The following is a 464,824-nucleotide window of genomic DNA, read 5'->3' as shown; positions in this document are numbered from 1 at the left end:
TTGGGAGGCCAAGGTGGGCAGGTCACAAGGTCAGGAGATCAAGACCATTCTGGCCAACATGGTGAAACCTTGTCTCTACTAAAATAGAATACACTAGCTGGGCGTGGTGGTGCATGCCTGTAATCTCAGGTACTCGGGAGGCTGAGGGAGGGGAATTGCTTGAGCCCAGGAGGCAGAGGTTGCAGTCAGCTGAGATCGTACTACTACACTTTAGCCTGGAGACAGAGTGAGACTCCATCTAACAAAAAAAAAAATTTCTGTGAAAAAATTATTGGATTCTTTGCTGAAATTAAAATAAACATGTACATGGATGGATTTGATTGGATGTAGATAGGTTATACAAAAAATCTGTGTGCATATGTATGCACATGTATGCATGTACATATAAATATGTGCTTTCCTCAGAGGTGGATATGTAGTTTTCACTGGATTTTTAGAAAGTTTCCTGAAGTAAAAAGATTTAAAACCATTAGTGTAGTCAATTCTGCTGAGATATAATATATTAAAATTTCTCTTTTGGAAATATCCAGTGATTCTTATTTATTGAGTGCCTACTTTGTGCCAGGACTGCTTTAGAGATCATGGATCCAGATGTGAACAAAATAGACCAAGCTTCTGCTCTCACTGAGCTTACATTCTAGTGAGAAAGAACACTCGGTCATCATGACCAAGATAAGTAGGAAAATACATCCTATATTTTATGGCAATAAGTGGTAAAGAGCAAAAATAAAGCAGAGTAATACGTATGAGATGGTTTCCTCAATGAGAAGTTGACATGTGTGTAAAGACATCGAAAAACTAAGGTGACTTGAGGGAAGAAGATCCCAGGCAACAGCAAGAGGAAAGCACCCTGTTAGCAAAATTCTTGCTCGACTCAACAAGCAGCAAGCCTCATCAGAGTAAGCCAAAGACAAGCAGGTAGAGATGCTTTAAGAGAGGATGCTGTTAGAGGAGCCAAAATGTTTTTCCACTGGGGATGATATTGCCATCTCCAGTGCAATTGGAAGTATATTGGGAGCATTTTTTTTCATTACATGACTATGGGGCTCTATAGGCACTTGGGGCAAGCAGGGATATCAAAAATCCTACAACCTGGGGGACATTTTCACATTAAAAATTCTTGTCCAAATCTAAACAACATCCCCATTGAGAGACTGAACAACTTAAGCCATCATATAAACCCTGGATTTTAATCTGAATGAGATGGGAAGCCTTTACAGAACTTTGTACAGAAGAATGAATGGTCTAATGTATATTTTTTGAGACCAATCTAGCTATTGTGTCAGAATTGAAGGAGACCAAGACAGGAGCACAGAGCCCGGTTAAGAGGCCATCACCGTCATCCATGCAAGAGATGGTGACGGCTAACGATGCCTTCCTACCAGACTGGTAGGAAGGAGACGATAACTAATAGATTCTTCACAAATACTTAAGATAGAGTGGGTAATTATTAGAAATATTATACGTGGAGTGTGTGAGAGAGAAGTAGTGAATGAATCCAAGATTTGTGGCTTGTATAATTGGAAAGACAAAATTATCATTTGTTGCTGTGATTGAACACATGGAGAGAAAAGATTTGGTTGGAAGAGAGGGATTAAGTGGAAAAACCACATCAGGCAGCTACTTAGATTACTAGACAGATATAAGTGTATAAGGACATGCATTGTATACAGATACAGTAGTAGAGATATGAGGATATGGATATGGGTATTGACATGCTCAAAAATATAGATATGGAGATACATAAATGTGGAAAGAATTCTAAAAGAAACCAAATATATTATACAGCGTTCTGCAGTTTTTTAGGTCATTGATGACTTTTTTTTCTTAAGTATTTTCTAAATTATTTATATTAAACATGTTTTAACTTTGTGAAATATATATTTTATTTTGAATACTCAATGCAATGCACTTCATAAAGCTCACTTGTGACAGCGCTAATTTTTCTTTTTACTAGGCTTTCCCTTTCTCCACCTCTTTAATCGTCAGCTACCAACTGACTCCCCACTTTATTAGGGGATTCTGCTTTGGGAGATTTTAGATTTCAGCCTTACTCTACTATGGTCATTATAACCATGAAACACATTTCCAGACCCCCATGATTTTCATTCCAAAGAGAAACAATGGAATCGTTAGCAGCTGGATGCTCTTTGAAAGAGCTGCACATATTTACTAGAGCTTTGGGGGATTGTAGGAGGAAAGAAACGATTGTCACTTGGGTCCCCTTTGCTGGCAGCACCTCAAAGGTTACCAAGTGAGAACAGCAGTGCCCAGCTGCCTTAAAAAGCTGAAGAGAGTGAAATGTAAAACTTGAATTGCCTCTCTCTTCTCATTATGTATTATTTGTCAGTCATCAATAAAAGGTGGTTTTTGCCCTCCAGCTGCTAGCCCTGGGGTGTATATATCACTCAGTGGTGCCACTTTCTTGTGGAACATTGCAAGAAAAATCAATGATTGTACCTTTCTTTGAAAGGAAAGGTGGGCTTTTCCCCCTCATTTTAAAATGTTTTTATTTTAACTCGATGGTTTAAACTAAGAAGGTAAAAGTCGCTTGGGAAAAAAAAGCAAAACATAAACTTTGTTCACATGGTGATGGACAACTTTCATGCCTATTAGAACACATCTAAGGAACTTTGTTCTTTCTGTTGGAGCCAAAGTAAATGAAATTTACTAGATTACTGCAGCTTGGTGGGAGGGAAATGTGCTGCTTTACAAAGCAGTGAACTTGCCAATGAGGAATCAAATGCATCCTATCACTCAGTGTAAAATACAGACCTTTAAAAATAGATTCATTTTGATGCCCGCCTTTCACTTATTTTACAATATTAAAACACATTGCCCTCATGTGTACATTTTATTCATGTGATATAGAAAGTGCTTTAAAGATATTTTTAGCACCGTTTTAAGATAAATAACTTTTTGTGATACTATGAAGAGAAGACATAAAGCTCAGGTACATTTTAAGTTCATGTAATAAATATACATTAAGCCATATTACACATGTCTTTCTGTCTAATGTTCCTAAACAAAACATCAAAGCATGTGAATTATTCAAGCACATTCATATTGGAGGCTCTTCGGTATCTGTTTGTTTCTAAAGTTTGCACCTTTGGTTTCCATAAAGAAGGAATATCACAATGGAGGCAGTGCTCAACTTTGAAGATTTATTAAACCAGGAAAATGTAGCAAAAGCATTGTTAGCCACAGCTTTTATTCTTTTATAAGCTAAATACCATTCACAAAACCATTAGAAATTGTGATAAATGTATGTATTTTACAGGTGAATCAAAATGCTAACATAATTGATAACCTGTAATAAAACAGGGCCTGTTGAAGTAAGATAGAACATTTTCTCCCTCTCCTTCTCTTCTTTCTTTGTCTCATAATTCCAGCTAGGAACAAAGGTGATGTCAATTTAAAAAATTCAACAGTGGAAGACCCAGCAAGGCAAGCTTCCCTCTTGAGCAGTAATTTCCATGGAAATATGAGGTGACTGAATCTGCTGTAAGTTTTACGGAACATAGGTTTGAACAGTAAGCACAGTTCTCTAGTTTTGACCCACCTATTTTCTCAAGCTTCTTGGTTTCCATGGGCAGGCTAGGCATCCTGCAGTACACTCAGGAGCAATTGAATCAGTTGGAAATAAAACCACTGAGAGAGCCCAGGTGGAAGGCACAGAGCTGCCCGGGCTTCCGGCTAGAGCTGTACAAGGCCACAACATTCATATGGTTTCTATCTGAAGCTATGAAAGACTGGGGTTTGTTTGTCTGCACCTATGAATGTATGCATGTGGGCTTCCACCTCGGCTGGTTATGATTTATGTCTAACTCACTCCAGGCTCCATGGAAATGAACTTCGGTGAACTTGGTACAAGTTCAACATTTGTAACCGAACCTGAAATTCCAGGAGTTTTGTCTCGGATTCAATTTCAAAATGAGGACATATCTTTCCAAGGTACTGGCTTCCAACTATTGTTGATTATTTGGCCTTGGTATCTGTTCATTTTAATATTGTGCATTCCTGTATAACTAGAATGCCTTAAGATAACTGAAACTTACAGGAATAGCCCTGTAAAGTGGGGTACTGTAGAACACCTTAGATTTCAAAGCATGTTCCATAAAGGAGCTTCCAAATAATGAGGATTCTGTGGTGGTCCCTGGCAACAAACATTTATTAGTCACTTTTAACAATCCTCTTTTCTATCCATACCTCTACCTCATCCTAACTCACCTTATAAAAAATGGGATGTCAGACAGACTGAACGCTTGCTGCTCCTTTGTTGATTCTGAGTTCCCAAAGTTTTGCCTTTATTTTTCTGTCTTTTGCCTGGAATAGCTTCTCTCCATTTGCCATGTGCATATAACCTCACTAATCATAAGGCCCAGTTTGTAGCTTCTTCATCCAGGAAGGCTTTCCTGACTCTGTTAATCAGAAATAATATTTTATCTGTATTTTCATAACTGTCTGGAGTGGCATAATCATCATGATGTATATACATATATCATCTCCCACCCTAGGCCATAGGATGCATGAGGGCAGGACTAACGAATCTTACTATCATTCAATTGTTAGAAAGATGATATAGTCAATTTACACTTGTTGAAAGAGTAATGAATGAATCAATGAATGAATGTTCATTGTATTCAAATATAAAGTAACAAGAGAACTTGAACATATCCTTTAAGTCCCATATAAGAGAAGAATGGAATGTAAGATAGTATTTAAGGAAGAAAGATATTTTCAGGGCCCTTATTGCTCTTGTGTATTGTCTAGTTAATGCTAACCTCGCCACCACTGCCAGTCCTAGAAGGGTAAGCCTTTCACTGTCCTCATTCACTTCTACATCCCCAGGCCCCAGTATAGTAATTGACACATACTAGACACTCAACACGTTTGCTGAATAAATTACATAGACAGTTTCTTAAAGCAAGGACTCATTATAGAGAGGGAAATTTTTGAGGCATTAAAAGAAGATAATACAAACAAAACAAAGCCTAAAGCATCCTGAGGCAAATCACTAAAAATGGTCTCCAAATTTCTCCGTGTCTGACCTTGTCTGAGCCTCCTTGAGCTTTGAGCACTCCCCCTGTACAATGTCAAGCCAGGGAGGCAGCCATAAGTGATAATCTATGTCAACCCAACCACTCTCTCATTAGCCCAGAGTAGATTGTAAAAACTGATACTGCCTCTTGAGAGTTCTTCTGGAAAGCACTCTCTATTTCCAAAGTAGCTCCCAAGCTTGATAAGGATCCAAATCTTTGGAGAAAAGATTAACATCGAACTCAATGAGGATATTAATCACATTTAAACACGATAAAGCATTATCTGAGTGAAAATTAATCCACACTTTTGGGCTATATTATTTGTGCAACTTGACACATGGAAATTTATTTAACTAGTTATCTGGTCCTTTTCATGTCATAGGCTTTACTGTCTTCACATCTAAATATCTTTAATTTATGAGTATTCAAATGGTTCTTGATTATGAGAGCTAAAAATTTTATTATTATTTCTTGCTTCATAAAATAAGTAAAACAATCAAACTCCTAAAGGGAGCATATCAGAATCACATTTCCAATTAGAACTGCAGGTTTATAGCATCAGGTACCCAAAGCTGACAACACAAACACATTCATTTAGTTCTGCATTCAAAATTTAATATCAGTTAGAAGAAATCTACACAAAATTACATAGTATCCTACCTTCATTCATAAAGAGATGCAGAATGGTTGATGCATATTTTAATGAACTTTGTAAAACAACTAATCTCTCGCTTAAAATTCCTCACATTTCCAGACAGTTCTTGTGATTTTTGATGGCATCAGATCCTATTTAAAAATAGACAAAAACTTTATTGATAGTTCTAACTATTCACCTCTTTCCACAAATGATTTTAAATGGAATTCTCATTGATATTTTATTAAAAAAAGAATAGGAAGGATTATCTTCACTTAACAAACTTTATTTACCTGGTTAAAGAAAACGCAAAGTCTAAAGATGATGATAGGAAAAGAAGCTTAAGATTTTTTAATACTTCAAATACCTTAAACAATTCAGTATGCATTATTCATATATTACCTACTCAGTCAGGAAACATTTCTCAACCTCTAATAAAAAGTGAGGAAAGTACAGCAAAAAGTGGTTTGTATTTAGTTTCATGCAAATTATTGCTGGTGAATTACTGATTATTTTTATTTACTTATTATAAAGAAAGGCAGTTCCAAAAGATTTATCTATTAACTTGGCTTGATACTGATTATAATTACGATAGCTATCAAATTCTATAAAATTATTTCAAAATCATATTAATATCACATTGTCAATTAAACTTCATTTTTATAATATCATGTACTAACAGGTGAGAGTATAAACAAATTCATTTAGTTCAACCGTTTACTTACTTTAAAATGTTATGTAATTCCAGCACTTTGTATGTGATATGCATTCTAGGAAACTACTCGTAGGATTAATTCTCATTTCTAAATACAAACTATAATTACCTAACATAATTGCATTTCTGAGATGGACGAGTGCAGTAAAATAGCTTCAGAATTCTGATGAGAAAAGCCTTCACTCAATATTTTAGGTCTTTTTTTTTTTCTCTTATTTTAAAATAAAACAGGGTCTCTCTCTCTCTGTCACCCAGGCTGTGTTGCAGTGGCCTGATCACAGCTCACTGCAGCCTCAGCCTCCTAGGTTCAAGTAATTCTCCCACCTCAGTCCCAAAAGTAACTAGGGCTACAGGTTCACATCACAATGCCCAGCTAATTTTTGTATTTTTTGTAGAGACAGGGTTTTGCCATGTTGCCCAGGCTGGTATCAAACTCTTAGACTCAAGCAATCCATCTGCCTCGGCCTCCCATAATGCTAGGATTATAGGCATGAGCTACCATGCCCAGCCAACATTTTAGGTCATTGTTAACTTTCTTTGAAAACACAAAATAGCTAATTTAATAATGAGTGCAAATATGACTATATGTTCTAAAGTGTTACAGTAGTCAATAAATGACAAATAGTCACAAAATCAGCATTTCCTCTCTACCTTCATTTACTATTAGAACTGTGATGAATAGGCCAAAAAACTATGTTATGGAGAGAGATCCAAGATGGCTTATTACTAGCAGCTCAGGATTGTAGCTCCCAGTGAAAGCACAGGAAACGAGAGAAGCCACACTTTCAAACGAATTTTTGTTGCTCACGGACCAGGAGATTCCCAGCGGAGGAGCCCCATGGGTCACCAGCATGACTCTTGTGGCCGGCGCAGCAGTTTTGCTGGTGCCCTGGTGCGGCGGTTCTTGGCGCAGAGTAAACGGGACTGGGTCCCCTTTTGGTTGACGTTTGGAGCTCCAGGAATGCAGAGTCGACTATTCCACTGATTGAAAAAGGGACTCAAGAAGGAAGCCAGACTGGAGATTTCCGGGCAGAAAAGCACCATGAATCTTAACACTGCTGTTTTAGCCGGTGCAGTGGGTTGCTCAGATTCTGGTGCTGGGAATCAACAAGTTGGACATCCACTCAGAGACCTAATTTGAAAGTCAGTAATTACAAAGATGACACGTGGATAAATTTATAATAATGGGAAGAAACCAGTGTAAAAAGGCTGAGAATACCCAAAATCATAATGCCTCTCCCTCTACAGGGGATCACAGTTCCTCATCGACAAGGGAACAAGGCCTGATGGAGAATGAGTGTATTCCAATAACAGAATTAGGCTTCAGAAGGTGGATAATAAGAAACTTCTGTGAGTTAAAAGAATGTGTTTTAGCCCAATGTAAAGAAACTAAGAACCCCAAAAAAAGGTTTGACAAAATCCTGACGAGAATAGACAATCTAGAGAGGAATATAAGAAAATTAATGGAACTGAAGAATACAATATGAGAACTCTGAGAAGTATGCACGGGTTTTAACAGTCGAATTGATCAAGCAGAAGAAAGGATATCAGAGGTCGAAGACCAGCTTAATGAAATGAAATGAGAAGACAAGATTAGAGAAGAAAGAGTAAAAAGGAATGAGCAAAGTCTCCAAGAAATACAGGATTACGTGAAAAGACCAAACTTACGTTTGATAGGTGTACCTGAATATCATGAAGAGAATGAATCCAAGCTGGAAAATATTCTTCAGGAAAACTTTCCTAACCTAGTAAGGCAGGACAATACTCAACTGCAGGTAATACAGAGAACACCACAAAGATATTCCTCAAGTAGAGCAACCCCAAGACACATAATTGTTAGATTCACCAGGGTTGAAATAAAGGAGAAAATTCTAAGGGCAGCTAGAGAGAAAGGTCAGGTTACCCATAAAGGGAAGCCTATCAGACTCACAGCAGATCTCTCAGCTGAAACCCTACAAACTAGAAGAGAGTGGGGGTCAATATTCAATATTCTCAAAGAAAAGAATTTTCAAAAGAATCTCATATCCAGCCAAATTAAGCTTCAGAAATGAAGGAAAAATAAAATTTTTCGTGAACAAGCAAGCACTCAGATATTTTATCACCACCAGGCCTGCTTTACAAGAGCTTCTGAAAGAAGCACTATACACAGAAAGGAACAACCAGTATCAGTCATCCCAAAAACTTACCAAAAGGTAAAGAGTGTCTCCATAATGAAGAATCTATATCAACTAATGGGCAAAATAGCCAGCTAGCATTAAATGACAATATTAAACTCACAGATATAAATATTAATCCTAAATTTAAATTGATTAAATGCCCCAATCAAAGACACAGACAGGCAAATTGAATAAAAAGTCAAAACCCATTGGTACACTGTATCCAGATATATCTCATAAGCAAGGACACACAAAGACTCAAAACAAAGGGTTGGTGAAAGACTTACCAATCATATGGAGACCAAAAAAAAAAAAAAAACAGGGGTTGTAACTTTCATCTCTGACAAAATAGACTTTAATAGTAACAAAGTCTAAAAGAAACAAAAAACAACATTACATAATGGTAAAAGGATTAATGCAACAACAGGAGTCAATGATCATAAATGTATATGCACCCAATATAGGAGCACCCGGATACATAAGACAAGTTCTTAATGACTTATAAAGAGACTTGGACTCCCGCACAATAATAGCAGGAGACTTTGACACCACATTGTTAATATTCAATGAATCAACAAGATAGAAAATTAACAGGGACATCTATGATTTGAACTCAGACCTGGAACAAGTAAACTCAGTGAATATTTATAGAATTCTTCACCCCAGGTCCACAGAACATACATTTTTCTCAGTATCACATTACACCTATTTTGAAAGTGACCACATAATTGGAAGCAAATCACACATCAGCATTTGCATAGCATTTCACAGACTTAAATGAAATATTGGCTGGCTGTTTGTTTGTTATTTTCTTCCCTTATTCCTTCCTGTCTCTGCTGTTAAGCACAATTATTGGCATAAAAGAGGTTTTTAATACGTATTTTTAGATTGCATTCCAGCCTGGGCAATAGAGCAAGACTCCTGTTCTCTCTCCCCCTTTCTCTTTCTCTTTCTTTCTTTCAAAAAAAAAAAAAAAAAATTAGCCAGGCCTGGTGGCAGGTCCCTGTGGTCCCAGCTACTCGGGAGGCTGAGGTAGGAGGATCCCTTGAGCCCAGGACATTGAGACTGCAGTGAGCTGTGATCACACCACTGTAATGCAACCTGGGCAACAGAGTGAGACCCTGTCACAAATAAAAAAGGACCTCTCTTTTTGTGGCTTACTCCTTCAAGTCTGATTAAATGTTCCGTTTCTTAGGGTCTTCTCTTCACCATCTTATATAAAATAGCAATACTTTCCCTCACCCTGTCACTCTCTGTTTCTCTTATCCTACTCTTTTTTCACAGTATTTTCCAATGCTATCTGCTTATTACCCTCAGTCTCACAAAAAAAAAATAAAATAAAATAAAATAACTATTTTATCACATGTTCCCTGCTTTTTGGAAATCAAAAGAAACCTATGAGGCACAACATTTTAAATATGAGAAATCTGAGACATAGAGAGTCTGAGTTCCTCAAGATCACATATTTGGTAAGAAGACACAGAAAGCTAGATTAGAGGGAAAGGATCTGTCAGCAAAAATTAATGAAACATTATGCATTTACATCAGGCAGAACTACTACCTCCATTTTCAATATTTTTTTCCGAGAACCCTCATTTGCTTTCTATGGATCATCTTAATTTGTTTTCCCTGTACTTATATGGTGGCATGTCCTCTACAGGTGATCACTTTATTCCAATCAGATTTCTATTTTCCATTGTCCTCAGATCCAAGTGCTGGCAAATCCTTATACAGTTTTTTTTAGGTTGTCAATCAAAGGTCCTCAACTTTTTCTTCCTTTTGAAGGACTTTGTACCTGAGAGAAATCAGAAGGTCAGAAATAAAATTCTACTAGGTCAGAAACATATTCTAGGAAGAAACTTGCTTTGCATTTAGTCATTCAACAAACATTCACTTGATTTTTACCATATATCTGACAAGGGCTGAGGACATCACCCCCTAGCCAACAGATAACTACACTGTACCATGATATGTGCTCTAAAATAAGCAGCACATTAGAGAACCCACAGGAGGGAGTTAGAAAACACTGAAGGTGTTAGGATAGGCTAACAGAGAAGAGAACAATTGAGACAGCCATCAGAAGATGAAAAGGAATCAGCAAGTAAGCAAAAAATATCCTCATCAAGCTACCAATGACCTTCTTCACAGAACTGGAAAAAACCACCTTAAACTTTATATGGAACCAAAAGAGAGCCCACATAGCCAAGTCAATTCTAAGCAAAAAGAACACAGCAGGAGGCATCACACTACCAGACTTCAAACTATACTACAAGGCTACAGTAATCAAAACAGCATGGTACTGGTGCCAAAACAGAGATATAGACCAATGGAACAGAACAGAGCTCTCAGAGGCAACAAAACACATCTACAACCATCCGATCTTTGATGAACCAGACAAAAACAAGCAATGGGGAAAGGAGTTCCCAAATGGTGTCGGGAAAGCTGGCTAGCCATCTGCAGAAAGCAGAAACTGGACCCCTTCCTGACACCTTACACTAAAATTAACTCCAGAAGAATTAAAGACTTAAAAATAAGACATAACACCATAAAAACCCTAGAAGAAAATCTAGGCAAAACCATTCACGACATAGGAGTAGGCAAGGACTTCATGGCCAAAACACCAAAAGCATTGGCAACAAAAGCCAAAATAGACAAATGGGACCTAATCAAACTCCACAGCTTCTGCACAGCAAAAGGAACAGTCATTAGAGTGAATCAGCAACCAACAGAATGGGAAAAAAGGTTTGCAGTCTACCCATCTGACAAAGCGCTGATATCCAGACTCTACAAAGAACTAAAACAGATTTACAGGAAAAAAACAAACAAGCCCATTCAAAAGTGGGCGAAGGATATGAACAGACACTTTACAAAAGAAGACATATATGAGGCCAACAAGCATATGAAAAAATGCTCGTCATCACTGGTCATTAGAGAAATGCAAATCAAAACTACATGGAGATACCATCTTACGCCAGTTAGAATGGCGATCATTAAAAAATCTGGAGACAACAGATGCTGGAGAGGATGTGGAGAAATAGGAACACTTGTACACTGTTGGTGGGAGTGTAAATTAGTTCAACCATTGTGGAAGACAGTGTGGTGATTCCTCAAGGCCTGAGAAATAGAAATTCCATTTGACCCAGCAATCCCATTACTGGGTATATATCCAAAGGATTATAAATCATTCTACTATAAGGACACATGCATACGAATGTTCATTGCAGCACAGTTTACAATAGCAAAGATCTGGAACCAACTCAAACGTCCAGCGATGATAGACTGGACAGGGAAAATGTGGCACATATACACCACGAAATATTATGTGATATTATATCAAAAATGACGAGTTCGTGTCCTTTGTAGGGACATGGATGAACCTGGAAACCATCATTCTCAGCAAATTGATACAAGATTAGAAAATCAAACACCGCATGTTCTCACTCATAGGCGGGTGTTAAACATTGCGAACACACAGACACAGGGAGGGGAGCATCACACACTGGGGTCTGTTGGGAAGAAATAGGGGAGTGACAGTGGGGGGTGGGGAGTTGGGGAGAGATAGCATGGGGAGAAATGCCAGATATAGGTGATGGGGAGGAAGGCAGCAAATCACACTGCCATGTATGTACCTATGCAACAATCTTGCATGTTCTTCACATGTACCCCAACACCTAAAATGCAATAAAAAGAAAAGAAAAGAAAGGAGCATTTCAAGCAAGCAAAAGGGCTGGCTGGGCTGGTGTGACACTGTTAAGGATCTGACCCTCTCTGATAGAATAAGATGGGTCCTACAGAGCAGGAATTTAGGATAGGTCAGATGGCTTGTAAATCCAAATTTTATGCCATTTTAAAAACCTGCCCTTGTTCCTGAGGTAAAGGTGAGCCATTGAAGGTTTTTAAGTTACAGTGTGCTTTGACTTGCATTTCAGAATGATCATTCTGTGGGCACAGATTGACAGGGAGAAGAAGACTGTAGAGAATTTGAGGACAATTTCATGCCCTCATTGTGAGAAGATAAAATTCTCAACTTTTGTGGTGGCAGGGGCAAAAAGGAGGAGTTAAAGAGACAAGAAATATTTGAAAAAATAGACTCATCTTATGCCTTGATGAGGAACATGAGTCAGCAAGGATTCCAGGGTCTCTGGCCTGGCTGTTGGTGAGTGCTGACAGCATTAGCAGAGAAAGAGAACTCAGGAGCTGGTCTAAGAGACAAGACACTGAGTTGTGTTACAGCACTATGATCAAGCTTGCTTGTGTCCAAATTGTTCTTCCAAGTCAATATTATAGCTGAAATTTTAAATATGAGAAATTTGAGACATAGGGAGTCTCAGATTTTTTTACTTTTGTCAAAGAAAAAAGTCACCTCTTGGAGACCTGTCAAGAATGTAATTACTTGAACACTGAGTCCATGGGCTGTCTGTTCTGAGTCTGGTTTCAGTTTCTCTATGTACTTCATTTCTAGAATATTAGTAGGCACCAGAGAAAGAATCCACTGTTATCTTCCAAATCAGCATCTGGCCTCATGGGGAAAGAGCCCACCCAGCAGGTTTTTAATTGCCCATATAGCTAATCATTCAAATATCTTTGCTATCTTCTCTTTTTTTGAATGGCATGACTCATCAGACCACCAGGTAAAAAGCCCCGGGTCAGCAACCCCACAGCCAGGGAGTGCATACAGAATGGTTCCTAAAGTCTCATTTCAAGTTTTTGTTGTTTGTTCTTGCTGAGCAGAAAGCAACTTTTAAATAGTCCGGATTGATTGAGAGACCACAAGTCTCACCCAGTTGAGATTAAGCCTAGTATGAAAACACAAATTCATTTTCCATGCTAAGAAAAACAAAGCTATTGACATTTCCTTAGAGTCCAATATTTCATCACAAGGACTAAAGCCTCTGTCTTAGTCGTAGGTCATATGTCAACTGGAGAGTTGTTTATTTTTTTTAACCATGTGTCACATGACCCAACCATATCATCTGTAATAATTTTCTGGAGTGAAGCAAACAACTAGGACCCTCTATCAAACACAAATCCTGAGAAAAGGTCAAACTGGCAGCTGTTGTGTTTTTCTGAATGGGCTGTTGTGATTTAAATGTCTCATTCCATGGGGAGCTAAGGAAAGTGATACAACCCAGAAGAAGCTTGGAAGTGAGAGTGTTTGTGGGGGTGGCTGTCCTTCCATCCTGAGTCTCTGGAGTCAATGAATGTGCTTTGGGAGTACTAGGAGCTCAGGGCAAGCTTCTTGGGAGGTTTTTTAAAAGGAAAAGAGAAGTTAGGCTGCAAGTCAGTGGATATGATGGCAGAGTTTTCTTTATATTGTCTTCCTCAGAAAGTATTTTTAAGTAGCTAACAGTGGACATCTGTTATGCTACATTCTCTACTGCGAGAAAAGAGGAAGTTGGACATCTTAAAGCAAATCTCTAATATGATGAATGGAGGGTACTTAGACAGCAGTAACAGGCAAAGATCAAGCTGATTCTAGTAAACTGCTTTAACTCAGCTAAGAAGAGTATCACTAAGTACTCCCTAATGTCAATTTTTTCTTTTTTAAGTAGAGATTGTTACAAGAGGCCTAAAACCTAACATGCAAACTATCACTTCAATATTGTGGTCAGATTTTCTTATGAAGGGTGGATCCTAATTTTTATTCTAAAACTTTAATCTTTAAATTGCACAATGAATCAGTTTTTCTATGCACTAAATGGTATCATTCATTTAGAATTCGAGAATCCCTAATATACTTCGACGTTGAATTTGGCTTGCTGTATCATATTCCAAGTAGTACAATGCTGTATTAAAACCCCTAAGGCTTTTAGGGGTTTCAATAACTTTTTTTTTTTTTTTTTAAGATGGACTCTTGCTCTGTCTCCCAGACTAGAGTGCAGTGGTGTGATCTTAGCTCCCTGCAACCTCCACCTCCTGGGTTTAAGCTATTCTCCTGCCTCAGCCTCCTAAGTAGCTTGGATTTCAGGCGCCAGCCACCACTCCTGGCTAATTTTTTGTATTTTTAGTAGAGACTGGGTTTCACCATGTTGGCCAGACGGGTCTTGAACTCCTGACCTAAAGTGATCCACCCACCTCAGCCTCCCAAAGTGCTGGGATTACAGGCGTGAGCTACCATGCCCAGCCAGGCATAACTCTTAATATTGGCTGAATATTCAAGGCAGGATTTTTACTATTTATTATTAATATTTTTTGAAGAAAACTGATTAGCATGATCTTTTGGTTGGGCTAAAAGCGTGTTGTAAATTCATATTTTATTAATTACATTGAACAGTAGTGTGTACAATAAATATCTTGGATATTTTTTAGTTAAAAACTTTCATTTATAAGGTTGAGATTGCCATTAAAGCTAACATTTGTACAGGATCATGATATAATTAAGAAAGTTTTTAAAGACTCTATCTCGGTAAAAGCATAAAGCTACTGAGTGAAAGGGTCTAATGATCTTGGTATAAGGTCACCTGCCATATTCCACACTTTACCATGAACTCTGAGTTTATGTTCCAAGTGACACATAGTACCAATTTCAATTCCAAAGGATCTGGAAGTTACTCACATTTAATCATTTATGTTATATATTGAACCAATTTCTCATCCTCTGTGAGAACTGCCTCATAGGTTTTATAAGCCTGAAATTTCCCCCAAAGGCCATGTCCATCTGTGTCCAAGCGCTCGGCATTTCTTGGATCAGGTGTTCTATTTACAGGCTTTGAAGCACCATGCAGCTATTAGTATTTCAGACCATGGATGGAAGTTTGGATACAGAAGTCATTATCACTTGCTCGTGGACCTCTGTAGACATGGGATCTGTTCTTACTCTGTTTCTACTCACATGTGACTCTCAAATCCAGGACTGATTTTTTAGCATAGCTTGGAAGCAGGGAATACCTAATGAAGATTTAATGATATTTTCAGAATAAACATGAGAATCTCATCAGGCCTTCAACTGGAGCGCTTTTCCAAACGAGGCAGTTATGTAGGTAGTCTTCTCTCAAGGAGGTGAAGCATAACTCCCTGCTAAGTTTGTCCTACAGTCACTTCTTTCCAAAAAGCAGGATTTTTGTTTGTTGAACTCAGAATTGGAATAGAGGAAGAGGAGCAAGATGGCCAAACAGAAACCTCTACTAATTGTCCTCCCGTAGGAACACCAAATTGAACAGTTGCCCACACACAAAAAAACACCTTCGTAATTTCCAAAAATCAGGTGCGTGATCACTGTACCTGGTTTTAACCTCGTATCACTGAAAGAGGCACTGAAGAAGGTAGAAAAGATAGCTTTGGATTGCGGACACACCACTCCCTCATCTCCCAGCAGCTGCCATGTGGTGCTGAGAAAAAATCTGTGTGCTTGTGGGAGAGAGTGCAGTGATGGTGGGACTTTGTGTTGGAAATCAGGGCTGCCCTGTCAGAAGAGCAGCACTGTACAGAACTCAGCCCTATGGAGGGAGCATGTAAAACAGCCCTAGCCAGAGCAGACTCACCCATGCCCGTTGTTGGAATCTTCATTCTATCAGTTCCCACCACCATGGGCTAAGATGCTCTGGGGTGTAAGTAAACTTGAAAGATAGTCTAGGCCAAGAGGACTATAATTCCTCGGCAAGTCTTGGTGCAGGGCTGGGCTCAGAGACAGTAGACTTGGGGAGAATGTGACCCAGCGAGACACTGGCCAGGACAGCCAAGGGAGTGTTTGCATCACTCCTCCCAAAACCACAGGTAGTGCAGCTCACAGCTCTGGGAGAGACTTCTTTCTGCTTGAAATGAGGAGAAGGAACAATAAAGAGGACTTTGTCTTGTAACTTGGTTACCAGCTCAACCACAGTAGGATACAGCACTAGGCAGAGACCTGAGGCCCCCATTCCAGGCCCTAGGTCCTGAACATTATTTTTAGATACACCTTTTGGGTCAGAAGAGAACCAACTGCCTTGAAGAGGAGGACTCAGTTGTGTCACAATGCATTAACTACTGACTAAAGAGCCCTTGGGTCCTGAATAGTTAGCGTGGTAGCCAGACAGTACTTGCTGTGGGCCTTGGGTAAGATTCAGAGACATGCTGGCTTCAGGCGTGACTCGGCACATCCCCAGCTATGCTGTCTAAGGTGAGAGATTCCTTCTGCTTGAGAAAAGGAGGGGAAGGTGAAAAGGGACTTTACCTTGAAGCTTAGGTACCTTATTAGCCACAGAGGGGTAGAGAACCAAGTGGGCTCTTGGGGTCCATGGTTCCAGGCCTTGGCACTTAAATGGTATTTCTAGACTTCTCTTGAACTAGAGGAGAGCAGTGTCCTGAAGGGAGAGTCACAGGCTCAATAGCATTTATCACAAGCTGACTGAAGGGCCCCTTGGGCCTTGAGAGAGTATCAGTGTATTTGCCACAGGCCTGGGGTAGTGGTGGCCACGGGGAACTATTTCGCTGCTTGTGGACAAGAAAAGGAAGAGTGGGAAAAACTTTGTCTCATGGCTTTGGTGAAAGCTCAGCTGCAGTAGGATACGGCACCAGGTAGATTCCTAAGGGGCCCTAGCTCCCGGACAGCATCTCGGGATCCACCCAGGACCAGGGGGACTCACTGCCTAGAAGGGAAGAACACGAGCCTGGCTGGCCTTGCCCAAGGGCCTTGATTAAACATGAGCAGTAGCCAGGCAGTGGTTACCATGGGCCTTGGGAAAGATGCAGTGTTGTGCTGGCTTCAGGTCTGACCCAACACAGCCTCCATGTTGTTGGCCGCTAGGGTGCTTGTGTTACCTAACCTCTAGCTCCAGGCAGCTCAGCAAAGATAGAAAGACTCTATTTGTTTGGGAGAAAGTAAGAGAAGACAGCAAGAGCCTCTGCCTGGTTATCCAGAGAGTTCTTTTTCATCTTTTCTAAGATCACCAATGCAATACCTCTATAAGTCTACAAGAATCACAGTGCTACTAGGCATGGGGAGCCCCTTAATTCAGATATGACTATAGTGACCAAAAACATAGATCATAACACCCAAATCCCTTTACTCGGAAGGACTTCCCTTCAAGAAGGATGCATATAAAGAAGCCCAGACTGTGAAGATTACAATAAATACCTGACTCTTCTATGCCAAGACACTGATGAACATCCACAGGCATCAAGACAATCCATGAAAATGTGACCTCATCAAATGAACTAAATAAGGCCGTGGGAACAATCCTGAAGAGACAGAGATATGTGACCTTTCAGACATAAAATTCAAAATACCTGTCTTGAGGAAACTCAAACTAAATTCAAGATAACACAGAGAAGGAATTCAGAATTCTATCAGATAAACTTAACAAAGAGATTAAAATAATTAAAAAGAATCAAGCAGAAATTCTGAAGGTGAAAAATGCAATTGATAGACTGAAGAATGTATTAGTCTCTTAATAACAGCATTGATCAGTAGACCTTGAAGACAGAAGTGAGAGAGAGACCAAAAAAAAAAGACAATGTAGCATGGATACAGTATCTAGACAATGCCCTAAAAAGGGCAAATGTAAGATATATTGCCCTTAAAGAATAGGAACAGAGAAGTAGGCGTAGAAAGTTTATTTAAAGGGATAGTGACAGAGAATTTCCCAACCTAGAGAAAGATATCAGTTTTTAAGTACAGAATATTCTAGAACACCAAGTATATTTTCCCAGAAATAAGACTACCTCAGAACATAATCATCAGACTCCCTAAGGTGAAAGACAAAGAAAGAATCCTAAAAGCAGTAAGAGAAAAGAAACAACTAACATACAATGGAGCCTCAATACAACTAGCAGCAGACTTTTCAGTGGAAATATTACAGGCCATGAGAGTGACATGACTTATTTAAAATTCTGAAGGAAAACTTGCATTCTAGATAGTGTATCTGGTGAAAATATCCTTCAACCATGAAGGAGAAATAAAGACTTTTTCAGACAAACAAAAGCTGAGGGATTTCATCAGCACCAGACTTGTTGTACAAGAAATGCTAAAGAGAGTTCTTCACTTTGAAGGAAAAGGACATTAATGAACAAAAGGAAATCATCTGAAGGTACAGACTAGTAATAATAAGTACACAGAAAAACACAGAATATCATAATGTTGTAATTGTAACTAGAGTGTATATAAACTACTCATATCTTGAGTATAAAGACTAAAAGATGAACTGATCAAAAATAAGAACTACAGTAAATATTCAAGATGTAGAAAGCAGAATAAGATAAATAGAAAGAACAAAAAGTTAAAAATTAGCACTGAGGGGGATGAAGTTGAAGTGGGTTTTCATTAGTTTCTTTGTTTTCTCTTTGTTGTTAGTTGGTTTATGCAATCAGTGTTAAGTTGCCATCAGTTTACAATAATGGGTTATAAAATGTTGTTTGCAAACTTTGTGGTAATCTTAAATCAAAAAACATAGAATGAATACACAAAAAATAAAAAGCAAGAAATTAAAATATATAATCCAAGATTACCTTCACTAAAAGAGGACAGGAAAGTAGGAAAGAAGTAAGGCAAGACACAAGACAATGAGAAAACAAATAATGAAACAGCAAGAATAAGTCAGTCATTGCTTAGCAATAATAACATTGAATATAAAGAGACTAAACTCTCCAGGCAAAATACAGTGATTGAATTGATTAGAAAAACAAGATCCAGCCATCTGCTGCCTACAAGAAACCTGTTTCCCCTATAAAGATGCACACAGAGGGAAAATAAAAAAATGGAAACAGATATTCCATGCAAATAGAAACAAAAAAAGAAGAGTGAAAGTAGTTATACTTATGTCAGATAAAGTATATTTCTAACCAAAAGATGACAAAAAGAGAAAAACAGGGTCATTATATAATGAATAAGGGGTCAATTTATCAAAAGGGTATAGCAACTTTAAATATATATATATGGATCCAACACTGGAGCACCCCAATATACAAAGCAAATATTATTAGAGCTAAAGAGAGAGGTAGAGCCCAGTGCAATAATTACTGGAGACTTCCACACCCCACTTTCAGCATTGGACAGATCATCCATACAGAAAGTCAAAAGAGAAACATCAGAGTTAATCTGGATTATAATAGACATTTGCTATAGAATATGCTAATAGAATATGCATTCTGCTCAGCATATGTATCATGGTCAACAATAAACTATATGTTAGACCACAAAACAAGTCTTAACAAAATGAAAATTATTGAAACTATATCAAGTATCTTCCCTATCCACAATGGAATAAAACTAGAAATCACAAGAAAATTTTTGGAAACTACACAAGCACATGGAAACTAAACAATATATTTCTGAATGACCAGTGGGTAAATAAAGAAAGTAAGAAGGAAATTTAAAATCTCTTAAAACGAATGGTTTCAACATACAAAAATCTGTGGGATGCAGCAAAAGCAATACTAAAAGGAAAGTTTGTATTATAGGCACCTACATCAAAAAAGTAGACAAACTTCAAATAACCTAATGATTATCTTAACTAGAAAAGCAAGAGTAAACCAAATCCCAAATTAGTAAAATAAAAAATAAAGAGCAGAAATAAATGAAATTGAAAATAAGAAAAATAATACAAAAGATGAATGAAATGAAAAGTTGGCTTTTTGAAAATGTAAACAAAACCAACTAACCTTTAGCTAGACTAAGAAAAGAAGAGAGAAGACCCAAATAAATAAAATCAGATATAATAAAGGAGATGTTACAATAGCTACTGCAGAAATACAAAGGATTGTTGGAGACTATTATGAGCAACAATATGCCAATAAATTGAAAAACCCAGAGGAAATTTCCTAGACATATACAACCTACCATGAATAAGTCAAAATGAAATTCAAAATCTGAATAGATGAATTGCAAGTAATGAGATTGAAGCCATAATAATTAGTATTTCAGCAAAGAGAAGCCTGTGCCCTGATGGTTTCATGGCTAATTTTACTAAATATTTAAAAAAGAACTAACACTAATCCTACTCAAACTATTCCAAAAAATAGAAGAGGAGGGAATGCTTACAAACTCATTCTACAAGGCCAATATAATGCTGATACCAAAACCAGACAAAGATATGTATTAAAAAAAGAAGAAGAAGAAAAAGAAAACCATAGGCCAATATTTCTGATGAACATTGATGCAAAAAGCCTTAGCAAAATACTAGCAAACTGAACTCATCAACACTTTAAAAACATCATTCATCATGATGAAGTGGGATTTATTACAGGGATGCAAGTATGTTTCAACATATGCAGATCAGTCAGTGTGATACATCATATCAACAGATGAAGGACAATACTGTATGATTATTACAATTGATGCTGAAAAAATATTTGCTAAAACACCACATCTCTTCATGATAAAAACTCAAAAAACTGAGTATAAAAGGAACATTACTCAACACAATAAAAGCCATATATGACAGACCCACAGCTAATGTCTTACTGAATGGGGAAAAACTGAAAGCCTTTCCTCTAAGATCTGGAACATGATAAGATTGCCCACTGTCACCACTGTTATTCAACATAGTACTGGAGATCCTAGCTAGAGTAATCACACTAGAGAAAAATATAAAGGGCATCCAAACTGGAAAGAAGGAAGTCAAATCATCCTTGTTTGCAGATGATATGATCTCATATTTGGAAAAACCTAATGATTCCATCAAAACATTATTAGAACTGATAAAAAAAAATTCAGTAAAGCTGCAGATACAAAAGAAACATGAAAAAAATCAATAGTATTTCTATATGCCAACAGCAAAAACTTTGAAAAAGAAGTTAAGAAAGTAATACCATTTATAATAGCTACAAATAAAATAAAATACCTAAGGATTAACTTAACTGAAGAAGTAAAAGATCTATACAATGAAAACTGTAAAATACTGAGGCAAAGGGAGGACTCAAGATGGCGCTGTGAGAACAACCCAGGATTGGAGCTCTCGTTGAATCTGCGGAGAGGTGAGTCGGAGCTGCATTTCCAGACTGATCTTTGTTGCCCACAGAACGGGGAAATTCCCAAGTATAAAGGAGACGCGGGACACCAGGCAGTACCTCTGCCTGGCGAAGCCAGCAGCCGGGATGGTAACAGCCGGCCCTACCCAGCACTCCCCACAGGGCGCGCTTGTCCGGGTGCCCTGTTGAACTGGCAACCTGAGACTTGAGAGGGCTGGACTTGAGACTGAACGAAACTTGGACAGTGGGCCAGCCCAGGGGATTGCAGGGAGAGAGCATTTGGGATAGCCCAGTGGGACGAACAAAACCACGATTTCAAACGATCCCGAGCAGACGGTCTGAGATGCTCTGTGGGGGAGGGGCGTCCACTATTACCGAGGCAACCTGCCCCAAGGAGATACACGCCCACTGCTGACGCAGCCTGACGTTGCCAAGGCAACCCGCTACAACAGAGAGACTCCACCGCAGGGCGTGGCGGAGACCACAGCAGAACAGCAGAGCCTGCAGCAATAGGGCGAACCTCACAACAGCAGGGCAGAGCCTCGGCAGGCAAACAGTGGCTAGTCTGCCTCCTAGCTGGGCAGGACACCTCAACGGACATCCAAATATAAAGCCCGAACCCCCCAACACAGAGCATTTGAGAAAAAAAGGGTTTTTTTTAATGAGCTCTGTTGCAGCAGAATCAAACATAGCAGCCTAACAACCCTGAATGAACAACAGAGCTCACAGCTCAGCAATTGAGCTCTATAAAGTACAGACTGTCTCCTCAAGCAGCTCCCTAACCCATCTATATCCAAAAGACTGACCTTTGGCAGGCATCATCCTGGGACAAAGATAGCAGAAAAAGAAACTGGTAGCATCCCTCGCTGTGCCACAGCTGCTAGAGGTGCACCCCAGACAAGCAGGGCCTGAACTGGACCTCAGCAGTCGTACAGCGAAGGAGCTAAACTGGTAGAAGAAAAACCAAGTAACAGAAATACTTCATCATCAACAATCTGGGAGTCCACTCAGAGACCCAATCGAAAAGTCAGCAACTACACAGACGACAAGTGGATAAATCCACAAAGATGGAAAGAAACCAGCGAAAAAAGGAGGAAAACACCCGAAACCAGAACACCTCGCCTCCTAGAAAGGACCAAAACTCCTCACCAGCAAGGGAACAAAGCTGGACGGAGAATGACTGTGACGAAATGACGGAATTAGACTTCAGAAGGTGGATAATGAGAAACTTTTGTGAGCTAAAAGAACATGTATTAAATCAATGCAAAGAAACTAAGGAACTTGAAAAAAGATATGAGGAAATGATAACAAAAATGGATAACTAGAGAGGAATATGAATGAATTAAAGAAGCTGAAAAACACAATACAAGAACTTCGCGAAGCATGCACAAGTTTCAATAGCCAAATTGACCAAGCAGAAGAAAGAATATCTGAAGTCGAAGACCAACTCAATGAAATAAAACGAGAAAGCAAGATCAGAGAAAAAAGCGCAAAAAGGAATGAACAAAGTCTCCAAGAAATGTGGGACTATGTGAAAAGACCTAACCTATGTTTGATAGGTGTACCAGAATGTGACGAAGAAAATGAATCCAAGCTGGAAAATACTCTTCAGGACATCATCCAGGAAAATTTCCCCCACCTAGCAAGACAGACCAACACTCAAATGCAGGAAATACAGAGAACACCACAAAGATATTCCACAAGAAGAGTAACCCCAAGGCACATAATCGTCAGATTCAACAAGGATGAAATAAAGGAGAAAATACTAAGGGCAGCCAGAGAGAAAGGTCAGGTCACCCACAAAGGGAAGCCCATCAGACTCACAGCAGATCTCTCGGCAGAAACACTACAAGCCAAAAGAGAGTGGGGGCCAATATTCAACATTCTTAAAGAAAAGAACTTTCAACCCAGAATTTCATATCCAGCCAAACTGAGCTGGATATGAAATTCTGGGTTGAAAGTTCTTCAGAAGTGAAGGAAAAATAAAATCCTTTGCGAACGAGCAAGTACTCAGAGATTTTGTCACCACCAGGCCTGCTTTACAAGAGCTCCTAAAAGAGGCACTACACATAGAAAGGAACAACCAGTACCAGCCATTCCAAAATCACACTAAATGCTAAAGAGCATCAACATAATGAAGAATCTACAACTAACAGGCAAAACAGCCACTTAGCATCAAAATGGCAGTATCAAATTAACACATAACAATATTAACCCTAAATGTAAATGGACTGAATGCACCCATCAAAAGACACAGACTGGCAAATTGGATAAAAATCCAAAACCCTTCAGTGTGCTGTATCCAGGAAACCCATCTCACATGCAAGGATACACAAAGGCTCAAAATAAAGGGATGGAGGAAGATTTACCAAGCAAATGGAGAGCAAAAAAAAAAAAGCAGGAGTTGCAATTCTCGTCTCTGATAAAATAGACTTTAAAGCAACAAAGATCAAAAGAGACAAAGAAGGCCATTACATAATGGTAAAAGAATCGATACAACAAGAAGAGCTAATGATCCTGAACATATATGGACCCAATGCAGGAGCACCCAGATACATAAGGCAAGTTCTTAATGACTTACAAAGAGACTTAGACTCCCACACAATAATAATGGGAAACTTTAACACTCCACTGTCAATATTAGACAGATCAACCAGACAGAAAATCAACAAGGATATCCAGGGCTTGAACTCAGACCTGGAGCAAGCAAACCTGATAGACATTTACAGAACTCTCCACCCCAAATCCACAGAATACACATTCTTCTCAGCACCACATCACACCTACTCTAAAATTGACCACATAATTGGAAGTAAAGCACTGCTCAGCAAATGCAAAACAACTGAAATAATAACAAACAGTCTCGCAGACCATAGTGCAATCAAGTTAGAACTCAGAATACAGAAACCAACCCAGAACCGCACAGCTTCATGGAAACTGAACAACTGGCTCTTGAATGTTGACTGGGTAAACAATGAAATGAAGGCAGAAATAAAGAAGTTCTTCGAAACCAATGAGAATGAAGACACAACATGCCAGAACCGCTGGGACACATTTAAAGCAGTCTCTAGAGGAAAGTATATAGCAATAAGTGCCCATATGAGGAGAATGGAGAGATCCCAAATTGACACCCTATCATCAAAACTGAAACAGCTAGAGGAGCAAGATCAAAAAAACTAAAAATCCAGCGGAAGACAAGAAATAACTAAGATCAGAGCTGAACTGAAGGAGATTGAGATACAAAAAACCCTTCAAAAAAATCAATAAATCCAAGAGCTGGTTTTTTGAAAAGATCAACAAAATAGACAGACTACTAGCCAGATTGATTAAAAAGAAAAGAGAGAACAACCAAATAGATGCAATAAAAAATGATAAAGGGGAAATCACCACAGATTCCACAGAAATTCAAATCATCATCAGAGAATATTACAAACAACTCTATGCACATAAACTAGTAAACCTGGAAGAAATGGATAAATTCCTGGACTCCTGTGTCCTCCCAAGCCTAAACCAGGAGGAAGCTGAAACTATGAATAGACCAATAACAAGGTCTGAAGTCGAGGCAGCAATTAAGAGCCTACCACTCAAAAAAAGCCCAGATCCAGACGGGTTCACAGCCGAATTCTACCAGACACACAAAGAGGAGCTGGTACCATTCCTTCTAAAACTATTTCAAACAATCCAAAAAGAGGGAAGCCTTCCCAAATCATCTTACGAGACCAACATCATTCTGATACCAAAACCCGGCAGAGACCCAACAAGAAAAGAAAACTTCAGGCCAATATCCATGATGAACATAGATGCAAAAATCTTCAATAAAATATTGGCAAGCCGATTGCAACAGCAAATCAAAAAACTTATTCATCATGATCAAGTAGGATTCATCCCGGGGATGCAAGGCTGGTTCAACATACGCAAGTCTATCAACGTAATTCACCACATAAACAGAACAAAAAACAAAAACCACATGATTATCTCAATTGATGCAGAGAAGGCTTTTGACAAAGTTCAGCAGCCCTTTATGCTAAAAACCCTCAATAAACTCGGTATCGATGGAACGTATCTCAAAGTAATAAAAGCTATTTATGACAAACCAACAGCCAATATCATACTGAATGGGCAAAAACTGGAAGCATTCCCTTGGAAATCTGGCACTAGACAAGGATGCCCTCTTTCACCACTCCTATTCAATATAGTACTGGAAGTTTTAGCCAGAGCAATCAGGCAAGAAAAAGAAATAAAGGGTATTCATATTGGAAAGGTGGAAGTCAAACTGTCTCTATTTGCAGACGACATGATAGTATACCTAGAAGACCCCATCGCCTCAACCCAAAAACTCCTTAATCTGATAAGCAACTTCAGCAAAGTCTCAGGATATAAAATCAATGTGCAAAAATCACAAGCATTCGTCCACACCAATAACAGACTTAAAGAAAGCCAAATCAAGAACGAACTGCCATTCACAATTGCTACAAAAAGAATAAAATACCTTGGAATACAACTCACAAGGAACGTAAGGGACCTCTTCAAGGAGAACTACAAACCACTGCTCAACGAAATCAGAGAGGACACAAACAGATGGAGAAACATTCCATGTTCATGGTTAGGAAGAATTAATATCGTGAAAATGGCTATACTGCCCAAAGTAATTTACAGAATCAGCGCTATCCCCATCAAGCTACCATTGACTTTCTTCACAGAACTGGAAAAAACCACCATGAACTTCATATGGAACCAAATAGGGCCCGCATAGCCAAGTCAATTCTAAGCAAAAAGAACACAGCGGGGGGCATCACACTACCGGATTTCAAACTATACTACAAGGCTACAGTAATCAAAACAGCATGGTACTGGTACCAAAACAGAGATATAGACCAATGGAACAAAACAGAGGCACCGGAGGCAACACAACATAACTACAACCATACAATCTTTGATAAACCTGACAAAAACAAGCAATGGGGAAAGGATTCCCTGTTTAACAAGTGGTGTTGGGAAAACTGGCTAGCCATGTGCAGAAAGCAGAAACTGGACCCCTTCCTGACACCTTACAGTAAAATTAACTCCAGATGGATTAAAGACTTAAACATAAGACCTGGCATGATAAAAACCCTAGAAGGAAATCTAGGCAAAACTATCCAGGACATAGGAGTAAGCAAGGACTTCATGAACAAAACACCAAAAGCAATGGCAACAAAAGCCAAAATAGACAAATGGGACCTAATTAAACTCCACAGCTTCTGCACAGCAAAAGAGACAGTCACTAGAGTGGATCAGCAACCAACAGAATGGGAAAAAATTTTTGCAGTCTACCCATCTGACAAAGGGCTGATATCCAGAATTTACAAAGAACTCAAACGGATTTACAGGAAAAAAACAAACAAGCCCATTCAAAAGTGGGCAAAGGATATGAACAGACACTTTACGAAAGAAGACATATATGAAGCCAACAATCATATGAAAAAATGCTCATCGTCACTGGTCATCAGAGAGATGCAAATCAAAACCACATTGAGATACCATCTCACGCCAGTTAGAATGGCGATCATTAAAAAATCTGGAGACAACAGATGCTGGAGAGGATGTGGAGAAAAAGGAACACTTTTACACTGTTGGTGGGAATGTAAATTAGTTCAACCATTGTGGAAGACAGTGTGGCAATTCCTCAAGGCCTTAGAAATAGAAATTCCATTTGACCCAGCAATCCCATTACTGAGTATATATCCAAAAGACTATAAATCGTTCTACTATAAGGACACATGTACACAAATGTTCATTGCAGCACTGTTTACAATAGCAAAGACCTGGAATCAACCCAAATGCCCACTGATAATAGACTGGATTGGGAAAATGTGGCACATATACACCATGGAATATTATGCAACAATCAGAAATGATGAGTTTGTGTCGTTTGTAGGGACATGGATGAATCTGGAGAACATCATCCTCAGCAAACTGACACAAGAACAGAAATTGAAACACCGCATATTCTCACTCATAAGCGGGTGATGAAAAATGAGAACACATGGACACAGAAAGGGGAGTACTAAGCACTGGGGTCTATTGGGGGGAAAAGGGGAGGGCCAGTGGGAGGGGGAGGAGGGGAGGGATAGCCTGGGGAGAAATGCCAAACGTGGGTGAAGGGGAAAAGGAAAGCAAAGCACACTGCCATGTGTGTACCTACGCAACTGTCTTGCATGCTCCGCTCATGTACCCCAAAACCTAAAATCCAATAAAAAATTAAAAAAAAAAAATGAAAAAATACTGAGGCAAAAAATTGAAGAGGATACAAAAAATGAAAAGGTATTTCATGTTCGTGGATGGGAAGATTTAATATTGTTAAATCTCCATTTGACCTAAAGCAATCTACCTATTCATTTGAAGCAATGCTATCAATATATCAATGGCATTCTTCACAGAAAATAGAAAAAACAATTCTATAATTTATATGGAACCACAAAAGACCCAGAATAGCCAAATCTAACCTGGCAAAACCCATAAAACTGAAGGAATCACATTACCAGATTTCAAATTATACTATAAAGCTATAGAAACCAAGACAGCATGGTGATTTTATAAAAACAGACACACAGACCAGTGGAATAGAACAGAAAACCCAGAAACAAATCCATACTTCTACAGTGAACTCATTTTCAACAAAGATGCCAAAAACACCTTTGGAGAAAGAATAGTCTCTTCAATAAATAGTGCTGAGAACACTGGCTATCCATAGGCAGAAGAATGAAACTAGACCCCTATTTCTTGCCACATACAAAAATTAAATTAAAATGGAAAAAAGACAAATCTAATACCTCAAACTATAAAACTACTAAAACAATTGAGGAAGTTCTTTAGGACATTGAATTGGGCAAAAATATTTTGAGTAATATCTCACAAGCATGACAACCAAAGCAAAAATGAACAAATGTGTTCACATTAAGTTAAAAAACTCCTGTATAGCAAAGGAAGCAATCAGCAAAGTGAAGAGAAAACCCACAGATAAAAGAATATATTTGCAAACTATCCACCTGACAAGGGATTAAAAACCAGAATATATAAGGAGCCCAAACAACTCTATAAGACAAAAGCTAATAATCTCTTTAAAAATGGGCAGACTGGGTACAGTGGTTCATGCCTATAATCCCAGCACTTTGGGAGGTCAAGGTGGGAGGATTGCTTGAGCCCAGGAGTTTGAGACCAGCCTGGGCAACAAAGAGAGACTCCATTTCTACAAAAAAAAAAAAAAAAAAGCCAGACAAAATGGCATCTCCTATGGTCCTAACTACTCCGGAGCCTGAGGCAGAGAGCATCCCTTAAGCCTACAAGTTAGAAGTTGCAGTGAGCTACAATCGTGCCCCTGAGCTCCAGCTTGTGTGACAGAACAAAAACCTGTTTCATAAAACAATCAAACAAACAAAGAAAAAACCAGGCAAAAGATCTGAATAGACATTTCTCAAAAGGAGACATACAGATGGAAAATAGGTATATGAAAAAGTGCTCAACATTGATCATCAGAGAAATGCAGCTAAAAACTACAAGGAGATGTCACCTCTCACTGGTTAAAATGGCCTTTATTCAAAAGACAGGCAAGCAAACGCTGGCAAGGATGTGGAGAAAAGGGAACCCTCATACACTGTTGATGGGAATGTAAATTAGTATAAACACTATGAACAGTTTGGAGGTTCTCAAAATATTAAAAACAGAACTACCATTTGATCCAGCAATACCACTGCTAGGTGTGTACCCCAAATAAAGAAAATCAGTATAGTGAAGAGATACCTGTATTCTCATTTTTACTGAAGCACTATTCACAATAGTCAAGATTTAGATACAACCTAAGTATCCATCAACAGACATACAGATAAAGAAAGCATGATGCATGTATACAATGGAGTACCATTCGGCCATAAAAGAATAATTAGGGCCTATTATTTGCAACAACATAGATGGAACTGGGGCTCATTATAAGTGAAATAAGCCAGGCACAGGAAGGCAAACTTTGTATGTTCTGACTTAATCGTAGGAGCTAAAAATTAAACCAGTTGAGCTCATGGAGATAAGAGAGTAGAATGATGGTTAGCAGAGGCTGGAAAGGGTAGTGGGTGGGCAGGAGGGAGGTGGGGATGGTTAATGGTTACAAAAATATGGTTGAATAGAATAAATTAGATCTAGAATTTGATAGTACAACAGGGTAACTACAGTCAACACTAATTCTTTGTACATTTAAAAATAACTAAAATTATATAATGGGATTGTTTGTAACACAAAGAAGGATGAATGCTTGAGGTGATTGATACTTTATTTATCCTCGTGTGATTATTATGCATTGAATATCTGTATCAAAATGTCTCATATAACCCATAAATATATGTACTTACTGTACATCCACAAAATTTAAAAAAATACAAAATGAAAAAAAAATTGGAATAATTTCTCAAGTACTCTGAGGCTTTCTTTGTCCAAGAGGAGAAGCAAGAAATGAAACCTTTCTCTACAAATTAAATGCTGAAGACTAGAAGTGTCCCAACAGTAGTAGTAATTCAACCACACGCCCTTCTTCTGCTTCTTCTGAACTCTGGTCTGCCTTAGTCCTTGGGTCCTGGTTTTCTTTCTACTTTGGCTTTGTTTTTATTCTCTAGGTCTTGGCTTAACCTGCTCCCTGCCTCTCACTGCTTAAATGGAGTAGTTTAAAGAATACTGATTAATGGATTAATATCAAATTGAAAGAACCACTTCAGAAACCTGTGCAGAGTATCTCGCTTACTGTGTTCTCATATTCATCTATTCCAGTGACTTGGAGAGAACAGTGTGCTTGTCAGATTTTCAAATTCTATATTAATATATTTTATATTTATTCAGTGCTTTGCCGTTTCAAAAAATTTCAGGATACGGTATCTCATTTGATTCCAGGAATGATAGGTGCAGATGATAAGATTAATTTCAGTTCAGTATGAAGAGCAGCTTTCCATAAATTGGTCTGTCCAAATGAAACAGCAAGCTTCACAAAGAAGTGAGTTCCAGAGAGTGAAGACAGTTTTAGTAAACAGTAAAAGTTGACTCTCAGGGATTTTTGCAGAAAGATCCGTGGTTTGCTTGAAAGCTTGGATTAAATGGAAGTGTGCGTGTGTGCGTGTGTGTGTTTGTGTGTGTGTATGTGTGAGAGAGAAAGAGAGGGGGGAGAGAGAGAGAGAGAGAGAGAGGAGAGAAAGACACATTAATACAAATAAATTATCTAGATAGAACAGTTGAGAACACAGGCTACAATTTTCTTAAATACTTTGTTGAGATTATGGAGCTGAACTCCCAAAATACACTTTCAATATAGGATCTAAATCCCTGTGGTTGAACAATTCATCATTTTCAAGGTTTTATTTCAAAAGTTCAAGAAATCTGAAGTAGCATAGGTATCATGGTTTCGGGATTACACCAGGGATGATGAAATAGACCCCAAACTGAAGTGTTAATGAGAGTATCTGATGGGTTAAAAGCAAGTGGAAGCAAGATGAATGTGAAGACTGAAGACATTACACAGGTATAGAAAGAAGGATGCAAGCGTGGAGAGCAGCAGCCTGCAGAAAAAGCTGGGGTGGCCAAATGAGGGGAGTGGATACCAAACTGCATGGGGCAGGGCTAGCATGAGGTCACTGCCCTACTCAATTAGAAGCAGAGGAATTAAACCAAATACCCAAACTGGTTTGCATTGCTTTTTTCACAGTTGAAATAAATGCCTTCCTTCATGACTCCAAGCCCAGCTCCAATGGAATGTTTTAGTGAAATGCTCACTTAGCCTAGTTTAACTTTGCCTTAAAAAATGATCATTCCAGGCTGGGCGCGGTGGCTCACACCTGTAATCCCAGCACTTTGGGAGGACAAGGAGGGCAGATTATGAGGTCAGGAGTTCGAGACCATCCTGACCAACATGGTGAAACCCTGTCTCTCCTAAAAATACAAAAATTAGCCAGGCATGGTAGCGTGTGCCTATAATCCCAGTTACTGAGGAGGTTGAGGCAGGAGAATTGCTTGAACCCAGGAGGTGGAGGTTGCAGTGAGCCAAGATCGTGCCATTGCACTCCAGCCTGGGCAACAGAGTGAGACTCCATCTCAAAAAACAAAAAAGCCATAACAATAAAAATAATCATTCCATGACTTCTTTGAAATTTTTGTTTAATGATTTTGTGATACTGGGGTGGGTGGGGCAAGAAAGGAACAGTATAAGAGATTTGGCAACTAAATAGACCAGAGTAAAATATTATTCAGTGTGAGTTTCTGTTCTTGCAAGAACAGTAAAATATCCTCTTCAATCTCTCTTTTGATTATTTGAATATTAGCAGACAAAATGCTTATAAAGTTAGGCAGAGACATTTAGAAATTATAATTATAATCCAGTGTATTTGTTTAAGGAACACTTATATGCTATATACAAGATATTGTGCTTAAAACAAGTTTTTTAAAAGTAATTTTTAAAGACCTTACAACCTATTGAGCACACACACAAACACAATTGCATAATTTTAATTCTTTTTCAGGTTGATAATAGTCATCTTCCCTTGGGCCAACACATTTTCTATTAGATTCCACTGAGGTGAGTTTTTTTTTTAAAGTGGTATGTAACATTTTAATCTCTTGCCATCTTTTATATTTGACTCATCGAAACAAAAAGGTTGTGTAAAGTCTTAGTTTGCCCAACTTGGGTGCATTTTGTATCTTACATCGAGATTGCCACTGACAGGAATGGCTTCGTAATATTCCTAGCAATTCCAGATGTTCTTCAAATTTTACCGTGTATCTGCCACTTGGAAATTGTTCAGTATGGTATATGTTGCTCATTTTTTTTTTCCAGAGACACCTGATTATAAATTACAGAAAATGCTCTGTACGTAAGTTAAACACCTAGCACCCAGTTCCTGGTTTTGTTGCTGTTTAACCATTCTACATTAAAAAGAACCAGGATTCCTTGGAGAAATATCTGATTCTAGGACTAGGGCAGGAAATATACAAGATGAGCCCGGAGAATGTTATAGTGCCAGAAAGCAACACAGTTCTCAACAACAAAACAATAGAACAGAACCCAAAGACCACAATGATGGGGAACTGTCAAAAAGACACAGAAGCCAACTGAAAGAACTCCTAATAGCCAAAGCTGAAACACTTGAGCAACAAAAGAAAGTAGTATTAGATTATAACCCACAGTATAAAATAAATATTTAGGACTCCAAATGACACAAAAAACATACTGAAAAAAAAAAAAAAAACCATGACTGAATAAAACAACAAGTAAGGGAGGCCGGGAATGGTGCCTCACGCCCTGTAATCCCAGCACTTTGGGAAGCCAAGGCAGGAGGATCACCTGAGATTGAGAGTTCAAGACCAGACTGACCAACATAGAGAAACCTTGTCTCTATTAAAAATACAAAAAATTAGCTGAGTGTGGTTGTGCAGACCTGTAATCCCAGCTACTCGGAAGGCTGAGGCAGGAGAATCTCTTAAACCCTGGAGGTGGAGATTGTGGTGAGTCAAGATTGCACCATTGCACTCCAGCCTGGGCAACAAGAGCTGAACTTCGGCTCAAAAAAAAAAGAATACGTAGGAGAGACTAGACACATTTTTTATGCAAAAGAGCAAGTCTGCCCTCAAGGAGGTAAAGCATAACTCCCTACTCCTTAAATTTGCCCTGTGCATAATAACTTCCTTCCAAAGAGTAAAATAAGGAAAGGTAAACTAGAATAACTTTAAAATATAGACCCTTAACAAACACTTCCACAGCCAGGTGGTCAAGGTTAACATCAGCAGTTGCTAGTCATATAGATCCTATGTACCCTTGATACGATAAGAGTGGCACTTTACCTCTGTGATCTTTCTCCCAAACACCGTAACTCTGGGCTAATCCTAAAAAAACAATTTATGGAACAGTCTACAAAATACCTAACCAGTACACTTCCAAACTCTCAAGTCTACTAAGATCACGAAAAATCTGAGAAACTGTCACAGCTAAGAAGAGCTTAAGGAGACAGGATGACTAATGTAATAGGGTATCTTGATGGAATCTTGGAACAGAAAAAGGACACTAGAAAAAACTAAGAAAATCTGAATAAAGCATAGACTTTACTTAATATCAATATATATTAGTTCGTTAATCATGACAAATATTGCATATTAATTTATTGTTATTAATATTTGGGGAAACTGGGCATGAAGTATATGGCAACTGTTTGTATTATCTTCATAATTTTTCTCTATATCTAAAACTACTCTAAAATAAAATTTTATTAAAAGAAATCTGACTATATGATCTTGTGAGTAAGCAGAAATTCTCTGATTCACCTTCCAAAGTTGTAAAATCTGGTACTATTTGAGGTAAGCTCAGTGTCCAGTATCACTGGATATTGAAGGTATGAATGATTATATGTCTTAGTGTGTCTTGGGGGCACTTTGCTAATAATGTTTTTTAAAAAAAAATTTGTAAAAACAAAAGGTAATGAGCTGCCCATATTTGGAGACATTATTTCCTTCTGGTCCCTCAGGCAGCATTACATATCCTGGTAAAAAGCAATAGATTAAATCAGCTCTGCCCAATACAATAGCTATTAGTACATGTGATTACTGAGCACTTGAAATGAAGCTGGATAAAACTGAGTTGTGCTCTAAGTACAAAATATATACTAGATTTTAAAACCAAAAAAATACAAAATATTTAGTTAATACTTTTTTATACTGATTGCATGTCAAAATTATGTTTTGGGTATAGTGGGTTAACTTCATATATTATTAAAATTTATAACATTTCTTTTTATTTTACTCTGGCCAACAGTAGCCATGTGAAACTTAAAAATAGGTATGTGGCTCACATATTTATCAGACAGTGCTGGATTGGATCCTAGGAGACTGGAAGAGTTAAGGGACTTCCCAAATCCCCCAGAGAAATTGTCAGACCCCATTGTGGGTTTCTAGGCCCTCACCACAAATAGCTGGATAAGTGCAACATTAAGGCAATCTCTTGGAGATGACTCTTGCCATCATGAAAAACCACCCGCAGTGACAAGAGGCTTTCTTGATTTTTCTCTCTGATTTCCTTGAAGATTATGCTTAAAAAGGAATGCTATAGGGTAGTTTCTTGAAGGATTTGTGACAAAATTAAAATGTGTAAGGAAATATGAACCACTACATAGAGCACTTCTAATGCTGTCTTTTTTTTTTTAATGGGTTTGCCTTGAAGTTGGAGGTGTAGTTTTTTCAAACTCCATTTGGAACAACATATTTTAAAGCATGAAAATATTCCAAGGCAGTATCCACATTACAACAAAGCTACTGGCAGAAAAGTGAAACGTTACCAACTTGGTTGTTTGGACTACAGGGGCTATCAGACAACCAACATGAACAATGCAGGGGAGACATCTTACTTTGCTAAATGTAAATTTCCTCTTGGCAGATAAGTAAGGAAGAACAAGTTCCAGCTGGTGTCGGGAGAGGTGGGTAGCAAAAAATGTGTGTGGGTTTTTAAAAAGAATTATATTTTTAACAAAATTTTGTTTTTCAAATTGTATTTCCTTGAGTGCATTATCTTGAGAAGAAAAAGAAAGAAAAGCCAAACAATGTTTTAGTTTTACATAAGCAATATAGGTTGATCTGATCATAAACACCTAAATTTTACTAAAGGTTGTCATTATAAGCAAGATAAATCAATTGTCAGCAATTACTTCACCCTCTGCTCTGAGTGTCTCTTAAAAGGAAATTATCTGAAAAGAGATAAGCCCTGTTTTTTCAAGTTAAGAGCCTTGGAAAAAGAGGCTCAGGGTATAGTTTGCCTCACTTGGATGGGCAGAATTGAGTGTGGGATGTTAGAAGATGACAGCATAAAAATACTGTGTTGTAATTTACGATTTGACTATTCATGCAACGCCACTTATGTTGGTACTGCAGGAGATTTACCCAAAATTGTATGAAATAACAGAGGCTAGAAACCTATGTATTTACACATGCAAGAGATAGATGAGAAAAGGCAGGCACAGAAAGCCAAGTTATTTGTAGTTGTGTAGTCACGCAAGGGGTCTAGACTGGTGCTCTATAATCCTAGGCTCTTTCTCTGCCTCTCTTACAAATACCATGCTCAGCTGTCACTCTTAACCAGTGTACCAGAAGAATCCAAGACACCCAATGCCAGGTTGAGGAAGCACAGGTTGATTGGGCTTGGTTCTTTAAACTGAAAGCAGAAAGGCTGCTTCTACCTCTTTCTGTAGTCTCCCACTGAGACCATCCCTCCTCAGCATTCTGGAAGCTGCTCTCAGGGCTTTGTTAAAGGCTTTGTCTGAATGGTGTATTTTTGCCTCAGAGGCTCAATTTGATCAATTCATATGCCTATGTAAAAACCACCAGGCTTCTAAAGTGATCACATTAGGCTCACGGTGGGAGACTCTACACATGAAGAGCAGGAAATGTGTCCAGTGCATTTCAGCATCTGTGCAGGACAGCCGTGGGTGCTGCTCTGCCCTGGGCAGAACTGTATCAGTAGGCCCTTTTTATCCCGACTTTGAAACCCAAGTCCCGTGCCATGGGCCAGAGGAGAGGTTCATGCTGCCTTAGGCTAGCTCTGCTGAGCAAGGCAAAAGAAGCACATCAGTAATAATTTAGCACTCAGCAGCTGCAAGAGTGCAGGCCCCTGCCAAGTGCCAGCCTTTGGTTCTCCTCTCTACCAGGCAGTAGCTAGTTCATTCTCTGGGCACTCAGCCACATTTCAGAGAGAGCCGTACTGGTGATGGCTGGGACAGCACACATACACACAGGACAGCACAGACACACAGCTCCCTCAACAAGGCACCACTGTGAACTAGCCTGCTCCACAAACAGTGTTTAAGAATTGAGCCATTAGCAGCTAAGAGGATACAGGGAATGGTTCATTTGAAGAATTATAAAGCCAGAGATAAAATATAAAGTTCTAAATAAACACATTATAATAAGCAGAATATGATTTAGAACACGTGCTTCTGAGTGATTTCTAAATGATACCCAATTTTAAATATACAGATTATGGAGCTCAATTTGTTTCCTAACTGAAAAATAAATAAACAAGCCACCATGTCTTGTCAGATCCCGGGGTGGTTTCCCAGAACTAAAGGAATCAATCATTCCAAATATAAGATAACCAATGTATTGGAGTGGGGCAGGGAGGGCAGGCAGGGTTGGGAGGAGAGGTAGGGTTTATGAAGCCTTGGCTGCCTCAGCAGTGTGTAGAAGGCACCTCGAATCTCTCTACCCAACATAAAATCTCATTCATATCCTCCCTAGTTTTTCACCTTTAATCTCATCTGGATCAGATCTGTGATTTCAATGACAAAACTTGTTCACTATGGCGTTATTGCAACACTCTATTTTTATTGGAAATGACACCTCTTACTCCAACAGACCCCTAGGCTTCTGTGGGTGGCAATCTGAGTTTGTGTCAATTGTCAGCCTAAGGGGTTAAAATTCATTTTAAATAACAGCAAGGTGAGTACAATCCTTCCTTTCACTTGCCTTGGGAACAATTTGGCAATTTTCATTTAAAGCCACAGAATCTATTTGGGTTTGAAGGAGCAAATTTTATTACAATTAGACTTTTTTTTTCTGAAGGTGCAGGAAAAACCAAAATGGCCATTTAATAGATGTTGAACGAATCTGACATATTGCAGCAAAATTTTTGAAGGCTAACAATTGGTTAATTCTGCAATATTTAAGATAGATGACAATGCTATTGCAGTCAACATGTTTTTTAAATCTGTATACATTTTTTTTTTCAAGAAGGAAAGAACCTTGAAGCATCCTGTGGTCTTAATCTCTTAGGAGTTCTAAGGAATTCTTTAGCCAATTAATAAAGTGCCCCTTCACTTGAAGTCTTTGAAAGCCAACATTTGTGGTGAGCAGAGAACGTCCGTTAATCACATATCAGGGATGATTCCTTTGTTCATTGTGCGAAAGTGGTTTCTAGCAGACATTCTTATATTCCTATACACAATATTTATCTTCTGAAAGCCAAACTAATTCAAACAAGCCAATGTGACCTTTCAATAGTGGGGCTTTTTCCTGTCTCTTGGAAAACAATTTAAGGGGTTTCACTATATTAGTGGGATTTCCCCTTTTTTCAGTCTTCAAAAGATTTTTCTTTCATCTTCTTTTTCTTTCTCCTCAGCTACAAAATGTGCTCATTACGGGCCTGTCAGCTACAAAAGGGAGACTTTTTCTTTTTCAGCAGGTATGAAAATCTCAATAGCTGCTTTAATCTCCAGAGAGTTCTCTTCTGCTCTATTTAATAAAGCTCAGCACTTCAGTTATCAGAGTCTTTAGGAAGAAGCAAGATTGGAAGAAGGAGCCTTAATTTATTTTGGTGTCACATGTAATTAAACCATTTTTTTTCCCCAATGGCTCTACATTTTTTCACTACCTTTTTTTTTTCTGAAGAAAATCTCCTCATATGGAAAATGAGGATTAAGCGGCAATAAAATAAAATACCCACTCCTTCAGAAACCAAAATAACTCTACTACCAGGCAACTAGCACAAATAAGTGCCAGGATGCCATTCACCCCAAATAAAGCTAAACCTCTTGAATATCGTTGGCACTTTGTTTATTGTCTTTTTCTCTCAACTAATCTGAAACCCATTTGATGAGCCAAGTTTGCTCGATGGCCCTGTACAAAAGGATGTAAGTTTGGTAACATTAAAAGGCTACAAGTCTTGTGCACTGTAGACATGACTGAGAAAGTGGATAAAGTGCATCTTCTGAAGTTACAGTCAGAAATCCAGCATTACGTTAGCACATGGCAAGCAAGCTCAATTAATTACTTTTTTCTAGTTAATTATTCCTTCCCTAAGAAACGAAAAGAGTTGAAAAGTTGCAATTAATTAAAAGTACAAAATACTCTAAAAATTATCAACCTTAGGGCTGGGGGAAAGTAGATTTCAATGGTTCTCCACCAACATCACCTGTATCTCGGTACCCCAAAATTTAGTAGGTGAGCTATCGGATAAGTCCTCCTCCTAATCCAAACTGATGATTAATTCAAATGATTTTTAAGAATGGGATCATATCATTCTAGAATTTTGAAATCAGAAGAAATCCTGAAAACCCACACAATTTGGAAATGTCTAACCTAAGTTCTTTAACCTCCTAAATGTATAAGCCTAATTGTTTATATGTATGTACATATTTTGGAGAGGATTCTTATGTGTTATTAATTTATTGTTGTTATTATTTTCATTTTTAAAGACAGGGTCTCTCTATGTCATCCAGGCTGCAGTGCAGTGGTTGTTCACAGGTGTGACCATAGTGCATTGCAGCCTTGAACTTCCGGGCTCAAGCAATCACCCGCCTCAGCCTCCGGAGAAGTGCGAACTACAGGCACACACCCCTGCACTTGGCAGTTTTATCACTTTTCTAAAAGACTTATAATTCCCCAAAATGCAGAAATTATCATCTAGTTCATTCTCCATCTTCATCAGAACTTGGTATATAATACTAATACATTATATAATAATATATAATAAGACTTTTTCTGATGTTTAAAGTGAATCCATCAATTGATTATCATTCCTTGTACAGTCAGCTTGTGTTGTGTGACATTCTTCACATGTAGTTGTTGATTCATGGATTCAATAAACAGAAACAGAAGCTTTGCAACATGAAGCAAAATTGTCTCTAACTTGCCCTTGGTATCCTAGGTCAATTATTTTATTATAGCCATGTAGATTAACCTGATAATCTTTACTCCTTAGAAATCAATGCTAGTTCTCAATAAATCTCTATTCTATATGTAAAATACATTTAAACATTAACTTGTGTACATTTTTTCACTACATTATTAAAGCATTTAGGGCTACAATTTCTAGTCTTTATGGAATGAAATCAGAAACATGAATTTCATTGGGGAGTGAATTGGAAACCTGTAAAGATTATGGATGACATGTGCACCATATGGAAAACATTGTTCAAAATTCAAATTATACCTTTTAAGTGTCTCTCACATCTCAATATGGTTCTGTTTTTCTAATATAAAAAGGTCAAATCACTGGTATTAGGTGTCTTTGGCCTAGATTGGATATCCTGCAGTACCAAGAGTCTTTTTTGTTTCGTTTTGTTTTTCTATTTCCACTTCTCCTGGTATTAGTTTATTCCTTCTCTGTCCCCCAACTACTTCATCCTATGTATTCACTTCTTCCTGCTCAGAGTTCCTTACCAGAAAAAGAAAATAAAACTCATAATGTCATGGAAAAGTCAACCAAAGTAAACCATCCTGACAATTACATGGAAAACAACAAAAACACAAGTAATTAAAACTAAAGTGTAAAGAAAGAGCCAAGATTTCCAGTAAACTGAAAATAAGAGGGGGAAAATCTCATTTTTTAAATTTATGTAAAATGTACAAAGACAATGAAATAGGATAGAGAGTAGGTGGCCACAAATGGTGGTGGAGTTTCCTCTAGATCTACTTAAGGAAATGCCACGTGTGTGGTATAGCTAAAACCAGTTTCCCTGGCAAGAAGAGAGAGGAGATTATACGGGTACCACTTTTTTATACAAACGTATTACTGATATCAGCACTGATAGCCTTCATGTGTTGCTTTCTTCTTTTTAGTAACACTTTCATTTATCTAGCCTATAGAAATCAGAGGTATATGACATGAAGAGTTCTGACCCTGGCGTCAAACCATCTGGGTCTCAGCCTGGAGCCACCACTTTCTAACACTGACTAGTCACTCATTCTCCTGCAGCTTTAATTTATTTAGCTACAAAATGGGAATAACAATAGTATTTACTTCATAGGATTATTGTGAGGTGTTAATAAGATCGTGAATGGAAAGCAAAATGTCTGACACACCTCAAATATGCCACGAACATCACAGTTATTAGCACTGTAAACTCTGACTTGGGCTCTTGATTCAGAAAACACTACAGTGCCCATTCTGTTGGGGTTGCAAATTTGTCACCTTAAAATCCTTCTGTACTAGTGGTTCTCAGGGTTTAGTCTGCATCAGAACCACCTAGAAGGCTTGGTAAAATCAGATTGCTGGGCTCCACATTTAAAGTTTCTGATTTAAAAGTCTGGGGTGGGCCCAAGACTCAGCATTTCTAACATGTTTCCAATAGTAATGATGCCGATAGCCACGGATCACACTTTGAACACCGGTGTTCTATACCAGGGATTGGCAAACATTTTGTGTAAAATTTCAGATTGACCAATTGCTAAATACATCTCTGAAATATTTTAGTCCCTGGGGTCAAATGAGGGAAGTAAATTAGATCAGTGGTTTACAAACATTTTCTAACAGTGAGGCCCTTTCTTTAAATAAAGTCTTTTTTTTTTTTAAATTATCTTTATTTTACTTAACTTTTTATTTATTTATTTTTTTAAGATGGGGTTTCCCCATGTTGGTCAGGCTGGTCTTGAACTCCCGACCTCAGGTGATCCACCCGCCTTGGCCTCCAAAGCACTTGGATTACAGGCGTGAGGCACCATGCCCGGCCTAAATAAAGTCTTATGCAGAATTCAAAGACTGCTATGCAAATGGGAGCCCAAAGTTCTGCTTTCTTTCCTCTGCAACCTTAGGAATTATCTATGCCTTGGAAGAGAATAGTTTGAAAATAACTGGTAGTGGTGATCTGGAGACTGGAATTAGTCAAGAACACAGGTTTGGTGTCTGACAGACGTGGGTTCCCGTTCAAACTCTGCTGCATTCATTCTCTATCTGACCATGGATAAATTACTTAATTTCGTAAACTTCATTTTTCTCACTTATAAATAGAATAACAACAGCAATGATCTCATTGGGTTGTTTCCAGAACTAAGAGATCGTGCATTGGAAGTCCCCAGCACGGTTTCTGGCACTGTGAGAGCTCACATGTTAACAGTGATTAAGGCTCTTTATACAATTCTTTGAAGTCCCCAGCACAGTTTCTGGCACTGTAAAAGCTCACATGTTAACAGTGATTAACGTTCTTTATATGATTGTTTGATTTAAGCAGCCATCAAAAAACTTCAAGAATCTCTCTCCCTGCCTCTTTTCTCTTGTGGGATACACTTCAATTAGGCGTTACACCCAGGAGTAAGGGATAAAAGAACAAGTGATTAAAACCATTTCTATGATCTTAATTACCGCTAATTTAATGAAACCCTTAGTGTGGCAGATTAAAACGGTTTCTGCAAGTCTGTGATATCAAAAGACCATTTTGGGAGTAGAGAGATTGTCAAGGCAAGCTGGCAGGAATTATAAGCATCTTTTGATTCCCATTCGCATGTCATTTTTTCATTTTAAAAATATGACCTATGACTTTGAGGGATCTTCCAAGAACTCTCTTAAGAAATGATTTGAACATACAAAGTGCTTGACAAATAAGCATATAATTATGACTTTTCAAGTAGAGTTAAATGCCACTTTAGTCAAGTCTTTCAGCGTTCTCCAGGATTTAAAAGCATGACTAAGCTATTGCTTGACTTCATCGAGTTGTCTGTCATAGTGATGGGAAGCATTTGTGCAGCCACCTGTTCTAGAGGATGTTATTATGAGGGGCACCTGACAGTGAGCCCTTCCTGGATTCTCTGCTGGGTATAAAATAATATTGTGTAATTGTGAGAGTTTCTGGAGTGCTCGCATGCATTTGAACTCATGTCTGCCCCTAAAGGGAGTGTGTTTAGTATGGTGTTTTTGGTTTCAAACAACGGGAACAAAATCAGCTAATTTGGGCTAAGTAAATAAATAAATGAAAAGCAATAGGAAAATTAAAACTTTTGAGGGTTTTCATATTATCTTGTCATTAATGCACCTTAAATTCACTTACTCCAAGCCAGGTTTCAAATACTTGGCAGAAAGAATCTGATTGCCTAGGTGGGCTAGGTATCACCCACACCTGGAAGAATCAGCCCCATGTGGGGCAGTTCTCAGAGAAGCAGGAAAATGAAGCTGGGTGGGTGCTTCAAGAGGGTCTAGTACAGAAAACTTATGCCAATTACACATCACTGAAGTACATGTGATCTCCATGAATGTGCTAGAGATGAGGGCAGAGACCTAACTTACACAAAAGGAAGATGTCCTTTTTTTAATATATATAATTTAATCAGACTAAATTGTTTTTATTTGCTAAAGAAAAATTCAGTACAGAGCTTACACCTGCATTTTGATGGCCAGGCCATACGCGATGTTTCACGGCCTCTATTCAATAGTTCATTTACATTCAACTGGCAGGAAGACAGAAGCTGTCTAAGATGCTCCTTAGGGACTGGGTGAAGTTAACGGTAGACACTCTCTTGAAAGAATCCTCTGGAACCTCTTTCTTATCTAGAGAACTTGAGTATAACATATGCTCATCAATAGCAATATGAACAGCTGCTTATTTACAAAATTGAGCCCTCCTATGAGTTCCTTTTGCCATAACAGTATTAATAAAATAACTGGCCCATCTCTCAGCCTCGCAGGATTTTCCAGTGAATGACCCTAGAACTCTCTCCAGCAACAATCTAGATGGACCTTGTCCTGGTGGTGGGGGAGCCATGTCTGAACTCAATTTCTCATAGAAACTTGAATCCCCCAAATCACCAGGTGCTGAGAAGCTCCTATCTCCTATCAGTGCCTCCAACTAACTGACTTATTTTGCTTGGCAGTTGAATGTAAAACGTTCATTCCCTCAACCAAAGTTGCTTTCACACGTGACCTATAAAAAGGAGGAGGAACCTGTGCAAGGTCCCTTTCCTGGAGCGCAGGAAATGGTTGTGCACCGGCCAACCATTGCCTCTCTGAAGGGTGTGGTGCATCTGGTTAGCCATTAACCAGCTCACCACTGGGCTCCACATTCTCATCCTCAGCAAATCAAGTCACTTGTCTTAACTCTGGATTCTTTGTCCAACACACACTTATGCCTGAAGTCACATTTAGAAAGTTACAGAAGTCAAGAGACTTAAATGAGATTTGCCTGAATTTGCTTTTGTTCTCACAGAGGAGTATGAGTAATAATTGTTAAAAGTATATATATATTTTTAAATATATATATATAAATTATATATATTTAATTATATATATTTAATATATATAAAAATTATATATATTTAATTATATATATTTAATATATATAAAAATTATATATTTTTTATTTATATATATATGTATTTATATATATTTTATATATTATTTATATATATATTTTATTTATATATAAAATATATATAAAATATTTATATATATATTTTAAAATATATATATTTAAAAATATATATATTTTAAAATATATATATTTAAAAAAATATATATTTATATATATATTTAAAAAATATATATTTATATATATATTTAAAAATATTTATATATACATATATTTAAAAATATTTATATATATATATATTTTAAAAAGGGTCTTCCTGTGTTGCCCAGACTGGTCTCAAACTCCTGGGCTCAAGCCATCCTCCCACCTTGGCCTCCCCAAGTGCTGGGATTACAAGTGTGAGTCACCATGCACATCCCTAAAATTTCTAAGAGGCAAAAAAGTGGTGTTTGGCTGAAGACTTCCATGATGTGTTTTTGAGAAAGTTTAACTGTTGCTCCTAGGGTATGTGTAAGCGGGGGATTGAACAGCTTTATGAATAAGTGTTTCTTTCTTTCCATCTCACATATATTTTCTTCCAGTAAGTCCAAGTTACAAGGACAGGAAATGAATAGAATATTGATTCAAGGTTCTGTGTGGATCCAGTGCAAAGGGTTTGCAAGTAGATTCTATCTCTGTTTTTTTCTTGTTGTTGCTGTTATTTTTGTTGTCGTTGTTTGAGACAGGGCCTTTTTCTGTCACCCAGGCTGGAGTGCAGTGGTGCAATCATTGAAACCTCAAACTCCAAGGCTTGAGCAATCCTCCTGCCTCAGCCTCCAGAGTAGCTAAGACTACAGGCATGTGCCACCACACCCAGCTACTAATTTTTCTCCTTCCTTCCTTCCTTTCTTGCTAAGACTACAGGCATGTGCCACCACACCCAGCTACTAATTTTTCTCCATCCTTCCTTCCCTCCCTCCCTCCCTCCCTCCCTCCCTCCCTCCCTCCCTCCCTCCCTTCCTTCCTTCCTTCCTTCCTTCCTTCTGTAGAAATGAGGTCTTGCTATGTTACCCAGGCTGATTTTTCTTTATTTCTTTCCCTCCTTCTCTTCCTTTTCTTCCTTCCTTCCTTCCTTCCTTCCTTCCTTCCTTCCTTCCTTCCTTCCCTCCTTCCCTCCTTTCCTTCCTTCCTTCCTTCCTTCCTTCCTTCCTTCCTTCCTTCCTTCCTTCCTTCCTTCCTTCCTTCCTTCCCTCCCTCCTTTCCTTCCTTCCTTCCCTCCCTCCTTTCTTTCTTTCTCTTTCTTTCTATTTTTTTCTTTCCCTTTTCTTTCTTTTATAGAAATGAGGTCTTGCTATGTTACCCAGGCTAGTCTTGAATTCTTGGCCTCAAACAATTCTCTGCTTTGGCCTTCCAAAATATTGGGATTATAAGTGGGAGCCATCACACCTGGCCACAAGCATGATTATCTCATTGCCATTACTCTGCAGAGAATTTTTTCTCCTGTTTTCCTACTATGCAGTCAGTCCATGCCTCCAAATCCCTACTTTAATTTCTACTTTTCAGGCATGACACTTCTTTACCATCTACCCGAACAACACTGAAGGGAGAGTAAAAACATAATAATTAGCCACTTTGAATGCAAATTTGTAACTTTGATGGCTGCTTAGCATTTGAACTCTTTCCTAAATGAGGACTCTGGCATCGTGTGAATCTTGCTGGAGGATAAGACCTTTCTTCCCTACAAAAATAGACAGGACCAGATAACTTGCACTACTTACACCTTAGCAGCTAGGGCACTATCATAAGAGTTGTACTGGACCAATAAGAATTATTACTGGAGGCCAGGTGCAGTGCCTGTAATCCCAGCACTTTGGAAGGCCCAGGTGGGTGGATCACTTGAGGCCAGGAGTATGAGACAAGCCTGGCCAACATGGTGAAACTCCATCTCTACTAAAAATACAAAAATTAGCTAGGCATGGTGGTGGGTGCATGTAATCCCAGCTACTGGGGAGGCTGAAGCAGGAGAATTGCTCCACCGGGAGGTGGAGGCTGCAGCGAGCCAAGATTGCACCACTGCTCTCCAACCTGAGTGACAGAGTGAGACTCTGCCTCATTAAAAAAGGAAAAAGAAAAAAGAATGGGAGAAAGAATGAATCATTGGAATAAATTAAAATGTTAGTTTCAAATCTTTATCCCATCCTGTCCCATGACCTTTGCTATTGACTTCACAGCTCTTTTCAGGGTTTTTCACTGCCCTCTGACTTTGGGTTTGCCATATGACTTGCTTTTGCCAATGGAATGTCTGTAGATGTGACATTGCAGAAATGTGAAATGTTCTTACACAATCTGCCTTGCCATCTAGAACTTCTGCCATCACTATGAGAAGAAATGTCAGGCAACTCATTGATCTATTAAGAATGATGACAGTAGTTGAGGTTGAACCCACCCAGAAGTCTGGAGCCAAACACAACCAAGCACAGCTTAGAGATCAGCTAACCCCTACCTGATGAACAGACAAATGGGCAATAATAAATTGGTATTTTAAGCCACTGAATTTTGGAGTGGTTTTGTTATATAGCACTAATCTGGAAACAGTTGACTGATATACTCCATCTCGGAACTTTGAACCTCTAGCCCTTGATGCAGAGGAACAGAGATGATACAGAATTTATTTCATCCACAGTGATATCACATTTGGGGACAAGTATGAAATCCAAGTGACAGAGTGCAGTGTTTAGTAGTGACATTACCTTGGCTGAGGTTTCAGCTACCCAGTTTTCTTGTGTTCTGATTTTCTTCCCTGGTTTGCTGGCCTTCTGGGTTATTTTATACTGACAGCCTTCCAATAACCTTATTTTCTGCTTTATTTTACTGGGCCAGCATCTGTTATTTGCAGATAAGAGCCCTGTCTGACTCAGCCCTTTTGTTTCATTGGAAGTAGAGGACTGGGAAGAGCAGAATGAAACTGGGCAATAGTGGAGAAAGCAGGGACATTAGTCCATGAGTCCACAGTTCTGGGGACAGAGTATAGAGGACAGTCTTTATACCGTAGGCAGAATTTTCATTTTATGCCTCAGAGAACTTTCAATGGTTGCTATGTTCATACAGAGCATGTAATTAATGAGGTAGGTGAGTAGGTTCCAATTCAAAAGGAGTGACCAAAGTTTTATTTTTTATTTGTTTTTTAACCAGTAAACTATGGTCATCAAGAATCTGCAAATTAATAAATTGCGTCTGACACTTCTATTCACTAATTTTTGATACTCAGACTCCCGTCTGATGTACTAAGAACTCCCAGTGAGGAAAGGTAGAATACCTCATTAGGTAGGAAAAATGTTTCAGTGGAGAAACGTAACTCCCATATAATATGCTTCTTCACCATGTCATCCATTAACCTGTATTCAGTAATTAACAGGATTACACAAAAAACATTTAAATGTCCAAAGCCATATTTAACTACTATGAAATCATTCATGCACAGATTTTCTTACTGAGTTGTCAGGAGAAGCATAAATATTTTTTACTAGTTGTTTTTTGCCTGGCTCTTGACTATTCTTCAGACTTTCATGAGCCTCAAAGTGTACATTACTGAGTGGTGTAATAAATGCCAGATTCTCCAGGATTTTATAAAGTACGTGAAGTGACTATAGGTGTGTTGGCCATTATTGTCCTAAACCAGAAAATCAGGGAAAAGTATAAAGTTGGTAGCTTTGTGGTACATAATCTCAGATAGATGAATTTTATTTTAAGATAGATGAGAATTGAATGTCTTCACTCTCAAAAAATAAACTAATTTACTTGGCTTTAATTTTATATTTAACATGAGGCATTTATTTCTGGAAATTGGACCACACTGTTGTATATGTAGGACTTTCATTGACCAGTATACACACTTTAAGTTTATTATCTTTTGCTTTTACACAAAACCCTTGGCAGACTATTCTTAATGCATATATTTAGGAGATAGCTGAGTCTGTTTCTTGTCAGTTCTAAATTTAAATGATTTACTTTTCTTGATGGTTGAAAATGCTTGAAGTCAGGGCAGTGGAGGTAAATACAGTCCATTTGTGCTTCTTCAAAGATTAAGAATTTATATAATAGATGAAAGTTTATTAAATACTGTGCACATTCTGGGTTTCCAAAGGCAAATAAGAATTGACCACCCTTAAGTACTTTTAATTCCTATGAAATATCTAGTTTAAGGAAGTGGAAGAGCGGGAAGAAAAAGGGAGACAGAGCTACAGATTCTGAGAGAAAATGACAAAGACTTTCCATTTTTCATGGGAATAAAATAAAGAAAAAATAATCAATATAGCAAGATGTAATAAGGGTCTGATGGTCTAAAAATCTCAAGCTTAAATTTAAAAAGTAGGGCATGAAATTCAAATGTACATACTTGGCATTTACCTTATCACATTTTTTTCCCATAAAAATACAGATTTAAAAAATAAAAGGAAAGAAAAATCACTGTTATTCCTGCCTCCTAGAGAAAATCACCTTGGTAAGTATTTTTTATAGTTCTTTTCTTGTAAATATGTGTGTGTGTGTGTGTGCACACATGCACCCATGTGTAAAATACAGGCTGAAGTGCAGTAGTGTGATCTCGGCTCACTGCAACCTTCGCCTCCAGAGTTCAAGAAATTCTCCTGCTTCAGTTTTCTGAGTAGCTGGGACTACAGGCACCCATCACTACACCTGACTATTTTTTTTTCTTTTAATTTTTAATGGAGTCTTGCCCTGTTGCCCAGGCTGGAGTGCAGAGGCACAATCTTGGCTCACTGCAACCTCCACCTCCCTGATTCAAGTGATTCTCCTGCCTCGGACTCCTCAGTAGCTGGGATTGTAGAAGTGTGTCACCACACCTAGCTAATTTTTGTATTTTTTAGTAGAAACTGGGTTTCACCATGTTGGCCTGGCTGATCTTGAACTCCTGACCTCAAGCGATCCACCTGCCTTGGCCTCCCAAAGTGCTGGGATTACAGGCCTGAGCCATTGTGCCTAGCCTGCAATATGATTTCATCACTAAATATATTGTCTATCCTTTAATTTTGAAAGTTTACTTCAATATACATTTAATAGCCATGTAAATATTTCATTTTGTAGAATAAAAAAAATTCTTTCAAAATGTTCTGCGTCCTACAACCTCTGTTGTTAACATGGAACTATAGCCCTACTGCACCCTGAATGACTGAAAAATTGGAAGGCTGTAAAATAGATGGCCATATGCCTTTTAGGCTGCTATATCCAGGAATGCTTTGCTCAGGCGGAATGCTCTATGGTACGCCCACAGCCTCATCGAACTTTTCAAAGCTCCTGTCTATTGCTCTATCACTTTCCAGATCCTAATTTCTTTTGCTCAGCCTGGGGAGCATCGGTTTCCATACTGTGACCTTTGAAATTATCGTTGCACTTCTCCAGTTTTCCCAGTGTCTTACAGCGTTTAATAGAACTAGATTTAAATATAATACTTCAGCAGATGATTCCTTCATCTAATGCACCTCATTCTAATGCACTTCATCTGAAGATTCATGGTAGGAGGAGGGAGTTATTTAAAATGCAATACGCTCTACTCCATTAAAAATTTATAAAACATAAATGCTAAGTTTTTTAAAGGTGTAATGTCAGGTTACAGGTAGGGTAGAGTAGAGAGACATTTCCAAGTGACACTGAAATAATGAGGTAAGAAATCAAATCTTTTGCTTACATGTACTTATCTTGAACAAAAGACCTGTTCATGCAGATCTAAATAGAAACTTAGGATACCACTTAGGTAGATGTGATATAAATTAATCTTAAGAAGACACCAATGTGACTTGTGCCATGTTTTCCTTTTAAATATATCATTTCCCAAGATGAAAAAATTTAAATGCCCAATAACAGGGGACAGGTTAAATACATTTTACTGTATTCTATGGTGGGATATTCTCCAATTATTTAAAAATGGTATAATAGCAAAAATCTGTAATTTGTGAAAAGACATTCATGACATTGTTAAATGGGGAGAAAAGAAAGCTACAAAGTAGCAAGAACTACTTTACTGTATATAAAAATAGTTTTATCTGTACATGGATATCTTTATATGATCCATTAATGGTGGTTATTTTGGACTGGTAAGATTACCGGAAACCTTTTTTTTTTCTTTTTGTATATTTGAATTTTCTGACTTTTCTACAATTTAGTTTTGTAAGGGGAAAAATTTAAATTACTTTTAGGTATGAAACTAATGGTGTCATGGAAGTTAGTCTTCCATAAGGGGGCTTATTGAACCATCTCTCAAGCACAGGGCTTGTACTCAAAGGAAAATAAACCTCTCCTGCTTAGTGAGTCATACTGTGCTAGGATGATCACAGTAGGAGCTGCTACATGAGTGTGTTGCACATGGAGGGCAGGTAGGGGCAAATGATGAGCAATGAAAGGCCTAGAACTAATTTTCTATTTTCTTCTCTTTATCTTCTTTCAAGATGATGTGGATATTTCCCTTTGCACAGTGTAGTCAATGGTGGAGTCGGTTTTGCTGATATTCATAGAAAAACAAGGTTGATCTAAGAATTACACAAAGAAAAGAGTAACAAGTACATGTTCCACGAATGTTTCCTTCTGAAGTAACCACTGTTATAATCACAGAATGTCTCCTGTAACTCTTCAAAAAGACCAAAATGAGCCCTTGTATAATTTCTAGGAAGGTAAATTCCTGGGCACATTTCACAAACGTAGAACTTCCAGCCACAGTGGGATTTCCATGATCATGGTTGGAAAATAAATGTGTCTTCATTCTCTAAGAGCTCTCTGCCTATATTTAAGCAACAGCTGAGAAATAAGTGGGGACCAGTGAAGAGCAACTTGTACTGTCAATATAGGACAGTCATTGGTGTTCCCAGCTGGGAAGGCTTTTGGAAGTCTTTTAAGCCAAACCTGAGGGAGAAGAGACTTGCCCCCAAGTTCTGATTCTCCTGTAGGGATTGCAGCTCCCTCCTACCACTTTCACATCATGTAAATGGAAAAGGAGAACTGCATTCAGTTTCTTAGGCGGATGTTTCATCCCTCATTCCTATTTTCTCATAATGCCTTTTGGGCATTTGTGCTATAACTGTGACTATATACACTTCAGTGAAACGAACATGTGGTAGTAGGAATTGCAACATGAGCTTTGACTAGATTATGTGGACAAGAATACTAAATAGCATGGACTTGGTGATATTTGTCCCCTTAAAAAAATTAAATATAACAATTGAGAGCTTAGTTTTAAAGCTTAACATGTTTATATTCTGAAACCCAGTTTATGTAGATTTCCATGACTAATTAAAAGATGACAAATTTGGATGGAGCAGAAAAGGTCCCTATGGAATAGATTAGGGAGTGTTAATATGCTTAAATAGAAAGAAAATTTCTGTAGAATTGGTGATACATGACTCAGATAACTGTCATGTTCTGTAAAGTCTGCTGCTCACACATAACAGCATAGCTCACCCATACCTTCCAATGCACTTATTTCCTTGTAACTCCATTGGGTGTGATATTCAGAGTCCAAGATCATCTTTCATTTCGTTGGACTTCTTCACAGCCTCTCTGTTTCCTGGCTGAGTTATTTATGTAACATTATTCCACATGGGAAAGACCAGCTGTTAAAGTTTTAGAATCAGGAATAAGACCACATTTTTTATTAGATCCTTCATCTTGTCTACAGTGGGTTTTTATAATGATAGCAGTATACTAGCTCCTCGTTATAACTCACTCTGCTGTACATGCTTTTGGAGAGGAAAATGGCCTTTTACTTCTTTTGGGGTTACAAAAGGGGGGTTTATATCAAACTAAATATAAAATTAATGTGTGGGATTGTATAACCACCTGCTGAGTTTGAACTCATCTACCTGGGGTGGGCACTGCAGAGGTAAAAATGATAGAACTGTTAGACTGATGGTAGGAAGAGGGGTATATGAGAAAGGAAAAAGGGGAGTAAACAAGATTAGAAAATGTTAGATAGAAGGAAAGTGGTGCTGTTAAAAAAAATAGGGTGACCCAGAAGCAGCAGGTTTAGAAGGAAAGATGAATAATTCTGTTTGGGATATATTGAGTTGCTGGCAGGAGATCCAGATCGAAGGGTTTTAGAGAGCATGATGACTTTGTAACATGTCAACTTGGCTAAGCTGCTCATTTCCTAGGACTACCTTCTCTGTAAGGTTCTGGTTAGTGTGGACTACAGGAGGGAGTCTTAGGTGAAATCTGTCTAACAGAGGTAAAGCTGTAGTCATTGTGTAGCTCATTTGTGATGTCACAGATGTGCTGATTAACCTTGTAACTGTGAGGCGGCAGGTGGGCCTACAACTATTCTATCTTCCCTGGGTCATCCTTCAGCCTCTAACGTCTTGGCCACATAAGTTTAGCTTCAAGAAGGGCACTGGCTTCTTTCTGCAGCATGTCCACAGTACAAAGATCAATGACAAGAACTGACACAGCTTCTACCCTTCCCTATTACCTGTCCTGTGAATTTCAGCGCCAACATTAGAAACAAAGACAATGGCCTTACATAGAGACTACTCTACTAGCTACTATGATTGTGTAAGGTCAATTCCTTTGGATGAGTTTGCCAGCCTTCTCTATGGCTCAAAGCCCTGCATGATTTGGCCTATTTTCACTTTCCAACTTACTTCATTGTTAGCCTTACTCAGTATTAGTAACATTAAGTAACATTCTTCATGCCAGTTTTCTATGAATTTCTCCACTCCTTCTGGGTCCCAAGCTCTTTCCTGTCTCTGCCTTTTTGTTCACGCTTTTCATCTGCAGTAAGTCTTAGCCTAACCATCAACTTCATGGACTGGCATTCCCTAATGGCCCCATCTAAACCATCCAAAATTTCAGGGTTCTAGAGGTGGTGTGTGCTTATCTAATTAGCTAGTTAGTCGGTCTTTACTAGAATCGAGGATCCATGACAGCAAGAGTTGTATTTCTTTTCTTCCACACTATATCCTGTCCCAGCACTGTCAGGCACACAGCCTGTTCTCAAAGGATTCATGTAGGGATGAAATGGGAGATATGGAGGACTCTTCCTTGTGAGCTTGGAATGACAGAGGTATTAATTTTCTATTCTTTGGGAGCAGGGGGGCTCAGGATTATCCTGAGTTCTAGCCCAATTTCTGTTCTTCATGACATGTCAAACTAATTGCCTAGTAATTCAGTAAGTTGTCTATGTCAAATTTCCTTGTTACATGTTAACAGATTCAATAAAACTTCTTTGAAGTTGCTTGTCATCTTCAGAAACACTTTTTAAAAAGCAAGCAAACTATTTCTATCAAATAAAATCAAAAAAGAAATGTGATCTACTCTTTCGGAACTTGAAAGAATGTTGTATTCTATTCTCTGTAACTTAATTTCCAAGGTCAAATCTTTTGGTGTTATCCTGAGCCTCCAGATCACTTTACTTTAACACTTGGTTACTGCAAAGATTCTTTCTTTGATGCTGGCCTTCTTGAAACCCCTTATGTCTATTTCCTTACTTCTTTTTAGTTTCTTCCAGTATTTAGCCTAGCTATCATAATCAAAAAAGTTGAGGTGGCTGATAAATTACAGGTTTTAGCACTTTGGGAACAAACCCTACATCCCTACACATTGCTTTTAGGCTACTTCCCTCATCAAAGCTCAAACAGTAGTGTCTGGGCATTACACAGTTTCTGTGTGAGTGTTCTCCTCCTCCACAAAGTGTGTGTGAAGTAACTGACCCTTGTTTCTAATATTCATGTTTTCTTGCTTGCCCTTGCCCTCCCTTCCACCCCCAGATGAATCTGTTATGGTTAAGGACATTAACGTAAACCCTCTGAGTTAAAAACAGATTTTGCTTTCCTGGTTATATTAAATTCAGTGGTCTTAATCTAAGCCATTTTCAATTCTTTTGATTTGTTATTAATAGAAATTGGAAATTTAGTGATTTTCCTATAATGTCTTACATCAACTGGTGGTATAACGGAGCAGCAGGAAACGTTTACAATATATATTGAAGGAAACAACTAAGTTTCTGCCTTTCAATTTAAAGCTGAAGTATTTTTTGAGATCTAAATCTAACCAGGTTTGTCTGTGTTTATTCAGTTTTGGGAAGCTAACAGCAGGATGACCAGATCCCTCAAAGCGAGGCACAAGCCTTTTCTTATTTCTCAATAAATACTAATAATAGCATACATTGGCTGAATAATCTGACTCTCATGGACACTGCTCACAAACAGATTTTAGACAGAAAATGAGAGCTACTTGCCAGAATGTTTGGGCATCTGAAGGCTCCCAGTTGAGGACAAGGTTGAAAACAACTGTGAGTAATTGGTAACTGTCACTTTCATTCAGAATTCAATCTGACCATCTCTGAGAGAATGAAAGACTTCACACTCAAGAGCAAACTACTGGAGTCATTTAAGTTCTTAAAAGCATACTCAATGAAATAGCAATATAATGACTGAATAGCTATTACGATACAAAACAACAATGCATATAATACCCCCAAACGAATCCTGGCCTTCCATGAATTAAAATGGTCAGGGGGAAAAAAATAGAACATTTCTCTATTCCCATCCTACTAAAAAGGTGGAAATTTCCACATTTAACCTCTAAGAACTGCTTTCATGCACCTGACAATAAGACAAAAGTGGGAGGCTCTTAAGAGTTCATCTTGACTTTTATTATACACTAGACATATGAACTAGCCAGATATGAGAATGATTCTCTGTACTCTTAAAATCGCAGGAAATATATTTCCACCTCCCCCTTTTTTTCTAATACTGAAATAGGATTTCAGATTGTAGGGATTAGTTTAGGGCAAAGTAAAAGTCATGGAAGGCAGTGTATAAATAATATAACTATGAAACTACTTTTCAGAAGCTAGTAGTGACTTGCTTAGTAATAATCACACAGTTGTGCAGCATTCACAACGCTAGTATTAATCAGCTACATATTTTGAACATTTACTGTTACTGAATACCAAAGAAAGTGAAGAACAGTCCTTAAGAATCTTCCATTCTTGTTATAAGCTTCCTATGACCCAGTAACTTCTCAAAGGCTTTGCACAAAGTGTTAAGTTCTTGCTTTTTAGAAATATATTTTGTGTACCCAGGAAATGTAAAATGCAACCATCTCTGCTTCTCGTGCAGGTGTGTGCTTTAACAATCAGGGCTGCTTTTGGCATCAGTGGTATATAAGCTACTTGGAGTTTCTAAAAATACTGACCTAACTAGTCAGTTGCCTCAGCCTTATGTACTATTCAGGCAAGTCTTTGGAGCGTATACTACTGTATTCCTAGTCCAAAATAAGGTAGGCATGAATATATTCAACCTTGTTGGCCTATCTACTGACTAATTTAAATTTTTGTCTTTAAGTAATTTTGTGTTAGGAAGGAGGAAAAACATATTCATTTCTGAGGCAGGTAATCAACAGGAATGAGAAAAATACAAGAGAGTTTAGGAACTAACCTCTGTCCATTTTTCTAGGCTTATGTCTTAGTACTCCCTAAGGGGCACAAGCTAGGTTATTTCTAGTTAACAGACTACTGTGCTTTTGCACAATGCTCTCAAGTTCAGCTTAAGCAATGCTTCTCTGGAAGTTCATACTCTGTCACCTTTGTTTACTTCTAGAATCCTGGGATTATCTGAATAATGCCATTGCATTGTACTTCATAATACATACTTTATCTCTTTCACTTAGTACATTATGAATTACTATGGGGAAGAATCTGTGTGCCTATCGTCCTGTCTTCAATGATGATATACTGAAAGAATGGTGTAGAAATAGAAGTATTCTATTTACCAGTGCTAAATCTTTTTCACAAAATCAGGCAGAGATCTGCTCATTTTTACTCTGTAAACCAGGAAAAGTTAATTCATTCAAATCCCTATTTTGTCCTAACTAGACCAATCATCTTATTACTAAGATAAAGGAATCTACTGCAAGTTGCATGTTACTATAATCCCCAGTATGAATGAGATATTTTGAGTTTGAACATGTAACAGCATTCAAGATAGTGCCTAGCACAGAAGAACAGGGCATTAACAAGACACTGGACTTGATCCTCATATTATTTAGGCTACAGAAGGGATTCAAACTCTGGCCTTTTGATTGACCACCTTTTAAGATTGCTTGAAAAGACAATGCCCTGCCTATTAGCACAGCTGAAGCCAATCTGGAACTAAATAAGTATCAGCACACAAAAAATACCAGGATAAATGGAATCAAAAGACTCTGAAGCCAGAAAAGAGGCTAGGGAGAGCAACTGAACTTAGTAAGCTGAAAACTTCAGTGTACATCATCTGATCCTGCCCTGTAACAACAGGTCTGTGTAATAGAGATATTCCATCTGAGCTGGAGGCCATTACTCTTAGCAAGCTAATGCAGAACAGAAAACCAAATACTACATGTTCTCACTTAGAAGTGGGAGGTAAGTGATGAGAACTCAGAGACACAAGGAAGGGAACAACAGAAGCTGGGGCCTACTTGAGGGTTAAGGGTGGGAAGAGGGAGAGGAGCAGGCAAAATAACTACTGGGTACTAGGCTTAGTACCTGGGTGACAAAATAATCTGTACAGCAAAACCCCTTGATATAAGTTTACCTATATAACGAACCCACACTTGACTCTTGAACCTAAAAGTTAAAAAAAAAAAAAAGAGAGAGATATTCTATCTGATGCTTAAGTTGATCTTCAATCTTCTACATCCCACCACCCCACCAAAACTACAAGAGACGTATTTCTATGTTCTGTGGGCTTAAAACCACCTATACTGCCCTTTGGGTTAGAGAACAGGATCTAGTGGTCCTCTTTGAAAAAAATGCATTAAAGAAAATGTTAATTGCTTTTATTCATACTGTGTCTCTACACGGCTTCCCCAAGAGCTTGTGTTTCAAAAGGTCAGATTGGTTGTTGTTAGAAATACGCTGCCTCCCACTGTTTAGCACTTATACACAGCAAAAAGTTTTATGTTTCCACAAATTTTCCCAAAAAATTATCTCTTCCTCTACTTTCCACCTACCTCCTCTAAGATGTCAAATGAAGAAATGTCTTAGAATATCTAGAATATTCTTCCTCTTTTCATATTAGATTTGTCTTAGCATATAAAAAATTAGTTGACATGGCTTTCAGAAAGTCCAGTTGGCAGCAGAGCTGGACAACAGATGGCCACTCAGAAATTAGAGCCAGGAAGGTGACTTACTCAACAGGGATATGCTGACAAGAGTCCTATTTTAGAGAAACCCTGAAAATTCTTGACCTAATGTAAAGCCCAAGAGGCAGTTTAGAGGCAGAACAATTATTATAACCTGATTACCTGTCTGAAGCAAAATATACCACTTTTAACTGCCATAGACATGCCAAAAAAATATAAAATAAATACACCAATAACCTACAACAGCTCTACTGCAAAAAAAAAAAAAAAAAAAAAAGAAAGACAGAAAACAAACAAACAAAAAGAATCCCCAGAATACAAAATACAGAAAAATCAGATCAAAACCAAAAAACACCCCCAAACAAAAAATTACCACAGGCAACACACAAGCTTTACTTAAGATGTTTCCTAGAATCCATTGCGGGTGGTTTAAATTAGTCTAAAATACAAATAGGTGACTTTCAGTTCCATACTTTGTTTCTGCATAAATAACTACTAGCAGGTTAATTTAGAAATAATTTTTTTTAAAAGGGAGTTTCTTCATTTTACTTTTATGGTGAATTAATAGCTGTGAACAATGTCATACTACAACAGGTAATTTTTAGCTAAGATTTAAGTTCCTCTTAGCTTTGACATTTTAACTGCATTTCAGTTGAATCTTAAGAAATATTAACCATGAACTTAAAATGACTGCTCTATTGTAAAGTTTAGAAGTCACATTCCTAATGTTTCTCTTGCCTAGACTAAAAATTGTTGAAGGTCTTCTTTCACTATCAAAGCTCAAAGATACTTATGCCACAGTATACAATTTAGTAGATTTGAAAGTAATAAGAGATTCCAGTTCAGTCACCTCCAAAGTAATAAGAGATTCCAGTTCAACCTGACAAAACACAAACTGGATTTAAAGTGCCTTAAAAAACAAAACAAAAATACAGTTTGTTTAGGGCAATTAAAATAAATATTTCATTTTTGAAGATGAGACACTAAAAAGAATGAAAAACACATATAGGATAATTACCTTATAATTGTCCTTTTCATTCTAAGAATGTTGTGTTTTTCAGACAGGCAGCTCTCTGGTAAAAACTCATGCACAAGAGGTGCTTATCTACACTTGACAAGAGGTTTCAGAGCCTACTATGCTATTTGGCTAGTCTAAATCCACTAATGTTAAATACCAACATTTTCCCAATACTACTCTTAAGTTACTGCTCATTTATTTTCCTCCTTAGGAACTCCATAAGCTTGTTTTAAATATTTTAAATAGTCATAAACTAGAGTTTGCTAAGAGTACAGGTACTCTGGTTAATGATGAAAATGGTGTGCCCAGAGGAAAAGCAAGCACTATTTATATGAAAGCAACCTTATCAACACAAATTGAGCCATTTTAATAAAAAAGCTAGTCCAAAAAAGGGTCTTATTCTATAAAGATTAAATCATTTCCAAATCACAGTGAAAGGAACATGAGTAATTAACCAATTTTGTTTTCTACTATGTGCCTTAGTGATACCTCACTAAAATCTGGTATCTGACACAACAGAATGACATTTGCAGAATGTAATATTGTAGTGACAGTACTGAGGTTGATTGTTACAGACTATTAAATGGTTACATCTTAATTATTTATATAGAACATTGGTCCAATAACACAAAAATAGAGAACAGCATCTACAAATGTATCTCATTCAATGTTCAGAGATAAAAGAGTTAACCATCCTTTCCATTATTTTCTGCAATAAGTCCTTGTTCACAATGAAATCTGATGGCAATTATATCCTAGCATTTTCCCCAGCTACTGTATGAAGAGGATGCTGAAGGCCATCACTATACAGCATACTGCAACATAAGGACTCTTCCGTTCACCTGTTGAAAAAAAGGAGATATACATCTTGATTAACTGAGTGGCTAGCCTGGCTATGATAAGGTTATTACTTACTACAAGCAAGGGATACATAAGAATCAAGATAACATTCTTCCCTAGGAGGCCCATAGAGTGGGGGTGGGGCAGGGACAAATGATAGATGCAACATAAAAAACAAGTACAATACAGAATGGGCTAAACTATTAATATATCGATTTACTTCCCAGACTATATTCATATATTTAGAAAACCTCAAAAGCATCATTTCTTTGTCACTATGAAAACTCAAACACTAAAAAATACAATGTGGAATGTAGGACAGAGATCCAAGAAAAACAATCTCAATCAATTGAGGCCAAAGAAATATTGTTTATTTTCTTTCTACAAAAAGAATAAAATTTCACTCCTTAACAAGAAATTTGAAACAGAGCACTTTTCCTTACTGGTAGCAATTCGTGACACTTAAAGGCACAGGGAAGGGGAGCATTCATAAATGAAAATAGAGGATGGTCAATAAAACTGCACTTTAAAAATGAACAAATTAAAATGCTTAATGAAAAACATATGAGAAAAACTATTTCTGAGATAGATTTTTTATCAAATCTTTTATAGTATGCTTACTCAGAGTTAGAAAAGTAGAACTAAAACCAACCACTTCTGTATGAGTCAATTTTTCACATAGATTTAAGGAATGCTTACATTTGGATGCTCTCCTTTGCATAAAGTAAATCTGAAGTTGGCTTGTGAATTGTCTTACAAATAGATAGAGATCATGTCATTGTGAGTTAACTCAAACTCATTCTTTCTTGTTCCTTCATTAATTGCAAGGCTATACTAATTCATAAAGCACCTGATATTTATATGCTGCTGTGAGGGCAGTTTAAGAAAGGAAAAAGAAGCTACTTCTAGAAATAATCCTAGGTATGTGCCTGGTATCCTCTAGTAGAGATGGTTTATACTACCTTCACTTCTGCTTTACTATAATAATGTTTAAAGTTAACTCTTAATAAAACTCCTTATTCCACTTAGCAAGTTCAGCAAACTACCTCAAGAAAATGTTCTTCCTGACCATCTTGATTAACTAAAATTCTTAAGGTCATTTTCATTTTTATATCTTCCTCACTGACCTTACACTGCCATGTTACTGAATTTACATATTTGTGTCTGCTTAATAATTTCCATAGAAAATATTATATACACACACAAAAAATAAACTTTTGGGGTTTTTCTGAAAGTATTTGTTCTATCTGTAGACATTTAATGGACTGCCTTCCAGCCAAAAAAAAAAAAAAAAACCAGAAAGCAAAAGTGTTTTTACAATACCATCACCTCAAATGAAAACAAAAGAAATTAAAAAATATCTTGGATCACAATTTTTAAACAATGCTAATTCTCCTAGAGGAAAAAGCCCAAGTCACCAAATAAAACAAAAACAACCTCATTTGTACATAAATTTCAGAAAGACTTCGTAAGCAAGCCTGTCACTCTTACTAGGGCTATATACCCTCGCTGTCTCATAGAGTCTCATTAAATACTTAAAAGAAAAAATTAATACTGTCCTAAGTTTTCCATATGGTGAAAATTAATTTTTGAGGAAGTTCCCTTCTTCCTCATCTTTCAACTTAGAATGCTATAATTTACACATGGATTTCATTTTCCTGTTTTTAATTTTCTTAAAAGAGACTGCCATGTGGTAGAGCTAAACATCTTTGGTTGAACTTGGGTAAAAATGTTACTTTTTGTCTGGTCTTAGGTCTGCATAAGTGAATGTAAAACAGTTGCTGTAATGTGATGTGTAACATGATAAGATGATTTGGCTAGGTCTTTTCCCATTAAAATTGCATCCTTTCTTTGTGGATATATTCTGTGTCAAGATAAGAGAGAAGCATATGCTTGAGAAAGCAGCATCTCAGCACATTTTCTAAGTCACTTTGCCAAAATGAAAAGCTAATGCTTTCACATAATTGGCATGAATGAACATTTAAAATGAAGCATTCAACCTATGGCATTCATATAGTCAAGAGAGAAAAATGAAAATAATAAAAAGCAAAAAAAAAAAAAAGACATTAGACACTATTTATAATTAGACATAAAAATAGATCATACTACAGTAAATCATTAAAAGATACAAACTAGACACCTTAAATTCAGCTGTACTCTTTTCAAGTAATAGCTGAACAAAAAAGGGCTGTGTGGGTTGGCTACTAAATGGAACTGCATACACTTCTCTTATGACATAAGATGGATTCAAAATACTTTAATATTTTCTTTATGCATTAGCAACTTAACAAAACTGAGATGAAAATGATGCCTCTTAACTCCAGACCTGCTCTTCCATTATTTTCTCTCTTTGTACTTTACTTGAGGTATTCTTACCACTGTTTCTTGGCTGTATTCTTTTTCAGCGTAATTGTCTCTGAAGCATGCAGTTTGGTGTGTGTGTATTTATATTTACCACTAACTATCAGTATTAACCACTGAGGATGCTATTTTGTTACTCTCTGCTTGTTTTTTTTTTGAAGTGCTTAAGATTTCTCTTATTATTTCAGGGTTTGCAGTCATTCATAACTGAGTGCTGGATAAGTCTGCACCACAAATTTCTGTAAATCTAGACCAGCCCTTCTCAACTCCAGTACTATGGACATTTTGAATTTGATAATTCTGTTGTGATAGATTCCTGTGCACCCTAGGATGCTTAGCAACATCCCTGACTTCTACCCACTATCTGTCCCTGAGTCCAGCTGTGACTATGAAAACGGTCTCTATTTTGTCAAATGTACTGGATTGGTAACTACTTATCTAGGCTATATTATCTGTGAATTTACCTGTTTAAGGTAAAGATACTTATTACAAAAGAAAGACTCTTACACCTTCACCATAAGGGAGAACACTAAGGAAGAATAGTTGAATACATTAAAATCATACTTATTTCTCTAGAAGATAAAGTCTGCTTCAATAGTCATTATATTAGAATGGCAGCCTTGAAAGAAGTATTTTTCTATGAAGCCCTTTATGCTTATACTTTCATTTACCATAACAAGAAACTGGAAAGGCCAAAGAATCTTACGATTTCATCATCACAGATTTAGAAAGGACTTCTGGATAATTTAGTATTATGCTTACAATTCCCATCATTAATGGGTCTTGTCTATCTTTAAAAGCTTAAGGGAAGAAAACCTGCTCTCAAAATTATTTCAATAGCTAACAACATATGAACCTTAGATGGTGCTTTAAAGATTTGAAGACTAGTTTATACTATAACCATCTTCAGACAGATTACATTAATTCCCAGGTTTTCTTTCAAAAAATCTCTAAGTACAGACATATTTCATTTTATTGCACTTTGCAGATACTGCCCCTTTAAAAAAAAAAAACTGAAGGTTTATGGCAACCTTGCACTAAGCAAGCCCACTGGTGCCACTTTTTTTAAAACAGCACGTGCTCAATTTGTGTCTCTGTGTCATATTTTGGTAATTCTCCCAGTATTTCAAACCTTTTCATTATTACTGTATCCTTCACGGTGATCTGTGATCATTGATCTTCCATGGTACCATTGTAATTGCTGTGGGGCACCATAAACTGTGCTAATATAAGATGGCAAACTTATTTGACAAATGGTAAGAAACTACTACAGCAAGTTATGCAGAAACTAAGATAATTGATGAAAAGTAGCTACACTAAACAACAGATTTCCAAGTAGACAAAATAGCCTTCTATTGGAAAAAATGGCATCTCAGTTAGAGAGGAGAAGTCAGCGCCTGGCCTCTCTGCTTCAAAGGGCAAGCTGGCTCATGTTAGGGGCTAATGTAGCTGGTGACTTTCAGCAGAAGTCAATGCTCATTCACCTGCTGAAAATTCTACAGCTTTTAAGAATTATGCTAAATCTGCTCTGCTTGTGCTCTAGAAATGGAACAATTAAGGCTGGATGACAGCATATCTGTTTACAGCATGGTTTATTGAATACTTCAATGGAAGAAGTAACTGCAGATGTGGTGAAAAGAGCAAGAGAACTTTAATTGGAAGGGGAGCCTGAATATGTGACTGAATTACAAAAATTTCATGATAAAATCAGAATCAGTGAGTAACTGCTTCTCATGAACAAAGAAAATGGTTTCTTGAAATGGACCATGCAGTATCCCTGTATTACAGGGGTATACCTGTATTACAAATACTCAGTTTGTATTTTTCAATTTCATTAAGTTTGTTCCCTTTATGGACATCTTCTAAATTTTTCATATCTCTGAGAAGTTTAAAACAAAAATAAAACACAATACTCTAAAGGGAACGCAGTTTACATAATGGAGATATTCTTCAATTCTTCATGCTATTTAAAAGGATTAATTTGGAGAATTTAGGCTGTTGTCAGACTGGCTAACCACACTAGATGTCAAACAGAGAAAAACTATTTTTCATTATAAAAGCCTAATAGCTTTACGAAAGAACAAAGTAGTTATGCATCAATTCAATGTTAGAAGAAGAGTACTAAAAGAAAACAGTTTTTCTTTGGTCATGCAAGTAATTCCAAAGAGGACAGATGAGAAACATTCAATTTCAGTCCAAGTGGTATATGTACAAATGCCCTGGAGTTTTTTAATTAAAAAGGTTAAAAAAGGGTATAATTTATTATTCAAGAATACTGATGAATGACAGCAATAAAATACATTTTAATTCATCCACTTAATCGTTTCAGAGTCTACTATGTGCTGGGCACAGTGTTAAATGTTACATACACAGGACAACTGGATAGGAATATATTATTATCTACAAAAACAGGTATGATGCTACTAATCTAATCATTGAAAGCTGGAAGACGACCACATCTAGCTTAACTTTAACTGTTTTTTGGCCTTTTAGGTAAGTTCAAGTGTAATACTTTAACCTGAGTCAAACAGTTCGGTTATGACCACACTGGTTCAACAGACGAAACAGTTAAACATTCCATAAATTAAAATAAGGTACTAAAGTGATTATGTTTAGATGGCTGCTCAGAATGGGAATACATTCTAGTTTTCAAAATGGTATACAATATATAGAATAGCATGCTCTATACTTCTGTACTATCAATGTGTGCATAAAACCACATACATTTATTTCCTTCAATACCTGGAATGCATTGTATTTGATATCTAAATTAGAGAGACTTTTCTATCACTGTGTTAATGAAGTATCCACCATATCTAGTTTTATTCTTTTTTTAAATTTTGAGACATAGTTTCACTCTGTTGACCTGGCTGGACTGCAGTGGTGCAATCTGGCTCACTGCAACCTCTGCTCCTGTGTTCATGTGATTCTTCTGTCTTAGGCTCCTGAGTAGCTGGGATTACAGGTGTGCATGTCCAGCTAATTTTTTGTATTTTTAAAAGAGACAGGGTTTCATCAGGTTGGCCAGGCTGGTCTAGAACTCCTGACCCCAGGTGATCTGCCCAGCTTGGCCTCCCAAAGTGCTGGTTTTAGTGTAAGAAAAAGAGCTTGGTACAACTTATAAACTTTTGCAAAAATGCATAAAATTGGGAAGCCTGCCTGTTTAAAACTAACACTTGATTTGTGAGACTATAACATAAGTAAATTGGTCCACAATTTACAACTGAAGAAATGGAGGCAGATTAGACACTTACCAATTCGGGCACACTTCCAAAATATACCCAACAATCTGCATAGAATGAAAAAAGAAAAAAGTAGCCATTGATTACTCAGAAAGGTAAATCATTCTCTTGATATCATACAGAGAATTAATTATATATTAATATATTAACCTCTAACACTTGGCTACAAATTTGAAATCTGTTTGATGTTGAGCCATCATTTATATATGAAAGTAGAACACAATAGCCTATCAACCATCAATGTACGGAAACTGCTATGAACTGGAATATAAATAGTGTCATAGGTCAAACCCAGGGCAAATTAATGAGTAGCAAAAATTTGAATAATAGCTTACTATTCAGTTAACTTAAAATACTTTCAAAAGCAGAAAATGTATATACCAATTTAAGCATCAATTTTGATAAAATGTTAAATGAACTTTTTTTGGTTGAATCTGACACCAAAAATATTTATACTAAAATTTAATTTCTTAAAGAATGTAGTTCTAAAGTTAAATAATCTACAATCATGAATTCCAATGATGGTATTATCTGTGTCATTTACTAAGAAGGCATTAAAAATGTGTCTATTTGCAATGTAAGTAAAAAATTTCCTACTTTAGGGGACACTATGTAAATTCACTAAATATGACATTTAAAGCACATATTCTGTAAATAAGTATTAGAATGGAGATATATTTGTATGAATGAATATATTATGAATTACATATTATATGGAATTATCACTTATTTGGCATGTACAACAAATCATTTTTGAAAAAAAGACCAGTTGAGTTATCAATGAATAAAGATATCTGAAAAAGTAACACTAAGGACATTACTTTGTTGGTCTGACAAAATAACATAATTATAAATAGTGTTACATATGGTTGCAAATGAAGATAAATTAATATTATGTTATGTAAATTCGAATTATTAGCTCAACAAAATCACAGTACTTAAACTCCAGAAAAATGTATAGTATACTTTTTTCCTGGCCAAAAGAGATGGCAGGCTAGTGAATCATTATATCTGAAAGGATAAGACTGACAGAAAATTCTGGTTCAGTTAAGCTCTATATAAGTTCTTCCTCTGAAGTATAACTTTCTGACTTCAAAGCAAAAGGTCTCTTAGCATATCAATCATCAATGCATAGGAACTGATATGAACTGGAATATATATAGTTTAGATTAAATGAAATAAGCAAAAACGTGAGTTTATTTCAAAGTATAAACATTCTAACAGGCTAAAAAATTTTACTACAGAAATAAAATGTCATGTGTATGGCTTCTGTCATTTTATTTCTGTAGTAAAATTTTTGACCCTGAAAATAAACTAAAGGCCAGATATGCTTAAATTCAATCCTACTTACTGGGTGCATAACTGCAAGCAAGGTATTGTCTCTTTAACAACAGTACCCACCCTCAAAGGGTTATTATGAGGATGAAATGAGTGATTACACTGAAAGTCCTTAGAGTGGTGACTTACACATACTGTGTTCATATATAGGCTAAAGGTACATGTGATGATAACTCTAGGTATCAAACTCTAGGTATCACTTAAAATTGGCTAACATTTCTTCATCAAACAATGGAATAGGCTAGGCATTTGCAAAGCCATGGTTCCTTGATTCCAGAACACACTGATTAAAACATGCATTAACAACGTGAAGCTACTCTGGCTGAGGGAGTCAGATGAGGGACCTCGAACAGGACACCTGAAGAACCTCCATGGGAAACACAGAGCCACAGAAGATGGTCTGAAACCACAAGATCACAAACTGAAGCTCTTTTAGGGTCTAATATTCTAGAAGTAAATATCATTAAGAAACTGGTACAAAAGGATTACCACACACACACACACACACACACACACACACACACACCCTGTTAGTTGATTTAAAAAATGTAATTATGTTGCTTATTTATTATGGCTAAATACCAATAAATGTATTTGTTGATAATGCTATCAGGTCTATGAAACCAGGATAAAGACAAGGTAGCAATCTTTTTTTTCTGCTGCTTAGTTCCGTATTATTTGATAATAGCAAAAAAAGCAAAAAAAGGAAGTTATTTTAAACAGTGAAGTAATCGAGAAAATGTTTTATCCAATCTGTCTAGATATCTCTACCTAACCATGGTATATATTCTCGCTATAATACAAGTTTATTATTAGTCTCATAAAAACATATAATTTTAACAGAACGATAAGAGGCCTATACAAATTTCTTCTACACAAAATAATTCTTAGTTATAAATCAAAATAAAATAGTGCTTAACATGTATATAAGCAGAAATAAAGGTTTTTAAAAAAGCTTTCAGAAAGTTGACTGTATTAGTACATATTTTAAAATGTAAAACTAGGCATGCACTTTCTGGTCTTTTATGTAGGAGAAATATACTACCACTCAACCTTTACTTGAAGGTTGGCAGCCCTGAGAACTCCTCTGTTAATGTAGCATGCTATGAATATATTCCTGCTCCCAAAGGAATGAGGAGCAGACATTTCCACATGCAACCTAATTGCTTTAAAGAATATACGTAATAGCATAAGGAAAGTATTCTACTACTATGTAATTATTCTTTAATGAGATAAACACTTAAATATCTTAGTAGATAGACATTATGCATTGTATTAGAAGTCCAATCACCCATCAATAGGAATAAGTGTTTACTAGAGTCTACCATATGTTTTAATTCTAAGTTAATAGGTACAGAAGGGAAAGATGAAATGAAACTTGGATAGAAAGAGTTCATGCACAGCTAAGCAACAAATAATTTCAACAAATGGGTGAAGTACTGAAGAATAAATGCAATGAGACTTTAGCGAAAAAGGTGGAATGAAGAGAAGACAATGTCTGCAAAGAAAATGGTGTATTATCATAAAAAATGATGGACAACTAACATCTATATTCACCTTCAGTAGGTTAAATCCCTCATGCTATTTTTTACTCTTAACACATTTCAGGTCACTTCTGAAATTTAACTTTTAATTTAATAAGACATAGTGAATATAAAATTTTTGAATTTTTAAAAGGGAGAAAATGAAAAAAGTTATTACAAAACCAAATTATACATAGGAATTAAATTATCTAATAATTTATATGTTAATTTAAATTCAACATCTGTAAGAAATAATTTGGGTGATTAGACATCATTAGCAACATACCCAGTTTTATTTCTGTCCAGGAGGCTGGGTGCCAAGGATCGAATATAAGCACAGGTACAAATAAGCAGCAAGATTACAGTCAATAGACTCTGAAAATTGAAAATGGCAGACTAAAAAGAAAAAAAAAAGAAAAATTAGTATCACAAGAAAAATTGCATTGGTTAAGAATTCCTGACAGTTCCACATTTAGAATGATGCTTTTATTTCTTCAAGAAGGCAAGCAGAATGACAAGTCTGACAACATGTAAAACCAGAATTTTGAGGTCTTCTCCAGTCTTCAAGCTCTGACGATAGCTGGTTTTATGACCTCAGTGAAGTTACTAGCTTTTCTAAGTCTTTGAATGGGTGGAAGATGGAGAGACAGACTTAAATGCTGACTGAAGTTTCATTTAATTCTGAATTGTTTCTAGGATAAACATCCCTTAAATTTAAACTATCATTTTCCACGAGTTGACAAATATAAGGCCCATAGATTCTGGAGAAAAAAACAAGCACCCGCTCTTTCACTGTTGGGTTTTTAAAGGTTACTCATTACAGATTGAACATCCCTAATCAAAAATGCAAAATGTTCCAAAATCAGAATTTTTGAGTGCCAAAATAATGCTTGAAGGAAATGTTCATTGGAGCATTTTGGATTTCTGATTAGAGATGTTCAATGAGTAAGTATAATCCAATTATTCCAAAAATAAAAAAAAAAAAATCTGAAATCCAAAACACTCTAGTTCCAAGCATTTTAGAGAAAAGATACTTAGCTTGTATTTAATAGTTCCACTTTTATTCCAAAAGTTAAAATTTAACACAAGAATCCTAAGACACGTTAAGTTTCCTAAGTTTCCATAGTCAAACAAAATCATAGATTTCCAGTTAAAGTAAATGGAGGTGGACTTATTCTATTCAAAATTCAGCTGAAGCATTACCTTTTAAAGAAAGTGTCCTTGAATCCAGTTACTTCCTTTCTCTTATTTTATGCAGAACTCTCTTTTCTATTCTCATCACAAACTGATACTTTTATTATAATACTCATCTCTGAAGGATGGACATTGTGTTATCAGGTAATCAGATTCTGACTCTCCAGCACCAACCATGGGCTTGTTTCACAGAAGAAGCCCAAAAAGAGACAGTTGAAAAAATAAAATAAAACTAAGAAAGTGCAAGAATATGACTGTATATATAACAATAACATTTTCATCATATACAGGTAGATAAAATATGTCAGTCTCACACAACTGCCAGCAATATGCTTGTTTACTAAACTTAGAGGCACTTCCTAAAAAACAAACAAAAAAAATGAAAGTGTAAGAGTTATAACAAAACTTAGTTCTGTAAAATTGTTACTTGTGGCTGAGTCCTTACTTGAAAAGTCCTAAAGAATTTGGTGAAAAACAATTATAGATGTAAAGGAAACTGAGTAAGGTGGCTGGGTACATAATTAAAATATATACCTCAATAGCTTTCATAATCACATTATTCAGAAGAAAGACAATGGAAAAAGACAGCATCCAGAACAAACATCTAAAATATCTAGAAATAAGCTTCACAAGAAATGTGTAACATTGGCATCACAGAAAAAAACTGACAAAATCTTAAAATAGATAGAAAAGTAGAAGAGATTGTTGCTGCGGTTTAGATACGGTTTTTTGTTTTTGTGTCCACCAAAGCTGAGGTAGAGATTTGATCCCCAGTATGGTAGTGTTCGGACTTGGGGCCTAGTGGGAGGTGTTTGGGTTGGGAGGCGTAGATCTCCCATGAATGTCATGGTGCTATTCTCGAGTTAGTGAGATCTCACTCTCACTAGACTGAATTTGTTTTCCAGGAAATAACTTCTTTCCGGAGAGAGTAGTTGTTATAAAGCCATGATGCTCCTCCCTCCTTTTCACCAGGTCTGTTTCCCCTTTGACCTTCTTAGCCACGTTGTGATGAATCATAAAAGCCCTCCCCAGAAGGAGGGCCAAGCCCCAGCCTCTTAGCCTGTACAACTGTGAGCTAAATGAACCTTTTTTCATAACCGATTACCCAATTTCAGTTTTTTAAAATAGCAACAGAACATGGATTAAGAAAAATGGTAAGCCAGGTTTTTATACTGGAAGGCAACATTGTAAAGACAACCTATAAATTTAAAGTGAACCCTATCCAACAAGTTATCCCTTTTTTTTTTTTTTTTTTTTTTTGAGGCAGAGTGTCACTCTGTTGCCCAGGCTGGAGTGCAGTGGTGTGATCTCGGTTTGCTGCAACTTCCACCTCCTAGGTTTAAGTGATTCTCCTACCTCAGCCTCCTGAGTAGTTGTGAATACAGGCACGTGCCACCAGGTCCAGCTAATTTTTGTATTTTTAGTAGAGACGGGGTTTCACCTTGTTGGACAGGCTGGTCTCAAATTCCTGACTTTGTGATCTGCCCCCCTTGGCCTCCCAAACTGCTGAAATTACAGGCATGAGCCACTGCTCCTGACCCTAAGAAATGATGTTTTAAACAGACAATGAATTCTGAAGTTCAGGTGGAAAAAATAAAGCAAGAATAGCCAGGAAAATCTTAAACAGACAACTAAAAACTGTTTCAATGTCCTTTTAAATCTTTGATGTATTTTTATGATAAATGTGTGCAAACTACTGAAAAAATTAAAAAATATATACATTATTACAGTGGCTGGGTATGGTGGCTCATGCCTGTAATCCCGCACTTTGGGAGGCCAAGGCGGGTGGATCACGAGGTCAAGAGATTGAGACCATCCTGGCCAACATGGTGAAACCCCGTCTCTATTAAAAAAATACAAAAATTAGCTGGGCATGGTGGTACGTGCCTGTAGTCCCAGCAACTCGGGAGGCTGAGGCAGGAGAATTGCTTGAACCTGGGAGGCGGAGGTTGCAGTGAACCGAGATCACACCACTGCACTCCAGCCTGGCACCTGGTGACAGAGTGAGACTGTCTCAAAAAAAAAAAAAATAAATAAAATAAATAAATAAATATATATATATATATACATACACACATTATTTACCAATATTCTCAATGACAAAAACTGCTTATGCACAATGTAAAGCAGTAGGTAAAAGGGGATCAAAGATTTCACAGACAGCACATCTTAAGGTATGCAAACTTTTATGCAAAGAAGGTAGGAAAATGCTGTGATTATCTCTGGATAGTTTTTTTGGGGGGATGGAGGATAGAATCTTGCTCTGTTGCCCAGGATGGAGTGCAGTTGTGTGAGCTTGGCTTACTGCAACTTCTGCCTCCTGGGTTCAAGTGAGTCTCCTGCCTCAGTCTCCCCAGTAGCTGGAATTAAATTTATGTGCCACCACATTTGGCTAATTTTTCTATCTTTTTTTTTTAGTAGAGACAGGGTTTTGCTGCATTGGCCAGGCTGGTCTCGAACACCTGTTTCTCAAGTGATCTGCCCGCCTCTGCCTCCCAAAGTGCTGGGATTACAGGCAGAAGCTACTGTGCCCGGCCATCTCTGAATAGTTTTTAATCTAATTCTCAACTTTTCTGGATTTCTCAAATTGTCTAAGTGCTTTTATGATCTGAAAAAGACAAAAATCATTTGCAATTACCAGTTTAATACTAGTTTTTCTATGCATTTTTAAATGGATATAACAAAGATAAAACTTAATATAGCTTTGGTTTTAAACTTAAACCTGTGAAAGCCAGTGATATACATTTTATGACATATATCAACTAATTAGCTAATAATCAATTCTAGATAAAAAGCACGGTATCTCACAATGCTTATCTTTCAAAGGTCATATTTTGAACATGTATATGAATATACTAATAAATAATATTGGATAATGACCTCATAGAAAATAATGAAGAATTCCTCCCAGTCAACACAACTGTGTATTTAGTATCCACTTTGGGAAATGCAGCACTGGGGCTTTAAAAAAAGGCACATGGGGCCGGGTGCGGTGGCTCACGCCTGTAATCCCAGCACTTTGGGAGGCCGAGGTGGGCGGATTGCTTGAGATCAGAAGTTTGAGACCAGCCTGGGCAACACAGTGAAACTCATCTCTACTAAAATACAAAATATTAGCTGGGTGTGACTGTGTGTGCCTGTAGTCCTAGCTACTTGGGAGGCTGAGGCAGGAGAATTGCAGGAACTGGAGAGGCAGAGGTTGCAGTGAGCCGATATTATGCCACTGCACTCCAGTCTGGGCGACAGAGTGAGACTCTGTCAAAACAAAAACAAAAACAAAGGCACATAGTATGATTCTTTCCCTGCAGGAGTTTATGGCTAACAATTACTGATATTCACTTAGTACTTGTTTTATGTTATCCTCATGTATCTGGGGTAGATGTTATTACCTATGTTTTACATATGAGACTGAGGCACATAGCAGTTATAATCAAGTTAAAACAGAACATGTCTTTAAAAAAGTAAATAGCAACTCATTATGAAATGTGGAAGTGAGGTATGTAGAAAAAAGAATGTCATTTTCATAAGAAAGTCAGGAAAAGCTTCATGGAGAAAGCAGGAACAGAGTCAAACCTTGAAAGGGCACCATTTAGATGGGCAGACAGCAGGCTCCAGAAGAGTAAAAAATGTGGCAAAACGTCCCACAGAAAAAGTCATTACATGTTCAGGAAATAGTGAGAAACTTACTTTAAGCAAAAAGGTTCCTACAGTAAAATGGCTGGAAAAGAAGTCTGCAAAGTAGACTTATCATTTTCCTAGTGCAGTATATAAATTCATGACTTTGTAATGTGTTCTCTTTCCTTCTCCAAATGCCTTTTTAAAGAAACATGCTTAAATGACATAATGTCCAGGATTGGTTTGTAAATAATCCACTGTGTGTGTGGTGGGAGAGGGGTAGGGTTGGCGATAAAATGCTGAGAATATGAGGGCTCATTATAGACTTCTACCTTTTTATGTTTGAATGTTTTCATAACAGAAGATAAAAAGGCACTTAAAAACATGCCTATTATTAAAGAAGTAGAGTGTGTATATACGTTTATGTGCAAAACCATTTACAAATGAAAACCATTTACAAGCATGAAATATATGATATATACAACTTCGTTCTGGGGGTTTATGGACTCTAAAATTTAAAACAAATAATCTTAGGTGGTAAGTCTTTTAGATGTACCCAGACTCTGGTCAAAAGTATGTTTCTAACTTAGGGACATGAGCCTGCCACCTATAGCATTCCTCTTAATGCTTAGCATCTGTTGTCTAGTGATATAAAATTTTAGTCTCAGCGTTAAAGGAAACAGATGTTCCTCTTCAGTGAAAAAATGATGGCAATTTTCAATTGAAAAAATGTCATTAAAAGGGAAGGGAGGAAGCTAAGAAAAAGGTAAGCATATTTAATCACAAAATAGAGGAAAAGATGATAAAAAGGTGGTAAGTCAAATTCATTTACCTTGTTTAATTTTTTTCAGAGCCTTTAAGTCATGAAACCTTTTTCAAGGTACTCTGTGAGTTTTGCACACACTATCTGTTCTTGCCTGCTTGGTGAACTGATTCATTCGTTCAACCTCAACTCAAGATTCACCTCCTCATGTCTTCCCTTGTCTCCACTCTCCATACCAAGCAGAGTCAGGATTTTTGTATGTATATAATACATATACACATAGCACACATCATACTGTACTGTGATTGTCTTCTCTATTCTACTTAGGTTTTTATCAATTCCTTGTGACTATTAAAATAGTACACAGGGAAGTCACTGAAAAATGTCAAATGAACAGAAACTTGAATACAATTGGCAATAATGAACATTTTAACAAATCCAAGAGCATAATTGGACTCCAAAGTAAAAATGCGCATTCAAAATCCAGTGTAGATCAGATTGCTGAATACAGTATGTTGTTAACTCTTCATGAGAAACCTCCATTTAGAGCTTTGCATTTATGTTTACTTCTCAATAATATTTTCGAAAATCAAGTAGAAAGATGCAAATTTCCTTATATTTATGTTAAGGACCTAGTCTGCAGGGTAAAATAAAGACCTGAGGTAATTTCCATTCAGTATCCACATCATATATCACCTCCTGGAATTCAGATCTTCTATTAAGTAGCAAGGCGCAAGCCTTGAGGGTGCTTGCACACTGGAAAGTGTGTGTTCTTCTGATTTCTTTTAATTCTTAAGATACACACTTTCAAAAGATCTCTAAGATTGAGTAGGCAGGTTACCTTGATCATTACTCTGAGAGCTACGTCATTCTTCTAAAACATGCCAATGGAGGCCCCCAAACGATTTGTCTTCAAGAGCTCTTTTATTAATCCTCTGCACTGTAGACTTCTCTGACGACTCACACAGTCACAGAGATCTTTTGATATGCTTGAAACAACTAGTGTTATTGCACTGAGTTAAGTTATCCAAACTGGAAGGAAATAAACTTGATGAGTCATTTATTTTATTGGATCATTTTAAAGTAAGTCACATTTGGTTAGGTGTTTTGAAATAATAAAAATAATTCACAGACTTTATTTGACCATCACTACAGGGAGATGCAATAATTAATCAATGAATAGATGGAGGTTGGTCAATGCAAAGCTAAGTGTTCTAGACAAAGAATTACAATGTTGACAAACCTCTAAAAAACATTCTATTCTCAAGTCTATTTGAAAAGTTAGAAATATTTTTTCAGATTCTTTTTATCATTTTATCTATTAAGGTATAATTTCTCATATTCAGAGTCACTTCTGAACACTAAACTATATTCATTAAGTCTGATTATGAGTAAGAATTCAATATAGGAGATTTTTTAAAAAGATGAATAAAATACTTCTAAGAGCTCAAGGTATATATTTACAAAACTTTCAAATAAGAAATCTTAAAAAGAAGCCACTCAAAACATTAGGAATAGAAGAAGAAAAAAGGAATTATCCAAGCAATATAAAAGTGCAAAAAGAAAGAAACAAGGAGAAAAGCAGAAGAAATGTACACACCAATATGCCAAACATGCTGTGCCTGGAGTGCCCAATGGCTGGTTACTAAGCATGTTTAATCTGCCGAAAGGAGTGACTAAACCTACAGTATTTTCATTAGTCTTGGATCACTTGGGCACTATGTAGCTTACTTACTTTTAGGATTACCAAACAAATTGTTTAACAAAGTTGCTGATTAAGGGCCTTATTTATATATAACACTGTGTTGGAGCTTCAATTGACTGTTTCCTATATGGGAAATAAATTTTTATTGACATACTAATTCCTCCAGCTTTGCTGAAGTATACTTTTAAACAAGAATTGAATGTGAAAGACAACATCCTGAACTCCAAAACAGTAACAATTTTACTTGTATTAATACCTACTTCTTTTATATGAAATTAGTTTTTCCCTTTTTTGGGGGTGGAAGGGAGCACAGAAAAGACACTCCTGACCTAACTGTGATAAAATTATTCAGCACTAGAAAAGTGGGTCAGCATTTATCATTTACAAAATCTAGGTCAGGTCAGCATTTTCCAACTAGTCTCTTAAAATGGAAAACATGAAAATGCAAGGATGTTCGCCTGCATATGAATGCACAAACACACATATATGTAATTTGCCCAAAATAAGTGACCAGAATTCTTTGAAAAGATTTCCACTATAACCTAAAATGCAATTAAAAAAAAAAAAAAAGAAAAGATTTCCACTAATACATAAAAATTATCAACATTTTCTTCTGGCATTATTAGCATATGAAATTTAAACTTTGTTACTTATCATGTGGTAGGGTGATACTGTACCAAATAGACAAGTAACCTCAGTGAGAGCAAGAAATCAGGCTTGATTAATATTTAGATACGAACCCATCACCCATCTCTTCTCAGCACCAGTGGCCACTAAATATTTGGGTTAACAAAGTAATCCAAGTATATAAATTTGACCTTAGATGAATCAACATCTCTATTTGTCAGTTTCATTTCATTTGTAAAATCAGGGGGATGGATCAAATAAGCATTTGTTCTCACCAGTCCTATTTCAAAAACGTACAGAGACCTTTTCTATTTAATACTTTCCACTTAAGAACTTTCATGGATATGATGAGTACAACTACAGTACAGAGTAGCAGCACCTGAACTCTGTTTTCCACTGGCAATACTGATTTTGTAGTTATTTTCATCTCATTATCATAGTACCTACAATTAATTTGCTATGTTTGTGCTACTTCACATTGGAGCTATTTTATATACACCTCAGACCTAAAGATAAGGCAAAAGGGTGTCAAGAGTTATTAAGAGAAGGCATACACAAAACAATAATGAATGACAGAGTGAAAAAAATTAGAATAAATGCTTCATATATGTCTTTGATAAAGACTGGACCAGAGAGTGTTCTGAAGGACAAAGAGCAAAGCCTGCTGTAAAGAAAAGTACTTTGACCTTGCAATCAAGAAAAGACAAAGACTGATAAGATGTCCTATTATATGGTATGAAATCTAACTGCTTATTAGTACCACTTGGAGGTTAAAAAGCCATCACTGCCCAGAAATTTGGATTTAACTGGTCTAGGCATCCGTAGTTTCCTAAAACTCCCTGGAATTTTTTTTTTTTTTGAGATGGAGTCTCACTCTGTTGCCCAGGCTGGAGTGCAGTGGCGTGATCTTGACTCACTGCAACCTCCACCTTCTGGGTTCAAGCGATTAGCCTGGTTCAGCCTCCCAAGCAGCTGGGACTAAAGGCACATGCCACCATGCCCAGCTATTTTTTCTGTATTTTTAGTAGAAACGGGGTTTCATCATGCTGGTCAGGCTGGTCTTAAAAGCCTGTCTCAGCCTCCTGGAAGTTTTTATTTGCAATCAGTATTCAAAAATTTTGTTAGAGAAGATCAGTACCCACATCAGATTCCTATTAGTCTAATGCAGTGGTTATTGAAGTGTAGTTCATGGAACCCTTTTATGGGTTCATGAGGTGGGAACTATTTTTATAATACTAAGATACGTTTTCACGCATCACATTTTCATGGGGGATGCAAAGTAATACTAGTAACAGAATTACTGTCTAAACTGCTACCACCTCACCCACTCCGGACATATAAACTTTGCTTTTCTTCCTAAATTTTTTGTGCAATTAATGGCATTGTTACATAGTAGAAAGGGCACAGTATGTGGTGACAAATCTGTTAAGTTTAAATCTTAGCTTTGTTATTTATAAGCAGCATAATTTTGGGCAAGACACTTAGCACTCTGCAGCTGTTTCTTCATATGAAATATATGGCCAATAAGTCTTTATAATAAAACCTTGTATGTGAAACACCTGTCAGAGTAGGTGCTTAATCAGTACAGTAAGTCCTCACTTAAGGTCATCCATAGGTCCTTGGAAAATGCAATTGTAAGCCAGAAGATGTGTAACATAACCAATTTTACTATAGGTGAATTGAAATAAACAAGAGTTAAGTTCTGATGGCATATTTCTGGTCACAAAAACATCAACAAACTTCCAAATAAATATCAAAACACTTTTGATATTAAACTCTGAAATAAATGTGAGTTATACCTTCACTTAAGAAAGATTAATAAAAACAAGTAAGGTAACTGGCTATTCACCCACTATTTCAGTTCAGTGTTGAAGGTGCCAAGAGCCATCCCAGTAGCCTGGAGTATGCAACATCATTCCAGTGCAGAGCACTCAAACTGGGAGTGTAGACACCTCAACAAACCTAATGTGTACATCTCTGAGATGGCGGGGTGGAGAGAACCGGAGTTCCAAGAGAAAATCCATGAAGACATGAGAACAGACAAGAAGACAATGTGCAAAGTCTACACAGCAACTGGGAATGGAGTTTCTTCCTCATAAACGTTATCAAAGATCTGCTGTATTTCTTTCCTGTCCAATAAATCATCCAAGCTGGAGCTGTGCTTCATCACCCTTCACTACCTTCAAAGTCATTTTCAGAGTTTTCCTTTCCTTTCAACCCAACTGCTCATCAGAGTTGAGACATTCAATCATCGTATAACTGAATTACTGTACTTGTTTTCAAGCTGGTCTCCCAGATTCTAATCTTTCTCCATTTAAATATACTCTCTCCATGTTGTTACCAGTTGGTTTTCTAAAATGCACACCTTTTATTTCCCTGCTCCAAAGCCTTTATCAAGTAAGCAATTAAATATCAAAATATAAAGTATTTGGCATGGCACAAAGCTCTTCAAAATCCAACCCCAATCTTTCTAGCCTCACATATCACCAGTCTACTATAATTAACTTCTTTTCTTTTATTCCTGCCACATTGAGGCTTCATGTAACTATTGAACTTCATGCCTTTTGTTTCCGTAACTGCCATTTTCTTTCTCTATGGGACAGAGAATGCTGTCCCACCTTTAGCTAATGACTTATTCCCAAATATTCAATCTTTAAAATGCAGGTGAGAGAATTACTTTCTTTCTTGGGGATATCTCCCAAGCAGTTCCCAGCCAATACTATTCCTTCCACTGTGTTTAATTATTTTCTACATATCTTCTGCTATGAGAGAAAATATTTCACACCTATTCTCTGAGATTCAGTTTAATTATGAAATGTAAGCAGTCATTCCTACTTCGCAGAGTTTGTGAAAATCACTTAGCACCACAAGAAAGACATGAAAATAAATTCCCTTACAGTTAACCAAGTAAAGGATGGGAACCAGGAATGATTCTAACCCTGTTTGGCTCAGTCTAAACCCATGCTCTTTCCACTACATGCTACATCATAGCAGACAACAGATGGAATTTGCTTCTTTAATAATCTCCCCCACTGGACTGTGAAATCCTTGAAGACACCGAGCATGTTTGTATCTCCAGACTCTTAATGGAATACTAACTCTGGTTAGCACTGTGAATGTAGATTAAAAGACTTAGTCTCTAGGAATTCTCCCTAGAGAGGGAGAAATGCAGGCAACAGCCCTCCGGTTGGGCTTGTTACTGCTGTTTTCTGTGAAAAGGGTTATGCTAGAGGAATACTGGAGGTATACATAGGGACTAGGAATATCCCTTAAAGATACTTAAAGAGAGTAGAAGAAAATAAAAGGGGTCAAGGGAGGCTTTCTGGAAAGAGATGAGACATGAGAGGAATATTGAAGGATGTTATGCCTTAGGCAGGAACAAGGCATTCTGAAATTCTTTAAAAGTATTAATTCACAAGAGCTACAATTACTGTTCATGCTGATAAATTATTTGTAAATTATTAATTACTGCTGATAAACATTTTGTCCTTGAAAGACTTTTTTAAAAGATTCTTTAAAATACAGTAATCCAGGTTTATTAAGTCATTACCATTGGGTTACCTCACAAATAAACCAAGTTTAGGTGCAAACTCAAAGATACTGAGACACGAATCCATTTCTTACACTGCTAAGTTAGCCTTCTTGAAACCTCACTTCATAGCTCTGCCAACAACAATGTACTCACAGGAATAAAAAAACCCATCTGGAAGTTGTTTCTGTTTTCTACCTATATCTGATACGTGTGTGTGTGTGTGTGTGTATAAGGAACAAATCACTAAGACTTATTTTATCCTCAGTTATGTTGTGTTTCTATCAGCAGGAAGGTTTCTGGCACTAAGTTTGAGTTCTGTCTTTACAATCCACTAGGTGTGTGATCCGAGGCAAGTCAGTCTCTTCATGTTTCACTGTTTTCACTTGTAAACATCTACTTAGAAGCTGTTGTGAACTTATTTCCATGCTTATAAACTGATTTTTTGAACAGAGCCTGGAACATAGGACATGCTAATAAGAGAAAGCATTTGCTACTTTTGGAAAAAGCATGACAAGATAGTTTACATACTTCTGATCTTAAGCACAGTATATGCATCTTACTTTTAGCTAGTCTATGTGACAGGGAGATGATAAAAAGTTATATTTGACTTGCACTACAAGTAAAATAATTCAACTTCATGTTCTAGAAAGATGTAAAAGAATTAAGAGTGACAGTCTTCCTAGTCTCAACTGCTATTTTCTCCATCAGGTGGTAAACTCGTCCAGAGAAGACTGATTTACTGCTATATGGGATTCTGCAGCAACTTCTGTGAACATAGGCTCATCATTTTTCACATGGAGACTCAAGCTTTTTGGAGTCACAGTTGTTTTTGAGTCTACTCGCAGGCATGCATCTTTTGCCCAGAAATATACACAACATTTGGCACATGGACTTGGAGGTAAAACAGGAGGAAGGCCTGAGGCTAGACATCACTCCAGTAAGTAATATTAAGCTCTTAGAAAAGCTATCCACCTTTGCAGAGAAGTCTTAAACCTATAGCTTGTATAGTAGCATCTTCAAAGTTGAGAAAGATGTGGGAGGGGCCCTGAGAGGTTACTGACTGAACAGATGAAAATGAAGATACGGAGATGGGTGCCAAAGGAACTTCCCCCTAAAAATCAAACAGTAACATCAGAGTCAAGCACCTAGGGCGATATAAGGAGATGCAAGAAAACAAGCGGAAACTCGAGAAGCTCTAATGCCTCTAAGGATCGATGACCACGGAAAATCTACGTAGCCAACAAGTTAAGACACACCAAGGCATTTTTTTTCTAAACAAAGTAGGAAAGCGGCCTTTGCTTGAGGGGCCAGCTCCGCGACCAAGGGGTCTTCCTTGGACAGTCCATCCAGATTCTCTCCGGTTCGTCGGGCAGTGACCGCGTGGCTTCACAGCCTCTCAGCCCCGGGCCCACACACCCCGGGCTGCCGCACAACCTCTAGTCCAAGACCAGATCCACAACCCCGTCTTGAAGCTCAACCGCGACCCAGCAGCCCAACTTCTTACCATAGCGAGGCCGGCGGTGCCGCAGCCACATCACCCTTCCGGGCTCCAGGCGGAAGAGGCTTCACGCCCCGTCTGCCCTTCTAGCCCTCTCCAGCCCTCCGGTTGGACTTGTCATGGCACCTCCTCCCAGGCCGCGCGATTAAGACGCTAGGGTAGGCTCATCTCCACCGGAAAAGGCGGGATCTAGAACACGCCCCGCAGGCCGGCGGAAGTAGATGATACTCTCATTGGTTGCAAGACATTGATCTGAGAAAGCGGGCGTTTCGGAAGAGACCGGAAGTGGAGTCTCCGAGAGGTAGGGTCCGGAAGTGCGGCTGCCCCTTAACAAAAATCTGATGTTCCGTTCTTTTTATGTTTTTTCTTTCTTTTAAAAAAATCCCATGCTATTTACTCCTAGAACTCCACAGTGAGAGAATCCCCCTTAATTTGTGAGCACCCGCGCTTTCCTCTTGTGAGCTTTTGGGGATCCTAGGGTTCCCGAAATCCTCAGGGTGCACACCTACCTGTTCACCCCCATTTCAGTTTCTCCATTTACATCTGGGGATTCTTGGGAATGCGAAGCACTTTTGAAATGCCCTGTGTGTGGAATTGGGAGGACAGTTGAATCCAGAGGGTAGTGTTGAGTCGGCAGTTTGACGTTGGCCTGTCCTTTCAATCCCCAGATTTTGATAAACTGTGGGTTCCCTCCACGCATCGGGAGCTGAAACGTACTAAGCTCTTTGGAGTCAGGAAAGAACTTTCTGTGGTAACCAATGGGAAGGGCTGCCCATTAGGGAGTGCAGCAATTGATAAGGTGCTTTAAAGAGATCAACTGGCGAGACAAATGACAAGCCAATGTGTAATCAGTAGTAGTATTTAGCTTTTCCTGATTTTAATTCCATTAGGTGAGGTTCTATTACACACGCATACACACACATTTTTCTTGCTGCATTTTATATATGGAGAAACAGGCGCTTTGATGTGTTTGAGTTTGCATAGTTCTTGTTAGTCTAATAAAGTATTAGTAGTGAGAGTTTTTCACTCTTTGCCCCCTAATGGCAACCTTTTGGTGCTTAACGTGTGGTGTATTTTTTCCCAGGCAGCAGAGGGTTCTTTTCAGAATGTCATCAATTTTTTATTTATTGACTTTGAAGGTGGATAGAGAGAGAGAGAAGGTAACTCATGTGAGATGTTGGTTTATGAGCTGTATATGGCCAATGAGACCCTTCTGTATTAGGGCAATACAATGATTAGAAGATTTGGGATTCTGCTATTTGTGTTTACATTGTTTGCTCAGGCACACAAAGATTATTTATTTATTTATTGAGACAGTCTTGCTCTGTCACCAGCCTGGAGTGCAGTGGCACCATCCTGGCTCACTGCAACCTCCGCCTCCCAGGTTCAAGTGCCTCAGCCTCCTGAGTAGCTGGGACTACAGGCGCACGCCCCCACACCTAGCTAATTTTTGTATTTTTAGTAGAGACAAGGTTTCACCATTTTGGCCAGGATGATCGCAATCTCTTGGCCTCGTGATCCACCCGCCTCAACTTCCCAAAGTGCTGGGATTACAGGCGTAAGCCACTGCGCCCTGTAAGGTTTTGTTTTAAACTGTAACTAACTTGATATTTGAGTATGTTATATTGACTTGTCAAGAGTTAGTCAAATAAACAAATTAGCAAGTATTTACTGGGTGCCTGCTTTATTCCGGGGTCTTGAGATTGCAGCATAGGAACAAAGATGGTCTATTCCTGTAAGGAATTTAATAAGGATGGGGGAGAGGGGAATAAGAAAGGTATAAAAAATACAGTACTCTCTGAGGAAGAAAAAAGTCTTTTAATGTTCTGTCTTGTAGTTCCTTTATATTGTACCTTTTAAGTCTTGCCATTCAAATTAAACAAACCTAGTTTAGTTATGGAAATTATGTTATGCAACTTATTGAGCTTGGCTTTTAGGGTAGTAAATGTGTCTGTAGACATAACTGCTCTTGGTTTCATGTGAAGATTGTCTTGATCTTTGTTACACTAAAGGATAATACTTCTGTACGAAGCTGTGCTTCAGGCTGCCTGTGAAGAGCATCAGAAAGCTTCAAAATAGTAAAGAATGAAGTTGCCAGTTTTTTAGTTATCCACAGAGAAACACATGTGCCAATAATGAGGCTGAACAAATATGTATAATGTTTATTGTATTTATGTAAAACATCGGTTAATCTGATGTGTTGAGATATTTTTGGGAGGTGGTTGTTTAGCTGCATCGTCTTTAAGCACATAAATCACCTACTTTTTAGTTTTCAGATTATATCACAATTTCAAAAGTCTTTCTGGATCTTTGTAATAAATCCTCATTTAAAACTATCTTGGATCCTTTCCTTACTAGAAGTAAAATCTGACTGTGTTATTCCTTTGTTCAAAAATTATTTATTTTTATTTTTATGTTTGAGACAGAGCAGATCTTTCTCTGTGGCCCAGGGTGGAGTGCAGTGGCACAATCATGGCTCACTGCAGCCTCAACCTCCTGGGCAGAAGTGATCTATTCTCCTCCCTCAGTATCCCCAGTAGCTGGTACCATGGCTATATGCTACCACAGTTGACTAATTTTATTTCGTTTTTTGTAGAGACAGGGGCTCACTCTTTTGCCTAAGCTGATCTCAAACTCCTGGGCACAAGTGATCCTCCTGCCTCAGCCTCCCGAAGTGCTGGGATTACAGGTATAAGCCACCATGTCTGGCTGGTTAAAAAAATTATTATCTCTCCTGCATCTGGAAGAATATTACCAACTTTGGTATCATGGGTATTTTAGAATTGTATGTAAAAATAGTGAATATTTATATTTTTCTGTGGAGCCAGTGCACAGGTGTCTTCAGTGTTATGAGGATTACATGATTTATTACAAGTAAATCATCTAGGCAAGTGTTTGGCATACAGTAAGCCCTCAGAAAGTGTTGGCTATTATTGTGCATGGCTTTCTCTTTGCTAAATTAAAAGTCCCTGGAGAGGAGGAATTGTAATGGAGGAATGGTTGAATTGCATATATTAGGCACTAAATACAGTAGTCTCACCTTATCTGAAGTTTTGATTTCTGCTGTTTTAGTTACCAGTGATCAACCACAGTCTGAAAATATTAAGCAGAAAATTCCAACCAGGTGCGGTGGCTCATGCCTGTAATCCTGGCACTCTGGGAGGCTGAGGCGGGTGGATCACTTGAGGTCAGGAGTTCAAGACAAGCCTGGCCAACATGATGAAACCCTGTCTCTACTAAAAATACAAAAATTAGCCAGGCGTGGTGGTGCATGCCTGTAGTCCCAGCTACTCAGGAGGCTGATGCAGGAGAATCAATTGAACCTGGGAGGTAGAGGCTGCATTGAGCTGAGATTACACCACTGCACTCCAACCTGGGCAACAGAGTGAGACTCCATCTCAAAAAAATAAATAAATAAATAAATAAAAGAAAAAGAAAAAAGAAAAGAAAAAATATTCCAGAAATAATTCATAAATTTTAAATGGTGTGCCTTTCTGAGTTGTGATGAAATATCATTCCATCCCACTCCATCCAGCCTGGGGCCATGAATCATCTTTTCTCTTTGTTCAGCATATCCCTGCTATGTAAACTTCCTGCCTATTCATTGCTTGGTTATCAGATTGATGGAGGTGGTATCATAGTGCATGTGTTCTAGTAATACTTATTTTACTTAATTATTGCTTCAAAGCACAATAGTAACGTGGCTAGCAATTTGGTTATGCCAAAGAGTAGCTGTAAAGTGCCTCTTTTAAGTGAAAAGTGAAAGTTCTCCACTTAATAAGGAAGAAAAAAAATATCATGTTGATGTTGCTGAGATCTATGGTGAGAACAAATCTATCCATAAAATTGTGAATAAGCAAAAAGAAACGTATGCTAGTTCTGCTGTCACACCTCAAACTGCCAAACTTATACCCATAGTGTGTGATGAAAGCTTAGTTAAGATAAAAAAGAAATTAAATTTCTGGGTAGATGTGAACAGAAACATACTCAGATTCAAGGCAGTTTAGTTCAGCCTCCCTGGGGGGCCTTGGGATGTACACCCTTAGATAAGGAGAGAACTGCTATAAAAGGCTTTAGTATTAAATTTGTATTGCATTTATATCACCAGACCACTTTCTCCCCATTTTCTCTTTTTACTTTGTTTCTAGTGTTAATGATAGGGTTAATTTACATTACCTAGCTTTTTCAACTCACTGTTATTTACATATGTTGAAAGACAATTGTTCTGCTTTTTTTCTCTGATCCTCAGCTAGCCTCCCTAACCTCAGGTAGGGGTTTTTCGTGTTCCAGTGTTTGTCCTTTTTTTTCTTCCCTCGCACATTTTTATTCTCTTCCTATATGGCTTTTCAATTCAGAGTATATTTATACTTGAGGACCAAAGTTAATACAGTTTTTTTTTGAGATGGAGTTTCGCTCTTGTTACCCAGGCTGGAATGCAATGGCGCGATCTCAACTCACCGCAACCTCCACCTTCTGGGTTCAGGCAATTCTCCTGCCTCAGCCTCCTGAGTAGCTGGGATTACAGGCATGTGCCACCATGCCCAGCTAATTTTTTGTATTTTTATTAGAGACGGGGTTTCACCATGTTGACCAGGATGTTCTCGATCTCTTGACCTTGTGATCCACCAGCCTCGGCCTCCCAAAGTGCTGGGATTACAGGCGTGAGCCACCACGCCCGGCGTTAATACAGTTTTATTGTGTTAGGGATTTTTGTTAAACGTAGATGTTCAGCTGCTCTTGTCACACACAAAAATATAATGTAGACAATAGGTGTTAATCTCCTTCACTAAAGTAACCATTTTACTATCTATATATATCCTATAATATCAAGTTATAAACCTCAAATAAACCCAATATCATTTTTAAAGAAGAATTTTCACCAAAAAAGATACTTCTATTTAATCTATGTATTATTTCTTTTACCTTAAGAAATGCTTCTCTTAAACTTTCTCCATTTTCAACCCCATTTATTTGCTCTTCTCTGCAATGAAAATCATCTAAAGGGTTTTCTATGCTCCATGTCCCAAGTCCTCTTTTTCTACCTCTGCGTATTCATTTGTGTATTAAAAAGATACCTTGAACTCAGATGTCCCAGAATGAACTCCTTTCCTCCCAAACCTGTCCCATTCTTTCTCCTCTGAATTGATGGCAACTTCATACAGCCAGTTGCTCAGTTGAATCTTGCAATCATCCTTGACTCCTTACTTTCCCTTGTATTCCAACAAATCCTGTTGGCTTTTTCTATGAAATATGTTTAGAATTCAACAGTTTTCTACTATTTCTGTTATTAGTATATTGATCATCTCATGCTTGGATTTTTGTCATTATCCACTATGATTTCATGCTTGGATTACAGTAACTGTATTTTGTTGTCTCTGCTTTTTTCAGTCCTTTCATCCTTACAGTCTATTCTCATATGCCAGCCCGAGTGATACTTTTAAAATATAAGTCAAAAATTGTATATTTAGATGTAAGATTCTAAATGCAATATGTTATCCTAGATTGGATCCTGAAACAGAAAGGGGCTACTAGTGGAAAAACTGGTGAAATCCAAATAAAGTCTATGATTTAGTTGATAGAAATGTATCAGTGTTGGTTTCTTAGTTTTGATAAATGCACCATGGCAGTATGAGATGTTAACGTTAGAAGAAACTGAGTGAGGGTTATATGGGAACTTTCAATCTTTGCAGCTCTTCTGTAAAGTCAGAATTATTCCAAAATAATATAAAAAAGAATATAACATTACTTTTTTATTTAAAAACCTTTTGTGAATCATATAATTCATAATTGAAGCCAACAGCCTTACTTTGACCTACAATAGTCTACATCAGACTTGTCCAACCTGCAGCCCACGGGCTACATGTGGCCTAGAATGGCTTTGAATGTGGCCTACCACAAATTTGTAAACTTCCTTAAAACATTATGAGATTTTTTTTTTTTTAGTGTATTTTAGTATTAGTGTATTTTATGTGTGGCCCAAGACAATTCTTCTTCCAGTTTGGCCCAGGGAAGTCAGAACTTTGGACACCCCTGCTGTGTATGATCTGGTCTCCCATTACTTCTCTGATGGCATGTCTTTTTATTCTGTCTCCCTTTGTTCCAGCCATACTTACCACCCTGTTTTTTAAGTACACTAGGCCTACTTCTATCATAGGGCCACTGCACTGGGTACGTCTTCTGTTGGGAATGCTTTTGCATCCATACAGCTAATTTCTTCACATCTTTTACATATTGCTCAAATGTCACCCTTGCAGTAAAGCATACCCCAACCTCCCTATTTAAAATTGAGCTTTGCAATTTCCAACAGGTGGAGGAATTCCTGTACCCTGTTTTACCTTCTCTTTTTACTCTAGCATTTATCACTATTATATATATGTTTTACATATTTGTTACATGTATTTTTAATTGCCTTCCCCTATTAAAATGTAAAATCCATGCAGGCAGGCATTTTTATCTGTTTTTTTTTTTTGTCTTACGCCACATTCTAAACCATTTGTCTGAGGCATGGAAGTACTCTGTTGGCTTTGGTTGAATGAATGACTGACTTGATTGGGTGTATGAATCTGTAATTTTTTTTTTTTTTTTTTTTGAGATGGAGTCTTGCTTTGTCCAGGATGGAGTGCAGTGGAGCTATCTCTACTTACTGCAACCTCCACCTCCTGAGTTCCAGCGATTCTCCTGCCTCAGCTTCCTGAGTAGCTGGGATTACAGGTGTGTTCCACTATGCTCAGCAAATTTTTTTGTATTTTTAGTACAGATGTAGTTTCACTATGTTGGCCAGGCTGGTCTCAAACTCCTGACCTCAAGTGATCCACTGGCTGCAGCCTCCCAAAGTGCTGGGATTACAGGTGTGAACCACCACGCTTGACCTTGAATCTGTAATTTTTGATTTGCAGTCTGACACATTGAATTATTTATCATTTCCATTTATCACACTATTTCTTGCCTCTAAGCCTTTACTCATGCAGACTCTTCTACTTGGAATGTCCTTCTTTATCTTTCTTCTTCTACCCTTAAGTTGTTTTCACCTAACTGTTTCTCTTTAAAGATTTATATAATATTAGATGTAACTCAAGGAATCTTTCTAAAATGGCAGACCAGGACGAGTACTACTTTTCAGAGGAGCTCCTACCCTACCTCTGCACTTTACGACACTCAGCTATGAAGCATAGTTTTGATTTTAACCTGGGTCTTTTGAGTGTAAAATCAATTGTTTATTTGCTGTAACTTGTTTTCTAGGAAAAAGGTGGCTGTCTTTAAAATAATTGAAAGGTACTGTATCCTTTTTATACAAGTATGAGGGAGTTAATGCATTTTATAGCCCTGGACAATTTGCTCCTTGTCATTGTTGGAGCTGCCAGCCCTGATGAAAGCAAGTTTTGCCTTTTTTCTAAGGCATTGGCTGAAATCCTTGATCAGGGTTCAATTGTAGACAGCAAATTTTTAACGTTGATGAAATTATCTACTTTGGGGAAGAAAAACATTCTTGAGATTTGTGTTGCCAAAAAGAAGAAATGCATGCCAAAGTTCCAAAATGCTCATGAGGCATTCGTGTTTTTACCAGATGCCATTACTACCAGTAACTTTGTATTATATTAAACTTCTGCTTGTGTTCTATTGGGAAATGCCAGGCTGTGTGAAGATATTGCAAGGAGTTTCAGCTATACAGAAATTTGTTCTTAAGATTGATTTAATGATGATTAGTTTAACAGTTTATCTCTGACACTTAGCACAAAATTAGGTAAACTAATTTTGCATTTAAAATAGTGTTTGTTTAATCCTAGATAATGTGCTAAACTTCGCAACTACTCTTTAGATTGACATTCTGAATTCAAACTTCCCTTTGAATATTATCATTATTGTTGCAGCCTAGAAACTAAACCAGTTTTATCTTCATCTAGCCCTTAAGACTAACAAAAAAGGAAATGGATTAGCTCTATGCATTCTGAAAAGGCTTCCACATTAGTAATGTGCTGGCAAATGATAATTAGGCTTGAGATTAAGTAATCAAAAATAAATATTACCCGGAGGACATTGTATCCTGAATTTTTGTTCAGTTCCATAGCTTTGCTAATCCTACAGAAGTGACTAAAATGTTGAAGTAAGCAGAGTTCAGTCTGGTCCTATGTTAGAGGATGCTATTAACTTACTTGTAATTTTACCTGAGCAGTGAATTAGAATTTTATTGGATAAAGAAGGAACTTGCTCGATTGTAACAGAAGCAAGTGGCTGCTAAGAAATAAGATGCAGCCATTGTTGAAACTTATCAAAGTCTTGACAGTATAAATATCAACATGCTGAGACATGCCAATATTTACCAGGGAATTTGGAAGTTGCGGAGTTCCTGCTTAAGAAATGTAACTATAGCATTGGACACACTATGGAACATGTCCAAATGAACAGCTGCTCAGGGAAAATAAAATTACATCTGTCTAAACTTTGAGGCACTTAAAAAGTTAAAGTTTAAAAGTTTATGATTTTTTGGGGTAATTTTTAGGTAGATGCTTGTATGATACAGTATACTTATGCAGTTTCATGTATGAGTTTAACATAAACGCTTTTTAAAAATGATAGCGTTGTTGCCATTTATAAATTTGTAAATTAACTGTGCAATGATACTCATCTATAAATTTAATTTTAAAAATTTGCCTAGTGTTGTGTTTAGGAACCAACCCTTCATTTTTAACATTGTTCTTAAGGAGAAATTGGCTCATAATGACTTAGATATTAATTTGGGGAGACAAAAGTTTATACTCTTGAGAACTTCTTAAAAGTCAATATAGAAAATAGCAGTTTTTATACTTTAGATGGGATAAGGAAATTTGACCTGGTTATCATTATCTGACAAATATGTCTCAGTAGAAAATCTATAGAGTAATGAGCAAGTAGAGTTCATATATTTGGTTGAGTATTACAGATCAGATAGTGTTAATTCCTATCTGAATATCACTGTATTTTAACCAAGAGCATTTGATGCAAATTAGACATTTGAGCTTTTATATCAAGTTATTAGAACCACAATCTTACATTGTTTTGCAGACTTCTAGAAGAAGTTTAAGCTTAAAAGTCTTTGAACGACAGTCCTAAAACAACATTAAGAACATAAAACATGAGTATCAGGACTTGTTTTCTCATTGCTTCTCCTTTCTAATGGTAGAGATAGGTGATTTTTAAATAGCAATCTAATTATTTAACCACTTCATAACATCATATGAGTTCTTAGAAGAAATGAATGATTTATTAAGTCCATATAGTAACATACATTGTAATTAGCTATACAGATGACCCTTGAACAATACAGGGGTTAGGGACACCAACCTCTCATACAATTAAAAATCCATGTATAACTTTTGGCTCATCCAGAACTTAACTACTAATAGTTTATTGTTGACCAGAAGCCTCATCAATAACATAAACAGTTGATTAATACATATTTTGTGTGTTTTATGCATTATGTACTGTATTCTTACAATAAAGTAAGCTAGAAAAAAGTAAATTCTAAGGAAGGGAAAATATATTTACTATTCACTAAGTGGAAGACGATCATTATAACGGTCTTCATCCTTGTCTTCATGTTGAGCTACCTGGTGAGGAGGAGGATGAGAAGGATTGATTTTGCTATCATTTAGTTGGCAGGGGTGGCAAAGGTAGAGGAGGTGGAAGAGGAGGCAGGAGAGGCAGACACACTTGGCATAACTTTTATTGAAAAAGTTTTGTGTATAAGTGGACCCACACAGAACAAAGTTGTTCAAGAATCAACTGTATATATGTCTTAATTTAATTTTTCACTTTTTATCTAGTTTTTTTTCAAAAACAGTTTTCTAAGACATTGGTTGATTGTCTCTCTTTCTCATTTTGTCCAGAGTCAAAGAAATCCCTTATATGAAATCAGACATCCCTGAACCGAATGTTCTCACCTAACAGCCTAACTATGATGGTCATGTTCTGGAACGTTCTAACCTGGTTGAATTTTTTCGCCATCAGCTAAATAGATACCTCTGTTATGTGTAACCTCTATACAAGGTTTACATAAAAAATCAGGCATTTCTAGGCCAGGCATGGGGGCTCACTCCCGTAATCCCAGCACTCTGGGAGACTGAGGAGGGTAGATCATCTAAGGATAATTGTTCATGTCCAGCCTGGCCAACATGACGAAACCCCATTTCTACCAAAAATACAAAAATTAGCAGAGTGTGGTGGCATGCCTGTAATCCCAGCTATTTGGGAGGCTGAGTCATGAGAATTGCTTAAACCTAGAAGGCAGAGGTTGCAGTGAGCTGAGATTGTGCCACTGCACTCCAGGCTGGCTGATAGAGTGAGACCCTGTCTCAAAAAAAAAAAAAAAAAAGGCATTTCTAAATAACAACGGCCCTATAAAATTTGTCCTGGTCAGTCAGGCACGGTGGCTCACACCTGTAATCCCAGCAGTTTGGGAGGCCGAGTTGGGTGGATCATTTGAGGTCAGGAGTTCGAGACCAGCCTGGCCAATGTGGTGAAGCCCCATCGCTACTAAAAATACAAAAATTAGCTGGGAATGGTGGTGCTTGCGTGTAATTTCAGATACTCAGGAGGCTGAGGCAGGAGAATCACTTGAGCCTGGGAAGTGGAGGTTGCAGTGAGCCGAGATTGCACCACTGCATTCCAGTATAGGTGACAGAGTGAGACCCTGTGTCAAAAAAAAAAAAAAAAAAAAAAAAATTATCCCAATCATAACATGGTCATTGTTTCAGCAAGCAAGATGTCATACTAAAATATATAAAAAATTTAAAACAACCTTATTTATGGAAATTTAGTAATTTATTTTGGTGTATATCTCTTCTTTAATTAATTTGGAGTTACATGCCTTGTGCCCTGTTATAATCAAAGGCATGTACCTCAGTTGGCATTTTTCTGGATATTTTGTATTTCTGACGTTTCATTGGGCATTCCTGTACCTTGGCCAAAGTGGAATATTCATGCAGCCAGAATTTAATTTAGTAATATGAATTTCTATTGTTAAGGAAAGATAATTTTCAAGGCATTGGAATTGTAACGTTGTTGCTACTGGTGAATCCACTAGTAGATTGTTGGTATTTCATTTTTTGAACATTGGATTCCTCATGCAAACCTTCTCTTATACCTCTTATTTTTGTTTATATTGGCCCGTAATTTTTTTTACCTTAGAAAATGCGGCATCTTCATATGTCATTTAGCATGTATTTGACATATCTTGTCATTATTTTATTAGTACTTTAATTCTGCTATAGCAAAATTACATATACTACCCAGTATATATTTATTTATAATTATTTTTATAACAAAAAGTTTAATTATAATTTATATAAAACTCTGTATTGTCATGTTCTATGTGGCTTAAAAGTTTCTGGAAGCCTGTAATCCCAGCACTTTGGGAGGCCGAGGCGGGTGGATCACGAGGTCAGCAGATCGGGACCATCCTGGTCAAGATGGTGAAACCCCGTCTCTACTAAAAATACAAAAAATTAGCTGGGCACGGTGGTGCGTGCCTGTAATCCCAGCTACTCGGGAGGCTGAGGCAGGAGAATTGCCTGAACCCAGGAGGCGGAGGTTGCGGTGAGCCGAGATTGCGCCATTGCACTCCAGCCTGGGTAACAAGAGCGAAACTCCGTCTCAAAAAAAAAAAAAGTTTCTGGAGAGAAGGTATCATTTTTTTTTTCTCTTGATCTGCTGGGGTTCTTATTGAATACAAAGTTTGCACTTTGTGCTTCCTTAATGAATGATTGGTAGATGGAGTGGAATTTTACAACTGATGTTCTGCAGATTGATTTCAGTTCATTATTGAACTTAATGGGAAATATAAAAAACATATTAAGTGACTCTGAAACTAACAACTTTGAATGGCTTTTCAGATCAGCTTTTTACATTTTGCAGTGCAAAATTGCTTCTCTTGCACAAAGTAGTGTGGCTTCATCTGTTAATAAACATTTCATTAATTCTTTTGGGGAAATGTTTCATTAAAAATAGTAAGTTTTTTTCTAAGACATGTAACATTGCCAACTTCTCCCTAATGAGAAAATTATTATTATTATTATTTTTTGAGATGGAGTTTCGCTCTTGTTGCCCAGGCTGGAGTGGAACAGTGCATTCTCGGCTCACTGCAACCTCCCTCCACCTGCTGAATTCAAGCGATTCTCCTGTCTCAGCCTCCCAAGTAGCTGGGATTACAGGCATGTGCCACCACGTCCGGCTAATTTTTTGTATTTTTAATAGAGACGGGGTTTCACCATGTTGGCCAGGATGGTCTCGATCTCTTTACCTTGTGATCCACCCGCCTCGGCTTCCCAAAGTGGAGAAAATTATTCTTGATAGTTCTGTAGTTTGAAGATTGTTGATGCGTATAGCATTTCCAACTTCTTTCTAATAAGATAATTATTCTTGATTGTTCTGAAATGTGAAGATTGTTGATGACTTCATTTTCGCTTCATTGTACTTTATAGGCAGGAACATGTTTGATTTAATGCTATTTCAGAATCCTTTGAAGAAGTCTGACAACCTTTTTAAGATTTTGTTTTAAAATTGATGTTAAGTTGTAGCCATAAAGAGGCCACATAAAGAGGCCAGAAAGATTAGTCTTTCTGATCAATAAGGTAATTTAAAGATACTATTTTTTTTTTAAACTGTGTGGCCTTGTTTCACTGCTGCCTGACTGGAAATAGTGCTATCAGACAGTACACTTGTATAAGTACAGCCTCCTAAGTTTTGATACCTTAATAACAGATGACTTCTAATCTAAATTAATTTTGTTGCTTGCTTTATTCGAATGTTGGGGAGGCTACCACATGAGGATCTAACACAATGGTAGCAGAATTTTGAAATTGTCAAAGTTCCATTTCAAACAGTCACTAGCTGAGCTTTCTGCTGATTTATTCAGCTTTCTGCTGATTGTGTAATTCATCTCCAGGCCCTTTCCATCAGGAGAACTGGCAGAGAATCTGCTGAGCATCATTATCACAATAACCTTCCTATATTAAACCTTCTTTTTTTCGCCCAGTGGGGTAATAAGATAACTGACTTGAGGTCCTTGAAGGCCAGTCAGAACTCCAGTTCTCTAACACCAAGTGGGTATTCAACAGTTCAATCTGATTCAAACATCATCTATCTAGGGTTAGTGTCAGATCCCACAGGTTCATGGGTTTAGTCCCACAAAATTGCCCCCACTTCAGATGACAGTCACAAGTCCTGTACTTTTGACCAACCAGCTATAAATTAAGGTTTCCCATGATACCATTTGTTAGGTTTGATAGTTTGTTATAATGGCTCACAGAAATTGAAAAACACTTTATTTACCTTTACTGGTTTAGTACAAAAGATACAACTTAGGAATAGCCAAATGATAGAGGACACATAGGGAAAGGTACAGGGGCAGGGGAACAGGACTTCAATGCCCTTCTGTGGGCATGCCACCTTTCAGCACCATAATGTGTGCACCAAGCAGGAAGTTGTTCACATTTCCTTGTTTAAGAGTTTTGTTTTTTGAGACAGGGTTTCACTCTGTCACCCAGGTTGGAGTGTAGCTAGTATAATTATAGCTCACTGTAACCTCAAATTCCTGGGCTCCAGTGATCCTCCATCTTAAGCCTCCTGATTTGGTTTGGATGTGTCCCCACCCAAATTTCATCTTGAATTCCCATGTGTTGTGGGAGAGACCCAATAGGACATAATTGAATCATGGGGGCAGGTCTTTCCCATGCTTTTATCATGGTAATGAATAAGTATCACAAGATCTGATGGTTTTATAAGGTGGGGGGTTTCCCTGCACGAGCACTCTCTCTTTGCCTGCTGCCATACATGTAAGACATGAATTGCTCCTCCCTACCTTCTGCCACGATTGTGAGGCCTCCTCAGCAATGTGGAACTGTAAGTTCATTCAACTCTCTTTCTGACATAAATTACTGAGTCTTGGGTATGTCCTTATCAGCAGCATGAAAACAGACTTATACACCACCCAATTTGAATTTTTATAGAGCTCAATCTCCTCTTCTGGGAGTATGGGAGGAGTGGAGGTCTGAAAATCCCAGCATACTAATGACTTGGTGTTTCTGGTGACCAGCTCCATCCTGAGGCTGTCCAGAGGCCTTACTCTAAATCACTTCATTATTATAAACTCAGGTGTAATTGAAAGCAGTTCCTTATGAATAACAAAAACATTTCTATCACGCCAGCAATATCAAGGGTTTTGCCAACTCTGTGGGAGGAGCACGGGACAAAGTTCAAACATATTTCTTATAATATCATACATACTCAGTATTTTTCCTTTGTTAAATTTTATTTATTTATATTATTTATTATATGGTTATTTATATTTATGGGGTACAAAGTGATATGATTTTGAATACAATGTAGAATGATTAAATTAAGCTAATTAACTTATCCCCTCAAGTATTTAACATTTTTTTGTGATGAGAGCATTAGACATTTATTCATAGCAATATTGAAATATACAGTACTCAGTTATTAGCTATGTTCCTCATGCTGTACAGTTGATCTAAAATTAAAAAGTCAGACTTATTTCTCATATATAACTGAGGCGTTATACTCTTTGACTGTTGTATTAGCCTGTTTTCACACTGCTATGAGAAGCTGCCTAAGGAAAAGAGATTTAATTGACTGTTCTGCCTGGGTATGGAGGCCTCAAAAAACTGACAACCATGGTGGAAGGGAAAGCGGGCACATCTTACATGATGGCAGCTGAGAGAGAAGAGTGAAATGGAAACTGCCAAACACTTTTAAACCCATTAGCTCTTGTGATAACTCACTCTCTATTATGTATCAGCATGGGGGAAATTGTCCCGTGATCCAATCACCTCCCACCAGGTCCCAGGTCCCTCCCTCAACACCTGGGGATTACAAGTCTAGATGAGATTTGAATGGGGACACAGAGCCAAACCATATCAACTGCCCATTCCCCTCTCATTCAGCCTCTCTGGTAGCCACCATTCTACTCTCTGCTTCTGTGAGTTCAATTAATTTAGATTCTACATACAAGTAAGAACATGTGGCATTTGTCTTTCCGTGCCTGGCTTATTTCACTTAGGGTATGTCCTCCAATTCCATCTGTCATATCACAAATTAGAAAATTATTTTTATTTTTTAAAGTTTGAATAGTGTTCCATTGTGTGTATATGTATTTTTTGTATTCATTTATCCTCTGATAGATATTTAGGTTTATTCCATAACTTGACTATTGTCTAGTGCAGCTGTGAATATGGGAATACAGATGTCTCTTTCACATTCTGATTTTAAAACTTTCAGGTAAATACTCAGAAGTGGGATTACTGAATCATATGGTAATTCTGTTTTTAGTTTTTTGAGGATCCTCCATACTGTTTCCTATAATGATTATACTAATTTATATTCCTATCAACAGTGTACAAGGGTTCCCTTTTCTCCACTTTCTTGCAAATGTTTGTTGTTTGTTGATAATGGCCATTTTCACTGATAGGAGGTGATATCTAATTGTGATTTTAATTTCTGTCTCCCTAATGATTATTGACAGTGAGCATTTTTTCAATTATCTGTCAGTTATTCTGATGTCTTCTTTTGAGAAATATCCATTCAGATCAATAGCTCACGTTTTTATTGGATTATCTGTTTTGTTTCTGTAGAGCTGTTTGATTTCCTCTTATATTTTGTATATTAGCCCCTTATCAGATATATGGACTACAAGTATTTTCTTCATTCTGTAGTTTGTCCCTCAACTCTGCTAATTGTTTCCTTTGATGTGCAGAAGCTTTCTAGTTTGGTGTAATCCCATTTGTCTATCTTTGCTTTTGTTTCCTATGCTTTTAATGTCAAATCTAAAAAACAAACAAACAAAAATCATTGCCCAGACCAATGTTGTATAATTTTCCCCTATTTCTTGCTTGTAGCTTTATAGTTTTAGGTCTTATGTTTAAATTTTTAAATCACAAACTCCATTTAGAGTTGATATTTGTATGTGATATGAGACAGGGGTCCAATTTCATATGGCTGTCTAGTTTTCCCAACATCATTTATTGACAAGATTGTCCTTTTCTCATTATATATTCTTTACACCTTTGTCAAGGATCAATTGACTATAGATATGTGAGTGTTTTCCTTGACTCTCTATTCTGTTCCATTGGTCACTGTATCTATTTGTTTTGCCTATTTATAATAGGCATAAATGTGTCTGTTTATAAAAGTAAAACTGTACTATGTTGTTTTAATTTCTACCCCTTTGTAGTAGAGTTTGAATGCTTTGTTCTTTTTTGATTATGATTGCCTTGGCTATTCAGTGGTGGTGTGTGTGTATGTGTTTTTATATAAATTTTAGGATTCTTTTTTCTACATCTATGAGAAAAATAATGTTGCAATTTTGATAGAGATTGCATTGAATCTTAAATCACTTTGGCTAATATGGATATTTTAACAATATTCTTCCAGTACATGAACATGGGCTATCTTTTTATTTATTTGTGTCTTTCTTCCATTTCTTTCATTAATGTTTTAGAGTTATAAGTGTCCAGGTATTTCACCTTGGTTAATGTATTCCTAATTATTTTCTTCCTTCATTCTGTTAATGTGGTACATCATATTTATTGATTTGCATATTTGAACTGTCTTTGCATACCACAGATAAATCCTCTTGATCATTGTGAAAGATCCTTTTAATGGGTTGTAGAATTTGGTTTGCTAATATTTTGTTGAGGATTTTTTTTATCTTTGATCTTCAAGGATATTGACCTGTAGTTTTCGTTTCTTGGGATGGTCTTTTCTGGCTTTGGGATTAGAGTAATTCTGGCTTCATAAAAGGAGTTTGGTGGCTTTTATGAAGCTGGGCTTGGTGGCTCACACCTGTAATCCCAGCACTTTGGGAGGCCGAGGTGGGCGGATCACGAGGTCAGGATATCAAGACCATCTGGGCCAACACGGTGAAACCCTGTCTCTACTAAAAATACAAAAAAATTAGCTGGGCCTGGTGGCCCACGCCTGTAATCTCAGCTACTTGGGAGGCTGAGGCAGGAGAATTGCTTGAACCCAAGAGGCAGAGATTGCAGTGAGTTGAGATCATGCCACTGCACTACAGCCTGGGCAACAGTGTGAGACTCTGTCTCAAAAAAAGAAAAAAAAGAAAAAAAAAGAGTTTGGAAGTACCCTGTCCTCTTTGATTTTTCGGGAATAGTTTGTAGAAAATTGATATTAGTTCTTGAAATGTTTTGCAGAAGTCAGCAGTGAAGCTGTCAGGTTTGGGGCTTTTTGTTGGTGGAGGACTTTATTATGACTAAAAACTCTCTTGCTATTGGTCAGTTCAGATTTTCTGTTTCTTCATGATTTAGTCTTGGTAGGTTGTATGTATCTAGAAATTTATTCATTTCCTCTAGGTATTCATTTTTTTTTTGCCATGCAATTGTTTATAATAGCCTCTTAAAATCCTTTGTATTTCTGTGATGCCAGTTGGAATGTATTCTCTTTTATTTCTGATTTTCAGTCTTTTATTTTCTTCTCTTGGTTAGTCTAGCTAAAGGTTTGTCAGTTTTGTTTATTTTTATTTAAAAAGCTTAGTTTTGTTTATATTTTGTATTTTTCAGCTTCCTCAATGTAGCCGTTCAAGCTTTCTATTTCATTTTTCAGTTCAGTCATTGTATTCTTCAATCCCTGGATTTCTGTTTTTTTTTTTTTTTAATTGGTTCTATCTCTTTGTCAAACTTTTCATTTTGTTCATTTATTGTTTTCAAATTTTCATTTTTTATTTGTATATTCTTGTAGTTAACTAAGAAAAATTTTTTATAAAGAGTCAAGGTTTCACTCTATCTCCTAGACTGGAGGCTGGAGTACAGTGGCAAGATCATAGTTCACTGTAGCCTTGATTCCTGGACACAAGCAATCCTCCAGCCTCAGCCTCCTTAGTTGCTGGAACTACAGGTGTGAGCCACCATGCACTGCTGATTTAACTTTTTAATAAGGATTATTCTGAATTCTTTTGTTTGTTTGTTTTACTATTTTATAGATTTCATTTTCTTTGAGATGAATTGCTGGAGCTTTATTCATTTCTTTTGGAGGTATCATGATTTTCTGAGTCTTTGTAATCCTGTGTCCTTGTGTTGGTGTTTGCACATTTGTGGAAACAACCACATTTGTGGAGACAACCATAGTTTTCAACTTTTACAGATGTTCTTTGGCAGGGATAGAACTTTACTATTTATTCTAGCTTATACTTCTGGAGGAGTCAGCTGTAGTGACCCTTAGCAGATACAACTTGCTTTTAGGTTCTCTAGAAAGCTGTCCTGCTACCTTTGCTCTGAATTTTTTTGGATAGCTACCATACGTCTTCTTATCTGACAGGACCACTCTCTGAGCTTTGCAATTAGGCTGAGCTGCTGAATGGGCACAGAAATTACCTCTGATCAGGCTTGGCCACAGCCAAGGACCCTCCTGCACCCCTGTCCTGCAACCCTCAAATAAAATAACTTTATTTGAGTTGGACAGGGTTGCAGGAGGGTCCTTGAGGTTAAGAGGATTGGGAAGGATGGACCAATTTTTATACTCAATAGAAATGTTTATTGGAAATGCTCAGTGGGTCAGGAAGTTAGGCTTTGAGGGTGGGGGCTACTCTGGTTAAACCCCCTCCTATGTCAGAACAAGTGCCTGCTCGTTGTCAACATTTGCTGAGGATCTGTTGTAGGGTGGAGGCTGGCAGGCCTGTACCAATCACTCAAACTGTCTAGTCTTCTAGTAGTTTTCTATGTAGGCAGGATTATGCTTGGACTGCAGCAGAGAGAGGCTGTAGCTAACCAGGGCTGCTTTAGGATCTGCTGTGGATTGGAGGCTAAGAAGTCTGTCCCAGTGTGCAGATCATGAGTCTCCTAGCAGATATTTGTACTTTCAGGATAGTTCTCCAATTGTACTGAGAGGGGCTTGAGCTGAGACTGGGCCCCTTCACAATCTGCCGTGGGACAGGAGCTGGCAAGCCTGTTCTGGTGTTACTAAGATGGATGCTTTTTTTCAGCAGTTCTCTCCCCAGGCAACATAGTTCTCCACAAGAGGATTGGAACTGACACTGAGCCCTTCCAGGATCTGCTGTGGGATGTAGGTAGACACACCTGTCCCAGTGGCTCAGACTTAGAAGAATCCAGGAAGTTCTTTGCATAGGTGGGATAGTTCCCTTGATGTGGTCGAGTGGAGTTGGAGCTGAGACTGAGCCCTATCAGGATCTGCTGTGGGATGGAGGCTGGTAAGCCTGCCTTTGTGACTCAGATATGTGAGTCTCTCAGCAGTTCCCTACATGGGCAGGATATTTGCTGGGCTGCAGCAGAAAATGTGCAGTCAAGAAAAGGTGCTGTAGCCAAGGAAGGTCCCCCTTGGGATCTGCTTTGGGATAGAGGGTGGCATTCCTGTCCTAGTGGCTCAGATGGGTGTTTCTCTGGATTTTTGTGTGAGCAGTAGTAAACTGGACCACAAATGAGCAGGGCTGTAGCTGAATTACAGGGTAAATTTTGGGTAGACTGCCAAGACTGATGTTGGTGGGCTGACCATCCTTAATACTGCACTTGGGTGTATAATTCCTCCAGGACCCCTTGGCAGATGGTTTTGGTTGCAAAAGTCAAAGGGGTCTGAAGCCAAGTTGTTTGGGGAACAAAATTGTTTCTGAGTTTAAACTCAAGAGCCCAATCTGTGTGTCTAGGTGCAAGTTTGTGCCCTCAAAATGACATTCCTAAGTCTTGGACTCCACCGGGGTTTTATAACCTTCTACGTAAATCCCAGGACTCTTACAATGGGAGTTTTGTCTGCGTATGGGTGCAAAATTCTTATTTTAGGTGTACATTTACAATTTTGGAAACTTTGTACTCAGTGTTTTGAAAAAAAATGAGCCAACATTTAAAAGCCAGTTGACTTATGTATAAAACAAGGGATTTGTCAGTTTCTTGAATAATCTGAATAACAGAATACTAAGGACCAGTACTTACCCATGCTAACAATCTGCTTTGCAGTGAGTAATAGCTACCACTTTATATGGTACTTGTAATTTCTAGTTTCCCTGTAGTCCCCACTCCTCATACAGTGGACACATAGGGCCTCACTCCTGATCTGCATGGCCCCTGGAGGTATTAGAACTTGTACCCTTACAAGAAAAATAGAGCCTGACTTGAATTTTAGGTACAAATTTCAGTCTACTTTGAGAATGTATAAACCAAGGTAACTCAGAATAGAGTCTTGCTTGTACTTTGGATCTTCCTCTCATCAGTGTTGTCCAAAATGTATTCAGGGATGTGGTCAAAGTAACTTAGACTGAGAAACTGCAGCCTGGGAAATAAATATGTAATCACTTATCCAATTAGGAATATAAGTCCCTATGTGTGATTTTAACTGCTACTATTATTTGAACTGAATGAAATTGACATTTTTATACATTAAAAATTGTGAAATGTTGGTAATTTTATGTAGTTTCTAAAAATGTTTGTATTGTGGAATTTGAGGGTATGTTATAGTTTTTTTTTTTCTTTCTCAGACTAAGTTCCTCAATCTTATCATTTGTCCTCTTGTTTGCCATTAAGAAATAGGCAGATAAATGGGTACAGTTTTAAGTAAATGATGGGTTTGTGAGTTGGGGAAAAAGTACATTGTAAGTTTTACTCCTTTTTTTATACAAGTGCTTTTAGTATTTCAGTTCTGAAAAACACTTTTTTTTTTTAAATAGAAAAGACTGTATATATGCTTAATTGGTGGTGTTTTATAGGAACACCCGCACACTTTTGGAGCTGAAATATGAGAGGTGTCAAAAATTTTGAGGCTTAAGAAATAATTACTAAGTTCTTATTGAAAAAATACTGCTGCTTAGTTAATGCCGTATTTCAGGTACTATCTTATCTCTTCTCTTCAGTTCTGTTAAGTGTCATTCTCACATGATGCTGCAATTAGAACTAAAGTGTTCTTGTGACAGTCTAGAAAGTTTCCAAAATGATAAGTATACTCTCATCCTTTCTGCCAAGTTTATTTGTAATCAAAAGTGGCCATTTGATGAATATGAAGGAAGTTGTAGTCTTGGAACTTAGGGTCCAATTTTAAGGGCACTTTGGAGCTAGATATTAAATAGTATGTGGGAAATTTGTCATGGATTAGGTCATTTTATTGCTTTTTAATACCTACTTTATAGTGTTAGAGTAGGAAAGGAGAGGAAGTGAAATTTACATTTATCACTGAAACTAATGATTATTAATGATGTTTATAAAAGATAAGGGGAGGAAATGAGCAGTAATATGATATTTGTAATGGCAGCAACTGGCATTCCACAGTCATGAGAGGTAATTAAAGATGGGTTGTGACCTTAACCAAGATGCCTTTTGTTTTAGACTTATTTTATAGTACTAATGCTCTATTCCTAAAGCATCAGATTAATTTAATGTCTTCCTTGTACATCAGCTGTTTATTACAAGTTTTTGATTAAGATTATGTTAGCAGCTGTAACTGTATTTTACCACCTTATGGTCACCAACCATTGTGGTTTGCCTGGGATTGAGAGATTTCCCAGGTCTTGGGACTTCATTTGGACATTAGGAAAATACCAGGAATACCTGGATAGGTGGTTACTTTACTTTCAAAATTATTAAAATGAAGTTAATTCTCATGTGATTAGAAGGGTATTTAGTAATCCTGTGAATTTTTTATACTTGATGTTTAGAGAAAATCTAACTTGAAAATAATATTTTAGGAAAGCACTTTTTATGTAGAAATGTTGCTTGGTATTTTTAATTGCTTTGGAAATTTAAAGGCAAATTGACTTTGTGGTCATTAAAAAAAAAAAATCTTAATTTACCCGTTGGTAACACCAACCAGCAAGTTGGCAGGCTATTAATGATGAAAATGCTAAGAATAAATTATTCACTAAAAAATAATCTTTAATGTGGGAAATGGGAATTCTGATAAAACGGTAAAATGTAAGTAGTCAATGATTTTAAAAAATACTAAACAAGAAATAGTCCTTTTATTTGCACTTAGTTTTCCTAAATTGTTGTGTGATGTTTGTCTCAGAAGTGAATAGCTTAGTGGCAGTTGCGTAAACCTTTGTTTCCTTTTTTCTAGCAGTTATGTATGTTCCTGTCTTTGAATTTTATAATGTGATAAGACTTTAAAACAATCTGTGACCATACTTTTGGTTTGCAATTTACATTTTCTTTCTTTTTGTTCTTTAAGAATAAAAATAATTAGGTCAAACAAAATAATGTAGACAGGAATCTAATTACAGACTATTAACAGCATATGCTGTGTGCTAATCTTTATTCTGAACTCGCTTTAGGTATCAGCCTACTTTTCTCAACAAGGGGGCACTTAAGTTAATTGCTTCATTAGAAACATGCATTTAGCACTTTCTGATCTGTAAAGTACAACTCTTTGGCAGAGCTGCAGAAGTTTGAACACCTGCAGCCCAAGCAGCTTAAAAGGAAGCCATAATTTACTATAAAGGAAAATAAAAGAAGCTCAAGTTCAAAATAGTGTTATCAATGATATAGTGTTGTAACTAACTTGAGGTGACCTAAGAGAGTTGGCTTCTGCACTGCTCCTATCAGCATCCAAAAGGGCATACAAAATTCTTTGTAAACTAATTTAAAAAGCGTCTTGTTTATTCAGAAGCAACTGTGAATGGTATTTGTTCAGACCTCAGATCACATCAATTGCATACCAGCCAACAACTTATTTCTCTTCTAAGAGAGAGGCCAAGTAGCAAAGACACAAAGTACTAAAGATAAGCTTCTCAATTCTCAACTGTTCTGAACTCTCAATAAAGCTACTGATGTACAAATTGGGGTGGGACCCAACTGTTTCCACCTGCAGGCTTGTCTTAGATCCTTGGCTCTGGCTGGGAGAGGTGCTGATACTAATGTGACCTTTAGTGTCCTTAGAAAACAAAACATAGGCTTTCTCATATCCCTAATCAATCAGTCCCTCTGAAGAGGATTCCACCCCCTCTCTTCAAGTAGTCTTGGGGCAAAAAACTATGGCTGACTATTCCCATTTACAGAAATGGTTTAAGCAAAGAGATCGTTTGTTCCAGCTGAATCTAAAAGACATTCCATGTCATCTTTTTTTTCTGTTTCCATGGGTGATTCTTATTAGATGTTTTGTATTTGATATTTCATAAGCGAGTGATCTCAGTAAGTGAAAGAATGTAGTGCTTTCAAAACTGGTTCAAATAGTATATTAGGAAATTAAGACTTATTTGATACAAAGAACATTTCCGAGGCTACTGGGGCACAAGGTACTTATAGGATACTGTGTTGTCACTTATGGGCTGTTAATATATTAATTGATTAAACATGGTTCACAAGTCTTCAAAGTTTCAAATCTGAGTTTACTAAATAATAGAATCTTTAAAGTAAAAGCATGTAATTTTGTCACAAATATCTAGAATTAGAAAATTGGAAAATATTTGAAACATGAATAATTCAAAGATGTTCTTAAAACTGATCCCCAGATGTCTTTTTAACAATTGAGACTAAAGCTTTGTATATCATTGTGAAAGTAGGAGTTACTGACAGGCATCTGGAATATTGAATTTTAAACAAAATTTTCTCTATAATTAGAAATTTGTCACTTGGTTCAAATATGGTTTTACAAGAAGCAATGAAACCAACCTCTATTTCACTGTAATTGTAAGTGCTGTATTTTCCTTTCACAAAATTATATTAATGGTAACAATAGCCATGGTTCTTAAGGTAAGTTTAAGAAAAAATAATCTGTGTAAGTTTGTGTGCATCTGTGTATGTTTGTATGGAAATACTATAGAGGCAAAAAATGCTGTGCCATAAGTAGTTCCTATACCCTCCCATGTACCTCACCCCCAACATTGTGAGTTTTGAGCCAGTTAGAATTACCTAAGCCTTAAAATGTATGTATTTTTTAATGATTGGCATAGAAAAATGGTAACACAGATTTTCCGGTAATTTTCAAATTTAAGGATTACAGAGCATGTAAGTAATTTGCTGCCCATTAAGTGTATTGACTAATTGATCTGAAGAAAAATATTCACAAATGGATAAAACATTTCAGAATTAAGCACATCTAGGCAAAGGACCTCATTGTAGGAAAAAAATTTGACTAAATGGAATATTTAAAAATATTTTTTCGGTAATTATTATATCAAGCCTACAAATTTAAATATATCCAGAATTCTTACATGCCTAATGATGGGGCTACAAGTATTACTTTATAATGTCTTTTTAAAAAGGATCATCTAGTAAGAGATTCATGCTATGTGATTAAATAATAGTTTTAAAGTTTTCATGTTGGAAGTTTATGCTTTGTTCCTGATTCTGAGTTTTATAATGTTTTCTCTTTGCATATTTATAATTTTTATGTTTTTCTCTAGTTTTATTAGCTTTACAGTATAAGCATCTTTTAATGAAGTTCACAAAATCAGTTTTACAATATTAGATGTTACAGTATTAGAACATATATAGGTATCAGCTTGAACTAAATAATATGCCATTTTACAGTCTGATAAACTTGAAGTCAATCTGGACAAGATTCTAGAGTGATTTACCAAATTAATTGCTTTTGGATTAAGTGAAAAAGAACCAATAATAGTTATAAATAAGAGTAGGATCACTTAACAGTTTTAATTTCTTTTTGTTGTTGTCGTTCTTTTAAATAGCATTGATAGACCGGTAGAGTAGATAGCCAAGGATTCTCCTTACATTTTTGTGACTTGAAAATATAAAGTGGTGTACCCATGTGGTATTGATGATTGATGTCTACTTGAGGGTGTTTCTAATGGCAGGCTATACAGGTCTATGCCTGAACTTGTTCTGCTTCACATTTTACATACATGACTTGAATACTTAGAAGAAAAGGTTTATCAGATTTCTAGATGACAAGGTCAGAGAGAGATTATAAATATGTTGGGTTGCAGGAACAGAATCACTCTTCAATGTAACCTTAACAAGCCAATATAAAACATAAAACACATCAGACAACATCATCAAAAATTACAAAGGATAAATGTGACTTAATAATAACATGTAGAAAAACAACTAAACATGGTTTAGTTGATATTAATCCAACTCAAATAGAAGTTTTTAGAATGTTGTAGCTGCCAAAAACACCAAAATACCCTCAACCCAACCCTATCACTCTCACTATCATTAAAAACAATAATTAAAACTGAATATGGTATTTCCTTGAAGTTATAGAAGTACACTATTTAGGATGAAGTAATAGTCTTTGTCTATTTTTTTATTATTTATAGAACAGCTAGAGTATCAGTTGGGATTCAGTGAACTATGCTTTGAGTGGCAGAGATTAACTGTAGTGAATTTTGTGGAGATTAATCAAAGTAGTGAGGGCATCAAAAATCATGTTATAAGAACTGCTTTAATTGGTTGAAAATGTATAGTCTTGAGAAGAGGCCTGTCGTATGTAAGAGGATTTAGGCTTAATCTGTATGGCCCCTTCTGATATTACTAGGAGAAATGGGTAGAATTCATGGGTAACAGGTTTGAAATAATTTTCAATAAATCCAAGGACAAGCATTTGTGGAAAGCCTTCTTTGGGACGGCATAGCCTTTTCAGATCCTCGGCAGACATATCCAGAAGTCAGCAATAAGGCATAGGAGATCAGAGTTGGAAACATTTTTTTGTAACTTGATCCAGAATCGGAACTGGCTATTTTGTTTTCCACAGGTCTCATATGATTGCAGAATATGAGCCTGGTTAATTACCATTTGATGGGGGACTGGAAATAAAGTCTTAGTTTTCTTTTAGAGTAGTCTTAAAACAACAGCTCCTTATCTGGCAATGCCTGTCACAAGGTAGAAGCTCCCTAAGCATACTTCCTTCATGGTCTAACCCTGTTTCTATATCTGGTAATTTTAGGAACCTGTCTCTTAGAAGCCTGGTTTTTCTTAACTTCAGACCTACTAGACTTCCACATTCCTATTGACAAGCAAAGTGCCTTAGTAAGAAGAGCAGGTGGTGGATTTGAGAACTTGTACCACCACTTAGTGTATGATCTTGGGTATTAAACTTTACTTCTGTTTTTTTATTCATGTAATGAGGATCCTGTTAGTTGCTATTTTCATAGAGTTCCAGTAAAGATAGAGCTGATATATATGTCAACATACTTCCATTAATTATGGTGCTTAATGGATTATTATTTAGTCACTAAGAATGCTAGGTGTAAAACTCTGTGCCACCATGAAAAAAGGTGTTTTTTCCATATAACAATATGTCTAAAATGGAATATGAAACAATATCTATATATAAGATTTATTTAAACATGTGTATCTGTAGATAAAGATAGAGGGAAGTTCAGATGAACATAGTTTGTTTTTGGAAGGATGAGATTACGTTTTAAAAATGTTTGTATTATGTATTTCTGTTTGTTCAAGTAATAAAGTTCTTGTGTAGTTGCAGGGTACTTAACAAATGGTTGATGGTAATCTTGGATCTGACTCCCTTCTAACTCGAACTTCTGATACTATATTCTGTACTCCTAATTCTTATTTTGTTCTTTATTGTATGAAGTAAAAATTTGGCTATCATGAAAACCATGGAAATTATTTGCAGGAATGTGCAGTAATCAGAATTCTCATACACCAGTTGTAAACTGGTACAATCCTTTTAGAAACATATTTGCTGTGTAGTACCAAAACGGAACATATCCTTATCCTCTCATCCAATGATTTTAGTCTTAGGTGTATACCCAACAGAAATACATGTATATTTGCCGTAATGTAGGCAGCACTATTTGTAATAGTCAAAAACTGGAAAGTACCCAGATGCCTGTCACTAGTAGAATGAATAAATAACCTTTTAAATAATTATATAATAGAATACTATACTGCCCTGAAAATCATTTATGACTGTAACACACAGTATGAATGAATCCCTCGAACCTAATGTTGAGCAAAAGAAGCCAGGCACAAAATAGAATATATATATTTTAAATTTTTTATTGCATTTTAGGTTTTGGGGTAAATGTGCAGAACATGCAAGACAGTTGCATAGGTACACACATGGCAGTGTGTTTTGCTTCCTTTCTCTTCTTCACCCACATTTGGCATTTCTCCCCAGGCTATCCCTCCCCAGCTTCCCGCCCCCCGCCGCTGGCCCTCCCCTTTCCCCCCCAATAGACCCCAGTATTTAGTACTCCCCTCCCTGTGCCCATGTGTTCTCATTTTTCATCACCGGCCTATGAGTCAGAATATGCGGTATTTCATTTTCTGTTCTTGTGTCAGTTTCCTGAGAATGATGTTCTCCAGATTCATCCATGTCCCCACAAACGACACGAACTCATCATTTCTGATTGTTGCATAATATTCCATGGTGTATATGTGCCACATTTTCCCAATCCAGTCTATCATCAATGGGCATTTGGGTTGATTCCAGGTCTTTGCTATTGTAAACAGTGCTGCAATGAACATCCGTGTGTATGTGTCCTTATAGTAGAACCATTTATAGTTCTTTGGATATATACCCAGTAATGGAATTGCTGGGTCAAATGGAACTTCTATTTCTAAGGCCTTGAGGAATTGCCACACTGTCTTCCACAATGGCTGAACTAATTTACACTCCCACCAACAGTGTAAAAGTGTTCCTTTTTCTCCACATCCTCTCCAGCATCTGTTGTCTCCAGATTTTTTAATGATTGCCATTCTAACTGGCATGAGATGATATCTCAATGTGGTTTTGATTTGCATCTCTCTGATGACCAGTGATGATGAGCATGTTTTCATATGATTGTTGGCCTCATATATGTCTTCTTTCGTAAAGTGTCTGTTCATATCCTTTGCCCATTTTTGAATGGGCTTGTTTGTTTTTTTCCTGTAAATCTGTTTGAGTTCTTTGTAAATTCTAGATATCAGCCCTTTGTCAGGTGGGTAAACTGCAAAAATTTTTTCCCATTCTGTTGGTTGCCGATTCACTCTAGTGACTGTTTCTTTTGCCGTGCAGAAACTGTGGAGTTTCATTAGGTCCCATTTGTCTATTTTGGCTTTTGCTGCCAATGCTTTTGGTGTTTTGGTCATGAAGTCCTTGTCTACTCCTATGTCCTGGATGGTTTTACCTTGATTTCCTTCTAGAGTTTTTATAGTGCCAGGTCTTATGTTTAAGTCTTTAATCCATCTGGAGTTAATTTTAGTGTAAGGTGTCAGGAAGGGGTCCAGTTTCTGCCTTCTGCACATGGCTAGCCAGTTTTCCCAACACCATTTATTAAACAGGGAATCGTTTCCCCATTGCTTGTTTTTGTCAGGTTTATGAAAAATTGTATGGTTGTAGATAAGTTGTGTTGCCTCCGATGCCTCTCTTTTGTTCCATTGGTCTATATCTGTGTTTTGGTACCATTACCATGCTGTTTTGAGTACTGTAACATTGTAATATAGTTTGCAATCCGGTAGTGTGATGCCCCCCGCTGTGTTCCTTTTGCTTAGAATTGACTTGGCTATGGGGGCTCTCTTTTGGTTGCATATGAAGTTCATGGTGGTTTTTTCCAGTTCTGTGAAGAAAGTCAATGGTAGCTTGATGGGGATAGTGTTGATTCTGTAAATTACTTTGGGCAGTATAGCCATTTTCACGATATTAATTCTTCCTAACCATGAACATGGAATGTTTCTCCATTTGTTTGTGTCCTCTTTTATTTTGTTGAGCAGTGGTTTGTAGTTTTGCTTAAAGAGGTCCCTTACGTTCCTTGTGAGTTGTATTCCAAGGTATTTTATTCATTTTGTAGCAATTGTGAATGGCAGTTCGTTCTTGATTTGGCTTTCTTTAAGTCTGTTATTGGTGTAGAGGAATGCTTGTGATTTTTGCACATTGATTTTATATCCTGAGACTTTGCTGAAGTTGCTTATCAGTTTCAGGAGTTTTTGGGCTGAGGCGATGGGGTATTCTAGGTATACTATCATGTCGTCTGCAAACAGAGACAATTTGGCTTCCACCTTTCCTATTTGAATGCCCTTTACTTCTTTTTTTTGCCTGATTGCTCTGGCTAGAACTTCCACTACTATATTGAATAGGAGTGGTGAAAGAAGGCATCCTTTCTAGTGCCGTATTTCAAAGGGAATGCTTCCAGTTTTTGCCCATTCAATATGATATTGGCTGTTGGTTTGTGGTAAATAGCTTTTATTACTTTGAGATACGTTCCATCGATAGCAAGTTTATTGAGGGTTTTTAGCATAAAGGGCTGTTGAATTTTGTCAAATGCCTTCTCTGCGTCAATTGAGATGATCATGTGGTTTCTATTTTTGTTTCTGTTTATGTGGTGAATTATGTTTATAGACTTGCATATGTTGAACCAGCCTTGCATCCCCGGGAGATCAACAGCAAGTTTTTTGATTTGCTGTTGCAATCAGCTTGCCAATATTTTATTGAAGATTTTTGCATCTATGTTCATCATGGATATTGGCCTGAAGTTTTCTTTTCTTGTTGGATCTCTGCCGGGTTTTGGTATCAGGATGATATTGGTCTCATAAAATGATTTGGGAAGGATTCCCTCTTTTTGGATTATTTTGAATAGTTTCAGAAGGAATGGTACCAGCTCCTCTTTGTGTGTCTGGTAGAATTCGGCTGTGAACCCATCTGGACCTGGGCTTTTTTTGTGTGGTAGGCTCTTAATTGATGCCTCGACTTCTGACCTTGTTATTGGTCTATTCATAGTTTCAGCTTCCTCCTGGTTTAGGCTTGGGAAGACACAGGAGTCCAGGAATTTATCCATTTCTTCCAGGTTTACTAGTTTATGTGCATAGAGTTGTTTGTAATATTCTCTGATGATGATTTGAATTTCTGTGGAATCTGTGGTGATTTCCCCTTTATCATTTTTTATTGCATCTATTTGGTTGTTGTCTCTTTTCTTCTTAATCAATCTGGCTAGTGGTCTGTCTATTTTGTTGATCTTTTCAAAAAACCAGCTCTTGGATTTATTGTTTTTTTGAAGGGTTTTTCGTGTCTCAATCTCCTTCAGTTCAGCTCTGATCTTAGTTATTTCTTGTCTTCTGCTGGGTTTTGAGTTTTTTTGATCTTGCTCCTCTAGCTCTTTCAATTTTGATGATAGGGTGTCAATTTTGGATCTCTCCACTCTTCTCATGTGGGCACTTATTGCTATATATTTTCCTCTAGAGACTGCTTTAAATGTGTCCCAGAGATTCTGACATGTTGTGTCTTCGTTCTCATCGGTTTCAAAGAACTTCTTTATTTCTGCCTTCATTTCATTGTTTATCCAGTCAACATTCAAGAGCCAGTTGTTCAGTTTCCATGAAGCTGTGCAGTTCTGGGTTGGTTTCTGAATTCTGAGTTCTAACTTGATTGCACTATGGTCTGAGAGACTGTTTGTTATGATTTCAGTTGTTTTGCATTTGCTGAGGAGTGCTTTACTTCCAATTCTGTGGTCAATTTTAGAGTAGGTGTGATGTGGTGCTGAGAAGAATGTATATTCTGTGGATTTGGGGTGGAGAGTTCTGTAAATGTCTATCAGGTTTGCTTGTTCCAGGTCTGAGTTCAAGCCCTGGATATCCTTGTTGATTTTCTGTCTGGTTGATCTGTCTAGTATTGACAGTGGAGTGTTAAAGTCTCCCACTATTATTGTGTGGGAGTCTAAGTCTCTCTGTAAGTCATTAAGAACTTGCCTTATGTATCTGGGTGCTCCTGTATTGGGTCCATATATGTTTAGGATCGTTAGCTCTTCTTGTTGTATCGATCCTTTTACCATTATGTAATGGCCTTATTTGTCTCTTTTGTTCTGTGTTGCTTTAAAGTCTTATTTTATCAGAGATGAGAATTGCAACTCCTGCTTTTTTTTTTTTTTTTTTTGCTCTCCATTAGCTTGGTAAATCTTCCTCCATCCCTTTATTTTGAGCCTTTGTGTATCCTTGCATGTGAGATGGGTGTCCTGGATACCGCACACTGATGGGTTTTGGTTTTTTATCCAATTTGCCAGTCTGTGTCTTTTGATTGGTGCATTTAGTCCATTTACATTTAGGGTTAATATTGTTATGTGTGAATTTGATACTGCCATTTTGATGCTAGCTGGCTGTTTTGCCTGTTAGTTGTTGTAGATTCTTCATTATGTTGATGCTCTTTAGCATTTAGTGTGATTTTGGAATGGCTGGTACTGGTTGTTCCTTTCTATGTGTATGCCTCTTTCAGGAGCTCTTGTTAAGCAGGCCTGGTGATGACAAACTCTCTGAGTACTTGCTTGTTCGCAAAGGATTTTATTTTTCCTTCACTTATGAAGCTCAGTTTAGCTGGATATGAAATTCTGGGTTGAAAGTTCTTTTCTTTAAGGATGTTGAATATCAGCCCCCATTCTTTTCTGGCTTGTAGTGTTTCTGCTGAGAGATCTGCTGTGAGTCTGATGAGCTTCCCTTTGTGGGTGACCCAACCTTTCTCTCTGGCTTCCCTTAGTATTTTCTCCTTTATTTTAACCTTGTTGAATCTGACGATTATGTGCCTTGGGGTTGCTCTTCTTGCTGAATATCTTTGTGGTGTTCTCTGTATTTTCTGCATTTGAGTGTTGGCCTGTCTTGCTAGGTGGGGGAAATTTTCCTGGATAATGTCCGGAAGAGTATTTTCCAGCTTGGATTCATTTTCTTTGTCACATTCTGGTACACCTATGAAACGTAGGTTAGGTCTCTTCACATAGTCCCACATTTCTTGGAGACTTTGTTCATTCCTTTTTGCGCTTTTTTCTCTGATCTTGGTTTCTCGTTTTATTTCATTGAGTTGATCTTCGACTTCTGATATTCTTTCTTCTGCTTGGTCAATTCGGCTGTTGAAACTTGTGCATGCTTCATGAAGTTCTCGTATTGTGTTTTTCAGCTCCTTTTATTCATTCATATTCTTCTCTAAGTTATCCATTCTTGTTATCATTTCCTCTAATCTTTTTTCCAATCTGTTTTCAAGGTTCTTAGTTTCTTTGCATCGATTTAAAATATGTTCTTTTAGCTCACAAAAGTTTCTCATATCCACCTTCTGAAGTCTAATTCCGTCATTTTGTCACAGTCATTCTGTCCAGCTTTGTTCCATTGCTCGTGAGGAGTTTTGGTCCTTTCTAGGAGGCGAGGTGTTCTGGTTTTGGGTGTTTTCCTCCTTTTTGCGCTGTTTTCTTCCCATCTTTGTGAATTTATCCACCTGTCGTCTGTGTAGTTGCTGACTTTTCGATTGGGTCTCTGAGTGGACACCCAGATTGTTGATGATGAAGTATTTCTGTTAGTTGGTTTTCCTTCTACCAGTCTAGCCCCTCCACTGTACGACTGCTGAGGTCCACTCCAGGCCCTGCTTGTCTAGGGTGTACCTATAGCAGCTGTGGAACAGTAAGGGATGCTACCAGTTTCTTTTTCTGCTATCTTTGTCCCAGAATGATGCCTGCCAAATGTCAGTCTTTTGGATATAGAGGGGTCAGGGAGCTGCTTGAAAAGACAGTCTGTACTGTATAGGAGCTCAAGTGCTGATCTGTGAGCTCTGTTGTTCATTCAGGGCTGTTAGGCTGCTACGTTTAATTCTGCTGCAGCAGAACTCATTAAAAAAAAACCCTTTTTTTTTTCAGATGCTCTGTCTCGGGGGCTTGGGGCTTTCTTTGTGAGTGTCCGTTGTGCTGTCCTGCCCAGCTAGGAGGCAGTCTAGTCACTATTTGCCTGCCGAGGCTCCACCCTGCTGGTGTGAGGTTCGCCCTGTTGCTGCAGGCTCTTCTCTGCTGCTGCGGTCTCCGCCCTGCTGCCACGGGCTACGCCCTGCAGCGGAGTCTCTCTGTTGTGTCGGGTTGCCTCGGCAACGGCAGGCTGCGTCAGCAATGGGTGTGTACCTCAGTAGGGGCAGATTGCCTCAGTAATGGCAGACGCCTCTCCCCCACGGAGCTGCACCGTCCTGGGTTCAGCTGTGCCCTTAGGGAACCTCTCCAACTGGAGCGTTTGGAATTGCTGTTTTGTTTGTCCCACTGCGCTACCACAAACGCTGTTTCCCTGGAATCTCCTGGGCTGGCTCACTGTCCAAGTTCCGTTCAGTCTCAAGTTCAGCCCTCTGAAGTTTCAGATTGCTGGTTTAACAGGGCACCCGGACCAGTGCGCTTTGTGCGGAGCGCTGTGGAGCACCGCTGCGCTGCAGCGCTGGCCGCCAGCTGCATTGGCTGCCGGCTGCACCAGCCAAAACCTCTGCCTGGCATCCCACGTCTCTTTTATACCTGGGAATTTCCCCGTTCTGTGGGCAACAAAGATCCGTCTGGAAATGCGGCCCTGACTCACCCTCTCCGCGCTTTCACTGAGAGCTTCAATCCTGGGTTGTTTTCACCACGCCATCTTGAGTCCCTTCGCCATATATTTATATTTACATAAAGTACAGAAATATTCAATGTCCTCATCTCTGTTAGAAGATAGGATAGTGGTTATTTAGAGATGCAAGTCACTAGAGATGAGGGAGTGTGAGAGTGAATTTTGGGGCAATAATGTTCTACTTCTTGATGTACTTTCCGCTTACATGGATTTGTTCAGGTGAAAAATTCATTGAGTTGTACTTTTGTACTTTTGATATATATACTTTTCTATCTATATATAATACTTCAATACAAAACTTAAAAAAGCAAAAACATTTATTGGCCTCAGGCTGTGATAATTTGATGCAATTCATCTCTATTACAGGGTGCTCCTGTCTCAGTTGATCGGGTGTTTCAAGTCACTGAACCTGGGCATCTCTGTCTTAGACAAGGCATGACTGGATACTGCCAGCTGTGGGGTTCTGAGATTTTTTTTTCCACTTGAATTATGCTTACTCAACTTTTTTATTCCACACAGTCTCTCCAGACAGAGACTAAGATACTTGGCCAATCTTATCCTTTCTAATTACTGTAATATTTCAACGGTGAGATCACTTCCAGGTCATTCTCACAAGTTCTTGCAACCATTTCTTTTGTGGTAGAAAAAGAGGCTGTTGAATCTGGGGAAAAAGAAATGGTAAAATTTACTCTTCATTTTGTTGAGATGATAGTTTTTATCTCCATTACTTAGACAAATCATTTATGGGCCTCTGTTTTTCTCATCTGTAAAAATTGTGAATTAATATTGAAGAAAACTATGATTTACTGAATTTAATTGTTGAATCTATTATGCTGTTTTTGGTTTTGCTTATTTTCTTATTTCTTTGGTGTTTGTATAGCTGAGAGGCCAGTACAGAAAACATCACTGAGTTACAGGTTTTTTTTTTTAATATTAATTTTATTATCCTGTTACAGGTATTAAGAAATGGAGAAAAAAATAAGCAGAATCCATCTTACTTCTGAACCCAATATAACTCATTATCTACAAGTATCTTGGAAGAAAACACTGGCGTCTGGTTTTGTTCTTATACTTACTGATGGTCATTCAGCATGGACTGGGACAGGTAATATTAAAAACAAAGTTTTTAAAAGTAAAATTTAAATGTGCTATTCTTCAGTCCTTAGGGATAGTTTTCCAATAGACATTGGGTAAAACTGATAGTAATTTTACTTGCTATTGCTGTCAAATATAGATTTGTAGTCTTTAATGTCACTTTCTATAATTGATAGTAATAGAAAAACAAGCATGTGTCCCAGCAAATTCTGGTTACCATTTAAATCTTAGTAACTTGGACTTGTTCAGAGTTTTTAAATGATCCCTTTATAGAAAATATAAGTAGTACTTTCTAAATATATCTTTTCTCAGGACCTCAGGAAGGACTCAAGGTCAGAGGAAGGAGATTGGTTAGGTAAATGCGTTTGTGTTGCCTTGGGGCAATGGGGTATTGGTGGGTATTTATTTATTTATTTATCTCAATAAATATGTATTACATTTGTAACAAAACAACACCAGAGACTAAAACTTTGTAATGCAAGGTTCATACCCATATTTAGGATCTTAGTTATGATTTTAGGAAATACATTTTTTATTTTTTAAATCTTGGATGATAATATTTTAAAAATGCTAATGACTCTCAAATCATCTATGGAACATGGCGGATATAAAGTAAAATATTTAGAATTACATTTTCCTTGTATAGGAAATTTTCATACTCTTCTAAAGTACCTTGAAACATTTAAAGAACTCTTTTTATAATTATGCAAAAGTAATTTCTAGAGTTATGAATAATGTTTTCTGTAAGATAATTTTTTCATGTTAATTTACATACTATTTTTATCTTCTATTAACTTTAGAAATATTTATCTCAAATTTGTTACTGTGATTATTATATCATCTTTAAAATTACAATACATTGTAAAATTTCATTTCTTTCTTGAGCATTATGAGTTCTGTTATACAGCAGTCAAATTGAATTTATACTTACGGAGTTTAAAAAAAAATTGTTTTTTTTGTGCCAGGTGCAGTGGCTCATGCCTGTAATCCCAGCACTTTGGGAGGCTGAGGTGGGCGGATCATGAGGTCAGGAGTTCAAGACCAGCCTGGCCAACATGGTGAAACCCAGTCTCTATTAAACATACAAAAATTAGATGATCATGGTGGCATGTGCTTATATTCGCAGCTACTCGGGAGGCTGAGGCAGGAGAATTGCTTGGATGGGACCTGGAAGGTGGAGGTTGCAGTGAGCTGAGGTTACCCACTGCACTCCAGCCTGGGCTACAGAGTGAGACTCTGTCTCAAAAAAAAAAGAAAAAACTGGTATTTTTTTTGACACATAACAAGTAATGTTGGTATAGGGATTCCAGTAAAATAAAGAATTTTCAGGAGTAATCTTTGTAATAGTTATTATGATACCTATTTAAGCTATACATTTCTCTGTAAGAGAAATCAGTTGTTGATTGATTGTTGCCGTTCAGGAGTAGAATATTTGTTAGCTTAGTTTTATGTATGTCAGAGAGAGAATATCCAGGAGACAATAATATATCGTGTTTTACGGTGAAGATGATGTATAAGGCTTAAGACCAGGGTAATAGATTAATGCTGGTCATCTGGGAGAGAAGAGCAGTTCTAACAACACAGCTCAGACACAAGTCCTAGGGGAGTGGTTGCTTGTATGTAAGAAATACTGTGTTTATAACTTACATATTTCTAATTGGCAAATGGCATATTCTGTATAATAAGTTATTGTCAGACAGATGACCTTAAGGTGTTTCAGGAGCCTTAATTATCACAGGATGAGACTGAATTCTAATCTAGTTCATAAGCCTTATTCACCAAGACAAAAAGCAATGATGATATGTTATTTGAAATTTTTTATCATTAAATATTGGGGGGGGGGAAGAGCACTCCAATTAAATCTTATCCCTTTAACCAGAAATTTAACCTTACATTTATGGAATATTTCATTTATATCACACAAATTGTGCTGGCATCATTTTTAATATTATTAACATGAATTATTGTTTCACTATACTGTACAGATCTCACATTTGGTTTGTCAACACTCTATGCAGTTATCTATACCAGTACCTATGAAAAACATTCTCAATGAATACTTTTTTGATTGAAAGAATGAAAGGAGGCCTCAAATATATAGAAATGGTCTGGGAAAAAAGAAAATAAATTGTTCATTTTAGAGTTAGCATGTTTTTAAATGAAAACTTGAATTTTCTATTTATCATTGACATTTATCATAAATGCAGTATATTCTACCATTTATTTTTTAGCTAATGGAATTTAGTGTGACAAAAATGTGATATCCAACTTATCTATTCCTTGGTGGATTGTTAACATTTCAGCTTCCTGTACCAAACTTTCAAACAGAAAATTTTATAGTGCACTTTATGGTCATTTTATTTTCAAAACTATCTAATAATGTTTTAAATCTCTCACATGTTTTATGCCTTCATTTATTTCTATTTTCTTGTTTACACATCAGGGATAAAATAGGAAATCAAATAATGTAACACTATGCCCATGTTTTGTTAAGGCTTATTCCGTAAATGTGATCTGGTACTTTACACGTAGACAGTAACATCATTAAGGACATTGAAACAATTAAATAATTGAAACATGAAAATGGATTTCCTTCCTATACCTCATCCTGTTTTTTTGTTCAACATTTTGATTGCTGCAACCTTCAATTGGACAATTTTTTTTCTCTTTGCATTTGAGTGAAATTAAAAGGATATGAGGTTCCTTTTAATCTCCCCCACACTAGACTCACTGATTTCCATTAGCAATGTTTTATCTAATGAATGTTTTTGAGGTCCAATTATCTAATTACCATGTGGTCTATCATCACATCAGTATTGCAGGAGTTATATCACAGGGTTAAGTCACAAACTGGGTTAATGATCGATGACTGTGACTTTGTCAAAAGAATTCCTATTGGCAGTAGAAAACTTGTATCACCCATTTCTGGAATAGTTTGAAGTTTATTAAAGAGTAAATTAAACTTTGCTAATTGTTTTATATTCCACTAATTAGATCCACTTATAATTATCTTAAAAGTAAATATTTTTTAATCTATATGGAAATAGTGACAGAACACAGTGGGAAGAGAATTTTAACAAATCAAACAGTGAAATAGGTTTATGATGCAACACTAACTAGAATCCTAATGGTATGATAAGACTGCATGCTTCTGAGCTTCAACACAAGCTTAGGATGTGTGCAGGCTTTTAGTTAGTTATATATAAGTATCTGAAAGAAAAAAAAATTCTTTCCTCACTTACATTTTCATCTCTCTATAAATGCTGTGAAAGTGATGCTTTTCAGTGTTAAAGTGATTCTCAGACCGACTCCTACCAGTCTGAGAATGGTTCCTTATTTTTTGGTCATTCTGGCCTGCTCTTACTTTTTGCCTTATCATGTGGTTCAGCTGCATTCTTGCTGAATTTTATTATTTCCATTGCTTTTGTTCTTGGTAACTGAAGTTTTAGAGCATTGAATGCTTACAGCTGTACTTTTTCCAGATGTTCTTCGTACAGAATTCAAAACTGGTGACCAGGTTGTTTTTCAGGATTGAAGCCCTATGTAGTCAGTCATATTTCCACATTCACTTTTATAGGAAATTTTCAAGTACATTTTTTGAGTAAATACCTGTTTTGTATAGTTAATTTTCTTTCATATTTTTTTCAAAAATTAAATATTTTATAATAATCCACATAGCATTCATTGGGGGAGGAAAATAAGAGGATATCTAGGATGATAACTGACAAGATATCTAAAATGTTATCTAAGATATTAGTACTTGAATTTGAGCTCCATAGGCTAGCATTTTTGGAGTAAATCAATGAATGAATGAATGATTACATATTTTCAGACATGTATCTTTTTGTTTCAGTGAAATTTAGAATACTTTCAATTAGAAGCTTTTAAAGTATAAGTTCTCTATGTTCCCTTGTGTTTTCTTTAAGTTTTTCTATAGCTGCAGTAAAGATGGCATCTACAGATTTATTTCCTATTTCTCTGTGAAATAATTGTTCTTCCTACAGGCATTAGTGAGTTAAAGTTAGACAGTTATTTTTTAACACAATCCAAACACAAAATATGAAATTATTTCTTAAATAGGAAGCATTTATCTTCTTAGTTTTGTTTCTTTAGGAGAGGTATGAGGGCATTTGAAAGGTTAATAGGTTTGATAGTGATCATCATATTAAATGTGTCCACTTCCAACAGAGAAAATGTGAAAGTGTTTTAGAAGCTGTTAAAATAATACATGAATATAAGCTCTTTTTATTCTTACCTCTTTTCAAAGGTTGTGTGAAGTATGACCATCACAGTTTATTACCAAAACTTATCAAAAATTGATCATATGAAATATATTGGTGCCTTTCAAGACTCCCTTTTTCATTGACTGTCCTGGATCTTCCAGACACTTGATAGCATATAGACCAAAAGCCTGAAAATTTGCCTTCCATTTTGGGGATTCCTTAATCAAGATTTCCTTATGTTGTGTAATATTTTATACTAATATTATTTTTCCAAACATCAAGGGAAATAATTTATCCAGTGTTTAATGTCTCTGCTTCACCTCAAACTAAAACAACAGCTTTACCAGTTACCTACTACATGTCCCTAGACCATTACTTGAGCTCTCTGAGCCTCAGCTTTCTCATTTGCAAAATGAAAATAATATCTGTCTTTCAGTGTTATGAGGAATTAAAATAGATGAGTGTAATGCTTAAGTATGAAATTATACAATCATATGGGACTTTTATTATTGCTGTGATAGCCTAAATTAACACAGGAAACCACCCAACCACACATACATTCCAACAAAAACAAGATTGAATTTTGTAGTTTTAAAAACAAACCAATATGCAGACCAGTTGGCACTTGAGTGTAACAAAGGGAAAACCTCAGATGCCATGATTGAAGAGGTATTTCAAAACTAGAGTAGTTGATGGGAATTAAAGCTTAATTATAAATTATGGAATATTGGAACTAGATATACATGTAGATGACAGTGAGTGTAATGTTTGAGTGAGGTGGAATGTTGAGGCTTCAGACCTCTTAAGGGAATTGGAGTTGAGCTCTCAGTATAAAGAATGGAGCCAGGAAAATACATGCTGTTAGTAAAATCATCTTTAAAAATACTACTACTCTCTGGCCTGGGTATGCAGTATACAAATAGAACAATCCCTGAGGAGTATAATTGAATAAAAGTCTCAAGAAAAATCAGCACCCAAACCTGTGTTATATGTGGATGCAAAGTTTAAAATGGAACACTTTGCCTCAAGTGTAAACATCAAGGTGAGAAATAAACTTTCAAAACTAGTCCATAATGGATGAAACTTTTAATGACCCCCAGAAAGGCAAACCAGCAACCTTCTTTTAAGACCATTTCTTCTCAGAGCACTTGCCACTTGGGTTAGAGGTGAGCCATACTCAAATATTCCAAAGCATGAAAGGAAAACAAGTAGAACAAGTTTTTCTACAGATAGAAGAAACAGAATTTATACTCCAGGAACCACACATAAATACAGAAATGAAAGAGATCTTAAAATACATTTATTTAAATATTTAAAAGAAGAATAAGGTAAGAACAGGATATAATGAAAAAGGAACCAAGATAATATCTAGAATTGAAAATACAATTTTGAAACAAAAATCTAAATGATGGATAACACATCAGCTTTAAAGACACCTAGATAAGAGAGTTGGAAGCCAGATCACTAGTATAGTATGTGTTTCAGAGGAAATGCTCAGTACATTTTTGTTTCCTTCCCTTTCTTTCCTTATCATTTCCTTTCATCCGTAGTGTCTATTGTTGGCATATGATGTGAGAATAATGACCTCCACTTTTGCTTTTGTTTTACTCTACCCATAAAAGTGAGAAATAGGCTATAGACTATTGAATCTTTGAGGCAAGGAAAAAAGATGTTATAAAATACTGAGCTTATTATTCGTTATAGGAAATTATCTGGCTTTGACCTAAGAGCAGGTACACAGGGTGGGAGTTTTTTTAATAATTTACAAGGTGTTTCATCTGAGGATAGAGAAAGAATGTCAAGGGCTTAATGCTTTTCACATGAGATGTGAATCTAAATTAATGCATTTCTCAAAAGTTGCTTGTTCAGCAAAAAGAAATAATTTGAGTTAAAAATGTGTAGTATAGAGATTGATTTTACTTTTTGTTTAAATTTCTGTTACATGTGATAAATTAGTACTTACAGTTAAACTAATATTTTCTTATGTGTAGTCATTTACTTTACATTTCAAAAACTTTTGCTAATATTTTCCATAGTTTCTGAATCAGAGATTTCTGAAGAAGCTGATGACATGGCAATGGACAAAGGGAAATATGTCGATGAACTGAGAAAAGCATTGGTATCAGGAGCAGGACCAGCTGATGTATACAAGTTTGATTTTTCTAAAGAAACTCGTCATTTCTTCTTTGACAAAAACCTGAAAGATGTTTCAGTAAGTAAAACTTTCCAAAATGTTACACAGTAAAATGTCAGAGCACTCTTTGAGGAATTATATTTAATATTTAAGTAACTATCATATTATTCCCAGAACACCTCAGAAACAAAAGCTTCAAAAGTTCTTGGTTTCTGAATTGGAAGAATGCTTCAAAGCTAAAGTCGTTAAATACTTTATATTAATGAATAAAAAAAATTATTGGAAATATACTTAGTTTTTAATGCTCTAATATTTTAACATTTAAACTATTATAGAGTTAATTATACAAAACAGTAATCTTGAAAAAGGTGGGTTTAGAAGTTTTAGGCCACTGTGACAAGGTCTTATTGAAAAAAGTTTTGGGAAATGCTGATTTTAAGAAAGAAAATAATACATTTATCTTTGAATGTTGAATAATTGCGATTTACTTCCTACTTTATTAGAGTATGTTTGAAATTTAAAAATATACAGTAAGGATTAAGGATACTTTATTTGTATAGTCAGATTTGAAAATATTAAAATGGAAATAACTTGCAGCCTAAGCTTTCTAAAGCTTTGCTTTGCATACCCGAGTATCTGCTACTTATTCTGCTCAGTTCCTGCACCAACTGAGATCAAGGCAGGTGATTTATTTATTAAAGTCTTGTACTAATTATTTGTATATTTTACCTAAGTTGATTAGATAATGAATTTTTTTTTTTTAACCAGTGGTTTATCAGTCATATCTGACATTTCTGAAGGAGAGGGAAGGAAATATTTGCTACATTAAGTTAACAGATAGCTATTGAGAATTTGTTTTAGAGCTCGAGTTTAGGAAATTCTTTGAAAGCATTTCCCACTTATGAAACATTTGCATGTAGCAACTAGCATTATTTTATGCAGCCATTTTCTAGTTTTTATCTGTTTCATACATACTGATACACAATAAATTCCAAATTAGTGAAGTACATTTTGGAAGGCTGAAAGACTTTTGTTATTTTTGACATGGTAAAAGATGGGGCTTGGTACAGTTGGCATGTTTATTAATCTGTTCTCACGCTGCTAATAAAGACATCCTGAGGCTGGGTAATTTATAAAGGAAAGAAATTTTATTGACTCACAGTTCTACATAGCTGGGAAGGCCTCATAATCATGGTGCAAAATGAAAGAGGAGCAAAGTTATGTTTTACATGGTGGCAGGCAAGAGCGTGTGTGTGAGGGAACTGCTTTTTATAAAATCATTAGCTCTCATGAGACTTATTTACTATCACGAGAACAACACAGGAAAGACCCACCCTCATGATTCAGTTACCTCCCACTGGGTCCCTCTTGTAACAATTGAGAATTATGAGAGCTACAATTCAGGATGAGATATGGGTGGAGAGACCGCCAAACCATATCATTCTGCCCCAGCCCCTCCCAAATCTCGTGTCCTCACATTCAAAACCAATCATTCCTTCCCAGCAGTCCTCCAGAGTTTTTACTCATTTCACCATTAACTCAGAAGTCTACAGTACAAAGTCTCATTTGAGACAAGGCAAGTCCCTTCTACCTTTGAGCTTGTAATATCAAAAGGAAGTTAGTTACTTACCAGATACAATGGGAGTACAGGCATTGGTTAAAAATACCCATTACAAATGGAAGAAATTGGCCAAAGAGGCTTTAGGCCCTATGAAAGTACAGAATCCAATAGGACAGTCATGAAACCTTAAAGTTGCAAAATGATTTCCTTTGATTCCATATCTCACATCCAGGTGATGCTGATGCAAGGAGTGGGCTCTCACAACCTTGAGCAGATCCACCTCTATGGCTTTGCAGGGTATAGCTCCCCTCCTGGCTGCTTTCATGGGCTGCCATTGAGTGCCTGTGGCTTTTCCAGGGCATGGTGCAAGCTGTGGGTGGATCTGACATTCTGGGTCTGCAGGACAGTAGCCTTCTTCTCACAGCTTCACTAGGCAGTGCCCCAGTGGGACTCTGTGTAGAGGCTCCAACCTGACATTTCCCTTCTATACTGTCCTAGCAGAGGATTTTCATGAGGGCCCTGTCCTTGGAGCAAACTTCTGCCTGGACATCCAGGCATTTCCATATATCTTCTGAAATCTAGGCAGAGGTTCTCAAACCTCAGTTCTTGACTTCTGTGTAACTGTAGGCTGAACACCACATGGAAGCTGCCAAGATTTGGGACTTGTACCCTGTAAAGCATGGCCTGATCTGTATCTTTGCCCTTTTTAGCCACAGCTGGAGCTAGAGCACTGTTGGAGCTTGGTGCATGCTTGGAGCAGGGCACCAAGTTCCTAGGCTGCACACAGCATGGGCGGCTTGGACCTGGCCCAGGAAACCATTTTTTTCCTCCTAGGCCTCTGGAGTCTATAATGGGAGGGACTGCTGTGAACATCTCTGACATGCCCTCAAGACATTTTCCCCATTGTCTTGGTGATTAACATTTGACTCTTCATTACTTATGCAAATTTCTGCAGTAGGGTTGAATTTTTCCCCAGAAAATAGATTTTTCTTTTCTACTGCATTGTTAGGCTGCAAATTTTCCAAACTTTTATACTCTGCTTCCTCTTAAATGCTTTGCTGCTTAGCAATTCCTTCTGTCAGCTACCCTAAATCATTTCTCTCAAGCTGAAAGTTCCACAGATCTCTGCCAGTCTCTTTGCACAGCAAGAATGACCTTTACTCTAGTTCTCACCAAGTTCCTCATCTCCATCTGAGACCACCTCAGCCTGTACTTTGTCATTCCAAGCCATTCAGCAAGTCTCTAGGAAATGCTTAACTTTTTCCACATCTTCCTATCTTCTAAGCCTTCCAAGTCTCTAGGAAGTTCCAAACTTTCCCACATTTTCTTGTATTCTTTTGAGCCCTCCAAACTGTTCCAGCCTCTGCCTGTTACCCAGTTCCAAAGTTGCTTTCATATTTTTGGGTACCCTTACAGTAGCACTCCAGTCTATCAGTACGAGTTTACTGTATTAGTCTGTTCTCATGCTGCTAATAAAGACATACATGAGGCTGAGTAATTTATAAAGGAAGAAGGTTTAATTGATTCACATTTCCACATGGCAGGGGAGGCCTCACAATCATGACAGAAAGGGAGGGAGGAACAAAGTTACGTCTTACATGGTGGCAGGCAAGAGAGCATATGCAGGGAAATTCCCCTTTATAAAACCATTAGATCTCATGAGACTTATTCACTATCATGAGAACAGCATGGGAAAGACCTACCCCCATGATTGAAATCCCTCCCACCTCGTTTCTCTTATAACATGTGGGAATTATGGGAGCTACAATTCAAGATGAGATTTGGGTGGAGACACAGCCAAACATATTAGCCTGAAAGGAGTACTTGCCATGGCTGGCAACGCATCTGGTTTTGCTGCTTCTGTGAAGAAAGAACTTTAAATCCTCTTGATTCGTGTCTTTTTACAATTGATTTGACATATATCGGCATCAAAAACATAATAATCCTGACAGATTTTTCCTTACCATCCTGAAAGTAAACAACTGTATCAGAGCCAGCATCTTGAACTACAGGTACTACCTTTTCAACAAGTGTTTGCAAGAAATGGAAACAGTCTAAAAGATTACCAGCAATGCAAAAAAGTGTGCTGGTTCCCTACAGAATGTCTTAAAGCACTACATTGCAGTCTAAATAGCTGTTTCCTTATTTATTCATTTATTTATTTGTTCACGAGAAAGAAATGGCTATTTTCAGAACAGTTTGACAAAGAGGAGTTTATTCATGGCTTGGCTTACTTGAGATATATTTTGGATATTTAAATTAGATAAAACTTTCAGTGCCGTCGTCAGACTTACGGATGGATGCAGCTGAGAGATCACAAGTTCATTTGGCCAAGGTATCATGGGAATCTTCCAGTATTCAGGATGTGCTTCTGCAAACTGATTTCAGAGTGACAATCTCTAGTAAATGTATCTACTGGCAAAAAAAGTCTTCAGACAATTGGAAACATGTCAGACAGAATACTTTTTTAAAGCTAATTCTGCTCAGGTGACCTAAAAATTGAGAAGGAGTTTGCAATTCTTTTCTTGATGGCACAGACATCTGATTGTTGTCAAAAATGACCTCCTAAACTGAGAAGAAAGAAAAAGAATGAACATAGATTCAACTCAAAAAGTGAATTCTATTGTTTCTTAATGTAAGGTTGCTTCTCTATGACAAAGGGTACTTTGTGAGCTCTAAGTACACTTGCTCCCAGATGCACACCTCTGAGAGTTAGGGTTTTTACGCATTTATTGACATCAGTTCAAGAATTTTTTTTTTTTTTGAAGACAGAGTTTCACTCTTGTTGTCCAGGTTGGAGTGCAATGGCGCAGTCTTGGCTCACTGCAGTCTCCTCCTCCTGGGTTCAAGTGATTCTCCTGCCTCAGCCTCCTGAGTAGATGGGATTACAGGCATGTGCCACCACGCCAGGCTAATATTGTAGTTTTGGTAGAGACGGGGTTTCTCCATTTTGGTCAGGCTGGTCTCGAACTCCCAATCTCAGGTGATCCACCCGCCTCAGCCTCTCAAAGTACTGGGATTACAGGCATGAGCCAACACACCTGGCCCAGTTCAAGAAATTTTCTATGTCCAATTGTGTTGAATATCTAACTTACATAAGAATTGTTTGAAATTTACATAATAACAAATTTTCTTTTTTTCATATGAGAATTAACCACTATTTTAGTATTCAGAAATACCTGATATTTTGAAAATACTATGTTTTTTCTGAGTGAAAGAATTGCCAATTTTTTTTTTTTTTTTTTGAGATGGAATCTTACTCTGTCTCCCAGGCTGGAGTGCAGTGGTACAGTCTCAGCTCACTACAACCTCTGCCTCCCAAGTTCAAATGATTCTCCTGTCTCAGCCTCCTGAATAGCTGGTATTACAGGTGCATGCCACCATGTCTGGCTGATTTTTGTATTTATAGTAGAGACGGGATTTTGCTGTGTTGGCCAGGCTGGTCTCAAACTCCGGACCTCAAGTGATTTGCCTACCTCTGTCTCCCAAAGTACTGGGATTACAGGTGTGAGCCACCATGCCTGGCCAGAATTACCAATTTCTAGTGCAGTGAAATATTTTAAACTTGTAACTTGTTTGTCAATATTTATACTCATGTTTTGGGAGGAGTGGGTCTACAATTTTCATGTAATTGCTTTTTAGCTCATCCTTCTAAAACTTCTCTTAAGTTTTAATTTGCTTTCCTTTATAGATAACATAGATCCTTTTATTTTAGCTTTACTTTCATTTGAATAAATGTTAGATGACCAGCTATACCCTAACTCCTTTTCGCCACAGAGTGTGAACCCATGTGACCCTTCCTGCCTTAGTGCTCTTCATTTGACAGTAGATTGTTCTGGTTGAAAGCATACTGTAGTGCCAGCATTTGGAACTCCTCAACTCTTCAGCGCAAGGACTATCACTCACCGAAGAGATCATTTGTATGCTTTAGGTCACTGTTTTCTGTCTACCTTTAACAGTTTATTCCGATTTGCCATACAGACTTTGTCATGCTAACAGTGCATCTTAATAAATAATATATTCATCTTCTTTTTTTGCTTTCATATCTCACTCTGTTTCTTTAGAAAAGAATTTCATTTATGACTCAAAGAAGAACAATTTTATTTTTGATAAGAAAAACCTTGGACTAATCATTTAACTTTAATGTCCTTATATATTCTTTTTCATTTGTAAAATTTTAAAGTGATTTCTTAGATTAATTCCAGAACATATTGTAGAGCTACACACACACACACACACACACACACACACATTTACACATACACACACACATATATATATGTATGTATGTATATATAAACATTTTGGCTTTAAAGATATGTCTTTTTAAAAAAAATTATTTTATTTAAGTTCTGAGATACATGTGCAGGGTGTGCAGGCTTCTTACACGTGTGCCATGGTGGTTTGCTGCACTTATCAACCCATCACCTAAGTAGTAAGCCCAGCATGCGGTAGCTATTTTTCCTGATGCTCTCCCTCTGCTTGCCCCTGCCTACAGGCCCTAGTGTGCATTGTTCCTCTCCCTGTGTCCATGTGTTCTCATTGTTTCCCAGAGAAGGAAGCCATGAGGTTTGATGAAAAAGTAAACATGATTTAATACATATATATGTGTGTATGTGTATATACATCTCCACATATGTGCATGCACACATATGTATATAGTGAATATCTAGAATTTGCTATAAGTCTCTAGTACAAAATGCAAAGTCTACTTCTATTTTTTTTACCCTCATTTCCCCTGCTACTTAAATAGCATAGAGGTTTGTTTTTCTGTGATATAACAATCCAGATAGGCAATCCTGGGCTAATATGATGGCTTTATGATGTGGGAGACCCAGGCTTCTTTGATCATTTTGCCTTGTCTTTTTTTTTTTTTTTTTTTTTTAATTAAGACAGCATCTCACTTTTTTGCCTAGCCCTGGTGTGCAGCAGTGTGATCATAGCTCACTGTAACCTCTGACAATTATGCTGGAGAGAACCCCCTACCTCAGTCTCCCAAAGCACTGAGATTATAGGCATGAGCTAGTGTGCCCAACTGTCTACTTTGTAATTTTTAACAGGTAGTTTTTATTTCATAGTCCAAGATGACTTCTCTAGTTTTACTATTTTGTTAACCTCTCAGGCACCAGAACCTAGTTAAAAATAGTATGTGCTTTTTCTTTAAGATGATCACTCCCAAATTTGTTACATTCCTTTTCTTACGTCCCATTGGCCGGAATGTAGTCACATGGCTTCACCTGGCTGCGAGGGAATCTGTGAAATGTGATCTTCAGCTGTGTCCTGTGTACCAGAGTTTTCATTACTGTGTAAAAACTGGAAGATGGATATCGAGGGTCAACTAGCAATCTATGAATTTAACAGTCAGGGAAGATTGAAACCTCATTCAGGCTTTGCTTTTTTTGTTGCAATGGTATTTCTTTAGCATTTCATTACAATAAGGGTTTCAGTCATATTTCGATTTAAGAAATGTTACAACATAAGGTATATCCTACAATGTATCTTACTATATTTTATAACTTTTATTACTTTTTAGTGGAAAATCCATTCTAAGTTCTGACAGCCTTCCTACATTATTTAACTGACATTTCTCAGATATATGAAAATGAAGTAAAACCAGTTAGCCAAAAAAAATCCAAAGTTCTTTTTAAAAACAGCAGTCCAAAATCCTATATTATTGCTATGTGTTCCTGTGGTTTAAGGGACTCTGAATTTAAAGAGCCATTTCCAGATGAAATATCAGAATTGTAGCATTTATTGTGTATTCTGCCAAAGAGTTTGTTAAAAATAGTAATGATTTTCAGGTCTGTGGGAATATGGGTTGCAGATGTGTTGTTTGAATGCTCAAAGAGGAAATCATAGTATTCTTTATTTTAATGATGAAAGTATTTGTGTAAATGTGCCATTTTGATATTAAACACCGTATAATTTTGTTATCTTTTTGGAATGTGGGAACTAAGTAATGTAAATGCTGAAGAAATCCCATTAAAAGTGTACATTTTCTAGCTAAACCATATGTTAAATTTTAGAATTACTTTTAAAACTAAAAGTGTCAGTGTTTAGTTATATTATTTTTTGTTTGAGGACCCATTTTCTTTCTTGCTTCATATTTTTCTGCTTTTATTTAAAATGTTTTCTTTGATATTTTAAAGTCATTATATGTTAATTTTTTTGTTGTTGTTCAGTAAAGAAACAATTTATTTAGTATACGAACAGAGCAGAAGTGGGCATGGCATGCTTGCTCATGCCTGTAATCCCAGCACTTTGGAAGGCCAATGTGGGAGGATCACTTGAGGCCAGGAGTTTGAGACCAGCCTGGAAAGTATAGTGGGACCCTTGTCTCTACAAAAAAGAAAAAAGTAAATTAGCTGGGCATGTTGGGACATGCCTGTAGTCCCAGCTACTTGGGAGGTTGAGGTGGGAGATTTACTTTAGCTGAGGAGTTTGAGGCGGCAGTGAGCTAAGCTAATATTGTGCTAATGCACTCTAGCCTGTCCAACCTGGGTGACAGAAGCAGAATGAGAACTTGTCTAAACAAACAAACAAGAAAACAGAATTAGAAAGTAGCATGTAAAAACTATGTTGTAAAAGGACATTTCATATTAATAATATTCATATTTGCTTATTTTAAGCCAATCTACTTCAGCACGCAAGCTCATACATCATCAAGTACACTTGGCAATGTCACTGTTTATACATGAGACAATAGATGCCAAAAGTATAAGTTGCTAAGGAAAAGAGGTAGTAAGCTAGGTAGGGTAGAATTCAGACCTATGTTTTATGAATCCCAAATCAGTTTCTTTTTTTAAATTTCTTTAGGGATAATTTACAAACAATTAAACGTACCTATGGTGAGTATACAGTTTTCAATACTCAGGAACACACTTTCAACCCTGTTTGCAGTCAAGCCCCAACTACCGATTTTCTTCTCCCAATCCTACCTATTTTCAAGGCCCCAGGCAGCCATTGAACTAGTTTCTATCATTATAGGTTAGCTTTACATGTTTTAAAATTTCATATGAATGGAACTATGCAGTGTGTACACTTGCTCATAACTTTATTTGCATAGTAAAGCATTTTTGAGATGTCTCATTGTGTGTTGTATATCAGCATTTCATTCCTTTCATTGCTGAGTAGTATTCCATTGTGCAGGTATATCACATTAACTTTTTGATGAATATCTAGTGATTTCAAGTTGTGGGCTAATGTGAATAAAGCAGCTATATACATTTATGTCTAAATCTTTTTGTGGGCATGTTTTAATTTTTAACAGCTTTATTGTGATACAATTAACTTATGTACATATAGAAAGTAAACAACTGGATACATTTAAAAATGTGTACATGCCAGTGAAACTGTTATGATATTCAAGATGATAAATCCTCAATCTGCCCCAATTTTTTTGTACCCATCCTAATACCGTTCTCCCTCTCTCCTGGCTCTTCACTCCATCCCCAGAAAACCACTGATTACATTTCTGTCATTATAGATGGGTTTACATTTTCCATACATTTAAACATACAGTATGTACTTCTTTTTTTGGTCTGGTTTCTTTTATTCACCATAATTGTTTTGCAATTCCTCCATGTTGTTGTAGGATTTAATAATTTATTCTTTTTTTTCCTGCTTAGTGATGCTCCATTTTATGGATGTACCCCAATTTGTTCATGAATTCACCAGTTGGTGGACATTTGGGTTGCTTCTAGTTTTGAACTATAATCAGTAAAACTGCTATGAACATTTAAATCTTTGTATGGAAATATGTTTTATTTGAATAATACATAGGAGTAGAATTGTTGGGTTATATGGTAGATATATATTTAACTTTTCAAGAAACTACTCAACAGTTTTCCCGAGGGTTTGTACTATTTTACGTGCCCATCATCAGTATGTGAGTTACAGTTTCTCCATATCCTTGTCAGTACTTAGTATGGTCAGATTTTTTATTTTAGATATTCTAGTGAGTGTGTGTGACCATATCTCATATTTTAAATTAGCATTTTCATAATGTCTAATGATATCATTTGCTATCTATATATCTTTAGTGACATGTTTGTTTAAATCTTTTACATTTGTTTTTATTGGGTTGCTTATTGTCTGAGTTTTTTTTTTTTTTTTTTTTTGAGATGGAGTTTCGCTCTTGTTACCCAGGCTGGAGTGCAATGGCGCGATCTCGGCTCACCTCAACCTCCGCCTCCTGGGTTCAGGCAATTCTCCTGCCTCAGCCTCCTGAGTAGCTGGGATTACAGGCACGCGCCACCATGCCCAGCTAATTTTTTGTATTTTTAGTAGAGATGGGGTTTCACCATGTTGACCAGGATGGTGTCGATCTCTTGTCTTACTGAGTTTTGAAGAAATCTTCAGTATACTCTGGACACAGGTTCCTTAACAGATACACAATTTGCAAATACTTTCTCCAAGTTTGTGGGAGAAGCAGATAATTTCTTAATTTTTAGGAACTTAATTTTTTTACTTTTATTAATCATGCTTTGAGATCACTTCTAATACATTTTTGCCTAACTTGTTACAGACTTATACTTTCATGTAGGAGCTCTATAGTTTTAGATTTTTACATTTAGAGTCTGTGATATATTTTGAGTTAATTTTTGTATATAGTTTAAGGTATGGGCTGAAGTTCATTTTTTATGTGAATATTTAGCTGAATTTTTCTTGTACTTTGTTGAAAATCAATTGACCATGTTTGTATTGGTCTATATTTGGACTCTATACTGCCCTATCTATGCCAGCCATAATTTGTCTTGATTACTTAGGCTTATAATAAATCATGAAATCAGGTGAAATCATGTAGTATAAGTTCTTCAACTTTGTTAATTTTTGAATTTGCTTTAGATATTCTATCGTTTCAAATATTTTTATGAGTTGCAGAATCAGTTTCTCAATTTTTCCAAACAAGTCTGCTAGGATCTTAATTATGCATTGGATTTATAGAATTGACATCTTAACCGTATTGAGCCTTCTGAGCCATGAGCATAATATATCCATTTATTTAGGTCAGTGTTTTGTACCCAGGGGAGATTTTGCTCATCTAGGGTTGTTTGGCAATGTCTGAAGACATTTTTTTCATTATGGCCAGCAGCTCCTAACTGGCATCCAATGGGAAGAGGGCAGGGATGTTGCTAAGTATTCTATAAAGTGCAGAGGTTACTTCCACACCAAAAATTATCTGATCCAAAATGTCAGTAGTGTTGAATTTAGAAATATTGATTGAGATCTCATCAATTACTCAGCAGTTGTTTGCTGTTTTCAAAGTATAGGTCTTACACATTTTATATCATGTTTATCACTTTGAAGCAAAAACTAAGGTCACTGATGTAAAACTTCCTTTTTTTCTGATATACAATTTAGGATCTAAATTTTATTCCAAGTGCTACTGTAACTTCATTCTTCACATTTTGGTATGTTGTGTTTTCATTTTCATTTAGTTTAAAGTATTTCCTAATTTCCTTTTCATTTTAGTCTTCACTTTTGAATTACTTAGTAGTTTATAATTTTGTTTTCAATTTTGTTTGATCTTCCAGATATCTTGCCATTACTGGTTTTTAATTTTGATCCATTGTTGTTAGACAACTTTATGTGATTTTAATCCCTTTAAATTTATCGCAACTTATATTATGGCACTGAATGTAACCTTTGTTCAATGTTTTTTATGCATTTGAAAGAAATACTTATTTGCTATTTTTGGGTGTATTGTTCTATAAATATCAAATTAGATGAGGTTGGTTGATAGTGTTAAGTTTTCTATATTCTTATTTTCTGTCTACTTCTTTTACCAGTGACTGGGAATGTATTAAAATCAAGAACTGTAACTCTATTTTTGTCTTACTTCTACTTCAAGTAGTATCAGAGATTAATTCGTGTAACTTCTCCTTCAAGTAATATAAAAGATTAATTCATGTATTTGAATCTTGGTTAATTATGTAAAACATTAAGCTTTGCCATGCCCTCTTGATGAGTTGACTTCTTTTTCACTATGATATGACCCTGTAATTGTATTGATGTTATTTATCCAAAAAATTTACGTTATACATGTTCTTAGTACTCCTCCAGTTTCTTTTGATTGAAGTCTGCATGAAACATTTTTCATCCTTTTTCTTTGAATAAGTTTTCTCTTTATGTAAATTAGATTTCTTTTAGGAAGTATATAGTTGGGTCTTGTTTTTTTAATCCAGTCTATCAATCTGTGTTTCCATTGGCATGTTTAGGCCATTTACATTTTATGTAATTATTGACAATTACATAAAAAATGGTGGTTTGAAAATTTACTATCTCTGTTCCATCTTTATTTACTTGTTCCTCTCTGCTTTATTTTGGGTAAAGTATTTTTTATCATTCTACTTTATCATTTTTGTTATCTTGTCATCTATAACTCATCTTTATGCTATTTTTATGTTTGCTTTATGGTTTAGAGCATACATCTTTACCTTATCTCAGTCTACTTTGCAGTGATATACCACTTCACAGATCTTATGGCATCATACTTTCATTTCTCCTTTTAAGCTTATGCTATTGTGGTCATACATTTTACTTCTACATGTGTTATACACTTCACACTTATTGTTACATTAGCATTATTTTTACTTTTAACGGTTAGCTTACTTTTTTAACTTTTCATTTTAAAATAATTTTAGACTCAAAAAAAGTTTCAACAGTAATATATAGAGGTCCTGTGTACCCTTCACCTAGCTTTCCTGATGATAAAAATATATAACTGTAGTACATTATTAAAAGGAGGAAATTGACTTTGGTACAATATTATTAACTAAACTCCAGACTTTATCAAGATTTTTCAGTTTTTATGTGTACTGCTTTTATTGTTCTTGTTATTATTTTGGCATGTAGTTATATGAATTTTGTTCCACTTATGGATTCATGTAACTACCACCACAGTCAGGGTATAGAACTGGTCTATTACCTCAAAGAAACATCTTTATTCCCTTCTGTTACCCACTACATGTTCACACAATCTATCCAATATAATTCCCAGTAGCCACTATAATTTTGTCATTTTGAGAGTATTAGTAGAATTGCACAATACGTAACCTTTTGAGATTGGCTTTTTTTTCACTGACCATAATACTTTTGAGATCCACCAAATTGTTGAATGTATCAGTAGATCATTTTCTTTTTTTTGTTTTGAAATGGAGATCATTTTCTTTATTCTTGAGTAGTCTGTTCTTACTTCCTGCAATGCCATAGGGGCACCACACTTTGTTTTTTCATTTATTCACTGAAAAAAACATTGAGCTTGTTTCCATTTTTTTGGCTATTAGAAAGTGGTTTTGGACATTCATTTACAGGTTTCTGTGTGAGCATAAATCTTCATTTATTTAGTTCAGGGGTTGCCAAACAACAGCTTGTGGGTTGGCTGCCCATTTTGGTAAATAAAGTTTTATTGGAATGTAAGCATGCTTTTTTTTTTTTTTTAAATATATTGTCTATGTGTACTTTTGTGCTGCAATGGCAAAGGTGAATAGGTGCAATAGAATCCTCTATGGTATGTAATGACTAAAATATTTACCTTTTGCCCTTTTGGAAACAGTTTGCAGACCCCTGCTGTAGGATAAATATCTAGGATTGTGAATGCAGAGTTGTATGGTAAGTATGTGTTTAACTTTATGAGAAAGTGCTACATTGTTGTCCCGAAGGGGTGTGCCATTTTACTTTCTTACCAGAAATACATAAGATCTACATTCTTATCAGTACTTGGTATTGTCAGAATTTTTGCCTTTAGTCAGTCTGATAGGTATTTACGGTGTCTTATTGTGGACATTATTAATGGACATTTCTTTAATGGCCAAGGTGCTGAAAATCTTTTCATGTGTTTATTTCCCATCTATGTGTGTCGTATTTGGTGAAGTGTTCATTCAAATCTTTTACCCCTTTCTGGTTGTATTTTTGTTGTTGTTGTTGTTGTATGTGTAATTTGAAACTATATTCTTTTAGTCTCTTGCTGGTTCTATCATTTGATTAACAGGGTCTTATGTAGAGCAAAACCTTTTATTTTTGATGAAGTTCAATTTGTTAATTATTTTTCTTTTATGCTTTTGCTTTGGTGTCATGTTTAAGGACTCTTCACCTGACCCTATATGATACAAATTTTCGACTATAACTTCTCTTAAAAGTTTTGTAGTTCTGTATTTTACATTTATATCTATGATCTATTTTGAATTCATTTTTGTATAAAGTATGAGGTTCAGGGTGAGGTTCACTTTCGTAGCTATGTATGTCCAATTGTTCTAACACCATTAGTTGAAAAGAGTCTCCTCTCTCTATTGAATTGCTTTTGCATCTTTGTTAAAAATCAGTGGCTGGACTTGAGTGGGTCTATTTTTGTATTTTCTAAGCTGTCTCATGGATTTACATGTCTGTCCCTCTATCAACACCACATTGTCTTAATTACTGCAGCTCCATCCTGAGCCTTAAAATTGAGTTATGTGAATCTTCCAACTTTATTCTTTTTATAAGGACTGTCTCAGAGAGCTTCCAAGCCCAGGCAGAGACTTGCTATAGGGATTGAGCTGCCACAGACACCCCACAAGGTCAACGCCCATGGGAACTGTGGGGTGTGAGCTGCTGCTGAGAGCCCCCTTTTCTACTATGGCAGTGCCTAGTAGAGCCCTGGGAAGAAGGCCACCTGGATACTCCAGAACTAAGAGCCACCAGTATGCAGTGCCAGCCTAGCAAAGCGTACAGGCATAGGTTTTAAATGTGTGAGAGTGGTAATGTGGGCTGTGTCAGCAAAGCCATGAGGGCAGGAATGTCTAAGTCTTAAAGACCCAACCCTTCCAGTATCTGGAAAGTGGAACATGGAGCCACATAAGATTGTTCTCCAGCCTTATGATCTAATGTTGTATGCCTTGTTGGGCTTTAGACATTTTTGGGACTTGTTATTCCCTTCTTTTTTCCTATTTCTCTTTTTTGGAATAGAAATATTAGTCTTATGCCTGCATTGTGTTTTAGAGTGACAAAACCTACCTGTTTGATTTTACAGGGAAATTTGCTTCAGGATTAATTGTTCCTTGAGTGTCACCCATATCTGATTAAGATGAGACTCTAAACTTTAGACTTTTGTGTTGATGCTGGAATGAGTTAAGACTTTTGGGGCTACTGAGATGGAATTAATGTATTTTGTGTGGTATAAGGACATGAATTTTGGGGACTAGGGGTGGAATGCTATGGTCTGAATGTATCTCCCAAAATTTGTATGTGGAAAACTTAACCCCTGATATGGTTTGGCTGTTTCCCCACCCAAATCTCATTTTGAATTGTAGTTCCCATAATTCCTACATGTTGTGGGAGGGACCTGGTAAAAGATAATTGAATTATGGGGGCAGTTTCCCTCATATTGTTCTCATGGTAGTGAATAAGTCTCACAAGATCTGATGCTTTTATAAGGGGATACTCCTTTCACTTGATTCTCATTCTCTCTTGCCTGCTGCCATGTAAGATGTGCCTATAGCCTTCCACCATGATTGTGGGGCATCTCCAGCTATGTGGAACTGTGAGTCCATTAAACCTCTTAAAAAACAAAATAAGTTACCCAGTCTTGGGTATGTCTTTATCAGAAGTGTGAAAACAGACTAATACAATCCCCAATGCAACAGTGTTGGGAAGTGGGGCCTAATCATGCATGTTCAGGTCTGGAGCAATTTATTCCTCCCCATAGATCCATATTTCCATGTAATACTATTTTCCTTCTGTTTGAAGGACTTCATTTAATATTTCTTATCATGTTGGTCAGCTTAGGATGAATTCTGTCAGCTCTTATATATCTTTCAAAGTTTGTACTTTGCCTTTTTTTTTAAAAGTTATTTTTACTGGGTATAGAATTCTAGGTTGACTAGTTTTTCCTTTTTTTTTTCAAGACTTTTTATAAGAGCTTTGCTCTGTCTTCTGGCTAGTATTTTTTTTTTTTTTTTTTTGCTGAGTAGTCAGCTGTCATTCTTATCTTTCTTATGTAAGGCAGTATGCTTTTTTTTTTTCTCAGCTGCTTTTAAGGGTTTCCTTTTTCTTTATTTCTTTGTTATTATTATTTGAGATGGAGTCTCTGTTGCCTAGGTTGGAGTGTGGTGGTGTAATCTCGGCTCACTGCAACCTCTGCCTTGCTGGTTCAAGCAATTCTCCTGCGTCAGACTCCCAAGTAGCTGGGATTACAGGCACCTGCCACCACACTGGGCTAATTTTCATATTTTTAGTAGAGAGGAGGTTTCACTGTGTTGGCTAGGCTGGTCTTGAACTCCTGACCTCAAGTGATCCACCTGCCTCTGCCCCCCAAAGTGCTGGAATTACAGGCATGAGCCACCACCATGCCTAGCCTAGGTTTTTCTTCTTTGTCACTCCTTTTAGGCAATTTGACTATAACATGCCTTGATATTTTCTTTGATTATTGAGCTTCATTGGTCTATTCATTTATAGATTTTTTACTTTTCTCCCCTCCCACCCTTAAATAGCTGTTTATTGGCATTGTGCTGGAAAGTGTGGTGGAGTTAGTATCCACAGGTGACACCACACACCACTACCATGAGGGAGGCAAGAGCTAGGCAAGATAGCCTGGAGCCCCAAGGAGGAGGAGGCCCCCTCTTCAAGAGAGTATGGGAGGAGGCAGGGCCTGGAGTGTTGAGGGCAGCCTGGGAACACCTCCAATTAGTGGGCATGGTTAGGAGGAAGAGGGACTCGTTGGCAGCAGCCCCAGCCTGACCCTTTGGGGTGTACTTTCCTTGACAGGCAAGGCTGTTGGCTAGGGCTTACTTGCCATACTCCTCCTGCACAGCCTTCTGGTTCTCCTTCTTCCCGTCCCAGGCCTTCAGGGCAGAGGCCTGCAGGAGACCAGGACTTCAGCAGGGGGCACTTGTTAATGGCGTTGAGGTTGATGGACACTTCCTCCTTATTTGGGGTTCCAGATAGGAAGGTGATCCCAGGGACGGGGGGAGGGAGGGTGGAACTGTGTGGTGCAGCACTGTGACAGTCGCCATGGCAGTCTCCTCCTGAGGAAACTCCTGGGTGCAGGCATGACCCAGGGTAACCATGTTGGGCTTCAGCAAGGTGCCTTCCAGGTAGATGTGATGGTTGCTCAGAGCCTTGTAGACAGCAGCCAGCACCTTCTCGGTCACATACTGACAGCACTTCAAGTCATGGTCCCCATCAGGGAGGATCTTAGGCTCCACGATGGGCATAGTGCATTGGCATTTTCCATGATGGCGAGGGCTGAGGGGCATGTTCCCCGCTCTTCAGCACACAACACCACTTGGTGAAGTCAGCGCCATCCTTCTTGTACTGGGCACAGCACTCAGGCAACTCGTCCAACCCTTAGGTGATGGTCTTGCCATTTGTTCCTGTCAGGGGGACCACGCCCTAGTCTACCTTGATGCCCACAACACCGCCCTTGGATTTGATAACTTGGGGGAAGGGACGCCCATCATCTGCCTTCTGGTGCTCCAGGCTGGCTTGTCTGTGCTCTTGCCTCTCCCTTCACAGTGGTGTGTGGTATCGTCTGCAAATGCTAACTCCATCGCCCTTTCCAGCACACTTCTAATAAACAACTATTTAGCATAACATGCATTGAGTAAAGGCTACTTATAAAGTATACTTATACTGTAAGTACAATTTAATACTTGAACTATACTTACACTATAAGTATAAAAATGTTGCAAAAAATAATAGAGAATATCTGTATACCTTTAATCCTGTGTTCCCTAATGTTCACATATTCCGTTATATAACCATAGTACAATTATTAAAACTAAGAAATTAACATTGACATAGTAATCTACAGATTTTATTTCAGTTTCACCAGTTGTCCCATTAAAAATCTTTTTCTTGTCTATTTCAGTTTCACCATTTGTCCTATTAAAGATCTTTTTCTTATACTTTAATCAATGCATGTTATGTTACACCAGAAAATTGAACAAAAGATTATCCATTTCCATACTTACTTTTATTACATTTCCAGCCTTGTAATAATTAAAGGCCAGTTTCTTTATTTGTGCAACTCCTGGTAAGAATATGATATTTGTAGCTAGCTACAAATGACTCAACCGCAGTTCAGTAGTGGAGAAGTGCTCATAGTGACTAGAACAATGATGGTGGATTACAGTGATGTTTTCTGATTGGTTATAGTTATTGGCCATTTATATGTTCTGATAGGTAATATATACTTTTATTGCTTTAATTTTAGACTTAGAGAAAAGTTGCAAAAAATAATAAAGAGAATTTCTGCATACCTTTAATCCTGTGTTCCCTAATATTGACACAGTCCATTATATAACTATAGTAAAATTATTAAAACTAAGAAATTAACGTTGACATAGTAATCTACAGACTTTATTTCAGTTTCACCAGTTGTCCCATTGAAGATCTTTTTCTTGTCTAGAGTGCAATCCAGTATTCCACATTGCGTTTGTCTCTTCGTCTTTTACAGTCTGTGGAAGTTCCTTAGTGTTTGTGTTTCATGGTGTTGACTCTTTTGAGGACTGCTGGCCAGTTAGAGTATTTGTAGAACGTCCCTCAATTTGGGTATTTACTCAAGATTAGATTGGGAGTTTATGCATTTTTGACAAGAATACCATAGAAATGATATTGTACCTTTCTCAGTGTAACACATTGGGAAATACTTGATATTTATAAGCATTACTATGGGTGATATTAACTTTGAATACTTGGTTAAGGTTTTGTGTGCTAGATTTTTCTAATTTTGCTAATATCTCCTTTTGTAATTAGTAAGTGCATTGTGGAGATATATATTAAGAATATACAAATATCTTTTGTTTCATTATACTTTTACCAACTAATTTTAGCAGAGTTAGCAAATACAGTCACATGTCATTTAACAGTGGGAATATGTTCTGAGAAATTTTCATTAGGTGATTTCTTCAGTGTGCAAACATCATAGAGTATACTTAACAGAAACCTAGATGAAATATGATACCTAGGATATATAGTATATATAGCCTGTTGCTCCAAGGCTACAAACCTGTACAGCATGTTGCTGCACTGAATACTGCAGACAGTGGTAAATATTTGTGTATCTAAACATACCTCAACACAGTGAAGGTACAGTAAAAATGTGGTTTTATAATCTTATGGGAGCACCATTGTATATGCTTTTCCTTGTTGACTGAAATATTGTTATGTAGTATGTGATTGTATGGTTGGTTGTAAACTCATACATATACATCCACGTATCTGCATTTGTCCATCTGTATATATGTTAAAAGCCATTAGTTCAATGTAGAGTTTATTCTAGCTTTTCCTTCTTTCTTATTTGTAACTTTCTCTGACAGTGAAATCTAGCTTTCATTTGTCACAATATGCTTACTTATTTTTTCTGTCCTAGTATACATACATATTAGTCAGGGTTCTCCAGAAGGACAGAACTAATAGGATATAAGTATATATGAAAGGGAGTTTATTAAGGAGAATTCACTCACATGATCATGAGCTGAAGTCCCATGATAGGCCATCTGCAAGTTGAGGATCTAGGAAGCCAGTAGTGGTTCAGTCCCAGTCCAAAAGCCTTAAGAACTGGGAATGTGACAATGCAGGCTTCAGTCTTTGGCTGAAGACTCTAGAGTCTGATGTCCAGGGGCAGGAGGGATCCAGCACAGGAGAAAGATGAAAGCCAGAAGACTCAGCAAGCAGCTTATCCTACCTTACTTGCTTGCTTGTTCTGGCCACACTGGCAGTCCATTGGATGGTGCCCACCCACATTGAGGGTAGGTCTACCTCTCCCGGTCCACTGACTCAGATGTCAATCTCTGGCAACACCCTTAAAGAATACCCAGAAACAATATTTTGCCAGCTATCTAGGCATCCTTCAATCCAATCAAGTTGACACCTAATATTAATTATCACAACATGTAAAATTGTTTAAGAATTGCTAATGCACGTCTCTTTGAAAAACAGATTTTTAAAATATAGTGCAGTATTTGTATGTAGTTTTCTTTGGTCTTTATGCATGTCATATATTTAAAATTTCTTAATTTAGTTTTATTCTTTCCCACCCCTTTCTATATCTCAATTTCATTTTGGATTCATCTCAATTATAATTGATATTGATTCGTTATTTAATTTGGGTATGTGAAAAATTTTGAAAAATCAGAGCTACCTAAAAACGTATATTCAGAGATGTGCCACTGCACTCTTATCCCTACTATTCCCATTTCCAGACTTTTAAAATTACATTTCTACCAACTCTTTTATGTAGCCAAACTCATTAGTTTCTGGTTTGTGTGTCCTCTATTTCTTTTGTACAAATGAATATGCATATTTTCTTATATTCTTTCTTATATGAGGGGTAGTACACTATAAACAGTGTTTTTAGCATTTTCTTTTTTACATAGCAATGTATTCTGAAAGTCACTCCATATCAATTCATAAAGAACTTCCCTCCCTTTTTTTGTATACAAGTACATGATATGCCATTTAGGGATATATTCAGTTTTCATTTACCCTCAATGTATAGATATTTGAGTTCTTTCTAGTGTTTTATTATGTAAACAACACTGCAGTGGATAACCTATGTATTTTTGTATTGTTGAAGGTTTATCTTTTCAGGTAAATTTCTAGATGTGTGATTGCTAGATCAAAAAGTAAGTGTGTATGTTGTTTTCTTAAATGTTGCCAAATTTCTCTCCAGAAGAGGTAGACCAGTTTGAATTACTACTAGTAACATATGAAATTGCCTGATTCCTCACACCCTCACCAACAGAACCCTATTCTTTCTATTTTTTAATTTTCTTTTCTCTGATAGGTGAGAAATTATATCTCAGTGTTATTTTAGTTTGTATTTCTCCAATTGCAAGTGAATGTGAACCCATTTTCATGTCGCTAAAGGTCATTTCTTTGTCTTTTTTGTGTATTATTTGTTTATATCTTTTCCCTCTTTTTTCCCATTTGGTTTTGATTCTTTGTCCTTCAATTTTTAAGATGTTAAAAATATATTAGGGACATTAACACTTTGAGTATTGTTTATTTTAAAGTGTTTGAATAAAATGTATTCAGTGTGCTTCTTTAGTGTTTGACTTTTTAAAATATTAATCTGGAACAGGTCAAGTCTCAGATATTCCAGATCTTGTAGTTAAAAAAAATGCTATTTTAATCTGTTTGTGACAGAAATGAATGAAACTTTAGAAAATGTGATTAGAAAGTGAAATAGACTTATGTGTGGTTGTTGTTATTCTCTCTATATCTTTTGCGTCTACTCTCTTGTGGAAAGTTCTTCTTATTGCAGGTACGGAAATGTCTTATTTGTCAGTTAGCTTTCACTTACCTTTTATTCAAAACTGTTATCTTCTTCCTTGGCATTCCTATAGATTTTCTATATTTCGTTATTACATTTACATTGAATTGTGGACTGGTTTTTTAGCTGCCTGAGGTTCAGGACCTTGTCACTGTCATATTGCTCTCCTTTCCTGTGTTTAATAATGAAAGTTACCAATAATGAGGATGGTCACTGTGTGCGATACGTGATGCTCTGCCCTGTACTCAGAACTCTTCTGATTTTATCCAGTAGATCTTGTTACCATTTCAGTGTTACGGATGAGGAAACTAACTCTCAGTGGTGTTTAATTTGTCCACAGCCAGGAAACTAGTGAGTGGCAAAGCTGGAATTGAACACAGGTGGTGTGGCTTCAGTGCTTTTGGGACTAATTACAATACTGTATGTCATGTCTTTTAATTTTGTATTTAGTTAATATGCTCAAATTTTTATTTAGTTGATTTATTAAAGTTCTGTGAAATTTTTGATACTCCAGGTGGAAAATTGGGAGGGCTTTGGCTAAGGGAGTAGAAGTAAAAGTAAACTGTAACAGCAAGAGAAATTGAACATCGACATGGAGTTAAGTTTGGTTGAGTTTGTAAGGATATTTGAAGTTTTGTCAGGGTGAATCTGCTGTTTTTTTTTAAATTGTCATTAATTCTGATTACTTCAGCAAAAGGAACCCATTCAGTAGATGGCAACTATGTAGATGACATCTCAGAGTCACTAGTTCATTTGTACATTGTTTTGAAATTATCACAAGATCTCAGCTGTGATTTTGTTTTCATTTTCTAAGTGCTAAACAGTAGATATTACTAAAATTTTCATCAGAGAAATTATTTGTTTAAATAATTTTAACAAAGTCCTGATGAGCATAAATTTTTTTTAATGGGTTTGCTTGCCAAGTTGGGATACAATGCTTATGGTACAATTTTGAATATATAGGTGTTCCTTTACACTTGATAACACTTAAATGTAGAGATTCAAATAGTTGATGAAAAATAACAACCTTTTCCATACTATTTTACAGGCTCCTCATAACTCTGGAATAAGTGTGATTGTTAGTATTATTTTAAGATTAAATTACTTACCACAGTCCTACTCCAGTGCTGTTTTAATATTTTGAAAATTAGTTTTGTTATTGTTGTATTTTAATCTACCTTTATACTGAAAATACTTAAGTATAGTAAGGTCTGTTGTATTTATAAGTGAAGTGAATATACAGAAATGTAATGTAAAATAGCTACCTGAGCGATTTTAAAGTAATTCACTACTTCGTATTGCAAGTTCACCCACTTTGATCACTATATGTGTATAAAAATATCACACGTATGTCATAAATATATAAGATTATCATATATCAATCTAAACAAAAAAATGTAAGAAAATGACTGCTAAAAGCAACATTCTAACATTTTGTTGTGGAGTTGGTGTTTTCACTTCTTTTGCTTCTTATTCCTTCCTGCTATCTATATTTCTATCTGGTATCATTTCATTTTATCCTGAATAAATTCCTCTAGCATCTTCTGTAGTACAGGATTGTTGGCAATGAATTCCTTTAGTTTTAATTTTACCTTCAATCTTGAAGGACCTTTCCTCTGAACAAAGGATTTTAGATTGAAGGTTTTTTTTTCTTTTAGAAATTTCAATATGCTGGAATTTTGTCTTCTTGGATCGTTTTTTTTTTTTTTTCTGATAAGTTAGCATTCATCTGAATTATTCTCTTGCATATAATTGTTTTTCCCCGACTGCTTTTAGTATTTTCTCTTCAACTTTGATTTTTAGCAACTTGACTATGATGTGCCTAGGAGTTTTCTTTTTTTTCTTTCTTTGTTATTTCAATAGCTTTTAGGGTACAGGTGGCTTTTGCTTATATGGATGAATTGTGTAGTGGTGAAGTTTGAAATTTTAATGCACCAGTTCCCTAATTAGTGTACATTTTACCCAATATGTAGTTTTTTGTCCCTCACTCCCCTCTGCCCTCACCTCTTCTGAGTCCCTAATGTTCATTATATCAGTCTGTATGTCTTTGTGTAGTCATAGCTTAGCTCCCACTTATAAGCGAGAACATAAAGTGTTTGATTTTCCATTCCTGAGTGACTATGTGTGTGTGAAATTTAACATCCACATGCAGTCAGTATATACTGAGCTAATTTGGTCAAGTTTGTAAGGATATTTGAAGTTTTGTCAGAGTGAGTCTCCTGAATATTTTTATAAACTTCACCTAATGAAGATTTCTCAGAATATATATCCCCACTGTTAAATACACATACACACATATCATATTTTCTTTTTCCAAGGAGTGGACTTAAAAAATTTTATTTTTCATCCGCAGACTGGCTGAGCTTGAATCTATGAATGTATATCTTTCAGTCAAATTGGGAAGTTTTTGGCTATTATTTTTTAAACGCTTTTCTACCTCCATTCTCTCTCTCTTTTTTTTCTTCTGAGACTTTAAAAATCCTTTTGTTCTTTGTCCTGCAGATTGGATATTTATATTGATCTTTCTTCAAGTTCATTGTCTTGATTTTCATCTCAATCTAGTGATTTAAAAAATTGTATAGTTTTTTATTTTTAATATTTCCATGTGGATTTTGTTTATAGCCTTTATTGCTTCTGAGGAGATTTTCTGTATTTTTGTTTGTTATGATCATAAATTAGTTTTAATCCTTAATTATAGTGATAATAGCTATTTAAAAATTTTCGTTTGCTAATTTCAACACCTAGATAAACTTATGTCAATCTCCATTGACTGTGGCTTCTCTTCAGTATGTTTTTATTTCTCTGTTTGTTGAGAACGTTTAGATTTTGTACTGAACATTCTGAATGATGTCGAGAGGAGATTCTCTTAGACTCATTTGAGGAGTATTGCTTTTTTGAGGAAAGGAGGAGTCTGTTTTCTGAGTCAGTTAACTTGGCTGTATTTTAGCTTCGAACTCTGTTTCATATGTGGTAGGTGTTAGCTGAAATTTCAGGTCAGTTCTTCTAACCTTAGCACTCTTACTTGGAGTCTGTCTCACATATACTTCATTTAGAGCTTAGCAAGAGATTTGAACAGTTTATGTGTAGAATTTAGAGCTTCTCTTCTCTGCTTCTTTCCAAAATTCTCATCCTCACTTTTCAAGTGCTGTGATTTCTCTGTCTTCAGGATTTTCAAGGAAGTAAGATTACTAGTTTCTGTTAAAGTTTAGCTGCTCTGCATGGCTGATATTTGGGCCCTTACTCAGGTTATGGGACTCTTATTCAGTGTTATTCTTTTTCTCTCCCAGAATCAATCTGCCTTCATTCATTTTCCTGTGCAGTCAGGTCTTTTTTTTCCCGATATTTTGTGCTGAGTTTATAATTGTTATCTATGGTAGGGTTGCTCCTATGGGAATGGCCTGACTTTTTCACTGGAAGCAGAGCTCTATACTTAGCTTTAGAGCTCTCCAGTCCCTTATGTCTCTTGACTTTTCTCTATATTTCAACAATAGCATGTTTATGTTGTTAAACTTTCCGCTTGTTAGGAAATTGGTACTGTGACCTAATTCCGTAGAATCAGTCTTTCTGCTGTCCTAGTTTATGCCTTGCCTAATTAAAGTCCTGCCTGTATGTGAAAAGTGGAAAACTTCCAAGGAAAGTAAGCAGCTGGTATTGACACTCAAAAGAGTTTTATGAAATGAAAGTAAGCAAAGGGCCAGTTAGGCTGAACTTCAGGAAAAAGTATCTAATGGTGAGATTTGTGAGACTAAACAATCTGGCAAGGGGACTTTCTCTGAGCTATTTCAAACTGAATTGGAAAAGTCAGGGAAAAAACAAGTAATAAGTCCAGGTCATGCATTGGCAGATGGACAGTTGTATGATCTCATACTTACCTTTCCCAGTGGCTAGTTGGTTGTGGAATCATTAGCAGAAAAGCACCTTAGGTTTTACATGATTAATATGAATGTCTGAATTAGACTGAGAAAATAGATTTCTGAAAAATGCTTAAAATTGATGATAAAAATTCTTCTGGAAAGAAAGAAATCATATATTATTCATTTTTAATTGGAGGAGTTCCATGAGAGCAGAGACAGGAGTTCTCTTATTTATCATGGTATTACAAACACCAAGTATAGTACCTGGCAAATAGAAGATATTCAGCAAATATTAGCATTACTTCTACTTTTACTATACCTTGCCAAAAGTGACAGACCCACAAACAAATGTTAACTATCAGAAGTGACATTTTAGGTTGATATTTTTCATTGTTTCTCTTGATGTTTTCTTTTTCCTCCTGAGTCCTGAAAGCCTGAATTTAAGGTGATTAGGTTTTCTCTGTGATTTTTGTCCACAGGAAAAATCAAAAGGATTTAATTTTGTCCTCTGTGAAATGTTACTTCAAGAAAATAAAGTATCAAAGATATTTGCTGGGAGAGAGAATATTTAACAAAGCAGTTAATCATACTGAATCTCATGTCAGATGGTCCTGACTTAATCCTGGCCACAAACTACACTTGTTCTGTGGCCTTTGACAAATACTTGGTGTGTGGCCTTTAACAACTTCTCAAGCCTATCTGAACCTTAGTATGATCGTCTTTGAAAAATTTGGGTAAAATGTTAGATGTGGTGATGCACGTCTGTAGACCTAGCTGTTTGGAAGGCTAAGGTGGGAGAGGGTCTCTTGAACCCATGAGTTTAATCCAGCCTGGGCAACATAGCGAGGCTTTGTCTCTAAAAAAAAAAAAAACAGAATTCCACACGCAGATTAAATAAGAAAAGACTCAACCCAAGTTTCCATCAACAGATGAATGGATAAAGAAAATGTGATAGGTCTACAAAATGGTATACTATTCACTCTTAAAAAAAAAAAGGAAATCCTGTCATTTGTGACAAAATGGATGAACCTGAAGGATAATATGTTAAGTGAAATAAGCCAGGCACTGAGAGACAAATACTGTATGATTTCACTTACATGTGGAATCTAAAAATGTTGAACTCATGGAATCAGAGGGTAGAATGATGGTTACCTGGTGTTAGGGGTGGAGTAGAAGGTGATTGAAGAAATTCTGGTCGAAGGATACACAATTTCAAATAGGAGAAATAAATTCAATAGATGTGTTGTATAACATGGATAGATGATAACGTGTACTGTATTTTTGAAAATCACTAAGAGAGTAGATTTTAAGTGTTGTTACAACAAAAAATCATAAGAATGTGAAGTAATACATATGTTAATTTAGCCATTGCACAATGTATATATATGTTTCTTTCTTTCTTTTTTTGTTTTGAGACACAGTTTCACTCTGTCGCCAGTTTCACTGGAGTGCAGTGGCGAAATCTTGACCCACTGCAACCTTCACCTCCTGGGGTTCAAGTGATTCCGTGCCTCAGCCTACTGAGTAGCTGAGATTACAGACACATACCACCACACCCAGCTAATTTTTGTATTATTAGTAGAGATTTGGTTTCACCACGTTGACAAGGCTGGTCTCAAACTCGTGACCTCAGGTTATTTGCCCACCTCCGAGAATGCTGGACATCATCTTATTTGTGATAAATCTATCAATTAAAAACTAATAAATTAATCAATTTTAAATTAATGAGTTTTAATTTATCAATTAAAAATTAATCGATTAAAAAGCATGGATAACTAGCATCTGTTAAATATGGAGTTATTAATTTAAAATGAGATTAGTATATAAAATTGTTTCACATTGTATCAGATACACAGTAGGTACTTGATAAAAGATACCTGTAGTTCTGGTGGTTATTCTATTCATCTTAGTCTTTTTTGTAATTCCTTCTTTTTGTTTTATTTCTAGTTTTCTTTATTATAATCATTGCTCTCCGTTTTTTTTTTTTTTGAAACAATGATCAAAGAAGCTGCATTTCTGTGTGACTCAGTTTTTTGAAATATTTAGTCCAGCTCAACATCGTATTTCATCAAAAAGAAGATGGTGGTGTTAACAGTGATTTATAAATGTACTGATAATGCTAACTGCTAAGCTGCTATCTGGCAGGTTATAAATATTCTATATGATAGTAATTTTTTAGGGTTTTGAGTAGTGAGTGCAGAAACATGTTGTTTCTCCCTATTAAAATAACAATTTGGTTGGTATACTCTGCTTTAAACCAGCTGCAAAACTAAGTGGACCACCCACAGAGTCCAGTTAGAGATTATGGAGGTCTGGCTGGCTAAAGCACTGCCACCTAAATAGATATCATTGCCAATTCTGTGATTCAGTGTTTGATCTAAGTAAGTGATTACTTAGAAATGAAGCTTTCCAAGTGCCTGGCTTCTGATATTCTGTATTTAAAAATTAAGAGAATAATAAGAACAGGAAGAACATTCTTTGAAACAAATGTAAAATCTGATAATGAAATTGAATCTTCTATTAGTGGCTAAGTCACACTTTCTTTACTTTTGGTATAGGAAGCCTGTTAGAATCATTTTAAACAATGACTAAATAGCTTCATGTGTAAAACCCGCACTCTTATTAAATTTTTTTTTGTATTGTCTGTATTTTGCTATTACAATGAGATTTTGGAGAATATAAGATATTCTGATATCATTTCATTGGATATCCTTGAATTATGACATTCATAGCAGTATATCATAGTAAAGTCAGTATGTTCCTTTTCTGGGGAAGCTTCTTAATGTTAAAAGCTTCCTAAGTATTATTTGCTAGATCACAGTTTGAATGGCAGTATAACTGCATAGTTGGATGATATATTGTTTGAATAACAGAAGTCACATGGAGTTCTATGTATTTCCCAGATTATTTAACTAACTGCTAAACTAAGAAAAAAAGCTTGCTGAAAGATGAAGTGATGCTCTCAATGGTCACAGAAATTACAGGTGCTGTGAACACCTAAGTATTAAGTAATTACTAAGGGTACAACATAAATATATACACGTTCTTACATTGATGGAATATGAATCAAATGAGATTATTGGACTTGTATGCTGTGTGATTTATTCCAAAAATATATCCTAGCCTTTTAGAAATTTATTCTGTGTTCTGTCATAACAGCCATAAATCAGTATGAGAAATTATTGGATTTACTATGACGTGAATTGTTACCTCCATGATAAGATCATTATTCAGGAAATTATATGCTTGTATAATTTATAGTTTACTGGTCAAGAGGATTTTTTATATTGAGATGGATAGATAGATAGATAGATAGATAGATAGAAAAATAGCCTATAAGTTTTTTTTTGTTTTCTTTTGTAGTGAAGGAATTGTTTATCCTGTTATGATTCCATTGCCATCTCATTTTCTTTTTTTTTTCTTTTGGGTGCAAGTTTCAAAGTAAGATTTATTTATAATAAAAACAAATTTACAAGTCAATAAATATTCTTATGTAAACATAAGCATATATAGCACAAGTGGTTGTTTGCCTGTGGTCCTCAAAATAGAATGATAGGTTAAGTGAAAATGAGTTAGTATAAATGATGTTGAATTACGCTATAATTGAAGTGGAGTCTTGAATGAAGGCTAAATTTTAAGTCAGTCTCTAAGGTCAAAATTGAAGGTGGTCAGAATTACCCTTGAAAGTCCCTTAAACTGAAATTATAATGTGCATGGCAGTATCTACCAATAAGTCCAGCACAGGCAGTTTTTCCCCCAGTGATAGAAGACATTGCTGCTGCTTTCACTGACCACCAAGTCAAACATATTACTTTCAGTATAGGTGCTATGTTGTACCAAAAATATTTGGCCAAACACATTAGGCCAGGGGTTGACTTTTCTTGGAGAAGATAATGAAAATAAGTAAAGTGGAAACTACTATGGCCACCCTTCTGTTCTAGGACTGCTGCCTCACCTTACATGTTTTTTCCAACTGATTTTGATAAAGTTGTAAAGCAATTGAAGGGAGTATTGATAACCTTTCAACAGATGGTGCTGGAACAATTGGACATCCTTAGGCCAGAAAGTAAAACCTGACCTCAATCTTATACCTTATACAAAAATTAAGTCAAAATGGGTTCGAGATTTAAATTTGAAATAAGACTATAAAGCTTTAAGGAAAAAAAAAATCTTTGCAGTATTTTTAGGATATAGCGCTAAGTAAAAAGTTCTTAGACTTGACACCAAAGCAGCATGATCCATGAAAGGAAAAGGAAAAATTGATAAAATGAACCTCAAAAAATTAAAAATTTAAAAACTTTTATCCTGTGAAGAGAAAGGAAAGTTATGGACTGGAGAAAATATTTGCAAAACACATACCCAACAAATAACTAGTGATTATATATGTAAAATTTATATTTATTATTTATTTTATATATAAATTTTTACATATAAAATTTTATTTAGGAGGAATGTTTTAACCTTTTGTAAGTCTCCACTTCTATTTTCACTGATATTTTTTTACAAACAGATTTTAGAGCAATTTTAAGTTCACTTCTGCCAAACTGAGCAGAAGATACAGACTTTCCATATACACTCTTCCACACACATGCCCAAACTCTCCCATTATCAACATCCTCCACCTGAGCAGTACATTTGTTACAACTGATGAGCTTACACTGACACATCATTATTACCCAAAATCTACAATTTACATTCGGGTTCACTCTAGACATTGTCCATTCTTTGGGTTGGGGCAAATGGCATAAAGCTATCAATATAGTATCAGGTATAATAATTTCTCTGTGCTACACCTATACATCCCTCACACCCCAACTCCTGCCAATCACTGATCTTTTTTACCATATTCATAGTTTTGCCTTTTCCAGAATCATATCGCTGGACTCACATAGTATACATACTTTTCAAATTGTCTTCTTGCACCTAGTACTGTACATTTATATTCCCTCGATGTCTTTTCATGGCTTGATGTCTTATTTCTCTTTAGTGATTTAAAAACTGTTATGTGGAAATATGAAAGTTTATTCATTTACATTGCATTGAAAGGTATCTTGGGCTGAGCATAGTGGCTCATTTCTGTAATCCCAGCACTTTGGGAGGCTGAGGTGGCTGGGACACTTGAAGTCAGGAGTTTGAAACCAGCCTGGCCAATGTGGTGAAACCTCGTCTCTACTAAAAATACAAAAATTAGCTGGGGTTGGTGGTGGGTACCTGTAATCACAGCTGCTCAGGAGGCTGAGGCAGGAGAATTGCTTGAACCTGGGAGGTGGTGATTGCAGTGAGCCAACATCATGCTATTGCGCTCCAGCCTGGGTGACAAGAATGAAACTCCATCTCAAAAAAAAAAAAAAAAAAAAAAAAGGCATCTTGGTTACTTTCACATTTTGACAATTATATATAAAGCTTCTACAAACAACCATGTGCAGGTTTTTGTGGGGACAAAAGTTTTCAATTCCTTGGGGCAAATACTAAGAAGCATATGGTAAGAGTATACTTAGTTTTGTAAGAAACTGACAAACTGTCTTCCAAAGTGGCTGTACAATTTTGCACTCCTGCCAGCAGTAAATAAAAGTTCCTGCTGCTTCATATCCATGCTAGCATTTGGTGTCGAAATTATTTTGGCTTTTGGTCATTCTAATAGGTGGGTACTGGTATATCACTATTGTTTCACTTTGTATTTCCCTAGTGACATTTGATACGGAACATCTTTTCATATACTTATTTGCCATATGTATATCTTCTTTGGCTAGTTTTTGTTAAGGTCTTTGGCTCCTTTTTTATTCTGGTTGTTGATTTTATTGAGTTTAAAAAAATTATTTGTATATTTTAGATATTTACATATAGATAACTAGTCCTTTATTAGATATATCTTTTGCATATATTTTCTCCTCTCAGCAACTTTTCATTATTTAGGACAGGATTTCACTTTTTGATTAATAGCATTCATATGAATAGCAATCTAGATAATCTATTACCAAAGTCTAACAAAATAATGAAAATCCATACATTGCATTGAAAGTACATTGTGGTATTATTAAACATAAACAATCCTTTCAGAATATTTAAGAGAAGGAAAAAAAGAGAGGAGAGACAGGAAAGGAAGGAGAGGAAGGGAAAAGGAAAGAAGAGAATATGTGGGAGAAAGGAGAGGGAAAAAGAAGTATCCATAAAAATTTTTCATTGGTATATCAGGCTTTAAAGGCTGATCAACAGAAATTATTTCATAAAGCTGTACAAACTTCAATTACATGAGCAAAGTGGGTTTAGTTTAGTTGAGCCTATATTAGTAATTTAAAATCTTCACTAAATCCATAACAGCCATATTGGATTGGGGGAAAAGTAAGTAAATGAATAAATATGCATAACACATTTTTTCCATTGCCATTACCAGTATTCTGTGTGCACTCATAAATTCAATGAATATATTTTTGCTTGAACCATACCACTAAGAGTCTGAAACTGACTAGAAGTAAAAATCAGATAAAAGTATATAATAATGTTAACCGAATGTACAGTTTGATGTGGAGAAGGTTTAACTTTATTACACAAATTCAGTTCAGTGGAGATTATTCAAAACAATTCTTGATTAAAATGTTTTCTGTAAGCTGGGCATGGTGGCGCTTGCCTGTAATCCCAGCTACTCAGGAGGCTGAGGCAGGAGAATTGCCTGAACCCAGGAGGCGGAGGTTGCAGTGAGCCGAGATCGCGCCATTGCACTCCAGCCTGGGTAACAAGAGCGAAACTCCGTCTCAAAAAAAAAAAAAAAGTTTTCTGTATGCATTGCTTCTCCTACTAAAACATCACATCACTACAGAATTGGGACTTTAACCCCAAGAAGTACTTCAAAGCACAACCATGGTTAGCCAGGTGTTAGCATAACTAGTTATTATTTTTTCAACCTATATATTATAAAACATACCAAATAATGACTAATGTGATAGAAATACAAAATTGAAGTAGTAGTTCTCAGCAATTAAACTATTGAATTAGCTGTTACTAAGCAATAAAAGATTGGCAAATGTTAATTTTATTGTTGTTAATGATAGTTGCATATTGATTTCTGATTAGTCAAATTAAAAAGATATAAACTTTTTAAAATTAGTGTTTCTTTTAGGTTTTTTAAGGCAACTTAGAAAATTTATTTGAAATGAATAAGGGTTTCTTCCTAAATTGAAACTTCATGCCTAAAAATATTTAATGTTATATGTTGGTATTATTGAAATAGAACTTCAAATATGTTTATTTAAAAAACCTTTAAAAGAAAGTTTTTGGAAAAGTCTATGTTCTTTTTAAAGTATTTCTGGGCTGGGCGCGGTGGCTCACACCTGTAACCCCTGCACTTTGGGAGGCCAAGGTGGGTGGATCACGAGGTCAAGAGATTGAGACCATCCTGGTCAACATGGTGAAACCCCGTCTCTACTAAAAATGAAAAAAATCAGCTGGGCATGGTGGCGCGTGCCTGTAATCCCAGATACTCAGAAGGCTGAGGCAGGAGAATTGCCTGAAACCAGGAGGTGGAAGTTGCGGCGAGTGGAGATCGCGCCATTGCACTCCAGCCTGGGTAAACAAGAGCAAAACTCAGTCTCAAAAAAAAAAAAATAAATAAATAAAGTATTTCTTTTTAACTTTTAACTTTTGACATAATTGTAGATTCATATTCAGCTACAGAAGTGATATTTACAGGGATTCTGTGTGCACTTTACCCTGTTTCCCAAATGGTCGTGCAGTCGATCTACAGTACAGTATGACAACCAGTAAACTGACACTGATAGAGTCTAACCATCTATTCGTCAGTTTTAAATGCATTCATTTTTCTTTGTGTGTGTTAAATTCCATGCAATCTTATCTCATGTAGATTCCTGTATCTGTCACTACATTCAAGACACCTTCCATGACCACAAGAATACTTCCCATTGCCCCCATTCCTGACCCCTGGCAACCACTAATCCATTCACCATTTTTTAAATTTTGTCATTTCAAGAATTTTGTTGTATCAGAACATGCAATCTTTTAGAATTGGCTTTTTTTCACTTAGCAGAATTCTCTTGAGATCCCTCTAAGTTGTCCATGTAACAATTGTTAGATGAATTCAACCTTTTTGTTTTTTTTGAGACAGAGTCTTGCTTTGTCACTGAGGCTGGAGTGCAGTGGCACAATCTCAGCTCACCATAACCTCCTCCTCCCAGGTCCAAGCAATTCTCATGCCTTAGCCTCCCGTGTAGCTGGGACTGCAGGTGCTCACCATCATGATTGGCTAATTTTTGTAATTTTAGTAGAGATAGCATTTCACCCATTGGCCAGGCTTGTTATTATATATTCTGATATTAGAGAATATATAATAATTTTCCAAATGTAACAGTAAAAAAATTATTCAGTTAGAATATGTGCACAAGACATGCACAGACATTTCACCAAAGATGATATATAGGTGACAAGCACATTGGAAAGATATTCAGCATCATTAGCCATCAGTACACACCTACCTATCAGAATGACTAAAAAGAAAAGTAGTGACGATAACAAAGGCTGGCAGGGATGCAGAGAAACAATCACACATGCATTGCTGGTTAGAATGTAAAGTTTAAAATTTCCCTCAACCCTTCAATGTTGATTTTTTTTGTGAGTAATTTTCATATGTTGAATGTGTAGGAACAGATATAACCATGTTTAAATTTGTGATTTATATACACATCTTTTTGTCAGACTTTAAGTCAGGAAAATGTTTAATTTCTTATTTCTACCTGATTGTGTTACTGGTAGAAAACACTTTTTATTCACATAGCTGTGTTATTGTGTATGTATTTTTAGAACTTTTTTATCAGATGAAAAAAATATATGGTACTTCCACTCTATTTACTTCTTAGAATGAGATATGCACACTGGATAAAACTAGTTGGATTTTTGGAAGCAGATATATCTTTATTTTATAGTTAAGGAAAGCGTTGGCCACCAAGGCCATCATTTTAATTTTGAATACTTACAGTTTTGGAAGCTTTCAGGGGGATTCAAATGCACATCCCTTGGAAAATTTATGGTTTTATTTTTTAGCCTAGAAAGTAACTGTTATCAAGATGTCAATAAGGAATTATTTTGTCTCAGGCATCCAAAGTCTCATCGTGAATTAATTTAGGGAAAAAAGAGTATTTATTGCCTGTTGAGCATTTCAGAGCCCAGAATCCAAAATCCGAAATGCTTTGAAATCGGACTTTTTGAGCACCAACATGAAATTCAAAGGAGATGTTTATTGGAAAATTTCAGATTTCAGATTTTTGGATGGATTCCTGATGCTCCACTGGTATAATGCAAGTATTTCCAAATCCAACAGAACCTGAAATCTGAAGCACTTCCAGTCCCAAGCGTTTCAGATGAGGAATATGCAATTTGTATAAGAAGCATAGAGTATCATAAGGAACTCAGGAACCAAAATGTAGTTGAGAGGCAGGCATAATTAGAATCAGGGACAATTTATAACTCATTCTTTCCTTGAGTCTTTCTGGATTTTCTTTTTCATTCCATTTGGATTTCTTTGTCTTTAGTTGTATTACGTCCCAGCTATCAAGAGAAACACTCTCTTTTACTGAACTTTAGCATTTCAAAATTCCAGGAGAAGGATTTTTTTTTTCTCCCTCATGTTTTGGTATGATATCCAGCCTTGACAAACCTATTGTACAAATTGAAAAGTAACTACAAGATGCCTCTCAGTCACCTACAGGATATGGTTCAGCTTCACACAACCTTCAAGTCCCCATTATCTGTCTTGTGCCTTCATTCCACTGTCATCCTTATCATTCTCAATCTTATTCTTTTTTATCCAACTACACTTGTATGGCTTTTAGTTTCTCTGCAGAAATCACACTAGTTTTCTGTTCTGTGTTCTTGCTGATATTTTTACCTTGTCTGGAAATTCTTAACTCCTCCACTTATTCTTTAATACAAAAATTCTTAGTCCCGGGGCTGGGGCTGGGGCAAGAGAAAGTGGAATGATATTGTTTCAACAAGTGTATCAAATATTATCATAATCACATATTTGGAAAATTAAGTTTTTTTCTTGGTTTTCGATTGAAATTACTAAAAGCAAACTTTGTTATAGTCTTGCTTAGTAGAAATATGGTATGATTCTTGGTCAGACTTCCTTTGAGGACTATTCATTAGATTCTTTGAGGAGAGAACTTTGATGTATTGCTAAAGGGGGAAAGTTTAAAATAGTTTAGCAAACTGTTGCTTTTGTCATTATTAGGAAGAATGTCCATAGTCCTTACATTTGAGCAGATCATATACAAAACTACTAATTGCTCCGTATATACCAATCAACGGCATATTGTATTTAATAGCCAAAAAGGTGTGTGCAAACATTGATTTTATGTAATAATTACATGATGTGAAATTAGAAACAGTTGTATAATAAATGTAAAATAAATGTATATTGATTGAATCTTGAACTCTGTCCTCAGTGGACTTAATTCCAGCACTTGAAGATTCATTGTAGACAAGCCCATACCAGTGTGACTTATTAGTTACTTGGATGATCATAATATATACAATTTTCCACTGTATTTAAAAGTACACCACAAATACTATTAAAAATTATAAGAGCAATTAGAATATAATACAGAGCAATTTCAGCATTTAGAATATTTTTAAACATTTACACAATTTTAATGTCAATATTCATTTCAGTACCAAGAAAAAATATTAAAAAACACTGATTTAAAAGAATGATTTCTTTCAAAAATAATTTAAAAAACAGTAATTTCTAGGATATTTTGTCTAAACCTATTGTTATTTTAGATTTTTTTTCTCTAGCTTTAAACAGGCAATATGAAGTGAGTCTTAATATCCTCTTACATGTCAATTTGTCTCATAAAATTACTCTCACTTAATTGGTTTCTGGAAATTGGCAGCTTAAACATAGAAAATGAAGTTATTATGACTAAATCAGTTGTCAGTGAAATATATTCAGTGATAAAAGACTGTTGGTTATTTTGTTTTGAAATTTGTAGAAGGGCACACCGAAAAGAATATTTCATTTGAAATGAAGTATCCACGTGTCATGTATTTACTGATATATTCTTTAGAGAATATAACCTACCTTTCCATCGTTTGAATAGCAAGCATAGTTGAACATTTAAGACATTCATCAAAGCAATTCCACTGCCAACACTAGTCTGGTCCCTATGGGATTTCCTTGAGTGCTTTCTCTTGGCTACTTCTCAGGTTAAGTGATGGGGCTTTTATGCATTTCTAGGGTGATTATTTCACCATTTAATAGACTTCACTTTTAGAAAATGTTTTTCTTTGTTCAGGTTAATACCACTATTGTGGTCATGCATTTTATACTACCTGGATGTTTTTCCCTTTACTTATTCTCTTCTTTACTCCCATTGCCATATTTATATTTGTGTGAAGTTGATTTGTTCTTTGTATAGAAAGCAAAAAGTGTTATAAGGAATGATCTACATAGTGTATGGTAGTTTTAAGGAGTGAATTTAGGTTTCTAGTAGACTTAAATGCTAGGAATAGTAATTTCTACGTAGTCTTGCTTTTAAATTACTCTTACAGTTTTTTTTTTATAGCTCTTTTTAAGCTATTCTGCAATAAAGCAAGGGTTTTTAATTTCTGAATGATTTCAACGATTTATTTTCAGGAATACTTCTGCTTTTCCTAATTTAAGGCATGGATTATAAACTTGGAAAGGAGGAGATGACAGCAGATTTAATGAAAGATTTCTTTCGCTAAAGTGAAAAGTATACATAATGCTATTTAAATGTGGTATATATTACTAAGTCATATTTTTATTATATTATATAATTATGTAATTATATTGTGAATTTGTGCCAATGTCAACTGAAGAAAATTAACAAATATTGTTACATAATGTAAAGACATATGGTAGAGTGCTGAGATGTCAATTATCTATTACTTACTCAACTATATTAAATGTTGTAATTTGTTATAAACAAAAATACAATAGTATTTGTTAATTTGTTTCAGATGACATTGATACAAATTCACGAAATAATTACACAATTATTTAAGATTGTAATGTAATGTAACTTTTTCCCAGAAGGCACAAATTAAAATTGTATACACAACAAAAGAGCTCTGAGAATTCAGTTATTTACTACGTGATCCTTCACTAAATTGATAAATTTGGGTTTCTCAAAATAGCTTTTCTTTCTGCTACCCACCATGTTCTATACAAAAGTTACAAAACTTTCTTAGTGGAAATGGTTATTCAAAAGGAAACAGAAATGCTTGTGTTAGTGATGAATCAGCATTAAGAAATAAGATATTAAATGTCAAGAGCTTAAAAATCCAGCATATTGAACACCATGTGAAAATGCCATTTACTAAATAGAATATGATAATTATTAAACATAGCATTAAACATTAAAACATTAAAATATTCTCAGTGATGTACTTCAAAAACAATCAAAATTCATTTCTGAGAAACAGTAACAAACAACAATCAAATTAAGTTCCTTATTGAGATAGCATGTTTAGAAAGTCAAGAAATTTAAGAAAACAAAGACTCTTACTTAACGAAAGTAATTTTTATTATTTAAGGAAATGTTGAGGAATATTTCAGATCTATGCTATAAACATACCTAGAACTGAAAACCTCAATATTTATTTGGTAAAATCTTAAACATTAGAAAAGATTCTATCTTAAGGTATATATAGCCTTTATTATTCCATATGTCAGTGATTGCATGGCAAACCTTTTGGCCGTTTAGCCAGGTGGACATGTATATTCTATTTTCTTTCTTTCTTGGAGGTAATATTTGCATGCAGTGAATTGCACAGATCTTGAACATGCAATTTGATGAGTTTTGAAGATTTATACACCTATATAACCACCTCAATGAAGAAACCTAACTTAAACATTGCTTTAGAATGTTTCTTTGTGGCCCTGGCCCCCACAGGCAGGGACTCTTCTGATTTCTTTCATAATCAAGTATTTTTTCCAGTCCTTGTCCTTTAGATAAATATAGTCATATAGTATGCAATCTGTTATGGCCAGCTTCTTTTGCTAATTGTAATGTTTGTGAGATTCATCCTAGTTGTTGCTGTCTCAGTCGTTCATTTTTTAAAACTGTTGTGTAGTATTCTGTCTGCATATCAACCACGTTTTGATTGTCCATCTATTGGTCCATGGACCTTGGCATGGTTATAATTGTGACGATTATAAAGCTGCTATGAACCTTTATGTACATATCTTCGTGCAAATGTATGTTTTATTTCTTTGGGGTAAATATTTGGGAGGAGAAATTATTTTGGAGAGTAGGTATATATTTATAAGAAACTGGCACACTATTTTCAAATGAGATTGTACTATTTTGTATTACTACCAGCAAAGAATTAGAGTTTGAATTGTTCCTCATTGTTACTGACATTCAGTGTTGTCAGTCTCTTAAATGTTCGCAGTTATAGTACCTTGTCCTGCAAATTCTAGTTGTTCCTTCTCTCCTGAACTCCAGCCTCTTTCTCCTCGGCTCAGTGAGATTGACACACCTTTGCTCAGTGACATTGGGCTTTATCTTTCTTCATTGTGGTAACTTGTATCTTCTGTCAGAAATCTGTGGCTCAATTTGTGCATTTCTTCATTCACACACATGAGTCTTATGCTGTCTATTGTCTGATGCTTGAAAAGTTACTTCCAACGTGTTTATTTTCTCCCCAGATTTACAATATTACAGTAGGAATGAAAGCCTGGTACCAGTTCTCTGTCACAGTCAGAGCAAAATCCCCACCTCTCATCCCCTTTTTAATTTAAATCTTTACATTCAAAGAGATTTTTTTTACTGTATTTTTGAAAATGCCGTTTTGCTGTGCTTTGGGTACTACCCAGTTTGAATATTGAGCCTACTCTAAATTTACTTAAAGAGTCATGAATATGTATTTGGTAATTGTAGTTTCTTTTGTAGTTAAGAAAATGTTACTTTTAGTTACAATTCATATGCAGTTAATTTAGTTATTTTTGGGAACCATAAGTGAAATAAAATTGCGAATATTTGCCTAAGTAATTTTTCTGCTTTTTTGTTGGTACAAATTCTAGAAGGAGAAATATGTTATTTAGAGAGAGAGCTGTAAAGAAAATTTGGGGAAAACATCCAGACATGGATGTAATGAGTTTTGAAACCTATAATGAGGGAGAGAAAGTCAAATAAAATAAAATTTTCCTGATTGACAAAAAAAGACAAATTATATTGTGATAATCTTATTTCATTCATTTGTTAATATCAGAGATTCTGTTTATTTAGTCACTATTTCTCAGATTGTTTTTCACTGAACTATCTCTTCTTGGCAGAAGAGTACAAACTGGGTGTATGGCCTATTAGCCAGCATAATTGCAAAATTTCTTTGAAGTGGCTTATATTGCCTTAAATAGTTCATATGAAGCTTTCTGTTAATATGGCAGAAAGTACAAATTTACAAAGCCAAGAATAGAAGAGGGAGTCTAATAAATATATATTTTTGGAAGATGCAAATGCATCATCTGTAACGAAGTAAGTGGTATGGAGAGAGGGTATAAGTGCTTTTAGGGGAGGTTGTTAGAGAGGCAAATGGATTCCTAAGCAGAAACCCCTAGGAATTGGAAGTACCAGTTACCTCTAAATATGGATGTAAAAAACAGTGCTTAAACCATGAAAATTTGTTTAAGGTTTCTAAGGGACACTTGGACCACCCAGGCAGTTTTACACCTAGTTCTCCATCCTTTCATTTTTAGGAAAAAAAAAAAAAAGTCAGGGTTTACAATACCAAACACTGGTAAAGGAAGACTGAGGGATGGGCTGTACAAAGAATGTGAGGATTAAATGAAAGTCTTCATAATTTAAAAAAGGAACTGGTTCTCTTCTTTTGCTTAGTTGTGAGTCTTCTAGCAGCCAGTCTTATAACTCCCAACTAAAAGAGTAAGCTGATCCAGAAAAACGACCATTAGATATTGGCAGTTAGGGAGGCCATTGAAGGGAAGGTCTCTGTGTGATCACACTACTCCATCCTTCCTACTCTATCCTGAAGTTTCCTTACTCTGTGCTGCCTGTTGTTGGATGTCTAATGCCGAAAACATTACTTCATGTATTTGTTTCCAGAGTAACTGTTACTCTGTAAATAGAGTTGATAATCCATTTTTTAGTTCTTCAGTCTTAATTGTGAATGGATAGGCAAGGATTGCCAGGCATTTGGGGAAATACTGTAATATAAACGCAGTGATCAAATAAAATTTAAAAAACCGTGAAACAGCTATGAGTAAACAGAGACCTTGAGAGAACAGAATAGGTTTTTAGTAATTTATAATTAATATTTTCAGATAAATATAAGAGGCTTGCATCAGTAAAGCAAAGATAGAATATATGCTCTTAAAAGAGCTGTCAGAGAAAGAAAAGAGTTCTTGGAGATTAAAATAAAGTTTAAAAAATAGTAGAGTGGTAAAAGATAAACAGAGGCAGTCTTTCAGGAAATTAAAAAGAGATGAACAAAGAAAAAGGAGAGAGAAGAAAATTTGGTGATCAATTCAGAAAGTTAATTCTCTAATAAGAGTTCCAGAAAGACGAAAAGAGGAAAATGATAGAGAAGAAGTTAATTTAATAAAAGACAAAATATTAGTGTATGAATGAAAAATAGTTTAAAAAATACTTTGGTTATTCTATTATTGAAAATGCCTATCCTTGTTTTGAGGTTCGTTGTTGACCCTACTAGCTGTTTATTAAGAATCTACATTTGGATGGGTAGTACATTATATGGGTTATATTTACTCAAACGCAATTTGGAAGTGTTTGTTCATGTAGATATTACCGCTCTCTTATAATCTCATTGTTATGAGGAAGCACTCCCTAAATCTAAATGCATATATGAGATTTTATCTTTTTAAAACAATTTGAGAAAAGCTGGTTTTATTCCATACCTTCAACTTTGTGAGGTGACGGCATTTCTCTCAAGTAAAGGACAAGTAACATCATCTTCTGTAATGGTCTTTTATGTTTCTGTGCTAGGAGGAAGTGCATGATGACAAATGGATTAGATCTCTAATAGTTATTTTTCCATTTAAAAGGAATTCTTGTTTTCTTTTTAATAAATTGAGAAAACAAGTATCCTATATATAACAGTTTACAAGAGGGATTGGATCTCTGTATAGATTGTGAAAGAATCATTGTCTGTATTCCATAGACAATGGAATTTATATTGGTAATTAATGTAAGAAAAAGGATTTTATGTTGGTAATTAATGTAAGATCAGTGTCAACCTATGAAAGAGACTTTGAGTATATTTTTTAAGCGAATCAATGTAACTTACCTGATAAATATAGTTATTAAATGCCAAATACTGTAAAATCATCATGGGTTTTGAAAAACAAAAGAGGAAAGTGAGGAGGAAGTAATTCGTGAATGGACAAAGACAATTTGATGATAGGCTCTCAAGATTCATTTTAAATACTATTTTTTTTTCTCATAAGACAATTGCACATTATACTAAAGAATTGCAAACAGTTTTAATTGTGGGAGGCAGAAAGGAATGTTGCTCAGTTTTACTGTAAGAAACTGCTTTTTCCACTTTAATCATGAAATAGAAAATATGATAGTCATAAAGAACTAATCATATAAAAGACATTCAAAAAAATACAAAGTGTTTATTTTTTCTAACTGGCATGGTTATATTCATTCGTTTTATAATTCTCCCCTCTAACCTCTTGCCAGATTGCTTTACTTGTTCAAGTAGTGTGTGCTGCTAAGAACTGACATCAGCAGCGGTCCAAGCTATTCTGTTCCCCAACCATGCAAATTGAGAGAAGAAATACGTTGAAAATTAAATGCCTATAATGTAAGTTTTGTGGAATTCTTGTAACTACAGAATTCTGAGATTAGTAAACAGAGGGCTACCTGAAAACTATAAAAGCAATCATTGGTTTAAGGTAGTAAGATATTTCAAAATTTCTCAAAAGTATTAAAATTCTTCCATATTTTCATTATTTTTACAAATGATAATTATTCATTTCAGTGCTGCTTATATTTTCAAATTATATATTGTTATATTTGCAAGGCAGTAATTCCTTTCTTTAGGGCATTTATAATTTATTGAGACTTGTTAGTCATTGAGATGGGTTGATGGAGAATGTAAGAAAGTTTGAGGGCAGTGGGAATGTTTGACCAAGAGTGCTAGAGCTTGCAATTAAATGATATCCTTTATTTCCTCCCTTATCTTCAGATTCCTGTTTGAATTCAATGTGTAATAATAGCTTATGGAGTATACCAATTTTAATGGAATCCTTACTAGCTCTTCAACTGCTTTGCTTATTGCTGAACGATAGAAAAGTGTGGAAACTTTCGATTAACTTTTGTAAATCTACTGAAATGTATCACAGAGTTTACCACTGAGTCATTCCATAAGTTTCTCCTTTTTTCTTTTAATACACTTTTTTTTTCTATGTGAATACAGTTATTGAGTTTCTGGAAACATAAAGTTCTCGGGTTTCTAGAAACATAAATAAATAACAGATGGTTGTTAACGCCTAACAATGAATACGATGGGAACAGAGGACTTTCATCTTGTCCCTAGTGGTCACCATGTCAGCCATCATGTGGTGGACATCTGTGACTGTTGAGCGTAGTCCCTGCTGATGTTTTGGAGTTTCTCAGGTCTGGTGTTAGTCATATTTACATTAGCTTCTTTTCTTTTTCTTGTTCTTTTTTTTTTTTTTTTGAGACAGAGGAGTCTCGCTCTGTCACCCAGGTTTGAGTGCAGTGGTGTGATCTCGGCTCACTGCAATGTCCACCTCCTGAGTTCAAGCAATTCTGCCTCAGGCCCCTGAATAGCTGGGATTACAAGCGTGTGCCACCACACTCAGCTAATTTTTGTATTTTTAGTAGAGACTAGAGACAGGGTTTCACCATGTTGGCCAGGCTGGTTTTCAATTCTTGACCTTAAGTGATCTGCCCATCTGGGCCTTCCAAAGTGCTGAGATTATAGGTGTGAGCCACTGTGCTTAGCCTGCATTAGCTTATTCGCAAGAAATCTCATTTTCAGTCACTTATTAGTCTGTAAAAAATGTAATTCTGAATGAATGAGAATTGAGAAGGGTCCCAAATAAGGGTAACTTCCTTTTAAATTGATCTATAGTTGTGTAAACTGATTGATTAATGTTGATTGGTATTTCTTTACTCATCAGCATTGCAAAATTTCAAAATTGAGCTTCATTAATGAAACCATTTTATTGTTCACATGTCTGTAAATTGCATGTCTGTTGACAGTGCACTGTAAACAAAATAAAGCATTAAAATTTAGATAAATTCAGGGAAAATACCACATATAAACATTTAAATCATAATAGATTCCTGATATTTATGGCTTCAATATTCAAATCATGAGCAACTCCTACAGGTCTATGACAGAGAATGGTCTGGAATTTTATATAGCTATAAATTTTAATTTTGCACCACTGATACTTAGGTGGGTGGGTTGCCTATTCATCCACATATAATATGAGGCTTTGTTTTGTACTTGTCATTACAATAAACTTTGAAGTGTTTAAAGCATTGTGATTTCCTGGAGAAATGGTCATCAAGTCAGACAATTTTAGGGAATACTGAAAATGCTCTTAGCTTGAGATGTAGCAAATTGTATCAGAAATATGTCCCTTGAGAGCATTGTGGCTTTCAAAATGCTAGGAGGTAGTAGAAAGATTTGTTTTTGTTAATGTACAGAATTTGCTAAGGTTTTAAAAAATCCAGCCACCATGTCAAAGGTCTTCTGTAAAGAATTTTTAAAGAACTGCTATAGTAGGGGGCATTAAGATTTTTAAATAAAATAAAACAAAAATCTATGTTAACTTAAAGGATAATTTTAAAAACTTACCCTAAGTTCTTAGAAAGTCTTCTCCACCCTCATGACCTCTGCTATCTATATAAGAAATTACTAAACTGAATAAATCTTCAGCCTCTCACTATCTTAAATTACCATAGAATTAAAAACTCCAGAATATAATGAATTTATTCAATAAGTACAGCCCATGAGTGAGTTTCAAATGTTCAAATTGTACCTCAGAGGAATTTTGGTTATGCATCTTTTGAAGAATAAGATTTTCAATAAATCGTTATTTATAAAAGTCCCCAAATCATTGTTCATTTTTATTTTCTTCTATCCTTAGAAGAAAATAAAAACAGTAAGTTAATCAATTTTTCTTCTCTCAGTCTCATATTTTCTCCCAGATTAAGTAAGGGTGCATCTGTGAATCACACTGATTTCATTTTGTTAAAAAGCTTAAGAAATTAAGAGTAAATTATAAGTAATAATTGTAGCTGACAATAGAATAACTGTTAGAAATATGAACTTGCTTTATGAATGCTATATTTATTCTGATTGTGTTAAACATGTTTATTTTTTAAATTTTAAATAAAATAGTTTTCTCTTAAAGCTTCTAATAATGGAAAATGTTAAGGAAACAATTATCTGGTTAGGTAAGAATCTGAGTTAATCTCATTATATAATAGCATCCTAAAGTTGTACAGCTTTGAACAAATATTAAAATTAGTAATGTTTCAATTCAAAATAAAAAGAAATATGAACTTTTTCTGACACAGGTCATAATGAAATAATTCTCCCTTAAAAAAGTCTAAACACATATAACCTATGAGAATAAAATTAACATAACTGCTGTAAGGAGTTTTTGTGGAAAAAAAAATTCCTAGCATGTCTTGAAGTAATAAATATGTTGCTGATTAGGTTAATCAATAGTTATTATTGATTTATATTATTATAGATTCAATTCCAAAAATGAAATATATACCATGGAACTAGAGAATTTTATATCTTGACTAGAATACCAGAATAATGGTAATATTGCTTACTGAAATTACTGAGGATAATGATAAGTGATCTTCAGGCTGTTTGTTTATTTTTAACTTTTAAGTTCAGGGTTATATGTGCAGCTTTGTTACACAGGTAAACCTGTGCCATGGTGTTTTGTTGTACAGATTATTTCATCACCCATGTATTAAGCCTGGTACTCATTTTTATTTTTCCTGATCCTCTGCCTTCTCCCATTCTCCACCTTCCATTCTCCAACAGGGGCCCCTATGTGTGTTTTTCCTCCCACGTGGTATCCATGTGTTCACATTATTTAACTTCCATTTATAAATGAGAACACACACAATTTTGTTTTCTGTTTCTGTGTGGTTTGCTAAGGATAATGGCCTCCACTTCCATCCATGTCCTGCAAAGGACATGATCTCATTTTTTCTTTTATGGCTGCATAGTATTTCTTGGTATATATGTACTACATTTTTCTTTTCTCTCTGTTTTTTTTTTTTTTTGATATGGAGTCTTACTCTGTCATGCAGGCTGGGGTGCAGTGACGCGATCTTGGCCCACTGAAACCTCTGCCCTCTGGGTTCAAGCAATTCTCCTGCCTCGGCTTCCCGAGTAGCAGGGATTACAGCTGTGTGCTACCATGCCTGGCTAATTTTTGTATTTTTAGTAGAGATGGGGTTTCACCATGTTGGCCAGGCAGGTCTCAAACTCCTGACCTCAAGTGATCCGCCCACCTTGGCCTCCCAAAGTGCTGAGATTACAAGTGTGAGCCACTACTACACGCAGTCACATTTTTCTTATCCATTATATCATTGATGGGCATCTAGGTTGATTCCATGTCTTTGTTATTGTTGCTATTGTGAATAGTGCTGCAATGAATGTACACATGCATTTTTCTTTATAAAAGAATGATTTATAAAGAAATCATTTGGCCAGGCTGGGTAAAATGGTATTTCTGTTTTTATGTCTTTGAGGAATCTCCATACTGTCTTCCAAAATGGTTGAACTAATTTACATTCCCACCAACAGTAAAGAAGTGTTCTTGTTTCTTTTTTTCTTTTTTTTTTTTGAGACTGAGTCTTGCTCTGTAACCAAGGCTGGAGTGCAGTGGTGCGATCTCAGCTCACTGCAACCTCCACTTCCCGGGTTCAAGTGATTCTCAGGCCTCAGCCTCCCAAGCAGCTGGGATTTCAGACATGTGCCGCAACGTGTGGCTAATTTTTATTTTTATTTTTTAATTTTGAGTAGAGATAGCGTTTCACTATGTTGGCCAGGCTAGTCTCAAACTCTTGACCTCAAGTGATCTGCTGGCCTCAGCCTCCCAAAGTGTTGGGATTACAGATGTGAGCCACTGTACCTGGCCCTCATTGTGGTTTTGATTTGCATTTCTCTAATGATCAGTGAGCTTTTTTTTTTCATATGGTTGTTATAGACTTATAAATTTCAAGTGGACAGATTGTGATTTTTTTTATCATTCACATGTGTGCCTAGCAGAGCACTTAATAAGTATCCAGTGATATTCATGAAAGTAATGTGAGTGATCAGATATGTGTTGTATGAGATTCTAGCAGTACAAGGAACTGTAATGTAATCTTCCAGCCCATTTCAGGTACATAAAAATGCTGAGGAAAGAAATGGTGAGAATATGCATTGGTGAGAAAGGAAATAACTTAAAGCCAGGGCATGCGTTATGCCGCAGTGCGTCATTTGGTCTATGCATAAACTCTATGGACTTGGGCTTGGGTTTTAATGCTTGCATGGTGATAGGAGATTAGGAAATTAGGGATGGGTTTGGTGGAGGAGGAGAAGATGGACCTGTGCACATGTTTGAACGTAGTCAGAATTTACACTGTCCCCTATCACAGGGATCTCAAAATATGAGATTAACATAATTCCTGATACTCTTGCAAAGCAAATGCTAAGCTATTCGGAAGCTAAGGCAAAGCCTGCACAAATGAGAATCTTAGGCAAAGAATACCCCCTTGGAAGATAAGTTAATAATAAAAAACTCCAGCCTAATGAATTAACTTGACTAATAATGATATATTCAGCAGCCACAAGACAAAGGAGGTTTATTACCATAAAACATGAAGTAATGTGACAAACGTAAAGGAATATAAAATATATTTGAAATAATTAAGCAGATTTTAGGGAATATAAGCGTAATGAAAGGTAACAAAGGAAAATAAACACAGAAAATAGGAAAACAAAATAAGATGATAGATATAAATTATTAAATCAATTATGCAAATATAAACTCTCCAGTTAAAAGACAGATTCTAAATTATATGAAAAGCAAAATCCAACTCTATGCTGTTTATAAGAAATATCTAAAATATAAGGATTGTAAGCATTGGAAAGCAAGAGATAAAAATAATATACCCAACAAATAGTAATCAAAATATAAGTGAGATAATTTTAGTATCCTATCAAAAATACACTTGAAGGCAATAAGTTGCTAAGAATCGGGGAGAGACCAAATGAGAAGCAAGACAAAATAATCCGTAGAATGTGTATGTAACCTCAAAATACATAAAGCAACAGTGGACTCAATTACAAATTGAAATTTAGAAATACAAAATCACATTAAAAGTTTTAAAAACACCTCTCTCAAAAACCAATATATTAAGCAGATGAGAAAATAGATTTGTACAGTATATTTTAATAAGGTTACTATTTTAATGGAAGGAAGGATAGAAGGGTAAATAGATCTCTTATTCCAGCAATTAGAGAATGTACATTTTTTCCACATATACTAAAACATGACAAAATTTCAGTATGTACTAGACCATAAAGGAATTCTCAACCAGAGACCAACATACAGTTCAGTTTTCTGCAGTAACTTAATTACAAAAAGATTGTTTCCCTCACAAATATAAAGCACACACATACAAACACAAGAAAATTAATGGGCCAAGGAAGACAATAAAAGGAAGATTATGAAACTTTTAGAATTGAACATTAGCCAAAATACTGCTTGTCAGAACTTGCAACTAATGAATTAGCATAGCTTTAAATGCATATTTTGGCAAAGATTGAAGATTGATGAACCAGGTTTTCAACTCATGACATGTGATCTAAGAAAGAGGATGTATAACAAAGAGAATCCCCAGAATGGATGCTGAGGGGACCTCTAGGATGACCAAAATACAAGTTGACTCTTGGAGCAGGGGTTGGTCAGAGGGCCTGGAAGGATGAATCCAAGGGGGCTGAGGGTGGGGGTTAAGTGGGCGATTATCTGATGTGCTAGATCATTTTGAATTAGAGTTAAAATTTGCCAAATCTAAATTGTTTCTAATATTTTCCCCATCCTTATTTTCCATCTATTTTATGCTTCCATTTCTAAAGAAATATACTTTGGATTTTTTTTCTAATTTCTTAGAAAATAGTCATTTTTCCTAAGTTTGTTTAAGTATTATATTTCCTTTTAAAATTAGTTATTTTTTATTAAATTTAAAGGAAGGATTTTTGTTCTGTTTAAAATATGTGCTGAATGGACAACTCAGTTTCAGATTTGATTTTCTCTATTTCTACATCATGGGAGTGAATTTAATTGATTTTCTTATAGTACTTGATTTAGGATAAACTGTCACTTTTAATCAAAAGCCGTTTTTTGTTTTCTTTGAGAGAAGAAAGTTGACCTGAAAGATTAAACACAAAGCAAGTGCTGTGCTTACTAACATAAAATGAACAAAATGAACACATTATGTCATGGGCTGCTTGTCTTCCTCAAAAGACAAAGAGTAAGGCAGCCCAGGCCGTCCTTCTATAAGCTAGAACAGCTGGAGTCTGACATTTTTCTTCTCTAAATTTAAAGACTGGCAAATGTTCATAGTGGGTCTTACTTGTCTTTTACACATTTGGTCTCCTGTGTTCTTTTTGGCTTGAGATCCTTGTTAGTGTGCAGCATGAATTTGAGGAGAAAAAGTCCTCATTTTAGGATGGAATATTTAAAATAAACAGGCTGTGTGTTTATTACTGTGGAAACCAGACAGTAAATATGACTGTAAACAGAATGATTTCAAAAGACTAAGTGATTAAATGCTAACAGACTACAATAATACTATTATTACTTCATAACTTTTATTTCTACCCTAATTATTGAAGTGCTTTCCGAAGTAATTTTGTGATTTTCATGTTAATCTTTTGCCATATAGGATTTTTTAGTTTCAGTAGAAACTTAGCCAGTTTTTCTATAGAATAGAGAAACTTGAAGATATACTTGATTATAGCAATTATGATTGCCAGAATCTTATGAAGGTAATAGATTATCAGAAATGACATGGTATTTTTCATGTTTGTTAACTACCAATACATACTTAGTAACATTGTGTCTTGTGAGCTTGCTACAACTGTGTGCATTCTCCTGTAGTCTGTTTATAGGTGCTTACTCTAAAAAAAAAAAACTAGTTGTAACTATCCAATTCCTTTAGGATGTAATTTAAGCTTTTATGTAACGCAAGTAATTATTTCCCTTTCTAGTGAATAATTTTGTGCCTTATATGACATTTGCATAAAACTGAATGAGACCAAATTTACTGTAAAAGAAAAAAAAAAAAAAAGAAAGAAAATCAGCTTGACTCATTTGTGGCAGTTCCACCAACCTCATCTTTGTTATCCATGTTGTTTTCATTCAAAGAGCTGTATTTTCCATTTACTAAGTGTATTAGTCTTCTGTTGCTGTATAATAAATTGTTACAAACTTAGAAGCTAAAACCAACAAGAATTTGTTATTTCACCTATTATTATTTCTATAGATCAAGAGTCCAGGCATGGCTCAGCTGGGTTTTCTGCTCAGGATCTCTCAAGGCTGAAATCAAAGTATCAGTTGGCTGCATTTTCATGAGGGGCTGTGGTACTCTTCCAAGCTCATGTAATTGTTGGCAGCATTCAGTTTCTTACTGCCTCATAGCTAACCCAGCTCTCAGCTCCCAGAGGCCATTTTATGGTACCCTTCATATTCAAACCAGCAACAGACAAGTTCCTTCCAGTCTAATTCCCACTTCTTAAGAAGAACCTAGTCCCCTTCAGGACTCTCTTGATCAGGCCCAACTGGAACGATCTCCTTTTATAAGTCAGTTTTGCCATATAAACTAACCTAATCATGGGAGTAAATATCTCTCAAATCCACAATTCTCACTCACACTCGAAAGGAGAAGGATTATACATGGCAGGGTGTATGTACCAGTGGGTGGGAATCTTGAGAGCCATGTTAGAATTTTGCCTACTACTAAGATAATAGAAGCTATTAGGTAGATATTTCTTCTACTTTCTTTTGTATCTTAAATGTGTCTGTATTCTTGTCCTTCTCTAGTTTCAGTAAAGGAAAAATCCCTTTCTTGTTCTAAGTCCAAATTCTCCAGTGCTGGTCTTTCCTATCCTTCCTTAAATTCATTCTATTAGATCTGCATTCATTCCCATTCTCACACTCTGCTTCTGTCCTGTATTTTAATTTCCCCACTCTACTTGGTTCCACCTCTCAACTTGCATGCATGTCTAGTCCTCAATTCTTTTCACTCAAGTAAATCTGTCAGCAGTTTTCTACTATGCAGATTTAAGTTTACAATGTTTTCTTGCTGATACTTTTACAAACAACTGATCTTCTTATCTCTGGTCCTACCTACTGTGAGCTGCCACCAGAGGAGCATTTCTAAAATGCAGATCTAATCACATTCTCCTGCTAGAAAATCACTGGAAGTCCTACCTTGTTGTCCTTATCAGAGGACAAAATATAGTCTATAGATATGGTGTGTTTGGTCCTTACATGTAGAAAAAACTTTAAATGAGTTTCCAACAATTACAACTGGCAAATCACTCCTAAAAAAAATCTAAGTTTCTGGCTTCTCTTGGAAAATTAGAAATCTGAGTATACTGGCCCACAATTCCAAGATAACAATCTACTACCACTACCTAGTAGCTGCCCCAGAAGATGGGAAATGCTCTGTATAGTTTCCCATTCTATCAACTGTACTCATTTGTTGTACCTACCTGGCCTCTGAAGATACTTGACTTTGTAAGCTCTAGTCTAGAAAATAAAGGCTAAATGCCATAGTATAGCATTCATGATTTTTTTCTAACTTTATCCCATTAACTCTTTTGACATTGTAGTTTTGGTTACATGATTGCATTTCAGTTTCTCCTGCCAGATTTTTTTCACAAGGACAGAAAGTATGCCTTATTTATGCTTTCATGCTCAGCCCCTAGCATGATTTCTAACACATACTGTTGATTTAAATAGTGCTAATTTTACTTTCACTGACATACCAATTTTATGTGTCCATATAATTAGTCAAAAGGCAATGTGGACAAAATATGTTTTTGCTCTCTAGCACTATTGAAAAATCTTAAAGCAAAACATTATTTTCTATCAAAAATGAATCAGAATTATTTTGGTTTGCAAAGGACAATACATAGTAGTAGTATGATGGTACAGTGAGTGGTGGAGAACCTTCAGTATTTTCAGTGTCTTGATCCTTTCATTCTTTCATAGGAGTGTGGGAATTGGGACTTCCCTGACAGTGTTTGTATGTTCAGTCTTATAAGCCACACTGACAGAAAATAGGGCTTCCTGTTGGCTCTGAATCCTTCTTTTCCAAGATATTGAAAGGTTTCTGTTGACATCCATCAATCCGTTAATATTTATACCTTTTCCAAACAAGCCTTCTAACCATTGCTTGTCCCTAAAGACCATTTTAAACTGGGATTCTTTAAGGTCTTTTTGAGAATAATAGGTTTGGTTATTGGAGGATTTAGTACAGATGATTGATGGAATTTCCTCTTTAGTTCTCTCTGTTTATGATTGAATTAACACATGAAAATGTAAATGGGATTATTAAACTATAATAAAGTCTAAAAATAAGTTTATAGTGTCTGTGTACTTAGTTTGTCCTGTTAGATTTTGAGGATGGCCTTTCCTCTGCAGATTTTAATTCTAGTTTTCAGACGTGTTATATTAAACTATAAGAAAATACATCTCTTTATTCAATATTTCACAAAAGTATTTTTTCATGAAATTAGAGTTTGCTCCTCATGTTAAAAAAAAAGAATCTTAGATTGCTTTTGGCAATGAGAGGAAATCATATTTAATTCAAGACAGGGTGGTTCCTCTAGGTTACTCACTGATGAGACAACAACAATGGAAAAATTTGCATCATTGCTCTTTCCTCTCTGCTAAATTGCGAACAAGTTCTTTCTGTGATCCTGGTTTTGTGTTGGGTCTCACAGGTTCAAAACATTCTGGACTCTTCCTTTTTTCAGTGGTAGTTTGTAGTGATGACGTGAGTTGTCTGCAGGAAAATGTTTGCACTTGTGTTCTAACAACAGTCACTTTGTTATAGTTTCTGGTTTTATTTTCAGATACTGTTTTGGGATTTATTTTGTTATTTATAATATGAAATCTACATTTATGAAAAAAACATGAATAGAAGTAGTTCTTATTTTCTTTACATTTTTCTATTGCATTATCTAGAGGATGCCCAGGGCACTGTAGGGGAATTTGGGGAATGAGCTATCTTTAGGATACTACAGATTCGATAAGGCTGAAATACTAGCCATTGCTAGTCTTGATGTTGGGAGTCTGATTATGGTCCTATATATTGACATTTTGACTAATGTTTTATGCTGCTACTATTATCCCCATATTTGTTCATCTACTCTGAGATTGCTGTACTTGTGAAAAAACATGGTATTAATGAACACTTTTATAACACTTCTTTGTAAATCTCTTGCCTGCTAAACTGAGTGTTACAACACAGGGGAAACGGTGTTGCTTTAGGAAGTTGCTTTTGAGGTAACTATGCCAGATATTCAACTTTAAGAAGTCTTTCTAGATTGTATCATCAAGTTAAATTTTCTAAAATCATAAAGAACAGATCAGCAATGACCTTTGAAGATGGAAGAATATTAGAAATATTCATACATATCAGAGTATGTTAGTTGAGGGGAAGGTAAGGACATAATGGAATATAGCCACTTTGGCCCATAATCACACCTGGCATCTAGTTCCTGTAAGACTAATGTGCAGTGAACTAGAATGATAGATTTGTCCAGTGAGAACAACGTAACCTTGTAGGAACTGCTTTCTGTAGTTTGCTTAAAATCACCACTTGATTGTTGATTCAAAAAGGACATAAAATGTGACAGTTGCTGTCACTTAGTACGTAGGATCCTTTTGGGAAGAGTTTAGAACAAGTCTCTTGAGAAGCAGTTAGCTATCTCTATACTTAATCTTTCTGTGATTTTTCTTTATCTTGTATGTTTATCCAATTTAGCAATACCTGGGTGGCAAATTTATGTATCCAAACGTGGACTTCTAAAAACTTACCATGAATCTGTAGATGTTTAGTTACTCAGTTTAAAACTTAAATAAACCTGTGGGAGCTGCCTTGCTAAAAAGGGGCTTTGACTGTGACAGGTACACTAGGCATCATGGTGTCATCTTCAACTTATAGCCAAACACTGAATTATAAAATTATAGTAATTTTTAAGAACCTAAATTCTGTAGTTTTGTGAACTTGTTTATTAAGGGAATGCCTTTTCCCAGTTAATTTATTTTTTACCATGACTGTAAGTGCCAAGGAATTTCTGGTAATTGAACATAAATCTTTGATCTAACCTTTTGAGTCATACAATCAAAGAAAAATCTTTTTAAAATTTTTCCAAATACTCATTTTTTATCTGACAGTGTTTCCCTGTGGATATGACTTCTCATATAACTTTGTGTCTTATATAGATTGTATTGTCAGAGTGACACTTTCACTTCCATTGCTTCTTTAGTTTTAGGGATTTATACTTTAGCACTCCATTGAATGAAGTGTAATTACTAAATTGTCAAAATAAGTAACTGCTATACCATTTGAACATTTTCTGGCGATGTGAGCATTCTCATTTGAGATTACTTTATGAAAAACAATTCACTGAAGTGGAACTGGAGTATGCTATAACAGTTTATTTCTCTTGGAATTAACTGAAACTGTTTCTGGTTTTAAAATTTGCTAATACCAAGGTACTATTCTATGTAACATGACTTATTTACATAGTTACCATACAACAGTTGGTATTTCATGCAGTGACATTACTTCATTGCAAACAGTTATTTTAGTACTGCAATAGTTCAACAATTTTGTCTGGCTACATATGTAGTTAGAGCTTTTAAAAAAGTTAAAAATTCACGATGTGGTATTATAATCATAATTTGTACTAATTTTTTCTGAAATCAATTTATTAACATTGTAGGCCTTATAAAGTACTGCTACTCTCTTTTCATTATATAAAGCAGATAATTCATCAGATTAATCATTCTGTAATATAGATAGCCTTGTACACATATGTTGTAGGAACTAAAGAAAGAATGTTCAAGTGAATTTCAAGTTTTCGTGTAGCATTCTACAGAAACTTTCTGAGTACATTTCATATATTCCTTATATTAGTTTAGTCTAGATTCAGAGTTTGAAATCTGAACTTTTATTGCTATTAACTCCCTCCTGAGACTTCTGTATTAACTGACATAATGCATGAAACATAGTAAATACTTAATAAACGTTACTTAGTGTAAATGTTACCTCGTGGTGGTGGTGGTGGTAGTAGTAGAAAAACATTATGGTATAATTTTTAAATTTTTCTTGTATCTCATTCCAGTAACAGCTCCTTACATTCAATGCTATTGAAACTGAAATGATAAAGATCTTTACATCCCATAATAGGAATATTTGGGAAAAAAATTAAATATATATGTATTTGAAAAGTGAAAATATGAATGGATGAATAACTGTTACTAATAAACTTTTATAAATAAACTATTAGTAATTCAAGTTATTTCGACCATGGTAAATGCTAATTAAAATTGGAGACTGGATTCAGTGGCTCACACCTGTAATCCCAGCACTTTGGGAGGCCTAGGTTGGATGATTGCTTGAGGTCCAGGAGTTTGATTTTTTTTGTTTTTTTCTGAGTCATTCTTGCTCTGTCGCCAATTCTGAAGTGCAGTGGTATCATTTCAGTTCTGTGCAACCTCCGCCTCCTGGGTTCAAGTGATTTTGCTGCCTCAGCCTCCTGAGTAACTGGGACTACAGGCACATGCCACTATGCCTGGTTCATTTTTGTGTTTTGAGTAGAGAAAGGGTTTTGCCATGTTGGCCAGGCTGGTCTCGAACTCTTGATCTCAAGTGTTCTGCCTGCCTTGGCTTCCCAAAGTGCTAGGATTATAGGCATGAGTTACTGTGCCCCACTGAGGCCAGGAATTTGAAATCAGACTGGCCAACACAATGAAACTCCTTCTCTACAGAGATAATGAGCCAAGTGTGGTGGTATACTCCTGTAGTCCTAGCTACTTGGGAAGCTGAGGCAGGAGGATTGCTTGAGCCCAAGAATTCTGAGTTAGAGTGAGCTATGATTCCACCACTGTATTCCAGCCTGGGTGACAGAGTGAGACCCTGTCTCTACAGAATAATAATAATAATAAAATAAGATAAAATCACATTAATTATGTCAGTAATAGCTACCCCTATCTTGGTTATTGATTAGTGTAAGTTATAATCTATACCAAACATTCCAAACCTTTGGCCAGTGTTTGTTATGGTTGTAAGTTAGACATAATTTATTCACTCTTTTATCAACTGACAAATATGTTTTGGTTGCTAAGGATATGCTGATTAAGAAGTTAAATATCTTTCATGGGAGCTTCTGATTGTGGGTAGATGTTAGGAAGACAGAAAAATATGTAAATAAAAGAATAGTCAAAGTAATTTTAGTGAAAATTGTTGTGAATACTTGGTGAAAAATAAAGGTGCCACCTCTTATGTACCCATGAAACTTAAAAATAAAATTTAAAAGATTGAGCAAGGTGCTATGATTGTGCAGTGTAGGGGCTATAGAAGGCTTATCTGAACTTTTTAGAAGTAATTTTAAGATAAAATAGGCATATAAAATATTGGATTTTTTTTTTTTTTTTTTAAGACAGAGTCTCACTCTGTCACTGAGGCTGGAGTGTAGTGGCATGATCTTGGCTCACTGCAACCTCCACCTTTCAGCCTCAAGCAATCCTTCCACCTCAACCTTCTGAGTAGCTGGGACTTCAGGTGCCTGCCACCACACCTGTCTAATTTTTCTATTTTTTAAAGAGTTGGTGTTTCACCACATTGGCCAGGTTGTTCTCAAGCTCCAGAGCTCAAGACATCTGCCTGCCTCAGCCTTCCAAAGTGCTGGGATTACAGGCATGAGCCACCATGCCTGGGAAATAATTTTTGATACCAGTTAATGAAGTTGCGTCATAATCTATTTTTAGATAAAATTATTAAAGTATTTTTTCTTAATATTAATAAATTAAAGCAGTAATATTAGCATATATGATAGGCATGATAAACGTTTTAAATCAGTAAATTACCCCCCTATCAATTTTCTATTTGTAATTGCCTTTAAATGTTATTTCCATAAAAGGACTTAAATGCTAAATATGCTGTTTTTCATATTATCTATAAATTGATTTTTTTTTTAGTTTGAAATGGCCTTTAATGTACATTTCAGTAAAAATAGACAAAATGTGTACAAAAGCATTGACTTTAAAATGAGAATAAGGATAAGAAATAAGGAAGAGGAAAGCTTCTGCCTCAGAAAAGCTTTAGTTTTAGAATAAGCCTTAATTTTTAGTACCTAATAGAAGGAGGATTGATTACATTGCTCCCAAGATCAATTAAGTAGTAAAGCTGTAACATTATTAGTTTGTTCATCCGATACCTTTAATACCTTTTTTTTTTTTTTTGCGGGGGGGAGGGATATTCTCTAAAAATATATCAAGCTTGGGTCTCATTATATGAAGGGCATTGAGAAACACAATTACGAAGCCATTTCTGCATGTAGGTTTCTTTATATTGAGACTCAATTCATTGAAATTCCAGGATAAAAGTAATTCTAATAGGGTCAGAGTGATGTGATTTAATTATGTAGCATATAAATTTGTTCAGTGTTGTACCAAAATGAGAAAAGAGAGCATGAAGATTCCTGTTGGAATGGAGGACTATAGATGTTTCAGGAAAATGGATCATGGGCTTCGAAGTGGGTAGTTGGGAGAGATAAAGCTTGAGAGGTGAGCAGGTTCTGAGGAAGAAAATCCCTGTGGGCCAGGAAGTCTTTAGAATCCTAAGCCAGGATTGACATAATCAGATTTACACTTTAAAAATCACTTTGATACATGTAGAGAATGAAACAAGTCACTAGAAGAGTGTGGGAGCCTAGTTGGAAGGCTGTCACAGTAATCTAAATGGCATGCTTTGGGGATTAGAACTAAGATAGGTGTAATTGAGATTGAGATAAGGGGGACGGAGTGGAGAGCTATTTCAGAAGTAGGATTGATAGAAACTGGTGATTGAATGGATGGGGGAGATAAGGAAGAAGAAAAAGCAAAATCAAGGAGGATGCTCCAGATTTTAAATTGGATTACTAGATGGGTAGAGGTTTTGGTTACTAGAGGTAAAACAGGTTTGGTTTTTTTTGGAAATGGATGTGTTTAGTTTTAGATTTGGTAAATTTGAGGACCTTTTGAGACATTCAATTGGAGACAGCTATAGAAAGGTTAGTATATGGATATGAAGGTCAGAATACTGATCTGGACTAGAGATACAGACTTGGAATTCATCAGCATATTGTTGGTGGGTGAGATCTCATGATCTCAAACTTGAGATCACTCAGGAAGAGAAAGGGGAGAAAGAAGAGGAGTTGAGAATAAGAATGTAGTCAGCCATCACAGGACTGGCACTAAAGAGTACTACACAAAGGACACTGATTCAATGTGGTAAGGGATATAGGATGAAAACCAGGAAAGTGTGGTGTCAGAAGCTAAGGCAGTGCAAGCAAATAAAAACCGTGACATGTCTGTTGGTTTTTAAAACAAAGGACACTGATGACATTGGTAGAAAGGAGTTCAGTGGAGAATATAGAAAGGGGAGAAGGAAGGCACTAGTAAAAGGAGATTAAGGGAGATTTAAAAAATGTGAAACATTTGAATTAGTTTAAACATTAAAAGGACAAATATAATGAAGTATTAGAGTTTGCAAATGCTGGAGAAAGAATAATTGACATCAGAGTTTTTGATGTGGTTTTCATGACCTGGTCTTGGGTTACTTCTCCAGCCATATCATTTGCTATTTCCCTTCTCAATTCCTATTTCTCAGTTATATTTTTTTTTTCAGTGATTCAAATGTGTAACATTCACTGTCACCTCTGAGGCTTTGCATGTGCTACTCCAGCCCAAAGTACTCCTTCTCTACTCGTTATTCCCCTTGTGTGGCTAGCTCTTATTTAGCCTTCAGGTCTCAGCTTGATAACGGTTTACTCCACCAGAATAGATTGACCTGTCATGTACTACTACAGCACTTGGCATTTCTCATGGTAACAGTCATCAAGCTTTAATGTAATTAGTGATTTGATTATCCATATCTCCTTCTGGATAATGTGTCATGAAGAGAAGAAACATTTTTTACCATTTTCACAATGTCTGTTATTTCTCTTCCCAAATGTCTAACAAGTAACATATTCTTACGTATGTGTTGAATGAAGATGTGAAAAATGAATGGGATTGCTAAAGAGTCAAAGCGAATTCTATCTAGAGTAAAGTTGGAGAAATTATTCCTCCAATGTAATAAGAGCATCTCTCTCTCTCTCTCTCCCCTTCCCTCCCTCTCCCTCTCTCTTTTAATATGAAGCAAAGACATGAGAGTGGTGGAAATATACTTGGTTTTATCTTTGAAAAAGCTAGGGGTGGGGTTTGCCAGGGAAGTATATTATGGAAGTGCAGGGTTTCACAGAATCCGGTGGGATTAAGTAGAGCTGTGAATACCTGGCATCAACTTTAACTTCTTGTTATTCATTCTTGATGTTACTCTATCAACAGTGAATGTTCTGTAGCCATAGCAAATAGCCTAAAAGTAGAACTAGTTTACCTTATCTCAAACCTATTTGTTTTTATTTTAATTTTTATCTTATCAAAGTTATATATGCAAGATAATTTAAAAAGTCAAATAGTTTCTGCAAATCTTATAATGAAAAACTGGCAGTCCTGTACCAATTCATCCCTGTCTCTGATTGTACTTTAAACTTTTATTTTTTCAAATTCTGTTTATCTCTAAACTTCTAAATAGCTTCCTTGTTCCATTTCCTTTTTTTCAATTTTAGATATTATCTATTATATTTTTATTACAGAAGATGAGTAATTTTCTTAATTTATTATCACCTCCAACAGACCTTCTCAGTCTTCCCTTAATTTCTAATATAGTTATAGCTTAATTTTTTATATTTTAATTTTTAATTATATTAACATTGAGTATTTTATTATGACTCTTTAAATATTATCAGCACTAGAGATATATAGAGAACATTTCATTTCTTGAAAAACATTCTAGAGTTTTTAAAAAACATGTATCAGTTTTTTGTGTATCAATCTCTAATTTATATCCAAATTCTCTGACAGATGTATTAGTCTTTTATCGGTACTTAGACATGGTATTAAATGCATCAATTCCTTTTTTATGTATGTGATGCATTTATTGTGGGATTCTCTGTCCTTGTTACTTTAGAGTGACATATCTTTAAGCCATCTGCATGCCTGTTTTCTGAGCTCTCCTTTCACTATTGGTATTAGGCAAGGTTCAATCAGGAAACTAAACTGTACTACATACTTCAGTAAAGATTTAATATAGGGAAATATCAGGAGAATTGAAATAGCCAAAAGGGAACACAGGTTAGCCAGAGATTAATGATTACAGGAACAGGCTACCACATCAAAGCAATGGGAACAAAAAGTGAAAAATTTGGCATTACCAGAACCAATGAACTTACAGGAGATGTCCGGTGGAGCACAAACTTGGACCTCTTAATAAGGGAGTGCTGCCTGGCTGTTGGTGCTTAGTCAGCAATACAGCGGAAGTGCCTGTAGTGCTAGGGTATGGACTGCTGAAGAGGGTTTGCTGCCTATCGATATCGCTGAGGTTTGCAATATGGCAATTCTAGGAGAGCCAAAACAACTAGGAAGTTGAAGCAAAATGCCATTGCTGAAGCAATGCTGATAGATATATGTTAAAAAAGTAAAAAAACTCCCTTCCCCCAAACAGTAATAAAACCTTTGTTTTCTCATCCTTCTTTCTAATCTCCTCTAGTGTATCCTGTTGCCAGAATAGAAGGGAAACCAGGTGACATTAATGAGCAGAGTATAGAATGGTCGCTGTGGACTTCGAGATAACTGCACAATCCACAGCTACTCAGCACATTTAATACCTTCCTGTGTGTATTTGAGCTTCCATACAAAACAGCAAAAACAGTTTTCTGCTTCTGCTTAACAGGATCCAACTGTTTTTTCTTCAAGTGAAAATGCTCTCCTGCTCACTCACTTAAATAAATATATACTATCTAACTCTTGGTGTATTAATTTATCTTCTAATTCAGGAAACCTCCCCCACCAAAACCAAACATCTAAATATTGTGTAATTTAAAGTCTAATTTATTAAATTAACTGTCACCAAAAATCTTTATATAAAACAATACAGGGAAAAGAAGGAGGACAGAAGAATTTAGGTAATCTGTACAAATGCCTTCACCATTGTTTTAAAGATTCTGCTTTTCTTTCTTTCGTACTGAATTCCAGTATTTTTTACCCCATGTTGTAGTGTTTGAATGTTTGTATCTCTCCAAATTCATATGTTGAAAGTTAATTCCTCTTATCTTAATGCAATGGTATTAACAGGTGTTGCTCTTGGGAGGTGATTCTGTGCTGAGGGACAGGCCCTAATGAATGGGATTAGTGCTCTTGTAAAAGATGCCTGAGCGATGCTGTTAGCTTGTTGTTTCTCCTGCCAAGTGTGAATGCAGGGAGAAGCTGCTCTATGAGGAACAAACCCTCTCCAGATGCCAAATGTGCTGATCCCTTGATCTTAAACTTCTTAGCTTCTAGAACTGTGAGCAATAAATTCTGTTGTTTATAGAAACCCAGTCTAAGGTATCTAGTTATCAGAGCCTGAGCAGACTAAGACACATCTCTTCCCTTTTCTTCATTTATTTTGTCACAGTAATGGAACATATCCGCAAGTAGCTTCTTATTTGAATATGTCTTTATCATTTTAAAGGCATTAATTCATTGACTTCTGGTATCTAGCACTGTTATACAAATCCAGCACCATTCTAATCCATTATCATTTATTTGTATCCTATTTTATTGCTCTGAAAGCTTTTAGAATCCTCTTTTTTTCCCCCTAAAGTCTTCCAAAAATTACTGATGTTATATCGTGATATGAATCTTCTTTTAATCCAGTGTGCTAGGTTCTTAGGGGATCCATGTTTAAATATTTTTCAATTTATGTAGTTACTTTTCTTTTATATCTTTTAAAATTCTGTCTCCTATAACTCTACGGTGTCGATTTTAAGCTTCCTCTATTGATCCCCTAATTGTCTTACATTTTGTCTCCTATTTTTCAATTATTTGTGTGTGTGTGTATGTGTGTGTATATGTATGTATGGCACATCAAGCCTGTAAGAATGGTTTCTACCTAAGCTCTAGAAGTCATTATGTGGACTAGAGCATATCCTCTCAGGAAAAGCCATGTAAACATGGATCCAATCCTATTTGAGTATCTGACACTTTCTGTGTGCTTTGGTTTTTTTTGCAGTCTCTTGAAATAGTTTTTTGGCTGTCGATTTTTGTTTTGTTTGGTCTAAAGTATATAATTATTATCTTTACGAGGGTTAGTCTTACTTTGCCATTACCTGAGCTGAAACTACCTCAATGTTAACTTTTAATTTTTTCTTTTTTTGGGGGGGAAGAAAATTCAATTAAATGCATGGTTGCCATCTATCATAATCCCTAGTTTCTCCTAGTCTCATTAAAAATAGAAGTTAAAAAGATGGCAAAAGATGGTAAAAAGCTGCTAATTACCTTATAGGCAATTTTCTTATTAAAAAAACACCTTGAAGATTTTAAAATGTTTTTTACATCAATAATTTGTTTCATCTTGTCTCTAGGTAAATAAGATTATACAGCAAAGTAAATATTATAAGGTTTTCACAGGAATATTTTATTTGAAGTATAATTTTAGAAATTTGGCATTAAATCATAAGTAAAGTTTTTAAAATTTTTTAATAAATAATTTTGAATGAAAAAATTTGGCAGAATTTTTAATCCATTATTTAGAAAGACAGTTATTAAGGTTTGGAAAAGTTTTTACAAATAATAAACAAAACAAAATTGACATACTAAAATTTGATGTTTCATTATTTTATTTAAATTAGGAATTTAAAAATGCTTGGTATTTTTATGATTTTTTTTAAAAGATCACTAGCTTTGAGTTTATTCATTTATGGTAAATGATAATGGCATATAGTTAACATAGTAAGTTTTTATAAAAATTTTTTAATGTTAGTATATTAATGCCTTTTAACCAGTCATACTATTTCATCAAATAAGTGCAGGTCAGTGATTTGTGCAGGGGGAGGGGTCATGAAGATTGACTTAAATATCTGACATTTTTAAATGAGAAGGAGCTAGAATTTTATAATCAGGAAAAAAAAATACTGTTTTAATTTAATTTTCCTGGAGAATGTTATAAGAGACCTAATAGTTACTAAACAGAGAAAGCTGGTTTAAATTCAGAAAAAAATTACTCATAATAATTTACACTATGTTCTATTAAGTTACAGTTTCTAAGTATCCCATAGCATGATATTTTATCATATTATAACTTTGGGCCAGTGTTTGCTTACTCACTGTTTCTATGAGCAACAGAATCTATGCAACAGCAAATAGTGATCCTAGCCCCAGTTAGATTTTTCTCTTTCATAGGCACTGTGGAATGCTACTGTGTTAAAGTAATCAACTATTTTAAAAAGACAAATCAAATTTAAACTGACTCAAGAGAGTGTAGTTTTTTGTACCCTTAGATGTTATTTTGTTTTGGTTTCTTTGCAAAATCCTTTACCAATATCTTCAGATATTGTTCACAAGTCTCCTATGGGATAAATCATTACTTTGAATACAAAGGTTACAGTTTCTTGTTCAGGATCCCACTACAAATAGACGTCAATGCTGGGATTCTAAGTAGAGATTTCTAAGGTTCCCATATACTACAATTGTTTTGATACGACCAAGGGATAAAAAGAATAATAAAAGACTGAGTAGGTACTTAAGCGTTTATATTTCTACTTGCTGATTACTTAATAGTGTTATATCCTACTGTATAGGAAGTCTGATCCAAAAGTAAACAATGGAAAACATAACCAAAGGACATAAATATGGGACATCTTGATTAGATGAAAAACGAAATTGTCCTAAATGGGGGAAAATCAATATTACTTTATAATTCATTTTGGAAAAAAATTAATTCCTTTCACAATAATTTGAAAATTAGTATAGTTTCAAACCACATATTCAGCATTTTTTTTTAAAAAACCACTATAGGTATGATTGTCATACAATAAAAAACTGTATGTATTTTATTTCTGTAAGTTAATTAGTTTGTTGATAAGTATACTCATGTGAAACTAGCATTTTTTTTTAAGTTGCTGCATTTTGTTTATTTTGGCTTGGATTTGTCTGAGATTCATAGTGAAAATTTCATGGGACGTTCTTGGTAAAACTAGATGATGAATGTTTAAAAAAAGGATTATGAGATGGAGTTTATAATTGTTTATAATAAAACAGAGTATAAAGCTATAATAATTAAAAAATGCTGTTGGTAAATGGATAGAAACTAATGAGACTGAATAGCAGGCTCAAGAATGTACTTAAATATACATAAATACTTCATTTCTAATAATGTTATTTCAGATGAGTAAGGAGAGAATAGATTGCTAAATAACTGGTGAAGAAACATTGGTTATCAGATATTTGGAGAGAGAAATTTAAAAGTGAAAATATAGGTGAATAATTACTTTCTTTGATAGGCAAAGAACTTAAAAGGAAATTATTTTTATATTTAACTACATTAAAATGTAAATACTCCACAAGTAATATTGCCAAACTAGAAAAATACTTGCAACATATATGACAAAGTATTAATTCACTTCATTGACAAACAATTTCTGAACTCCTACGCTGAGCATAGAGCTTTTACTTGGTGTGGGGAAAGGAAACAAACATTTACAAATTAGATAATTTAGATAATCACAACTTTTATGAAGATTATAAAATATTATTTCTCAATCCTTGTACTATTAACATTTCTTTTTAGGACTGTTGGGAAAATTCTAGAATGATTAGATCCTAGTTAAAGAATCCAAGGAAAAATCTAAAGAAAAGTAATATTGAGCAGACAATTGAATAAAGTAAAGGAGAAAGCCATGTGGATTTTAGGGAGAACATTCTGGGAAGGATCTGCAAAGACCCTCTGTTAGGGTTTTGTTACAGGTGAAACAAAGTACCACACATTTGGTGATTTCCTTGTTCCATCCAGTTCCTAGAGGCTTTCAGCATTCCTTATCTTATGTCTACATCACTCCCAGTTTCTGCCTTGTTCACACATCACCTTCTTACGGTGATTTCCTGTCTTTCTCTTATAAGGACCCTTGTGATTACATTGGACCCACCTGGCTAATTCATGATTCTCTCTCTCCCCATCTCAAGATCTTTAAGCTAATCACATCCTTAAAGTCCTTTTTGCCATATAAGATAATATTCACAAGTTCTGGAGATTACAACACATACATGTGGGAGGGAGGCTACTATTCAGCCTCCCACAGACCCTGATTCAGTGTGTTCATTTTCAATTGCTAATGTAACTTAGTGCCCCCAAACACCATAAATTTACCAAAGATAACATAAGTATATATTTTGGTTCTGTGGGATAAAAGTTCAATATAGGTCTCACCTACCAAAAATCAAAGTGTCTGTAGGTATGTGTTCCTTTCTGGAGGCTCTTGCCTTGTCTTTCCCTGATTCTAGAAACCACATACATTTTTGACTCATGACCCACTTTTTCCATTTTTAATGGTAGCAATCGTCATCTCCATGTGTGTATCTTCACCACTTGTCCCTCTGACTGCAGCCAGAAACGTTTCTCTTATTTTAAGTATTTACATGAGTACATGGCGCTCGCCCAGATAATAATGAAGGATAATCTTTTATCTCAAAGACTGTAACATTAATCATATCTACAAAGTTCCACTTTGCTATGGAAGGTAACATTCCAAGTTTCAAGACTTAGATTGTAGACATCTTTGGGGGAACATCATTCTGTCTACCACATTCAGGAATATTTTGACCTATTCAAGCATAGAAAGAAGGCAAGTGGCTAGGGCACAGCAAAGGTAGGGAGAATGGTGAGAGATGAGATTGGCATATATTTCAAGAGAGAATAGGATGTAATAAATTGAAGAAATAGATCGATATTATTCTACAGAAGTTTCTGGGATGAAGAAAAGAATGAGATGATAGATTCTATATCTGTACTGTCCAGTACAGCAACCACTAGCTACATGGGGCTATTGAACACTAAAATGTGACTTGTGTGACTGAGGAACTCACTTTTTTATTTAATTAAATTTAAAGAGTCACATGTGACTAGTGATTACTGTGTTGACCAGGACAAACAATAGATACATTTTTGGAGACATTTTGCTGTGACAGAAGCAGAAAAATAGACAATAGCAAGACGGAGGGATATGGGATTAAGAGTGTTTTTTGTTTTGCTTAGATTGGTAAAATTAAAGCATATTTATATTCATTATGCATTATTGAGTAACACATTACCACAAATTTAGCAGCTTAAAACCATAACCATTTATTATTTCACTGTTTCTGTGGGTCAGGAGTCCAGGTATGGCATTGCTAGGACTCATCTGACAGCCACAATTAAGGTGTTGTCCAGGGGCTGTGGTCTCATCTCAGGGTGAAGGATCTGCCTTCAGGCTCAGTGGGTTCTGGCACAGTGGACTTCATTGAAGCCTGTTGGACTGAGGGCTTCAGTTTCTTGCTGGCTATGATGATTAATTTTATATTTTAGCTTTTCAGGGCTATGGTTCCCAGATATGTGGTCAAACATTTTGGATGTTTTTGTGAAGGTGTTTTTGGATGACATTAACATTCAAATCCATAAGTTTAAGTAAAGAAGATTGCTCTCTGTGTTAGTGCATTCTTGTATCATCATATAGAAATTCCTGAGAATGGGTACTTTATAAAGAAAAGAGGTTTAATTGGCTGATGGCTCTGCAGGCTGTCAGGAAGCATGGTGTCAGTGTCTGTTCCTGCTGAGAGCCTCAGGAAGCTTCCTATCATGGCAGAAGATGATGGAGAACTGGCATGTCACATGGCCAGAGTGGGAGGAAAGGGAGAGAGAAGGGGGAGGTCTCAGATCCCTTTAAACAAGCAGATCTCATGTGAACTGAATGAGAGGAGGCCCCACCTAGAGATACAGATTTAACAGTTTTCAGTTTATATTTAATAATGAAAGCTGTGATTGTGAATAACCCTATCAACCTCTATAGAGGTATAAATAAGAAGAGGGTCAAGAAATTATTCCAGGCAACATTACTGTTTTACATCCAGGTAGATGATAGAGAAGCATACTGAGAAGATATGACTAGATAGCTGTGATGAGATCTGGAAGAGTGTCAGGGAATCTAAGAATCTGTATAGAAAGAATACAAATTTGTTTTTCTTCATCAGCACTTCATGACAAAAAGAAAGTAGCAGGCAAATAATAGGCAACCCCTGCCCCTCCCTCTGGCCAATCCAGGTATTTATTGTAGGAAAAGCCTTCCAGGTGGTTTAGTCCACATACAGTATAATATTTCATTTTTAATTGTAATACCTAATTAGGCCAGGATATATACCCTAAATGTAACTATATTTATGAACCAAAAGACTCATCATCTCTATTTAAGACAATAATGGTGGTGTGAATATTTATAGCCCTTCAATGTAAAGTAACTTCTGAGATTTCTATACTATGTAGACTTTTGTGGGGTTTTTTTGCTCTCAAGAATTCTCTGATTCCCACTGTGACTATTGCAGTTGTTAAGACCTAAATAAAAATTCTTAGATGACACACTCAAAATATTAAATCATATAACATAGCCTTAAAATGCTTATAATTTTTATAGCACTATAATTACAATGTATCATACTTTTGACCCTTAGATTATTGCATTTTGATTTTAAGAACCTGTAAAATCCAAAATACATGGAGCCTTCCTTAATTATATGATCAGCTTGAGATGTATAAGCATTTTTTATGAGTTCTAAGAAATTTGGGCAATAATATATTGTAGTTGGAAAGATGAGATTAGTAGTTTTACAAATTTAGTTTTCTTATCTCTTTAGAAGGAGTCCTTATCAGTATCCTTTTCTCATTTCCAGTTCCGTTTTAAGATCAGTGTGACCACTTGTCAACTGAGATATGTTACTGTCCTTTTAGGAGGTGCATTTGTGATGTTCTTTATTTAAATCTAAAACAAATGTTTCAGGCTGGACACGGTGGCTCACATCTCTAATCCCAGCACTTTAGGAGGCTGAGGTGGGCAGATCACTTGAGGTCAGGAATTCGAGACCAGTCTGGCCAAAGGGTTATACTCTGTCTCTACTAAAAATACAAAAATTAGTCAGGCATGATGGCAGGCACCGGTAATCCCAGCTACCCTGGAGGCTGAGGCAGGAGAATCACTTAAACCCAGGAGGCAGAGTTTGCAGTGAGCAGAGATCATGCCAATGCACTCCAGCCTGGGTGACAGAGCAAGAAGCTCTCTGAAAAATATAAAATAAAATAAAAAATAAACATTTCAGAAAGTCACTAAACCAAAGAGTTTAGGATGTAAAGTCTTAGGACACATGTAGTTGATTCAAAACTACAACAAAAGGTTGATCAACTTGTAGTTGATGTTGAATGTAGTAACTAGGTCAAGGTAATACAGTTCCGTCATTTTTTTTTTTAACATATCTTGATCAATTTCCTATATTACTAGAATTTTACAACTATATATCACAACTATATGTATACAACTGTGTATATATCTACAATAGACATATTCTAAATCATAAACTGTAATGGATAGACTACTGTTTTTAGTATACATATATCTAGATACAGCTAAACTAAATTTAAAAGCACTTACTCAAAAAAAAAAAAAAAAAGAGAGAGATTCTGTCTGGCCATTATTCACCTAGTAATCACATCAAGATAGCTTTATTTTTCCTTTTCATTTGTTCCATATCTTGGTTCCCAGGATAGTAATGAAGATTAATTCTGAAAGTTTATTTAGTCTACTTTGATAATATATTGAAACCAAAACCCTATAGTGGATATGTTTTAAACAGAATATCAAATCACACCTTGATAATCTCCTCTCCTTAGAAACACTTAGAATGGCCACAAATAACTCTTTAGGTATTAATGTTACTCACAGTATTTATTTTGTATGCTTTATTGATACTGTATATTGCTTTATTTATGTGGCCATTTAAAAGATCCTGAAAACTGAGTATATAGCCATACTTCTTTAAAAAACATAGGTTGAATTATTTTCAAATCTGTATATCATGATAGTATCAAGGCTATTAAGCAATTTTTAACTGTAATTTTTGTTTAAATTAAACTAATCAATAAATAACACTGTCATGTCTTTAAACAGCTTGAAATATTTCTTAATTTGGACAGAATCACTGCTTGAATTCCTTACCTATCCCATTATAGTTATAGTTTCTTCATAATGAGGATTATTCCTATAAATAATCTAAATTTTATCAAACATAAATATTAAGATGATAGAGTCCAATGTAGTCTGATATGGTTTGGCTGTATTCCCACCCAAATCTCATATTGGATTGTAACTGCCACGATTCCTATGTGTCCTGAGAGGAACCCAATGGGAAGTGATTGAATTATGGGGGCAGGTCTTTCCTGCACTGTTCTCGTGATAGTGAATGAATCTCATGAGATCTGATGGTTTTAAAAATGGGAGTTTTCCTGCATAAGCTCTCTTTTTGCCTTCTGCCATCCATGTAAGATGTAATTTGCTCCTCCTTCTCTTCCACCATGATTGTGAGGCTTCCCCAGCCATGTGGAACTGTAAGTTCATTAAACCTCTTTTTCTTCCCAGTCTGAGGTATGTCTTTATTAGCAGCATGAAAATAGACTAATACATAGGCTAACTTAGTTAAAAAGAAGTTGGCCTGGGCTTTGAGGTGATGGTAAGGGAATATGGCATTTAATCTTGGGCTTGAAGGATTGAAAGAAAGATATCCAGAATAAACAACCCCTGGCTAAAGAAAATGCATGAGTTTTCTGAAATGGATAACTTTTAATGAGGATTAAATTTAAAAAGCTAAAAATATTTATTCTTCAATTAGAATAACCATTAAGAGTCAACTAATGCAACCTACTATGATTATCAATATTTTAAAAGTTAATTTTTCTTAACTTTTTTACATACAGAAATGCAGACATGGCTTAAACTCTTAGCAGATTATAGATTTACTGAGGTTCTTAATGTAGATCTGTGTACTCTGAATTATGAATAAAAAATTAAGAACTAACTTCAAAAACACTCTTAATTTTGTCTGTTACTAATAGAAGAGACATGCTCTCAAAATGTCTTTAATATGTGGTTTCTGACTTTGCTCTACCAATTGAAATCATGGTTTTATATTATAGTTTATTTAGAAGTGACAGAACTAACAAATAAAGAACAGCTGTGACAATAACCTTATAGTGAACTAGAAACTGCAGTAAAAAATTTAAAAATTGACACAACAATACAATATAGCTTTTGTGCTAATTTGCTGCTTTAAAATGATGCTGTGGCACAGAATAAAGCTGAACAGGATGTACAGATAGAACACAGAAATATTTTATACTTCTCAATTTATTAATCCTGATAGGAGGCCCATATTGAAGTTCAGTGCATCTAGGCATGTGGCCCCCTTGCATCTGTAATAATGTGCACAGGCTAGAAGAGCAGCAGTGAGGGTGAAAGAGGGCCTCCCGCTCCTGGCTGTGAACCATGTGGATACAGGCCAAATGCTCATACTATTGAGGATTGTAAAAAAAATTAATTTGAGTATTTTAAGTAAAATCATTTTCTTAGATTAAATTTCTAGATACTTTTAGTTTATTTTTATTGTTTAGAATAACAAATGTCCTTACCTGTTGAAGGACCAGAAACTGGTGACAATAATTAGAAAATAGTTATAATAAGAATAGTTGTGTACATTTAAAAAGAAATAATATTTTGTGTTTATGTTACACTGAGTAGCTACAGAAAGATCTAAGGTGGTTTTGGAATTTCTCATCAGTATGTTTGACATTTTGAAAGAAGTCGTTCGTTATTAGTGATTTAAAATTAGTCCTTTCTTTGTCGTCTGAGATAGAAGTATAGATAAACTTGTGTTTATCTCTTCATTTGTATTTTACTGATTATTCGGGATTAAAGTATGGGATGAATTCTTTATACTTTTGGCATTTTCAGACTTTTCAAGTGTTAAAAAAACTTTTTCTTTCTAAAAATGTTCACCTTCCTCAAAGCTACCTGACAATTGCAATAATGAAAGAATACAAAACCACTTTGTGGATTTATGTTTTGCCTAAAATAAAATAAGCTTATTTCTTTCTCCTGCTTTGTATAAACCCAAAACAATAATATTCTAAGGGTGACTTTTCTTTCCCCCCATTTTTTTTTTTTTTTTTGTGACCGAGTCTTGTTCTATTATCCAGGCTGGAGTTCTGTAGCATGATCGCAGCTCATTGCAACCTGTGCCTCCCAGTTCAAGTGATCCTTGTGCCTCAGCCTCCCAAGTAACTGGGTGTACAGGCTTGTGCCACCATACCTGGCTAATATTTGTATTTTTAGTAGAGAGGGTTTAACCATGTTGGCTAGGCAGGTTTGGAACTCCTGACCTCAGGTGATCAAAATCCCACCAAAGTGCTGGGATTACAGGCATGAATCACTGTGCCAGGCTAGGTGACATTTTTCTTTAACTTTGTGTCTATAATTTCCTTTCAATTTATTTATTCTTTATGTAGGTAAAATTTTCTTATTTAAGCTTATATACCTCTTAAATGGGCTCATATTTCATTGCATGAGGAAAATGCAACTGCTTTTTCAAATTGTATAAATACAGTTTCACAGTGGATGTCTACTTAGTGAAGTCTGCTTTTTTAAAATAAATTGTCTAACAAAGATTTGTCTCAGTATTCTCAACCACTGTTAAATATTTTTTAATCTGTATCATATTTATAGAAATATTTTTTTACAAGCATCACCTTTTGGAAATGTCCCTATCAGATAAATAGCATAATAGAAACTCACGATCCAGGAGGCAAAAACAAAACCCCAAAACAAAAATAAAAAAATTCTCATGTTACTCTTCTGCCACTGACTCAGTGCAACTAGCATCTTTCTTTGGAACTATGTGTAGGTTCTGAACCTAATTCTTTCTCTGCTTTTTGTCTAGTTGGGATACTGTCTTACCAAGAAACAGCACAAGAACATAGCATAGTAGGATCTTGACTTTACCCCTTCAATAGCTTGAATACCTACTCTTAACCTGATTTTTCTAATCTATAATATGGATGTGATAATAGTTCCCTTATGGTAAATATTTATCCTAGTTTATACACTTGAGTTATACTTTAACCAAAAGATGTGGTAACTGAATAATAATCATAATAATTTATCTGTTATAATAATTTTAATTTTAAGGACAATTATAATTATTATTACTAATCATTGTGTTTCAACCTCCTTATCAGCCAAATGGGAAATACCTGTGTTCCCTTCAGAATTCCATAAGTGTAACTTAAACCATTATAGTATTTTATTTTAAAGTGTACCTTAGTAGAGAAATTAAGGTATTTTTAAGAGTCTTGCGTTTATTCAAAAGTACCAAAGCTTGACACTTCACTTTATTATTAGCAATTTATAGGAATAAATTATTGTCTTTAGATAAAGGGGTAATTACTGTGTAGTTACTAGTTTCTTAAAACTCCACCTTTCTTTTAGCTGTAACAAAATTTTGAGCTTTCTCCAATAAATAAGCTTTCTCAGCTATTCCATTTTAACATTTGTATGAGCAGAAACAAGAGTTAAAAAAATTCTCATATAGAATTCCTTTTCTTATTATGAGCAGACTTGAAATTAGGCTTCAGCAAACAGATGGTAGTATGCTTATACAGTATTTATGTTGCTTTCTTTTCTACTAGGAGATGGGAGAGTAGTACAAAAATTATTCTGGGGCTCTATGATGATTTATATGATAAAGTAAGAAACTTTAGGTAGTAGCTCAGTTCTGTTGCTCACTGTGTGTATATCTAGTAAATGAATTGTATTTAAATATTTCTTACACTTCTGTCTTCTCAGAAAAAATTGGGTATGTTTAAAACTAGGCTGCTAAATCTTGATATTTTCCCAAAATTAACCATGTTTTTCTTTCATTTTAGTTCAGACTTGGTTCCTTCAATCTAGAGAAAGTTGAAAACCCCGCTGAAGTCATTAGAGAACTTATTTGTTATTGCTTGGACACCATCGCAGAAAATCAAGCCAAAAATGAGCACCTGCAGAAAGAAAATGAAAGGCTTCTGAGAGATTGGACTGATGTTCAAGGACGGTATGTACACAGTTTGCTTGTGTTATAAAAATGCGGAGCCCTCTTTATATTGTTATAGCTTTAAGTTAATGATTTCTAAATTTCCAGTATATGTAGAATAGCATATAGTTCGTATAGAATTTGTCATTGTTTACCTGTGCTGAATATGATTATACCAAATTATTAGTCACTATTGTATATTATAGGAGTACATTAACACTTTAATGTCATTAGTATGTGGTGGCACCAGCAAACTTATAAACAATAAGGAGTAATTTGCCATTGAAGATCAAAACCCATTAATACTAATAAAAAATTTAGGTAGTAAATAGTTATAAAACTTCAGCTCAAATTATAGGATTAATAATGAATTAAAAAGAGACATGAAATAAAACAAGCATAATTGATTTCTTATCAATCAGTGAGTGGCACCTATTTCAAATGGTATGTGTTTTGGCTCCTAATAGAGACATTTCTCTTGATTTATTGAAAATTCATACTATAAGCATTTTTAAAGGATGAGCAAATTGTGGCTACTGTATAAAACATTTGGAAGCCTTTTATTTTACTGGCTTTGCCTCTTACTTTCTAAATAACGAAGAAAAAAATAATGTATTTTTTAAATTATGAACTTTCTCAACTAAATCCTAATCTAGGCTAGCCCAATGTGTAACCTTTATTACTCTATTATATATAAGATGTTTGAAGGAAATAAAATGCATGCTTTGAACACTCATATCCTCACTGAGTCCTATATAATATGTATATGTTTGTATGCACACACACATATATAGTGAGAAAGAAAATGATGTCTGAAATAATTACATGGAATATATAATAATGATAATAATTATTAGTATATCCAGTAGATTTTTAAAATCTTTTGCTTAAACCAATAACTCTAAAGCATGGGAACAGTTATCCAACACAGGGTCTTTTTAGTGCAACCATTGTGATTGCTGTATATGGACATTTGTGAATATATGCGGGAGTATATGAAAAATGGTGAAGGTTTTACCACTATTAATGTATGTATGTGAAAATGAGGCTGACTAAAAGAGATTATTTTTCTGTACATTAAGTTATATTTTTTAACTAATGCAAAACATGTAAAATTAAGTTCCTAACACCTAGTCTTATTTGGCTTTCATGTATTAAGAAAGTAGTTATCTTGTTCTCTCTTAGAGCTAAATTAATTTTTATCTCCAATTATATATATATTATACATATAAATAATATAAAAACAAGACCAAATCCAATTTGTGCGTTAGGAAATTATACAGAAAAAGTTAATTTTTCTTTTTAACTACTGTTTATTCACGAATAAAGATTAATTCAATGTCAGAGTATGAATCGGTATCTGATATCTGTACTACAAAGCATTTCTTGGGTCTATATCTGTAACTTAGGTGTATTTTTCTATTTAATACGTGAAATAAATCAAATTAAAGGACATGTGCTATGGTTGTGATAAGCCATTATATTTAAAACTCAAAATGCCCTCAGGATGATAGAAAATTTGATCCACAAATTGCCTACAAAAATTCAGACTTGGTACTTGGTACTTGAACAAATTGCTTTAAAATGTCTGCCAGAGGTTGAAGGAGGTATTAGCTCATCAGTATTCAGCACCACTCCCATAGAATTGAAAGCAGCAGGGAACGAAGATGAGGAATTACAGACAAATGCACCCTTTGCTGTAAAACAGTGCATACGAGGGGCACATATTGTATGTGGCTCACAGATGCTTGATTTGCTGTTTCTGGACTATCCAGCAAGTGCTTTTGTCTTGTGGCAAGAGATTTCCTGTTTGATCAAAAGCACAGCCATGTACCCTGTCACCTGCCTTATTACAATCCAGCTATGTTTTTGATCATTCTGTTTCAGATGTCTTCTTCAGGGTCTTAAGATGTGTGCCATTGGGGTGGCCCAATGTACTGAGAGGAAAGGGAGTCCACTCCAGAGAATTCTAGTCTCTTGATTTTGTTCCAGATCTTAGATTAGTAGCTTTAAATATTTCCCAGATTTGGTTTTCTGTCCTTTCAGAGGACAAAGGTCACTTTAAGGAGCTGTAACTACATCTTCATCATGGCCAAGCAGCAGTTTCTTAGTATTCCCTCACTAGAGCCTTCGCATGCTGGAAGGGTTTTACAGCTCTCTTTTCCATAAGGCAGTAGTTATAATTAAGTGTCTTTAGGGATATTAGAAGTAGGACATGAGTGTATTGAATTAGGTAACTGGGGACATAGAAAGTAGAGAATCATTAGAGTTGGGGCCGTTATGTTAAGCCTTGCAATAGTTAGTTTGGGGGAACCTTCTGATTATTCTTGTGTCAGTGTTATTGATTCATGATCCAAACATTTCTTTTCTTTTTCCTTTTTTTTTTCTGAGACAGAGTCTTGTTCTGCCACCCAGGCTAAAGTGCAGTAGTACACTGACTCACTGCAACCTCCACCTTCCTGGTCCAAGCAATCCTTCTGCCTCAGCCTCTTGAGTAGCATGTGCCACCACACCTGGCTAAGTTTTGTGTTTTTAGTAGATATGGGATTTCACCATGTTGGTCAGGCTGGTCTCGAACTCCTGAGCTCGTGATCCTCCCTCAGCCTCCCAAAGTGCTGGGATTACAGGCATGAACCACTGCACCTGGCCCCAAACATTTCTTCCATATTATATATGAAGGGATGGGAGAGTGGTGTTAAAATAGTGGGGAAGGATACAATGTAAGGGATGGGAATTCCCCTGGAAACGATGGTAGATGGGTCTGAGATACATTTACTACATGATAGGATATTGTATGAGCATAACATAGTTGTGTACATGTGTTTATTAATGTGGAAAATGTTTACGATATGTTAAGGTGAGACATGTGCATCACCACAAATATAAACAATATCCCATTGTTTGCAAAAAAAATTTATGTAGAGAATATCTATATAAATTAAATGAAGAAAATTAAACATTAGTAGTATATATCTGGAATTGTAGACTATATTTTCCTTGAATTTTGGGGGTATTTTTTGTATACGGTTTAGTATTTAAGTATGTATCACTGTTATAATCAGAAACAACTAAAAAGCCAATGTCATTTGGGATGATGGTGGAGAATAAACAAGGCTTGAGTGAGAAATGAGAAATTAGAGCATAAGTAAAAAGCTTATGTGAGCTTTAATTCATAGAATTTTAACATGTATGTTTGCTGTTATTTTATTTACCACTTAATAATTGTGTTCTTGGCTCCATTTTGAACAAGTGGCATCAATGGGTTAAGTTTGTACAGTTGAGATAAAGGAGGAAACGTTTAAATTGTGTATGTGAATCCTTAGGTTACTGGCTATATTTATTTCATGGATTTTCTGCTTCATTACAAATTAAAACTCTCAAGTTCCATATTACTGAATAGGTCTTTTGTTTGCACTCAGACCTCTACTTAGAAATTATCTGGCTTTATTCTGAGTTATAGTTATTAAACCCATAATTGGAGGCAGTTTTCAGTGAATTGGGTTGACACTCACAGAATCATCAGAATAGAAGACCTTGAAGGCTCTTCTACTTGCATCTCTCCACCTTCACGATAGAATCACATTATATCCAGATGAATTCAGTCTGATTTTTAAAGACCTCAAGAGATATCTTCATCTCCCCTTGGTAGCCTGTTAAAGTGTTTAAGAACTGTCACAGTCAGAAAATTCTTCCTTCCATCTATGGGTAACCTGAATCCCTCATGGTATAGTTGAAGGCCATTTCCTCTTGTTCTCTTGTCAGAAAGGATGAGGAGCAGCTGTTCACCATCTTATTCAGTACTTAAGGGCTTATTAAATCTGTTTACCACTGCCTGCTTTTCTAGTTCTTTTTAGCTTTCTTTGTACTTCCAACTCTATTCAGACTTTCTTTTGCTGTACAACCCTGACCTGGGCCAGATATAATTTTGGCCAGAACTGATTATTAGTTTAAGGATTACTGCACTGTTTCTAAGTACTGTATGTTCACATTTATGTATCTATTATTTTATTTTCGGCTATCATTTAATCTATTATTTCATTTTGGTGTTATTTCTGCATGAAATTGTTTTGTTTTTCCTCCTATTTTGTCATTGTTTTGACATCTTTCTTAGATTGTTCCCTCACCCAGAGATATTTTATTTTGAATATTCAATATTTTTGTATCCTTTTTTTAAAAAAAATACTATTTTTTTTGTCCAAGGTTGTAGATACCTTAGTCCTAGGTTACTAATTAAATTTCACATTATTTTTCTATTGTCCTACTTATTGTAGAAAGGATGAAGTGTCATTAGACCTTCCTTGTTTGATGTTATTCATGATTTCGTTTGAATTTGAGATTTGCCTGGATGTGATCCTTGTGAAAATTAAGGGTGGTCAGTATCCACAAGAAGTTGGCCTGGACCATTGATTTCTCTATTGATCCAAGGAGGTGGAACAAGTCCATTGAGTTCCTGCAGGCCAATGTATAACAGCTGTATGAGTACTACTGGAAGCTCACCCTCCCTCTGTAGGAACAAACCCTCAGCCTCCAAGAAGGGAGACAGCTATTTTGAAGAACTCAAATTGGCCATCAAGCTGACAGGACAGGTAATGTTCATATGGAATATCTGTAAGAAGGAGAAAGCCAGAGTCATCACCAAAGAGGAAGAGAACTTCAAGACTGCCACGTGAATACCTGGCTCTTTGGACTATGGGCAAAAAGGACCAAGGAAGCTGCAGAACAGGCTATTGAAAAGATAAAAAATAAAGCACCCTTGAGGCCTTGTAATAAATCAGCAGTAAAGCTGGGAAAACAAACCAAAAAGATGTCCATATTATTTCACTCATTTTATTTATTTGTCTAATAAGAACCTACCAAACATCTGTCAAATGCCAAACAGTATGCTTGGGACTGAGGATAAAGTGGTCAATAAAACACACTTGCTCTCTGCTTTCCTGGAGTTCACAGCCTTGGCAAAGACTATGCTGTAAGAATTTGCTGAAATTGCTTCCAGAGAATATATTGCCATGTTTTCCTTTTCATCCTTTAAGAGGCTCTAATTCTTTGCATCTCTAGATAGGTAGATTGTTGAAAGTTTAAAGGCATGTGTATGAAAGGTGTCTAATTTGGACATTTTTGTTTCTAATTTCACTGAAATATTTATGTGTGTCTGTATATTCACTGAAATACATATGTGTGTTTATGCACAATATAAAAATACCAGAATACCTGTATGGAACAACAATGTAAATAAGTATTATAAAACAACATTAAAAAGAATACATATAATAATTGGTATTTGAATCTATAAAATAGGGATTTATTCATCATATATGTGTATGCACATAATAAGTATATACAACCTCAGTTATTTTGGTTTTTTACTTTATATCTCTCTTGGGAGCTTAAAAGAAATACAATCCCTTGTTAGCTCATTTGAGTAATGTAGGACAAATTTTAAACAATAGAGAATTTTATATGTTTTGTCTTACATATCTAAATTTGAAGATGTGTAGTGTTTTACATTTGCAGTTTTATTAATCTCTCCTTGGATATATCAAATAGAATACTTTCACTGTATATGTGTATTACATTTCTATATGTATTTGTATGTGTGTGGTGCAAGCTTATAAATATATAACTGAATTAGTCATGTTCTTGTTGTGGAGCAGTGCACTGTCTAGTAGAGCAGTCAAATTAGCAATATTGACTTATCGCAAAACAGGATTGTACTTGCTATTATAGTAATATTAACAAAGTACTGAGGAAACATAGGCTTTATTAACTCTTGTTTGAAATTTATCCTGTAAAAACATTCTTTTGTAAATAAACCATAAATATGAACAAATTATTGCCTCTAAGGCATTTTGGTTTCTAAAGCCTTATTTGTATCAGTTTTCAATTTTGATCCTTATCTCAGTACATAAATTACATTAATAACCAATAATTTCTAATTGTGTATTTAACTATCTTTATAAAATATTTAAGTCGGTGAAAGCATATGTGAAAATAATCTTTAATTGTATTTTCCTTGAAAAGTTTTCTTGAAATCTTATTAGACTGAATTATGTTAATGCTAAGCAGAACTACATGACTAATTTGTTTACTTGTTTACTTTTTTAGATTTGAAAAATGTGTGAGTGCTAAGGAAGCTTTGGAGACTGATCTTTATAAGCGGTTTATTCTGGTGTTGAATGAGAAGAAAACAAAAATCAGAAGTTTACATAATAAATTATTAAATGGAGCTCAAGAACCAGAAAAGGACATCAAATTTGAAGGGTATTTTGGCTATGTTGTTTTTGGATGACAGATGCATAAATTTAAGTGGAATTTCTTCCCAAAGTTAGTGAACATTAGATGCCAACTTTTTAGCGGTAGGAGATTATTTGGTAGTCTGGATGAGGATGCTCAGGCTGTTAGATAGAGGTGCTGTGGGCTAGAGAGTTCTCAGCATGCTCTCTCCATGTCTGCTCAACTGTCTCACCTACACTTAAATTTAAAAAACTGACATGAGGCTTATTAAAGTATTAATTCTTAGACATTAGTTAAAAATATTAATTAAAAAAATCTTTCATCCGCAGAACTACAAAGTTGGACACATATTTGTAATCTTGATGTCTAAGCAATGGTTAACTTTAGAATCAAGTGGCTAATATTAAATTCCAGGGAGCGTTTTATCTGATTAGAGTTTGGTTATCAGTCTTATTCTTCTTTCAAGTTTCCTCTGAGAGTAGACATGTCCTTGATTTTTATGGAAGAATCATTGACAAATGGCTGATATGACTTTGGACAGTTATAACTTTTGTATGCATTAGCAAATACAAGTTAGGGTCTATTGCTCTGAATCTTAGTAAAAATACAGAATTACCAGTGACATAGTGTTAAAATAATTTGATTTCGGCTAGTCTTAGTACAGGTACTGTTCTTGCAATCATACCTATTAGTTTATGGCTTTGGACAAGTTACTTTATTGTCATAAAACATACCCGTCTTAAGGTTTTGCAGAGATCAAATGAGATGCGGAACTGCTCTGAGATTAGTAAAATGTTAAATACTCTGTGACCCACAGAGATAATTTGGTAGAAAAAGTATTTTTATAGAAGAATAGAAACTGATTTAATATTAATTTTAATGAGTACTAAATTCAGATTAAAATTAGGTAAAAGAGAAACTTGTTTTTGGGAGTTAATATATAGGTTTTAAAATGCTTTCATCTAAATCATATATATTTTCAATATGTTTGTTTAATTAGAATCTTTTTCCAGGAATATTTTCTATAATTACTGATAAATTTGCTGCCTAGCATGGGGTAAGCTCATGATTTATGATTCTACCTTCCTTTGTTTCTAGGGAAGCTACAATCCATTCTGAAATGACTGCTGACCGAGATCCAGTCTATGATGAAAGTACTGATGAAGAAAGTGAAAACCAGCCTGATTGCTCTGGGTTGGCTTCTGGTAAGAGATACACATTTGTCTCCTTTGTTGAATATCTCACTTGGGCTTATTATTCTAATGACAAGAAACCATAATGAAAAAATGTTGTGAAAAACCTTATTCTATGAAAATCTTTAGCATTTTTATTTTAAAACTGCAATTTTTAATGTTAAAATTTAATATTTTTTATAAAATGCAGCAACTCATTAGCACACCAATATGAGCAAGCATTGATATACATATACTCCAAAGCATACTATTCCTGGTTAAATATAACCAGGAATAAGCATAAGCAATGAAGAAGATAACCTTTATGCTAAATATTATCAGCTTGAAGCTAGTTGCCTTTAACATTTGAGATCTTAGGTAGCTAAAGCCATGAATAGGCCACTGGAGCAGAGTCATTCAGAATGCTCTAATTTATACTGAAGTTGAGATATTCTTTCACTCTTCAGAAAAGGATTGCAACAAGTGAGATGTAATAGAGGAAAAGAGAAGGGGAAAAATGGCAGTTTGGTTCAAATACCTATGACTTACTCAGTCTTTTGGATCAAGTTCTCAGCAAGTGTTTAAACCCATGAGTTATTTTTTTTTACTGTTTTATAGATTTCCTAGTGGCAGTGGAAACAGGAGCCTCTGAACTCATTTTATACTTCGAGAGCTTTTACCTAAACCCAATACTATAAAAATAAATGTTTGATTTATTTATTTAGAAAATGTTTCTGAGTTCCAATTATGTGCCAGAAACTTTGCTATGCACTAGAAAACAAAACACAAAAATCTGTGCCATCCTGGAGTTTTGTTTTAATTTTTTAAATTTTTGAGATGGAGTTTCACTCTTGTTGCCCAGGCTGGAGTGCAATGGCATGATCCTGGCTCACCACAACCTCTGCCTCCCAGTCTCAAGCGATTCTCCTGCCTTAACCTCCCAAGTAGCTGGGATTACAGGCATGCGCCACCACACCTGACTAATTTTCTATTTTTAGTAGAGATGGAGTTTCTCCATGTTGGTCAGGCTGGTCTCAAACTCCCAATCTCAGGCGATCCACCTGCTTTGGCCTCCCATAGTGCTGGGATTACAGGCATGAGCCATGGCTCCTGGCCCATTGTGGAGTTTAAATTGTAGTCAGGGAAACAGTTAAGATGAATAAATAAAAAATATGTTAGGTTGATAAGTGCTAAAGAGAAAAATACAACAGAGAAAGATGATAGAAAGGCCAGGGTGAGAATAAGGTTGAGGGTTGATTTTAGCCAGGCTATCAGAAAAGGCCTCAGTGAGAAGATGAAGGTTACAAGGCTATCTTGGGGAAGAGCATGCCAAGCAGAAAACAAAACCAAAAAAACCTTCAGTACAAAGTTCCCGATGGTGTTTAAGCAATAACACAGAGTGTAATATGGATACAGTAGAAAGATGAAGACTGGGAGAATTAGGAAATAAAATGAGAGAGATGATGGTACCACATCACATGTAAGGCATTGTAGGCTACCATTAGAACTTTTCCTATTACTTTGAGTTAGCTTGGAAAATACTGAAGGATTTTAAACAGTCAAGTGACATAATCTGACTCAAATTTCAACAATATTAGTCTGTGTGTTAAGAATAGACTATAGGATGACAAATGCAGGAGATATAACAGATGGGAAGCTAGTCCAACTGGCTGAAGAATGAGGGTGGCTTAGACAGAATGATGGGGAGGTGATGAGCAAGTAGCAAATTCTAGGTATGTTTAGAGGTAGCAGGATTTGCTAATGAAGGGGTTATGACTGCACAAATAAGACTGAGAGGAAGCAGCCAGGAGGTAAGAGGCAATACTATAAATGTGGTTTCCTGGAAGCCAAGTGAAGAAAGTATTTCACAGAGTAGACAGTGATCAGCTGTGTGGAATGCTGCTAATGGGGCAAGTAAGGTGAGGATTGAGGATTGGTTGATGGATTTAGCAATACCAACGTTATTAAGGATCTTAATAGAACATGTTCACTGGATTGGTGAAGGAAGGGGATAGGAGAGAATAGGAGTTTCAAAGGTAATGGGAGGAGAGAACTGGAGATGAGACAGGCAACACTTTCAACACATTTCACTGTAAAACAAGGGAAAGACATGGGCAGCAGCTGGAGGGGGAAGTAGGATAAAGAAAAGCAATTTTGGCATTTTTGTTTGTTTGTAAATGAAAAAATATGTTTAGCATCAATGTAATAGAGGAAAAACTACTGGAAATCTGTTTCTAAAAAGATAAGTGAATGGAATCTCATGGACAAGTAGTAGATTAATTTAGCCAGTAGCATGGTCATTCCCCATGACAGTAGAGAAGGTAGAATAAATAGACAAAGATGTCGGAAAGCACCTAATTGCAGTCACGGAAACTTGTTAACATTGATTAAATTGCTTGATTTATCTGATTCTAATCAGATTTGAATTGGGTTACACAATACACACACAATCATACTTTTGCACACGGGAATGGAATTTCTTTTCATTTGGTAGCTATGCTTGTTTTACGTTAGTGTCTCATTTAAAATGAAATTATTATTTAATAATCAAATGTAGAAAAACTCACAAAGATAGATTGTACTCTTTCCAATTTAAACTTTCAGAATTTTTATTAAATGCAATGACCTTTTGATCTTATCTTACCAACATTTGATCTGGGTGAAAATTATTGATGAGAAAATACATGATTAAATATGGGTATATGAGAAAGAGGACTTTTATGTGTTCAGTCTATTTTCAACAAAACTTTAAGTTATAATTGTGCTACTTTCAATTTGGCAAAATTATCCCTTCTCTTCAGAAACATTTAGTCTATGTTTTTTTCTATGTCTTAATGTGTCTTTATTTCTTTAGCCCAGATCTAGTTCACTACACATTTGATCTGTAAGTCTCTGGTTCTTTGTTTTTTTTTTGTTTTTTTTTTGCATTTAACTTGCTTTTGTAAGTTTTTGATGACAAGAATTAATAGCATTGTATTAGAAATCTTACCTTTTTTCTTCTGCTTCAAAAAGAAATATTTAGGAAATGGATGCTTTTTAAAATAGAAAAATAAATCTCAAATCTCAAATGCTTGATACTGAATTAAGAACTAGATTTTATAGATCTGAGAAAGAAAATCGTATATGTTAAACAACAAAATGGGCCACCCTGTAATTTACCAGTATCCAAGACAAAACATGTTTTTAGCCCATGAAAGATAGTTTCTGTTGAATACAGCTGTCTCTTTTTGGTACTATATGTAGTATTATTATGTTTTTGAGGGAGAGCAGTGACAAGTTCTTGCTGATCTTATTCTACCATCTTGATAATAAATTATTTACTCTTTGAATACAAATAAATTTGTGAATTTCTTTTAGATATTGCAGTTTCTTATGTGCTTTTCCTACAATAAAAACAAGGAAAAGAGAAATTGATGGGGATTAATACATTTATTCTGACTTTCAGAAAGCCATTTCTTTAAGTGGTTGAATGTGTAATTTATTAGTTATTTTGGTAGTTACTTCATTATGTAAATGGTTTTTATTGTTAATTAATAAAATGCTCAAAAATCCTCTTGTAATGTTCACATTATTACCCAATTTCTTGATGATAAAAAAGAGGTTTAGTGAGATCAGGATCATTTAGTGATAAGAATATGAATATGATAATCTGAATCTGAATATGATAAATTTGAATTGGATTACACAATATGCATGCAGTCATTCTTTTGCACATGGTAATGAAATTTCTTTTCTTTTGGTAGTTATGCTTTTTTTTACCTTACTGTCCCACTTAAAATGAAATTATTCTTTAATAATCAAATGTAGAAAAATTCACAAAGATGGTATGGTAATTTATTCACAAATATGAAAATGGTAAATTCATATTTATTGTATTCACTCTAGGGAAAGGTCTGATTACTTTTATGCATATATCCAAAAAATTGTATGTTAAACATCTAAAATTACTGTTACTTTTTTGCATATATCCAGAAGTAGAGTAGGGGTTAATTGTTAACTTATATTTCTATGAAAGCACAATCAATTTTATTGCTTTTTTTTTCCTCTCTGGAGTTTTAGATTGTCCCCCTGCCACTAGGATTATTGAGGAAATAACTAATGATAATGTATATCAATCTAATAAACCATATCATGCTCATAAGTACTGTACTATATAGCATGAAAAACCTCTAAAATACTCATCTTATTGGCCAAAAGAAAATCCCCAAAGTATTCTGAAACTTGAGTATCACAGTCAGTATCACCTCACACTACATTTTATATTTTTCCATAGCAAGATTTACTTTTACTATGTCTTGAATTTTAGAATTTCCATGTAAGTAGTAATGATATTGCTGACTTTATTTAAGCTATGGCTGCATACTAAGGGCCTAGATTTTATAAGTATTTCACTTTGTTTTATATTAAGATTATGATAAGTAAAATAGTTGCTATAGTCTATAGTTCAAACTTTGGACTAGGAAAGTAGGGATCACTTTCACCCCTAGTTAGTTGGTATTAACTGTTTGTGGCTTTAAGGATTTCCTGGTTAGTCTAGACTCCCCCTGTCTCCAAAGTTAGAGAGAGAGAGAGAAAGACACAGAGAGAGAGAGAGAGAAAGAGAGAGAGAGAGAGAGAGAGTGTGTGTGTGTGTGTGTGTGTGTGTGTGAATTTGATAGAAACCTATTGAGTTATTATAGATACTGTGAAACAGTTTTCCCTGTAAGAAACTCTGTTTCTTTTTGCCCAAATCAAGGTAAAACATGATGTTCCTATCTGAGGAGAAATGTTATTACACTGTGTCCACTAAATAAGACTACTTCACCAAAATATATAGAGATATAAGCACCATTATGTATAGCATTAGAGCCCAAACCGGCAACAACACTACATGCAATTGGCCTTTCATTTGCCCAAGCCATATCAGATATAACTTAAGAACAGTTTATCACTGTGCAGTTTTAAACTATTGTTTCAGAACCATTTTCATGCTATAATAACAGAATTGTGTATGAAAACAATTTTTAAAAAATATATGACTATTCTAAGAATTTTAGCCATTATGAAACATTTCTTAATCTTAACATAAAAACATGCAAATATTTAGTGGAAATTTTGAATTTATTTTATAGAGCTAGGATTTTTCTTGTGAAACATATTGAAAAGCTATGCTTCATTGACTCCTAATTAGTTAGCTATCATAAGACTAATTATTTTAATGTCTCATTAATTATTTTAATATATAATCAGTATTTCAAAATTATAGTTATTTCTGTTAATAGCATTGACTATTTATTACAAGTATAGAATAATTAAATCAGTCTTGCTAAAATACAAGTAAGAAATCTACTTTTCTGGAATATTTTACTGTTCTTAGCTGCATATTAAAGGTGCACAACCACTAAAACAAATACAATAAGCTTTCCTACCACTTTTCTGCATAATTATTAGCCCACAATTTAGCACATTGGTTTGATTAATCCTGCTTCTTCACCAACAGGAAGGTCCCTGTATAACTGCTATCCGTAATTTAGGCTTTTACTTAGTTGGTAGGCTTCCTGAAAGGAAGTGTGATTATAGAATAGCCTTTTTGAAAATAAATGAATGGCTATGTCCAACAGTTGATGAATACTGATATAGTAGCTTTTAAAAATAGAACAGAATCCAATATTTTTAAGTATCAAAGGGCTTGTTGCTTCAAACAGTGAATGTCTACTCACAGAGGGGATAACAACATGTACTGCCAAAGAGATTACTCAGAAACTCAGCTTTAGAATAACAGATTATGTTCTTAATCTTACCCAGCTCGTTTCTCATAGACACATTTATTTATAAGTTTTAAATAAAAAGCTTGATTTAGTAAAACCTACCACTAAACTGGAAAAGAAATTTAAGCATATTTCCTAGCAGTAGTAGACTTTTATACATAACCATTCTTGCTAGGAATGACATTATATGCTTTGGAAATCTAGAATGTAAAGTTCTAGATCCTGTTATTTAAATTCATCATTTTCCCAGTGAGGGAACAGAGGCCTAGAAAGATTAACTGTGTTACTTTCAGTTACACAGGAGAAAATAATGAAAAAGTATTTGCCTTGTAAAATAATAATTAACCACATCAGCACATCTACTTTTGGAATATTATATAAACCCTTGAAAATTTTCTAACAATGAGGAATTTGCCACCAATACAAGAGAATAATAAGAATGCTTTTCTCTCCTATAGAGAAAAAAAGATTCTATTTGTACATATATTCTCAAGAAAGATAGTCAACATCATCAGATGAAACATGTAAGACTTCATGGTAGGTAGCTTGTGGAGAGAATATAAGAATGCACATATTTCTGTTGCATTTATCCCTGTGTATATTAATTTCTTCAGATTTTGACTTAGTATTTTTTCACCTGAGAATTCTCAAATGTCTCAAAGGTTGTTAGCAAATCTATGATGGTTTCTCATTTTCTACTATTAAAATACAGTTTTGATATGACCTCCTAGGCAACTATTTCTACATATTTGTATGTTTTGAGAGGAGACAAAAATATTTTAATGTTATTTGTCTCTGGCTATGGATGAGTGAGAAAACTGGCAAATCCTTTCCCCCTAAATTAATTACGAATCTAAAATTTACCAAAAAATAAGCAAATAAGCACTTCCAAACAGGGACAAAAGCAAACAGCAATATGAGAACTGTTTATTCTTGAAAAACTGCGAAGTTTGGGTAAAAACAGGTAGTCTGTGGAAGTCTTGCCTAAGACTGCCTCTATCACTGACTACCCACATTCTTGAGCTTGGTCAGTATGAAAGTTGTGCCAGCATCTGGCTGGCCACGAGGACTGGCAACTGCTGTATCTGGGCTAGAGGGCTCACTCAGTTTACAGCGGAGGGTGATATTCACAACCAGCAGCATTGTCAGTAGAAGTAATGATCTTGGTGGCAGTTCGTAGGTGTTTTGGGCCATTGGATCTACTAACCTGAGGTTGTGCTCATGGTTGAGGCAAGCATATTCCTAGCTGAAAGTGTGCATGGCCTTTTGCAGTGGAGAATGAAGAGAGGGTCCAAGCTATTTTTAGAGTTCTAGCCTAACCTAGGGATCTTCTTCATAGGAGAATAGAAAAAGAGAGGCTGGACTTTGAACATACTCCTGTACCTGCCCCCTACAAAAGAAAAGAAACCTGTTGGCTTGAGGTTTTTGTGCATTATTTCTATCAATTACTGGCTGCTCTCAAAACTGTCTAGACACAAGAGTAACCCTTTTGGACCTAGGCTTTCAAATTTAAAAATCAAGAATAAAATAAACTGCAGAAACATCAATTATCACTCATCACATGATAAATAGATTTTATACATTTACCACAGGCAAGTTACCAACAAATAAACAAACAAAAAGCAACAGTAGCAAACTTCAGAAGGAAAATAATCAAAACCCAGCATTATTACAATATATTATTTAAAGTGTTTCGTTTTCAACAAATTGAACATACAGAGAAACAGGAAAGTGTGATCCATACTTGGGGGGAAAAAGTAGTCAATAGGAAGTGTTTCAGATATTGAATTTGGTAGACAGACTTCAAAGCGCATATGTATAGTACACTTGTTGGTACATTTATATCATTCTCTCCTTTAAGACTTTAAACATGTTTTCCTTTAGTATATAAATATGTATGTGCATATATATACACATATATGTATATATGTACATATAAAAATACATATGTGTGTATATACCTTTGTATCAACAAGTAAAGATTTTTGATAAGGAGATATAAATTATTTGAGAAGAACAATATGAAAATTGTGAATTTGAAGAGTATAATAAGTGAAATGAAAAAGTTACTATAGCACCTCAACAACAGATTCGAATTATCAGAATAAAAAAAAAATCAGTAAACTTGAAGACAGATCAACAGAGTAGATAATTTCCAAGGAGCAAAGAGTAAAAAGGTTGAAGAGAAATGAACAGATCCTCAAAGACCTGTGGGACAACATCACATGTGCTCACATATCTATAATATAAATTCTAGGACGGAAGAGAGAGAAGTTAGAAAAATATACTTGAAAAAAGTAAGCCAGAGCTTTCCAAAATTTTATGAAAATCATTAATCTAAGCATCCAAGCAACTCAGTAAACTTTAAGTGGGACAAATACCAAAAGATAGGCCAGGCACGGTGGCTCACGCCTGTACTCCTAGCACTTTGGGAGGCTGAGACAGGAAGATCACTTAAGGTCAGGAGTTTGAGACTGGCCTGGCCAACATAGTGAAACCCTGTCTCTACCGAAAATACAGAAATTCGCTGCGGATGGTGGCACATGCCTGTAATCCCAGCTAGTTGGGAGGCTGAGGCAGGAGAATCTCTTGAACCAGGAAGGCAGAGGTGAGTCAAGATGGTGCCACCGCATTTCAGTCTGGGCAACAGAGCAAGACTCCATCTCAAAGAAAAAAATTACCAAAATAAAAAAACCAAAAAGATACATACTGAGACACATCTGCATAGAAAACAATGACAGCTATAGAGGGAGACACATATAGGAGAGCATCAATATAATAACAACAGACTTATTATCTGAAGTAATAAGAAGGCAGTAGTATGTCATGTACAAAGTTCTAAAAGAAAAAAAAATTCCAGCCAATAATTTCATATCCAGCAAAGTATCTTTCAAAATAAATATGAAATAAAAACATTTATTTATTAAGAGACTCATTGGTAACAGACCTATTTTATGAGAAACACTAAGGGAAGTCTTGAGGGTGAAAGGAAATGACATGAAATGGTAACATGAATCTTCAGGAAGAAATAACAAAAATTATAAAATATGTGGATTAATAAAAGATTAGATATAGATACATATTTTCTTTTTTATTATTGTATTCTATACCAGATGTAACAAAGGAATAATTACAACACTGTGAAGTCGTATTTATAATATAGATAGATACAATATACATGACAATAATAGTACCAATTGGGTAATACGGCTATATGAGAGCAAAATTTCTATATTTACCACATATAAAGAGTATGAAGTAGATTTGTAAGTAAATTTATTGAATTAGTAATTTAAAATATTTGCACAAAGAAAACCCTGGACCCAGATGACTTTGCAGGTGTTTTCTATTGAATATTTAAAGAAATTATACCACTTCCTTATAAATTCTTTCAGAAAATAGAGGAGGAGTGAATACTTCCCAACTCATTCTGTGAGGCTGATATTATCATAATATCAAAGCCAGAAAAGACCTTGTAAGAAAAGAAAACTATAGACAAATATCTATCATGAATATGGATATGAACATTTGAAACAAAACACTAGCAAAAAGCAACCAGCTTGATACAGAAAGACATATACACTATGACTAACTGAGATTCATTCCTCTTATGTAAAGATACTTTTGCATCTCAAAATCAGTTAAAGTATTTCACAATATTAATAAAATCAAGCAGAAAACCACATGATCATCTCAATACATGCTGAAAAGGTATGTAACAAAATCCAACACGCATTAATAACAAACACTCTCAGCAAACCAGGAACGTGAGGGAACTTCCTCACCCTAATAAAGACATCTAGGCAGAAGACCACAGCTGTCACACACTTAATGGTGAAGCACCGAATGTTTACCCCTCCATTTTCAGGAAAATAACAAGTTTATCTGCTCCCATCACTTCTATTCAATGTTGTACTAGAAATTCTAGCCAGGGCAATTAGGCAAGAAATGAAATAAAAGGTATTCAGATTGGAAAAGAAGTAAAACTGTCTCTTTTTGCAGATGATATGCTCTGGTATACAGGAATACTAAGGAATTCACTAAAAAACTCTTAAAGCTAGTACGTTGAGTCCAGGAAGTTTATAGTATACAAGATCAATATCCAGTAATCAGTTGTATTTCTATATACTTGCAATGAATAAGCAAAAAATGAAATTAATAAAATTGCTGCTGGCCATGATGGTGTATTTCTGTAATCTCAGAAACTGAGGATACCAAGGAGTTTGAGGCCAGCCTAGGCAACATACATGAGATCCTCATCTTTAAAAAATTAAGAATAAAGAACTTAAAGAAAAGAATTGCCTTCACAATAACATCACAAAATACCTAGAAATGTCTAACAAAAGAAAACTATGCAACATTGTTGAGAGAAATTAAAGAAGACTTAAATAATTGGGAAAACATCTTGTATTTATAGAGTAGAAGTTTAATATTGTTGACCAGGTACAATGGCTTACGCCTGTAATCCTAGTACTTTGGTAGGCTGATGCCAGCAGATCCCTTGAGCTCGGCAGTTTGAGGCCAGCCTGGGCAACATGGTAAAACTCCATCTCTAAAAAAATACAAAAAAAAAAAGCCAGGCATGATGGTGCATGCCTATGGTCCTAGCTACTTGGGAGGCTAAGGCAGGAGGGTTGCTTGAGCCTGGGAGATGGAGGTTGCAGTGAGCCGAAATTATACCACTTCACTTTAGCCTGGGTGAAAGAGCAAGAGCCTGTCTTAAAAAAAAATTAATATTAAGATAATACTTGCAAATTGTTACATGGATTCAATGAAATGCCTATCAAAATCCCAGCTGTCTTTTTAGCAAACTAACAGAGTGATTCTAAAATTTATGTAGAATTTCAAGTGAGCAAGAGTAGACAATCTTGAAAAACAAGAAACAATTGGAGAACTCTTTCTGATTTCAAAAGTTGCTACAAAGATATAATAATCAAGATGGTGTAACATTATTGTTATAAAGAAAGTCGTTATATCAGACATAGTCTCACTGATATAATGAGAATCTAGAATTGAGACTCTAGAAGTAAGCCTTCATGTTTATGGTCAGTTGGTCCTCAGCACAGCTGCAAAGACAATTTACTGGGGAAAGGATAGTCTTTTACACAAACAGTGCTTGGAGAATTGGGTATCAACTTGAAAAAAAATTATATAGGTGTTTACCTCACATGAAACACAAAAATTAACTCGAAATGGATCATAGGCCTAGAAATAATAGCTAACCCTATGAAAGAAAACAATATCTCTGTGAACTTAGTTTTAGGCAAAGAGTTCTCAGCTATAACATAAAAAGCATAATACATAAATGAAAAAAATTGATAAATTGGAATTCATCAAAATAAAAACAATCTGCACTTCAAAAATGCATCATTAATGAAAATAGCCATGAATTGTGAGAAAATATGTGCAAATCGTATATCTGATTTGGGACTTGTTTCTAGAATATATAAAGAATATTTGGCCAGGCGCAGTGGCTCAAGCTTGTAATCCCAGCACTTTGGGAGGCCGAGGCGGGTAGATCACGAGGTCAAGAGATTGAGACCATCCTGGTCAACATGGTGAAACCCCGTCTCTACTAAAAATACAAAAATTAGCTGGGCATGGTGGCACGTGCCTGTAATCCCAGCTACTCAGGAGGCTGAGGCAGGAGAATTGCCTGAACCCAGGAGGCGGAGGTTGCAGTGAGCCGAGATCGTGCCATTGCACTCCAGCCTGGGTAACAAGAGTGAAACTCCGTCTCAAAAAAAAAAAAAAAAAAAAAAAAGAATATTTACAGCTCAGTAGTAAGAAAATAAATAACTTAGTCAAAAAATTGGCAAGACTTGAGTAGACATTTCATTAAAGAAGATATAAGAATGGTTAATAATCCCACAAAAAAGGTGCTTAACATAAGATAATACAAAGTACAGTTAAAATCAGATACCATACACACCTATCTGAATGAATATAATCTAAAAGATTGAAAATAATGAGTAGGAAAGGATGTGGCAAAACTTGAATTCACATACATTTCCGATGGTAATGTAAAATGTTACAACCACTTTAGAAAACTGTTTTGCAGTTCCTCAAAAAGTAAAATATATACTTACCTTATAATCTAGCAATTCTACTTCTGCGTATTTACTAAAAAGAAATGAGAATGTAAATCCTCATAAAGACATACTTGAATGTTTATCATAGTGTTAGTAATAACTCCAAACTGGAAAATTGTAAACGTTCATCTTCTGGTGAAAGGTTAAATTAAATGTGGTCTCTCCATACAATAAAGTATTATTTGGCAATATAAAGGAGTAAACTATTGAATATTCTTATTGTGAGTGAACCTCAGAAGCATTATGCTAAAGCAAAAGAAACCAGATGCAGAAGATTGTTGATTGTATGATCCCATTTGTATGTAATGTGAAGAAAAAGAGAACATATATAGATACTGAAAACAGATTCAATGCTTGCTAAGGCCTGGAATGGAAATGGTGATTAATTTAAATGAGCCCAAGAGAACTTTTGGACATGATGGAACTGTCCTAAAACTGATTGGGGTAATCATGGTACAAATATAAATTTGCTAAAATCATTGCATTGTACATTTACATTGGGTGAATTTTATGGTATATCAATTGTTCATTAATAAATACTTTCTAGGAGTTTCTAAAAAAAGGTATTTGATCATGTTGAGAGATTTTGAAACACACACACACACACACACACACTCACTCACACACACACACACACACCCCACACCCCCCACCAAAAAAAAATTGCTAAGTTGGGCATAGTGGCTCATGCCTGTAATCCCAGTAGTTTGGGAGAACAAGGCAGACATATCACTTGAGGCCAGGAGTTCGAGACCAGCTTAGCCAACATGGCAAAACCCCATCTCTACTAAAAATACAAAAAAATAGCGAGGCATGGTGGCATATGCCTGTAGTTCCAGCTACTCAGGAAGCTGAGTCAGGAGAATCACTCAAACCTGGGAGGCAGAGGTTGCAATGAGCCAAGATCACTCCATTGCACTTCATCCTGGGTGACATAGAGTAAGACTCAGTCTGAAAACAAAACAAAACAAAACAAAAACACCAATTGTAATAATTTGGACTTTTTAGAAAAGTTTTTGGACATCCTAGGTCAAGAACGCCAAAGTTCAAAAGTGTAAGTTTCGTTCAAGAGGAAATTAATCCAGAGGGTAATACCCCAAATACAAGCGTATTTCTTTTTTTTTCTATTGTTATTAGTATTCTTTTCTATTCTTACTGCTTTGATAAATCCCTAATTATTTTCATAAATCACTGGAGCTATTTAGGAACGAAGAAGAACTGAACCTCAGCACAAGGATACAGATGGCAGCAGATTTCTGTAGCCTGTATAACTCTTACCTGAAGTTTTCACAATACTCAACTTCACAGAATGCCTTCTTCTCGGTGTATTTTTGTTGGTGTCTGCCTTCACTCCTGTCCTTTCTCTCTAATTCTTATATTCAGATACCAAGGGAAGTGGCTTAAGGTTGTCTTTGTTGAGAATAGAACATCTAGTAGATATGACTTGTTCTGTGCCACCCACAAGACTGCTAGTCAGCCTGCTACTTTGTTGCATTTTTTTTCTGTTTTGCTTCAAGTATCTGTGACCAGAATTGTATAAAGTATAGCAATTTGACATTAACTTGTGTCATCTATAAGCTGTTTCAATGGGCAATATGTATATGAGAAAAAATTATGTGGTTGCCTATTTACCTTAAACATTTAGTTTTTTGGAGAACTTCTCAGAGTCTTTAATATGCTAATGTGCATAGTGATAAAGGTGGTACATACTGTGCAACATTTTTCAAGCTCATAAAATTTTAGGAACCTTTTTCAGTGGATATTAGTGTTCCATGTAACCCATGTGAGAAATCCTGCATTAGATGGTTTCGACTTTCATATAAATTAGGTGAGAAAAGGGAAGCTATCTAAAGAAAACAAGGATTTCCTAGGACAGTTTTTGTAGAACGAAAACTGTTTTAAGAGGACATGTACTAAATATGAGGAGAGGATCATATATTTGGGGATATAGATAAAAATATAGCATAAAATCATTAGAATAATATTAAACCTCAAACATGCAAAGACTTGGAGGAATTCTGAAAACGGTTTCAAAATGATTTTTTTTTTTGCCATTGTTATAAATGGTAAAGACATTCTCAAAATGTTAATAGATGACAGAAATAATACATAAATGCTGCTTAATTTGATTTATTTTGTTTCAGGTTCTTAACGTGTGGTTTTAAAGAAATGTTTAGTGGAAGGATCTCTGAACTCTTTGGAATTATATGTATAATTATCTATATTTATCTGTCTATATATTTCTCTATGTGTAAATTTATATGAATGTATTAGTTTGCTAGGGCTGCTGTAACAAAGTAAACAAAACTGAGTGACTTGAACAGCAGAAATATATTTACTCATATTCTGGAGGCTATAATCCTGAAATCAAGATGTTGTCAGGGTTAATTTCTTCTGAGGGCTTTGAGGGAATGATTTATTCCAGGCCTCTCTCCTTGGCTTATAGATGACCAGCTTCTCTCTTACATCACATTTTCTTCCCTCTACACTGAGCTCTGTTCAAATTACCCTTTTTATAAGTGCACCAGTCATATTGGATTAGGACCCACTCTAATAACTTCATTTTAACTTTATTACCTCTGTAAATACTATATATTTAAATAAGGTTGCATTCCTAGGTCCTGAGAGTTAAGACTCCAAATTATCTTTTTTGGGGGGTGTGTTGGGGGCAGGGTGGGAATTTCACCCCTAACAATGCAAATAGGTCTATATTTTTCTGAAGCAAGGATTCAAATCAAGATGTTGGTGGGGTTAATATTTTCAAAAGGGACCTATGCCAAAAATGGTTCAAAACCATTGATCTAAGAGACTGATATTTAAACTAGAAACGATGGAGTAAGACTTGTTAAAAGGGAACTGAAGTCTACAACAGATGAGATGATGAGCTAAAAAGAAGAGAAAGTAACAGCATTCAAACAGAAAGCTAAATCACTGTCTTTCTGTGCGGTAGATTGGAGGTTTGTTTAGAGCTCCAGTGTTTGTTCAGGTAAGGTAGCGAGTAGCTAATACATCCATTGAAGATGTAAGTGTGGCTCGTCCAAATTGAGATGTGCTGTAAATGTGTACTACACACTGGATTTTGAAAACCTAGTATGACTAAGTGTGAAAAAAGGAATGTAGTATGTCTCATTGATAAATGATTATATTATAGGTTGAAATTATATTTTGAGTATATTTAGTTATATACATATAATATCAACATATTCTATTTCTTTTTTCTTTTTAAATGTGGCTCTATAGGAAATTTAAAATTTTATATGACATATATATATTCAACACAGTCATCTTGGGGTTCTGAAATTTTATCTCATGCTGATTTTGTGGTTCTAGAATAGATTTATATTGCTTCGAAAAAGAAATCAAATTGTACTACCAAGTCTTTATGGTGCACTTAATATAAGAGGGTATATAGGTCATGAGATCTAGGGACCCATGTATGAGTAGGATTGTGGGTATAATTGTGTATTTTTACCTAAGAAAGGCAACACGTATTGTACTGTTTTTTTGATTCATTATAGTAAAACTAACTTAAGAATGTCTGGATCAGACCGAGGCGGGTGGATCCCAAGGTCAAGAGATCGAGACCATCCTGGTCAACATGGTGAAACCCCATCTCTGCTAAAAATACAAAAACATTAGCTGGGCATGGTGGCACGTGCCTGTAATCCCAGCTACTCAGGAGCCTGAGGCAGGAGAATTGCCAGAACCCAGGAGGCGGAGGTTGCAGTGAGCCAAGATTGCGCCATTGCACTCCAGCCTGGGTAACAATAGTATAACTCCGTCTCAAAAAAAAAAAAAAAAGAATGTCTGGATCATTTGTCTGTTTTCCCCAGGAACATGACGCTAGATGTTTTCATTGCTCCTATTAAATAGCAATCCTTGACTGACTTCAGACAAGAGGTGGTGTGATGGCAGCAACAGTTTTAAATCAGTTCAATGTCTAGAATGTAATATGTAGGATTCTTGTCTTTCTGGGATTGTGACAGGAATCTCTACCACAAACAGCACATCTGGTCCCCTGAGCCAATTCATCAGCATCGCCTGTAAGCCATATTTAAGATCAAAAAGATAGACAAGATTACTTACCAGCGATGAGGTTCTGGAATGTTGTCAGCCCACCAGCACTGACATGATACTTGCCATGACTTAACTCTGAGGGCCTGGGGATGTGTGAAGAATGAATATCAGCAGGCTCACTAAGCAGACTCTGAATGCATGGAGTAGTGATAGAGAACAGTTACAAGTAGGGTGGCCAGAAGAAAAGCTCAATGTGAGATCCTTAGTGGCAAATTCAAGCCTTGTGGTAAAACTCAGGAATGCTGAGAAATAGTAAACCTAGTTAACACCCAGGATTTTTTGAGGAAAGAGGGAAAGGATATAATATGGGGAATTACCCAAAAAAAAAAGATCTTAAGGTATTGCTGGTCACATTGCTTTTCAAGCCATATTATCTTTTAATTTCAATGAATAATTTGGACAAAATCAGAAGTTGTAAATTGTTGATCCTTTCTATGAACTAAGCTACATATTTTCATTCTTTACATATTTTCGTTCTCCTTCGATGACATCAGTGTTTTAAATAATTGATAACAAATGCATTTAAACAGGGCACTGGTTTTCTGGTTTTCTGTAATCTGCAACCATCTTTATTATCTTAGATCTGGCCCACATTGTTTATTCATATCACTTGCATGACTTCTAGAAGTATTTGTGACCCTTGGAAGAAGATAATGATACTGATGATAATGACTACTGCTGCTGTCCTAGTAGTACTTCTAATTCTGCTACTAACAATTATTGTTACTACTATTCAGTAACTTCTACTTTTTCAATTACTATTATTTTTTATTATGTCTCACTGCCACAACTACTACAGACTCATTAATTTAAAGCACTTAAATTATGTAAGCACTATTTCATTTAACTTGACAATTCTATGAGGTATATACTATTAGTATCATCCATTACAACTGAGGTGTCAAAAGGTTGCAGAACTTGCTATGAGTAAACTGACTAGTAATTTGTTGAGTTAGAGTTCTAACCCAAGCAGTTTGATTACAGAGCTCATCTGTGAGAGCCCTCCTATCCTAGAGTTCTTTATGTTTATTGAAATAGAACACTCTAATTTATTAAAGTCCTAGAGTTGAGTGTGATTTTGTATTTTAAGTTCTATTATATTCAATGACTTCATTTTAATAAAATAATTTAGAGCTCCTTAAAAGAGGTGGAATATATGATTTCTTTCTCTTCTTAATGGAATAAATTTAATTAATATCGATTATTTAATACCAAATGTTCATTTAGACATTAAAATAATAGATTTAGTTTTAAATGTAGACTTATATACTATTAATATATTATTTAGTAGATATAAATTTAGAATCTTTTGCATGTTTAAGATCAGGCTTTGTGTCAACATCGTATAGTTTTTTTTTCTTTTGAGATGGAGTTTTGCTCGTGTTACCCAGGCTGTAGTGCAATATCACAATCTCGGCTCACTGCAATCTCTGCCTCCCAGGGTCAAGCAATTCTCTTGTCTCAACCTTCCCAGTAGCTGGGATTATATGCATGCGCCACCATGCCTGACTCATTTTTTGTATTTTTAGTAGAGACAGTTTCTCCATGTTGGTCAGCCTGGTCTTGAACTCCCTACCTCAGGTGATCTGCCTGCCTCGGCCTCCCAAAGTGCTGGGATTACAGGCATGAGCAACCATGCCCAGCCATAGTCATTTTTAAAATCTGATGATGTTTGTCTTTTGATTGAAGTATTTATTCCATTTATAGTTCATGATGTTAATTATATATTTAGGGTTAGATTCACTAAGAATCTATTTGTTCTTTATTGTAATCATTCCAACTTTCTCCCTTTATTTACTTATTTCTTGTGCATCATTATGTTTTTGTTTTAATGGTTACTCTACGTATGGTGACATATCCTTATTAGTCTAATACAAATTTTCACTTTCACATTTTTTAAAACAACACTTTGGTGCATTATTGCATTATTGTTAGCATGTATTTAAATTTGCCTTATATTTTTAGACCTCATAAAACATTGTTATTGTAGTTTGGAATAGTCAGTATTATGTATATCTGTCCACATCTTTACCTTTTACCTTGCAAATTATCCTTTTTTGTTCATGTCTGTTTTTATGTGGGATTCTTTTTCATCAACCTAGAGAACTTAGTTTTCTTCTTAATTTCTTCATTGACCAAATTCAGGAACACGTTGCTTAATTTTCATGCATTTGTTCAGTTTACAGAGTTTTTCTTGTTACTAATTTCTAATTTTGTTTCATCTTGGTCAAAAAATATATTTGATATGATTTTAGGTGGGGTTTTTTTTTTGTATTTTTTGTTTTATTTTGAGATAGGGTCTGACTTTATCACCCAGACTTGAGTGGAATGGTGTGTTCACAGCTCACTGCAGCCTTGACTTCCCTGGCTCAAGTGATCCTCCCACCTTAGCCCCCCAAGTAGCTGGGACTACAGGTGTCTGCCAGTACACCTGGCTAATTTTTGTATTTATTATAGAGATGGGATTTTACCATGTTGCTTAGGCTGGACTCAAACTCCTAAGTTCAAGCAGTTTACCTGCCTTGGCCTTCCAAAGTGCTCGGATTACAGGTGTGAGCCACCATGCCTGGCTGATGATTTTTGTTTTGAAAAATTTGTTGAGACTTGTTTTGTGGTCTAACATGTCATCTATCCTGAAAAATACTCCATGTTCTGATGATAAGAATGTATATTCTGCAGCTATTGGATGAAATGCTCTATAAATGTCAAGTCCATTTGGTCTAGAATGTAGTTTAGCTCAGATGTTACTGTGTTTTGGTTATTGGTCTATTTTTGCAAGTCGGGTTTTGAAGTCCCCTATTATCAGATTGTCATCTATCCTTTTCAGGATACAATTCTATTCCTTTCTATTCAAAGGAGTATTCAATCTCTTTTTCAGTCTATTAATATTTGCTCTATATATTTGAGTGTTGGGTACAGATATAACAATTGTTATATTCTCTCGCTGAATTGACTTAATCATTATTTACCTTCATTGTTTACTTTTATTCATTATTTACCTTCATTGTTACCTTTTGTAGTTTTTTTTTAACCTAAAATCTATTTCATCTGATATAAGTATAGCTATTTTGCTCCTGTTTTTGAATGGAATGTCTTTTTTTCATCTGTCTGCTTTCAGTCTATGTGACCTTACAGATGAAGTGAGTCTATTGTATGTAGCACATACTTGGGTCTTGTTTCTTTGTTTTTTAAATTCCATTTAGCCATTCTTTGTCTTTTAATTGGAGAATTTAATCCATTTACATTGTAGATTATTATTGATAGCTATAAAGTTATTTCTACCATTTTGTTCATTGTTTTCTAGTTTGTGTTTTTGTGGATGATTTGTTCTATTCTTCCTTTATGCTTTGACAGCTTTTATCATAGAATGCTTTTATTCTTTTCTGTTTCTCTTTTGTATATTTAATATAGCCTTTTGCTTTGTGATTACCCTGAGATTTACATAAAACATCTTATACTTCTAACAGTTTACTTTAAGCTGATAGCAGCTTAATTTTGATTACATACACAAAGTACACTGTTGCTCTCCCTCTTTAGATGTTTTATGTTTTTGATGTCACACTTTATATGTTTTTATAAGATGCATTCCTTAGAAAATCATTGTAGCTTTAGTTGTTTTTAATAGTTTTGGCTTTTGACCTTTATCCTGGAGATATAATTGATTAATCCACCAGCCCTATAGTATTAGAATGTTTTGGATTTGTCAATGTATTTAATTTTACCAGTGAATTTTCGACTTTCATATGTTTTTAAGTTACTAATTAGTATTCTCTTTCTTAAGCTTAAAGAACTTCTTTAGCTTTTTTTGTAATGCTAGTCCAGTGGTGATAAACTCTCTCAGCTTTTGTTTGTCTGAGAAAGTTTTTAATCACCTCTTCATTGTTGAATTCCTCTGCTGAATTATTCAGTTCAGATGTAGCACTCTTCAGATCTATGATTTCCATTTGGCACTTAAAAAAAAAAACTTTGTCTCTTCATTGAAGTCCTCAGCTTGTTCTTACATTACTATTTTAGTTTCTATGAGCATCTCACAACCACTGTTTTGAATTCCCTGTCGGATAAATCACAAAACACTACTTTATTTAGTATGAGTCTACTTTCTGGAGATTTATCCTGTTCTTTTGTTTGGGATATATACTCTTGTTTCTTCATTCTCCTGGAATATCTGCATTGATTTCTGCACATTCAATATGACAACTACCTCTCTCCTTCTTGTTAGACTAGTCTTGTATATAAGAATGTTTTCATGGACGTGGCTAGAGATTTTAAGGTTTCTCTAAAATCTTTGCGTTTGTCTTGACTGTTATCACTGTTTTTGGTGAGCCCCTGAGGCATAATATGTGCCTTGTCTGATCAGCACCTGGAGACCAATATAACAGGAGCCAAATTCTTAAGGTGTAGCTGGAATGGTTGGGGTGTTGAATGTGTGTCCAGTTCCTTTTATCATCATGATGTGTCTGGGTATGGGCATTTATTTTTCACTTTTTCTGTACTGATAGAGGGAGAGGAACTATGGAAAATGCCTTTTCTCATGTTCATGCTGTACCTTTTGATCCTAAAGGGATAGCTGCTGAAAGTGGGCTTGTTATATCTCCACCTGCTTGTTTTCTGTGTTCTCTAGTTACTCAGGATTACAAAGCTCCCTTGACGTTCAGAGCTAAGTTGCTAAGGAGATAGTCCCTTAGGTAGGAGCTATGGAGGTTGTGGAGCCTGGTGGATGGCCAAATTTCTTCCAGAAAAAAAATGGATAGGCCTGGGCTTATCGCTGGAGTTAGCTTGGGGAATGTTTCATGAAGTGCTGAAGTCTGGTTTCAGCTTCCAAAGGGCAATTATTGTTTGCCCTGTTAATTCCCTAGTGCAAGTTCATTGGAAACCAGGTTATCACTTAGCCACTGGAGATGTGTGTCCTAAGCCTCTTCTGAAGAGATAGTGAGAGCTGCATTTTCCTGCCCCTTTTCTTCACTGCTCTGAGTGAGTGTAGGCCATGGAAATGTTTAAATACCTGTTAAAAATCATCTCTTTTTTCTTGGTCAAGGGAGACTCTTATATGCCTTCTGTTCTCAGAGATAGTAAGTTTAGGATGGGGTCCTTCTGCAGATAGCTCTACAAACTGGGGCTTTTAATGTGTGTCCTGAACCTCTTCTGGGGATAAACTGGGATCTGTATTTTTTTAAGCCTCTTCTTTGTATCACTCCAGGGGGATGACATCCCTGGAGGTGCTTGTGTGCCCACTTAAAAATGCTCTTTTAACTGTGATCTAGACAGATATTTGTGCCAGTCCTCTGCTTTTGGAGCTAGGAGATTTAGGATGCAGTTCCTTAGGTGGATGTTATAAGAGCTGCTTGTAAGGTGCTTGGTGTGAGTGCAGACACTTCCTAGACTGGCAGCAGTTTATTAATTGACTTTCCAATTAACTCATTGAGGTTAAGTTAGTCAGAAACCAGGTTAATAGGTAGACCCTGAAGTTGTGTTTCATAAACCCCTCTGGGGCTGGAAGGAGGGTGGAATGAGAGCATTACACTTTTCTTTTTAAGTCCTTTTTTTGTACTGCCCATGGGGTTTCAAATCCCTGGAAGTGCTTGGGTATCTAAATAAAGCTACAGCTTTTTCCATTGCATATAGGTGTCTTTCTAGATACATAGGTCTACTCCTCTCTCCTCTCATAGTCGGTGAATTTAAAGTCAAATTAGGGAGAAATTTAGGATTAGGGCCCTCTATATGGGATCTGGATTCTCCTCTCTAAAAGGAGAAACTGGATGTTGGGGATTTCTTTCCCAGTTTTACGGTACACTGCCTGGGATGGAACCTGTGTCTGTATTTCAGCTTTTTCTATTCATTAAATGTGGATGTTTTCTCAGTTGGTCAGTAGGCTGAAAGTCGTTCAGTTGGTCACTGACTTCCTTTCAGAGGCAACTGATTTGTAAATAGATATTTATTTGGCGCATCATGAACCAGGAGCTTCCTATTCCACCATGTTCCTGACATTACTCTGGCTTGGTGTCTTTTCTCAGCTTTAGAAAATTACTGGTCAGTATTTTTTCAAATATTGATTCTCTCCTGTTCTTTGTCTTATCTTTTTCTGGGAATTTAATTACATGTATATTAGACTTTTCCCTGTGTTAGAGTTTTTCACTTTTCCCTGCATTAGAGTTTTTCTCATGTTCTTTTGCATAATTTCAGTTATCCTTTAACTCTGTGCTTTAGCCTAAATATTTTCTGGTGATGTACTTTATTAAAATTCTTAGTTTTTGTTCTTTACCTATTTTCCTTTAGTCAGTTAGGGATGTATTTTTATCTACTGTGTAAATATGTTTCTCTCTACTCCTTTGTCAGTTACTTGAAGGTAGTATTCCCTCACTACACCTAGTTCATTCAGTGTTTTGAAAGTAATAGGAATGCAGTCATTTTTTAAATTACTTAAATTAGTGAATACAATTTATATCTATGCCCCATATTGTTTACTGATAGAAGATTATGTAATATACCTTGAAAGTTCATTACTGCGTTGGTTATACATTTTGGCATATACAAAAGTACCCAAACTAGTGTTGAGCATGTTTTAGTCATATACTAAATAGGACTATAATAAACTATTGATACCATTAGGAACTAGTTGTCTGAAATTATCTGCATAATTTTTACTGGTTAACACTCTGCTTCATGAAATCCATTTTCAAGATTGTTGTCTAAAGGTAGTTGTTAGCTCGTTTTCAAGTTGGCATTATTTCAGCTGCAAGTAACTAAGACTCGATTATAGGTAAAATAAAGATTTTATTATCTCACATAACAAGTTTGAACATAAAGGATTTCCATAGTTGGATAATTCATTATCTCTATAATGTCATCCTGCACTCAGGCTCTTCTTCTATTCTGTTCTACTCAGGCTTTTCTCTTATGAAAAAAAAAAATACAACACTGCAGACATTCTTCAGGCATCATATTCATCATAGGTTTATACAGATTTTATCTTAGGGATTTCTAAAGAATTATCACAAACCCTTTGGTTTGTGAAAACAGTAAAACCAAGAGTAATTCCCTGAAAAAGTTTTCTTTTCTGTACCAGTATCATGCTTGGAAAATTGTTGATTAACCAAATAATTTCTTAGGAAAGAAACTAGGTATCTATGTTTTAAAACTATGTATTTCCTTTGTTCATTAAAATGTTCTTTAGTTTTCAACCTGTGACAATATAAATAACATAAAACAGTCTTTACAAAAAAGTAAATTCATTTTTCATAACTTTGAATGTATGTGTTAGACTAAACTTTGATTTGAAATTGAATTTTCACATTGTGATACTACTTTTAGATAAGGCATCTAGATTATGAATTACTTGCAGCAAAATCCATGTATTCTTGTCTCTCCAGAGTTTCTTTCTAGAACCCCACTTGTGTAAATGTTTTAATGAGGTAGATTTAGATCTCTAAGCCAACACTCGAAAGAGAATGAATATTTTCAAGAAGTACTATTATAAGTTCAGTACTGCTCAATCGATGAAAAATTTGAGTTCACACGTAAGATTTTAATAGGCAGTAATTAATGAGTATTCATTTACAATGGGAACCCAGGTTTCAAAACATTGTTTTGAAGACTGTTTGTTGTGTTTCTTTATTTGCACTTAAACAAAAATAGCATCTGATAGCTACATGCAACATGTAAACATTGGTGGCAAATTTTATTCACTAAGAAAAGAATTATTCCATTATATTCTAAACTGAGTTGGAGTGTACTGGATGCTGATTTCAGTTACAAGCTTGCTTCACCAGTTTCGGCAACATTTTCATTCATAAGACCCTTAGTGTTATCCTGCTTTCTCTTTTATTTTAAACATTGCACTGTCTTCTTTTTCAATTAAGAAGTAATCAGAGGTAATGTTCCTTACAATCCCTATATCTGCAATATAGAATCTCTGTGTGTCAATAATAGCCAAATATTGGCAATATCATGTGTTTCAGCCTAATATTTACAATTACTGTGGTGCAGAAAAACAGGACCCACTTCCATTTGGAGACTTGCTGAATGCAAGTTGGCATCATAACTAACTCCCACCAGAAGATGATTAAAATGAACAGAAACAACTCTAGCATTTGAACATGATATATTTCCCACCTCTCTTGATATAAAATTTCACTATTTGTTATTGGAGGTAGTTTTTGCTCTATTGGCAAGGAACTAGAAATGGTTTGCAATATGAACAAAAAAAATTATTGTGTGAGCTGGACTCGAGTTTTGGGGCATTGATGTATGCCCATGATCCTCTCAGGAATTGTGATGGCATATATTTTGATGACTACAAGGTACATTAACCAAGATGATGCAAGTCAGCCTAAACTCTTTCTACAATATATTACCTTGGCAATCCCAAGATTATTAAAATTTCTGTGGCCAGTAACAGTGACAGTGGTGCTGGAAGATCAGGGATGGTATCTAGTATTGTTAACTTAAGGACCAATGATAGATTCTGAAGAAGATGCTATCTACACTGCTCGGAATACATTTCCAGTGGTTCTTATTTTTTGGAAAAAAATGTTAAAGTTCGGTAGAAATAGGAAGATAAATTTGAACTAGAGAAATTACGCTCATTCCACTAAAACTTCATTCCAGGAGACAAAAATGTTTAAATTTTTTTTTTTTTTTTTTTGCTAAAGATGGCCAAATACATTTGGAAAACATTGAGTTAATAAAAATTAAGCAGGTTTACTCTAAACTGTTCAGTCTTTAATATGGTAGTTAATATGCAGTTTTAGTCTCATTAAACACTGCATGCACCATTTTCCATAGTTGAATGTTTGCATTATTAGAAAGTTAATTTATTTTCAACAGATCGTGAGATTATTGAAAATTAAAGTACAAAACAATATTTATTTTACTTTTTAATTTGTGCTTCTATACTAAAATTAATTTTGTTGATATTAAATTGCATCTTTAATAAACAGTGTCTACTGAAATAGAGGCCCCTTTCCATTGCTCTGTGCATTTATCTTTTATGTCCTTTTTGGCTTTTCTTTTTATTGATTATTCTCTTGCATAATAACATTTGCAGCACGTTTGATTTGGAAGTGCAAAATTCTGAAGTTAGGTAATATATTTTACCATAACAATATTAATGGTATCAAGTTATAAGAGATTTAAAAGATGATAAGCAATTTTACCTCACCTAACAAACTTTGCCATTTTCTTATTAAGAAACAAATTTCAAAGAGTAACTAATGTGACCTTTCTTTTGAAAATTCTGAAGGTTGTTTTTCAAGATTTTTCAACTACGTATAAAACCTCCACTGGCATTCTTTCTCTGCTATATTATCATATAATTTTCCAAAGTGAAATAAAATTAGACTTTGCCACCACTGGAATCCACACTCTTGTACTTAATTTCTTTAAGGCATGATGTGTATGATATAGTTATAATTTCTATTACAAAGGAGATCATAAATAATGAATTATTTTTTTAAAAATTTTAATTTTTTTAAGTGATAGCCTTTCTTATATGCCTTTTTTAAAACTTAGAACAAACAAAAATGGCATCTGATAGTTACATGGAGAGCTTCCTATAGACATGCTGTCAGTTGGAAAGCATTTATATTCAAAGCCACATTCTTATAGCATATGTTACAAAGAATATGATTGTCACCTAGGTCCCTTGGCAACTCAGAGTAAAAAATGCACTGAATTACAAACATAAATGAAAATGCTGCCATTTATATTAACATCTCTCTATTCATTTCATGTTTTTGTAGGGACCAAAAATTAAAAACTTTCAGAACTAAATCTGTGTTCTCTTGTAGAAGAAAAATGTGACATCTCTTGAACTACTAGTTCTTTGTAATTCTAAACAGGAAAAATTACCCTCTTATATGAATTCATTTTTTCGCATAGGGTTGCTTATGTCTTATGCTGTCTGCTTGTTTAAAACTCACATAAATGATAACAGCCCACTGAAAGTAGGAGTCGTACTTCTAATTTCAGTGTCAGCATTATGAAAATAAAATACATGTCTATACAGAGAGGCAGCTTAGCTTATTTTAATGGAAAAGATTTAGACTGTGAGCTGAGAGCTTATGTCTAATCTTCCCTTTATGAAATATGATACTCATCCTTTACCTGTATTTCAGGCAGGGATTCTGGAAGCTGTATGTATTTGCATTCTATGGAGCTCACAGACTAGTATTGTTAACAATGTTACTCATTAAAGTTGGAATTTAAAGATCCTGAAGAACATTTAGATTCAGTTTTCTGGGTTTCCCATATCCATATTTTTTGTTTTCTGTATTCTAAAAGGCAGTTGAGTTTATGTAGTGTTCATTTCGCATCAGCAAGCCCAGTGCTGTGCACACAGTAGGATTTTTAATGCTTGTTTATCAAGTGGTGAATGAATGCTTTGGAGTACAATTGAGTAGTTGAGACAAATACACTAAATGCAGTTTAAGTCAAATGATTCTTTTAAAATCATTTTATCTGCTGTGTTTAAATACCATTAGGAAAATGTTGACAAATTTGGACTCTTATTATCTGGCATAACATCAGGACTACCTAAGAGTTTATTCTAGCACTGTCACATTGCTAAACAAAGCTCAGCAGTTACGACTTTAGTTTGGCACAATTTCCTACCTGTTTCAGAAAGATAAAATATGGTTTATGCTAGTTGTTTGTCTCCAACCTTCATAATACTTATTTAAACATTGCGTTGTATCCAAATTAGCCTGAAAAGGCTCCATTCATTCACTGTTCTTTGGCTGGTGTGCCCCTTACTCACTGATTCATTGACTGTGATTGATTATAAACTGCCAGTGGGATCCCCTTCTATGGATTCGTCATTTGTTACAACAATGACTCACAATCCCCTCTAATATTGGACTTAATAATGTGTAATATGGTGTTTTTAATGGCCTTCCCTTCCAAATACATGCCTCTAATCTCAGGTCAGCCTGGTTTAAATCTGTTTTGTTGGACATTACTCCAAAGAAAATTTGTGTTTCTTGTTATTCTTCTCTTTCCATGAAACCATATTTTAAAAGCCAGAGTACAAAGTAATTGTGTCTCCATAAAATATTTTCATAAAGATAAACAGCCACAATATTCTATATTTGTCTTTTCACCAGAATCACCTTTTACAAATAATTTTCTTAATTCCTGATAAATTGTACGAAGTTCCACAAAGCCACCCTTTTAGTTAGTTGTGTACTGGCCTGATTGTGAACTCCTTAAAAAAAAAACGGATAAAACCACTTTTGTTTTTCATATTCAGCACAGTTCTTTATACTTAACAATTTTAAAGAGTAGCTAACAGTTTTCAAATAAATTGTCCTAATACTTCCATAAAAGATTTATAAAAAATTCTTTCTGGGACTGCTCCACAAAGGTCTTCAGGAAAACTATTGCTTAAAGCAAAAAAAAAATTCAAGAGCAGGAGCACAGCTGTCTTGCAATTTTCAGACCAAGTAAAAGACTAGGCATCAGAGCATTGAGACTTTCATCTGGAACTGCTTATTTAGTTTGTGGTGGAGAACGAAATACTGTGAAATTTTGTCCAAATTCGAGATATTCTTCTATCTCCCTTCCAAAAGAATATCTAAGTTAGGAAGACTAGGATCATTTTCATCAAATCTTGTTCAAGAGCAAGGTTATTGAGTCTTATAAATTTCTGGTAAAAAATAATGGGAAAGTGAATTAACATTGACTTTATGCTGTTTTTTGTGGGATTCTGTGCAGCTAGTTGCTTTATATAATTTATCTCATTTCGTCTTGACTACAATCAATATTAGGCCTTTATGGTGCTCATTTCAAGAAAGGTTAAGTAATTCATGCAAGGTTACACAGCTAACAAGAGGAATGGCCATAATTTGAACTCATTTATGACTGACAAGAAAGCCCATGCTATTTAATTACCCACTCTGTTATTCATGCTCTTTTACCTTTAATTAATAGCCAGACTTGGTTGTTAAATGAATCTTAACTATTTTATATGGGTGAACTGACAGGAGTTAATGTAAAGAATATTGAAGCTAAAAACTGAGTTGTCATTTGTCATATGGGAAAATAAATAGTAATGCAGTCATCATTTAAAAATCAGCTGCAGGCACAGAAAGAATCAATCTGTAAGAACTTTCATTGTCTGATGTCAATAAAAATCCTACTTATTTCTCCAGCTTTGAATGGATAACCTTCTGTGTCTGGCTGTGCAATAGGCAAATGGAAGTACCCTTGATTGTGACTTTATTCTGAAAGTGAATCCAGAGAGAATATAAGCACCTTTTCTATTCTTCCTCACATTTAGCCACCCTAGAGAAGTTTGCTGATGTTAATAACCAACTCTATCACTTTTGAAGAGTTAGTTTAATATGTGTTGATCGTTTCCTTACTTTCTGCCTTGTTGGGGGAATACATTCTTCTCCAGAAAATGACAGACCTCTCTTGGATTTATATATATATTACGCAGAAACCTTTCTTCTAGAACTTCCATATATAAAAGAATTCTAGGCCAGGTGTAGTGTCTCATGCCTGGAATCCCAGCACTTTGGGAGGCTTAGGCAGGTGGATCACCTGAGGTCAGGAGTTCAAGACTAGCCTGGCCAACATGGTGAAACCCCATCTCTATTAAAAATGCAAAACAAAAAAAAAAAAGTTAGCTGGGTATGGTGGTGTGTGCCTGTAGTCCCAGCTACTCAGGAGGCTGATTCTGAGGCAGAAGAATATCTTGAACCTGGGAGGCGGAGGCAGTAAGCCAAGATCACACTACTGGACTCAGCCTGGGCAACACAGCAAGAATCCATCTCAAAAAAAGAAAAAAGAAGAATTTTGGCTATTAACAGTAATCACTGAGTGATATACAGCACAGTTATTTACAGCATTATGGAGATCTAGGGTTTAGTTGTTCTACCAATACCTTTGCTCACAAACAAAGGCATTTTTAATGAACATATCTAAATCTCATTTTTCTAATCTATGAAATTTAAGGAGAAAATTAGGTAATCTGCAAATTTACAGTAGGTAATCAGCTCTACATTTACAGTAGGTAATCAGCTCTACATTTACAGTTTTTCAGCATATTTAAGGGCTGCCTTTTGTTTTATCATGAGGTCAGTGGAAGTCCACAATGTGCCAGGAGGTAAATGTGTAATGCTGTCTGATAGAAGTATTTTCCTAAGTTTTCCTCCACATATTGCCATACCAGTAATTTGTATGGAAGTTTATAAGTGGCTTACTGCTGAAATCACAAGCTTTATGTTCTTCCATCTGATTTTTCATAATATGCTTTCTTATTTATTCACTTATTTATTCATTCATTCACTCACTCATTTATTTAATTTTAGACATGAGGTCTCACTTTGTTGCCCAGGCTGGAGTGCAGTGGCTAGTCACAGGTATAATCAAAGCACAGTACAGCCTTGAACTCCTGGGTTCTGCAGTCCTCCCACTTAACCTCCCTACTACAGATGTACTTTATTATGCCCAGCTTCTTCTATCTGATTTTTGAGAACACTTATGATATTCAATAATTCTGCCCATCAGGAAGGATAATCTAGAAATGTAATCAAAGGGGAACTTAGGATGGTTATGAAGTCATCTAGCTTAAGTTAGACCATCTCTTCTATGTCACAGGATAATGTATGATTTACCTTATTTGTATTGCTAAGGGGTTGGGGGACTATACTATATTAATCTCAGGCTTTGGAGTCTGACTTCACTAAAGGTATGTAATTTGACATTTATAAAAAGTTTTGAGCCTTAGTTGTCTCAATTATAAAATAGAGACTATAGGTTTAAAGAGGTTTAAACTTAATCCTCTTCAAGTAGATATATTTGTATATGATGTATAATATTATATATTAAATTTACATATAATTTAATATGGATCTATCACATACTCAGTAAATATTATATTCTATAGCATTAATATTAATATTGTTTTTATTGGTGGTGGCATTGGCAATGGTAAAAAGTACTACTGTTGGCTGGGCATGATTGACTCACACCTATAATCCCAGCATTTTGGAAGGCCAAGGCAGATGAATCATTTGAGCCCAGGAGTTTGAGACCAGCCTAGGCAACATGACGAAAACCCATCTCTACAAAAAGTACAAAAGTTAACTGGGCATGGTGGCATGTGCCTGTAGTCTCAACTACTTGGGTGGCTGAGGAGGGAGGCTCACTTGAGCCCACGAGGTAGAGGTTGCAGTGAGCCCAGATGGCGCCACTATACTCCAGCCTAGGTGACAGAACAAGATCCTGTCTTGAAAATAAAAATAAAAATGCACAACTGTTGTCAGGTATGCAAAGATGTTTCAACATACGCAAATCAATAAATGTGGCACATTACATCAACAAAAATTGCCAAAAATCATATAATCAATAGATGCCAAAAAGCATTTAATAAAATTTAATATCTTTTCATTATAATAAAAAAAAGTCAACAAACTAGGTATAGAAGGAATATACCTTAACATGAAAAACGTTATGTATGACAAACCCACAGCTAGTATTATACTGTACAGGAAAAAACTAAAAGCCTTTTCTGTAAGATCTGGAACAAAAAAAGGATGCCCACTTTTATGACTTTTATTCACAGTGTTTATTCCTGGCAAGGGAGTCCTAGCCAGAGCAATTAGACAATGGAAAGAAATTAAGGACATCCAAATTGGAAAGGAAGAAGTTAAGTTAGCCTTGTTTGCAGGGGGTATGAGTTTACATTTAGAAAAACTTGTAGATGGTACCAAAAAACTATTAGAACTGATAAATTCAGGAAAGTTGCAAGATACATAATTAACATGCAGAAGTCCGTAATATATTTATATGTCAACAGTAGAGGACCTAGTAAAGGACCTAAAAAAGGAACCCTAAAAGGAATTCCATTTAAGACAGATACAAATAAAATAAAATGCCTAGGAATAGACCTAACCGAAGAAGTGAAACAGCTCTACAATGAGAACTATAAAACACTGAGGAAGAAATTAAAGGTTCCTACTACAATGAGATCATCTCACTCTAGTTAAAATGGCTTTTTTCCAAAAGGCAATTACTGATGCTGGTGAGGATGTGGAAAAAGGAGAACCCTTGTGTAATCTTGGTGAAAATGTAAATTAGTACAGCCACTATGAGAGAAAAATATGGATGTTCCTCTAAAAGCTAAACTAGAACTACCTTACAATCCAGGAATCCCACTGCTGGGTATATATTTAAAAGAAAAGAAATCAGCATATCAAAGTGGTATCTTTATTCTCATATTTATTACAACACTGTTCACAAGAGTCAAGATATGTGACTTGAGTGTCCATCAGTGAATAAATGGATAAAGAAAATGTGGTACATTTACGCAAAGGATATTATACAGCCATGAAAAAGAATGAAATCCAGTCATTTGCAACAGCATGAATGGAACTGGAGGATGTGATATTAAGTGAAATAAACCAGGCACAGAAAGACAAATACTGCATGTTCTCACTCATATGTGGGAGCTTATAAAAAATGAACTCATGGAGATAGAGAGTAGAATGATGGCTACTAGAGGCTGGGAAGTATAGTGTAGAGGGGATGATAAAGAGGGGAATAGAGTGGGGTTAAGGGGTTCAAAAATATAGTTAAGTAGGAGAAATAAGATCTAATGTTCAGTAGTACAGCAGACCAACTATAGTTAATATACTGTATATTTCAAAATAACTAAAAGGGTGGGATTTTTCACATGAAGAAATGATAAATGTTTGAAATCATGACTATCCTGATTGCCCTGATTGGATCATTACACATTGTGTGCTTTTTTTTTTTACAAAAATATCACATGTATTCCATAAATATGTACTCTTATGTATCCATTATAAAATAATTTTTAAACTACCTAATTACTATTTTATCTAAATTTTTGAAAAAAATATTTAAAGAAAATATGGTGATAGTATTCATTGTGGTAATTAAATATTTTAAAATATTCTTGGAATTAATCTTCATAGAAATTGATAATAGTTTTGTGAGGATATCATAAGTTAGCACAGTACAGCCTTGAACTCCTGGGTTCAGGGATCCTCCCACCTAAACCTTCCCACTACAAATACACTCTATCATGCCCAGCTTCTTCTACCTGATTTTTGAGAGGCCTTGCAGTATTCAATAATTCTGCCCATCAGGAAGGATAATCTAGAAATGTAATCAAAGGGAAACTTATGATGGTTAGGAAGTCATCTGGCCTGAGCTAGAACATTTCTCCTATATCACAGAAGAGTGTAAGTATGACTTACCTTATTACCTTGCTAGTGGCAGTCCTCAGAAAATGAGATCTTGCCTCCTTAATGGATGTTTTTGATTTTGGGAAAAGATCTGTTAGACTTCAGATAAATGTTACTTATTGGGAGAAACAATGAGCCTTCACACCCCTGGGGGTCTTCAAAATTTGGACAAAGCTGCTGTATTCTAATTATTTTAGTGTTCATCTGGGTCAGTAGATGTTACTAAATGTGCACAAGCTCTATCCTGAGCGAATTCTCTAGCTTGCAGCCTAAATTTAAATAAAACAAAAATACATATAAACACTAATAATTACTAAGATACAAAGTAATAATTCATATATAGAGAGAACTGTGTATGAGATATTTTGATGATGATGTTTCATCTTTCTCTGAATTGAAGGTTGTATGCTTTTCTTTTTAGCTAAGTGGACTTCAGGTTTATCAGTAACAAAAAAAATTAAATCATTGTCACCAAAAATGTAAAGGTTTTTAAGAGATTTTTTGAAGTATAAAGAACTAGGCAAGTAATGTCAACCTTTCCTTTAAGAAACAGTTAGCTGCTAGAAGACCACAAATGGGTGCTAAGTTTTTCAGGCAGCTCCTAAAGTATCTCTTTAGAAAATATGTTTAATTCCTGTTCGCACTAGACTGTGTCATTAATAATTAAATGCCTAATGATTCTCTTCTCACAGAATTTTAAGTTTTGCTGGGGAGAACAGAAATAATTGCAGGGTAGAAGAAAATACTGTGCTAGAAAGTATCAATTTATGTACTCTAACATTTGTTAAATGCCTATTAGGTGTTGGGCCTGATATAAACAAATCTAAACGATTAGTTGCAGTGCAAAGTCACAAGTGTTAATATGGCACTTCGGTCATAGATAGTACTTAATATATGTTAAAAGTATAAATGATTAGTGAATGAATGTTTAACTGCTTCACAGAAAGCACAGTGAAGAAAAAGAGGAAGAAATGACTCTTTACCTATGATTTATAGAGAAGACTATGCTACAATTATATATTAAGAAGTGAGCACGAGAGCTAAAGTGAGCAGGTAGAGAGGGCAGCACAGGACATTCCAGGTAGAGAAAATAAGATATGAAAAGGCATGAAGATATTTTTCTTTTGTTTTAAAGTAAAAAGACAGCGACAGGTGTGGTGATGCATACCTGTAATCCCAGCACTTTGGGAGGCTGAGGCAGGAGAATTGACTGAGGCCAGGAGTTCAAGATGGGCAACATAGTGAGACCCTGGCTCTACAAGGGAAAAAAAGAAAAGCACTTTAGCCAAGAGTGGTGGCATGCGCTTGTAGTCCCAACTACTCAGGAAGGTAAGGCAGGAGGATCACTTGAGCCCAGGAGTTCAAAGCTGCAGTGAGCAATAATCTTGCCACTGCGCTTCAAGCTGGGTGACAGAGTGAGACCCTGACCAATAAATGAATGCAAAAGAATAGAACATATTCAAGGAAGGGGGAGAGGCTCTGTGACTGACTCAGTGTGTGGCAGAGTGGTGAGAAATAAGTTGGATTGAAAGCCTCAGAGTATTAAAATTAAACTGACATTTTAGAACGATAGCTGATACTGAAGTGTGGAGAATGAGTAGAGAGCTAGGAAAGAGATACCAGAAGGGAAACTGTTGATCCTGAAACCATTGTCAGCAGGATAAAGGAAGCAAGAGATTAGACAATTGAAAACACATTTTAATGTTGTAAAGAAGGGAAGGACAAAACAGGAAGGTGTGCGCTAGCTTTGTTGACCTACCCAGCATTCCTAATTACAAGCAGAAAGTTGTTCAGCGTTCTGCAGAACTTAGAATCCCTGCTGCATGCCTGTCAGTGAGAAAATATAAATTAACAGAGAATGGAGGAAGTCATATGGGGATGTGGCAGATGAAGGCAGTCTTTTAGAGCATATCTTTGACAAATAATGTGCAAAGTTAAAACGTTTTTGGAATCGAAGTGGTGTAACTAATTTAAAAGATATTTTTCTATTATTTCAAGGATTGTACTATTATATATTGGTGTATATAATAGAAAAAGAAATAAAACTCTCCTCATTATGTACTTAAAGTATTAATGATTTCTTCTTCTTTATGGGTCAGATTTTTCTGTTATTTCACATGTTCGGTAATTTTTATTATATACTAGACATTCTGATTTCTATGTTATACGGTTTTATTGTCTCTCTTGAAAGAGCTTTGAGTTTTGTTCTGGCAGACATTTTACTGGAAAGTCAGCTCGATCTGTTTTCTTCTTTTTTGTAAGCTTAAGCTTACAAAAAAGAAGTAAATTAATTAATTTGTATAGACCTTTTAGGGGTGTCATTTGAGTACTCAGCATTATAGTGATTTTTTTACACTGTTTATTGGAAGTTCTACAGCTCTTACTATTTGTCACATCTGGATTTCTATTCAAATCATAGCTCATGGCTCTTAAGTTAGCTATTTTCTGCCAGGTCTTCAGCCTTGCTCTGTGCCAGTTCAGTTTAATTTGCATCAAAAGACTTACGATAACTCCTTTTGGGGCTCATTTTTTGTGTAGTTAACGCTTTTCCCACTTTGGGAGGCCGAGGCGGGTGGATCACGAGGTTAACAGATCAAGACCATCCTGGTCAACATGGTGAAACCCCGTCTCTACTAAAAATTACAAAAAATTAGCTGGGCATGGTGGCACGTGCCTGTAATCCCAGCTACTCAGGAGGCTGAGGCAGGAGAATTGCCTGAACCCAGGGGGCGGAGGTTGCGGTGAGCCGAGATCACGCCATTGCACTCCAGCCTGGGTAACAAGAGCGAAACTCCGTCTCAAAAAAAAAAAAAAACAAAAAACAAAAAAACGCGTTTCCGCTGTTTTGCCTTGTAAATTCCAGCTATTTCATCAGCACCAAGCTCTACTTTGTGCCTCTTTAGTTGAATGAGGTCATTGTGGTCTGCGTGGGCTCCACCTAAATCCCTGTGCTGAGGTCTGGAAAGTACAGCAGGTAGAAAGACAGAGTGGTCCTAGGGCTCTCACCTCTTATATTTTTTTTCTTTCAGGAAGCACAGTCCTGCACAAACGGTTTTCCAATGTGGAAAACTAGTAATTTATTCTTGAGAAATTGAGGCTTACGCCTGTAATCCCAGCAGATTGGGAGGCCGAGGTGGGTAGATCACCTGAGGTCAGGAGTTTAAAACCAGCCTGGCCAACATGGCAAAGCCCTGTCTCTACTAAAAATACAAAAATTTGCTGGACACGGTGGTGGGCACCTGTAATCCCAGCTACTCAGGAGGCTGAGGCTTGAACCTGGGAGGTGGAGGTTGCAGTGAGCCTAGATCGTACCGTTGCACTCCAGCTTGGGCAACAAACCGAGACTCCGTCTCAAAAAAAAAAAAATTGAATCCATCATTAACATAGAAATTTTGCATAGAATTAACTTCTTCGAAATTGGTTTTTGCTGAAATCAGCTTTATATATTTCATACTAATAATACTAATGTTTTGAAGTTAAATATGCATGCACATTAACAACGTATAACAGATAAATCACACCAGCTTGGAACGGTAATGTAAACCACTTTATAAAAACCCCATCCTGAGAAGGAGCAGCATGTTAAAATCACTTGTGTTGAGAAAAGCGTTCTGAGAATGGTTCTATTAAGGAAAGTTTGTTTTCTTAGCTTTTGATGTCCTCGGGTAACAAAATCAACATTCTTCTGTATTTAATGAAAATAAGTTGTAAAAAAGCAACAGGTGTTTTGGTAATTAAAAAAAAACTATTCAGGGCTTAAATCATTAAAGTATGATATTTTCTTTATTGTAATTACTGAAACAAGAGATTTTGAAATTAAACTCTTGCTCTGTAGACTTGGAGAAAGGAGTCTAGGAAGTGAGTTATATGACCTTATTGACCTTTGTACCTATCATGTTTAATATAATTATCTATAATTAGTAGATTTTAAAATAATTTACTGTCTGAAAATATAAACAAAATAGAAATATGTAGCCACTAGAAACCTAGGAATATAATGTGGCTGTCATCATAGCAATGCATGAATAAAGATAAAGGAGAAATTAGACAAAAATCACTTTTTGACAATTGTGTAAGATTTTTTGGCTGAAAATTAATAGATGTTAAAATTTGTCAGTTTATTTAGATTTCCAAAAAGAGTTCATTTGATATCTATTTAAAAGTTATTATTTATCTGAAAAACAACTGTGTATAGTGTAAATAGTTGTTTGATTGACATTTGGAAATATCTTATTTGATCAGTGAAGATAATACAGATTAATTTTAGAAAAGATTCAGTAAAAATTTATTTCTCAATCTCTCCTCCTTTCCCCACTTTTCCCACTCTCCCACTTCATCTGTCCTCTTAATATCTTTTTCTTAGTCTTCTCTCTATCTCTCTGCAACAATCATATGACCTATAAGAAATAGATAATCATCTATTAAATACTCATTCTTAAAGGTCACTATTTCTTTTACCCTTACTTTTCTATAGATAAAATCTCTTTATCAAAGTTTCTTGCAAGTTAATTTTTTTCTATCATTGTCCTTTTCTTCTATTAAGTTAGGCATAATACTTCTCACTTTTACTTATAGCATTTATATTTTTTATTTTCCAACTGATATGCCAATATGGATATAGATATCTGTATCTATCTATGAATCTATTCATCTATCTGAACAGTAACAAAAATACAGGCTTTTTCTTTCTTCTTCTGTACTTTTCCAGCTGTGTTATGTTAACATCCCTTGTGTAACTATATTCCTTGGCTAAGATTTCTGGTAACCATTATTTACAAATAATATACTCCTTTGTACAAGACTAGAATGTTCTCCATAGGGTCATTTTAAATGCTGACTTCAGTTTAATGTATTAGGCTTCGAATACATTGTTGGCCTTATAATGAAAATTACAGATTTTTTTAAAAGAAATTATGTTTATAGATTAACAAATCAGGCAGAATTTAGTTACTTTTGTTTGTCTACATTTAATTGGAAAAGGTATCCTGTCTTTTATATTCTAGTTACATAATCTTCAGTATTTTCCTTGGTGCTATTTTTATTAAACAATAATTTTTGGGGGCACCTGATATGTACCAAGCAACATGACAAACCATTTTTCTAAATGTCAGTTTATTATGGAAGAATTATAAATTTAAAAATGAATGCATACATGAAATGTTTACTTCATTGGAAATATTCTTTTTATTTAGGTAGTCTTTTCTCATTTTTGTCCATTTTATACAAAATGGTAATACTACAAAATTATCAACCCTTTAAGGTAAGACTGTGCGTTTTAACTTATAAGAAAAATGCATTTTGCACAAAACCAGATTTTATGAATTTCAGAGATAGTAAGATAGATAACTTTATGAGGTATACTATGATCTGATGTCCCCACTTCCAGTTTCAAGATTAAAATACCTTATGAGATTGAAATTTGGACTTCCTAGCTGTTTATGAATCATAGTGGAGTGACATACATACATTAACCTTTTTAAAGTATATTTGCCTTCTTAAATTGTGTTTGCTAGGTAAATATAGATTTTAGAAAGGAAAAAGAAAATATTTTAAAATAGTTCTGCTGATTGTCTTCAATTCTGCTTAACAAATTTAGTTCCAATATCAGTGGATTTAATCAAACCTGACAGGAGTTAATACCAGTTGGAAAAACTTATGAACAAATATGCATAACTTAATATTTGGGGCTATTGACAAGGAAATCATAAACACTATTTAGGAAGGCAACCAAGTAAGATGAGGATGCCTGCATCCATATCTTACAGCAGGAGTCCTCAACCCCCAAGCAGCAGACCAGTTCTGGTCCATTGACTGTTAGGAACTGGGCCACACAGCAGTAGGTAAGGAGTCAACCAGCAAGAATTAACACCTGAGCCCCACCTCCTGTCAAATCAGTGACAAAATCATCCCCCCAACCTCACCTGGTCCATTGAAAAATTGTCTTCCATGAAACCCTGATCCTGATGCCAAAAAGGTTGGGGACCATTGTCTTAGAGGAAAGAAAACAATGAAAAATAAATCTGACCAAGGAAGCATCAGAGGAACTGATATGCCATACACAGAAGATTTAGATGATACCATTGAACTAGCAAGTTGAAGCTTTCTGTATTGATGATATGTTTAGATAATTGAAAACCTTGAGTGATTTTCTTTCAGAGTACAATTTTTTAAATGAAACTATATACTGTGGTATTTATTAAATATTCATGCATGTAGACCATACTGAGTTATATACATAGCACAATGTATTACTCTATTTAATAGTAATTTAAGAAATTTTCAAAGGTAGTTTTGATTAAATGGGATTACTTTGTGCAGGCTTTACATTATATTCAACTCTAGTGTATACTACTTACTAAGAGAACTCAAAACATTATGCATTTTTTTCGATTAATTATTCTTCCTAGTCAGTTACCTTTACCACTGCTTTATACTGCAGTAATAAGAGTAGAGAAAGGTGCTAGGCTATGTGGGCATGGAGGAGACTTTGGAATCAGCAAAGCCCTTCTGACAGAAGTGATATCTTCATTGAGACAACGGTGAGTGAGAGTTGAGTAATAGGTGGCAGAACACTCTTTCTGGCATAAGATTGATCATACATGCAAAGTCCAGGAGCAGATTGAGAGAATAGTACATCTAACAAAGTTCAGTATGGTTGTAGAAGTAAGCTGACCCAGAACAGAATGACATTTTAAAAAATACTTTAGGGAGTTTTATTTTTGTCTTGAAGGCAATAGAAAAGGACCTGACTTAATCAGACTTCCATTTTTAGAAAAATTCTCCTAGACTTTTTAATGAGAATTATTTTTATCTGTTTGGACATGTATAAACTATAGCAGAAATCTAAGAAAGAAACTGTGGAAGTATTGGAGATGCAGATAATTATTAGACAGACTTAAGAACTTTTTATGTGGCACTGATTAGATTTGCAAGATGAAGTTTTGAAAGGCGTCAAGACTGATTCCTTCATTGTGGCATGCTAAGTTTTGTGGACAGTGACATTAAGAAAGCTTTGTCCTGAACACATTAATAAGAGAGCATGTTCAAAATAAGGACTTAGCACATTGCTAATAATCATTGCTAACTGTAATTTGTAGATAGCTAAGCAGTCTTCATTAATATAAAATTTCATTTAAAAATGCATTCATAATAAATCATGATAAATTTCCCCAGTTACTATTATTTTTGTCAAATTGATGCTCAAAGTAACTTTAGCTTTTAATTGTCTAATTTTAAGCATTAATAACCAAAGGATATACAAATTAGTCATTTTGAAAATAAAAATCTTATGAGATTTTTGTTGAAATTTTTGAAAAATCGTAAATACGATGAAGCAGTACAACATAAAGAAAACATGGGGATGTTTGGAAATGAAAATTCTAAAGAAAAACTTTCTAATCTGGCCAATGCTTTTTGACCCAATACTAACTTAAAAGTGCTTCACAATGATCTGAAAGTGTATTTAGTCTATCTTACCAAATAATATAATCATTTTTTTAAAGCACAGTAAGGTAAATTTTAGAATCTATGACGTTTTTATACCAGAAGTAACTACTTAGTCTAATTTTTCCCCACCTACTTTAATGGATTTAAAAATAAACCTTTACAGAATTGTTATGTGACCTGCCCATAGTTATCAAGGCAATGGCTAACAAAGGCAAAAACTCAAGTTTGGAATTCTTCTAGGATATTTTATTAATTCAATATAAACATTTTCTTAGTTATAGCACCATTTCATATAATATTTTTCTTATTCCTTCTAAATGAAAGTCCTGCCTAATCTCATTCAGTTTTCAAGTTAGTTAGGACATGTCTAGTGTTGCAAATCTGGAATTTTTTTTTTTTTAATCATTTCAGTTTTCAAGGAATGCCTCTGAAATTTAGCCTTCTAGTTTCCTCTTCATAGAACAACTACACACTGGCCAAATTATATCACAGAGGCATCAACATTGATGTATAGAAGTGCAAATAGAATGTTTTTTCCTAATGTATCAAAATTATTCCAGACTTTTCTGTGATTAAGCTTGCACTGGCAAAATGAAGTGGAAAGATTAATCATTGTCAAAGAAATTCAGCTAAGTTCTTCTTCCTACCCCTGTGAATGATCAGAGAGAGAAGGTTTGTGGTATATATTACTGTTCCTTATCTAACAAATTCACTAGATAATCATACTAATAATTAACTGCCAATTTGATCGGATTTTGTTTTTGACTTACTAGTCAAGCTAGTGATCTTGTCGTAGTTCTAACCAGGTAATGTAGAGTCACTGCAGGTAATATGCTGGTAATATATTTAAAAAAAAAAAAATAAGCTGAAAGATTCCCTATACCACTTCTTTTAAAAAGGTTCTGTATTTTATTTATTTGGTCCATTATTAAATTTATACTAGTTCAATGAAATCCTGTCTAAGTTTTGTGTAAAAAGTATAGATTTTATTAACAGTTGATTAAAATTTTAAAAATGAAAATTTCAAAAATCCTTAGAAATCTCTATGAAGAAATCACTAGCAAATGTCTTAGGTTGACAGAAGTCAACCTATGAAAACAATGAAGCTTTGTGTTGGCTCCAAACATTTCACGACACAGGTAGCTATTGAAAACTGAGAAATTGTAGTTTTGTTTTCCGAAAACATTAACAATTTAAAGTGCTTTCGGAGGTTTGTTATTTTTAACTGGAAAATGATGTAAATTGAAGGCTTAATGTTGCACTTTCATAAGTTGCTTTTCCCCTGTAATGTTTCTCTTTTCTTAATGTTAAGTGGAACTGGCACCAGCAAGCATAAATAATCAATAGTGTGGTATTTTGCATAGATGCGAAATAACTTATAAGTTATTATTATTAGGTTCCCTTAGTGTTTAAGAATTTATAGCAGTCGTGCTCACTTCAGCAGCACATATATACTAAAATTGGAGTCATACAGAGAAGATTAGCCGGCCCCTGTGCAAGGATGACACGCAAATTCATGAGCGTTCCATATTTTTCTCATGCCGGTTAGAATGGCGATCATCAAAAAATCTGGAGACAACAGATGCTGGAGAGGATGTGGAGAAGTAGGAACACTTTTATACTGTTGGTGAGAGTGTAAATTAGTTCAACCATTGTGGAAGACAGTGTGGTGATTCCTCAAGGATCTAGAAATAGAAATTCTATTTGACCCAGCAATCCCACAACTGGGTATATACCCAAAGGATTATAAATCATTCTTTTGTAAAGACACATGCACAGATGTGTTCACTGTGGCACTGTTTATAATAGCAAAAACCTGGAACCAACACAAATGCCCATCAATGATAGACTGGATAGGGAAAATGTGGCACATGTACACCATGGAATACTGTGCAGCCATAAAAAACAAAGAGTTTGGTCCTTTGTAGGGACATGGATGAATCTGGAAACCATGATTCTCAGCAAACTGACACAAGAACAGAAAATCAAACACCTCATGTTCTCACTCATAGGCGGTTGTTGAACAATAAGAAAACATCACACACTGGGGTCTGTTGGGGGGTTAGGGGAGGGACAGCAGGGATGGGGAGTTTTGGGAGGGATAACATGGGGAGAAATGCCAGATATAGGTGACGGGGGGATGGATGAAGCAAACCACCTTGCCATGTAAGTACCTATGCAACAACCCTGCACGATCTGCACATGTACCCCAGAACCTAAAGTACAATAACATTAAATTAATTAAAAAAAAAGTATAGCAGTCAATCAATGAATATTTATTGAAAAATTACTTTGTGTTACACACCATTCTAGTCTGTCTTGATCTATTAGTGAATAAGACAAACTAGTCCCTGCCTTCATGGAACTTATAAATATTAGATAAATTACTGCAAGTTTGATGAAATCTAAGAATATTTGAGGGCTATCCGAATGTTCTACCCAAAAAGGTGATTGTGTAGTTTCAATTCATATTTGCTGTTTGAGTTCATTCTGAAACATCCTGAAAACCTAATTTTGAAAGCCAAGGCTTTTCTTAAATCAGTTTGCTCAGAGTGAGCTAGCCATTTAGTTTTCTTTTTTGGAAAATGTACTTCAGAACCATGTGACTTTAAGGATTATGCTTTCAAAAAAGAGCATCTGTTAAAAAAAGAAAAGCAATGTAAGAAATCAAGTTATAGAATTTGACAATGGAAAAGAAAAACCAAAGCTTCACAGATGAATTTGGGAAACATAGTAAACAACTGGAAATCTATGCCTACCTTAAAACTATTAAATTAGTTACTTTTTAATTGCTTGTGTGGCTTATGACTTTCTTACAAGTAGTTGTGTCTTTCTGTCCTACTTAATTATAAACTTTTGGAATGCATGATAGTAGTGTCTTCTGGATAGTGCCACATTAGAATGCCTCTGAAATTTACCTTTACAGTTGCCTCTGCATAAAATAGTTCATAAAACAATCAATAAATATTGGTTGAATGAGTGGAAGAATACATGAATTCTTAAGGTCTGAAGAACTGAATTTCTTTGGTAGTAACATTTTTAAAAAGAATTTTAAAAAATCAAACATTGAGGCTGGGCGCAGTGGCTCACGCCTGTAATCCTAGCACTTTGGGAGGCTGAGGAGGGTGGATCATGAAGTCAGGAGATTGAGACCATCCTGGCCAACATGGTATAACCCTGTTTCTACTAAAAATACAAAATTAGCTGGGTATGATGGCAGGTGCCTGTAATCCCAGCTACTCAGGAGGCTGAGGCAAGAGACTTGCTTGAACCCAGGAGGCAGAGGTTGCAATGAGCCAAAATTGCACCATTGCACTCTGGCCTGGTGCAGAGTGAGACTGTCTCAAAAAAAAAAAAAAAATTAAACATTGAAATGTTTTGTAGACATAGAACAATAAATACTTAATATAATCAACTTACTATTTTTTTTATGCTGCAGATTGTTCTGGGGTCTGTGGTTTATCCTTAGTGCCCCACCCTGCCTCTGACATTGAGAGTATAGGATTTCCAAAGATGACCTATTGAGTTACCCCAATGTCAGTATCTGTCATTAAGTCTGACTTTTAGCTGTACTGGCTAAGACTGGAGCCTGACATTTGGGAAAGTATATGTACACAGATGCAGATACATACACTCTTAAGTGTTTAGTGCTATGTTAATGATCAGTTTAGTTGGTGATTGTTAATTAATAGATTATACCAGTGACCTGTCTTGTAAAATGGTCTTCAGTTATTCAGATTAGATTGTGAAAACTGAGTAGCAACAGATTTGAAAATGGGCATTTGATAAATGACCTGGAAAAACAATGCTTGCTTGTTTGGTCAGATTAGGAATTTACTGCCTCAAGATAAGATACAGACTATTGAAGTATGGTGTGATACACCTTATCTCAGCCTCTTTTCTTCATTATCTTTATACTTGTCAGTAAGACATACTGCAGAGGCACAAGGTAGCCTGAGGCATTGGTTGGTTTTCTTCTCTTGAGAAAGAAAGAATACATGTTTTGAAGTTTCACATTCAGTTAGGGTTGTATTTTAAGGTTTGGATTTTGTGCTTTTTTTCTCTTAATATTTTATATCTTTTGAAATGAAACAATGACATATTGATTCTAAATATTTTATTAATACTTGTGAAATGAATAAATGAGTAAAACAGCCAAAGCAGTCTTAGTAGACTGAGTACTCTATATTCCTAACAGATGGTGTTTCTGTAACAATTGGATTGAGTTAGGAGAACTACTATTTATTTATCTTACTTCTTTTTATGTCTGTAAGAAGGTATAGAAGATAGCCTAAATGAATATTAATTTGGCCTTTAGTTAACAACGTACTCTTTTAAAAATAATACCTTCATAATGATATTGGATATTTCTGATACTTGTTTTATTTTAAAAATGTTACTAAATATGTAAATTGATTATAAATCAATTTTATTTACTCTATTTTGTCATCTCAGAAATTATGGTTTTTATACATTTTCTCAGCTGATAAACTCAGAGATTCTGAAATGAACCCAAAGTCAATGCAGAACTGGAGACCCAAGCCGGGGCATTCTCACACCACTTTACCCTACATCTCACCTGGAAGTTTATAAATACGTTTTTGATTAAAAAATAAGATGAACATTTGAAAATAAGAGATCCATATCCAGTCTTCCCATTTCTTTTGTATAAAACTACTGAGTAATATGTTAGGGTTTAGCATGAGGCATGGATTCCAGCTATAGGGTGTTCGTAATTTAATTGGAGAAACGAGACAAATATAAAGAGAGTAACAATATAAGACTGGATGTATAAGATGAGGGATTCAAACTGTGAGTACTACAGAGACAGAAAAGATTTCTATGGATTGGGACTACTAAACTAGGATGAGTGAAATGAGTTGGGCTGTGCTAGAAGGATGCACGTAGATGAGCCACCCTGCAGCCCTTAGTGTAGCTTACATATATGGTAGAAGATTTTGGGAGACCTGGTTACAAAGGCAGGTAAGGGTCACATTGTAGAAGGATTTGAATACAGGGCTAAGATCTTAGGACTTCATGTTGTAGGAAATGGGAAACCACTCATGGTTGGTTGGTTTGTCTGGACATGGCATTTGCAAACAGTACAGATTTTTTTTTTCATGGTGAAGACACATGAAGATTACAGCTTCTTTTATTCTATAAGCTACGTTGCCCTAACCATGAATAACATGCTTCAGGACATTGGGGTGGAGTGTGTTTGTGTGTGTGTGTCTATTTGAGGGGGCTGGAGATGGGCATATCTGTGTGGTTGGGGGGAGCAGAAGAGAGGTAGCAATCATTTGGGTAGTATAGATTCTTTCTGTGTGCCAAGCTATATATCATATGAAAAGAAAAAAAATTTATAAATATGAGGTAATAATAAGGGCCTTATAAAAACAAATTATAAACTTGAAAAAATTATTTATAAAAATAGTGAGATTTAAAAATTTCTTGGTCAGAGGCTGAAGTTTACCAGGTAATTTAACTTACAGGATTCAATCAAATTCCTGAAATGACAATGTCATTTCATTTCATCATTGAGAGTACCCAGGGAAGCTAACTCTCTGCCTTTCTCACGTCTGAATTACTGTTGCCAAGATCCTGCAGTTCTTCTGTCAGATGAGAAGTGTGGCTTTTTGTGGAACCACCTTTCACAACAACAGGGCTTGTGTAAAGATTACCCATTTTTGAGATGCAGTGAACCTAACAAGAACTTGAAATTCATCCCACTGCTATACAAATCAGTATTCCAGCTGTAGTAAGTTAATTGGCAATGTTTTTTCTTCTTTCGTTTTCTTTAAAAAAAAAAATCCTGGAAATGGTGAAAGACACATTGTCATGACCAAAAAAAAAAAAAAAAAAAAAAAAGACAGATGGTAACATTAAAAACTGGGAATAATAATTCTGGACATAAAATCTTAGGAATAAATCCTCCCCAGTTAATATCAAATACATACTTTTCTGCCTGAATTTGAAAACTTGCAAACTGATTTGATATAGGTCTCTGCTTTCTTCCTCCTTCCATTTCTTTTCTGCTGTCCATACTTACACTGTCTCATTTTCTGCATCTTTCATGAATGCCGTTACAAGGCCACACTCCTCCCTTCGAAGATTTGCCATTCTTTTCTAACTCTATTCAAATTCTCTGTCATATCTAAAATGAATATATATATAACCTGATACACTTAATATGAATTGATGTTTTTTCTTAACAATGAGATGCCATACTTGAAAGTGAAAACTTGAATTATTGTACTTGAAAATATGTAAGGTAATGAATATTATAGACATTTTTGAGCTCCTATCTGTGACCTCCTGTTGATATAGTTTGGATCCTTCTGTTGTATGTGAAATAGCAATTGCTCATTCGGAGACCCACAGTCATTGTTCAAGGAAGCTAATGTCAGAACAGAATGTATATTTAGCTGCAAGACCAAAGACAATGAAAAGACCAAACATTATCACAACTGGAGGAAAGAGGATGGGTTGAAATTTGAAAAATGTGGGCCCGGCATAGTGGCTCATGTCTGTAATCCCAGCCCTTTGGGAGGCTGAGGTGGGCAGATCAGTTGAGCTCAGTAGTTCGAGACCAGCCTGGCCGACATGGTGAAACCTTGTCTCTACTAAAAATACAAAAATTAGCAGGCGTGGTGGTGGGCACAGTGGCAGGTACCTGTAATTTCAACTAGTCAGGCTGAGGTAGGAGAATCATTTGAACCCAGGAGGTGCAGTTTGCAGTGAGCCGGGATCGTGCCATTGCACTCCAGCCTGGGCAACAAGAGCAAAACTCCATCTCAAAAAAAGAAAAAGAAAAAGAAATTTGAAAAATGTTTGAGATGAGCAATTTAATACTTAGGTACCAACTATTGGAGTAGTGGCTTTTTATCCTGGTTCCAGGGTGGAAAGAGAAGGATACAATGGATTATTTTTGCCTTTTATTAAAGACTGGATAGATATTAAAACTTCATTTTAAAGAAATATTCGAAGTAAGAGAATGTATTACAATATGGTCTCCTATTACATTTATGTGAAAAACTGAGGGGAACACTGTTTCCCGGGATGCAAACACAAACCAAAAAGATATTCCATTTAAATCGCAACTGAGCTTATACAGCTAGCCCTTTTTCCTCATGCCAATTTTGTAGAAAGGTTACACTATAATTATCAAGAGGAATGAATCATAATATGGTGAACTGGGTGGAAGTACTTGGTCACCCACAACTTCAGTTTATTTGTGGTGTAATGATAGTCACCAAGAAGTTTGGGGTATGAGAATTAGACACTTCTCCCACAATTTTGCTTCAAGACAATTAGAATAATAAAATTCTCAGATTAAATTTTGCCACACATACATTTATTAACTAAAATTTACTTGTAAGTCAACACAAAATAATTCATGAACCTGCCCTAAAAGTTTGAAAAAATTACAAGCTCTCTGTCCATTTAGGTGTCCCAGTCACTACCTCATAGAAATTGTTCACTTTTAGCAAATATAAAGATTCCTGAGCAGGAGTGATGATTCTTCCTGGCTTCAGACAACCACAGTTGTCCAGTGTTCATAGCTAGACATAGAACCACTTGAAAATTTAGCAGAAGATTATTTCTAGGTGTAAATTGGCCTCATGGGATTTTTACATCTTGTCCATAAAATGATTAGCAGTATTTCTAAAATATGTTAGCCAGTCTATATAACTCTAGTACTTTTAATTCACTCCTGAAAACCCACATGCAATATTCATCAAGTTAGTTTACATACTTCGTTTTTATCAATAGGCACACATTTTTTGTCATTCAGTGTACTGATTAGTAAATCATCAGTTATTGATTGAAATATGAATAACAAATATAGCTGTGATGACCTCCTTACAGGTACAGATTTCTGATCTCATCAGCCTGCTCCTGGCTGGTGCATTCTAGCATCCTGATGAGATGCTAGAAACACCTTGGTTATAGTTCACCCTCACTAACATAGCTTTAGTCACCTTGTATTTTAAAGTAAGATGCAGACATTGTAACACATGATGTAATCATTTGCCACACATAGTATCCTTTTTGGTTGCCAATTTGTAAGACATGATTTGGAGTTTTAAAATGAATAGCAGAACTTTTCACTAATTTTATTTTTTAAAATTTAGCCTTGTATTCTAATTTAAACTTAATTTTCCTTGATATCCTCTGTAACAGTAAATATAATCTTTCTCCATTTTGCAAGTCTATCTAGAATTGAAATTTTCTCTACCTCTCACACTTTTGCTAGTTTTGTTCATAGACAAGCATATACTTGTACCTTCTTAGTCATCTCTTAAGTTAATAGCACTGGGAAATCTTTCAGCTTGAATGTGTTAAAAAAAAAAACAAAAAACTTCCTTTTTAAGTTTACCCTTAACTAGTTCCAATACATTTTTAGAGGTTAATAAAAAAAAGTCCTAAAACTTAAACAGCTTTGGAAAGCAAAGTATGCTTTGATGGGCTTTCACTTAATATTTGATCAAAGAATAATTTACCCACTATGGAAAAATGTTTTTTAATTGTCATAATGATATAATATAAGAACAAAGGCTGTGTGATTTGGGAAAGTTATTTAACCTCTCCGAAGCTCTGTTTTCCTTATAAATAAAATGAAGATAGTAATAATAAGTACTGTATAAATAATTTTAAGAATTAACAAAGTAATACATGAAAAACCCATAGCAAAGTGTCCAAAACGTAAGATCTGGAAATTACAGTTATTAAAAAAAAAAAAATCAAGAGAGGAATTTCAGTAGGACACGTTCAACAGTGTCCAAGTTGTCTCAGAGAGATCAAGTAAAGCATGAACTGCACAGAGTGAGAACTCAACATGCGAGCTTTTCTGCCAGAATGTGATATATGTGTACCTGAAAAACCACTTATTCTACAAAGTTGCAGAGTAAAAATAATGGGCTTAAGGGAGAAAAAACTAAGCTTTGGACTGAATATTCAAAATCAACACAGTTTCTCCCATTCTGTAGCAATCTATCCATCTGACAAAGGGCTAATATCCAGAATCTACACAGAACATAAACAAATTTACAAGAAAAAAACCACCCCATCAAAAAGGGGGTGAAGGATATGAACAGATACTTTTAAAAGAAGAAATTTTTGCAGCCAACAAACGTGAAAAAAGCTTATCATCCCTGGTTATTAGAGAAATGCAAATCAAAACCACAATGAGATACCATCTTATGCCAGTTAGAATGGAGATAATTAAAAAGTCAGGAAACTACAGATGCTGGAGAGGATGTGGAGAAATAGGAATGCTTTTGCACTGTTGGTGGGAGTGTAAATTAGTTCAACCATTGTGGAAGACAGTGTGGTAATTCCTCAAGGATCTAGAACCAGAAATACCATTTGACCCAGCAATCCCATTAGTGGGTAGATACCCAACAGATTTTAAATCATTCTACAGTAAAGACACATGCACACGTATATTTATTGCATCTCTGTTTACAATAGCAAAGACTTGGAACCAACCCAAATGCCCATCAATGATAGACTGGATAAAGAAAATGTGGCACATTATAAACCATAGAATATTATGCAGCCATAAAAAAGGATGAGTTCATGTCCTTTGGAGGGACATGGATGAAACTGGAAACCATCATTTTCAGTAAACTAACACAGGACCAGAAAACCAAATACCACATGTTCTCACTCATAAGTGGGAATTGAACAATGAGAACACATGGACATAGGGACAGGAACATCACATACCAGGGCATGTCAAGAGATAAGGGGCAAGAAGAGGGATAGCATTAGGAGAAATACTCATTGTACATGATGGGTTGATGGGTGCAGCAAACCAATATGGCACATGTATACCTATGTAACAAACCTGCACATACTGCACCTGTATCCCAGAACTTAAAGTATAATATTTTTAAAAATCAACATAGTTTTGTCATTGTTATTATGATTTATAGTAACAATCCTAATAAAAATACTAGTCCCATTAAGTCTCCAAGAACACTTGCACCCAACATCAAAGACCATTTTGATCAAATTATTCCCTGTGTGAAATATGTGTCATGTTTTATGTTGGTAGTAAAGTATCATATGCCATCTAACTGACTTGATTCAACAATTTTGTGTAAAGATTTGAAAGAACAGTTTTGGTATATTATGTTACCTTAGGTCAGTGCTAAAACAGGAAGTTAATGGTTTACTTACAAATGATATGCATAATTTTGTTGGGTCACATTCTTATCTCATTTTATTTTAGCTGCTGTAAGTAAAGATGATTCCATTATTTCAAGTCTTGATGTCACTGATATTGCACCAAGTAGAAAAAGGAGACAGCGAATGCAAAAAAATCTTGGGACAGAACCTAAAATGGCTCCTCAGGAACATCAGCTTCAAGGAAAGAAAAAGTAAGTCATTTTATTCTTTGCCAAGAAGTGACATGACACTTTTTAAAATCTAACATATGATCTTAAAACTTATATTTTTATTTTGAACTTATTTAAAGTATTTTTAAGAAGATGCGATGTGGAAATGGTTAAATGTTTAAATCAATATATTGTTTCTGGTACTTGGTTAATTTCTATTAATATTTAAAGCTGAAATGCTGAAAATGTAAGGAAAAATTTTTTTCATAGTTTTTATAGATTAATTAGAAATGGCATGTAGGGTACTAAACATATTAGAATCCAACTTGTGTTCAGTAAAGTGTTTCAATCTAATTTATTGCTTAAAAGAGACCCATATAGCATTCAAATTATCCATTTAATTTGGTTATGCTTGGCATTTTTTCAAGTAAAATGTCTCCTTCTCATCATCTGTTTATTTCTCTCAAATTTTGGCATCGTGTACTTTATTTTCACTGTTTTTCACTCTTTGGTTCTGACTACCCTGCGTGAATCTATATTTCAATTGAGTTGTGATGAGTTAAGAAGTTGGAACACTTAATATTTCATTACAGCAAAACAATGAGCATTTATAAGAATATTATCAGTTTAATCCAAAATGAATGTGCAAAGCATTTGTGTCTTTGGGTATGTGTATACATGCGCTGAGTATTTATTTTCTCTCAAGTTTTTTTAATTCAGTAAATAATTATCGAATGATGATGCTATGGCAGATGATTTTATCGTCCAGTGATTTTCACAGTGTAGAATGAGGACACCTGGGGTTTTCTAATAATCCTTTGTAGGGGTCCATAAGGTCGTCCCTTCTTGAATTCCATACCTGTGTGAGGCTGGATTTTCTTATATCCTTCAATTAAATTAACATGTTACGGCTGATTGAATGCAGAAGCTAGTGAAAATCCAACTGTTTTCAATCAAATCAGCTATCAAAGAGATGTGAAAAGTATAAAATAATGCCTTCACAACATTCTTTTTCTGGAAAATATGTTTCATAAAGAATATATTATTCATATTATCACATACTGGATTTGTGTTATTTTAAAATGAATTAATGAATCTGTTTAAATTTTCTCGGGTTTAATTTTCAATATGGCAAATAGTCCACATAAACTAAAATGTGGACTTAACTCTTGAGACCCTCAAAAATTTTTTTAAAGTATAAAGGGTTCCTGAGAGCAAAAAGCTTTAAATTCTATTACAGACAATAACGATGCAAAGAAGCACAATCCATGCCATCAGGAAACTGGCAACCTTGTGGGAACATGTTTTAGTTTCTAGCATATAAATATAGTATACTGGGATTATTTTGTCTATCATTGTGTTTTTATTCTCTCCACAATTGGCCTGGTCTACATGTACTTAAAAATTCTATCTCTATACTATGCTGGGTCCCTAATGTCTTTAGAAAATATGTGTAAAAACTCATTATGCACCAAATTCTTTCTGGTTTGTGTTTATCATTTGGATTTATTCATAGCTTATAACCCCTTGATGGAGCTCATAGAGTTCAAGGCATAGTGTGATCTCTTTTATATAGTAAACCAAAAATATTTTCATTTTACAAACATCAAAATAGCTAAACTATTTCTGTGGATTTATATGGGGAAAAATCAAATTACAAGCAGTTTGAATTGTTCCAGAAACTAAGTACTTCATTCAATCAATTAGTAGACAAGTGAGTAATGAATTGAAATTGAGTCATGTGCCTGGCACAATATTGATCATGCTGAGGATCCCAGAGAGTAGAAAAATAAACACAGCTCCTATCCACACTGGAACTTTCAGTCCAATTGTTTTGTCTGATAATGATTTCATGGTATGGGGGAAGAAAGAAATATTGGTTTTATGTTGGAAAGCTACATCTTAGGTCTTTTCACTCTGTGTGTGAACCAAAGGTAAGGTTTTGAAGTTGCTGACATTTTTGAGTACACCGTGTTGCCTAAGAAGATTTTTGATGTGCATGATACAGAGATGAAAGAAGTTTAGCTCTGAATCAAGACTAAATATTTTTATTTAGCTTTTTATAAAGGTATTGTGGTTTGTTTCTACAAACATTCATACAATTAATATTATGTTCCTTTTCTTTTCCATGTTTAGATGATTGTGTCAGTGTTTATGTTGTATATTTTCACCAATTTAAAAGTTGACGAAGTTGATGTAAACCATATCAGCTTTTTGGAATTGCCTGCTAATTATATCACTAGGCCCTTTAGGCAGACTGCCCCTAAGTAGAAATAAAAAACACCTGTTAGATGTCAGGGAGCATTTTAAAGATTAAGAGAAATTTAGTTTGGCATGTGTCAATCAGATGTCGACTGGTTGATACCCTCCTCTTTTGCTCAAATAAAACAAAATGTTGAATTATGTATTTTGTTCTTATTATTTATACTATAGAATTTTTTTTCTATTTTGAATACAGGAGACCAAAATTTTGTGGCTCTTAAAAATTTTAAATACTAGTTGTACTTTCCCAATTTTTTTAATAAAAAGAAAGAAGCTTCTATAAAACAAAAGCAAAAGTAAGCCTTAACTCTTAAAAAAATATCCCCAGAGTAAGACATTCTTGATTACTAATGGCTAGCCCTTATTTTATGTTTTAAAATTAAAACTACTACCTACTTTCCTGCCTTCCTAAAGAATATTTTTTTTTCTCTGACAACTTGTCATCAAAAACGTGTATATCAAAAGGTTCGTATAATTTATCTGTAGACTCCCAAACACATGCAGATGTGGTTAGTTTGCTATATATGAGTGAAAAACATCAGGCCTTACCTCTGCACTTCAGTTTCTTACGCCCTTCTGATTGCATGACCTTCAGTCACTTCCAGTATTCCCACCGGACATCTTACATGTGATTCCAGTATTTAGCTTCTCTGTCACTGCACCTCAACAACAAAGAAACAAAAGTAGGGGAAGGAGTGATCATAAGTACTATGGCTTCATTTTTTTTATTTTTATTTTTGCTGTCTACAAGACTTTGTGCAAGTCATTTTACCTTTCTAATGTTTAGTTTTCTCATCTACAAATGAAAGGATTACACTAGATAATTTATTAATATTCATGTTTTGACAGTGGTGAATAAACAATAGATTTATGAATAAATATATTATTAGCAATAAAGTACTTATGCATTTATTAGCTATTATTGATTAAAATTCATAAAGCAGCTAAAAATATGAAACATCCATGAGAAAAGTATTCATTTTTTAAATTTAAGTATCTATAGGTATATTACAATATAACATTTTACGTATTTTATAAATACTATAGGGTTATTTTGAATTTTGAGAAAAACTAAATACTTATTTATAAAACAAAATCATAATAATCTTTAAATTTAGTTGAACATTTATTGTGATCTTAAGTAGTTGGTTTGGTGACAAGGTATAGGAAGAGAGAGAGATACGAAAATAAATAAAATTTTGATAGTGCATTCTATGTTATCTCTCATTTAAATCTCACACAAACCCTACAAGATAGGTATTAACTTAGCCTTCTTACAGATAAAAACAACCAAGGCTCAGAAAGATATAGTTCTCTCTCCAGAGCAACACAGCCAGTGTTTTATTACAGAATTTGTTCTTGGTTCACTTCCTCAACTGGGTTTATAATCTTTTGAGAGACAAAGATCTACAAATAATTTTGTGCAGAGTGAGGGAGTTACATCAGTCACAAAGTTCAAAACTGAAATCTTAGGAACTGTGTTCCAGATTTGTAAGTATACTATTATATGTTGGAATGGATTTGGGGCATTTATTTGACCTAACAGGCACTTTTTTTTTTGTAAGCTTTTCTTTTTTTGACTCAATATACAGAGAGAAACGACTTTAGTTAATACCTGAAATATTTCATAAAGTTATTAGAGACTGCAGAACAAATATGAATAGCTATAAAAGGAATACAGAAATAAAATAAATATAAATTATTAAATTCACACAGCTTTATAATGAATTTTTCATTAACCTTGTAAACTTTCAAAGCATCTGGACAAACTATGTAGATCAAATATAAAAGAAAATTTGTAAGTAATGTTGCTTTTACCAATAAAAATACTAAATAGTGAAACATAAACAATGTTTTCACAAGAAAATGTGTCTGAAAACTACCATAGAAATATTTAACCACATCCTGTAAAATATTGTTAAGGTATATTTGTGTCATATTAAAGATGGAGAAGTGATCTCAAGCTCTGTGTATTTGTTTTTGAGAATAAGAATGCCCAAATTTTCAGGAATTAACTTTAAGTAAAAGAGTGAAGTGACATAGTGATGACTCAGGTGTATTTTTTTTCACTGGGATTCTTCCTTAACTCTTCTCTATGGGGTAAAAAGACAATAGGTTTTTAGGTTTTTCCTCAAAACAGATTTAAAGTAACAGCAATGCAAAGTTGACCTCTCAGAGAGTTTGGGTTTTAAAACAAAATTTAATGAGTTCATAGCAACATGAATAGTGAAAACATAAATATTGTTTATACAGGAAAAGTTAGCACATTATTTGGATGTATAAATAAATTGTGAAAGCTGTCCTACAGATAATTTCTCAACAGATTGTCAAATGCTATCATTAGGTGATCTGACATATAAAGTAAAATTGTATCCTTATATGAAAGTAATGATTCTTCAACCACATAAGAAAAACTATTAAGAAAATTCGTAAGTTGAAATGCATTGTAATAATCACAGTTTTATAGTTAAATATTCCTATGTGCTGTGGAAGTTCTCTTTTAAAAATGCCACTTCTAATGTCTTAAAACCATTTTGTAACCTGAGATAGATGTAATTCTCTAAATCTCTAAATTTAGTCTAAAAATAATGATACCCTCTTAAGTGGAAACTATGCAAATATTGACCCTATTCTGTTAAATAATATTATGAACATATTGCATACAGAAATTAAGTACTTATTGAAGGTCACACAGCTAGTGAAACAATTTTTCTGTGGATTAATGAATGACACACTTTTAGTGTTTCTAAAAGAGAAAAAGAGACTGTCTTCACATGCATGAGTTATTTTAACTTGCCAAATTTAGCCATAAAACCAGTTTAATTATTACTATAGTATAATTATCATCTTACAAATTAAACTGTTTCGCATTAACTAGCCACTACATTTGTAAAGTGCTTTGACTATATAGTGTTCATCTTCAGTTTACTGTGCTAAAGAAAACATCACCTGCTTATAAAACTTACTAAAAGTACATGAAATATACATTCAATAGAAACAACTCTTAGTGTTTTTCAAGAGTTTTTGAAATTCTGGTTCCTTTAAGAATTTGTATGTGAACAAAGATTTTCTACCACACTGTTTCTTGTGTTCTTAGCCTTGTTTAACCAGAAAAGACTAACTGAAAATAAATTATTACACAATTTTATTTACTTCTTTTAAGTGATAAAGATTCCACAGAAAGTTTTGATTTTATAGTTTATGTCACCACCACAGTGTAATATCTCATTAAATTCATCTAGGAAGCCTGGCTTCATTCATTATTTTCAATTCTAAACCTGTGTGGGATTTCTGACACTTTTGGTGGTCCCTCACAATGTTATTTTCTCTGTAATTCCTATGATAGCCTCTCAGCTGAGTTGGCATTGTAGGCCTACCACATGATTTCACATTGACTAAGGAAATGAACAGTAGACACTTTTTGTTGAGAACCACAGAATTCTGACTATGACTTCCCCCCCATTGCTAAGCAAACTAGATAGATTCCCTGAAATTACATGATTTATTCTGTATGAGAGAAGATAAGCATTAATCATTACATAGATATATAATCATAAACTTTTGAAGGAATTCAGGATTTAGGGAAACACAGCAAAGAGGATATGGCTTTGAATCACCATTTGCGCAGTATCTGAAGGTTAAAGAGGAGTGAAAGCATACAATAGGGAGTAGAGAGCAGGGTTCAGGCAGGGGAAGCCGACTGTGAACATGTGGCCAGGTGCAATGTGTGAGTGTGATGAGTGAGAGTGGAGGGAAGCAAGGAAGTGAGGGCCTGAGATGAGGCTGAGGGGTACTGGGAGGCCAGACCAAGCAGGTTGTGTGGCCCATGTTGAGAATTCAGCTGTTCCTCATGGACAGGAGAGCATTCCAGTTTCTCACATTGCAGAGGACTTTACCTCTATTTTTCCCTACCTTTTGAAACTGCTTTTTAATTCTTGTTAAAGGTTATTAAATTATCAGATTAACTAGAAAACACTGAGGTTTTGGTTAGTATTGCATCTTTTTAGATATCAAAATTTAAAATGATTGAATGCTATTGTACTTTCTTTCTCTCTTTTTTAAACTATACTTTCAAACTGCTTAATGTCTAATTTTGGACTCTCAATAATAAAATCTTCTCTTTTTTTGGAAACACAGGAAACTAGAAAATTGAAAACATACTGAAACTTACGTGGAGTGCTAACAGGGATAATTGATTAAATTGGCATCTGTGAGCAGTCATGAGGTGCAGAATTGTATTGCTATTTGGCATTTTTTTTTTTTTTTGGTAATATAAATTCTATTTTTAAAGAAATATTTTTAGATCTTTGAAGATTTCCCACATTTAATAAGACTCTGAGATCCTTGAATCTGGTATATATTGATAAATATTCATTTAAAAATTTAGTGTGTCTAATCCACACAATATGATTATACTAGGGAAACACTCATCCCGTTCTGTAACTAGCATCAACACTAAGAGTTATTATTCGGCATAACCATATGCTGTACATTTCTTGTTATTTATTATCTTGCATCACTTGAAATTGTGATTTGTGGAGTTGTTTTGTGTGTCTTTTTACTTCTGCATATTAAAATGAACTAGCTGGGGCCTCAAGATGGCACGGTGAGAACAATCCAGGATTGAAGCTCTCGGTGAATGCGCGGAGAGTGTGAGTCAGGGCCACATTTCCAGACGGATCTTTCTTGCCCACAGAATGGGGAAATTCCCAGGTATAAAAGAGACACGGGACACCAGGCAGAGTTTTTGGTTGGTGCAGCCGGCGGCCGGCGCTGTAGCGCAGAGATGCTACAGCGCAGAGGCGCTACACAGCACTCCCCACAAGGCGCACTGGTCCGGGTGCCTGTTGAACTGGCAATCTGAGACTTGAGAGGGCTAAACTTGAGACTAAGCGGGACTTGGACAGTGAGCCAGCCCAGGAGATTCCAGGGAGACAGCGTTTGGGTTAGCGCAGTGGGACAAACAAAGCGGCGATTCCAAGTGCTCCAGGTGCGGGCACAGCTGAACCCAGGACTGTGCAGCTCCATGGGGGAGGGGTGTCCGCCATTACCGAGACAATCCGCCCTACTGATGAACACGCCCATTGCTGACGCAGTCTTCCGTTGCTGAGGCAACCCGCTACAACAGAGAGACTCCGCTGCAGGGCGTGGCTCGTGGCAGCAGGGCAGAGAACGCAGCAGCAGGGCAGAGCCTGCAGCAATGGGGCGAACCTCACACCAGCAGGGCGGAGCCTCAGCAGACAAATAGTGACTGGACTGCCTCCTGGCTGGGCAGGACAGCGCGGCGGACACTCACAAGAAAAGCCCCAATCCCCCAACCTCCGAAACAGAACATCTGAGAAAAAAAAGGTTTTTTTTATGAGTTCAGCTGCAGCAGAATTAAACGTAGCAGCCTAACAGCCCTGGATGAACAACAGGGCTCACAGCTGAGCACTTGAGCTCCTATAAAGTACAGACTGTCTCCTCAAGCAGCTCCCTGACCCTCTATATCCAAAAGACTGAAATTTGGCAGGCATCATTCCGGGACAAAGATAGCAGAAAAAGAAACTGGTAGCATCGCTCACTGTTCCGCAGCTGCTGTAGGTGCACCCCAGACAAGCAGGGCCTGGAGTGGACCTCAGCAGTCATACAGTAGAGGGGCTAGACTGGTAGAAGGAAAACCAAGTAACAGAAATACTTCATCATCAACAATCTGGGCATCCACTCAGAGACCCAATCGAAAAGTCAGCAACTACACAGACGACAGGTGGATAAATCCACAAAGATGAGAAGAAACCAGCGCAAAAAGGGGGAAAACACCCAAAACCAGAACACCTCACCTCCTAGATAGGACCAAAACTCCTCACCAGCAAGGGAACAAAGCTGGATGGAGAATGACTGTGATGAAATGATGGAATTAGACTTCAGAAGGTGGATAATGAGAAATTTTTGTGAGCTAAAAGAACATGTTTTAAATCAATGCAAAGAAACTAAAAATCTTGAAAAAAGATTTGAGGAAATGATAACAAGAATGGATAACTTAGAAAGGAATATGAATGAATTAAAGGAGCTGAAAAACACAATATGAGAACTTCACAAAGCATGCACAAGTTTCAATAGCCGAATTGACCAAGCAGAAGAAAGAATATCAGAGGTCGAAGATCAACTCAATGAAAAAAATGAGAAACCAAGATCAGAGAAAAAAGCACAAAAAGGAATGAACAAACTCTCCAAGAAATGTGGGACTATGTGAAGAGACCTAACCTACGTTTGATAGGTGTACCAGAATGTGACGAAGAGAACGAATCCAAGCTGGAAAATACTCTTCAGGACGTTATCCAGGAAAATTTCACCCACCTAGCAAGACAGGCCAACACTCAAATGCAGGAAATACAGAGAACACCACAAAGATATTCAGCAAGAAGAGCAACCCCAAGACACATAATCGTCAGATTCAACAAGGTTGAAATAAAGGAGAAAATCCTAAGGGCAGCCAGAGAGAAAGGTCGGGTCACCCACAAAGGGAAACCCATCAGACTCACAGCAGACCTCTCGGCAGAAACACTACAAGCCAGAAGAGAGTGGGGGCCAATATTCAACATCCTTAAAGAAAAGAACTTTCAACCCAGAATTTCATATCCAGCCAAACTGAGCTTCATAGGTGAAGGAAAAATAAAATCCTTTGTGAACAAGCAAGTATTCAGAGAGTCTGTCACCACCAGGCCTGCTTTATGAGAGCTCCTGAAAGAGGCACTACACATAGAAAGGAACAACCACTACCAGCCATTCCAAAATCACACTAAATGCTAAAGAGCATCAACATAATAAAGAATCTACAACAACTAACGGGCAAAACAGCCAGCTAGCATCAAAATGGCAGTATCAAATTCACACATAACAATATTAACCCTAAATGTAAATGGACTAAATGCACCAATCAAAAGACACAGACTGGCAAATTGGATAAAAATCCAAAACCCATCAGTGTGCTGTATCCAGGAAACCCATCTCACATGCAAGGATACACAAAGGCTCAAAATTAAGGGATGGAGGAAAATTTACCAAGCAAATGGAGAGCAAAAAAAAGCAGGAGTTGCAATTCTCATCTCTGATAAAATAGACTTTAAAGCAACAAAGATCAAAAGAGACAAAGAAGGCCATTACATAATGGTAAAAGGATCGATACAACAAGAAGAGCTAACGATCCTAAACATATATGGACCCAATACAGGAACACCCAGATACATAAGGCAAGTTCTTAATGACTTACAAAGAGACTTAGACTCCCACACAATAATAGTGGGAGACTTTAACACTCCACTGTCAATGTTAGACAGATCAACCAGACAGAAAATCAACAAGGATATCCAGGGCCTGAACTCAGTCCTGGAGCAAGCAAACCTGATAGACATTTACAGAACTCTCCACCCCAAATCCACAGAATATACATTCTTCTCAGCACCACGTCACACCTACTCTAAAATTGACCACATAATTGGAAGTAAAGCACTCCTCAGCAAATGCAAAACAACTGAAATCATAACAGTCTCTCAGACCATAGTGCAATCAAGTTAGAACTCAGAATTCAGCAATCAACCCAGAATCGCACAGCTTCATGGAAACTGAACAACTAGCTCTTGAATGTTGACTGGATAAACAATGAAATGAAGGCAGAAATAAAGAAGTTCTTCGAAACCAATGAGAGTGAAGACACAACATGCCAGAATCTCTGGGAAACATTTAAAGCAGTCTCTAGAGGAAAATATATAGCAATAAGTGCCCATATGAGGAGAATGGAGAGATCCAAAATTGACACCCTATCATCAAAATTGAAAAAGCTAGAGGAGCAAGATCAAAAAAACTCAAAACCCAGCAGAAGACAAGAAATATCTAAGATCAGAGCTGAACTGAAGGAGATAGAGACACAAAAAAACCTTCAAAAAATTAATAAATCCAAGAGCTGGTGTTCTGAAAAGATCAACAAAATAGACCACTAGCCAGATTGATTAAAAAGACAAGAGAGAACAACCAAATAGATGCAATAAAAATGATAAAGGGGAAATCTCCACAGATTCCACAAAAATTCAAACCATCATCAGAGAATATTACAAACAACTCTAGGCACATAAACTAGTAAACCTGGAAGAAATGGTTAAATTCCTGGACTCCTGTGTCCTCCCAAGCCTAAACCAGGAGGAAACTGAAACTATGAATAGACCAATAACAAGGTCAGAAGTCAAGGCAGCAATTAAGAGCTTACCACACAAAAAAAGCCCAGGTCCAGACGGGTTCACAGCCGATTTCTACCAGAGACACAAAGAGGAGCTGGTACCATTCCTTCTGAAACTATTCCAAATAATCCAAAAAGAAGGAATCCTTCTCAAATCATTTTATGAGACCAATATCATCCTGATACCAAAACCCGGCAGAGATCCAACAAGAAAAGAAAACTTCAGGCCAATATCCATGATGAACATAGATGCAAAAATCTTCAATAAAATATTGGCAAGCCGATTGCAACAACAAATCAAAAAACTTATCCATCATGATCAAGTAGGATTCATCCCGGGGATGCAAGGCTGGTTCAACATACACAAGTCTATAAACGTAATTCACCACCTAAACAGAACCGGAAACAAAAACCACATGATTATCTCAATTGATGCAGAGAAGGCATTCGACAAAATTCAACAGCCGTTTATGCTAAAAACCCTCAATAAACTCGGTATCGATGGAACGTATCTCAAAGTAATAAAAGCTATTTATGACAAACCAACAGCCAGTATCATACTGAATGGGCAAAAACTGGAAGCATTCCCTTTGAAATCTGGCACTAGACAAGGATGCCCTCTTTCACCACTCCTATTCAATATAGTACTGGAAGTCCTAGCCAGAGCAATCAGGCAAGAAAAAGAAATAAAGGGTATTCAAATAGGAAAGGTGGAAGCCAAATTGCCTCTATTTGCAGACGACATGATAGTATACCTAGAAGACACCATCGCCTCAGCCCAAAAACTCCTTAAACTGATAAGCAACTTCAGCAAAGTCTCAGGATATAAAATCAATGGGAAAAAATCAGAAGCATTCCTCTACACCAATAACAGACTTAAAGAAAGCCAAATCAAGAACGAACTGCCATTCACAATTGCTACAAAATGAATAAAATATCTAGGAATACAACTCACAAGGAATGTAAGGGACCTCTTCAAGGAAAACTACAAACTACTTCTCAATGAAATAAGAGAGGACACAAACAGATAGAGAAACATTCCATGTTCATGGTTAGGAAGAATTAATATCGTGAAAATGGCTATACTGCCCAAAGTAATTTACAGAATCAACGCTATCCCCATCAAGCTACCATTGACTTTCTTCACAGAACTGGAAAAAACCACCATGAACTTCATATGCAACCAAAAGAGAGCCCCCATAGCCAAGTCAATTCTAAGCAAAAAGAACACAGCGGGGGGCATCACACTACCAAATTTCAAACTATACTACAAGGCTACAGTAATCAAAACAGCATGGTACTGGTACCAAAACAGAGATATAGACCAATGGAACAAAACAAAGGCACCGGAGGCAACACAACATATCTACAACCATACAATCTTTGATAAACAAGCAATCGGGCAAGGATTCCCTGTTTAACAAATGGTGTTGGGAAAACTGGCTAGCCATGTGCAGAAAGCAGAAACTGGACCCCTTCCTGACACCTTACACTAAAATTAACTCCAGATGGATTAAAGACTTAAACATAAGACCTGGCACCATAAAAACCCTAGAAGGAAATCTAGGCAAAACCATCTAGGACATAGGAGTAGGCAAGGACTTCATGAACAAAACACCAAAAGCATTGGCAACAAAAGCCAAAATAGACAAATGGGACCTAATGAAACTCCACGGCTTCTGCACAGCAAAAGAAACAGTCACTAGAGTGAACTGGCAACCAACAGAATCGGAAAAAATGTTTGCAGTTTACCCATCTGACAAAGGGCTGATATCCAGAATTTACAAAGAACTCAAACAGATTTACAGGAAAAAAACAAACAAGCCCATTCAAAAATGGGCAAAGGATATGAACAGACACTTTACAAAAGAAGACATATATGAGGTCAACAATCATATGAAAAAATGCTCATCATCACTGGTCATCAGAGAGATGCAAATCAAAACCACATTGAGATACCATCTCACACCAGTTAGAATGGCGATCATTAAAAAGTCTGGAGACAACAGATGCTGGAGAGGATGTGGAGAAAAAGGAACACTTCTACACTGTTGGTGGGAGTATAAATTAGTTCAACCATTGTGGAAGACAGTGTGGTGATTCTTCAAGGCCTTAGAAATAGAAATTCCATTTGACCCAGCAATCCCATTACTTGGTATATATTTAAAGGACTATAAATCGTTCTACTATAAGGACACATACACACGAATGTTCATTGCAGCACTGTTTACAATAGCAAAGACCTGGAAACAACCCAAATGCCCATTGATGATAGACTGGATTGGGAAAATGTGGCACATATACACCATAGAATATTATGCAGCAATCAGAAATGATGAGTTTGTGTTATTTGTAGGGACATGGATGAATCTGGAGAACATCATTCTCAGCAAACTGACACAAGAACAGAAAATGAAATACCGCATATTCTCACTCATAGGCGGGTGAGGAAAAATGAGAACACATGGACCCAGGGAGAAGAGTACTAAACACTGGGGTCTATTAGGGGGAAAAGGGGAGGGCCAGTTGGGGGGGGAGCTGGGGAGGGATAGCCTGGGGAGAAATACCAAATGTGGGTGAAGGGGAGAAAGGAAGCAAAACACACTGCCATGTGTGTACCTATGCAACTGTCTTGCATGTTCTGCACATGTACCCCAAAACCTAAAATGCAATAAAAAATTAAAAATAATAATAATAATAAAAATAAATAAATAAATAAAATGAACCAGCTGCCAAAGGCTGCAGAATTTATGAAATTACTTTCATATTTATATAGTGTATTTTAATATCAGGTAAAATCCTGAGTATAAACAAGAACATTATAAAATTACTTTTTACAAATATATGAAGGTGCAATGTGTATCTAAATAAAATAGCACCATATTTGGCCTTTATTAGGCACTTAGCTTGATATTTTATTAAAGTCATGTTTATATATATATATACACACACACACACACACACATACACATATATATACGTGTTTATATGTAACATATATATACACTCACATATATATGTATATATATGTTACATATATGTATACATGTATATATGTAACATAATCATGAAGGACGAATTTTTCACTTAAATCTTTCAATTTAGGATCTATTATTTCTTTCAGCATTCTATGAAAAATAATACCGTAGTCCCTCCTTATCTATAGTTTTGTTTTCCATGGTTTCAGTTATCCACAGTAAACCACTGTCTGAAAATATTAAATAGATAATTCCAGAAATCAACAATTCATAAATTTTATTTTTTGTGTCATTCTAAGTAGCATGACAAAATGTCCCATTGTCCCATTCTGTCCTGCCAGAGATGTGAGTCATCTTTTTATCCAGTGTATCCCCACTTTATATACTACCTGCTGTTTAGTCACTTAGTAGCTATCTCGGTTTTCAGATTGAAAACACATAGAATATCTAGGACTTGATAGTATCTGTGGTTTCTGGCATCTGCTGGGGGGCTTGAAATGTATGCCCCTAGGATAACAGGGAAGTGCTGTACCATAAGGTCCTGCTCTGTTTGTATCAGTAATTTAAAAAAAGATTAATAGCATTGTATTGGGACCTAAAACCAATTGTGTCTAGGTAGACTAGCTGGATTATTCTAACGAATTGACTTGTTAATTAATTAGTTACTTATTTAGCCAAATTGGATCAATTTCCCAGTCTTACTGAAATTAGCAGCCAGGTAATAAAATCAACCAACTAATAGAGTATTCAAATTAAATGATTTAATTAATGCCTTAATGCTTGACACTTCAACTGTTTCAGCCATTTCTTCACCTCACCCCACTCCACGTAGAAATTCTACTTTCTAGGCCTTCTGTTTCTCATTTCTGTAGGTTCTCTCTCTTAAGATCAAACCAATTTTAAGATATTAGGATTAGCAACTGGTCAAGGGCTTGTAACTCTTTCCAGGAACTAATAAATTAAAACTTAGAATCAGGGCTTCAGACCCCAGGAGAGGTGGCCAAGAAGAGAGCCAAATTCAAGTTGCAACAAAATCAGGATTATTCTGGAGACCAAGATGAGAAGTCAAACACAGAGATATAACATACATACCCATTTACCCAAACTGTGGCCAGGAGAAGAGTGAAATACTTAGGTAGGAGCCATGTGCCTCCAGCTCTGAGATTTAGATGTAGATGAAGGAAAGAAAGCCAAGATGTTTATTGAAATTAGATAATAATGAGTTCAGAATGTATTCTTTTTTATACCCTTGACAGTCTTCATTCTGTAGAACTATATAAAAGATAGGTACCATAGAAAGGGTGCCATATTCAAATAAGCTTCAAAATTGCTACATACCGTAGTTCCCAGAGTCCCATGTGCCCCAAGCCCCAAACTTGGAGAGTTATATTTTAAAGGCTCTCAGAAACCCCACAGTAAATAATTCATTTGACCTGGTTTAATTTCTCAAATGCCCTTAAGTATAGCATCCACATGCAATCTGCCTCCATTCACAAAAAAAGACAGTCCAAGTGTTTTACAGGGTACTGAGTTAGCATACGGATGCTCAAAATTCCTGAATATCAAGGATTTTTAAGATAGAAAGACATTTCAACTATAGTTATAGAATGGAGGGCATTAAAATGAATTTTACCAGAAAAAAATTTTGTATTCCCCCTCCCAATCCTAGTACTTAGGAAACTTCCTGCTTGTCCCACTGATGGCCATGTTGAGTAGTAAGGTCATTTTCTAGAGAATTTCAGTAATTGGAGTACATAAGGACACCTCTAAAAGGAGCAGTTTACCATCATCTCATCTACAGAATAAAACCATTATAGTAGTTTGGGCCCAAAATACAAATAAATACTTGTAGAATCTTTAGATATTTTTATACAGTCTTTGTTTCTGTAGGCTAGCAAGTAAAAATATATAGATTAACATTTCAAAAGAGAAATCTTAAACAGGATTTGGTCTTCTGTGTGACATTTGTCTTCTGAAAACACAAATTTTGAACACATTGTTCAAAAGAAACAGAAATTTTAAATTATAACTTCACAGATCCTGAATGCTCCTGAAGGAGTTTTAGCTATGTGTTCTGAATCAACCTTTAAGTGGCCCCATTAAGTCATTGTGTGGGTGAAGAATTTCAGATGAACAGTGGATGGCAAAACAACACACACACCTTAGAGTGAGTGTTTGATTTAATTAGCCAGGACTACCCAATCTTACCACAGTCTTGTGGCTACCAGGAGCAGAAAAAAATGCAGCATGTGTCAGTCAAGTATTTCCCCACCTCCATGGAGTGCAGTAGAGTATTGCACAGCTGCCACTCATACAGTTTGTATAAGATATTGTCTTCCTGAACCTGCAGAAGTTCAGTTCTTATTTTGTTTTACCAGATGCCTACAGGATTATTCTTGAAGAAATTGCATAATCATCTACTTTTGTTTTGAAAAGTTATTATAAACATTAGAATTTTCATGGCTTCCAAACCAAAGTTAGTATATCCGTTAAAAGCTTTTCGGGGTCCTAAAGAACTCATTTCCCCACAGTAACCCAGTTGCAGTCACATAGAATTTATGTGACTATATTCACTGTTAATGAGATTCTTCTTTTTAATGGAGTTTTGAAGAAAGTTATTTGTTTCCTTTCTGATATCAGAAAGTTATAAAAGTTAAAACTTAGTGAGGGAGTAAGGATCTGGTATTAATTTGTTTATTTTTTAATAAAATGAACTTTGCTTTATTTGTTTCCCTATTATAAAAGCAGTACATACTTATTCCAGAAAAATCAGAAAACACATAGAAACAAAAGAATGAGCATATGGGAAACTCATAATCCCACCCCTCTGGAGATGACCACCTTTGAGAGCATGGTACCGTGTGTCTTTGCAGATCCCTCTCTCTTTAACACTTCATTTACAAAACTAGGCTCACACCAGTTATGCTATAACCTGCAACCTTTTTTTCCTTTCATTTAGCAATCAATATGGAATACTGTGGGAGGAAAATAAATCTTTGGAAGACTATGTTTTAAAAGCAGTTGATCAATCTGAGATATAGAGTAGCTTATATATAGGCAGAGTTATATATGGAATTTCACATATATGCATGTATGTTTTGCCAAAATTTCTCCAGGAAGGGTATGGCAATTTGTACCCTCACAACGGTGTTTGTCTTTTGGGTTTTGTTGTTGTTTACCAATTCATTATATATATATATATATTTGTATATTTGTAATACATATATTTGTACATTTGTATATACATATATAAAGATGGGATCATCTTTACAAAATGAATGTATTTTCATGCCTTTAAAACCTGCTAGCAATGTCTTTCTTTTTTAAAGTTTAAGTCTCAAAGTATTTGAAAATTATGTGTTTTAAATTTAGATGGAAAATATAAACATCAGATTCAAATATCTAATTTTTGCAGATTTTTGTTACCTGAACTTTAAATTTTTTAATGTCAAATTAAGTGCATAAAATGAACGTTCAATTGCTGTATATTTACTCTGGTCATCATGAGCAAACCTCACTTTTTACACAACTTTAATTTTATCATAATGTTTATCTTAGTTGCAAAAGTAAACACAGTGGTGGTTTTAAAACGATAGGTTTTTATTAGCTTCACTCTGTGTTTACCTAACTGTTCAGGCTGCGGCTCTACTTCCCTTGCTGCATATTTTGATTAATGGCCCCTTGGCCTTGTTCCAGAGTATACTGATTATGGTCAGTTCACTTCAAAGATGATTTATTAATTGTGTTTGTTACCCAAAATAATTAAATAAAGAGTGATCATATGCACTATTATAGATTTGCCAATAAAATCATCAGATAAACTTTAAGATAATGTTTGCCTGAATAGATTTTTTAAGTATACAGAAAGAACAAAAAAAATTTTTTTTAATGTATTCTGTATTAAGTACAGATTTATGGCCTTTTAATGCATGATTATTAAATATATCATAGGCTTGGTCTTGTAAGTGCATGAATTTTAAGTCCTACTTTAACATAATTTCAAGATAATATGTTTCATTGGAGCTTACGTAGGTGTTTTTAAAAAATATTTCCATGTTTATAACTCACCCTGGGAACAACCCTTACTACAATTCCCCCAGGCTATTACATACATTTAAATTTTAGGTTACTGACAGACTCAGATGTCTGTTTAAAAAGAAATGTTTATAGGAGGTCTTTATATTTTTTCTGAGTTTTAAGTAAAGGGGGTTTATTATATGTTTCATATATATTATATTCCTGTCAGTTGAAAGACTTTGATACATAAAATTTCTGTAAATTTGGCTTGATAACAGTTATTGTTTCAGGCATTTTAAGCACTCTGCCAACATAGAATAATGTGTAAATATTCATTATATGTGGCCAGCAAAGTTATTAATCAAAAGCAATGACTCCCCGCTCATAATTTATGGTTCAGTATTAAAGGAAAAATAGGAGGTATATATTTTTTCATATACTGTATTCAAAATTTTCAGTGTAACAGTGAAATTCTATAACCAATCATCTAGTATGATATGTAACTCAATGTAAAGTAGATATTTGGTCTGTAGTAAAACATTATGAAATAAAATGTTTTATCACACTAAAAGGATAGACTGTTTCGTGTCTGAAAGTATAAACTAGTTATGCCAAATAAGATACGAACCCTAAAAGTAACAGATGTCAGCAAATGGAACAAAGAAATCAGATATCAGAGTAAAAAATAAACCTAAGAAATTAAAACTATCATAATGATCCATTAGTATTATTCAAGGATTTTGTTTGTTTTTGGAAAATTGTTGCTAAAGGACAAGAGCACAAACATGCTTTGTTTAAACATTGTTATTAAAAAATACTTTCAGTAAAATTTCAGAACATAATTTTTTTTTTTCTTTTTTGAGACAGAGTCTCACTCTGTTACCCAAACTGAAGTGCAGTGGCATGCTCTCGGCTCACTGCCACCTCTTCCTCCTAGGTTCAAGCAATTCTTCTGCCTCAGCCACCAGAGTAGCTGGGACTACAGGCATATGCCACCATGGCCGGCTAATTTTTGTGTTTTTAGAAGAGACAGGGTTTCACCATATTGGCCAGGCTGGTCTTGAACTCCTGACCTTTTGATCTGCCCACCTCGGCTTCCCAGATTGATGGGATTACAGGTGTGAGCCACTGTGCCTGGCCATAATATTTTGTTTAATTGAAAATCTTTTACAATAACCTTGTTTCTAAACAATTTCTTAAATTTATTTCTTTAGCTCAAATATGTATATGTTACTTTGTAAAATGTTATTTTCATAATAAATGAAGATAAATTATCAGTGTATTAGGAAAGCAATGTTATCATTACTACCATCATTGAATGTTTACTCCTGTATACATCACTTCTAGAAATACAGGATAAGAGGTTGGTACAGGCTCTGTCTTTGTCTTTGGATATGAATAAAACAGTGGAGGAGCAGAAATGAATAGCACACATATGTTGTTTGCTTTTGGTCCACATTACATTTTCTGACATACTATCTTTAATATGGATATGGCTAACTATAATATGTCTAGATTGTGCCAAATTCCATAGTAGGTATGAAAGCTATGACATTTCAGAGGAAAGAGAGTTGTTAATCATTTTGGAGGTATATGGAATAAGGAGATAGGATAAAATCAGAGAAGACTGACCAGGAGGAAGTGTTATTTGAGTCTGGCTTTGAAGGTGAATGTTGTTTCTAAACGCATAAACACCTGAGGAGGTGTTATTTGAGTTTGGCTTTGAGGATGAATGTTATTTCTAAAGGCATAAACTGAAAGAATGAGAGTGCTAATTGAACCTAATCCACAGCGTCCCCTTATTTATTTTAGTAACAGAACTCCTTTCCACCACCTGCTCTATCCATAAGTTTTAACAGTGCATGTGCCTGCCAACCTAGAGGCTACAATTCCCAGCCTCACTAGCAGTGATGGGTGGCCATGTGACAAAGCCATTGCTAATGAGATATATGGAAATGATATGTGCAATTTGGGGATGTTGCCCGTAAAATGATTGAGCATGTCTCTTTCTTCCTTCTCAGCCATCTTCCACCTAACATTTAAGGAAACCATGGTAGGAGATAGCTAAGCAAGATAGGAGGAATCATGGTCCCTTGAACAGTCTCAGGGAGCAGGGCAGTGTACCCACCTTGGACCATCCAGCTACCTCTGGACTGTTGTGTGAGAGAAAAATAAATGTCTAGCTTGATTGAAGCCATAGTGGTGGTTTGCTTTTGTTTTGTTTTTTTGTTTTCTTTGTTAGAGAAACCTGGGACAGACCCTTACTCAGAAGAAGGGCTATCCTGTCAGGGGAACAGATTGTATAAAACAAATGCATGGAGAAAGAGTCTGAAAGGTTGAGAACCAATGCCTATATCATTGAGGTGCTTAGAAACAGGAATAAAGCTAGCAAGGTAGGCGGAACATAGAGCACAAAGAGACTTAGATGCTAAACTTATTTATTTGAACTTCTATTATGAATGCTCCAAGGAACTGTTAAAAGGTTTTGAGCCAAAGAATGGCAAAATGAACAGTGCTTTACAAAAATTTTCCTGGAAACCATATATTGGATGGTAGGAATGTTTACAGATTGGCAGTGAAGTTAGGAAGGTAGTCTAGTAGGAATCCAGGAGGAGTTAACTGAAGAATAGAGACTGTGAGTGTGAATGTGATTGGAAGGAACAGCAGGGATGAAATGAGAAACATTTGAGGTTGCTACCCTCTTACTACTAGAGATCTGGGAAGCCTCATTAGTTATTGAAACCTATTTGGTAAATCTGGTCTTTACCAAAATAAATCATCTCTCTTACTTTAGAAATCACTCTACCTACCCCAAAAGGTGGATAAACAGCCTAAGTCATGGAAATTGACTTCTCAAAAGACTGGAAAAGCTCCCTTTTCCATGCTGCTATATTTATATACACAAATATATAGATTATAATGCATTAATATTGTGTCCTTTTACATAACTTCATTTTTGAACTTAATTACACCTATAAGTAATTTATCAGCAACCTTTCTTCAAATTGTGCTCTAAGAAGGGTTACTCAGGAAGCTGTACTGCAGCCCGTGAAAACCTTTCTTATTTTACAGGTTCTTGTTTGTTCCAACCACAGGAAATATTTTCTCTAGACGTGTGTTTTGATTATGATCTGAGGGCATGGGGTTTCTCTTACTTGGGGATATATGATATTCTCTTTATGGAATACAAAGAAAGTCAACTTTTTCACTGACACATTCTGTTATGGATATAGTGCTGATTTTAGAGTATTTTCCCTATGACAATGGTCCTAGGTATATTTTTGGAGTCTTCCATTTAAGCATTCAGGAACATACACCAATAACTTCCAGAAGAGGAAAACAAACCCATCATCGGAATGAAAACTTGGCATTGAATTATCCTTAGACAATGGTTTTAGGCCTTTGCCTTTTATATCCACCTTAATATAGTAATGATATACCTACTAGGTGCCAAGCACTGTGTCCTATGCTGGGACTACAGCACCAAACAAAGGAGACCAAGTTTTTTCCCTCGAGGAAGATAGGATGTAATTTCATAATTACAGTGCAGTGTGATAATGAGGCCACATGGTGTAATAGTTCCAAGTGCATCCAGAATGCCCAGTTAAAATCAATACTAGAAGGAGGCACAAATACCAAAGAAAAAATTTGTTACTGCTTTTCATTAACCAAAGATGGATGCACAGATAAGTAACTCTGTGTGGGAAAATATATTACATTTGATAGAATTCAAAAATAACCTCTGAAATTGGGAATTCAGTAAAAATAGTTACAAAAAAGAAAATATTCTACACTAGCATGAAACCTAACACATAGTACATATTCAATAATTACCAAATAAATGAAGTAATAAATGGACCTTTTCTATAAGACAAGAAAGAAAATATTAAGTAGACCTCACCCAGCAGAATCTTCCTCTTTTTAGAAGATGGTACTACATCTGTATCAGAGGTCCCCAACCTTTTTGGCAACAGGGACCAGTTTTGTGGAAGACAATTTTTCCATGGACCTGGGGTGCTTGAGGGGATGGTTTTGGGATGATTCAAGCACATATTTATTGTGTACTTTATTTCTTTAATTATTACATTGTAACGTATAATGAAATAATTACACAACTCACCATAATGTAGAATCAGTGGGAGCCCTCAGCTTGTTTTCTTCTAAGTAGATGGTCCCATTAAGGGGTGATGGGAGACAGTGACAGATAATCAGGCATTAGATTCTCATAAGGAGCACACAATCTAGATCCCTCACATGCACAGTTCACAATAGGGTTTGTGCTCCCCTATAAGAATCTAATGCTGCATCTGCTCTGACAGGAGGCAGAGCTCAGACAGTAATGTGAGTGATGGGAAGCGGCTGTAAATACAGATGAAACTTACTTACTCACCCACCACTCACCTGCTGCTCTATAGCCGAATTCCTAATAGGCCATGAACTGATACCACATGATACCAGTTCATGGCCCAGAGGTTGGGGACCGCTGGTCTATACAGTAACTAAAGCCTGAAATTTAAGAGTTATCTTTAGCTTCTTTTCTCTCACCTCTAGCTCTACTCCATTTGTCAGTCTCATACTTTATACTCTAAAATATCTTAGAATTTACTGTTTTCTAATTCTGCTGCCACTAACCTAGTCTAAGCCGTGATCCTTTTGCATGCATGACTGCAACCTACTCCCTTTTTCCCCATTTCTACTTCTCTGACGCCTAAACTGTTGTCCACATAGTGAACTTCTGAAAACACAAATTGGATTATATATTTATACTTCTCCCTATGTCTCCAGACTTTCCATCCTAGAGTATTCCAGTGCCTTCCCATTGTACTTAAACTCATTACCATAGGTTATGTGCTCAGAATGACCTTGCCCCTGCATCATCCTGAAACAAATTGTGTGATATATATATGGATAGAGATATATGATATATATATATATGGATAGAGATATATATCTATCCATATATATATATATATATCTCCATATATACATATCTCTATCCATATATATATATCCATATATCTCTATCCATATATATATCCATATATTATATATTACATATATATATATTTTTTTTCTTTTCAAAGAAGTGAACAGAGTCCTACTCTGTTGCCCAGGCTTGAGTGTAGTGGCAAGATCTCAGCCCACTGTAATCTCTGCCTCCTGAGTTCAAGCGATTCTCCTGCATCAGCCTCACGAGTAGCTGGAATTACAGGCATGCACCACCACACCTGGCTAATTTTTGTATTTTTAGGATAGACAGGGTTTCACCATGTTGACCAGGCTGGTCTCGAACTCCTGACATCTGGTGATCTACCCACCTTGGTCTCCCAAAGTGCTGGGATTACAGGTGTGAGCCGCCTGAAAAATATTTTTAATCACCTTCCCAGTACCAGGAAGTGGCATAGATGATGCAGAAAGTGTGTCAAGCAAGGAATAAGGGATGTATTTACATTTGTGTGGAATGAAACATATAATTATTAGAAGAAAAAAAAGAAATAGTTATTTATGTCAAGCAAAGCAGTAAAATTATGTGATGTGATGGTGCATCAGTGGGTAGCTATGTTAGATCAGGTCATGAAAGTCTTCTCTGTTGATGTTTAAGCTTGGGTGTTAATGACAAAGAGACCATCTTGCAAAAATCAGGCTGAAGAGCATTCCAGAGAACAGCTAGTGAAACATTCCTAACTTGGAACCGAGCTTGTCCTTTTACAGGAACAGAAAGAAAGCTAATATATCTGGAGTACTATCAGAATGGGAGAGTAGATAGTACATAAGAGGTTGGAGATGTGGACAGTGCTAGAGCATATCAGACTTTGCAGGTCAAAATAAGAAAGTTGGGTATTTTTCTTAGTTGTAAGCCATTAAAGGGTTTCAGTCAAGTGAGTAACATAATTTGAATACTCTTATAATGATCCAGTGGCTACTATATGAAATAGGAATCGTAATTGTTATGAAAAGGTGTATTCTTCACAGCCTTACACAGTGGCCCTGAGGGAAGTGGAAGGTACAGTAGTGGTGGTTAAGAGGTTCTTCCAGGAAAGAGAGGGAGGAAGAGGTGGAAGAGGAAAAGAAGGAGGGTGGTGGTGGTAGCCAATGAGATGGAGACATTTGCTGATGGAATAGTTGGCAGCAGTGTGTGGGCAAGGGTAAAGAATAAGAGGCGGTGATATGGGAGAGAGAGGAATCAAGGATGATTTCTATAATTTTGACTTCAGTAGCTGGGTGGGTGAAAGACTGAGCCTGGGAAAATGAAAGGAGGATCAGATCTGGGTGGTGTGAAGGATAAGATTTCTGTTTGTTTCAATTTATAATTGAAATGCCTATTAAGCATTCAACAGGGTATGGGATAGGGAAGGTAGCTATATAGATGAATTATTCTATGGAGAGATTTCAAGTAAAACAGACATTTGGGGACTATAGGATAAGAGTCAATTCTTGTTATTCATTATAGTTATGTCCTATGAAGTAAGTTTGAACATTGAATTAACAAAACTAACCCTTTGCTTTTGGGGAAAATACACGGTTAGATTCCTGGAACCTCTGGTCACATTTTCATTAACTGAGCAATACATAAACTCATTTTATATGTAATTATTAAAAGATACCTATTTGATACACATTGTTAATGCATTAATATTGGACTCATGCCTCAATGAAGCTTATCTAACACACATTTCCTCTGTAAAGGAGGGAAGGAGAAAAGAAGGAAGAGAGGGAAAGAGCCTCAGTAAGATGATATATAAAGGTTAAAAGTTAATTTTTCTGGCATCTGGACTCTTGTAAAGATCTGTCAAACTATTCTTGGGAGGTTGCTATTATTTTTTTTGTGATTTAGATTTGCTGTCATTATTATTATTTTTGAGACAGAGTCTCACTCTCTCGCCAGGCTGGAATGCAGTGCCATGATCTCAGCTCATTGCAACCTCTGCCTCCCAGGTTCAAGTGATTCTCCTTCCTTACCCTCCTGAGTAGCTGGGACTACAGGCGTGTGCCACCATGCCCAGCTAATTTTTGTATTTTTAGTTTCACCATGTTTGCCACGATGGTCTTATCTCTTAACCTTGTGATCCACCCAATTTGGCCTCCCAAAGTGCTGGGATTACAGGCATGAGCCACCATGCCCGGCTGCTGTCATTATTTTTAAAATCATCTTCTTAATATTATGGTTAGTATTCATTGATCTTTGATAATATATTTTGTATAGCTGTTTTATTTAAATTCATCTCAGAGTTCAGGCTTATGCTTCCTGAGGACCAGACAATGTGCTGTTCATTTTTCTCTAGGAGCTAGCGGGAAGACAGGTAAAAGAAAATTTCTACATATTACATTGTTTAAAATATAGATATGCACAGGTTATATATAGGAAGACAGAAGGGGTTTTATTTAGCCCATTTAATCAACAACTAACTAAAATAGATTGCTGGATTGTCTTTCACAGGCAGCATTGTACGTTGTACTTTCAGTGAACCTGATGGCAATTTTCTGTTGGTTGAAGTTACCTGAAATTATGAAAATTCTTATTTATCTTGGCATTTATATTATCTTACATAATTGCTTACTGCCATTGGCATTTTTGGGAACTTGAAAATTATTGTAATCCTGTCCTACAATTCAAATAATTTATAATGATAGGGAATTGAATCCAGTAACTTATTCATTCTGAATATTTGGAATATCATAGATTATTATGTACTCTAAGAATTCTAAATTTATTACTAATTTTACTCTCATTTGAATTACAAGCAATAAAAGAAATAATAATGTTGATAATCTAAAATAGCATGAAGTAATTCTTATTTTTCTGTTTTCTTTTTGTCTACTTGTTTCACATAATTGTTATATTGCTATAATATTCGAATGGAATTTATTGATTAATCTAAAATAATATTATATGGCATGTGACACTTACATAAATGCTTTGTATGACAAAAGACATATTACTTTAAATGAAAGCCCATTTCACCTGGTAATGTCTATCTTTATATCACAATTTTGCCTTCTGTGTTGTATCAGATAAATCTTCTACATTAAAGTCACTGGTATAACGAAGAGTCATGTTGAGTGCATACAACTTGTACAGATGTATCATATTCTCTCTATTCCCCTCTCCAACATAAAAACAGGGAGGGGGGAGAGAGAGAGAGAGAGAGAGACAGAGACAGAGAGAGAGAGAGAGAGAGAGAGAGAGAGAGAGAGAGAGAGAGAGAGAGAGAGAGAGAGAGAAGGGAACAATTTAAATAGTGCTGGCAATTCCACTCTAGCCCAGGAGTGAAAATGAAATCTCCTTTCCCTAGCTCTTTGAGTTTCTGCTATCTTTCCATTATATGAGCACTGCATTTAAAGATAAACCTTTTCATACAACTAAACACAATGTAACCATGTAACATTATCTACTGCGTCATGGAAAACAAATAGCCATAAATTGCAAAATAGGAGGAAACCTGTTAATCCTGGGGTGCTGAACCAATTGAAATTGGTATAACATGCTGGGCTATAGTATTTTCCTAATGATGTTCAGGATAATTTGATTTTCACATTAAGACCTACAATTAGAACTCTACCATTAAATAAGATATAATTATATTTAACTTGAAGACCATTTTATACTCTGGGTTTTTTCTTCTTCAAGGTTAAGAGCCTAACTTTTTAACAGTCTTGTGTGTAATATGGTTGTCACATGTCAGTCACTTAGTTGGATTTCCTTTTCACTGAATGCATATAATTTTCCAGTGTTCCATTAAAGTCATGCCCTCCAAATCCTGTTTATATCTCAGACATGGTGTAATCTTTACAGAGAATAATGGGGTACTACTCTTCTGTTAGTTTGGAGTGTTCTCTTGCTGTTACACCTTTTTAAAAATTTATTTATTATACTTTAAGTCCTGGGATACATGTGCAGAATGTGCAGGTTGGTTGCATGTGCCATGGTGGTTTTTCACAGTCATCAACCCATCACCTAAGTTTTAAGCCCTCTATGCATTAGGTATTTGTCCTAATGCTTTCCCTCCTGGTGCCCCCACCCACCCACCAACAGGACCCAGTATGTGATCTTCCTTTCCCTGTGTCCATGTGTTTTCATTGTTCAGCTCCCACTTATGAGTGAAAACGTGGTGTTTGGTTTTCTGTTCCCATATTAGTGTGCTGAAAATGATGGTTTCAAGCTTCATCCATGTCCCTGCAAAGGATGTAAACTCATTCTTTTTTTTATAGCTGCATAGTATTCTATGGTGTATATGTGCCACATTTCTTAAATCTAGTCTATCATTGATGGGCATTTGAGTTGGTTCCAAGTCTTTGCTATTGTAAATAGAGCTGCAATAAACATACATATGCATGTGTCTTTATAGTAGAATGATTTATTATCCTTTGCGTATATACCCAGTAATGGGATTGCTGGGTCAAATGGTATTTCTGGCTGTAGATCCTTGAGGAATTGCCATACTGTCTTCTGCAATGGTCAAACTAATTTACACTCCCACAAACAGTGTGGAAATATTCCTATTTCTCCACATTCTCTCCAGCATCTGTTTTTTCCTGATTTTTAATTATTGCCATTCTTACTGGCCTGAGATGGTATCTCATTGTGGTTTTGATTTGCATTTTTCTAATGGCCAGTGATGATGAGCTTTTTTTCATATGTTCGTTGGCTACATAAATGTCTTCTTTTGAGACGTGCCTGTTCATATCCTTTGCCCACTTTTTGATGGAGTTTTTTTTTCTTGTAAATTTGTTTAAGTTCCATGTAGATTCTGGATAGCCCTTTATCAGATGGGCTGACAAATTTTCTCCAATTGCCTGTTGACTCTGATGATAATTTTTTTTTCTTTTTTTTTTTTTTGTGCTGTGCAGAAGCTCTTTAGTTTAGTTAGATTGCATTTGTCAATTTTGGCTTTTGTTACCATTGCTTTTGGTGTTTTAGTCATGAAGTTTTTGCCCATGCCTGTGTCCTGAATGATATGGCCTAGGTTTTCTTCTAGGGTTTTTATAGTTTTAGGCTTTACATTTAAGTCTTTTAATCCATCTTGAGTTAATTTTCATATAAGGTGTAAGGAAAGGGTCCAGTTTCAGGTTTCTGCATGTGGCTATCCAGTTTTTCCAGCAACATTTATTAAATAGGGAATTCTTTCCCCATTACTTGTTTTTATCAAGTTTGTCAAGGATCAGATGGTTGTAGATGTGTGGTATTATTTCTGAGGCCTCTGTTCTGTTCCGTTGGTCTATATATCTGTTTTGGTACCAATACCATGCTGTTTGGGTTACTGTAGCCTTGTAGTATAGTTCAAAGTCAGATAGCATGATTCCTTCAACTTTATTCTTTTTGCTTAGGATTGTCTTGGCTATATGGACTTTTTTGCTTCTGTATGGCTGTTACATCTTTTATTCCCGAGTTATCACTACTTTTCTAGTTATAGATGCAGCTACTCTTGTGTCAGGACTCACCACTATATGAGCAAGCTACTTAATGACTCTAAGCCTCAATATTATAATTTTTTTTTTTCTGATACTGAGTCTTGCTCTGTTGCCCAGGCTAGAGTACAGTGGTGCGATCTTGGTACACTGCAACCTCTGACTCCAGGTTCAAATGATTCTCCTCTCTCAGCCTCCCCAAGTAGCTGGGACTACAGGTGCACACCACCATACCCGGATAATTTTTTTTTTATTTTTTTAATAAAGATAGGGTTTCGCCATGTTGGGCAGGCTGGTCTCAAACTCCTGACCTTATAGCAATACCTACCTCATTAAAATTAATGAGATGACAAATATAATACACCAGGTACATGATAAATATTCAACTTGAGTAACTCCCTTAACTCTTGCTCATGTTCATTTTGTTTTCCCTTTCCAGTACCCAACTGTCTAGTTTGAATATAAACTGTCTTCCTAGTCAGGTTAATTACTTGTGGAAAAATTACACTACAAAAGTATTATTTATAATCTAATAATTTTTATCATCTTAAATTCCAGAATAACTACAAAGTATCAAGGTAACTTTTGTACCTTCCTGCTCATGCCATATAGTTTGTGTATTTTCATATCATAAGCATCTTTTCAGCAAATATTTGCTGAGTACCTAATGTGAGCCAGACACCACTCTAGGCACAGAATATATGGTGGTGAACAAAGCAGCTAAGATCATGTTCTAGTGGTTTGAAAGAAGTGAAAAATAAATAAATATGGATACAAAGTAAAATAATAAAGAAATGTGCAGTTAATTAAGATGGTGCAAAAGGTAGTGATGAGGTGGTTCCTTTTTATATAGAATGGTCAGGTAATTGGCATGTTAGCTGAGCCTAAATGACAAGCAGAACTTCTGCAAGGATTGAAAGAAAGATAATGCAAAGGCCCTAAGGTGAGTAAACCCATTGTATTGAAGGAGTAGAAATATGTACCATGTAGTGGGAATGAGAGGGAGTGGTATGTGATGTATGCATCAAAGAAATAAGCTTTGAGGGCCAATGGTCTAAATTTTATTCAAAGTATAATGGTGAATTTTGAGGGCAATGTCATGGACTGATGTTTGTTTTTAAAAGATTGCTATTATCACTGTATGGAAAATGGATTTGGAAGTAGGGAGTTTGTGATAACAGAGAGATCAGTTAGGAGGTTTTACAGTAGTCCAACTGGAAGTCCATCTTAGAGTAGGCTAATAGAGGAGCTAGTGAATAATTCTTAGATCATGCATATGTTTTAGCAGTAAAGTTGCCAAGACTTGCTACTAAGTTTGACTTAAAATAAGGGAGAGAAGAGAATCAGGAGGATTCCTATGTTTTAGCTTGAAAAACTGGGTAAATGGCGCAGCTTTCAGACATGGGAGGAACTCAGAAAGAAACAGCTTTTCAGGTCATAAAAATAGATGGTTTTGTTTGGGTAGGTTAGGTTTAGAAACTTAACAGACATCACAGCAGAGGTATCAAGATATATATGAATCTAGAGTTCCTGCAGCAAGTGAGGTATGGAGATAAAGATTGAAGAGTTCTAGACGTTTAGGATTTATGACTATAATCTTAAAGTGAGCACAGACAGGATGAGTGGCTGTTTCTCTTCAACAGTGTGTGAATAGTTCCTAATATGTAGATTTACACACCAAATGCAATGAAAATAAAAGGATTATTGTAGTGTCATATTTACTTGCATTATTCTTTAATAGATTGTAGCATTTGTGGAAAAATGAATACAGTTGGTCTGAATAACTATTTTATTAATTATACCTGGATTTGACACCCAGGTGATTCCTTCCTGGGCTCCTAACTCAGTTTTAGTATGATCCCAGAACTGGATTTAAATACAAATAGTCCCTGACTTACAATGGCTTGACTTTGGATTTTTTGGCTTTATGATGGTGGAAAAGCAATATGCATTGAGTAGAAACTACTTTTTTGAATTTTGGTCTTTTTTTGGACTAGCGATATGTGGTACAATACTTTCTCGGGATGCTAGGTCAAATCATCTAACACAGAGCCCGTTTTAATAATAAAGTGTTGAATAACTCCTGTATTTTACTGAATACTGTAGTGAAAGTGCTCTGAGCATGTCTAAGATAGGCTAAGCAATAATGTTTGGTAGATGGTACGGTTTCAGTATTTGTTTCTAACAAAACCAATGATGAAATTTAATCTCCAATGTGTCGTATTGAGAGGTGGGACTTTTAAGAGATGATTGGGTCAAGAGAGCTGTACCTTCATGAAGGGATTCATCCTTTCATAGATTAATGGATTAATCATTTATGGATTAATGCATCAATGGGTTATCTTGGAAATGAGACTGATGGCTTTATAAGAAGAAGAAGAAGAGAAATCTGAGCTAGCTGGCTCATCCCCCTTGCCATGTGATACCCTGCACCATCTCAGGACTCTATAGAGGCTTTAACCATAAGAACAGTCTCTCCAGATGTGGCCCCTCAACCTTAGACTTCCCAGGCTCCAGAACTTTAATAAAGAAATTGCTTCTTTTTAAGTTACCCAGTTTCATATTTTATATATCTAACCTAGTGTCTTTGTGTGTTTTCTGTTTCTTATAACAGAATCTTGTTATAATTTATTGCTTAGAATATTGTTATAATTTTTTATCTATAGCATTTTCAGTTTGTGATGGTTTTATTGGGATGTAACCCATCATAAGAGAAGGAGAATTTATATATGTAGTATTGGGGGAAAGTTCTAAGACAACATAATTAATTTATTTAAATCACACTTTAAATTGAACTCATCTATCTCTGTAGAATCTGTGAATCAAAAGAATTTGTTGGGAGCCTTTTAAGCTGTAAATTCTGATTTCATAGTTGAGTCAGGCAGAGAAAACAAAGATATGTGAAACATAATAGAGCAGTTATTTGGGTAACTGTGATAGTCATTAGTTCTGTTCACCAAATATTTCCAGCTTTCTGCCTTCTGGGCGTGTAAAGAAATCGCACTTCACAGCTATCGAGTAAGACTATGTTAGTTCTTGCCAGCAAGTTTTGATTAAAAGTGACATGTGTAACTTCTAAGCCAGAGAACTTTCGTCTGTCATAGCAACTAGCAAAGTTGGTAGCTGCCCTGTCATCCTGGAATAAGGAGACAGCAAGGACTGGAGCCTTCAGGCCGTCCGTGATGGACATACAGCAGAATGAAAAATTAAAACTGTCGTTTCAAACCACTGAGATGTTGGGATATTTGTTATCTGTATATAACCCGACCTATTCCAACTGATAGGTTACAGAGACATCTAAATATAGCTTATTTTTAGCACCATCACACTTTTATGACTATTTAAAAATAAGAAACCATAAAACAACATTGGTTGAAAGTTTAATATCAGTATCATGAAATGAATATTGACATCTTCACTGTAAGCAAAATAGTCAAAATAAATCATTATTTAGTTACATTGCTACATATTTACAAGTATGTAATGCATTTAGAAATGCATTGTACTTGTAAATATGTAGCAATTTATAAGCTAGATGTTTTGTTTTCTGTCTTTACCAATGTGATTGTCTAATATAGAAACTTTAGGATAACTATGCATTCTTTGATGATTTTGCAAAAACAATTTAATACCTAGTTTAAGAAAAATACAGCATTTTCACCATTTTTACCTCTAACATCTTGTTTAATAAAGAAAAATACATCATTTTCCAGCAGGTACTAGGAGTACGTTTTATTATTTACAGAGCTATTCAACAAATGCTCTTTTGTAAGCTCATCAATTTGCCAGTCAGACAGATGGAGTCAAGCTCCCATCCAGAAGGTTAAGAGAGAAAACACTCTGAGATTTGACATCACTTCACCCTACCTAATCACTTCACTTTCCATTTGACTTGTTGTCTGGCTCAGTTAATTATTGAACTAAAAAGATGTACTAACAAATTGAATCTGTAGTCTTCACTCCCACTAAATACGTAGAGATTAACCACAATGCAGATGATTTAGAAACTTAAAAATTAATTTTTGTCATAGGATTTTTGAGGTAGAAATATAGTAAGAAAGACCTTTCTTTTCCTTTACCAAATATTTAGTGATATCTGTCTTAGTCCACTGTTACTGCAATAATAAAACATCTCAGTCTGGGTCATTTATAAATAATAGAAATTTACTTCTCACAGTTCTGAAGACTGGGAAGTCCAAGATCAAGGTGCTGGCATGGTATCTGATGAAGGCTTTCTTGATGCATTCTCACAAGGTTAGAAAGGACAAATGCTATGTCTTCCCATGATGGAAGGAAGCCAGGCAAAAAAGGGCCTAAACTAGTTTTCTCCAGCCCCTTTTTTAACTGTACAAAAAATAAACAAGGTAACATTATTAAGTTACTACTTCAGTCTGTATGTTGGTTTTTAAAAATAGCAATTTGAAACACATTATTGAAAGTGAATACACACAATAAATAGAAAATGGGGTTGCATAGTGCTGGAGACATATCAACCAACTTATCTTCATCTTTTTTCTACTGTTATAGAAAAGTTTACACACAATTAGCATTATTGACAGAGCAGCCAGAATATATAGGAGAAAGTGGAAAACTACTGGAAATGTAGCCTAAAGCTCTGGACCAATCACCAAAATAATAAAAATAAAAATAATTCACTGTTTTATCTGGGAGCTAATCACAATATGGCACTGAATTATGTACTACTCACAAGACAATTTTTAAAATATCAAAAATGCCAGAGAACCTTCATTAACAGTAATTTCAAGTCAAAGTTTTGACTTTAAATATAAGATGATTACTCAAATATCCTAAGCCATATGGCAGGCCCATAAAAATAAGTTACAAATAGTCTGAATTTAATAACAAGTATAGTGTGGTTACTGTAATGCATACTGTGTGAATATCTCAACCTCTTTCAGGTAAGGTGACAATTAAAAGGTTTAAATTTACAGTGTCAATTTCTGCTCAGACGAATGCTGTCAGTATTCTAGCAATGGTGATGACATCCCATTATCGTAAATGCAGAACATTATAATGTCCATACAAGTGAATCTATATTCTATGTGCAAATTTTTAACTGTGCAAGTTTATAACCAAAGCTGGGTTTAAAAAATGCTGTCTGACTTCTGAAAACATCATGAAATGCTTCCTAAAAGTGAACAAATTAAAGTTACAAGTAGGTGACACCAGTCATTTTCTCCCTTTATGCATCTGAACTTCATGAAGCATTAACTCCTGAAGTATATTTGTTTCTGGACCATACAGCTTACATGCTCTTCTTTCAAAGGCAGCTACCATCTGCTTTATAACTTCATTGAAAACCATATGGCAAGCTGAGACTGTAGAAGTGATGGAAATGCAAAAGAAATAGAAAAATCAGAGGTACATATTCTTGAGTATACAGGAAGACCTGGGCTAAAATGCTAGTCTCCAAATGATTGAGAAGTTTCCTATTAGTACAGGATGCCTTTCCCAAATGAGGTTTCATCAAAGTGACTACTGATAGATATAGCCCCAACAGAGATGGAAACCCAATTTCTAATCGTGTTTTACAATATCTGGATCTCTTTGATATTACATCTGAATTTTTGTACCAGGTAATGAAATGCTTGTCATCCTCTATTCATGATACTACATCATACATTTCCTGCATTAACTATCCTAAAATTCTTCTTTCTGAATATTCTTTCCTTTTGTTTATTAATGGTACATTTATTTGGAAGAAAGTTTTTGCACGTATCTCCTTAGGCAAAATTGAGGTATGTCGTGGAAGAGTTCTGCTCATCAGTATGCCACAGGAAGCTAAACATCTGACATTCTGCGCAGGCCCCTGCACCAGAGCCCATAGTCCACCGGCTGTAGCCGACTTCAGACAGCATCCTGAAACCACCCTTCTCATGGCCATTTGACCAGTCTAAGCTGCAGTGATAGTCTCCTCTTCAGCCTTCTTATAAACACTAATTCATTCATAAGGGCAAAGCCCTCATGACTTAATTACTTCCCCAAAAGGTCCCACCTCTTAATTTCACTTCATTGGGGACTAAGCTTCAACATGAATTTTAGAGGGTCACCAGCATTCAAACCATATCAATCTGTTTACCTGTTGTTTAGTTGTAAACTGGCATAGAAGGCCAAATGAAGTATGAGGGAGTTTATTCGTCGTCAGTGTATATGCCCACTGTGTATCATGATTTCTCTATATATCCTTTTTCCAGGAGTTTCTTTTAGTGCAAGGTTTACCTACACTATATGATAGCTATAGAAAAAACTCCTGGTATTTCAAGTGAATGTTTGTGAAGAATGTCCCCTGTATGTTATGACTTGCAAAATAAATAGCATTCCACTGAAAAGCTATCTTGCAATACTGGTATAGTTAGTTATAAGAATATCAAGCAATATATGGTAGGAGACATGGGTTCAAATTTCAACTGTGTAATTTACTAAACCACATGACTTTTTAACCTCTTTCAAGTCTGTCTCCTTTCCATGCCTCCTTCCTTGTTTTGATTTAAGCCCTTCTTACATAGCTCCATTTCAGACTGGACTCCAATACATCTGCCAGAGTGATCTTTCTAAGATGTTAATCAGTGTCAAGTCTTTTTAATGATTCCCTCCAATTCTCAAGATAAAGTTCAAACCTCTGAGTTTAGTATACACAGGCTTTCATGAGCTGCACTTTACCTAAGTCCCTAGTCCTAAGATTGTAAAGTGACAGGCTATTAGCAGAATGCACATCACATATGTGTTTGGTCAAGTTTGCACTGTTTTTTTTTGTGTGTGTTGTTTTGCTTTTAATTTGGAACCATCATTAATTTAAAAATTGAAACCTTTTATGGCTTCGGAAACTAGATTATTCCCTAACATGGTGGCAGTTGGCTATACTCATTGTTTTCTTTAGAATGGACATTCACTCTTAAATTTACTACAGTTTCCACCCGTGAAATGTTACCTCCTTATGTAACTTGTGGGCAATTTGCATTCCCCTCTGGCCTCATCTCTAACCACTTTTTTTATGTTCATCATTTATAGCACTGAACTGTGCCAAATTCATACAATGTTGTCTGATTACCCTGGCCTGGATTTTTCTCTTGTCTTTTTCATTTCTTTGTCTCACTTAAAGTGCCAAGTAACAAAGATATTCCCCATCAAAGGGAACTGTCTGCTTTTGATTAGTCACTTTCCTATGGAAGCTGACTGCTTGACAGAGCATTGTCCAAAAGCAACAAAGGGCTCATCCCTTAGGTACCCAATAGCATTTAACAGGAGGGAAATATTGATGCGTCAAGGAGGGCATTTATCTGGCCTTAATGCTAACCTATTTGGAATCATAAGTAAGAGAAAGAAAAGATGAAGAAATATGTCAGAGAGAAATAGATTCTGATTCAAATGCTACTATTGGGGTTAGTTACCATTAAAAAGCAGAATAGAAAATGGATGACTCCTATGGCAAATCATTTGGGGAAAGATAATGTCAAAGTTGCTTGGCATGATAATGAGTGCCTTAAAACCATTTGGCCTAGAAATTTCACCTATAGGAATTTATCCGAGGAAAATAACCATGAATGTGCACATGAAGAAAAACCTGAATATTATTTATAATAGCAAAAGGAAATAATTTAAATCTCTAACATTAGAAAATAGGTTAACTCAATAGTTTTAAGACAGTACTTCTTAAAGTATAGGATTCCATGGGAGTGTGTTGACAATGGTGTCAGAAAAGCACCAGGCTCTTCATCACCACTTCAGTCAGAGTGGTTTCAGTTTTATATGTTGGACATATTAAGGTTCCCTGTGAGACTTTATATAGAAAAAAATCTGCTCATAAAAATTTGAAAACCATGGGACTCTATAAATTCTAGTAACTTATACAACAATGCATATTTGGAAACATGTATGTTAACAGGTCAGGTTATCTTTGGGTAGTGACTTTTTTTTTGGCTTGGATTTGTCTGTGTTTTTCATATTGTCTACAGTGACCATGGTGCTTCTATAACCAGACCCCCAAAAAAAAGGTTTTTGCCAAAAAAAAAAAAATAGGAATTGACAACAAATAGTTTACAAACCACTGAAAATTTTCCAGCTTACCATTTTTGGCATACAAATAATAGGTTTGTAAACCTACTGTAGTTATGAAATTTTTCCCAAGTATCATAGGTTACAAAGAACATTGAAGTTACAGTTCAACACCCTCATTTTATATTAGAAGACATTGTGATCCAAAATGTTACACTTTGTTGAAGCTAAAGTTGGGATTGTGGTTTTCTGATTCCATTGCTTTTTCTGCTATCCACCTACCTAATTTATAAAATGGGTATTCATAATTCTCATTTCTTCCATCTTTCTCTACCTAGTTGGAGCATTCATCATTGTGTTACTTCTTTTTCCTATGAATAAAAATATTTTTCCTATGAATATAATATTTTTGAAGTGCCAGTGATCAAAATTTCTCTGTTTAAAAAGTTTTTCCCAAACTAGGACATTAAAACAGATCCAAAAGCTGTCATAAAACTAATCATTCTGATTTACACAATCAGAGTTTTATAATTGACTTTTTCCACTAATTCATTAAATGTGTATGTGTGGCCAGATTTATAATTTGGAATTGAACTGTATTGACTCTGAATATTCTTCCTGTTTGCCTTCTCTCTTGGCATCTAAAAGGAAGACATTAGATACATGTTCCATGTGCCCCACCTTCCTTTGCAGACATGAATGTTCTTGTAAAGCACTCTGTCTTGTTTCTTAGGGTCTTAACTCATCTCTCAGTTATCTTACTATGATCACATTGATCTAACCCTCAAAGTAATGGCTTTATGTAATATTTCCTACCTATGTATGTATGTCAGGACTTTCCCATGGTTCTTTCTCATTGTAATGTTGAGAGGTAAAAATCGTCCAGTCAAGCTTGGAGAGTCTGAAGAAATAGTATGAGATAATGTGTTTCAAATAAAGGAAAATGAGAAGATTCATAAACCTAAGTCACTTCCCAAAAACATTCTACCAACCCAGAGCACAAAAGAAGTGAATAATTTATTACAAAAGGCAATCAGTACCAATACATAGAGATTTTTAAGGTGAAGTTAATATAGTTTGTTACTGATGATCCTATTCATGAAAAAATGTAGAAAAGAGGGACTTTGTAGAGCACTCTTTTCATTTAGTGTTTGATTATTCTGGTAAAAAAGGAAACCAATATGCCCAATAACATATTAGATCTATAACCAACCACACGATACTGTATCTTAGCTCAGTGACTAGGAATTTTTTTAACCATTTTCTCTAAGAATCCTAACACTTTAATTTACTTAAAATGTAAACTTTTCAGATGTGTATCTTAGAGAGAAAGTTTTGCTTAAAAGAATTGTAATTAAAACTAAAATCATTTATACATAGGTTGTTTTTACCAAAATAATTCATTTGAGTATCACATGAAGGAGATTTTGGGTGAATTTTTAAATATTTTTAAATGTCATAATTTTGTAACCTCTTCTGATTTAGTCATTCTCATTGTTTTAATGCACTTGGGCTGTTGCTCATTTACTCCAGGATTGAGCATAGAAGCTTATGGGTGTAAAAATAAAATTTGATTTGTAAACGATCAATTTAATAACTTGAATTTGCATGTAAATATATTTTCTCATGACTAAACCTTTACATTGGATATTTCCTTTATGTAATAAATTTCTTTAATCCGTAAATAAATAGAAAGCCACAATATTCTTATTTTGACTTATATATACATTGTATAGAATTATATATAAACCATTATTTGTTTGACATAATATGTCAGTGTTTCCAAGGAAGTATTCACATTTAGGGATCTATGCTATTAGCTAAAAATTTCAGTATAGAAATATTCTTGTGACAAATCTTAAAATTTTAAGTTAAATACTTACAGTATATACTATTAGAATAGTACTACCTGATTATTTTATAGATAATATTTAAGAATAATATTTTATGTGTATATTAAACAGGATAGCTTTCAAAGCATGCACAGAGATTACTTCATTTAGTTTTGACATATACCCTGTGAGAGACAGAAGTGAGTAAGATTATTTAAAAATGAGGATAGTGAGATTAGTGAGAGACTCAATATTTCATGGCTTTTATTTGGTAGAGCAGGCCTAGAACCTGGTGCTTGCTCAGAATTATTTCTGCTAATCTTTTAACCTCTATAAATGAAGACGTATACCCTAGAATTTTTTATAACTTAATAAAAAGCAAGTTGCAGGATTGTACATATGTTATAAAGCAAATAATATAAACAAAAAATATCAAATATTTTTTACTGTTACCTAAATAAATTTTTAGAAAGTTTACATGTAAACTATTAAGAGTGGTTATCTCTGGGGCATGTGGGGGCTGGAATTGACAGTGAGAGGTGTCTCAAAGGGAATTCTAGACTTACCTGAAATACAGTTTAAATATATTTCTGTATGACTTGTGAAGTACAAAAGATTTTTTTTTAACTTTAAGGAATGTACAGGTAGATAGTTACTGAACTATCAAGGGGGGAGTGGGAATGGATAGAGAGGTAAATGGGAAAGTCGCTGCTGTTTCATGAATAAAAACAGGTCATTACACTGTCTTTGGAATCCCTATGTAATTTTTTTTATGTCTTATTTTAACCTACTAGTTGGCAGAAATAAAGGAATTAAAAGAGCATCTTTTCAGAATCGTTCTCATTTATTCATAGTTTTGGAGAATACTCAGCAAATATAAACTGGCCATGGTGACATATTGTGCAACAAATTAATATCAGTCAAGGGGGGTTGTTTGTTTCATTGACAATAGTACTGGTAAATTAAAAGTAATAAATTCAGTTGAAAACCACTTGTAATTCTGACTCGTATATATTCTGATCCCATTGGTAACTCCTTTGGGCTTTGTTCAGAGGGGCGGAGGCATGGTTCATGATTCCCTCCACTCTCACTTCACCCTCCTGGAATGTAGCAACTGATTTTCAAAAGCTGAAACCATGAATTTTCACAGGAGCTTGTTATTCCTTTTTTCAAAGTTTGTTTGAATCAGAAATGGGATTAGTCTAAGATATTCCCTGTGCTTGCCATGTGTTCCTTTAGAAAAACTAGCTGATCCAGCCCTTAATTCCTGGTTAGTAAGATAATGGACATAGCTGGGTGAGGTTCTAAAGAAGGAATAATTTGACACAACATATCTCTAACTGAAATCTAAATGTGGCTCTTGAGACCAATGGATGGAATTGGTCTGTCTGCGTGAATTTCACTTTCCTTTCCCAATTAATCAACTTCATGTCTGATGTGTCTAAAAGAAGCTCCCTATTACAGCTCTTCTCTAACTTTTCTGGCTCACACATTTACTTTTCTGTCTGACAGCTTGTCACCTTTATTCTAGGCCCAAACCAACGAACAGTAGGTCTTGCCATTGCTTAGTGGCTCTCTGATACGATTTTCTAAAATGTACACTTTATAATACATGAGATCCTCTACATTCATGATGGCCATAACAGTGATGGCAGTAAAAGCAACCAACATTTATTTAGCCTCCACGTGTCTATGGGGGCTGGAAGTATGAAATATATATGGCAAGCAGGCTGGCTGGAAACTCAAATAGGAGTTAATGCTGCAGTCTTGAAGCAGAATTTCTTCTTTTGGAAACCTCAGCTTTTGCTTTTAAGGCTTTTCAACTGATTGGATGAAACCCACCCATAGTTTTTAGGGTAATAGCCCTTATTGAAAGTTAAATGACTGAATACATTAACTACATCAACAGAATAGCTTCATAGCAACACCTAGAATAAGGTTTTATTAAATAACTAGGTACTCTTACCTAGCCAGTTGACACATAAACCTAACCATCACAAGCAAGGAACACAAAGTACATGAAAAGACTGAGATGAGAAGGAATGTTGAGAGAGGTGGACAATAGAGGGTTATTGCCTCTATTGGCAACTAGGTACAACTGATAATGTGTACCTAGACAAGTAGTTGAGGATTAGATGAAAATTATGGGCAAATCTAAACAATGTGAAAGAGGTGGAGTTGAAAGTATCTGGTGACCATTGAGACAAATAATGTAATCAGTACCAGGAGACTGACACCAATAAATTCATTGACCATCAGTTTTCTAGGTTGGCCTGTGCAGGATTAAGGTTTGTATATGTGTATCTAGGATTTGTTAGGCATATTGCCTTTGTGTAATGACACAGAGGTTGTTTGTTTTCTTTTTTAGACAGAGTCTTGCTCTGCCACCCAGGCTGGAGTGCAGTGGCACAATCTCAGCTCACTGCAACCCCCACCTCCTGGATTCAAGCAATTCTCCTGCCTCAGAGTCCTAAGTAGCTGAGAATACAAGCACACACCACCACACCCAGCTAATATTTGTATTTTTAGTAGATACTGGGTTTCACCATGTTGGTCAGGCTAGTCTCGAACTCCTGACCTCATGATGTGCTCGCCTTGGCCCCCCAAAGTGCTAGAATTACAGGCCAGCACCACCAAGCCCAGCCAACACAGAGTTTCTGATTAATCTTCTCCAAACCATTCTCCTGCCCTTACCCTGCCTTTTCACAGGTGTAGTCAACATATTGTTAGATAGGAAATTGAAAAAGAAAGGCATCTTTCAGCTCTTTCAACTGCAATCCACTGTTACAATACTGGTGTCCTGATGGTGTGGTGGTATCATGTGGGAGAAAAGTGTTCTTGATTTTTGTGATTAAACCTTTGTCGTTTAGCTGACCTGTGCCTTGGGGACTGTGACCCCTACTACAAGTATTTCTCTGGTGTTGTAGATTTTTTTCCCCTGTCTTTGGTGAACAGAATGGTGGATGTGGTTGAAACATGAGCAATATCCATATCCCTCCTTGGATGGGCTCAGTTCTTTCCTAGAGAGTAGGCCTTTGTGATGGAGAAGGATCTGGGCATATTTCACAATGATGACTCTCCCACTACCAGAATCAGGAGAAGCTTTTTCTTGGATCTTTACCATGAAAATCTGGTGGGGTTCCTGTTCATAAAATTTAGGAAAGAATGGAGACTCCCTGAGACTGTGGCCTACAGGAGTTTCTCACTCTCATGTTAGTCTCTGTTAAGTCTCCAGAACTTCACTAAAATTCCCATTTGAGTGTTCCTACCAGTTTTTGGCTCCAGTGGCCTCTACCTCAGGTAACCACATCTCTGTAGTGACTCTCCAGTTTTGTCTTTCTCCAGATTTTGGGATGGTGATTTGCCCTGCAACCTCAGTTATCTAATTGGTATTAAAAAAAAAAAAAAGTAACCTGGAGACCATCATTCTCAGCAAACTGACACAAGAACAGAAAACAAAATACCGCATGTTCTCACTCACAGGCGGGTGTTGAACAATGAGAACACATGGACACAGGGACGGAAGTACTACACACTGGGGTCTGTTGCGGGGAATAGGGGAGGGACAGTTGGGGGTGGGGAGTTGGGGAGAGATAGCATGGGGAGAAATTCCAGATATAGGTGAAGGGGAAGAAGGCAGCAAATCACACTGCCACGTGTGTACCTATGCAACTATCTTGCATGTTCTTCACATGTACCCCAAAACCTAAAATGCAATAAAAAAATTTTAAAAATTTAAAAAACAAGTAAGTGATTTTCAGTTTATTTGTTTGTTCAGCTTTTTCTTGTTAGGATAGGAATAAAGATTATCTTTACATATTGGATATCTCCTTCATGTAGTAAGTTAAATTTATTTAATTCATAAATAAATGGAAAGCCACAATATTCTTATTTTGACTTATATATACATTGTATAGAATTATTTATAAAGTGAATGTCCTTTTATTCTGTCTGAGAAAAAGAAACTTAAATATCTATATTTTATTCATTTTGTAAATATTTGTAACATGATTACTATTATATATCTTAAGTATTCTGATTATATTCTACAGTATGTGATTTGTAAAGATTATCTGCTAAAAATCAATCTTTAGTACTTGGACACTTTGTAAAGCATATTATTAAGGCCCCAACCTGGCAATTGCTTGTCTGAAAAATAATTTAAAAGAATCTGTTTCACTTTATCTGTTATTCATTTAAAGGGAAAATTTTTATTCTGACTTTTTTAAGAGTTCATGTAGCAATTTAGAGTGTTTAGAGATTTTCTAAATTAATACAAAGAAGTCCAAGTTCTCCACAATTTTTTCCCTAATTAAATAAATTGAATTTTTATCCATTTGTCAATGCCCAATATTCAGAGATCTGTAAAGTGCTGTGCTACAAAATTACCATCCTTCATGAATATTGGCAGGTAAAGAATTACTCTTCCTGAGGCATTATAATGTGCCTTTATTGAAAGGGAAATATAGTATACACATAAAATCATTGCTTTGTTCTTTTGTTGGGTTTTGTGTTTTGATTCAGCTTACATAGATTATTCATGTGTTTTCAAAACTTCAAAACCAGATGAATGTGAATAAATTCTGGTAGAAAATGAAATGAACTTTGCTGGTATCTTGTAATCTCTCTGAACATTTAAGTATGTAAAACACAAATTTATACCAAATATATTTGTGTATTATTTTTTCTGAAATGTGTGAGAATTCTCAAAAAAAAAAAAACAAGACAAAAGAAACAAACAAAAATCATTGGAGGCACCCCAGTGAACTGGAAAGCTTAAAGGACAAGAGTTTAAAGAAAGATTCCAAGCTTGATTTGCCACAAATTTGTGTGACTTTGATCTCCTTTACTACCTCATCCTTCTTTTAAAATTTCATCCGTAAATTGGAATACTGCACTAGGTAATTAGTAAGAGTACTTTCAGCTCATAAATGGTACAATTCTATGACATAATCCACACTGAGATTATCTTTAAAAATTGGTCATTTTTCTGTAAAATTTGCCTATTTTCTTTGTATACTTTTTCTTTGAGTTGGGAAGGATAAGAAAGAACGATGAAAAAATTAATAGCTTAAGTATAATAGCAATGCTTTTCTTAGATCAAAATCTATTACTAGACTTACATGTAAGCCAGGTGAATAGATAGTTACATAGAATAGCTGTTGGGCCAGCAGAATAGAATATCTTCCCTCAGACTTTATCTGCCTTTGTGCTGCAATGCTATGTGTGCCCTACTTAGATTTAGATAAGACAGCCGGGCCTGTTTCTTCAAAATCATAAGTACCTGACTACTTACAGACTTTATTAGCCAAGTCATCTTAATTTATTAGTGCTTCTGTAACAGCTCACTTAGAGGCACTGTATGTTACAACTTTAGATTTGGACAGGATGGCAAGAAAAGACAACTGGATTCTGAGGCACTGCTCTGGCAGGGTAAATGTTGATTTCAGATATATTTTGGAGAGATGGATGGATGAACGGACAGACAGACGGACGGACAAACAGATAGATAGATAGATAGATAGATAGATAGATAGATAGATAGATAGATAGATAGATAGAACAGTTATATTTATGTTTGTACTTACATGAATTCTATTCATGTTATATGTGTATTTGTGTGTATGTGTGTGTGTGTGTTTTAAGGTGTAGTAGAAACTGTAGAACTTGAGTACATCCTGTAAATGAGGTATCAAGAAAGGTGAAGCAAAACAAGCAAACTTTGTAGAAAAAAAATGTAAACTTTATTATTTCTTATAGAGCAGCATCTCATAGAGTTTGTTCCTTGATATGGTAATAATTGTCTGGCAAATAACAGATTCCCTAGTCACATGCTTTTGGGAAACTTTGTAGGCTATAGCCCTTGCCTAAGATTCACAGTGCATGTTGTTATGTTGGCATTATTGAATGAACATTTTCCAAATGGGTTTGAATTGAGAACCCCTTTTACTGGAGTGTCTTGTGAAATTTTGGAAAACACTGGCCTAGAGCAGTTTCTGATTATAATTTTTATATCTTCTGCTAAGTATCCATCAGAGTAATTGGGATTCACTAAATGCTTTTCTGCTGAAGAATTTAGAGTATTTCATGTTATTCCTTACCCACAAACTTAAGCTCAAAATGTAATTTAAAAACAAATTTTTAAATACACGTTTGACTTTCCCACGGTTTGCTTTATGGTAATGAAATAGCAATATTCTATTTTGTAAATAAAACATTTTGAGTAGTACTGTATCCCCCAAATCAATAAAATTATTTAATTTTTGTAAATAAAGCTAATGAACTGTTCTGCAAGTTAAACAAAGCAGTAATCTTTCTTTCTTCACACTGTTACAGGCCAGTTAATATCCCAGTAGACTGAATACACAAGAAATCTTTTTTCTTTTTCTTTTTTAGCTTAGTTGTTTGACCAATAGCTTATTAATGAAATAATTATTTTTATAAATTCACAATTTAATCAAAGGTGTGGTTTTGTTATTTATTTCCTAGACTAGATGACAAAAATATATTTTGGATTTCTCTTAGTTCATATGAAAAGAAGTTAAGGCTTAATCTTATTGTAGATGTGATGACAGGATAAAATGCTCTTTTAAATCTCTATATGTGGTAATCTAGGTAAAATTAGTCACAATTGTCATAAACAATAGAAATAATGAAATATATTATAGTCCTGTTTTTTACTTAATGTAATTTTATTTAACAATTATAATTTTACATATAAATAAGGATGTGAAACTCAGGATTTGTCAGCTGACTAAGCCTGTCTTCCCATCATTTTATTCCCAGGCCATCATACCAGAGACTGTGTTTCTAGCTGTGAACCCTGTAGAAGACACTCTTTCTTACTTAGTGCGAGTCATATTTCTCTTATGTATCACCATAATGTCTTTGTTCCCTTCCAAAGGAAATGATATTCTTTTCTATGACCAAAAGTCAACAACTCTAACTCCTACTATAATGCTACACTATGCTTAACCTATCAGTGTTTTCTCAAATTGGACTTAACAGAAATTACTCAAATATATCTCTCATCTATTCATCCCCTCACATTTCTTACTTTTTCTTTTCTTTTTTCTTTTTTTTTTGTTTAAAGTGCTCTCTGTTTGAAAATTCTTTTTCCTTCACAACCATTATAATTTAATCCATCAAAAGTTACCTCTTCTACTCAGACTTTCTTGGAAATCATGAGAGCAATCTCTCTTTGAACTTGTAGGCTGCTAATCACATCCTCTAATGTAGAACCCGTATTGCCCTATATTTATGTATATGTCTTCCCTCCATTATCAGTTTGTAGATTTCAGGCAGAGATAGCACTCTTGCATTTTCTGAATTTTGTGGCACTTAGCATGAAACTTGTACACTGAGTGATAGGTATGCAAGCGATAGTTTTTTGAATTGATAAGTGAGTGACTGAATGTGTTTTTACATCAGATCCTCTGAGAAAAAGATTAGAATATACAAGAACAGAAGCAATTCTGGTTTTGAACAGGGTAGATTGCAAATGATACTTTTAAATTAAACAAAACTATAAAAATAACTGATATATCAGTATTCTTTTAAAAGTCAGTTTTATTTTGAAAACTGTAGATACCAAGACATTAATAGCTAACTCTAATTCTTCTGGTTTCTTTTGAAATCCTTTTTCCAAAATGTTCAAGGATGTTTGAGTTGTTTTTTTCCTCTCTCTCTCTCAATCATAAATAGGTTTAAAAAGTGCTTTAAATACTCTGAATACTAAAGAACAAAATTATGACAAAACGAAAATGACCGTGACTAATTTTTAGTGCCGTTCATAGCAACCAGATACACTTGCATTTTCACCAGTTGCATATATTTGTACAAAAGTTTCTAAGTACAAGGGAGGAACTTGCAGGTTGTTTTTGCCCAAATAGTATTTTGTTCCAAAGAAATACAATTAAAAGATAATAAGGGTCATAGACTCAGTTGTTGGATTTCTAGAAATTTAAAATTTTGGTATTTTGAAGAATAAAAGTAAAGTTATGAAAGAGTTCAAAGATAGAATAATAAAATTACCTTTGCTGATGAATATGTATCTTAGCTATATCGTGCTATAAAAAGTCATGAATTCCAATTACTCATGACTATCAGTTAAACTTCTGGTGAACTGGCTAAATAAAAATGTGTTAGCAGCAGTGGATAGCTATGTAATATTTTACTAAAAAGAATTATTGGGCCGACTGCAGTGGCTCACAGCTGTAATCCCAGCACTTTGGGAGGCCATGGCGTGTGGACCACAAGGTCGGGAGTTCAAGACCAGACTGGCCAAGATGGTGAAACCCCATCTCTACTAAAAATACAAAAATTAGTCAGCTGTGGTTGCAGGTACCTGTAATCTCAGCTACTCAGGAGGTTGAGGGAGAAAATAGCTTGAACCCAGGAGGTGGAGGTTGCAGTGAGCCGAGACGGGCCACTGCACTCCAGCCTGAGTGACAGAGCAAGATTCCATCTCAAAAAAAAAGAGAATTAGTGTGCCTTATGAGAATTATGGGTGCAGATTGCCATTAGCGGCAAATTCTGCCTCAATAGCTTTTTAGGAATTAATTGAGAGACTTCTGGTTGCCTTATTAATTCATAAGCAAATAATAATAAAACTAACACAGTTATGATTAAAAGATCATGTATCTAAAATAAAACATATAAAATACAATGTCAGGGATAAGGCCTGAATTTCAGGTATTCATAATCTACTAGTGATTTTTACTAGTTCATGTAAATTTAGTTGACTTTTCTGATAATGCTTTTTTTTTCTAGCACTCACTATTTATAGTGTGATTTTATGGAACAAGAGGTTTCTTGGGTATACTCAATGGTGATATGATAGAAATCTTTGAATCTATTTAGATAGTTTAGTAGCAAAGTCCGTAGACAAATAGCACCTCCTTGGAGTTCTGGATCATCATTTCTCAAAGTTTTTAATGTTAAGCATTATACCTTAGAAGGTTAGTAAATGCTAAATAAGGAAAAGATTGAGGAGTTTGCAGACTCTTCAAATACAGGAATCAATGGACTGGAGTACAAGTAAAAGGATTTCTTTTAAATCTTTACATATACTAATTTGCATTATGAACTCTCAAGAGGTTACATATAGTGAGTAGCACTTGCAAAAATTATTTGACCACAGCACCACTTTTTAATTGAACTCAACTTACCAGTATGGAACATGATTTCTGAAATACTGTCCTAAGTGTTTCTAAGTGGAAAAAAAATACAACTGATGTGCACATATAATATTCCATCTTATATATCTGTCATAAAATGTTGTATATCATAAAATGCCATCAGAAAAGTCACCTACCTTGTCATTATAGACCCTATATGTTAGGTGAAAAGCTTTTTTTTTTTTTTTGAGATGGAGTTTTGCTCTTGTTACCCAGGCTGGAGTGCAGTGGCGCGATCTCGGCTCAACGCAACCTCCGCCTCCTGGGTTCAGGCAATTCTCCTGCCTCAGCCTCCTGAGTAGCTGGGATTACAGGCATGCGCCACCATGCCCAGCTAATTTTTTGTATTTTTAGTAGAGATGGGGTTTCATCATATTGGCCAGGATGGTCTCGATATCTTGACCTCGTGATCCAAGCTGACAGATAAATAATTGTACTCCATGATATATGCTACAAGGGCAGCAAACAGGGAATTGAGATAGAGAATCACAGATTGAATCTGTCCTAGGTAAGATTGTCAGGAAGGACTCCAGGCAGGTAATATTTAAGCAGCATGTAAACAGAAAGCACTTGTCTTTTTAGAGGTGAGGTATTCCATGAAGAAAGAAGGACATATGCAGAGGCTCCAAGGTAGGAAGAGACTGGCCATGTTTAGACAGAAGCATACACAGGAAGTAACAAACATGCACACTTACACAACACACACACACACACACAAGCACATGCACAAACATGAACAAACCTATCTAGCATGGAGAGGTAAGCAGGATCCAGATAATGCAGAGCCTGGATTCCAAAATAAGAGAGTTTGGAATTTATTCTTTATGCTTTGGGAAGCTTTTGCAGGGTTTTAAAGAGTGAACTGTGTTATTTGATTTACATTGAGAGAAAATTACTTTTTCTACTGTAAGATAGATTGATTAAAAGTGGGCCAGAATAGAACTTTAGAAGACCAGTTAGGAGGCTGTTGTAATCCAGATGAGAAATGAAAGGGATACTGTGTTGTCAGACTCAAGAGTTTGATGCTTTCCAGTGGGAAATAACAGGGAAGTAGCAAATAAGCATGACCTTGATCTCCTTTTCTTCCTCTTCTCTCCTTTCCAAATAGCACAACCAGAGATACTAACACTGTTTTATGCCAAAGTATAAAGTATGTAAGTTACAAATTTCTCTTGAGTCTGACTTTACTTGATGTAATGTTTGGAAGACTTCCAAAATGACCAACAGAGACAATGTGTAAAATCTCTTGAAGTCACATTTTCCCTTTGGCCTGTTTTATTCGTCTTATTCTGACACATTATTTCAACACACTCTTTCACTTTGAGTAAATTTCATTTGCTTTCACCTTAATTATGACAGTCTTGCATAGGACATACAAATGAACAATACATTGGTTCTATAAGAAGAATTTCTTGGCAAGGATAGGCCACCATGGCATTCTCTGCCATAGCTGTTCTTATTAATATCATTTATACTAGCCAGGTGATATTTCCCCTAAATTTGAATCATGCTTAATAGCATTTAGGGACTGTAAGTCAATGATAAAAAATTTATTTTAATTTTTTTGTGATACATGAATTACATTTTATTAGATGGAAGGAGGTTGTGAAAGTGAGAGCAGAAATTAAAGTAAAAGAAAAAGCTGCAGAAGAGCAACAAATTAAAAATTTGACCCTCTGGAAAGATTAAAAACATTGTTTAGGTGATATTTTGAAAGTAAACAAATTTGAAATATAGGAAAAGTAAGTAATATTAGTCAGGAAAAAAAGTAACAGATATTAAAATTATAAATAGAGATGACTGTGACCATTGTATACCAGTTTATCTGAGTCGGAAGAGAATAGACAAATTACTAAAACAAAATGTGAAGAAACGGTTTAAAATATTCCCATTAAATAAAAACAGTTCAGTGCAGTCTTAGACAATTGCCAACAGACTTGCAAAGAATAGATTATTCAAATTGTACAAACACTTTGAGCAAAAAGAATGAGCATCTTAGATAATAAAGGCAGATGATGTTACTAACAGAAAGGAAAATTACAGGGAAACCTTATACATGCATATACATGCAGATTTTTAAAATTATCTTATATATATATATATTTGATTGTAATTTAGGTTCTGGGTTACATGTGCAGATCATACAGGATTGTTGCATAAGTACATACATGGCAGTGTGGTTTGCTGCCTCCATTGCCTGTCACCTATATCTGGCATTTCTCCCTATGTTATCCCTCCCTAACCTCTCTACCCCCCAGTCCCTCCCCTAGTCCCCCGCAGCAGACCCCAGCATGTGATGCTCCCCTCCCTATATCCATGTGTTCTCATTGTTCAACACCTACCTATGAGTGGGAACATTCCAGTGTTTGATTTTCTGTTCTTGTGTCAGTTTATTGAGAATGATGGTTCCAAGATTCATCCATGCCCCTACAAAAGACACGAACTCATCATTTCTTCTGTCTGCATAGTATTCCATGGTGTATGTGTGCCACATTTTCCTTGTCCAGTCTATCATCAATGGGCATTTGGTTCCAGGTCTTTGTTATTGTAAGTGCCACAATGAACATACATGTGTAAATGCAGAATTTCATAACAAAATATAAGTAAACTGAATATGGTAACATTTAGAAAAATGAAACATCTTTACCAATTTGGAATTATACCAAAAGTGTTAGTGTCATTAAATGTTATGTAACACATTGAAATTTAATGATAAAAAATTTAAGACATACCAAATGGTAAAGACCACAAACAAAATGAAGAATCTACATCAACTAATGGGTAAAAACAGCCAGCTAGCATCAAAATGGCAGTATCAAATTCACACATAACAATATTAACCCTAAATGTAAATGGACTAAATGCCCCAATCAAAAAACACAGACTGGCAAATTGGATAAAAAGCCAAAACCCATCAATGTGCTGTATCCAGAAAACTCATCTCACATGCAAGGGTACACAAAGGCTCAATATAAAGGGATGGAGGAAGATTTACCAAGCAAATGGAGAGCAAAAAAAAAAAGCAGGAGTTGCAATTCTCGTCTCTGATAAAATAGACTTTAAATCAACAAAAATCAAAAGAGACAAAGAAGGACATTACATAATGGTAAAAGGATTGATGCAACAAGAAGAGCTAACGATCCTAAATATATATGCACCCAATACAGGAGCACCCAGATACATTAGGCAAGTTCTTAATGACTTCCAAAGAGACTTAGACATAGTGGGAGACTTTAACACCCCATTGTCAATATTAGACAGATCAAACAGACAGAAAATTAACAAACATATCCAGGACTTGAACTCAGACCTGGAACAAGCAAACCTGAAAGACATTTACAGAACTCTCCACCCCAAATCCACAGAATATACATTATTCTCAGCACCACATCACACCTACTCTAAAATTGACCACATAATTGGAAGTAAATCACTCCTCAGCAAATGCAAAAGAACAGAAATAATAACAGTCTCTCAGACCACAGTGCAATCAAGTTAGAACTCAGAATTCAGAAACTAACTCAGAACCACACAGCTTCATGGAAACTGAACAACTGGCTCTTTAATGTTGACTTGATAAACATTGAAATGAAGGCAGAAATAAAGATGTTCTTCAAAACCAACGAGAACGAAGACACAAAATATCAGAATCACTGGAACACATTTAAAGCAGTCTCTAGAGGAAAATATATAGCAATAAGTGCCCACATGAGATGAGTGGAGAGATCCAAAATTGACACCCTATCATCAAAATTGAAAGAGCTAGAGGAGCAAGATTAAAAAAACTCAAAACCTAGCAGAAGACAAGAAATAACTAAGATCAGAGCAGAACTGAAGGAGATAGAGACACAAAAAACCCCGTCAAAAAATCAGTAAATACAGGAGCTGGTTTTTCGAAAAGATCAACAAAATAGACCACTAGCCAGATTAATAAAAAAGAAAAGAGAGAATAACCAAATGGATGCAATAAAAAATGATAAAGGGATATCACCACAGATTCCACAGAAATTCAAACCATCATCAGAGATTATTACAAACAACTCTATGCATATGAACTAGTAAACCTGGAAGAAATGGATAAATTCCTGGACACTTGCCTCCTCCCAAGCCTAAACCAGGAAGAAGCAGAAGCCCTAAACAGATCAATAACAAGATCTGAAGTTGAGGCAGCAATTAAGAGCCTACCACACAAAAAAGCCCAGGCCCAGATAGGTTTACAGCCGAATTCTACCAGACACACAAAGAGGAGCTGGTACCATTCCTTCTGAAACTATTCCAAATAATCCAAAAAGAGGGAATCCTTCCCAAATCATTTTATGAGACCAACATCATCCTGATATCAAAACCTGGCAGAGACTCAAGAAGAAAAGAAAACTTCAGGCCAATATCCATGATGAACATAGATGCAAAAATCTTTAATAAAATACTGACAAGCCAATGGCAACAGCACATTAAAAAGCTTATCCACCATGATCAAGTAGGATTAATCCCAGGGATGCAAGGCTGGTTCACCATATGCAAGTCTATAAACGTAATTCACCACGTAAACGGAATCAAAGACAAACCCACATGATTATCTCAATTGATGCAGAGAAGGCTTTTGACAAAATTCAACAGCACTTTATGCTAAAAATCCTCAATAAACTCGGTATTGACAGAACGTATCTCAAAATAATAAAAGCCATTTACGACAAACCAACAGCCAATATCATACTGAATGGGCAAAAACTGGAAGCATTCCCTTTGAAATCTGGCACTAGACAAGGATGCCCTCTTTCACCACTCCTGTTCAATATAGTACTGGAAGTTCTAGCCAGAGCAACCAGGCAAGAAAAAGAAAAAAAGGGTATTCAGATAGGAAAGGAGGAAGTCAAATTGTCTCTATTGGCAGACGACATGATTGTATATCTAGAAGATCCCATCATCTCAGCCCAAAATCTCCTGAAACTGATAAGCAACTTCAGCAAAGTCTCAGCATACAAAATCAATGTGCAAAAATCACAAACATTCCTACCAATGACCTTCTTCACAGAACTGGAAAAAACCACCTTAACCTTGATATGGAACCAAAAGAGAGCCCGCATGGCCAAGTCAATTCTAAGCAAAAAGAACACAGCAGGAGGCATCACACTACCGGACTTCAAACCATACTACAAGGCTACAGTAATCAAAACAGCACGGTACTGGTACTAAAACAGAGATATAGACCAATGGAACAGAACAGAGGCCTCGGAGGCAACACAACATATCTACAACCATCTGATCTTTGACAAACCTGACAAAAACAAGCAATGGGGAAAGGATTCCCTGTTTAATAAATGGTGTTAGGAAAACTAGCTAGCTATGTGCAGAAAGCAGAAACTGGACCCCTTCCTGACACCTTACACTAAAATTAACTCCAGATGGATTAAAGACTTAAACATAAGACCTAACACCATAAAAACTCTAGAAGAAAATCTAGGCAAAACCATTCAGGACATAGGAGTAGGCAAGGACTTCATGAACAAAACACCAAAAGCATTGGCAACAAAAGCCAAAATAGACAAATGGGATCTAATCAAACTCCACAGCTTCTGCACGGCAAAAGAAACAGTCATTAGAGTAAATCAGCAACCAACAGAATGGGAAAAAATTTTTGCAGTTTACCCATCTGACAAAGGGCTGATACCCAGAATTTACAAAGAACTCAAACAGATTTACAAGAAAAAAACAAACAAGCCCATTCATAAGTGGGCGAAGAATATGAACAGACACTTTACAAAAGAAGACATACATGAGGCCAACAAAGATATGAAAAAATGCTCATCATCACTGGTCATTAGAGAAATGCAAATTAAAATCACATTGAGATACCATCTCATGCCAGTTAGAATGGCAGTCATTAAAAAATCTGGAGACAACAGATGCTGGAGAGGATGTGGAGAAATAGGAAGACTTTTACACTGCTGGTTGGAGTGTAAATTAGTTCAACCATTTTGGAAGACAGTGTGGCGATTCCTCAAGGACCTAGAAATAGAAATTCCATTTGACCCAGCAATCACATTGCTGGGTATATATCCAAAGGACTATAAATCGTTCTAGTATAAGGACACATGAACACGAATGTTCATTGCAGCACTGTTTACAATAGCAAAGACCTGGAACCAACCCAAATGCCCATCGATGCTAGACTGGACAGGGAAAATGTGGCACATATACACCATGGAATACTATGCAGCCATCAAAAATGATGAGTTTGTGTCCTTTGTAGGGACATGGATGAACCTGGAGACCATCATTCTCAGCAAACTGACACAAGAACAGAAAATGAAATACCGCATGTTCTCACTCATAGGTGGGTGTTGAACAATGAGAATACATGGACACAGGGAGGGGAGCACTAAACTTTGGGGTCTGTTTTGGGGAATAGTGGAGGGACAGTGGGGGGGTGGGGAGTTGCAGAGAGATAGCATGGGAAGAAATGCCAGATATAGGTGAAGGGGAGGAAGGCAGCAAATCACACTGCCACGTGTGTACCTATGCAACTATCTTGCATGTTCTTCACATGTACCCCAAAACCTAAAATGCAATAAAAATAAATTTAAAAATAATTAAATTTAAAAAAAATTTAAGACAAGACTAAGTTATTGAAGAACCTCTTCCACATAGAGTGCTTGTGCTACATAGAAGTATTGTGAAGATTAATTTTAACATCGTCTATTCAAATTTAAATGACATGGACTTTTATATGTTAGCCAAATTTTATGTAAATTAGTATTGTAGAGAAATTCAAGAAATTTATTTAGTATTTGCCACATGTGCATTTACAAACTGAATTTCTTCAAATGCAATGCTTAGGAATATTTTCTCTTGTTTTCTAAGATTATTAAATGAATACAGCAATACATTAAGTATTTTAAGTAGCTATTAATCTCAGTTAACAGAAATAGCAAGTATTTTTGTTTTGGAGGTTGGTTGTGAAGAAGAAATACCTAACAGTGAAATTTATTCAATTTTAAATAATATTATAGTGTAAGATTATGCAATGCTTTAAAAGTAGACTTAGATATATTTTACTTAAGTATCACAGTAGGCCTAGTTTCTGTTATTTCTTTTTGGGATTGAAATTGTTAAATAGGAATGTGAATATATGTGAAGATAGTCTTTTCACACACACTTAAAGTTCTTCTTATTTCTCATATTATTTATTTTCATTTATTCCTAATGCAGCTCTCTCTGCTCCCATCTCTAAGCTAATCTCCACCTTGCTGCCAAAACCAGCAGATTAACAGAAACATTAACAAAAGATTTTGTCCTTCTAAAAACTTATCATGCCATTCATATTTGAAATGTATTCAATTTAAAATACAAACTTTTTCTATTGGCATGTAGGACCTTTTAATGCATCATTTATGCATTATGTTGCTGCCTAATATCACAGAAGCATATTATTATTATTATCATTACCATTTTGCACTTTAGAAGACTGAAGTTTAAAGAGGTTAAATAAGTTCAACTAAGTCATAAAGCACGTAAGTGACAGTATAAATTACACACCGTATGAATCCAGTCCTTTGAAATTTTTTGAAAACGGTCTTATGGCACCATAAATGTTCCATATGTGTTGAAAAATAAAACTGTCTACAATTGGGCAAAGTTATATGTATATATTTTTCAACTGATCAAATTTAATTATCTTGTTATTAAGATTTTCTGTATTCTACCTATTTCAGTCTGTTTATCCTATGAAAATAAATGTGCTAAAATCTCCCATATGTCTTTGTGGTCATCAATCTAAGGCTGTAAAATTTGATCCCATAGTTTTATCTTCCTAAAGAAGAGTATCTTTCATTATTATAAAATGACTCTCAGCATTTCTCATGTTTTTATCTCAGTCTGTTTCATCTGATACTAATATAGCCACACGAGCATTCTTTTGATTAGTGTTTACCTGTCATATTTGTTTTTACATCCTTGTTACTTTCTACCTTTATGTGTCCTTATATTTTAGAAGTCTCTCTGGCATAGTACATTTAGATGGATTTTTTCTTAATCTCATCTGATAGTTTTTATCTTTTACTATCCTTTTGGATTTTTTCTTAATCTCATCTGTTAGTTTTTATCTTTTACTTCCTTTTGGAGGAAGTACACTGCTTCTCTTCTTTCAGTGTACTCTAAAATTACAACATGCTCTCTTAACATATGAAAGTATAAAGTCAACCAAGTATGCTTTGCTCTTGTCAGACAACAAACGCAGGAGTCTTCTGATTTGGAAGACGTTAATTCCTTTAAACGTTAACTCTCTTAACTTCCTTTAATTCCAAGTAACCTGATAACTTGTATTTTATTTTTATGTAGAATAGTTTAATTCTGTCTGTCTCTAAAGAATAAGACACTTACTGTTATTTTATATAGTCAATACTCATTTTAATTTATCTGAAAATCTATAACTTTCATTTTTTTCTTGTTGCTTGTTAGCCTTGTTATCCTAGATTATTTTACATTTGCATGAAGTGTATTCTCTAGAATTTCCTTTAATGAAGTTCCACTGGAAGCAAACTTCCCAATCTTAGTGGACTGAAAATGTCTTTATTTTACTTTTGATTTTTAGAATAAATTCTACTGAAGCTAGAATTCTGAGTTATTTCTTTCAGCATGCTAAGGATTTACTTTCATAGAAAGTTGAGAAATTGGCCAACAGTTTTACAAGCACTCCTTTGGAGGTAATCTGTCTTTTCTCACTGGCTATTTTTAAGATTGCCCCTTTGTCTTTGCTGTTCTGAAGTTCCATTATGATACAACAAAATGTAGATTTCTTTTGAGTTATTTTGCTTGCAATTTTTGATTTTCAAGATTTAGGTTTGGTGAAATTCATCAATTCTGAAAGTTTCTCAGCCATTTTTCATCAAATAGCTCTTCTGCCTCATTCACTCTGCCCCTTCCTTTTGTAGTTCCAATTAGACTTACGTTAGATCCTCTTGCTCTATTTTCCATTTATTTTAAACTTTCTTTTATATTTTTTACTTTGACATTTTAGGTTGAATTCCCCATAATTCCTTTTAGACTTTCTTCCAGTTTTCTAATTATCTCTTCAAATATGAGCAGCTAATCTCTATTACACTTGATCACTGAATTTTGAATTTCAGTATTATGTTTTATTTTTAGATATTACATGTTTTGTTTCAAATTTGTGTTGTCATTCTTGTAGTTTCCTGTTATTATTTTAAGCTGATCTTTTATTTCTTTAAGTATCATAAACATGATTCCTGTGTCTGTTAGTTATAATATTTGAAATCTTCACAACCAACTTTTGTTGCTTTTGTTGGTACTATTCTCACTTATTTGCTTTGCCTCTTTATGAGTGAAGTAACTATTTACTATGTAATAGCAATTTTTTTTTTTTTGAGACAGAGTCTGGCTCTGTTGCCCAGGCTAGAGTGCAGTGCAGTGGCACAATCTCAGCTCACTGCAAACTCCACCCCTGGATTCAAGTGATTCTCCTGCCTCAGTCTCCTGAGTATCTGGGATTACAGGCATGCACTACCATATCCAGAATAGCTATTTTTAATGGAAAATTACTTATGGGATTTCTTTGAGGCCTAGTATGAAGGAGTTTTTCCTGCAAAGTATTTGTCTTTGCTTCTGCTTTGTACCTACACTATTGGACCACTTTAAACTAATTATTTGAGGTTGTTTTGCTTTTGAACTACATAAATTATATTAGTTTGGGCTGCAAACATACTTTGTGGTTACAAAGTGAGTCAGCAGTGTTCCACCTTTATAGGAGAAGGTCTCCTGTTAGATTCTCCACTTTGGACAGGCCCTAGGATTTGTCTCTCCCTGCTGTGCTTACCAAGTCTATAGCTGTCTTACCAAGTCTACTAGCTCTCCAGTGCTATTAAGAAAAAAAAAAAGTGTATGTATATTTGCTTTCTCTCTCTCTCCAGCATTTTTAGTTATTTTAAGCAGGAGATATTAGCTGAGCATCTAGTCTTTCATATAAATGGATGTAAACATTCAAATTCATAAGCTTCTAAAACTTAGCAAGAATTGTACTAAAAGTATAACATAGAATAACTTTGTGGGCAAAGTTTATCAAGGATAATAGCTGATTAAGACACACTAATTTTATCGTGTGTGTGTGTGCGTGTGCACGTGTGCACGTATATCCTGTCTTTTTTTTTATTTAATTATACTTTAAGTACTAGGGTACATGTGCAGAATGTGCAGGTTTATTACATAGTTATACATGTGTCATAGTGGTTTGCTGCATCCATCCCCCCATCATCTACATTAGGTATTTCTCTTAATGCTATCCCTATCCTAGCCCCGAAGCCCCCGATAGGTACCAGTATGTGATGTTCCCCTCCCTGTGCCCATATGTTCTCATTGTTCAACTCCCATTTGTAAGTGAGAATATGCGGTGTTTGGATTTCTGTTCCTGTGTTAGCTTGCTGAGAATGATGGTTTCCAGCTTCATCCATGTCCTTGCAAAGGACATGAATTAATCCATTTTTATGGCTGCATAGTATTCCATGATGTATATGTGCCACATTTTCTTTATCCAGTCTAACATTGATGGGCATTTGGATTGATTTTAAGTCTTTGCTATTGTGAACAGTGCTGCAGTAAACATATGTGTGCATGTATCTTTATAACAGAATGATTTTTAATCCTTTGAGTAATGGGACTGCTGGGTCAAATGGTATTTCTGGTTGTAGATCCTTGAGAAATCACCACACTGTCTTCCAAAATGGTTGAACAAATTTACACTCCCACCAACAAGGTAGAATTATTCTTATTTCTCCACATTCTCTCCAGCATCTGTTGTTTCCTGACTTTTTAATGGTTGCTCTTCTTCCTGTCATGAGATGGTATCTCATTGTGGTTATGATTTGCATTTCTCTAATGGCCAGTGATGATGAGCTTTTTTCATCTGGTTGTTGGCTGCATGAATGTCTTCTTTTGAGAAGTGTCTGTTCATATCATTTGCCCACTTTTTGATGGAGTTTTTTTCTTGTAAATTTGTTTAAGTTCCATGTCAAATCTGGATATTAGCCCTTTATCAGATGGGCTGACCCACTTGAGGAGGCAGTATGTCTTAGCAGAGCTTGACGCTGTGCTGGGAGATCCACTGTTCTCTTCAGAGCCAAGAGGCAGGAACATTTAAGTCTGCTGAAGCTGCACCCACAGCTGCTCCTCTTCCCAGGTTCTCTTTCCCAGGGGGATAGGAGTTTTATCTATAAGCCTCTGATTGGGGCTGCTGCCTTTTTTTTCAAGGATGCCCCACTCAGAGAGGAGGAATCTAGAGAGGCAGTCTGGCTACATTGACTCTGTCGTGCTGTGGTAGGCTGCGGCTTTGTTTACACTGTGAGGGGAAAATAGCCTACTCAAGCCTCAGTAATGGTGGATGTCCCGCCCTCAACAAAGCTGGAACATCCCAGTTGAACTTCAGACTGCTGTGCTTGCAGTGAGAATTTCAAGCCAGTGGATCTTAGTTTGCAGGGCTTTGTGTGGGGTGGGATCCCCTGAACAAGACCACTCGGCTCCCTGGCTTCAGTGCCCTTCCCAGGTGAGTGAACAGTTCTGTCTCTCTGGCATTCCTGGAGCTACTAGGATACAAAAAAAAAGTCCTTCAGCTAGCTCAGTGTCTGCTCAGATGGCCGCCCCATATTGTGCTTGAAACCCAGGGCCCTGGTGGTATAGGCACCCAAGGGAATATCCTGGTCTGCAGGTTGCGAAGACCATGGGAATAGCATAGTATCTGGGCTGGTGTGCACTGTTCCTCACAGAACAGTCCCTAATGGCTTCCTTTGGCTAGCGGAGGGAGTTCCCCAACTCCTTCCTCAGGAGACTGAGGCAGAGTCACAGATAATAAATAGTACAAAAGATGTCAAACTTAGGTAGTAAGAATCTAAAGTACATGCTCTACACTATATTGTTGCCCTAGCTGTAAAACAAAATGAAGGATATTTTTATTTATGTGCAGAGAAAAGTTTCAACTATATCTCTTAGTGGATAGGATTAAAGCAAAATGTACATTTGTCAGAACAATTATTCTATAGTGTAGGAGCCATCACATAAGTGTTGGTTGGTGAATGAATGCTTTTATTATGAGAAACATTAATGACAATTGTGGTGGTAAAATAATAAATTATAAGGAAAGTAGTAACAATTTACAATTCTTCCAAATTGTAAGAGAGAGATTACTTTTATAGCAAATCTTTTTAAAAATGAGACAATTAAAATATATTTAATTTCAGGCCTCGAAAACTTGTAAAAATCAAGTACTGTATAATTCAGTAAAAATATTCAAATAATACAGTAGCAAATTCATTTAGAGAGGCAATACCACAGAGACTGCTTATATTTAGATAATGTTATATGGATTAAACTGAGAATGAAAGATTTAAGATAATGATTCAAATTAGTGTAATTTCTAGCTCAAAAAGAGTTACAAATATTATTAAAGAGAACATTGAGAATATTTGTAGATGCATGGCAAATAAAAGAACAATTTTTGAAAATATGGTAAAACTAATGACCGCACTCAACTACAGTCAACTGTTAATTAACTAGTCTAACTGGGGTGAGGTGAGGAATAGATGAAAAGGAAATCACAGATTGCCTAGAAGTGGTTTAAACAAAAGTAATTTAAAATATGACATAAATAATTTTTTTTAATAATCTAGTATTTTAGAACACAAGTTAACAGACACCATCCACCATCCAAAACTGTAAAAGTACACAAGTACTTTTAGGATCACGTGAATCATCTGCCCAAAATTACTGGGCTATTAAGCAACTTTTTGTTTTTTTTTTGAGACAGAGTCTCACTCTGTTGCCCAGTTTGGAATGCAGTGGTGCGATCTTGGCTCACTATAGCCTCCACCTTCCAGGTTCAAGTGATTCTCCTGCCTCCAGAGTAATATTGATAGATAGAATTTTAATTTGTTCACAGATATACTCTCTGTGATTATGACTTTAGTTAACTTCTACCAGAAAATGAAGGTTTGAGTATCCATACAAATGTGTAGTTATTTAGAAAAACTCTTGATCAAAGTTACCTTTGCTTTGCTTCTATAAAATGTATAAATTTCCCATAAATGATTGAGTTTTTTCATAAGTTTAGTAGTTAGATAAGACTGTAACTTAACTAATTCTATTGTTGGTTCGATAAGACTAATTTGCTTTAAGTTTCTTCTAAGGCACTCAAATTGGCTGGTATATCTACCTAAAAATATCTGCTAAATTGAATTACTAAACTGAAGTTGTATTTCTGAGTTACAAAATAAAATTAGAAGCAAGCAAACTCTAACTCATTCATGTCTTGGTGCCATTTTATAGTTATGGGAAGAAAAATAAAGTTTCAGTAATTTAGTTTTAGTTACCTGAGCAGGGTCTCCCAGAAGCAACTTGGTAGAGCTAGACTAGAAGTCAGGTTTCTTAACTCTTATCTCAGTGTTATTTCATGTCCTATTTTCATCTTCAAATTTTTTTATAATAAGCTTAATTTTTAGAACAACTTTAGATTCACAGAAAAGTTAATAAGCTAGTAGAGAGTTCCCATATACCTCACACTCAGTTTCTCTTACTATTAAAATCTTACTTTAGTATGGTATACTTACTGCAGTTAATGAACCAATGTTAACAAATTATTGTTGAGTAAAGCCCACAGTTACTTCAGATTTTTTTTTGTTTTATCTAATCCAGATCAATTTTACAAGATGTTTATGAGTGTTGTTGGGGCAGGGGGAGAAAAAAGTATTCTGGGGTAAAATAAATTTAGGAAATGCTAAGTAAAAATTAGACTTATTTCTTACCTGAACAACTCAGAGCCTTTAAGATATATAATTTAAATCTCAAAACAGAGTCCAAAATGTGTTATGTTTCCCAAAATTCTTAAGTAACTGAACTCTTATTATGAAGAACACTTCAAAGGGCTTCTGTTCTGAGGAATACCCTTTGGAAAATTCTACCCTACACCATGGCCCACAATATTAACTTATACTGGATTAATTTAGATCTAAAATTGGTAAAACTCAATTTCATTAAGATAATCTCTTAAAGGATGGCTGAGAAAGTGTTTTGTTTCTAGAGGTGGCTATTGAATGAAGGTTAAATCTACTCTCTTGACCCAGCTCAATGGTAACTAACTCTTTTTGATGTTTTACTCTCTGACTGTAGCTAGAGCTTAATTATACAAAGTCTCAACCATTAAACATTCAAGCATAATTCATTAAAAGAGAGAAGGATGAGATCAAGAATTTTTTAAACTGAAAACATCTGTGGAATTTTAGAATAATCTCTTCATTATCACAGCACAGTGAGAACTGATTCTCAGGATGATCACCAAAGATGTTACATTTTAATCTGCAGCTTCTGTTTATCATGTCAGGAAAGTACAGGGATATATTTTACAAAAGTTTACAGGCAGCAGTGATTACTCAGTTATCCAGTTTTAAAAAATACTGTTAAGCATGAATATTTTAGTGAATTCTCTCCTGAAGGTTGCAGATTTCTAGCAACTAGAAATCATGTGGTCCTCAGCAAGTACTATTATGATACCTATATGGGCTGATGCATAATTCGTACTTTTATATATATACACACATACAAGCAAACATGTATAAATACATATTCATGAAGATCACAGAGCAGGACAATGAGGAGTAACTAAAAACCATAGAATTTGCCATCACATTAAAATTAATCCAATATTAATTCATCATTTGTATGTTCATCTCACTTCAAATATGAAGAGAAAAACATTTTGGTATATAAAACCAGAGAACATTATTGAATTTAATGTGAGACTTTCTAGTCACCTTTTAAAATAGGGCAAGACAATAAAAACATTCAAGCTATCAAGTAAATCTCAGAATTGCACATTTTTCTCTTAAGAAAGATATTTTAAAGCACCAAATAATTAAGACGTTATGTTAACATGAATAATTTCATAAGCAAATGGACACCACAGAAATGGAGTAATACAGTTCTCAGCCATTGTTGTTTGATAATTTGCATGGTTTAGGTTTTTCAAATTAAGTAAGCAATACACAGTACTCATGAAGAGTGGATGATGTGAGCAAAGCCACACAAGCATTGTCCCTCCCTGGCTCCAGCAATAGGACTGATCAGGCAACAGGGACGTGCCTCAGTGAAGAGCTTTAGCTTGAGCAGTGACTACCTTAGAGATCCTGAAAGCTGTGACTCATGTTTTTGTGCCTTTTTTTCCCCTTTCATGAGGCACGGAATAGAACAGAACAGAGAAGAGAAAGCAGAAAGAAAAAGGGGGAACAGAGGAAGGGAAATTTCATAACTCTCTAGAATATTTCATTGTTGAACTCTGGTCATACCTTATTTCCATGGGAGTAAGTACTCTGAGTTGGTTGTACTTGGGATTCAGAGTCTCTACTATGCCAGAGCAAGCACACACTGCACCTTTCCCTTGTTAACATAGTCTAGCCTCACCCTGACCAAATATTGAAAAGTACCAGATTTCTTTCTAAAGTATTTGAATCCAGTGCATACTTCCTTGCTGATAGACAGATTTGATAGACAGATTCTCGAAGTGCTGAAGTAATTCTGATGGGGTTTTAAATTTTCTTAATTCAAACTAGTAATGTTTACTCATTTGTTCTAGACAGTGATTATACCTTGTTCCTGCCAATTGTTTGATGCTTGGAGGTTGGGGCAGAGTCATAGAGAATAGGTAATATTTCTATCTGTGGCCCTTTCATAAGCAGTTCTGATAGATTCCACACTGTATTTAACACTGAGGGGCCACCAGCTTTCCTTAACATAACTCCCTGAAGATACTTACAATTTAGCTGAGGGATTAACAAATTCAAAAAATCTTTATTTCTTAAGGCAAAATAGTATTTGTGTCTTAAGAAAACTATAAAGAGAATGCTTTTAATTGAAAATATTTTAAGACACTCATAAGCAGAATGTCAAACACCGAGGTTGGAAGCCACACTTAGTTGTGGTTATCAGAAAGCTTTATATCCAGGCAGTAAGAAGCTGAGTTGGTGAGTGGTGGGGGCATGGCAGCGTCCCTGACAGAGAATGACAAATTCAGAAGCACAGAAATAGAAAGGAAAAAAAAGTTTAGGAGTAGAAAGCATTTATTTTTAGTTGGAATGTAATGTGTACTGGGAAGGTTGAGAGTGTTGAAAAAACTAAGAAACTGGGAAGCCTTCTATGTATATTCCTGTTTACTACATGTACATACCGTAAATACTGGCTTTCTAGAGCCATATGGAATTCCAGTTGGAAAATTCCAGCTGAAATAATCAAATAGCTTAGAGTTAACACTCAATGATTGAACTTTATACTTTCATTTTTGTGATGAAAGTTTTTAGGAAGCATACAGTATACTCTGTATCTTACCAGAATGTATTATATATTCCTCTTTTTCATGGACCCCCAGATATATCTTTTGGAGGACCAAGAAAAAAGTTGGTAAATGAGAGAATGTTCCTCCTATTGCCTCTCCCTAATTCCAAGGACAGTTCAACTTTTTACTATTTTGCTTGTTAGAAGATATCTACAATATTTCATTTGAAGAAAGTGTTCCATCAATAAAACAAAGCTTGAGCCCTGTAAGAAATCCTTGTGTAGTCATATTACTAAGAAAGTATTTAATCATTCTCAGCATTCCATTTCTTTTAATATAATAGACATAAATATCATGAATAGATGAATGGCTAGAAACAAGCTCATAGATGGATGGATAGAAATAATAGTATTTGGTATGGGATCTTTTAATAAAAAGTTATGTATGCTGGAATAAGTATTAATTATAAAAATGGGCCACTTCTAACTATTTGTATTTGGGGGAAATAGAAATCTTATTTTATACATGGATTTAGCCATTCACAAAATAACTTTCTAGTTTCTTAAGAAAGATCAATGCCAAATTTTCTCTACACTTTTGTACAGGTTTTGTCATTAATTCAAAGGCTCCCTTTAAAAATACTACTCTTTACATTGTAAGAACATATAGGTACTTGTAATATTTGGCATTTTTTACCCAACAGAAAAGGATTCTTATTAAATATATATTTCCTAAACTTAAAATAATAGTAAATATAATTCTATCTATGTTTTTAAAATAGAATGTTTCAAACAAACTCCTTATGTAATTCACAAATCACTCATTAAAATTTAGATTGCATAATTATTTAATCTTTGTCCTGTTTAGTCTTAATTCATAACTATTTCTGTTATCTAATATTTTAAATTCAAATATCCAAATTTGATTTGAATTTTTATACTCTTTTGTGTAGGAATTCATGACATGAGAACCATTATTTTGCATTTATTGAACAGCAAGGAACAAACCTTTAGAGAATATCCTCCATAGAAATTTAATTTGCAATTTTGAGAAGGTTATATATGGCAATCACATTAATTTAACAAATATTGAAATATCAATACTGAAATTTTCACTAGGCTTTATTAAGCCATTTCTATTAACTTTTAAGGGAATGTGGTTTTCATATGCTTTTGAACAGAAAGAATTATATGTGGGTCTTCTAGAAAATGGATTAAGGCTTTAGGAATGAAAAGGATCTTTTAAAAAATGCCATCTATTATCACAACTCTGCAGTTGTTGACTGGTATAAGTACAATGTGAAAGTATCACAAGTTAATAAGATTTTTAAAACCAGTTTTTATGTTCTGGGACATTCAAAGAAAACAAACATGCTCGTAATATTCCTTTATTCTTAGTAGTATAAATTTTCTTTTAGTATATTCAGGAAAGACAAATAATTAACTATCTGTGAATGTAAAATAGAGTGTCTGAACTCAGGAGCTTCCATTCCTGTGGGGAATAAAAGATGTGATCATTTTTAAAGATAACTGCCCAAGAACTTAAATCTTATATGGTAAAGGCTTCTGGCTACAGGATCTCAAAAATCTCTTTCAGCTGTAGTGATGGGGAGTATTTTAGGAAGCAGTAAGAATATTTGTTGGTCACTGCATTAATGGGAGAGGACTGAAGCTGTAAAGAGTAGGAGGAGGCCATTCAACCAAGAGGAGCAGATGAGCCAAAGCAGGGAGGCTGGATCTACTTTGCGTGTTTGCTAATTTGTGGAGGCTTGATTGGCTCCAGTGAGAGGTTTCGCTAGGAAATCAGCAGGAGTCAGAGCAAAATAAGAAGGATGGGCCAGATGTGGAGAAGGTGATAAAGTAAAACAGCCTCCTGACTGTACTGTAAGTTTCATTATTATTATTATTTTATATAATATTTTTACATTTATTCTGTGCACCTTTCTGTGGGAAACAGAATAAGCTTTCCCATCTCCCTTAGAAAAGCTGTCGAGTTCCATTTAATGCCTGGACTCTATGAATATGTTCCCTCCTATGGTGACATGTAAAAGAGGAAGGCTGAATAACAGTTGCCAAGGGTATTCAGGAGCAACTCCCTAGAATCTGTGCATGTTACCTTTTATGGTTAAAATGTACTTTTCAGCTGTGATTAAATTAAGTATCTGAGATGCAGGAGTTATACTGGATTATCCAGATGAGCCCTACATGCAATGATAAATTTCCTTATTAGAGGGAGGAAGAGGAACATTTCACAGAAAGAAGCCATGTGATGTAAGCAGAATCAGAGAAAAGATGCTAAGCTGCTGTCTTTGAATGAGGAGGAAGGGAACGTGAGCCTTCAGATCCAAGAACTGAACCTTTAGACCATGGAACAGCCAAGAAAACTGATCTTCCCCTAGACCCTCTGGAGGGGTGTAACCCTGCCAACACCTTTATTTTAGCCCCATAGAAGTTATTTCAGATTTGTCCCCTCCAGAATTGTAAGATAATGAATTTTTATTGTGTTAAGCCATCAAGTTTGTGGTAATTTAGCCATGTGAAACTAGTACACATAAAGAATTTGATGCTCATAAAGTCATTGGAAAGCCAATATGGGGCTCTAGCGGGCCTGTGAGAGTGATCCAAATCAGCTGCCATTAGAATGCAAGAAGCTGGGGGATGAAGAGAGGTTGATTGATGGGTACAAGCAAACAGGTAGAAGAAATAAGACCTAGTGATCAAAAGGTCACTCAAGGACTATAATAAACAATAATTTACCATAATTTCAAAATAGCTAGAAGAGAATTAATATGAATATTAATTCTCATTAAGAAAAGACAAATATTTACAGTGATGGATGTCTAAATTACCCTGATTTGATCTTTATACATTATACGAATGTATCAAATTGTCACATGTATATCCAAAATATATACACCTATTATGTATCAATTAAAAAATAGAAAAAAATCCTTAGAACCTTTAGCCACAGGAAATATTTTAATTTCAATTTATAAATAAATATATTTTGTGGCAGAGAAGTATAATAAGGTCAGCAACAAAACACTTTCAACCATAAAAAAATTACCTAGAAAATTTATCATCTAGTCATTTTGGTAGTTTCATAGAGCAAAAATCAGAACAAAAAGTTGTATCTGTATCTGTTTTATATATATTCTTAAATTCTCACAGTAATGTATACCACTATTTTGTGTACGATAATTTAAGTAGGCCCTTTATTCCAGATATAGTTTCTGTACATATTTCTTCTTTATAATAAAGGCCATTTATTAAATATTCAATATAATATCAATAATTTATATATAATTTTAATATATTTTATAAAAGATTCACAAATATGGAAAGAAAGCCCTTTGTGAAACTGAAAAATATGAAAGAACGCAAGAAGCCAGGCTCTAATCTAGTCACCAGAAAGCTTCTCTGCACGACAGCCTCAAAATTGGTGAAGGGGCCTGGGGACATGTATTCTGCCACCACCTCTACCACACCTGCCTCTTGCCACACAGAAAGCTGAAGAATAGGCACAGAAATCTACAGAAAACCCTCTCCTTCTCTATCAAGACTTTGCTTGTTGGGACTAAAAAACAAAAACAGTACAATGAATTAAGAGGATATCCTTTGCCTCACTTTAACCTTCAGATATCTCAATAATTTCACAGAGAAGACTGAGAAATACAATTTTTAGCTTTCCAGTTTCTATAGCAGCAAAAATTCATCCTGAAAAGAGAGTGTAATGAAAGAAGACCAAGTAAATCCACAGAATTTACTACAAAGAGTTTGAGGTTATTTATAAGACCATTCTAGGCTCTATCATCCCCTATGTTTTTTATAGAATTACTTTCTAAGCAATATAAATTAATAGAATTAACTACGGAGAAATCGCCTGCTGTTTGAGGAACATCATATTAGGTCAAGATGGAAGATACTTCAAGAAAGCCTTCACTTCTGCTCTTAAAGTATCTTAATATAGCAACAAAACTGATACCTGCATGGGGTTAATACAAATTAAATTATGTTTAGGAATGCTCAGTGATAAAAATGAGTTAGAAGTGAATTTAGGAATTTTTCTTATGGGAGGAGAGCTTTGAAAGAAAAGACTTTCTCTGGAGGAGAGGGAAATGCATTTCTTGGTGGTAGAAGACAGCTTATTGGCAGTATGGAGGCAGGAGTGAATATATTCTTATGTGTGATGATAGATGCTTGGTACAGGAGGCAGCATGGAGAAGTTGTGGAAATGACAGTGCTAAGATTCATGTAGGTGCTAAGTAGCCAAGAAGCTCAAATTGAGGAACTGACTTTTCTAATTTTCATGACTTTAGTAAAGTCATTGGACTAGGCTCTGAGAAAGGAAGTTAGGAAACAGAACACTTGCAAAATTCATTTTGGGTTGCTGAAATGGCAGTCAAAGGGCAAAATGCAAAACTGTCACATCAACTGCTGGTGAGGTTTGACAGAAACCATGCCAACAATATACAATTGGCTCTTTCTTCTTGTTTTTTTGTTTGTTTTTTGTTTTTCACAGTAAAAGTAACAAGTGGTCAAAAAAAGCCAAAAACCATGGTGTAGAAAAAGCGTAACTTGAAAAGTAAAAGCTTTTCTTATATTCCACCCTGCCTCTGAATCTTCTGTCTAAATTAAATTAAAGATTGCTGCTATTAACTTTCTTATGTATCTTTTTGGAAAGCACTTTTCTGACATAAGGATCATGTATTAATGCACACAAATGGGATCATGATACATGCCCAGTACTGTCCCTGTCTATTGAAACCTTTATTTATTTATTTATTTATTTATTTATTTATTTATTTATTTATTTATTTATTTTTGAGACAGAGTCTCACTCTGTTGACCAGGCTGGAGTGCAGTGGTGCAATCTCAGCTCACTGCAACCTCCACCTCCTGGGTTCAAGCAACTCTCCTGTCTCAGCCTCCAGAGTAGATGGAATTACAGGCATGCACCACCATGCCTGCCTGATTTTTTTTTTCTTTTTTTTTTTTTTTGTATTTGCAGTAGAGACAAGGTTTTACCTTGTTGGCCAGGGTGGTCTCAATCTTCTGACCTCGTGATCCACCCACTTTGGCCTTTCAAAGTGCTGCTATTATGTGAAATCTTCTAATAGACAACACATTTATATCTAACCCATTCTTGGTAATGATTCCAAAAAATCTCTTATTATATAGACTTTCCATAATACATGTAACCAGTTTACTGTTGTAGGGTGTTTATTAGGTTTTTTCCCCAGTTTTTACCTATTTGCCCCATTTACCTCTCTGGGCTTACATCTAAGCCAGATTTACATCATGATTTACTGAATGTATTAGGCCTACTGTTGAAACCTACTGCTCAGAAAAAAAGATTCCTTTCATCCTTTTCTCCCCAACACTAACTCTGCTTCAGCCACAACCTCTTACATATTTGTCTAACACATCAGCTGTAATCCTGCTTTTTGCAAAACCATTCCTCTGCCTGGAATGCTCTTTTGATATTGACTTGCTTCCTTCTTCACACCTTACTTTCTATTCCAGCTTTCCAGTGAAGCCATTTTTGATCATAGTATTTAATATCATAACCCCATCCCACTCCTAATATATTTCCCTTTAAAATTTTTCTCTGTAGACTATATCAATCTCTAAAACATTCTAATGGATTTTACTCATCTCTTTTCACTAAAATATAAATTTTATAGGGACAGTAATATTGTATGTCATTTAATGGTTACTACATAGCTTTTTGAGTAAAGAATTTCTAGACATCTTGTGTCCAACTGAGAACAAAATCTTTAATAAAATCTTATTCTTCATTAATATTTAATTATTAATCACATTCTTACTTCAAATATCTCCTTTTTGATACTCGGATACATCCTAGCACGGTAGATTTTTTCTTTAATAAATGTTACTCCAATATATATTCCTTATAAAGCATAGTAATAACGTGGTAGAAACTAATTGTGTCAGTCAAATAAATCATAACCCTTTCTCTAACAAAGGGATATAAGTAATATAGTCCTATACTTTGATAATTATCCTTTAACTTGATTATTAGATAATAGTTGCCTCATTAAAACCATTTGATTGCACAAGGAAACATTCTAATTATAAGAGAAATTGACATAAGATGTATATTAGTCCGGATTCTCTACATCCATAATGGAAAGAAATAGTAATGAGTGCAGCTCAAATGTAAATAATGTACATGATAACAGACAGTATTATTCTAATAGAGGTGTAATTCATTTTATTGGGCTTCACCTGTGGCACTTTGCAGATATTGCTTTTTTACAAATTTAACATTGCTGGTAACCCTGTGTTGAACGAGTCTATCAGCGCCATTTTCCCAACAGCATGTGGTCACTTTGTGTCACTGTCACATTTTTTTAATTTTCACTATACTTCATACTTTTTATTATTACTGTATCTGTTATGGTTATCTGTGATCAGTGATTATTTATGTTGCTATTGTAATTATTTGGGGGTGCCACAAACCATGCCCATAAAGTATTGCAAACTTAATCAATAAATTTTGTATGCATTCTGACTGCTTCATTGCCTGGCTGTCTACTCATCTCTCTCCCTCTCCTGAGGCCACCCTATTCCTTGACCCACAACAATATTGATATTAGGCCAGTTAATAACCCTACAATGGCCTCTAAGTGTTCAGATAAAAGGAAGAGTTGCAAATCTCTCACTTAAATTCAAAAGCTAGAAATTATTATGTTTAGTGAGGAAGGCAAGTTGAAAGCCAGAAGTCAAAAGGTAGGCCTCTTTCACCAAATAGCCAAGGTGTGAATGCAAAGGAAAAGTTTTTGAAGGAAATTAAAAGTGCTACTTCAGTAAACACATTAATGACAAAAAAGTCACACAGCCTTAGTGCTGAGATGAACTTTGAGTGGTCTGGATAGAAAATCAAACCAACCGCAAAATTCTATTAAACCAAAGCCTAATCCAGAGCCTAATCCAGGCCCTAACTCTCATCAATTCTATAAAGATGAGAGAAATGAGGAAGCTACAGAACAAAAACTGGAAGATAGCAGAGATTGGTTTATGAGGTTTAAGGAAAGAAGCCATCTGTAACAAAAATGCAAGGGGAAGCAACGAGTGCCAATGGAAAAAAGCCAATTATCCTGAAGATCTAACTAAGATATTGATGATGGTGGCTACACTAAACAAAATATTTCCAATGGAGACAAAAAGCCTTCTACTGGAAGAAGATGCCATCTGGGACTCTCATAGCCAGAAAGAAGTCTAATACTTGGCTTCAAAGGACAGGTTAACTCTCTTAATAGTGGCTAATGCAGCCAGTATCTTTAAGTTGAAGCCAATGCTCATTTATAATTCTGAAAATCCTAACGCCTTTCATAATTAAGCTAAACCTATGCTGCCTTTGCTCCAGAAATAGAACAACAAAGTCTGGATGATGATACATCTTTTTATAGCACGATTTACTGATTATTGTTAACCTACTATTGAGACCTACTGCTCAGAAAGAAAGATTCCTTTCAAAATATTACTGCTCATTGACAGTGCACCTAGTCATCTAAGACCTCTGATGAATATATACAAGGAAGTTTGTGTTTTTATGCCTACTAACACAACATTCATTTTGCAGCCATAGATCAATGAGTAATTTCAACTTTTACTTCTTATTATTTCAGAATTACATTTTGTAAGGCTATAACTGCCATAGTTAGTGATAGTTATCTATCAGATAGATACATTTGATCTATCTGAATGTGTTCTGGAAACAATTCTCTATACTGAATGCCATTAAGAACATTCAGGATTCATGGGAGGTGGTAAAATATCAACATTAACAGGAGTTTGGGAGAAGTTGATTCCAATCCTTGTGGATGATTATGGGGTTCAAGTCTTCAGTGGAAAAAGTAATCGGAAATGTGGTAGAAGAAGCAAGAGAACTAGAGTTAGAAGTATTGTCTGCAGTCTTATAGTAAAATTTGAATGGATGAGAACTTCTTATGGATGAGCAAAGGAAGTGGCTTCTTGAAATAGAATCTAATCCTGGTGAAGATGCTATGAGCATTGTTGAAATTACAAAAAGGGATGTATAATATTTCATAAACTTAGTTTATAAAGCAGAGATGGGCTTTAAGAAGATTGACTCCAATTTTGAAAGAAGCTCTACTCTGGAAAAAATGCTGTCAAATAGCATCCCGATGCTATAGAGAAATATTTTTTGAAAGGGTCAATCAATGTCATAAACTTCATTGTCTTATTTTAAGAAATTGCACAGCCACTCAATACCTTTAGCAACTACCACCCAGATCAGTCAGCAGCCATCAATATTAAGGCAAGACCCTCTACCAGCAAAAAGATTACAACTTGCTGAAGGCCCAGATGATTATTAGCATTTCTTAGCAATAAAGGTTTTGAAATTATGTACTTTTTTATTATACTTTAAGTTCTGGGGTACATGTGCAGATTGTACTTTTTTTATTTTTTGGCATAATGCTGTTGCACACTTAATAGGCTACAGTGTCATGTAAACATAACTTTTTCTGTACAGGGAAATCACAACATTTATATGACTCACTTTATTGAGATTTTGACTTTACTGTTTTGGCATGGAACCAAATTGGCAATGTCTCTAAAGTGTGTCTGTATTCACTAAATAATAGTTTTGAACTTTATGATTGCTGTAGGTTTTTACCAGTTTCACTTCAGTTTTTTGGATTTGCACAATTTGCCACAATTTTCATCATATATTTTGGAATGATGTAGCAGAATACATCAAGAAAATCTCCACTTCTTTTAACAATTGTGTGTTAGAGCTTTTTGATTCTTACCCCCATGGAAATAGTTATGTATAAATATAGAAAATCTCAGATAAAATTATTTTCTTGGTGGCCTTACCTGTTCCTATTAAGCCACAGAAAATATTTATTAATAAGGCCAATATGTTAACTTTTTTTATTTTTCAAATTATTGTTAACCTAAGCATACTATGAAGAACATGAATGTGCCATACACACGAACAACTTGATATCTAACTAAATAAAAGAATGTGCATTAGATCCATCTGCCTTTCAGGCACAGGCATGGGGTTTGTAACTCCACAACATTAACTGGAATTGTGGAGTATAGATCATAACATAATTACAAAGATGTGATATTCCCTGAAGAATTTTTTTTATCTGTGATCAACATGCAAAAAGTTTAATGTGTTATGTTAATGTTCTTTATTATCCATGATTAAGTCACACCAAAATGGCACAAAGACCAGGAAATCAGCCAAGCAACTGGAGGCATTATTCAGTGTCTGAGAGATTCAGCTGATTTATATGAATTAAGGAATATTTTACTATCTAATATTTATCATTTAAAATAAAACAACCCTTTTAAAGATGATAATTGTAAACATCTGAATTATGTTTTTAATTGGAAAAGTAATGAGCTTATGCTGGTAAGCTGTTTCTTATTTTATGTTCTATGCTTTCACGATTAACATTTACTTGTAAATTGTGTTATCTGAAGAATTTTTTCATATCTGATGTCTGCATAACTCTGGAATATTGTTAGATATTTAATGGAAACCATTATAAAACAAATTTATTTACTATATATGCCGTTAAAAACATTACAGTTAGCCTGTTTAAAGCTCAGTGTATCTCAGTGCTGAACTCTATCAAATGCTATGAACTCACAATTTTCCATGACTTTATACGCAATTAGAGACCTCAATGAAATTTTTCATTTTTTTATCCCACGATTATATAGTACCTACTCTGTGCCAGGTAATATACTATGGACTGAATGTACCAACATGAAAAAGGTATCTTTCCCTCACTGGATATGATAGGCTGGATAACCACAGCCTCCATCTCCCCCAACTGCCACATGCACATGTCCTAATTTGTAGAACATGTGAATGTTATCATGTGGCAGAGACTTTGTGGGTAAGATGAAGTTAATGATTTTAATTATCCTAGGATTATTCTGGATTATCAAAGTAACCCCAAATACAATTACATATATCTTTATAAGAGGGAGGCACAGAGAGATTTGGCACAGACAGGAGAGGAGAAGGCAATGTGACATTGGAGGTAGAGATTGGAGAGATGTGGCTCCCAGCCAATGAATGCTGCAACCACAAGAAACTAGAAGAGGAAGGAACTATTCTCCCCTAATGGCCTTGGAGGCAATGCAGTCCTGATGACACCTTGATTTTAACCCAGTGCTACTGATTTCAGACTTCTAGACTCCAAAACTATAGGAGAATAAATGTGTGCTGTTTTAAACAACCAAGTTTGGGTAATTTGTCACAGCACTCACAGGAAATAAATACATTGGGGAACTCAAAGTTTAATGAAAGAGATAAATGCAAAAAATAATTGCTATAGTTCAGCAAGAGCCCTATTTGGAGTATGTGGGAGCAGATGGGAAGCACAGAGATGGAGTATTGAATCTCGCAGATCTAGTTCTTTAAACCTACTTAGAAGATCTGAACTGAAGCTTGAAATAAAATAAGTATTTTCCAAGCAGAGAAGGGACTACAAAAATGCAGAAACCAAAAATATATGGTGAGTTTTATAACGCAAAATGACATTTGAAATGCACATTATAAATCGGGAAATAATTAGCCCTAAAATAATTTTTATTGATTTTAAATTTTTGATTACTCATTTTTTTTTTTTTTTTTTTCTGAAACAGAGTCTCGCTCTGTCACCCAGGCTGGAGAGCAGTGATGTGATCTCAGCTCACTTCAACCTCCACCTCCCAGGTTCAAGCAATTCTCTTGAGTAGCTAGGATTACAGGCGTGCACCACCACACCCAGCTAATTTTTGTATTTTTAGTGGATACGGGGTTTCACTATCAACATAGTGAACAAACCAGGCTGGTCTCAAACTCCTGACCTTGTGATCTGCCCGCCTCAGCTTCCCAAAGTACTGGGATTACAGGCATGAGCCACTGCGGCCAGCCTGATTACTTATATTTATCAAAAAAAAAAGTATATGCCTGTAAATTATCCTTAGAAAAAGTAATATTAAATATTCTACAAATAAGATAAATGAATATTCCAATATTACAAATTATTTTCTATCATTGCCAGTTGCTGAGGATTTTGGAGAGACTATTACATAGAAATGTTAATTAAACCATATTAACAGAACCATACTTTAATCAGCTGGAGAGAAATTATTTATTCTAGTTATAAAAATAATTACCAGTTCCTCAAATCCTAATAAAAATAAGGCAACAGTTTTAATAAAAATATTTCTCTTCTCTTCTTCCATTTTTTTTGGATTAATGTGAATTTGTACCCAGCAGATTTTGGCCAAGTGCAAAATAAACAGAGGTCATTTTTCTTTTGTTCTCTTGTCAAACTTGAACAGTAGAAGTGGGTAGTATGAATGAACAAAAATATCTGATACTGTGTTTGGGACTTCTAGAAATTTTGCAGACTAGAAAGAACTTGGGTAAGTTTTGAAATCTATTTTCATTGTCAATTTAAGTATTTGAGAGAGAGAGAGAATGGTAAAGAAAAGATGTTATAAGCCAAGTGAAGAGTTACTGTGATATAGATCAGGTGTCAGTGATTTAGCGATGGAAACAAAGGAAAAGACAAATTATAGTATGAAGGACAATTTGATTATCCAGGGATGACAGGAAAATCAAAAAGCAGCTGTTGTTTTTAGTTTTATCTGCAGAGCCAAAAAACTGGATTAGTTGATCACTAGATACTTAGATGCTGGGAAATTCATTCATACTGGGAATTTCATCATTCCCACCTCACCTGAGAGCCATGGACTCACAGCCTTTCCCCATGCCTTCTGGCTTCTGGCCCCCACACTTGGTAAACTGAACCATGTCTACATCCCAGTTACACACAGGTAGGTCTATAAGGGAGGTCTCACTTCACATACTACTTTGGCAGAGGGTCTTCTGGGATAATTGCCTCTAATATGATCTAAAAAACTTTGCTTTTATACAAATAAACACAGAACTGAGAGGGAGATTTTTTTTTCTTTTTTTTATTGCATTTTAGGTTTTGGGGTACATGTGAAGAATTAGCTTGTTTGTTGTGGTTATTTCATATTGTGTGTGTATATATATAAATTTCAAATTGTACACCATGAATATATACAATTATTTGTCAATCAAATCCCAATAAAGCTGAAAAAATATATATAATAAAGTTGAATTTATTTTAGGAAGGAGTAAGTATACCACATTGATGGAGTAAAACCTCAATTAGTACAAAAACGTTTAATAAAATTCAGCACTCAGACATAACAGAATGCCTTTTCAATCTAGGATTTATGAGAATCTTCTTATATATACAACAAACAAACACAAGAAATAGAAACTTTTTCTCATCAAGATGCCCATGATAACTACTTCCATTCCATACCATATTGGAGGTCCTAGCCATTGTATGCATGGCACAAAAAGAAATAAAATGTATGTCTTGGAAAGAAAGACACTTTTCAATATTTGTGTTAGTCCATTTTCATGCTACTGATAAAGACATGCCTGAAACTGGGAAGAAAAGGAGATTTAATTGGACTTACCATTCCACATAGCTGAGGAGGCCTCAGAATCATGGTAGAAGTCAAAAGGCACTTCTTACATGGCAGCAGCAAGAGAAAATGAGGAAGAAGCAAAAGTGGTTTGAAACCCTGATGAACCCATAAGATCTCATGAGACTTATTCACTATCACAAGAATAGCACAAGAAAGACCAGCCCTCATGATTCAATTACCTCCTTCTGGGTCCCTTCCACAACAGGTGGGAATTCTGGGAGATGCAATTCAAGTTGAGATTTGGGTGGGGACACAGCCAAACCATATCAATATTCATAGTGCATATTATTGACTGCATAGAAAATTCAAAAGAATCTACAGGTAAATACTTTCAAATAATAAGAATATTTAGCAAAATGTCTTCATACATGACAAAACTACAAAAATTAATTGCATTTCTATAACCAGCATTAGAGTTAGAAAATACTTTTAAAATATACAAAGATTAAATAATAAAAAGATGGAGCAAATTAAAAAATTTAAAATACAGGAATACTCAGTATCTTAAAGAATTTGATTCTTTTACCATTGCTTATAGGTTCACTTACTTAAATCCCAACAAGATTTTGGCAAGCTGTTTCTGAAATTTACATAGAAGAACAAAAGAGTAAGAATAACCAATGCAGTCCTGAAGAAGAATAAAATTGGGAAACTTTTTCAACCAGAATCATGATTTATTATGTAGGAATAATAGTAAAGCATGATATTAAAACTGGGATAGACAATGGATAAGTGAAAGAATCAAGCAAGACATGCATATATGCAAATTTGGCATATGACAAAAGTAACAAATTCACTAGAGAAAGAATCAACTATATAATAAATAATACTATTACAATTGAGTTTCTATATTTAATTTTTTAATTTTTCTTTTAGAGATAGGGTCTCACTATGTTGCCCAGACTGGACTCCCACTCCTGGCCTCAAGCAATCCTCCCACTTAAGCCTCCTTATTAGCTGGGACTGCAGACCTGTGCTACTGCACCCAGCAAGTTGTTTTCTTTATTTAAAAAATAATGAAAATTTGATCCCCTCCTCACACCTACATGAAAACAAATGTCAAATGAATTAAAGATGTGAATATAAAAGGCAATAGTTCAGCACTTTTAAAAGAAAACACAGGAGAATACTTTTAAAATCTTCAGAGAGTATATTCTTAAATAAGGCTGAAAGAGTGCAACCCCACAGAAGAAAAATGTGTAAATCTGACCACATTAAAATAAAGAGCATTGGTACATCAAAAGATATTATTAAGAAAATGGCAACCCATATAGTGAGAGAAAATATTTGCATCCCATATAACTGACAAAGAATTGGTATTCTCTAAGTCAATTAACTAAAAGCCAAGAAAACAATAGTAAAATGGCCCAGAGAGTTATTCAGACATTCCAGAGAAGAAATGCACAAATGGTTTTGAAACATATAAAAATATGGTGAACATCATTACCTCTCTATAAAACACTTATTAATTCCAAAGCGTAAAAGGGAAACTTTTCAGTAGAAAAGCCTGGTAACCTTGTGATCACAAGTCAGCATCATGAGTAATGGTACAAATTGAAACCATATGCCACCTTGATCAAATGAAATAGAAACACAACAGCACTTCTGAAATAGTCCTGCCAAACGTGCACAACTGTAATCAAACCATGAGGAAATCTCAAACAGATTCAAATTAAGTATATTCTATTATATCAGCTGACCAATTATCATCAGAAGTACCTCAAGAAATGACTGAGAAACTAAGGAAGAAGCCTAAAGTGATGTCACTGCTAAAGTATTGTGTGATTTGGGCCATTTTGAGGTAAAGAACATTAGTGGAAATGGAATGGAGGTTGAAAATTAGATGGTGGCAATGTATTGATGTAAATTTAACATTCTGGTGGTTGTATTGTGATTAAGTATGAGAATGTTTAGAAGGCCATTTATGGTCACCAGATGCAAAACTATTCAGAGGTAACATGGGCTTCATGTTAGCAACTTATTTTCAAATAATACTCTTCCTGTGACTTCTTTAAATGTAAAAGAGAATTTTTAATTCTACAAAAAGGTATAATTTTAAATCATTTTGGCAAATATTAAAAGTTCTGACAATTTGAGGAATTGGAAAGGAAGTGATCAACAGGAACTCTTATACAGTACTAAAGGAAGTAGAAATTATTTCGAACACTTTGAAAAACAATTTGGCATCATTTTCTAAAAGATGTTAAACATTCACAAACAGTATGGCCCAGGAATTTATACTATGCAAAGAGAATATCTAGTATATATGTTCCAAAAAATTATATTTAAATGTTCATAGCAGCAGTTTTTGTTTTAGCAAAATAATAATAATAAATTATATAATCACACAAGACAGTATTATACAACGTTGAAAATTTAAAATATTGATAGATGAATTGTAATTACTTAATGGTGAGTATGAGAAGAAAATCCAGAAGGCTTGCTACAGTGATTCAATTTTTATAAAGCTCAAAAATACAGCAGCATTTATACAAGCTAGTATTTAGGAATATGTATACATGTAATAAAACTTTTCTTTTTAAGGCAAGGGGATGATGAACACAATATAAGAGAGAATTATACCTCTCTTGGCTAAAACTACATTGATAATTTTAGGTTCTTAGGTTAGGTGGTACCTTTGCAGGAGTTTAATATACAATTATGCCCTGTAACATGTATATTGCATATTATGTCTATTATATGTATATATATCAAATATTACATAAATATTTTTTAGTAATTAAAATCATTGAGGAGCAATTTAAGATAGCAGGTTTGGGTTTTACCTTTTAATGCTGGTAAGAAAACATTTTAAGGCTGGAGAGAAGGGGGAAGACATAGCAAGATCTGTCTGTCAGGACTTTTTTTTTTTTTTTTGACTAATGTAGGCAAACAGTAAACACAAGTAAACCCTGGGACTGAAAAATTAAAATATTTATTGGTATTATATCTCAGGGGCCCTGGTTATTTGAGACTATTTAAAACGATCTGTACCTCACATTAAAATACAGCAGGAATAGATAGATGCAATACTCTAGTCACATTTAATGTTGTGTGCCCTCCTGGTATAGTTTAACCAAAGTTCTCAATAGAAGTAGATTTTAGTGTGCTGATTTTTTTGGTTTTTTTAAAGAGTCTGTTTGAAGCAGAAAAACGCCTCCAAAAAGTATTTGCTCTTAAGTATAGAGTTCCATTTTTATTTGTCAGGTAGTGCTCCAACACATGAAGAAAACAAGCAAATTGATTATGTAAAAAGGTAGACAGCTTTATGAAACACAGACTAGTGACCCTTGGAGCTCTAAGACTCAGTGTTATAAAACATAGATGCTTCCTGACAGCTTTTTCATGTACTTTATTTGCATTGAGTCCACATGTATGGTATTGGATAGGACTTGATCAACAAGAACTCGTATGTACAGCTAAAGGGAAAGGAAATTAGTTCAGACACTTTGAAAAACATTTGGCATCATTTTGTAAAAGACGTTAAGCATTCACAACAGTATGACCCAGGAGTTCATACTATGCAAAGAGAAAATCCATATATATGGAGTCAATACAAACATTTAAACTATATGCAAAATAAAACTTTCATAGTAGTTCATTATTGAGCTCACATTCTGAGATATTGTAATGAATGTTTACCCTACAGTCATTGATTAGATAGATAAGAGTTGTGTGGTCACTAAACATTTTATTTTCTGTTGAAATAAAATTCTTTGAAGAGAAAACGATAGAATGTAACTTTATTGGCACAACTTTTCCTAGTAAGAAACAGAAATAGATATCTGTCCCAAAGATAATTGACTGAAAATGTATAATCATCACTTCATTACAAGGATAATAGAGCAAAGCAGCATTGGAAGAGTTGATATTTGAACATCTCCAAATACTCATTTTTGTATTTTCCACTACTTCAGGATAGATAGTACCATATGGCTTCAACATAAGTGGAGTGAACCTGTTCCTAATAAACCTAGGACTGATGTGTAATTACATTTTCAGTGATTCATCTGTGAAACACCTTGGGTTATTTTACATGAAAGCATCTGGTTCACATGTTTCCAGTGGTTATTCTGTGGTGACTGACATCTGTATTCTTCTAATAAAGTCCCAGTTGCACAGATGTGAACGGTTGCCTTCTTATAAAGACAAAATTTACCATTGAAAAATCATAACCTTAACTCTTCTTGAACCTGAACATTTCAATCTTCTACACATACACAGAGAGAGAGAGAGACAGAGACAGAGACACAGAGAGAGGACGGACCACTTGCATTGTGTCTGGAAAATAATATAAATATTTCATGCAGTGTCTTACAATCATTGGACATATGTATGTAGGCACCTTTATCTCTTTTTGTGTTTGTTTATAGCATAGCATCTGTTTTAGATTGTAAGCTCAAAGAAGGCAGTGACCATGTCAATTTAATATTATACAGACAGTGTCCAATAAAGCATAATTCACTTTTGAGTGCTTGCTAAGTATTTGTCAGTCAAGATGGTGATGTTAATGACTTTCAGGAAAAATGGAGTTTATAATCTGACTGTAAACACCTTTTCCACTTTAAGAGGTATTTACTGTAGATGGACTGCTTCTTATTTCACTCATAATTATACAGGTAACACCGAAAACTATGTTGTTTTCAGCAGAATTAATTTATGTTAGAATAATTCTCTAGGGATGTGTGATATATGTGATTTTAAAGTGGCAGACTTCAAGGCAAATTTCATAAGGAAAGTAGCATTTTAGCTCAGCCTTCGAGGATAGATAGAATTTGGACACATATAATGACGGGGAAAAGAAGGAGAGGCATTGGTGAGGAGCATGGAGGAGGCAGGTAGGCATGGGTTCAAGTCCTTCCTCAGCCAGTACAAGAGACCTCAGTAAATCAGTATGCTATCTAAGAGTTTGTTTTCTCATCTGGAAAATGAAGACTACGTTACTGTGACAATTACATGCATAAGAAGCTTAAACACAGCGCTTGGCATAAGGTGAACATTTAATACTTTTAGATGGCTGTTACTCTTAGGACAAATTAGCCATTTTGAATAGATTTTCAACAGAATTTTGAATATTGAACTTAAAAAAAAATACTTAGAGGGAAACACCAGGCTATGTGTGAAGATCTAAAACTTCTACTGGAATTCTTGTTTGCACAGAGAAAAGTCAAGGTCCACTTCTTAAGTCATCTTTTTCCCTCTTAAGTTAGTCTTTTCAATTACATGTGTAGCAGAGTGACATCAAAGTATAGTCATGTATACTCAAGTTAAAATATCAATATAATGAATAAAGTACTTTCAATATGTGAGTTACCTTTCTTTCTTAGTCCTTTTATTTATCTTCTGCATGCTAGACTTTTAAGTACTGTGGGCTCTGAATCCTGTGAAAAACACCTGTTTGCCTGATTTTTAAGTTAATAATAACCATTTATTTTATGTGTAAGAAAGAGTTTGCCCTATACACTTGTGTAAGCAGACACAAAACACTTATCATCTGTAATAGGTCATGTGACATCCTCTAAATTCCTCAAGAAAAATTAACAAAAATAGCACTCGGTATATAATTATGAGGTTCATTTCTCATGCATAGTATCAGAACTTGTTATCACTGGCAAGGACAGACATGGGGGCAGTGATCTCTAAAGTGAAACCTAAAGAATTTATTATCACTTTCTGTTTTGGTAATATGCAAATATTTTACGAAATACTCTCTTTATTCCTCCAAGATTTAAACCTTTTTTTTCCCCAGGTTTATAATTATAAGAACAACCGCTGTGAGGGTTGTTTCCATTAATGTCTTTGTATCTATGTTGTACTTTAGTCTTTCTATAGTAAAACAAATCACATCATATCAAATAGAACTTTCATTTTAAAAAAATTTAATTTCCAGGTAGTGAAAAAGCATGTAGACTACTCTCTTGGTCGTAAGACCTACTTCTTCCTCTGACAGTCCTAGGAATAAAAACTTTCAGTGACTATAGTGTTATAGTCAACTATTATCAGTTAGAATTACATAGACCAGTTACCTTAAGAACATTACCTGGAAGGAGTATATTCAAGGATGTTCACTGAAATGTGGTTTACAATGGGCATTTACCTTGTTTTTGATTTCTGACTATGAATCAATGATTAGTTATATTTTTAAGGTGCCTCAATGTAATGGAACACTATAAGGTTATTAAAATTATCGAATATTATGTAGACCTGTAATTATTGACAAAGAAAGATATTCACCAACAAATTATTAAGGGAAAAATGGTACGTTTATGATACAATTACTTCTAAAAAGATTATGTATGTACATTATGTATATGTGTGACTATATATATATATATTTATTTAAGATAGACACTAAAATATCAACAGGTGAAGGCACAGAGGATTATCTTTATTTTGTTCTATGTTTCTGAATTTTCTAAAGTTTTTGCAGTGTATATATAGTAATTTATATACCAAAAAATAAATAATTTTTGTGGTTACTGGGATCTACATAGGATTTAGAATTTCTGTGGTGTTTGAAATCCTAGTCTTCTTAAGAAGTGATAAGGGAAATTGATTTGTTTTTACCAAATATTTATCTGAAGTAGTAACTATTTCACCCTAAAGAATATTATTTTATTATGATTCAACACTCAAAATAAATTAAGGAGCTGAGAGAAGATAGAAAATTTAAATTTATAACTTTGGTTGAAACCTAAAACCTGCACTAGTCTCCTCTGTCCTCAGAATACAATAGAATTTTAGACCTAGAATGGACCTTCAAATGCAGAAATGGCCTATTAACCCACCCTACCTAAATTTTAGATAATTACATTGGGTTTGTTTGGGTTAGAAGGGCCTATCATTATTTTAATAAAGTAAAATTTATTTAAAATATAAACAGACTTTTTTCTTAAATATACGCTGGCCTGATACAGCAATCAACTCAGTTTTTGTTATGAGAAAAATTGCTTAGGACAACAATTATTGTTGTTAGAAAAAGAATTACTTATAATTATTAATAGCAAAGTATTGTTTACAGATTATGGGAAACTATCATATAGAACACATTGAATAGTATTTTGTGTGTAACATGAGAGTTTTTATGTATGTATTTACATATACAAAAAAGCCTTCTGTAAGAGAAGATGTGTTCCTGTCATTAGATTTAGAAGTTGAAATGGATTTTTAATCCTACAAATCAGTACTTTGTATATTCTTCACTATAGCATGTTATAATTCATTGTTTAAATATATTTTTGGTCAACTAGGTTGTGAGATTTTCAAGGACAGCAATGTTGTTTATCTTTTCATCTCAGGCTAGCACAATGCCTGACACTGAGAAAATATTCGTTGAAATAAGGAATGTATGAAAAACAGAGTTTTACAATTGGGTTGACTATTAATTAATTTTTTATGATTGCCACCTCTAATAGCTCATCTATATCATAGACTAAGTAGTCTTCATAGAATGGTCTGAAAAACTCTGTTATGTATAACATTTCTGAAAAATGTGTCCTGATTTTAAGTTTAAAAATAAGCTTTTTTTAAAAATACCTATTTCTTAAGTTGCAGATCTCCTGTATGTGGAAGACTACACATAAATAACCATGGTTCTTGCCTTCTGAATGCTTAATGTTCTTACGGATGGTTTTTTGTTGTTGTTGGTGTTGTTGTTTTATTAATGATACTTTATTTTCTAGGATGGCATAATATAATAAAAAGGAGTTTTTTTGTTTTTTTATTGCATTTTAGGTTTTGGGGTACATGTGCAGAACATGCAAGATAGTTACAAAAACAAGCAATGGGGAAAGGATTCCCTGTTTAATAAATGGTGTTGGAAAAATTGATGTTTTTTTTTAAATTGTTCCTTTTAGTCACTTCCAAATTTCTTTGTTATAGAAAAGTGTTCAGTGATAAAAGCAGGAAACATTGAACATTCTTTTTCTCTTACAATGTGACAAATGGACTTATTTTTATAGAAGGCAATAAAATAATACTTTAGCCATTTTAAAATATTAAAATTTAAGTTTTTTTTATCATCTGTAGATGCCCAGTAACATTTTGAAGGGAGTTTTGGAAGTTTTTATATTTTAAGGGAAATTATGATCAGACTGTTGAATCCAGCTAAATATTTTCCATAGCTGTTTATAGCCTATTCAATTTCCATGGTTGTCTTTTGGAGCTGCATGTGAATTTATGTATGACAACTTCCCTAATTCCAAACAACAGTTCGCATTTCTTGGTTTAACATTGTAATTTCCGTATATGCTTTCTGATTTTTGAAATGTGATTCTTATTACTGGTTGGTTATTGAGTGTGAGATTGACAGTAATAATATCCTATTGATAATGGGGTCACATTTCAGAATAAAGGATGTTAAAGCTGAAGACTTTATTTCAGCTTTGACTTACTTAAATTATCAAGAAAGAAGTATGATTGCTTATTTGTCCTGTTGTTTCTCAGTAGCCAGATATTAGAGGTTAAAATTAACTAATGTTCGTAAACCTTTAATAATAATAACTTAATGAAATGTAGGTTAATAGAAAATCCAGCTAACTGGTCTTTCAGTAGTTGGGTTGTGAATGTACATGTGCCTAGAAGTTGACCAGCATTTGTTAGTGACACTTTTAGCCATTAGGTTTGAAACACCATTCATGTAACCACAACTCTGTCTTCCCAATCATTCCAGTACAGTAGGATATAACTAAACTAATGGTGTTAATGTGAACTTGTAAGCATTTAAATTTATAGACATCCAAAACTACTTGAAACAATAAACAATTGAAGTTACTTCGTAATGGAAAGTGAGCCAACTACTGACCAGCAATAGTTGTAAGAAATTAAAATTTCTTTTCTGAGCCATAAATGAGGTTTAAGTTTTTTCTGTGCGATATTTCTAAAAAGTTTATAATGTTGCCCTTCTGATTTAAAATGGATTTTATTCTGTGTAAATTGTATATGAAACTCACTATGCTTTTTCACACTCAACTCTAAGAGAATAAAGGCAAATGCCCTTGACAAGAGGATATTTGGTAAATTTATTCAATAGAATCTCAGTTCTTTATTCTAAGGAATTATTCTTAATTCTGAATGAAATGATTCTAAATCATTGTCCCTGTTCTCAAGTAACTTACAATATAAGTAACAAAGATGTCCACAGTTAAAGTCTATGGTTGACACTCCTTCCTTTGAGAGGCAGTTTCAATATGCATGGGCTTTTTGACTCATTTATAAATAGTAGAATGAAGGAGAAGTGATGCTGCGTGATTTCCAGAGGCCACATCAGAAAAGGCAACCTTGTGCTTAGAGCCCCAAGCTTCTATATGTCAGACTACCTAAGACTAGCAAGGAAGCCACACTATTGTACACTCTCCAGTAGCCAGCCCTAGTCTTTGAGGCCTTCCAACCCATCCACCAGATAGAAGTGAAAGAGCTTTTGGATGACTCTCAGCCTTGTTTCAACCCCAGCTTTCTAGTATTCCCAGCTAAGACTCTGACACCATGGAGCAGAGACAAGCCATCCACTCTGTGTCCTGTCCAAATTGCAGACTCATAGATAATACAAGCCTAACAAAATGGTCTTTATTTTATGCCACTAAGTTTGGGGTGGTTTATTACACAGCTGTGATTACTGGAACAAAGACTTACTTGATTTAGTATATACTATGGGTGAATAGGAGATAATGACCTTCTCTCCTGGAAGAGTTGTGGGAAGCTTCACAGAAACAATGACATACGAACTTGGCAAGATAATGACCTTCTCTCCCGGAAGAGTCGTGGGAAGCTTCCCAGAAACAATGACATATGAACTTGGCTTTGAATGATGAGTCTACTAAGTAAAGAAGGTAGAAGAGTCCTAAAACTGGGAGAGCTGTGTGGAATAGCCTGGAGGCTAAGAGAGAATCTTGTGTTTGGTGGATGAAAAGAAGTTTGGGATGGAAAGAGCATTAGATAGAGCCGGAATGGTGGTCAAGAAGCTAGAAGTTGTACAATAATTTTCTTGTTATGCCAAGGAAATTTCAACTGTAGCTTTGTAGGAATAGAAAGTAGTAATCAATTTGCCTTGTAAAAAGATAACTATCGGTAGTGTGGAAGGTAGGCTAAAAGGCAAAGTGGAAGGCAAGAAGAACAGGTGATGGTTATATATATCTTTCAGATGACAGATGATTGAAGCTGAGATATGTAGCTTTCTTACAATACTAAAGTAAGATCAGTTAGTTAACAATGGTTGTTTGAATTGGTAAATTATGTATTGAATTCATATGGTCAAGGCATAATAATTAGAGGCTACAGTCCATCCTGCATTTTGGTAAATTTAAATCAATGCCTTTGTAAAACATTGATTTTATTCAATTTATTAATATTGCTGAATGACATCTAAAAACTTCCTCCAGTATGAATTTTGGAGAATTTTTATTTTTTAATCCCATTTTTATATTATCATTAAGCCATTGATTATAGTAGGACATTTAAAGAAATTAGACCACATTGTATCAGCTAATGACTAATGGAACCATATGTTATATGCATTCTGTTCCTCAGAATGAACATTAGTTCAGAGTAAAGTTTTGAAAAGATTAGTACTTTGTGTAATCATAAAGATTTTACATTGAGAAAATATATATAGTATGTTTAGTTAATATGGTTATGGGAACATAATACACAGCTGGGGTCAGCAGCTTTCTGTATGGATTTGATTGACATTTAGCATTTGAAGTTACTTCACATATTTTTAGTGCAATAAATAAAAGTTCAGTAGTAACATATAAATTTTTATTTAAATCATAATACCACATATATCAAAGACTTCTCCAGGACAAAAAATGGTTGGATAGGTCTTGCTCCAGTAATTCTGAGCATAGACTGTGTCCCCATGACATGGGCTGCCTCATCTACACAGCAAATTGCTATCAATTGTGGAATACAGTGATTTGTTTTAAAAGCCTTCTGCCTCCTTTTACATTTTGGTTTTCCTTTACAGTTTTGTGATATTGAAAACATCAATTTAAAAGTTTAATATTTTTAATTCAAAATCAAAAATGACCAAAATTTATAGATAATTTCCATCTGCCTCCTTCTAGTGCTGACTCCTTTTTAACATCTTTAATAAAGAGCACCTCTTAGAATTTGAACAGTCTTGCTTTATAGACTTGCCTTACATTCACACATAAGTCTTCTTTAACAATTCAGGCTGCAAAATCATCCTTAGTCAACTATTTCATGAAAAGCCTAGAGAAATATTCAGCAGAGTATTAAACCAAGTATGAAGCCCTTCTAAAGCTGGTGGCCCTATGTGATTGACAGCACAGGTCACATTCCTATAATGGTTCTTTAACAACCAGCCTTCTTCTTTAGAATTGCTGTAGTGAAACACAGCATTCTGTTTTGTTATCCCCTAGACAAGGGCTACTGTAAGTATGTATTGAAGGGAATTCAGTAGGTCAGCATTACTTCTGCCTTGGATTGATTGTTTGGTCACTAATTCCCATGTCTCTAGCTCAGTCTTTGACCCACAATAGACCCTCAATAAGTAGTGGATGGGTAAGTGGTAGATGATAGTGGTCGCCAGCCTGTCTCAATGATTCTGGTTCAGTTATCTCTAGATAAGACCCAGTGTCCGTTTCTTTGAGCTATAGGTCATGTTACACTGACCTTGCAGATCCCTCTTCCATCCAGCTTGGGGGATTTCTTTTAACTCTGGGCCTTGCATTTCTTGCTCTTACTCAACCTATCAACCTATTTCTCTATTCAGTTTTTCTGAAACCTGTTTAATTTACAGATTGGAATAATAATTGAGCCCTAATAAAAAAGTTAAGACTAGAGTGGTAAGCAGAATAGTGCACCTCTTTCCCCAGAGATCTCTACGTCTTAATTCCTGGAATCTGACAATATGTTAGACCATATAGTGATGGGAAATTAAGGCTGCAGATGGAAATTCGGTTGAAAATCAGCAGACCTTAAACATAGTGAAATTATCCTGGATTATCCAATTAAGTCCAATATAATCACAAAGGCCCTTAAGTGGAAAAGAGAGGCAGAAGAAGAAAGTCAGAGGGAGAGATAAGACTAAGCAAGCAATGTCAGAATGATGTGTAGTGAGAAGGAGTCCACCTGTCATTGCTGGCTTTGAAGACAGAGGAAGGGGGTGGTCTCTACAAGCTAAACACACACACACACACACACACACACACACACACACAGAAACAGCTTCTCCACTAGAACCTCCAGAGAAGAACACAGCTCTGCCAACTTCCTCACACACACACACACACACACACACACACACACACACACACAGAAACAGCTTCTCCACTAGAACCTCCAGAGAAGAACACAGCTCTGCCAACTTCCTCACACACACACACAGAAACAGCTTCTCCACTAGAACCTCCAGAGAAGAACACAGCTCTGCCAACTTCCTGACTTTTGATCAGTAACATCTGTCAGACTTCTGCCCTCCAGAACTGTAAGATGATAAACTGGCATTGTCCTGGGCATTATGTTATGGTAACTTGTTGCATCAGCCATAGGAAACAAAAACAGCTCATTCCACGCTACGGTGAAACTATCACCCTTTGTCCCAGTTTAGAAATCACTAACCTCCATGGCTGGTATTAATGTCTACCCATGTGTTTGCCACTTCTCTTGATAGCCAAAAGTAGAGTTCTGTCTTCTTTTTTTGTGTATTTCTGTTTCCTTTAACTGGACCACTAAGTTTATGGTTTCAGACTAATGGATGTTGTTTTCTTAGCAAAGAATGCAATACAGCCTATTCCGGAAGACACTTGTTTCTTGGGATGTTACCAGTGAAGAGACTGTGAGAAAAAGGCCTCTGCCACCAAATTCATTTGAAAAACCTAGGTTAAATAAGGTTCTTTGTTCTTTAAGCACTTACAAAAATATAATCTATGTATAAGGTTTTTTAAAAAAAAATTCCAACAATTTAAGAGAATATTCAGCAAAGGTATCCCTCTCTCAGTCAAAATTCCTCTCAGCAGTTACCATTTACCTGTGTATCCTCCCAGAGCTATTCTAGACATGTGAGCACATATGCACACATAAAACATACACATATACACATATACACATGCATATATGTATATAATATATACGCACACATTCTGGTTTCCTGTACACACTGTTCTACACTTTGCTTTTGTTTTTTCTAATAAACAGGTTTCCTAATTAACAGAAATCAGAAATTTGAGTGTATAATATGTATATGAAAGACTAAGAGAACTTGATGGATGAAAATAAAAAATTTCTAAACATTTTTGACAACAGATTTTTTTAGAGAATATCTTACAGAACTACCTTTTGAGACTGCACACAACCGAGCTGCCTTCCTAAGAAGAAAAAACATCCTCTGGAGTAGAAATAAGAGTTTAGTGATGACCCCCCACTCCCATTAGAATGGTATAGTGTAAAGGATATGGATTTTGGATTTTAACCTAGGCTGAAATTCTGGCTCCATTACCGACTTGACTGCCTGCTCACCCATGCTTACTGGCTGTGTGGTTTCAGGTACATTGCTTAACTTTATTGAGCATTCTTGTTAATACATTCTCATGTATTCAATAATTTGTTAAGTAGTTAATACATGCGATCAGTGGAGTATTTATGTGCTAAATATTGTTTCAAGTCAAATAAAACAGAATCACCCCAACTGGAGATCCTTCTAGGCTAGTGAGAGAGGTTTCTTTTGTAGCATCACAAGCAGCAGTAAGCTCACAGATCCTCTGGTCTGTCTTAAAGAAAAAACTTTTCACCAAGGTAACAGTTTTTCACTTTTATAGGCATAGATCAACAGTAGCAAATGTCACCTATATTATTTCAAAACTTGAAATTTATGCAAGATGTTTTGGGTATTGATTTTTTAAGTGTCTGTGTACTTTGGTGTTGATTAATGAATTACCAGAACAATTTTATTCATTTGAATAAATACAGCAAGAGTGACAAAATCTTTAGTCACTATGAAATTATGAAATTCCTGTGTAAGTGGCCAGCGTCTTTGTAGATTCTGAATATATTTATCTTAGTGATTGACTTTAAAATTTGATTGGGAGGCCGAGGCGGGTGGATCACGAGGTCAAGAGATCAAGATCATCCTGGTCAACATGGTGAAACCCCGTCTCTACTAAAAATACAAAAAATTAGCTGGGCATGGTGGTGCGTGCCTGTAATCCCAGCTACTCCAGAGGCTGAGGCAGGAGAATTGCCTGAACCCAGGAGGCAGAAGTTGCCGTGAGCCAAGATCGCGCCATTGCACTCCAGCCTGGGTAACAAGAGCGAAACTCCGTCTCAAAAAAAAAAAAAAATTGAATTCCCCAGAACTAGATACTCGTATTTTCAAGTCTATATGTATGTGTTTTACAGGAAAATTTTTGAATTCTCATTCTTTTTCAATATCTGTAAAGCAGATACTCATTTTAACATTAAGTGTATTCACTCTTTATTACTTTCTTTGTCCCATTTCCATTTCTTCATGCTCTTAATGAATTTAAATAGCAAAATCATATTCATTAGAAGAAGATAGCTTTAGGAATTTAATTGAAAATAACAAATGCAATTTCTTTTTCTTTTTTTTTCTTTTTTTTTTTTTTTGCCATTTTGTATGCCAGAAAGTTTCAACTTCTCTTTTTATTTTCTCGGGCCAACAAAATGACGTATAGGCCTAGTGAATTCCAGGCAACATTCACCACTGGTTTTACTGAATCTGACTTCAGTCTGTTAATTTATTTAGGAGATGGTTTTGGTTTTTATAAGGTCAACTAGAAATTTGTAGGCTACTTTTCCCACTTATTCTAAGATCAATTTTTTTTTTAAATGCTGACATTTAAAAATTGAAAATACAGTGGTAACATTGGTGATGTCGAATCTTTAAGCACATTATTTAAAACTCTTCCATTTAAAAGGTGTTTCCATAATTGAGTTTATTTCATAATGGGAATTCTGTTAAGGTCAACCTGATAGCTGCTTAGTTAATAGCAGCAAGTACCTGATATTTTAATTTGGCTGTTGGTTAAGGTCATTTCAATTAAAGTTTGATCTGATATGTCCTAAAAACAAACCATAAATTATTTTGCTTTTTTTTTTTTAAACCAAATGATCTGTGCCCTATCCAGTGCTTAGGATGGATTCTCAATGTGTACACTGTCCTTACCTTACCTCTCATCTTCATCCCTCTCCCTGTATCTGAGCTTTTCCCTAATCCCAGGGTAAGGTCAGTGATCAGGAGGATGGATGCCAGGGAAGTCTGTGATAAAACAAAGATATATACTTTTGTTATTTCAACATGAGTGAAACAGCTGCCTCAGAACACCCTGCCATGGTGGATAAGCAGGAATTGACCATTTGGTGGCTTTTTTGCTGTGACTGCTGCAGTCCAAGAATTTGAGACTTCATTCTCCCCAGAGATATTGCCTGTAATAAATCACGAACATAGCAGTATTCTTCCAGGCTATTCTTCTCAACTCCAGATAATTTACAGTGAGTGAGACTAATTAGCCTAAAGTGTATTTACAGGTTTGTCAGTCAGAGTTGTATAGAGAGCCAGCATTTGGGTGACACGTGGACACAGTGCAAGATGTGGACACACAAAATAAACTTGGCCTTTGGCTTCTGTGACAGCCTTTCTCCCTGGTTTTACTCATTTTTCAAGCCGTTCCTTTTCAGTCTCTTTTGACTCATTTCTTTCTCTAGCTGTCTGTTCCTAAAATGTTAATATTCTCCACTATTTCTTACTAAATCTTTTCTCTCTGGGTGATCATTTTAGCTCACTCATTTGCATTATGGCAATGACTGCTGTCCCAGTGCATCTAGTCCAGACATCTCTTCTGAGCCCTATACCTGTGGATTTGTTAATCTACTCAACATATATCTCCATTTATATATCCTCAGGTAGTTCAGACTCACCTGTTGTATCTGAAACTGAAGTCTTTATGCCTAATACTAAACCTTCTCCTCTTCTATATCACCGTCTTCACAATAGCAAAAGCTACAAAATCTAGAATTCTGAGAATATTGTCATGGAAGAGAAATAATAAGATCTAGAACCATTCTCTCACGAAATGGAAGATCAGATCCAAAAGTATTACGTATATACATACACAGATACACTGACACGTATCTCATACACAGAAACACACACACATACATATACACACATGCCACTGTTCAAAGAGTAATATTGCATAGTTTTGTATGGTTTTGAAATTTAAATAAATATAATCATTTATTTAAATGTGTGTATTTTTTTTTAAGAGATGGGGGTCTCACTCTGTCACCCAGGCTGGAATGCAATGGCATGATCATAGCTCACTACAACCTCAAACTCCTGGGCTCAAAGGATCCTCTGCTTCAGCCTCTTGAATAGCTGGCACTACAAATGTGGACCACCACACCAGCTAATTTACCTTTTACTTTTTTTTCTTTTTTCTTTTTTTTTTGTAGCGACAGAGTCTCAATGTCTATGTCTTGCCCAGTAGTCTAGTCTCATACTTCTCATACTACTAGGCTCAAAGGATCCTCCCGCCTCACCCTCCCAAAGTGTTATGATTACAGGCATGAGCCTTGCTCTTTTGCTCAACATTATGCTTAAGATTCATATGTGTGTATAGCAGTATAATCTAGTCCATTATATGAAAATTTATTAATTTATTTGCCTGTTTTCCTGTGGAGAGACATTTAGGTAGTTCTTGCATTTTACTGTTTTAAACAATGCATCTATGATTGTGTACCTATCTTCTGATACATGTATGCAAACGTTTCTCAAAGGAATGCACCTATGAGTGGAATTCCTAGGTTATAGGTACATAGACCTTGACAGTTATTGCCAAATTGCTTTTTAAAATGGTTTCAAACATTTGCACTTCTACCAGCAATAATTTATCTAGTTATTCCACATCCTCCAAAATCTTTGATATTATTGTATGTTTTAATTTTTTCTAATCTGGTGAAAATATTTCACACTGGTTTTAATTTGCATTTCCTTTGTCACTAATGACGTTGAGCTTATTATCATATGCTTATTTACTCCCATTGGTCCCCCTTTTGGAAGTTTCTGTAGCGTCTGGCATATGCTTCGGTTTTTAAAAAAAATCCTTTGTAAGAGTTCTTTGGATACTAATTATTTGTTACTAGTATATGTTGCAGTATCTCCTCACAGTTTGTCACTTGTCATTTCATTCTCTTTAAGATATCTATGGATAAACAGAAGTACTTACTTCAAATGCAATTCAATGTATCAATCTTTATCTTAATGGTTTTCAATTTCTGCCTTCAACAAACTTTCTTATTTCAAGATACTAAAGACATTCCCCTTTATTTTCTCCTAAAAGCTTTAAAGTTTTGCCTTTCTCACTGAAGTGTTTAATTCACCTGGAATCATGCCTACTTGACTTCTGAAACACAAAAAATTGAATTGTAGTGTGTTGTATAGATAGAGATAGAGATTTGCCTCATAAAATTAGTTATTTTATCTAAAATAACAATTGACTTTTTAAATTTAAAATCATAGTTGTCTCAGAAGTCAAACAAACGTGATTCTTCAAGTGTTATGGTGTCATCAGTCACTATTTATTTTCCTGGACCTCTTTCTTCACTCTGGTTGGTACCTTTGACATATTTCAGAACTATTATTCTCAGAATATGTTATAAAATGTAAGTAACTCTAAACAATATTAATGCTTCTTGTTTGACTAGGAAAGGATTGCTATTCCAGCCATAATGATATCATCTTAAACGTTGCTGAGAAAATGTCTTTACAAAATGAGATACAGAGCATTTTAAATATGTTACTAATTCAACTCCTAGAAAGTTATAAGGGAAGTCAATCATTTACTCTAACATTTTAAGAGAAACTTTTCCTGGATGAGACTTCTTTTAAGTAAATGTAGCTTTTGATCTATGGCATTTATTTTTAATTAGATATGTAGTGTAATTTTGATTCAAGTTGTAGTTTGTGTATGTGTGTGTCTGTGTGTGTGTTTTAACACAGTATGAAAGTAAACTAATAGAACATAGGAATCTCAGCAACTATATTATTGAGAATATACACAACCTTTTAGTGAGGGTATCATCTGGAGATGATTTATTATATTCCCTTTATTTGAAAAAAGACTTAGGATTTAGCCTGTAACTTTAGATTCTTATTCTATCATGAATCTTTCCTCTTTAATTGACATTAATCATTTATTCCACAAATATTTATTGAGAATCTGTATTTTGCAAAGTAGTATATGCTCAACTATTCAAGTATAACAAATTCAGATTCAGGAACTGAAAGAGTTCTAAGACCATTTATAATAACCTCAGCCTTCCACAAATGCAGAAACTGAGGTCCAGTTTCATACTGCATTAAAACACACTTAGACACACACATATACAAACTACCTGATGAAAATTTCTATTGAGATTCAGAATATCTAGATTCAAAATATCTCCTATTGAACTACGTTGTCCACAGAAAACTATCTGAAATGAACTAATTGTTAAATGTTGATATAATATTTATAGAGAAGCCTAAAGAGATAAGTTACTCTTTGTGAACAAATTATGTCACATAGTCATTACCTTCAAGCTATTTATAACATTTTTAAGATGAAAAGACACATTTGAAAAAATCGGGTAAAGTAAAAGGTTTAACTGAAAGCTTTCTGAGAGCAGGAGTAACACTTAAATTATATTTGTTCTATTTTCCCAACATAGTGAGCTCTTCATTGTATATAATCAATATGTACAGTATTGATTAAATAAATAAAACTATATATTGAAATATAAGGTACAGATATTAGATACCCTAAATGACCAGAGGAAAAAAATTAAATAGGAATGTAAAAAAAAAAATTTAAGTCTTTGTGGAAGGTTTAGAATTTAAACAGAGCTATAATTTCATTCAGAACACCCAAGTTTCCAATTATTTGTTTCTCTCACTTTCTGTTAAAACTTTATATACAGGTTCTCTGAGTTGTTTGCTTTCAAATTATACTTCTGAGCATGATTTCATGGAACAAACATGTTTGTGAAAAAATACTATGATAAATATGTTAAGATATAGGTACGAGGATATTAATTCTTGTCTTCTTTGTAAGGGCATTCAAATATTGAACCAACCCAAACCTCTGTCAGTAAACTAAATGGTTAGTATATCAAAATGAAAATTAATGATGAATGTAGATCTAAAATTTTCAGTATGAAAACATATCTCTAATATATTGTAAAAATATCAAGCTGCAAAACTATAAATGTATAAAATGATTGTCTTTTTATTTGAAAAAGGCTATGAAAATACAAATAATGCAAAATAAGATAGTAGACATTTGTATTTATCTGTTCTCACACTGATTTAAAGATAAGACATGCCTGAGACTAGGCGATTTATTAAAAAAAAAGGGGTTAAATTGGCTCACAGTTCTGTATGTTGTACAGACTTGTATTCTAGGGAGGCCTCAGGAAACTTACAGTCATGATGGGAGGTGAGAGGGAAGCAGGCACATATTCACATGACCAGCAGGAGAGAGAGAGCAAAAGGGGAAGTGCTACACACTTTTAGACAATCAGATCTCATGAGAACTCACACACTATCACAAGAAAAACAAGGGGGATGTCTACCCCCATGAACCAGGCACTACTCACTAGGTTCCTCCTCCAACATTGGGTATTACAGTTCATCATGAGATTTGGGTGAAGACACAAAGCCAAACCATATTCTGCCACCCTTAGCCCCTCCAAAATCCCCTTCTCACTTTCGAAACATGATCATGCCTTGCCAACAGTCCCCAGAAACCTTAACTCATTCCAGCATTAATGCAAAACTTCAAGTCTGACGTCTCATCTTAGATGAGGCAAATCTCTTTCACCTATGAGCCTGTAAAATCAAAACCAAGCTAATTTCTTCCAAGTTACAATGAGGGTACAGGCATCGGGTAAGTGCTCCTATTCTACATGGGAGAAATTGGCCAAAACCAATGAGCTACAGGCCCCGTGCAAGTCTGAAACCTAACATGGCAGTCGCTAAATCTAAAAGCTCCAAAATAATCTCCTTTAATTCCATGTCTCACATCCAGGGCACAGTGATGCAAGGGGTGGACTCCCAAGACCTAGGGAAACTCTACCCCTGTGGCTCTGTAGGCTACAGTCCCCATTGCTGCTTTCACAGGCTGGTGTTGAGTGCCTGCAGCTTTTCCAGGTGCACAGCACAAGCTGTTGATGGATCTACCATTCTGGGGTGTGGAGGACAATGGCTCTCTTCTCACAATTTCATTAGGCACTGTCTCTGAGGGGATTCCAACCCCACATTTTCCATCCAGTCTGCCTTAGTAGAGGTGTCTCCATGAGGGCTCTACACCTGCAGCAGACTTCTTCCTGGATATCCAGGCATTTTTGTATATCCCCTGAAATCTAGGTGGAAGCTCCCAAGCCTCAACCCTTGCACTCTGCACATCTGCAGGCTTAACACCACATTGAAGCCATTAAGGCTTGGGGCTTGCACACTCTAAAGCAACAGCCCAAGCTGCATTTTCATGCCTTTCAGCTACAGCTGGAACAGGAGCAGCCACGATGCCATGTCCTAGGGTGCCATGTCCCGAGGCTGCACAGAGTAGCGGGGCCCTTGACCTGGCCCACAAAACCATTATACCTTCCTGGGCCTCCAGACCTGTGAGGGGAGGGACTGCCATGAAGATCTCTGAAATGCCTTGGAGGCATTGTCTTGGTTATTAATATTTGGCTCCTCTTTACTTGTGTAAATTTTCCATACTTTTATGTTCTGCTTCCCTTTTAAATAAAAGTTCCAATTTCAGGTCATTTCTTTGTTCATGCAGAAGAAAGTAGGCTTTTAAAAGCAGCCTGGCCACACATTGAATGCTTTGCTGCTTCGAAATTGCTTCCACTAGATATGCGAAATCATCTCTCTCAAGTTCAAAGTTCAACAGATCCCTAGAGCAGGGGCACATGTCACCAGTCTCTTTGCTAAAGCATAACAAGAGTGACCTTTACTCCAGTTCCCAATAACTTCCTTCAGTGTGGACTTCATTGTCCATATCACCATCAACATTTTGGTCACAACAGTTTAGTCTCTAGGAAGTTCCAAACTTTCCCTCATCTTCCTGTCTTCTTCTGAGCCCTCCAAACTGTTCCAACCCCTGTTCATTACCCAGTTCCAAAGTTACTTCCACATTTTCAGATATCTTTATAGCAATACCCTACTTCTCTGGTACCACACACACTGTCACAAGAATAGCAAGGGGGAAGCCCACCCCATGATGCAATCACCTCCCGACAGGCCCCTTCTCCAACATTGAGGATTATAGTTCAATATGAGATTCAGGTAGGGACACAGAGCCAAACCACATCAACGTTTTTGTGTTCCTTTTTATGCTTTTCAGAATTTACAAAAAGTCTAACAATGAAGATTTATTATCTATAAAAATAATAAAACATTTCTAAGGGTTGTGGAGAGAGTTCTAAATTTACTCTATTGACTTACCATGGATATGAAAGCTCAATGATCTCCATTCTGGACAACTTTTACTGAGTACCTGTTATGACTAGGCACTAAGAACAGGAGTCCAAATCTATTTCTTAAGCCCCTCATGACCTCAGAAGAAAATGTAAATTGTAAATGGAACTCCAGGAATCTATTTATTTATTCTTCAGTCTGGTCACTTCAGAGTGGTCCTTTAGTCATATGCTGATTTTTTTTTCAAACAAAATTGATAGATCTCTGTGTTCTGATACACAGTATCTATATGATTGACACAATTACAGATATCTTTCCATGTCTGACTTTTTAAATATGGTTTCAGCTTTTATATTAGATACAGAGGGTACATGTACAGGTTTGTTACAGGGATATATTGAGTGATGCTGAGGTTTAGGATAGGGATCTCATCACCCAGGTATTGAGCACAGCGTATTTCAGCCTATGACCCCTCCTTCCCTTGTCCATGTGGTAATCCCTAGTGTCTATTGTTTCTGTCTTTATGTCCATCTATAGCCAAATGTTTAGCTCTCACTTATAAGAGAGAACACAGGTATTTGGTTTTCTGTTCCTGCATTAATTTGCTCTGGATTATGGTCTCCAGCTGCATCCATGTTGCTGCAAAAGACATGATTTCATTCTTTTTTGATGGCTGTGTAGTATTATGTATATGTATATACAACATTTGTATGCATACTATATTTTCTTTACTCAGTCCACTAATGATGGGTACCTAGGTTGATTCCATGCCTTTGCTGTTGTGAATAGTGCTGCAATGAACATGCCAGTGCATGTGTCTTTTTGGTTGAACACTTTGGGTTTTTCGAGGGGGTATATGCCCTGTAACGGGATTGCTGGATTGAATGGTAGTTATGTTTTAAGTTCTTTGACAAATCTCCAAACTACTTTCCACTGTGGCTAAAGTAATCTACATTCCTTCCAGCAGAGTATAAGTGTCCCCTTTTCTCCGCATCCTCACCAGCATATATTATTATTTGACTTTTTAATAGGCATTCTGATTAGTGTTAGATGGTATCTCGTTGTGGTTTGCATTTGCATTTCTTTGATGACTAGTGATGTGCAGCATTTTGTTCATGTTTGTTGGCTGCTTGTATGTCTTCTTTTGAGAAGTGTCTGTTTGTGTCCTTTGCCCATTTTTTAATGGGGCAATTGCTTTCTGCTTATTGATTTAAGTTCCTTATAGATTCTGGATACTAGACCTTTGACAGATGCATAGTTTGACAATATTTTCTCGCATTCTGTAGGCCAACTGTTTACTTTGTTGATAGTTTCTTTTGCTTTGCAGAAACTCTTCAGTTAAATTAGGTCCCTCTTGTCAATTTTTGTTTTTGTTGCAATTGCTTTTGTTTTTGTTGAAATTGGCAAAAATTATTCGCCAAGGCCAGTATCGAGAAGGGTATTTTCTAGGTTTTCTTCTAGGTTTTTTATAGCTTGAAGTCTTACATTTAAATGTTTAACCAACCTGAGTTAATATTTTTATACAGTAAAAGATAGCGTGATATGGTTTGGATTGTGTCCCTACCCAAATATCATGTTGAATTGTAGTCCTCAATCTTGGAGAAGGGGGTGGGTGGGAGGTGATTGGATAATGGGGACAGATTTCTTTCTTGCTGTTCTTGTGATAGTGAGTTCTCATGAGATTTCGTTGTTTAAAAGTGTGTGGCATCTTCTCCCTCCCTCTCTTCCTTCTTTCCGACTGTGTAAGATAGGCCTGCTTCCCTTTCACCTTCCATCATGAGGCTTCTCAGTCATGTTTCCTGTACAGCCTGTGGAACTGTGAGTCAATTAAACCTCTTTTCTTTATAAATTACCCAGATTCAGGTTGTTCTTTGTGGCAATACAAGAATGGACTAATATATAAAGATTCAGTTTCAATCTTCGGCAAATGGCTAGCCAGTTTTCCATGTACCATTTATTGTATTGGGAGTCCTTCCCACCTTGCTTGTTTTTCCATTTCTTACTTTTAATTGAGATAATTCAGTTATCTCTTTTGCCTAGGAGGAGTACAAGCAGCACTAAGACAGTTAGGGCCAGAGAAAAATGTTTAATGTGTCTTGAGTTGACAATGAAAACTTATACATGTAATAATTATACTTGTATCCCATACTGTATCATTTTCTCCTTCTTTTGAATATAATTTTAGATATTTAATTATATGTTACCATAGTTATGTCTGTATTTATTGTTAATTTTAACATTGCAAATCCCAGAGGGTAGTATTTGTCATCTTGGATGCATTAATGCCTAGCACCTTGGCATGCCTGTGATGATAATATTGTCTGAAATTGGCTTGCTTGGAATAAGACAGAACATGTCCCAGGTCTAGTGGCAGCCAACCATAGTTAATTGTCTGTAATCGAGATGCCAAGAAAGACTCTGTAATGGATTCATTTCTAATCATCTGTGCAACTAGGTAAGGATACAGGCTTTAAAAAATACTCATCATCTAAACACACTTGATATTTGGGGGTTTTCATTGGTTATTTTTCTCTGCTGTTAGCAAAAACTTTTATGTAGTTTATACAGTATTAGCAGGTAATAATAAGTGTCCAAATATTTTGTAGGAATTTACAAGTATTTTCATTTACATCAACTAATTTAATCTTTAGACCACTTCTAGGCAAATGCTAATATCTCAGTTTTACAGTGGAGAAAATAGAAGTCAAGTTAGTTTAAATGACTTGCCTAAAGTTACATAGCTAATGTGAAATAGACCTGGGTTCAACCTTATGTTTCCTGACTTCAAGTCCCATGCTTTCTCAACTATACCAAACTGCTGTGACCCCACCCTGGCCTTCAAAGTTGGAAATAGAGGGGTATTACCAAGTATTACTGGGTTAACTCAACCTAATCATAATCTCCCCAGAAGCCACCTCTAATTGTTAATATTAAGCATATTTTATTTAGGTTCCATAAGGAACCACTGACAAGGTTTCTACCAGGATATTAACATACATTCCAAAGCTTTACTTCTGACTGAACTGTTACTCTCCAGCACATTCTTCCTAGACCAATTAATAGTGACCATGACAGTCAGCCTCTTATCTTAGGATTCAAAGAAAATATCTACATAAATAACAGCAGTCAATCCACTGAGGTAGTGACTACAATACTGAACCTAAATAAAATGTAGTTTACTAAATGAAGATATGTGGATTCAATAAATGATATGGACCAACATTTCATCAGCAACTGCTATAAATGTGAAAAATCATATTTTTCATATATGCACATAATCTTCAGACCCACTAAGGGTAATTCATCTGACCAAAACTTTCTGCTGCTAAGAGATTAAAATGCATGTTAATCAGTAGAATTTAAGAAAGCCAGAGTAAAATGTAAATTGTGATGAAATCGTTAAAGGAATAACTTGAAAAACCTTCAGTATCCTGTCATAAAAGTGATTATAGCACAGAGGATAGAATATTTTGTTTCTTGACCTTGATTTTGAGTATTGTTATAGGTTCTTGAATTGTCCTTAGATCAGAATAAAGATGGATTAATTCTAAAGCAGTTAGAAAAATTAGTCTCTTCATCTCTTTCCTTATAGTTAATAGCATAGAGAAATAAATCTCTAAACCATTTCTGAAACAGGATTTAACTGTCATTTCACTTATGTGTCTCTTCATTTTCATTTCCTTTTACTCTATAACAGAAGTTTTTAAAAATAAAACTATTTTTATTTTCTTTTTAACTCTAGGCCTGATTCTTCACTACCTGAGACGTTGAAAAAGGAGCACATCTCAGCTGAAAACATGTCCTTAGAAACTCTGAGAAACAGCAGCCCAGAAGACCTCTTTGATGAGATTTAACAGTCTCAGAAAATACTTTGATGTTTGCTAGACCATGTTTTCTATTCATTTCTTAAAAATGAAAAAGCACATTTCAAGTCAGCGGCAGCTATTACTGTACCTTACAATTTAATTACATACACACTGAGTTGAAACCATTGTGCAAAATGGATTACACATGTATATGAAGATACCATTTGTTGATGACACTGCCACATTATTCTAAACTATTCATTCAGCATGCCTACAATTACATAAAATTTTAGACTTTTTGTTGCAAAGGACACATTTATCATATTCATTCACACAGTATATGTAATAGCTGTCTAACATCCTGTCTAGGAAAATTTTGAAAATAGGACAAAGAAAACATCATTTTAAAATGTCTTCAGCTTTTTTTGAATAGTCGTATTCAAACATATTCTGAACATTGATGTTTGAGCATTTTAATTTGTGTGATGATATGTAAAATATAATTTTAGTTTGTACATAAACAATCTGAAAATCTGATAATAAAACTTTTTGATTCATTGAACATTTTATGTTCTTAATAAAATGTGTTTAGGTTAACTTTTATCATAGTAACAGGTTTTTAGAAACTGCTTATTAATGTAAATGTAACCCCCTTTTATGGCAAAAGAAAAGCATATTTTTCAGGGATTATTGATAAAAGATTTATCTTACCTATAAAAGGGCCCTTCTTGAAGAAAAGGACCTTGTCATAGCTGTTTATGTCCAAAAACACCTGACACTAGTATCTTTATTGTCACTGTTTCTGCTTGTTAACCATTCATTCTGTCTTCACTTCGTACCCATGTAATATCCATTCCTTCCATGTTACTCAAAGTTAACATCAGAGTTAACTGTGACCACCATGTTGCTAAATCCAATGGTTGGCCCATTCTTAGTCTTCATGTTACTAAGCCTCTGAGCATGTTTGATATAGTTGATCCTTTCTCCCTGGTAAATGTTTTTTTCACTTGACTTTTGCAATAGCCTATGCTCTTTATATTCCTCTTTCTTTCCAGTCACTCATTTTTTAGACTTTTTAGGTGATTCCTTCTCCTTTGTCCAACTGTTAAATGTTTGAGTGCCCTGGGTTTAATTTTCAATCCTCTTCTTCTCATTACCTGCATTGTCACCTATTCTAGGTTATTTGTGGTTTTCAAATGCCATCTGTATGCTGATATCTCCAAAATTAGCATAGGTTTCTTTGTAGTCAAATTATATATATATATATATATATATATATATATATATATATATATATATACATATATATGGATATACATGCGTGTATATATAACTTATTATTAACTTGTCACAAAAGGAGTTTCTTAAGCTTTCTTAAAAATTATTTGTGGCCAGGCACAGTGGCTCATGCCTGTAATCCCAGCACTTTGAGAGGCCGAGCTGGGTGGATTACAAGGTCCCCGTCTCTACTAAAAATACAAAAATTAGCCAGGCACAGTGGTATGCACCTGTAATCCCAGCTACTCCGGAGGCTGAGGCAGGAGAATCGCTTGAACTTGGGAGGCGGAGGTTGCGGTGAGCCGAGATCATGCCATTGCACTCCAGTCTGGGCGACAGAGTGAGACTCCCGTCTCAAAAAAATATATATTTGTATTGAATCTTGATACATCTTGGCATCCATTTTTAAATACAGATTACCACAGTTATCTAGTTATACCTTTCTTTAGATGTCTTAGCACATCCAAAGCAGAAATTTGATTATCCTTATCATCATTTCTTCCCCAGTCTTATCCATTTGGGAAATTTCACTGCCATGTATGCAGTTTCTTCAGGCTAAAAACCCAGGAATCCTCCTTGGTGTCTCTGTTTTCTCCTTGCACCTCCTGTTATTTTTACCTCCAAAATACAAATTGACTCTCCTTCTCTGTCTCTCTGCTACAGCTATACAGCTACACTGCTTCTTCACTGGTCTCCCTGCTTAATTTTCTGTTCTCCTATAATGAAGCCAAACTAAATTTTTAAGTCTCAGATAAGATTAGTTTCCTACCTGGATTAAAACCTACCAATAATAAACCATTGCCCTTTGAATAAAGTCTGCACCTGTACCATGACCTACAGAGTCTGATATGATCCCACCACTGCTTGCTCTCCAACCTGAATTTTTTCTCCTCTCTCTTTACTCCCCTTCCCTGTCCAGTAGGCCAGAGCTCAGAACCATTGCACCACTAATCCCTCTGCCTAGAATGCTCATCTTCACAGGGTTGGTTTTTTTATCTTTCAGATTTAGAACCAAATGCCATCTCCTCAGAGGCACTTTCCCTGAAATACGCTTTTTTAGGGTCATCCACCCTCCCAGTCACTCTGTCTTATTAAAATGTTTTTTTATTATGCATATCACTCTCTGAAATTACTTTTTCATGTCTCCTCTCCAGATGTAGTATTAGCCCCTCATAGCAGAAACATGCCCATCTGCTTTACCTCTCTATCCCCAGTACTGAGAACAAGATTCATAGAAGCTAAATTAGTGTCTGTTGAATGAATGAATGCATGCCTAGCACAAGGTAGGTATTCAAATGTTTTTTAAAATACTAAACCATTTTGAAAGGATTGAAAGATTGAAATGTAGCTGGATGACTTGATACAAAGGAATAATTATTCAGAAAGCTCAAGTACTCTTTGTGATTAATGATAAATAATATGTATATATTACATGCACATAGGTATTTGTTTGTTTTGTTTTGTTTTGTTTTAGAGACAGGGCCTCACTCCATCACCCAGGCTAATGTGCAGTGGTGTAATCACGGCTCACTGCAACCTGCGCCTCCCAGGTTCTTGTGCCTCAGACACCCAAGTAGGTCTTACAGATTCCTGCCACCACACCCAGCTAATTTTTTGTACTTTTAGTGCAGATGGGGTTTCGCCATGTTGGCCAGGCTGGTCTCAAACTCCTAACCTCAAATGATCCACCCACCTTGGCCTCCCAAAGTGCAGGGATTACAGGTTTGAGCCACTGCACCCTGCTGGGTTTGACAGTAGAGAGAGAATAAGAAAATTATACACATACACTATTAGTTATATCAGGAAAAGGATTTAACTGAGTCAGTGGGATAGCAAAATATTTTGAATAGAAATTTCCTGCATTTTAATTTCTTTGGTGGTTTACATGTAAAAGGAAAAAAATGTTTAAACATATGAAATTTAAATATATAATTATAAACTACAAAATTCTACTCAGTCACACTGGAGCTTCAGTATAATGCTGAACTTAGTACTATCCTAGATTTGCTTTGCATCTTTCCAAAGTGATTTTGTACGTGAAATACCAAAATCTTAAAATAATATTACCTGACCGGAATAAGCCACAAATGACTAACCAAAATCAGTATGCAAATGTAGGTGTTTGTATATGTGTGTCTGTATATATATATATATATATATATATATATATATATATATGTAGTGAAAGAGAAGAAACTTTCTCTTCTTTTGGCTATTAACTCACTGGTGATAAGAGAGATGTAGGGAAGGTATTTCCTAAGTAATAATAACAAGTTTAGAAAGTTAATAATGTTTAGAAAATGTTTGTTTATATTTTTGTAAGGCAGTGGATCTTTTTAATCATTGCTGTGTGAAACTGATTCAGTTGGTTAGAACAGAACAAATAAGCCTATAATCTTGGGTTCCTCCTTTATATGTCATATGGAGAAATTGAAGATGTGGTTTTATATTTCTTGACTTAAATAGACAGAGATCTATACATTTGGTATAAACATGTCCAGATCCAATAATTTTATGCCATGTTTTCTCCTCACATTCTTTTCATTGTCTATACTCTAAACAGATTGTTGCAAAACGCTAAAATGGAAGGCACAGAAATTGACTTAAAATGCGTCATGGCTTTTTTGACCTTATCGTCTTCATCTCTAAGACACAAGGAGATTACATTTCTGAAGACTTTTTAAGTTTAAAATGTATAATTTTCGGCCCTGGCATCAGTTGGGGCTCCGGCCTCATTATGGAAGTTCATGAAAGAAAAAATTCCCTCTCAATAGGAGATGTCTTTATTATGTGGTTTTAAAAGGTCAAGAAACTACTTTAGAAAAGTTTTTCTGAATGGCCTATAACTCAAATTTGTAAAATACAGAACCCTGTGTTTTTGAGCCAAGCAGCTCTTTATTGGGCAAGTTCGATTCAACAAATGTTTATTAAGGATTAGTTATGCACAAAATACAGAACTGGGCCATGTGAAAAATTCAAGGATAAATTCATCCTTTCAATGAATATTTGTTGAATATTTGTGCCAGTCTCTCTTCTGGACACTAGATGTGGCAGTGAATAGCACAGACAAGTGTCCTGTTTCTGTTGAGCTTATATTCTAGAAATGAAAAGAATGGAGTGTATGGGAGGGGGTTGCATTGAGCTTTGGGCCTGAAACCACTGTGTAATGAACTGTAATATCAAGGAGTGGTGGTATAAATGGTGTAAAAGAACACAAAATTAAAAGGTAGGGATAAGAATCCATAAAAGATCCAATTAAAAGATTATCAGAAATTAGGAGAGTTGGAGCGTGAGCTGAGGATACAACTGTCTGCCTCGGATCACGTGAAAATACAGAAGGTACTGGGGCTGGATTTGGCTGGGTACATGGCATTAATGCCTGTGTTTGTCACTGTGAATCATTGGAATGAAGAAGACAAGTTACAGGGTATCCCAGAAGCAATGTTGGCCAGGTAGTTTAGTAGTGTGGACAGTAAGCTAAGTTATGTCACAAAGACATGACAAGAATTGAGCTCTCCGGTTCTAACTGATGCTTTCTTGGGAAGCTATGAGCTGCCAGAAAATGAGAGGTCACAGGGCCCTTGCTGGGTGTCTGGGAATTGGAAAGGAAAGCCATACAAGAGGTCTGGTAATAGATTTGCCCAGGAGAGCAAGCAACCCTTACCTTTTCATGTCTCTGTCATTCTTGCACTCAGTATTATTTATAGAATCCATTTTTAATAAAAATGAAACTAAATAGCTGACATCTAAATTCATAAAAGCCTCACAAATTTACCTACAGGGCAAGAAACCCCCAAAATAGGTAGTTACATTTTGTATTCATTTTGATGATTTTGTGAGGGAAAATGATATAATAACAAAACAACTATTTATGCATCCATTTATAGCTATTGTCTGAATTTAACATTTTCACTGCTGATCTGACAGCTTCTAATCAATGTTTTTTAGGAAGGTAGACTTCATCTGCAAGTGTTCTGTGAACTAACCTAAAGTGGTTTTCTCTGTACTTGACTACTGGAAATGGATACCTCGAAAATGCACTACAACAAGCATTTTATGGTTCTTTCATTAACTAACCATCCACCATTGCTGTTCCTGACTCCCAACTCCCTTTCTTATCTGCTCAAAAACACTCTCCAGCCTACATTAAACTCAGTTTCTCCCTTTGATATATCCACATATCCTCTCATTTAGCTGCTGTTTTCCTCCCTTTTTTTATTTTTCTCTCCTCTCTTTGAATAAAATTCAATTTAAATTTTATTGTTCATCTGTTAATTTTTCTGTTCTCTTTCAAAGGCGTTTCTTTTAAAACTCTCATGTCACAATCTCACAAGCAGCTAAACTTTCTAAATGAGGGTCTCAACCCCCCAAAGGCTCTTGGTTCTGCAGGTAAGTAAAGAGAGATTAGAGCTCTGCACCCATCTTGATACTGAGTTTTCTTTTAAGGGCTGGAACAGTTTTGGTAGCCACTGTTCCATTAAATGAAATCTAGACCAGTCTTGAACCACTTACTTTTTATTTAGGGGAAATCTCTAACTTAACTGTAATCTTAAAATAACACAGCCTGGCCGGGCATGGTGGCTCATGCCTATAATCCCAGCACTTTGGGAGGTCAAGACTGGCAGATCACAAGGTCAAGAGATGAAGACCATCCTAGCCAACATGGTGAAATCCCATCTCTACTAAAAATACAAAAATTATTTGAGCATGGTGGCACACGCTACTCGGGAGGCTGAGGCAGGAGACTCACTTGAACCCAGGAGGCAGAGGTTACAGTGAGCCGAGATCATGCCACCATACTCCGCCTCATGACAGAGCAAGACTCCATCTCCAAAAAAAAAACACACACACACAACCAGTCAAATTAATATAGGATTAAACAATTTATATAAAACCTGCTCATACAAGACCCTCTAGGACTCTCTTTCCTTTCATTCCTCCAAAAGCTGGGCCAGAGACAAGGGCATATATAAAAGCAGTGTATTTGGGGATGTGATCTCAGGGGTCTGGGGGTGGGGCAGTAAGCATAAAACAGGAAAGGAAGAGAGGGCACTTCAAGGATGCCTTATCAAGATGGCCACCCCGTGGATGACATATGCTTCATCCGACCCACATCTTCCAAAAACCTTTGAAAGTTTTCTCGAAACTGTACATGCAGGGATGAAAAGGAAAAGCCTTTATCCATTAGTTGCTGTTTCCTAGTGGTCAAGGGTAGCCTGGAAACATTGTTCTCCCTAAATCAGGCTTCCTATGCATGTATACACAGCAGGTCTTGCAAATGACCCACACTGCGGTCTGGGAGAAGCCCTAGGGCAGGAAACAAGAGGAGCAGGGGTGCCAGTTACACCTACTTATAGTAGGGGAAAGACACCTGGAACTGAGTGCCAAAGAAATGGCTGCTATTGACACAGGGCTCCAAGGAGTTTGAAGTGCGTACAAGAAGTGCCCAATATAGTATTCATGCTTTATGCCACATGGCCCTGCCCCACTTCCCACCCCTAACCAGAGTTGATTAGATCAGGAGAAGAAATGTCCTGGCTAACTTGGGTTCTTGGCCTAGATGAACTTGGGTTTGCTGAAGAAGCCAGTCTATGAATTAGCAGAGAAAGCTGATTAGAAGAGAGAGAAATGAGCAAATCTGCACACAGAGGCAGAGCACCCTGGGGGGTGATGGGGGAAGTAGCCAGTAGCTAGGCCTTGATCCTTATGTATTTCTGGACCAGTTCCAATATATACATATCCTTAGAAATCACTGCCTCCTTTTCTGATTTTTATTAGTTGAAGGGTTCTTTGAAACAAACAAGAAAATACAAAACTAATACGGAAACATAATACCATCTCCAGAGAAGATTTCAATTAATTTCCATTAGCTTCAATTAACAAGTTTATTGCCAGTTAACATTACCATTAAAATAATACTTCAGGAGAGCCTTAATCAATATTGGTGAAAACAAACTTCTGAATATGATAGGAAAATAAAATCAATTTTATAATTAAAATATGTGTAATTTTCCTAATATAAATGTTTAAGTTTATCAAAGTGCCATTACATGCAGCTATGGTCTTACTACATTAGCTGTATCTTCTAATCACTGACAAATTTTAGTAATAGAGTAAAATATCTATGATCTTTATAGCATAGTGCTAAATATTTTATAAATAAAAAAAATTTCATATGTGAAACTTCACAAAGATGGCCACCATTGGTAGAATAATATGTATATTAATCCTTGGGACAATACGAAGCAACATAGTTTACTTCATCTTATCAAATAGTCAAGAGACTACTTTAGAGTTATAGTATTTTTATGCTATAATAAGGAGTTCTCTCTGTCACTCTCTCATATATCATCTGATTGAAGCCCTTACTAGAGTTCTAGATAATCTACTATGACGAGATGATTGTGGTGATGATGGGAGAAATGTGCTTAAAGGTGATAGTTTCATCATTATACTTTGCAAACATTTAGGGAATTCAAGCAGGTGAAATTTTTAAGAAACACTTACTGATAATATTAGAAACAATCTTGTTTCTCTCTCCTGAAAAAGATATAATACAGTATATTTCTCTGAGGAATTAAGTTTACAGAAGAGTAATTATATTACTATCAAAGATGAAATGATTCTCATGAATACTTGCTCTTTGATGCCCCACTCCATTAACTTGCTTTGGCCAATAAAATGTGGATGAAATAACAACATGCCAGTTTTCAGCCTTGAACTAAAGAGGCATTACATGCTTCTGCTTGCCCTTTGGGAGAGTCAAATCTCTGCCATGTGAAGAACATGCTCCAAGTAACTGCTGCCCCTCCCACCTGGGCTTCTGGTGAGCTACAGAGCAGAACAGAACCTGATTCACATAATGGAGCCACACCCACTCCCCTGAAACCTTTAGAAGAGCCATCCAGCTGAGCCCAGTCTAGATAACCTGAACCACAGTCAACCATGCTACCCTGTGAGCATGAGTAATGCTTGCTTCCAAAAGCCACTCCAGTTTGGGATAGTTTTTTTAGATAGCAGTGTTTTGACAATAACTGACTAATACAATTACTTATATGGAATAACAATTTTACAACATTTGTAGTAGCTTCTAGTATATTCATGGAACAGAAATCAGGTATCTTCTGGCTGGAACCTGATAATAAAATAAACAGGAATTAGGAATGTGAATTTGTGCACCAGATCAAGCCAAGTTTCTAACATGCTTCTGACAGCTGTTGACTGTGAGTTATTTTCTCTAAACTTGAGTTTTCTTATCCATGCAATGAAAATAACATGAGGCACATAAAGCAGCACAGTGCCTGGTACACAGTAATTGAGGAATATGTGGAAGATTTTATCATGGTTTTTACTATCATACAATAAAATCAACACTGAACGGCTCCACACAGTTATGTATAACAAGATTATCCACTAAAGTGATTCTTTCTTTCAAACTCCCTGTTTTTGTATTTTCCTAAGTGTGATGCTGTCCTAAAGATTTCTATGAATTTCTGGAGGATGTATTTTTATAGCTACTTCTGCTGTGAATTCTTACTTCTACAGGACTCTGAGTCTCATTTATGTTTTATCAACCCTTACTTTCTTCTTTTTCAGCTTTGTGCTGAGCTATCATGGAACTTACTTCCTTTTCTTTCATTCCCATGACAAATTTCTGTGTGTAGCAGAATTTATTAAAGGTTTGGGACAGAAAAAGCTGTTTATCCCAAAGAAAGCCAGCAATTTATATTTGAATTTACCATAACTCTATTCTTTTTTCTTTTTCTTTTTCTTGGAGATAGAGTCGCGCTTTGTCACCCAGGCTGGAGTGCAATGGTGCGATCTCAGCTCACTGTAACCTCTATCTCCCAGGTTCAAGCAAGTCTCCTGCCTCAGCCTCCCGAGTAAATGGAATTACAGGCATCTGCCACCTGCTTGGCTAATTTTTATATTTTTAGTAGAGATGGGGTTCATTATGTCGGCCAGACCAATCAACTCTATTCTTTAAAGTCTTCTAACTTTCTACAAGAATTTCCCATTGACAACATGTATCCATAGGGCCCAGCCTCCGGCCATGTTATCTATACCTTCCCTCTGTCCCACCTCCCCATCTCCTCTCTGCTTTCCCACAATTCCTGTTACTTTTTTATGCAGAACAACTGAGGTGCCTCTTTCTTTTGCTCATCTCTTGTTTTTATCAAACAGTCATGTAACATGTTTTCATGTAACACATTTTCCCTAGTACTAAATGTTAATACTTTTCACTCTCTCACCACATTTGCAATGTCATGTTAAAGGTGGCATGACTTCCAGGCAAAGCAAGACCTGATTAAGGCATTGACCAATTTAATGAAGTAATATAATTATCAAAAGTAAGATGAATTTGCCATCGAAGTATAAGCAGTGAAGAATTCCAGAGGAAAACATCGTCTGTCCAAGTTCTATTTAGGCAAGAAAAAATAATCTATCTCATTGTTTAAGGTATGTTCATGTATTCATGTATTTATTTATTTATATTCTCCCCCAAAAGATAAAATTGAAATTCTTCTATACTGACCACAACTGATTGTCTTTCCTTAGGATCTGGAATTTCACAGTGTGGTTACATCTGACTAGGGGACAACTTTTCATTTGCAACAATTGATTACCCAAAGGCTACGTGTACTTAACAAGAATTTTATGTTGCAAGACTTCTGGCATTTGAGGAAAAGAAGAAAAAAAGTATGTAATAAAACAAACACTATTGTTTACTTGAGGAATTGTATACAGAATATTGCCACTTCTGAAAATCACTTCTTTCTTGGTTTAATTTTTCTGTTATTGCCTTAACCCATCATACAAGATATCAGTAACTTTTATAATTTTCTACAATCAGCAAATATTAAGTTAGGGGTTTTGGGTGATAGCAAACCAATGTATTACTGTACTTTCATTATCTTCTGTATCAATAATCATATTTATTTCAAGAATTTAAAATCTGAACTAAATGCAAGAACATGAGGCCTGGAGGTTATACAAAATGTTATCAACTGTGGTTAGAAGAACACAAGTCCTAATGTGTGTGTATGTATGTTCAACCATTTATTGAACACTTTGTACCAGGCATGCTGCCAGGCACTGGGGATATTAAAATGAAGACAACACTTTTGGCTTCCTGGTTTTTGGAAGTCCAGACAAAGGAAGGAGGCAGACATGTAAACAGACAATCAAGGTAAGTGGTAAGTTCTGTAACACAGATGTGCCCAGGATGCTCAGGGGAGCAAAGGAGAATCGGCCTGCTCTCTACATTGGGAGAGTAAAGGGAGAAGCAGCCGTGCCCAAGGGAAACTGGAGAAGGAGATAGATAAACTTTAAGCTGAACTCCAGGGAAGACCCAAGGTTTGCCAGGGGGCTGAGATACTCTTAGCCGCTTGTGAGGCACAGAGGAAGAAGAGAGTATGGCCTGATCAGTATCTTATGGCAGGAGTGAACCCTAGGGTTGAGAAGGTAGGATAGGCTACCCACTCTTGAACTTGGCTGTAAGAATTTAGACTTTACCTGAATAAGCAGCTGTGGAAGGATCTTAAGGGCAGTAAAGGGACAAGCTGATTCGATTTGTGCTTTTGAAAGGGAAGTGTGAGGGTAATGTGAAGGCACAACCACACGCACTCAGAGCACTCCTATTTCTTTGCAGGCTGTGTAACCTGCTGATGCTATTCCCAGCCTGTCTGGGGATTGTCAAACTCCACTTCATTCCAAGGAGCATCCATAAATTAAACTTTACAAACAGTCTTTGGAAGTTGAGAGACTACTGGCAGAGTGACACTTAACCTGCCTACAACCAAGAGACCCTCTTTCTAGTACTTGTCCCTTGGGTTTTGATATAAGCAGAAGTGGTTTTATCATTTCCTTTAGAAGTGATATTGGGAGAATTTTTTAAAGCCTTTTGTGGAATTGACTTCCCTTTTTGAACATTCCAAACCCTGCTTTGACATCTTCATTTCCTGCAGAATGCTACTCCTATACCTTTAAAGTAATTGCCGTCACCGTCATTAACTTGCTTCTCTCTGCACCTCCTTCTGAAGTCTTTAGGTGCAACTGTGCTATTGGAAGCAGTGTTCACATTTCTTTCTTAAGGCTTCAGCACTTTGTGCAAAGGTACCTGATCTGGATCCCGTCCATGTGGAGGTTTGAGAGGAGTGGAGTTCAATACACTAGGACCATTCAATGAATGTTAAATAACATAAAGCATTGTGGATGAGGGGCTTAAATCCTGAAAGGAGACGTTGTGAACTAACCTTTTATTCCCTGGGATTTTGATGCCAGGACAATTAAGAGCTATAGAATATCCTTTTTCCCCAAATACAAAGTGGCAGAAGGAGCACGTTTTTAACAATCAAATTATATTTTGTTTTCAAGTTTCAACGGAAAACTTGAGACAGTTTTTCTCATTGTCTTTCTAATAGACACTGGAGAAATAGTGGCTAACATTTCTTACATGTTAGCCACTATTTCTCCACATATTTTAATGGCCAAATGAAGGAGGAGGCACTTTTTCCACCTCCCTAATGAGTTTTGCAGTAACTGAACTTTATAAGAATATTAAAAAAATCTCTCATGAGTCAATCTTCTAGTACACTTGAAAATAATCTGATTTTGTATTACTTCCCTCATCTCCTTGTCAGGAAAGCATTAAAAAGCAGGCCATCTATGAATATGGCTGAATAGTGCCATAGAATTATTGAGAATGTCTTAAATATTAAAACAACAACCAATGTCCCTGAACACCTGAAACAGGTGCCAGCATCCCCACTTGGGGTCACCCACCAGTCCTGTGAAGAGGACACCTACAGCAGACACTCCTTATGAAGTAAAGTATGGTTGAATCTTTGTTTTATTCCACTTAATTAAAGAACAGCTGATAATCCTGTCTTGCATTTTCAACACGTGGTTCCAATTAGTGTCCCAGAGCAGGACCCTGACTTTGATAAAAGCATTGATGTGTGCCTTTGCTGCCTGTACAATGTACCCTTTCATTTTACAAGGTGGCTGAAGTGCAGTCTTAAGTATATTTTTTCTTAATATTAACAAAAACCCAGGAGTATAAGCTTAGAAAATGGTGAAGAGAGGTGAACACAATTTTGTTTGAATTGCCTGCCACAGGCTTCTAGAAACCCTGTATGCAGAAGGCAGTTTATTTGGTAAAATCTGCACTGCTTATTCGCAGGGATGTATGCAAGAAGCATTACAGTTCATGAGAGTTGCACTCAGAGGGCATTCTATGGGAGGAGCTCTGTTACCTCAGGAAATACCACTTACTATACTGTAAATTTGCTTAATATGACCGGTCTGCTCAAAAGGCAATGGAAATCCCCATTCAAATAAATTGTTTCAGATCCCACAATAACTGATGGGACATTTACCTTCAGTGGGACTCTTTCTGGGTAACTTCTGGGAGGGTGGTATTGTTTTAAGTAATAAGAGAAAACGGTTAGAATCTGGGAATTCAATGTGGAAATGCTTAATTTCAGTCATCACTTCTCACCTTTGGCCAAAATAAAGGGAAATAGCAAGAGGAAAAAGTAAGGTAAAACAAGTGAGATGTTTTACGACTGCTTCACATGGTGAGTGTTCCACACTGCCCCCAAAACGGTGGAATGATTTTCCACTTTGGGTCATGGGAAAGCATGATGCCTTTAGTCCCAGAAGGGTGAGACACGTATACAGTGATACAGCCCTTCATGAAAGCTGAAAACAATCCCCTTTGTGCCTGGCTTTCATTTTCAGAGGTACCATTCATTTTTTGGCAGATAATACACAAGTTAGAGAAATGTGTCTATCAGGAACATCCCTTAGATTCATTACAAATTTAATTATTAAGAAATAGTATCCAAAAGCGCCAAGGCAAGAACAAAGATATGAGTAGAGTAAAACTGAGCAAATGGATTTCTTATGACTAATTACAACTTCAGAAACAAAATAATTGAGATGATCTTTCTGATAGCTTCATTCCTGGAGACTGAGTAACAGTAGATATACTATGTCTTCCCTTGGTTCTGAAAATTATAAAATAGAGTTTGCCACTTTTCTAGAAGGGATCCCAAATAGTAACGGACTGAAACTGTGCAAACCTGTTCGTACAGAAATCACTTTTGCCCTCCCTCGGCTTATGACCCCTACTAACCACTGGTGTTATACCTTCAACAGCAAAAGACAGAAGTATGCCATTTTCAGCGAGTCCCTTTTTGACAGCCCCATTAACTCTTACTGATTTGACTTATTTGTACATAAGTGAGTATTATACATCATTAATGAATAGTTCGAGATTTAGAATATCTCTAAATCTCCAAATTATGATTCAAACTGAACTGTGCTATAGGCACATTTTCTATTCACTGATGAAATCTTGGACTTCCCAATCTCCATAACCATGAGCCAAATAAATTCAGTTCATTATAGATCACTCAGGGGGTGGTATTCTCTTCCAGCAGAACAAAACTGCCTAAGACAGCATCCTTGATTCATCTATTTCTCTCATAACGCACATCCAATTCACAAGCGAAATACACCCAGAATTGAATTTTGTTTTATTTTTTACCAACTGCAGTGCTAGAACAAGTCAGTATCCTATTTCAACTAGATTATTTCAGCAGCCTCCTAACTAGTCACCCTACATACAACTCTTCAACTAAGAGGCAGTGACCATTTTAAAATGCTGGATTCATATTCCTTTTCTGCTCAAAGCTTTTCCATGCCTTCCAGCTCACCCAAGTAAAATGCAAGAGCTTTACCATTGCTTACAAGGCTCTGGGAATGACCTGCTCCCACTCCGTTTCTCTGGCTTATCTCCTACCCTGCCCGGTTTCGCCCTCTTTTTGCTTCAAGCACACTCATGTCATTGCCATACTTTGAAGAAACCAAACAACTCCTGCTTTGGCACATGCTGCATTTCCTAGCAGGACAGCTTTTCCCCTTAGTTAGCCACAGAGTTGCTTCCTTACTTTTTTCATGTTATCGGGGAGGCCTTCCCTGACCACCCTGTGTAAAACAGCACCCTCCTTCCGCTACCTGTAAAACAGCACCCTCCTCCAACTACCTGTCACATAAGTATTTTCCTTTCCCTGATTTTCCGCACCACCCATCAGACCTGGCATACTATTTAGTGTGTTTGTTTGTTTTTTTGGCCATCTGCTCTCACTATATTGTAAACATCATTAGAACAGGGATTTAGTCTTTTTGTTCTCTCCTACAACTTTGTTGCCTAGAGCAGTGTTGGGTACACAGTAGATCCTCAATAGATATTTTTTGCATTGATGATTTAAATGTACATCACTGATTAAGTTCGTATCATGTTAATCACAAGAGCAACAAGTCATGGAAAGGTTTGTTGATTGAACTCATTGCAATTCTAGTACCACAAACCCTTCACTAAATCTCACTTGAGAGGTTGTCTAAAGCGCAACATCAGACTCTTTTAGCATGGATAGCGTTCACAGATTACATGTCTATGTGCAAATCATATGTCCAAGCCCTATCAATGTAAGGCTGAAAATGAAATCATATTAACTTTAAATATTTAAAATAAAACCTTAGGCTTCACCCTGTGTGACTGTTGTGTTCTCTTTACAAACCCATCCTGCTCACTGTTTACTGGTTCAGCTAGCCATCCGGCTCAGACCTTAGGTCTCTGTTCCTCGCATGGGCCACTGCTCACTTCTCTAGCTTCCTGAAAGTTTCGTCAGACTGCCGCCACTGCCACTAAACTGCTTCATTTCAAAAGAGGACATTACGCTTTCTCTTGAAACTATACATACACACAGCACCGTGGAAACCAGACTGTCATTTAAATAAGTCTTTATCAAGCCCTTCAGTGATCTTCATGTTCTGATTCCAGCGGAGAAGACAGAAGAAGCTGGGATTATAGGCGCCCACCACCACATCTGGCTAATTTTGTTGTTGTTGTTTTTCAGTAGAGACAGGGTTTCCTAGGGTTTTCCCATGTTGGCCAGGCTGGTCTTGAACTCCTGACCTTAAGAGATCTGTCTGCTGCAGCCTCCCAAAGTGCTGGGATTGCAGGCATGAGCCACTGCGCTGACCTGTTTTAGTCAATCTTTTAGTGGCCCTCGAGTGTACACCATAGGCAGCTCTGTATACCATATGCAGGTGTGGAACTGGTTCAGATGCTATATGGGGAAAACACAGCTAATGCAAGTGCTTCACACTGTTTTTAAAACATGCTGTGGATCCTTATTTCAATGAGTTCTACACTGAACCCCGATAAGAAAAAAAAAGGAGTTGCTGTGATTGGGGTAGGATTCTGTCGCTGTGTTTCCTTATCCTTTGTGAGCAAAATTTATTTTTCAAGTGATTGAAAAATATTTTTCAATTTATTGGTCTAGTGATTAGGAGAACACATTTAACAGTCAAAGAATTGAGTTCAAACCCCAGTTCAGAGTGACCCATGGAAAGTGTCTTTCTCTCCCTGAACTACAGTTTTGTCTTCTCCAAAGTGCAATCAATCATTCCACGTGGTTCTGAGGACTGAAGGAGATAATATAAAACGGCACTGAGCACAGCGCCTGGTGCACAAGAATGGCCAAGTGAAGTGTGAGGGATTGTTCGAGTTCATATGCTGTCACTTCTAGCCTAGCCTAAAACTGTTAGGAGGGGAAGGATGAGTGCGGTGTGATGCCCGAGGCAACAAAACTTGGTGCTGGTGACTAACTACCCACTCTCCCTAGGGAAACAGAACAATTGCTTTTTTGTAAACTGGGTTAAATCACTCCCTGGTGTGGCTAACAGTGACTAATACAGCAGAAGGGAGTGGGCTCCCCTGGTGCAAGGCACTATTGGGAAGTTGGCTGTGCTCTGCTTCCAAAAATGTGGGTCATCAGCGAGCTCTAATTCTTATATATCCTACAATAGTTCTTAACTTGGAAAAAGTTTATTCATTTGCAAAAAAAATTTCAACTCTTACAATATGTTAAATATAATTTCTGGGAAATTCTTACAGAATCCTAAAGTGAAATACACTCCATTAATTGTGTGTTAATAGCCTTTTGACAAGGCAGGCTGTGTTAGTGTATAAGATATTAGAATGGAGAGAGACATAGAACTTGGTAGATAATAGGTAACAGGGTATATGAACCAGAAAACTCATACTGAAAACAGAAAAATGGCCCCTTTTGACTACAACATTTAAATTCTTTTATTTTTGTCTAATAGCACAGTGAGGCACAATATTTCAACTAGAGGTGTTAGAAATGTTATTAGCATTAAGCAAATATGTAGCAACTTGTGTAACTTCTTAGAAGTGAGTCATATACTGTTCCTCATTTTTTCAAGATTCCTTTTTACATAGTGCTGAAGACAGGGTTGCAAAAGCCATGGTCTTGCAAGAAAAGGGACCTCCACTGCAAATGAGATTTGCCATTAAAATACAAAAGAGGAAGCACAAGCCAAGCAAGCTGGGATGAAAAAGCTAACATTTTTCTTTCTTTGTTTTCTTTTTAAATTTTTATTTTAGAATCAGAAGGTGCACGTGCAGAATTATTACAGAGGCATATTGCAAGATATTGAGGTTTGGAGTATGACTGAGCCTGTCACGCTGGTATTGAGCATAGTACCCAACAGATAGTTTTTCAGCTCTTACCTCCATCTCTCCCTCCCCCATCTCGTAGTTCACAGCATCTGTTGTTCCCATCTTATGACCCTGTGTACCTAGTGTTTAGCTCCCACTTATAAGTGAGAACATGTGGTATTTGGTTTTCTGTTTCCACATAATTGGCTTAGGATAATGGCCTCCAGCTGCATTCAGATTGCCGTAAAGAACCTGATTTCATTTTGCTTTATGGCTGCATAGTATTCCATGGTGTATATGTATCACATTTTCTTTATCCAATCCACCCCTGATGGGCAACTGGGTTGATGCCATGTCTTTGCTATTGTGAATAGAGCTGTGATAAACATTCAAGTGCAGGTGTCCTTTTGGTAGAATGATTTATTTTCCTTTGGGTATTTACCCAGTAATGGGATTGTTGGGTCAAATGGTAGTTAATTCTTAGTTCTTTGAGAAATCTCCAAACTGCTTTCCACAGTGGCAGGACTAACTTTCATTCCCATCATCAGTGTATAAATGTCCCCTTTTCTTTGTAGCCTCATCAATATCTGTTATTTCTTAACTTGTTAACAAAAGCCACTCTGGCTCGCATGAGATGCTATATCACTGTGGTTTTGATTTGAAAAGGTATTTTTCTTCCCACGTATTTAATCTTCTCTACTCATTGCAACCTGGTCTAACTGGCTCACCCAAACCTATACTATATTGCCACATCCCTGCCAAGATTCTGAGAGAGGAAAAGATCCCCAAACTCAGGGATTAGCTATTTCAGAGGTGCTTTTAGTCCTCCTAAACTTCCCTTGGCCACTATGAGGACTTTGGCCCCTTAAATCACATTGTTGAGAACTTGAAAATGAAGTCACAAGATCTCTGATGCTAAGTGTCTAATTCCTGTTGCAGATTCCCCAATACTCCAATTCTCCAAGCCATGGATCTTGAGCTGTGACTTCTATCTGTCATAGGAAGCATCCTCATCCCTAGAAGAAAGGTAGATCCCCTAGACCCATGTCAATCCTACTCTCCACTTCTTGCACAGTGACTCAGTCAGACCTGCTTCCTTTAAAGTTCCCAGGAACAGAGAAATCATCATTATTTCCTCATTTCTTTGTCTCTGAAAGACACAGAGGAGGGCTAGTGCATTTCTGATATCCTATTGCCTTTCCAAGTATGTTTCTGCTTTTTAGAAATGTCTAAAACCTCCAGCTGAACTCATAATCTCCCTTCCAACTTTAGCCATTCCTTGTTCCTACCTGGGCTTTGTCAAATTGGTGAATGTCATCACTGAATGCCTGGTCACCAAAATTGGAAACTTCACTGGGATTATTATCATTGACTTTTTCATCTGTGTGACTAAGCATTGTCCCCAATTCTAGCCCCCAATCAATCTTTAAATTCTATTGTTTCTTCCTCTGTAATAGCAAATTGTCTCTATTCCCACTAACATTACCATCTTGTGTTACCTGGATCAATATCACAGCCTCCCACCAACTGTGTCTTCCTCTCACTCTGCCCCATGCCAACCCTTTCCCCCGCTTTAGTCACTTTCCATCTCCACATTCTTTATTCTTCTGCCTTCACTGCTCTCCACTGCCTTTAGTAAAAGAAGTCCAATCTTCTTAAATTATCTTGCAAGGCCTGTCAGCATAAGCTGCCTCCTTACTCGGGTGACATTTTTAGTATTCTCCCTTTGTCACCCACTCCTTTTAAAAGGAGTGACCCACATGTTAAATGCATCTGAGAGAGCGAGGGTGCTGAGAATCAAGAAGTGAACTGTGGACTCAGAGGTAAGTGGCCTGTGGCCATGCCAAGGGCACTTTCAGTGGAGTGATGGGACAGAAGCCAGAGCCAGGAGGATGGAAATTGGCTGCGACATGAGTGTGTGTAGACAGCAAATGTATGGAGAAGTTGCTTAAAAAGTTGTGCCATGATAAAAGGAAGACATTGTTGATGCAGGAAGGAGAAGGGCTTACTGTGGGAACATACACATGAAAGATTGAAAAAAATCCTTCGTAAGAAAGCCAGAATTATCCTTAGAGTCACCAAAAAGGCAGACACACAGAAGAAGGAAAGCACCATTGGGCAAAAGTCCACAAACACATTTTAAATCAAAGTTCTGATAAAATGTGCCAGGACAAGTAAGAAAATCCCAGAAAGCACTCACAAAGTAAGTTTACACTGTTGCTGAGCTCTGCTTTGCGCAGCAAGTGGGAACTGTATTGGTAGATTTTTATTGTCCTGTTGTGATAACAACATAAAGAGAAACAGCTGGCACTGAAGTGCAGGAAATCCTTTCGCTTTAATACATCATTAAATATTTAAGTCACAGAAGTATGAAGAGTCATACAGCAATCAACCATGTAATCACTTCCTAACTTAAGAAATAAAAAGAGTTATTAAATACAGTTGAACATCTAGTGAATCTAGAATTTAAAATGATATTTCTCCCAAGTGTGCAAATTTCCAAAGTGCAATTTGTTTTTTAGCATGACAAATGTTTCCACTGTGAAAAGTCATAACCAACTTGTAGAAGTTTATACAGAAAATATTTTCAGTAAACAAAGTGGAGTGCAGAATTTCAAGAAGAAAGTGTGAGGGACGTGATGATAAAAGCAAAGGAAGACTAGCAGATGTGCCCCAGGCCCTCCTCTTTGTCATCAATCATGTAAGCCTGTCTTACTTCGTGGTTCCCAAGCAGTAGGTCTTGGACCCCTGGGGGTAGCAGAATTTATTGTGAGAGGTCTGTAAATCCATATGCACATTCAGTATGGAGAGACTAAATAAATAATATATCACACACACACACCTTATTTTTCAACTGTCTGTAGTCGAGGTGATGAATAACCTACAAGTTTGGTTACTTGCTTCACTAAATTAATAGCAGTATTTGATCATTAATGTATTTTCTCAATCTACAGACATTGAAAGTACAATTTCTAGCATGACACAGCCCTCATACTCAAAAAATTTTGGGCTATTGCTATTGTTATTTGCTAGCAAATGTGTAAAGCCACGGAATGATCATTTAAATGGTAAATAAAAGTTTGATTTAATGTTTTAATAGTTTTTGCATTATTTAAAAAAATAAATTACAGTACATTTCATAAAACAAGCTTGTGTTATTCACTTTTTGTTTCTGTAGAATGCTTGAGTGCTAAAGCCCTTCTTATTCCACGCTCAATACCACAAGGCAATCAGATGTTGGAAAATGAAATCGAACAACCAAGGGCCAGTCCTTTTGGATTCTGAGTGGAGTTTCTCTTGCTCTTTTGAACACTGCTAGTCCTTCCCTGGGTGAAAAAATAGCAGCAGAAATCTTGCCTTCCTTCTCCCTGCCTTCTGCTTATCATGCCCTGAGCCCCACTAGGCAGCTCTACCCAGCAGTGGCTCGTATTTCTACCCTTCTTTGCTTTATTCATGCAGAGGAGCTCAAGGCTCTTTGTGTACCCTCATTTGTCCAGGTCCTTAGCATGCACCCTTCCTTGAGTGTTGAATTGCTTTGTAGTCATAGGTTTCAAATGCCTTTGTTTTCCCTCACCAATAAGAGAATAAATGAATTGAAATATCTGAGCATATAATTCATATTGTTTGTTGAATAAAATTGATTGCAGAGGAAAAGCAATGGTCCATTCTTTTCTCAACTTCTTTCTCGTTGTCAACTGAACAATAGAAATGTTCTTTTAAATATAGTCATGTTTTCCAAAAACTCTTCACTGAAATATTTTCTACAGTTAGACAGTGCAAAAGATGCCACACTGACCCACCATCATTACTTTGAGTTTCAGAATGAGAAATTGAGCTCTTTATGAATTGTCTTTCAATCCTGATCACATAAAGAAGAAAATCTTAATTTAGTGTTGATGTGTGTTTAACACTTTTCACATTGCCCTGTGCCCTTTCTCTAATTTTTTAACAGAAAGAATGTCTACACCTCACATTTGTAGTCTTCAGCAGAAGATAACAGTATTTACCCAAACTTAAAGCATTGTTTTATATTCATTGTGTATATCTACATATGCAATAGCTACCTTCTATTTAAGGCAAATAATATGGTTTGTAAATCTCTTTAGAGTAGTGATATAATTTTTTAAAATAATATAAAAAGTAATTTCATTTAAAGAAAAACATTATACAGATAATTGATGGTTTCATGGTACAGAAGAAAACATGTAAGTTATTCAGAAACAAAGTTTGTGAGGACCTGCCCCATCATAAAGCAAATACGTTAGTGAGAGGCAGAGAGTATTAACCTATGATCCTGAACTCTGGCAATGGGGAAAGGCCATTCATCACCCAGCATCCTGAATATGAGGACCCAGAAGAGATTACTTTTATGGTCATATGAGGCAAGTGAGGTGAGGAGGTGATATAGTTTGGCTGTGTCCTCACCCAAATCTCATTTTAAATTGTAGTTCCCATAATTCCCACATGTTGCGGGAGGGACCAGGTAGGAGATAATCAAATCATGGGGATGGTTTCCCCCATACTGTTCTCATGGTAGTGAATAAGTCTCACAAAATCTGATTATTTTATAAGGGGTTTCCTGTTTTGCTTGGTTTTTATTCTCTCTTGTCTGCCACCATGTACAATGTGCCCTTTGCCTTCCACCATGATTGTGAGGCCTCCTTAGCCACGTGGAACTGGGAGTCAATTAAACCTCTTTATCTTTGTAAATTACTTAGTCTCAGTTATGCCTTTATTAGCAGCATGAGAACAGACTAATACGGTAGGCATGTGCATGTCCTCAGTCCTGACCAGGCTTTCTGCTGCATGTGTATCCATTGCTACCCATAGCACTGTTCCCATGTCTTTGAATGTGAAGAAGAAGAATAAAAGAAATGTAGCTCTCATTATGTTTTTAACCTGGCAGCACATCACTTTTCCCATGTCACAGTGTCACAGGAGCCATTCATACAAGGGGTTTATTACATTTTGAGATGCTGACAAAACAGTTCTCAAATGCATTGCTCAACTCCAGTCAGATGTCACTGGCTGTCGTTTCAAAATCAGTGGGTGTAAAACTTGCTGTTCCTTTCTATTTGTGAGATAATCCTGGCTCTCCCTTCCCCTCCAAGATACGGCTGCCAAAATGAATTAATGCCATACCTACTCCATTCACGATGACCTCCAAAACAGAAGTAAATGTTTCTTATGCTCACTGAAAATATTTTCCCAAAAGACTGCCAATATAAATGCCTACTCCAGTGATGGATAATTCCAGCAACACTTTTTTTTTTCAGCCCAGTGAAGATAGCCTCACAAGTGGGATAAGTGAGCGAGAGTCTCTGACTTTGACATTTCAGTCTTGGATCATTCACTGCCTAACTCTGCTCTCAAATCAACCACTTAACCTCTTTTTTGGAAGTCATCTTCCTTGAAAATAAGACCTACTAGCAGGTACTTCTTGTCTAAGCAACAGATAAAGTGGAAGCTGTACAGAGGCAGTAGACACAGCCTAATCCACGGTGCAGTTCTTTCCAGAATTTTTTTTCTCAAAAACATTCTTAAATCACACAACTTAAATCACAGCAAGTTTTACAATCAATGTCAAAGGCTGCAGTCAGACAGGAGGCCCTTCCTTCTGCTAAAGACTAGGCCTTTTGACTTGATTGGGCTCATTTATTATGTATTTTGATGTGCTTGTAGATATAGTGGACACTTTTTTTCCCTTATATTCTTCATCTGGTGAATATTATCTAAGTGAGTCATTTTATTTATTTATTTTTGTTTTAGTTCTGTTTGTTTTTGTGCTGTGAGACTGAATTTCCAGATAGCTGCCAAAAATGGTAAATATACTCCTTACTTCCCAAAGACAGAGGTTTTATAAAATGAGGATGCTACTTGTTACCCATCACTTTGCCTTTTGGCATCACTTGGAATATAGTAAAGACATACATTTCTCCTCAGGCTGAGACTAGATAGCAAAACTTGATCTGAGAAATATACAAAGATGATACTGTTATGTTTTTCCTCAGCCATTGCTGAAGAACTGAATTGAGTTGAAATATGTATTTTCTGAGCAGTAAGAAAAAGTGTTGAGAGAAGAACAGACTTCATTTAAAAGTGGCAAGACAGAAGTAGTGTCTTGTATGAAAAATTGGTTTGTATTCTTGAGCCAAATAGTTCGCAGAGAGCAAGAGGCTTCCAGTTTTTCGGAATATCACGACATACGCTGTCAACTCTTGCTAGTTATTTTCTTCATGATTCTCTAGTGAACTAAAGAAGCAAATTGACATTCAAAGAGTAACCTCTGTTTAAATAAAAACACAACATATTAGTCATACTAAATGCTTTGATATCTCATTTTAATAAGGGACTCATTTGATTAAATTTTGATTCTCCAGATTCAAGGTAAAACATATAGTTAGTGAATTTTTACAACTTTTATTACTATAAAAAAGATAAACGGTCATTTATAAAATAATGTGAACCTTTCCTTGATCCTGAGGGGTCAAAGGAACAGGTGATGACTAATAATACTGATAAGAACCCATATTTGGAAGATTATGGTGAATAAAATAAAAAGGCTCTGGGGACAATTTTGTTGTGCCTGATTTGGCCCAATCTGTTGACCACCTTGGCTTTTAATTCCTCTCATTAGAAGCAGTCTTCAGCAAAGATAGCCATTAGGCAAATTACAAACAGTATGTTAATGTATTTGATGAGGTTTTCTACTTTTCATTCTTTGAAGCTTTGAAAACTACTGGTGATTATTATAATTGAAGTCCATTTGCACACTGATTTTTCTTTATTTCTCTTTAACCTCGATTTTGGCCTCAATCTCCACCAAGGGGAAGTAGCATTGCTACTAATCCCAACTTGGCAGAATTATTGGGTTCCACCCCAGCAGTCACCAAAACATTCAGGTTTAGTCAGAACACTAATTCGTCACTTCATAAAACGAAATCTTTTCTCCATCCCACAACAACCTGTTCATAGACCAAAGGGAGAGTGAAAGAGATATGATCAACTCACTGAAAACAGGGCCAGGCCCTCCCAGATGTGGAGAGGTCTGAGACATTTCCATTTTTATTATTATTATTATTATTCCCCTTGAAGATTTAAAATAAAATGAAGAAGAAGGAAGTGTCAGAACAGAATAGCAAAAATTATAACAGACTTTAAGTACTTAAAAATCATGCTTTAAACCCACAACAAATAAAATAACCTCACTGGATGGCAAGATCAAATGGCTCAATTGAGGCCCTTTGTGAATATAAGGCCCTCCTGAGGACCTTTATCTCTCAACCATCATAGCTGCTGCTCAGAGGTGAATGGAAGTTTTAGGACCAGTTAGCTTCATTTCATAAATAAACAAATGTGAAGAATGCAAATGATTTCAACAGCCAATTAGCTGATGAAAAAACATATGGCAATGGGCTCTCTATGCAAGTGGAAGAAACACGGAAGGCACAGACGAGGTTTGGGGTGTGTGGAAGGGCTACTCAAAATTGATAAGGTGATGAATACCAAGAGCATCATTGCAGTGAAAATAAATATTGGGTAAAACCACCATAAAATGACTGAGTCATGCCCAGATGTGGCATATCAAGACTCCAGACTGATATTCCCACATGATTTCAGTAAGAGCTGCTATTATGATGTTACTTCTTAAGATGGAGAAAAGACAGCTTCCTTTTTTTGGAAATTTCTTATTTCCAAAAGTATTCTTATTCCATCTCTAGTTCTTCAGTATGGAGTCTATGTGAGAGCCCTGTGGAGACAGATGACAACCTTTTCCATAGATTTATTAAGCTAGAAAGCAAGGATGTTAGGATTTGATTTTGAGTCAGTCTTTTGTGAGACACACTCTTCTTTGAGTCATGCTTTAATAATTTGGAACTCAGCAATGATTTTATTTATTTGGGGGAATTTTACTTTTCTAGAGAGCCAGAATAATTCTTTCCTTTTAGATATCACAAGCAGACACTGGAAAAAGCAGACACTGGAAAAGCTGCTTTTTGTATCTTTCTCATAGGATTCTGGGCTCCTTAGCAACTTGGCCAACCATCTTGAATCAAAAGCTGGGGAAGTGCTATTGGCTCTGTTTCTTCATAGATCATTTGCAGCTGTTACCTCAACACAAATAGGAGACCTTCTGAATTCAAGAAAACTTGAATTTTTCATTGGATCCCCATGTAAAGATTGGATGCAATGATTAAAGGAAGTATCCAGCCCTGTGCTGTGAAGATGTCAAGATACGGATATTACTCTGCCGTGAGTGGAAATTTAACTTGATACAAATATTCTAGTAGGCAATTTGGCAATATGAATAAAAACCCTCAAAAAGTTTTAAAATCAAGATGGCAGACAGAACACATGTATTAACCTCCTATTTCTTCCAAGATTTTTTTTTTTTTTTTTGAGACGGAGTTTCGCTCCTGTTACCCAGGCTGGAGTGCAATGGCGCAATCTCGGCTCACTGCAACCTCCGCCTCCTGAGTTCAGGCAATTCTCCTGCCTCAGCCTCCAGAGTAGCTGGGATTACAGGCACGCGCCACCATGCACAACTAATTTTTTGTATTTTTAGTAGATACGGGGTTTCACCATGTTGACCAGGATGGTCTCGATCTCTTGACCTCATGATCCACCCGCCTCGGCCTCCCAAAGTGCTGGGATTACAGGCTTGAGCCACCGCACCCGGCCCCAAGATTTTTGAGTTAAACATATGGATATATAGAATAGAATACCCCTTTGAATGTATATGCCTCAGAGTTGAGTAAGGAAAATTAAGTCAAATAGTTCAGTAGAATTCAATACAGGGAAGTATGTATGAAGTTGTGGGAAGATCTAAAAAGCCAGATAAATTAGACACACTCATTACCATCACTAGGGCTGAAGCAACCAAGGGAGAAGGCATTGCCAGAGCCCAGGATCCAGGACTGCCTGGCAGGAGCTGGAACCATGGATTAAGGGGCTGTTTGGGATCTAAATGAGATGGAAGAAACGTAGCCACATCAAGAGAGAATGCCCAAAGCAGAAAGAAATGGGAGAAATAACCTGTCTTCTTCCCTCTCTTCCATATCCCATCAGCATTTCTCAATGACTGAATCTTGATGGAAGCCTGTTGACAAGAAAATGTCATTTGTAGGGGTCACTTCCCTGTGGTAGAGAGCAGAACCTGGCACAGCAGACAAAACAGAGTAGTGTATGTGCATCCCTAAAGGATGAGACATTTAAAAATTCCTGGAATATGAAAAGTAAATGGGAGCCATTTAATAGAAGAAAAGGGCAGAGAAATTGTCAGCCTACAGTAGACTCTGAGAGCTCTGCAACAGAAAAGAGCAAATCTAACAGTGGAATCCCTGAGATGCCCTGAGTTCAGAAGCTGAAATCAGAGAGAGTATTTAAAGGCCTGACTATACCAGAATTCTTCCAGTCAGTGCCTCATTGCCAACGTATACAACAGTGAGAAGGCAGCCAACAGTTACCCCCAGGCAAAATGTATGATGAATCCTTAATAAATAAACTGAGCAAACTGTGAAAAGTGAAATTTTCTGAATTTACAGGTGCCTCAAAGAAAAGCCATTATCATTTGGGAATTTGCAGGGACTCAGCATGACAGCAACCTCCCAATCCACTGATTCCACATCAGAGTTACTGGTCATTGCCTGGCCTACTGCAGCAACAAATTCCTGTAAGAAAAAAAAAAAGAGATATATTATGAAAACAATCTTACACAAAAGCAGAAACATCTATTCCATCTGCTCAGTCCACACTTCTTAATAACAGACAAATCACTAGCATGTAAAGTGAACTAGCAACATAAAAAGAGAAATAACAAATTTTACAAAGTAGATAAATAACTTTGGAGTAAGATGTTTAGGTAACAACAAAAAAAAGATAAAAATCATTCTTATAAATATTTTCCAAAAGGTTCAAGGAGGCCAGCTGTGGTGGCTCATGCCTATAATCCTAGCACTTTGGAAGGTCAAGGCAGGAAGTTCGCTTGATTGAGACCAGGAGTTTCAGACCAGCCTGGGCAACACCGTAAGACTTCCCCATCTCTACAAAAGAATAAAAACAAAAGATTCAAGGAAATATTACACCTACAAAAGAAGAAATAGAACAATGAGAGAATGAGAAAGAGGTCTTAGAGATTTAAAGTATAATTTCCAAAACTTAAAATTTATTAGATATACTGGGAAAAAAATCAAAGCAGGTTACCAAAATGTTAAACAAAAAAGTAAAAGATGAAAAATATGAGAAAGAAACTGAGAGGACCTGTATTCAACTAATACAAACCCTGGAAGGAGAGAAAAGGCAAAATATTAAAACTATTTAAGCAAATAATAAAAAGATACATACTAGAGCTAAAAACAAGGGTCTTCCATTTGAAATGCCCACTGAATTTCCAACTCAATGAATGAAAATAGATCTCCCACTAGCCACATTGTGATGAAATTTCAGAACCATATCATTAAAAACAAAGAGCCCAACATCTTCTGGAAGAAAAAAACTATCCAGTCACAAAGGAGAGGAGTTGAGGTTCTACAGTAAAATTATTTTCCACCTAGAATACTCTATAAATATAATGTCAACGAAACAAGCACTAAATATACGTATCACCTGTGTCTCATCTCTTAAGAAGCGATTTGAGTGTGCTTCACCAGCAGAATCTGTAAACTAGGAACGTGCAAACAGAAGATCTGATCCAGGACAAAGTAGAAGGATCATCCAGGGGTGGTGGCCAACCTAGGGAGCAACCAATCTTGAGAGTAGTAGGACAGTAATCCCCAGGGCATAGGCTTCTGGGACAATATGTAGCTTGTTGAACAGCTAATATACCTTAGAGTGTGAAAAATCTAAAGAAGAAATAACTAGAGTGGGATGGGAAGTTATAGAAATTCTAGGGGAAAAAAATTGTACAAGAAAATATTGATCAAATAGAAAGCAAACTGAATTGCTGTGATTTTAAGAAATCTGTGGACAAGCATGCTAGTATTCTTTGGGTGGCCCACATTCCTGTACAACGGCTCATGGGAAAGGCACTGGAAGCCTAGTGCATCACTTGGCATGGTACATACCTCTTTGTGCATTAAAATGTAACACTGCTAAATCACCATATTGTAAAGTTTTCTACTTTAAGAGAAAGCCTAAGGACATAACATGGAAGATTTATTTGTGTTTGCAGAAGAGCACAGAAATGTTAACTACTGAGATTACTTAAAAGTCAAAGCAAGACAAGAGGTGGAACACAAGTTTTCTGAGGAGAAAGACGGACTAAACAATGTAACACCAACTATCTCATTTTTAAGGGAATGGTCAAGTATCAAGAAATGCTGTCAAAACTGGAAGAAAATAAAAACAGGAATTTAGCCATATTACTGCAAGATACAGAATAAATCAATATTAAAGCTAAAAGTAATAACATAGCAAACACCAAGAAAAGAAAATAGAAGGGTGTAATAAAATGAGCAAATCCTTATCTTCCTCTCAGGGAGTGACTGCATATTGTCTAAAAGTAGTTAAACAAGTAAATAGAGGAATACACATACTATCTAGCCTTGATACTCAAATGTGTGGTCTGCGAGACCAGAAGGATTGACATCACTTGTTAGAAAAGTCAAATCTCAGCAAAACTACTGAAATGAAATCTGCATTTTAGCAAGATCCATGCATGTTTTATAAACACATTAAAGTTTGAATAGCACTTTTCTGAACTAATGATTCTCAATCTTTGCTATGCATTATTAGAGTCATATGGAGAGCTTAAAACATTATTTTGTAAAGAGCAAAGCCCAGTCCCCACCTTGAGAAGTTATGCTTTAAATGGTCTGGGATGGAGTCCAGAAATCAGTACCTTTTTAAAAACAGTTTCGAGGAGGTTCTAATATGCAGTCATGGTTTAGAACCTGTGATCTAGAATAATAGCAGTAAGTGACCAATAGAATAAAAAACTGATTTAGAAAATTTGCTTCTGAGTCTATCTGGGCAATGTGCTGAAGATAGAGAAACATGGGGAGAAGACTTATTTTAATCATGAGAAAATTTGTAATCTTTGATCTGTACCATGCCACATGTACTGCTTCCATATAATAGATTTATCTTACATGCATGTATACTTTGATTCAGGAATTATACTTCTAGGAATTTTCTAAGCAGAATAACTCATTAATTATAAAAAGTGTATATTTGTGGAAATTCTTCATAATCTTATTCATAATCTTAAGGATTATAGAAAATATAAATGTTTATCAAAAGAACAATAAATAAAAATGTACAACACAACACCATAGCACACTTAGTAAATGATAAACACCTGAGGCCAAGCGCAGTGGTTCACGGCTATAATCCCAGCACTTTGGGAGGCCGAGGCAGGCAGATCACAAGGTCAGGAGTTTGAAACCAGCCTGGCCAATATGGTGAAACCCTGTCCCTACTAAAAATATAAAAATTAGCTGGGCATAGTGGTGCCTGTAGTTCCAGCTGCCAGGAGGCTGAGTCAGGAGAATCACTTGAACCTGGGAGGTGGAAGTTGCAATGAGCCGAGATCATGCCATTCCACTCTAGCCTGGGTGATAGAATGAGACTCCATCTCAAAAAAAAAAAAAAGGAAAGAAAATAATGAATACCTGGTTAAAGTATTGCTATAGGTCTACACTTGTAACAGAACTATTGGTTGTCCCTTAATATCCATCTTTTCCCTCTTTTATTGTAACATGGCCTTTGATTTGGGGATGGTCACATGGCCAACCGGGATGATTTTTCCACTGTCTCTTGCAATTAAGTATATCCAGGTTATTCAATTTAGCAATGAGATGTAGGGAAAAGCTGTGTTTGCAATTTCCAGAAAGTGTTCCTTATAGAGAAGATAGGCCCTTTCCCCCACTCTTATTCTTTTTGCTAGCTTGAATGTGTCACTGGAGCTGAAGAAGTCATCCTAGACAATGAAGTGATCCAGGAATGGGAGGTTATACTTGCCAGAGCAACAACTAACATAGAAAAATAGCCTAAGCCCCTGATGCCATGAAGCACCATACCAGCTCTGAAATGCTTTTCTCCAAACTTCCACATGAAAAAACAAAAAATTAAGTTCTAGCTTGTTTAAGCTAGCATTACCTTTCCTGTTCTGTTACTTGTGGCAACCTCTAATACTCTAACAAGAAAAAGAGATCAAAATAAAGGTACTGAAAAAGATGGGTTGCAAACAAGAATTTATTTGGGGAACAACCAGATATAAGATAAATAAGAAAACAGAAAACTTCAACAACACTATAGACTAATTAGAACTAACACTCTGCCAAACAACAGCAAAGCCTACATTCTCCTCAAGTACACGTGAAATATTCTTCAGGATAAACCACATACTAACTAGGCCACAAAACAAGTCTTAACAAATTACACAAAATGTATTTTTTAATGACATTGGAATGAAACGAGAAATCAATAACAGAAGGAAAATCCACAAATATTTGGAAAGTAAACAATACACTCTGAAAATCAGTGAGTCAAAGAAGTTGCAAAGGAAATTAGAAAAATACTGTGAGACAAATGAAAATAACAATACAACATATAAAAATTTGAGATGGGCTGGGTGCAGTAGCTCATGCCTGAAATCTCAGCACTCTGGGAGGCCAAGGTGGGTGGATCACCTGGGGTCAGGAGTTCCAGACCAGCCTGCCCAACTTGGTGAAACCCTGTCTCTTTTAAAAATACAAAAAATTAGCCAGATGCAGTGGTGAGCACCTGTAATCCCAGCTGCTCAGGAGGCTGAGGCAGAACTGCTGGGACCCAAGTGGCAGAGGTTGTAGGGAACCAAGATCACACTACTGAACTCCAGCCTGGGTGATAAGAATGAAACACCATCTCAAAAAAAAAAAAAAAAAGTGTGATGTAGTGAAAGCAGTGCTAAGAGGAAAGTCTACAGCTGCAAACAAACATTTAGTAGGAACAAATATCTCAAATCAACAACCAAACTTTACACCTCAAGGAACTAAAAAGAAGAACAAATTATACCCAAAGCTAGCAGAAAAAAGGAAATAATTATGATTAGAGCAGAAACAGATAAAAGAGATAATTTTTTTGACATCATGAAAATAAAAGTACAGGTTTTTTAAAAGATCAACAAAAAGAGATAAAACTAAAATAACTAAAATCAGAAATGAAAGAGGGGTCACTACATGAAATAAACAGGATTGTATGAGAGTAATTTTTAAAATTGTATGCCCACAAATTGAATAAACTAGAAAAAATGGATAAATTCCTCGGAATACACAACCTGCCAAGACTGAGTCATGAGAAATAGAAAATCTGGACAGGCCAATAATTAGTAAAATGAGTGAACTTGTACTGAAAACTTCCCCAAAAAGATAACTCCAGAACCAGATAACTTCACTAGACAATTCTAAAAAACATTTAAAGAGTTCACATCAATCCTCTTCAACGTCTTCCAAAAAAAGTGAAGAGTAGGGAATAACTCCAAGTTCATTCTATGAGGCTGACATTACCTTGATACCAAAGTCAGACAAAGACACTACAAGAAAACTACAGACTAATATTTCTATTGGCTATTGATGCAAAATCATCAACAAAATGCTAGTAAACTAAATTCAACAACACATTAAAAGGACTACACACTAGGACCAAGTGGGATTTATTCTTCAAATGCAAGGATGTTTCAACATACAAAAATCAATCAATATAATACATCATATTAACCAAATGGAGGACAAAAAAACATGTGGCCATCTCAACTGATGCAGAAAAAGGCATTGATAAGATTTAACATCCTTTTATTAATAAACACTCAGCAAACTAGAAATAGAATGAAAACTACCTCAACATATGAAGACCATACATGAAAGGGCCACAGACAACATCATACTCAATAGTGAAAGACTGAAGCCTTTTGTTTTAAGATCAGGAACAAAAGAGGAATGCCTGCCTGGTCTCACAATTTTTATTCAGTATAGTATTTGAAGTCAGCCAGAACAATTAGGCAAGAAAAAGAAATTAAAAGAAGTAAAAGTATCTTTCACAGATGACATGTATATGTAGAAAACTCTAAAAATTACACACACACACACACCTGTTAGAACTACTAAGAGAATTCAGCAGATTTGCAGAATACAAAGTCAACATATAAAAATCATTTGCACTTCTACAAACTAACAATGAACAATATGAAAGGAAAATTAAGAAAACAACTTACAGTAGCATCAAAAAGAATAAAATATTAGAAACAAAGTTAACAGAGAAGTTGAAAAACTTGTACAATGAAACCTATAAACTATTACTGAAAGAAATTTTGAAAGATACAGCTAAATGGAAGGATATTTCTTGTTCATGGATGGGAAGGCATAATATTGTTAAGATATCAATATTACCAAAATGACCTATGGAATTAATACAATCCTTGTCCAAATCCCAATGGCATTTTTGGCTAAATAAAAAAAAAGTTATCCTAAAATTCACATGGAATTTTAAGGAACCCTAAATAATAAAAATAATTTTGAAAAAAGACGAACAAAGTTAGAGAACTCTTACTTTCTGATTTTAAAACCTGTTACAAAACTACAGTAATTAAAACAATGTGGTGCTCACATACAGACAGGCATCTGTACCAATGGAATAGAGTAGAAAGCCCAGAAATAAACCATTGTAACTATTGTCAAATAATCTTTGACAAGATTATGGGGAAAGGACAATATCTTCAACAAATGATGTTAAGAAAACTGGATATAGACATGGAAAAAATGAAGTTGGATCCTTATTTTATGTCATATACAAAAATTTACTCAAAATTGATTAAAAACATAAATGTAAGACTCAAAACTATAAAACTCCTTGAAGAAAACATAGGGGAAAATCTTCATAATATTGGATTGACCATGATTTCTTGGATGTGACAACAAAAGCAGAGGCCGCAAAAGCAAAAGTAGACAAACAGGACTAAAGTAAGCTAAAACCTTCAGTTTTTTAATGGGTATAAAGCTTCAGTTCTGCAAGACAAAAAAATTCGGGAGATCTAGTTCACAACACTGTGAATAAAAAACATTGCTGAACTGTACACTTAAGATTAAGATGATAGATTGTGTATTATGTGTTTTCATCACAATAAAAATATGTATTTTGATAAACAATTTTGTATATGTGACTTTGAATGAACATGAAAAATTATAGAAGAGTATACAACAAAAGGGTCATAACAGCTAGCAAAACTAAATTTGAAACTTCTTAACTTTTTAGATTCCCTGATATTTGTACAGAAGGCATAAAATATTATAATTACAAAAAAATGAAGCTGTTTTCACTTTTAAAACTACAAAACAAAACTTCCATTGAAGCTTGCTATGAGTGAATGAGTCATATATGGGAAACCTGTACTTGGAAAATAAGCAATTGCATTCTCCTGAGAAATTCAAGACTCAGCACCTTCTAGGGGACCTCTGTGTGGTGTTTGATTCCTCTGGGACAGTTGGATCTTCTGTCCAGTTTAGGGAAGAAGCAAAAGCAGGTAGCCCTCTAGCACACAACGTTAAAAAGCTAGCTGTCTTCAAAGAACAATTTCGTTTTATAAATTTCTTTAACTTCGAAAACCTGCAAAACAGAGATGGACATGGTGGGAGGAGGAGCAGGTTAGGACAGGGTAGGGGGATTAATTGCTTTAGACAGAATTTCCCTGCCCAAGTGTACATTGACATTTTAGCTTTGTGTTGCAACTCTTTTATCTTGACTCTGTCTGGGTACCCAGAGTCACAGTGACAAACAGATGGGTCATTACATCATCATTGTTTTATGACTATCTGCACATGCTCTTACGGTTCTTGAAGCTATGGACTGTCACTACACTAACGTGCTGAAAGGGGATTATTAACCATTTTTCCTTTATTTTAAATGATTGGTCAAATGAAGCATCCAATAAGGTGGCAAAAACAAGTTAGATAGTAATCTCCAAGATTGTTACAACCAAATGTTTAGAAATTTCACTTTAAACATCAAAATGCCTCTGTTCCCGTGAAACTTTTTGATTCTACAAGATATCAATAAGCTTATGTACATCACGATCAGTAGTTAATGAGTGATACTTGTATAGCACTTCTTTTGTGGTATTTAACCATTCTAACAAGAATGGCACCATATACCAACATGGAGTACTTTCAACCCCACAAAAATTAGATGGTATGGCAAGAATCTTGGCAATCCAGAGTTATTAAACAACAACAAAAATAGAAAAATTAATAAAGGCATTGTAAAATAAAAATGTTTGTTATATTTCCATAAAAATACTTAACAAGTCTTATCTTCAGTCTAAGGTTAGAATTATAGCACTAGCCTATTTCCATTCTTGTTACGAGGCACATCATCCCTATCTTTTCTCACTTTGAGGTCTTCTCTGTTTTTAAGAAAGAACTCTAAAATGTCAGCTTTCTAGGTCCCTTTTTCCTTCCCGTAACTCATTTTCTCAGTTTGGAATACACCTTCCGTTTTTTGAAGGAGTGAATATAGCTGCTGAAGATAAAAATAGTTCTGACAATTTAGTAATGATTTTTGCACTATGAGTGATGTTCTTATATAATCATTCATGATATTGGTTGTTATTTTAGAGTCAAAAAATATAAGAAAAGGGGGTGAAAGAAAAGGAGGAAAACAAGAAGAAGATAAAGGAGAACACAGAAAAAGGATGAAGGAAAGAAGAAAGGAAGGAAAGCAGGAAGGAAGCAGCAAGGGAGGCAGAGAAGGAGGAAGGCAAACCAGCAATCACAAAGCAGACTTTCCAGGTACTTGTTTCTTCCAGTATTCTAGACAAGTTAATTGAATTTCTGCCCCAAATCCAATTTGAAAAATTCTCAATTTTCGGAATAAAAATAAAACATATAAAAATGGTCTACAGTTGTTTGATTCAATCTGAGTGTTTTCGCTAAATTCTAGAGGTAGAAGTTTGCTACAGTTTTTTACAACATAATTTTTTAAAATATCAAGCAAGGAACAAATAAACACATTTTCTTAGTGCCTCCAAGATAATTTGGGTAGCAAGCCACACGAAATTTTTGAGTGAAACAGTGCTGACATAGAAAACATTCTCAGTATCTGGGTCTTTAAAAATTGTGCTAAGCTTGCAAGTCCATAGCAGCTCAAGAGTAAGAACTTTCTTAGGATGTTTGTTGGTTTTTCCTTAGTTTATATGTAGCCAGCTGGTTTCTGACCTCTTTGTGTAAATATTCAGCTTTTCACATAATCAGATTCCATATTACCTTGTTATGACATCATCCTGGACAGGCTTTGATCCCTCACTAACGTTTTCAAACTATGCACATAAACTTAAATAACAATAAGAATAAGAAGGCTGCTATTTATTCAATAAATACTATGGCTGATGTTGTATGTATTTTGTGTGGATATAGATATAGACATAGATATAAATATTTGTTGTTGTACATATTTGCATAATAACACATGGACCTACAGAGGGGTTAGCAATATACTGAGAAGTATATTCTATTAGGTTCTAAATTATTGAATATTTAAAAATATTTTGTATGTCTCTGGTGAAATATACATTTATTTTAAGTTCCCTTTTTCTGCAATTGTTACTGGCTAATATTTTTGTACAACTGATATTTTTTAAAACAGGTGAAATGAAGTGTAGAATTTAGAGAGCCTGTTACCTATTATTTTTCCACCTAGATAGATAAAATTAAAGCTTAAGCTATATTCTTAGGCAATCCAGAGGCCAAGGTATAAAAGACACAATGATCTTCTAAATAACCAAAAAATGTTTGATTAAGATAGATGACACAAGGCAGCTGTAAAGAGAATTCCCACTAGCCATTGACCCACAAACTGTGGAGTCATTTTTCATTTTTAGGAAAGTATCAAAATCAACTTAAATTCACAACAAACCTTTGGAGTTATAATGAAATGTCCTAAATTTACTTTAAAGGGTATTGACTGTTATTTTTGAAGTTAAAATACACGAAAACATTAGGATTTCTATGGAACTTCAATTGCTGTTAAGCAGAAGTCACGTTTCTACAGGATTATTATATCCCCAACACTAGAGCAGTGCACAGTACCTTGTCAATAAATATTGCTGAATAAATGATAAATTAAATAGTAATAATAGCTTACAGAGATTTGAATACTAAAAGTAACGTCACACATACCAAAAAGGTATAGAGCTAATAGATATGTAATAATAATGTGTTTATTTACTGCTTTTCATGTACCAGACATTATGCTAAGTGCTTTATATGCATTCTCTTACAATGGTCAAATTACCCCTATGAAAGGTAGTGGTTAGGCTATCTCATGTGAGAAACTCTGGCAAAGAGAATAGTACTAATGTGCTCAACATCACACAGCTAATAAATGATGAAGCTGAAGTTAAAATTTAAGTCATCCTGGCTCCAGAGTATACATTTTTTAAAACAACTATGCTCTCTGTCTCGACACACTGTGGTTTCATGGTAACTTTATTATAGTCTTTAAGTTCAATCATGAACTACAGCTATAAAAAAAAGAAAACTACATTTTACCAGTTCCAGAAGAATGGCTTTCATGAAGCATTAAATTTTCTACCAGCAGATGAAATGTTTTTGTTATTATAGTGTGTAGAAATTGCTCAATTATATTATGCTGTTTCTACATAGTACATAGGAATTTATCCTGTAAATACATTTTCACAAATGAGAAGAGAAGTAGGTATAAGGATTTAACTACTGCATTTTTTTCATAATAACAAAAAACTAGAAATAATCTCAATTCAATTCAGTAGCGGCCTGGTTAAGCAAATTATGAATGTGTACTGGAATGCTACACAGTTATTAAAAAGATTAATGGATGAAATTCCAGAATTGAAAAGAAAACAGCAAAGTTCACATGGAATATGCATTAATCCATTTACCTATCTTATTGTGTGCTATAAAAAATGTGTACTTTTTACCCACTTTGTGACCTTCTGTAATGTTTAGATGTTTTCCATAAGTTTATAATATTTTTTTCAATTAAAACACTTTTTTATAAAAAGCATTTTATCTGCATAAGGAAAAATAAAATAGCATACGGTTCTATGACATGTCTCAAACTTCATGATTAGATTACATCTAAGGACAGTAAATATACACCCACAGAAGCCCAGAGCACCCATAAGATTTATTTAAACATTCAAAAATTCATTTAAAATTATAAAAATTAATAGAAACTTTCCATCTTACCAGTAATGCTCTTTTTGCATTAAGCAAACAAGAAAATAAAGATAATTTTTTAAATTACCATTTCAAAACCATACTGACTAATCAATTTGTTTTTGGATAAGATACTTGGATTTTGAAGCAATGAAATTCAGAAAATTTTGCTGATATTAGGGATGACGAGGAAATAATGTAAAATGGATGTGACTACAGACCTTGGAATCAAGTAGTTCTGGTTCATCCAAGCGTTTGCCCACATCTCAGATGTAACCTTAGTTAAGTATTTAATATTTGTAGGTCTTATTTTTCATTTGTAAAAGTGGGTACTAATCCTACCCTGTGTGGAGCTTTAAATGATGTTGGTAAACATAATGTTGTGGGTCAGCAGGGGAGGTGGGGAAAGAGGGAGAGGTTTACATGGTAGGTTCAGCAATATTTTTTTTCTCCTATCTCGGTGTCACAATAATTTAAGTGTCTGGATTCACAGCAATAAGGAATTACCAATGGCAATGCTAAGGAAAGAGCTGGCCAGATTACTGACAACAGGTACAATGTTTTCACATTTTTAACATTTAAAAAATACTATTTCTAATACAAATTTTATATTTTGCTAACAGTATCTTTTTATTTACCAGCCCAATTGCTTCTTTATTGAAAGTACTCAATGGACCTCCAATCAGGTTGTTTTACTGAAGGAGGGAAATATTCATCCAGTAACATTTTCAAGGAAGAAAGACATGGCTGATGCTTATTTTCCCTTTTAAATCATTAATAGTGTTAGTTACTGTCCAGTAAAAGAAGAGAGGCAAACATTTCACAGGAAGCAACAAGATCAACTCTGCATCCAATACTCAAACTTCATTCACAGTTGCAGCATTCCCATCAGGTAGTGAAACATTTCATCGTTCTGCCATGGGGTTGTCAATTGACTTCGGAGAAAAGTCTGCTAAATAGCCCAGCTCTCCGAGCCAGTCTTTGTTATTAGAAGCACAATGAACTCAGTCAACATATTCAGAGTTTTTGTTTTGTCATCACATTATTTATTTATTTGTTTTCTTCATAAGGAAAAACATGTTTCCAATCTGGACCCAAATGTGATCATCTCTTTCCTTGGGATAAGTGAGTAATGAGTTTATATAAGTGAAGCCAAATTTTAAAGTGACTTCCTATATTCACTCCAATCCCAAAACAGAAAATTACCATGTTCTCCAATATGTTCCATTTCACTTTTATGAAGTTCATCCTAAAATATTGGGAGATACATGAAAATTGATGTGGTCTCAGTGTGTGAGGCAAAGAATGCTGAGATACTCAGGCCTCAATGAGGGCAGTTTCCCCTTAGGATGAAGTCCAAATACTTTCCCATGACTTGTATAATTATTCGTGACTGGTCCCTACCGTTTTCCACTTCATTCCTTCTTCTAATTTTATGTCTCAGTTTTTCTACATGGACTTATTTCCTCTTGTGCTAGGAGGCCTTTGAAAGTACAATCCCTATGGCCTGGAATCATTTCCACTCTATTCTATGTGACTTCTCTCTCACTCCTACTTTTTACTCTTTCTTCATCTTTCAGCCAAGTTGTCACTTTCTTTGGGAAGCCTGCCTGGGCCCTGACTGGATGACGTAGCTCTTCAATATGCTTCTTGTATTAGTCAGAGTTCTCCAGAGAAATAAAATCAAAAGAAAATTTGTTATCAGAAATTGCCTCATGAGATTTGGAAGGCTGAGAAGTCCCACAGTCTGCTGTCTGCAAGCTGAAGACCCAGGAAAGCCAGTGGTGTAACCTTTCAGAGTCCAGAGGCCTAGGCCTAAGACCACAGGAGCCCATGATGTAAATACCAGGCTGAGGGCAGAGAAGGATGAGTTCAAATATCTGAGCTCATGCACTGAGGCAGGAAAAAGGGGCTGAATTTCTCCTTCCCTCTCCTTTTGTTCTATTCAGGCCCTTAACAGATTGGATGATGCCCACGCACCCTGGGGAGGGCAACCTACTTTACAGAGCCCACCGATTCAGCAGTCCATCTCGTCTTTAACACAATACATATACTGTTTAATCTAGGCACCTTCTAGGCAATCAGGTTAACACATAGAATTAACCATCACACTTAGATGTTTACGTATAGTTTTGCTCTCCCAATGCAGTTATCGCAATATGTTAGAAGGTCTGTAAGGGAGGAGACCTCGTTGTTCTTGTTTACTGATGAATTGCCAGTGTTTATCACAGTGTGCCTGGCATAAAAGATGAGTTTCACATATAAGTGAATGAATACTGTATTTTTTAAATACTAAGCCATCTAAAAAGCTTCTGTACTCCAGAGCACCAGAAGAAAACATGAGATAAATTGACATTGAAAAGTAGGATTTTTATGTGACCTATTGATTCACTAATGATTCACACAACGGCATGTATGAATCTTAATTGCATTTTGTTAAATGAAAGAGCCAGACACAAAAGACTGCACAGAGAATGATTCCATTCATATGTCATTGTGGAAAATGTAAAACTAAAGGAACAGAAAATAGGTCAGTGATCTCCAGGGGTTCTGAATTGAGGGATGGGGAAATTGACTACAAAGTGGCAGCACGGGGGCATCTTCGGGTAATGGAGTTGCTCTGTATGGTACCTGTGGTGTTGGCTCCATGACTCTGTGTATTCATCAAAACTCAGAGCTGTATGCTGTCAACCTGTATGCAAATGCAAAGTAAATTAACTAGAATATGGGAAAACCCAGGATATGAAATCTGACAAATGAACCTAACTATATTATAAATGAATTGTACCATGTAACTTCATTGAAGGATATAGGGAAGAAAGAACTGACCTAAGTAATTTTAATAAAATGTTTTGACTGATATTGTAAAGTAAAATACAAAGGAAACTGCATATCAAAACTTGGTATTAGTTGCTAAATAGCAATTCTTACTGTATGTAAATACATTGAGATGCTGAGAGCCACTTTTCTCACTGATAGAGAAGGGATATACAAATAAAGGAGCAAAGGCTAGAATGAAACCTGTTATACTGATTATAGTAAGAAACATCAGAACAAACTGTGTTTATTTAAATAGATAGAGCTATATAGATATAAAGCATATATATTAAAATATATGTTTGCATGCATTCAGGCAAAGAGATACAGAAATATTTTACACATTTATATATGTGTTTATATACACACAAATATGCATATAGAGAAATGTGAATATATTTTCTGTGTTTATGTATGTGTGTATATATATATACAGAAATAAATGTATTTCCTAAATATTTTTGCTGAGGTGGCCTAGAAATAGTGAAACCTAAGTAGAAACAAGAACTCTAACCTCATTGATTTATAAATACTGTTCTCTAGTAAAAGGAATTAGAGAAACTGCTGATTCTAGGACTGTGCTGGGAAAGATACATGATGAGCCTGGAGCATCTTGTAGCATGGGAACATAAGGAAATAGTCATGCTTAATGACAAGAATATGTTCTGAGAAGTACACCATTAGGTGATTTTGTCATTGTGTAAACATCTCAAGATGTACCAATATAAACCTAGATGGTATAGCCTACTACCACTTACCTGAGCTATATGGTGTGCCCTATTGCTTCTAGGCTATAAACCTGTACATTATATGGCTATACTAAATACTGTAGGCAGTTGTAATGCTCTTATTTGTGCATCTAAACATAGAAGAGATACAGTAGTAATACAGTATAAATTATTTTATTTTATTTCATGTATTTATTTTTTTGAGACAAAGTCTTGCTCTGTCACCCAGGCTGGAGTGCAATGATGCAATCTCAGCTCACTGCAACCTCCACCTCCCATGTTCAAGAGATTCTTCTGTCTCAGCCTCCTGAGTAGCTAGGACTACAGGCGTAAGCCACTACACCTGGCTAATTTTTGTACTTTTAGTAAAGACGAGGTTTCACCATGTTGGCCAGGCTGGTCTCAAACTCCTGACCTCAAGTGATCCATCCACCTAGGCCTCCCAAAATGCAGGGATTAAAAGTGTGAGCCACCACAGCCAGCCTAAACATATTTTTTAAAGGTATACCTACATAGTGCATTTACCTAGGAGCTCGCAGGACCGGAAATTGCTGTGAGTGTTGGTGAGTGAATCTGAAGGCTTAGGACATTCATTACTCCGTGCTACTGTAGAATTTATCAACACTGTATCCTTAGGCTACACTTAATTTATTTAAAATATTTTTCTTTCTTTAATAATAAATTAACCTTAGCCTACAGAAATTTTTTTACTTTATAAAACTATAAAATTTTCTTTAATTTTTGACTCTTTTGTAATACCACAGCTTAAAATACAAACATGTACATCTGTACAAAAATATGTTCTTTATATATATCCTTATCCTATAACCTTTTTTCTACTTAAGATTTTTTCCCCTTTTTTAACATTTTTGACAAAAACTAAGACACAGACAATAGTCTAAGCTTACACAGGGTCGGGATCATCTTCTACCTCCACATCTTTGCCCACTGAAAGGTCTTCAGGGGCAATAACAGGCATGGAGCTGTCATCTTCCCTGATCGCCGTGCCTTCTGGAATACCCCCACGAATAACTGATCTGAAGCTGTTTTACAGTTAACTTTCTTGTGTGTGAGTCAAAGGAATATATTCTAAAATAATGATCAAAAGTATAGTATAAATAGTAAATATATAAACCAGTAACATAGTTGTTTATTATTAAGTATTAGCTACTGTATATAATTGTATATGCTATAGTATATGTTGGTTTGTTTACGTTGATATCACAGCAAACATGTGAGTAATGTATTTCCCTATAACATCATGATTCCTGCAACATCACTAGGTGATAGGAATTTTTCAGCTCCATTATAATGTTATGGGACTACTGTTGTATATGCGGTCTATTGCTGACTGAAACATCATTGTGCAGCACACTGCTGTAATAATAAGTTTTTTATACCAGGATCCTGGCATGTCAAAAGTACGCAAGAGACAACCTGAAGGAACTACCAATAGCTAAGCTATAAGAATTTGAGCAACCAAATAAATAACTTTACTGGATTATAAACCACAGAATAGATATCTTTGAGTCCAGACACATAGAAATAAGTGATTAAATAAGCAAATAAACAGATGAGGGAGATGAGACAAATATTTATTTTGGAACAATTTCAACTAATAAACATGGAAGGAAGGAAATAGAAAATCATCACTAGAACTCACAGTAATATTTGCTGTAGGCAAGATCTAGGGACAAATGCAAAAATTTTTGACTGAAATGTTAAGGAAAAGCAGAATGTTTGTATGGCCTCAAAGTATTTCCCTCAGAATATGTATTAATTATTGTGGTAGTTTAAAAATATGTCCACAAATCAAGGAGGTGGAGTTTAATTTCTCTCCTCTTATATGTGAGCTGAACTTAGTGACTTGCTTCTAATGAACAGAACAGGAAAAAGGAAAAATAAGTAATTTTACATTCAGGAAACTTGGCAGACACCAGGTTAACCGACAGATCTTGGTTAACACCACGAATAACGAAACATATCAAAACCATGTGCTTTTTGATATGATGTACTGAGAAGGGTACATCACTTCTATGGATCTCTTCCCCCAAACCCATAACATCAGTCTAATCATGAAAATACCAGACAAACCCAAATAGAGGAACACTTTTCAAAATATCCGACCACATAGTGTTACTGTGATGAAAGATACTGTCACAGACTGGAATATACTGAAGAGACATAACAAGTCAATGTCATGTGTTATCATTAACTGGATAACAGAACAGAAAAAGACATTAGTAGGAAAACTGGGGAAACCTGAAGACAGTTTGGTACCAGTGTTCATTTCTTAGTTTTGATAAATTTACCATAATTATTATCTATACAAGATGTTAAGGATAAAGTGAGCTGGGTGAAGGGTATCTAGAAGCTCTCTGTATAATTTTTGCAACTGTTCTGTAAGCCTAAAATTATTCAAAGTAAAATTATAAAGAAAATAGAAAAGATATTGGGAAGTTCATTGAGTTGTTGAGTTCATAGGAGTATCAGACTCAAGGGCCACAAGCAATGTCCCAAATGATAGATACAGTGAAACTGACCTGCCAGTACAGTCATCCCTCAGTATCTGAGGGGGTTTGGGAGCTGGTATAAAAATGGCATAAATTTACATTTAACCTATGCATACCCTTCCATATACGTTAAATCATCTCTAGATTACTTATAATATCGAATTCAATGTAAATGCCATGGAAATAGTTGTATTATATTGTTTAGAGAATGTTAACAAAAAAAAAAGTCTGTACATGTTCATTACAGATGCAATATTCCCTCCTCCAATTTTTTCTGAGAGTGGTTAAATCATGGATGTGGAACCCACAGACACAGAGGACCTACTGTATATCACTACTACTGCTGCTTGAACTGTCAACACGGCTGGCACTGGACATGAGATTCTTTTACAGGGGCTGTGGCCACCAGTGCCTTGAGAATGAGATCTTGTTGTAATATTCACAGACTCTAGAAATAATTCTCTGAGACTTTACTTCCTTGAGTCAATGGCCCTCTATTGAAAATAGTGGGTGTGTCCTATGATTAGTGGAGGCCAGGGTCATGTCCCTATGCTTAGTTTTAAGAGAAACTGGGAAGAGAAGTGTCAGGCATTTTTCTGGTTTCTCTAATGGGAGAAGGTCTCCAAATATATGAAGGGAGTTCAGATATTTGGCAGCCAAGAAGAATGAAAAAATATCTAGTATCTTTTGTGAATACAATGTTAGTAAAACTAGAACTTTCAAACCATGTAAAAGAAAGCTCTGAAGACCTGGTGCAGTGGCACATGCCTGTAATCCCAGCACTTTGGGAGGCCGAGGCAGGCGGATTACCTGAGTTCAGGAGTTTGAGACCAGCCTGATCAACATGGAGAAATCCCGTCTCTACCAAAAATACAAAAAATTAGCCAGGTTTGGAGGCACATGCTTGTAATCCCAGCTACTTGGGAGGCTGAGGCAGGACAATCTCTTGAACCTAGGAGGCAGAGGTTGCCATAAGCTGAAATCACGCCATTGCACTCCATCCTGGGCAACAAGAGCAAAACTCTGTCTAAAAAAAGAAAAAAAGAAAGAAATCTTTGACTAACTTGATTCAGTATATCTAATTTTGTCAACAGAAAACTAGATAGAAAAATTAGGTAGAGAGAAGACAGTTTTTTTAAGCTTTGTAAAGATATATGTTTTAATCTGACTTTACTTCCTAATATTCACTCTCTTAAAACTGCTCATTTTTCTATATTGTCTGTCCAGCCTCTTCACTGAAAAAAAAAGAAAGAAGAAGAGAAAATAAAGAAATACGGCTCTGTTTGTTCACAGATAAACATCTTTCTTCCCGTCTCATTAAAGATAATTTGTTTGGTCACAAAGTTTCTTTTTAATTTTTACATACACATTATTTATTACATGCTAATAACATGTATCAACAATTTAGTTTGTAGAAGAAATCAAATACATATTGATTCATACTCAAGCCTTAAAAATTAGATAAGCCCATTTTTTTCTTTTTCTTCTGAGCAATGAAGACAGTGCAGATTGGTGTTTGGGCAAGTCTGAGCTGTTCTCATCATACCAATATTGACAAGTTCTCCTTTGTCGTTACAATATTACCTTCCATCACATTCATGGTCTCTGCTCCTACTTCATTTTCTCTCTTTAGAAACTTATGGACAGTCATCTTGCTCTTGAAATGGAGAGATACAGAGCTGATAAACTCTGGCAGATAATTACATTCTTGCCTTCACAGGAGGGTCTGGCTGCCACCATGATAAAAGTGTCCTATGAAAGAGAAAGGCAAAAATGTTATTTTAGCATTATGTATTAACAGTTCCCAAATTTGGAAGAAAAAAAGACATTAAGCTTATCTCTGTCCAAAAAAATCATTATAAACACCCCCACTCAACTGAAATCTTAGATCATTGGAGTTACCCATTCATGCTATGAATGCTGGCCTTGACTTTCCCATTGTAACTCAGCCACATTGAAATATATGGCAAAGCCTAGGTGGGCTTAGGCAGTAGAGAGCTGGGGTTCAGATTCATGCCTTGGAAACATGCCTACTCAGCTGTGGGAAAAGAAGACCTCACCTCCAGGTTATTGTTGCGTTGTGAGTGTTTTAGGCTTAATTTAAATTTGGAAGTTTTCTTTCTTGGTAAATCTGAAGATAAAAACAAGAGAATATTCTTTCCCTCTGACTGAATGAAAACCCAGAAAATACAAACTCCAAAAACAGGATTGTCACAAAGAAAACCCTTATTACTTCCTCCAGCATCCCTAGATAATGAGGAAAAAGGAGAGCGTGCCCCTAGCCTAGAAAATAGGTAAGAGTTATAAGTCTTAACACTCCAGGAAAGAGAGAGAGAATTACTCAAGTATTATGATACAAATGCTAAGAATAACAATAGAAATAGCTAACATAGATTGAGCATGTACCATATGCCAGACATTGTTTTAAGTGCTTTATATTGATACATTTTTTAATCCTCAAAATAACTCTAGGAATTACTTCCTGACTTAACAGGTAAGAAAGATGGGCACATCTTTTAATCAAATTGCTAAGAGACACAGCAACTGAGAGTGGAAGGCAGGATTGAAACTCAGGGACTTTACCTAGAACCCACCATGTGAGCCCTTGAGGAGTCCCAGGTCCTTCTTATGCTTTATGGGAGAGCAACAGATTTGTTAGGTTCTGGCAGGATTAGTGGAGAGAAGACTGGCCTGACTGCATGTCCTGCTCTGCCAAAGTAGTTTCTGGGAGCGGTCATAGCTCCCTAAAATCAGTGTGGCTTTTGCAGAGAAAGCCACATGTGCAAATCATACACACATTTTCTCAATTTACATTACTAGACACCAAGTGCCCCCTTTTATTTCAGCACAGCATTTGTACCAATGTTGAGACTCCAGCACTGTTTTAGTCAGGGTAAGTCATTGCAGCTGCTATAAAAAGCTTTGTTTCAGGGTAGTTTTCTTTGCTGTAAAAATCTCAGTGGCCTAATACGATGAAATCTTACTTCTTGCCCTTGTTCCTGTCTGATGCAGGTTGAAAGGGGGTCCTGCCACTACTAATTCATTCGGGAACCTAGTTTACTTCCATTTTCAACACAAGGTTTCTTCTTATCATCTAGCAGGTAGATGAAAAAAAAAGAGAGAATACAGGATCTCAAGAGAGGCTGTTAGAGACCAGGCACATTGCTTCTCCCAACCTTGCATTAGTCAGAATGTTAAGAGGTTAGGAAATGTGGAAAAAAGGACAATCATGGTGAATTTGTGAGCACTGGCCTTCTCTGCCAAAAAACAAACCAAAACCAAAAACCAAAACAAAGAACCAACTAACTTTATGCACTATATTTATGAGGGAGGCTTCAAATAATTTTCAACATCAAACATCAAAGGGACAAAGTATCATTTCTTTGGTCCCTGAGAGGAAAGGGAGAAGTTCTCATTATAAAGTAGCTTAAAACACTGCAGTCCACTCCTATCCTCTGGGCAACACTGTGATCAGCCTGTAATCCTGGCTCTTGGCTTAACACTGACTTCCTCTTCAAGCTCTGGTGTCAATTTCTTAAATTCTGTCAATGAAATGATGCCACCACAGCTTTCCCCACCACTAAGCCACTTATATTTATACTAGAGACTGTATTTCTTTGTCTCATTGATGTTATCTTAGGCTAATATTGCTATTAGCCACTCAGATTTTTAAAATTTTATTTTATTAAAAATAAAATCAACTAATTTTTGCAGACACACTTAGCACTAACTTTATAAAATACAGAAACATGCAAATATAAAATATTCTGAAATCATTATTTTCAGTATTTGTGCTGAGTAATATAAACTGTCTCCAAACCATCAGAAAAATGCTCTGAAGTTAAGAAACTATGAGTGTGTCAGGAGAGCTAAATGATGGACGACAAATGGCTCACCTCATTAAAGCATTTAGCATTTCTTATTGTGTTTGCTTTGGAAGCAATCCACCTTGCTTTTGTGATTAAAAAAAAAAACCACATAGTTGATCGCCAATGATTAGTCGAGAAGAGTCAAGGTGAAAAGTTTAGGTTCTGGAGTCAGACTGCTGGATTTTATTAACTGTATGTCTTTGGCCAAGTTCTTCAATCTCTTTGAGCCTCAGTCTTCTCAACCATCAAATGAAGATAATAATAACATCTATCCCATTCGAGTTGATTAAAAAGAATAAATAAATTTAATCCTCATAACAACCTTATGAGATAGCTACTATTATTTTGTACTGACACATGTAAAAACATGTAGAGTAGTGCGTGGCATCATCAATATTATTGTCACCCTCCCAATCAAAAAATAATTTTTGCAGTTTTCAGATAAAAACTATTTATATTTTGAGATAGCTGAATACTATAACTTTAGATTGTGGTCCCCAAAGAAATGTTGGAATGAGGATTAGCCATCAATACATCTAATGGTCAAGTCAGTGGGCTTGTGCACTATTCTCAGTTGTTGAGTAAGGCTAGGCATGGTGGCTCACACCTATAATCCTAGCACTTTGGTAGGCCTAGGCAGGAGGATCCCTTGAGGATTGGCGTTTGAGGCCAGCCTGAGTAACATAGTAAGACCCCACGGCTCTACAGCAAACTTTTGAAAATTAGCCAGGTGCGGTGGAATGTACCTGTAGTCCCCACTACTTTGGAGGATGAGGTGGGAGGTTTGCTTGAGCCTAAGCGTTCAAGGATATAGTGAGATCAGTGAGACAGGATCAAGCCACTGCAAACCAGCTTGGACAACAGAGTGAGATCCTGTCTCTAATAAATAAATGAATGAATAAATAAATACTGAATAATTCATAAATCCATTCAATGAATGTTCATTACATGCCAACTATGTGCCAGTATTATAGCTCCACTACTTTCTAGCTGTGTGCACTACAGCAACGTTCTTTACCTCTCTGAGCTTAGCTTTCTTTATGTGAGAAATATAAACCACAATATCTAATTCCATCATTGTTGTGAAGAGTAAATTCAGTAAGAAGTTTTGTAAAGCAGTGGCACAGCACCTGGGACATATAATTATCTCTCAGTAATTATTATTCTTTCAGAAATTAATGTGAAAAGCCATTGGCCCCGAAGCAGGTTTCTTTCACACATTTTTTTTCAAACTGTAGTTCTTGTTTGGTAAGTGGTGAATCAATTTTTAAATAATCTTTAAAAAGACAACTGTCATTTTAAAAAACCAACTTTTCTAAAAAAGAAACAGTAAAGTATAATAAAATAGAGTAAAGGAAAAAATTTAAATAGAATAATGCAGATAAGAGTGCATCATATAACTAAAACTTAAGTTTCATTTATATAAATACCTACATGTATATAGGTATTGGTTGTATGTAAACCATCTTTCTTACTAAGGGATTCAGTTAAAAAAGTTTGGAAGTTTTTAAGAGTATTGAAGAGTGCTATTTTGGTACCTTTAAATGCCCAGAAATAAGAACAGTGTTTGTGTTTGTTATGATGTGGGAGAAATAGCACACATAAGATTTTTAAGTAAATAAATACTAAGCTTGCTTGGTAGCTTGGTAGAAGGGGTTAAAACTATTGTCTAAAAAATAAGATATCAAGATTATTGATAAATTGCACTTTTCTGTGCTACTTCTGCCCACTGCCATCCTACAAAATCAAAAAGTTATTTGTAATTTTATGGATATAATATAACTTTGAAACATTCTGCACCTGCCTCCTTATAGGTGAGGTGAAATCCAGCAGTCCTCTGTTATTTCTATTATATATACTGATGCAGAGAAGAGAGCTGTCAGCAGTCACCTGAAAAACTCTGTGAATAATTGCCATCTTCTCAGGAGAGTCCCTTGCTCTAAAAGCCTTCAGCTCCAGATCATCTGCTGTTAGTGTTGCTTGGGCACATGGGCCTCCTGTCTCTTTTTCCAAATTAAGGGCACTCAACAGAGCTGCCCCACTAGGCACTGCTGAATTCTCTGAGACTAATCTACACAGTAATGAGAACTGGAATCTGTCACTCTCCCAGGAGGTAACAGTTCACACACTGCCACATCATCCTATTAAAATAACTTATTAGCTGTGTTGCTTGTCTGCTACTATTCATCATGAAGGTGTGACCAGAGAGACATGTATTTGAACAACTAATGAAGTTTAATTATTGTTCTCCACTTTCTTTTAATGGCTGAATGCATACATGCTGTAAGTAAATGTAAGCATTTGTATAGGTCATAGGTATCTTAAGGAAGTATCAACAAAATTACTGCTTTTCACCAATTAGATGAAACAAAAAAAAGTTAAGTGAGAATCTATGTCTCAGTGAAAATATGAAAGGAAGTGTGTATACCCCATTCCTTGCATTTTTTGTGTACCGGGAAATATTTATGCTTTCACAAGAGGCTTTCATTATAGATCTAACATATTATGCCATGAAACCATTGACAAATCATTCTTGGAGCTATTGGGGAAGAGGAATTTATATGGAATAATCAGGAGTTGGGTATAATTTTTATCACAAGTCCACCAAATTATATAAATGTTTCTTTGCTGTTTTTTTTTCTTTTTCAGTATAATGTCTTAGTAAGAGTGTGGGCTTTGAGCTTACATGGAGGTTAAGTCCTGACTCTCTTGTTTGACAGTTGTATGATCTTAGGGAACACTATTTAGCTTATTATCCTCATTTATTTCATTTGTAGAAGAGTAGGAATAAAATAATACCTATCCCATGCTTGAGGTGTAGGGAGGATTAAATGTGCCTAAACAGTGTGTGGCTCATGGTTAAGTCCTCAATAACACCTGTTATTACTAGTATAGTCACCATCATAATCCAGCCCTCCTCTTCCAAAGAAAAAAATCAGCAAGAAATAGTTTTGCATTTTTAAATTAAAAATTTTGTTTGCTTTTGATGGAGCTATTTGAAGACTGCAACTAAAGAGTGCATCTCAAAATATATTGTAAAGCAGCATTAAGACTTGTGATCAGCTGTCGTGCCCCCTCATTCTTAACCGTCTTCCCTGAAAAGGAGCATCTGTAACATGCAGTGCTATAGCTCTACTGGTCATTAGCTTTATAATTTTGAGCAAGTTTCTTTAACTCTCCAAGTTTCATGTTTTTATATTTGGAAAAGGAGTGATAATACTTCGTTTCTTATGGTGTTATGAAAATGAAATCAACTTGGAAAAACATTTATCAGTGTGTCTAGCATGTGTAAGTACTCGACAAACTGCGATAGTTGTAATCGTTATTATTTGTGATGCCGCAGACCCACTATCTGTGAGGTACAGCTCTGGATCATTTTCTAACAGTTGTTTAGGTGCAAACTGTACCCTCCTTACCCTTGCTGGGTCTCTCGTATGTCCTCAGAGGCCCACAGTTCCCAGAGGGCTGCCTGGAATTGGACTGATTACAGAATAGAACTTTTCAAACTAGATCATGTCATACTTAAATAGAATTTGTCACTTTGGCCTCATTAGCTCAACCTTTTAGCAAACTACAGAAGTAGCCTCTGCTGGTGCCCAGGTTGTTTAATTCCTAGATTATTAATTAGTTAAGTACTGTTCAAACAATTTTTTAAATAAGAGCCAAATTTATATTATTGGTGAGTAATAGAAGCCACTCATAGACTTTCAAATTTATTGGAATTTAAAGAATATTCCAAAAATAACAATCACATAGGCATAGTTATTCCATAATAGGTAGAAGAGATTCCAGATATTTTTTGAGAGTCAATAAATTTGTGAACAACTGGCAATTTAAATCTCACCCAAATTCTATTTAAACAAACTTAAGAAGGAATTCTTTTTTTACACTTTGAGCATTGTCATGAGCGTGACCTGAGTTGTATAGCTCCATGGAGCATGTGAAATGAAGCATTGGGTTTCCATCATTTGGCTGAAATGTGTCTTTCCAGACATGCATTTGCCACAAATCTCATCACAATCTCTAAAATGCAATATATTTTGTTTAAAAGAAAATTCTTAATAATAATCTTGAAAATGCATATAAAAAGATATCTTCACTTTTATTTTTCTTGTCTATACTGACACATTCTCACTACTACTACTCACTACTTAAAGAAGAAGAAAAATGATGGGAATATAATAATAGCCAATACTTCCATATTATTTTCACATTCCTATCACATGCTGTACACTTTACATATAGTAAGTTATTTAATCCTCACAACAACCTTATGAGGTAAATGCTGTTTTTATCTCCATTTTACATTGTGAGAAAGTGAGCCACAGGAGAGTGACTTTCAATTGCTGAAAGTCATGCAGGTAGAAATATATAGAACCAGAAATCAAACATGATTGTTCTTACCCTCCTATATCATCTGGTCAAAATTGTTATGTGGTAACCGCATTTCATACTTAACATTAAACATCAAACACATAGTACATGATGATGTATATTCCTGTGTTGAAATACAGTACAGTCATGCATCACTTCATGGCAGGGAAATTTTCTGAGAGATAAGTAGTTATGCAGTTTCATTGTTGTATCATAGGATGTAGTTACACAAACCTAGCTGGTAAAGCCTACTACACACTTAGACTAGATGGTATAGCATATTGCTCCTAGGCTACAAACCTATGCAACATGTTACTGTACTGAATATTATAGGCAATTGTAATATAAAGTAAGTATTTGTGCATCTAAACCTATCTAAACATAGAAGAGATATGCAGTAATGATATAGCATTAAAGATTAAAAAAATTATACAGCTGTATGGGGCAGTTACCATGCATGGAGCTTGCAGGAATGGAAGTTGCTGTGGTAAGTGAGTGGTGAGTGGATATGTCGGCCTAGGACATTACTGTGTGCTACTTTAGACTTTATAAACACTGTACATGTGCTATTTTAAACTTGCTTTAAAATATTTTTCTTTCTTAAATAAGAAATTAACCTTAGTTTCTGCAACGTTTTTACTTTATGAACTTTTAAATTCTTAAATTTTTTGACTCTTTAGTAATGACATCTTAAAATATAAACACATTGTACTTCTATTAAAAATATTTTCTTTATATCCTTATTCTATAAGATTTTTTTCTATTACTTGTTTTTTTTATTTTTTGTTTGATAAAAACTAAGACACATACACACACACACACACACACACATTCGGCTAGGCCTACACAGGGTCTGGATCATCCATGTTACCATTTCCACCTCCACATCTTGTCCTACTGGAAGGTCTTCAGGGGCAGTAACAGGAAGGAAGCTGTTATCTGCTTTGATAACCATGTCTTCTCCTGGAATACCTCTTGAAGGATGTGGCTGAGGCTATTTTATCGTTACTTGTTTTTTAAAAGCAGAAAGAGTAGACTTGAAAATAATAAGTATAGTTTATTAAATACATAAACCAGTGTGACATAATCATTTATTATCATTATTAAATATTATGTACTGTACCAAATTGTAAGGTCCTGTATTTGCATTTGACTGGTAGTGCAGTAAGTTTATTTATACCAGCATCAGGACAAATATGTGAGTAATGTGTTACACTAGGATGTTACAAAGACTACAACATCACTAGATGTAGGAATATTTAGTTCCATTGTTATCTCATTAGACTACCATTATATATGCAGTTTGTCCTTGACTGAAAGGCCATTATGTTGCATGACTGTACTGGTATATAGTTCCTAAGAAAAAAAAGTCCTTCTTTCATATGGCTTGAATTATCTTAAACTAAGCTATGTTTCTTTCCTGTTTGTGTGGTCTTGGAAAATTTATATGTCTAGTTTAGATAAAACAAGGAAGAGAAAATAATCTTTTTAATTGCATTATAAATATCAGGCTCAAAACTGAATGGGTTATTGCCCTTTAAAGGTGAAACAATGACTAAATGAGGCTTAGGAAAAGCAGTCTCTATAGCTATTCTGGAAAAAGCTGGTTATAGGGATAAACCTGTTAGAGTTGATCTCCTAACATGCAGCAGGCATGTCGTTTGAGAGGTGACCCTAATACCAGCAGATAATTTAACACGCATCTATCACAATGTAGGATCTTTCATATATATTGTTCATAAGTACCTTCACAACAAATTCAAGTTGATTTGATTAAATCAATTATGATCATTCCATTTTTCCTGTCACTATTGTTTAAGGAACTAATACTGAAGCCCATAAGAACTCAATATTCTTCTGACTGTCATTTGCTCAGGAATATGTGACCTAAGTTGGCCCAATCCAGAACCAGTGAAGAAACTTATCTCATGGTTGAAAGGACTTATTTTCACTCCCATTGGAGAAAGAGCTTCAAGCAGAATGAAGTTACCACTGTGGACAACAGAGGAAAGAGGGACTTTCTTGAACTGTGAATCAATAAGCCCTGGGAGGCATACCACCTTTCACTTCCTTTTGAGGGAAAAAAATACATCTTATCATAGTTTAAATTTGTTTTGGTCAGCCTTTCTGTTAATTTGCAACACAGACACAGCTAGGAAACTTGCCTTCATAGCTCAAAACCTGCAATATAGAGCTGAAAAGCACAACATGAGAACTTCGCTATGCAACCACAAGTATCACTAACCAAATAGACCAAGCAGAGGAAAGAATTTCAGAGCTTGAAGGCCATCTTGCTGAAATAAGACAGGCAGGCAAGATTAGAGAAAAAAGAATGAAAGGAATGAACAAAACCTCTGAGAACTATGATTATGTAAAAAGACTGAATCTATGAATGATTGGGGTACATGAAACAGAGAGGGAGAATGGAGCCAAGCTGGAAAACATACTTGAGGGTATCATCAGGGAGAACTTCCCCAACCTAACAAGAAGACCAATATTCAGACTCAGAAAATCCAGAGAACCACAGTAAGATACTTCATGAGAAGACCAACCCCAGGACACATAGTTACCAGAGTCTCCAAGGTTGAAATGAAGGAAAAAATGTTAAGAGCAGCCAAAGAGAACTGCCAAGTCACTTACAAAGGGAAGCTCATCAGGCTAACAGTGGACCTCTCAGTAGAAACCCTATAAGCCAGAGGAGATCAGTGACCAATATTAAACATTTTTAAAGAAAAGAATATCCAACCCAGAATTTCATATCTGGCCTAACTAAACTTGATAAGCAAAGGAAAAATAAAATCATTTCCAGACAAGCAAATGATGAGGGAATTTGTTACCACCAGGCCTGCTCTGCAAGAGCTCCTGAAGGAAGCACTAAATATGTAAAGGAAAAACTGTTACCAGACACTGCAAAAACACACTAAAGTACAAAGATATGACACTATGAAGCAACTACATCAACAAATATGCAAATAACCAGCTAACATCATGATGACAGGATCAAATTCACACATATCAATGTAACCTTAAATGTAAATGGGCTAAATACCCCAATTAAATGACACAAAATGGCAAGCAGGATAAAGAGTCAAGATCCATTGGTATGATGTATTCAAGAGACCCATCTCATCGGCAAAGACACAATAGGCTCAAATAAAGGGACGTAGGAAAATTTACCAAGCAAATAGAAAGCAGAAAAAAGCAGAGGTTGCAATCCTAGTTTCTGACAAAACAGACTTTAAATGAATTAAGATTAAAAAAAGACAAAGAAGGGCAGTACATAATGGTAAAGGGATCCCTTCAACAAGAAGAGCTAACTGTCTTGAGTATATATGTACCCAATAAAGAAGTACCGAGATTCATAAAACAAGTTCTTAGGGACCTATAAAGAGACTTAGACTCCCACACAAAATAGTGGGGGACTTTAACAACTATCAATATTAGACAGATCATCAAGACAGAAAATTAACAAGCATACTCAGGATTTGAACTCAGCTCTGGAGCAAGTAGACCTGATAGCTATCTACAGAACTCTCCACCCCAAAACAACAGAATACACACTTCTCTCAACGCCACATGACACTTACTCTAAAGTTGATTGCATAACTGAAAGGAAATCATTGCTGAGCAAATGCAAAGGAACTGAAATTATAACAGTCTCTCAGACAACAATGCAATCAAGTTAGAACTCAAGATTAAGAAACTCACCAAAAAACACACAACTATGTGGAAATTGAACAACCTGCTCCTGAATGACTCCTAGATAATTAATGAAAATAAGGCAGAAATCAAGAGATCATTTGAAACAAATGAGACACAACATACTAGAATCTCTGGGACACAGCTAAAGAAGTGTTAAAAGGAAAATTTATAGCACTAAATGCCCACATCAGAAAGCTAGGAAGATCACAAATCAACATCCTAACACAACTAAAAGAACTAGAGAACCAAGAGCAAACAAGCCCCAAAGCTAGCAGAAGACTAGAAGTAACCAAGATCAAAGTAGAACTGAAGGAGATAGAAACTTGAAAAACCCTTAAAAAAATCAATGAATCCAGGAGCTGTTTTTTTTGAAAAAATTAATAAAATAGATGACTGCTAACTAGACTAATACAGAAGAAAAGAGAAGAATCAAATAGACACAATGAAAACGATAGAGGATATCACCACTGATCCCACAAAAGTCCAACCATCAGAGAATACTATAAACACCTCTATGGAAATAAACTAGAAAATCTAGAAGAAATGGATAAATTCCTAAACACATGTACTCACCCAAGCCTGAACCAGAAAGAAATTGAATCTCTAAATAGACCGATAACAAGCTCTGAAGTTGAGGCAACAATAAAGAACTTACCAACTTAAAAAGAGCCTGGGACCAGATGGATTTAAAGCTGAATTCTATCAAAAGTGTATCAAAAATATAAAGAATGGTGAAATCCTGTCTCTACTAAAAATACAAAAAAATTATCTGGGCATGGTGGCGCCTGCCTGTAATCCCAGCTAATCAGGAGGCTGAGGCAGGAGAATTGCCTCAACGCAGCAGGTGGAGGTTGCGGTGAGCTGAGATCATGCCATTGCACTCCAGCCTGGTTAACAGGAGTGAAACTCCTCTCAAAAAAAAAAAAAAATATATATATATATATATATATATATATAAAGGAGAGCTGGTAGCTTTTATCATGAAGCTATTCCAAACAACTGAAAAGGAAGGACTCCTTCCTAACACACTTTATGAGGCCAGAATCATTCTGATACCAAAACTTGGCAGAGATACAACAATAAAGGAAAACTTCAGGCCAATATCCCAGAACATTGATGCAAAAATCCTCAATAAAATACTGGCAAAGTGAATCCAGCAGAAGATCAAAAAGCTTATCCACCATAATCAAGTTGGCTTTATCCCTGGGATGCAAAGCTGGTTCAACATCCAGAAATCAATAAACACAATTAATCACATAAACAGAACAAAAGACAAAAACCACATGATTATCTTAATAGGCATGAAATGCTTTGAATAACATTTAACATCCTTTCATGTTAAAAACTCTCAATAAACTATGTCTTGATGGAACATACCTCAAAACAATAAGAGTCAATTATGACAGACCCACAGCCAATCTTATACTGAATGAGCAAAAGCAGGAAGCATTCCCTTGAAAACTGGCACAAGATAATTATGCCCTCTCTCACCACTCCTATTCAAAATTGTATTGGAAGTTCTGGCCAGAGCAATCAAGTAAGAGAAAGAAATAAAGTATAGTCAAATAAGAAGAGAGGAAGTCAAATTTTCTGTTTGCAGATGGCATGATCCTATATCTAGAAAACCCCATCATCTTGGCCCAAAACCTTCTCAGCTGATACACAACTTCAGCAAAGTCTCAGAATACAAAACCAATTTGCAAAAGTCACAGGCATTCCTATAGGGTACCAACAATAGACAAGCAGAGAGCCACATCATTAATGAACATCCATTCATAATTGCTACAAAGAGATTAAAAACCTAGGAATACAGCTAACAGTGAAGTGAAGGATCTCTTCAAGGAGAACTACAAATCACTGCTCAAGGAAATAAGAGAGGACACAAACAAATGGAAAAATGTTCCATGCTCATAGATAAAAAGAATCACTATTGTGAAAATGGCCATATTGCCCGAAGTAATTTATAGATTCAATGCTATTCCCATTTAACTACTATTGACATTCTTCACAGAATTAGAAAAAAATTACTTTAAAATTCATATGGAGAAACAACGACAAAAAAAGGGCTTGTATATCCAAGACAATCCTAAGCAAAAAGCTGGAGGCATCATCCTACCTGACTTCAAGGTATGCTACAAACCTACAGTAACCAAAATAGTGTAGTACTAGTACAAAAACAGACACATAGACCAATGTGTCTCAGAGATCTCAGAAATAAGACTGCACATCTACAGCCATCTGATCTTTGACAAACCTGGCAAAAACAAGGAATGGGGAAAGGATTCCCCATTTAATAAATGATGCTGAGAGAACTGGCTAGCCATATGCAGAAAAATTGAAACATGACCCCTTCTTTGCACCTTATACCAAAATCAACTTAAGGTGGATTAAAGACTTAAATGTAAAACCCAAAACTATAAAAACCCTAGAAGAAAACCTAGGCAATACCATTTAAGACATAGCAACTGGCAAAGAGTTTATGATGAAAAGGTCAAAAACAATTGCAACAAAAGCAAAAATTGACAAATGGGATCTAATTGAACTAAAGAGCTTCTGCACAGGAAAAGAAACTATCATCGGAGTGAGAAGAAAACCTACACCATGGAAAAAAATTTTACAATCTATCCATCTAATATCCAAAATCTACTAAGAACTTAAACAAATTTACAAGGAAAAAACCAAACAACCCAATTAAAAAGTGGGCAAAGGAAACCCATCAAAATAAGATATTTATGCAGCCAAGAAACATATGAAAAAAAGCTCAACATCCCTGATAAGAGAGAAATGCAAATTGAAACCACAGTAAGATACCATCCCACACGAGTCAGAATGGTGATTATTAAAAAGCCAAGAAACAGTAGATGCTGGTGAGGATGTGGAGAAACAGGAATGCTTTTACACTGTTGGTGGGAATGAAAATTAGTTCAACCATTGTAGAAGACAGTGTAGTGATCCCTCAAAGACCTAGAACCAGAAATATAATTTGACCCAGCGATCCCATTGCTAGATATATACCCAAAGGAATATAAATTATTCTATTATAAAGATACATGCCTGTGCATATTCATTGCAGCAATATTCACAATAGCAAAAACATGAAATCAACCCAAATGCCCATAAATGATAGGCTGGATAAAGCAAGTATGGTATACACCATGAAATACTCTACAGCTATAAAAAGGAATGAGATCATGTCCTTTGCAGGGACATGGATGGAGCTGGAAGCCATTATCCTCAGCAAACTAAAACAGGAACAGAAAACCAAACACCACATTTTCTTACTTATAAGTGGGAGCTGAACAATGAGAACACATGGACACCGTGAGGGGAACATCACACTCTGGGGCCTGTTGGGTGGGGACTGAGGAGGAAGGGGAAGCATCAAGATAAATAACTAAATGCATGCTGGCCTTAATACCTAGGTGATGGGTTGATAGGTACAACAAACCACCATGGCACATGTTAACCTATGTAACAAACCTACATGTCTTGCATATGTACCCTGGAACTTAAAATAAAATAAAATTTAAAAAACAAATAAATAAAAACACCTGCCATATAGCCCTCCTGCTTTTAAAGGAATAGAATCTGTGCATTATGAATCATTAATAATTTAGTTCATACATATGAACTTATCCAGAATAACATCCACATTTATTAAGCACATAAGTTAACACACATCTATCACAATGTGATGTCTTTCATATATATTGTTCATATGCATGTTCACAACAAGTTCAGGGATAGGGATATCATTATCCACATATTTTAAATTAAATATTTCCTGAAGTCGCGCTGCTACTTGTTGAAAAATTCCCATCTGAGCTCCAGTCTTTGGGATCCAGTGTCTGGTGTTATTACTCTGGCAGTTTGATTTAGATGATTCAGGGCAGGCAGCACAGGAATGCATGAAGAACTCTACACTATTTCAATTGGAGGCCAACTGAAATATGGAACAAAAAAAAAGGGGGGCTTGTATAGCCAAGACAATCTTAAGTAAAACGAACAAAGCTGGAGGCATCACGGTACCTGACTTCAAACTATAATACAAATCTATATATTATACAAGCTTATATATTATACTCTATCACATTTTCCTGCTTATTTTATCTTGTGAGAAAACACCAAAATCATCATGCATATAATATTCTTTAATTCTATGTAAGTTGAAATACAAATATCTGTTCTGGTATCGCTAATTTTTACATTTCTCAAGTTTCTTTCCAGTTAAGTCATATTATGTATACCTATGTGTGTGTGTGTGCGTGTGTGTGTTTCTGTTTATCGTCATTTTCTTTATTGTCACACAATCCTTGAATTTGCTGTTTTACAACATTCTTTTTTTTTTTTTTTTTTTTTGAGACGGAGTTTCACCGTTGTTACCCAGGCTGGAGTGCAATGGTGCAATCTCGGCTCACCGCAACCTCCGCCTCCTGGGTGCCTCAGCCTCCCGAGTAGCTGGGATTACAGGCACGCGCCACCATGCCCAGCTAATTTTTTGTATCTTTAGTAGAGACGGGGGGTCTCACCATGTTGACCAAAATGGTCGATCTCTTGACCTCATGATCCACCCGTCTCGGCCTCCCAAAGTGCTGGGATTACAGGCGTGAGCCACCGTGCCCGGCCTGTTCTACAACATTCTAATGCAGTCCTAAATGAAAAACATTTGTTACTCATTCTAGGGCTGCATGCAGAATTAGGTTTGGATAACAAAGCAAGTAGAGATGACTATCACGGATGAGCGTGAAGCAATCCAAAGTAACAGATGACAATGTCTCTATGGAACTTTGTTGCTTTTAAAAGCCTGAAGTTCTTCAGAGTGCTACTGCAGATTTTCTTGATTCTTACAAAACAATTGGTCTGGAAATGTAAACACTCAAGTAACCAAAAAATCTTTCCTCTTTTTCCTGTCCAGTGCTTCCTACTGAGTATGTTTCTTTTGAAGCCAAGATAACTTGCTTTGTTGCCATTTCAGAAAATAGTGTGAAATGAATTTTTTTCATCACCAAGAAGTGGAGTTCAAGCCCAAGCCTGCCACACATATTGTCCATCTAGAGTTGTTGTAAACCCAGAAATGGGTCATGAGTCTCAACAAATGCAGACACTTTGGGAAGTGGAAAAGTTTAGACTTTGACCAGTCATATTAGCAATGACTTAACTTCTAGGAGCTCAGTACCAAGTAAGAGACAAGCAAGGCTGCCCAAGTGTGTTCCGCTGGATAGAAACGCCAATGAATATTGATAGGTATTATGTTTAAAAGGACTCCATGGACATAGTGTATAGAATTGCCTGCATTTATTTATCTAAGGAACCTATTTTTTGTGTTTCAGGACAGCATCTTAAGAAACCAGTGCTCTCTATAAAACACATCTTGGGAAATATTGGGCTATGGCATGAGGAGCTCCATTTGAAATAGGTTATCCACATGAAATAAAAAGGATATAAGGGAGAACATTTGTTTCTTTGTATCCATTTTTGTTTGGAAATATTGTTTTGAACAATTGTTTAAATTGAAATAGTAAGATTTTTGCATAGCATGTAACATTACCTTTTCCAGAATAGTTTCATCTGTATTTCTTCTTTTTATTACCAAGGAACCTTGTGATGGTACTTCAGATAGCTGTATTCAGTTCTACAGTTGAATAAACTGATACATAGAGAAGGTGAATACTTTTTACTCTCAGGATAAGCTAAGTAGGGGGATCAGAAAACTAGGCCACACAGGCCAAATCTGACCTGCAGCCTGTTTTCGTACAGTCTGGAAACTAAGAATACACATATATATCTATAGATATATATCTATATAGTAAAAAACGTTTAAAGAGTAAGAAAGGAGAAAAGAATATGTGACAGAGACCATATGCAGCCCACAAAGACTAAAGTATTTACTGTCAGGCCCTTTGCAGAAAAATTTTGCCAGCCCCTGGACTAGGTTATATGGTTATGCTGTGGTAACAAATGATACTCATGTCTTAGTGATTCTGCCCAACAGTATATATTTCTTGCTGATGCCACCTGCCTAAGACAAGTTGTCGGGAGTCTCTGCTTAGCACAATCACTCAGGAACCTGGGCTGCAAGAAACCTCATGTCATTATGTGCTTCATGGTCACCTCTGCAATAAGGAGATGTGATGAGCTGCATCCTGGCTCTCAGAATTTCCACCTGGGTGTGAAACACTCCACTTCTGCTCATGATTCACTGGCCAACCAAGTCACATGGCCTCATCTAACTTCAGAGGTGGGGAAATACAGTCCTACCTTATGCCTGGAAGAACAAAATCGAAAAATATTTGGTGAACAACAGTATTAATACTAGATACACACACATGTATGAGAGAGAGAGAGAGAGAGAGTGAGTGTGTGTGTGTGTGTGTGTGTGTGTGTGAAAAGCTAGTTCGGCAAGTGAGGTGCTGGAATCCATAGCCTATAAAACTTTTACTGATTTTCTTCATACGTACATATAAGATGTAGATATACAGTGATACAGTGTGACTCTGTGTCCCCACCTCGAATTTTAATCTCCACGAAGTTCCTCCTTCACTCCTTTCTCTCTTGTTGCCATGTGAAGAAGGTCCCTGCTTTCCCTTCTCCTTCTGCCATGATTGTATGTTTCTGGAGGCCTTCCCAGCCCTGTGGAACTGTGAGTCAATTAAACCTCTTTCCTTTTTAAATTACTCAGTCTCAGGTATTTCTTTATACCAGTGTGAAAATGGACTAATTCATATAAGAACCCCTATTATATATTGATATGTAGATTTCTCTATTTACATATATTGAATTCTTATAAATATATCTACTATATATTCTATTTGAATTCACATATATAAATATATATAATGGAGATCTCTCCATAGCTATGTATTTATCTATAGATATATATTTTACATATATTGAATAATATAAAATTCATTATATAATATATAAAATAGGATTTCCATATATATAGTAGAGATCTATCTATCTATCTCTGTGTGTATATATATAGAGAGAGAGAGGGAAAAATCAATCAGGTGTCATAAGACACAGATGTCGGGTTTCAGGTTTGTGTATGCACATATGAGCATACTCTGCATTATGCTATTGATCACCAATTATACACAGACAGCACACATGAGAAAGGTGTATGTGTGTATGTAATCAAGACTCCATTATGTACAAGTTACAAAAGGAACATGAAAAAATAAATTTAAACTTTCTTTTGAAGTGTAGTTTTCTAGTGTCAAAGGGTTTAACATTTCTTGGCATACAACAATGTACATTATCTTATGTTAACATGTTCCCTCCAAAGATGTTTAAAAATTCAATAATACAATTTTTACTTCAAAGCTCACAATTTTACGGAGCTCTTTTCCAAAAGAGAAGAAAAGAAAGAAGGAAGAGAGTTCTAGTAATGTGAATAATCAGCTTCTGGTTACATCTTTGAAAGCTGGATCTTGTGTGTAATAAAAATGCTTAAAGGTGTCTCAAGTTTTTAAGCAGTACGAAATACTTGGAGAATTATAAGACAATACATATTAGCATTAGAAGAAAACCTACAGCTGATTCTAAGGGAGGGAGACTAGAATCTACCTCCTTATTTTATCGCTGAAGATGGTAAAATTGGTCATGACATATCCAAAGTGCAAGATTCTTACAAGTTTTTTAGTTTTTGGATTCTCTCTCAACCGTGTTCTTCTTCTCTTAGATAAAACTTTTTTTCTATGTAAAAGCCCTAGTTTGGAATTATACTCAATGGATTTTTGTATGATTTCATGTTGAAAATTGTTGCTCTGTGTGACAAAGGGAAGCCTGCTTCCTCCATCCCCAAAACAGTCTACTTGGTTTTTAAAAGTCATTGTGAATGTACAGCATCCTTACCACACGGCTGCATGCACAAGACCAAGCTGTCTCTGAAAGAATTCCACACCTGACAAGATGCTGGCCACACCTTTCTTGGCTCAGAGACAAAGCAAGGAAATTGTGAATGGTAAGTAATTGAAGAAATCATTTTATTCCTCTTCATGTATGTTTCCTTTCTTAGATCTGGGATTATTGGTGGGTTTATTTTTTGTCTCTTTGACACTTTATTTTTACTTAGGAGATTCCAAATGAGGGACACATAAATTATGAGGGTTTTTTTTTAAACCCTGCAATTGACTATTCCATTGGTGTATGTTTTGTTGCTTGCAAGATTTCACAAATAACACAATTTCTGTGTTGGGGGCACCCCAAAAGGGACAATTTCTTTTCAGAATAATAAATCACAATATTTAAAGGGAAGAGATCTTGTGAAAAAGCTATGAGTGGAAGAGTCCAAGCCTGGCTTCCATCTGTGTTTGGGGAACAGTTAACAGCAATGTGTGGGAAGTCAAACAAAAATGGAGAGCTGAGATTTTCTTTGCTTTTTAAAACAAGGATGTTTGTTTAAGGAAAGTATGCGTGGGGGAAGGAAGGGGGAGAGCCGTGGCTCCTGTGAGAGAAAGGGGGCGTGGAGAGACACATGCTAGCAGTTCAAAGGATTTTTCTGCATGCAGCATAGTAAATAAACTGAAGAGGCAATTTTTATGAAAAATATTTGCCCAGCCAAAGAAGGAAGCCAGTGAAATTGTAAGGTTGCTGCTGAGTAGTTAAATCCTCAGGTAGGACTTGTCTCGTGAGTGTCACTCCTATCGATCTCAGTTGGCTTCTCTGGGTTTTTCCATCTTTTCTCTGAGAGTCTTCATATTTCCATTGAACCTGGAATTGACCTATATCACTGAGAAACGTGATTAAGCTGCTTTAAAAAGCCTCTAATTTCCATCTTGAAAAGGAAAAATATAAATGCAAAGATGGTGCCATAGCTACTCGCTCAGTTTCAAGGCATCTGGGTGTCAGACATCAGAATATAAATCAGGGAAGGCATTTTACCAGGCAGTGTACATTGTGATGAATAAAACACAGAGGAAATGGGGACTTCTTGAAAATAAGAAGTACAAATATCCAGTCATGAAAGGTACATATTTATTATAGATTATGTCTATTGAAATGATGAGTTGGAAGAATCATTTTATATGACTTTAGTGGCTCACGAACATAAACAACTTTATTGGCTCATGAATATAAACAACTTAAAATATGACAAATATTTCTTTAAAAGGAATCAGATCTCTCTTTAGGTTTTCATTATCTTTCAAAGAAAAACAAATTTGAGAGTCTTAGCTTTTCACCAGTGAAATTACAGTCCTGATTCTCTATGAAGTTATGAAAATGATAATGAAACTTTAAAAAAATCTTACCTCCACATATACAAACCTTTCTTATTTGTGTAAATTCAAGTTAATATATGAATGTAAAAGCATAATTCAGACATGTAGTGAAACTGAACTTGTTTCAAAGAAAATGTCTCAACATATAGTGTATCAATCAATTTCAGAAAATAAAAAGTCTTCAAGCTTTACGTATTGCAAACTTGAGATATTGTGGGATCATATTTAATCACTGATGGGTTAATATTCTAAGCAAACTGTAATTAAAAATAAATAGGTCTCTAAGCTACCTAATCCTCAAGTGTGCCAAATGAGGCAAACATTTCACTTCTGTAAAAATAAATTTCTAATTCTAATCTAAAGCATTAGTTGAGCCTCCCATCGAGGAATTTTGTGATGTTTGTTCATTTATCTAAGATACTTTTTTCAGACTTATGAATATTTATGAATCACAGGGTTCAATCCTATATTATTGAAGTGAGAGGTAGTCTCTTCCAGACGTAAAGGGTGCTTTTAATTCTACTGCGTCTCCAGATACTCACTGGCATCTTGTCATGCTTGAATGAGCCATTCAAAATAAAGCTGCCATCTAATCGAAGTACCTGAAGTGCAAAAATGTGAGAAGAATTTAATGAAGCATAAATTGTCATTTAGTTGAAGATACAGACCCCTTTACTGTAGCACAATTAGATAAAACATAATGGAGGCTTCTATTCATCAATCCCAGTAGCCTTCTGTTTTGCAGACAGGAAAACTACAAGATCAATTAACGTCTTTATTGTGGACTGCGGTGCGTGGAGAGTAAATGTATTCTCTCCCTTTCTCTTTTCCACATCCCTCCCCCAACCAGACACACATTTTGTATGTGTTTATAATTAAGAATTTGTCATGTGCAAGACACTGTGTTCAATGCTAGTGGGAAATCTAAGATTAATCAAAATAGCCCCACTATCTACAGAAAACAATAGCTTTTATCAAATACCAACAGGCTGATTTATTATTATTATTATTATTTTGAGCAAAAACGCTATTATGCAGCTCTCTAGACTAAGACTGTGAAAGGCCCAGGCATTAAAATTTGGAGCAAATATAGTGGTTCAATGGAAAACAAAAACATGAAGCTATTGTGGGGATAATGAACTTTCTCCTGATTGTGAACTATGTTGAATTTCTCAGTCGTACGGGTGTGTCTATGGGGTATCTATGGGCATGAAAGTGACTGGTTTAATAATTGGGGGTAGAGGAAGCAGAGGGCTGGGAAAATTAACAAGAGTTAAGTATACCCACTCTCCACTTACAAGTGTTCAGAAACCAGGAAGTTTAGGAAATGAGAATGGCAACTGGCTGAGAGAACATCCAGGTCCAGGAATGGAAATGGCAGCTGTCTGAGAGATCAGTCAGGTTCAGAAAATGAGATTAGCAACTAAGAGATCTAAAAAATCTACCAATAGCAAACTGTTTGAATATTTATGCATTCATTATTTTAGAAAATATTTCTTGAGCACCTATGTATGCATAGTACTTTGCAGGCCAGTCACTAGGTATATAGCAGTGAACAGAGTTTATATGTTTTCTGCCTTTTTGTAGTTTATGATGTATTGGTGAATGGTTGGATGTTTATGCCATGAGGCTATGTCAGCTATCAGGTTTCCTCGTTGTACCCTACAGTATCTAATTCAGCATCACTCATTACATTTAATTGTTATGTCTCTTTAGACTTCTTTAATCTAGAACAGCTCTTCATTCTTCCTTTCATTTTCTTGACCTTGACTGTTTGGAAAATATTGACCTGTTATTTCATAGAATAGCTCTCACTTTGGGTTTTTTGATGTTTCCTTTTGATTAGAACCAAGTAATGCTTTTGAGGGGAGAAATACTATAGAAGTGATATTGTGGCCTTCTCAGGGCATTATGACAGAGGGAGACCACATTGTATTTAGGATTAATAGAAGCCTGGCCATAGATTGTTTTTATTTTTTTATTACTCTATACTTCCCCTAACTTCTTCTATGTCCATACTTTAGATATTTATCTTGCTAATAATGATCCAGTCTGAATGTTCGCTCTAAACTCCAGACCTACAAATGCAATAGCTTACTTGACACTGCACTTAGATTGTGCAAAGGCACTTTCTACTCAAAATATCCAAAATCAAACTCATGATCTTCCACTAAGAACTCATTCTTATACAGTGTTTCCCATGTTGGCAAATGGCATCACTACCCAATCAATTATGCAAGCTGAATTTCTAAAAGGAGTTCTTGATGTTTCCTTCTTTCTCATGCCCCCTTAAATCAAATTTGTAATTATGTTCTGTCAATGTTACTTTTGAAATATTTCAAATGATAATTTATTGCTCTCATTCTTCACTGACAACATTTTGGTACAAGACACTGTTACCTGCCAACAAGACTATTAGGAAAAATCTACTAGTTGGTCTTTCTGCAACCATTCTTGCCCTTCCAAACTTTCCCCATATTGCAAATAGGGTAGATTTAAAAATTTTTGTTTTTATCAAGTCACCATTCAACCCCACCCCAAATTCACTCTATCAAATCCCATGGCTCTGAGAATGAAGATCAGAATCACTTAGGTCATGTAAAGCTATACGGTCAGACCCTTGTAGGTCTCCACTCCATCTTAAACTACTAGACAGATTCCTCTCCTTCTGCCTTCCAACTGCATTAGCCTTTTAAAGTTCCTAAAGCAACTCTTGACCCATTCAGCCTTTGTATATGCTGTTCACATCATCTGGACCAAATCTCTTCCACTAACTTAGTTAAACCTTGATATGGTCTGCCTATATCCCCACCCAAATTTCATCTTAAATTCTGGTTCCCACAATTCCCATGTATTGTGGGAGGGACTCAGTGGGAGATAATTGTATCATGGAGCAATTTTCCCCACACTGTTTTTGTGGTAGTGAATAGGTCTCACAAGATCTGATGGTTTTATAAGGAGAAATGCCTTTCACTTGGTTCACATTCTCTCTTGTCTGCCACCATGTAAGGTGTGCCTTTTGCTTTCTGCCATGTTTGTGAGGTCTCCCCAGTCATGTGGAACTGTTAGTTCATTAAACTTCTTTTTCTTTGTAAATTACCCAATCTTGGGTGTGTCTTTATCAGCAGCATGAGAACAAACTAATACAAACCCCATTCATTTTTTAGATCCCAGATTCAGGGAACCCTTTCCTGACTACCTCAGAGTAGGTCCAGTTGTTCTGTTATATGCCTTCGTAAGCTGATGTGGTTTGGATTTGTGTCCCTGCCCAAATATCATGTCAAATTGCAATCCCCACTATTGGAAAAATGACCTGCTGGGAGATGATCAGATCATGAGGGCAGATTTCCCCCTAGCTGTTCTTGTGATAATGAATGAGTGTTCATGAGATCTGGTTGCTTAAATGTGCATAGTACCTTCCTCTTGCTTTCTTCCTCCTGTTCTAGCAATGTAGGATACACCTGCCTCTCCTTTGCCTTCTGCCATGATTGTAAGTTTTCTGAGAACTCCCCAGCCATGCTTCCTTTACAGCCTGCAAAACTATGAGCCAAGCAAACTTCTTTAAAAATTACCCAGTCTCATGTAGTTTTTATAGCAATGCGAGAATGGACTAGTACATATGCAGAACACTTATCTCTACTTGTAATTTTTGATTATTTATTATGATTATTAGAATAATATCTATTTTCCCCAGAAAAGTGTAACATAACAAGGGCAAAGATTATATTTGATTTTGCTCACTTGCCTGTCCCAGCAGTACAGCATCAAGCACAGCACCTAACATGTAGTAGGTTGTCTATTAACATTTGTTGAATAATTGAGTAACATAGATGCAAAGGTGTGCTCTACAATTCAGTGAAATAAACAATGAGATAGACATTAACTAGACAATTCTTTAGGGCTAAACTTCTGCCTTAAGAAAAACAATGTACCTTTAGAACTTTCGGGTCTCCAAACCCGAAATACATATTGAGGCATCCCATCATAAGCTAAAAATCATTGCTTTTAATCATAAGTATTGAGTGTTTTTAATCATTCTTGAAAATATTTCCTAAAATGTGCTTAGCACATTATTTATTTGAATTTCTCATGGGAAGAATCTTTTTTCTTGGTATTTACATACATTTATAAACCCAGTTTTTAAATGATTAACAACAATGTATGAAGCAAGGTTGATATTTCTATACCTGCAATTATTCTAGATAAGTCAATGGCTCTCTCTTCCCTTAGTCTCAGTCCTAACTATCTCTGCATAAGCAAAACAGCCTGATGGAATTAACTTCCATGGATTCTCTCAACACAACATCCATCAAGCATATGACTTAATTCAATTACCATCTACTTTCAGCCAACCTATATTTTTTCTTTGATTTTTGCAGATCTTCAGTCAAAATGTAGCTAAGGTAATTTTGTTAAAATGAAACTTAGTTCTCATGAGATTAGGCTAGGATCAAAACTTTTTGAGAAGAGAGGAAAGTTATTGCATGTAGTTTAAAAAATTTTAGGCCATTAAATTTGTTTGGAGACACACCAGAAATGAATAACTTTTTTTATTGCATTTTAGATTTTGGGGTACATGTGAAGAACATGCAAGATTGTTGCATAGGTACACACGTGGCAGTGTGAGTTGCTGCCTTCCTCCCTTTCACCTGTTTCTGGCATTTCTCCCCATGCTATCTCTCCCCAACTCCCCCCGTTTCTGTCCCTCCCCTATTTCCCCTGAACAGACCCCAGTACGTAGTGCTCCCCTCCCTGTGTCCATGTGCTCTCATTGTTCAACACCCATCTATGAGTGAGAACATGAGGTGCTTGATTTTCTGTTCTTGTGTCAGTTTGCTGAGAATGATGGTTTCTGGGTTCATCCATGTCCCTACAAAGGACACGAACTTATCGTTTTTGATGACTGCATAATATTCCATAGTGTATATGTGCCACATTTTCCCTGTCCAGTCTATCATTGATGGGCATTTGAGTTGGTTCCAGGTCTTTACTATTGTAAACTGTACTGCAGTGAACATTCATGTGCATGTATCCTTATAGTAGAACGATTTATAATCCTTTGAATATATACCCAGTAATGGGATTGCTGGGTCAAATGGAATTTCTATTTCTAGGTCCTTGAGGAATTGCCATACTGTCTTCCACAATGATTGAACTAATTTACACTCCCACCAACAGTGTAAAAGTGTTCCTATTTCTCCACATCCTCTCCAGCATCTGTTGTCTCCAGATTTTTTAATGATCGCCATTCTAACTGGCGTGAGATGGTATCTCAATGTGATTTTGATTTGCGTTTCTCTAATGGCCAGTGATGATGAGCATTTTTTCATATGTTTGTTGGCCTCATGTGTGTCTTCTTTTGTAAAATGTCTGTTCATATCCTTTGCCCACTTTTGAATGGGTTTGTTTGTTTTTTTCTTGTACATCTGTTTTAGTTCTCTGTAAATTCTGGATATCAGCCCTTTGTCAGATGGGTAGACTGCAAATTTTTTTTCCCATTCTGTTGGTTGCCGATTTACTCTAATGACTGTTTCTTTTGCCATGCAGAAGCTGTGGAGTTTGATTAGGTCCCATTTGTCTATTTTGGCTTTTGTTGCCAATGCTTTTGGTGTTTTGGTCATGAGGTCCTTGCCTACACCTATGTCCTGAATGGTTTTGCCTAGATTTTCTTCTCGGGTTTTTATGGTGTTAGGTCTTATGTTTAAGTATTTAATCCATCTGGAGTTAATTTTAGTGTAAGGTGTCAGGAAGGGGTCCAGTTTCTGCTTTCTGCATATAGCTAGCCAGTTTTCCCAACACCATTTATTAAACAGGGAATCCTTTCCCCATTGCTTGTTTTTTTTCAGGTTTATCAAAGATCGGATGATTGTAGATATGTTGTGTTGCCTCCAAGGCCTCTGTTCTGTTCCATTGGTCTATATTTCTGTTTTGGTACCGTACCATGCTGTTTTTATTACTGTAGCCTTGTAGTATAGTTTGAAGTCCAATAGTGTGATGCCTCCCACTTTATTCTTTTTGCTTAGAATTGACTTGGCTATATGGGCTCTCTTTTGGTTCCATATCAAGGTTAAGGTGGTTTTTTCCAGTTCTGTGAAGAAGGTCATTGGTAGCTTGATGGGGATAGCATTGAATCTGTAAATTATTTTGGGCAGTATGTCCATTTTCATGATATTGTTTCTTCCTAATCATGAACATGGAATGTTTCTCCATCTGTTTGTGTCCTCACTTATTTCGTTGAGCAGTGGTTTGTAGTTCTCCTTGAAGAGTTCCTTTACATTCCTTGTTAGTTGAATTCCTAGATATTTTATTCTCTTTGTAGCAATTGTGAATGGCAGTTTGTTCTTGATTTGGCTCTCTTTAAGTTCATTATTGGTGTATAGGAATGCTTGTGATTTTTGCACATTGATTTTGTACCCTGAGACTTTGCTGAATTTGCTTATCAGTTTCAGGAGATTTTGGGCTGAGATGATGGGGTCTTCTAGATATACAATCATGTCATCTGCCAATAGAGACAATTTGACTTCCTCCTTTCCTATTTGAATACCCTTTATTTCTTTTTCTTGCCTGATTGCTCTGGCTAGAACTTCCAGTACTATATTGAATAGGAGTGGTGAGAGAGGGCATCCTTGTCTAGTGTCAGATTTCAAAGGGAATGCTTCCAGTTTTTGCCCATTCAGTATGATATTGGCTGTTGGTTTTTCATAAATAGCTTTTATTATTTTGAGATACATGCCATCAATACCTAGTTTATTGAGGGGTTTTAACATAAATGTCTGTTGAATTTTGTCAAAGGCCTTCTCTGCATCAATTGAGATAATCATGTGGTTTTTGTTTCTGGTTCTGTTTATGTGGTGAATTACATTCATAGACTTGCATATGGTGAACCAGCCTTGCATTCCTGGGATTAATCCTACTTGGTCATGGTGGATAAGCTTTTTGATGTGCTGTTGCAATCGGCTTGCTAGTATTTTATTGAAGATTTTTGCATCTATGTTCATGATGGATATTGGCCTGAAGTTTTCTTTTCTTGTTGAGTGTCTGTTGGGTTTTGGTATCAGGATGATGTTGATCTCATAAAATGATTGGGAAGGATTCCCTCTTTTTAGATTATTTGGAATAGTTTTAGAAGGAATGGTACCAGCTCCTCTTTGTATGTCTGGTAGAATTTGGCTGTGAATCCATCTGTACCTAGGCTTTTTTGTGTGTGGTAGGCTCCTAATTGCTGCCTCAGCTTCAGACCTTGTTATTGGTCTATTCAGGGTTTTGACTTCTTCCTGGTTTAGACTTGGGAGGAGGCAAGTGTCCAGGAATTTATTCATTTCTTCCAGGTTTCCTAGTTTATGTGCATAGAGTTGTTTGTAATATTCTCTGATGATGGTTTGAATATCTGTGGAATCTGTGGTGATATCCCCTTTATCATTTTTTATTGCATTTATTTGGTTATTCTCTCTTTCCTTTCTATTAATATGGCTAGTGGTCTGTTTATTTTGCTGATCTTTTCGAAAAAACAGCTCTTGAATTTATTGATTTTTTGAAGGGTTTTTTGTGTATCTATCTCCTTCAGTTCTGCTCTCATCTTAGTTATTTCTTGTCTTCTGCTGGGTTTTGAGTTTTTTTGATCTTTCTTCTCTAGCTCTTTCAATTTTGACGATAGAGTGTCAGTTTTGGATCTCTCCATTCTCCTCATATGGGCACTTATTGCTATATACTTTCCTCTAGAGACTGCTTTAAATGTGTCCCAGAGATTCTGGCATGTTGTGTCTTCGTTCTCATTGGTTTTGAAGAACTTCTTTATTTCTGCCTTCATTTCATTGTTTACCCAGTCAACATTCAAGACCCAGTTGTTCAGTTTCCATGAAGCTGTGTGATTCTGAGTTAGTTTCTGAATTCTGATTTCTAACTTGATTGCACTGTGGTCTGAGAGACTGTTTGTTATGATTTCAGTTGTTTTGCATTTGCTGAGGAGTGCTTTACTTCCAATTATGTGGTCAATTTTAGAGTAGATGTGATCTGGTGCTGAGAAGAATGTATATTCTGTGGATTTGGGTGGAGAGTTCTGTAAATGTCTAATAGGTTTGCTTGTTCCAGGTCTGAGTTCAAGTCCTGGATATCCTTGTTAATAGAAATGAATAACTTTAATGCACCTCAAGTAGCATGCACAGTGTTGTTAAAATCAGTGTTGGTGACTCAGATTATTTTTTGAGTTTACCAACTGTTTGCTATTTTGAATCAGACTACAGTAAACTTTTACAAGTGATATGTCTGGAGGGTGGAGTTAGGAGGGACTTTCTGGCTGGTTGCGGTAGCTCATGCCTGTAATCCCAGCACTCTGGAGGGCTGATCACTTGTGGTAAGGATTTCAAGGCCAGCCTGGGCAAAGCCCCATCTCTACAAAAAAAGAAAAAAAGAGAGAGACTCTCCATATGTATTTATCTGTGATTTTTGTAATTTTGTTTAATTTGAATTTTAATAATAAGCATGTAATACTTTTGAATTTAGCAAAAAGTAATACAAATTCTTAAAAGAACCTATTTGGTGATTTATTTTCAAAACTCAAAGTTTAGTTTCTCCCTTCATTTATAATTTTGTGAATCACAAGAGTTTGACCCTCCTGATGAACAGATGAAAACCGTCTAGTTAAGCAAGCCAACTCTGGTATTAAAACTAATCAGAACACCACAAGATATACAGAAAGTAAGTAAACTCAAATCCAGAAAGTGATTAGCCATGCCTAAAGAAGATATTCTAGGCTACTTTCCTTTCTGATACAACAGTGAAAGAAGTTTGCCCTAGAAGGGAGTGACATAAAACCAGCCAAATTCAAAAAACTGTAGCAGTTGCCTGTGAGCTTCCATGATGGATTAAAATCCCAAGGAGTTACAGACTGAGAGAAAGTCTCCACCTATCCACCAACTCTTTCCCAAGAGGTTCCCCTAGTGTTGGGGAAAGGAATGCTGAAGCCTGCAGTCAGGGCAGGAGAATGAAGACAAATCCTGAGGATCTCTAGGCCTTCCTTGAAAGAAGCATAGGATGTGGTGAAGATTAGGAATAGGGCAGGAGAGTAAAATCTCTTCCAGGCTCTCAAGGCCCTCATTGAATGCATTATTTCAGACCTCCAAAGACAGGCCAGAAATTTTCTGGGATACGAAAGGCTAATAATTGCACTGGAAAGCAAAGAGGATTTCCAGAAAGTAAAAAAGCTGGTGGTGGTCACAAGCCTTGAAGGTATCTCCCACATTCAGAAAGCTGATCGCCTGGCTATAGAGCACAAAGAGACCTTTGGAGTTTTATGAATGCTCAGATCTCAAGTGCTGCTGGAGGAAAGGTCCTGATTCCAACATCAAATTATTTGAATCCAGTGGTGAACTGAATAACTAAAGCTTTAATGAAGCCCAGACACAGCTATTCTGTAGATTAGATTGACTCAGCCCCCTCATATTAATGACATGGCAAAAGTAGGATGTGCCTTATTCTGGGGTAAATATTAGTTATGCTTCACTGTTGGCTTACACACAATGTTGGGCACACAGTACAAAGATTTGAGTCATGCCAAGTGGTAAAAAAATTTGACCCACAGTCAAGCGGAAAACTGGTCAACAGAGTCAGATGCAGAGAGGGTCGAGTATAAAGTATCAGATCAGGATTTTAGTAGTGCTGTGATAAACATGCTAAAGAGTCTAGTGGAAAAGACAGAAAACAAGGTTTTATTTAGCTTTGGCTGTTTTTTCTATTGTATCATATAAATAATGAGCAATATAGAACTTGCTACTTTTGCTTAATGTCATGGTTCTGTGATTTATTCCTGTTGCTGCACGCAACTATAATGTGTTTTTCATGTGATGTATAGTGTACCATTGTATGACTGCACCACAATTAATTTAGCAGTTCAATCAGCAGCATACATTTAGGTTTCTAAAGTTTTACTCTTACAAAGACTGCCATTATGCACATTCTTCTGTAAGTCTCCAATATACATGCCCAATAGTTTCTCTATACACTATACCTATGAGTGGAATTTCAGCAGATGGTGCATTTTTCCCCACAGTAGTTGTACAAGCAGGGCATGAGTTCCTATGCCTTTATATCCTCACAAACACCAGATGTCAAACTTTTTTATTTGTGTCAATTGATGGATTTTACTGGTTTTAAGCTTCAGTTCTCTATTTCTCATGAAGTTGAGAATCTTTTCATATACTTATTGTCTGTGTTTTCGCTTCTGTGAGAAACAACGTTTTTCTCATAAATTCATAGTAATTATGCACATATTTTGCAAATAAATTTTATGTCAATTATATATATTGCAAATACATTCTATTTCTTAATGTATTACCAAATCCACAATACATTGCTATTATTTACTTTAAACATTTAATTGATTTTTAAAATGTTAAAAATGAGAAAATGTCTTGCATATTCACTGTTTCTGACAGTCCTCATTCCTTTATGTAGGTCTAAATTTTAATTTAATACCATTTTCTTTCTGTCTGAAGAACTTCCTTTAACATATTTGATGGGCTATATCTACTGATAATGAATTGCCTGCCAACACTAATTTGTCTGAAAATAATCTTATCTAATGTTCCTTTTTGAAATGTATTTTCACTGGGTAAAAATTCTATGTTGATAGTTTTTTCCTTCAGAAATGTAGTGTTATACCTTCATTGTTTGCTGGCTTGCATAATTCCTGACATGAAATCTGCTGTTATTCTTATTTTGTACCTCTATTGGTAATGATTTCTTTTTGCCAGCATTTTAGAAATGTACTAGGATCTTATTGATTCTGCGGCTTTGGTGATAAATCTGTGGTCATTTGAATTGCTTTTCCTCCGTATATAAAGTATCATTTAAGAATATTTTTCTATTTCCTCTTCTCCCTTCCTTCTAGGATTATAATTCCATGTGGGTTAGACCTATTCATCCCCTCCTACAGCTCAGTAGAGCCGATTATTAATCTTTCCCCACCCCTGACAGTCTGTCCTATCTGGTATTCTGTCTCATGAGTTCTAACTTCCTAGGCTTCCTGAAACTCTGATCTCTATCTCCTCAATGCAGTGAAACTTACATGCTTCGTAAGTCACCCCCCAGCCCCCATGGCCTATAAACTGCCACTAGGAAATACGTTCACTTCTTTGTGAACTCTGTGATTTCTTTAGACCAATGTTTTGACATCATTGTTTTACATATTTTGTCACATTTTCTAATTGTTTAGGATAAAAAAGACGTATCTGGTTTTTGTTACTCCACCAGAGCCAGAAGTAAAAATCTACTATATCTTCTTACAAGGAAAACCAAAGCATAAAGCTTTTGAGGAGTGAGTAGATGCTAAATGCAGAGAGTGACTAGTTTCTGTCTTCAGCAGTGCTTGGATGGAACCTGGAGCTTGCTCCTAATGAGTCGCTCAGTCCATGCCTCCACTTTATCACCATATTCTATGCTCAAATTGCCCCAAAGGGTCCATTACTCCAATACCATGCAACACCTCCTCTCAGTTACCTAATACGATGATCTTTTTACAGGTGCCTCACAACTACCACCAGGACTACAGAACGAAACAAGTGGCCAAACTGATCTTGGAGGTGGGAGAGCAAGCCGATTGTAATGGAGTATGTATAATAACTAGAAATATATAAATCTTGTTCTTATTGGAACTGTAAAAACTAGCCACTGGCAAAACTGACTCCATATTTTTGACTCCCTTGAGACACATTACCTAAATAAGCAGGTGAAATACATTTTTTAAATCGATGCCCATTTAATAAATGTGTGCAAGAGAGGGGTTCTGAAATCTGGTGTTGGAGTTTCTTTGACAAGCGCACTTGGGAGACAGTGACAATGAGAATGAAGCCTCAGGTCGGTTTTCCCATAGCCATGAGGACAGCTTCCCATGCTAAATAATGAAGTGCTTTCACATCTGTGTTGTCTTTATACTTTCTGTGGGAGCTTTACCAAAACATCCACCTCTGCTTTCTTCCTACATTTACACTGTTCCATTCAATGAATTAATTTGCTACTAAAAATAAAAGTTACTAACTTATCTATTAAAAATGTTAAACAGGCCGGGTGTGGTGGCTCACACCTCAAATCCCAGTACTTTGGGAGAACAAGGTGGGCGAATTACCTGAGGTCAGGAGTTCAAGACCAGCCTGATCAACATGTTGAAAACTACTAAAAATACAAAATTAGCTGGGCATGGTGGCACATGCCTGTAATCCAAGCTAGTTGGGAGGCTGAGGCAGGAGAATCCCTTGAACCTGGAAGGTGGGGATTGCAGTGAGCTGAGATTGTACCATTGCACTCCGGACTGGGCAATGAAGTGAGACTCCATCTCAAAAAAAAAGAAAAAAAGTTTAACAAATTAGTAGCAGAGGTTAGCAACTTTTACCTGGTGGTTGGTTATTGATAGAGGAATATTTGATCTATGTATTTTGACTTTCAGCCTGAGCTGTTTTCTTTTGACTAAACAAAAGAGTTTCATGATAGTAAAGCACTTGAGATGTCAGTTTTAGGGACTAGTTTTTCTCTTTTAAATATATAAAATTATTAGTTATTTTTTAATGTTTTAGATTTTCTAAAATACAAATGATTTTTTTTTTTTTTGAGATGGGGTCTAACCCTGTTACCCAGGCTAGTGTACAATGGTATAATCTTGGCTCACTACAACCTCTGCCTCCTGGGTTCAAGCAGTTCTCCTGCCTCAGTCTCCTGAGTAGCTGGGATTATAGGCACCCACCACCATGCTCAGCCAATTTTTGTATTCTTAGTAGAGACAGGGTTTCACCATGTTGGCCAGGCTGGTCCTAACTCCTGACCTAATGATCTGCCTGTCTCAGCCTCCCAAAGTGCTGAGATTACAGGCATGAGCCACCACACTTGGCCCAATGTAAATGATTTTTATTGAGTACAGTTTCTTTGCTTTTCTTATTTGATTTTTCCAGGCTTAATTTGGTCATCATGAATGTTTAATCTTCCAAATTCCCTCACACAATGATAGTCTTGCTTTCTAAGGATTATTAGATGAGCATAAAGCTTTTGAGCCAAATAATAGTTCATTCTTAGAAATAGGAAGCAAAACAGTGCCAAGATTAAAACAAGCCCAAACAGTGAGGTTCAAGGTCAGTTTGAAACACAAACCACAAGTTTTGATTGGATCTAAACTTGGCAGTCTAAGACTCACATTGTTTTTAGTATTGTATAGCGCAGATATGCATACACAGCCTAATAAAAGGAGACACGGAGACAAGTTCAAAGTAGCAGAACATTCAGAAAAGAATGAATAACTCAGGTCTGTTTTAGTGCACATGGGTCTGGAGCCTCTGAGTCTATGTCCTGACACTAACACACCTGGAGTAAGTTAACAAAAGGACAAATGCTATCAGAAAAGTCAACTGAATGTTCTGAGGTGAATGAACGCCACACACTGATGTATGACAACTACACATTCTTCCTCGGACACATAGTCCAAGATGAAAAAATTAAAGTTCAAAAAATAGAGTTTAAACATGAAAATATGTCAATTTTGAAATTCTCATTTCTTACTTTACATAATGTAGTTAACTAGACCAAAATCCACTTCTCTGGGTATCAGAAATCTAGAAAAGGGGGAAAAACTTATAAAATGCTTATAAGGCACTAAAAAGGCAGTGGAAATGTACACTGAAACATTTTCTTTTTAAAGTGCTATGATAAAATGTTACTATTCTATAGCTGGAAACTGGTTTCTCAGTGACAGTGGAGCTCATAGAATACCACTATTCAGTTTGCTAGCACTTCACTGTGTTTCTTTCTTTTTTGGAGACAGGGTCTCCGTCTGTCATTCACACGGAAGTGCAATTGTGCTGCAATCACTGCTCTCTACAGCTTGCACCTCACAGGCTCAAGAGATTCTCCCACCTCAGCATCCTCAGTAGCTGGGATCACAGCTGTGAGCCACTGTGCCAGGCTAATTTTTGTAGTTTTTGTAGACAGGGTCCAGGGTAGTCTGGAAATCCTGGGCTCAAGCAATCCTTCCACTTCAGCCTCCCAAAGTGCTAGGATTACAGGTGTGAGCCATCATGCCCGGCCCACTGTGTTTCTAGGAGAGCCTCGCAAATTCAAAAACACAGACCATCAATATTTTTAAAAACTCTTTAAAAAACTCTGGAACACAATCCACATGAAAGAAATATAAAACATAAACAACAAATTATCATGAAACAAAATACCATGGAACTATATAACGTGGATGAAGAAATAGAATAATGTCAGCAACCCACAAGCCCTCCCCAAGGTTCATGACATATTGAGTTGTTCATAAAAGTTGCTCATAGTGGTTTTGAAGAATACAAAGAACATTGTAAATCATATCTTTAAAAATTAGAATCCCATATAAGTAGCATATACCAGACTTACTGGAATAGTCTTGGTAAATTAAAGCCCATAATAAGCCAAGATTTCTATTTAGTTTGAGTACAACATTTCAAGATATGAGCTAGAGATCATGAAAATCGTCAGCATCTGACTCAGCGTGGCCCTAGCCATGCCTTGCTTCATGTTGATATTACATTGTTACGCTCTGAGACCTACCCAGGGGCTTTGCTTTGTGGTCTGAAAAGCCAATTCCCTATCTGAGAAGACAGGCAAATATTCCGGTCTAAAAGCAAAATTTGTGAACTTATCTCCTCTCCCAAACCTTCATTCAGCCTTGCCTTACCTCTCTCAGGGCCTGCCTCTGCCTCCACACGGAATACATTCTGCTCTGGGCACCAGGCAGACATCATCATGGTCATTATTTAATGTACTATCTGTTTTGTTATTGCCTGTTAGCTTATTTTTATCTTCAGTTATACTAAGAGTTTATTCTAGACAGAATCTGTTTCTGCATCCCCAGCAACCAGCTTTGTGCCCAGAACTTAATGTGTATATAATGCACATTTATTGATGAAAGCTTTTAATGTGGATCAGGATGACTTAGGCCATGTGGATTCTGGCCTGGCTATAGAAAATTGATCCTGGTTCTATCACTATTCAGTACTATAATCTTAAGCAAGTGATAAGATATGCCTGGTTCTCAGTGTTTTAATCTACAAAACAGTGATGGTGATCTCTAAGAGGACCATTCAGCTTCAAAATTCCTATCCTGTTAGATCCTCAGAATACTTGAATGTGAAATCTTCCAAAATGATGGCACCCAATTTTCACACTAAGTAGGAAATCTTGATTGTCCTCACTATTATTCAAAACTGTGATTTTCTTGACCTTTCTCAAGACCACCAAAACACTTAGCAGATTGGTTTTTGAACGACAGGACAAATCTAAGAGATGAAACGCCACCTAGTGGACACATTCCTAGGCAGTGCTTTCCCCACCGGAACAAGGGGGCGCTTTGTTCTCTGTGGCTGATGGCTTCTACTGAAGTTTCTCCTTCCTCCACCTGACATTCCTATCTCAACTTTGTCATTGCTTTTGCTTTTCAAAAATTATAGGAATACTTATCTTGGTAAGAGAAAATGTGTCTGTTTGGACCATGTTAGATTTAATTTTCACCTATTTGCTTTACATTGCCAGCGTAGTTGGCATTTTATGGAAAAAAGATAAACTCCAGCAAACTCAGACTGAGTCTTTTTAGTCTCTTATCAATTTGGTTTGGAAACAATCCTTGAGCATTCAGAGACGCCTTGGCTAGACAGACAGAAAAAGGATAGTAGAGTTCACATGTCTCCTAAGCAGAACAGACTATAGAGCCCAAGCTTTTGTACAGTTCCTCACCAAAGGATCAGCATTTTACAATTTTCCCTGTTTTAAGGGGAAACCATTACAGATGACTAATCTAGAGCTTTGGACAAGGAGAGTTACTTCAGTGTGAAGTGGAATCTTTGCCTGGATAACGTTTTCACTGAGCTTAAGGAAATTTAAGCAACAGCTACTTAAAATGAACAGAAGGAGAACAGGATTATACTAGTTACTTTTTTCACTACCTAGGAGAAAAATATCCATAAGTTCTGCCTATTGAGGTTCAAAGAAGCTTAGAAAAAAGTTGTCTTGGTTAATTAATGAAACATCAAGAGGATTGCTACAAACCTCCAGCCCATCTTCTGATGCCTCTAAGGTACTCTATCATTTTTGCAGCAGAAACTTACTCATTTAACCAGAGCTAATGATTCCTTTCAGCAGTCCCACGACAGCCAGCTATTCATATTGTAATTGCATCACTAAGGCTCTATATTTCTCCAGCCTTTCCAAAAAAACCTTTTCTTTATTTTCATTAGTCGTCTTTTTTTCTTTTTTTGCGCCAAGTACCTCCAGCCAGCTCAGGGCATTTGATTTATATTTCCTACAACCACCAACCTAATGTAAAATTTCTTCACTTCTCTACAGACTTTTGTTTCTCTTTCTCTGACATCTCTTACTCTATCTCAAAAAGAGTGACAGTTTTCTGAACCTAAAAATAATTCTTTTATTAATCCTAATATATATTCAAATTAAAGTTGTCTCCCCAGCCCCACCTTCCTTTCTTCCTTCTTTAAAAAAAAAAACTCTTTCAGAAACAGTTCTAAAGTATTAATACAATATCCCTGAGTTCCAAAGACACATTTCCTAGTGGCGATTCTGTAGCGCCTCAGTCCTAATGAAACCTCTCAAAGGATTTTGCCAAGATTTCTAAGTAATAGTCTTGTCTTTCTTCTCATGAACAAGTTTTATAGACTTACTTTTTTTGATGGTACCTTCTAGAAGAGGGCATGTAGCTCAATTCAAACAGCTAAAAAGAAAAAAAAAACTCAGAGGAAACATGAAGAAATTACAACCTAATATATAGTTAGCCTTATTTAGGCTTCTATCCACTCCCACTGATGGAAAATACACTGTCATTCAAAAGCTGCTCCTGTTCCTCCAATACATTCTATCCTCAGAGTTCCTACAGAGATCATAGGCAAGCATCAATTTCAAAGTAAATGTGCCAATAAATAAGTATTCAATTAATGTCTATTCATATGTATTAGTTGTCTTAGGTGTTGAGTAGAAAATGGAAATAAAGATAAGGCACAGTTTTGGATTCTGAAAGATTACAATATAATTTGAATGGCAAGATGAACATGTAAACATTCCTGGGAAACAGATAAGTCGGCATATCATAAGTCAAATTGAATTTTCCTGTAGCTATAATGGCAGAATTGATGTTTCTGTTGTTGACCAGGGACTTGATACTATACCTTGTATAGAATTACTCATAAGTACAGTATACATAGTACATCTGCACTGTATAAATGTTTCTAGCAAATCTACCAGGAAGTCAAAGAATTATGATGTAGTTGGTTGAATGGTGCCCACTCCTTCAAAAAAAATATGCCCATGTGTAATGCCCAGAACCTGGGAATATGACCTTATATTGCAAAAAGGTATCTTTGCAGATCTAATTAAGGATCTTAAAATGAAATCGTCCCAGGTTTCCAAGTGGACCCTGAATCCTATGATGTGTCCTTATAAGAGTTCATGTCGTTTGTAGGGACATGGATGAATCTGGAGAACATCATCCTCAGCAAACTGACACAAGAACAGAAAATGAAACACCGCATATTCTCACTCATAGGTGGGTGATGAAAAATGAGAACACATGGACACAGAAAGGGGAGTACTAAACACTGGGGTCTATTGGGGGGAAAAGGGGAGGGCCATTGGGAGGGGTGGTGGGGAGGGATAGCCTGGGGAGAAATGCCAAATGTGGGTGAAGGGGAGAAGAAAAGCAAAGCACACTGCCATGTGTGTACCTACGCAACTGTCTTGCATGCTCTGCTCATGTACCCCAAAACCTATAATCCAATAAAAAATTAAAAAAAAAAAAAAAAAGAATTATTCAGTAGTTAGCGTCTACAGAAGCTACTTGTCTGTAAATATGATAATAAAGCAGTCAAAATTGCTTTCTTCAGCATTGTTAATAAAAATTATCTTGAAAAAAAAAAAAAAGAGAGACAGAAAAGAAGACAAGACACAGAGAAGGCCATGTGAGAACTGAAGCAGAGTTTCGAATTATACAGCCACAGACCAAGAAGCCCCTGGAGCCACTTGAAGCTGGAAGAGCTTCTCTTACAGCTTTTGGAGGGGGAGCAGCCCTGCCAACACCTCGATTTCAGGCTTCTAGTTCACATTCATGAGAGAATAAATTGTTGTTTAAGCTATCAAGGATATTAGGATGATCTCATCCAAGTTTCCAGAAATTTGTTATGGCAGCCACAGAGTACTGATAAACATGGTATCTTAGTCTGTCCCTGCTGCTGTAACAAAATACCACAGACTAGGTAATTAAGTCATTCTGACACCAAGAAATTTATTTCTTACAAATCTGAAGGCTAAAAGTTTAAGATCAAGGCACCTGTAGGTTCAGTGTTTGATCAGGGTTTGCCTCTGCTTCCAAGATGGCCCCTTGTTGCTACATCCACCGATGGGGACGAACCGTGTCTTCACATGGTGGACAGGCAGAAGGGCCTAACTAGTTCCCTTTAGCTCTTTTATAAGGTTGTTAACACCATTCATGAGAACAGAGCTCTCATGACCTAATCACCTCCCCAGCTCCCTAGCTCTTAACCTTCAGGCTTAAGTTCCAACAAATAAATTTTAGAGGGACACATACATTCACACCGTAGTACAAATAAAACTTTGTTGATGGTCCTCTTTTATTCACCATGATTCTTGCTTTACCTCTACTATAATGAATCAGAATTAGAAGCACAGACATATGGGACTAATGAAATTCAGTAGAATTCCTATGGGGATTGTAATAGCATTTTTGAAGAGATGCCTAGAGATGATGAATAAAATTCAGAGAAACATTTCCATGTATATCCTTATTTTAAGTTCTGGGTAACAAGTAAAGGCATTAAAGAATAAGCTTTGAGTTATCTGTTGCCTGAAAACCCAAGGTCTGTCTGGCTTCTTAAGGCAAATGTAATTTTAAAATTGTATTGTTTTTCTTTTATGTAGCACAATTGAGAAAACAAGACCTCAGATCTTTAAGATATTTAAATCAATTGTTTTGAGCACTTTGATCTACCACAATGTTACTTCATCATTTTGGAATCCTTAAAGCTTTGCTTGGATTTGATGACCACAGCCAAAGTCATACATTGTTGAAATTTGATCCTGAATATGCATAACTAAAAGCATTTGTATTTTAGTCATAAGACTTACATTTTATCAAATATCAATTGTTTGTAATTTAATTGTTTCCCTTTAATAGTCATGTTAGGGGAAAATTTGAGATGCAATTCTAAAATAATGAGATTAATTCCCAAACAATGTGAAGTGCAGAGTAGGCATTCAATATATAAACATTAGTTCAATGAATGAATTTATTCATCTAAGAATTTGACTTTTTTTTTTTGAGATAGAATTTTGCTCTTATTGTCCAGGCTGAAGTGCAATGGGGCGAGCTCAGCTCACTGCTTCCTCTGCCTCACAGGGTTCAAGCAATTCTTCTGCCTCAGCCTCCCGAGTAGCTGGGATTACAGGCGCCTGCCACCACTCCTGGCTAATTTTTTTTATTTTTTATTTTTAGTAGAGATGGGGTTTTGCCATGTTGGCCAGGCTGGTCTTGAACTCCTGGTCTCAGGTGATCTGCCCACCTTGGCCTCCCAAAGTGCTGCGATTACAGGCATAAGCCACCATGACCAGCTGAGTTTGACTTTTAGACAGACCTCTGATTAAGATTTAATCACGGCACTTTGGGAGGCCAAAGTGGGCAGATCACCTGAGACCAGGAGTTCAAGACCAGCCTGGCCAACATGGCAAAATCCCATCTCTACTAAAAATAAAAAATAAAAAAAATTAGCCAGGAGTGGTGGCAGGCGCCTGTAATCCCAGCTACTTGGGAGGCTGAGGCAGGAGAATACCTGAACCTAGGAGGCGGAGGTTGCAGTGAGCCAAGATTGCGCCATTGCACTCCAGCCTGGGTAATAAGAGCGAAACTCTGTCTTAAAAAAAAAAAAAAAGATGTACATACTTAAAATTTACCTGCTAAAGTGTAATTTATCTATAGAAAGTCAGAGACAGCTGTAAAATAAAGCCCATCTTACTTCTTTCTTTATGCAGAAGAAACAGCTGAAATCACTGAAGGGCTGAAAGAGTGACACTAACCTGAAATTAAATAAGGAGAGGGTTAGGACCAGGGCACACAAGAAGGCACACACTCTCTCTTAAGGGAATAGCCACTACTGAGCCATGGCCAACGGTGGCCATGCAGAAATTTGAGCCTAATGTTGCCACTTTTCTCATATTTTCAAGAAAAGCCAGAAATATAGATGAGAACACTTGCCATTTTAAAAGTTGGCAATGAGTTCACTGAAAAAGAAAACACTCGGTGTTGGCCAAATAAAACACATCTGCTGGCCAGATAGGCCTAGAGCCCGCCAGTCTGGGTCTCTACTTCTTACCATCTTCTACTTCTCATTACTTCCCTTGGATTTCTTTCTATTTCCTCTTTTTTTCTCTCCTTACTGTCAGTTTCTTGAACCAGTAGTTGGTTAGAAACCAGCATCTGGAAAAGAAGTTATACAGCGCAGGAGAAACTGGAGAGCTGGATGGGTTCTGAATGACAGAACAACACTTCCCTGGAGCAAGGCCGAAAGCAGCCCTGGGAAGCAAGAAAATGGGTTTGGCTATCACAGACACTGACGTTTTGTCCATAATGCAATGAGTATATCTAATCACTAGAATGTTACTTAACCCCTTCAGTTCTTAGTTTCCCCATCTATAAAATGGGGATAATTGTATCAATATCCATTATGCAGTTAGTATGAAACCAAATGAGATAATAGTTTTAAGTGAACCTTACCAATATAAAGGGCCATATAATCAATACCAACATTATTAATAATGAATTATTTACATGCTGATGTATAATTCACAAGAAACGTGCATACCCAAAAGCCAAATAGTTATAAATCAAACATGTCATAGTGGATTCTACGAGGGAGTATATTCAGTGTAATTCATGTGATGGAGACTAAAAGTGCTATAAAATTTCATAGGAAAAGAAGATTAATGACAACTAGAATAATAAGGGAAAGAGTCTTAGAGTGAGACAGACTTGGAAGGCTACAAAGGATATTCATAAATTATGGGGTTGTTGCAGAGGTCAAAACAAATTTCACTTTGGAATTACATTTTTATGAACATAGTCTATGCGGAGCACCAAATTTATTTAGTTGTTGATTTCTCAACCTTCCTTCCTTTACCCATTCATTCATTCAACTGATGTTTGCTGAGCACTTATGTGTGCCAGGTATTTTGATAGCTGTCAAGTGTACACTGTCCGTGCCCTCAAAAAGCTTACTATCAAGAAATGAGATTTGGGCAATGTTAAGTTAAACAAAATAAAACATTCTTAGGTACAATTATTGTATATAACTGTATATAATTGTATAAACTGTGTGTTTAACTGAAAGACTCTTCGGGTCTTTTAGTATCCCTGAGTCTGGAAATATAAAGAAAATAGTATGGTATAGTTCTTTTCGATTAGTGATTGTACCCATTGTTTAAACTTAGACATACTGCACCCAAAAAGTTGTCTAGAGGTTGAAGAAAAACTATTGAGCAGATCATTCGAAAACAGAAATATGAGACTGCTAAGAAATTGATATGTATACATAAAACCACTGTGACGAACAAAATATAAATCCTTTTAAAATTGGTGAGTCCTGTTGTTATTACATACTTTATCAATTGATAGAATGTCTATTGTGAAATTGTCCTTGATTTTTTTGATTTTTATCAAAAGTTCCTGTAAGATAGCTGGTAATATGATACACATTACCAAAGAATTAAAAACCTCCAAACCACGTCACCTGATTGTAAGCACAATATAAATTGTGCCCCGAGGCTTGTTAACAGCTGCTGTAACTAGTGTGGGTTACAATAGTGAGATTCATGTAGGATCTCTTTCATCACTTCAAAACCCCTAAAAAATGTATACAGATTATGTAAGTAGGGATAAGATTTCTTACATTTCTAGGCTCTCAATGACCCTAGACTGTGGAAAGGGAGTACTATTGTAGTATCCAACACTGCTGTTGCCTTATAGTTATGACATGATAGATGCTGAATCGTGATTCACAATTCAAAAGCACTGTAATCCAAACAATGCAATTAGATAGATTGCAATAAGACTGTGGTTTTTAAAGTTTGTATTTAACTGTTTTGCTCTATCATTTTCTCACTAAATTAGAACTTTAATTTAGGAGATTTGAAAGCTATATGAAAGAAATGTTGATCTCATATAAAGCTGGCATAGGCAGGTCTATATCTTACCATTAACTTAAATGTTTAGAATATGGGATTGGCGCCGGGCGCGGTGGCTCAAGCCTGTAATCCCAGCACTTTGGGAGGCCGAGGCAGGTGGATCACAAGGTCAACAGATCGAGACCATCTTGGTCAACATGGTGAAACCCCGTCTCTACTAAAATTACAAAAAATTAGCTGGGCACGGTGGTGCGTGCCTGTAATCCCAGCTGCTCGGGAGACTGAGGAAGGAGAATTGCCTGAACCCAGGAGGTGGAGATTGCGGTGAGCCGAGATCGCGCCATTGCACTCCAGCCTGGGTAACAAGAGCGAAACTCCGTCTCAAAAAAAAAAAAAAAAAAAAAAAAAGAATATGGGATTGGCATAGAAAGAATTATTTAATAATTCATTCATAATTAGTTTCAATGAAATTATTGTTTTGCTCTTCTAAATCTTCAGTTCATTCATTATTCTGTGTAATTACCAACAAACAAGCACCCGATAGCAGCAAAGGAAACTGTGCTAAAGTTCAAGGTAATTTTATTTTAATAATGACCCCACACTTTAAACTATACTTGTTTTCTCTAATTTCAACTTCATAGTTTGTTGGGTTTTCTTAAATTAAAAAAGTCATGTCTGTTCATTTTTGAGAGATTAAATGCAGAAACATTTGAATGATACTTGTTTAGAGTTGAAAAGTCACATCGATATTTTTAAAAGAGACCATCAGGAAAAGCTTTTTCAGAAGGTGCAAAGATGTAAGCTCAAGCAGACCTGATCCAATGATACTTAAACAGAACTGTTTCCCAACAAAGTAACTTTTAAAGTTTTCCAGAAGATATCTAGTTTTCTGAAAGACAAATTAGATAATTATAACATTTAAGGTAAAATCCAGGTGCTTCTTGTACATTACTCTTTATCCAAGCACAGATACTAATTAAATTTAAAGTAGCTAAACCCTAGCACTTTTTGAAGAAAATATTTTATCTTATTTTATTTTTTATTTTTATATTTTGAGACAGTCTTGCTGTGTTGCCCAGGCTGGAGTGCAGTGGTGTAGTCTCGACTCACGGCAACCTCCGCATCCCAGGTTCCAGGGATTCTCCTGTCTCAGCCTCCCTAGTAACCGGTACTATGGGCACTCGCCACCACGCCCACCTAATTTTTGTATTTTTAGTAGAGATGGGATTTCACCACGTTGGCCTGGCTGGTATCGAACTCTTGACCTCAAGTGATCCTCACACCTTGGCCTCCCAAAGTGCTGGGATTACAGGCGTGAGCCACCATGCCCAGCCTTGAAGAAAATATTTTAAATTGAAGGACAATAGAAAGTGTAAACAGAATATACTCTTTAAATTTCTTTAAGATACTATTATGTTTGAAAGCAGAGTGCAGGAATATAGTCATTTTAATCTATGATTCTTTCCTATAACTGTAAGCTCTTTGCTCTATCTCTGTATCAGTGATCCACATTTCTGGTAATGCAACTAGCAGGATTCTATTCCCACTTAATAGATGCTGGCAGTAACAGTGGTAATAGACAAAGCATGCATAAACACATAAAAACAATCAACAAACCAAACCCAAACAATAACAGTAACAAATCAAGTTTTTTCCAGTTGAACCTGAAAAGAGTAGAAGACTGGTAAGCAAAGAAATGCCCATTTAAAGGAGAATAAACATTTATCACTTGACTGCTGTAGACTAAAAATCATATTTTATGTAATATTTCAGAGGGCATAGGTAAGTGTTTACGCTAATCAGTAAATTTCTGCAGGGAAATGTAAAATATGCATACCTTTGCCAGCTTGCTATGGAGATGTTCCTCACAGCTTTGATTTTGGTGGATCTCACTAGAACTACCTAAGCAATCGATAGCATAGGACTGGATAAGTAAGTCATTGTACATCCAAACTGAAGCTTAATAAAATTGTTTAAACGTTTTCTGTGAAACATGTTTTACACACACACACACACATACACACACACACACACACACAATCTTTTTCAATTTTTCTAATTGAGTCTTTAAGATGCTAATGTATGTTATGAGTTTTCAAAACATAATTCATATTTAATATTTATTGGATCAGAAAATTCTTTGTCCAAGACATAGTTGATAGAATGACTGCTGTAAGAAACTAGTTTGGATTCTCTGCTTTCTACTGTATTACTTTCCCTTTTAATTCTATGTACCTTAGTTATAACTTTTTTTTTTTTTTTTTTTTTTTGAGACCGAGTCTCCCTCTGCTGCCAGGCTGGAGTGCAGTGGCCTGATCTCAGCTCACTGCAACCTCCACCTCCCAGGTTCAGGTGATTTTCCTGCCTAAGTCTCCTGAGTAGCTGGGACTACAGGCACATTCCACCACGCCCAGCTAATGTTTGTATTTTTAGTAGAGACAGGGTTTTACCATGTTGGCCAAAATAGTCTGGATCTCTTGACTTCGTGATCTGCCCACCTCGGCCTCCCAAAGTGCTGGAATTACAGGCATGAGCCACCACGTCTGGCCCATAACTTTTACAAAATTATAATATCTTTAAGCTAAAAATTGGTCACAAAATATTACATATGAATATGTAATATTACATAGTTTTTTTTATCTTATACAATACACATATATATGAAAATATGTAAATGAAAATGTTAGGAAGCCAGGCATTGGATAATTTGCAGCAGTTATCTCTGAAGAGTGACATCATTGACAATGTATCTTTTCATTACATTATTTTCTTCTTGAAAGTATATGTGCTGAAATGAGTTTCTCATTTATACTGTTTTTTAAATGATTGCTTTCAAAAGGATGACATATAAAGATTAGAAAGTTGGAAGGTATGGGATTCCACCTAAGATACAGAGCAGGACATTAGATAAGACCCATGTGAAACCAGGCAGTATTTAGGGAATTGGGGGCAATAGGAAATCAAGCAATTTTAGATGAAGATTTTGGATGGGGAAGCCATATCACCAGCAGAAAATTTGTAAGTGATTCAAAGTGGTTAAGTTGTATTCATTGGTGAGCTGGACTCAGCTCATACCATCAGTAGAGAGCCAATTGTGTACATCCGAAATATGCATTCAGTGACATCACATTGGTAACTTGTAATTGGCCTGTTGGCAGTGTGTAAACCACAATGATCGGCAAACACTCAAAATGGTCCCCCCTTATTCTTAAGGGCTATATTCCAAGACTCCTGGTGTAGATGCCTGAAACCGTGGATAGTTCCTAACCCTATATGTACTTTGTTTTTTGGCTCTGATAACTAAGATGGCTACAAAGTGACTAACAGGCAGGTAGTATATGCAGTGTGCATATTCTGGGCAAAGGGATGATCCTTGTCCCAGGTGTGCCAGCAAGAGATTTCATCATGTGACACAGAATGACTGCAACTTCAAACTTATGAATTGTTTATTTCTGGCATTTTCCATTTAATACTTTCAGACTGCAGCTGATCACAAGAAACTGAAACCACAGAAAGTGAAAGTGTCGATAGAGGGGACTACTATAAATCAGGGATCCTTCACCTCCAGCCCAGAGAGCAAACTGATAAACAGCAGCATAGCACTAGTTGTATTGAACTAGTTCATTTACCCCAAAGTATGGTCTTATTGTTACCCACCATGTGCTTATCCCTAATGGCAATTCACATCTGCTTACCCTTGTTACAAACTTTAGGGGGAAAAGGATTAGATTCGTTTGATTAATTTCAACTTGATAAAACAATCTTCAGGACCAAAGTTTGGGGAAGCCCATCTACTATATGTAGAGGAGACACATTTTCTCCATCTTGACTTTGGCCACCCCGCCAGCCAGCATTATAGCTCGAGAAGAAGGAGAATCGTTAATCACCTTCCATTATTTCAACCTGAAGTGCCTAAGTGAGTTGGTAAGGTGTTTTCATTCACTTGGCTTTAGTTCCCATTCTGTGAAATGACTTTTATTTTCGGATGCAAGTTATTTCTGTGGCATCTGAAATACTTTTGTATTAAACTTTATTTTTCAATAATGTATGATAAAGCATTGATCTTGTGTTTTTAAGACTTCGGCCTTTACCACTTGGGCATTCTCTTCTTTCTCTCTCTTTGCTTTTTACTATTGCTTTTGTTTTGCCTCACTTTAGGTTCTTTGGCATTGAGAAAGTTCTATTTGAAGCTTTTAAAAAGTGGGTGCATTTATTAATAGGCTTTTATGTACATTAAGGTTATTTTACTTCCCCAGTTCCATCCCCAGTCTGAACCTGCATCAGAAGGATTTATTTGAAATAAACACCTTGGACTGAAGGCCTCCTCTTTGCCTCCAGCCACTCACCACCTGGGAGAGGCTTCCACAGAGATTGTACAACTGCCTGAGAACCATTTCACTTTCCACCCCCGCTACCTCGGATGTGTGCATGTCAATTGTTTCACCCAAAGGCTAGAATAATTTTCTCATCTGAATTAGCTTTCATTTGAAGCAAGTAAAGATGGAAGAATAACCCTAGGAAAATTGACACTAAAATGTACACTCATCTATTATTATTATTATATTTTTGAGACATGGTCTCACTCTCTCACCAGGACTGGAGTATAGTGGTATAATCATGGTTCAGTGCCACCTTGAACCATGAAGAAGAGAACCTTGAACCACAGAAGAGCTTAAGAGATCTTCCCAACTCAACCTCCCAAATAGCTGGGACCACAGGTGCATGCCACTGTGCATGGCTAATTTTACATTTTTTAAAGATTTTGTCTAGACAGGGTCTCTCTTTTTTGCTCAGGCTGGTCTCAGACTCCTGGGCTCAAGTGATCCTCCCTCCTCTGCCTCCCAAAGAACTAGGATTGCAGGCATGAGTCACTGCATCTGGCCAAATGTACACTGATTATAGCACGCAGAGCCACAAGCCCATGAGCTCTCCTCTGACTTCCTAGAAAATGATAGCCAAAAGCTCAGATCAGGCATCTTGGCGGATGCCTTTTTTGAGGAGGTTGTTGGAGGCCTACATGAGGTTGCACTAATTCCCCAAAGCCAGGAAATATACTCTTAACAGATAAAGTACCCAGTTGACGCCAGAAAAAATGCAAAGCATCACAGGGCATCTGTTAATCATCCACCAGCGTGCTTAGGAGTAGCTTGGTCTTTAACAGACCCTATTTTATGAGAGAGTTACTTGATGAACCATATGAGATTTTCATTTTACCTTGTAAAATAAAATGAAAATTCTTTACAAGAATCCCTTGCAGCTCAGCTAATATGTAACTGGGTTTCTAATAAGCTATCCAAACTGAATCAGCAACAACTTAAGTTGATTAGGTTCTTCCAGTTTACTGAATTTAGCACTGAACAATGCTATACAGTTGTTCCATTGTCATTCCTGTTGCTAATGCAAATAATGTAAAATCAACTAACTGGCCAGGGAAGAGTACTATATCCCCCTTTCTTCTACTTTCCCCAAATTAACAGAGGAGAAATTGCATTTGCTTAAGTTCAACCTACTTCATAATAAAGATTCAACACCCAAATGTAACACAAAATAAATTGCAGACTATTTGGTGCCAACTGTAAACTGAAATATTAGAAAGCATGATGCATGAATGCAATTTCAGTTGGTGATCACACCTTTCCTGGTGTATGTAAAAAATTAAACATTCACGTCATAAGAATGGGGACATAGGAGACATAATTCTGATTAAGATGAAATAAAAGGGTTTGGATCGGCCGGGTGCGGTGGCTCACACCTGTAATCCCAGCACTTTGGGAGGCCGAGGCGGGTGGATCACGAGGTCAACAGATCGAGACCATCCTGGTCAACATGGTGAAACCCCGTCTCTACTAAAAATACAAAAAAATAGCTGGGCATGGTGGCATGTGCCTGTAATCCCAGCTACTCAGGAGGCTGAGGCAGGAGAATTGCCTGAGCCCAGGAGGCGGAGATTGCGGTGAGCCGAGATCGCCCCATTGCACTCCAGCCTGGGTAACAAGAGCAAAACTCTGTCTCAAAAAAAAAAAAAAAAAAAAAAAAAAAAAAGGTGGGGGGGGGGTTGGATCTGTCTTCCTGCCAGAAACAATAAAAAAACTGGATGAAATATTTATTAAAAATGGCTTTCAAGCAACTGAATGTCAGGTAAGAAATGTCACTGAATGACAGTGAAGGTAAGAAATAAACAAGGTGAGCTTTACCATTGTCCCAGTGTTCTGCCTAGAGATAGTTTTCCGGCCATGGTGCCAATTGTCCAGGCTGTGGAGAAACCAACTTGCATGCTCTGCAGGTAGTTCTGTAAAGAGCACAGTGACTTTGGATGGAAGTTTAGGTGGATGTTGAACTGTTTAAGAAACTAGGTTGACCAGATTCTTAAACAGTTAAACATCCACCTACTATGAGACCCGGTTATTGCACTCCTAGTTATTTACTCAAGAAGATGAACGCATGTGTCCATAGAAAGACATATACAAATGTTCATAGCATCTTTATTTGCAATGGCCAAAAAACTGGAGATAACCCAAATGTCCATGAATAAGTGAGTGGATAAACACACTGTGATATACAATTCCATTGCACATCCACTCACTTATTCATTGTATATACACTGTGATATACATTCCATATACAATGGAATACTACACCAATAAAAAGGAATACTCTGTTGATAGAACAGCATGGATAAATCTTAGAGAAGGGAGCAAAACAAAGAGTACATATGGATTCCATGTATATAAAATTTTTACTGAGAATGCAAACTAATCTAAAGTGACAGAAAGATCAGCAGCTGCCCGAAGGTGGAGACAGACATGCTGGGAGGGAGTAACTGCAAAAGGACACAACGAATGGATAAACATGTTTATTATTTTTACTGTGGTCATGGTATCATGAGTATATGCATATGTCAATAGTTGTCAAAAATGTATACTTTGAATATGTGAAGTTCCTTCTGTATCACTTAAAAATATTTTGTAGCTGGGCACGGTGGCTCATATCTGTAATCCTAGCTATTTGGGCAGCTGAGGCAGGTGGATCACCTGAGGTCAGGAGTTTGAGACCAGCCTGACCAAGTTGGTGAAACCCCATCTCTACTAAAAATACAAAAATTAGCCGGGCACGGTGGTAGATGCTTGTAATCCCAGCTACTGGGGAGGTTGAGGCAGGAGAATTGCTTGAACCCAGGAGAGGCGGAGGTTGCAGTGAGCCAAGATCATGCCACTGCACTCTAGCCTGGGTGACAGAGCAAGACTTCATTTCAAAAAAGCAAAAAAATAGCAACGACAACAACAATAACAAATATATACATTTAAATTGTTGTGCAGCCATCACCAACTCTCGACCTATTATATAGTATTATTTGTCATGATTAATAATTATAATATAGCACTGTTACAATTATTCAAATATTAATACTTATATCTCAATAAAGCTGTTTTTTCAAGCCACAGATATTTTTTTCTCAGCTTTTAAAAAGGAAAGCAGATCAGTAGACACTAGCCTGATAATTGGTTATGTACGAGAGCAGTTACCCTGTGCTCGGCAGAGGCTTCTCTCTATGTTATATCCATCAACCCTCACGACAACCCTATGAGGTAAGTAGTGTTACAATCCCTATTCAACAAATGAGTAGACTGAGGACTTCTTTTATGAGAAAGGGTGAAAGTAAGTAACTTTACCAAGTATATTCAGCTACTAAGATGGTAAAGCCATGTTTTGAATCCAGGCAGCCTGCTGCTAGTTCAACCCTTAAATATCCAGGCATAGTTTTTCAGTGAGGAGAAAATAGATGCCCTAGTAATTTTAACCTCATTTTCAGGGCTGAGAGGGAAATTAAAGTATTTCTGATATAGAAACCAGATGTGTTCTTTTTCACTATTCAGTTTTTCACAAAATTTTCAGGATATTTGTGTATCAAGCACTGCTCTGAAAACTTGGGATGCAAATACCGTTACAAAACAAAACAAATCCTGGCCCTTGCTTTTGAAGGCTCATGTTATCTATACATTTTGGTATATTTGGATAAATATAATAAAGAAAGTGCATACAGATTACAGTAACTAATTCTTCTGGGAGCCTTGAGAAAAACGTCACAAAGTAGCACAAACTTACAACAAGTCTTGAAATTGTGGCCAGCTTTTTTTCCAGATAGACAAAGATAGGAAGCAGAGAAAGAAGGAAGCAGGTCACAGGAGTAACATAACAAACACAGAGGCACGCAGGATGGCCCCAAGAAGTGAAATGTTTTCAGAAAATACTGGAAATGTGCTTTTCAGGCCAAGGTGTTATAAGAAGAATCATCAATGATTGAGTTGGAAATTTCTGGAAACTGAAAAGGGTTCTTCGGGAGTTCATTACGCTATTGTAATTTCCAGAAGTATTTGAACATAAAATTTGTTGTGCTTTGTGGCCATGAGATAGCAAATGTACAGAACTTGAGACGTTTAGCTGCAATACACACTCCATTCCAGGTCACAATGCGTGACATAGGATTCTATGTGCTTCATATCCCTAAGCAGTGCATTGGTACAATGAAAATAATTTAGGTCTGGAGTAAACTTTTGTGGCAAGCTAAATTTCACATGGTAACAAGACCACCTCAAAGCTATTTTAATAAGCGAATAAATGCTTATGAAACATGCTTTACAAACTTTGTACTTGTATGAAAATGTCATAAAACTACTTTTCTATATCCCCTTTCTCTTTAAGAAAATGGAGCACTTGAAATATGAAAACTTTTAATGCTCATTTTTCCCCTTAAGGTCTCCTATTCTTGTTGTACTTTTGTTGGGAAATGTTAGGTCTATACTTCTTAGTAACAAATAAACAGAGGCCTCTTGGTTATCTTCTTAAACAATCCCTAGGTTTACTTTTATAGATTATTGATGTAATTTGTAAACATTGCATTAACTTTGTAGAAACCTCCAAAGATAGTTTTCTTTTTTGTAAAGGCTAGAATTTCCTGATGATTTTGGAGTTTCAGCTAGTGTTTATTATGACTACCTCAGGGACTGATAGGAGTCTGGAAACATGGGTAAAGTTATTACAAAAAGTTCTACTGAGCTTGTTTCAAGAACATTTCTATCTGTGAGGACTAATACCAAGGCTGAAGCTATCGTGTTGTGTTACTTTAAAGAGTGGTGGAGAAAAAAAGAAAAAAAATCTTAAAAAGAAGCATTTAATTGAGGAAGGCCAATGGAACAAAAACATCAATTGATTTTTCCATGTTCTTGCGTAAACCTGAATGATGTGGCAGCCAAATTATCAAAATCAAAATACTATGTCCCCAGAACAGTTTATCAGAATGTCCAGGATGGTAAGGAGTTACAGAGCACTTAACTAAGTCTGAGGCCACTTAAATGTGATAAGTAATTTTGTCATACACTTTCCCTCCCCTTTTGAAAGAGGAGTGGGAGCAGAGCCATCTGTGTTCTGTTCAGCTTCAGTTTAGCAAAGAAGAAAAAATAAATAAGTGGCACCCTATAGAAACAGTAACAAGTCCCTGGGAAAGTTACAATATACTTCCTGTTGGGAAATTTAGTTACAACTTTTTCATAGAGTATATTTTACTTGAACCAGGGGCATCTCAGGTCTGAGAAGGACAAAATGTATCACAATCATCCCACATGATCATGCTTCTTTCAGAAGATATATATATATATATATATATAAAAGCTTGCTTGTTGTAATCTCACTCCTGCTCTTCCTGCTCCCCCACCTCTTTCTTTTACTGCCTCCAAAATCATGGAAATGTAAAACTACGTATAGATGTATATGGTATATGCTACATGGAAATAGCAGGAATCAATCCTATTTTAGCTGCTTGAGACAGTTTCCATCTTTTCTGAGCTTAAGCTTGTCTTCTATACAGCTAAAATAATTATATCTATTTTTTTCAATATTATCATGAAGATTGTGCTTGGCCAGTAGTGGGTGCTGCATGATTGGTGGCTATTAGTACAGTTATTATTGTCATTATTGTTTTAATTACTATCATAATCATATTGGAGAGTGAATGGGAGACATTTAAACAGCTCTTGAGATTTTAGCATTTTTTGTATCTTTTGATCAAACACTTCCCTGAAAATAAAATGTTTTTGTTTTGATAACAGGAAGATAATGTGACAATTAGATTTGTCACTAGAATAGAAGGCAGACATTAATGCTAACCTTGTGTATTTACACCACTAGAACATCTTTTTAGAAACCTAATCCTTCTGGGACAAAGATAGGAGCAGAAGAAACTGGCAGAAAAACAAAAAACAAAAAACAAAACCTAATGACAGTTACCCATTTGAAATTTGAAAACTACAACTACAAACTTTTAAATGTAACTATATCCAGCATTTTATGTTAAAATCATTCTAGAATCATTGTTTTAAGATGGCTGACGGTACTGCCCCATGCTAGCCACTAGCAGTCACGTGAGCCTAGCCCCACATCGCCCTTGGATAGGAGTCTTCCTGCTTCCCTTCTAGCCCTAGGAAGAACTGGAGACCATCTCGGCCTTCAAATGCAAAGCTAATTTTCAAGCAACAGTAGTTGAAAGCACCTCTACTAATCACAACACATGCTGTAGTAATAAAGCAGGGCTCTGTTTACAGTAATATAGCATTAGATATGGGTAGAGACATTGAACAAATGAAGAATGCACGTTTTCAAACTGTTCTATTACATATAGAACATCTTTGCACAAAGGGAAAATAATTTGACTTTTCAAGGTAGGGAACAACTTTTGTAAATAAAACCATGAATCCCAGTGTGTTTTAAGAAAAGTATTGCTTAGGTCTGTGGAGGCAAAAATCTAATTTCACGATTGCTAGTGTTATGTACCTGTGTTTTAGAGCAGCTGGCAGATAAATTCAGGACTTTGTTATGATTCTTTAGGTATAAAATTTTGATGTTATTTTTCTTAAGGTTGCAGTGTTCATATAATATACCCTACTGATAAAAACTATACTTTGTGGCAGACAGCTCTCTGACCCAGTGGAAGTAATTCTTCCGATTTCCCCAGAAACCAAGGGAGCAGGTAGCTGGGCATGGGGGGCTAGTGGGGGGCAGCCCTGGAATAGGGGCTGTGGCGGTACATGGGGACCCAGCTGTGGTAGCTGCCAGGCTGATGAGAAACTACTAAAGTTCCTGGGGAAGCAAAGTAGAATTTCATACGAACAAAATGGATAGAGAGGAGAAAACCTATGGTGGCTGTGAAGGCCCTGATGGCCATGAATTTATTGTAAAAGAGAACATGCACTGACATCAGGCATGATAAAAGCCATGTTGAGTGGCCTGGATCAATTTGCTGAGAATGAAACCAATGAGGTCAGTTTTAGAGAGCTACCTTCACATGTGCTATCAAAAGTATGCATGTATTTTACATATAAGATTTGCTACACTGACAGCACCACTGAGATTCCCGAATTCCCAATTTCACCTGAAATTGCATTAGAACTGCTGATGGCTGTGAATAAAATAAATTCTAATAAACTGTTAACTCTTTTCAGTATTTTTTTCAAAAAACTATACTTTGTACTTGTGTATTTAAGCTATAAATTATATATCAGCACTCACTTAACTGCATCTCCCAATTAAAGTCTAATTTTAAGGGCAGAAAATAAAAATTGACCTTTCAAATAAATGGATCTCCAAATATCAAGTGATTTAAATAAACTAAATTTAAATGCTATAGTTAATCTTTCTTGATAAAAAAAAGTCTTCAGTCATTTCTGTCAAAATTGGACCTCCCAAATGGAGTTACTATGTATTTATTTCCATCCTCAAACCACACATTTGGTTCACAAATCAAGTAATTATGAGTACAAAGGGATCTTGGAAAGTGCAATCACGTTACTGGCACATGCAAGTAAAATATGGATGCTCAATTTCCATCTTAATGCATGCAAATGATAGACCCACACATAAGGGCCTTATAACACCCCTGTGCACAGCATTTTGCTTTGGCTATTAGGTTTAAGGTGATATCCTGCTACTCTGAGCATGTTGAACAATGTTTCACATGAGAATTAACCCCAATTCTATTTTTGTTTAAATTTCTAACTTCATTTCTAATAAAGATTGATTCTCACACTCAAGGAATTCTTTTGCCTAAGAAGGTTGAGATGTTACTGTATTTCATTTTATAGTGAAACCAGTATATTTTTCTTTTTATTATACAAGTATAATACTTATAGGACCTTGGATCCATTGTTTCCTAAATGTGCGGTCTAATCTTGGAACTCTCAGACCTCATCTGAGAAATGGGACAGTACTTGGGGTTGCAATGTACAAAGCACAGAGGTTATGCACTCTGTGAAAACTGTACAGTGATAACTCTATGTTTAACTCTTTAAGGAATTCCCAGATTGTTTTCCAAAGTGGCTCCATTGTTTTATATTGCTACCAAAAGTGTGTGAAGATTCTCATTTCCCCACATTCTCACCAACACTTATCACCTGACTTTTGATTCTAGCCATCCTTGTGAGTGTGAAGTTGTGCTTCATTATGGTTTTCAATTGCATTTCCCAGGTGGCTAGTGATACTGAGCACCTTTTCATGTGCGTGGTAGTCATTTGCATATCTTTTTGAGAAAATGTCTCTTCAAATTTGTTGCCCATTTAAAGATGTGATTGTTTGTCTTTTCATTATTCAATTGTAGACTTCCTTATATATTCTGGATACAAGTCTTTATCAGATATATAATTTTCAAAATTGTTCTCCAATTCTGTGGATTGTCTTTCCACTTTCTTGAAGATGTCCTTTGAAGCACAAAAGTTTATTTTGTTGAGATTCAAATTATTATTATTATTTTGTTCCATATGATTTTAGTATCATAGTTACAAAATCCATGACATGTGTTACAGTGGCACAGTGATATACTTTGAGAAGCACTGGTCTAATTGCCAGATGGTCCTTGAGTTGTGCAGTTCATTCTTATGGAATCTGATCGGGCTTTATTAGAAGCTACCATCTACAGAAAGATTAGCCTAACCCAGATCCCAGCAATGAGACATTATATTCCATCTGCTCATTCATTGAGTGGCTGCTGGAGCACGGTAGGTATTATGGAAATTAGAAGGAGATGCCAACTGTGGCAGATAGAGTCCCTTGGGTGCAAGTCTTGGTGGGTTTGTATAACAAGTGGGTCCCTCCTCTGGTCCACTGTAACCCTGTGCTGGGCCAATGACCTGAACTAGCAGAACTTGAGTGGGTTTTCAGGCCCTGCTCATTCCCTTGGCCACACACATTTGTGTAGTACTCAGACTACGCACACATATATGCGCACACATGGTGGCCCTGGCCACTTTTTGAGTGATTTATTTTGTCATCTCATCAAATACTAGTGTTAACTCTGTGGTGTAGATACCATTTTGTCAACGAAGAAAGTCAGTTCAATTGGTTTACTTTAGTCGAAAATGAGTAAAGCATAGAGCAGAGATTCATACCCTCTATCATGGCTTCAGTTCTAATATTCTTTCCATCATGCCACTCTCTCATACTCGATGGTCACTCAAGTTTTCACACCTTAAAACCTATTAAATTTCTCCACCTGAAACCACATTAGGAACTGCCGACATGCCAGGAATCTATCTACCATGCTGAAGTCTGCACTCGGAGTCCTATTCCCTTTGCGTTGCTTCCCTGTATCACACACCTGGCTTTTCAATTCAGGACTACCAAATGTGAGGCAGTGTTTCTCTTCCTTTATTGACAAACTGTAGCAAGGTCTCTTTTACCTCTGTGAAGTTGCCAAAACACTATGAGTTGGAGGAAATCCTGAATTCGTGTAGGACATTGCCTTATCACCAGAATGCCTGTAAGTTTTTATTCAACTGTGAATGTGATGGTTAATATTAGGTGTCGATGTGACTAGATTGAGGGAAGTCTAGATGGCCAGTGAAGCATTGTTTCTGGGTGTGTGTGTGAGGGTGTTTACAGAGAGATTGGCATAGGAGTCAGCAGACTGGGAGAAGGCACTATCCAACTGTGCCAGTGAGTTAGAATAAAGCAGGTAGAAGAAGGGGGATATTCAGCTTGCTTAGCTTCCTTACACACACATGTGTGTGTATTTCATTGGTTCTGTCCTTCTGTAGAGCCCCAATTAATACAGATTTGAAGCATAGGCACACAAATACACAAGGGCATAGAGAGAAAGCCAAGGAGCTATGGCAGAAGAGACTGGAGTAGAGGATTTTATAATTTGTTTCTTTGTAGGCAAATCTTTATTGCCAGAGAGGTACACATTAGTGCATTTTTGGATAACCTATTTTTTTCCTTGCCAATATATTTTGCACTGCCTTCTGCCATATTTTATTCTTTTTTATGGAGGAGGCTGCCTCTGTTCTCTCTTTCCTTCATGGGAGAAGTGAAGGAGAGTTTCCAAGAGAATACTTCATAGATAATGAAGATGTATGTAAGAAGTGGAGCTCAGCATATCTCCTCAGAAAATGAATTTGTCAATTGTCCTTGTACCTCCCTGAAATGAAGCAAAAGTATTTGAAGAGAAGTGACTGGAAGGAGAGCATGCACATGCATAGCTGTGCTCCCGCTTCTTGGTCTGACAAGTATCAGGATCGGAGTTTTTTGTTTTATGGGCTAAGTGACAGAGCCCTGCTCATTCCTTGGCCAGATACATTTGTGTAGTACTTGGACTGACAGCAACTAGACTAAAGTGGCCTTCCTCTTGTTCCAAGGGTGGACTACTGGAGTAGGGGACCACAGCAGCAGGGGATATGGAGCATGTCAGCTGGGGTAGAGTTGAGGAAGATAAAGGAAGAAGCCTAGTTGCATTTTTTAGGGCAGGAAATCATACAGCATGGATGTGTTTTATGGGCTTCAGGAAAGTGCACATGTGTATCCTCCAGATGACCAGCATTGGGACATCTGCCATACTAGCAGCATTGGCTGTGAGTTCTGTTATCCAGGAAAGCATCTATAATTCCAAAAAGCAACTGCCTGGTAAGTAAGAGAATCCTGTCCCTTTCATTTATCCCCACTTTGCTACTTTATAACAGAGAAGTTGAAGCCTAGAAGAGGGATATCAGCAAGATGGAAGAGAATAAGTTGCCAGTTTTTATCCCTCCACAAAAAAACAAGTAGACAACTATTCACAAAGAAAAATAGCTTTGGAAGGGATCCAGGTTTCAATTCCAAACTAGGATCAACACGGTGGAGCAAAAACTTGAGAATAGCTGCACAGAAGTGATAGCTGGAGAGACTGGCATACTTGGGACATCTGGAGATGGCTAGGTTCAAAGAAGAAGAATGGGGGCTATCAATATCAGTCATGTAATGGATGCTACCATGGTCCCCTGTAACCTGCTTGACAGAGGACACCAGTAGCTTTCACTAAAGTGAAACTAAAGTGGCCAATGCCTCCAGATAGGGAGATACTGCTGAGCTCCCTACACTTCCCAAGAAGGAGTCACTATTGTGCCTATATGCTGCCTTTCTCAATCCTGTGCGTACCGAAGATTCTTAAGCTGTGGCCCCCCAGGCTCGCCTGCACTCCAGATCCTTGCTCCGTGTTCTCACCACATATTCCTTTGCCCCAGACCCTGGAGCCCTACTACTGCAAGCTAGCCCCTCCCTTGGTCTCATAGCTGAGGTCACTCTGTGTGCATCTGTGTGCTGGAGACTGGCTCTGCCACCTGAGAGGGTCTATGCCTCAGACACGGAAGCCACTGCCCACACCCTAGAGCCCATATAGTCAATGGTGCTCTGCACACACCTGTCTTGGACCTTGCCTCTGTGGCTGCTCCAAAAGTACCTGGACTCTAGATAGTAGATCACTACAGCAGATGTATCTGTACCCTGATCCCTGGAGCAGCAGTAGACCTGCATATGACCATGCTGCAAACGCCAGAGCCGCTGTCACTCCACATGTACACAAGCTCTGGCTCCTGACACTGTGGCTACTCCATGAAGGTGCACATCAGACACCAGTGCCACTCTCACCCTGAGCATATGTGCAAGCCAGACTTGTTACCATGAGGTATCCCATGGCCATGAATTCCCCTGTGGGGAAAAAAAGAGATCAAAAGAATCTCAGTAGCCTTTGTCACCAAATATTCCAACTGCCCTCACCACCACTGTGGATATCCTCAGCCTTGGTCACCAAGGACCCCTGCAATCTTTGCTGATGCCACCGCAAATGACAGAATCACATGAAGATTATGCCTCTGCATCCTCAATGGAGCCAGAACTGTTGCACCCTATCCATCCAGCACCTTCACACCAACCTACAGGTGAAGCTCTTTTTCCCACTGAAATGAGTCCATAAAGTCTAGAAAAAGTGAAAACTCCATAAAATTCATACATACCCATGTAAGGCAAGAATACATGAAAAACCAAGGAAATATGTTACTACCAAAGGAACAATAATTTTCTAGTAACCAATCCCAAAGAAATGCATACCTACAAATTGCCTGACAAGCAATTTAAAAACATTTGTTTCAACACAGATTAGGGAGCAGCAAGAAAACACTAATAGACAACTTAACGACATTAGGAAAACAGTACATGAACAGAAAGAGAAGTTCAATAGAGAGAAATAAAGTCATGAATGTAATGTATGTATGTATGAATGAATGAGTGAATGAATATATAGTCTTAATAATAAGGACCACATTCTGAGAAATGTGTCATTAGATTTTTTGGTCATTGTGAAAACATCATAGAATTATACTTACAGAAACCTAGATAGTATAGCCTACTACACACCTAGGCTACATGGTATAGCCTATTGTTACTAAGCTACAAACCTGTATACATGTTACTGTGCTAAATACTGTAGACATCTGTAACACAATGGTAAGTGCCTAAACATAGAAAAGATACAGTAAAATTATGGTTTAAAATATTTAATATGGTACATTAGTATAGGGCAGCTCTGTTATAATCTTATAAGACCACCATTTTACATAAATTCATCACTGACTGATATGTTGTAACATGGCTCATGACTGTAATAAAAAAGAACCATCGTGGTCAACATGGTGAGACCACGTCTCTACTAAAAAAAAAAAAGCAAAAAATTAGGTGGGCATGGTGGCACGTGCCTGTAATCCCAGCTACTCAGGAGGCTGAGGCAGGAGAATTGCCTGAACCCAGGAGGCGGAGGTTGCGGTGAGCCGAGATCGCGCCATTGCACTCCAGCCTGGGTAACAAGAGGGAAACTCCGTCTCAAAAAAAAAAAAAGAACCAAATGTTAATTCTGGAGCCGAAAAATACAATGAATGAAATAAAAAATATTACAGAAAGTATAAATAGCAGACTTAATCAAACAGAGGAAGGAATCTGTGAATCCAATGACGAGGCATTTAAAAATATCCAGTCAGAAAAGGAAAAAAAAGAATAAAAAGGAATGAAGAAATTCTTTATAGAACAGCACAAAAAGTGCTAACATTCACATTATAGAAATTTTAGAACTAGAAGAGAAAAGTACAGAAAGTTTATTTGAAGAAATAATGGCTGAAAACTTTTCAAATCTGAGGAAAGATATAAACATGAAGCTCAAAAGGCTCTAATTAGAGCCTTTTAACCCAAAGAAGATTTCAGAAAGACATATTATAACCAAACTGGCAAAAATCACAGACAAAGAGAGAATCTTAAAGACAGCAAGAGAAGTTTCTCACATACAAGTGTACCACTATGAGGCTATCAGTGTACTTCTCAGCAAAAACCTCACAGGCCAGGAGAGAGTGAGATGCACTGAAAGAAAAACAAAAAACTGCCACCCAAGAATACTTTATGTGGCAAAATTTTCTTTAGAAATAAAGGATAAAGACTTTCCCAAAGAAAGCTGAAGGAGCTCATTATCCCTAGACCTTCCTTACAAGAAATACTAAAGGAAGTCCTTCAAGCTGAAATGAAATGATACAAATCATTAATGTAAAAAAAAATATGAAAGCTAAAGGTAAGTATATAGACAAATTCAGAATATTCTAATACTGTAATGGTGATGTATAAATAACTTGCATTTGTAGCCTAAAGGTTAAAAGACAAAACTATTAAAGTAACTATAGCCACAATAATTTTTAATAGACACACAGTATGAAAAGATGTTGACATTAAAAACAAAATGGAGGAGGGGACTAAAAGCATAATTTTTATATGCTATCAAAGCTAAGTTGTTATTAACTTAGAACAGACTGTTATGAATATCAGATGTTACATGTAAGTCTCATAGTAATCACAAAGCAAAAACCAATAATAGATGTGCAAAAGATAAAGAAATCAAAAGACATCACTACAAAAACCATCAAATCAAAAATAAGACTACAAGGAAAAGAACAAAGAAACAAAATATCTACAAAAAAAATCAGAAAATAATTAAAATGGTAATCATAAGTTCTTCCATTTTAATAATGATCTGGAATGTAAATGCATTAAATTCTCCAATCAAAAGACACAGAATGGCTGAATGAATAATGATTTTTTTTAAAGAAGACAAGCAAGACCCACCTGTATGCTGCCTAAAATAGGCTCATTTAGCTTTAAGGGCAAACATAGATTGAAAGTAAAAGGATGTAAAAAATATTCCATGCAAATGGAAAACCAAAAAAGAGTAGGAGTAGCTAGACTTATAGCAGACAAAATAGACTTTAATCAAAAACTGCAAAGAGACAAAGGAAGTCAATATGTAATGATAAAAGAGTCAATTCATTAAAATATATACAATTATAAATATATATGCACCCAACAATAGAGTAGCTAATATATAAAGAAAATATTCATAGATATAAAGGGGAGCTTGACAGCAATACAGTGATAATAGAGGATTTTAATACCTCACTTTCAGCAAGGATTGATCATCCAGACCAAAATCTATGTGGAAAATTTGGACTTAAGCTACACCTCCTTATTGCTTTATTCTACATAAATGGTGCAAATTCTAGCCAGAGAAATTAGACAAGCCAAAGTAATAAAAGATATCCAAATTTGGCAGAAAGTACAAAATTGTCTGTTTGCAGACGATATGTTCTTACATAGAGAAACTATAAGGACTCCACCAAAAAAACTATTAGGACTAATAAGCAAATCAGTTTCTCTATACAAAATCAACACACAAAAGTCAGTGGAGGCCAACCATGGTGGCTCACACCTGTAATCCCAGTACTTTGGGAGGCTGAGGTGGGCAGATCACCTAAGGTCAGCAATTCGAGACCAGCCTGGCCAACATGGCAAAACTTCATCTCTACTAAAAACACAAAAATTAGCCGGGTGTGGTGGCACACACCAGTAGTCCCAGTTATTTGGGAGGCTAGGGCAGGAGAATTGCTTGAACCTGGGAGGTGGAGGTTGCAGTGAGCCAAGACTGCACCACTGTACCCCGGCTTGAGTGACAGAGGGAGACTTCATCTCAAAAACAAACAAATAAAAACAAAAAACAAATTAGTTGACTTTCCATACATTGACAAACTAAGAAAAAAATTCAAAGACCGACTCCATTTATAAAAACATCAAAAAGGATAAAATAATTAGAAGTAAAGTAAGTCAAGGAGGTGAAAAATCTGTGCTATAAAAACTATAAGACATTGAAAAAAGAAACTGAAGAAGAGAAAAGAAAACATACAGAAAGATATCCCATGATTGTGGATTGAAAGAATCAATATTGTTAAGATCCTCATACTACCCAAGATGATTTATACATTCAGTACAATTCCTATCAAAATTCCAATGGTATTTTTCACATAATAGAGGTCAGGAGATCAAACGCTCTCGGCCGACACGGTGAACCCCCCGTCTCTATTAAAAATACAAAAAAAAAAGTTAGCTGGACATGGCAGCGCAGGCCTCTGGGCCCAACTGCTTGGAAGGCTGAGGCAGGAGAATTGCTTAAACCCAGGAGGCGGAGTTTGCAGTGAGCTGAGTCCGCGCCACTGCACTACAGCCTGGGTGATGGTGCGAGACTCCGTCTCAAAAAAAAAAAAAAAAAAAAAAAAAGCAGACTTCCCTGCCCAATTCTTCCCCTCTGAGCCATAGGCATGGAAGCTTTGCTGGAGGGAAAGTCTTAATTAGTACATGAGATTAGCATTTTACACTGTAAAAACAGGCATTTATTAATTAAAAGTGTTCAGATAGATATGGAATCTATCCAAGATTCAAGAACCTTAATCTCAGCAGAGGAGATATTTGACATACCAGTTTAGGCAGTGATTGGAAAGAAAGGAAATTCACAGGTTTTAATTGTTAAAACTCCCTGAGTGGGATCTACAAAATAACCTTACTCAGCTCTGCTCTTTCCTACTCCCCCTCCCACTGCTTCCCAAACATCACCCATGCATCTGTTCCCAACATTGTCCTCTCCCCAGTATTTTCATTTGCCATTAAAACTTTCAGTCTTGATTGGGTATCTCTGGTTCATCTTAGGAAACACTGACCAATTATATTAAAATTTTAGCTCATTCCTCAGGTTCGTGCACTCTTGAAACCTCCTTCCTGACTTCTCCCACTTCCCTCCAAAAATGCAACTGTCTTTGCCATAGTGTATAGGTATTCTTTTCTATTTCATTTACAGCCTAATGTGCCAGCCTGTCCTTAGGAACAGTGTGTAAATAGGTCTTTTAGACCTCAGAATACATTGTCTCAAGATATCAAATCACATGAAGTCTACTGGTTAAGAATGTGCACGATGACTACAGAATTAACGTATTATTGCTTAAGATACCCTCAGGAAATGCAACCACACTCATCATTTGGGTTGCCAGAGCTTCACCTTCCTCAACTGCAAAGGGAAAAGATACTTTCTTGGTCCCTGGAACATGGACTGAAGAGGAGACTGAGCTGCTGGTGGTGCATGGTGAGGACCAAGAAAGGGTGCTAGGCATCCTGCCTGCCTTCTACACTTTGGTTTCAGCGTTCCTTGTTTCTTCAGAAATCCTGGTGTATTGGTCCCTTTCTTCTTCCTTGAACTTTCCCTGTCATTGCTTTTTCCCCTTCCTGAGCCTCTGCAGAACACACTGCCTCTTGAGGATTCATAAGTGTGTTTAGCGATAAGAAATAAAATAAGAAGTAAAAAAGGAGAGAGTGGATTAAGGGAACAAAATGAGTACTGTGTCTGCTCCCTTCCCATCCTTCTTGCCTTTGGTCATTTAGGCTTAGGGTGGCAATTGGCATCCCTTGGGTGGGAATCAGGCCACAGACTAGTTTTTTCTGATCTGTTTAACATTTTAAAAGCTGGAAATACTGGACAAACAGCCCCACGTTACAATTGGCTGAACTAAGCAGTAACGAGCCGTCTAGTTGAAGAGACTCCTTACTATTCTCTAGTGTTTACTTCTCTACTTCACTTTTTTATGATATACTCATGGTCTCAGTAAATTATTTGAGTTTGCAATGTTTCTCTAAGCAGAGAGGATGTGGTATTCCTGTTTTCATCTCTACTTTCTAATGAAATTCTCAGGCATAGAGCACTCTTAGTTGATGTAATCATTTTACATTTATATATATATATATCTGAAGTAAGAAGACTTTGGACTAGGTTAATTCATAGCACTTCTGGACCTTAACTACCATGAGTTGAAGGTTCATTTATGATTCCTAGGACAATAGTTTTCATGCCTTATCTGGATAGTTCTTCCCAGGAATTGAGATGAGAGGGAATCAAGCTAGGTCTCTGGGAGGGACAAGCAGCACTGAGACTCAGGTTGGGGATCTAGCTAATGAGGTAACCCTGGGTGTATGAAGGTAGCAGTAGGATTGATCCCAGTAGAGGAAAGGGGCTAAGAGAGGAAGGAGCTGATGGAAGAATTCACACACCTCTCCAATATCCCGAGACTTACCATCTTATCCTGCTCCAACCAAGGTAACAAAGTTGTCACTGCCAGTCCTGCAACCCTACCAGGCTTGGTAGTGAGTATATTGGGAATTATAACAGATGTAATTGGTACCCCACCCATAGCCCCTCACCTGTGTCATTCCTGGGCATGCTGGTCCAAGTTCTAATTGCAGCCACTACCTACACCTTTTAGCTTATTGCTTTCAGTGGTCCCTTGTGGAAATAAACCAGAGCCCAGTCTGCCTGTGCATATGGCAGAAATGCAAGAGGACAAACACCTGTTGGAGAAGCCTTCCACCAAGTGTTTAAATACTTCAGCTCCCTCACCTCTCCGATGGGATGCTTCTGAGGTGCATGTCTGTTCTGTACTGTTCCTGAGCATTTCTAATGGGAATAACTCCACTTATCTAGAGTGCAACCTGCTGGAAATGCACCTTTTGTCATCCTCCTTTCCTTCCCTGTCTTATTTCCCACTTCCTTATAGATGGCTGTTGATCTTATCTCTCAAATAAACTATTTGTATTTGAATCCCTGCCATAGGGTTTGTTGCTGTGGGAATCCAAACTGAGATAGTTGCCTTGGGAGATGATACATGAAGGAGGAGGCAGGAGGAAGACAGCTGCCGCAAGAGAGAAGAGGAAACAAAAGTTGCAAAGGAGTTGTGGAAATGGGGATAGGGAGGGCCATTACACATTGTCAACTTATTTTTTGACGGAAGCCTACAGATTGGATATTGTATTTTAAATCATATTAAGTTTATGATAACTAAGAAGGAGAATTTTTAGCACATTGTTATTTTCTCTTGTTTTCTAGTGACTATATTTGCTACTAGTGCCCAGTAGTCAGAGATGCTAGTATCCTTAGAGTGTTCAATTTCCCTGAGCTTCTTTTCTTATTAGGATGACATCCAATGTTTTTCTTTACCATTCTTTCTTTTTTCACATAGTATGAATATTTGATTTATCACTTGTAATGAACCCTGACAACATGATGGGGTTTTACCAATATGGAAAAGGTAACATTATGTTAGTTTACCAACTATATTGTGTATATAGTTCGTAGATATATATACCAACAACATGTTGGTAAAATAACAACAATACATTATAAGATAATAAGAAACATGATTTGGTCATATGCAATAAAGTTAATGCCTGGGATACAGTGTTAATAGAATATGAGCATGAAAAAGATTTTCCAGTGAAGGAGATAGATTTGCTGAACTAACATCTTCCCTTTATCCATTTGTAGTCAATGGGATGTTTTTTAAAATGATGTCTAGCTGAACCCGCCAATGGAAATGAAAATATTTATATATTCTTTCTTCTAAGTTCACTAGTCGTTATATAGGTCAATTGTAACTATGGCTACTCCTATGAGTTAATTTTCTTTCTAGAGAGATTATAAATTCCTTGAGGATGGAAAACAATTGTTACTTTTTTGAATAATGTCTACCAGCTAAAACAATGCACATAAAAGATGCTCAATAAACTTTCGTTGAATTGAAGAGAGAAAATATAAAAAATTCAAAGTTTGTTTGTAATAATTATTTGATAGGTCTTACAGATATTCTTCTCTTATTTATTTATTTATTTTTGGAATCCTTACCACAAATGTTTGACCTCCTTTGATTTGTAGGTTTCAATGTGATTTCTCATATTTTAATAGGAATAAGAATTAGTCCTGCGATTCTTTTTGTCAACAGGATAAAAATGGAATGTATGCTTGCTGCTTCTACATGCTGGTTGATACCCATGCTGAACACTTTCTCACTACATAGAGGTTTCTTTGTTTTCTGTCTTGCACTCTACCTTTGTTCACCACAGAGACATTACTGATGCCATGTATCCTTTTGCACCATGAGGATGCCATTGTTTGCAGCAGCTTTCGTTATGCTTCTTGTCTCGGTCCCACTGTATAGTCTAATTAAATAAATGGAAACTGGTAACTGCTGAAAATACACAGCAACTGCAAAATTTTGCAACTTAAGAAACCGCTCTGCATTGTATTCCACCCTGCCTCATTGATTCTAAGATCTCTACCGCTTCCTTGTGTTCAGAAATCAGACTCTTCAGTTTGTCTTGCTTCAGTCAGACAAATACTTTATAAGAATAACCTATATTTTTCAGAGTGTGGGGAAGGAAGAAAAAGACTTTGAGAAAGTGACTAAGGAGGGAGTAAGAGTGATACTGTCTTTGATTCAATTTAGCTGGACTGCGTTCTTTATGCCTTCATCTTTTTCTTTATAAAAAAGATAGCATTTTTGATGTTCTGCTCCAGGCAGCCTCCCAGGGTGAGTGCAGATGTGCTGAGCCATTTGGCTGCCTTGAGGACCGACTCAGAGAGCCTCTCTTCTTACTAATGAAGTCATCTCCTCTCAGCAGCCCAGCCTCTCCCATCACTCCATGTTGGAACTTGGCTTTGGCTTGCATAGTTCTGTCATGATGTAGATGGTCTTTCAGCTAAGTTCTAGAAAAATCTGCTCAACCATGAACAGGACATTTATAGCAAAGGAGAAGAAAAAATATTAAAACATTTTACTGTAACATTTTGATTTGAGGGTTGGAGACCAAAAACTCAATATCTGATCTGGGAAAAATCTAATGTTTTATGGCTTTCTAAGAAAATGTGTCTGTGTTTAATTTATCAGAGTAATTTATATACTTTAGGTTAAAGCACAATGAGATTGCCACTATCAGTTTGCCTTTTGCAAGATTTCTTTTTTAAGAATAAAAAGTACGCAACAAAGCGCTTATATTTCTGCCTTTCCTAGAAAGCCAAAGAGAATTCAAAATACAGGATAGAATGTCTGTCTCTAATTGGTAGTGGTTTTTTTCTTAATTTATGACACAATCTTAGAGGATTGGCTTCCTTTTTCTAGGGTCTTTGAAAGTTATTTAAAGTGGATTTTTAATCTGTAGCATTATAGCATCTTCCAGAGAGGATAATTTGCTTCATTGTGCCTAGGACCAGTCAGACCAAGTTGTTGAAACTGAAGTCTTTGTTTTCTGAGTTAGAATGATACTGGAATCTTTTCATTCCTAGAGCAGCAACAGATGATGCCATGTCTAAGAACACTTCACCTGATCAATAAAAAAAGAGAAGTCTGAAATGTCATCCTAACGAACCTCAGAAGGAGGTTTAGTTGAAGATAATAAAATTCCCTGGAGACACATCAACCATTTCCACCTTTCCTCTCCGAGTCATTGGCTTGCTGCCCCTGAGCTCAGCCAAGTTACCAAAGACAAGATCAAAGCAAGGAAGCAAGGCACATAGCTTATGGTTTCTTTTAGACACAAGCACTGTGAATGAAGATCTTGCTTTATTTATACCTGGGATATTGGAGTTTTCACAAAGAGTATCCCCAGTACAAGGACATGATATAAAGGGGGACACACATAATAAGATTTTAATTACTGTTTGATTCAGACTTGAGTGTAATGGACAAATAAATACTAATTTAGTTATAAAACCTGCAAAATATATATTTTACCATTCAAAAACTTCTGATAGTTTTGTAAGACAATAGAGAATCAGAAATAAATGCTCTCTCATTTTCTTTCTCTTGATGAAAGAAAGTCATTAAAAACAATTATATAGAAATAAGAATACAAATGTAGTCTCTATTCTAAATATACCTGGTATATTTTCTTTTTTCTTTTTTATCCATTCTCTCTTTTATATAGCTAGAGAGGAAAGTCTTCCCTAGAGATAGAAAGAAGATATTCATGGGGTATAATTTCATTTTAGTTATCTGATAGCCTGAAGAAGTATTTAATTTTCTGAATAATAATGTTACAAGCCAAAGAAGAGAAAAGACAGGCAGTATAAAGCTTTTCAACATTGTCCACATTCGAATTCCTTAAGTCAGCCCCGAGAAAGTGCCTTTGCCCTGTAGAACTATTTGATCAAGGGTTGTAATGTCTATGGGCATTTAAAAAAACTATAAATTTTGAAAGATTAGAGAATCAAACTTGGCAAGATAAATGAAAACATCTCAGAATGTAAAAAGTTTCTAACATCACTTTCAATCATGTTCCATTATATACAGATGGCATTATTTATAGTGCATGTTAACTATTAACATTTCCCTAAAAATGGGCATTAATCTGCTATTAGTTGCTTGTTTTGCTCTAGTTCTCCTCTGTTGAAAGATTTTACTTAAATATATAATAGAGGGATAAAAGGGTAATAGATAATAAGCTTTTCAGACAGGCAGATCTGTCACTTACCAAATAGCCTTGGGCAGGTTACTTGAACTCTTTGAAATGCAACTAGATTTACTCAAATTTAAGATTAAGAATAAAAATACATATCTTGAAGTGTTTCACAGAAAGGTCTACCTTAATGTCTGGAGTACGTATTTCAATGAAGATTCATTTTATTTTTTTCTCTCTCTTCCTAAATCAAGTAATCTTGAATATAAAGTTGCTATTAGAAACACTGAAAAGACCACTGGACTATTGATTGTGTGACCTTGGGACAGTCACTTTCTGGGCCTTAATTTGCTTATATACTATACATGAAGGTTGAAGTCAGATCCTCTCTACTACTCTATCATTCTAAACATTTGATGAAATTGAATTTCAATGTTTGGAATGGCAGTACAACAAATCTACTAACTAATTCACTGCAAAAAAAAATTGATTTCCAAATGATGTAACCGATATTTATATTACTCACTGCAGTGAGCTGATAAATAACAAAAGAAATGCAAGATGCTCATTTTGAGAATTAAAAGTATCCTGACAAGGCTTCTACTTGTTTATCACTTAAAATCAATGACCATGCTGAATGCCTACAGATTACAAAGGTGTAAAAGAAATCTTATAAATGTGTATGCACTGGAAAAATTGGCTTTCATCTTTAATCACTACTGTTCTGAGGCCCTATGTTTAATATAATTTTCTAAGTAGAGGTTTCAGAGATTAGAACTGTGAGGATACTTTCATATTTGTGTAGAAGGAAAAGTTTGCCATCCATTCTAGTGTCCCTAGTGTTATACCGATGTGCACCTTGGATTTATTTTGTTCCTATTGTATAAACTCATACCTCATTTCAAAGAAAAGGAAAATCCAAAGTCTCTCTTTTCTAAGGGGACAGAAATCCTTTGTGTCAACTGTTTGACCCTTTGCTCTGTAAGGCCCTATTGGAAATCTTCTGTAACACAATGCGGGGGACGCTTCCGTGTGTTGATGCTGTTTACACAGTGGGGTGGGCCTGACAGAAGAAAAAAATCGCATAAATGCATGAAAGATTATGGTCTTATTTTCTGAACAGCATGAAAGGTGATTGATACTTCCAGGGAGTCCCTATTATTGAGGAATATTGTCAAATATTCTTGGAAAGACTGAAGGAAAGGATGAAGGAAGAAAGCAGAAGCTAGACTTATATGCGGAGAGATTTGTGGCAGAGGAAAGGATTCTCTTTGAATTCGACAAGGGATTTGCCTGTGGGAATTTCCTGTCCAGCCCTTTATTACCCAGGTCATTGTGGATGGTGCTCTGACGCTGGGCTCCCCATCGGGCAGTTCCCTGGGAGTTCAGTGGGGAATTCTTACACTTTCCCTCTAGGTCTCCAAAGGATCCCGTTTTCTGAGTGTGTCTTTCAGGTTGGCCGGAGCCTTGAGCCTGACACTTCCCTTTGATGGGACAGGCAAGCTCTGTGGGCGCGTAAACACGCTGTAACCAAGTTCTTTGCTGATTTTACAGTTTTGTATGCTCCAGAGAAGAATTGAGTGTACTCAATTGTCTATTGCTGGCCTG

General features: G+C 35.9%; 2 protein-coding genes, 2 non-coding genes and 2 pseudogenes across 5 annotated transcripts; 2 read left to right on the top strand and 4 right to left on the bottom strand.

Moving 5' to 3' along the window:
• Positions 1–54,098: 54,098 nt before the first annotated feature.
• On the bottom strand, positions 54,099–79,904 carry TMEM167A (transmembrane protein 167A). Its single transcript, XM_017969804.4, has 4 exons — positions 79,854–79,904; positions 67,200–67,309; positions 64,065–64,099; positions 54,099–58,451 (listed from the first exon to the last, which is right to left on the bottom strand). The coding sequence occupies exons 1-4, from the start codon at positions 79,854–79,856 to the stop codon at positions 58,381–58,383; spliced, it is 219 nt and encodes a 72-aa protein (XP_017825293.1). The 5' UTR covers positions 79,857–79,904; the 3' UTR covers positions 54,099–58,380.
• On the bottom strand, positions 66,414–66,548 carry LOC118151999 (small nucleolar RNA U109). Its single transcript, XR_004740378.1, has one exon. It is a non-coding gene; the product is annotated as a small nucleolar RNA U109 (small nucleolar RNA).
• Positions 79,905–80,073: 169 nt separating the features above from the next.
• Positions 80,074–351,441, top strand: XRCC4 (X-ray repair cross complementing 4). 2 transcript variants are annotated; one of them, XM_008991862.5, is made up of 8 exons: positions 80,074–80,148; positions 114,028–114,176; positions 120,426–120,601; positions 192,401–192,567; positions 198,649–198,804; positions 199,876–199,982; positions 249,766–249,913; positions 350,816–351,441. In XM_008991862.5, exons 2-8 carry the CDS (start codon positions 114,038–114,040, stop codon positions 350,925–350,927), a joined length of 1,005 nt encoding a protein of 334 aa, XP_008990110.1. In that variant the 5' UTR covers positions 80,074–80,148; positions 114,028–114,037; the 3' UTR covers positions 350,928–351,441.
• On the bottom strand, positions 136,589–141,404 carry LOC103791523 (fructose-bisphosphate aldolase A pseudogene; annotated as a pseudogene).
• LOC118151850 (U6 spliceosomal RNA) lies at positions 240,954–241,060 on the top strand. Its single transcript, XR_004740255.2, has one exon. It is a non-coding gene; the product is annotated as a U6 spliceosomal RNA (small nuclear RNA).
• Positions 282,880–283,661, bottom strand: LOC118151479 (coenzyme Q-binding protein COQ10 homolog B, mitochondrial pseudogene; annotated as a pseudogene).
• Positions 351,442–464,824: the final 113,383 nt, after the last annotated feature.

The sequence above is a fragment of the Callithrix jacchus genome, chromosome 2 (genome assembly GCF_049354715.1).
Source record: "Callithrix jacchus isolate 240 chromosome 2, calJac240_pri, whole genome shotgun sequence".
In the NCBI taxonomy this organism is placed as follows: domain Eukaryota; kingdom Metazoa; phylum Chordata; class Mammalia; order Primates; family Cebidae; genus Callithrix; species Callithrix jacchus.
The sequence above is the reverse complement of the archived record's forward strand: the minus strand, read 5'-3'. Positions and strand labels throughout refer to the sequence as shown.

Coding starts and splice junctions, on each gene's coding strand:
- XRCC4 (XM_008991862.5), top strand. CDS start 114,038: ATGGAGAAAAAAATAAGCAGAATCCATCTTACTTCTGAACCCAATATA. Junction 120,602..192,400: donor AAAACCTGAAAGATGTTTCA/GTAAGTAAAACT, acceptor CTTTCATTTTAG/TTCAGACTTGGTTCCTTCAA. Junction 192,568..198,648: donor TGGACTGATGTTCAAGGACG/GTATGTACACAG, acceptor TTACTTTTTTAG/ATTTGAAAAATGTGTGAGTG.
- TMEM167A (XM_017969804.4), bottom strand. Junction 64,100..67,199: donor CTGGACAGAAATAAAACTGG/GTATGTTGCTAA, acceptor CATTCTATGCAG/ATTGTTGGGTATATTTTGGA. Junction 58,452..64,064: donor TTGGAAGTGTGCCCGAATTG/GTAAGTGTCTAA, acceptor TTTTTTCAACAG/GTGAACGGAAGAGTCCTTAT.